Source organism: Bos javanicus, chromosome 3 (genome assembly GCF_032452875.1).
Source record: "Bos javanicus breed banteng chromosome 3, ARS-OSU_banteng_1.0, whole genome shotgun sequence".
Lineage (NCBI taxonomy): Eukaryota > Metazoa > Chordata > Mammalia > Artiodactyla > Bovidae > Bos > Bos javanicus.
In genome coordinates, this window is record NC_083870.1 from 103,599,593 (window position 1) to 104,122,279 (window position 522,687).

The 522,687-nt window shown below is 42.8% G+C and overlaps 14 protein-coding genes, 2 long non-coding RNA genes and 1 pseudogene across 37 annotated transcripts; 6 read left to right on the forward strand and 11 right to left on the reverse strand.

The window, feature by feature from the left end:
- Positions 1-27,073: 27,073 nt before the first annotated feature.
- ZNF691 (zinc finger protein 691) lies at positions 27,074-33,849 on the reverse strand. Of its 2 annotated transcripts, none has more exons than XM_061412284.1 (2): positions 33,744-33,849; positions 27,074-29,839 (listed from the first exon to the last, which is right to left on the reverse strand). In XM_061412284.1, exon 2 carries the CDS (start codon positions 29,828-29,830, stop codon positions 28,982-28,984), a length of 849 nt encoding a protein of 282 aa, XP_061268268.1. In that variant the 5' UTR covers positions 29,831-29,839; positions 33,744-33,849; the 3' UTR covers positions 27,074-28,981. The 2 variants fall into 2 exon arrangements, with proteins under 2 accessions (XP_061268268.1, XP_061268269.1); XM_061412285.1 differs by having other exon boundaries at positions 27,074-29,939; positions 33,744-33,827.
- Positions 33,850-35,969: 2,120 nt separating this feature from the next.
- Positions 35,970-70,962, reverse strand: ERMAP (erythroblast membrane associated protein (Scianna blood group)). The gene is made up of 10 exons (XM_061412275.1): positions 70,540-70,962; positions 47,023-47,112; positions 44,330-44,446; positions 43,638-43,670; positions 42,608-42,640; positions 40,505-40,525; positions 39,721-39,741; positions 39,599-39,625; positions 39,447-39,473; positions 35,970-37,870 (listed from the first exon to the last, which is right to left on the reverse strand). Exons 1-10 carry the CDS (start codon positions 70,721-70,723, stop codon positions 37,146-37,148), a joined length of 1,278 nt encoding a protein of 425 aa, XP_061268259.1. The 5' UTR covers positions 70,724-70,962; the 3' UTR covers positions 35,970-37,145.
- On the reverse strand, positions 47,121-51,390 carry LOC133244739 (peroxiredoxin-1-like; annotated as a pseudogene).
- Positions 70,963-71,018: 56 nt separating the features above from the next.
- On the forward strand, positions 71,019-76,987 carry SVBP (small vasohibin binding protein). The gene is made up of 2 exons (XM_061412301.1): positions 71,019-71,132; positions 76,557-76,987. The coding sequence occupies exons 1-2, from the start codon at positions 71,019-71,021 to the stop codon at positions 76,641-76,643; spliced, it is 201 nt and encodes a 66-aa protein (XP_061268285.1). The 3' UTR covers positions 76,644-76,987.
- Positions 72,605-102,357, reverse strand: TMEM269 (transmembrane protein 269). 7 transcript variants are annotated; one of them, XR_009735500.1, is made up of 8 exons: positions 97,201-102,357; positions 95,805-95,913; positions 92,579-92,717; positions 87,686-87,783; positions 86,873-87,016; positions 86,029-86,229; positions 84,117-84,281; positions 81,204-81,359 (listed from the first exon to the last, which is right to left on the reverse strand). XR_009735500.1 is itself a non-coding variant. In XM_061412286.1 (7 exons), exons 1-7 carry the CDS (start codon positions 97,213-97,215, stop codon positions 73,681-73,683), a joined length of 843 nt encoding a protein of 280 aa, XP_061268270.1. In that variant the 5' UTR covers positions 97,216-102,357; the 3' UTR covers positions 72,607-73,680. The 7 variants fall into 7 exon arrangements, 5 of the variants coding, with proteins under 5 accessions (XP_061268272.1, XP_061268270.1, XP_061268273.1 ...); XR_009735499.1 differs by having other exon boundaries at positions 81,204-84,019; XM_061412286.1 differs by lacking the exons at positions 81,204-81,359; positions 84,117-84,281 and adding an exon at positions 72,607-73,817.
- Positions 79,521-81,544, forward strand: LOC133244740 (uncharacterized). Its single transcript, XR_009735501.1, has 2 exons — positions 79,521-80,178; positions 81,271-81,544. It is a non-coding gene; the product is annotated as an uncharacterized LOC133244740 (long non-coding RNA).
- A 96-nt stretch (positions 102,358-102,453) lies between the features above and the next one.
- C3H1orf50 (chromosome 3 C1orf50 homolog) lies at positions 102,454-110,050 on the reverse strand. 2 transcript variants are annotated; one of them, XM_061412300.1, is made up of 5 exons: positions 109,884-110,050; positions 109,645-109,760; positions 103,997-104,083; positions 103,349-103,480; positions 102,454-102,976 (listed from the first exon to the last, which is right to left on the reverse strand). In XM_061412300.1, exons 1-5 carry the CDS (start codon positions 109,951-109,953, stop codon positions 102,776-102,778), a joined length of 606 nt encoding a protein of 201 aa, XP_061268284.1. In that variant the 5' UTR covers positions 109,954-110,050; the 3' UTR covers positions 102,454-102,775. The 2 variants fall into 2 exon arrangements, with proteins under 2 accessions (XP_061268284.1, XP_061268283.1); XM_061412299.1 differs by having other exon boundaries at positions 109,875-110,050.
- An 88-nt stretch (positions 110,051-110,138) lies between these two features.
- On the forward strand, positions 110,139-129,890 carry P3H1 (prolyl 3-hydroxylase 1). The gene is made up of 15 exons (XM_061412273.1): positions 110,139-110,753; positions 114,031-114,183; positions 116,199-116,388; positions 116,589-116,720; positions 117,786-117,925; positions 123,107-123,196; positions 123,466-123,518; positions 123,693-123,814; positions 125,717-125,844; positions 125,986-126,081; positions 126,741-126,891; positions 128,014-128,131; positions 128,540-128,615; positions 128,871-129,011; positions 129,417-129,890. The coding sequence occupies exons 1-15, from the start codon at positions 110,289-110,291 to the stop codon at positions 129,570-129,572; spliced, it is 2,211 nt and encodes a 736-aa protein (XP_061268257.1). The 5' UTR covers positions 110,139-110,288; the 3' UTR covers positions 129,573-129,890.
- A 5,909-nt stretch (positions 129,891-135,799) lies between these two features.
- Positions 135,800-141,782, forward strand: CLDN19 (claudin 19). 2 transcript variants are annotated; one of them, XM_061412297.1, is made up of 6 exons: positions 135,800-135,912; positions 136,586-137,334; positions 138,597-138,761; positions 138,870-138,954; positions 140,777-140,929; positions 141,644-141,782. In XM_061412297.1, exons 2-6 carry the CDS (start codon positions 137,112-137,114, stop codon positions 141,690-141,692), a joined length of 675 nt encoding a protein of 224 aa, XP_061268281.1. In that variant the 5' UTR covers positions 135,800-135,912; positions 136,586-137,111; the 3' UTR covers positions 141,693-141,782. The 2 variants fall into 2 exon arrangements, with proteins under 2 accessions (XP_061268281.1, XP_061268282.1); XM_061412298.1 differs by lacking the exon at positions 135,800-135,912 and having other exon boundaries at positions 136,570-137,334.
- Positions 141,783-158,249: 16,467 nt separating this feature from the next.
- YBX1 (Y-box binding protein 1) lies at positions 158,250-177,814 on the reverse strand. Its single transcript, XM_061412278.1, has 8 exons — positions 177,482-177,814; positions 176,731-176,794; positions 166,849-166,882; positions 164,037-164,126; positions 163,437-163,739; positions 163,239-163,321; positions 159,514-159,779; positions 158,250-158,638 (listed from the first exon to the last, which is right to left on the reverse strand). Exons 1-7 carry the CDS (start codon positions 177,645-177,647, stop codon positions 159,545-159,547), a joined length of 975 nt encoding a protein of 324 aa, XP_061268262.1. The 5' UTR covers positions 177,648-177,814; the 3' UTR covers positions 158,250-158,638; positions 159,514-159,544.
- Positions 177,815-178,543: 729 nt separating this feature from the next.
- PPIH (peptidylprolyl isomerase H) lies at positions 178,544-203,534 on the reverse strand. 5 transcript variants are annotated; one of them, XM_061412292.1, is made up of 10 exons: positions 203,355-203,534; positions 202,955-203,019; positions 202,639-202,662; positions 202,322-202,366; positions 202,018-202,060; positions 197,715-197,807; positions 194,434-194,521; positions 193,907-193,947; positions 193,185-193,274; positions 178,544-178,710 (listed from the first exon to the last, which is right to left on the reverse strand). In XM_061412292.1, exons 1-9 carry the CDS (start codon positions 203,418-203,420, stop codon positions 193,206-193,208), a joined length of 534 nt encoding a protein of 177 aa, XP_061268276.1. In that variant the 5' UTR covers positions 203,421-203,534; the 3' UTR covers positions 178,544-178,710; positions 193,185-193,205. The 5 variants fall into 5 exon arrangements, with proteins under 5 accessions (XP_061268276.1, XP_061268275.1, XP_061268280.1 ...); XM_061412291.1 differs by lacking the exon at positions 178,544-178,710 and adding an exon at positions 184,167-184,375 and having other exon boundaries at positions 203,355-203,485; XM_061412293.1 differs by lacking the exon at positions 178,544-178,710 and adding an exon at positions 190,450-190,860 and having other exon boundaries at positions 203,355-203,487.
- A 3,012-nt stretch (positions 203,535-206,546) lies between these two features.
- Positions 206,547-351,069, reverse strand: CCDC30 (coiled-coil domain containing 30). 2 transcript variants are annotated; one of them, XM_061412271.1, is made up of 22 exons: positions 350,987-351,069; positions 347,523-347,643; positions 340,444-340,631; positions 331,799-331,888; positions 330,354-330,507; positions 311,772-311,843; positions 307,652-307,767; positions 305,214-305,312; positions 295,074-295,199; positions 292,948-293,085; positions 280,013-280,182; positions 255,304-255,547; positions 249,377-249,556; positions 245,858-246,067; positions 243,841-243,995; positions 239,014-239,176; positions 230,616-230,728; positions 219,601-219,742; positions 214,824-214,960; positions 213,486-213,600; positions 207,142-207,209; positions 206,547-206,786 (listed from the first exon to the last, which is right to left on the reverse strand). In XM_061412271.1, the coding sequence occupies exons 1-22, from the start codon at positions 351,044-351,046 to the stop codon at positions 206,765-206,767; spliced, it is 2,883 nt and encodes a 960-aa protein (XP_061268255.1). In that variant the 5' UTR covers positions 351,047-351,069; the 3' UTR covers positions 206,547-206,764. The 2 variants fall into 2 exon arrangements, with proteins under 2 accessions (XP_061268255.1, XP_061268254.1); XM_061412270.1 differs by having other exon boundaries at positions 206,547-206,897.
- Positions 222,676-225,217, reverse strand: LOC133244726 (TAF5-like RNA polymerase II p300/CBP-associated factor-associated factor 65 kDa subunit 5L). Its single transcript, XM_061412274.1, is given in 2 exon segments — positions 222,676-225,083; positions 225,086-225,217. Coding segments are annotated over 2 exon segments (1,767 nt in total). The 5' UTR covers positions 225,108-225,217; the 3' UTR covers positions 222,676-223,338.
- Positions 350,770-367,509, reverse strand: PPCS (phosphopantothenoylcysteine synthetase). Of its 5 annotated transcripts, XR_009735498.1 has the most exons (5): positions 366,841-367,381; positions 366,569-366,672; positions 364,278-364,602; positions 360,704-360,905; positions 350,770-351,165 (listed from the first exon to the last, which is right to left on the reverse strand). XR_009735498.1 is itself a non-coding variant. In XM_061412281.1 (4 exons), the coding sequence occupies exons 1-3, from the start codon at positions 367,346-367,348 to the stop codon at positions 364,279-364,281; spliced, it is 936 nt and encodes a 311-aa protein (XP_061268265.1). In that variant the 5' UTR covers positions 367,349-367,381; the 3' UTR covers positions 350,770-351,165; position 364,278. The 5 variants fall into 5 exon arrangements, 4 of the variants coding, with proteins under 4 accessions (XP_061268265.1, XP_061268263.1, XP_061268266.1 ...); XM_061412281.1 differs by lacking the exon at positions 360,704-360,905; XM_061412279.1 differs by lacking the exon at positions 350,770-351,165 and having other exon boundaries at positions 359,094-360,905.
- Positions 367,510-367,784: 275 nt separating this feature from the next.
- Positions 367,785-402,522, forward strand: ZMYND12 (zinc finger MYND-type containing 12). 2 transcript variants are annotated; one of them, XM_061412276.1, is made up of 8 exons: positions 367,785-368,050; positions 379,667-379,808; positions 381,246-381,417; positions 392,503-392,672; positions 395,682-395,804; positions 398,279-398,390; positions 399,928-400,077; positions 402,114-402,522. In XM_061412276.1, exons 1-8 carry the CDS (start codon positions 367,941-367,943, stop codon positions 402,233-402,235), a joined length of 1,101 nt encoding a protein of 366 aa, XP_061268260.1. In that variant the 5' UTR covers positions 367,785-367,940; the 3' UTR covers positions 402,236-402,522. The 2 variants fall into 2 exon arrangements, with proteins under 2 accessions (XP_061268260.1, XP_061268261.1); XM_061412277.1 differs by having other exon boundaries at positions 367,785-367,994.
- Positions 402,523-419,328: 16,806 nt separating this feature from the next.
- Positions 419,329-454,556, reverse strand: RIMKLA (ribosomal modification protein rimK like family member A). The gene is made up of 5 exons (XM_061412303.1): positions 454,333-454,556; positions 438,087-438,317; positions 432,164-432,250; positions 426,386-426,589; positions 419,329-422,861 (listed from the first exon to the last, which is right to left on the reverse strand). The coding sequence occupies exons 1-5, from the start codon at positions 454,493-454,495 to the stop codon at positions 422,371-422,373; spliced, it is 1,176 nt and encodes a 391-aa protein (XP_061268287.1). The 5' UTR covers positions 454,496-454,556; the 3' UTR covers positions 419,329-422,370.
- A 226-nt stretch (positions 454,557-454,782) lies between these two features.
- LOC133244742 (uncharacterized) lies at positions 454,783-496,769 on the forward strand. 3 transcript variants are annotated; one of them, XR_009735503.1, is made up of 4 exons: positions 454,783-454,905; positions 455,616-455,681; positions 460,883-460,953; positions 495,959-496,769. It is a non-coding gene; the product is annotated as an uncharacterized LOC133244742 (long non-coding RNA). The 3 variants fall into 3 exon arrangements; XR_009735502.1 differs by lacking the exon at positions 495,959-496,769 and adding an exon at positions 471,492-475,319; XR_009735504.1 differs by lacking the exon at positions 495,959-496,769 and adding an exon at positions 461,058-461,142.
- Positions 496,770-522,687: the final 25,918 nt, after the last annotated feature.

Genomic DNA, 522,687 nt, shown 5'->3' on the forward strand with positions numbered 1-522,687 from the left:
ATTTTTTGGCAAAAATACTATATGTGTGATGTTGTGTGCCTTATATCCCATCAAAAGGTACATAATGTCAATTTGTCTTGTTATTGGTGATGGTAAGTTTGATCATTTGTTTCAGGTGATATCCATCAGAATTCCATTTTCAAGGTACCTTTTCCTCTTTGTATTTAACCAAGTAACTTATGGAATGATACTTTGTAAATATTCTGCTCTGCAGCAGTCTTTCGCCCAATGGTTTTAGCATCCATTGATGATCCCTACCTGAATCTGCTCATTACATGATGGCTATAGAAGAGTGATCTTCTAAGGCAACAATACCAGCTGCAAATGAAAATAAGTGGCGATGTTATTAGAAGAGATGGAATAAGTTAGAGGTGTTAACTCTACCTTGGGGGAAGATCTGGGGAGGCACCTACAGGGGATTTGTATAGAAGATAAACACAGGAGGTCCTGAAAGAAAACATAATCTTGAGCCTTTACACTCAGGAGAGCTTCTGGGTTCTGGATCCATAAGGCAGGTGTTTTTCCTGTCAACTTGAAACTAGTCTGTTTAAGCTAACAAATCATGCAGTTGCACATCTGTTTTATCTGTATGTTGGAATCATTAGCCTTGCTGTATGAATGAACCCCAGACATTCACTTTGTCATCCTCCGTATAATTTGGGCTGGATCACAGTGACTGTAGTGACCTACGGCTTGGATTGTTCTCCTTGCTTGTGCCATTTATTGCCTACAGACTCATGGGACCAGGTTAGGGAGTCAAAAGCACTGATAGTCCCTAATTTTCAAAAATCCTTATATGTCTAGATTATGCTGTACTCTGATTCTAATACATTATTTTGAAATTTATTGCTGCATTTAAATTTTAATATTTTATTAAAAATTTCACACTCATGTTCACAAATGAGGTTGCCCTAAGTGGTCTTAGTATCAGTATTATATTGACCTCTTAAAAATGAGTTGGATAATTTCTCCCAATAAGCTGGATGATTTCACATGGAATAACAAATATAAGATAAGAATTATCTCTTCCTTTGAAAGCTTAGTAAAGATTCACCAGTAAAACCGTCTGGCTTTAGTGCTTTTAATGAAGAGAGTAGTTAAATAAGTTGTGGTGTTCCCTAATACAATAATATTCATACAATAGAGCGGTGAAAATCAAATACAGCCTCATGAAATAACATAGAAAAATCTTAAAACTATGAAGCCATCAGTTTTGTTATTATAGGCAATGCAGCTATCAACATTCCTGTACATGTCTCTTGGTGCCAAGCTGCAAGAGCTTCTCTAAGAAATATACCTCATAGTAGGATTCCTAACTTGCAGAGGATATGCATGGTTCAGCTTATTAAGGTAATAACGTACTGTTTCCTTAGGGAACTTCTCCAGTTTACACCATTATCAGCAATACGTAAAAGTTCCCATTACTCCATATTCTAGCTAACATTTGGTATTATCTAACTTTTGCATTTAGTGTCTGTGTAATTGGATTTTATTATGATTTCAACTTACAAAACGCTGGGTTTGGAAGAAGCACAGATTGCACAGAATCAAGATTGCCGGGAGAAATATCAATAACCTCAGATATGCAGATGACACCACCCTTATGGCAGAAAGTGAAGAGGAACTCAAAAGCCTCTTGATGAAAGTGAAAGAGGAGAGTTGGCTTAAAGCTCAACATTCAGAAAACGAAGATCATGGCATCTGGTCCCATCACTTCATGGGAAATAGATGGGGAAATAGTGGAAACAGTGTCAGACTTTATTTTTTGGGGCTCCAAAATCACTGCAGATGGTGACTGCAGCCATGAAATTAAAAGACGCTTACTCCTTAGAAGGAAAGTTATGACCAACCTAGATAGCATATTGAAAAGCAGAGACATTACTTTGCCCACAAAGGTCCGTCTAGTCAAGGCCAGTGGTTATGTATGGATGTGAGAGTTGGACTGTGAAGAAAGCTGAGCACCAAAGAATTGATGCTTTTGAACTGTGGTGTTGGAGAAGACTCTTGAGAGTCCCTTGGACTGCAAGGAGATCCAACCAGTCCATTCTAAAGGAGATCAGCCCTGGGATTTCTTTGGAAGGAATGATGCTAAAGCTGAAGCTCCAGTACTTTGGCCACCTCATGTGAAGAGTTGACTCAGTGGAAAAGACTCTGATGCTGGGAGGGATTGGGGGCAGGAGAAGAAGGGGACGACAGAGGATGAGATGGCTGGATGGCATCACCGACTGGATGGACATGAGTCTGAGTGAACTCTGGGAGTTGGTGATGGACAGGGAGGCCTGGCATGCTGTGATTCATGGGGTTGCAAAGAGTTGGACACGACTGAGTGAACTGAACTGAACTGAACTGATTTCAAATGAACCAGAAAATTTTTTCATATGTTTATGGATTATTTATGCTTTCTCCTAAGTGAAGATACCATTCATTTCTTTGTCCATTTTACTGATTGAATTGTCTTTTCTTATTGACGTATAGACGTAATTTATATAGTCTAGATATTAAAACTTACTCAGTTTTATGTGTTGCCCTTGTTCTTTCAGTTTGTAGCTTAGCTTTTCACTTTATGTGAATCTAAATGCTTAATGTAAATGTAGTCAAGTTTATTGATTTTCTTCCTTTTGAACATTTTTTCTTTTGAACATCAGGTTTTTTCTTTTTGAACATTAGGAAATATTTTCCTATCTTGCAGTCACAAAGACAATTTCCATATTTCTTCTCTAATAATTTTCTATTCAGATTAAGGCCTTTCATATTCTAGGAATTGACTTTTATGTATATTGTAAGATAGGGATCCAATTTTATTTTCTCCCTAATATATGATCAGTTGTTGAAGCACGATTTATTTTACAATGTCTGTGGGATTTTTAAAAAATAATTTTGGATTCCCAGATAGTTGCAAAAATAGTACAGAGGCCCCCTATACCCTTCACCCCATTTCCCCGAATGGTTATTGAGTTAGAAAAACCCAGTCTTCCTGTGTTTCTCCTTTACTCTCACACCACCATCACACACGCTGTCTCACACTCACAACACTTCCGACACCAAATGTTGGAGTAAGGAGGTTCCTCACAAGCAGTTCTCTGCAACACCAGCTAGTGTCCTACAACCTAACTCCGTTTTAATACAATCTTCCTGGAGAAAATATCAGATCCCACAGGTTAAGGGCTCAGTCCCATGATGCTTCCCCCCCACACACACACACAGTTACAGGCCAATAGCAAATAGCAGGACCCCAGATTAGCCGCAACTTCTGTCCAACTTGGTTCCCATGAGCTCCTCTCCCTTCAGTTATTTGCTAGAACAGCTGATAGAACTCAGGGAAACACTGACTGATGTTTAACAGTTTAGGAAAAGAAATGATGAATGACATAAATGAATAGCCAGATGAGCGGATAGATACAGAGGGTGAGGTCTGGGAGGGTCCCAATTACAGGAGCTTCTGACCCTGTGGAGTCGGGTTGCATCACCCTCCCAGAATGTGGACATGTTCACCAACCTGGAAGCTCCACAGACCCCTTCTGCTGAGATTTTTATGGAGGCTTCCTCAGGTGGGGATGATCAGTTATTAACTCCATTTTCAACCTCTTTGATGGGGGAGGGGTTATGCCGAGTGGAAGGGAGGATTCCAAGCTTCTAATCATGGCTTGGTCCTTCTGATGACCAGCCCCTACCTAACAGCTATCCAGGAGTCCCCCCGGAGTCACTTCATTAAAACAAAAGACGCTCCTATCACCTAGGAAATTCCAAGGGACTTAGCACCCTGTATCAGGGATAGTGTCAAAGGCCAAATACTGAAACAAAAGATGTTCCAAGTGCTCTTATCTCTTAGGAAATAGCAAAGGTTTTAGGAGCTCTGTGCCAGGAACCAGGGGCAGAAACTAATACATATATTTTCTATTATCTAGCATTATATATTATATAGTTATTATATAGTGCATTATACAGTGTTCTTGCCTGGAGAATCCCAGGGATGGGGAGCCTGGTGGGCTGCCATCTGTGGGACTGCACAGAGTCAGACACGACTGAAGCAACTTAGCAGCAGCAGCTGCTGTATATATAATTATGATATACTATCAAAACCAGGAATATAACATTGATACTGTGTTATGTATTATTTATAATATGTGCATATTTGTGTAACCACACCACTATGAAGATACAAAACTATTTTATTACCACAAAGATCTCCCTTGTTCTACCGTTTATGGTCACACAACCCACCCTTACTGGTGTTTTTATTCTCTTAACAGTGTCTTCCAAAGGTTAGAAGTTTGGGGTTGAAAAAGAAAACAAAAATCCCAATGAAAAATGGGCAAATATTTGAAGAGACACTTCACCAAAGATGATAAATTGGTGACAAATAAGCTCATAAAAAGATTTTCAATATTAGTTATTGTGGAAATGAAAATTAAAACCACAATAGTACACTTTGTAAAACAGTTCAGCAGTTTCTTCAAAAGGTAAATAAATATATGTCTATCATCTAATCCAGCCATTCTTAGGGAGAAATGAAAAGCATGTGTCTACACAAAGAATTCTACAGGAATGTTCATAGTAGCCTCATCTGTAATAGGCAAAAACTGGAAACAATCAAAATGTCCATTAATAGGTGAATGGACTCTTATGGCAGAAAGCGAAGAAGAACTAAAGAGCCTCTTGATGAAAGTGAGAGTGAAAAAGTTGGCTTAAAACTCAACATCCAGAAAACTAAGATCATGGCATCTGATCCCATTACTTCATGGCAAATAGATGGGGAAACAGTGGAAACAGTGACAGACTTTATCTTTTGCGGCTCCAAAATCACTGCAGGTGGTGACTGCAGCCATGAAATTAAAAGACACTTGCTCCTTGGAAGAAAAGCTATGACCAACCTAGACAGCAAATTAAAAAGCAGAGACATTACTTTGCCAACAAAGGTTTGTCTAGTCAAAGCTATGGTTTTTCTAGTGGTCATGTATGGATGTGAGAGTTGGACCATAAAGAAAGCTGAGCACCGAAGAATTGATGCTTTTGAACTGTGGTGTTGGAGAAGACTCTTGAGAGTCCCTTGGACTGCAAGGAGGTCCAACCAGTCCATCCTAAAGGAAATCAGTCCTGAATATTCATTGGAAGGACTGATGCTGAAGCTGAAACTCCAAACTTTGGCCACTTGATGTGAAGAACTGACTCATTTGAAAAGACCCTGATGCTGGGAAAGATTGAAGGCAGGAGGAGAAAGGGATGACAGAGGATGAGATGGTTGGATGGCATCAGCGACTCAATGGACATGAGTAAGCTCTGGGAGTTGGTGATGGACAGGGAGGCCTGTTGTGCTGCAGTCCATGGGGTCTCAAAGAGTTAGACATGACTGGGTGACTGAACTGAACTGAGGTGAATGGATAAATATATAAATGTACAGCTATATGATGGGATACAACTCAACAATAAGAATAGATGAACTATTTATGAACTCTTCATCATATGTGAATTTCAAAATAATTATGCCAAGTGAAAGGCAAACAAAACAAGAGTACATACTATGTAATTCCACGTATATAAAATTCCAGAAAAATGCAAGTGATCTACAATGACCAAAGCAAATCCAGTGGTCACCTGGAACAAGTAGAGGGAGAAGATGAGAGGGAGGATCACACGGGACATGAAGAAATTTGGGGATGATGTATGCATTCAGTATCTCGATTGTGGTCATGGCTTTACAGGTGCACATCTGTGTCAAAATTTAACAAACCGTAGACTTCAGATCAGATCAGATCAGTCGCTCAGTCGTGTCTGACTCTTTGCGACCCCATGAATCGCAGCACGCCAGGCCTCCCTGTCCATCACCAACTCCCGGAGTTCACTCAGACTCACGTCCATCGAGTCAGTGATGCCATCCAGCCATCTCATCCTCTGTCGTCCCCTTCTCCTCCTGCCCCCAATCCCTCCCAGCGTCAGGGTCTTTTCCAATGAGTCAACTCTTTGCATGAGGTGGCCAAAGTACTAGAGTTTCAGCTTTAGCATCATTCCTTCCAAAGAAATCCCAGGGCTAATCTCCTTCAGAATGGACTGGTTGGCTCTCCTTGCAGTCCAAGGGACTCTCAAGAGTCTTCTCCAACACCACACTTCAAAAGCATCAATTCTTCGGCGCTCAGCTTTCTTCACAGTCCAACTCTCACATCCATACATGACCACAGAAAAAACCATAGCCTTGACTAGATGAAGCTTTGTGGGCAAAGTAATGTCTCTGCTTTTGAATATGCTATCTAGGTTGGTCATAACTTTCCTTCCAAGGAGTAAGCGTCTTTTAATTTCATGGCTGCAGTCACCATCTGCAGTGATTTTGGAGCCCAGAAGAATAAAGTCTGACAGTTTCCACTGTTTCCCCATCTATTTCCCATGAAGTGGTGGGATCGGATGCCATGATCTTCGTTTTCTGAATGTTGAGCTTTAAGCCAACTTTTTCACTCTCCGCTTTCACTTTCATCAAGAGGCTTTTTAGTTCCTCTTCACTTTCTGCCATAAGGGTGGTGTCATCTGCATATCTGAGGTTATTGATATTTCTCCCGGCAATCTTGATTCCAGCTTGTGCTTCTTCCAGTCCAGCATTTCTCATGATGTACTCTGCATAGAAGTTAAATAAACAGGGTGACAATATACAGCCTTGACGTACTCCTTTTCCTATTTGGAACCAGTCTGTTGTTCCATGTCCAGTTCTAACTGTTGCTTCCTGACCTGCATACAAATTTCTATGTGTAATTCATTGCATTTTTTAATATTTCCTTTTTTAATATTTATTTTTATTTATTTGATTGTTCCAGGTCTTAGCTGCAGCACCATTGCATGTTGACTATTCCTCAATAAAGCTGTCAAAAACAAATAGCCCAGGGACTTCCCTGGTGGTCCAGTGGTTAAGAATCCACATGCCAATGTTCAGTCCCTGATACAGGAAGATTCTACATGCCATGGAGCAACTAAGCCCATGCACCACACTGTTTTGGCCACCTGATGAGAAAAGCTGACTCATTGGAAAAGACCCTGATGCTGGGAAAGACTGAGGGCAGGAGGAGGGGGGTGTGTGGCAGAGGATGAGATGGTTGGATGGCATCACTGACTCGATGCACATATGTTTGAGCAAGCTCTGGGAGATAGTGAAGGATAGGGAAGCCTGGCATGCCGCAGTCCATGGGGTCACAAAGAGTCGAACACAACTCAGCGACTGAACAACAAGAGAGCCTGCAAGCTCTTTCTCACAGCTAGAGCCCTCAAGTGGCAACTTCTGAAGCCTGCGCACCTGAGGGCCCGTACTCCACGAGAGAAGCCAGCACAGTGAGAAGCCTACGCACGACAGCCAGAGCGTAGTCTCCACCTGCTGCAACTAGAGAAAACCCACAGGCAGTGACAGATACCCGATGCAGCCAAAAACAACAACAGAAGAAACACAAAGCACAGTAAAGGTTTGTTTCCTAACTCATGCTCCATGTGCATCGTGAATTGCATGTCATATTTTCATTTTCCTCACTCTGGGTCCCAGGCTGATGGAGACGCTACCATCTGGACAGTTCTGATTGCCATGGTGAAGGCAACAAGCATGTGGCAAAGCGCATGCTAATTCTTAGAGCTTCCACCCAGGAGTAACAAGGTTACACCCAACTTCTGAGGTTTTACTAGATTCTTAAAGCTTCAGGATCATTATACGTTACCGATGAGTTACAATTCATCATTATGTGACCCTTTTTAACCCTAGTAACACATTTTCCCTTAGAGTCTGATTTCTCATATTAGGGTAGCTACACACTGACTTACTTTTGATAAGTAATTGCCTGGGATATCTTTTAAATTCCTTTACTTTCTTTCTGTGTTCTTAAATCTTATTTATGCATTTTTTATTGTGGTAAGAACATTTAATGTGAGCTTTACCCTCTGAAATTTTAAGTGTACAAACTGTTGTTTCTTTAAGCACTGTGTTTTACAGGTAACGCTAGGTTGTACTATTGTTACTACGGGCACTTGTTGTCTTTAGAACTTGTTCATCTTGCAGGACTGAAACTTTATACTCACTGAACAATACCTCCCATTTCCCTTGCACCTAGCAACCACCATTCTACTCTCTGTTTCTATGAGCGTGGCTATTTTAGATAAGTAGAGTTATGCAATATTTGTCCTACTGTGACTGATTTATTTCACCTAGCATGTCTTCAAGGTTCATCCATATTATTGCACATGGCAACATTTTCTTCTTTTTTAAGGGTGATCAATAGTCATTGTATTATATATTGCATTTTCTTTCTGTAGTCTAATGTATATTTATAAGTGGTTTCTGCATCTTGGTTATTATCAATAATGCTGCAATGAACATGGAAGTGTAGAGTCTCTTTGAGATCATTCTTTCAATTATTTTAGACATACGCCCAGAGATGGGATTGTTAATCATATGGTAGTTCAATTTTCAGTTTTTTGAGGAATCTCCATCGTACTTTCCATGGCGCCTGCACAAATTTATATTTCTACCAGCAGCGTACAAGAGTCCAATTTCTCTGTATCTCATCAACACTTGTTTTCTTGTTTATAGTGGCCGTTTTAACATGTGAGGTCATGTTTCGTTACGGTTTGATTTGCATTTGCCTGATGATTTGTGCTCTTGAGCACCTTTTCATATACGTGTTGGCCACTTGCATGTCATCTTTGTAGAAGTATCTATTCAAGTCTTACCCATTTTTAATCAAATTTTTATTTTTTTAATTGGATTGTAGGGCTTTCTTATTTATATATTGTGGATATTAACCCCTTAAGTATAATGTTCGCAATATTTTCTTCCTACCAGTAAGAGGTAGGTTACCTTTTATTTTGTTAATTGTGTCCTTTACTGTCCCGAAGCTTTTTAGTTTTATGTGGTTACAGTTGTCTATTTTTGCTTTTGTTACCTATGATTTTGTGTCATATCCAAGAAATTACAAAGACTTATGCCAAGAAACTTTTCCCGTATTTTTTATTTTAGGAGTTTTATAGTATCAGGTGTTATATTTGAGTCTTCAATTCATAAGAGTTCAATTTCATTATTTTTATATGTGGATACCCAGTTTTCCAAAATCATCTGTTGAGGAAACTATCCTTGCCCCTGTGTATTCTTGGCTCTCTCTCTTTTTATTATTATTATTGATGTAGAGTTGACTTACAATGTTGTTAGTTTCCGGTGTACAGCAAAGTGATCCATATATGTATTTATATCATATTCTTTTTCAGATTTTTCCCATTATAGGTTATTACAAGATATTGAACATAGTTCCCTCTGCAATACGGTAGGACCTTGTATATCTCTTTTATATATAGTAGGTATAGCATTAATCTCGAACTCCTCATTCACTCCTCCCTCCTCCTGCCCTTTCCCCTTTGGTAACCATGCCTTTTTCATCAATGTCTGTGAGTCTATTTCTGTTTTATAAATAAGTTCATTTGTATCATTTTTTTAGATTCCACATATAAGTGATATCATACGATATTTGTCTGACATTTCACTTAGTGTGATAATCTCTAGGTCCATTGATGTTACTGTAATGGTATTATTTCATTTTTTATGGCTGAGTGATATTCCATCATGTATATATATATCACATCTTCTCTATCCATTCATCTGTTGTGGACATTAGGTTGCTTCCATGTCTTGGTATATAATAATACACCAAGTGTATAATAATAGTACTGCTATGAGCATTGGGATGCATGTATCTCTTCAAATTAGAGTTTTTGTCCTTCCCAGATACATACCCAGGAGTAGGATTGCCAGGTCATATGATAACTCTATTTTTAGCTTTTTAAGGAACCTCCATACTCTTCTCCATTGGAGAAGGTGATGGCACCCCACTCCAGTACTCTTGCCTGGAAAATCCCATGGACAGAGGAGCCCAGTAGGCTGCAGTCCATGGGGTTGCTCAGAGTTGGACAGGACTGAGCAACTTCACTTTCACTTTTCACCTTCATGCATTGGAGAATAAAATTGCAACCCACTTCAGTATTATTGCCTGGAGAATCCCAGGGACAGGGGAGCCTGGTGGGCTGCCGTCTATGGAGTTGCACAGAGTCAGACACGACTGAAGCGATTTAGCATACTGTTCTCCATAGTGACTGCACAATTTACATTCCCACCAACACTGAAGGACGCTTTCCTTTTCTCCATATTCTCTTCAACATTTATTACTTGTAGCCTTTTTGATGGTGGCCATTTGGACTGGTATGAGGTGATAGACGTGGGGTTGGTCCTCCCGGCCGCCGCCCCTGACCTTGGATGCGGGGTAGCTCCTCCCGGCCGCCGTGCCTGACTTCGGACTTGGGTACCCCATGTCTAAGGAGTGGTGGCTGTGCAAGTGCAGGAGGGCCTAGAGGAGCTGTCCCACGTTGAAGGTCAGGAAGGGCGGCGGTGAGGAGATACCCCTCATCCAAGGTAAGGAGCAGCGGTTGAGTTTTGCTAAAGAAGCCGTGAAGAGATACCCCACACCCAAGGTAAGAGAAACCCAAGTAAGACAGTAGGTGTTGCAAGAGGGCATCAGAGGGCAGACACACTGAAACCATACTCACAGAAAACTAGTCAATCTAATCACACTAGGACCACAGCCTTGTCTAACTCAATGAAACTAAGCCATGCCTGTGGGGCAACCCAAGACGGGCAGGTCATGGTGAAGAGATCTGACAGAATGTGGTCCACTGGAGAAGGGAATGGCAAACCACTTCAGTATTCTTGCCTTGAGAACCCCATGAACAGTACGAAAAGGCAAAATGATAGGATACTGAAAGAGGAACTCCCCAGGTCAGTAGGTGCCCAATATGCTACTGGAGATCAGTGGAGAAATAACTCCAGAAAGAATGAAGGGATGGAGCCAAAGAAGAAAACAACCCAGCTGTGGATGTGACTGGTGATAGAAGCAAGGTCTGATGCTGTAAAGAGCAATATTGCATATGAACCTGGAATGTCAGGTCCATGAATCAAGGCAAATTGGAAGTGGTCAAACAAGAGATGGAAAGAGTGAACATTGACATTCTAGGAATCAGCCAACTAAAATGGACTGGAATGGGTGAATTTAACTCAGATGACCATTATACCTACTACTGTGGGCAGGAATCCCTCAGAAGAAATGGAGTAGCCATCATGGTCAACGAAAGAGTCTGAAATGCAGTACTTGGATGCAATCTCAAAAACGACAAAATGATATCTGTTTGTTTCCAAGGCAAACCATTCAATTCACAGTAATCCAAGTCTATGCCCCAACCAGTAACGCTGAAGAAGCTGAAGTTGAACGGTTCTGTGAAGACCTACAAGACCTTTTAGAACTAACACCCAAAAAAGATGTCCTTTTCATTATAGGGGACTGGAATGCAAAAGTAGGAAGTCAAGAAACACCTGGAGTCACAGGCAAATTTGGCCTTGGAATATGGAATGAAGCAGGGCAAAGACTAATAAGGGTTTTTCCAAGAAAATGCACTGGTCATAGCAAACACCCTCTTCCAACAACACAAGAGAAGATTCTACACATGGACATTACCAGATGGTCAACACCGAAATCAGATTGATTAGATTCTTTGCAGCCAAAGATAGAGAAGCTCTATACAGTAAACAGAAACAAGACCAGGAGCTGACTGTGGCTCAAATCATGAACTCCTTATTACCAAATTCAGACTGAAATTGAAGAAAGTAGGGAAAACCACTAGACCATTCAGGTATGACCTAAATCAAATCCCTTATGATTATACAGTGGAAGTGAGAAATAGATTTCAGGGCCTAGATCTGATAGATAGAGTGCCTGATGAACTATGGAATGAGGTTCGTGACATTGTACAGGAGACAGGGATCAAGATCATCCCCATGGAAAAGAAATGCAAAAAAGCAAAATGGTTGTCTGGGGAGGCCTTACAAATAGCTGTGAAAAGAAGAGAAGCGAAAAGCAAAGAAGCAAAGGAAATATATAAGCATCTGAATGCAAGTTCCAAAGAATAGCAAGGAGACATAAGAAAGCCTTCCTCAGCAATCAATGCAAAGAAATAGAGGAAAACAACAGAATGGGAAAGACTAGAGATCTCTTCAAGAAAATTAGAGATACCAAGGGAATATTTCATGCAAAGATGGGCACAATAAAGGACAGAAATGGTATGGACCTAACAGAAGCAGAAGATATTAAGAAGAGATGGCAAGAATACACAGAAGAACTGTACAAAAAAGATCTTCACGACCCAGATAATCACGATGGTGTGATCACTCATCTAGAGCCAGACATCCTGGAATGTGAAGTCAAGTGGGCCTTAGAAAGCATCACTATGAACAAAGCTAGTGGAGGTGATGGAATTCCAGTTGAACTATTTCAAATCCTGAAAGATGATGCTGTGAAAATGCTGCACTCAATATGCCAGCAAATTTGGAAAACTAGGCAGTGGCCACAGGACTGGAAAAGATCAGTTTTCATTCCAATCCCAAAGAAAGGCAATGCCAAAGAATGTTCAAACTACCACACAATTGCATTCATCTCACATGCTAGTAAAGTAATGCTCAAAATTCTCCAAGCAAGGCTTCAGCAATACGTGAACTGTGAACTTCCAGATGTTCAAGCTGGTTTTAGAAACGGCAGAGGAACCAGAGATCAAATTGCCAACACCTGCTGGATCATGGAAAAAGCAAGAGAGTTCCAGAAAAACATCTATTTCTACTGTATTGACTATGCCAAAGCCTTTGACTGTGTGGATCACAATAAACTGTGGAAAATTCTGAAGGACATGGGAATATCAGACCACCTGACCTACCTCTTGAGAAACCTGTATGCAGGTCAGGAAGCAACAGTTAGAACTGGACATGGAACAACAGACTAGTTCCAAATAGGAAAAGGAGTACGTCAAGGCTATATATTGTCACCCTGCTTATTTAACTTCTATGCACAGTACATCATGAGAAACGCTGGGCTGGAAGAAACACAAGCTGGAATCAAGATTGCGTGGAGAAATATCAATAACCTCAGATATGCAGATGACACCACCCTTATGGCAGAAAGTGAAGAGGAACTTAAAAGCCTCTTGGTGAAAGTGGAGAGGGAAAAAGTTGGCTTAAATCTCAACATTCAGAAAATGAAGATCATGGCATCTGGTCCCATCACTTCATGGGAAATAGATGAGGAAACAGTGGAAACAGTGTCAGACTTTATTTTGGGGGGCCCCAAAATCACTGCAGATGGTGACTGCAGCCATGAAATTAAAAGACACTTACTCCTTGGAAGGAAAGTTATGACCAACCTAGATAGCATATTCAAAAGCAGAGACATTGTCAACAAAGGTTCATCTAGTCAAGGCTATGGTTTTTCCTGTAGTCATGTATGGATGTGAGAGTTGGACTGTGAAGAAGAATGAGCGCTGAAGAATTGATGCTTTTGAAGTGTGGTGTTGGATAAGACTCTTGAGAGTCCCTTGGACTGCAAGGAGATCCAACCAGTCCATTGTGAAGGAGATCAGCCCTGGGATTTCTTTGGAAGGAATGATGCTAAAGCTGTAACTCCAGTATTTTGGCCACCTCATGCAAAGAGTTGACTCATTGGAAAAGACTGTGATGCTGGGAGGGATTGGGAGCAGGAGGAGAAGGGGACGACAGAGGATGAGCTGGCTGGATGGCATCACTGACTCAATGGACATGAGTCTAAGTGAACTCCGGGAGTTTGTGATGGACAGGGAGGCCTGGCATGCTGCGATTCATGGGGTCACAAAGAGTCAGAGTGATTGAACTGAACTGAACTGAACTGAGGTGATAGAGCTACAATGATGTAGCTTTGATTTGCATTTCTCTAATAATTAGCAATGTTGAGTCTTTTCATTGCCCATTGGCCATGTTTATGTTTTCTTTGGAAAAATGAAGCATTCCTATTTAGGTCTTCTGCCCATTTTTTTATTGAATTGTTTGTTTTTTTTATATTGAGCTGTATAAGCTCTCTATATATTTTGGAAGTTAATCCCTTTTCTGATACATCATTTGCAAATATTTTCTCCTGCTGCATAGCTATCTTTTTGTTTAGGTTTTCTTTGCTGTGCAAAATGTAGTGTTTAATTATGTCCCATTTATTTTTGCTTTTATTTCCATCAGAGTAAGTCTCCTACTTACAAACCTTCAAGTTGCAAACTTTCAAAGAGGTAAATGTCTTCAAAGAGGACAAACGTTCTCATGTCCATTCACATTGTTAGTTCACATGTTTGCCATACACTGTTACATGAGTGCAAGTCATGGAGAGTGATTCCTCCAGCTCTATTTTTTTTCTGAAGATTATTTTGGCTATCTGGGATCTTTTGTATTTCTGTATAGATTTTAAATTATTTGTTTTAGTTATGTGAAAAATGCCATTGGTATTAGTTTGGAAAAACCTGAATGAACTTTTTGGCTAACCCAATACCAATGGCATTTTTCACATACCTAGATGTTATGGAAAACCCAAATGAACTTTTTGGCCAACCCAGTTATTTGATAGGATTGCATTGAATCTGTAGATTGCCTTGGGTACGACTGCATGTGATTGCATTTTAATAATATTGATTATTCCAGTCCAAGAACACAGTATATATCCTCCAATCTATTTCTGTTGCCTTCAGTTTCTTCCATCAGTACCTTATAGTTTAGGGAGTAGTCTTTTGCCCACTTAGGTAGGTTTATTCCTTGGCATTTTATTCTTTTTGATACAACTGTAAATGGAATCGTTTCCTTAATTTCTCTTTCTGATATTGTTAGTGTATAGAAATGCAACAGATTTCTGTATATTAATTTTGTATTTGACAACTTTACTGAATTCATTGATGAGTTTTAGTAGTTTTCTGATGATGTCTTTAGGATTTTTTTTTAATTGAAGTATAGTTGATTCACAGTGTTGTGCCAATCTCTGCTATACAAAAAAGTGACTCAGTTGTACATACATCCTATTTTATATTCTCTTCCATATGGTGTATCACAGGTTACTGAATATAGTTCCTTGTGCTATACATTAGGACCTTGTGATTTATCCATTCTAAATGTAATAGTTTGCCTCTGCTGCTGCTGCTAAGTCGCTTCAGTCGTGCCCGACTGTACGACCCCACAGACGGCAGCTACCAACCCCCAAATCCCCGTCCCTCCCTCTCCATCCCCCACCCCCTGGCCACCACAAACAAGTCTGTTCTCTACGTCCGTGAGTCTGTTTCTGTCTTGTAGGTAGTTTCATTTGTGCCACATTTTAGATTCCCCATATAAGTGATGTCATATGGTATTTGTCTTTCCCTTTCTCACTGACTTCACTTAGTATGATACTTACTTCACTTACTCTAGTTGCATTTAGGATTTTCTACATACAGTATCATGTCATCTGCAAAGAGTAACAATTTTACATCTTCCTTTTAAACTTGGATTCCTTTTATTTTCATTTCTGATTGCCGTGACTAAGACTTCCAAAACTCTGTAGAATAAAAGTGGTGAATGTGGGCATCCTTGTCTTGTTCCTGATCTTAGAGGAAATGTTATCAGCTTTTCACCATTGAAAATGATGTTTGCTGTGGGTATTATTGGCTGTCTTGTGAAAGATCAGGTGACTGTGTCAGTTTCCTTCTAGGCTCTTTATTCTGTTCATTGTTCCATGAGTCTGTCTTTATACCGATACCTTACTATTTGATTACTGTAGCTTCATAATATTAATATATTTTGAATCAGAAAGTGTAACGCCTCCAGCTTTGTTCTTCTTTCTTAAGGTTGCTTTAAGAAACCTTGGGGGAGGTCTTTTGTGGTTCCACGTGAATTTTAGGATTTTTTTTTCTATTTCTGTTAATAATGTCAGGATATTGATGGGGATAGCATTGAAAAGTGAAGAAAGGCTAAGGGACCCAAATTTATACTTTGGGTAGTTTAGACATCTTTAAAACACTATCTTCCCCAAGATGAACATGGCATGCCTTTCCATTTATTGGCAGCCAGTTTCTTTCAGCGATATTTTGTTGTTTTCAGTGTGTGTCTCTTGCCTCCTTGGTTAAGTTTATTCCTACATATTTCATTCTTTTCGATGCTATTGTAAACGGGATTGTTTTCTTAATTTTCTTTTCGGCTAATTCATTATTAATATACAGGAATGTTGTTAGAAATGCAACTGATTTTTGTATGCTGATTTTTTATTCTACAACTGTACTCAATTTATTAGTTCTAACAGTTTTTTCATGAATTCTTCAGGGTTTTCTACATGTAAGAAAAATTTACTGCTTCTATTCCAGTGGATGCCTTTTATATCTTATCTATCTATCTACCTTTCTTATGCCACAGAAATAAGAAGACTCATAAGAGACTTCTGTGAAAAATTATGTGCCAGAAAATTGGATGACCTAAAAGAAACAGATAAATTCTTGGAAACATACAATATATCAAAGATTAATCACAAAGAAACAGGAAATCTGAACAGAGCAATAACTACTAAAGAGATTAAATCTGTAATCAAAATGCTTCCAACGACAAAAGGTCCAAGACCAGATGGCTTCATAGGAAAATTCTACCAAGTATTTAAAGAAGGATTAACACCAATATTTCTCAGTTTGGGGAGATTTTTGACCGTTATTTCTTCAAACATGCTCTCTGTCCTTTTCTCTCTCTCTTCTCTTTCTGGAACTCCCATAATGCATATACTGGTTTACTCTGTTATCCCATAAGTCCCTTAGCTTTTCTTCACTTTTCTTTTTTGTTGTTGTTCCTCTGACTCTAAATAATTTCAAATGACCTTCTTTGAGTTTGCTGATTCTTTCTTCTGTTTGATCAAGTGTGCTATTGAACCCCTCTAAAAAGATTTTAGTTCACTTAATTGCATTCTGTAGCTCCAGAATTTGGTTCTTTTTTTTTTTTTTTAATAGTTTCTCTTTGTTGATATCCTCCTTTTGTTCATGCATCATATTCCTGACTGTTTTAATGGACTGGCTTCATTCAGGGGAAGTCCTTGAATAGTTAGCCTCACTAGAGATTCTGGGGATCTCTGAAAACATTTTTGGTGGATACAACTTCTCCGAGCTTGTGTAGCAAAGTTTCCAATTAGAGAGGGCTGCTTGTTTCTTTCGGAGAAGGCAATGGCACCCACTCCAGTACTCTTGCCTGGAAAATCCCGTGGATGGAGGAGCCTGGTAGGCTGTAGTCCATGGAGTCGCTTAGAGTCGGACATGACTGAGCGACTTTCCTTTCACTTTTCACTTTCATGCATTGGAGAAGGAAATGGCATCCCACTCCAGTGTTCTTGCCTGGAGAATCCCAGGGATTGGGGAGCCTGGTGGGCTTCCGTCAATGGGGTCGCACAGAGTCGGACACGACTGAAGCAACTTAGCAGCAGCAGCAGCAACTTGTTTCTTTTTCATAATCTCTTGCTCCCTCTGGTGTCTGTCTGTGGCCATTGAACGTTTACTGGTGCTACAGCAGTAAGCCACCTCACCAAGCAGGATCACAAAGTATGTTGATCCCCGAGTCAGGAAAATCCCCTGGAGAAGGCCATGGCAAGCCAATCCAGTATTCTTGCCTGAAGAATCCCATATACAGAGGAGCCTGGCAGGCTGCAGTCCATAGGGCTGCAAAGAGTCGGACACAACTTAAAGTGACTTAGCACACAGGCACATACTGGTTTCTTTTCCAGTTTTCTTTTTTGCAATCTCTTGCTCCCTCTGGTGTCTATCTGTGGTACTGAAAGTTCTCTGGTTCTACGATCACGGCAGATGGTGACTGCAGCCATGAAATTAAGACGCTTGCTCCTTGGATGAAAAGTTATGACCAACCTCAACAACATATTAAAAAGTAGAGACATTACTTTGCCAACAAAGGTTCATCTAGTCAAGGCTATGTTTTTTCCAGTAGTCATGTATGGATGTGAGAGTTAGACTATAAAGAAAGCTGAGCGCCGAAGAATTGATGCTTTTGAACTGTGGTGTTGGAGAAGACTCTTGAGAATCCCTTGGACTGCAAGGAGATCAAACCAGTCCATCCTAAAGGAGATCAGTCCTGGGTGTTCATTGGAAAGACTGATGCTAAAGCTGAAACTCCAATACTTTGCCCACCTAATGTGAAGAACTGACTCATTGGAAAAGACCCTAATGCTGGGAAAGATTGAAGGTGGGAAGAGAAGGGGACGACAGAGGATGAGATGGTTGGATGGCATCACCGACTCAATGGACATGAGTTTGAGTAAGCTCTGGGAGTTGATGATGGACAGGGAGGCCTGGCGTGCTGCAGTCCATGGGGTCGCAGAGTCAGACACGACTGAACGACTGAACTGAAGCCACCTCACCTAGCAGGATCACAAAATATGTTGTGCTCAGTGGCATCCCAAGTATTTTGGCTCCCCATCAGTATCGCAAATCAAGGGAAACAGAAACTAGTCCCTTGGGCAACCCTCTGAAAAGCCAGAACATTGCACGCATATTCCACTCTTCTTCCCACTCTCATCCCAACCCCAGAAAAACAACCCAAGTTGAGCTGTGCTTGCTTGTGGGTTTCTGGAGTTCTCAAAAAAGGTATTTTGGTCCATACGTTGTTAAGTTGGCATCTCGGTTTAAGACTGATGCCTGGGACTTCCTATTCCACTATCTTGCTGAGATCATGGCCTCCTCTCTTTCTTATAATATGGTATTTTATCTAAAACAGCATCAATTATTGGATGTATTTTAACTTTAGAGATGCTAAAATGTGGAGGAGAAATGACCAATGGCAAGAGTAAGACATCGTACATAGTATGATGAGCCACAGTTTTATTATAGCAGAAACTCACCTGTAAATATCAAGATGAAAGATTAGGGTGCTGTAATAAAGAGACCAAACAACACAGTGGTTTGAAGTACCAAAAAAAAAAAAAAAAAGTGTTTCTGTCTCATTAACAGCTGTGAAATGTGCATCCAACTAAAAATAATTCATTGTTTATCTGAAATTAAAATTTAACTTGGTGTCCTGTGTTTTATCTGGCAAATCCACACTAGGACATTGTACAGTCTGCAACCATCAAAGTTGGGTTCCTGCAGGTTACAGCTGGTGAAAAGGGGAAAGAAAATGATGTGAAGGCACGCCTGCTTTCCTGAGTGCCTTGGCTGAGGAAGGTCATGTATCATTTCTGCTCATTTTCCATCGGCAAGAACTTAAATGAGAGGATTATCCGTAATGGCAAAGGAGACTGGGAAATACTAGTTAAGTGCTCCAAATAAAATAGATGGACAGATTTTGGAGAACAGTCAGCAGTCTTCATCATACGAAGTTGATCTTCTGTGTCACTTATTTCCTCTTTCCCTATCTCTGTATTTTTGCCTTACATTTTAGGGGCTTTTCTCGATGTTATCTTCCAAGTGGTTTCTTGAATATCTTATTTTATCTATCATATGCTTAATATCCATAAGGGCTTCCCAGGTGGCGCTAGTGGTAAAGAACTCCTGCCAGTGCAGGTTTGATCTCAAGTTGGGAAGATCCCCTGGAGGAGAAAATGGAAATCCACTCCAGTATCTGCCTGGAGAATCCACTCCAGTATCTGCCTGGAGAATCCCTTGGACACAGAAGCCTGGCAGGCTACAGTCCATGAGGTGCAAACAGTCAGACATGACTGAAGCAACTTAGCACACAATTTTAATATCCAAAAGCTGTTTCCGATTTTCCAGTTGGTCTCTTTCCACTAGCAACCTTCTTGTTCTATAGAGGTAGTATCTTGCCAGATCTCCCTGAGGATATCTCTAGAGTTTTTAAAAGATTCTATTGTGTCAGAGAGCCCAGAAATAAGCCCACGCCTTTATGGCCAATTAAGTTCTAACAAAGGAAGTGAAGATATACAATACAGGAAAGGCACTCTCTTCAATAAGTGGTGCTGGGAAAACTGGACAGTAACATGTAAAAGAATGAAATTAGCACATTTTCTTATATGGAAAAGTAAACTCAAAATAAATTAAAGACCTAAATGTATAACCAGAAACCAAAAACTCCTAGAAGAAAGCATAAGCAGAAGTCACAGCAGTATTTTTGGGGATCTCCTAAGGCAAAGGAAATGAAATAAAAAATAAACAAATGGGACCTAATTAAACTTAAAAGCTTTTGCACAGCAAAGGAAACCTCAACAAAATGAAAAGTCAACCTAATGAATGGGAGAAAACATCCAAAAAGGGGTTAATATCCAAAGTATATAAACAGTTCATACAACTCCACATCAAAACAATAAACAACTCAATTTCAAAATGCTCAGAAGACTTACACACTTTTCCAAAGAAGGTATGCAGATGAAATAGGCATGTGAAAAGATGTTCAACACCACTACTCATCAAAGAAATTAAAACCACACGATATCACTTCATACCTGTCAGAATGGCTATCATCAACAAGACCACAGATAACAAACATTGGTGAGAATGTGGAGAATAAGGAAACTTGTACACTGTTGCTGGGAATGTAATTAGTGCTGCCACGATGGCAAACAATAAGGTTTCTCAAAAAACTAAAAATAGAACTACCATCAGATCAGATCAGTCGCTCAGTTGTGTCCGACTCTTTGCAACCTCGTGAATCACAGCACGCCAGGCCTCCCTGTCCATCACAAACTCCCAGAGTTCACCCAGACTCACATCCATCGAGTCAGTGATGCCATCCAGCCATCTCATCCTCTGTCGTCCCCTTCTCCTCCTGCCCCCAATCCCTCCCAGCATCACAGTCTTTTCCAATGAGTCAACTCTTCCCATGCGGTGGCCAAAGTACTGGAGTTTCAGCTTTAGCATCATTCTTTCCAAAGAAATCCCAGGGCTGATCTCCTTCACAATGGACTGGTTGGATCTCCTTGCAGTCCAAGGGACTCTCAAGAGTCTTCTCCAACACCACAGTTCAAAAGCATCAATTCTTCGGTGCTCAGCCTTCTTCACAGTCCAACTCTCACATCCATACATGACCACAGGAAAAACCATAGCCTTAACTAGGCGAACCTTTGTTGGCAAAGTAATGTCTCTGCTTTTCAATGTGCTATCTAGGTTGGTCATAACTTTCCTTCCAAGGAGTAAGCATCTTTTAATTTCATGGCTGCAGTCACCATCTGCAGTGATTTTGGAGCCCAGAAAAATAAAGTCTGACAGTGTTTCCACTGTTTCCCCATCTATTTCCCACGAAGTGGTGGGACCGGATGCCATGATCTTCGTTTTCTGAATGTTGAGCTTTAAGCCAACTTTTTCACTCTCCACTTTCACCTTCATCAAGAGGCTTTTTAGTTCCTCTTCACTTTCTGCCATAAGGGTGGTGTCATCTGCATATCTGAGGTTATTGATATTTCTCCCGGCAATCTTGATTCCAGTATGACGCAGCAATTCCATCCTGGATATATAGCCATAAAAAGACAAAAATACTAATTCAAAAAGATAAATGCATCTCAATGCTCATAGCAGCATTATTTACAATGGCCAAGATATGGAAACAAGCCAAGTGTCCCTGAACAGATGAATGAATAAAGAAAATGTGGTGTACACGCATATACACACACACACACACACACACACACACAATGGAATATTACTCAGCCATGAAAAGAATGCAATTTTGCTATTTGCAATAACATGGATGGACCTGGAGGCATTTTGCTTAGTGAAATAAATCAGATACTTTATGTTATCCCTTATATATGAAATTTAAGAAGTAAAATGAATGAATATAACCAAACAGAAGCAGAAATAGCAGACTAGTGGTCACCAGTTGGGGGGAGAGAGGGACAAGATAGGGTTGGGAACTAAGTTACTAACTACTATGTATAAAATGAAGTACAAGAATATATTGTACAGCACGGAGAATATAACCAATGTGATCATTTTAAATGGAGTATTAGCTATAAAAATTCCAAATCACTATGTTGTATACCTGAAACCAATATAGTATTATAAATTAACTATAATCAATTTTTTTTAATGATTCTACTGTGCCATTATAGCTTTCTGTTTTCTGGAGTCACCTACTCGGCTTGTGTTGTCTCACGTTTTTAACTGTCTTTATCATTCTGGTGCTGCTGGTTGTATGTTTATGGAATAATGGACCAACGGTCTCAGTAATTGTGTTGGTTTCTCTGTTGCTGTGTTTCCTCTGCTGCCGTGTCTGCTTGCCTGAGCGGGACCATGAAGGACTTCTGGCAGTAGGGTTTTCTGTCAGGAATTACTACAGGGTGAGTGTTTGGGTGATTCCTGGTGGGGAAGGGTGGGAGGCTTATAAATGTCAGAATAACAAAAGTTTTATTCTGAGATGTCAACACCACATTAAACACCCTAGATTTCCCCTAGGGACTTACTGGATTCCCATAGAATGATTCTTCTTGGTTTGGCTGTGTGTGTGGTGTGTTGCTTGTCTGGAGGTAAGTGCCAATCACTCTCCTCTTTGAAGGTGGAGGGATAGGGGGGTGACTGGTACAAGCTTCTGCACAGAAAGACCTCCTACCAGCTCCCTCATTTTTAGGTCCACTTTTCATGTCTGTCCCCAGTATTTGCTGGTTATGAACTCAGAGCCTCTGTGGGGTCTTGCCAGGAAGACTGGCTGTCACGTCCATCACCTACCTTCTGGGCCATGGCTTCCTCCACTCTGCTGAATCACGAATGTGTTGTCATCCGCTTCTAGAAAGGCGTTGACGTCGCTTCACCTGCCACCCCATCTCCCTGCCATCCTCTTTCTGTTAGGTGTTTATATGCCTACTCTGTCCTTTTAATGGGGGTCTCAGAAAGAAGTGGAAAACACTTGTGCTCACATGAGTGTCTTGAACCTTTAACATGTTCACATGCTTTGCAAATCTTCCAGGATATTTGTCGTTTGGATTTTTTTTACAACTGCTTTTTGGGGATGGGTGTACCACTGTCACCAAGAGTTGGACACAACTGAGCTGAACTGTACCACTGTTAAGCGGTGAGGCCTTTGTTCTGCTTAGCCCCTTGATGTGTTTGCGTATACAAATTATTATCGGAAGCTAAGGAGAGCTGGACCGGAGAAGGCAATGGCACCCCACTCCAGTACTCTTGCCTAGAAAATCCCATGGATGGAGGAGCCTGATAGGCTGCAGTCCATGGGGTCACTACGAGTCGGACGCGACTGAGTGACTTCACTTTCACGCAATGGAGAAGGAAATTGCAACCCACTCCAATGTTCTTGCCTGGAGAATCCCAGGGACAGGGGAGCCTGGTGGACTGCTGTCTATGGGGTCGCACAGAGTCAGACACGACTGAAGCGACTTAGCAGCAGCAGCAGCAGCAAGGAGAGCTGGACAGCTTTTTTATAACAGAGTAAAACGACCTGGAGTTTCCACAGCAATCTGAGAGAGGAGGAGTAAGGATAGTGATGGGAGGAAAGAAGAGCAAGTTAGCCCCACTCCCTGATGAGACCCCTCCCCAAGATTCCCAGTCTCTCGAAGGGATTCTAGCTGTACAAATGCCTGATATGACAGAACGTCCTAGGGAACTCAGGAAGGTGCTTAGTTCTGTGATTAAGCAAATGGGGACAAACAAGGGATGAAATAAAATTTACATTTTATGGTAAGACAAGAAAATTTTAAATAAAATTTTTTTCTCCTCCTCCTTCCCTCTTTACTGTGTATTATGCACCTACACTACCAGACCTCATTCAGAGACAATGTCTCTTCTTAATCTCATCAAGGGTTATAACTTCCTGGGAGATAATCTTCCTTCTTCATCTTGGAAGGGGCCATGATGACCCATGGCCCACTGCTTGCTTTGTACACACAGATCTGGATTGTGTAAACTGTCAATAACACTTAACGTACAACCCTCTGTCTCATTTATATAACTTTGCTTTGACCTCTAATGGGTGGAACAGTTCTCGGAGCTTTCTGAGAGGCTGTTCCTGAGTCATAATCCTCAGTACGGCTCAAATAAAATTTTCTATTTCTTTCTTAGATCGCCTGATTAGTTTTTTGTTGACACAGAGGATTGCACAGACCACAGGAACCTCAGGCATGAATGTGATCGTGTTATCTCTTGGCTTTAAAATTCTCTACTGTCCACAACCTGAAATTCCTTTTCCTGTCATCCAACACCCTTCAGGACCCAGTCCCCAGCTACCTTACCAACCTCATCTTCTTACCCAGGACAACCTTCACTACCCCAAATGTTTCACTGTTCCCTAAAACACTAAAGCTTCCCTTCCATCAGAAATAGCCTTCCTCTTCTTTAACTAGTAAACACTTACTCATTCTCCAAGACCAGATTCAATCCTCTCAGCCTTCTCCCCTCCTGTGAAGAGTTTAGGCATCCTGCCTGTGTTCCCCCAGCACCTTGTTCAGAAGGGAGTTTCCCTTCCTCTGAGTTCCTAGCAGGAAGGACTGTCCTATTCACTACTGGGGACCAATGTCCAGTACAGGCCAGGTTAGGGCCCTCCCCGGGGCTGCTCCCACAGACCCCTGGGCACAACTGTGAGTGACACCTATCATCCTGCCTCGGAACTCTGGGTATAAGTGCCAGTCGCCCACAGTCAGAAGGAATGACTCAGAAAAAGAGTAGCAATTACTTTTTTTGAAAGGGAAATTTACACTTATAAAGGAAATCTCTATTTGTGAGGGTGTCTCCCTCGCTGCACTAGGAGAAAACAACTAGATAGTAAGAGAATCTTACTGATGGGGAAGGCAGAGACTTAATCTGCATAACAAGCCTTACCCTGTTTACCCTGCTCTTCCTGGCAACCTCCCGTAACTGGCTGGCTTCCTCACCCTCACCTTTATTTCGTCTTTGGCTAAACATGGTATTTAAACTGCTGGTTTAGGCCACGTAGGGCTTCCCAGGTGGCTCAGTGGTAAAGAACGCAGGAGATGTGAATTCGATCCCTGGGTTGGGAAGATACCCTGGAGAAGGAAATGACAACCCACTCCAGTATTCTTGCCTGGGAAATCCCAGACATAGGAGCCTGGTGGGCTACATGGGGTGGCAGAGTTGGGCACAACTGAACACGTTAGACCAGCTAGGTGAGTTCACTCATTTTCCCTGGGTGTCTCTCAGGTTTGTGAGATATACCCATGAATAAGCTTGTTTTTCTCCTGTTCATCTGTCTTTTGTGACATGAGTCTCAGGCAAGAACTCTGAAGGGTAAAGTGGTAGTTATTTCTCACCTCTTCCTGGAGGCTCCTCCCTCTCCCATCACTGGCCTGCTTATGCAGGTGAAGGAGCTCTGCAGGTTGTACCCTGGTCTGCTGTCTCACATTAGGGTTGGTGAAAATTAAACCCAGGGTGGGAGCCTCAGGGCAGTAAGCTGAGGCCCAGGGCAGTGTCCCAGAGCAGGGGAAAGACAGTCAGCTTCTCAGTGTCCAATGAAGAGGAAGAGCAAGCCCTGGTTGTCCCAGGGTCCCAAATCACCATGGGGACTAGAGCAAGATGTTGTACCGCCCAGAAGACACCCTGTGGGGGAGGGAGAACAAGGAGGAGCCTCACAGGGCTCCAGCTGATCCCTGTTCTTGTTCAGACCTTACCCTCAGCAGCCTGGCTTTGGCTCAGTACACCCCATCTTCTCTAGGAACATCAATTCCTAGGCCAAGCCAAATAACCATGATAGAGATGTGAAAGAACATCCTTCTGGGTGGGATAGGACCACTCTAAGGAGTAGTGGGACCTGACAGGGAGTGGGGGTCCAGGGAGCAAGGCTCAATTACCATGTCATTAAGAAGGCCTTACTATCGGGTCTGGGTTGGTTAAAATCCCAGGTGAGCCACCTAGGGGCCCCATGACCTTAAATGGGCAAATTACTTAATCTAACTGAACCTCGATTTCGTTGTCGGCAAAATGGAAACAGTAATTACCTCGCAGAACTATGAAGACTTAAAATTAGGATCAGTAGTAAATGCTGTTACAATCACCATTTCCCAGTACCCAAACCTGTGTAGGGCTGGTTCCAGGGCTCTCTTCTGGGCTCCATCAAAAGCAATCCTGTAATTTGCCTGCATTATGGTTTTTGTGAGACTGAATGGGAAAGAAGTATTGTTACCCAAATCCTAATGGGATGACGTCTCTCTGTGGACTACAGCCTGGGAAAATGCCTGGATTCCAAGGAGTACTGGATGGTAGGTGGCAAGTTACATGTGGGCCTCTGTTTTCATCTGGGATCTCATAGCAGAAGGAACCCAGAACTTTCAGAGCATAAGGAGACCAGGGGTGACTGTCTATCCCAACAGAAGTCAGGACCCAGGAGCTCTGTCTATGGCTGTGTTGATGTCCCTTATATCTTTCCTATCATAGAGAGTTCAGGGGTTAAGGTTCTCCAGTGCTAAGGGGAGAGGGCCTGCACGTAGGCTATGCGTGCTCAGCTTTTCCCTTCTCCACACCTACCCACAACATCCCTTCCCTGCTGCAGACCCTCTCAGGCATCCAGTTAGGACCCCCTTAGGTGGGGCAGGGAGAATTCCCTGCTTCCTGACGCATAATAGCTGCTTCATAAATGTTGGTGGATGGAACTGAATTGCATGCAGGCTGATGGGAAGTCCAGGGGCAGGGAGGCCGTGGGTGGTCACCACACCAGGATCAAGTGCCAGGAGTTGATGGGAGCCCCACCCTTCCAGGTTTGCCTGCTGTTGAAACCTAGCAGCCACCCCACACTAGAGAATACAGAAGCCATATCTTCACTGTCAGTATTCCTAGTAACTAGGAGGAAGAGAGAGGAAGAGTGCGGAGGAAGGAAAGAAGGGGAAGGGAAAGGGAGGAGGAAAAAGGAATGAAGAAAAGGAAGTTAGCAAAAAAAGAAATCAGAGTGAATAAATGGACTAATCAGAACTCAATAGCCTGGACCAAGACCAAAAACATAGCCTATGCAATTGTCAGAAAAGGGGAAATGAAATGGGCCAGCAAGCTCAAAGCAGGTCCTAGGTCTTACTGGCAAGACTCCAAGTCATAGCAGTTGTCACTAAGGCTCTGGGTCTGGAAGGTTAATGTTACCAAGCTCCCCAGACTGAAAGACCACCAGCAGACCTAGCTTGGTAATGAGCAAAAATGAAGAGCTGGCCTAACTGGAATCCCAGCTCAGCCATTAAGTCAGGTCATTTAACCCATCAGAATTTCCTTATCTTCAAAATGGGGATATTGCTACTTTGCAGATTAGTCATGCAAATCAGAAATAACTGGCACTCAGTAGGTATTAGATGGCAACTTCTTAAGTTTTATTTTTGGCCACGCGGCATGTGAGATTTTGGCTCCCCAGCCAGGGTCAAACCCGCAGCCCCTGCAATGGAAGCAGTCTTAAGCCACTGTACAGCCAGGAAGTCCCTGGCAACTTCTATTATTAGGGAGCAAGATATACATACAAGTTGGGTGACTATATGTTTAAAATACTTTGTATGAAGATTTTCAAGGAGCAGGAAAATGTATATGAAATAAAAGTCCTTTGTAAACTGAAAAGGACCCTACAAATATCAGGGAATTGTTTGGAAGTCATGTTTTATGGTTAGAAAAAATAAAGGCACATCCCTTCCTAGGTGGGTGGCAGGATCCCTTTGCAGTAGGTCAGGTCATCAGCTGTGCCAGTCATTCTGCCAGCTGGTGACAGATGAGGGCCTCTCACCCTGGAAGAACAGAACCCCAGAGTGGCCAGAGGCGGGGTTGGGGGAGGGTGGTCTTTTCTATTTGTTGGAGGAAATCTGGGTGAACTCTATAAACTTTAATGCAGAAAACACTGAAAACTTGCCACATGGAGACAGGCCTTCAGAAGGGCAGGAAGCCAGGCCTGACCTCTACCAAGCTGTCCCAACCTTAGGAACTAAACTGCTGCTAAGGGCAAAGACTCTCTCTAGGTTCATCTTGTCCCACCCCTCAGCCCCTATTCCAAGTTCCTGTCATATTTCCTAGGCACAGAATAGTGTCAATCAATTATCAATCTAAAGCTGAAAAGGTTCTCATGCTTGGCACTGACGTCCCAGAGCAAAGGGTCCAGGACTGTCTCAAGAGGCCACGCGCCAGCTCCCACTTCCAGGAAATCACCTGGTCCCAGGCCAGCTCCCTAAGTGGATCCTCCTTCAGAAGCCAACAAGGTGAATGTAGTCAAAGAGCCTCAGCTCAGAAACAAGGGAGACCCAGGTCTGAACCCTGGCTCTATCAACATACCCATGTGACTTCACAGCAAGCGATTTCACCTTTCCTCACTTGTCTCCTCCACATACTCTCTTGCAGGCTGCTGCAAAACTAAATAAAGAATGGGAATGTGACCTGTAGCATCGAGGGCACACAGTAGATGCTCAATTAGTATTACTTCCCTCTCTCTCCCCTTCCTCCTCACAGACCTCAGTCGGCTGCTTCCTTTTGCTTTTCAGAGCAGTCACCTGTTCTTTCTTGAAATTCAGCTCCTTTCCAGACTGGTGGCCGTGTGACCATCTCTCCACCTCTTTGATGCCCCCAAATAAGTACACAGGTCCTTTTCATTAAAGGGTTTTACTGCTAATCCTGGAGAAAGAGATGCACGCTGGGCTGGGGGTGACAAGTCACAAACATGAGGGAATGTGAAGGTCCCTGGATCAAGGTTCCTTGAGGGTTTCCCTTTCATTCCTAAAGTAGGACCTGAGACCTCTTCTCCAGGCCTGGGAAGCCACTTCCTCCTTGTCCAGCTGAGGCACAGTGGGTGGAATTAGTGGACCCCTGCAGTGCGCCCTAAGCTCAAGCAGTCCATACACAATACAGAGACCGTCCATACACAATACAGAGACCGTCCAGACAGCGATGCTTATCTCACAGGCACTTCCTTAAAGGCCAGGAGAAGGTCACCCTAATGATATAAGCAAGTACTAAACCTACCCTATTTCTCTTTCACCCCAAGGAGATGAAACTAAGATGGAGTCCTCTGACTATCTACCACAAGAAACTGGCCTGGAAAAATGTAAAGATTTTTACTCAGAGTCCCTTCTCTGACTTCCTGGAGATCCTGGCTTCAGAGGCAGCAGAAAACCCGTCTCCAAAGTGGGAGAAGGGCTTGAGGTCAAGGGAGCAGCAGCGGATCCTAAAGGTCTTTCTACGCTAGGCTGGGGCCCCTTGCTCTGTCCGCGCTCCCTCGGCCTCTTCAGCTGGACTCTCTCCCGGCCTGCTCTCCCCGGTGTGTTTTCTGGTGGCGGATGAGATTGGAGCTGCGGGAGAAATGCTTCCCGCACGCGGTGCACCGGTAGGGCTTCTCGCCCCTGTGGGTCCGCTGGTGCGCCCCGAAGTTGGAGATGTCGCTGAAGGTCCGCCCGCACTCGGTGCACTCGTAGGGCCGCTCGCCCGTGTGGGTGCGGTGGTGCACGCCGAAGCTGGAGCTGTTGCTGAAGCTCTTCCCGCACTCGCAGCAGATGTAGGGCGCGGGCTCCAGGTGGGTCCGGTAGTGCACCGCCAGCGCCGAGCTCTGGCCGAAGCTCTTGCCACAGAGGTCGCAGCGGAAGGGCCGCCGGCCCAGGTGGTCCTGCTGGTGCGTGGTGAGGTCCGCGTGCCGCCGGAAGCTCTGCTCGCAGTTGGGGCACTTGTAGTGCTTCTCCTCCAGGTGGATGCGCTCGTGCCGGATCCGGTTGGAGCTTCTGGAGAAGCTCTTACCGCACTCGGAACACTGGTAAGGCTTCTCGCCCGTGTGGATGCGCTGGTGCGTCCTCAGGTTGGAGGTGTTGTTGAAGGTTTTGCCACACTGGACACATACAAAGGGCTTCTCATCCACCTCGGGCCTCCGATGAGCAGAGAGGTCCTCCGGCTCTGCAGCAGAGACAGCGACTTCCTCCGTGGACTCTTCTGGACTGGGCCCTTGTGGCGCCTCCGACGGGCTTGCTTGCCCAGGCTCTTTTTCCCCATCAGGTACCTTGGAGTCATCCACTCTCCAGGGCTTATTACCCCGTTCCCCTTCCTCGGGCAGGTGCTGTTCTGGGCTCTGCTCCTTCTCACTGCCCATCTCTGAACCCTGAGAATGAACACAAATGGCCAACACCTTTATTCCATGGGTCAGGCCAGCCCCCAGCGAATCTTCTATCCTGGGTTGATTCTGTCCCGGTACACGATCCCTATAGAAAGAACCATTTCATTCCATTAACTGGAATACTTGGAAGAATGCCTTTACTAACTTCCAAGTGACAAACCTCCACAGATATGTAAAGTTACCCACCACAGCAAAAGGAAGGCCCCCAGCTTTGTCCACCCCCAAAAGATGTTATCTGTGAAATTTGCATAATGCCACTTATCTTACTACCACACTAAACCATGAGTCTAGACTCTAATTCACCTGCAAGTACAGGACCTTCCATTAGGGGGTGAGTTTGATTTTTCTGCCTAAGTTAACTGAAATTCCCATTCTGTTTAATCTTATCTGGAAAAATCTTCCTTACAAGTATCCCTCTATCTGCCTGCTTTCAAACTGAAAATAACAGAACCTCTAATTCCTGAGGCTCTCCTACTCACTCACAAGGCCGAGCTCTGAATCCTCTGAAGTGTTCTGCCACCCTTCCCTTCGCCACATCTCACCACAGTCTAACAAATAAAGGGTAACATCTGGGTCCTCCAAGATCCACTGCAGAGCCTGGACTGTGTCTGTTCTGCCTAGGCAGTGCCCACTTCCACTCACACACCCCACAGAACAGTGCCTACACACACAGTCTCACACCACACACACAGTCATACTCACCATACACACACAGTCACTCTTACAACACACGTGCATATCATGCAATCACACCTACACAGCCACACACGTACCAATCACACACACCATACACAGCCCTCCCATACAAAGAACCATATACATGGCTACACCACCACACACCATACACACACGCAGCTACACACTCACACCACACAGTCTCACAGGCACACACTGCCCCCTCTGCCCCACTGCCCCCCACACAGTCCCCAGCACGGGGCCTATTTGTGCATATGTCAGTAGATACTCGCTAAGCCGCACAGACTCCTTTAGAGTTCCTACAGACACGGACGGCAAGTGAGGGAGAGAAATACTGACAAGAGGAGAGTGGTATTTCCTCGGAACCTTGAGGAAATAATGGCATTTCAAAAGGCAGAGTGGACTGGTGGAAATACCGCAGAGTGACATGAACAAGGGGATGTGGGAGGCAAGCCCGGGCTATGACGGGACACTGACAACAGGGAATGAAAGATTGGTAATTCTGCATCCTTTGTGGAAAACAACAAACAATAATGGAAGGGACACCAACTACATTTAGGGCTGGATCTCAATGGTGACATATACTGTCTTTACAACTCTGCAAATTACTCAACCACTCTGAGCCTCAACTCCTGTATCACTGAAACTGTGAGACCAACTGACACAGCAGGACTGTTAGAGGAAATGCCTATCATATGCTCAGTGTGAAGTGTGGCATGTACTAGTCATTCAGTACATGACAGCTGCGATTAACTGCTGAAGACACTATATGCTAGCCCTGTAAAGAAGGCAAGAATGAAAAAGATTCCTTATATGATCTTGTTAAAAATTCAATTAAAAAAATGGTACAGTATATATAATCTAAAATGTGAAATATGGACAGTACATTAAACCTTTAAGGAGTGGGGTGGGGGGATGGTCAGTAAACTTTTTCTGTAAAGGACCAGGGAGTATATATTTAGTAAATATTTGGGGTCATAGGATCTCTGTTGCAACTACTCAACTCTGCCATTGTATCATAAAAGCAGTCGTAGAAAATCCATAAATGCTTGGGTGTGGCTGTATCCTAACAAAACTTTATTTCAAACAAAAGAAAGCAAACTATAATCTACCAATCTCTGTTAAGAGTGTTTCTTTTTTCAATAATCTAGGTAAGTAATGTTTTAAAAAAAAAAAAAAAAAGGCTGCTTCACTTTCAAAACTGCAAAAAAAAAAACAAACCAGAAACTATTCCTTGATACTTAGTCACTATCTTCTGACCATCCCTTTAAAAAATTACAACCCCTCCAAAACGAAAAGTTAAAAATAAAAATTATAACCCCTTCCCCCACACTCAGTTCCCCCTTGCCCCATAGCATTTCTCACCTTCTAATGATCTGTTCTTTGTGTCTATTATTTAGTATAAGCCTCCCCTTGCAAAACATAAGTCCCATTAGGGCCAGGTTCTTTGCCTTATTCATTAATGTAAACCAAACTCCTAGAGCAGTGGCAGTCATACACAGTAGATCCTTAATAAATATTTACTGAATAAACTGAGTGAAGACCAGGTCTGTCTCCACAACCCATTTCATGCTTACCTGTGTCTATTCTCACCCACGATTCCTTAGCAATCTCTTAATTCCTGCCCACTTCCTCCTTTATGCACTCACAGAATCTTGTACTGGCTTTTACGGTGTTTTGCAATTATCTGTTTACATGTTTGTTCCCAGTATTAGTTTATTAGCAATTTGTGGGCAGGGATTGGTCATTTTAGTAATGTCTCCAGCACAAGGCCTGGTGCTCAAAATTTTTTAAGTATGAGTGAATGGATATGATCTTAATTTACCTCCTACTCCTGCCCATCCCACCTAGGGCTCCAATATCTCTCTCTATGCAATGAGCTACACGGCCTCCACTCATAACCAATCCCACTATACTGAGAATCCACAATATACCAAGCCCTGACTCTTCCCAGAGCTGAATGCTGAGTTGAATAAGAAGATTTAAGACTAGAGTCACCACCCTAAAAGACTTTATGGTACAGTGCAGCGTCATGGGCCACCAACTCCAGAAACTGTCATACAAGCGTAGAAGGTTAAGTTCTAGGCGAAGCAGGAAACTTGTAATTCGCCCAAGGGCACACACCAAATGAGTGGCAGAACTGGGAGCCATGCCCATCGCTCCAAAGCCAGTGCTTTTAAGCGCTACACCAGTAATAAATACAGTCCCATGGGAGTTCTGATGACACAAGCATATCTCCCTGAAGAGTTCAGGGATAAGCAGCTTCATGGAAAAGGTAGTCTTTGAGTCAGGACTTGCAGGATGGATGAGCAAGACTGGAACTGACACAGATGGGGAACCCACCATCTACTAAGAAGACAGTGCCAGGTAAAGAAGCATTTCCATATCACATTTCAGAGATTTGGGGAGAAAGGGACTCATGGGGTTTGTCTTCCCAGGAGGTTCAGAGGTACAGGGAGGACCACAGGTGGAAGGGACTGAGACGGTGTGCAAAAGGAGCCAGATCTAACAAGTTAGAGCCAAGAAGATGGGGCTTGTGATTAGAGATGCTGAAGGCCAAGGGCCTGGGTTAGATGGAAGGGACAAAGCTGGAAAGTGGTCTGAGGAGCCTTTAGGGTCATGTCAAGACTTGCAGGGAGGAAGGAAAGAGGGGAGCTTGGAAATATCAGGGGAAATGTGTGAAAGAACTGCGAACTGAACGGGGAGGTGGGGGTGGTGGATAAGGAGTCAGAGAGAGAAGAGGACCAAAACAGTCAGAGGGTCCGAGGAGACTGGTTAGGGTTGGGAACCCGACTCAAGAAGCTGGGTTGTGTGCAGCCGGGCGGAGTCTGAGGTTGGAGCGGTCTACAGGAGCCAAGTTCAGAGCTGCCGGGCGGGCGTGGGGCCGGAGGGGTGAGAGAGAAGGAGAAGCTCACCCCAAAGATATGGTCAGTGGCAACGGAACTGGGCACTCAAAGGCGAACAGAAGGGCGGGAAGGCAGGGGCTTGGAGCCAGACGCTGGCCATGCAGGCCGGGGGAAGGGGCTCCAGGAGTTGGGACGAGGGACCACAGGGCCCCGTTTGTTCCCCAGTGGGTCCGAGGAACAAAGCCACAGCCCCAGCTGCCCGGTGAGAGGAAAGGGACTAAGCTGAGAGTTCCCCGCGAAGCCACTAGCACCTCCCCACAGCAACCTCGGGCCCGACCCCAACCCACCTAGCTCCAGCGTCTCGCGGTCAGGAACAGTACCGCCTCTCTGAGCCGGGGGGCGGAGCCGGAACCGGAACCCGGAAAGGATCCGCCCTACCTCTTCAGGATTGGTTCCTGAGGATTCCCTTTCCTTTCTACTGGCTGCCACAACGCTAGAATCCTGGGAGTGGCCTGCTGGGAGTTGTAGTCCTGTGGAAGATAATAGGCTCGGAGAAGAAATTTGAGAAGTTTAGAATTTAGTGGTGGAGACTGGATTCCTTCTAAAGTCGAGGGCTTCCTGCTGCGCTCCGGCGTTAAAAGCCCAAAGTGTGGGCCACCAGTGTGGGAAGTAGTAGGCTATGTAGCGCTAACCTACATGATCTCCTGCTGCTGCTGCAGCTGCTAAGTCGCTTCAGTCGTGTCCAACTCTGTGCGACCCCATAGACGGCAGCCCACCAGGCTCCCCGGTCCCTGGGATTCTCCAGGCAAGAACACTGGAGTGGGTTGCCATTTCCTTCTCCAATGCATGAAAGTGAAAAGTGAAAGGGAAGTTGCTCAGTCGTGTCCGACTCTTAGCGACCCCATGGACTGCAGCCCACCAGGCTCCTCCGTCCATGGGATTTTCCAGGCAAGAGTACTGGAGTGGGGTGCCATTGCCTTCTCCAACATGATCTCCTAGGGGCCACGAATTCAGAATTTCTTCTTCACTCTAAATTTGACACCCTTGGTGGTCCTGTAGACATCCCCCGAATCCAGAATCCCGCGCCCCACTGGAGGTTTTTAAAGTCAAAGGATTTGGGAACTGGAAAGGCGTCTATTTATTATGAAGTATAGGTGATTTACAATAATGTGTTAGTTTCCGGTGTATAGCATAGTGATAAGGGGTAGTTGTTGTTTACAGATTATATTCCATGATAGGTTATTTCAAGATATTGTGTGTAATTGCCTGTGCGTTACAGTAAATACATGTTGCTTATCTATTTTATGGATACTAGTTTATATCTGTTAATTCCGTACTCCTAATTTATGCCTCCCCCTGAAAGGGAGTTGAAAGATCAACTAATCCCATACCTACTAATCCAGTACCTTTGTCGGAGAAGCTAAACATTCCCTGGCCAAGGAACCACCTCCAGTTTCCCAAAGTCCCTGCACAGGGATTTTTCTGAGTGCTACTTAGTTAAACTTGACTTTTGTTCATCAATTCAAACACAACAAGACCACTATCCAGGATTAAGACTTTTTTCTTTCAGGTTTAATTTTTTAAAAATCTAATCACTGCAGATGGTGATTGCAGCCATGAAATTAAAAGACGCTTACTCCTTGGAAGGAAAGTTATGACCAACCTAGATAGCATATTCAAAAGCAGAGACATTACTTTGCCAACAAAGGTTCGTCTAGTCAAGGCCATGGTTTTTCCAGTGGTCATGTATGGATGTGAGAGTTGGACTGTGAAGAAAGCTGAGCGCCAAAGAATTGATGCTTTTGAGCTGTGGTGTTGGAAAAGACTCTTGAGAGTCCCTTGGACTGCAAGGAGATCCAACCAGTCCATTCTAAAGGAGATCAGCCCTGGGTGTTCTTTGGAAGAAATGATGCTAAAGCTGAAACTCCAGTACTTTGGCCACCTCATGCAAAGAGTTGACTCATTGGAAAAGACTCTGATGCTGGGAGGGATTGGGGGGCAGGAGGAGAAGGGGACAACAGAGGATGAGATGGCTGGATGGCATCACTGACTCAATGGACATGAGTCTGAGTGAACTCCGGGAGTTGGTGATGGACAGGGAGGCCTGGCGTGCTGCAGTTTATGGGGTCGCAAAGAGTCAGACACGACTGAGCGACTGAACTGAACTGAACTGAATCAAATATGTAGACTAAAATTCTACAATCCTCTCACGTCTTCAAGGTATTTCAGTGCAAAGAGAAAAAAGAGTATTGTCTTCAGAGACAGATACACTAGGTTTATAAACCCAGTTCTACCACCTTGCATTATTTCCTTCCCTTATAAAATCCCTGGCTGAATTACTGTAAGAATTAAATAAGTTAACATATGTAATACTTCTACCACCACAAATGTCAGTTCTCTTTCCTGTTGGTAAGTTTTCTTGGGTGCAACCAGTGTGAACAATGTGAATCAGTTTTAAGACTGGGATAGTCACAAATTATGGTTGAAACTAAATATGGATGAGTGAAATATAAATTGCCCACATACACTACGACTTTATAAATGGATATAAATGAAATACTGAGAAGGCAGACTCAGAAATAAAACTGTGGCTTTATTTTTAACTGTGGTTAAACTCTCATGGGTGGAATCAAGGCTCTTCAAAAGCAGTCTTGTAATGTGCCTTTTGCTTATCAGCCCAAAGCCTTTCCCCACAACTTCTCATTCCCAATGAAAATAAGAGCATGCCAAATACCAAGCTTTTATTTAAGGACTGTACAAAAGCAAACAAAAAATTCCTCTCTGAATCTCAGAGGGGATTCAAAAGGATCAGTGTAACACAGGGCCTCACTCACAGCTGCTTTTTCAAGGCCACACACAGCTGGGCTACTCTGTATGAAGCCTTGCTTCCTATCTTCCTGATGGTGATCCTTAGGTTTTTCAAAATTAAGGTTACGGCTACCACGTTTAAAGTCCCCATACCTGGCTATCACCAAGTTAGCTTTGAAAACATTCTCTGGTGGCTCAAATGGTAAAGAATCTGCCTGCAATGTGGGTGACCTAGGTTCCATCTCTGGATTGGGAAGATTTCCTGGAGGACGTCATGGCAACCCACTCCAGTATTCTTGCCTGGAGAATCCCCATGGACGGAAGAGTCTGCAGTCTATAGGGTCGCAAAGAGTCGGACACAACTGAGTTACTTAACACACCCATATATTAGTTCTGCTTGTCACCAAAGTATGTTGTAGATAGCATCAAGGAAATAGAAAACAATGACTTTCTTTTTTTAAATCCCTCTGGCCCTCTGCTCTATATTCCAGAAGAAAGAAGAAACAGTACGTGATCCAAAAAAAGTTTGGTTAGAGGCCTGAACTGAGAAAAGGAGAAAAGCAATTCTTGATGTGATAAGTCAGGACTGGGCATCCTAACTTCATAACTACAAGCCTGAGTGCAGGATGAGGCAGGATGAAGGCTTTTAAGAAGCCCCTTGAGTACAGAGTCCCTATATCTCAGTGACACACATTCTACACTGTCACCTAAACCTAATCTGATTGTTCATTTGGTTTTCAAGAATTCTTCCAGGGCAATAGAAACTTCAAGTTCCCAGAAATTCTAAAACTGAGCCCTGGGAGAAAGGTGGTGCAAGAGAAACCATAAAGGGGTTTGGGTTGGGTGAAAGGAGAGGAGATGGTCCAGAATCACTGGACCAGAAGACTGAAGTCCAGGGCACTGGGCTAGAGAGTCTGAGAATCAGGTGACGCGGCCCATCCCTAAAAAGAAGGAACCTTGAGCCCCTGAAGGGCTGGGCCAAGGTCAGAAGACCAGGACAGGATCATATCTCTGAGTGGGATGAGCTCTGATGCCTGAGCAGGGAGCAAGAAAGGGTCCACTTGCAGGGCCACATCTCCATTAGCCTGGCCTTTTTCTTCTGTGTTGGGGACAGTTGATTCCTCTGGTTTCTGGAGTTCAGAACAGATAATTAGAGGTGCCGTGTTTTTCCCTCCATCATGAAGGCAAGGTTCAAAGAAAGGGCGGAGGGGGCCGGAGAAACTGTGGGTGAAAGTAAAGATGTGGGACTGGTTGGTCACGTTGTAGAAGGAGATGACTCCTGCTTCATAGTCCAGGAAAATCCCCACGCACCTCATGGGCTCTTTCAGGCGGAAGGAGGTCTGCGGGGATGTGAGGGCCTCGTACTCATTCCCGTGATTCTGTCGCAGGAGCCAGTGTCCGTTGGCGGGCGAGGCGGTGACCTTCCCCTTCCTGCTCACTGACTCACTACACACCCCCAGGGCCCATTTGGTCTTGTCTGCCACAGACACCTCCCAGTAGTGACAGCCAGCTATGAAGTACTCGGAGCCCAGGACGCTGACAACGAAGTCAAATCGCTCGGGATTGTCGGGCACGGGCTGCCTTGTGTCTCCAAGCTTCACACACTTGCGGTCCTCAGACAGGATGAGTTTGGGATGCGCTGTATCTGGGTCCAGGGTCACAGTCACTGCAGAGAGTCACAGAGAGATGAGGTTTAGGAAGCTAAGTCTCCAGCGACCTCTGAGTAGCTGTGGAGGGAATAATCATCTCTAGGTCTGCAACCATGGTGCCCTCATCCCCACATGTCCTGGAACTAAAAAACAATACGTTGTCCAGTCTTCTAGATCTACTAGTGGATTAAGTAAAAGAGGGCAAAGTTTTTCATCTGTCTGTGAAGCTGTCTTAATCCTTAAGAAATATTGCCTTTGTCTTTGCTGGTCCAAAGGACTCTCACATATGAAAATAAACAAGTTTTGATGTTAGACCCAGTAGCGTGATAGCATATTGGAGCCCCAGCTATGTCTTACACTAGTTATGTGATACTGGGCTTGTTATTCATCTCTAAACCTTCATCTGTAAAGTGGGAATAATAGCAGCACCAATGTTGGAGAGTTGTTGTGCAGATTTGATGAGCTAATGCACTAGATAATGAGTGTGTGATGCTCATTTTCTTAACTAAAATTATTGCTTATAATCATCATCTTAAAATGTTAATGTAGAGAGATAACTTCCTTAAAATTATGGATTATGAGGGTGACAATGAATCTCCTTCCTTCCCCAAGTCAAAAAACAGGCTCATTTTGGAGAGTTAAATCCACAAAATGCACACTCAGTTAAGCAGTGGGAATGAATCAGACTGGGAGAGTGAAAAGGGTTTGTGAGTTCCCAGAATGTCAATAGAGGTGACCCGGTGTTTTCTCAATGGGCCGACTCATGGATTCTATTGATCCTGCCTAAACAAAAACCTTCTGAATGGAAGGGGGATGAGCATCTTGGAAAACACAGGAAGGGCAGAAGAGCAGTGAAAATAACAGGTCTCATTCAAACAGCAACAAAAAATGTGATCTATGAAAAAAATTGAAGAGATGTGCAAATCTTTTCAAATAAAACTATGAAACCTTTTTGTAGTCTACATTGCTGGGGCTGCTGCCCAACTCACTCTCTTCTCTGAGAAGCACCACTCACCAAGGAAACGGATCTTCAGAGAAAGAAGGATGTGGCAGATGCGCAGAAAGAGACAGGAGCACTGACTAGCTGTCCAGTAGTGGGAAAGGAAGGAGTGCTCAACCTGAAAGCACAGGAGAGACTACAGGAAAAGACAAATAGACTTGACCACAGAAAAATAAAACACTCATGCTTCAAAAGAGGACATTAACATGCGAAAGAAAAACTCAGAAACATACTGTGTGAAAAATACGACCAAGGGTTAATATGGCAAGAAGTCCCCACGAATTGAAAAGTAGCCAGAATAGGACAGGAGCAGACAAGTCACAGAGATAAAATACAAATAACCAATGAACCTAAGAAAAATCTCAAAAATCATAAAATACCCTTAAGAAGAGTAAACCAAATATTTATCAGTGTTTTTAAAAGAAAGGAGACTTTCTAAATCTAAATTTGATCCTCCCAAAATAAAAGATTGTCAAAATTTGAATTACAGATAAACAGATTAGATTTAAAATTTGTTAAAATTACAGTCTGCCTCCTAAAGGAACAGAGTCATGGGCTCTCAACTGTGGATCCATCTGACTGGTGTACCTTACCAAAGTGCAGCCGGGCCCTTCTCCAGCCTGAAAGACAGAAAAAAAGGCATTGTTAGAGTGACGGAGAAATAAATGGAGACTTTCTGATACAGGGTGGGGGTGGGGAATGGTGGAAGGATGAGTGGGGGCTGGATGGGGAAAGTGCATCTCACCTGAGTTTGCTGCAGCTCTTTTTAACTCTACAAAAGAAGAAACACAGAGAATGAGTTTTCATTGGAAGCAGAATCAGCAGGAAAGAAGATGTTATGGCAGTTATAAGAGCAGGGTTACTTACTCAGTTCTCTCCGGAGTTTCTCTAGAGAATAAAAACAATTTGACAAATCAGAATGAGGGCTTCTACATGCCTGTGATGCTCCAGTCCCATCCCAACCACACTCCTAGAGCAGATCCTTCCCCCATGACAGTGTTTCAACCGCAATGACTCCCAGCCCGGGTCCCCAGCGATAATGCAGAGGGTCAGCAAGTTCCTATGGGAGCCAAAATGACCTGCAGACTGAACGTACAACGCATCTCACGTAAATGTATGCAATGTTGTGGGAGAAAAATAAAATATAGATTCATTTAAAACTGGTATTGAATTTCCATTAGATTTGCTAATGCATATTTTCTCAGTGTGAAATCATATAGATACGTCACGTGTTTGAGGATTTGGGGTAGTTGTTGTTATAACGAGGTTCTCATACATGAAAGGGTAGAGAAGCACTGCTCCGTATATTCAGTTGAATGAGGATCCATCTACCTCGGATTCCTCCTAACCGAATGTCAGGCCTGAGTGATAGCAGTGTCTTCCTGATGACTTCACCTGGAGGAGGTACCTCTCTTCTTGCTAAAACATGTCCTTTTTAGAGACCAGATAACAATTGTGCAGGAAACAGGAGCAGGGAATATTTGAGAAAAAAAAAAAAAAGAGGCCTTTATGAAGCCAAAAAGTTCCCAACCCATATGCTTTAAGTACCCTTGCCCCCTCTCTTCTGCCCCAGGAGGTGAATCTGGGACTCTCATCCTAAAACAAAGATGTCTGCAGAAGGTTTGGAGCACAGATGAGAAGCAGAACTTACTGAGGGCTTTATGGAGTCGTCCTAGAAAACAGAGAAAGAAGCACAAGTGAGCAGGAGGGCTCATCATGCCACCCCCGCACCCCCCCCCCCGCCACCGGTGGAAAAAATGATGATGATCCCATCAGCCCCCAGTCCAGTCACATCTCCCTAAGGGCAGATGTGGAAATTCACTAGTGCTCGTTCCACTTTCCAGATGACCTGGACTACCCTGACTGTGGTTCCTCTTCCCTTCCCTTTGTCTGTCTGGTTTCCTTTCCGCTGTCTGTATGAATTTTTCCATATGTTTTTAACTAGTGTCCATAAGTGTATGCCTTGCTGCTCTTTTATAACTGTTGGGCTTCCCTGGTGGCTCAGATGGTAAAGAATCTGCCTGGAATGCAGGAGACCTGGGTTTGATCCATGGATCAGGAAGATCCCCCGGAGAAGGGAATGGCTACCCACTCCAGTATTCTTCCCTGGAGAATTCCTTGGACAGATGAGCCTGGTGGGCCAGAGTCCCTGGAGTTACAGAGAGTCAGACATGACTGAACACGCCGTAATATCTATGGTGTAAAACCAGCTGAAGACCCACTGTCCACTTACTGACATGTTCTTTTATTCTCTACAGTAGCCCTCCCTGAAGAACTGTGACCCCAGGAGGTCTGGGACATGTGCATATGCTTCTGTGCTGTGGGGGAGTGCCTTCAGCTTCTCTGGAAGGGTCACCCGTCCACGTTTCCACTCAGCACTGGCCCCACCACAGAGCTGAAGTTATTCATCTGAGTTTACTGTCAGCCTTGTGCTAAGGGCTGGGCATGCATTAGGTGCTGGGCATTGGGGCAGTGAAGCTGAATATGATACAGCCTCCCAACAAGACAGTATTTTATCATTCTCACTACCAACAGCCTCCATTCATTGTGTCCTGTTCTTATGACGTAGGTCTTGAATCCTCTCAACAATGTGAGGTGCATATAATGATTATTCCCATTTTACAGAGTGGTGGCCTGGGGCTCAGAGGGACATGGAAATTTGTCCAGATTATCCAGCTAGTAAGTGGCCAAGGAGGCAGGATTCACACGCAAGTCTGTCTGACTCCTAGCTGGAGGCTTTCATACTACCCCACACTGTCCCTTCCCTTCTAGGACAGGATGGTCATTGCACGGTCCTTGCATCCTTGAGGCTGCATCCCACACTTTAACCAGCCCGGAGGAGATGAGATGGGGGAAGGGAGGAGATGCCGAAATCATTGCATGTGGAGCCATTTCTGAGCTAGAAGACAATGATTTGTCTTCCCAGATAGACTTTCAAAGGGCAGAGTCCCACCTGCTTTTTGAATCCAGGGTTCTATCTTTTACCCTCAGTGGCCCAGAGCAAGCATTTAATTAATGAAGACAAAATGGTAATAAGAGAAAGGTTTCAGGAATTGTAACAGGAGGGTGTTTTTTTTTTTTAAGTTGTCTTTGATAATACTGAAAACAATCAGGTGAGAGGATTTATCACAATTTTACAGATGAGGAAATCAAACCTCAGAGTAGTAAAGTGACTTAACCCAGGCCTGTATGTGGCAGATTTGAACCAGCTGCTGCTGACTCCAGCGCCTATGATCCTCCCACTGTATCGCACCACCTCTGTCGATGCAAAATTTGTATGGATCCTTGAGATTCTCGTACACCCTGTAATACCTTGTTTAAAAAAAAAAAAATTGGGACCTGTACCACACAGCCTGCAAGGTCTTAGTTCCCCAACCAAGGATCACATCTGTGCCTCCTGCATTGGAAGTGCAGATTCTTAACCACTGGACCGCGAGGGAAGTCCCCCATATACCATTTTAATATATTTTTACATAGTATATAGATCTTCTTTTTAGGTGATTGGTGGAAAAGCCAATGAATGGACCAATGAACTCTGACCACAGGCGTCCCCTCACCCATAGCTACCAACCCTTGATACTGGAAAGCAAAGTCCAATAATACGAACAGAGGAGATATGTGTGGGGAGTGTGTGCGTGTGTATGCACATACACACATGTATATTGTATGTTTAACAAGCGACTGTCAGCATTTATGTAGAAGGAGAAAATATATGCTATCTGTTCCCTGCCCTTTATGCTATACATATAATTACCTTTTTCTTTTGCATGGTCTGAGAGAAGATTTTCTAGAGGAAGGAAAGTAAAAGGAAATGAGATTCTATGCCATTTTCTTGAGGATCCCTGCTTCTTACTGAGTTTAGGGCTCTTGAACATATCCTCCTCTACCTCCACCTCCTCCTCCCTGATCCAGGCCCTCATCACCTCCCATCAGGATGCCAGAAAGAGTGGCCCAAATTGCCCTCACGTTCTGTCTCCTCCCTCTGGTCTCCTTTCAACACAGCAGCCAGAGAGAGCTTTCTGGAAGCATAGTTCTGGTCGGGATATCCCACTCACAGCTTCACCACTGCTCCAAGGAGAAAGATGAAGACCTTCATGGGATCCCCAGGGCCTCACACGCTGGTCCCTGGCTCACTCTGCAGCAGCATCTGCTGCCACCTTCCCCTCACTCAGGCACCATGTCTCTTTCTCAAGCTCTTCTGCTGTGGGTGGCTTTCTGTGCTCCCTTCCCCCATGTCAGTCCATCCTCCAGGCCAAACATCACTTCCTTTGGAAAGTCCTCTTCTATCCCTGAAGTCTGGTTAGTTTCACCCAGTCACCGTCTCTCCAGCCTTCAGAACTTCCATCTGTGGCATCTGTCTCACTATTAAAGCCAGGTGTACCTCCCCGACGGGATCAAAGCTTCCAAGAAGGCAAAGACTGTGCCCACTTTCACTCACCATCGTGTCACAAGCATCTGGTATAGTCTGAACCACTTAGTAGAGAATTATCAATTATTTGTTGAATGAATAAACATGTCCCCTGTCTTAGACCTACATGACTCTTCCAGAATCAGATCAAGCCATGGGTTCACAGACAAAATCACCAAACACATTGGAAGGCAAGAGATTACAAAAAAGAGTCATCAGAAAGTGGAAATGACAGGTGCTGATCCCCCACCCCACTACTGTCACCAGCAAGGACAGCAGATGCCGGGATCTGCAGGTCCAGAATTTAGATTAGTGGGTCCCGGGGACACAAAATGAACAAACGGAGAAACATCTCCACCCAGCCCAGGACACTTACCTACCTCCATCGCATGTTCATAGAGAAGCCTCTCTGGAAGGGAGAGAGAGAGATGTGAGCTTAAGGAAGGGTCTTTTCCTTTTTTTTAAAGAAGGCCCTTTTCTAACACCCGCTCCAGTGTTCTTGCCTGGAGAATCCCAGGGACGGAGGAGCCTGGTGGGCTGCCATCTATGGGGTCGCACAGAGTCGGACACGACTGATGTGACTTAGCAGCAGCAGCAGCAGCTTTTCTAACAAGCAGAGCTGTCCACAGGCGGCCTGAGCAGGATTTTGCTCCCTGTCACTATGAGTGTCTGACCATTAGAAAGGATTAGAGGGTCTTCAAACCATCAGATGCAGAAAGGAGTGTTGGATTATGTGATTTTTCAAAGTTCTTTGCAACCCTGAGAGCCATGAAATGCAACCCTATTAAGGGTTTCATCCAATGGATACAACTGGAGTTCTTAATTAATTAGAAGATTGGCATGATGTGTTATGTGCTAGTTTCTCTAAAGATGAGAATTCACAGCCCTGCCCAGGAGCTTCCTATTGATCCGCTCTGCAATGTGGACTCTGAGAGCATGGCTTTACCAGTTTTCTCCCAGACAACCTACCAATAACTGTTGAATCTGTGTCGGCATCCTCCCAGCCTTTCCCTAGAGAGTCTGCAGTACTATTTCCTGCCAGTCTGGGCTCCCTTACCACTCAGTTACCTTTTGACCTTCTTTGCTTCCAGATGATGTAAATGCCCACCATGATGAAAATCCCCAGAACAGGTAGGATCACAGTAAGAGCCACGGCTGATGGCGAGAAGCTCCCTGGAGATTCGGCTGAAACAGAAACCACCTGTGACCACCCACTCAGAGCTTCTCCCATGCCAAGGGCCCCACTTTGAATGGCAGGTGTCTCAGGCACATCCCACAGCCTTTGTCACCTCAAGAGACACCTTAAGCCAAGATGGTGAGGGGCTCTGCTTCTCTCAGCAACTCAAAGCCCAGATGATCAAGGGATGACTTTAAAGTGAGATGTTTATCTCTCAGGATTGGTTTCAATGACCCTGCCTGAAGACAATGAGTCAAACTCAGCAGTTTGGACTTCCCTGGTGGTCCAGTGGTTAAGAATCCTCCTGCCAATGCAGAGGACACAGGTTCGATCCCTGTTCCAGGAAGATTCCACAGGCCATAGGACAACTAAGCCCGTGCATCACAACTACTGAGCCAATACTTAGGAACTACTGAAGCCTGGGCACTCTACAGCCTGTGCTTTGCAACAACAGAAGCTGCCACAATGAAAAGCCCGAGCACCAAAACTAGAGAGCAGCCTCTGCTCACCACAACTACAGAAAGCTGATGGGCAGCAAGGAAGACACAGCACAGCCAATAATAAAGTAAATTTTTAAAAAAACTCAGCATCTAGGGACTTCCCTCGTGGTCCAGTGGATAAGACTCTTTGTTTCCAATGCAGGGGGCATGGGTTCAATTCCTTATTTGGGAGCTAAGATCCCACATGTTGTGCAGCATGGTCAAATAAATTTAATTTAAAAAGAATAAAAGGTGTTAGACAAGACAAAAAAAAAAAAAAAAACTCAGCACCTAAACCACAATCTCACCCTACCCTATATGGAAAAACTACCCAGAGACTTTGCAGAACTGGAGGTGTGCCCTCAGGAATCCCCTATCATCTTGTGAGCACCCATCTGCTTCCCCTTCAAATCCTCACTCCAGGATAGAACAGCAGTCAGTAAACCCTTTTCCCTGAGCCCTATTGGCCAGGGCAAACCAATTTCAATAGAGCTACGGCAGCAAGCCAAATGTCTAAGCAGGAGAGAAAGGAGAAAGGAGAGACAAAGTGGAGAAGGAAATAACAGCAGAAGAGGCTCTTTGACAAGCGGCAAAGAGCATAAGCTGGATGCGAGTCTTTCGCTCAGCACTGCGTGACCCCAGGCCAGAGACTGAGGCTCACCAAGCCTGGCCTGCCAACTCTATTGCATTGGGTTCTTGGGAGATTTAATGAGATCAGGTACTTAGCTCTTAGTGAGAGACAGTGACAGTAATAAGAGAAGCGGGGGAGAGAGAGAAAAGACAGAAGAGATTGGCAGAGGTCCATGACTCCTCCCCATCTGGGACCCAAGACCACAGTCTTTCTTGGCTCTAAAACCACTCTGCTCTGCCACAGGGCTCCATGTTTCAAGAGTCTTTAAAAGAGTCATACCCTTTTGACCCATTAATTCTACTTCCAGAAACACATTCTAAGAAAACAATCAGAATCACTTCCCAAAATATGTGCTAAGATGTGCATTGCACCATTTATTATAATATAAGGAAAAAATAGAAACCTTCAGATGTCTAGAAATGGAGATCTGAATAATTGTATTATGCTATAACCACACAATGAAATACTATGCAGCCCTTAAAAACCATGCTGCAGAGAATGACTTAAGGACATGGGTGAACAATGTTCATGGCATTGTAAATGGAGGGAAAAATAAACCCGAGCAGAAGAATACATACACGTAAACACATAAACACACAGAGATACAGACATACAAGAAAGTCTTCAAAGAAATCCCTCCACTATATACGTATGTATAGACATATATAGTGTGTATATATATTATATATAGTGTGTAGACATATGTATGTCTATATATATAGATCTATATAAAACTGAATCACTTTGCTATACATCTGAAACTAACACAACATTGTAAATTAACTATGTTTCAGGTTTTTTAATGGTTAAAAAAAAAAGAAATGCCCCCAAATGTTAGCAGTTGTTCTTTCCAATTTATGAGGTTCTAGGTCATTTAGCAGAGAAGGCAATGGCAACCCACTCCAGTACTCTTGCCTGGAAAATCCCATGGGCGGAGGAGCCTGGTAGGCTGCAGTCTATGGGGTCACTAAGAGTCGGACACGACTGAGCAACTTCACTTTCACTTTTCACTTTCATGCATTGGAGAAGGAAGTGGCAACCCACTCCAGTGTTCTTGCCTGGAGAATCCCAGGGATGGGGGAGCCTCGTGGGCTGCCTGCCGTCTATGGGGTTGCACAGAGTCGGACATGACTGAAGTGACTTAGCAGCAGCAGGTCATTTAGGGTTTTCTTTAAAATGTTCAGTATTTTTTCAAATTGTCCACAATAAACATTTGTTATTGACAGTATTTTAAAAACCCCCAAATTGCTTTCTTAAGTTTCAACTAGCATAGGAGTTTTCTCTGGAACCACCAGGGACTTAAAGCTTTTTTCCTACCCTGCATTTATATCCTATGACCATGGCTACGGTCTTCTCTTGGCCGAGGGCCATGCTGCAGATGGTGCAGTACACATTCCCCAGAGTGCTGTCCCTGACTCTGTTGGACACCTTTGCCCAATGTCCCAGGCAGGGAAAGAGGTTCAGAAACTCTTACCTGACATGTGCAAAGGCAGCTGGAGGAAGACCAGTGTGATGAAGCATCTGGAGAGCCAGGAGCCTGAGTAACTTGGCATCTTCATCCAAACTAGGAGGACAGACACAGGGAGACATCAAAAGGAGTCAGTGAGCTTGATGTGAGAAAGGGTACCACCCAGCAGATGAGGCGGAGATGGAGGTTGCATAGAGTATGCTCCGGTGTCACAGAAACAAGGTGTCTAATCCCAGCTCTGCTGCTTAGCTCCATGTAAGCTGAGTCTCTGGGACTCAGTTTCTCCATCTTTGAAATGGGTATACTTACTGTGCCTCCTGGCAAGATTATTATGAAGACTGAAGGAAGCTGGCAACACAGAGGCTGGCACCATGGTTTAGTCTATAAATGCCTTTAGTGGGGACAGGAGGGTGAGACACCAACTATGAGTTAGAGAGCACAGGGAGGAGTCTGGAAGAATGAGAACTTATATCCAGAACTAGCCAGATAAACGTGGTAAGGACTGAGTGTTTTTGCGTTTAGTGTCCCACGTCAGGCTTGGAAAGTGCCTGTTGCAAGCCGATCATGGGCCCATGATGTAGCCTGAAGCACTTCCCTGACAGCTTTTCAAGTCTGACTGTTGGAAAACAAGAAACCAAGGCAGTGAGGTCCCTTCATTTCATCATGAAGGCACTAATTCTACAATTTCGGCATCTGGAGTTAGAAAGACCTGGGCTCAAGGCATAGCTCCACCCATGCACTAGTTCTGTGTCCCTGGGAAAGTTGTCTTTTTTTTTTTTTTTTGATAGTGCTGTGCTGCCATGGGGAATTTCTTTGTTCCCTAACCAGGAATCAAACCCATGCCCCCTGCAATGTAAGCCCTGAGTCTTAACCTCTGGACTGCCAGGGAAGTTCTTAATGTACAAAGGGGGGACCTTCTTCACTTGCCAATGTGAGGGTTCAAGGAAATGATGCATGTAGAGCACCTGTCACCAATACCCGTTGTTATTATTACTAAACTGAAGGAGACCAATCGTGGGTCACCATCTGCACTTGCTATTGTCTGAAATTCCTTGTTGTTGTTTTTCAGTCGCTAAGTCATGTCCAACTCTTTGCGACCCCATGGACTACAGCACTCCAGGCTCCCCTGTCCTTCACTATCTCCCAGAGTTTGCTCAAATTCATGTCCATTGAGTCGGTGATACCATTCAACCATCTCATCCTCTGTCTCCCCCTTCTCCTCCTGCCCCCAGTCTTTCTCAGCATCAGGGTCTTTTCCAATGAGTTAGCTCTTTGCATCAGGTGGCCAAAATATTGGAGCTTTAGCTTCAGCATCAGCCCTTCCAGTGAATATTCAGGGTTGATTTCCTTTAGGATGGACTGATTTGATCTCTTTGCTGTCCAAGGGAGTCTCAAGAGTCTTCTCCAGCACCTCAGTTTGAAAGCATCAGCTCTTCAGTGCTCAGCCTTCTTTATGGTCCAACTCTCACATCTGTACATAACTACTGAAAAAACCATAGCTTTGACTACATGGACCTTTGTCGGCAAAGTGATGTCTCTGCTTTTTAATACACTGTCTAGGTTTGTCATAGCTTTCCTTCCAAGGAGCAAGTGTCTCTCAGTTTCATGTCTGCCATCAAGAAATTCCTTGGTCAGGAAACAAATCTTTCATGCCACCCCTGGGGTTGAAGTGCAAATGCAAACCCTCAAAGAAGAGAGAATCTATCTCTTACATTCTCTTCAAGATTTCAAATCTTTTCCAAAAAGTCACAAGGCTGGGTCCCTGCAGGTCTTGGGAAATGGCAAAATGGAGCTTGGAGTGGGTAGGACGGTCAAAGCAAGGTTGTGAAACTGAAGATGGACTCAAGATTTGAACACATTTCCAGTTCTGTTTATCTCATGGCAAACAGCATACTGGTTTAGGGTTCTATTGTTAGTTTTTGCTTTAAAATTGTGATGCATGCATATAACAACTATGCATAGGGACTTCCCTGGTAGTCCAGTGGTTAAGAGTCCACCTTGCAATGCCGGGGACACAGGTTCTATTCCTGGTCAGGGAATTAAGAACCCAACCGCAGCTGAGCAACTGAGCCTACGCGCCACAGCTAGAGAGTCCGTGCACCACAGCTAAAACCCGATGCAGCCAAATAAATAAATATTTTTACAAAAATTATGCATCGTCTGATACAATTTAGGGAGAAGATGCTGAGAGAAAAGTCAAGAATGCAGACATTAAGCAGTGGTTATTTCTAAGAGTGGGAGAGGAGAACAAAGATGACCTTTACGGTTTTCTCTGTGTATTTTCTAAATTATCTACCTTGAATGTGTATAACTGTGATTATCAGGAAATAAATCTATTAAAAGAAGCAGTAGGAGGATGACCAGGAAGAAAAGGAGAAAAAGGAGGAGAAATAGAGTTCACTTTGGGCAAAGGAACACACAGTCCAGGAGGCACCTCTCTCATTCTTGCTATTGGTGATTTGTGTCTCTTTTTTCTTGATCAGTCTGACTAGAGGTTCATCAATTTTATTGATCTCAACGAATCATCTTTTGGTTTCATCTATTTTCTCTAATGTTTTTCTGTTTCTTATTGTATTCGTTTTTGCTCAGATCTTTATTAATTCCTTTCTTCTGCTTACTCCGGATTTAATTTGTTCTTCTTTCCTTGTTGCTTAGGTCAATGATCTGTGATCTTCTTTCCTAATGTTGTCACTTAGTACAATACAGATGACTATATTACTCATCTTTCCTAATATAGTCATTAGTCATTTAGTCACAAATTTCTCCTTAGGAATTGCTTTAGTGACATCCACCAAATCTTGATATGCAGTGGTTTTCATTTTTGTTACAGTCAGAATACATTCCATACTTCTGATTAAATTCAGGCATCCGTGGACCCAGGATACACGGAAGAACCAGGTGGAGAGAGGCATTTTAGGGTGACAGTGAGACAGTAGGGCTCTGAGCCTGAGTCACCACTTACCAACCCATTGTTTAAGCAGAACTTCTAAGCCTCAGTCTCTGTCTTTGTGAAATTGTGAATAAAGACAGTGCTCATTTCAAGAAGTAAAAAAGGAAAAATGTTCTAATTTCCTTTTAATTTCTTCTTTGAATTAAATGTGTTATCTAGTTTCCAAATATTTGAAATTTTTTGAGATGACTTTCTGTTAGTTTCTTTTTTCCCTTTAGCTCACGTTTCATAGAAACTACAAAAGATTAGAAGTGATACCCTACTACTATGCACCCTACTACTGAACACATCAGTTGGCCTGCCCCATAACACAGCTCAGGTCATTCCGTCCAGAGGAAGAGAGGCTTGCCTCCCCAGCTCCTGCAGGAAAGGCCTGTCCTGTCCCATACCACATCTAGAATGAGTGTAAGGTCTTGGTTTGAAGCATGGCAGTAGGACAAAGGAGGTTTTGTTCTCAAGGCCCTCTACTGCAACCTGGCCCTAAAATGACCCAGGGCTCAGTTCTACCTGGAGAAATATTCTTTGCTCTTCTGGACATCAGACTTGACGGTATTACTGCCAGGCTTCCAGCCAGCTGGGCATACTTTTCCACATGTGTCAATAAACTGAAAGTCCTGACCACTTAGTCTCAATGTCTCATCCACAGAGTGGCCAACAGGAAGGTCGTTGGTGGTGATCTTTCAAAGGATACCTTTATCGTCAGTAGTAAAGAGTCTGAATGAGATGCCTTCATCAGCCTTTAAGACCCCATAGTCCTGAGCAATGGTGCCCTTAGGGTCTGATATCAAGGGAATGTTCACGGGCCCCAGTCCTCCTTGTTTCCTGGGTGCGTTAATCCACGCCAGATGACAAGAAGTGAAAATCCACAGAGACATCCATCACTTGGCAGTTGAGTCTCTCTTTTTTTAAAATTTATTTATTTTAGGCTGCACTGGGTCTTCATTGCTTCTCGAGGGCTTTTGCTAGTTGCAGCGAGAAGGGGCTGTTTTCTGTTGTGGTCCCCAGGCTTCTCGTTACAGACGCTTCTCTTGCTGAGGAGCGCAGGCTCTGGGGTGCACAGGCTTCGGTAGCTGTGGCATGAGAGCCCAGTAGTTGTAGCATATGGACTTTGTTTCCCCGCAGCACATGGAATCTTCCCAGACCAGGGATCGAACCCGTGTCCCCTTCTTTGGCAGGCAGATTCTTAACCACTGCACCACCAAGAAAGACAGGCAATTGAGTTTCTTCAATTCTTCTGCCGTATCACTGAAAGCAATGATCTCCATGGGGTACACAAAGGTGAAGTCAAGAGGGTAAAAGAAGGACACAGCACATTTTTCTCTATAGTCAGATAGGCTGATATCTTTGAATTGACCATCTGGCACAACAACTATTGCTTTGAACTGAGGGGCACGGTGCCCAGTTTTGGCATTTCCTGAAGACATATTGCTATCAGCAGTTCTCAGGCGGGAACCACGGAGACCAGTCAGGAAGAAGACACACCTCTCTTATTGATTTCTAGTTTAATCCTGTTGGGGCCAGAAAACATACTTCGTGTGGCTTCAACCCTTTGAAATGTATTTACTTATTTTATGGGCTAGTATATGGTCTATTTTGGTAAATGTTTCATGTGTATGTTGCTGTCATTGGGTAGAATGTGACTCACGTGACATGAGACTTGAGCATTTTTATTGAAGGTGTGAATGTTATTCCTCATAATCTCATATGAGAAGAGCAGAGAGTAAACTACTTGACAACATTCCCACACATCTAAGGTTAAATAAAACCAAGAGATAAAAGAAAGGCTTATGTCCCTAGCGAATTGAGGACTAGAGCCAGATGCTTGCTTTCAGTCTTGGCTTGGGCTCTCTATCTGTGTGACTTTGGAGCAAGTCACTTAAACTCTTAGGCCCTGATTTTTCATCTTAAATTGGGAGATTCACTTACATTTGCTGAGTACACTGTCAATTGGGAAGTAACAAGAGATAAGGAAATGTATTTGGCTTTTGATCCAGTAAGAAATGTTCTGGAAATCTACCCTAAGGAAAGAATCTGAAATACAGAAGTTTACGTGATGCCAGTAGTATTTGTATAATAGTGAAAAACGGGACCATCTATAAGTACATCAATAAGGAAATGACTAAGTTAATTACAGTTCATCAAGCCCATGCTTCAAATGTAAGATAATGATGTGTCAAAAGCAAAAAAAAAGAAAGGCCTATAAAATATGAGTAGTCATTAATCATTAAGGTGTTGGAAATATGGGCAATTTTTTCTCATCTCTATTTCCCAACTTATTAATAAAGTATAATATATTGATGAACAAATGTGTAACATGAAACTAAATTTAGCACAAAGGAAATGTATTTAATGAAAGAATTTTGACTAGATGAAGCTTTAAATCCCTTTCCCCAGCTCCATTATGCTATAATCTTGCTTCCTAAAAGGAAAAACAACATATCAAGGATGTCTAACTTTCAGTTCTCCATTCAGTTCAGTTCAGTTCAGTTGCTCAGTCATGTCCGACTCCCTGCGACCCCAGTTCTCCATTAGAAATATCCTAATTTGGAAAGTTGATACTTCAGATAACAAAACTACTGAGTTAAGAGGGGCATTATTCAAATTCTCTTTTTGAGAGAGCCTTCAGTGGGCAGAGCAATGGTAAAGGAAAACCATGTTATTCAATGGAAGTTTCCAAGCCAGATGGGAACTGGAAACTAGAAGATGGTAGAGGGGAGACAAGGCAGAAGAAAAAGACTGAAAACATAAAAGCGTAAACAGATGGTGAGGAAGAGTTTGCCATCATCAGCTGTCTAGATGTTACCTTTGCTGTAAGTCACCTGTAGGACACCAGGTCCAAAAATTGCTATATGTAAAAGAGTATTTTTCCATTGCTATTCATGTGATTTTAATTTTTTCTTGTATCCATCCTACTCTAAGGAACTTAAAGTCCTCTCTTCTTACTATCTCCCCTAGTCTTTAAAAACATTTTTATTAGAGTATAGCTGATCTATGATGTTGTGTTATTTTCAGGTATACAGCAAAGTGAATCAGGTACACATATACATATGTCCACTCTTTTTAAGATTCTTTTCCCCATAGGCCATTATAGACTATCGAGTAGAGTTCCCCATGTTATACTATAGGTCCTTATTAGTTGTCTATTTTATATACTGTAGTGTGTATATGGGCTTCCTGATGGCTCAGACGGTCAAGAACCTACCTGCAATGCAGGAGACCCAGGTTTGATCCCTGTGTTGGGAAGATCTCCTGGAGAAGGAAATGGTAACCTATGCCAGTGTCCTTGCCTAGAGAATCCCATGGACAGAGGAGCCTGGCGGGCTATAGTCCATGAGGTCACAAAGAGTCGGCCACGACTGAAGTGAATGAGCACACACGCACAGTGTGTATAATCAATTCCAATCTACCTCTCCCCCATCCTTACTCTCTGGTAACTGCAAGTTTGTTTTCTACATCTGTGACTCTATTTCTATTTTTTAAATAAATTTATTTGTACCCCCCCATTTTTTAAAGATTCTACATGTAAGCAATATCATATGATATTTGTCTTTCTCTGTCTGACTTACTTCACTCAGCATGACAATCTCAGTTCCATCCATGTTGCTGCAAATGGCATTATTTCATTCTTTTTAATGACTGAGTAACAGTCCAGTGTGTATATGTACATCTGTATCCATTTCTTTGTTGATGGATATTTAAGTTGCTTCCATATCCTGGCTACTGTAAATACTACTGCAGTGAACACGGGGGTGTATGTATCTTTTTAAATTATGGTTTCCTTCATGTACATGCCCAGGATTGGGATTGCTGGGTCATATGGTAGTTCTATTTTTAGTTTTTTAAGGAACCTCCTTACTGTTCTCCAGGCGGCTTTATCAATTTACCCACCAGCAGTGTAAGAGGGTTCCTTTCCCTCCACATCTTTTCCAGCATGTATTGTTTGTAGAAAAAATTGTGGACAATGGCCATTCTGACCAGTGTGAGGTGAAGCCTCACTGTAGTTTTGATTTGCATTTCTCTAACAATTACTGATGTTGAACATCTTTTCATCTGCTTTTTGACCATCGATAGTTCCCTTGCCTTTGGCCTCAAATTCACTCAGGCTCTGGGAACCCTTCACACTGCCTTCTGGAAATGGGTGGTCCCTGCCCTGACAGGCACCCATGGGCAGCCAGCTCCAGCTCACCTCTAGCATAGCCCCATGATATTTCAGCTGTTTTACATTTTTTATCAAATAAAATGTATTACTTTCTCTATCCTAGTTATTTTAGAAAATCTGGAAATTACAAGGGAAAAAGGTGACCAAAACGTGTGAAATGATCTGTAATTCCTTTACCTAAAGATAATATAGTTCTTTAAATATTTTTTCTGTGTAAGTGTATAACTTTTAAAGTAGGACTATATCCTCTGGAGGAGGGAATGGCAACCCATTCCAGTATTGTTGCCTGGAGAATTCCATGGACAGAGGAGCCTGGTGGGCTACAGTCCATGGGATTGTAAAGAGTCAGACACGACTGAGCGACTAAGCACAGCACATACTGTATATGCTGTTTTCGTACCCAGCATTTTTACCAAGAACTACATTATGTAGTTTTTCCCTGCCATCAAATATTCTTTTAATAATTTCAGTATTCCATCATGTATATGCAAGAATTTAAAAAACAATATAATAATTTAAAAATAACTTTTAAAATAATATTATAGAATATTCAGGTTTTCCCCAGTGCATTTCTATTATAAGCTTTGCTACAACTGGCTGTGGATTAAAGGTCGGGTTATAAGGCTTAGTTCTAGTCTTAGTTTGGCCTCTAACTATGTGACTTTGTAACTTTAAGGAAATCACAAACTCTTAGGCCTTGAGTTTCCCATCTTTAAAATGATGAGACTTTTAATTTGCACTGCCAAATTGCCCTCCAGAGAGGTCATAGCAATTTACCAAAGTGTATGAAATTGTTTTTCCACAATCTTGCCATCACTGGGTTTTAGTTTTTTTATTCTTTGTCATTTTAATGAGTAAGAAAATGGTATCTTATTAAAAATAATGATGTGTCATTTTAACTTGCACTTCTTTGATTATTCCTTTGTCATTTGAACTTTGTCAGTTACCTGTCTTTATACTTTGTCCATTTTTATATTTGGACATTTGTCTCTTAAATGGGTTTCTTTAAACAATATAATTCTTCATAGAATAACAATTTTTTTTTCTATTACACATGTTGGAAATATTTTCCCCCACAGGAAATCATTCACCCTTAAGTTTGAAACAGTTTAATTTCAAAAACTTCTAAATCAGAAAAAAATATGCAACCAAAGCTCCCCTGATAAGTCCAAGCAGCTTTAGAAGACCCTGCATATATACAGATGTTCAGTCTAAAAGCACACAGCCAGGACCTGGCTTAGAGTAAGGGCTAAGTGTTAGCTGTCATATTTGACAACGATGACAGTAATAACTAAAGGAGAGTCTTTTGACAAAACCCATTGGGTCCCCTGGTCACTTGCCCCCTTTTTTGTTCCTCATTTCATCCTCTAAAATGTTCTTGCGAATATGGAGAAAGGAGATAGTTTCTCCAATGAACCTGAGGATCCCGAGAAAGTCACAGAACTGAAAAGAATGCAGAGAGGGGAGAGGGAGGAGGACTCACCACCTTTGGCACTGGGGGCCCTTTGTCCCTCACTGGCAGCACTGGAGTCTCTAAGCTGGGAACATCCTCTGCCCGTTCAGGGAGACCAGGCATCAGGCAGGAGCAGCAGGAAGGACTCCGGAGGTGGGCCTGGCAAGTTTTTCTTTTATTCTAAGGCCTGAAGCTCTCAGCCAGAGCTCCCTCTGCCACACAGTCTCTCTTCCAGCTGTTCCTAAGCACCAACAAGCCACGCCCTGCCTGTCTGCCCCTGATAAAGGAACAGAGCAAAGAGAAGGTTCCTAAAAGCAAGGAAGCCTCCCCAGCACCGCCAGGTAAGGAACAGAACCTCTGCCCCTCAGCTCCTTCTCCCATTCAAGCTAATGGCATGCTGATTGCTTTGACACGTTTTGCTCCTATCACACCCATGCTGAAAAGCTTGCTCCTCTTTACTTTCCAAATCAGAGTCAAATTGAAGACTGGTTTCAGACACCCACCAATTAGCCACCTTCTTTAACTCGCTACTTTTATCTCCAACTGCACTCTGACATGTGCTTTCTGACAAACCTGCTGACTGTCCCTCAATATGTGATAAGCCCTTTCCTGCCCATCTTGCTCCCAGAATATCCATAATTTTATGTTCATAATATACATAATGGTGTTCTTACCCACGCATTATATACCGTTACGTATTTTTGAACTTTACAAAGATGGAGCACATTGCACATGAGTTCCTGTGATTTCCTTTTTTTCACTCCACATTAGTTTCTGAGTCTAGCAGCACCTATGGTTGCTCACACCATGTCCCCTCAGCCCACTCAGTTTCAGGGTAGCTGAGTGAGACTTGCAGGCAAGCTGCCAGCATTCCACCTCACAGCCCATAGCAGTTCTTTTCCTACCGAACTGGGAGTCTTTACAAAGTTGAGAAGGCTGTTCAGCCTGTGCGTAGCTTAAGAGTTCAGGAAAGTTAATGCCCCAGGGGGTCAAAGGGGCTTGGACTGTCAGGGATGGAAGTCAGTGGAAAATGGTCCAGCCCCACATCTCCAGAGGAACAATTCTAAGCTGTATTCTACACGATTCCTCAGGGAGTTCCCAGCAGGAATAAGGACAATCCCCACCATCATCAGTAACTCAGTAATGCACATTTTATCAGTTTGTCTTCCTTTTCTTCTCACTCACCATTTCTGATTCCTGGGATCATCACCTAAATACACTCTTGCACTGAAGAATTTATCTTGCACTCTGATTTTGTGGAGTACAAATTAAGAGAGTGAAATCTATCCCTACTGATTGATAGAGCTTTAATATATTCATCCAACACTGTGGTGTGTGTGTGGGGGGGGTGTGTGTGTGTGGTCAGTCGTGTGTGATTCTTTGCAATCCCATGGACTGTAACCTGCCAGGCTCTTCTGTTCGTGGAATTTTCCAGGCAAGAATACTGGACTAGGTTGCCGTTTCTTTCTCCAGGGGATCTTCCCAACCCAGGGATTGACCCCAAGTCTCTTGTGTCTCCTGCATGGCAGGAGGATTCCTTAGCCACTGAGTCACCTGGGAAGCCCCGCTGTGTGGTAGGTCATTGTATTTAATATGAGTATACCAACAGTCTGCCCATTTCCTCATCGATAACAGTGAGGCTTATTTCTGGGCTTTTGCTTTTACAAACAGTGCTGCTATGAACATTCTTGACCTATGTTACCCAGTTTATATTTGCAACAATTTCTCTGGGACAGCAGTTCTCAATGTGGATCCATGAATTCTGAGAGTCCCTGAGATCCTTTCAAGGGACCCCTGTGTGATCATGTTCACTGAGCCATCATTTGTCTTTTTCAAGGTGTTGACGTTTTCCCTGAACCTGCAAAATCAATGATGGGTAAAACTGACGGCATCTTAGTACAATTGAGGAAGTGGCACCAAACTGCAGTAGAAGTTGCTGATTTTATTGAAGCGCAACCACTGAGCACATATCTTTTAAATATTCAGTGTGTCAAAATGGAAGTAGACGTAAGCAGTTCTGCTGCGTATCAAGATACAATGACTTTCTCCAGGAAAAGCACAGCAATGATGACTTGTGAGCTGAACTAGCCCTTTACTCATGAACTTCATTCCTACCAAAAAGTATAACCAACAGACAAACTATGATTATCCAGACTTGGGGACTCGGCAGTTGTTTTCTCTAAAAGGAGCAAAGGGCACCTGTCACTTCAAGGAAAACAACTGACAGTGTTTGTTGCCAAAGAGATTTGATATTTTGGTTGGAAATTATAAGTTTGGAAAACTTTTATCTGCTACTGTGAGCCTAATGGTTTCCCACTAAAGGAAGATTTTCCTGATGAGATTGGTAGTGACCTTAATGAATATGAAATGTGTCAACATTTGAAAGATCTGCACAATTCAGTGAACCAGTAAACTCAAATTGACTAATACATGTGTTGACAACCATGCATGAGTAAAAGATCCACCAAAATTCAAGATAATCTAGTGTATTTTACTGTAACAGTATGAAAAGTTCATTGGTATATAATATATTTGAAAGTTGCTAAAAGAGTAGATCAAACCAGATAGCCCTAAAGGAAATGAACCCTGAATATTCACTGGAAGGACTGATGCTGAAGCTGCAGCTCCAATACTTTGGCCACTTGATGTGAAGAGCCAACTCATTGGAAAAGACTCTGATGCTGGGAAAGGTTGAGGGTAGGAGGAGAAGGGGGTGATAGAGAATGAGATGGTTGGATGGCATCACTGACTCAATGAACATGAGTCTGAGCAAATTCAGGGAGATAGTGAAGGTCAGGGAGGCCTGGAATGCTACAGTCCTTGGGGTCTCAAAGAGTCAGACAGGACTTAGTGACTGAACGACAAAAGAGTAGATCTTAAATGCTCTCACCACAAAATAGAAATGGTAATCATGTGATGTGCTGGTGGTGGTAACTGCCTTTATGATGGTAATCAGATTGCAATCTGTAAGTGTGTCAAATCAACCTATTGTACATCTCAAACTTATACACTATTATAAACTTACACAATTATATCTCAATAAATAGGCGAGGAAAGATAGGAAAAGTTCACTGGTATAGTTTTAGATTCTAAGCGGCAATAACTTTTAAGACAAGTGGTAACTTGTCAAGTTTCTTCTAGCATCAAAGAAGAAAAATCCACAATTATCTGAGGTGATTGAAATACTCCTTTTCCAGAGAACCCTCCTATACTGTTGGTGGGAATGTAAATTGATGTAGCCACTATGAAAAACAGCCTGGAGTTTCCTTAAAAAGGTGAAAAATAAAGTTGCCATATGATCCAGCAATCCCACTCCTGGGCACATATCCAGAGAAAACTGTAATTCAAAAAGATATATGCACCTCAGTGTTCAAAGCAGCACTATCTACAATAGCCAAGACATAGAAGCAACCTAAATGTCCATCAACAGATGAATGGATAAAGTAGATGAACACACACAATGGAATACTGCTGCTGCTGCTAAGTCGCTTCAGTCGTGCCCGGCTCTGTGCGACCCCATAGACAGCAGCCCACTAGGCTCCTCTCACCCATTAAAATGAATGACATAATGCTATTTGCAGCAACATGGACGGACCTATAGATTATCATACTAGATGAAGTGAGTCAGAAGGAGAAAGACAAATGCCATTATGATATTACATGTGGAATCTAAAATATGGCACAAATGAACTTATTTACCAAACAGAAACTGGATCACAGACAGAGAGAGCAAAGTTATGGTTAACAAAGGGAAAGGGGGAAGGAAGGAATAAAGAAGGAGTTTGGAATTAGCAGATACAATATACTATACATAAAATAGATAAACAACAAGGACCTACTGTATAGCACAGGGGCCAGAGTCAATACGCTGTAAGAAATCATAATAGAAAAAGTATTAAAAAATAATAAATATATATATATATAACTGAATCATTCTGCTATATACTAGTAACAAATACAACTCTGGAAATCAACTACTTCAATTAAAAAAAATTTTTTTTTAAGAAAAAGAAAAATATCCACATATAAGTGGACCTGGGCAATTCAAACCATCGTTGTTCAAGGGTTAACTGTACATGAACTTCCTGATTGAATGCAGTAGCTTGCATGAGGATACAGCTGACTTCTATTAAGCCAGACACATAAAAAGATTTACAGAAACAGAAAACAAGTCCATCTTTCTCACTAACTTTTTTGTTTCAGAAAATAATTGTTTTTCATAAAACATGTTGTGCATGTTAACATGTAATGTGTTTATTATTTTTGTTTTCAAATGAAGCAATAATTGTAATTTAAGTATCTCTGTTTTAATTTCTAATATGGTAAGTTTCAAAAACATAACCCACAGAAACTGAAGCTCTTGGGAGTTCTCAGTAATTTTTAACACACACACACACACACAACTACACCCTTCATGCCATCACTATACCTAACAAAATTGACAATCAGTTCAGTTCAGTCACTCAGTCGTGTCCGATTCTTTGCGACCCCATGAATTGCAGCACGCCAGGCCTCCCTGTCCATCACCAACTCCCAGAGTTCACTCAGACTCACGTCCATCGAGTCAGTGATGCCATCCAGCCATCTCATCCTCTGTCGTCCCCTTCTCCTCCTGTCCCCAATCCCTCTCAGCATCAGAGTCTTTTCTAATGAGTCAACTCTTTGAATGAGGTGGCCAAAGTACTGGAGTGTCAGCTTTAGCATCATTCCTTCCAAAGAACACCCAGGGCTGATCTCCTTTAGAATGGACTGGTTGGATCTCCTTGCAGTCCAAGGGACTCTCAAGAGTCTTCAACACCACAGTTCAAAACCATCAATCCCTCAGCGCTCAGCTTTCTTTATAGTCCAACTCTCCCATCCATATATGACTACTGGAAAAACCATAGCCTTGACTAGATGGACCTTTGTGGGCAAAGTAATGTCTCTGCTTTTGAATATGCTATCTAGGTTGGTCATAACTTTCCTTCCAAGGAGTAAGCATCTTTTAATTTCATGACTGCAGTCACCATCTGCAGTGATTTTGGAGCCCACAAAAATAAAGTCTGACACTGTTTCCACTGTTTCCCCATCTATTTCTCATGAAGTGATGGGACCAGATGCCATGATCTTCGTTTTCTGAATGTTGAGCTTTAAGCCAACTTTTTCATTCTCCTCTTTCACTTTCATCAAGAGGCTTTTTAGTTCCTCTTCACTTTCTGCCATAAGGGTGGTGTCATCTGCATATCTGAGGTTATTGATATTTCTCCCGGCAATCTTGATTCCAGCTTGTACTTCTTCCAGCCCAGCATTTCTAATGATGTACTCTGCATATAAGCTGGTTTTGGAAAAGGCAGAGGAACCAGAGATCAAATTGCCAACATCCGCTGGATCATCGAAAAAGCAAGAGAGTTCCAGAAAAACATCTGCTTTATTGACTATGCCAAAGCCTTTGTGTGGATCACAATAAACTGTGGAAAATTCTGAAAGAGATGGGAATACCAGACCACCTGACCTGCCTCTTGAGAAACCTATATGCAGGTCAGGAAGCAACAGTTAGAACTGGACATGGAACAACAGACTGGTTCCAAATAGGAAAAGGAGTACGTCAAGGCTGTATATTGTCACCCTGCTTATTTAACTTATATGCAGAGTACATCATGAGAAACGCTGGGCTGGAAGAAGTACAAGCAATCCCTTAATATTATCTGGTGTCCAGTCTCTGTTCATATGCTTTCAATGATGTCAAACATGTCTTTTTATAATGGCTTGTTCAAACTTGGATCCAAACAAGGAACACACATTGTATTTTGTGATTAAATTTCTTAAGTGTCTTTATTCCATAATGATTCCTCTGCCCTTCTTTCAAAAGCTTTCCTTACACACTTGATTGTTGGTAAATTGTCTTATACAAAGGGACACATTGTGGATTTGGCCAATTATATTCCTGTGGTAACATTTAATGTATTTCTCTATTTCTCAGATTTCCTAAACTGGAAAGCTGCAAGCTTGATTACATTCAGGTTCACTTCTGAGCTGTGTGACCTGGGTGAGAGTTGTAACCTACTGTTTCCCTACTAGTAAACTTCTTGTTCTGGCCTCACCACACAGTATGTGGGATCTTAGTTTCCCAGCCAGGGATGGTACCCACACCCCCAGCAGCGAAGGCTCAGGGCTCTAACCACTGGACTGCCAGGGAATTCTCCTTACCAGTAAAATTTTTTACATTTCTTTGTAATTTTTTCAGGAAAATCAACTTTTTAAATTTTTACCACAGCCTCATATACCAGAATAGTAAATAAACCAATCACTCTTTTTTAAAAGGTTATACTCCATTTATAGTTATTATAAAATATTGGCTATATTCCTTGTGCTGCACAATATATACTGTAGCTTATTTATTTTACAGGACTTCAAGGTGGCACTAATGGTAAAGAACATGCCTGTCAACGCAGGAGATTCAAGAGACAAAAGAGATACGAGTTGGATCCTTGGGCCAGGAAGATGCCCCGGAGAAGGAAATGGCAACCCAGTCCAGTATTCTTGCCTGGAGAATCCCAAGGACTGAGGAGCCTGGTGAACTATCCACAGTAGTTTGTATCTTATTGGTAAATTGAGGATAAGAATGGTAACGCCTTAATTGGGTGTAAAGATTAAATTAGTTAAAACATGTAAAATACTTAGAACTGTGCTTTACACCCAATGAAAGTGTTAGCCGCTCAGCTGTGTCGGACTCTTTTCTACGCCATCAACGGTAGCCCGCAAGGCTCCTCTGTCCGAGGGATTTTCCAGGCAAGAATACTGGAGTGGGTTGCCGTTTCCTTCTCCAGGGGATCTTCCCGACCCAGGGATCGAACCTACTTCTCCCCCATTGCTGGCAGATTCTTTAAGGTCTGAGCTATCAGGGAAGCCTGTTAGTTGCTCAATCATGTCCAACTCTTTGTGACCACATGGACAGTAGCTCCCCAGATTCCCCTGTCCATGAAATTCTCCAGGCAAGAATTTTGAAGTGGGTTGCCATTTCCTTCTCCAGGGGATCTTCCTGACCCAGGGATGGAATCCAGGTCTCCTGCATTGCAGGCACATTCTTCGCTGTCTGAGCCACGAGGAAAGCCCTTACACCCAGTAAATGGCAGCTATTATTATTATCTGAGAAAAGTCTGCAACTTGAAAGTGAAAGTGAAAGAAAGTGAAGTCGCTCAGTCATGTCCGACTCTGTGACCCCATGGACTGTAGCCTTCGAGGCTCCTCAGTCCATGGGATTTTCCATGTGAGAATACTGGAGTGGGTTGCCATTTCTTTCGCCAGGGGATCTTCCCGACTCAGGGATCGAACCCGAGTCTCCCGCATTGTAGGCAGACACTTTACCGTCTGAGCTACCAGGAAAGCGAACGACAATAATAAACAGAGGCAGTCTAAGAAGTGGGAGAAAATGGGAGAAAACAACAACTGATATCCTCAGAAGCATGAAATAAGATCCTGAATCAACAACACAAAAGCAAGAGGCTACCAAAAGAAAGCCAAGGAACCGGGAAGAACACTGGAAATTAAAATTTTATAGCAAAAAATGAGCAAATTCAACAGAAAAACTAGAGGGTAAAGTTCAGAAAAATCTCTTATAGAGTTAGAATAAGTAAAGCCAGGAGATAGAAAATAAGAGAAAAAATGATGGAAAAAAACAAGGAAATCTAACACAATGAAAATTTCCCAGAATTGAAGACTATATGTTTCCTGATTGAAAGGGGCCACTGAATACCTACTGTAATGCATGAAAAAGACTTACATTATTATTACTTATCATGATAAAGGTTCAAAAGATCAAGAAGGGAAAATACATGTCCTAAAAGCTTCCAGAAACAACAAACAAAAATTACATAGGAAGTAACCGAAATCAGAATAAATCAGACTTCTCAAGAGTCTGCATGCGTGCAAAGGTGCTTCAGTCATGTCTGACTCTTTGCAACCCTATGGACTCTAGCCCACCAGGCCCCTCTGTCCATGGGATTCTCCAGGCAAGAATATTGGAGTGGGTTGCCATGCCTTCCTCCAGGGGATCTTCCCAACACGGGGATCAAACCAGCATCTCTTACATCTTCTGCATTGGCAAGTGCGTTCCTTACTACTAGTGCCATGTGGGAAGCCTTCTCAGAGTCTAGCCACATGAAAAGCTAGACAACAATGGATCAATGCCTTTAAAATTCTGAGAGAAAATGATTTCCAATCTGTACCACGCTAAACTGTCAATCAAGTGTGAGAGCAAAATAAAGCCATTTTTAGACAAGCAAGATTTCAAAAATTTACCTCCCGTGAAACTGTCCTGGGGAAATTACTGGGGAATGAACTCCTCCAAAGTGAGAGAATAAACCACAAATAGGAAGATCCAGGAGACAGGGGCTTTGGCAAGAAGAGGAGATGGAAGTCCTCAAATGTGGTTAGGGGAACTCTCAGAACTACAGTGGGACAGCAAAGCTAAGAGTACAGCTTGGAGTGCGAAGAGCATAAGCCTAAGGAATGTTTTTTTCTCCAAGGGAAAAAAACAGTTGAAATATATTGGATTTTTGTGTGACCAGATTAAAAGACATTTTACAGTCCTGATGGAGAGTTTATGGAATGATTATCAGTAGATGCATAGATAATTACACAAAGGAAAAAAAACAGACAATTTTTGACTCCAGGGTAAAAAAAAAATGTTGCTTAATAAAGTGAATGAAATATTAGTACAATATACACTGTAAAAATATTCTACAGTTATATTCATGTAAACACTGACTCAAGCAACCAGGGAATTGAAAGACTAGCCAAGACTCTGTTGACAGTCCAGAGACAGAGAGGGAGAGAGAAATTATAAATTCTTGGATGAAGAACAGAGAGGGGACTTTCACTCCCTCCTGGCTCCAGCCTTCACCTTCCTGATGAAGAATCCCAAACCAGTACCTCCACACCTATGACTCTCTGGAGCCCTGTGCCTATTGCCATCTGTAAGTTTAAACGAGCTCTCTCTATATATATATTTCTCTCTCTCCCCCACCCTCTCTCTCTCTCTCTCACACACACACACACACACACACACCACACACACACCCCTCTGATTTATCCTCTTCCTCATCCCTTCCCAAGCCAACTCATCATACCTTCACTTTTTATCAGTGGTCCACTGTTTCTCCAACCTTCCAGTTTAGCTTTTCCACTACTTAATACTCTATATATCTAATCTGTTTCCATTGGCTTTATAAAGCCTTCCAAAGGTCCCTGCCCTGTCTCCAGCTATAATCTAATCCAGAGTTTATACGAATTTTATAAACTGTACAATGTGATAAAAGTGTAAAAAAATATAAATCTTGCTGAAGTTTAAATGTTCACTGAAAAAAATTTGGAAAATACAGAAAAGCACAGAGAAGATAAAATAATCTCCACTCAAAGTAATTTGAATATGCAACTTGATGTGTTTCTATCCAGCCTCTTTTTCATGAAATGAAATGATAAAACAAATATTGTGACTATGTTGTATACTTAATATACTAAATTTATATTTAATATACTTGTCATATTTAATATACTAAAAACATTTTTAAAATATTCTTCTATGTCACTATAATGGGTGCATAGAATCCCATTTTAGTTATCCTGTGATTTACTTAATCAATCTCTATTCGTAAATATTTTGGTTGTTTTGGTTTTTTACTCTTAGGAATAGCACCCACTCTGATTATTTAGTTAGGATAACTTAAAAGTGCAGTTGTTGAGTCAAAGGTTGTGCTTATTTTTTTGTTGTGATTTAAAAAACCCACATAACATAAAACTTACCATCTTAAATCTTTTAAAAAAATTTTAAATTGAAGTATGGTTGATATAGAATATTACATGTTACAAGTGAAAAATATGGTGATTCACAATGTGTAAAGGTCATATTCCATTTATAATTTCTACAACATACTAGCTATATTCCCTGTGTTGTACAATATATCCATGTAGCTTATTTATAATTTGTACCTCTTAATCCCTTACCTCTTCTTGCCCCCTCCCCATCTTCCCACTGATTACCACTAGTTTGTTTTCAATACTTGTGAGTCTGATCCTTTTTAGTTATGGTCACTATACTTTTATTTTTTAGATTCCACATATAAGTGATATCATACAGTATTTGTCTTTCTTTGTCTGACTTATCTTACTTTTAGCATAATACCTCCAAGTCCATCCATGTTGTTGCAAATGGCAAAATTTCATTCTTTTTTTTTTTTTGGATTGAGTAGTATTCCACTGTATATACATACCACACCTTCCATATCCATTCTACATCCATTCATCTGTTGATGAACACTTAGGTTGTGTCCAAATCCAAATTGGCAATTGTAGACAATGACACTATGAACATTGGGGTGTATGTATCTTTTTAATTAGTGTTTTCATTTTCTTTGAATATGTATATCCAGGAGTGGAATTGCTGGGTCAGGTGGTAGTTTTATTTTTAGTTTTTTGAGAAACTTCCATATGTTTTCCACAGTGGTTGCACCAAGTTACATTTCCACAAACAGTGTACAAGAGTTCCTTTTGGTCTACATCCTCAATAACATTTGTGTCTTTTTGATGATAGGCATTCTGACAGATGTGAGATGCTATCTCATTGCCGTTTTAATTTGCACTTGATGAAAATGAAAGAGGAGAGTGAAAAAGCTGGCTTAAAACTCAACATTCAGAAAACGAAGATCATGGCATCTGGTCCCATCACTTCATGGCAAATAGGTGGGGAAACAATAGAAACAGTTATAGACTTTATTTTGGGGGGCTCCAAAATCACTACAGATGGTGACTGCAGCCATAACATTAAAAGACCCTTACTCCTTGGAAGAAAAGCTATGACCCACCTAGACAGCAAATTAAAAAGCAGAGACATTACTTTGCCAACAAAGGTCCATCTAGTCAAAACTATGGTTTTTCCAGTAGTCATGTATAGATGGGAGAGTTGGACTATAAAGAAAGCTGAGCGCCGAAGGATTGATGCTTTTGAACTGTGGTGTTGAAGACTCTTGAGAGTCCCTTGGACTGCAAGGAGATCCAACCAATCCATCCTAAAGGAAATCAGTCCTCAATATTCATTGGAAGGACTGATGCTGAAGCTGAAGCTCCAATACTTTGGCCACCTGATGCAAAGAACTGACTCATTTGAAAAGACCCTGATGCTGGGAAAGATTGAAGGCAGGAGGAGAAGGGGACGACAGACGATGAAATGGTTGGATGACATCACTAATTCAACAGATATGAGTTTGAACAAACTCTGGGAGTTGGTGATGGACAGGGAAGCCTGGAGTGCTACAGTCTGTGGAGTCTCAAAGAGTCGGAAATGACTGAGCAACTGAATTGAACTGAACTGATGATTAACGATGTTGAGCATCTTTTCATGTGCTTGTTGGTCATCTGTGTATGTTCTTTGGAAAAATGTCTATTCAGGTATTCTGCCCATTTTTCAACTGGATTGTTTGTTTTTTTTTTTATACTGAGTACATGAAATGTTTATGTATTTTGTATATTAACCCTTTATTGAACAATGTCATTTGCAAATATTTTCTATGTTTTTTCATTTTGTTGATGGTTTCCTTTGCTATGCAAAATATTTTCATAATTTTCCACTTGTGTGTTACTTTTATTTCCTTTGCTTTAGGATCAAAAAACTGTTATGATTTATGTCAAACTTGTTATGCTCATGTTTTCTTCTAGGAGTTTTAAGGATTTTGGTCTTATATTTAGGCATTTAATCCATTTTGAGTTTATTTTTGTGTATAGTGTTAGGGAGCATTATAATTTCATTGTTTTACATGTAGCCGTCCAGTATTCCCAACATAAATTGTTGAAGACACTGTCCTTTCTCCATTGTATATTCTTACCTCCTTTGTTGTAGATTAATTGACCATAAGTGCATGGGTTTATTTCTAGGCTCTGTATACTGTTCCATTGATCCATGTGTCTATTTTTGTGCCTATACCATACTATTTTGATTACTGCATCTTTGTAGTGTAGTCTAAAGTCAGAGAGCATGATTCCTCCAGGTCTGTTCTCCTTTCTCAATATTGTTTTCACTATTCAGGCTCTTTTTTGTATCCATGCAAATTTTAAAATTACTTGTTCTAGTTCTGTAAAAAATGCTCGTGGTATTGTGATAGGGATTGCACTAAATCTAGATTGCCTTTGACAGTATGGTCATTTTAATAACAGTAATTCTTCCAGTCCATGAACATGGTTCATCTTTCCATTTGTTTGTGTCTTCAATTTCTTTCATCAGTGTTCTATAATTTTCCAAGGACAGGTCTTTACCTCCTTAGGTGGGTTTATCATCTTAACTATTTTTTAAGTGTGCAGTGCTGTGGTATTAACTATTTACACACTGTTGTAGAGAAGGCAGTGGCACCCCACTCCAGTACTCTTGCCTGGAAAATCCCATGGACAGAGGAGCCTGGTGGGCTGCAGTCCATGGGGTCGCTAGGAATCAGACACGACTGAGAGACTTCACTTTCACTTTTCACTTTCATGCATTGGAGAAGGAAATGGCAACCCACTCCAGTGTTCTTGCCTGGAGAATCCCAGGGATGGGGGAGCCTGGTGGGCTGCCATCTATGGGGTCGCACAGAGTCGGATGCGACTGAAGTGACTTAGCAGCAGTGCAGCTGATCCCTAGGACTTTTTCATCTTGCAAAGCTGAAATTCTATACCCATTGAACAGTTTCCCTTTCCCCCACCACAGTCTGTGGCAATCACCATTCTACTTTTTTAAGACTTTGGCTACTTTAGATATCTCACAAAAACAGAATCAAGCATTATTTGTCCTTTTGAGGGGTTATGCTCATTATCAAAGCTTTTGCTGTGCAGTGATAAACTGGCTTCTCAAAAGGTTGTGATAATTTACATTTTGACAGAAAAACATCTATTTCTGCTTTATTGACTATGCCAAAGCCTTTGAGTGTGTGGATCACAATAAACTGTGGAAAATTCTGAAAGAGATGGGAATACCAGACCACCTGACCTGCCTCTTGAGAAACCTATATGCAGGTCAGGAAGCAACAGTTAGAACTGGACATGGAACAACAGACTGGTTCCAAATAGGAAAAGGAGTACGTCAAGGCTGTATATTGTCACCCTGCTTATTTAACTTATATGCAGAGTACATCATGAGAAATGCTGGGCTGGAAGAAGCACAATCTGGAATCAAGATTGCCGGGAGAAATAGCAATAACCTCAGATATGCAGATGATACCACTCTTATGGCAGAAAGTGAAGAGGCACTAAAAAGCCTCTTGATGAAAGTGAAAGAGGAGAGTGAAAAAGTTGGCTTAAAGCTCAACATTCAGAAAATGAAGATCATGGCATCTGATCCCATCACTTCATGGGAAACAAATGGGAAAACAGTGGAAACAGTGTCAGACTTTATTTTGGGGGGCTCCAAAATCACTGCAGATGGTGACTGCAGCCATGAAATTAAAAGACACTTACTCCTTGGAAGAAAAGTTATGACCAACCTAGGTAGCATATTGAAGAGCAGAGACATTACTTTGCCAACAAAGGTCCGTTTAGTCAAGGCTATGGTTTTTCCAGTGGTCGTGTATGGATGTGAGAGTTGGACTGTGAAGAAGGCTGAGCGCCGAAGAATTGATGCTTTTGAGCTGTGATGTTGGAGAAGACTCTTGAGAGTCCCTTGGACTGCAAGGAGATCCAGGCAGTCCATTCTAAAGGAGATCAGCCCTGGGTGTTCTTTGGAAGGAATGATGCTAAAGCTGAAACTCCAGTACTTTGGCCACCTCATGCGAAGAGTTGACTCATTGGAAAAGACTCTGATGCTGGAGGGATTGGGGGCAGAAGGAGAAGGGGACGACAGAGGATGAGATGGCTGGATGGCATCACCGACTCGATGGACGTGAGTTTGAGTGAACTCCGGGAGCTGGTGAGGGACAGAGAGGCCTGGCGTGCTGTGATTCATGGAGTCGCAAAGAGTCGGACACGACTGAGCGACTGAACTGAACTGAACTGAACTGAAAGTGTGTGAGTGTCCATCAGGCTATACATCACTGCTGCTTAGAATCCCCTTTTTGTTTCGATTCGTGCCTAGTCCTTGAAGGAACGACAGGAGTGGACATGCCTGGGATTTCCCGGGCAAGAATACTGTAGTAGATTGCCATTTCCTTCTCCAGGGATCTCCCTGACCCAGAGATGGAACCTGCAACTCCCGCATTGCAGGCTGATTCTTTACTGCTGAGCCACCATCGAAGCCCCAAATTATTGTATATAGTTATAAAAATGTAATTTTTAAAAAAGTAACTAAAATTATCGATTTTCAGTGAACTTGAGCGTTTCTCTTCGTTTATATTGGCTGCTTACACTTCTGTCAGGATTTCCTTTCTTCAAAGCATTCTAGTAAACGGGGTCTCATTTGATCTTCCTAACAAGTTTCCGAATCCAGAAGACAGCAATCACCATCCCTCAGCGAGTTACAATTCTAGCCCCGTTTCAGATCTTTCCCTTCAAAGCCTAGTAGCTGTCCCAGGAAAAACCCCCCAGGAAAAGTTTCAGCTACAGGTACCCACCCACCCGACCCGGCCCCAGCCCCGGCCCCAGCCCCGGCCCGAGCCCCAGCCCCAGCTCCAACTCCTGAGCTTTCTGCGCCCGCGCAAGCCGGCCTGTGGGCGGGGCCTAGGCCCGCCGGCCCGCCCTTCGTTTCCTTGCCCCGCCCCCAGGCCCCGCCCAATCCGAGGCGCGGCAGGCTCAGAAGCTAGGCCAGGAGGTAGGGGAAGGTGAGGGTCCACGCGTGGGGCCTTGTCCGCGCCGCTGCGGGGCCGGAGTCCTGAGGCCGGGGAGGAAAGGCGCTGAGTCCCTAGCGCCGCCCGCCTCCCGCCGCCATTTTGTACCCGAAGAGGGCGGTGGCGGCGGGAGGGGAGCTCCCCTGGGGCCGGGCTTGGGCCCCGGGCGGGGCAGTGGCGGAGGGCGGGCTCGGCAGGCTGTTACCGTCTGGGAGGACAGAGGTGGGGTCCCGAGGTTGGCGGCCGCGTGATGCTCGGGCTCCCCGCCGCCCCGCTTCGAGACTTCGGCTGGCCGGTCCCTCTGGGCCGTGGTGTCCTGCAGTGCCACGCTGGATGCAGCCCGCGAGTGTAGGAAACCGTTCACTGTGCTCTTCGCGTTTCGTGCTCATACCGCAGCTGGTGGGAGGGGCCAGGGAATGGACCGTTGTCCTGTGCAGATGGGGAAAACTAAGGCTCGGAGTGGGGGTGAGATTCGCCTAGAGACACTCAGTGAGGTGGTGGCAGTAGGGGTCTTATTCCTCCAATGCAGCGCCCTTTCCTCTGGGCCCCTCTGCCTCAGGAAGGAGCTGAGGTAGGGCCTAAGTTTCTGGGAGTTCGTTCATTCGTTCGTTCTTTGTTTTTAGATCAGCCTTCCTCTGTACCATCCAGGTTAGAGCTTACTAAGAAGTATACGGAAATCAAGTCATGGATCCACCTGCACGTAAAGAAAAGCCCAAAGTTAAAGAGCCTGTCAGCAGAATCGAGAAGGCCAAGCAGAAATCAGCCCAGCAGGAGCTGAAGCAGAGACAGAGAGCAGAGGTGAGAGTGAGGAGGGCCCTTGTACCTGTAGTTTGCTGGAGGTGATGCTGGAATAGGGAGAGCGGAGAATGGTATAGGAGAGCTCCGCCTGCCTCCAGCCAAAAACAGGGTTCTCCTAGGTGTTCAGAGGAGAGCACTGAGGACCAGAAGGTGAGGTGGCAGACCAGAGTCACATGCCAAGTGTCAGGAACCCCACCCCAACCCCGACCAGTCCCAGGTGGTCTCCTGGTGACCCCGATGCAGAGCTTTTGTGGTGGGGTCCTGAGGGAAGGAAGAGAGGAGTAGGAGAAGGGCCCTGTGAGGGAGGGTCCTGTAAGGGAGTCCAAGAACGCGTGTCACACACCCTAGCACGGATAGCCTGGATTTGGCCTGGAGAGTAGCTGCTCCTAAATCAGAAGTGGAGGCCTGAGCTCTACACTCAGCACTGTGTTCCTCTGTTCAGTCTGCCCTTAAAAGTCCATTTGACTGTTTACATGAATGTTTTACTTTAGTATTTAATATCAGGAAAAAGCTCACTCTGGTCTTTCCCCACTATTTCTTTTGTTTCTTTTTTTTTGAAATTTCAAAATACAGAAAAACAGAATATTATAACAAACACCTGGGTACTCAGCACCCGAGATTGGCAGTGTTTAACATTTTGTCATATTTGCATGTAGTCTTTTTTAAGATAAATAAAAATTACCTGTAAATTTGGAATCCCCTCTCTCCATTTCCTGTCTTATGCCATTTTTCCCCTCTTTATGGACAACCATGATTTTTTTTAATACTTTTACACTCAACTATATTAGTAGATATTCTTGAACAATATAAAAGTTTTTGTTTTAAAATCTTACATTAAACTAACTGCATATATTTTATTTTGCATTACGTTTTTTAGGATTATTCATGTTAATATAAGAATCTAGTTTATTCCTCATCACTGTTTATAGTAGTCTACTTTGTGAGGCCACTTAGTATATTTACCCTGTCATCCAGTGATGAATGTTTAAATGATTTATAAGGGTTTTTTTTGCTGTTACAAACAGTGCTGTAGTGAAAACCCTTTAGACGTTTCCTTTGACTCCTGTACTGGAATTCCTATAGGGCGAATATAACTAGAAGTAGAATTACTTTTCTACTTTTCAAATTTATTCAGTTATTCAGTTCAGTTCAGCTCAGTTGCTCAGTCGTGTCCGACTCTTTGCGATCCCATGAATCGTAGCACGCCAGGCCTCTCTGTCCCTCACCAGCTCCCGGAGTTCACTCAAACTCACGTCCATCGAGTCGGTGATGCCATCCAGCCATCTCATCCTCTGTCGTCCCCTTCTCCTGCCCCCAATCCCTCCCAGCATCAGAGTCTTTTCCAATGAGTCAACTCTCTGCATGAGGTGGCCAAAGTACTGGAGTTTCAGCTTTAGCATAATTCCTTCCAAAGAACACCCAGGGCTGATCTCCTTCAGAATGACTGGTTGGATCTCCCTGCAGTCCAAGGAATTCTCAAGAGTCTTCTCCAACACCACAGTTCAAAAGCATCAATTCTTCGGCGCTCAGCTTTCTTCACAGTCCAACTCTCACATCCATACATGACCACAGGAAAAACCAAAGCCTTGACTAGACGGACCTTTTTTGGCAAAGTAATATCTCTGCTTTTGAATATGCTATCTAGGTTGGTCATAACTTTCCTTCCAAGGAGTAAGCGTCTTTTAATTTCATGGCTGCAGTCACCATCTGCAGTGATGTTGCCAAATTGTTTTCAAAGAGATTATACAAATTTGTACCCATATTAGCAGAATAAGAGGGTTCTCATCCCTCACTTCTTTTTCAGTGCTTAATAGTGTCAGACCTTAAATTTTTGTTAATCTGATCCAGTCACTAATGATATTGAACTGCGACTACATGCTAGGCACTGTTGTGGGCATGGAGGAGTCCCTGCCTTTGTGGAGCTTGCATTCAGTGAGGAAGGCTATCATAATGAGTAAACTTAATAGTGTGTTTGAAGTTAATCTATAAACTGAAATCTGCCTTTGGATTAAGTCAGACTATCTGAGAGCTGTGGACCTGGCTTCCAACAGATTGTTCCCACTTTACTTCACCTCTGCATCCCCCCTGGATGCAGGCCCCCAGATGATTTTACTGCATTGCACTTTGGTGAAAAGTTGGAGAACCGCTATAAGAAACAGCGCTAGGAAACTGTGCTTTGTGCACACTGCAGTGGTAGATGTTATTGAGGACATTGTTCATGCACTCATTGACACCCTGTTGGTGAGCTTTCATGGGTTGCACTTACTTGTCTGACCTCAAATCCCAGCTCCTCCATAAGTTCCAGTTCTTCCCAGGTCAACTTGGGCAAGATACTTAATCTCTCTGAACCTCGGTTCTTCATTTCCTCCTTGGTAAAATGAGGATTGATGACATCAGTCACATGAATTTGTTGTAAGTAGAAATGGTGTATCTGAAGCATGTAGTGCCTGCCCCAGAGAAGGCACTCGAAAATGGCAATGCTGGTTACCACGAGTCTGTGCTTTTATTGTGCTCAGTCTAAGTTGAATTGTGCTGACTTGCTAAGCTGTCATATTGGACTTGCACTGTTGTAGCAGCTGGCACTTGTTGAGCCCCTCAGATGTGCCAGGCACGTGCCTGACCACATGTAATCTTCATACTGGTGTGTATTACGGTTGCTCCCACTTTGACCTTTGTAAATCCATCCTGGAATAAAGATGGGAGATATAACATACGTGACCTTGTGAGGTAGGAGGCATTATCATCATTTAAAGTGAGGTATGGTGACCAGAATCCCTAGGTGGTGATGGACTGAGGGGCAGGGCTGCCATCTAAACAGGTCTCTTGACATTCTTCCCTGCTTCCAGCTTTGCCCCACAGCTGCTAGTTCATCTGTTTGGCCTGGAATGCAACCTCCTGAGATAAGAATGTGACAGGAGCCCATGTAGGGAGGCAGAAACACAGTTTCCATTCAGTTTTGCATAGATGCCACATTCCAGGAAGTGAGAGGGGAGAATGGACACAGAGGCCCATTTGGCAGTTGAAGCAACATTTAGAACTTTTGATGACCCTTTCTTTGTTGAAAGTCTTTCATTCCTTGGCTTGGACCCTTGACCCATTTTAAGTCTTCTTTCTCTGCTTAGTATAAATATACACTTAATACATAATAATATATATAATACATATAAATAATATATATAAAATGTTTTTGTACTCTTGAAGAAGATGAATAAAACAAACACCCTACCACTCAACTACAGAAGTAGAACATGACCGTACATTGGCAGGCCTCTCTGGCCATGTCTCCAACCTTCCCACGAGCAGTACCCGTACCCTCAGTCCTTAATTTTATGCTAATCACCCCCTTGCTGTTCTGTATTAATTTACTGTTTCTATGTGTACTCCTAAATAATACTGTATAACATAACAGCGTATCATCTAGTTTTGCGTGTTTCTAAACTTTATGTATGCTACCATATTCCATGACTGGCCCTGTTCATTGAGCATGTTTTTTTAACCATTCAAATTTATTTGTGTTTGTTAAACATACATAAATCGTGACCATTTTAACCATACATTGTGAGAATCATTGCAGTTGTTTAAAAGTGTTTTTATCACTGTGTGAAGTTCTATTTTCCTTGAAGGTTACAGAATCTTACCACAATTTTTAAAAATTGGGGGAAAAAAGATTGTAGGATTATTCAAGCTTTCTGTTTAGTCAGTTTTGATCATTTTACTCTTCCTCGGAATTTGTATCATTTGTTTTCAAACTTATTGACACAAAGTTTGTAAATTTTAATTTCTACTCTGGCTTCCCTGGGGGTGAAAAATGTTCCTGCAATGCAGGAGACCCAGCTTTGATCCCTGAGTCGGGAGGATCCCCTGGAGAAGGCAATAGCTACTCACTCCAGTATTCTTGTCTGAAGAGTTCCACGGTCAAAGGAACCTGGCAGGCTACAGTTCATGGGGTTGCAAAGAACTGGATATGACTGAGCAACTAACACACATGTATCAGTAATTATGACTTCTTTTTAATTCTGATAATATTCGTGCAGCCTCCCTTTTATGTCAACAAGTCTCAGAGGTTTGCAGTTTTCTTTAGAATTTTCAAAGAACCATCTTACAGTTTCAGTGATCCTCTCTGTTGTACATTTGGTTGCCTTTTCATTAATTTCTGCTCTTATTTTATATTTTTTATTTGTCTCACTTCTCAGGGTTTTTTCCCTTCTCTTCTTTTTGATTATTCAAATTTTATCCCCTACATACAAACATAACCCTTTTCCTCTATACAAATTTGGAAGTTTTATGTTGTTTCTGGTTCTTTGGTGGACTGATGAATTACTGCAGGGTGAAGCAATAAGGTAGATAGCCTGCCTTTCACCTTGGAATGGCTCTTGGGCAGTTTTCTTCTCCCTGCACTGCCTGCCCTGGGTCACGTTCCTACTCCCTCCTACCTGGACTGTTGTAACAGATGTCTCCTAAGTGCCTGTGATCTCCCCTCCCTGACTGCATCCTTCACATGGTCTTCAGTTTTCTTTCTCAAAGCACAGATATAATCAGGTTTCTTCCCTGCACACTTATCTCTCCAGAGTTGGTCAGATAAAGTCCAGATTACTTGGTATGGCATTTAAGAGCCTAACATACCTTTCTTTCTTTCTCTAGCTCCCCAACCTTTTGTATTTAGCATCCTTGAAGTTTCTAGAACTAATGCTGTGCTTTTACATTTAATCATAAAATCCATTGTTCTGTCACTTGGGTTCTTTCCCCAGTCTCTACCTGTTTAAATCCTGTGTGTGTTAGTCTCTTAGTCGTGTCTTGACTCTTTGCAACCCCATGGGCTGTAGCCCGCCAGGCTCCTTTGTTCGTGGGGATTCTCCAGGCAATAATACTGGAGTGGGTTGCCTTTTCCTTCTCCAAGGGATCTTCCTGACCCAGGGATCGAACCCAGGTCTCCTGCATGGCAGGCAGATTCTTTACCATCTGAGTTATAGGGAAATCCCACCAACTCTTTTTTTTTTTTTGGCTTTGCGGGCTCTTCGTTGAGGTATGCAGGCTTTTCTCTAGTGCTGTGTGACTTCTCTTGTTGCGGAGCATGGGCTCTGGAGTGAACAGGCTCAGTAGTTGCAGTGTATGGGCTTAGTTGCCCCGCATGTGGGATCTTAACTTCCCAACCAGGGATTGAACTGCATCCTCTGCATTGGAAGGTGGATTCTTAACCACTGGACCACCAGGGAAATCCCCTACCAGTCCTTTCAAGGCCAGGTCAAGCCTCACTGCTTCTTTCCTGATTCCCCGGTGGAGCTAATGTTTGCCTCTCCAGTTGCTTTATCACTGCCCCTGCATTACTGATGCAGTTCTGGCATTTTCAGATGACACAGCCTGTGGTGTCTGAAGACAGGTTGAGCAGCTGCCTCCATTGTTAACATATCTTTTTTTCCCATTCAGATCTATGCCCTCAACAGAGTCATGACAGAACTGGAGCAGCAGCAGTTTGATGAATTCTGTAAACAGATGCAGCCTCCCGGAGAGTGAACCACCCCTGCGTTCACACTAGATGGGACCCTGGAAGCTTTGTTTATGAGCGTGTTACCAGTTTTAAGCTGAGATGGCCCATTTGGAGCCTTACACAGCTAGACAAGAAGAGATTTGTGTTATTCCTGAAACTGGATAAATCAGAACTTCCTGTATGTAACTTGCTTCACTAGTTCCTCCAATCTGAATTGGCCCATTACTTGCTGAAGAGACTTCTTCTATTCTTCTAAGACAATACATTCTTTTGTTTTTTAACTTTTTCTATTGTTTGAAAAAAAAATCAGTGTTTCTTCTGAAACTGTAAACCTTCTCCAAAAATACAAATAAAATACTAATAAAATGTTTGTTTGCTCATACTTTAGGGGTGCCTAGTCATAAGAAAGTGTAGTCAAAATGAATGTAATAGGTAGGAAAAGTTGACATGAGCAGAGGGGAGCCTTTTTCCTTCAGGAAGGGAGCAGAGGTGAGAGGACAGAAAGAACATGACTGTTTCCAGATTCATTCTTCCTGAGGCTAGGGCTCTGCAGACCCTGTAGATCCTAAGTCTTTAGCTATACAGGTGTAAATATATGACTTTTACTCCCAGATGAGCCACTACTCAGAGCCTTGAAGCTAAGATTCCTGTCACCCTATGAATGTGGAGAGCTAGCAGGAGGCTTGTACCAACAAGGGGAGGAGGGGAGCGAAGTGCTTTTGGTTTTTCATTTTGTATTTTATTGGGCATAGAAGCAGAATATGCATGGAAATGAGGCTGATTACTCAGAGCGTACAACAGCCAACACTGCCTCCTCTGTTACTCTCTGCGCTAGAAATACCTGTATTTTCCCTAGTGGTCCTGGGAACATCTCCAGCAATTCCTGCCTCCTCTTTGTCTCCCCACTGCTCTGAAGTCACTGAGAATTCTGTTCCCATTCCTATGCTTATTTTGGCAATAAACCGTGATGTTAAGGAACTTGCTGTCCCTATGGAGAACGTGTTCTGAGAGCCTAAGTCTTAGTTAAGGATAACCTTTACACAGATTATCCCCATAAGTAGTAATTAGGTTCTATAGTGTCCTATTGAATTTGGACTGAATGCAAATTTTTCAGTTTTATGTTTTGGAGGAATGGGGGTTTGGAGTAAGCTGTCATCATAAACATAAGGAAATGATGTAGTATACTAGAAAGAACACTGTTTTGGGGTCAAGTATAGTTCTTACTACTTTGGATAAGTTATTAACCTCTCTAAGCCTCACTCTTCTCCCATCTGTGTAATATTTTCTTCCTCTCAAGATCATTCATCAAGAAATAAGTAAGATAATGTATGTAATAACTACTCAGTAAATATTACTTCCCAGCTACCTTACTTCATGGGATATGTTTCAAATTTCAAATAACCAATTAATATATGAGTGTTGGTTGGAAAGATTCTGATCCTTAGTTGGGAACTACTTGTATTAACATGTCACAGCCCTGGATATAGTTTATCCTAGAGAAGTGTTCTAGTATTGCGAACTGTAGGTGGTTGTCAAATCAGTTTAATAAATTATGACTAGGTTATCTTTTTAATTAAATAATAGGGGCCTACCTGGTAGTTCAGTGGTTAAGAATCCACCTTGCAATGCAGGGGATGCCAGTAGATCCCACATGCTGCAACTAAACATCGGCATGCCAAAACTAAGACCCAGTGCAGCCAAATAAATTTTTTTTTTTAAGTTTTTAAAGAAAGAACAGATTTTAAAATATCAATGTGGTGAGGATATTGTTTCATGAAGCTTTTGTTTCAGCTTCAGTTTTTTACCATTGAGTATAATGTTAGCTGTGTGTTTGCATATGTGGACTTGAATATGTAGAGGTACATTCCTTCTATACCCACTTTATTGAGAGTTTATCATAAATAGGTGTTGAATCTTATCAAACACTTTTTCTGCATCGAGTGAGATGATTATGTGATTTTTATACATAATTTTTTTTAATGTGGTGTAGCACATTGGTTTGTGCATCCTAGAATCCCTTAATCTTAACAATCCACTTAATCCTTTTAATATATTGTGTATTTGGTTTGCCAATATTTTCTTGAGGATTTTTGTGTCTATATTCAGTAGTGACACGTGTCTGTAATTTCCCTTTTTTGTGTGTTTTCTCCGTTTGCTTTTGGTGTAGGGTGACGTGGGCCTTATAAAATAGGAAGTATTCCTTCCTCTTCAGTTATTTGGAGTAGTTTGAGAAAGATATTAAGTCTTCTTGGAATGTGTGGTAGAATTGACCTGTAACCCCGCCAGGGCCTGGACTTTTGTTTGGGGGAAGTTTTTGATTATTGTTTCAGTCTCTACTAGTGATCGATCTATTAGGATTTTCTATTTCTTCATGATTCACTCTTGGAAGACCTTCCATCTAGGTTGTCCAATTTGTTGATTTATAGCTGATCTAATCTTTTGTATTTCTGTCATATCCATTGTTATTTCTCCTCTTTCGTTGTTGAGTTTATTGGTACCTCCTCTTTTTTTTCCTTAGTGAGTCTAACAGTTTGTCAGCTCTCAACTGATCTATAACTATCCTCATATCGCTAACCTAAAGTTTTGTTTGAGGTGATGTAGTATGATTATTCGGAGAAGGCAATGGCACCCCACTCCAGTACTCTTGCCTGGAAATTCCCATGGACAGAGGAGCCTGGTAGGCTCCAGTCCATGGGGTCGCTATGAGTCGGACACGACTGAGCGACTTCACTTTCACTTTTCACTTTCATGCATTGGAGAAGGAAATGGCAACCCACTCCAGTATTCTTGCCTGGAGAATCCCAGGGACGGAGGAGCCTAGTGGGCTGCCATCTATGGGGTCGTACAGAGTCGGACACGACTGAAACGACTTGGTAGCAGCAGCAGCAGCAGTATGATTATTATTGTTATAAACAAAGTACAAAGTGTATTTTCCCTTTCAAAGTATTCCTCTGGAAGTCTACATATTTATTTCAGCTCTGCTGCCATGGCTCAGAATGGATATGGAAATCCTCTTTCAGAATTGTATCTTCTTCCTTTGAACATAGTTCAAGTTCTAGAAATAGCCAGAAGTCATTTGAGGCCAAAATCAATAGCTAATTTGGTTTTGGTTTAAAAAGAGGATATCCCTGGCTAATATTAAATATTATTAGGTTTTTGAACTAAATTTGGTTGGCTCGAGCAAAATAAGTATTTTTTGAGCACCTATTATATCTAGGCACTGTGCTAAGTGCTGACCTCTAAGAGCATATGTGAAGACAGTTATCATCTTAGAATTCCTAAAATATTTTGGTGAAGGATAGCAACAGTGAAATGAGGGTTCAGCATTAAAGGGCATCACACTGAAATGTCTGAGCCCATGTATATTTGTAAGATTCCTACTATATTATTCTAACCTTGTACAGAACTCACTAGAATGCACAACCAAATCAATTCATCTACAAAGTATATGTTTCTGAGTGTGGGGCACCGCTGTGGCAGGCAGCAGAAACATGAATATGTAAACTGAAGGAACTTAAAAATCTAAGAAACAGATCTATTCATCTATCCACGAAAAAAAATGTAAGTGCTGTAACAGATAAGAACAGAAAGCCATGGAGAAAAGAGGGTGCTGTCTTTTCCTTTAGAGCCAAATCTGAGCAATGTGGACCTCACTGGACTTTTTTCATATAACTTTAGAGTTAGTGCATACTTGCAATGTATATTGTTCTGCAAACTTCAATAAGTTAGACCTGAGGTAAAGGTGGTCTGGTGTGCTGGCCGAGGAAGGGGCAGAATGAGCCAATAATCCTCTAGCACACCACCCGGAGGCGGGAGTCCAGAGGCAGTGCTGCGAGCGTGACTTTTAGTGGCTTTTAGTGGGCCTGAGTTCTCTGTGACATGCCACTTTAGGGTTCCGTACACTTCTCTTTATTTCTATTCAATTTGGATTTTAGAATATGAAGTGTCCTTTGAATATCTTGAGTTTAGTATTTTTTAGAGCTTAGGGAAAAAAAAAAAACACACATAATGAGATCCTGGAGGCCAGATGATGCCCTCAAGATGCCAATGTGTCTAATCTAAACAAAGCAAAAGGCATAAGTTTTAATTGTGAAAATAGAGAACATTAAATTGCAAAATCCTACACATAAATGGGGCAACAGGATTGCCCTGCCATCAGCTCTGCTCTACAGAGCCAGAGTCTATAAATGTAAGAAACCCGTTAGTAAGCCCCACCTTAGCACTGGAGTCATTACATTCAGGCAGGACAAGGTGGAGGCTACACCAATTCTGAAGGGTTTCATTCATTTCCAGGGGACAAACCTTAGTGCACCAGGTCACATAGCTGGTAACAGAACTAGAACTCAAACCCAGCCCAAGTTTAGCTTGGAGAAAAATCTGTTCTGTATGACACAAACAACTATTGTCACCAAGGGATTCAGAATCCTGAATAAAGAGGAAGAAGTACAGGCCACTGGCCCTACTGTGGGTTGCTCTGGTTCAAGGCCACATGTATCTAGCACTGCACAACACAGACACAAGGACAGATTTATGAGGGTAAGGCAAGCTTTGGCCCACCATGCTGGCAGAAACCCCACAGAGGCCAGTGGGAGTGGGTAGGGCTGTTTAATATCTTCAGTACCATGGCCTAAGACATGCTGCCTTGCCCCACAGAGCATCTGGAAAGAAGATGTAGGAGAGTGACCACGTCAGGCAGTAAAAAGCAGCTATCGAGAATGGACACAAAAACAGCATGATGACACCTGGAAGAAGGAAAAAGGCAAACACTCAATTTTTATGAAGCTGTCTTATGTGTATTTTCCACCCTCTAAGTTCAATCCCCATCTTTCCAGTCTCCAATTTTTACTCACACTAAAACCATTGGCACATGAGCCTTACCTTTATGAAGTTTGTGTAACTAGATAATTACAATCTAATGCAATCTCTATTTCTTTGCATTGGTCACTTAAGGCTTTCTTATCTCTCCTTGCTATTCTCTGGAATTCTGAAAGTGAAAGTGTTAATTGCTCAAAAATTCTGAAAGTGTTAATTTGCTCAATTGTGTTTGACTTGTTACAACCCCATGGACTGTAGCCCGCCAGGCTCCTCTGTCCATGGAATTCTCCAGGCAAGAATAGTGGAGTGGGTAGCTATTCCCTTCTCCAGGGGATCTTCCCAACCCAGGGATCAAACCCAGGTCCCCTGCATTGCAGGCAGATTGTTTACTATCTGAGCCACCGAGGAAGCTCTGACTATTGAATATTCATTGGAAGGACTGATGCTGAAGCTGAAGTTCCCATACTTTGGCCACCTAATGTGAAGAGCAACTCATTGGAATAGACTGTGATGCTGGGAAAGATTGAGGGCAGGAGGAGAAGGGGGCGACAGTGGATAAGATAGTTGGACAGAATCACCAACTCAATGGGTGAGTTTGAGCAAACTCCAGGAGATAGCGAAGGACAGGGAAATCTGGCGTGCTGCAGTCCATGGGGTCACGGAGTCAGACATGACTGAGCAACTGAACAACAACAATGCCATCTCAGATTCTGTGTTGTCAAACTCAGATCAGAAATCAGTCTTAGCCAAGAATACATTTGAGTTGCCTGGATCTCTTGTTAGAAAAAGAAAAGGAAAAAAAAGTATATTCATATTGTTTCAAGTTTAACGTGATAGGGGTCAATACAGTATTATACACATGTGGAAAAGAGTTAACATAGCAGGCCTAAGACTGCTATCCTTAGAAAATCCTGCTTGCAAGGTGGGCCAAGAGCCTAGAATCTTGAATAATAAAGTTTCCTACACTGATAAAAACTGATGAGAGCAACTGGTTATACAAGCGAGGTAGTTAATGCAGAACATTGATTTCCTTCTGTGTAAGTCTGGAATTTTGGTACATGCTAGGCAGAGGGGAGGGGCTTCCCTAGGGGCTCAGTGGTAAAGAATCTGCCTGCCAATGCAGGAGACTCAAGTTCAATCCCTGGGTTGGCAAGATCCCCTGGAGAAGGAATGGCAACCCACTCTAGTATTCTTGCTTAGGAAATCCCATGGACAGAGGAGCCTGGAGAGCTACAGTTTATGGGGTCACAAGAGGTGCACACAACTGAGCAACTAAACCACCGCCAGGCAGAGGGGACCTATGTGTCCAGCCCTGTAAATGCCTTCAGCACTGAGTCTCTAAAGAGCCTCCTAGAAGACAGACCTTCACAAGCAGTGTCATAATTCAGTGCTGGAGAATTGTGTCCTATGTGACTCCACAGGGAGAGGATGCCTGGAAGCTTGCACCTGGTTCCCTCCAGACTTGGTTCCTTTCAAGTTTCCCTTGACTGATTTTGCTTTATCCTTTTGCTATAACAAATCTGAGCTGTATGTGTGACTCTCTGCAGAACCCTGTGAGTCCTCCTAGAGAAGCACTGACCCAGGGGTGGTCTTAAGGGAGCTCCCCCGCTCCACTCCCGCAACACAATTTCAATCTCAGATTTACCACCAAAGGGCACCAACATTTGTGGAGATCTGCTTTGCACTAGAGGCTTCACAGGTGGCTCAATGATAAAGAATCTGTCTACCAAAGCAGGAAACATATGTTCGATCCCTGGGTCAGGAAGATCCCCTGAAGGAGGAAATGGCAACCCACTCCAGTATTCTTGCCTTGGAAATCCCATGGACAGAGGAGCCCAGTGGGCTACAGTCCATAGTGTCACAAAGAATTGTACATAATAGAGCACAAGCACACACACTTTGCACTAGACAGTCTGCTAGGTAGGTTACAAAAAGTACTTTATGCGCATTTCAGAATTACCCTGTGATTTAGGATTAAGTCTCTTTTTCAGATAAGGAAACAAAGGGGATATAATTCGGACAAGGTCCTGATTCAATCCCTCGTCTGCCTGGATGTTAAAAACTAGACACAGACTGCTTCAGAAAGCTCAGATGGAGGGAGGGAGTGTATAGTCTATGGCATTTCCACGGGAGGAACCAGCATATATTCCTCAAGAGAAATCAGAACATGGGACCTGAAAAAAACCACGTCTAAGGATAAGAAGCAGTTACAGAAAGGTATTAGAATATTGGAATACTACATCCAGAGAACAGTCATTGATTGTTGAGTTAATGAGATAATATTTTAAACCAAAGTTGTCCTGGAAAAAGGTCTCAGTAGCCATAGAGCAGCTCCTCAGATGTACAGAGCTCTTGCGGGGAGAAGGGAACTTGGTCTAAAAAGATGACTGGCTGTGCTCCAATATCCACAGCAGGCATTTTGAAATCTATCCAGAAGGGCTTCAGTATCAACCGGTGTCAGGTTTTGAGGTTCAGTCTCCCCCTTTACCCACACAGCACAGATAATCCATGGAAGGCTGTCAATGTGCCATCAATTTTGAGAAGAGGGGATCAATGGTGTCTACAAAGAACACTGCAGGAAACACTGCTGCAGTGAGATAAGAGAAGGGTGAGTGGAGGGAAGAAGGGGGCTAAGAAATTCCCATTTACAGGACACACTGTGCCGGAGGATTTATATACATTACCTCATTTAATCTCAAGAATCTTGCAAGGTAGGGATTATCAGCTTCGTCTTATAGATGAAAGCAGGCTCAAATTCAGGCAACTAATATGTGCTGAAGTTAGAACTTGAACTCAGGTCTGTTTAGCTCCAAACCAGGTATCTTCTCCCCTCATTGTGCCTCTGCCAACTGGGACACAGGAGGAGCCAGCACTTAGAACTTGGACAGAGCTGTGGGTGCTAATGCTACAGAAGAAAGGGTGTGAACTTAAAGGGGAGAGTCAGGATGGAACCCAGGACCCTTCAAATCAAGTGAAAGTGAAAGTGTTAGTCACCCAGTCATGTCTGACTCTGCGTCCCCATGGACTGCAGCCTGCCAGGTTTTTCTATCCATGGGATTCTCCAGGCAAGAATACTGGAATGGTTCCCATGCCCTCCTCCAGACTCAAGGATTGAACCTGGGTTTCCTGTATTGCAGGCAAATTCTTTATCATCTGAGCCACCGCTTCAAACCAAGTGGACCCACATATAAACTAAGCATAGATGTCATCCTGTTCACATGAGTGCATTTTAAAAGAAGAAAAATCGATGTTCTTTGAAGAAGACCATAAATCAGGGAAATCTTAGGGAGACATATTCCAGGGCCCCAGTGTGACCAGGGCCTCAGGGCCTGGCACCCTTTACTCAATTGCTATAGCCCAGAACCTGCTTCCTCGATATCAGCTGTACAATATTTCCAACACTCATGTCGCATCTCTTCATCTTTACCCCCACCATCACCTTTCATGTGACAAAAAGCTGGTTTTCCTACTTCCATTCTGAGTCTCCTACAATCTATTCTCCACATTACAGTCAAAGTAAACGTGTAAAACTGCTGCTCAGAAACCCCTTCAGAGACTTCTCTTTTGCCTCCAGGATCCAATCCCCAATCCCACCCAGCCTGCTCGCTTCACTGGCCTCCGTCTGTCGCCAGCCCTCTCTCAGAAGTCCAGTACGCTGCTGCTCAAAGGCACCTGGTGGCTCCTTGCCTCAGAGCACTCACAAAGCTCTACTTCATTTTCCGAACCACCCCTCCCACTGCTTGGCAAATCATCTTGTAGTTTTCATGTGTTTTTAATTTTTTCCAGTTTTATTGAGATATCACTGACATATAACTTGGTATTAGTCCAAGGTATATCAACAACTTTGATATTTTTGTATATTGCAACATGATAACCATAATACATTTAGTTAGTATCCATCACCTCACAAAGTTACAATTTTTTTTTCTTGTGATGAGAACTTTTAAGATCTACTATCTTAGCAACTTTCAAATAGACAGTACAGTATTGTAGAGACCATGATGTACATTATTACATGCACAGAACTTACTTATCTTGTAACTGGAGTTTTTACCTTTTGACCAATTTCACCCAGGTTTTGTTCCCTCTAGGCATTCCCATCTAAATTAGGTCATCCTCTGATGCCCTCTGAGAACATGCTACAGTGTCACAACACATCAAAACTATATATTTTTAGTTATTTCTGCCATGATTCATTTGGTGTCTGACTCCCCCATTGGAAGGAAGTATTTGTCTGGTTTACCAATTTGATTCTTAGTATCTGATTTATGGTAGGTGTTCCTAAATTCCTATTGAACTTAAGAACATCCAACAAATATTTACTTGAGTATCTACTACGTGACTGGCACAATCCTAAGTACTAGGGATTATGGCACAAATAAAAAAAGGCCTCTATGGGTGGAGGGGGGCAGGTTTGGTGTATATAGACAACAAACACGTAAATACACTTCAGGGGATGGTATTACAAGTTCAGTGGAGAAAAACAGAGCAGGGCGAGAGAGAGAGAGGGAATGCGGGGTGAGAAACAGGGTGGCAATGAGCAGCAATGATAACAAATGATCACTAGTGACATTAAGAGCAATATATTTCACTTACCTCCCAGATAGACTATTTTTTTCCAGCTCTCAGACTCCAGGATTTCGTCATGTGGGTAGTAGCTCTGGTCCATCATGAACAGAATCATGAGTGAGGCCATGCAAGACAGAATGAACGTGTTGCCTTTGGTCAGGAGGGAGGTGGAAGCCAAAACACAGGAAGCATAGGGGCAGGGTAGACCCTTGTATGTGAAAGGAATGCCTGCAGGGAAAGAAAAGATGGGGTTAGCTGCTTCCCACTGCTCCAAAGCGTCCACAGGAGGAAGCCCTTCTCTCTTTGGGTCTTCCCTACCCCATATTCCAAATTCCTTCACTCTTAGGGCAGCGGCCAGCTGTAAAGAACTTAGTTATTCAGAGTTGACGTGTGGGTTTTGCGCTGGATCCGCAAGGTAAAAGCAGGCAGCTAGGACCAGGCCTGTGCTCTGGCCCCTAGGAAGCCTCTGTAGAAGAGGCCTTTGAGATCTTTCTGTCTGCCTCTGCAATCCCTTGCATTGTTACCTTAGGCAAGGCAATTACCCTCCCTGGAGTTCAGTTTTCCCATCTGTTTTGGGAAACTGGAGTATGACCTCTAGTTTTAGGGTCTGTGAAGCCATGTGCTCCATCCAAAAGTCACACAACAAGAAAAAAGCACAGCTGGTTCAAGAACCAAGGGTTCCCGCCCCCTAGACCAGGGCTCAGGCAAGGCAGCCTGAAACCTCCAGTGGGCCTGCAGCAGGAGAGAAGGAAGGAAGAGGGTGCCCATAGAGGGAAGGAGAAGAGTCAATTACTGCTCCTAGGTTTCTGACATCCAACAGCTTCTCCCCTCCAGTTTCCTACCCTCAGCCATAAGTCTGGTTTCCACTCACCTGTCGAATAAAAACAGAGGCGGAATGAAACAGCTAACACATACATGATGGCTAGTAACCCATTCAGAGGTCCATCCACGCCTAGAAGCAGGGCTGAGGCCAGGCCAAAAGTGGTGAAGACCGCGAAGTCATTCAGTTCGGTTCCTGCTCCAGAAGGCCAAAGTTAGAAGAACTTCTGCTCTCATGTCTGTATCTTAGTCCCCTCTGCTGGGGGAGCTGGAGTGGTGACAGCATCCTGCTGTCAGGTCCCTGAGGGGCCGGAAGGCAACGCTGCTTCCTGCGGTGGTCTGCTGATCAGAGAATGGGGTCTCCTTCTGGCTCTCCCTCAAACTGACCATGTGGCCTTAGGCAAGTCTTTCTCTGTCTAGGTCTTAGTTTTCCTGTTCTTCAACATGCAAGGGTTGGACCACAATTGGAAACAAATTAATGACATGGAACCCTTTTTTTTTTCAAGCAAAATCTTACTTGGGAATATTTTATTATATTTTAAGTGAGTTTCTCTGCTTGAGGTATTTTTCATTTCTCCACACCTCCATTACCACAACCATGGCTCCCACTCCCAGATCCGCCCTGAGAGGGAGACAGGGCAGATAAACCAAGTGAAGGCCAGAAGAAGGACAGCCAGAGACCCACAAGTGAACCAGCAGAGTAGCTAGATATAGGCTGCGGGGCTCACAGACTCCTGTTCTAGGGCTGCTTCTGTTACACTCAGAGGGACTCAACAGGGGTGGTGACTGCCGGAAGCCCGCTGGATATCACAGGACAGGGGAGCTGACCGGGGTCAGGGATGATGAATCTGAGGCCTGGACTCACCGGATCCGGAGCAGATGTTCAGGTGTCTGGTCACTGACCCGATAGCCATGTCTAATAGAAAGCTGACCAAAACCATCCAGGAGGCACAGGAGCATTTCCTAAAGTGCAGGCCCGCAGGCCAAACAGGTCAGCTCTCTCGCAGTATCAAAGAGACTCCACCCCTACCCAGCCCCAGCTAAACCAATGTGCTTCCTACGCTAGCCAGCACACATATACACACTCCTACATGCTCCCTAACTCACATCCTTTCTGATCTGTGCTGCCTTACACACCACACACACACAGACTTACATCCCTTTCATACTCGTATTCTCAACCCACGTTCTTAAAGGGCTGCCCTCTATAGGTAATCATTAAGAAATAGGGTCCCTTCCAATTCTAAATTCCAGGCGTATTCGATGGCAAGGGAGATCCTAGGTCCTAGCCCAGCCTACACAACCATCTCACTGTGGCCTCTGTTCCTCCATCTGTAAAATGAAAGGTTTGTTTCAAATGATTTCTTTAACAGATACAAGCCTATTTAGATTATCTATTTCTCCAATGTGAGTTTTGTATCTTTGAAGGAGTTGATCTGTTTCATCTTAGGCTATCAAGTCTGTGGACACAGAGTTGTTCACAATATTCCTTTATTATACTTTTAATGTCCATGTAATGATTCCTCATTTTTCATTTCTGATATTCATAATTTGTATCTTCTCTTTTTCTTGGATAGCCTGGCTAGAGGTTTATCAATTATATTGATCTTTTCAAAGAACTAGATTTTGGTTTCATTGATTTTCTTTGTTTTCAATTTCTTTGATTGACTTCTTGTTTTCAATTTCATTGATTTCTATTCTAATTTTTATTATTTCTTTCCTTCTGCTTACTATGGATTTAATTTGCTCTTTTTTTTTTCTAGTTTCCTAAGATGGAAGCCTACGTAATTGATTTTAGATCCTCCTTCTTCTCAGTTTTTTCAAAGACTTTATTTTTTAGGGAAATTTTAGGTTTACAACAAAATTGAGAGTAATGCAGAGATCCATTACCCTTGTTCTCACATATGCATAGCCTCTCCCATTATCAATATCATTCAACAGAATGATACATTCTGGCCTTGGTATATACCAAAAGTGACCCTACACTGACACATTGCAATAATTCAAAGTCCATAATTTACCTTAGGGTTCATTCTTGATGTTACATTCTACGGTTTTGGGCAAAAGTATAATGGCATATATCCATCATTATAACATCATGCAGAATATTTTCACTGTCCTAAAAGTCTTTTGTGCTCTACCTATTTATGTTCTCCCCAACCCTCCTGACAACTATGATCTTTTTACTGTCTCCATATTTTTGGAGACATATTTCCTTCATATTTCCTTTTCCAGAATGTCATGTAGTAGAGGTCATATAATATGTAACCTTTTTAGATTGGCCTCTTTCATTTGATTATATGCATTTAATGTTCCTCCATGTCTTCTTAGGGCTTAATAGCTCATTTGTTAACATGGAGAGTGATAGTCCATTGTCTGGATGTACCACAATTTATTCATTCATTTATCTACTGAAGGATACCTTTGTTATTTTCAAGTTTTGGCAATTATGAGTAAAATAGCATGATCATCTAAGTACAGGTTTTGAACGTAGTTGTCAATTCATTTGCTTGATTGTACGGTAGAAGTTGGGCTTCCCTCATGGCTCAGAGGATAAAGAATCTGCCTGGAATGCAGGAGACCTGGATTCAATCCCTGGGTCAGGAAATCTGAAAAAGGGAATGGCTACCCACTCCAGTATTCTTGCCTGGAGAATTCCGTGGACAGAGGAGCCTGGCGGGCTACAGTCCATGGGGTTGCAACAAGTTAGACATGACTGAGCAGCTAACACTGACACACTGACTCATGCTAGGAGTATGCTTAGTTTTGTAAGAAGCCACCAAACTGTCTTCCAGAGGGGCTGTACCATTTTGCGTTCCCATCAGCAATGAGTAAGTGCTCCTGTTGCTCCACATCTTCAGAAGCATTTGTTATTGTCAGTGTTCTGGATTCTAGTCATTTTAATATATGTGTAGTGATATCTCATTGTTATTTAATTTGCATTTCCATGATGACATTTGATGAGTATCTTTTCATGTGCTTAAATGCCATCTGTATATCTTCTTTGGTGAGGTGTCTGTTAAATTCTTGGGCCCTTTTCAAATTGAATTATTTTTTTATTGTTGAATTTTAAGCTTTGTATATTTTAGACTATAGTTCTTTATCAGATGTATCCTCTGTAAATATTTTCTCCCAGTCTGTGGCTTGTTTTCTAGTTCTCTTGACATAGACTTTGGAAGAGCAGATTTCTTTTCTAATATATGCGTACAATGTATAAATTTCCCTCTAAGTACTGCATTCACTGCATCTCACACATTTTGATAAGTTGTATTTTCACTTTCAATTAGTTCAAAATATTTTTTAATTTCTCTTGAGACTTTTTTTGTCTATGTATTATTTAGAAATGAGTTGTTTAACCTCCATGTACTTTGGAATTTTCTAGTTATCTTTCTCTTACTTATGGTTTAACTCCATATGGTCTAAGAGCATACTTCGTATGATTTATATTCTTTCAAATTTGTTAAAGTATGTCTTACAGACCAGAATGTGGTCTATCTGAGTGAGCTTGAGAATAACATATATTCTGCTATTGTTGGATCAAATATTATATAAAATATCAATTAGATCCAGTGGGTCAAGGGTACTAGTCAGCTCTATCCTTCTGATTTTCTGCCTGCTAAATACCCAGTTATGGTAACAGATCCATAAAATTCTGCTGGCAGTTCTATCAGTTTTCATCTCATGTATTTTTGACACTCCAAATGATTGCCAAGGTATCTTTCACACCCTACCTCCGGGGATTCCTTCTCTTTGGCTGTGCTGGATGTCCGCTGCAGCGCGGGCTTTCTCTAGTGGCACACAGGCTCAGTAGCTGTGGGGAGCTGACTTCTCCAGTCGCGGCACATCAGCCTAGTTGCCCCACGGCATGGGGGATCTTAGTTCCCAGACCAGGGATCAAACCCACATCCCTTGCATTGGAAGGTGGATTCTTAACCACTGGACCACCAGGGAAATCCCACCTTCAGGGATTCTGTGTTTCTCTCCAGCACATGCTCCCAGACCCCCTATGAAAGCAGCTATAACAATCTCAGGCCAACTTGCCCTAGGAGACCACACCCAAGTTGATGCACTGACTGCAATGCTTGGGTGGCCCAGCAAAAGCAAACAGAGAGCCTGACCCTAGACCTCAGCTGTCCCTAAACAACCTTAGAATTTCCTTTGTTTAGACCCATATTTATGTGTCTAGGGGGGCTTCCCTGGTGGCTGAGCAGGTAAAGAATCCCCCTGTAATGTGGGAGACCTGGGTTCGATTCCAGGGTTGGGAAGATCCCCTAAAGAAGGAAAAAGCTACCCACTCCAGTATTCAGGCCTGGAGAATTCCATGAGTAAACAGTCCATAGGGTCACAAAGACTCAGATACGACTGAGCGACTTTCACTTCACTATGTGTCTAAAGGGAATTGGGCCCACCATCGTGGCCTTAAATACTACATTCCCAGAAGATTAGGTTCAACTAAGAAGATAGAGATTTTCTGCTGCAGGTATGTCCCAATCTATGAGACCCCCAAACCTAGATTTAGAGAATTTTCAAACTGGAAGGGAACTTAAACATCCTTAGGTAAAACCATCTTATTTTATGGATGAGAAACAGATCCAGAGAAGTTACTTGCTAATGGTTATAAAGAATCAAATAGATTAAGAGGACGTTGCTTATATTATAAAGGACTTGTGTGTGTATGTGTGTGTACACTCAGTCGCTCAGTTGTGTCTGACTCTCTGCAACCCCCATTGACTATAGCCCACCAGGCTTCTCTGTCCATGGGATTTTCCAGGCAAGAATACTGGAGTGGGTTGCCATTTCCTTCTCCAGGAAGGAATTTTCCTGACCCAAGGATCGAACCCACATTTCCTGCATCTCCTGCATTGGCAGGTGGATTCTTTACCACTGAGCCACCTGGGAAGCCGATAAAGAACTTATATTTTTAAAAATATTTATTTATTTGACTGTGCTGGGTCTTAGTTGTGGCATGTGGGATATTTATGTGGGATCTTCAGTTGCAGCATGCAGGATCTAGTTCCCTGCCCAGGGATCGAACCCAGACCCCCTGCACTGGGAACTCAGAGTCTTAGCCACTAGACCACCAGGGAAGTCTCCATGAAGAGATTATCTTTAAAGCTCTGATTTCACAAAGGCATTGAAATACAATTCAATTCATAGAAATATAATTTGCTGACAATTTTTGAGGGGACCCATACTCATGTCTCAGACTTTCCAGAACAGGGTTAACTTTAACTATTCTGCCAGGTCATATGCTGTAATTTAAGAATCAAAAAAATATTAATGGTACCTGCCTACCCAAGGATTGTGCAAAGGCTACAGGAATGGAGTCTCTTGATTTTCTTATAGAAACCATTCTAGATTGCCATATCTGGAAAGATCTATAGAGATCATAGTTCCTTGTTTTACAGATGGAGAGGGACTTCCCTGGCAGTGCAGTGGTTAAGACTATGTGCTCCCAATGCAAGGAACATGGGCTTCATCCTTGGTTGGAGAACTAAAACCCTACATGCTGCAAAAAAAAAAAAAAAAAGATGGGAGAAACTGAGGTTCAAGATATGACCTAGCCAAGGTCACATATTAGGCTGGTGGTTAGAACTGAGGCTAGGATCTTTGCCCCTTGACTCCTAACCCACTGCACTTTCTCCTGCCCCGAGTCAATCTGTATGTCTCAGTGCTTTGTTCTCTAGACAAATCCCTCCCTCCCTCATGCCATTGGTTCCAGCTCTTGGCAAAGAGCTTGCTGGGCTCCCAAACATACTTGCAGAAGCTGCAGAAGATGGAGAAGAGCCCCAGGGACATGTTGGCCAGGGACAAGGCATTAACAACATCCTTCCAGGTAAATTCATTCATCTGGGGATGGCTCTGCTCTTTGGTCAGGAAGAAACTGCTGCACTCACCTGGGGCCCAGGAGAGAGGGTAATGGGGTTGCCAAGGTCAGAGAGTCCCAAAAGAAGCTCCCCAGGGACCAGATACCTCCTGCTCCCCTAGACCTCACCCCAGAACTGCACCCTCCCAACATCATTTCACTGGCTGGAATGAAGGAGACTACAGGTTAATGGAGGAGACCCAGGAGGTGAGACAAAGGTGCTGAAGATGAATGCCTGTGAACGTTCAATAGCAAAATGAATGAACCATAGCTATGAATCATGACCACAGCCTCCACCCTTCTCTGACACCTCTTGCCCTACAGCACAGACCTCTCTCCAGCCCATACAGTAACCCTCCTGGCACCCCCATGCCCAGGGTCCAAGGGGTATGGACCATTCCCCAATCTGAGAGATGAGCCCCTTGTCATAAAGACCTTTAACATAAATGAGCCTCCTTTATTTTTACATTACAAAGTAAGTAAGTGTTAAGTGTTAGTTACTCAGTTGTGCCCGACTCTTTGTGACCCCATAGACCGCAGCCCATTTTCCAGGCAAGGATACTGGAGTGGGTTGCCATTTCCTTCTCCAGGGGATCTTCCCAACTCAGGGATCGAACCCGGGTCTCCTGCACTGCAGGAAGATTCTTTATCGACTGAGCTACAGGGGAAGACAAAGCTACTTTTAATACTCTAGAGTGAGCCCACAGGAATCAAAACACTGGCAAGAGGTAACCCCTCACCCCTAGGAGTGGCCCAGGAGGCGAGAGGCTGCCTGATGGGAGGGAAGCACAAAGGGCCTGCTGCAGATCCAGGCTCCTTTGCCCCTCCAGCCACACTCCCTCCCTTAGAAGGAGAGGGTGTGGCTGAGGTGCCCCAGGGTCCTAGTTCAGACAGCCCCCAGCAGCAGGCCGGGTACCAACAGCGGAAGAGATGAGAAACACGAAATGAAGACAGACAGCGCTGGATAGTTCACAGGACACTTACCACATTCTCTCTCCCGATCCTGACAACCTGGGGAGATGCTACTATAATTTTCCCCATTTCACGGTTGAGGAAACTGAGGTCCTGAGAAATGGACATACTTGCTCACAGTCACATATTAGGTGAGTAGAATCAATTCCACCTGTTTGATTCTAAATCTGGTGCTTCTTACTAGGGGCGTGATCTCAGCAGGAGGAGGTCTTTGGGGCAGGGAGTGATGAGGGAGCTCCTCCCAGTGGGGCAGCTACAGCCTTTCCACGCAGAAGCAGCCCCTGCCCGTCCTCCTCTCTCCCCCAGCCTCCTTTGGCAGCAGGGGTCAGCTGGCCCTGGCCATTTTCACAGTCCTGCTGTGTCTGTGTTCACTCTGAGACCAAATACGTGCACTCCTTACACATAAACTGCATTGTGAACCTTGCTTTTAGAGAAAGAGCCCCAGTGCTCTCTGAAACAGGGAGGCCCCGCCGGTTGTAAACACCCTGCCCACATACAGAATCCTGCACTTGAGTAAAATATACAAGTTCCAAGGTGTTTCCACGTCTGTTTTCTCATTTATTCCCCACTCATTTTCGAGGTGAGGAAGCTGAGACTCTGCTTCCATATAGCCCCTCTGTACAGCCCCAGGCATTTCTGGTCTTGGCAAGAGCTAAGACAAGTCATGGTCCTTTCCCATAAATACTGCTGCCAAGATGCATAGGGTGAGAGGGGGGCCAGACTTGGAGTTTAGAGCTAAAAGTTTATCAGGCAGCACAGCAGAACTAACTGCTCCCATAGGCCAGCTTTATTCACCAAGGGGTATCAGTAGCTATAATAATCCCAAAGCCACTGGGACTCCTGAGACCTTGTCATGCCAGATTCCCTCAAAACGTAAGACAGGAAGCAATGCTAGCCAGACAAATCTGGGATGGGAAGGGGAGCAAAGGACTAGAGTTATGTTCCCTCCCTGTCAACCCTTCCCTCCTGGTCTGTCCTGAGTCTCAGGGCTCAGCTGGCAAGACCAAACACCTCTATTCCAGTCTAGCCTACTGTTGCCTGGAAGATTAGCATCCTAGCATCTCTGCCTCTCTGCAGAGATACCTGGGGTATGTCCAACAGTTATGAGACATACCTCATCTATACTGCTTCACCGTTTAATTAATGTTCAATTAATTGTCTACCAGATTATCTTGTTCATTCACAAAGCATGTTCATTTCTGCCGTTTCCAATGGCCCTGTGAGGTCTGCCAGGTAAAGCAAAGACTCAGAGAGGGGAAGAACCTCATTCAAGGTCACACTAGAACTGGCAGAACAAGACTTCCAACTTCACCTTAAGGGTTCTTTCCTGTGTACTCTGCTGTCTACCAACCAACAGGACTGATCATTTTTGTATTTGTTGTAAGCTCAGATCAAGCCAGGTGCTGAGGAAAGTCCTTGGTACCTGCCTGGACCATACAACTTACAGTCTATTCAGGAAAAGAAGACTCATGCATGCATGTGGAGACTTACAGACTGTTCATGGTGATAACTCATCTTACAGGTGGAGAAACTGAGTTTTCAGGACAGTTAAACAATTTGTCCCAGTAAATGGCGGAGCCAGGATTGGAATTGGGCCTCCTTTTTCGCAATTAAAAGCCATCTGCAGCATAATGCATAGGCTCCAGGTATGAAAGGATATGGACCTGAGAGTAAGGGCTGGTGAAATTTAGAGAAAAAAAAGAACAGTCCATTCATTCAGCAAACATTTTGTCTTGGGACAAGAAAGATTAAAACCTGGTCTTGTCTCTCAAAAACCTGGTCTGGCAGAGGCTTCAACCCTGCACAGAAAGGAAGAGGTCACAAGGCTGCTGAGGGAGCATAGAGGAAGGGTCCTGCCTGTCAGGGGGCTCAGAGGAGGGATCAGAGCCGAGGCCTTGCCCAGCAGTGGCCGGCAGGACTAGCTTGTGTCGCTCCCCAGCTGCTTGGAGGTCATCAGTGGCTCCCAGCACCCTCAGGATGGAGCTCAACTCCTTCATCTGATATGCAAGTCCTTTCTGCATCACCCCTCGAGCCCTTCTCTGCCCCCTTCTGGTCTCGGGTTGAGTAGTAGTCCTCTTTGGGAAGCCTGGCGCGCCCTCAAGTCTTGAGGTGCTCCTCCTCTGCACTGCCACATCTCCTTGCTCACCGTGTGACAGTTGGCACTCTGTATTGGCACCGCCTATGTAGTCTTCCTTCTCTAGTACAGGGAAAGGAACTTGCGTGCCGACCGAGATCCCCGGTGCCCAGCATGAGGCCTGACAATAGAAGTTGTTCGGTGATTGTTAAATTAATAGAGCACTCTGGTGCTTGCCTGAGATCCTCTCCCTGCACTCAGTCCCTCAAAGCGTGTCTAGTCTGTCCCATGAGAAGCCTTCTCAAACGAACAATCCAGCCTCTTCAACACACCCAAGCATCTACCTGATGCTTATGATCTTCCATTATTCATTTTAAAAAATGTGTTTGCTGATGCTTGCCCTGAGCCCAGCCTGCATGTTCTGGGCACACAGAGCACCCTCAGGAGGCTGGGAATCTGGTCGGGGAGGCAGATGTGTGCAGGGACAGTGATGGCGGTGTGACGAGTATTGTTGGACAAAGGTTTGTCCGGTTGCTGAGTGTGTTCAGGGAAGACTAAGTCTGTGAGGGGGGCAGGGGAAGGCTCCACCAACAGGATATTTACGACTCTATAAGCATAAACAAAAGGGGTGGGTGGTAGCGGGGAGGGCGGGGCGGTGGCGAGGGCAGCTTCTTGGCAAAGGAAATTGCAAGAAGGAAAGCACAATGAGGAGGCTGGATCCCAAGGAGAGGGGCGCCTGGAGGCAGAGCCGGCAGGGAGGACACCATTGTGATAGCTGGTGTGATCTTGCATTGCCGCTGTGACTAGGCAGTAATGTTTATTTAGTAAGAGGGTGTAGGAGGGTGTCTTGCTCAGATGTGGGTTGCGAGTGGAGGGTGGTCTCAAGGGGAGAGGCTGAAGAAAAGGAAATCAGCCATGAAACTGGTGAGGAGAACGAGGTGAGCGAGCCGGAACGGCAGACGCTGGGGCTGCTCCTGAAAGGAGTAGGGAGGGTTGCGTATGACTCGGGGCTTTCTAGGGAAAAGCAAGGACAGCGGTGTGGGTTCCGTGTGCAGGAACCCGGCAGCATTGGTGCGAGAACGCTCCAGGTGACACTTCCCCGCGGGCAGGCAGTGAGCCACGGGCACAGCCACTTGTGTGAGAAACGACCTGCCTCCCCGCGGCCACCCCACTCCACCCGCTACCCTAGAGGCCAACAGCCCAACAGAGAACCGGCCTCCTCCTGACGCTGGTCCGTCCAAGCTGAAGACATCAGCGTGCTCCTCCTCGTCCCTCCCTCTCCGCTATTCCTCGCGCCCTTTGGGATGGCAGCAACGGCGAAGATGCCCAGGTGAAAACACAGAAGAGACCAAGCCGGGGCTGGGCGCCAACACGTCAGGACAGCTCTTTCCCCACTCCCGCCACCCCTGCTCCCCGCCCCCACCGCTGACAGCACGTGGAGGAGGCACGTGCTGCTGCGGATGCTTACCTGGGGACCAGACATTCTTACGTGGGGTGGGGGCCCACACTCCTCCCCCCGCTTCCTGTGCGGTGGAGGGGCCAGCCAAGGCAAGCGGGAGCTGCCGACCTGAGCCTCTCACCCCTGGCTCTTAGCTCACAATCCCCAAGAGGCAGGGGAGGGGCAACAGGGCTTTAGTTGGCATGAAGAGGGGCCTCATTTTGCAGGGGAGCCCGAGGTCTTGAAGCGGCAGCACGGGTAGGGGGGTGGTGGAATGGAGGGATCTGGGAGGAGTGGACTAGTGTAACACGACGAATGTGCAAAGGCTCAGCAGGTGAAGAGACGAGCGTGTGCACGGTGCATGGGAGGTAGGCGGGGAGCTGGGGGTAGGTAAAGCTGTAAAGAGACGCTGGGGGTCCAGCCTGTGAAGGGCCCCTGGAATATAAGGCCCCTCCTCGTGGGCAGGGCTTCGGCTCTGCTTGGATCACTGCTGTATCTTTGAGCCTGTATGAATGCTAGGCATACAGTACCCTCCCGCCCCCAGCCTCAGTATTTGTTGGATCAATGACAAGCCGAGTAATCTACACTCAGTCCTGAAAAATTGTACATTTTAAGTAGGGAAATGACAAGGTCAAGTTGATTTAGAAAGATTATCCTGGCAGCCATTGTGGAGGAAGGCTCTCTTAAACACCGCATGAGCTGGGGCTGTGGTGCTGGAGCAAAGACATCTTGTTAGACAGCAGCAGACAGGACCAAGAAGTAGCCTGACCAGGAGCCCCTGTGAGAGGGAATGCCAAGACAGCAGAAGAGTGAGAGGGAGGAGGAAAGAGCCCCTCTGAGGTATCCAGGTTCCGTAACTGGACGAGTATGTGCCACAGACACCTGTTAGTGTTCCGGAGGATCCCAAGCACTACTTCTAATACTGCCCCACATTCTCTACCCTGTTGCTAAGTCACTGCAGCAAGAGCTTCCAGGGCCGCACAGAATATGCGAGAGAAGGGGTGGAGTCAGGTCAGGTGACCCCTTGCCTCACCTGGCAGCCTGGAGAGGGAAGAGACGAATAGGATCTAGCCTGTCCTGAGTGGCTGCTAGCCACTGGGCACTGTGCTCAATGCTTTACAGACATTATAGTCATCTTACTGGGTTTTTTCAAATGCCTCTAATGTTAGTATTAGCATTCCCATTCTCCAGAAGAGGAAATGGGCATTAGTCAATTTTACCATTACTAGTTAGTGGTTCTAAGAATTGAACAGTTTGACACTAAAGTCACACCTAAGGTATTTGAGAAACTAAACTGGAGATCCAGGATGGAGGCAAGTAAAGCTGTGCTACAAGTCTAAGCCCAAGTGTCAGGTCAGCTTCTTTCTGTCATTTGTATTTCTCTTCATTTTCCCAGGCAACATGAACCATTAAAGTGGCAAAATAAAAACTGTCACATAATGATCATAATACTGGCCTTGACTTTTAACCAGATTTACATCCCAGCTCTAGCATTAACAGAGGTGTACATCTGAACAAGTTACTTTGGTTTCCTGAACCTATTTCCTTATCTGTAAAATGGGATTGCTGTGACAATAAGCTTATAATTTATATTAAATAAAAATACAAATAATAAATATATTAAATAATGCTCAGCACAGGACAGAAGCTCAACCATCATCATCATTATTCTAAGGACATGATCATGCATCTGTTACCCCGGACATCCCCAAGGCTTCCTTCAGAAGGGGGAGAGGAAGTAGGGAGATCTAATAAAAACCCTCCTCTCGAACTGGCAGAAGTTTCTCCCTTCCTCTCATTCTGGATCTCACAGAAGTAGAGAACAGGAATAGGGGAACATGTGCTTCTGGCTAGTCCAAATTGAGGCGGCAAGAGTCTGGACTTTATTCTAAGTGTAAAGAGAAACGTGGAGGTCGTTTTTTATAGAAGTATTATAACCTGATATGCTTTTAAAGGATGATGACAACAGCCTCTGTGGAAATGGACTGAAGGAGGGTGAGAACAGAGGCAGAAGGCACTTGAGGAGGTTACTGCATCCATCCAGGCCAGAGATGCTGGCAGCTTGGACCAAGAGGGTAGGGGTGGAGGCGCTGAGCAGCAGTCAGAGTGGGATATATTTTGAAGACAGAGCTGAGACTTGCTGACTGGTGTGGGAAGAACAGGATGACTTGGGTTTTGGGTCTCAACAGCAGTGTGACACAGGTGCTGATGGAAACAGAAGGACCGGTGACAAAACGGCCTTGGGGTGTAACTCAAGACTTCCATTTTGGACACGTTAGGTTTGTAATGACATCAAGTGAGACTGTTGGATAAATTAAGTCTGCATGAAACTCAGGGAGAGATCAGGATAGGAGACACACATGTGAGTCAGCAGCATGTGGGTGGCGTTTAAAGCCAAGGGAAATGATTAGATCACCTAGCAGAGAAAGAAAAGAGGACCAAGGATTCAGCCTCAGAGCAGTCCGAACTATTAGTGTCATGAGACAAGAAAGATGCAGGGGGTAAAGTGGAAGATGGTAATGTTCCAAATCAAAATGAAGAACAAAGCTTTTAAAAAGGGAGTAGTCCACGAATCGAATGCTGCTTGGACTACAGAAGTCCAGTTACTCCAAGCATTCAGTCTCCTTCCTCCCAAGCTCCAGGTTCTTTAGGGAAGATGCACCTCATCTTGTGTGTGGGGGTTCTGCACATGGGCTTTCATACTAGAAGTGTGGGCTCAATTATTCTTAAGTTGTGTGACCTTAGCTAAGTTACTTAATTTCCTCAGACTTTGATATATACCCTCTGCATGTTCATCACTACTCAAGTGAACTACTTCCATAGTATCCCCTACACACGTTACTCTGTCACTTCTGTATTTATTTCTTCACACTTCTATGAAGAAATCTTCTAGGACTGTCTTAATCAGCCAGAACAGCTTATAGATGTGAACTAAACAGGAATGTTAGAACCTGACCTCTAGCACTTTGTACCTGTATAATCACAGGTCAGGTGCTTAATCTCTGAGATGATCCAGCTCTGTAAAATAGGAATACTATATAATACCTTATGAGTGAGTGAAGTCGCTCAGTCGTGTCCGACTCTGCGACCCCATGGACTGTAGCCCACCAGGCTCCTCCGTCCATGGGATTCTCCAGGCAGGAATACTGGAGTAGGTTGCCATTTCCTTCTCCAGGGGATCTTCCTGACCCAGGGATCGAACCCAAGGTTTCCTGCATTGCCGACAGACGCTTTAACCTCTGAGCCACCAGAGAAGTCGTATAATACCTTATAGATGGTGATTATATAAAGATTAAATCAGACAATGGCTATGCCTGGCAGAAAAAGAGCTCACCAAACAGTATTTATCATCTCTGAATCTATACCACCAGTGATCTCAGTGCTTGTGGACTAATAACTTAGAAGCCAAGGACACAGTCAGGCCTCCTTTCCCTCCTTCTAGAGCCCTCACAGGAGAATGGGAGGCACAGTCAGTTGTTACTCATACTCGGTGAACCTAAGTAGGGCCAGCTGGGTGGATTATTGAGACAAATACAGATTGCTAATTATTTTGGAAAATTATCAGGGAGTGGATTCCTACCATCCACACACTCAAGCAAGAAATGCAAGCATTTTCTAAGATTCTTTCCTTCCATTCTTTTTGCCACACGGTACCAGTTAACAAGATGGTGATCTACTGTACTTTTTAAATGCCACACTTCATCAAGCCTAAGATGACATCCATTGTTAAGACACACGATTATTTCATGTAGCTATAAGAAAAAAAAATGCTGCCACTTAAACAATGACCTACCACTGACTTCTAGAAGCATCCAGGTCTCAAGAGATTAAATGTGGAGGAAGAAAAGTACATCTTACGATTGATAAAATACAGCACTTCTCATTCCATCACCATCTTAATCCAGACCTCCAATATCTCTTGCCTGGACTGGGATGAAGGCTCACAGAGGTTTTGCCTCCACTCATCCTCTGTTGTCAAAATGAGATTTCTAAAAAGGTCAATTTTATCAACTCCCTATCCCCAATCCTTCAATTAGCTCTTTTCTCATACCCCTCGGCCAATACTCTTCACTTTAAACTAGCTCCAATTCCCCAAATGTTATATTACTTCTTGTCAACGTCCCTCACGTGCAATTTTTTTTATCTAGAATTGTTTATCATCCTATTCATCTACCTATCTCCTAGCTGTTAGAAGTAAAACTGTTCTGGTCAGGAGATGTCTCAGTCCACCCGTGATTGGCAGGATTATTTTGGTTGATGTGGCTTGTTAAGTGGATATTCCTTTGTTTATTCACAAATAAATTCTATCCAAAAATGAACCCTCCCCCTACCCCGAAAGACAGCCTTTCCATAGAGAGGACAGTTGGTACCCTCCAGATAAGCTCTAACTCTTGTTTCTCAGTTCCCAAGCAGGTGTCAGCTCCTCCAAGTCTTCTTAGGTTCTCTAAGCTGAGTTAGGTAGCTCTCCTTGGTGCGCCATGACATTCCATGTGTACTTCCATCATAGCCCTTTTTATACTATGTTGTGATGGCTGAGTTACTTTCTCCCCAACTAGACTGTGAGCTTCCTGGAAACAGGGGCCTGTCTTACTCAGCTGTGTCATTCTCCAGAATCTTGAAGCTAGAAGGCACTTAATACTTAGTAACTAAGTATTATTTACTTATGGATGGGTGGATGGATGGGTAAATGAAAAATGGTTACTGTATATAATCACTGGGTATTAGTCCCTCTAGGAGATGCTACCTCCAAAATAACTTCACAATGCTCCTTTCTCTGAACTTGGTAACCAGCTTAACCAGGAAATCACAATGGCACCACCTAGTGGTCAATGTAGGGAGTAGAGTGAAGTAAGCCAGACCTTATCAATTGCTTCACTTCCACTTTTCACTTTCAAGCATTGGAGAAGGAAATGGCAACCCACTCCAGTGTTCTTGACTGGAGAATCCCAGGGACGGGGGAGCCTGCTGGGCTTCCGTCTACGGGGTCGCACAGAGTCGGACACGACTGAAGCGACTTAGCAGCAGCAGCAGCAACAGTCCATAGGGCGGCAGAGTCAGACGCGACTGTTGCAACTTAGTGCACACACATACACACACACCGGAATTACACACTATCGCTAGCCAAGCCAGGCTGTTTATCATCCTCCAGTACCCAATATTCTGCTTCCCAGATGAATTTGAAGCTAGAGTTACACAAACTATTAAATAGCCTCAAGCCCAATCTTAAACACTTCTAGTTACAAAAGACTGTTAACAGTGTTTCTGGAAAATGACTTGCCAGCCTTTTTTGCAGGAAGAGAACTTTCCTTCTTTAATGCTCTAACTCATGAGAGAATAGATGGAGATAAAGGAGAAGCAAAGTACACTGGATGGTCCTCTGAAACTGACTGGTTGGGTACATGTGACCCAGAGAGGATCCCAGGAGAGACTGATATGATTCTACCATCCCACATAAAAGTAATAACAACAGTGTTTCCATTCACACAGGATCGCCTTCAAAGAAGTTCATGATTCACCCACATGCTTTCGTCTCTCTTGCTACCTCCCACCAGGGCAGAGGTTGGGGCAACAAGGAGGTGAGAGGTCCATGTCCTGACAGCCTTTGTCAGAGTCCACTCTCGGTGGACCTGAACCCCGGGAAGTTGGATTCAGTGCTTGGAGGCAGAGCCACTGGCTGGCTTAGCAACTTGCTCATGACACTGATTTTAGCATCCTGCTTCTCAATGTCCTCATACGGAGTCCAGGACAGGTCGTGCTGTAGCTTGTAGGCACCAAGGAAGTCATGTGGACGACTCGTCCCCCATTCCTAGAGAAGGCAAAGGAGGCCGTTCTGATCAGGGCGGGAGGTACAGAAGTTGAGTCCATTTCCTAATTATACCACAATTTTCTTTTTTTGGCTTTTCACTTCAGACCAGTCAGAATCATCCTTGACAAGCACTGCATTACACATCAGGTACCTCCCTGAACAGAGATAATGATTGTGAAATAATTTAAGTGCATATATTTTTCAGTCACCTCTGGGCTCATGCCACCTCTAGTTTTCTAGAAAATCACTTACCAACTCCTATGCCTACATTTTCTCACACATAACACATATGTGCGCACACACACACACAATACACCAAGAATTTCTTAAAGACAGGAGTAGGTTTCTGTAGCAACAATTAAATGTTCTTACCTCTGGAGAAATAATGGAGAAATACTGCTGGCCACTCTCCCGTTTATAAAGGTAGTAGATGCTGCCCGGCTTTTTCACCATATTACAAGCCACATGGTGCAAGTCAGCATCCCTACGAGCATCTTCCAAAACCTGAAATCCACAGAGACAGAGCCAATCGGGTATGAGAGCAAACAGCACTCATACTCAGTGGGCATCCCACCCGAAAGCTGGAACCTGTTCCATGCTGAGGGTCTTGCTCCCTCACATCAGTGAATCATGACTGAGATCCAGATGACACTGAAGAGAAAAATTAGACTACATTATGCGACTATGCTATAAAAATGCCTTTGGAAAACTTATATTTCAAAATGTCAAGTACTACTGGCTTTGGGTGGTTTTTAAATTTCTTCCCAGTTTTTTAGTGGTAAGTATATTTCTTTTATAACTGAAAACAAATTTTCCCCTTTAGATGCTTTTTACCTCACTGAGCTTTCGCCCAGTGAAAAACCTTATACTTAACCTCTTGGGCTTATCCTATTTTGCTCAACACTTCTATATTTCTAGGAGGTACCGAAACAAGTTAAGTTACACTGATTATGAGCAAGTTCAGTCAATCCTGTGGACTAAATGAAGAAAATGAAAGCTTACCAAAAAGCTACTACTTACCTTCCTGGCTTGTTCTTGCAAATGTTCGATTTGCTCAGCTATGACTGTCAGTTTGTTGGTGGCATTTGCTCTGATGAATTCATTAGCCTAAGGGTGAGAAAAAACTGAACTGTGGGTCAGAAAAGGGTAAGACTTTACGATGCTCCTATTTAGAGCCCAATGTGAAATTATGTCAACATGTTGGCTTATGCCTTTCATACCCTTCCCATTTTCACCATTCCCCCGTGAACACCCACTCACCCCAAGGCCTAGCTCAGAAGGCACTGCCCAGGAGAAGTCAACGCTGCCATGACCCCATGACCCCATAACATGGAAATAAGTGCTCTTTTTCTATCTCCCAAACTATCTATCTTGTTCACTCTAGATTCTGGTCACACTCAAAATTTTCAGTCTTCCAACATGCCCCAATCTCTTTTGCTTCCAAGTAATTTTGCATATGGCCTCTCCTCCATCCAATACATTTCCCCTCTTGCTCTTTTGCCTGACTAACCCCACTTATTCCTCAGATCTCCATCTGTTTTCTCACATTTAAACATTTCTGAAATCAGGGATGGATCTTACAATGAAAACCTGAAGACACTTGTGCTATGTCTCTTATGGCCTGCGATATAGAAACCTGACTATATATAGAAGGTATCTTTTTTTTAAATTTTAATTGGAGGCTAAATACTTTACAATATTGTAGTGGTTTTTGCCATACATTGACATGAATCAGCCATGGGCATACATGTGTTCCCCATCCTGAACCCCCCTCCCACCTCCCTCCTCATCCCATCCCTCACGATCGTCCCAGCGCACCAGCCCTGAGCACCCTGTCTCATGCAACGAACCTGGACTGGCGATCTGTTTCACATATGATAATATACATGTTTCAATGCTATTAGAAGGTATCTGTTAAACTGACCATTATTCAGTTGAGTTATTTACATCACACTTAATTATATTTAACTTATATTTGCATTCCTGTCACTTAAAATGTATTTTTAAAAGACTGGAAGCTCAGTGGGTAAAGAATTTGCCTAAAAGGCAGGAGACCCGGATTTGATTCCTGGGTCAGAAAGATCCCCTGGAGAAGGAAATGGCAACCCACTCCAGTATTCTTGCCTGGAGAATCCCATGGACACAGGAGCCTGGCAGGCTACAGTCCATGGGGTCGCAAGGGTCGGACACGACTTAGCGACTAAACCACCACCACTATGATGTACACCTGGAACAATTATCATATACACAGAAGATTGTCATGTTCTAGGAAATTCAACTGAAGGCACTGAAATTGCTTTAAAGAAAATAACTTTCAAAGCTAGGAGACACATATGTAACCAATTCAAGTACTGGGAAGGATTATCATCCACACATCAGAAATTTGTCAAAAAACTTCCAGATTTTTTTTCACAAAAAGCTGATTAATTTTTTTTTTTTTTTTTTGGCTCTGTCCAACCAGAGACTGAATCAAGGTCCCAGCAATGAAAGCAGAGTCCTAGCCACTGGACCACCAGAAGAGTTTCAAAAAAAACAAAACACTGATTAACTTTTAGTGGTATACAACTGTTAAGGAAAAGAAAGTAAGAGGTTAAACTTGAACTAAGAAATATTAAGAGAATTTGCTGGTTAGTTGAGGAAGCTTATGATCAAGGTCAGGTATCAGTCGTGTTCTGAGTGAAGAGAAAACAACTGAGTAGGCTGAGTCAAGCCTTTATCTGTTTCACAGACACACACTGAGCAACTACCATGGGTCAGACACCACGCTAGGCACTGCGCTGGACACACTGGCAAACATGAGAAAGAGGCCACAGCCTTTGTTAAGACTACAGTCTAATGCAACTATCCTTGAGGATAGAAACAAGTCACATGTGAAATTGTAAATTTTCTAGTAGCTGTGTTAAAAGTAAAAATAAATAAGTAAAATTAATTGTAATAATATAGTGAATTACCTGGCAGTCCAGTGGTTAGGACTTGGCACTTTCATTGTGGTGGCCTGGGTTCAATCCCTGGTTGGGGAACTAAGATTCCATAAGCCACATGGCACAGCCAAAAAAACCCAAAAAACTACTAATATAGTTTATTTAACCCAATATATCAAAAAATTGAGCACTGAAGAATTGATGCTTTTGAACTGTGGTGTTGAAGAAGACTCTTGAGAGTCCCTTGGACTGCAAGAAGATCAAACCAGTCAATCCTAAAGTCCTGAATATTCATTGAAAGGACTGATGCTAAAGCTGAAACTCCAATACTTTGGCCACTTGATGCAAAGAACTGACTCACTGGAACAAAGACCCTGATGCTGGGAAAGATTGAAGGCAGGAAGAGAAGGGGATGACAGAGGATGAGATGGCTGGATGGCATCACCGACTCGATGGACATGAGTTTGAACAAACTCCGGGAGTTGGTGATGGACAGAGAAGCCTGGCATGCTGCAGTCCATCGGTCGCAAAGAGTCTGACATGACTGTGACTGATCAGAAAATTTATCATTTCAACATGTAATCAAATAAAAATTGTTAAGAGATATTTTACATTTCATATTAAGTGTATATTTTATATTCACAGTACCTATCAATTTGGATGCTATATTTTCATTGGAAAAACTTGATCTGTATTGAGACTTCATAAAGTTTATAGTTGGAAGAGTCAATTCACATACTCAAATTGTTCCAAATATACTTGTTGCCAGTCATTAATTCAATTACCAGGTTTTAAAATTTAAATTAATTAAGATCACATTAAAACTTTTTTTTTGAGATCACATTAAAATTTAAAATAGTTTATCAACTGCACTAATAGATAAGAAAGTCTCACTGAGGTTGTGACATTTGACTTGGGTCTGAAGGAAAGGGCTAGCCATGCAAAAAAATCAGAGAAGCAGCTTCCAGGCATTTCTGAGGCCAGTGCAGCTTGAGTAGTTAGTGAGGGGAGATGTAAAAAAGGGTGCAGGCATCAGATCACGTAAGGCTTTATGACCCCTGATACAAGAACTTGCACTTTGTTCCAGGGACAGTGAGGCACCTCATGGCCAAGCAGAGAGTAGGTGGTCCCTGAGCTAGGATAGTTCTGGTTAAGAGTGGCCTTGAAATAAATCTTTTTTCTTAAGGTGGCAACAAATCTGTTCTTTGTACACAAAAGAACCTAATTAAAACAGAAATAAGAGAAAGACTACCTCTAACCACTAAGCACAAACTCTGGTCCTAATCACTCTGAAGCCCTTTGCATATTGTCTCATTTAATTCTCGTAATACCTTATGAAGCTGGAGCTGATAACTTCACTTTCTCATTTTAGGATTAGACTCAGACAGGTGAAGTAGCCTGTCCAAGGTTTGAAGGCTTCCCTGATGGCTCAGCGGTATAGAATCCGCCCGCCAATGCAGGAGATGGAGGAGAGGCTCCCTAGGTTGGGAAGATGTCCTGGAGAAGGAAATGGCCAAATACGACACTATTCTTGCCAGGATAATCTCATGGAGAGGAGCCCGGCAGGCTACAATCCAAAAGGTCACAAGAACAACTGAGCACACACACACATCCACAAATCTCAACACAGATCAGTCTGATTCTAAATTCCGTGCCTTAATACCAGGCTTCTTGCACTTTCGAACACCCACGAATACCTAAATTGCATGTAAGAAGTCAGTCCTGCTACAAAGTACATTTCAGTTCACAAACTGAAATACTCTTGATTCTGTTTATCTTCAGAGTGCTTTTTCTTCAGTTTCTCAAAGAAAATGGAAAAATGAAGGTAGCACAATAATGCATACTCTGTATTTCACTAGATTACAGACTAAAGGACAAAAACTGTCTTCCTTCTTTCTTTTCCACGTCCTTGTAATAAACATGTCACTCAGTAACCCACCAAAAATGTTTGCCTAAGATGTGACTCTGGGAGCCTCCCTGCCAATAAGTGATTTGATTCAACAGACACATAAAGTGAAGGTGAACTGTCCAACTCTTTGTGACCCCGTGGACTATACAGTCCATGGAATTCTCCAGGCTGGAATACTGCAGTGGGCAGCCTTTCCCTTCTCCAGGGGATCTTCCCGACCCAGGAAGCGAACTGGAGTCTCCTGCATTGCAGGCAGATTCTTTACCAACTGAGCTATCAGGGAAGCCCACATAATGTTTTCATAATCCATAAAAGTCAGATTTTACTTTTCACCTCTCTAGGAAAGAGAAAGCACATAATATATCAAAGGAGATTTCCTAAGCATTTGAAAACAAAACTGAGATACCGAGACATACATGTAATGGAATTTGAGCACATTATTAAATTTTTTTGAGCAAAATGAAGGCCTTTGAATATAACCAAGGCCAAATGTGATCATATACACCAGGATGAGGGGATATCATAAATTTTAAAGTAGCAATGCCCTGTATCTGTACATCTCAAAGAGGGTTCTACAACTGGAAGTCTTGGGAAGAATGATTAGAGGAAACCTGGATTTTCAAGAATTTCAGACTTAACAGTTCTCCTAGTTCACACCCTGCATTTTACAGATAAAGAAGCTGAGGTCCAGAGAAAAGTAATTTACCTCAAGTCACAGTGCAAGTTAATATCAAAACTGGGATTAAAAATTCATGTGTTCAAATTCCCAGTGACCCTGGGAGAACTGTTTGCAGGAAGAAAGGGGAGGAGCCAGTTATACATAAGTTTTGCAACAAAGGGCAGGTAGTTTGAACATCAAAAGACTATTACTAATTAAAGAAAAGCAGGTAATCCAAACTAAAGAATTAAGCGCTTTTCTATATATGTGAAGATACAAGAGTCTGGACTCACTGAAATCATTCCTTTGATATGCACCTCAGCTATCTGAGGCAGCATCCTGTTTTCATCCTAAGCTTCCTCAGTGCTCACTATAAGCAGTGGCTACAGTCTGATAGATGACTGCTAGATGGGAGATATTCTCTCCTTCCTGAGTTCCCTCAGGGCTCACTACCTGTGAAGGCAGCAATTGCTAAGGACTGTCTAGTCAAGGCTATGGTTTTTCCTGTGGTCATGTATGGATGTGAGAGTTGGACTGTGAAGAAGGCTGAGCGCCGAAGAATTGATGCTTTTGAACTGTGGTGTTGGAGAAGATTCTTGCGAGTTCCTTGGACTGCAAGGAGATCCAACCAGTCCATTCTGAAGGAGATCAGCCCTGGGATTTCTTTGGAAGGAATGATGCTAAAGCTGATACTCCAGTACTTTGGCCACCTCATGCGAAGAGTTGACTCATTGGAAAAGACTGATGCTGGGAGGGATTGCGGGCAGGAGGAGAAGGGGACGACAGAGGATGAGATGGCTGGATGGCATCACTGACTTGATGGACGTGAGTCTCAGTGAACTCCGGGAGTTGGTGATGGACAGGGAGGCCTGGCGTGCTGCGATTCATGGGGTCGCAGAGTCGGACACGACTGAGCGACTGAACTGACTGACTGTGACATCCTTATTTACTCATACAGCATGAAATACTCCATTTCTCAGAGATTATGGGCACTCAAGCTGCAACTGAAGGTGTGTTTGGTCTCAGAAGATCAGCTGGAGTCAGGCCACCAACTGGCCATGAACATGTATTCCCCGAGTGTAATATGGAGTCAAAAAAACCCACTACTCCACACTAAGTGGCTGGGAGGACCAAATATGCAAGAAGATAGTCATTCACTATCCCAGCCCCGCCTCCTCACCTTCTGCACCTGCTCTGCGAGCGCCACGAGGTCTAAAGGGTCCCCGGCCCGGTGGGTGTGGTAGGGGCTCACCAGGGCCAGGCCGCCGGGATTCGGGGTGAGCTCCACCAGGGCTCCTGCGACACACACCCAGGAACAGAGGCCGTGAGCGCCCGCCCTCGGCCTCCCGTGGAGCCCGGCAGACTAGCTGCTCCGGAAGGGCTTCTTTTCCCCATCTGACTCCCGCCTACCTCCCCGACCTGCCGCCGACAGAACTCCTTGGTTTTCTGTGACTCCCTGGGTCCCCCCGGGCGTTGCTGTATCTTCCATGACAGGACTTTGTTCTTCTCACTACCCAGGCGGCGCGAGACTGCAGAACATGCGCAAAAAAGCCCGTGGGCGGAGCTTCCGCGTCTTCTGACCACTAGGCGTCGGAACTGCCAGGAGTCCGGAGGCGGGGCTCCTGCTGACGCTCAGGGTTCCGCTGAGGGGCGGAGTCAAGGCTGGGGGAAGGCAGAAGAGATGGTGCCTCCTGGCAGACGCCGCAGGGCTTGGGAGGCGGGGCTTCGTCTAGGGCGGGGCTTCCCTCGAGGGCGGGGCTTCGCGGAGGTGGGACTCCAACCTCCCTGGCCGGTGACCAAGGGTCCCGTTAGGTCTGAGCGGCCATGGCGGCACGCGCTTTAAGGCTGCTGACCACATTGCTGGCCGTCGCCGCCACTGCCTCCCAGGCTGAGGCCGAGTCCGAGGCGGGATGGGACCTGACGGCGCCTGATCTGCTGTTCGCGGAGGGGACGGCGGCCTATGCTCGCGGGGACTGGGCCGGTGTGGTTCTGAGCATGGAGCGGGCGCTCCGCTCGCGGGCCGCCCTGCGCGCCCTCCGTCTGCGCTGCCGCACTCGGTGTGCCGCCGACCTCCCATGGGAAGTGGACCCAGACTCGCCCCCAAGTTTGGCGCAGGCTTCAGGTGCCTCCGCCCTGCACGACCTGCGGTTCTTCGGAGGCTTGCTGCGCCGCGCCGCTTGCCTGCGCCGCTGCCTCGGGCCGTCGACCGCCCACTCGCTCAGCGAGGAGCTGGAGTTGGAGTTCCGCAAGCGGAGCCCCTACAACTACCTGCAGGTCGCCTACTTCAAGGTGCAGACCTGCCCGAGCCCCGGGCGGCTGGGGGTCCTTCTGGGCGTGGTTGGTTCGGGGAAGAGGGGCGAGGGACGTGTCCGCGGAGAGGGAAAGTGGCCTCTTGGACGAGAAACTTTTCCTGGATCCAGGGAGAGTAGGGACCCTGCCAGGAGACCAGCCTCTCCGGGTTCGCATAGGCAGATGGTGACCCCAAAAGTCCAGCCTGGGGTTAAGGCACATGCCAAGCAAAACTTGGTCTTGTGTTACTCGGGAAGCCGCTTATAGGGAACTACAGCGTCAGCTGTAAATCCTGATTTCATTGTAAGTTACCCAGTGAGAAGCTAAGACCTTTCTACAATATCTTCCTTCCGGTTTGCTTTTCAGTGATGCTCTTCCTGCCGCCTGAGTGCAGCAGCCTTCTTTCAGGACGTGAGGTTGCCACGTCGCCAGTAGGGGCTGTCTGGCCCCTCCCTGTGAGGGACCCTCTGGCTAGTGTGTCAGGTTTCCAAAGAAAATGAGCATTTTTAGAAATTCCAGAGTGCCTTAAGTCCAAGTGTACACCCAGATTTGGAGCGTTTCTGATTTATGATAATGATAGCCAAAACAGACTTCCAGGCATTATTAAATACTGTGTTTGTTAGTTCATTTACCCAGATCCTGGCAATATCCTGTAAAGTAGATGCTATTAGTAGCCCCATTTTATTGGGGGAAAATGGAAGGAGGAGCTGTGTGGGCTTGTCTATTATATCCATAGTTTAACAGACCTTCAGTTCAACTTAGAGACTTACAAAGTCTTGGGGGCCTCAGATTTCCACCTCTGCACAAGCATTCTGCTTACACAGTTCTGCTCCATTCCTCCTAGTTTCCCAGAGGAGTACCGGATTTGACCCCAAAATAATTGGGCTGTGTCTTTGGTTATGTCACTTGACAACACTTTAAAAAATTCTTTGACAAACATTTACTAAACACTTACTACATTCCAGTTTTTGAACAGGTAATGTGCTTGACTTTGTATTTTTTTGTTTTACCCCGCTTTGCAGTTTAAGAGTCATTTTAGTAGTAAGGGCTACTAAAAGAGTATCTATATCCTGCTGTGGAAACACAACAGAGGAAGAATCTAACTGTGTGTCAGAGAAGTTGGACTTGAAAGAAGAGGTGACATTTGAAGCTGATCCCAACTATTGCCGGAGGAGAGGAAGGATAGCCCCATTTCCGACAGAGTAGGGCCAGAGTGGGAAGAGAATTCTGCAGACTTCATGGACCCATCATCAGAACTAGGTTGTAGGATGCTGATTCTGGAAACCATGTGGGATAAGCCCTGGGAGAAGGAGAAAGTGGTGGCAGAGTGAACCATTAAGAGATGACTGCAGTTGTCCACACGAGAGGGAGAAATCAAGTGCCTTGCGCTCAGAGGGTAAAAAGCTGGAGGTGAAGAGTGTAGAGATGGAGGAGAATGGAGAAAGGCAAGAGTAATGCTGAAAGATACAAAAGAGTCAGTCCATAAAAGAGACAGACTTGAGAGAATTTCTGGAGAAGGAAATGGCAACCCACTCCAGTACTCTTGCCTGGATAATCCCATGGATGGAGAATCCTGGTGCAGGCTACAGTCCATGAGGTCACAAAGAGTTGGACATGACTGAGCGACTTCACTTTCACTTTGAGAGAATTTCTGATTTTACAGTTAGGGATACTTAGGGACAGAGATGGGGATTGTTGACCTTGGGTCACCTAGCTATTTGGGGGTCACAGCCAGGGCTGACTCCTTGTCTAGTGTGCATTTACTAGTACTAAAGTCAGAAAAGAAAAAATTTTTTCTTGGCATATTAGTCATGTGCTGGGAAGAACTGACACAGTGGAAAAGACCCTGATGCTGGGAAAGGTTGAAGGCAGGAGGAGAAGGGGACAACAGAGGATGAGATGGTTGGATGGCATCACCGATTCAATGGACATAAATTTGAGCAAGCTCCAGGAGTTGGTGATGGACAGGGAAGCCTGGCGTGCTGGAGTCCATGGGGTCACAGAGTTGGACACGACTGAGCGACTGAACTGAACTGAGGATTTACATTCATTGAGCTGACATTTATTAAGCATTTAATATGTGCCCAGTGCCATGTGTTAAAAGCTGCATATATATCCTCTCATTTAACTTTCCCTGCAATCCTGTGAGATTAGGGGATGTATCTATATATTCATTCATTTTTGGCTGTGCTGGGTCTTCATTGCTGTTCGGGGGCTTTTCTCTAATTACAATGAGTTGGGGGCTGCTCTCTAGTTGTGGTGCTCGGGCTTCTCACTTCTGTTGCAGAGCACAGGCTCTAGGGCATGCAGGCTTCGGTAGTTGTGGTGCACAAGCTTAATTACCTGCAGCGTGTGGAATCTTCCCAGACCAGGGATTGAACCCCTGTCCCCTGCGTTGCCAGGCAGATTCTTAACCACTGGACCACTAGCAGAGTCCAGGGAATGAGTTTAGAGAATAAACTTTAAGTCTAAAACCCCAGCAAGAGAATAATTAAACCTACCATTGTTACCAGTCTGATACCACAACCCATGTTGTTAATCATTATATCATCAGCGATTTCTTCTGGATTGTATATATGAAGCTGTATAATTTTGGAATGCTGGAGTCCATTGCTCTACGCGTTACTGTAGCCTGTAGCACATTTCTTCCCCTCTCATATTTCTGTAAAGTCACTAGTTTTAACCTCATGAGCCCTGGGCTTTGAGAAGTCAGAAGATGTCATGTCTGGATTTTGTATAGGACCTTAAGACTTTTTGCCACCCACCTTTTCCTTGAATGAGTCAAAAGCACAAAGGCAAAAAAAAAAGCTGCTTTTTTTTTTTCTAGGCATATTCTTAGGCATGGTCTAATTGTTAACTGCGCTTTCTCCCCTACCCCTAAATCCTTGAGTTCTTGGACTTTGCCAGCTCAGTCCCTACATCTGAATCTCGAGACTGTATTATCTCAGGCAGTCAGTCTTCCATAGCATTCCCCCTACAATAACACCTTTGTTTTAGAATAGAATGTTTATACTTTTGAAGCACAACCTCCTGTAATTTGAGGAATCCCTAATCCTGATTTGAGAAATAGCTGGAAATCTGTTCAGGGCCCTGTGCTTCTAATCTCTGGTATGTAGTTTCTTGCGATAGGTGTGTTTTCTGGGCTTGGGAGGGGCTCGGGCACACTGAGTGGAAGTCTCAGGAAGGCAGGGATTTCCTGTTTACTGTGAACTGCATATTTGGACACCAGACTTCAGGGTTTGCATGTGACAATTATCTTTTTATTCTTCATCCTTAGATAAACAAGTTGGAGAAAGCTGTAGCAGCAGCCCATACCTTCTTCGTGGGCAACCCTGAGCACATGGAGATGCGACAGAACCTGGACTATTACCAGACCATGTCTGGGGTGAAGGAGGCTGACTTCAAGGATCTTGAGGCCAAACCCCATATGGTGAAAAAAAAACAAAAAATGTTATCCTCTTCTCTCTTTTTTTTTTGAATTTTATTTTTTTTGAATTTTAATTGAAGGCTAATTACTTTACAATATTGTGTTGGTTTTGCCATACATTCACATGAATCAGCCATGGGTGTACATGTGTTCCCCATCCTGACCCTCCCTATCACCTCCCTCCCCATCTCACTCTTTATTATAGTGACATTCACTAGGGTTGTTTTCAGATTACAAAAGTTATGTATGTTCATTGTACAACATTAGAAAAATGCAAATACATAAAAAAAAACAGGAATTAATTATCTGTAACAGTGCTACATTCAGAAAACCAGTGGTTGATATTTTGGTCTATTTTTAAAGTCTTTATTACCTAATTTTTATGGGCTTCCCTGATGTGCTTAGTGGTAAAAAATCCAACTACCAATGCAGAAGACAAAGGGTTCGATCACTGGGTCAGGAAAATTCCTGGAGAAGGAAATGGCGACCCACTCCAGTATTCTTTCCTGGGAAATCTCATGGACAGAGAAGCCTGGTGGGCTACAGTCCATGGGGTAGCAAAAGAGTTGGACAAAACTTAGTGACTGAACAATAGCAACAAATCTAATTTTTAAACCTAATTTGGTGTCATATTGTGTATATACTTTTAATCATCCTTTTGAATTAACATTTTATCATGTACTTTTTCTCATGTCTTCAAATTTTCTTTGAAAACAATTTTTAATAGCTGCATGGTAATCCATCTTATTCATCAATTGTATTCATTTACTTATCGAATATTTTTGGTTGTATAGATTTTTGCTTTTCACAACAGTGGGTAGTACCATAGTCCTCAGTGTTCTTACCTCTTTAGCAGCTGGTGGCTCAGACAGTAGAGAATCCTCATATAATGTAGAACCCAATCCTGGGTTTGATCCCTGGGTTGGGAAGATCCCCTAAAGAAGGGAATGGCTACCCACTCCAGTATTCTGGCCTGAAGAATTCCATGGACCAAGGAGCCTGGCAGGCTACTGTCCAATGGCATAGTATTTTTATAAAGGGCTTATGTTCTAGTTTATTAATAGAAATAGGCATATTAGAGACAATATCAGAATAGCTTTTAAAAGTAAAATGTGTACATATAGTACTTTATACAACTCTACACAGTTTAGGTTTTGTGTTTGTTTGTTTGTTTTTAGTGATTCTGTAACAAATGAAAATGGTTACTGTCCACAAGAAGGGAGCTGTGTCCCACAGAGAGCAGAAGCAGAGTCTGTAATCAGCAGTCCTTACTGCCAGAAAGATTGCTTTCATCACCTCAAACCACATTCTAACCTCTAAGAGTTCAATGTTTTAAATTAAATTTTATTTTGAAAACTTTCAGCCCTACCAAGAAAAAGTACAGGAAGGTGACAGTGAGACTTCCCTGGCGGTCCAGTGACTATGACTCTGAGCTCCCAGTGCAGGGGCCCCAGGTTTGATCCCTGGTCAGGGAACTAGATTCCACACGCTGCAGCTGAGTTTGCCTGCTGCAACTTAAAGATCCCACGTGCGGCAACTAAGACCCCCGCACAGCCAAATAAATAAAAAATTTTTAAGAAAATGACAATGAATTCCCATATAGCTTTCATCTAGATTGAGTTTGAAGTGAAGTGAATTTGCTCAGTCATGTCCGACTCTTTGCGACCCTGTGAACTGTAGCCTACCAGGCTCCTCAATCCACGGAATTCTCCAGGCAGGAATACTGGAGTGGATTGCCATTTCCTTCTCCAGGGGATCTTCCCGACCCAGGGATCGAACCTGGCTCTCCCTCATTACAGGCAGACGCTTTATCGCCTGAGCCGCCAGGGAAGCAAATGCTTCTAAATTTCAAAAGAAACAAGGAAAGACCCTTTGTAGAAGGCCTTCATTATACAGCAGCCACCCTTTCCGTCGGTAACCTGCAAGGGCTAGGGGAACGCCCGCCGAGGTGGCCGCGGGATAGAAGGGAGAGCCGTCTGCCGCCTGCCCGGCATCTGAGTACCCCTTCCTCCCAGTAGCACGAATTTCGGCTGGGAGTGCGCCTCTACTCCGAGGAGCAGCCGCAGGAAGCCGTGCCCCACCTGGAGGCGGCGCTGCGGGAGTACTTCGTGGCGGACGAGGAGTGCCGCGCGCTCTGCGAAGGGCCCTATGACTACGACGGCTACAACTACCTGGAGTACAATGCCGACCTCTTCCAGGCCATCACAGGTGCGGCTGGAACCCCGCTCCCTATCGGGCCCGCTGGGCTCTCAGCGCGGCAACATGACAGGGCATCTTAGGCCTCATTCCTGAATCTCCTAGAGCTGGGAATCCGACTGAAAACTGCTTCCTCTTGATTTGTTCATCTTAACCAGAATTGGAATCCTGAAGTTGACCTTACAGTTCTCCCTCTCTTCTATTCCTTTCAGATCATTACATCCAGGTCCTCAGCTGTAAGCAGAACTGTGTCACGGAGCTTGCTTCCCACCCAAGTCGAGAGAAGCCCTTTGAAGACTTCCTGCCATCTCATTATAATTATCTGCAGTTTGCCTACTATAACAGTAAGGTCTACTTCCCTCTTTCTCAGCTGCTTTTAACTAAGCCTGAAGCAAGGAAGGCAGGGATCGTGGCCACTGTGCTTCTTTGGCCTGTTTGGCTTCTCTCTGTGGCTCTGGGAGGCACTGTGCCAGCTGATCCCTGGGTGCCTTGTTACAGGCCACCTCCTGGGAAGCCAGTATCCGCAGCCCAAGAAGCTGGGAGAGGGAGACTCTAGGATCTCACTGGTCTCCTCTATAGCATTTATAATCTGATTTTGCACTTGAGTTAAGTTATAGCAAGGGCTTCCCTGGTGGCTCAGATGGTAAAGAATCTGCCTACAATGCAGGAGAGCCAGGTTCAGTCCCTGGGTTGGGAATATTCCCTGGAGAAGGGATGGCTACCTACTCCAGTATTCTTACCTGGGGAATTCATGGACAAAGGAGCCTGGTGGGTTACAGTCCATGGGGTTGAAAATAGTTGGACATAACTGAGTGACTAACGCTTTCACTTTTTTCACTTTAACTTATAGTAAAGGCAAGGATGTATTTCCATTTAAACCAGCTCACGGGACATTTCCCAGCCCTTCTCCTTCATAACAGCACTGATGCTCTGGAGTAGTGAGAGGGGCATGTCAATATCCAGAAAAACAAGTCAGCAGGTCTTTACTGAGTTCCTACTGTGTGCTAAAGTAAGCTTTATAGCATATTCAAGAATATATGCTTTTATAGTTGAGGAAACAAACACATATCAATAAAAGAGGTAATCTGCTATTACAGTCTTCCCTTCTCTTCTGAAAGTCCATAGGGGAAAAAAGATAGGAAGGTGGGAATATTCCTGATATTGGTCTAATGAATGGGACTATTGAGGCCAATGTTTGAATTACCTGAGGACACTGAGCACCTTAAAATCAAATACATATTCTACGTGGATTCTGTCATTTCTCTCCCCTAATCAGGCAGTTGTGTTGTGTAGCTGGTGCCTCCTGGCTGTGTCATTATCACCTGGAGCTGTGCTGAGACTGAATTCTAGGTGGTTGGTGGTACCCAAAATGAGATGCTTTCTTTTCAGCCATTTTTTCCCCTTTGCAGTTGGGAATTACACACAGGCCATTGAATGTGCCAAGACCTATCTCCTCTTCTTCCCCAATGATGAGGTGATGAGCCAGAATCTGGCCTACTATACAGCCATGCTTGGAGAAGAGCAAGCCAGATCCATTGGCCCCCGTGAGGTGAGAGACTTGCGTTACTTAGGGCAGCTGCCAGCTGAACCCAGACCAGAGAGCAGAGTGGGATAGAGAAGGGGGAGCCAGCTGCTGCTTGGGCAGGGTGAGGCAGGGTTCCCAGGCAGGCGTGAATGCATGGGAAGCATAGGGAATAAGCCGGAGCCTTCATTAGCACAATCTGGGCCCAGAAGTCTGTTCTCTGAGTTGGCAAAGAAAAGCAGAACTGCAGAACAGCCACGTTCTTTGCCTTTTTTAGCATCCCTACTTTAAGACTTGATACTGTTTGGCCAAGATTAATCATTTTCTACTTCATGTTAACTTTTTTTTTTTCACTCACCACTTTTCTGCCTCCATTTTCCTTCCTGTCCCCTCTTTCTGCCATTGTCTGATCTGTCCCTGTTTCAGCATTAATCCCATATCCTTCCAAAACTGGAAGGAAAATCTATGTGATACAAAGACTAAAATGAAAAGTACTGAAGTGAAAGCACCCCCCATCCCTGCACTGTTGGGAGGACTGTACATTGTGCTGTTCATTTAACAGTGGCTATTTCAGGAATGACAGGTGATTTTTTTTTTATTTTGCTCATTTGTATTTTCTAAATTCCCTGCACTGAATGAGTATTATTTTTGTATTAAAAACATGAAAAGAGAGGATTTTCCTAGATGTCCAGTGGTTAAGACTCCACACTTCCACTGAAGCAGATGCAGGTTCGATCCCTGGTCAGGGAACTAAGATCACATGCCTCAGGGCATCACCAAAAAATAAATAATAAAATAGCCTAAAAAAAAAACCACACACACACACATGAAAAGTTCTCTGTTTTAACTTAATGAAGTTTGGCACTGTGAACCTTCTTATTTGTGCATATGCCACGCACAGGCCCTAGATCCTCTCCTTCTTGAGCCCAGAACAATGAGGTGGATTTGAAGTCACTAATCTAGGCTCAAGTCCTGACTCCTCCACTTACTAGCCATGTGATTTTTGGCACATCATGTGGGATCTTAGTCATGCTGCTTTGCTCTTCTGAGTCTGTCTCTTCTGCTATAAAATAGGACTGTGGTTCTTGCTCTGTCTTCAACACAGGATGAGTATGAAGGTCAAATGAGATAGTGAGCTGGGACTTCCCTGACAATCCAGTGGTTAAGACTCAGCACTTTCACTGCTGTTGGCCAGGGTTCAGTCCCTGGTCAGGGAACCAAGATCCCACAAGCCTCAAGGTGCAGTCAAAAAAAAGAGAGAGAGTAAGCCAACAGGCACTGTACAACATGTTGTGTGGACAGGTAGCATCACAGGGGTCTGGACGATGGTACATGAGTAGCAGTTGGAGGGTTTTCTCACTTCTAACCTCAGTTACCTCCTGAAACCAGGGGGCTTATCACTGTGGCCCTTAATCACTTGTGTCCTGCTGGCCTCACCCAAACCCCAGCCTGTAAAATTGGCTATAACTTTGGACGAACTTTTCACTTTGTCAGCAACAACAACAAAGATTAATAGCTACGATTGTTCTAGAAGCCCCTCAGTTGTTAACGCATCACATCTCTTGGACAAATGAAAGGGATAAGAAAACAGGTCCACCCCTGGGCTGTTTAACCAATGATTCAGCGGCCTGGGATTCACCCCGCAGCTGTACTGCACATTTGTGCAAAGGTAGTGTGCACAGCTGTGCATCAGAACACTGCTGCTGAAAGCAAAATAACTAGAAACAAGCTCAATGCCATCAATTTGGAGACTCGTTGAATCAGTCTTGGTACATTCATTCAGTGACATACAAGATACTCGTAAATTGCATGAGTAGATTACTATGCACCAATTTGATATTGTCTCCATGATACTAATTTTAGGTAAAGAAAAAAATTTAACATAACTGTTCATGGAGATTATTCCCCCACCCCCAACCCCCAGGCATGGGCCTGTAGGTCAGGGGTTGGAGGAAAGACCTGAACATTTCTATCTATCAGCTCTCTGTGGGTTTAGCTGTGTACATTTTACCTTCATGTCTTTTTGAGTGCCATCTGAAACCACCTTGGAAAGGTATACAATATGACATTTGTAGGATACTGCAGTGAATATAACAAAAGAGGTGCCAGCAAGCTAGAGTGGATGCATGGGAGAGAAGGGAGTGCCTGGAGAGTCAGGGAGGGCTTTGCAAGAGGCAGTGGTGGTGACATTCGGTTTTTAAAGCCTACAGTAGGTGAATGAGACAGGGAAGGGCTGTTTGGATGGAGAGCAGCATGTACAACACCTACCCAACTATCCCATGCAAATGGAGGATGGTGCCAGGGAGCTGCAGGCAACGGGGCCTGGGAGGATCAGATTCTGAAGGTTCTTGAGTGCCTCTCTAGGACCTTGGACTCTATGCGGCAGGGAGTGGTGAGTCCTGGAAGGGTTTGAAGCAGCCTGATGAGCTATTATGGTGCAGGGTTCAGAATGGGACGTGCTGGGGGCCATGTGGCACCAAGAGAGCTGCCAAGCCCTGAGGGAGGCAGGGGAGCCAACCAGGTGGAGGAGGGAGGTGGAACTGGCAGCCTGGGTTGGGGGGGGGTGGTTTTCACTCCTCCCTTCTCTCCATGTCTAATTAGGTACCCTGTTTCAGTCTGGGACCCACTCCAGTATTCTTGCCTGGAAAATTCCATGGGCAGAGGAGCCTGGCAGGCTAAAATATTTGGGGTTGCAAAGAGTAGGACATGACTTACAGACTGAGCAATAGAGCACACACCCAAAATTCCCAGTCTGGGAGACCTGTGTGTGTTGCTGGCCACAGGGCTCCAGAGTGTACAGGTGGCAGGGTGGAAGGGACTCACAGCCTCCCTTCCTGCCTGCACTCCAGCCCAGGGGGGCTAACTTTTCCTCTGTTCACTGGGAGAAGCAGGGAGATGATGTGGTAGTAACACACTTCCCATTCTGGTTGTTGTGGCACTTTCCTGTTGAAAATAAGCACCCTTTAAATGTGGGTGGCATTTGATAGTTTACAAAAATCTTTTGTAGCTTTTCTTTCACTTGATTCTCATAAAAGCCCAGTGAGGTGGCATCACCAACCTACCCTGAAGTTAAAAACCAAGGTTCTTCCTTCCTAGATCCGGCGTCCTGAGCCTCTCCAATAGAAGGAGTCCCCCTCTTGCCGTCCCCTCCCATGTGGAGGCTGTTTGCCCTTGTCATTGTCCTCTTTGGCTGCTAGATGGTGACCACCTGGCTTTGAGATGGCGCTTCTCCCGGCCTCTTTGCTCAGTTAAGATCCCCCTCACCCTTACCCTTAATGGCCATATTAGTGAGTCTTGGGCAGAAAGAGAAAATGAGTGGTCAGTCTACCATTTCTAACTAGAACCACCCTTCTGGTAAGAAGGTAACTCACATCTGTTGAGCCCCATCCCAGGCCAAAAACTGAGCTGGATCTTTACACCCATCATCTCGTTGAGCTGGGTGTTCACACCCATCTTCTCATTCTGTCATCACAGGTGCCCTGTGAGGTGGGCGCTGTTCTCTCTTTTTTAGAGATGAGGACATTTAGGCTCCAAGAAATGAGTTAACCTGCACGGTGGCCTGTCACTGCCTATGGTGACGAGAATCTCTGCTCCCCTGCTTTATCCCAGTGCCAGCACAGTTCTGACACAAAGCTGCCACTTGGAAAATCAGTGTTGAAGGAGTAAGTGGTAGAAGTAGGGCTTGCAGCCTCATAGGGCTGCTGCAGAGGGTTAAAGGAGTTAACACATGCCTGGAAAATCCCATGGACGGAGGAGCCTGTTAGGCTGCAGTCCATGGGGTCGCTAAGAGTCGGACATGACTGAGCGACTTCACTTTGACTTTTCACTTTCATGCATTGGAGAAGGAAATGGCAACCCACTCCAGTATTCTTGCCTAGAGAATCCCAGGGATGGGGGAGCCTGGTGGGCTGCCGTCTGTGGGGTAGCACAGAGTCGGACACGACTGAAGCGACTTAGCAGCAGCAGCTTTGTGTCCAGCACTTGGTGAGGGAGGCCAATCATTTCAACTCCTCAGGAAGGGCTTCGCTGGTGATTCAGTGGTTAAGACTCCACGTAATGCAGGGGGCCCAGGTTCCATCCCTGCTCAGGGAACTAGATCCCACATGCCATGACTGAGAGTTCACATGCTGCAACTAAAGATCTTCCATAAAAAAATAAAAAGATCTCGCATGCACAGTGAAGATCCTGAGTGTCACAACTAAGACCCGACACTAAGATCCACATAAATAAATATTTTTTAAAATAATTTTATCCCTTAAAAAATGTAAAAGATGAACTCCCTCAAAAATTTCCATCTTCCTCTTGAGTAAATATAAGAGGTGATATAGGTAGGCCTCATTGACGCCTTTAAAGTTTTCCTTATTGCCCTCATCTTTTGTTTCAACTGACACCGTCTTCTTTTTCTTTTCCTTCCTTCTTCTGCTGCTAGGAGACTAGCAGGGCACCTAGGGAAAGATGGGATCCAGAAGGTACTTAGTTTCCCTACCCCGGGTAAGCCCACCAGTGGAAGGGCCGGGTGCTGGGCCCCGTTGCTCTTTCTGCAGCTGCCTGGCTCCGGGGAGGGAAACCGTCTGCTCCAAGTCTGAGGGGAGACACATGACACAGGATAAAGCACACGGACTTTAGGATTAGAGAGACCCAGCCTTGGACGTGGGTCCCTGCTCTGCTGTTTCCTGTTGTGTCACGCCACAATAGGACACAGCATTGTCCCTCCGTACCTCAGTGTCCCCATCTGTAAAATGGGGATAGTTGGATCAACCTCAAGGTGGCCGCAAAGATTGAATGAATAACACAGGAGTCACCTAACACCTAGTTTTTAAGTTGTTTGTTTGTTTTTCCCTGAGTACCAAACTCCTGTAAAAGTTGAGAAGGCGTTTTCCTTCTTTGAAGACTAATTGTTCCTGAGAATCCTCAGGTTTTCTGTCTCAGAGAGTAATGGCAGAGGAAGGAAGGGGGCGTTTTCTCTTCAAGGGAAGCCTGGCTCTGCCACCTCAGACATGCTGCTTGTGCCAGGCAAGAGGAACCCTCGAGCACAAAAGTGAGGCTTTTGTCCCAAACTGGGGGACACACGAGTGGTGGTGGGAGAGGAAGCCTCGGGTCACACTGGGAGCAGAAGTGTAGATGCGGGGTGGAGGGCAGGGGGGTGGGGGGCCGAGAGCTAGCGGCAGGGCTGAGTTCCAGAGCGTTCCTCCCGCTGTGTGCCCTCAGAGTGCCCAGGAGTACCGCCAGCGGAGCCTGCTGGAGAAGGAACTGCTCTTCTTCGCCTATGACGTTTTTGGAATTCCCTTTGTTGATCCGGTGAGCCAGGGTGCGGGGGTGAGTGGTGGGCAAGGAGTGGGGTGAGCGTTACACCAGGTGACTCCGGGGAGAAGACTGGTGGACAAGAGACAAGGGGGAATTCTGGCTAGCTAGATATAGGTGACTTGGTCCCAGAGACATCTCCCTTTGTCTCCTGGAAGGGGTCTGGTGAGGAGGTGGACTTCCTGTAGGCCCTGGCCCGCTCATCAAGACCTAGAGGATTCACCAGGCCCTCTGGCACTGTTCATTTCCTCCTGCTCTGCTTTTAGGATTCATGGACTCCAGTGGAGGTGATTCCTAAGAGACTGCAAGAGAAACAGAAGTGAGGCCCTTGAAGAAACTGCATGAGTGGATCGGTGTGATGAAGCACTTGAGGCTTCCCGAGCCCAGGCAGATGTGAACTCCTGGCAAGGGGTGGGCAGGTCCAGTCTGGGGAGCCGGGGTGGGAGCCTGGGTGGGCCCCGGGATGCAGGGCTCAGAGCTGCTGTGCTCACAGGTCAGAACGGGAAACAGCTGCCCGCATCTCCCAGGAAATCGGGAACCTTATGAAGGAGATCGAGACCCTCGTGGAGGAGAAGACCAAGGAGTCACTGGACGTGAGCAGGCTGACCCGGGAAGGTGAGAGGATGGGCTCGGGGCCGCCTTGGCCATCGTGGGGGCAGAAGGGACAGGGTCCCCATGTCAGCTGGGCAGCTCCCATGAGAGGGCAGCCTCGGGATCTGAGCCGGCATGGGTCACAGTCAGGGTCACCCTTCCTTACTCACCCACGGGACTTCTGCTTGCAAAGATAATTGAGAATTGGCCTTTGGTTAAGAAATAAGACGCCTGTGTCACAGGGACACTAGTTCACTTCGGTAAGTATTTAGAGGAGAAAACTCGTGTCCTTGCCCCCAAACCGTTTCCTCCCAACTGCCATCAATCGTTCTGTAACCAAGCTTCAGAGTCTTGAGGTGTCCTTTGATGCCCCCTTGCCTGTCGCCTCCAGTCCACTGGCGAGGCCTACCGAGTGGGACTCCGCTCTCTTTCTATCTCCCCAACCCTTTTCATGTCCCACTGCCTCAGGCCAGTGACGCGTTCCCAGCCCCCCGTCTGCACCCTTCTTTCCTCTTCCAGTCTGTCATTGCCCCTTCCCACTGGGGGGCAAGAGCAGTCTCCAAACACCGGGGCTCTTGACACCATCCCCCTCATCTCCCCTTTAACTGCAGGCTCCACTCTTGCCTTGTTTACACCTTTCCTCATCCTTGAGCCTCTCTCTGCCCACAAGTCCCTGTTCAGGTCTCTCCGTCCTCCTGCACACTTTCTACCATCCCTGCCCGTGCGGCATCTCAGATACACCCCACAGAGTCTTTCTTAAACTCCAGGCCAGTCAGGAGCCCCTGCCTATTATTTATTTGTTTGCGCTGGGTCTTGGTTGTGGCATGCAGGATCTTTAGTTGCAACATGTGGGATCTAGTTCCCTGACCAGGGATCGAACCCAGGCCCCCCTGCATTAGGAGCACAGAGTCTCAGTCACTGGACCACCAGGGAATTCCCTCCCCTCCCTCTTTCTGTTGAATTTTCAAGGCACTCTGTGCTTTCACAAGGCCTGCTTTGTGAGGCTTATTGTGTGATTATTGGAACAGGTTCTGTCTTCAGGTGTTAATCCCTCACCTCTTCTAGCACCAGTGCCTGGCACATGCTGAGGCTGGAATAAATAGAGTTGATTTGGTGTCTGGGATGTCCCCAGCACAAAGAGATACCAGGAGAAACTGAAGAGAGAAAAGACTGGCCTTTATGGTTGCTTCAATTAACAGTGGTTAATTTAAAAAGATTAGCACATTAAATAATTTTTCTGTCATTCGTTTATTTTCAGAGAGCTTTCACTCTACTCTGTTATTTGTCTTGATTCTCATAATTGCCTGAGAGGTGGGTTTGGGCAGATTGTAAGATCCTCATTTTTAAATAGATGATGATATGGTGGTGGCTAAACTTTTTTTTTTTTTCCCTAATTGAAGGATAATCACTTTACAGTGTGCCACTGGTGATGGGTAAACTTTTAAGCATTTACTCCAAGCCAAGTATTGTGCTAAACTTCTTAAGTTGTCTTATTATTCTTTATATTAAGCTTATGATATACCAGGAGAAACTGAAGAGAGAAGGACTGGCCTTTAAGATATTATTTTGCAGATGAGATAAGGCTCAGGGAGGTTAAATAACTTGCCAAGGTCAGACAGCTAGTAAGTGGAGGATCCAGGAGTCAAACCCAGTTCTTTCTGGTCTTGAGCTCATGTTATAGGAATGTCTATGATGTTTCCCCAACAATGTGTGAAGGCCCACGAGCCAGCAGCTGCGGACCAGTGCTTGGACCCCCTGTCCTAAGTTCCGTCCTCTGGTTCAGCCCACCTTTGGAAGTGACCGAATGGAAGGTTTCTCTGGTAAACAGGAATCAACTGGAATTTCTATTCCTTACAGGAGGGTAGTATCTGATGGAGAGTGTCTGAACCGCTGCTGGATTTAGCTAGTCTTGTCACTGCTTTGCAGGTGGCCCCCTGCTGTATGACGGCATCAGACTCACCATGAACTCCAAAGTCCTGAATGGTTCCCAGCGGGTGGTGATGGATGGCGTCATCTCCGACGAGGAGTGCCAGGAGCTGCAGAGACTGACCAATGTGAGGGAGCCCGGTGACCACACTGCCTCCCTAAGGGCCCAGCATCCCCCGACTAGGTGCCTCTTAGGTCTGGGCAGTCGACCACCTCTTCCCGGGCTCTCAGCTGCCTGGCTAACTCTACCTGTTCTGGGGGCCTCCTAGGCAGCAGCAACTTCAGGAGATGGCTACCGGGGTCAGACCTCCCCACACACCCCCAGCGAGAAGTTCTACGGTGTCACCGTCTTCAAGGCCCTCAAGGTAGGGTCAGTACTCTGTTCTAGGTGTGGAGAGGAGGGAGGGGGTGCCCAGGCTCTGAGGGGGAGTTGGAGAAGGTGGCGGGAAGGGGGAAAGTATCTGCCTGTCAGCATTCCAGCTGCCATGGAGGCAGGATAAACCACGCTGGGTGAGGCTGACTTTTGAACCGTGGCTCTTAGTGTAATAAAACTGAGGCAAGCGAGTAAGACTAATACCCCAAATTTGAGAGTGCTTTCTGAAGAACAGCTACACTTTTTAAAAATATTTACTTTTCTTTCTTGGTGGCACTGGGCCTTAGTTGCAGCACACGGGATCTGTAGCTGTGGTACCTGAGCCCTTAGTTGCAGCATGTGGGATCTAGTTCCCTGACCAGAGATCAAACCTGGGCTCCCTGCATTGGGAGCACAGAGTCTTAGCCACTGGATCACCAGGGAAGTCCCAGAATGGCTCTACTTCTGAGCAGGATGCATGAGTTATTTATAAAGAGAAATGTGAAGGGGAGGGGAGCGGGCAACGGCAGAGGGTCACGTGCGGGAAGCAGAGGGACTGCGCCTTCACGAGCACCGAGAAGTGGGGCCAGGTGCCTCCCTGGTCTCTGTCGGCCTCCAGAAGGAGGGGCGCCCAGGGCCCCTGACCCAGGCTGACCCTGCTCTCGTCGGCAGCTGGGGCAGGAAGGGAAGGTTCCTCTGCAGAGCGCCCACCTGTACTACAACGTGACGGAGAAGGTGCGCCGCGTCATGGAGTCGTACTTCCGCCTGGATACCCCGCTCTACTTCTCCTACTCCCACCTGGTGTGCCGCACCGCCATCGAAGGTGGGCCTCCCTCACCCCGCAGCCCCCGCCCGCCCGGCAGACCCCGCCCCAGGCACTGGACAGGAGAAGAGCAGGCACGGGCCCTTTTATCCTGCTGGGGAACGCAGTGCGCGCTGCGGAAGGAGTTACAGTCAGTCTCCCTGGGCAGTCAGGAGGGCTTCCCAGAGGCGGTGACGGCGGTTACACGGCATGAATAGGGGTTGTGGAGTACATGGGGCGATGGGAGGATGTTTAAGCCAGAGGGAACAGCAGCCATGTACAAAGGAGTGGAAGCACTGACCAACCAGCAGCTGGGGGAGCTGAGAAAGTTGCCATTTCTGGAGAGGAAGGTCGGGGAGGTGGGGAGGCGGGGCAGCCAGGTGAGGCCGGCGAGGGCCTCAGAGGCCGAATCACAGAGCGCTGCTAGTTGGACATGACTTAGAGACTAAACAACAAGCTTCAAGAGCACTTTTCATCCTCTAAGTCAGTGGTTCTCAGCATCAGGGTTGGGCATACAGGTGTCTAGATGAATCATGAGCTGTGTTTTAAGTTTTCTGCCACTAATTTTTAAATACCAAATTTGTGAGAGAACTCCTTATTTTATAAGTTAGGGCAGACTGGAGGTCACTCATCGTTCACTCTCCCTCTGTCAACATTCCCTTTTGCGTCCCTGCGGAGGGGTGAGGTACAGCCAGTGTCCTGGACTCACATATGACCCACAGCCGGGTCTGTCCTGCCAGAGCCTTCAGTGGCCCCGGTGCTGACGTTCCGCTGATGGTGGCAGAGGTTAGGGCTTTACTGTCCCTCAGAATGTCTGGAATCCTACCATAATCTGGGCGCACCAAAGGAATATGCCAGGCTTGCAACTGTGTTATGGTCTCCAGGTAGGGGTGCCCTGGGGCCTGGCCAGGAGGAAGCCAGTGGTCAGGCAGGGGAGGGCTGGATGAGGCCTTGTCTTTATCCCACCAATGTTGAGGATTTAAGGTTGATCTTGCTGCTGTGTCAAAAGACTCGAAGGTGTGGATCAAACCAGAGGAGGGAAGCTGGTCGGCAGTGACCCAAACGCACCCCCCAGGCCAGCAGGAGAGCTGCATGGCCGTCCCCTGAGAGCCCCAGTGCTAATGTGTGTCCCCTTGGCCGCAGAGGCACAGGCTGAGAGGAAGGACGGTAGCCACCCCGTCCACGTGGACAACTGCATCCTGAATGCCGAGGCCCTCGTGTGCATCAAGGAGCCCCCTGCCTACACTTTCCGGGACTTCAGGTGCCAGTGGTCCTCAGGTCCCCAGGGCCCCGTGCCTTGCTCCCTCCTCCAACACATGCACGCTTGGGACCAGCTTTTCCCAGAGTCCAGGACCCTCTGGGTTGGAAATCAGACAGTATGGGAATGGTTACAGTGTAGTGGGAGAACAGAATGGAGAGAGGAGGATGTGGTGCAGAAACAGCCCAGAGAAGGGCATGGTGTGTGCTCAGGGCTGAGGGTGGGGAGGCGGGAAGGTCAGGAGTCCTGTTCGTGAAGCTTCAGAGAAGGTTCTGGAAAGCTTTCTTCCTATAAAAGGGCCCCCCTCCAGCTGCTGGCTGGGAGCACTTGGAGGTGACAGCACTGGAGCTGCGGGTTTTCTCGGGGGCGGGAGGAGGAAGTTGGTGTCGAGATGCTCTCTGCCTTTCCCAGCGCCATTCTTTATCTGAACGAAGACTTCGATGGAGGAAACTTTTATTTCACTGAACTAGATGCCAAGACCGTGACGGTGAGTGCACCCGTCCTTGGGAGACAGAAACCCTCAAGGTGCAGTGGGCAGAATGGCCGGCTGGCCTTCCTGGTAGTCAGCACTCCCCTCCCCAAACCAGGAGGCTTCTGACCTGTCACCTTTTCTCTTTAGCGCTGGGCTTTGGGCAGGCAGGCAGAGGAGCCATCCCCCCAGCCCGACCTGAATGACCTCATGTCCCTTCTGAAGGCAGGTTTCAGTCTCTGACCTGCGCACCCGCCTCGCTGTCCCCTTTAGGCAGAGGTGCAGCCCCAGTGCGGAAGGGCCGTGGGATTCTCTTCCGGCACGGAAAACCCGCATGGAGTAAAGGCCGTCACCAGAGGGCAGCGCTGTGCCATCGCCCTCTGGTTCACTTTGGATGCTCGACACAGCGAGAGGGTGAGAGCAGCTGATGCTGCCGTGACCTGTTCCCGGCAGGACCCCTGTTCTGCTTCCTCCTTCCCCAGTCCCACTGCCGATGCTTAGACGGGAAAGAAACGCTGGGCTTGGGAGTCCAGAGAGACTCTTCGCTCTGGCACTGTGTCACCGTGGTCCCTGGCCCTTCCTTCCTTGTCAGTAGGGCTCCAGGTGGGGGACCTGGGGGACAGGATGGGGGAGTGACCCTGGTTCTTGGTCCCTCACTGGGTATCACCTCTGCTACCTCTGCCCACGACCTGTTAGAAAGAGGATGAGCTCGGAGGCCGCAGAGGAAGAACCTTCTTGTTCTCTAGGAAGTAGCACCTGGGTGATGGTGAGTACCTGGTCCAGAGGCCTCCCTGAACAGCCAGGGGTTTGTCCTTGCAGGACCGAGTGCAGGCGGACGACCTGGTAAAGATGCTCTTTAGCCCAGAAGAGATGGACCTCCCCCACGAGCAGCCCCAAGAAGCCCAGGAGGGGACCCCCGAGCCCCTACAGGAGCCCGTCTCCAGCAGTGAGTCAGGGCACAAGGATGAGCTCTGACAACTCCCGTGGATGGTGATCAGACCCACACGAGGGACTCTGTCCTGCAGCCTGGACTGGCCAGCCCCGGGCGAGGAGCAGTGGGAACCCAGGCCTGCCGCCCAGCTGAGGGGGCTCTGCTCACGGCCGTCCGCATGGTGCTGCTGCTCTTGGAGTGGACATGGCGAGATGGCCCTCTCCCCTCTGGGCCTGACTGAGGGCTCAGGACGCAGGCCCAGAGCCACTCTGGGGGCCCGCACAGGCAGCCACATGACAGCAATACAGTATTTAAGTGCCTGTGTAGACAACCAAAGAATAAATGATTCGTGGTTTTTTTTACCTGGTGGTTTTTTCAGAGTGGAAATATGCCCATTGGCCCTAGAGGTCTCACTTGATGAAAATTGTTCTGGGCAGGACACAGTGGCAGGCCCGCTTTGAGGAGGCCTGGTGCCACACCTGGCTTGGCCACTTCCTGTGCAGCCTCAGGCCAGACACTTAACCTTGGGGACCTCGGGGTTGTGATATGTACGAGGGGGACCATAATCCCTGGTCTGCCCACCTCCCGGGCAGTTGTGTGGCCCAGAGGCGGTATCGGATGTGACAGCATTTTGTAAACTGGAACGCTCTGGGTGGATGGCAAGGATTATCTTTAATCCTTCTCTGGCAGCCAGCATCGGTCAGCAGTGCCCTGGCGTGGTGCCCCCGTGTCGGCCACATGCATCCTGCTCTGCTGCCTGGCCTCTGGGTCCTCAGACCTCGGTCTCCACGTGCAGGACAACGCACACCTCTAGGAGACAGTGACAGACCTACCGCTTCAGCTCCTCTGGCCTCAGGCTCATCTCCCATCCTGGGCTTGAGAGGCAGGGGGGTCGTGAGTTGGGAACCTGCAGTCTGAGAGCCCATTTATTCATTTAACCCACGTTTATTTATTGAGCACCAGCTATGTGTCTGGTGCTGGGAACATGGAAGCAAACAAAACAAGTCCCTGCCCTTGTAGAGCTTGTACTTTAGTAAGGAGACAGGTAACAAACACATAAGTGTGTGTGTGTGTGTGTGTGTGTGTGAGAGCCTTTGAGGTAGATAAGAAAGCAGGTTAGGCCCTAAGTGGGGACCAGCAACAAGGAGGCCAACCTGGTGGCACAGAGTGGGCAAGGAGAGCAGCCAGTGAGGTCAGGGTCCCGGGGGCCATAGGGAGCACCTGGGCTTGACTCAGTGGGACAGGAGCCCTTGGAGGATTTTGAGCAGGGGTTGGGGGCGTCTGACTTACATTTTAAAGGCCTCAGTGAAGAATGTACATGGAAAATGGGCTCCAAGAGCAAGTATGGAGACAAGGAGAGCATAGCAAAGGCTGCTGCATTGACCCTGGGGAGAGATGGAGGCGGTGTGGATCGGGCGTTGGCAGTGGAAAAGGTCAGGTTCTGGATCTCTTCAAAGTAGAACCAAAAGGGACTTCCCTGGGGGTCCAGTGGCTAAGACCCTGCATTCCCAACTTTGTAGGGGACCCGAGTTTGATCCCTGAACAGGGAACTAAGATCCCACGTGCCACAGCTAAAACCTGGCACAGCCAAGTAGATAAATATTCTTAAAATTTTTTAAAGTAGAGCCGACAGGAGTCACTGATGGGTTGGCTGGCATAAGAAGGAACAACAAGGATTTAGCCTGAACAGTTGCGGAAGTGGAGCCACCTTTTTTCCCATGTTGGGCAGACTGCAGACAAGAGGGTTACGGGCATTGAAATGTGTTTTGTGTGTTTTGCTCAAGTTTAAAGAGCCTGTTAAGGAGAAGATTCCTGAATCTGAAGTTCAGGGAGAGGTGGAGGTAGGAGTTGACATTTTGGAGGTTGCCATCGGCACATGGTGGGTGTTCAAAGCCAGGAAACTGAGGTCAGTGTAGACAGAAGAGGAGTCAGAAGACTGGGCCGGGCTGCAGGCAGCTGGAGGGCAGTGGGGTCCAACAGAGGACACGAGGACCAGCCGTGAGCAGGGAGCCAAGACGTCTGGTCCTGGAAGCTGATGAGAGTGTTTCAGGAAGGAGGGGGTGAGCAGTGTCTAAAGCTGCTGAGAGGTTGAACAAGCTAAGAACCGGGAACCCGCTTTTGAATTTGGGGATGGACGTGGAGATCAGTGAGAACTTTAGCAAGAGATGTTTCAGTCGTCTTTCAAGTGAGAAGGGGAGGAGAATGAGTGGTGCTGGCAGGCGCAGACCACTCTTCTCAGGAATTTACTCGGGGGCAGGAGGAGCTGGAGGGAGCTATGAAGGAACAGTTGTTTTTCAAGTTGGGAGACAGTCTGCTTATGGGAACCATCCTGTAGGGACAGTCACTATTCCTTTAGTCATTGGTGGTCTGTGTCCTGTTTGGATGACCCCCTTGCCTAATGAGGAAAGGACCACGTTAATGGAAAGAACTGCAACTTCATCCACATGCTGAGCTGGACAAGACTTTCACTTCCCACCACTTCCGGCTGTGTGATCTCTTGAGTGTGTTTCCTCACACACTCAAGGGCTATAACATGAGATTATAGCCCTTACCTCCTGGGATGGCTGAGAGTATCAATGAGGGAATATTCATAGAGAGCTTGGCATGACGCTTGACACACAGGAGATACTCAACATTACAGAAGACTAATCAGCCTGATTGTGGTCTTCCAGGAGTTTTCACTTCAAGGCAGATGAACTTCACAATTTCAAAGTATGCTAAACCATAGAGACAGCAGACTGTCTCAGTGTAGCGCATGAAAGGCCAGATGTTTTCAGCGGCAACAGAACTGGAATAAGTGCATATGGTTCGGTGGGTGAGTCCTGCCAGCAGCAGGAGGTGATGGCAGGGTCCAAGCTAAGATTGCTTGGCCTGTGTGTGTGACACATGCACACAAGCGGATCAGCACTGGAGAAGGCTGCTTGAAGTAAAGGGAGAGCAGCCACAGGAGCATGAGAGGGGATCGAGGCAACTCAGCAAACTCAGGGAAGATCTGGACATGGAAGACGTCTGTCTCGACACTCTGGGCAGCTGGCAGAGCTCTCAGCAGGGGTGCCAAAGAGAGCCATTGCTCAGGACTGTTTGGAGAGGAGAAGAGGGCACTGCCAGACACCCTCACCCTGGTTTAGTTGTTCAGTTGCTAAGTCATGTCCGACTCTTTGCAACCCCATGGACTGCAGCACACCAGGCTCCCCTGTCCTTCACTATTTGGAGCTCGCTCAAACTCATGTTCATTGAGTCAGCGATGCCATCCAACCATCTCATCCTCTGTCACCACCCCCTTCTCCTCCTGCCTTCAGTCTTTCCCAGAATCAGGGTCTTTTCAGTGAGTCAGTTCTTCGCATCAGGTGGCCAAAGGATTGGAGCTTCAGTATCAGTTCTTCCAATGAATATTCAGGGTTGATTTCCTTTAGGATGGACTGGTTTGATCTCCTTGCTGTCCAAGGGACTCTCAGGAGTCTTCCCCAGCACCACAGTTTAAAACATCAGTTCTTCAGTGCTCAGCCTTCTTCATGGTCCAACTCTCACACCCATACATGACTACTGGAAAAGCTATAGCTTTGACTAGATGGACCTTTGTCGGCAAAGCATTGTCTCTGCTTTTTAATACACTGCCTAGGTTTGTCATAGCTTTTCTCTCAAGGAGAAAGCATCTTTTTAATTTCGTGGCTGCAGTTACTGTCCACAGTGATTTTGGAGCCCAAGAAAATAAAGTCTGTCACTGTTTCCACTTTTCCCCCATCTATTTGCCCTGAGTTAGTTGTGGGACACAGAAATGAGGCTGGTGGTAGGGCCAGCAGATCTCTTAGTCCTTGGGAAGGAGGCAAAGGAACGATGAGCCAAGTGCTGTGAAAGGAAATATGCAAAGAACATGAAGGATCCCAGATCAGAGCACCTGACCCTGCCGGAGTGGGCGAGACACTGAGGTGGCCACCCTGCTGGGTCACACTGGGGTGGCCACGCTGCTGGCGGCACTGCTTTCTAGCTGTGCCGCCTAGGGCAAGTCCTCTCCATTTTGAGCCTGGGATTCCACGGGAAAGTCAGACTCCAAGCTGGGGGGAGTTTGGCCAGCACCACCACCTGAGCCGCCAGCGTTTCAGATGGTGGCTGCAGAGAATGTGCTGGACGGCAACCAACTGAGTCAGACCCTCTTAACTGGCAGGGGGAAAGGACCGGGGGAGGTGCTCCTGTGTTCCACTGGGAGGGAGGCAGAAATGTCATCTCCACACCCATCAGTCAGTGGTCAGCACAGATCTACCTACTAAGCACCCGCCCCGCCAGGCACTGCCAGGCAGGAAGGGGCAGTGGGTCTTCAGCCACACAGGGTGAGAAGGCAGCCAACCTGCACCCAGGGTGAGAGGGCACGAGGGGGAGATCGCCTTGGAGGGGGCAGAGCCCTCATTAGCCACAATTCTTCAGGCGTATTATGTTTTCCAGAAGCACTTCTCACCCATTTTGATCCTTCTAAACTCCCTCATGACCCAGACAGATGAATGCTATTGTCTCTATTCTTCAGGTTGAGGACCAGAACCAGAGAAGCTAAGGGACTTGCCTAGCATCACACAGCTTTTCAGTGGCAGAGATAAAGCTAGGACCCCTAAGTTTCTTGTAATTTAAGTGAAAGCACTTTTTAAACAGTGAAGTGTGATACCCCAGGGAAGTTTCTAGTTAGCTCTTAATGGAGGCTGGGGTGGGTTCCTGAGCCTTGTTGCTTTCCCCACATGCCTGGGAGTTGCTGGACTGCAGGGGGCCATGGGAGTGGCAGAAGCCCTGGGTGAAGAAGCTGCGCCTGGTTAGGGAACTCAACTCCAGAAGCAGGATCTGGATTCCAAAGGGCTTTGGGACATGGGTGAGGGAAGGCCTTTGGGGTAGGAGAGAATGTTTTGGTAGAACAGACTCAAGACCACAAGTAACAGAAGGGATAAGAGTTTCCAAGGGAAATGTGAGCATCATTGTGGATCATAAAGTGGGTCTGGTCCAGTGTGGGGAGGGCTTGGGGTGGGGGGCCTAGCCAGGAGGAGCGAGCAGTTCCTGAGTGCAGCTGGGTGACCCTAAGCATCTCGCTTCCTGTCTCTGATTCTCAGCTTTTCATTTGTCAGTGGAGGGCCGTGTAGTCCCTGATCTCCCGGACTGTGTGGCCTTGAGGATCCTAAGGCTCAGAGACCTGACTCAGGTGCTACTCGGGATCAGAATGACTCCTGGATCCTCCTTACAGAGGAATCCCTGCATCAGGCTGGAAGAGGGCTTCCCTGGTGGCTCAGCCATGAAGAATCCTCCTGCCTTGCAGCAGACACAGTAGACACAGGTTCCATCCCTGGGTGTGGAAGATTCCCCAGGGGAGGAAATGTCAACCCACTCCAGTATTCTTGCCTAGAAAATCCCATGGACAGAGAAGCTTGGAGGACTACAATCCATAGGGTCACAAAGAGCTGGACATGGCTTAGCAACCTAACAACAAAGGCTGGGAGAAGCCAAGCCCAGCCGGGAGAGGGCAGTCAGTCCTTCAGGAATGAATAACTGCTGAGTGGCAGCCCCATGCAGGCAGTCCGCACTCTCTCAAACACTGGGCAGCTCTCTGGGTGATTCCATGAAACTAATTAGATTTCATGAATCTAATTCCATGATTTAGAGGTGAGGACACAGGCCCCACAGCCAGCCAGCCAGCTCAGGCCCGTTCCTCCTGGTGCTGCAAGAAAGGTGGGGTGTGGACTAGACAGATCTGATAGGAAAGCACCCTGACCCCGGCTTCCTAGCTTGGGGTAGGTCACCTCTCTCAGTCTCGGTTCCTTATCCGTGAAGGGGCGCCCATCGTGTGAGGGGTTGTCTACGAATAGAGGGATAAGGCCTGGAAACCCTTGCCCGGAGTTTCCACTCTGGGCGCCAGGAGTCCCCTGCTCCTCTACATCCTTCTCTCGCTGTCTGTGGTGGAGGGATCAGAATTAGGGATTGACTGTACCATGGCTCTAGGCCCAGCTAGCTTTGGGGGGCTCACAGGCGGCCCCAGGACAGCCAGATCCACGTGGCTCGGGACTTTCCAGATCCGAGGACCGCGGTGGGAGATGAGGGGGTGGGGGGAACAGTATTGGGAACCACAGGCCCAGCAGCTCCCACCGCCCCCTTGAGGGCAGGCCCCTCCCCCAGCTGGCAGGCGTGGGGCCGCGGGCCATAACAGGGCCCACGCCTCGGCGGGCTCACAGGGCAGCATTGTCTGCAGCGCCTGGCACCCTCTCGTTTGCATAGCCACGTGAAGAATGCGAGGGAGCGGGCGGGGCTGCCCCTGCGGAGGGGTTCTGGGTGGAGGGTGCCTGGAGCCCAGGGTCGGCGGCAGGACCCTGCCTTGCCCCAGCGCAGCATGGGGAAAGGCGAGGCGAGTGGGACGCTTGGGTAGGAGCGGGTGCGGGGGCGAGGGTGGGGGCTGGCGGGAGCAGGAACAGGATTGTGACATTCCCCGGCACCCACGCCTGGGGAGCCGAACTGAACGTGAGGGGATTGCTAATGAGGTCGACGAGAGTTAAACATTCCCTTGCTCCAGAGGGCTGAGCTGGGACTGGAGAAAGGAGGGGAGGGGGCCTCTCAGAGGGGGCAACCTGAACCCCAGGAATGTGCAGAGGCCACTGCTCCCCACCAGGCTGTTCTGGAGCTAGGGGCCAGGGCCTGGTGCCTCAGGCCCCAGCAGGAGTGTTAAGCCAGCCAGCAAAGGGATTAGCAGCCTGAGCAGTCTGCCCTCCTTCAGGCTGATGCCAAAGGTTGGTGATATCTCCCACCTCCCTGCCAGGCTCCTGGCTGGCTGGCAGCCAGCTCTGTCCCAGCCTTCATGAGGTCTCTCTTCTGCCCCCAACCTCAGATCTCAAATAGACCCCCTGTTTGAGTGAGTCTGGCCCTCCCCTCTTTTGATACACATGGTCCCAGGGACCCAGGACCTCTCTCCCCAATATCCCCTCCCCAGCCCAGTCTCTCCATAGCTGACCTCAGAACCCGCTCCAAAAAGTTCTCCTTGATGTCTAACCCTAGTCTTACCGCCTGTAAATTGGAATTCCATTCTCTTTCCGTCCTACAGGCAAGGGACAGAAAACCCCAAGGGTCAGATCAACTGTGTGATGGCAACATCCATCATCTCAGGGCTGATGCTTGGGGTAGGAATGAGAAATTTAGGGCACTTGTATCAGCTTCTAAAGGGGTTCCCCTAGGGAAAAGGCCCTGAGAGCCAGCCTGGGTCACTCCTCCCAGCCCCTCCTTTCTCTATCCCTGGGGAGGGGAACCCACCTTGGCCACGCCCCACGCCACCCCCCACCCCAGGGGGCTGGGCAGGAGGAGCTTTGCTGAGGACCTTGCCCTGGCTTAGGCGGCTACTGTGGGCGGGCCCCTGGCCTTTCCAGCTTGGGCCTCCCCCTGCATTCTAGAGCCTGGATCTGCTGCCTTTGCTGCTGCCACTGCAGGGCTGCCGCCTCTCCTCTTCAGCCTCTGACCACTTGCTTCACCCACCCTCCCACCCTGCTGCTCCTGTCACCTGGCCATGATCTCGGCCCCCCCAGGGATCCTGGCCCAGCCCTGAGCCCTGGAACCCCCAGTCCCCTCCCTTGGCCATGGCCAACTCCGGCCTTCAGCTCCTGGGCTACTTCCTGGCTATGGGTGGCTGGGTGGGCATCATCGCCAGCACAGCCCTGCCGCAGTGGAAGCAGTCCTCCTACGCGGGAGACGCTATCATCACCGCCGTGGGCCTCTACGAAGGGCTCTGGATGTCCTGCGCCTCCCAGAGCACCGGTCAGGTGCAGTGCAAGCTTTATGACTCGCTGCTCGCCCTGGAAGGTAGGCCTCATGCCCTCTGGGATGGGGAGGCGGGAAGTGGGGGTGGGGGGCCCGGAGCAGGCTTTCCCACAGTCTGCCATCTGCCCTGGGCTGCACTCGCCAGCCCCTGAGCCCGTGCACTCGTCAAGAGCCAGGTCAGCCTGTCCCCTGTCCGGGAACAGGGGTTCTAGGTTCTAGCAACTGTGGGTCCACATGCCGGCTCTGCCACTGCAGCCTTGAAGGAGTCCCTGACCCTCTATGTCCTCATCTGGAAAGGGGAGGACTAGGACTCTGGCAGGACTCTGGGAGGGTCGGAGGAGATGACTGCCGGCACTCAGAGGGGCTCGGTCAAGACCCCTCCCTCTGTTTCTCCCCACACTCTGTGCAGACACACGTGTGCACATATCTACTTGTCAGTCCTGCCATGTAGACAAGTGTGCAGGCACTCGGGTGCACCTACACACACACACACCGATTCAAGGGACGTGAACTTGAGCAAACTCCCGGAGATGGTGAGGGACAGGGAAGCCTGCATGCTGCAGTCCATGGGGTCTCAGAGTCAGACATGACTAACACACACACACAAGCGTGTGCATGTACACGCACGTCCACACACAGGCACCTGAGCAGGCAGGCAGTTCTTCTCCTCCTGAGGTGTGCAGCTGAGTCTGACAAGTTGGCTCATGAACAGACAGCACTATATAGCTCTACCCCAGCTGGGAGCCCACCCCCCGCCCTCTGCCCAGGGCCCCACAGGCCTGAGCCAGGCTACTGTCACATGGCCCCCGCCACGGCGGACCAGACAGGTCATCTGGCCTCCATCAGGGACCCAGATCCCCTGAGCTGCCCCTGGGCCCGGGACTGACCCCAGCAGCAGGCATCCAGCTACCATGGGTGACTCAAGGGGCAGAGGGAAAGGTGACCAGAGTCAGATCCCTCAGCTCCTCCTTCTGCCGGATCTGAAAGGCCCCAGGAGAAGCTGCCTCCCAACCCCACTGCCTGCGAGGGCTGTGCCAGGCCCCAAGGGGTCGCCTGGTCAGAAAGCAGCAGATGGGAGAACTCATGCCCCCCGTCACCACACACTATCCCAAGGACCCCGCAAGCGAGAGTGAGTGGTGGAGTTCACTGGTGTGGCTCAGCTCCACACCCTGCTCTCACCCTCCCCATCCCCTCACACCTACGCAAGTAGCACCTCCAACTTCAGCTCCAGGCACCCCCATCTTGGGCTCCTCCCACCCGCCTACTTCTCCCACCCCCGGCTCAGTCCCTCCCGCTCCACCCAGGTCACATCCAGTCAGCACGAGCCCTGATGGTGGTGGCTGTGCTCCTGGGCTTCGTGGCCATGGTCCTCAGTGTCGTCGGCATGAAGTGCACCCGGGTCGGAGACAGCAGCCCCATCGCCAAGGGCCGTGTCGCCATCGCTGGGGGTGCCCTCTTCCTCCTGGCGGGTAAGTGCCCAGCTCCTCCCCCACCATCTTGACCGTAGCAAGTAGCCCCATGCTGGCTGGCCATCTGGGGGCCGGAGCAGAGCTGAGACCTCCCTCCCCTGTCCTTAGGCCTCTGCACTTTGACGGCCGTCTCATGGTATGCCACCCTGGTGACCCAGGAGTTCTTCAACCCCAGCACACCTGTCAATGCCAGGTGAGTGCCAGGACATGACTTGAGCCATGGCTGGGCCTCTTGCTCCACCTTCTCTGAGGCCACTGGCCTTCGTCCAGCAGGGTACCTGGAGGGGAAACAAGGGACAGGCCCCAGGAGCTGTCTCTGAGAAGTTCTTTGGCGTGGGGAGCAGACAGCATGTGGCTGGGCCCTCCAACGGGGCGGGAGGCCTATGGAAGCCACCCCAAGGGGTAATGCCCTGGCTCTTGATTTAAATCCCAGCTCCACACAGGCTGTCTGTCTGACTGGCAAGTTCCTTAATCTTTCCGTGTCTGATTTCCTGCCCTGGAACATGCAACTAGGACCAGGGACACAGCTTAGTGTGGTTGTGAGGGTTCTGTGAGATGGTGCAGGTAAGGGACCTAGCACAGTGCCTGGGTTCTTATTTCTGTAGGAGGCACAATGACTTTGAGCCAAAGAGATGAGGTTGGAAAAGTCTTAAGGGAAGATGGCAGAGGCCCTTGCAGCCATAGGAAGCTTTGTTTTCCCCCTCTAGGGGTGGAAGGCAGGACAATCCCTCTGGCTGTGGTGTGAGAATGATGGGGAGTGGGCAAGGCCAGTAAGGTTCTGTTGTAGAGGTCTGGAGCAGAGGGCTTAGGGCTGAGGGGCAGAGATACTTAGAGGCTAAAATGGTCAGGACTTGTAAGGTCAAGGTGTGGGGGCCAAATAAGGGGCTCTGTGAAGGGACTGGCCCCTCCCCTTACCTCTCAGCTCTGCCAGGAGCAGAGAATGGGACAGTCTCAACCCCAGATATCCCAACAGACCTTGAGGCCTGGGGTGGTGGATGAGGAGAGATGGCTGGGTCATTGCAGTCTGGAGGGCTCCCTGGAGGAGGCAGCAATATGGAGAGGGGAAGAAAAGGAGACTTCAGGATGAGGTTCAATCCCCGAGGCTGGCAGCTATAACCACAAAAACCTGCAAAGCAAGAGGTAGCCCAGCTCAGAGACACCAGGCTGACACTCAGCCTGTTCCTTCAGCATTCCTCAAGGTTGCCCGAATCGCAGGCCTTGTGCTGGGCCCTGGGGACATAGATGAATCCGGTGCTGTCTGCCCTTAAGGTGCTCCCCAGGGAGCCAGACAAGCAAGGAACTGATCAGCCACCATGTGAGAGTCAGTGCCAGGTGGCGAGCAAAGCGGTCAGGGAAAGCTGCTGGAGGAGGTGGTATCTACACTGGGTCCGGGAGGCAGAGGGGACGCAGGTAGGGGACACTCCAGCAGGGGGCGCCTCGGAACCAAAGGTGGAGAGACCTGGGCGCTGCAGAGGGGACGCCGGGCTGTCCCACCTAGTTTAGGGGTGGAGAGGCTGGAGTGCCAGATGGAAAAGGCGGAGGAGTCTGGCCTTCCCCAGAGGGCAGTGAGAGCCCAGTGGCGAGTTCCGTGGGCCAGACCATGACCAAGAGAGGTGGCTGGACTGCCCCGTTCCTCCCCTCCCTGACCCCCGCTCCCCTCCCCCCCACCCCGCTCCCCAGCCACACACACCCCACCTTGCACTGGCCAGAGGAGGAAAGAGGCCCGAGGTTGCACGGAGCAGACCAGCCTGGGCCTGGGTCACTCTGGGTCTGTGGTGTTGATGTGCTGCGACAGGGGCTGAAGAAAGGATGTGCGTTCATCCCAACTTCCTCAGATGTGGGTTCACCCCAGCTTCCCCAGAGAGCCCAAGGAGGCTTGTGAGGCCCCAGCCTCCGCTCCCCACGCCCTGCCCACCCTCCGCTCTGCCAGGCAGAGGCTGGGAGGCCCCCGGGGGAGGTCGGGGCGGGGCGGGGGTAGGCACAGTCACACTGATGGTGTCCTCCACCCCTCGCAGGTACGAGTTCGGCCCAGCCCTGTTTGTGGGCTGGGCGGCCGCCGGCCTGGCCCTGCTGGGCGGCTCCTTCCTCTGCTGCACGTGTCCGGAGCCGGAACGAGCCAACAACAGCCCGCAGCCCTACCGGCCAGGCCCCTCCACGGCTGCCCGAGAGTACGTCTGAGCCTGCCCAGCACCCGCCGGCCTGTGCAGCACCCCGGGTGGGGCCAGGAGGGCTCAGGGGGTCCCCCAGGTCGGTTAGGGCTCTGAGCAGCTTGTCCCCAACCTAGGCACCCAGTCTGCGTTCTGAGACTTAGACCCTGACATTCAGAGAGAGGCAGGAGGCAGGCCTCAGCCCTCCTGTGCTGCTGGGGCCAGGGCCAGGGCCAGGTACAAGCAGGGACCTGTCCACACCCCAGCCAGCTGCAGTTCCTTTCATGGCCACTTATTTACTCATCCGCTGGTTGAGTGAGTGACTGCTATGTGCTGGGCCTGGAGGACGCAGCAATAAAGACGCCCTGGAGGTGGCCAGAGCCCATTGTCCCCCTGGCCCACGGGGCTTCTCACAACCCCAGGAAGGAAGTAACGTCAGGATGACACTTGTCCCCGATTACACACACAAGGAAGTGGGTTCGGAGAGACCAGGAGGCGTGGCCCTGCTGCCTCTGAATTCAGGTCTTCCAGTATGCCTGGAGCTGCGTGGACACTCACACAGATGGCTGAGCGAGGCCATGTCACCCCTGCCCCAGAAATGGGCTCCCGCCGCAGGGCTGCTGTGAATTGCACTTGCCAGTCCCTGGGTCTGGGCCTGAACCCCACAGCCCCTGCCCCAGCCCCGCTGCCCTCTGCTCACCCCACTAACTAGCTCTCCTCTCTTTTGACTTTCAGACCAGTTGTTAAATTGCCCGCCTCCACCAAGGGCCCCCTGGGTGTGTAATGTCCAGGTCCCCAGCCTGGCTCTGCCCCACCTTGCCACACCTAGACTATGTGCTTGATATTTTTTTTGGAAAGAAAAGTGAACATCCAGCTCCGAGTGTGGTGTCATTTGATCCGTCTCTGGTACGGCAGAGCTGGACCCTGGGCTCCTTGGGCACAAAGACGGGGAGACAGGTCCAGTAAGCGTTACACAGCACATGCGAGCTGAGCAGGATCCTCCCTGACCGTCCTTAGGTTGGCACCAGCACCTCCTTGGTCAGAGACGCAGCCCTGCTGCTCTGGCTGTCCTGGAGGCCTCCTGGGAAAGGGGGTGATCCCAGGGAGGCCCTCTCACTTGGAGCTGAGGGTCAGAGCTGGGTGAGAGCCCACCGAGAGCCCTCCAGGAGCTGGCTGCCTGGAGAAGTGCCTGAGGGAAGGACGGTAGGGCCTTGCAGGAGTGGCGGAAACTCTGCTCCCAGCCCAGTGCTGCCACCTCTCCCACACCCACACCCCTCTTCCTCTCCAGTCTGCTGAGACCCCACTGTTTCTGCCCTGGAACCAGAGTAGGGAGGGGCAGCCTGAGGCTGCTTGAGGCAGTGGCTGGAGCTGTGGCCTCACACAGGGCTGTGGGCAGAGCTGGAAGGGCTTTGGGTCTTGGAAGTACAGTTATCACCTCCTTAGTATAGAAGCAAGTGTGTGCACGGCTTAGTCGCTCAGTCGTGTCCCACTCTTTGGTACCCCTTGGACTGTAGGCCGCCAGGCTCCTCTGTCATAGGATTTTTCAGGCAGGAACACTGGAGTGGGTTGCCATTTCCTTTTCCAATAGACGCAAGAGACGTCCTCAAAGGAATGTAGGGAAAATGAGCCCTTGCCCTCATGCTCAGGTGTTGCCCACCCTAGACGTCCTCCCGGGACCCTGGGTCTCTCTCTGGCCTCTGCCCTCTGTCTCTCCCAACCAGAAGGAGCTGACCACAGCTCTCAGAAAGAACTGTCTCTTGCCTTCTCCTGCCCTCCTTAGCCAGTTCTCTTCTGGCTTTCTCCACCACCCGTCCAGTGACATCTCCTACCCAGTCAAGATCCCAAGGACACAGCTCAACCGTCTCCCCCTGACATGCCCCTGAGAGGTGAAGTCAGACGAGATGACCATCCGGCTCCCGCAGAAGGGAGGGGAGAAGCAGACGGCAGAGCTGCTGTGGGATTGTCCACGGGCGGCCAGGCGTGGCAGCAGCTGTGCCTACAGGGGTGCACCTGAGGGGCTAGAAGGGGTGGGTGGCTGCGCCTAAATGGGTTCACTAGAGCCCTGCCTCTCAAACGAGGTGAGAGGTGAACGAGAGCTATGGCAGAGTCTCTCTGGGTGCCTGACACTGTAACGTAGGGGTTCTTGGCTCTGCTCGCACATTCAAGTCACCTGGGGAGCTGATGTCCAGCCCTCCCCGCCGCCTCTAGGCATCCCAACCTAATGGACTTGAGGTGGCCATGTGGCGGACCTGGGCACCAAAGGTCAGCACACTGAGGGCACTTCTGTGAGGCCTCAGAGCTTCTGTGAAGCTCGGGGCTGTGACAGCCACATTTCTTGCCCCTCTGAGGCAGTCTCGAAAGGCAGGTAAAACAAGAGGCGAGAAAGACGAAAGGAAGCCCCTCTCCCTCTGCCTTTCCTGAGACCAGGAAGCCCCTCTCCCTCTGCCTTTCCTGAGACCAGGCCGTTCCATGAGAACACCACACCCTCCCAGTGAATAAATAAAACCCTTTCCACTGAAACGGTTTTGAGTGTGACTTGTGTCACACACAGCCATGTGTTATCTCTTGTGGTTCAGGGACCACCAGAGGCTTGGGACTTGGTAGGAAAATGTTGGGATAGAGTGTGCTGGCTGCTTCAGGGATGGGCTGTGAGGGAGACAAGCACCAGGCCAGCCGGTGGCCCTACAGCCGGGCAGGAGCAAAATTCAGTGTGATCCTTTGTAAAGGGAAGTCTTTTGTGCCCAGAGCCAAAGACTGGACAGGTGGAGAGTCAGACGACCGCTCACAACCCAGTGGGTCCTGGCAATGGGTGGATGCCTGGGAAGAGTTCGGAGTTTGCAGCTAGAAGAGCTTGGGAAGCCTGATCCCCCCAGGCCTCTTCTCTTTCAAATGTTTACATCACAGTCACCTTCACATCACAGTCTGCCAACCTGTGACAGGGTCCACTGTCCAGGCCTCCTGTTTCCTACCCCAGCCGCAAGGCTAGAGGACTGAGAGGAGACCCAGGTAGGTTGCTGTTATTATTTTACTAGCGGAGTTCTTTCAAGGATGAAATTAAGTGTTAGTTGCTCAGTTGTTTCTGACTCTTTGCAACCCCATGGACTGAAGCCCTCCAGGTTCTTCCGTCCATAGAATTCTCCAGCCAAGAATTACTGGAGTGGGTTGCCATTCCCTTTTCCAGGGGATCTTCCTGACTCAGGGATCAAACCCAGGTCTCCTGCATTACAGGCAGATTCTTGACCGTCTGAGCCATCAGAGAAGCTAAGAATGAAATTGGCAGGCCATAAAAGATGGTTTGGGGAGGGATATATCTGTGCCCTCAGCCTCGAAGGAAATCCTGAGTACCATGGTAACAGATGTTCAGCTAAGGGGTGTGAACCAGGTGCTGGAGTATCTGACCAGACCTCATCTATTGCCTGCATCTGAGAGTATAGATAGGAACTGAGTATTAGATGATGTCAAGGAATTATGGTTAACTTTGTGTTATATATTATTCATTTTATGTGATAATGACACTGGTTATCATTTTTAAGCCTTGTCTGTCAGAAGTGCACATTGAAACAATGTAATGGTTGGGTTTTCTTTAAAAAACTCTAGGAATAGAAAAGTCAGAGGCAGGGGATTATAAAATAAGACTGGTAAATGCCAGTGGTACTTAGGGGTTCACTCTGTTCTTCTCTGTGCATTTGAAAATGAAAAAAAAAATCAAAAGGTTAAAAATACATCTGAGTTTTGCTGGTTTGTAATTTTTATACTTTCCATTGGAATAAAGGTGATGAAGACTCTTGTCACTCAAAGCAGAGTCTTCCGGCCACAAGCATCACATCACCCAAAACCTTGTTAGAAGTGCAGAATTTCAGGCTCCACTCCAGACTAGGAGAAACAGATTCAGCATTTTCAGGAGATCTCTGGGTGATTCTGGAGCATTTCGGAAAGGCAAGTGTAGGCTAGTGAGAGCTGTGTGTGGCTTCTCCTTTTCTGGATGAGAATTTCAACTGAGCTACCATTGAATAACTGGATATAATGAAAGTGGTTCAATTTAAGATTTTGTCTAGAGTTGGGAAGATTGTGGGGAGCACAACTAAACCTGATCCAGGCCAAACTGGACATAAGAATGGACAACACCCAGAGAAGTGCTTCCTGACCACCTCTCCTCAGAGAGCACACAAAACTAATACTTAGTTCAATTTATGAGAATATTGCAGGCAATTTTATTCTGGATACTATATATTCTTGTTAAAAAAAACTAGAAATGTGGAGGAAACAATCACTTTGCCGAACAGCAGAAATTAACATTACGTTGTAAATCAACCGAGAGTGAGTGAAAGTTGCTCAGTCGTGTCCGACTCTTTGAGACCCCATTGACTATACCGTCCTTGGAATTCTCCAGGCCACAATACAGGAGTGGGTATTATTAGTTCCTTCTCCAGGGTACTGTACATCAACTATAAATCAACTGTACTTCAGTAAAATTTTTTTAAAAAGAAAAAAATTATTAAGGAAAGGTTAAACAATTCTTGAGAGCATCAGAGGACTGACACAATGCTATGGAGTCAGAGAGTCAAACCTGAAGCCCTGCTGCTCGCTCTCTGTGTTGGTAGCCCATGTGGTTGCCACAAAGCTGAAGAGCCCTTGGTTGGCGGGTTTGGAGATTGGTTACATATAAAGGGATTGAACAAATAAGTAAATTTGTCATTGTTTACCCACTCCAGTATTCTTGCCTGGAGAATCCCGGGGACAGAGGAGCCTAGTGGGCTGCCATCTATGGGGTCGCACAGAGTCGGACACGACTGAAGTGACTTAGCAGCAGCAGCAGCAGCAGCAGTCGCTCATTCATCTCTGACTTGTGACCCCACGGCCTGTAGCCTGCCAGGCTCCTCTGTCCGTGGGATTTCCCAGGCAAAAATACTGGAGTGGGTTGCCATTTCCTTCTCCAGGGGATCTTCCTGATCCAGGGACCAAACCCTCATCCCCTGCATTGCAGGAGGATTCTTTACCACTGAATCACCTGGGAAGCCCCAATAAGTATATACACAGGAGGTAATTGCAGCCAGTCTTCTCACTGTCAGAGAATGGATTTACAGAGTTGGAAAGGGGGAAGACTAGAATAACTCTTGAGGTGTTGGATCAGAGTTGGAGGTATGTGGATGAACATACAACTTTTGATATATGTAGATAAATGTAGAAATAGGTACAGTTGTATACGTACATGTGTGTAATATACATACACAGAGCCTTCTGTAACCACGGACATGGAACTGGAAATATGGAGAGCCCACTGTACTACAGTATTTTATATAAAGGACTTGAGCATTCAGGGATTTTGGTATGATTGTGGTCGGCAGGGGAGGGGGTGGATGGGTGTGGTTCTGGAACCAATCTCCCATGAGAACTGAGGGCTGACTGTACATCCCCTAGACAGGCCAAGAAGCAATGACCCCCAAGGGCAAGCTCATGTCTTGATTTCTGAATACCACGCAGAACCCCAGGGAGATTCAAGGAAAGTACAAAATAAGCTTGGAGCATCTTGTTCCAGAAAGTAAGAATGTGCTCAAGGAACGATGGAGAAGTGTCTAAAGGATTCAGGAGCCGGATTAAAGGGTTCCCTCTGATTTTATCTGGAACAATTTGATCATCAAAATACATAGTGACAGTAATGGATTTTAACTCTGTGAATAAAAATAAGAATCCACTAGTTCCTAGAGATATGAATAATTAAGTGGGGGAAAAGCTTTACAGTAAAATGGCAGTACATGTAACTTATTAACTAAGAAGTACAAAACACTTAATTTTGCAATGATAAGCACAGTGGACATATCTTAATCAAGTGATGAGTTAATACCACCAGTAATGAAACAAGACAAATGTAGGTGACTCCCAAGATAGAAATGGAAGCTTTGAACTCACCTACGACAAAAACAGAATCTTTCACCTTCATTTTTGAAAGATGTTTTTGCTGAGTATAGAATTCTAGGTTGAGTCCTTCATCCTTTTTCAGCACTTTGTAGATCTTGTGCTAGTGTTTGCTAGTGTTTTCTAGCTTACATAGTTTTTAAATCAAAAGTCTGCTGTAGTTCATATTGTAGTTCCTCTGTTTCTCTCTGGCTGTTTGTCAGATTTTCTCAGTCCTTGGTTTTCTTAAATCTGACTCTGATGTGCCTAGATGTATTTTTTCCTTTGTGTTCATTTTGCTTCATGTTTTCTGAGCTTCCTGGATCTGTGATGTATTAACTTTCATTGACTTTGGGAAATTTGCAGCCATTATTTTTTCAAATGTTCCTTCTGCTACATTTTTCCTATCTTCAGCAGCTACTTCAGTCACATGCTGGATATTGTGTCACAGCTCTTCAGTGGTCTGTTTTCCCCATGTTTTGGTTTGTATAATTTCTGCGGACGTATCTTTAAGATGAAGACGTTTTCCTCCACTGTGTCATCATTTGATGAGAACATCTAAGCAATTCTTCACTTCTGCTGATACCTGGTGCTTAGTTTGAGACCTGGAATCCAGAGTTTTTCTTAGTGTTACTGAGCCTTGGCATTCAACACTTTCTGCATGCTGGCACCAAAGGAAATCTCTCTCCATGCTCTTGTTCCCTCCCCAGAAACAGCTTGCCATTGCTCGCCTTATGACACAAGGCTCATGTTGGTGGCACAGGTTTTCTCAGTTCTGTTCCAGCCTTAGTCATAGATGGGCCCTGTGCACCTGAGCATCTGACTCCTGCCTTGTGATGACAGTGGGTCTTGGGTGGGAGTTTCCTGCCCTCCCATCAGGAAGCAGATTTCTGTTTTGTAGCAATTCAGGATCTTAATAACAAGTTTCCGATTTCTCTCTAGTGTCAGGCAGTTTTTGCTTCTACCCCAGCTCAGAGGTAGGCAACCTTGGTTTAGGACTTACTTCTTACTTTGCTTTTCATTCCTTTTGTATCTCCTAATATTTCAAATAGGATCATTATCTTCTGCTTGTTAATGCCCATCTGCTGCTTGTGAGTGTTCTTCATTATTATCTCTAAATGTCTTTTTTTTTTTTTCACCTTCATATCCTACTGTGTATGGAATCCTAGGTTGGCAATTATTTTCTTTCAGGTCACTGAAGATATTTTTCTACTCTAAGACTATCATTTTACTATTTTCTGGCATCCATTGTTTCTGTTGAGAAATATCAGCTTAAATGTCACTTCTCTGAAAGTAATCTTTTTTTCTCCCTGGCTCCCTAATATATTCTTTTGCCATTTAAAAAAAAAATTGTGCTATCATTTTTGATGTGTTTAGATGTGGATTTCTTTTTGTTTAACTTCTTTGGGATTATTGACTCTTTTGGTGCCCCTCTCCCCACTCCAGTCATTTCTGATTGAGTCTCAGTCATCATCTCTTCAATTTTTTCCTTTTTTTCTTTCTTCTGTGGCTACAATTACAGACTGGTTGATTTTCTTACTATATTCTCTCTTAGCTTTTCTCCTGTTTTCCACATTGTTTATTCTCTGTATTTCATTAGAAATGATTTCCTTCAACTATCTCTAATATTTATTTTTATTTTTTGACTGTACTGCATGGCTTGTGGGATTTTCATTCTCTGACCAGGATGGAACCCAGGCCCTCAACAGTGAAAGCGTGGAGTCCTAGTCACTAGACCGCCAGAGAATTCCCTTTTTATCTTCAGCATTTAACTAGCTTCTGAACTTGTGTATTGATTTCTTTGGTGTATTGTGTTTTTATAGTCTCAGATTTCCATCTGGTTAATTTTTAAAAATCTGCTGTCAATTTATACAGTTTCTGGTCCCCTCCTTTATTAGTTTGCCAGGGTTGCTATGACAGAATAATGTATGTTGGGTGGCTTAGACAACAGAAGTTTATTTCCCCACATTCTTGCAGGCTGAAAGTTTAAGGTGTAGGTGTAGGCAGAGTTAGTTTCTCTCTGCACACTCTGTCTTTACGTGGTAGAAGCCTGTCCTCTTCTGGTGCCTTGGTCCTTCCTTGTGCCTATGTCTTAATCTCTTCTTATAAGGACACCAGGTATATTGGATTAAGCCTCACAGTCCACGATCTCATTTAACCTCATCTCTTTAAAGACTCTATGTTCAAATAGGGAGCTTCCCTGGTGGCTCAGAGGTTAAAGAGTCTGCCTCCAATGCGGATGACCCGGGCTCGATCCCTGGGTCGGGAAGATCCCCTGGAGAAGGAAATGGTAACCCACTCCAGTATTCTTGCCTGGAGAATTCCATGGACTGAGAAGCCAGGTAGGCTACAGTCCACAGGGTCACAAAGAGTCGGACGCGACTGAGCGACTTCACTTTCACTTTCTTTCATGTTCTAGAGTCACATTGGAAAAGTACTGGGGGTTAGGATTTAAATATATGAATTTGGGTTGGAGAGAGTCCCAATTCAGCCCATAACACATCCTAAAATTTTCGAGTGTCTTTTATCTAATGAAGCAGTAAACACAGTTGCTTTACATTCTGTGTCTAATATTTCTGGCCTCTGGGATGCCTGTGGGGCTTTTTCCACCGTCTGCTAGTCTTTGTTTGTGATGACTTGTCCCCTGTAGACTTAATCATCTTTGAATGTATGCTTGATTTGGCATTTGTAAAACATTTATAGAAATAATTCAAAGCCTAGGATTATATTATTTTCAATTGCTTTAGCTGGGTGCCTGGGGTAGGGGGGTAGTGGAACCAGCAACTCAGGATTACCTTTATTGAAGCCTAGGGCTTGAGATCTCTGGGCCCCCATATGACTCCAAGTCAGGTGGCAATCTATGTGAGGGTTGGTTAATTTACTACCATGGTAACCATTCAAAGTCCTCAACTCAAAGCATGGGGTAATACACAAGGGTTCACATGCTCAGTGGGCCCTCTAGCAGTTACAACTGCCTCTTCCAGGCCAGCAAACTTAAGCTTCCAGATAAGCACCCAGGCTCTGTTGTCTTGTCTAGATTTTCAAACATATCCAGGGGAAAGGAAGCCCTGAAAATCACTTACTTTTCTACCCTTTCATCCTCTCCTGGACCTAGCCTAGTAGTTTGTAGTTTAATCTCTTAAAGCTTAAAAAATTATATATTTTGCCTAGTGTTTTTTTTTTTTTTTTTGGTGGAAATTTTGCTTTATTTCAGTTGCCAGCAACTAGTAAAATGATAGTCTCCTGGAATCAAGATTGCCGGGAGAAATATCAATAACCTCAGATATGCAGATGACGCCACCCTTATGGTAGAAAGTGAAGAGGAACTAAAAAGCCTCTTGATGAAAGTGAAAGTGGAGAGTGAAAAAGTTGGCTTAAAGCTCAACATTCAGAAAACGAAGATCATGGCATCTGGTCCCATCACTTCATGGGAAATAGATGGGGAAACAGTGGAAAGTGTCAGACTTTATTTTTTTGGGCTCCAAAATCACTGCAGATGGTGACTGCAGCCATGAAATTAAAAGACGCTTACTCCTTGGAAGGAAAGTTATGACCAACCTAGATAGCATATTCAAAAGCAGAGACATTACTTTGCCAACAAGTCTGTCTAGTCAAGGCTATGGTTTTTCCAGTGGTCATGTGTGGATGTGAGAATTGGGACTGTGAAGAAAGCTGAGTGCCGAAGAATTGATGCTTTTGAACTGTGGTGTTGGAGAAGACTCTTGAGAGTCCCTTGGACTGCAAGGAGATCCAATCAGTCCATTGTGAAGGAGATCAGCCCTGGGATTTCTTTGGAAGGAATGATGCTAAAGCTGAAACTCCAGTACTTTGGCCACCTCATGCGAAGAGTTGACTCATTGGAAAAGACTCTGATGCTGGGAGGGATTGGGGGCAAGAAGAGAAGGGGATGACAGAGGATGAGATGGCTGGATGGCATCACTGACTCGATGGACATGAGTCTGAGTGAACTCCGGGAGTTGGTGATGGACAGGGAGGCCTGGCGTGCTGCGATTCATGGGGTCGCAAAGAGTCGGACACTACTGAGCGACTGAACTGAGGATGGGACTGTGGAGGTCAACTAGAGAATATAGTCAGGCTCCTCTCTCCATGGGATTCTCCAGGCAATAAGACTGGAGTCAGTTGCCATTTCCTTCTACAGGGGATCTTCCTGACCCAGAGGTTGAACTTATGTCTCTTAAGTCTCCTGCATTGGCAGGCCGGTTCTTTACCACTAGCATCACTTCTATTTATACACTGTTTTTTCATCTTTAGTCCTGTATCTTCAAACATTTGTTCTAAAAGCTGTCTAGTAGGTCTGCTACCAGGTCTTTCTCAGGGATAATTTCTGTTGGTTTTCTTTCCTTTGATTGAGCCATATTTTCCTCTTCATATGCCTTATGATTTGTTATTGTCATTAAAAACTTGACACTGAAACTAATAATAACCCTGGAAATCACATTTCTCTCTTCTCCAGGGTTTGCTGTATTTTTATTTTCTTTTACTCTAGGTTGTATCTATACCAAGGATCAGCTTAAAGTATAAATTCAAGGTATCTTCAGGTCATTTCTGAGCTGTCTCCCCTCACCACCCCCACCATTTTGGCATGTGAAGTGACTATCTCCCTCCGACCCTCGTACGTGGGTGCTTTTGATTGTCCTTTAGACTAAAATGAAGAAGGGGGAGGCACCAGCTTTTTATATTCCCTGAAAGTCCCTTCAGCTGCAGGGGAGAGGCTTGCAACAATGAGGGTAGGTGCAACAATAACTGCTATCTTTGTGTCTGCATCTCCTTGATCAGAAACAGCTGATTGACTATAATCAGAACAATCCCAGTATTTAGGGGACAGGGTCTTTATTGCTGCCTTTGGCTGCTGCAAGGTATGTGCAAGGTGCTCCAGGAACAACTGCATGCTTTAGGGCTGAGCTGGGTAGTCACTGCTGAATGAAGAGCCAAAATCCCCAATTAATCTCAGTTTACCATGTCTTCCCTGAATGTTGCAAGCCTTCAACACAGTTACATCAGACCAATTCTACCAGTGTACTTGTTGAGATAACGGGGACAGATTCCTGGTGCTTCATACTCGGTCATCTTCCCAGAATCCTTTCTCATCTTCTTACTTTTCTGTGATGCTTGTATTAGTCTGGGTTCTCCAAGCAGTAGACCCACCCTCCCCACAATAGTATTAAAATGCAAGACGTTTACTATGGAAACACCTTTAAAAAATGGGTAGGGGGCTGAGGGAGTCATCAAGCCTAAGTGAAGGAATACTGGGTTGAAGAATCATAGACTACCATGGAGTCTAAGTCAGTTAGCTGTCAGAGGAGTTCAACAGCTTTCAGGAACAGGACTGTGTTAGAAACTCTGCTGAGCTTACTCATTGATTGGCTTGGGAGCACTTAGAAAGCACAGCCTCAAGGCAAACATGGTGGCAGATTTCAGAGCAAAGAATCTTGGGTCAGTTATACTGACTGCAGTTAAGAGATTTTCAAGTCATACTCGGGCCACCACAATTTCAGTTTACAGTGTTCAGAGTTCCTAAGTTGATACTTAAAATTATTATAATAACAGCCTACATTTACTGAGCAATAACTGATGCTCCAATACTTTGGCCACCTGGTGACAAAAGCCAACACACTGGAAAAGATCCTGATGCTAGCAAAGACTGAAGGCAAAAAGAGAAGGGGGTGGACAAGATGAGATGGTTAGATAGCATCACTGACTCAATGGACACGAATTTGACCAAACCCTGGGAGGTAGTGGAGGATAGAGGAGCCCGGCATGCTGAAGTCCATGGGGTTGCAAAGAATAGGGCATGACTTAGCAGCTGAACAGGACTTCCCTGGTGGCTCAGATGATAAAGCATCTGCCTACAATGTGGGAAACCTGGGTTCAATCCCTGGGTGGGGAAGATCTCCTGGAGAAGGAAACGGCAACCCACTCCCGAATTCTTCCCTGGAAAATCCCATGGACAGAGAAGTCTGGTAGGTTACAGTCCATTGGGTCGCAGAGTTGGACACGACTGAGCGACCTCACTTCACTAGCAGCTGAACAACAAAACATAAGGTATTCTTAGTTAATCTTCGCAAGAAACTTGGGAAGTAGATACTATTTACCTCTACTTTCATTGGCAGGACTCAGGTTCATTGGAACTCAGGTTTTCTGACTGCAAATCACCTTTCCATCCTGGTGTCTCAAAATGATTATGAAAACTGAATTTTATGCATAGGGTAAATGAGGCATTTGGTTGCACCACAGAATCACAAAGCTCTTCTTGTTTGGTCTCTTCTCCCCCAACCCCACATAAGCGTTTCCTCATCCTAAAAAAACCCTTCCTTCAAATTTGCTGTCTCTGGAGTGACCAGAACTCCCGGGCAGTCTTTTCATCCCGGTGTAATTGGCAATCAAATCCCTGTCACTCTCATGAGCATCTATTTGGCTAACACATAAATTATACGGTCTGACATTACTAGCTTATCTTGCCCTTCCAGCGGCAGCCCTCATTTCCGTCATCCCACTTCTTCCCAACGTTACTGACAGTTACTGAGCTTTTTACTCTGTACCCTTGTAGATCTTTGGATGTATCAGGGAAAAAGCAAACACAAAACACAAACAAGAATCTCTGCCCTTTACTTCCTGGCGAAGAGAATACGCACTATTGATTTGCCTATGATGATATGCACTATGGAGAAAAGTCAAGCAGGGCTGGGAGGTCAGATGTGGGCACAGACGGGCTGCTCTTTTAAACAGAGTGGTCAGGGAAAGCCTTCCTAATCTTTCCCTGAAATAACAGAGGGAGAAAGCCGTTTAGTTCCTGGAGCAAAGAGTCTTCCTGTCAAGAAGTAAAGTCAAAGTCTTGAGTTGGAATATGCTGACACATTCAAGGAAGAGAACTGTGAGGCTGGTGTAAACCAGGGGGAAGGCAGTTCAAGTGGGACTGGGGCCCACCGTGTTGACTTTTGTCCAAAAGTGAGACTGGGAGCTTCTGAACGGTTTTGAGCAGAGAAGTGACCCAGAGTCTGACACAATAAGAGGGCTGGCTGGAGACAGGTGGGGCAGGAATTTGGTAGCAGAGAGCTCATCTAGCAGATAACAACAATCCAAGTGAGAGACGAGGCCTGGACCCATGTGGACAGAGGTGGTGAGAAGTGGTCCGAGGCTGGCTATATCAAAGGCAGAACCAACAGGATTTGCAGACTCGTTGGATGTGGAGTGTTCTAAGTGAGAAGTCAGGAGAGACTTGAGGCTTTTGGCTGGAACCTGTAAGGATGGACTGTTACTGAGATGCGGAAGGTTGAGCATGCAGCAGCCCTTACCACCACTCACCTGCTCAGTCTGGGGACACCCTCACACTTCCACAAGCCTGCTCTCACCCTTCGTCTCCTTGCCGCTGAGCCCAAGGGACGCTTCTCAGCCCCCACCCCCCGCTTCTTGGACTGTTTGGCTTTGATGCCCACTGAACCACTTCTTGGTTCTCCACGATTCCGTGACGCTCCCCTTCCTGGATTCCTCACATCTTCGGGCCTCCACTCTATTCTCCACAATCACAGCTTTCAATAGCCACCTGATGGGGCAGTCAACACCCCACTCCTTAGCTTCACATCTGCTTCCCACACCTTCCCTATGGATGCCCCAGACACTGCAAACAGACCCTCCCATTTGTGCAGCCCGTTCTAGCAAGCAGCTCTATCTTCATCACCATTCTACAATCACGCCAGATGCTTCCCTCTTCCTCATTCCACATTCAGCTAGTCCCCTCAAACTGGCAACCCCATTTCTGAGAATATCTCAAATTTGACCTTTTCCTACTGCCTTATCTATGGTCTCATTTTATCTGGGCTTCTACAACAATGTCCCCTTTTTCTGTCCCAGAGTAACTTAAAATGATAACTATCCTATTTAAAAATCATTCGTTGGAATTCCTTGGCAGTCCAGTGGTTAGGACTCCACATTTTCATGGCTGAGGGCTCAAGCTTGATCCCTGCTCAGGGAACAAAGATCCCACAAGCTACAGCCAGCCAAAAAAATAATGTACAAACACATCACCAGCTTCTCAGCCCAGACAGAAGGGCTGTATAGCTGGCTGCCCCAAGCCAGTAAGAGGTGATAAACATCACTTGGATAGGTATTTATACAAGTTGACTTTTTATCATTTATAGCTTTTAAAGACAGCCAGCCAGACAGAAGGGATCTAAGCAGGCTCTCCAATATCTGAGGCGCCATTCAGAGCAGGGAGAGGTAGAATTCCTAACAAATGATCCTTCCACAGCCAAAAAGCAGCCTTACCAGCCTTGGTGCCATACAGAACCTCAGTGATGAGCCTGTCATGAACTCTACTTGCCTGTTTACCTCTGCCAGATGCTCAATTCCCATTCAGTGCCACTACCTTACATTTCTATCAGCTCTCCTCTACGGACTCAGTATCACTTCTCAAACCCCTGCTGTGCCCTGCCCTGTGGATTTAGTCACCAGCTGCTTTCCTGAATGTTCTTAGCCTATCTCTCAGTAGACTTGTGCTGAGGACACTCTCTTTGAGCTTTTAGTAGTGGCTTTCTTTTTCTAAACGCAGAGTACTGTGGTGCCTGATAGCGGGCTAATTCAATTACACCGTTGCCACTTTTAAATTCAAACTTCCTTGAAGCCCATGCCTTCAAGCTCAGCTCACTTTCCAGCAGCACTCCCTGACATTCCAGGGCCTTCACCACACCTACTTCTATCAACACCTGAGGGAATTTCAACACTCAGGATCCCTGTGAACACCATGGTCTATTTTTGACCCCTTTACCTCTGGTACTGTCTTCCACACACGATCATAACCTGAACTGTCACCACCAGTGCCCCAGGTCTCCACGCTTGTTGGTTTAAGGCCAGCATCTCGTTCTTCCAGCTTCCTTAAACTGTTACTCCACCAGATTGCTTTGGAACCATGTCAACTCACAGACTCATTCCAGTCACCAAAGCAAGCTGTGTGCTCTCATTGGCTTTTACTAATAAGGATACACCTCCTAGATTTGGGGATGGGGGAAGTGGATGCTGAGGGGGATAGCATCAGCTTTAACTTTGCACTCACTTAAAAAAAAACTTACTTGGCTCTGCTGGTCTTTGTTGCTGTGTTGGCTTTTCTCTAGTTGTGCGTGCATGGGCGTCTCACTGAGGTGGCTTATCCTGTTACAGAGCACAGGCTCTAGAGCGTTCAGGCGTCAGTCATTGCAGCATGTGAACTTCGTAGCTGTAGTTGCCCTGCAGCAAGTGGGATCCTCCCAGACCAGGGAATGAACCCACTTCCTGCACTGGCAGGCAGATTCTTTACCACTGAGCCACCAGGGAAGCCCTCTGCATTTGCTTTCTGTACCTTTACTCTTTTGCCTTCTGTTGGATTCAGCTGGCCAAGCTCGGGTGAAACCCAATCCTCCACCTGCTGGCAGTTCTACTTCCTTGGTATACTTATTTTCCTATTCTCCAAGACAACTATTTTACATCTTTTTCTCTCCTCTAACCTCTAATCTTTTCTAAAACCCAAAAATGTCATTAAAAAAAAAAAATTGAATTTGAATAGATGGATTAACATCATTCTCAATATCCATGAACATGTAAATCTTCATTCTGCTTTAATGTCTTTCAATAGTTTTGCTTCCTCCCAGATTTTTGGAAAATGTTACTTAGTTCTACACACATTTCCTTGATACTACTGTATTTATTATACGAAATACATTGTAGCTCTTTACCAACTATCCATTCTTGACTACAAGCTCTTCTGGTTTGTGACCACTATCACCCATTCCTTAAGTATTACCTGACTGCCTAGGCTATCCAGTACAAGCTTCAACAGAAACCAAAAGCATCCTAAATTAATTTTAGAGGAACAAAACAGATAACAAACTTGATTTGACTGAGTTGGCACTCAGTTCCTTACCACCTTCTGTGCTCCAGCCACACAGGTCTTCAGGAATATGAGGTATTCAAACTGTTACAGTGGGAAAACCAGACTGGAGGGTAAGCAGCTAGGGTAGAGCTGTCAGAGGAAATCGCTGCAGCAGGGCACTGCTGCCACCACCCCTCTCTAGGCTATTTAGTCCTCGTACATAGTGAATTCATGATGTGCTGGGTGACGCGAGAAAAATACACGAGAGAAAAACAGTGTTCTGTTTGCAACACTGGCAGCAAGACTACATCACAAAAAGCTTTCTTCCTTGCCATGGTTTTCAGAATCACATTCTTACATTATTGGATTATATAAGCAATGTTGAAATCGTTTCCCACAACATATATCCTAATGCATGCAACTGTTAAAAAAAAACACTACATTTTACATACCATGAGCAGTGCTCAATTGTCCATACCATCCAAAGAGTTGGTCTCAATTTCAGAAAAGGCATTTCAAGGTGTTAACTGATACTAGCCCAGCTACTTGCCTATTTTTTCCCACTTTATTCACCAGTCCCCTGAACTAAAACTACCACTGCAATGCAACTCTTGGTTCTGTGAATGCCAAGCCCATTCTGAACAGGCATACAGCACTGCATGACTCCCAGATACACCTCTCTAGCCAACTGTATATTCCCAAGGTCTCGAAAACTGGCCAGAACGATCCAGAATGTCTCTAGATAGCAGTCATTAAATTATTCCATAAAGGAAAGTAATAAGACACTATAAAACATACAACATGCTGAACAAGGGTGCTGAGGACAAAATGAATGTCACTGACCTCTATATTCTCTAAGCAGCCTTCCCACAAGCATTCCATCATTTGTGGTTACCATCTCTAGTACCCAAGTAAAGGAGCTGAGCTGTGTTTACTGAGTATAGCAGTCTCTGTGGCAGACATCTGCTAACTAATGTGTGTGTCCTTCAATCTGCAGGCTGAAATAACTCACAGTCCTGTTAGTCTCCACTAGAACATGCCGTCTCTTTACCACTGCCTCCCAGTAAAAGGAACTCACTCTTTGGAAGGAATGATGCAAAAGCTGAAAGTCCAGTACTTTGGCCACCTCATGTGAAGAGGTGACTCATTGGAAAAGACTCTGATGCTGGGAGGGATTGGGGGACAGGAAGAGAAGGGGACGACAGAGGATGAGATGGCTGGATGGCATCACCGACTCGATGGAGTCGGTGGACTCGATGTCACTCGACACCACTCGATGGACTCACTGGTGAGTCTGAGTGAACTCCGGGAGTTGGTGATGGACAGGGAGGCCTGGTGTGCTGCGATTCATGGGGTCGCAAAGAGTCGGACACGACTGAGCGACTGAACTGAACTGAAAGGAAAATGGCCAGATTATCGTAGCAAATTCTAATTTTCAGTACAGGTATGCTACTCAACAAATGATTACACATTTTAAGAACATCTCCTTGAGTAAATACCACTAAGTATCACCTATCTGCAGAGATTTAAGCTAATAACCAGCTAAGTCCTTATAAACTAAAATGAAGCAAGGCAGAAATATACAACAAAGACAATTATTTAAGACCTTTATTAACAGGTGCTTGCAGTTTGTTGACTTTTTTTTTTGAAAAAATCAAGCTGTAAACTTTTATTACAAATTAAAAATGAGGTTCTTAAAAATCTCAACTTGACCAGATATGAAACAATTTAAAAACCTTTAAAGGTGTATTGAGAAAAAACAGGTTTTTTTTTTTTTTTAAAAAACACGTTTGTCATTACCAAAAAGAGACGTCTTTAGGTAAAAATAATAAAAACCCCATGCTGCATAGATAATGCAGATAGTTCTAGTTATCTGGTCAACAGGCAAAAAGCAAGCACTTAAGGTCTTCAGCTCCAATCTTTTGTTCATTTCTTATTGCTGGAATTTCATATTCATTTCTTCTTGTTGGATGACTAAACTGTAAGAGAGAAAAAACAAGATTTTTAATTACCTTCTATAGTTCACTGCAATCTTATAGTATATCAAATTGCTCCAGCTCAAATTAGCTAGGTAGGGAAGGTATTAACACATCTCATACTGGTTTACCTTTACACAGCAGTTCATAACAGGAGTGGGCATTGCTATATAATAAGAATGGTTACTCGTAGGTTCTGAATAACCTTTTGACACTCAAAATAGGGGGAAAAAGTCTCACTGGCTGCAAATGATAATTCTAGAGTCAAACAGAGACAATACAGGTCTAGAATCAAGTAAAAAGGGAATCCTCTTAATTTTAGAATTGATGATGTAATGCCAAAAGCCACCACATTCCTCAAACAGACCATACTGGTCATCACCACCTACGTTTTTAATCCGAGTAGCTATCCCACTTATTTTTGAAAATGAAGAATATCACAATGTAATTACTTGTTAGGGTAAGGTTAGCAAGACTTTCCTCAGCGCACTGCTGTTTGTGTGTGCGCTCAGTCATGTCCGACTCTTAACGACCCCCAAGACTACAGCCCACCAAGCTCCTCTGTCCATAGAATTTTCCAGGCAAGAATACTGGAGTGGGTTGCCATTTCCTTCTCCAGCTTACTAGTAAAATCATCCAAGAAAGTTGACAAAAAGGCCCTAATACAAAAGATACAATGTAAAGCTAGGCCAGAGTATGGCTCTGACATACAGTCGACTAACAAAATGACATTTGAGTCATCTTAAGATTAGTTTGGGTAGAAGACACCGTAAGTTTAAGTGGCTTACCTTACCTGATGAACTGGGTTTTCCTCTCTCTCATTAATGGACATCACTCATGACTGCCCAGAGGCCAGAAGGCCATCAAGGCTCACTTACCCGGATGATGGTAGAGATGGTAAGCCGGCATTTACTCAGCCCCGCCCTGCTCAGCCTCGGGAGCGGACGAATTCTCAGCTGGTGGATCGGCTGCTTTTGTCTCTTTGCCATCTTGTGGTTTAGGGTTTTCTGGGCGTCTGCGTCGGTAATTGAAGTTGCGGCGGTACCGACGTTGAGGTGGCTGCTGACCTTGGGTCTCATCTCCTTGGTTTTCCTTATCTTCTTCATTGCCGTCCTCTCTGGGCTGTCTTTGGCGAGGAGGGCCCCTGGAACGAACATTGTGGAAGCTTGCAATGATAAAACCTGCTTTCTTTCATCAAGTCACCAGGTCAACACATCTGACCTTTCTGTTATCAAGTGGTGTGCAGGCAGTTTATCAAAACTGAAAGAGTAAACTTGGTTTTTACTGCACAAATTGAATATGACGACTCGGTAAAAGGATTTGGAAGTGTAAACTAAGATGACCATTTAAAACTGATGTTAATAGTCTCATATTACCCAATATATCCATATATATACCCAATATATTCATAGATAATTAAGTGAAGGTTGGGGAGCCTGGAGTGCTGCAGTCCACGAGGCCACAAAGACTTGGACACGACTTAGTGATTGAATAACAACACGCTCCTATTACTCAAAATACCCATAGTATAACCTATTCCAAAGTTAGCCATGGAAAGACTAAAGCTGTACAACACCATCAACACCCCGATGCTATTTAAAAACACGGGTATTAAAGTAACCAGGTTTGGAAACAAGTGCTAACCTTTATAGATGAACATTTGTTTAAAAAAAAAAAAAAGGAGAAATCAAAACCAGAGAAAAGGTATTATCTTCATACAAATCAAAGTACACAGCAACCATTAGTTTGGGAAAGGCAAATCAAAACCACTTCATACACACCAGGAGAGCCATAATCCCAAGGCTGAAAACAATCATACTGGGGAAGGGATGGAGAAATCCCTCAATACACTGCTGGCTGGTGTGACTATAAAATGGTGCAGCAGCTTTGGAAAACGGTTTGGAGACTAAATGACCTAGCAGTTCTACTTCTAGATCTGTATCCAAAACAATATCCATTATGCATCATTTTAACATTCACAACAAGATGTGAAAATAACCCAAATGCCCATCAACCAAGTTAACGAAGAACAAATGGAATATCCATACAACGGAACCTGATTTGGTCATAAAAAGAAATCAAGTACTAATGATAAAGGCATGAATGACTAAAATACATGAGGTCAAAGCCAGACACAAAAATGTCCAAACTAGGCAAATACAGAGATAAGGAAAGCAGTAGCCAGGGGCTGGGGTAGAGGGGAATGGAGAGTGACTGTTAATGAATACAAGCCCTTTTTTTTTCTTTTGGAGGGGACACATGATAACTTTGTGAATACACTAAAGACCAGAGTCACACACTTTAAACACCAAGATTATCAGCATACCTTTTACACCTGTGTAGGCCATCCCAGCTCTAACTATTTAAGATTCCATTTTTCACCTCTAACCCCTCCAATCTTCCACCTTCCCCTCCCAACTTCCCCCGCCCCCCGCAGCCCCCACCACACCTCTTCTCCTGGAACGGTTTTCCCACATTTTGGGGAACCAGTCTGGCAAAACTGCCCTGGCCCTCCCCTGTAGCCTTCCAGTGGCAGTCCCCTGTAGCCTTTTTGAATTCTAAAACCCCACCTTTCAAATCTTAATGTCATGTTCCATTTTACTACCCTTTTCCTATTGTAATTATCACGACAGTTCCATGTAACATTGGCTTTTAGATTCTTTCAGTTCAGTTCAGTCGCTCAGTCGTGTCCGACTCTTTGCGACCCCATGAATCGCAGCACGCCAGCCCTCCCTGTCCATCACCAACTCCCGGAGTTTGCTCAGACTCACGTCCATCGAGTCAATGATGCCATCCAGCCATCTCATCCTCTGTCGTCCCCTTCTCCTCCTGCCCCCAATCCCTCCCAGCATCAGAGTCTTTTCCAATGAGTCAACTCTTCGCATGAAGTGGCCACTTTACCTCCCATGCAATTCTTGTTTGCTACTTCGGTTCTCTCAGTTTCAAGCATTCCACTCTCTAGTCACCTTTACTTATTTTCCTGGTGTATTCCAGGAGTCTTGTTCTCCCACTCTTATGTCCACTAGGACCTGTAATCCAACAATCCTATCAATCATTCTGTCCCTTCAGTTTAGTCGCTCAGTCGTGTCCGACTCTTTGTGACCTTAACTCTTCCTTAATCCTCTTCTCTCCTTTCTCTCCAAGTATAACGTCTACCACTAAAGATTACCATCAAACCCAAACCCAATATCTTTGAGTAGACAAATGCTGAACAAATCTAACTGCTTAATCTGAGGCTGCTGCTCAAAATGGCTGCAAAAACATAAGCATGTTTGGTGGACCCACTTTAAATTTGTGATCACTGTTATTTGATTTCCCCCATTTCTCTTCTACAGATAATTTCACATATTTGTCCCAAACCTCTCACCCCTTTCCTTTTGATTTCACCAACACACTGGTGCCCCAAAACTAACTTTTTACACATGCAACATTCACGGTTCCCAGCAAAAGACATCCCATTACATGGACCAAACCTAATCCTAACTGAAGATAGCTGCAGCAGGTAATTCCCTGACAAGTATCCTTTTTTTTTTAATTGAATTTTTTAGCCTACAAATAAGCTCTTATTTCTCAAAAACAAACAAACAAAAAAAAACACCTTTCTTAATGATTCCTTTCCCTTTACTGCCACCCCATCTGTCTTCCTTTCAGCAAAACTCCTGCTACACTGATCTCAGATTTCTCACAATTTGCTCTTGGATCTGCATCAATCATTTCACCCCCTGGATTGTAAGTAGCATGTGTCATTTACTACTCAAAAAATTCCTGACTAGTTTGGAAAGCCCTGCATTCATCAATAGATTATAATAAATATATTCAAATGAGACCACTAAAACTGAAGCACTCAACAAAAATTCATGTGCTATTTTTAAACACACCAAGGAAACTAGGTAGAAAGTTGGAAAAGTTCTACAACGTAACAAAAAGTAGACCAAGTATATTGCCCTTGGGATTTAAAGGGACAGAGCATGAAAGCCTATTTTAGGTTGTTTATCACTATCACAGATAAACATTTATCACTATTTAAGAGCTGATATTGTGATTGATTGCAGTATTTCAATAAGGTATCTATGTCTAGGTTTAGAATAGTATGCTACTACCTGTTAGTTTTAGGGATCACATCTGGAGACTCAATATCTAAAGACCTTTTACTACATATATGCATTAAACCTGTCTGGCCCATGAAGCTCTACCCTAATTCCTCTAATAATTAAACACCTTCTGTTAAAAAGGTATGCTTACCTTTACTTTTCTCCCTCCCAATGAATCAGGTCTTAAAGTTATAATACAATGCAGTTTAAACTACTATTCTCTTACCTGTTAAAGGACAGAAATGAGAAATTCCATACCCTCATTAGAGTAAAACAACAACAAAACCAACTGCAAAAAGTAGACCACATCTATAAAGCTGTTTTTAACCAGTGCCAGCAAAGATGCAAAGAACACATTCTCAAAGATAACTGACTTCAGGTTCACCTCTTAGGCATCTGATGAAAGAAAATGTGAAGTGTTAACAGACAAATGACTGAAAAAGCCTGCAGAAGAAGCATGCTGCTGCTGAGTTGTAATACATGCCTGAAACAATCTTAAATGCAAACTGTACCTGCGGAATCGTGGTCTGTAGCCCCGATACATATTCTGTCTCACTGGTCTACCTTGTTCTCCTGCACCCTGGTTGTCAGCACCCTGAAAAGGGAACGGAAACCAAGCCAAATTTTACTCAATTTACATTAGTGTAAAAACCCAACCAGACACAAGTCTGAACACAGCAGCAGTTAAAAGTAAATAAAAGCACGTTTACCTCCATCACTTCTCCCTGCACAGGAGGGTTGGAGTACTGTGGTCGACGCCCATAGGGTCTCCGCATGTAGTAAGGTGGGAACCTCCGCCTGCGGTAGGGCCGGCGCTGTTGGGCCTGGCCTTCGGGAGCGCTCTCCGATCCCTCATTCTTTTCCCCACTCTCACTATTCTGGTAGTTCTGCTGGTAATTGCGTGGAGGACCCCTGCGACGTGGATAGCGTCTGTAATGGTTACGGTCTGCTGCGTATTTACTGCCTTGCACTGGAACTCCACCAGGGCCTGTAACATTTGCTGCCTCCGCACCCTACAAAAGCCATCATACAGTGATCGTGACAACGGAATTAAGTACATGCAACAAAACTTACACAAAAAATACAAAAGGATCTCTGTGGCCAGGGGTGCACTGAAATGATTAAACACTAGTTCCTTGATGTTCTGAAGAGGTAGCCCTCTATCTGCAACCAGCACATTAGGGTTGGTGCACCTGTGTTCAAGTGGTCACCTGACCCATCCATGCACCTTAGAGCCACCATCCTAATGGATGAGATCTCCAAAATATTTCCATACTGAAGTCAAACCTTTACACAAAAAGCATCCTCACCTTTTCTCCTTCAACAACATCAAACTCCACAGTCTCTCCATCTCCTACACTGCGAAGGTACTTCCTGGGGTTATTCTTCTTTATGGCAGTCTAGTAATATCACATTCCAAAAATAGATTAACAGGGGAGAATAATGTGCTTTTTCATTTAAAATGTACCAGAGTCAATATTATTTTAACTTGGATATACACATAAAATTAGCTTTAAATAAGACCAAACCATCAATAAATTTAGGAAAACAAGGACCAGTGCTAACCCCCAACCTCAACCAAAATACTCCAATCTTACAAGGCCCCAGCATTTTATCACTATTTTCCAAACTAAAACAAGTAATTTAACACGCAAGACAAACACAACTATAAACATGTATTTTAAAATGCTTTTTGCAAAAGCATTATATGTAGCTTTGAACAAAATGAGGATATCCATCTATCCCCAAAGACTGCACTTAATAGTAGAAGCTAGCCCCACATAGGGCCAGTTTAGATGACAGGCGAGTTTAGTTTTGCATGCGTCAAAGTTGACCAAACCAACTTTGTCCCTGTGTTACCAGATCAAACACTGTTACAAATGTCAACCAAAATCCTTTCCAACCTGATTGTGGGAATACTTCGATGGAAATGCAATTCCCATGAATTAACTATGACACTTTTTAATATTCTGTTGGTTATTACCTCCCCAGAATACATTATATCTCTCATTGTTCCTCATTCTCCAGACTTGTATAAACAAAACTAAAGGGGAAGAATAACATCTCACATTTGTAATACTTTCATAAAGTACTTTCATGCATTACCCACTCAATCACATTATGAAGATGTGAGGCATCATTATTCATTCCTCTTTTAAGGTAATAAAACAGGCTTTAAAAGTCAGGGGACTTGCCCAAGGTCACAAAGTAAGTGGCAGAGTATGGACTTTTCTAAATCCAGGTCTCGGAACCCCAAATCCCATGTTCATTCTACTATATCACAGCGGTATCCATTACGGGATCACCCATGCATTTCCACTCCAGAGGAGGCAGGACAACCAACAAATCTGAAGCCAATTAAGCTCAAGTTGCCCAGAACTGCAGTCTCCTTGTACCACCACCAAGACCTGAGCAGCCAAAGTCCTAAGAAACAACTAAATGTTGAAACCACCTCCAAAATAAAGAGGAAAGCATATTGGTGACAACTTGTGGGTTGGTACAAGTGGGTGACATGTGTTCAGCCAAATAATTGATCTCATCTGTCATCTAAACTGTCACAAAGTTTTCATACCTTTCATGTAACTCTCAATTATCTGCAGTCATAGGGGATAGCAGAAATATGGGTTAATTAAAATCCCAAGCTCTTAATTTGGTCAGTATCAATTCTCTCCTGCACATTCCCAGACCCTTCACTGTTGCCCAAAGGCAGCAAGACTGGCATGGCAAGCCTTGCTGTCTGTCTCTTGTACCCAAGTCTGCAAATTCCTTCTAATATGCAGAAGGAAGTAAGAAACAGATTAAATATTGGTACTCTATTTTATAAAACAAACATTTGTTTTAATGCAATATTTTGCCTGAGCAGTCCTGTATTTGTTTACAATTTAAATGTTTCCATACTTAATGTTTGACCCTGGGATTACTGAACAGGCTTTTGGATGTACCTAGAAACTGATCTGGTTTCCCCCTCAATTGTCACTGAGTGGTCTACAGGTCAATGCAGAGAGCTACACACCACCAACTTGAGGCAGCCTTTCCAAGGAAGTATGCTGCCAGCCAAGCTCACACCTGCCTGAATAAAGGCACGCGTGTGGAGACTGACTTTGTCTTTTGATGTCTACATCACAGTACAGTGGTTAAAAAGATCTTAAAGAGCGATTTTCAATACAAGTCAATAATATTTCAAGAGTCTTAGTAAAAAAACAAAACAAAACAAATCCACCCCCTGCCCCCGGCAGAATTCATAGAAGTATGCATATCTAAACAATTTTCCTACCCATTGCATTCCTATGAAGAAAATTAAGTCCAGTGAAGCCTACGATATACTTAAGGTCGAAGTACTATTGTTCATTTGGCAGCGGCTTAAACAATAAACTTCTTAATGTTTAAAGTTTTCCCAAATACTTTCCTTAAATAGTACTTGTGGAGGAAAGTCTGGCATGTAGCACCTATCCTGTCAGTCTTTTCCTCTCAAACACTGAGGCTAATCTAAAAACTATTTAATAAGTAATTCCCAACCTTGCCATACCACCCTTTCACTTAACCTTAAAGTAGCAAGGATTTCTAAATTTTCCAAGCTGGTAAAAATTCTCCAAACATAAAAATGTATCTTACCCATTCAGAGTACTTTAGAACAAATAGAAGGATCTATGCAACAATGTCCAGTTTTTCAACATTTGTCTCAAATCAATGTATTTTGCAGCTCTGGCCTATTTCCCCCATCATTACTGTCATCTGTCAGAGGTAATTCTAACAGCATTTGAGTGTGTTATGGACAGCAACAGTAAGTTCGAATTTAGATTAATGGAGGTTTTCCATTTGTCTGAAATTAGGTTTGAAAATTTAGTGTAAGGAATCAAGTAAATTCAACATTTTAAAAAGCTACAGCTATTAACAAAACAAAATACCAACATGAAAGGCCTATTTTACTTAAGTGAACTGCCAACACAATGTTTGAATGTACACGTTTTTAAGCTGTACTACCCCTCTTCCTGTGGGGACTAAATTGTTTGCTAAGTGGACTTAATATACCTTTTTTACAAGGAACAACAGTTTAGAAGACATACACCCTTTTCTTCTCACAAGTTTTGAGCCAGAAGTGTAAACAGCCACAGGAGCACTCACCTGGTGTACAAATACATCTTCCTTGGTGTCATTCCTACAAGACAGAACCAAGTAGAACAAGTTAGAAAACTGAACACTATATTGCATGTTGCCAAAGATTAAGAATGCGCTCGATCCTTTGAGCCTTCCCCTCCCCTTTCTAGAGACTTTCCTGGCTGCCAACCAGCCATTAGGAAGGAAATTAAGAATCAAAACAAAACACAACCAGTAAATCACAATGGTTTTACTAACAACTGTCTTACCACCTACCTCAGAAGCATTAAAAAAGGAAAAAGACAAAAAGTGTGACTTACAAAGCCATTAAGAGGACAGAAGTGACTAGCAACATATACTGTCACTTCTCATTCTACTAAACACTAAAGGTATTCCAGCACAAGCCATTCGTACCTCTAAGAGCATGGTTACTGACTTAAGTAAAGGAGAAGAGATCATGAACATACTCTCATCAATTACTAGCTTCCTTCCTACTTCATCTTTACTATTCTGAATTCTCAACTTTCACTGAGGGTCAAAAGGATGACCTCAGAATGTACAATACCAGGAGTGAGCCCTAAATATAAACTACGGACTTTGAGCAATAAATAATGGGGTCAAATGTAGATTTATCAATTTAAACAAATGTATCACTTGGTACAGTACAGCAGAGGTGGTCATGGATACAATCTGAAGGCCTGGGGTACATGGGAACCATGTATTTTCTGGTCAACTTTGCCATGAACAGAAAGTGCTGGTAAAAATACTGATTACAATAAAGCGACAGATTACAGTGAAGTACAAATATGAACACTACCAATACCGACATCATTCACATGGCAAGCACTGTTTGTGCCAGAAAACCAAGGAAGTGAAGATGAACGCAACTTTTCACTAGCACACAACCCTCTTTTACTTCATTGTAAGACATCATTTTTACACCAATCTTCGTTATTGTTTAGTTGTCTCTTTTGTGACCCCCACGGACTGTAGCCCACCAGGCTCCTCTGTCCATGGGATTTCCCAGGCAAGACTCCTGGAGTGGGTTGCCATGTCCTTCTCCAGGGGATCTTCCCCATCCAGGGATTGAACCTAGGTCTCCGGCACTGCAGGCAGATTCTTTACCACAGAACTACCTGGAAAACCCACACCAATCTTTAGTCTGTTGTTAAGCAAATATGGTTGAAATATTGCTTCAGGGCTTCACAAGTGTTAAAGGAAGCAACATTTGCCCTGAGTATTAAAGAAAATGAGAAAGATGTTCCCAGTGGAGAAGTCATGGACATGAGTAAAACCAACAACTAGCAAATTCAAGTTGAGTTTAAAGTGACTGGAGAATACGACCCAGCTTTTGTGGCTGTGTGGGTGAGGGAGTAGATTTGAGATACCGTTCTTAACTTAATAGGGGAAAAACTGTGAATGAATGGATGTTAGAAGTGAGGGGGCAGTGGTGAATGATTTGACTTTCTAGAGATTGGGAATTAATGTGATGATACTATTAGTAAAAAGAACCACTGGAGGAGCAACATTTCTAGACCTTTACTGACTCACCCACCTATTTGTCAGTAGGTCAGAGTTGAGAAAGGACTCAATATTCTAGTGTTTATGCACCAAAAAATCCATATAGCATGGGATTATCATAACACAAGGACATTCACAGAAATAGGATTAATTTAAAATCTTCAAACACCCCCCCCCAACCCAAGGCAGGGTGAGTGAAAATTGACCTCATAAACTAGTTAAGTATTGTTTAGTCACTAAGTCGTGCCTGACTCTGCAACCCCATGGACTGTAGCCTGCCAGGCTCCTCTGTCCATGGGATTTCCCAAGCAAGAGAACTGGAGTGGGTTGTCATTTCCTTCTCCAGGGGATCTTCCCAATCCAGGGATCAAACCAGAGACTCCTGCAATGGCAGGTAGATTCTTTACCACTGAGTCATCAGGGAAGCCCCATTGAATATTAGGAACACTTAGGAATTAACAGCCAGTTGGATTATCCATCTGTCCAACAGGTCCACATACATCACCCAATTCCACAGCCACCACTAGTTTTCAAATGCAGCATGACTGAATTTCAAGCTCTAAGGGTGTTCCAAAGACAGGGGGACATTACTTTCATTAATGGGAGTAAAGGATATAAGACTTGCTAGATGACTAAGGTAAAGGATATTTGGTACTGGACTTCCATGTAAGTAAATTTATTACTAGAGTTTTGGGGGGGAAAAAAAAAAAGTACTTTATGCTTTTAACATGCATTAAAATTTCCGTAAAAAAAAAAGGGGGGGGGGCAATTTTGGAGAGAGGGATTTTTCATTACTATCAACGCTGCTGCCCATCTATCTGGGTAGCCAATATATCATTTTTTCTAATGTAGCTGCAAATAGGTATTTACAGACTGAAAATACACACCACAATAAAAAGAAGAGCAGTTGTCTATGAATTTTACTTTAGGGTTGTAAAAGGAATTTCTAAACATTCACCAAATACTTATCTAGTCAGCTGATCTAGTTTTGCAACTTGTTACACACGGGAAAAGCTTAGATACGTAACAGCTTATACTGTGAGGGTTTAAGTTTCAGATACTTTGCCAAGCATTTTACCATACCAATCTTCACAATACCAAGGTGGGTGCTTTTATTTATATTACCACGCATTCTACAAATTAGGAAAATGAAGTATGCGGTCATCTGCTTACAGTGGTAGAATCTGACTCTACAGGCCCTGGTCTTTATCATGCTGAGAACTCAAAAAGGACCTGTTTGGAAATCTTTACTTATTTCTGCTTTAGAGGTAGATTACAGGATACGGTTTCTCTAATTTTGGGAGAGAACAGTAATAAATAATAAGCCGGCTGGAGTATCCCTACACACCCTCACCTGCAATAGTTATATTCTGTGTAACTGGCCCAGGGTCTGCTACATATTGCCCCCTCACCACCCTCAGCACATGGAAAATGCAAACACCATTCTTTGCTCACAAGCCACATAAAACCAGTTCTGTTCTGTGTGGGTTTGTTGATTCCCAATTACTGCCACTTTTAACTTTTTTCCAAAGTCTATTCTTTCATATTATTCCACCTTATTAGGTCTTCCTCTGATCTACCGTAGCCACAGGACTGACAATGAAAGAAGAGCAAACCCAAAGGCCTCATTCAGTTCTTTAATAACGTTGGGTATTTACTCGTGCTAGCTAACTGGGCATTGTGCTAAGCACCAGAAATAAAAATAAGACATGGTCTACTCTCAAGAATTTCTATCTAGAAGGCCGCCAACACTCAGTCTAATACAGCAGCTGAATTACCAAACACAGTTGCATACTATAGTATGTTAACAGAAGCAGAAGATAACTATACAAAAAAGATCTTCACAACCCAGATAATCACGATGGTGTGATCACTCATCTAGAGCCAGACATCCTGGAATGTGAAGTCAAGTGGGCCTTAGGAAACATCACTACAAACAAAGCTAGTGGAGGTGATGAATTCCAGTGGAGCTATTTCAAATCCTGAAAGATGATGCTGTGAAAGTGCTGCACTCAATATGCCAGCAAATTTGGAAAACACAGCAGTGGCCACAGGACTGGAAAAGGTCAGTTTTCATTCCAATCCCAAAGAAAGGCAATGCCAAAGAATGCTCAAACTACCGCACAATTGCACTCATCTCACATACTAGTAAAGTAATGCTCAAAATTCTCCAAGCCAGGCTTCAGCAATATGTGAACCGTGAACTTCCTGATGTTCAAGCTGGTTTTAGAAAAGGCAGAGGAACCAGAGATCAAATTGCCAACATCTGCTGGATCATGGAAAAAGCAAGAGAGTTCCAGAAAAACATCTATTTGACTGTGTGGATCACAAGAAACTGTGGAAAATTCTGAAAGAGATGGGAATCCCAGACCACCTGACCTGCCTCTTGAGAAATCTGTATGCAGGTCAGGAAGCAACAGTTAGAACTGGACATGGAACAACAGACTGGTTCCAAATAGGAAAAGGAGTACGTCAAGGCTGTATATTGTCACCCTGCTTATTTAACTTCTATGCAGAGTACATCATGAAAAACGCTGGACTGGAAGAAACACAAGCTGGAATCAAGATTGCCGGGAGAAATATCAATATTTCTCAATAAGTGGTGCAGATGACACCACTTATGGCAGAAAGTGAAGAGGAACTAAAAAGCCTCTTGATAACAAGTGAAAGAGTGAAAAAGTTGGCTTAAAGCTCAACGTTCAGAAAACTAAGATCATGGCATCTGGTCCTATCACTTCATGGGAAATAGATGGGGAAACAGTGAAAACAGTGTTAGACTTTATTTTTTTGGGCTCCAAAATCACTGCAGATGGTGACTGCAGCCATGAATGGATGTGAGAGTTGGACTGTGAAGAAAGCTGAACGCTGAAGAATTGATGCTTTTGAACTGTGGTTGGAGAAGACTCTTGAGAGTCCCTTGGACAGCAAAGAGATCCAACCAGTCCATTCTAAAGGAGATCAGTCCTGGGTGTCAGTCCTTCATTGGAAGGACTGATGCTAAAGCTGAAACTCCAATACTTTGGCCACCTCATGTGAAGAGATGACTCACTGGAAAAGACCCTGATGCTGGGAGGGAGTGGGGGCAGGAGGGGACGACAAAGGATGAGATGGCTGGATGGCATCACCGACTCAATGGACATGAGTTTGAGTGAACTCTGGGAGCTGGTGATGGACAGGGACGCCTGGCATGCTGAGATTCAAGGGGTCGCAAAAAGGCGGACATGACTGAGCAACTGAACTGAACTGAAGGCCTATCAATCAAAGAAGGAGGACAGAGTGGCAAGATGGGATATAGAACAAAAAGGTTAAGAGCTCCTTACCAAAATCATTGGAGCCAAGGTTGGAATCCTGGCTATTCCCATTATTAACTACATAATCTTGGGCAAGCTGCCTTATTTGTGAAGTCAAATATCTAAGTTTGTTTCCTAGAGGCCTTAAAAAAAAAAAAAACACAAGTAAAACGAATTTGATCATTTCAATATTATGGTCAACATTAACTATTTAAGTATTTTACATCCAGTTTCTCAAATGCCCAACAGACGCGTGTATCTACTACTGTATTGGACAGCACAGATTTACAATATTTCAACAGCGTCATTCCATGTATCACACACTGGTCCTTCCATTCTCCAGCAGTCAAGGAGAATGTGTATTGTATTCTTCTACTCTACTTCTTCGTGTTCACAAAACATTATTCACTACTGAAAAAAAATTTTAAATGAAAACACAGCTTTCTCACCTATCTAAAACTGATATAATTTTATTCTTATTCAGCATATAACACAGTAGTGACATCAAGGAAAAAGAAATCACATAGATAGCAAGAGACTGAAGAAAAGGGGATGTCATTTTGAGTTAAGAGAATGCCAAAGAAAAAGGAAGTCCTGTAGGGATCTAAAGAAAATGAAAGGCTCTTCAAAGTCCCTAATGTAGTGCAATGAAGGTAAAAAAGCATGTAGCCAACTACAAATTTTAGGAAACATTCTTTTTACTAGGTGCCAATCCACAATACTGCCCGAAAGGAGACATACCATATTGTCAATAAATGCTCTTATGGCATTATCTGAAGGCCAGCACACCAAGCCATTAATAATTTAATATGCCCAAGAGCATAAATTAATTTATAATCCTATAGTTATAAAAACAAAAGCTTCAACTCTCAACAACTTGGTGAAATGACTTCTGGCCAACTCACAATCAGTGCCTAACAACCAGCACATGAATCAATCCTAGAGCGCTGGGCATACAAGCCACTGTCTTAGGAACTACAGTCTGTTTTTGAAAAGACTGCCAATGACACATCAGACTTGGGGGACCACTCAAGTGGCTTTTAACGCCTCCAGCCCCCTTGAAGTCAAAGTGAAATCGCTCAGTCACATAGCACACCATCAAATCTTCAAGTTTTCTCTAGTGCCCCAGCATTTACTCATTTATGTTACACACTACATGTGATTTGGCTCTTCCCATGTGATCAAGCTATGATCAGTTTGACTTTAATAGCCTAAGAGGCTTGGCAATCATCTTTCTACAGGTCTACAAACTTTTAAAATTAACAGGCTTTGTGGGACTTCCCTGGTGGTCCAGTGGCCGAGACTCAACATTCCCAATGCAAGGGGGCCTGGGTTCAATTCCTGGTCAAGGAACTAGATTTCCACATGAAAAGTAAGACCCAGTGCAGCCAAGTAAATATTTAAAACAGGCTTTGTAGGGTCACAGACTGCTGTATATTTTCCTTTCTTTTAAACAACATTTAAAAGGCAAAACTGGTTCCTGATTCAAAGATCATATAAAAACAGAATGAATTTAAAGATAAAGCCTAGTACTCTCTCCTATAATTCCTTAATTGCCTCCCAGTATTTGGTAGATAATCTGCATACTAAACTAGAACTATATTATGGCAATCCCTAACTACATGAAAAAGGCAGTGAGAAGTAGAAAGCTTTTCTACGGGGAACTAGCAGCATACAGGAGCCCTAGTGACAAGCTAGATATCACTTAAGAACCTTTCAAATGACCAAGAATACCACCTCCACCCCCAATCTGTAACCATATGGAAACAAACAAATTGAAGACTAGGCAGACAGCATAACAGCAGTTAGGGCACACAAACTCCAATGTGAGAAAATAAATCCAAATCCCAGCTCTGCTACTTACTAGCCACACTTCCTGGAGCAAGATTACTCAACCTCTCTGTGCCATGCAATAGCACCTATACCTGAAATGTCGACGATTAAATCCATTAGTTGACTTTAAGCATTTACTATAGTTCCTGGCATAAATATTTGATAAACATTAGCTACTCTTACCACCACTGTAATCAAGAATCAGTTATATACACATGAAATCCCCAATAGGGAGGGCCCCTAAAGGGAGACCAAACCTGAGAGCCACAATATAGTATTTTTCTAGGGAGGGACAGCTGAGCCTTTACTAGACCTTGGGTAATAAGTAATAAACACAAATGCATTAACAGAGGCCAGGCAGGAAAGGAAGTCAACAACAGGAGAAAACTAAGCCTAAAAGATGTGGTAAAAGAGAATGCATACCCCAATTACAGGTGGTAACACTCAAGGCGAGCTGATTTTCATTTACTTGGAACTAAAGGCCCCCAAACTAAAATAGTAGCTCTTTAAAAACTCACAGATTAGGCACATTACCAGTTTGTGATCTCTTCTGTATTTGATTCTCTTTGCTCCAACTTTCTTGGCCACCCCTTACAATTAATTTAGCATTTTAACTACTCTGGATAACAGAAAAATATTTCTATTTTGGTCACTAAAAGATGCATGTCCAACTGGAAAATAAGTTGTTACTGATCCATGTCAATCTTTCTTAAATTTGGTGAGCATGGATTAATCCTCAACACCTGGAAGCAAAAGAGGAAACAGTTTCTAGATTCAAAATCAGAGTAATCAAACAATGAAAACAGTGACCCCATGCCACCCTTCTAATGCTATCTTAAATAGTCTTGAGTGAAGTTTTTCATTATAAAATGAAAAATAATTCTGGGGGTTAATAAACCCCTCTAGTCACATAATCCAATTATCTTTCGTAGTCACAGAACACAAAATAACAACAATGAATTCCTAGACTACATAGCCCAAGAAAACAAAGCCAAAAAATTTGCTGTGTTAAAATTAACAGTCTTATTTATTTGGCACCTTTGATACAATACAATCCTTAAAAGAATAATTCTAACTAGGCTTTAACAATTATCACAAGCAATAACAGACTGAAAAAAGTTTATAATAATAAAGTACATTCCTTTAAGTGGGACTTTTACATTAAAAGTGTATTTTTAACAAATTGCAAAAACTTAAGAACCTAAAATACATAATTCATAGAATCCCAAGGTTAAAATTAGAGCTATACCAATCATCCCATACACTGTATCCTCAAAAACAGCACACATCTCACACACACACACACACTCTCTCTCTCTCTCTCTCTCTCTCAGGAAAGCCAGGTGCCTACAGCCCTGAACCACTTGCTATACATTTTCCCTTATGCAAGGTAAACCTCTCCTGGACTTAACTTCTGTTAGGTTTTATAGTGCCTTGTTCAGAAGTCTCTGAATCATTGAGATGACCAGTTTAGAAATGAGAAGCACATTTATTTGAACCAGTTAGTTTGACAAAACACTGTGGTTAAGATAATCCAAACGAAGGATCATTAAAAGCCAACTTACATTTAACTTGCCCTATCTGATGATCAAAAGAGTTGATTACAAGTTAGACGAATAAAGGAATGGTATCTCACAGAATTAACTTAGAACCCGAAGAACTGCTTTTATCTTGGATTATCAATTGTTCACTTACAAATATAATCTAGATCCATTTAACAAATGCAGCAGAACAGAAGGCACGTATATGCTACAATCTTTAAAACACACAAATTGCTTAAAAGGCTGCAAATTATAGATCACTCCTAATAGGCACTCCTGTGATAGCCTATCACCACACTGGGTCAAAGGTCAAAAGCTGTGTTTCTCAAACTGAGGTTCACAAGCTATAATCACCTGGAATTCTCCTTAAAAAATGTACTCCAGACCCAATGAATCTAAAGCTCAGAATAAAGAACTCAGGAATGTGCACTTTACCCTTTCAAGGTAAGCACACAAATTCGAAAACCACTGGTTTAAGGGTGAGGCTAGAAAGGAGAATCAGATTAAGACTGAAATACTAACAAATTCAGAGATCACCTAAAAAGTGGTCAAACACTGGCATCAAAGCAGTCCCTGCCTTCCTCACTAGTAACCCATTATCAAAAAGCTGATGAGAAAATGTAGCCTTGGCCTGTCCCAAGGCAGTGTAAGAACAGATGGAAAATCCCTAAAGATTTTGGAAGAAATAAAATGTTTCCCCTCAGCTGCAAAAGTGGAAAACAGACTGTCAAATGCTTACAATCTCTTTTGCTCTCTGAGTGTTTAAGTAACTAATGGGTTTTTGCCAGCCAATTGTGTGTCTAGTTTTGATCTTGCCCACTTGGTTTCCCTCAGTAGTGTCCATTTCAGAAACATTTGGTATTACTTCTTACTCTTGAAGTTCTTTCAAACATCCAGTGTAATAGGAGTGTAAGAAAATGCTAAGATGACTGCATCATACCTGTAAGGCCAACACTGCTGTTCGCATGCAGTGCTCTACACCCTGTAACTGCACTGCCAGCCTGGGCAGCCATCTTGGAAAAGATGCCCGGCTGACAGGGACCACGAAGAGCACTGAGTGAACTGCAGTCACCATCCTACTGCTATAAACAACTCGAAGGATTAATCCTAAAGATGCACTTTGCAGCTCTGCCTTCAAATACAAAGAATAATGTAATCGTGGACTAAGGTCACTGTAAGCTACAACCAAAGCTTTAACAGGTACGACTGGGGGCGGGGGGGGGGCGGGTGGGAGACAAGGAAGTAGGAGGAATAAGGCAATAAGACCTTAGTCAAAATGACATACTTGCATTGTCAAATCATGTTACCTCCAAAGGTTAACAAGTTGTAAATAACCTACATAATAAACAGCGGTACACATTTTCTAATACCAATTTCAGTAACAGAAAAGAATGAATAAAAATGCGAGGGGTCTAAGCCTAACAGAATCACACCAGATCTTACCTTTCTCAGTTCGCCCTAACTGGTAAGAGATGGCTCACTCACTCTGCCTTTTAAATCGCTTTGTATCTTTCAAGTTAGCTAGAGATCAACATTTAGCTACAAAACAAAGACATCTCTAGGTCTCCTAATCCTTTCGTTCACTAAAGAAAACAAAACCCCACTAGCACTACAACCAGGGGTGGCAACCTACACAAGCGCCAACAACCCCAAGTTCGTAAAGCCTACAGATGGAGGAGAGCAATGCAAGGGGCAGGCCAGGGCTTCAGCGGCGGTCACCTCACCTGTTGATGAAACCATATCCGTTTCTTACATTGAACCATTTTACTGTTCCCAAAACCTTCGTTGCTGAAGGAGAAAGGAAAAAAACCCACAATTACTAGACGTCCTTTTTCAAAACCGCCACGCTTCAGCATCCGGTGGCTCACGCATTCCCTGGCAGCGACCCACGGCCACCTGACAGCCTTTTTCCCCAGGGACCGCCGGCCATCCGCGCGGTCCACGTGGGTGAACCACCGCAGCAGAGGCCCCGGGGCAGGCCCGGGCCGCGAGCCCGAGCTGGGTGTGCGCGGGGACCGCGGGCGGCGGCGAGCACGTGAGAAGGGGGAAGCTGCCCGGCCCACTCCGGCCTGCGTAGGCGGCGCGCCGCGCCCTCAGGGTACACGCGGAAGGGAGCGGGTGGGGGACGGAACAACGGCGTGCGGGCCCGGGCGCACGCGGCTGGCGGGCACGGAGGGGAGGGACCCCGCCGCACACGCGGTCGGCGGCGCGCGGCCGCACAGGGGGAGGGGCGCGCGGCCGCGCGGGGTCCGCAGGGGGCGCGGGAGGCGGCGCGAGCGCGCGCTTGCCGGGCACGCGGACCGGGCGGGCCAGCGTCCGCGAGGGCGCGAGTGGGGGGGCCTGGGGGAGGGGCGGCCGCGCGCCGCCGAGTCGGTCCCCGCCGGCCGCGCGCCCGCCGGCTCGCCCCGCTTCGGGTAACGGTTCCGCCGCCAGACTTCCCTCCTTGCCCCACCCCCGTCCACGTCCGGTCCTCACCGATGACCTTCTTGTCCCCGCCGGCAGGCGCCGCCGATGTGAGGCCGCCCGGGCCGCCGCTCCCTGCGCCGCTGCCCGTCGTGCCGGGCTTGGTGTCGGCAGCGCTGAGGGCGGGGGCGGCGGGGGGGGCGGCGGGCGGCTGCTGGGTCTCGGCCTCGCTGCTCATAGTTGCGGTGATGGTGACTGGGGCCGGCTGCGGCAGCTGCGGCTCCTCCCGGGGTGTGATGGTAACTAGGCCGGCGGCGGCGGTGGGGCTGCTCAGGGCTCTCTGGGGTCCGCTCTCCGCTCCCGCTACCGATCGAACTAGCGAGAATGGCGGGACGGGCGGGATAAGCCCTGCGAGCGACCCGCCCTACGCATCGTTCAATGGTCAGTAGTGTTGTCAATCTCACCACCTGACCACAACTCCTAGTTTCTATTGGCTAATACTCTTTCACTCCTCCACTCTCATTGGCCTTTAGGCGGCTAATTCGGCCGACCTACAACCGTTCCTGCCTCTGCTGCCGCCATAGAGACCGGAACTAGAATTAGAGTAGAGTCACCACGAGAACCATAGAGAACCCGAGAGGACGGGCAAGAGGGGACGTGACTTTCACGAGGCTGCAGCCGGGGTGGGCCGGCTCCAAGTCCAGGGTTGTGTCCTGGCCGAAGGAAAGGTACGGCCAGATGCCTGCGCCGGGATTACCCGGCCTGACCTGGGGGCTTGGAACGGGGCCCGACGACACCGTAGCTGCATGTGGAGAAGGCCTCCCTCCCGCCCTGCTCCAAATATGGTCCCTGTGACCTCAGACCATTACTGCAGATAGAGCCGTCTTTTCTACAATGGCCGTGTACTCGCGGCAGAGCCGAGAGTTTCTGGAACATACTTAAACGACTGGATTCAAAGAGCGTCGGTTTACGGCGAACCAGTCACTCTGCGGGGGGGATCATGCTAGCTATTAGGAAGCCCCTGTTAAAAATATTGAGGGCGGAGGGCGGGGGTGTACTCCATGGGGACCTGCCTTCCAAGCACAGGACTGTCTGGTTAAGTATTCACGTCTTTTTGTATTGGCCACAAAAAAGATTTAATTTCAACTTTATTGCGCAAGCTAGGCATTTTATTCTTACAACAGCCATAATTGAGGCTGCCACATAATGTAGATGAAGCCCTTCACCTTCGTTCTTTATTAGGCGTCTGCTATCTCCTGGGGATGGACAAGTTCGCCAGTTGCAGCCTTCTTAAACTCAGCCTAGGGATGAAGGCACAAATTCAAAATGCGACATACCAAACACCCCAGCGCTGCTAATGCACAAAGCGTTTTGGGAGTGGCCGTGGGAAGAAGGTAGCCGACTTCAAGCACATTGAGGTTTATGCAAAGGCACAGAGGGAAGAGATGGGGTCTGGGGAAAATGGAAGTAAAGTAGTTACACAGGACCAGAATGAAGACGCTGGGTTATACAGGAAGGCAGGGTTAAATTAGGAACATTTTATCTGAAACTTGAGGGCAATAGTGAGAAGGGTAATTTTAGAGTTGAAATAGGGACTGGAATTTTTTTTTTTTTTTTGGTATTGCTAGGGAGCAGAGAATGGGTTGTTACCTTGGAAGTAGGGAAGCCGCCTAGAAGGCTAGTGTGGTAGTCCTTACCCCATCGGTATCATTTAGGCTGTCAATTCCACCTCCTAAACGCCTCCCTGAATCAGTCATAGAAAATCTCTAAATGCCAATCCAGTCCTTATTCGTACTGCTGCTACTCTAATGTAGGCCATCATCATCTAGTGCTCATTGCAGGGGTGGTTGTTTAGTTGCTAAGTCCTGTCCGACTCTCTGTAACCTGTATGGATTGCAGCCCACCATATTGCTCTGTCTGTGGGATCTCCCAGGCAACAATACTGGAGTGGGTTGCCATTTCCTTCTCCAGGAGATCTTTCCAACCCAGGTATCGAACTCATGTCTCCAGCATTGGCAGGCAGGTTCTTTACTACTGAGCTACCTGGGAAGCCCCAGAGCAGGGGTAAGCACACTTTTTCTCTAGGGGTCAGATGATTCCATCTCAACCACTCAACTTTATAGAGCCTGAAAGTAACCATAGGCAATCAGTAAACAAGTACATCTGTGTTCCCCCCAAAAGTAACTTATGGAAATTTGAATCTCGTGCAGTTTTTTGTCACGAAATATTTACATTTTCCAACTGTTTAAACCCTTTTCCCCCAACTATTTAAACATTTAAAAATCATCCTTAGCTCATGAACCACTGAAAAATAGAAAATACCTGGCCTGCCAAACTCTGGCTTAGAGCACCGCAGTTATCATTTTTTCTTACTCTAATAGTCCCCACGCCAACATCGTGTTTGAAACCGCCATCTGATCATGACACTGTCTTACTTAAAATCTTTCAGTGACCCACAGAATTGTCCAGATTCCTTAATGTGGTTGGCAGGACCTTGCATGACCTCTAGACTTAGCTTCCAATCTTCTTTCACATCCCCTGTCCAACCTTCCAGGTGACCCTTTTACAACTGCTTCCTTTGAATTACTGCATTCTATTCCCTCTGTTCTTCCTTTCTCCTTTGTCTGCTTAATTCTTCATCCTCTGCATCTTGCCTCAGGTGTTACTAGATTAGGAGACCCTTTCTCTCCTCACACACTGTACTGCACTCCTTACATCTTCCCTATAGGACTACCAGTTCCTGAGGCATCTGGCATAGTCCCTGACACATGGTATCTTAATGTATTAAATACGGTGTGATGTAGAAAATGGATCGGAGAAGGAGGTAATGGCAGCAGAGGTTATCTAGGCAGCAGTGCCAGTAATCCAAGAGAAAAGGTTTGCAGCCCCAGAGCTGCTATTCATCTGTTCCAGCTCCAGGTGACTTTTGACTGTTAAAAAGAAAATGTTTCCTCAAAGGCAGTTCTGCCAACACTGAGGACATTTAAAAGTGTGCCCTAGAGGCTTGAGAGCTTTTTTGCAAAGTGGAGTTATAAAGACACTTAGAATAATAGCAGCAGCACCTTTGAGAATAAGTGAGGGACCTTCCCTATGTAACTGCTTCGAAGGGATGGCTTCTCAAGCAGAACAATAAATTCTGTAACATTTGTCTTTAAAGTGTTACTTAGAAGTATCATTACTTACTCATCCAATTACTTTACTAAGCTCTCTCTTCATGCTCAATGCACATGAAGATAGATGAAGGATTTAAGAAATACGAAACTAGTTTTCCTTGTAGCTACATCTACCACTGCAGATGGTACTGAAGCACTGAGGAGAAAGTTCATGTCAAAATTCATCTCCTGTTTCAAGGTGAGAGTTCTTTACACCAGAGTCCCCCTGTCACCCTGAGAGCCCAGGTGACCACAGCTTTGGTGTGTACCTTTAAGTGATGTGAAAGCCAGTGGGTTCATTCCAAGAATCTCCTCTGCAAAACTTTCACTGGGTCCCCATCTCGTATAGACTCTGGCCCAAGAATATAGTTCCCTTTTCCTAGAAGGCCCTCCCCACCATTATCTCCAGGCTAATTCCAACCAATCTGCCAATCAGATCAGATCAGTCGCTCAGTCGTGTCCGACTCTTTGCAACCCCATGAATCGCAGCACGCCAGGCCTCCCTGTCCCATCACCAACTCCCAGAGTTCATTCAGACTCACCTCCATCAAGTCAGTGATGCCATCCAGCCATCTCATCCTCTGTCATCCCCTTCTCTTCTTGCCCCCAATCCCTCCCAGCACCAGGGTCTTTTCCAATGAGTCAACTCTTTGCATGAGGTGGCCAAAGTACTGGAGTTTCAGCTTTAGCATCATTCCTTCCAAAGAAATCCCAGGGCTGATCTCCTTCACAATGGACTGGTTGGCTCTCCTTGCAGTCCAAGGGACTCTCAAGAGTCTTCTCCAACACCACAGTTCAAAAGCATCAATTCTTTGGCACTCAGCCTTCTTCATAGTCCAACTCTCACATCCATACATGACCACAGGAAAAACCATAGCTTGACTAGACGAACCTTTGTTGGCAAAGTAATGTCTCTGCTTTTGAATATGCTGTCTAGGTTGGTCATAACTTTCCTTCCAAGGAGTAAGCGTCTTTTAATTTCATGGCTGCAGTCACCATCTGCAGTGATTTTGGAGCCCCCAAAAATAAAGTCTGACACTGTTTCCACTGTTTCCTCATCTATTTCCCATGAAGTGATGGGACCGGATGCCATGATCTTCGTTTTCTGAATGTTGAGCTTTAAGCCCACTTTTTCACTCTCCACTTTCACTTTCATCAAGAGGCTTTTTAGTTCCTCTTCACTTTCTGCCATAAGGGTGGTGTCATCTGCATACCTGAGGTTATTGATATTTCTCCCGGCAATCTTGATTCCAGCTTGTGTTTCTTCCAGTCCAGCATTTCACATGATGTACTCTGCATATAAGTTAAATAAACAGGGTGACAATATACAGCCTTGACGTACTCCTTTTCCTATTTGGAACCAGTCTGTTGTTCCATGTCCAGTTCTAACTGTTGCTTCCTGACCTGCATACAGGTTTCTCAAGAGGCAGGTCAGGTGGTCTGGGATTCCCATCTCTTTCAGAATTTTCCACAGTTTATTGTGATCCACACAGTCAAAGGCTTTGGCATAGTCAATAAAGCAGAAATAGATGTTTTTCTGGAACTCTCTTGCTTTTTCCATGATCCAGCAGATGTTGGCAATTTGATCTCTGGTTCCTCTACCCTTCTAAAACCAGCTTGAACATCAGGAAGTTCACATATTGCTGAAGCCTGGCTTGGAGAATTTTGAGCATTACTTTACTAGCGTGTGAGATGAGTGTAATTGTGCGGTAGTTTGAGCATTCTTTGGCATTGCCCTTCTTTGGGATTGGAATGAAAACTGACCTTTTCCAGTCCTTGGCCACTGCTGAGTTTTCCAAATTTGTTGGCATATGGAGTGCAGCACTTTCACAGCATCATCTTTCAGGATTTGGAATAGCCAACTGGAATTCCATCACCTCCACTAGCTTTGTTCGTAGTGATGCTTTCTAAGGCCCACTTGACTTCACATTCCAGGATGTCTGGCTCTAGGTCAGTGATCACACCGTTGTGATTATCTGGGTTGTGAACATCTTTTTTGTACAGTTCTTCTGTGTATTCTTGCTACCTCTTCTTAATATCTTCTGCTTCTGTTAGGTCCATACCATTTGTGTCCTTTATCGAGCCCATCTTTGCATGAAATGTTCCTTTGGTATCTCTGATTTTCTTGAAGAGATCTCTAGTCCTTCCCATTCTGTTGTTTTCCTCTATTTCTTTGCATTGATCGCTGAAAAAGGCTTTCTTATCTCTTCTTGCTATTCTTTGGAACTCTGCATTCAGATGTTTATATCTTTCCTTTTCTCCTTTGCTTTTTGCCAATACTTACCTCAAATGTTGCCTCTTCCTTTCACCCCCGATCTCTCCGCCTGCTTCCATAGCACCTTAAACATACCACTACCATTCATGACAATTATTTATTGAGCACTTACTGGCTACTGGGTGCTTACCTCTTCTAGTGCTGGAGACAGCAGTAAAAAAAGACAAGACCAAATTTCCTGCCTTCATAAGGGTTCACATTCTAACACTGCACTGAATCCAAACTGCCTAGTCCCTGTCACAAGCATGGGTCACATCTTATTCATTTTCACAGCTCCAGTGCCCAGGACAGACACTGGCATAGAATATAGGTGCCAAGTGTAATTTAATTCGATGTCCCATCGGGGCTGTCAACTCAGGATCCCAGCTGCTCACTCTCCCTCCTGTCTATAATTCTACTCCATTTAGTTACTTCAAGATTTCTCCTCCACAGCCCCTTCTTTCCTGTGTTCCCTGAATCCTGTTTACTTAGCCAGACAGAGTTGCAAATATCCATACAACAGAGGCCCTTGATCATCTCACCATCTTCCTTGACCCCCAGTACAGTGAAATGGCACTTTTAAGCTGGTCCTGTTGTGTCAGAGACTTTAGCTCTCTGCTACTCTGCTAGCTACAGTAGCCTGCTGCTAGCAGTTATGAGTCATCCCTGCCATGAGCCAAGAGAACGTAGGAATGGGATAACACACACATTGCCTCATGAAAGGAATACCAGGGAGTTCCCTTCATCTCTTGAACATGATACTCAACGGGATCTTTTTATGTTGGGCTATTTCCTTTCAAAACATATTTTCCAACGCGTGCTACTGTTTACAAGTTACTCTTATATTCATTCTCTTGTTTGACCCTTCCAACAGTACTACAAAATAGTAATATTATCCCCATTTTGCAGATGAGGAAACCAAGGTTCTGAGAGGAGAAGGTCTCAAGACCTCAGCTGTTTAAAAAGTGACTTCAGATTCAAACCAAGATTTTTAACTAAATTATTCCCATTTCATCATGATTAAGCCACATTCTACCAAATGGTCTTCTATCCCCAAATATCCCAAGCTAGTGACCTTTCACCTACAGGCTCTAGAACTAACCAAATGGAACCTATTGGAAACATCTTTGGAAGAAATAGTGCTAGAAGGCCCTGGAGCTTTGTCTTGTCTGATTAGCTTTAACCTAAGAGGGGGGCTGCTACAACTGCTTATAAATCTGAGGCATCAACTCTGCATAGCAAAAGCCTGCCTCTGGGCAATGCTGGTCTCTGGGGAGAGCCAGTTCTCCTAGCTGGAGCTAAAGCATGAGGAGGTAGGGTATCATTACAACCATTTAAGAAGAACACAACATACAAAGGAAAAAAAAAAAAACTTTATTTACAGTTGAAAACTTAAACATAAAATTCTGGGTTTTGAATCTGTGATGCTTCCAAGGTCTCTTTCTTGATCAAATGGGGCAGCAGCCAGCACGGAAGCCAACACAGGGGCCAGTCCAGGTTATCTTACTCAAGAGTATCACATCGAGCAAGGGAAGGCCTCCAGTGGCAGAGGTGGAGGGTCTGCGAGGGATGGAAGAGAGAAGCAGCTCAGAGGGGATCGGCCACGAGAGAAAACACTCGCAGCTCTCCTCTGCACCCCAAACCCTCCTTTCCCCAAAGAGCAGAACCGCTCTGCTTCTTGCCACAGGCCAGACCTTTGGTGCCCTACAGCAGAGTGGAGAGGGATATTACGTAAGAACCAAGGAAGAAGCTATTAATAGTATTTACAGACAATACACTATCTCATTTATTATTTACCCCTCACAATTCTGTGCAGTATATATTATAATTAAGCAAAGGGGAAAACTAGGGTTCCCAGGGGTTTAATGGCCTGATAGTGATGGGGCTTCCTGGTCTACTTGGCTACAAAGTCTGTGTGCTTTCGGCCAGACCTTGATGGCTCTCTGGAGCTCTAGACAAAGAGCAATCCCTTTTCCTTGAAGGTTTTGGGCTCAGGGCTATAGAGAAACGAAAGTCCACACCCTCTGTTTATGGCCTTGGAGTTGGCTGTACTAAAAGAATGGGGTGAGTACACTCAGTTACCACTGAGTGTACCCCTCCCCCCAAACATGGCTAACATTCCCCCTCCTCCAGAGCACAGTGGGTCCTGGCATCATAGCACAGGCTCAGACAGAAGTCTAATCCCGGGTCCTCAAGGAGAATGTACAAAAATGTACGAATGTACAAGTTGCATGGTGCTCTGGGACCTCACTGACCTAGAGCCAGACATCCTGGAATGTGAAGTCAAGTGGGCCTTAGAAAGCATCACTACGAACAAAGCTAGTGGAGGTGATGGAATTCCAGTTGAGCTATTCCAAATCCTGAAAGATGATGCTGTGAAAGTGCTGCACTCAATATGCCAGCAAATTTGGAAAACTAAGCAGTGGCCACAGGACTGGAAAAGGTCAGTTTTCATTCCAATCCCAAAGAAAGGCAATGCCAAAGAATGCTCAAACTACCGCACAATTACACTCATCTCACACGCTAGTAAAGTAATGCTCAAAATTCTCCAAGCCAGGCTTCAGCAATATGTGAACCGTGAACTTCCTGATGTTCAAGCTGGTTTTAGAAGGGTAGAGGAACCAGAGATCAAATTGCCAACATCTGCTGGATCATGGAAAAAGCAAGAGAGTTCCAGAAAAACATCTATTTCTGCTTTATTATGCCAAAGCCTTTGACTGTGTGGATCACAATAAACTGTGGAAAATTCTGAAAGAGATGGGAATCCCAGACCACCTGACCTGCCTCTTGAGAAACCTGTATGCAGGTCAGGAAGCAACAGTTAGAACTGGACAAGGAACAACAAACTGGTTCCAAATAGGAAAAGGAGTACGTCAAGGCTGTATATTGTCACCCTGTTTATTTAACTTATATGCAGAGTACATCATGAGAAACGCTGGACTGGAAGAAACACAAGCTGGAATCAAGATTGCCGGGAGAAATATCAATAACCTCAGGTATGCAGATGACACCACCCTTATGGCAGAAAGTGAAGAGGAACCAAAAAGCCTCTTGATGAAAGTGAAAGTGGAGAGTGAAAAAGTGGGCTTAAAGCTCAACATTCAGAAAACGAAGATCATGGCATCTGGTCCCATCACTTCATGGGAAATAGATGAGGAAACAGTGGAAACAGTGTCAGACTTTATTTTTCTGGGCTCTAAAATCACTGCAGATGGTGACTGCAGCCATGAAATTAAAAGACACTTACTCCTTGGAAGGAAAGTTATGTCCAACCTAGATAGCATATTCAAAAGCAGAGACATTACTTTGCCAACAAAGGTTCGTCTAGTCAAGGCTATGGTTTTTCCTGTGGTCATGTATGGATGTGAGAGTTGGACTGTGAAGAAGGCTGAGTGCCAAAGAATTGATGCTTTTGAACTGTGGTGTTGGAGAAGACTCTTGAGCGTCCCCTGGACTGCAAGGAGATCCAACCAGTCCATTGTGAAGGAGATCAGCCCTGGGATTTCTTTGGAAGGAATGATGCTAAAGCTGAAACTCCAGTACTTTGGCCACCTCATGCGAAGAGCTGACTCATTGGAAAAGACTCTGATGCTGGGAGGGATTGGGGGCAGGAGGAAAAGGGGACGACAGAGGATGAGATGGCTGGATGGCATCACTGACTCGATGGACATGAGTCTGAGTGAACTCTGGGAGTTGGTGATGGGACAGGGAGGCCTGGCGTGCTGCGATTCATGGGGTTGCAAAGAGTCGGACACTACTGAGCGACTGAGCTGAACTGAACTGGAACCTAAGCTCTAATCCCTGCCCAGGCACTTTGTGAGTAGGCATGGTCCCTGCTTCAAGGAATTCTGAGTCTAGAGAAAACCAGACCAACACATTCATGATACACTGTGTTAAATGTGGGAATAGAGACGTGAACCAAGTATGGTGGGTACACCCAGGAAGGGACCAGGGAATGATTCATAAACTGATGTTAGCCACACGCTCCTGGGAAGGACTGGAGGAACTAGGATTAGTTAAAACTGCAGATACACAGTATGTATTTCTGTGTATCTGAATTTTATATTGTAAAATACATGCCCAATGTAGAAAATTCAAGCATATACATAAACTGAAAAGAAAGTCTTCAGTTATCTCTACTCTGCAGAGGTAACCATTACTACCAGTCAGCAATCCATCACTCCAGTAATTTCTGAAAGAGTAATTCTAAATAGCATGTTTATTAATGTACTATATCTTGACTTTGTCCTTTAATGTATCTTAGAAATCTGCCAACACATACAGATGTATTTTTTTCTTTTTAAGGCTATATAGTATTCCATGGACATGATGTATCACTCTGTATACATGCTGGGTTTCAGGGCGGGAGCTTTGCCTTTGTACTGGAGGGACTGGAATAGAGCCATTCTCTCCTCCCTGCCCTGTACAGTTGGCAGGGCTTCTGACTTTCAGGGCAGGGAACAGTGTTACACACCCAGCAGGTATGCAGATATCTGCTGCCCTGCTCCCTAGACCCGTATTTCCGTGGAACCTCTCTGTCCAGACTGCTGCAGGTGCATCTCACTGGCCTCCAGCCTGTCCTCCACACTTCTGAATAAAGAGTCAGTAAGGGTGTTCTTCTGCTCAAAAACCTTGAGTGGCTCCCCCTGGCCTGGTTCTTTTTGGACAGTCAGGCCACCGTTTGGTATCTCAGAAGCATGGTGGACTCTCACCCTGGGGTGGGAGGGGGCTGGAGGGAGTTGTACATACTGCCTAAAGCTCAGCCCCACCGTGGAGTTAACGAATGAATACATCAGCCTGCGCCGGTTCTTAGGTCTGTCCTGGCCTCCTGTAGCCTCGCCTCTATTTGCTTTTCACACCTTGCTTTGGCTGTACTGAATTACTTGTAGTCTCCCTAACACTTCCTGCTGTTTCCTGCGGTTTGTACCTTTGCTCATGCTATTCCCTGTGCCTGGAATGCTCTCCCATTTTAGCTACCTGACAAGCTCCAGTCTTGTACTCAGCTGAAACATCTCTCCTGCAGTCTTCCTAAACACTCCAGGCAGACACGAGTATTCATTTTCCTTCATCTTAAAATCTCTAGTCCGGTGCTTTATTGTACTGTAATTTTCAGTTTCCCTAAGAGACTGAGTTCCTTGAAGGCAAGAACTGGGCTTTCCAAGTTTGTAGCCTCATCTGCAGCATGGAGCCTATCTTAATTAATTAGTTCTTAGTTGTGAAATGAATGAAAGTTAGCCAAGGTGTCTAACCAAGGTGTCTTTCAGCATCTTCCTCTACAGGAATGTATCACATCTACAGGAAATCCCAGGTTGGGATGTGGACTTAAGTTTGAGAAATACTGCCTAGGAGGACTTAAACTCAGTCATTACAACAGCAGCTTCACATCTCTTATTATAGCCACCATCCACACGTGCAATTAATTTTTAACCTACTGACTATCTGAACTTGAGTAATACCTCATTGTAAGCTATGATAGTGTAAAATTATGTGCTGTGCTAATTATATTTTCTCCTAAGAGACAATATTAAAAAAACATTCATCCAGCACCACCTAAAGCAGGGTTACCCACATTTCTCTGGTAAGAAGCCTCTGAGATGCTTGTAACAAACATAACATCCTGGATCCTACCTCAAATTCACTCAAACTCTTGAGGGGTAGGGGAGGGTGATTGGGAATTGGTAGTCTTAACAAATGCTCCTATGTGATTCTTATCTTCAGGGGAATTTGGGGAACAATGAATTTAAAGAAAGATCTCTACTGCTTGACAGCATCAGATCTGGGGATCACAGAGAGACTAGCAGAGCACAGCCACTCTTTCCCAAGAGACTCTCCGGCTTTCAAAACAGAGGTTCCACCACCCCGACACCTCCGCCATGTGGCTGTAAGTAGCCAAGAACCCAGTGCACTCTACAGCAGGAAAATCCTGTTTTGAAAGCCTGAGAGTCTCCTGGAAAAGAGTGGCTGTGCGCTCTGACAGCCCTGCTAGTCTCTCTGTGATCCCCAGATCTGGTGCTGTCAAGCAGTAGAGATCTTTCTTTAAATTCATTGTTCCCCAAATTCCCCTGAAGATAAGACTCAGGCTTCCCTGATGGCTCAGTTGGTAATGAATCCACCTGCAATGCAGGAGACCCCAGTTCTATTCCTGGGTTGGGAAGATCCGCTGGAGAAGGGATAGGCTGCCCATTCTAGTATTCTTCGGCTTCTCTTGTGGCTCAGCTGGTAAAGAATCTGCCCACAATGAGGGAGACCTGGGTTTGATCCCTGGGTTGGGAAGATCCCCTAGAGAAGGGAAAGGCTACCCACTCCAGTATTCTGGCCTGGAGAATTCCAAGGACTGTTTAGTCCATGCAGTCGCAAAGACCTGGACATGACTGAGCAACTTTCACTTTCAAACAAATTCATAATAAAAAGCTTTCAAAGGACCCACTGAGATAAAACCTAGGTTTCTGCATCTAGAGTTGTATATTAATAGAAAACTTCATTTTCACTACAACCAAGGTCAGGATCTAAGATAAAGCACAAAAGAAGTTGTGAAAGGAAGGACTTCATAGGAGGTACAGCTGATTGAGTGACATCACCTGTGAAGACAGGTGTCTCCTTCCTACATTCCTCTATTTCTAGCGCCTAGGCACAAGGCCTCAAATGCCTGATAAGTGAATTCTTGATTTGAAGGCAGTAGATTCCTGCTGGACTGATACCATCAAAAGATTATCTCCTTCTGTGTCTTTTCTGATTGGAACATGGTGAGTTCTCAATTAAAAGACAGGCTGTCATTTCCCTGTGGCCTTGCTACTCAGTGTCAGCATCAACTGAGAGCTGGTCAGAAATGCAAAACCTCAGGTCCCATCCAGACTGACTGAGTCAGAACCAGCATGGTAACAAGACCTCCCAATGACTCATATGTGCACTAAAGTTTGAGAAATACTGCCTGCTGCTGCTGCTAAGTCGCTTCAGTCGTGTCCGACTCTGTGTGACCCCATAGACGGCAGCCCACCAGGCTCCCCCGTCCCTGGGATTCTCCAGGCAAGAACACTGGAGTGGGTTACCATTTCCTTCTCCAATGCACGAAAGTGAAAAGTGAAAGTGAAGTCACTCAGTCGTGCCGACTCTTAGCGACCCCATGGACTGTAGCCTACCAGGCTCCTCCGTTCATGGGATTTTCCAGGCAAGAATACTGGAGTGGGGTAGGAGGATTTAAAAACATCATCTATACTGGCGGTGAAACATTATTCCACCCAGACACTACCTGAGGGATCTGAAATACTCCTTTAGAAATTAAGAGATATTTGTAACTTTACAGCTGGAGAGAAACACGATGGAAGGATACCATACTCCTGGGGGAATTACTCACCTCTTTTCCCCACTTTCTCCCAAATCCATTACTCAGAAACCCAAAGTGAGGACCCTATCTGTGCAATGCCTTAAGGTCAGACTACCACTTAGATTCCCTACACTTTGAAACCTACGAGTTTTCAACTTGGTAAAGTTAGATGAGATAATTAAAGTAAGGTTCTTAGCTCAGAATTTGAGCACCAGAAATATTCACTAAATGATACAATTGCTTTTACTCTATTGTCTCTAAATATAAGCTAAGAAAGATTTAATTTTGAGCAAGTCAAGGTTAGAAGACTAAGTTGAAGGTATCACATGTGGCTCTTTAAATTTAATTAAAGTTAAATAAAAATAAAAATTGAGTCCCTCAGTCACAGCAGGCACATTTTCGGTGTTCAACGGTCACATGTAGCTGGAAGCAACCATAATGGACAGCACAGATGCAAAACATTTCCACCAGAGCAGAAAGGAATGCCTCCTGGACAGTATGGCTGTAGAGGACCTCTGGAGCATCAAAGGGCACCCATGGGATTTGTTCTGCTTGGGGTTGTAGGCTGAAAAGAAGGGCTTTTGTAGAGGCAAAGGTTTACATGACGTTCATTCACAGCAGGTGAGGAGAGGAGGGTTGATGATTGCCACCTTCAGAAGACAAACTCCTAACATAGATTTCCAGTAACTTTTTGTAAGGGACTCAGAAAAATGTAGAGAAAAGGCTGCAAACATAAAAGGATTTCAAAACTTTACTGTTTTTAATGATCTTCTGTCCTCCAGTGGTGATCAGTGGTCAGTCTTTAGAAGGAAAAGGACCAATGAGTTCAACTTTAGTTCAGCCCAGAAAAGAGGGGGAGGGGGGATGAATCGCAGTGAGGGCATGGGGATAGCAGGTTGAGCCTGGGGCCCCCAGTAGCAGCAGAAAAGACAGTTCAGCATGTCAACTGGGCCTGAGAAGGGAGCATTTGCTGGACAAGGGTCCACATGAGCTTTCAGCACACACTTGCGCATTCCTGCCCTGGCATTTGCTCACACCAGATCCATGCCTAAAATGCCTGACATTCTCCTTCTCTTTAACTCATGTAATAAATGTTAACTGAATGCCTTTAAGTGCCAGATGTTGTGAACACAAAGTAAGTCGCAGATGGAGGTATGCATAGTCGTTAAGATGCTCTAGTATTTGACTAGATCTGCATTTGAAAAAAATGGCAGAATCCAGAAAAATAAATTCTAGATACTTTTGTAAGAAAAACTACAGAAACATTAGGCATTATGACTGAGGGAGTAAGGACCTTCTTAAACAAGATTAAAACACAACACAAGGGAAAAGATTAAAAATTCTGATCTCATCAAAATGAAGAACTTCTCTTTAACAAAGGATATCACCAAAGTTAAGATAAGCAACCCACTGCCAATTTTTTTTTTAACATATTCAGGACAAAATGGCCACAACATAAAAAATAACTAAGGTGCAGAAATGTACACTTGATTCAAGTCAAATTTTATAATTATAAACTTTGTAATTATTCAGATATATGCTACAAACATAGAGCATATCAGTTTTAAGTACTACATACTTTTACATGAATGGTATAGAAAAGTCTTCCAGACATATGTCAAATGGAAATAAAACGATGAACAAATATTGGGTTGGCCCAAAAGTTCGTATGGTTTTTCTGTAACATCTTATGGACATACCTGAACAAACTTTTTGGCCAACTCAATAGTATGATGCCATTTAGGAAAAAACAAAACCTCCCCAAATTAGATTGGCAAAGAAAAGGCCCCATGGACATACATTAGACTGATACAGCAGTTACCTCTGAGAGCAGTGGGATGGGGATGCAGATGGGGGTGGGGGGCAAACTGTCAAGGAGAGGGGGGCTTTAGCTGTTCTGTGTGAAAATTTTCAGGTGAATTATGTTGCTTTCCTAACTAAAAATAAATAACCAAATGAAATATGTGAATCCTGATGGGATTTCTTTAAGAGCTAGAAAAGTTACTTTGTGGATAACTGGGGAAGTTTGAACTTGTATATCAGACAATATTATTGTGGTTATGCACAATGTTCTTATTTTTAGGAGTCACTTGCTGAAGTATTTAGGGGTAAGGTGTCAAGAAGTCCTCCAACTTCCAGATGGGAAAGAAATGAAGTAAGGGAAAGAAAGGAAAGAAGAAGACAAAGAGACAAAAGCCAAAGCAAAATGCTACAAAAAAGATGTTCAATATTGGCAAATTTAGGGGAAAAGTATATAGGTTTCAATGTACTATTCTTCCAATTATCCTGCAGGTTTGAAAATTTAAAGAAAAAAAAAGGAAAGAAAGGCAAAGCACTACCATCCTTTACCTAGCTGGACGTGCTCAATTTCTTTCTTGAACTCATACTAACACTTAACAACATCACTCATATTACTAGTGATCACTTCTGAGAATGTGTTTTTATTCCCCATAAGCTCCTAAAAGGTGGAGGCATCGTTCACTTTTTCTCCCACTCTCCATGTCTAATGTCTAGCACAGAGTGGGCGGTGAGTAGCAAGCCTAGGTAGGAAGTGAGTCTTTGTGGGCTGAGAAATGTGTCACATTCACCTCTGAGTCTGGCAAACACAAAGTCATGACCTGGGACTGCAGCATCAGTTCTGATGAGAAGCTTGACAAGAGAGTCTTCTGGCTGCCCAGGCTGCTCCCAATCACCCAGGACTGCAGCCAGGTCTTTCTAAGTGGGACTACTGAATGAAATGAGTGTCTAACAGTGCTGTCACAAAGTGTCTGATGGTTTTCAGGTTGATAGTTTGTAAACTATAATGTGTTAGACAAATGAAGTGTCCCACTCAACCTTTCTCTTTTGATCCTTACAGTGACCCTGGGAGACAGGCATTATCATCATCGGACAGATGAGAAAACAGGCTCAGGGAAGGGAATCGATTTCTCTCAGGTCACACAGAGAGAAAATGCGCTCAATCCCGCATCTTCAGGTCTAAAGTTCTTTCCACCAGACCGTGCTGCCCTCTCTGGGATCCTGACTCCTGATCAGGAAAGACACACTTACCTGATTCAGTCTCCCTCTGGACTACATCTCCCCACACTGTGAGATCACCACAGGCAGCTTGGGTTTATTGTTAGGGCCTGTGGGAACATTCTAGGAGAGAAAGCACAGTGGTGATTCCTCCACTCTGACACCCCTCACCACACACTTACCCATGCCTGCCAGCCCCTGTGCTAAGGACTGACGGCTCACAGGCTGATCTGACAGGAATATAATACAGATCAAAGAGAAAATGTATAATCTCAAAAATAAAAAATAAAAAATAAAAAAAACTCCACCCATCAAACTCATGACATATAAAAATGTAATAAGTTATAAGACAGAGTAGAGGACACAGCATGAGCAAAGACTGGGGCAGGAAGGAGCAAGAGGCGGGATGTGTATACATATTTAGGGGCGGGCTAGTAGCCTGATGTGACTAGAACACGGAAGTGGCAGCGGCAGAAGGGGCAAAAGAAATCATGGAGAGGGAGGCAGGGACTCAGTCATGAAGAACCTTGAATACAATGCTGAGGAGGATTGCATCAAGTAGGTGAAAGAGTCAGCAGAGGCCAAAGCTCAGTTCGCACAAGAGAGGCTAACTTAGGGCCCAGAACCCTTGGGAGGCACACGGTCTCTCCTCCCCGTGAAGACTGGCCAAACAAGTTCTCCAGCTCCTCAATACTAGTCAGATAGTACGAGGCCAGAATGGCTGAGACAGAGGAGATCAGCACCACAGGACTCACCTCAATCTTTCTCATCACCAAAAGTCCATCAATGATTTTTCCTGTGGGAAGAGTATGAGCTGGACTTGAGTACTCTCATTTGCATAGTATTTTCCAGCCCCGCAAGGCCCATTCTCAGCCATTATCTTATTTGAACCTCAGACTAACATTACAAAATTAATATTCAGTGGAAATGAAATGTTTCCCAAGGTCACAGGTAGTAAGGAGCAGAGTTAGGGCTCATATCTAGGTCGAAACAATTGCAAAGCCTCACTGCACCATGCTGCCCATGTGGTATTTCTTAATGCTGCCATCCCCCGCAGACACACCCATACCTACACAGTCACATTGCCCAGGTGGCTACTCACTACATCATATGGCCCTCTCGTCATCCCCTCTAACCACATATCCTCCCCACCCACCACAGCTTCCACCTTCCTGACTTCCAGGGCAGTTACACCCGTCGAGCACAAGACTTGGGGGACCAGCTCCTTTAGAAGCTCCACGCTGGGTGAGGGGACCTGGACTAGGACAGGAACAGGACTCACCGAACACCACGTGCTTCCCATCTAGCCAATCACACTTAGAGCAGGTGATGAAAAACTGGCAGCCATTTGTGCTGGGACCACTGTTTGCCTGATGGAAACCAAACAGACACATCGTGAGTTTTCCTGGCCGTGTTAGCTGAAGGGCCAAACTCCCTAAAAGAGACTATAGCCCTGACTCCTCTGCGCTCTCTCAGCAAATCTGACTGAGCATCGACTGTGAGCCAGGGTCTGACCTAGGACCCAAGGACACAGAGAGGAACAGAATACACAATTTCTGCCCTCAAAGAGCTAGACCCTTCAATAACTACACATGTCTCCTACAGTGTGAATTTTATAATGGAAAAAATTGCTAATGGAATCTGATTTGCTGTATTTAGGCCAGTACTGGCAATAACTGGATCACACTTCACGAATTAGCTACCAGCTCACAAAAAGCCCGTCACTTGGGCCATAAACTGTTTTGTCTGAATGGCTCTGTACTTTCCCGAAATAATGGTAATAAAAAAATTTAGGTGAAAGAAGTTGCCATGCTAGAAAAAAGATTCTGTTTAATTAATGACGTGCTTTTTACAGCTACACCCCAAATCCTTTATTGCTGAATTTTATAGGAAAAATTAGTTTTTAAAATTGAGGATCTGAAATTCTCCGGCCATATCCCTTCCCTTTTCCTCTCTTGAAATTGTTTTTGTATCATTACACTTCACAATACATTATATAATGACAACACAAAGCAATCAGCAAACCCATGTCATGTTTCAGCAGCACTGGCTTACCAGGTGCCTGTGTAACTATGTGAATATTTCACTGCATACTTCCCTTGTTTTGGAAAAAACTGAGTAGAAAAAGGAAAACTGAAAGCACCAGTACTATTCAAGGCACAGGTCTCATAAAAGTAATGCTATGGAAACAACACTGGACACCATCAGGTCACTAGCCTTCAGTGGATGTTTAATGGATTTAAGTTAGTTGAGTCTGTGTTTAACATTGAAGGAATGAAAATGTGTATGAAATACATTAAAGACTTTGTCTAGAAGGGATTTCACTTCATATTTTAGAAATTCCCCATGTGAGATGAGAGACTATTTTTGGTTTTTGTTCACGTATGTAGGAACATCTCACATTAGCAAGGACTGCCTGAGCCAGTGAGAACAGACCTAACTCTGGAATGAGGGCAGACTCCTCAGTGGTCCCACTTCTTCCTTCGTTCTTCTCTTCTCTCCCCCTCCTCTTATTTTTCCAATCTATCTACCTTGCTGCTCAATGTATAAACATTTATTAGTAGGCAGGTAGGAAAACAGTCGTACGACATGTGTTTTTTGTCAGTCATTTAGCCAGTCTTCCAGGCAGAATAGCTTACTGGTTCAGAGAACAAGCTCTAGAGCCAGATGATCTATCTTGAATCCCAGCCCCACTACTGGCTGTGATCTAGTTTAGCTGCATAACCTCTCTATGCCGCTGTTTCCTCATTTGCACTATCTCAAAGGGATGCTGAGGATTAAAATGAATTAATGCAAACAAAGTTATTGCTGAGAATATGCTCAACATTAGCCTTTATTCTGCGTATCTTTCAGTCATTCATCAGTATCTGCTCAGCACCTTTCTGTATCAGGTAGTCAGGCTAGGAGATCAATGCGACTCAGTCTCTGCTCTTGAGGAACTCATCATGATTTAGTGGAGAATGGAAGCAATTGTGCTACAACTGCTACAATTAAAACAACTGTGCTACAGGATGGTGACAACACAGCTTAACCAGTGTCAGCCTGAAGGCAGCAGAAAGCAAAGTTTCTTTCCACTTTTTTCTGACCCCTCCCCAGATGCTAACAGAGCGGCACACACCTAGAGGGGTTCCAATCCTCATGACGACAACCCAAGCCCACCTAAGCCCCTTTGGCACGGTACCATGCTTGCCCAGCCTGACTTTTCTAAAAGGAGGTTTGTACACTGTCTGTTACGCCAGGCTCACCCAAGTGTCATGGCAGCCTCCTAACTGGCTTCTCTGCCCCAGCCTCTTCATTCCTATCTGCCACTCAAACACTGCAGCCAGGATCTTCGTTTTAAAACACAAAGTCGACCAGTCCTGCTCAAAAAAGTGTATGGCTTTCCACATTCCATGAAATCAAACCCACATAACCTCATCCTTATTCTGGCATTTAGAGCCTTTCAGGAGCTAGACCCACCTGCCTCTCCAGTGGTCTCTACTAGTTCATTCCCTGTCCCATCCACAACCTATGTTCTCATCACCTTCCTCACTTTCTGGCCCTTGCCCATGCCACCCTACTATTTCAGGGTCACACATCTTCTGTCTAGGCTGTTTTACCTGGTAGAGAACTTCTCTGGATCTTTGCAGCAATTACTCTCATTCTTTGGGGCCCTCATAGTACCCTTACATACACTGAGGTGACCTCCCCTTAGTACCCTGATGGCATGAATTATACACTGGACTCATCACTCAGCATGTGTGCTTCCCCCTTAGAGGGCAGGGATCGGATCTGTATCCTCAGGCCTTACCACGAGGCCTAAAACAGTGGATGTCAACAATTTTTACTTGACGGATGCCTGAGTGGATGAGTGGATGAGTGGAAGAATGGGGAAGCAGACAGAGAATGTGCTTGTAAACAGTGGGTCTGGGGGAGTGAGGGTTGGGGAACTGACAGAGGGAAATAGGTGATGACAAGAGGGAGGGAGAGGGTTGGACAGTGAGAAGGAAGCAGGGTGAGAGGGGTAAGGGCAAATGAGGGGTGAGGGGTAAGTAAGAAGTGAAGGGGGAATAAGCAGGGATGTGTAGCTGGGGGGCTAAAGCAGGTGGGCAGGGGGACGGAGAGAGGAGCAAGATGTTTGAGTGGGGTTGTAAATGGGCAGGCAGGGTCCTGGGAGTAGGGAGAAGGAGTGGTGTGTGACCTGAACAGGGGGACCGGCCAGCAGGCAGTGTGAGGGAGAGTCAGGGGCGAGTGGCGTGACGGGTGTGTGAGCACTGGGTCTTGACAGCTCAGCTGGCTGCATTCTAAGCAGCAAGGCTGGGTGCCCAGCCACATGTCCTGGCTCACACAAAGTAAGAAAACACACAGCAGAGTTTGCGTTTGGTTCCCTGGCTGGCTAGTGGGTCCAGGCCAAAAAATCAAACCAGACTGAGGAAAGAGGTGGGCAGGCAGAGCTGAGTCCTGGGTCAGGCAAGGGAAGGAAAGCATTTCCTTCTATCCCAAGAGACTGTGCCGCGCCTCAGAGGGACCCAGAATTCAGCTGGCTGTAAACCTAGCCCCAAACATTGACTGGTCCTCACTTACCATGGAAAGAAGGCCTGGAGCTGAGTGTCTAAGCTTAAAATTTTCATCTGCAAATGGCCCCCGGTAGATACTGGCAACTCCGGTACCATCTCCCTGAGCAGAGAGAAGGGAAGTGTTAATGACTTGCAAGTGCCGGCTCTCAGAGCTCATAGGAAACAGCTGCTGCACCCAAAGCCTCCATGCTTTAAAGTCTTCTTACTCCTGCAGGTCACTTTGGGAGCCACACCTCTTTAACCCTCTCCTGTAATCAAAACCAGCCCCATCCAAGGCACGTGCAGCCCACAACTTGGCTAGGGCACCTCACTGAGGGGGAAAAAAAAAAGGTCACACAGCTGGGCCTCTAGAAAGGTGGGATAAGACACAAACAAAGCAGAGGATAGGAAACAGTGATTACATATGTAATCAGTGCCCTTTCCAAAGACTCTCTTGCCTGCAGTCGTGTATGAGAATCCATTTAACTGACTACTTCCCCTCTCCTCTCAACTATGCAGGTGGGTGGGCTCTTGGAAGTCTAGTCTGTATGACAAGATACCATCCTTCTGGCTAAAGTCGAGGTGAGGGGAATTTGAGGGGAGAATGTAGGGCCAATCAGAGTTCCTTCTATGGGAAGCAGGAAATAGAATATCTACTCTCTGGAGACTGAATCTGTGCCGTGCAAACCTGGAAGTTGCAGGTGACTATCTTCGGCAAGGTGGGCTGGAGAAGAAAAAGACACTGCAATACACGTGTAGAAAGCTCGAGAAACAGAAAGGAAGGACTGCTTGGTTCTGTGACTCTCCAGTTCCTAGACCTATTTCCTCCTTTGGCTTCCACGAAACACCTTGTCATAACCCTATTTGTGTTATCCCTCTGCTCTTTCAACAACTCCATGGAACATGCATTATCATCCTCCCCATTTTTCAGGTGAGTGAACTTCAGTCAGGATAATAAAGCAACCTGACCAAGGCTTTGCTGTAGTACCTTAAACAGAACCCCAGGGGTTTAAAGTTAATATTGAGAGACTACCAAAGACCAATCTCTTCCAGCCAGTTAGTAAACAAAAAGAATATTGGGTACATGATGGGATGTGAAAACGCTGACTGAGTGCAGAATCAAGGGGCCCTTACTGGAGCAAAGACCACTAAAGGGGATTAATGTAAGTCAGGGAAGGGAAAAAACTCTCAAACTGTTTGATTAAAAGTTATTGATACAACCAAGCTCTGTATAGTGGAAAGATGGGCTTTGAGTTCCAGATCTATCATTTATGAGCTGGGGAAGTCACTTATCTTTGAGCCCCAGTTTCCTCAACTATCAAGTGAAAATGATATCACCTACTCCTTACAACATTGCCAAAAAGATGCAATAATAGCGTCTATGAGAAAAACTTTTTGCAATCCACACAGCTCTGCGTAAATGTGAGCTATTCTATCTTTGTCGTTATTGTTGTTTCATCACTAAGTCATGTCTGACTCTTGTGACCCTATGGATGTAGCCTGCCAGCTCCTCTGTCCATGGGATTTCTTTAACTACACATAAATACACACATACATATAGAAGGAGAGAAAACATGTTCCTTTCCAATTAAAAAAAAAAATACCTAGAGAAAAGATCAGTTAATACATCATTCACTATAATCACACTATCTACTGTGCTCCAGAAGCCAGAGTAGGGAAAATGACCAAATTAATTTGCAGGACAAAAAACAGAAAGCAACTTAAATCTTCCATGATAGTGGACTGATCAAATAAATTCACTGTCTTTTCCTAAGGGAACAGTAAGGAGTTATTAGCAAGAATGTTTTGGAAGAAGATAGTGACAAGGGAAAACACAATGACTGAGCACAAATTTTTAAAAGTTGAAATCTGTTAAAAGTTATATCTGACACACAAATCTTCGCAACAATAAGATGGGCAATTGCCAAGAGTATATTCCTTGAGACGATTTACTTTCATTTTTGTATTTTTGTTTCGCAACCAGAAAAAAAAAAAAAAAACATTACTTTTTAAATTTTAAAACACATTATTAAAACAAACAAGCAAATATTCTTAGTCCAACTTTAGAAGGTCTCAAATTCTGCTTCTACCTCTTGCTCATTCTATTTTTTCTGCCCTAAGGGTGGCTCTGAGTAGTTTCTTCTCTCTGACAGACTTCTGGCTGACTAACTGCTAACTCTAGAGCAATTAGTAAGTGATCACATGTGCCTGGCAATGACCCATAAGAAGTTGGTCCTATCCCTGCTAAGACAATATAGCAGTATAGAAACCTTTGAGAAGAAAAGAAAAGAACGCAGAGAATAGCATATTAGCTCTTCTTACCTGCCAATAAAAAAGGATATGGTCACCCCAAGCCCTGCTCCAATCAGTTGTGGCCAGGGGTTGCAAACTTAAATGCCTACAGGAGTAGGTGACATAAAGAAGGGAAGCCAGTGGTGGGAACTGGTGAAATAATAAGGACATACCCGTCTGGTGATTGCAGCCATGAAATTAAAAGACGCTTACTCATTGGAAGGAAAGTTATGACCAACCTAGATAGCATATTCAAAAGCAGAGACATTACTTTGCCAACAAAGGTCTGTCTAGTCAAGGCTATGGTTTTTCCAGTAGTCATTTATGGATGTGAGAGCTGGACTGTGAAGAAAGCTGAGTGCCGAAGAATTGATGCTTTTGAACTGTGGTGTTGGAGAAGACTCTTGAGAGTCCCTTGGACTGCAAGGAGGTCCAACCAGTTCATTCTAAAGATCAGTCCTGGGTGTTCTTTGGAAGGAATGATGCTAAAGCTGAAACTCCAGTACTTTGGCCACCTCATGCAAAGAGTTGACTCACTGGAAAAGACTCTGATGCTGGGAGGGATTGGGGGCAGGAGGAGAAGGGCACGACAGAGGATGAGATGGCATCACCGACTGAATGGACATGAGTTTGAGTGAACTCCCGGAGTTGGTGATGGACAGGAAGGCCTGGTGTGCTGTAATTCATGGGGTCACAAAGAGTCGGACACGACTGAGCGACTGAACTGAACTGAACCCGTCTAAAGGGAGCTGTTACTTGACTCAACCAATTGTTGCTGCATGAGAAACACAGGCCAAGTGCACCCCTACTTTTCAGTTGTAACAGAGAAAACAAAACTCCAGAACTTTCCGGTAAAATTTCCCAGTTTACAACATCATACAGATGAAACAAAGCATATCTGTTTCTGATTCAGCCCCAAATCTGCTACTTTGTAAACTTATCTGGGTAGGAAAGATAGAAATCTTAAAAAACTCCTAGGAGTCAAACTAAATATACATGTAAAGGATAAAGAATGTCTCCCAGATCCAAGAAAACAGCAACATGACTAACCAAATGATATTAATAAGACAGATCATGCACAGAAATGGGTGGATAAGGATAAACATTTAGGTTTAAGAAAGCATAAATGTGGTTTATTCAGAAACCTGCAAGGTTGGGGGAAGCGAAGGAGGCTTGAAATGGGGATGCATACAATCTCATTTCAAGAAAAATCATGCTTAGCAATGAAGGATTAATTCAATGGGTTCTCCTAGTGAATAGGGAAAATATCCTTCCAGAACTCTGATTCCTTGCCCACTAATGAACTTGATTAAAAAAATAACAACTCACCTTTCCAGGCACTGGGATACCAAAAGTGAATGGGAAATAAGGGCATAAGCATTTAGCTCACTGGAAAGGGACTTGCCCCCATTTAGAAAAAATAACTGTAACTGATTTCTAGCTAAATTCCATGTGACCAATTAATTTGGGTCTGTCATGGATCACCTACAGGTATGCTGGGAAAGTCAGTTCCCAGCCCTAAAAGACTGAGATTTGGAAGTCAGTCCATTCTGAAGGAGATCAGCCCTGGGATTTCTTTGGAGGGAATGATGCTGAAGCTGAAACTCCAGTACTTTGGCCACCTCATGCGAAGAGTTGACTCAATGGAAAAGACTCTGATGCTGGGAGGGATTGGGGGCAGGAAGAGAAGGGGACGACAGAGGATGAGATGGCTGGATGGCATCACCGACTCGATGGACATGAGTTTGGGTGAACTCCGGGAGTTGGTGATGGACAGGGACGCCTGGCGTGCTGCGATTCATGGGGTCGCAAAGAGTCGGACACGACTGAGCAACTAGACTGAACAGAACTGAACTGACTTAATCAAAGTGCTGATATACCATCTAGTGATGCAATGAGTAGCAGCCATCACAGGATATTTCCATTCTCACCTCCTCCCCCAGCAAACTTGGCTATTGTTCTCAGGTCCCTGAGGAGCAGCTTCAATAACAACAAAAACAAAAGTTATAGGTCCTTAATAGGAAAGGAACAATACTTACATTAACAAAATCTCCACCCTGAATCATGAAATCTTTTATGACCCTGAAACAGAGAACAAAGGATCCTAGGAGAAGATTCTGTGGTTTGGAATAACATTAATTTCAAAATATAATGTTTATCACTTTGGTTTTAGTAAGTCCTTAAATCAACGGTTGAGTTCACAAAAACATCCCTTCTCAAGAACTAAGAATTATGCTATGGTTTTGTTTTCCTCTGAAGAGACTAATCCCCCAAGGAAGTAATTCTAAACCATACTAATAGTAATTTTAAAAGTCCCCCAGGATGGCTTGCCAAAGGCCTTACCTGTGGAAGGTGCTCCCCTTGTATCCTATCGGAACCCCATCTTTTCTATAAGCAAAAAGAAAGAGACTTGAGATGGTAACAGGTAAACACAGGCCTTTCAAGTTTACCATACAGTCGATCCAGAGACACTCTTCTAGAGATGGTCGGGAGAAGAGAGACGAAGAAGGCAAATGAACTGACGACAGACCCATAGTAATACCTTCTATTACTGTCACCAGCAATCATTCAAGGCCTGTCGGTGATTCCCCAATACCCTCACTGCAGCCTCAGGACAGCCCTCAGGAGCAAGCAGATAAGTAACCACGTCAGAGACTGACCTGAATTCTCCTGTGCAGAACTGCCTGAAAAGGAAAAGAGTGAACGACTCAGTCGCCATGGCATCACAACTCGGAGCGCCCCTAACTTCGGCGGGAAGGGGAGACGTCGGCGCTAGCCAGCCCACCAACCGGCTGGTTAGACGTCCAGGCATACAGATGAACAAAAACTGAAAAGGGGACGGTCAAGACTATTCAGAGCGATACCCAGAGAAGTCAGATATCAAGGACGGTGAATGAACGGATAGAGGTAGGCAGAAGATTCCACAGACAGGCCCAGCTTCTCGTTTGGTTTATCCAGCAAAGAACATCTTCTTACCTAAAATTCTCCGCCGTCTTAGGCACAACGTCTGCAAAGAGCTCAATCTTCATACGACCAACTTCCTGCAACCGGCGAGAGACGTTCAGAAAGCCCAGTCCAAGCCCGTGAAGGCTTCACCGAACAGGGAACCCTCGGGCCCCCATGCCGCTTGGTCTCTCCCACCTCCGCCTCCATAGCCTACTCTTCCGTTCCACCCGGTCCCTTCACCAGCGGGGCGCTAGGATGCGCAAGACTCCTCCTTTTCCTACTCCCTCACCCCCGCCCCGCAGGTCGGTAAGTGCTGGTTCGATTTCACTTTTTGGCTTCCCGAATTTGCTACACCTGAGGAGGTGATCTGCCTGCCATACCGCGTGCACGTTCCCTTTGGCATCGGGCTGACTGGCTGCCAAGACCTCACCTGGCCGCCAATGCTGACATCAAAGAATACCACGGGATTGACAGGGCTTGAATTTGCCACCGCCATGCCTCTGACCCGGAAGCAGAAGTCGGGACTGCGGGGTTCCGGCGATCGTATGCCCCTGCTCGGCCGGGAGGCGTTTATTTCCGGTGCAGGCGCAGGAAGAGCCGGGGGCGGCAGGCCCCGCCCCCGGAAGCTCTCCGCCTTTGACGCCAAACTGGGCGCTGCGTGGGTGGCCGGGGCTTCCTTCCGTTTTGACAACTCGCAAGTTATTACCTCACCTGAGTCTCCTTGAGCGGTGAGTCCGGAGGACATCTTCGGCGTTTTTTTGCTCGAGGCCCACGGGCCTCTCATTTACTTGGATACAGTAAGTGCAGTACAGATTATTCTCGCTCAGGCTACGGGGCTTGGACTAGGCAGTCTTCAGGATCTTTATCAGCCTATGCAACCAAGACCGTCTGAACTGTCATACGTGCGGCTTCTTACCCCCTTTAACTAGTCTGGAGGCCCGGAAGCAAAAACCGTGTTTATCCTCAGCGCTTAGAACAGCCTGGCGTATAAGGCTTGTTCAGTATATTCAGCACTTTCTTGAAGTCAGGCACTAGTGTTTTAATTCCAGTTCTCCCACAAGCTTCCCCTTTCATCATCTCCAAGTCACTTACTGCAGAACAGCTAGAGTTTTTAAATGAATCTGCTTATAAATCACTCACGGCTTCCCTTATTTAGAATAAAATCCAGTTCCTTACATAAAAGACCTACATTAGATTATCTGGCCACCTACCTGGGATTCTAGCCTGTTCTTCTAGGTCACGGAGACTCGGATTCCATTTAGGGCCTGTTAACTGACTTTAATATTCTTCTAAATCTTCATGAGGGTGGGAGTGGTCTTTTAGGTCAAGTCTCAGCTCAGGTCATCAGTCAGGAACATTGCATCCAATCTAAAGTAGCCCTCTGCCACTCTTTTGGATAGATAACTGATTTTCTTCATGCCATTCACCATCCAAAATTATATGGTTTCCCCGACTCACCAGCTGCTTCCCACTTGTTTAACTCCATGAAAGTGAAGCTGGGTCCTTCCTAAAAACCGGGTTCCTTTGCAAAGCTTATGAATAACCTATCTAAAACGTTCCCTTTCTTGTCCACCTGTTTCCCTCAAGGTTGTTGAGTACCAAAGAAAAAGGGATTGAGACAGCAGGCCCTTGATGGACACGACTGTGGATAAAACCCTTTCTTATGTACCTGATTCCTTGTTTGTAGAAAGACTTGAGCCTCCTGGATCTTGTTGCAAAGAGCAGATCCAGACAGTTCCTAACAAGGGACATGAGCGAATGCAAAAACAAAGGAAAAGCAGTCACAGAATTGTAGTTCAGGGACTTCCCTGGTGGGCCAGTGGTTAAGACTATGCTTCCAGCACACACATGGGTTTGCTCTCTGGTCAGGGAATTAAGATCCTGTCTGCTGCACAGTGATAAATAAATAAAATTTAGTTCACTTTGTTGTACATCTGAAACTAACAACATTGTTAATCAACTACAATTAAATGTAAAAAAAAAATTGTATTTCAGTGATAAAACAGAGCCTTAGTCCTTCCTCATGGGATATATGTAATGATCTGATACAGATCTTTGAGTGCTGCAGGAACTAAAGCCCTCACCCAGGTGGAGGAAGGTAACTACCTTCTGAGAAGCCAGGCTGGTGGGAACTAGAAGGTTGATGGTTGAGATTCCTGGAACGTCACCCTGTTACCTTACCACCAGACAATCAGAAGAAAGTCATACGCCCTACAGTCCTCACCCCCAAATGATGCCTTTAAAAACTATTCTCTGAAAACTAATGGAAAGTTTGGGTCTTTCCAGCAGGAACCACCTGTTCTTGCATGGCCCATGCAATAAAACTTTCTCTCCTCCAAATTCTAATTTTTCTATTTGTTTGTTCTCACTGTTCTGCAGGCACAGGGACTTGGGTTTGCCAACAAAAAGTGACACTTTCCTCATCTGTCTTCACAGGTGTGCCCACTATTGAATAGCACATAGTAGGGATTCAATAAATAGATTCAATGAATTGAATGAATTGGGTAAAGCTTGGATTTAATATCACAGCTATTATTTCCTGTATCCTGTGACCCCCCTTTTGGTCTGAGGAAGCAAGGGTTACATATTAAAAATTCAGTGTGTCTCAACTTAACAGGTCTTTTAAAATAACTTTTGTTTACTTTCCCTCTGGATATGGTCTCCCTCATGAAGGTATAGAAGAAAGAGGAGGAGAAAATGGAGGGAAAAGGGGAGGAGAAGAAGGAGCAGCAGAAATCATCTTTTAGTATAGTTTTATACCAACTATTTAGAATAATTTTTTATATTGATAATATCCTATGTTAATGAGGTTACAGAAAAACTAGTACACCGAAACTGCTATTGAAAATAAATAATGATGTCTAAGTATTTATTAAGCTGTGACTAAGTGCTACATACATGGTTCATTTTATTTGGTCCTCACAACTCTATAGGATAGGAACCACTATTGCTCCCATTTTATGGATCAAGAAATTGAGGCTTGAAGAGTTAAACTAATAGAAAGAATACGTTGACGCAGTCTTTTTTAAAACAGTTTAACAAGTGATGTATCAAAACTATATATCATTTATATCCTTTAACCCAATCATGCCCATCTTGTAAATGTGTTTTCTGGATAACTCAAGAGCCACATTTACAAAGACTTTCATCACAGCAATAATCTTAAATAGTAAAAAAGTAGAAACAAATGTCAAACAACAGGAGAGTTTGTAGGACATGATAGGATATCATATGGTTACTAAAAGAATAATTATGAAGACTGCTGAAATATGGGGAAATGTTTTATGATGTATTAAATTTAAAATCATACTATGAAAATGAATATACAGTATAATCATTTAAAATATATACATTTGAATAAGAACCAGAAAAGGATAAATGAAAGTAGTTGTGTTAAAAATGTGGGCCTTATAGGTTTTTTTTTTTTTCTCAAATATTTGCTTTAAGGTGATTACATTTTCTTTTAAATTAAAAAATAATACCCAAGATAATAAAAATAGATAGAATGCTGAATTAGCCATGTATGTGCTCTGCTGAACAACAGCCTTATTAAACCAGTGAATTTATGTCATGACATTGATCAATACAAGGCATTTGAGGATACCAAAAAAACGTGAGAAAATCCATTTTAGAACAGGTTTAATGAATTTGTCAACAGTTTTGAAGATTCCTGGTTGACGTCCAGTGAGGATCTGCCCGAACTCTTCACGTCATGTTGCGCCTTCATGCCCAGGCTTCATGTTAGCAGCTTTGATCAGTCTATTTTAGACACCAATGATTTTCTAGATCTGACTTCGTCTTATTCTTGAATGAGATGTGTTTCTTTTGGGGAAGCCACGTTTATGTATCCAGCTTTAGAATTCTGTGAACACGAAAGGGACTCGAGGGACTTGGGGGTTTGCCAGTTTCTTCTAACCTCTGTTCAGTCGCTTGAAGACTTCCAGCTGACTCTACCAAACCTGTTCCTGAAAAACTAAGAAGGGCCTTATGTGAGGACCACATAAAATGGACTCTTTTCTGCCTTAAGTCTGGATTAAGTCAGGATTCTGTCAAGTGTGAAGGTGAAGAGGTAGCAAGGGGAAGAGTTACAAGAAGATTTAGATACTAAATATAGAGAAAATTACCTCTAAATACTATGCTTTCTCAGGCCAGCAACTAGAACTAGCTGGGCAGTCATGACACTCAGGCATGCAAATGATGGTCTTGATTTTACTAACCTGGAGTCTGGTAAACACATGATTTTATTCAGTACTTCAGATTCAGGGATGTCACAAATTGTTGTTTCCTTAAAAGAAAGGATGAGTATTAAATTATAATCATAGACCATTGGTGATATGTATTTTTTATACATATTTCTGGTTAAAAGTGTAATCCCCTCCTACCCATTAGACTAGCTATCACCAAAAAGACAAGAGATAACAAATGCTGGAGAAAATATGGGAAAAAGGGAACGCTTCTGGACTGTTGGTGGGAATGTAAATTGGTACAGCCACTGTGGAAGACAGTATGGAGGTTCCTAAAAAAATTAAAAAGAGAACTACCATACGAACCAGCTGTCTCACTTCTGGGTATGTACCTGGCACAAGTGAAATCACTGTCCCAAAGAGATACCTATATTCCATGTTTAGAGGAGCTTTAGTTACAACAGCCCAAATATGGACAACTTAGGTGTCCATGATGGATGCATGGATAAAGAATATGTGTACAATATAATACTATTCAGCAAAATGAAAATTTTTTAATAAGGAAATCCTGCCATTTGTGACAACATGAATAGACCTTGAGGTCATCATGCTGAGTAAAATAAGTCAGAGAGACAAATACTGTATGATCTTACATATGCTTGGAGTTTAAAAAAAAAAACAACCGTCTTGAAATAAGAGACCAGATTTGTGGTTGTCAGGGATGGGGGAATTAGGTGAATGTGATCGGTAGTATGAACTTCCTCTTGTAAGAGAAATAAGTTCTTGGGATGTAATGTAAGACATGATGCCTACAGTACTGCATTGTATATATTGAAAGTTGCTAAGAGAGTAGAACGCAAAAGTTCTCGTCGTGAGGGAAAAAAAATTGTACCTATATGAGGTGATGGATGTTAACTAATCTTACAGTGGTGATCATTTTGTAATAAATACATATAATAAATCATTATATTGTATACTTTAAACTTAAATGTTTTATGTCATTTATATCATCAAAATTGGGGGGATAAAATCCCTAATATTTATGGAATATTTGACAGTTATACATCTCATATTTTTAACAACAAAAAACCAAACAACTGGATTTTAAAAATGGGCAGAAAAGCTAAATAAACATTTTTGTCCAGGAAGACATACAGATAGCCAACAGGCACATGAAAAGATGTTGAACAACACTTAATTACTAGGGAAATGCAAATCAAACCCACAATGAGATACTACCTCATGCCTGTTAAAATGGATGTTATCAAAAAGGCAAGAAATAACAAGTGCTGGCAAGGATGTGGAGAAAAGCAAACCCTCATACACTGTTGGTGGGATTGTAAATTGGTACAGCCACCGTGAAAAACAGTATGGAGAGTCCTGAAAAAATTAAGAGCTACCACATGTTCCAGTCCCACTTCTGGGTATTTCTCTGAAGAATATGACAACAGTAATTTGAAAAGTATATGTGGACTTCCCTGGTGGTCCAGTGGTTAAGAATCTGCTGCTAATGCAGAGGACACAGAGTCAGTCCCTGATCAGGGAAGACTCTATATGCTGTGGGGCAACTAAGCCTGTGCACCACAGCTACTGAGCTTATGTGCCAACTACTGAAGCCCACACTCCAGAGCCCCTGCTCTTCCACAAGAGAAGCCACTGCAATAAGAAGTCTGTGCATCACAACTACAGAGTAGCCCCTGCTCACTGCAACTAGAGAAAGCCCTTGCACAGTACTGAAGACCCAGGGCAGCCTATGTACATATTAATAAAGGTGTTTTTTTTAAGAAAGAAAAGCTATGGCATTATTTACAACAGTCAAGATATGGAAACACCCTAAGTGCCCTTCAATGCATGAATGGTGGATAAAGAAGACTATAAATATATAAAGATGAAATCTTGCCATTTGTAACAATGTGGGTGGACAACAAGGTATTATGCTAAGTGAAATAAGAGAGAAAGACAAATACCATATGATTTAACTCATTTGGTTTCTTCGCTCGCAGCTCAGTTGTTAAAGAATCTGCCTGCAATGCAGGAGACCTGGGTTCAACTCCTGGGTCAGGAAAATCCCCTAGAGAAGGAAATGGCCACCCACTTCAGTATTCTTGCCTGGAGAATCCCATGGACAGAGAAGCCTGGCAGGCTACAGTCCATGGGGTCTCAAGAGTACAACATGACTTGGTGACTAAACCTACCTTAATTCATTTAACTCATATGTGGAATAGTAAGCAAACAAAAATACACAGATAGATACAGAGAACAGAGCAGTGGTCACCAGAGGGGAAAGTGGGTGAGAGTGAAATGGGCAGAAGTCTTCTACTGTATGGTGATGAATAGAAACTATAAATTTGTGGTGGTGAGCATGCTGTAGTGTATACAGAAGTCAAGGTATAATTGTTATATACATGAAACCTATATAATGTTAGAAAACAATGTTAGGGCAGGTAACTTTAGTTGCTAAGTCATGTCCAACTCTTGCGACCCCATGGACTGTAGTCTACCAGGCTCTTCTGTGCATGGGATCTCCAGGCAAGAATACTGTAGTGGGTTGCCATTTCCTTCTCCAGATCTTCCTGACTGAGGAATTGAACCTAGATATCCTGCATTGCAGACAGATTCATCACCAACTGAGATATGAAGGAAGAAACCAATGTTACCTCAATAAATAAAATGATTTTTAAAATAATAAATGCCAGACTTTCTATATTAGTGCTTTTCACTGCTAGCCTGCTTTTATTTTCTTTTTTTAAATTATGAAAACACATTAATAGGAGACTTGGAAAATACAGAAAAAAATTACTTATAACTGCTAGCCTGCTTTTTATATCTACTTTTCTACATGGATAACCTCATATTAGCTGATGTAATCATTCCATTATATTTACCTATGTTAGCTTTTACTTAATACTCTGGTAAACATTTTCTATCCCTTTATAACATAAAAAAGGTTACCTGTTTTGAGTTCCATGACCTTTAAAATTTTTATTTATTTGTTTGTTTACTTTTGGCTGCACTGGGTCTTCATTGGTTTTTGTGTGGGCTCTCTCTAGTGGTGGCAATCGAGGGCTTCTTTTCGTTGTAGTGAATGGGCTTCTCACTGCAGTGGCTTCTCTTGTTGCGGAGAACAGCCTCTAGACTTCAGTAGTTGCAGCTTTTGGCCTCTAGAGCAGAGGCTTAGTTGTGGCGCATGGGCTTAAGCTGCTCCAAGGCATATGGAATCTTCCTGGACCAGGGATCGAACCTGGGTCCCCTGCACTGGCAGGCAGGTTTTATCCACTGTGCCACCAGGGAAGTCTGCCATGACTTGAAGAACTGAATATTCTTTCTTAGAAAAATATAGACCAAAACAGACCAGAGACGTGGTCACAGAGTATAAAAGACCATGTCAGAAACTGGGAGTTTTATTTTGAAGACTGCAGGAAGTTCTTGCACAGTGTTGAGTCATCTGCTCAGACTACATGTATTTTCTAGAGACCTCTTTGGCTACAGACTAAGAACTACAGGACTTACAAGACAAAGGCTGGGAAGATGGGAGAGGGGAGATGAGACATGTCTGTCCATGGGCCCTAATCCAATAAGCAGGGTCTACTGTGAAGTATCCTGGGAAGAAAGGCCTCAGTTCAGTTCAGTTCAGTTCAGTCGCTCAGTCGTGTCCAACTCTTCGTGACCCCATGAATCGCAGCACGCCAGGCCTCCCTGTCCATCACCAACTCCCGGAGTTCACTCAGACTCACGTCCATTGAGTCAGTGATGCCCTCCAGCCATCTCATCCTCTGTCGTCCCCTTCTCCTCCTGCCCTCAATCCCTCCCAGCATCAGAGTCTTTACCAATGAGTCAACTCTTCACACAAGGTGGCCAAAGTACTGGAGTTTCAGCTTCAGCATCATTCCCTCCAAAGAAATCCCAGGGCTGATCTCCTTCACAATGGACTGGTTGGATCTCCTTGCAGTCCAAGGGACTCTCAAGAGTCTTCTCCAACACCACAGCTCAAAAGCATCAATTCTTCGGCGCTCAGCCTTCTTCACAGTCCAACTCTCACATCCATACATGACCACTGGAAAAACCAAAGCCTTGACTAGACAGACCTTTGTGGGCAAAGTAATGTCTGTGCTTTTGAATATGCTATCTAGGTTGGTCATAACTTTCCTTCCAAGGAGTAAGCGTCTTTTAATTTCATGGCTGCAGTCACCATCTGCAGTGATTTTGGAGCCCACAAAAATAAAGTCTGACACTGTTTCCACTGTTTCCCCATCTATTTCCCATGAAGTGATGGGACCAGATGCCATGATCTTTGTTTTCTGAATGTTGAGCTTTAAGCCAACTTTTCACTCTCCACTTTGACCTTCATCAAGAGGCTTTTTAGTTCCTCTTCACTTTCTGCCATAAGGGTGGTGTCATCTGCATACCTGAGGTTATTGATATTTCTCCCGGCAATCTTGATTCCAGCTTGTGCTTCTTCCAGTCCAGCATTTCTCATGATGTACTCTGCATATAAGTTAAATAAGCAGGGTGACAATATACAGCCTTGATGTACTCCTTTGCCTATTTGGAACCAGTCTGTTGTTCCATGTCCAGTTCTAACTGTTGCTTCCTGACCTGCATACAGGTTTCTCAAGAGGCAGGTCAGGTGGTCTGGGATTCCCATCTCTTTCAGAATTTTCCACAGTTTCTTGTGATCCACACAGTCAAAGGCTTTGGCATAGTCAATAAAGCAGAAATAGATGTTTTTCTGGAACTCTCTTGCTTTTTCCATGATCCAGCGGATGTTGGCAATTTGATCTCTGGTTCCTCTGCCTTTTCTAAAACCAGCTTGAACATCAGGAAGTTCACGGTTCACGGATTGCTGAAGCCTGGCTTGGAGAATTTTGAGCATTACTTTACTAGTATGTGAGATGAGTGCAATTGTGCGGTAGTTAGAGCATTCTTTGGCATTGCCTTTCTTTGGGATTGTAATGAAAACTGACCTTTTCCAGTCCTGTGGCCACTGCTGTGTTTTCCAAATTTGTTGGCATATTGAGTGCAGCACTTTCACAGCATCATCTTTCAGGATTTGAAATAGCTCAACTGGAATTCCATCACTTCCACTAGCTTTGTTCGTAGTGATGCTTTCTAAGGCCCACTTGACTTCACATTCCAGGATGTCTGGCTCTAGGTCAGTGATCACACCACTGATTATCTGGGTCATGAAGATCTTTTTTGTACAGTTCTTCTGTGTATTCTTGCTACCTCTTCTTAATATCTTCTGCTTCTGTTAGGTCCATACCATTTCTGTTCTTTATCGAGACCATCTTTGCATGAAATGTCCCCTTGGAATCTCTAATTTTCTTGAAGAGATCTCTAGTCTTTCCCATTCTGTTGTTTTCCTCTATTTCTTTGCATTGATTGCTGAGGAAAGCTTTCTTATCTCTTCTTGCTATTCTTTGGAACTCTGCATTCAGATGCTTATATCTTTCCTTTTCTCCTTTGCTTTTCGCTTCTCTTCTTTTCACAGCTATTTGTAAGGCCTCCCCAGACAGCCATTTTGCTTTTTTGCATTTCTTTTCCATGGGGATGGTCTTGATTCCTGTCTCCTGTACAATGTCATGAACCTCATTCCATAGTTCATCAGGCACTCTATCAGATCTAGGCCCTTAAATCTATTTCTCACTTCCCCTGTATAATCATAAGGGAAGAAAGGCCTAGCAGATGATATAAGCCAGGGAAGAAAGCAAGCAGGCTCCATCCTGGATTCAGAATACAGCTCTGCTTACTGAAGTCCCTATGGCTGACTCACTCAGCAGCCAGACCCTGGATCTCATCTGAATGTAGACCATTTGCTGCATCTCTCTGGACTTGGCTACTTGCCTGCCAGGACTTTTGTAACATAATTGCATTTCTCTGACTAAGATGTTCTCCTTAGACTTGACTCCTTGCCAGACCAGACTAGGTTCACTTTACCTTTCTGAGCCTCAGATGGGTTCATCTCTCAAAATGGGATAGAATAATACAAGGCAAACAGGGTAGCTGAGAAGGAGGCATCTGTGTGAGGACATTTAACATACTTTCATTCTCAAATGTCTATGGAGCACAATGGCATGTGAGATGTAACCCTTGTCCTCCAGGATGTCACTGCTGAGATGATGACAGAAGTGAAAAGGCGATGACAGTGCAGTGTGTTAAGGAAGAAGCTGGGAGGCACACACAAAGTGTTTGGGGATCACATCGGAGGAGCCTGTCGAACAAAACCTGACCCAACGAAGAGCAAGTTGGCCAAAAGCTGTCTCAGGGTCTGCTCCCCGGTGCAGCCAGTGAACCTCTGCCGTAGTCCACACCAAGGCCAATTTCAGACTGCAGCTTCATGCAGAAGGTGAAGGGAAGAGAGAAGACAGCAGCCTTACCTCCCGTCTGTGCATCTGGATGCTCTTTATGATATGCTCTAGGAAATAAACCTCCTGTGTGAGCCGGAGACTGTTTTTCTGTAGCTGCTTATTTTCTTCATCCAGGAAAAGTACTCTAAGAATGGCACAGATCAGAAGTGTAACTTAACATTTCTGGATCACCCTAAAAACTCTCTTCCACTTCCCACTAGCTCTGGGTCTTCGACCACTGCCAGATTTTATAACCAACTTTGCCAGAATAATTCCCACCATATTCCAAAACCAAGTGAAAATGAGTAAGCTTCTGGCTTATACACAGTCATTAAATAGAGAATAGAGACACACTCTATGCAAGAATATGAAAGGCACAGTTCCAGCCCTTGAGAAACCTAAGAAATGACGTGATCCCATTTAGGGGTGGGACTCTGCATGCCTCCTAACGTTGTAGCCACACGGCCTGCATCTGGTTCTGATCTCAGTCACCCCACGTTTTTGTTTCAGTAGTAGTAGTAGAAGTAAAAACAATAGTAGCAGCAGTATTAGTAGCAGCAGCAGCCATTTTACCAAGTGCTTACCATGGATGTAGGCACTGCGAACCATCTATACAGCACCTGCATGCTAAGGTGCTTCAGTCATGTGCAACTCTTTGCAATCCTATGGACCATAGCCCTCCAGGCTTCTCTGTCCATGGGACTCTCCAGACAAGAATACTGGAGTGGGTTGTTATGCCCTGCTCCAGGGGATCTTCCCAACCCAGGGATCGAACCAGCATCTCTTATATCTCCTGCATTGGCAGGTAAGTTCTTTACCACTAGTGCCAACTTGGAAGCCCATCTACACAGTAAACACTTAAAACTTTTCATGTATTAGTTCCTTTAATCCTCACAATGAGCCCATGACCATGAAACAGATCCTGTTATGAAGCCTATTTTGCAAGTAAGGAAACTGAGGCTCAGAATGGGGAAAGTAACTTATGTAAAAAGATAAAACGAGAAAGTCATAGAGCTGAGATGCCAGCCTTATTCTCTCTCAGTCTACCTTGATCCCATAGATGCCAAAACATAAACATGAGTGTCAACACACATACAACGGGATGGACCAGCATAAACACAGCTGGGTCCTTGGGAGGCAATCCTGCCATGAAAGAGCCTATCTGAATGCCCAGCTCACCTTCTCCATGATACTTTTCTCTTTAATTTCAAAACTTCTGCCACTTGTATGAACTGCTAAAAATAGCCGAATGGCAGAGAAACAGTTATGGGACAAGTCTGCAAACTCAAAGGACCACCACTTCACCTCCTTTGTGAAGGAGAAATATCCTCTTTATGGAGCTCACAGGCCACTGGGGCAGGGACCTACCTGTTTTGGACAGAAAATAGTCTCCATTTGTTGCTGTCAATCAATAAGTCTTGTTCTGTGACCTTCTCCAGAAGTTTCCTTTTTTCTAGGAGCAGGATATCATTTTGGGTGGTGATCTGGTCCTGGAATGCCTTCTCCTAGGGATAATAAGTCCTCATAATTACCCCAGCAGGAGAAAGAATTACACATTTAAGAGCATCAGCCTGTGTCTAAACTCAACAGCAAATTATCTTGCAAACATCTTTTTCTCCTGTCTTATTAGTTTGTCTTTACCTGTTTGCTGACATTGTCAGTTAGATCATTCTCCTATTTATCTTGGTTATTTTATGCTACATATTTGTTTTGACATTTATTCATTCTTTTGGGTTAATATTTTTTAATGTCTGAACACTCAACTTCCATTAAGGTCCCAATGCTCTCATCTGTATTCTAATTCTATAGGTATCAAGTCACTAACAAATACAACAAAATTCTCTGAAGCTCCTATTGAGAAAGATTTCCATATAACACATTTCCATCTGCTTTGTAGTTACAGTCTTTTTAAGGTGAAGGAAGATGGGAATCTAGCCACCTCACTTGAAAACCAGCGTCAGGGTTTCAGTTGCTTGGCATGTCAGCCAGGTATTGCAAGTACTCTTGCAGTAATGATGCTGAAATGATTTCTAGCTTGACATGTTTCGTTTTTTACCAGCATCTTCCCTGAAAGCAATAGCCAGTGAAGTTATAGCTAAAACAGTACAGGATTACATTTTGTGAAAAAACACTAACATCCTTACATTGAGTCAGCAGATATTAGTAAATATCACAGTTGGTGAGGAGTTCAGCAGCTCACAAGTGTAGAACTGCTTTTCTCCCTTCACCAAGGACCTGTTAGTGGTAATAGGTGAGTTCCTTCTCCTATTTGTGTTTGTTCCCACCTTCCTTCGTGGGATGAGCATGAATGGGAGTGGGAGGAGAGTAAGGACCTCTGGCAGATGAAGCACATGGTTAGGAGGGGCAAATTTCTTTCTTTTAATAAGGTACTATTAATAATATAGATCATTCAGAAAAGACTGTCCACATATGTGGTATCTAAAAAAACTCAAACAACAGCAAAAAACCACACTCATAGATACAGAGAACAGATTGGATTGTTGGCTGCCAGAAGTGAAGTCCATGGGGTGGCAAAGTTCTGACATGAGTGAGCAACTGAACAACAAGAGGCGGAGAGGGGTGGGCAAAATGCGTGAAGGTAGTCAAAGGTATAAACTTCCAGTTACTAATAAGTTATAAGGATGTAATGTACAGCGTGTGACTATAGCTAGTAATACTGTATTGCATATGACAAAGTTGCTAAGACAGGCAATCTTAAAAGTTCTCATCGCAAGAAAAAACATTTGTAACTATGGGTGGTGATGGCTGTTAATTAGACTTATTTTGATGGGCATATATACAAATATTGAATCATTGTGTTGTATAACTAAATAATGTAATAATGCTGTAAACATAATATAATATTATGTCAATTATAATTCAGAATAGAAGGGAAGGAAGAGAGAGAGAGGGAAGAAAGGAGGGAGGGAAGAAGGAAGGCTGTCCATCTGTTAGTCTATTATTAAGGAATTGTAAGGAAGGAGATTACAGCATGTTTTGAAGCTCTTCCATATTTTAAAGTCCTTCATCCAGGACCCTTCCGTGTCTAACAACAGTCTCACCTGTCACTATTTAAATACATTTATGGTAAGGATTCGGAGAAGGCAATGGTACTCCACTCCAGTACTCTTGCCTGGAAAATCCCATGGACGGAGGAGCCTGGTGAGCTGCAGTCCATGGGGTTGCTAAGGGTTGGACACGACTGAGTGACTTCACTTTCACTTTTCACTTTCATGCATTGGAGAAGGAAATGGCAACCCACTCCAGTGTTCTTGCCTGGAGAATCCCAGGGACAGGGCAGCCTGGTGGGCTGCCGTCTATGGGGTTGCACAGAGTCGGACATGACTGAAGTGACTTAGCAGCAGCAGCAGCATGGTAAGGATTGAGAGTAGAAGCACCCACCCGACAAATAATAACCTCTGCAGTTATAACTGGATTAGAAAGGAAATTGAGTGGGACTGGCTACTGACACCCTGTCCATCGGAAATACTGTATTTTTTGGAATCAGGACACCTGCTGTAATAATAGGATAAAATATTTGTGGAAACCTGGTTTGGGTGGTCACACAGTCAGAGCTCTCAACTGGCTCACTGAATAAGAGAAGGCTGAAGGAATGAAGCACCCACCCCGCCCCCCACCCCCACCCCCGCAAGTGGCATTATTTTCTGGAGATTTTGTGCTTAGAAAGTGAGTCCAGGATTTGTAGCTTGGGGCTCTGGTTCACAGGCCCTAAAATAAATAAAGTCAAGAGCTCTAGGTTTGTACCTCTGTGGTACATCTACTGATTAACATGCTTCTAAGAGATTTTATCATACCTCAGTCAGTAAAGAATCTGCCTGTGATGCAGGAGTCCGGGGTTTGATTCCTGGGCCGGGAAGATCCCCTGGAGAAGGGAATGGCAACCCACTCCAGTATTCTTTCCTGGAAAAAATTCCATGGACAGAGGGCTGATGGGCTATAGTCCATGGGGTCACAAAAGTTGGACCTGACTTAGCGACTAAGCCACCACCACCAAGAGATTTTACACTGAGAAGAAAGTAACATCTATGAAGATTTGTATGTGCCAGGAGGTCCCACTTTAGGCACTTTGTATTTTAATCCTCACAGAAGCCTTTTGAGGTAGGGATTCACATTTTCATAAGAAAATGATGCAAAGGGCCTCGGAGAAGGGCACACAACTATTAAGTAGCAGGGCCAGCCTTTGCATCCAAGCCTGTCCAAGGCCAACCCCAACCACTATTTCCTCGCCTCTGGTTACTTGCAGCCTCCAGTAAATTTCATGGAGACCTGTGACTCTTTGGGTAGATGTTCTGGTCCTCCAGGGCTGCTGTAACAGATTACCACAAACTGGGCAGCTTAAAACAACAGGAATTTGTTGTTTTAATTCCTACAAGTCTAAAATCAAGTTGTTGACAGGGTTAGTTCTGGGGGCACCGAGGGAAGAGTCTGTCCCATGTCTCCCTCCTCACTGATGAATGCTACCAGTCCTTGGGGCTCCTTGGTTTGTGGCTTCATTGCTCCAATCTGTGCTTCATCATCACATGGCCTTTCTCCCCTGTGTGCGTCTTTTCCTCTTCATACAACGATACTAGTCATATTGGATTTGGGGTTCATGCTAATCTAGTATGACCTCATCTTGACTATTTATACCTGCAAACTTCCAAATTAGGTCACATTCTTGGGTTCTGGGTGGCCATGAATTTGGGGGGTATACTCTTCAACACAGTACAGTCAGGAAACATGCCTGCTGAAAGCAGGAGGCTAGTTTTGTCATGTAAGCTTGGAAGTGGAAGGCAGGCACCACCAGGAAGAATGGGTAGTGCAGAATAGGCTGGTGGTATTTCCAGTGGGCCCGTGAATAAGAGCTGCTACTTTCTTCTGTTATACTTTCTGCATTGCCTTCCTAACCTGGATCTGAGTCTTCAAAAGTTTGGTGAGTTAGTGCCAAAATAGGAGGGTACTGCAAAATCGAACTTGTTTTCCATTCTCAAGTAACAGGAGGATTAAAAAAAAATTAAAAACACAACATTGGTGACCCATCTCTTATAATCCTCACATGTTTTATTGCAGTCATCGAGGGATTCTTCTTGTGGAGTCCTATAATAGCCCATGAATGACTGAATTTACATCAATTGTTTTGGTATCCTTGGCACATAGTGGTGATATGATAAAAATTTGGTGGGTGTAGAAAGGAGTAATTTAGGACTGAGGACAATGTTTTCAAAATTCTGAAATGGGTTGGGGATCTCTAGAAGGGAAACATTTCTGGCCAAATCAGTTGCTCTCCCTTTTGAATTGATGTAGTTTATTGCTCTCAAGGCCATTCTGCATTGGGTCCCGTTCATCCATTCCATTTACTTTCTGCCAACACCAAAAAGTCACAGGGGCGACAAGACAAAGAAACCAGAGAGATTTAGAAAGAAGCCTGAAGGTGCTACTAAGATAGAAGAATAGGGGTCACCTGTTTTCATCGCCATTTAAAATGGACAGAAATGTTGAGCCAAAATGAGGGCTGCATAAAGCAGGAATGAGTTGTGGAGGCTGGTTTGGAAGTCTCAGCTAAAGGGTGATTAACATATACACTACCATATTTAAAACAGATAGCCAGTGGGAATTTGCTGGATGATGCAGGGAACTCAAACCAGTGCTCTGTGACAACCTAGAGGGGTGGGATCAAGTGCGAGGTGGGAGGAGGTTCAAGAGGGAGGGAGCATATATATATATACACCTATGACTGATTCACGTTGATGTATAGCAGAAACCAACACAATATTGTAAAAGCAATTATCCTCCCATTAAAAATAAATTAAAATTTTTAATTTTATATATATATATATATATATATATATATATATATATATATATATATATATATAAAAAGAAAAGGCACTTTCATTTGAAGGCAAGATGCTAGCCCTAAGCAGCAGTGCAGAGTATTTTCAGTGCCCAGTTTGACCTAGCATCACTATGAGTCTTACATACTTTTGGGCAGGGCTTAAACAATTACTCAAACTGAAAAAGGGTGCAAAGAAAAGAAATGGAAACCTGGGCTATGAAGAAGCCACAAACACATTAACAATCAAGTGGGCTTCCTCCAGATGCCCAACACCAGCAGGACCAGTGAGTGCTCCACCTTCCCCCTCACCTTTTCTATTTGCTGCCGCAGGGCTCCAACTTCATTTTCAAGTTGTTTGATTTTCTCATCTCGGAGTTGTACTTCATCAACTAAACGATCCTTGATTATGTGCAGCTTGACTTTGTAGTACTGATGTTTCTGATTATAGTTTCTACAAAAGGAAATTTAAGTATAGGTGCACCTGAACACAGTGAAAACTTACTTTGCCTCCTCGATTAGCACCTTTCTTGGGGTTCCTCTTCTGGCTTTGTCAGGGTGGGTCCAGAGATGAAGACTCGTCCTGCCTCACATCCAAAGGACTTCTCACCCAAGTGGAGGAAATGGACCAAGTAGAACCTCCCCCATGACACCAGATTCAGTCACCCCCAGCACAGGTAACTCCTTGACTTCTGATCCCCGACATCTAAAAATTTTGAATCCTACTCTACCGAGCTAGTCATTACTTTAAAATTTTCTGGTTCTGGGCTATACCCTTGAGCAGTGATAGAACCCACTCTGTCTTGTCGATTTTCCAGGTAACTGGGTTTCTCTTGTCTTGAGTTTAGACTTCTAAATGCTAATTCTGCCTAGATCTCTGCTCAAGACTTTTATTCTGATTCTGACATAAATTTAACTTACCACCAATAAATACATAAAAAGATGTTCAACATTATTGGTATAAAGAAAATGCAAATAAAAATAATGAGATACCTCTTCACACAGGAGAATGGCTAAAATAAAAAATAAAAGGTAATGAAGTTCTGGCAGGACTTCCCTGGTGGTCCAGTGGCTAAGACTCTGCTATGTAGGGGCTCCAGGTTGGGTCCCTGGTCAGGGAACTAGATCCCACATACTACAGCTAAGAGTTTGCACACTGCAACAAAGCTCAAAGATCCCACATGATGCAACCAAGACCTGGTACAGCCAAATAAATAAATACATACATATATTTTTTAAAGTACTGGCAAGGATGTGGAGAAATTGGAATACTCATCTACTGCTGGCTGGACTGTCAAATGGAAAAAGTCTAGCAGTTTCTCAAATGGTTAAACATAGAGAATCACATGACCTAGCAATTCCATTCCTAGGTATATACCTAAGAGAAATGAAAACGTACACCCACACAAAAACTTGTACATGAATGTTCATAGTAGCGCTATTTGTAACAGTCAAAAGGTGAAAACAACCTAAATTTCCATTAACTGATGAATAAATAAACACAATATGGAGTATCTGTATAATGGAACATTATATAGCTATAAAAAGAAATGAAGTACAAATACATGCTACAACATGAATGAACTTTGAAGGCACTATGCTAGGTGAATGAAGCCAGTCACAAAGGACCACATATTATACAATTCCATTCATATGAAATGTCCAGAAGTGACAAATATAGAGTGAAAGAAAGTACATTAGTGGTTGCCTGGGGCTGGGAGTAAGGAGGGAAACCAGGAATGGAGGGTATACCTAAAGGATTTCTTTAGGTAATTATATGTTCTAAAATTGATTGCAGTGATGGATTACAAAAGCCTCTGAATTGTACACATTCAATGAGTGAATTGTACAATATGTGAATTACATCTTAATAACCTATTATAAGGGCTTCCCTGGTGGCTCAGATGGTAAAAAAAAAAAAAATCTGCTTGCAATGTTGGAGACCCAGGTTCGATCCCTGGGTTGGGAAGATCCCCTGGAGAAGGGAATGGCTACCCACTCCATTATTCTTGCTTGGGGAATTCCATGGACAGAGGAGCCTGGCGGGCTACAGTCCATGGGATTGCAAAGAGTCAGACACAACTGAGCGACTAACACTTTTTTTTAGACTTAGGAGCTGGATGGCAGGGGAAGAGCAAAGGAGACTTATTTAGATGGTAATTTAGTCTAGTGACTCCAAGAGAGTCTTCTGCTCTGGTTAAGTTAGGAAATGGCAACCCGCTCCAGTGTTCTTGCCTGGAGAATCCCAGGGACAGGGGAGCCTGGTGGGCTGCCATCTATGGGGTCGCACAGAGTCGGACACGACTGAAGCGACTTAGCAGTAGCAGCAGCAAGTGTGTTTTGCAAGATCTTCCATTTTCCAAAATAGTGCCCCTCTCTCCCTAACTGTTGATTGTAAATAAAAGAATCATTTTGCATATTTTTCCCTTAGAAGATTAATCCAGCTGTTGGCCAGATACCAAGCAGAGAAGTTTGCATTCCTGGAGGTCAGAGACATGCACACTGGCTCTTGTCACCAGCTTGTCAGTTTAGGTGGCAGTGACTGACTGTGGGGATGGTCCCCAGTACACCTTCTCCTTCTATCATTATAGACCCCCTGGTTTTAGCTTGGCACTTGGTTGCTCAAACATGAGCTACAAGAAAATGTAGTTTTTTTTGTAGTTAGATGAGGCAGCTAGATGAGGCCATGTGAGTAAGTTCCAGCCAGTAGCTAGAGTGGAAGTAATGCGCCTTAAAGGAAAACAGAATGCCCTTGCTTTCCCTTCTTTCTCCCTTCTTGTTGGATAAAATGTGAATATAATAATGAACTGCCTTGGACTATGAGGATAAGTGCTAAAGATGCTGGAGCGACAACAAGAAAGGAGTCTAGACTTTGGAAACAGTGAGCTCCCTGTACTTTTAGGTAAGAGAGAAACCCCTCCGTTTCTAAAGACATTCTTATTCAATGTCTCTGCTACAGCAACTCAATAGAGTTACTCTAGATACTGAGGTTTATAAAACTGCTTTAGGCTTGTTCAGTTCTGTGGCCCTTGTAGCACCTACTATATAAAAGGAAGTGTATATTCTTGTGGATTGACTCAGGTTCTTTATAGGAAGATATTTTCATCTCACAAATATTCTCATTTTCCCTTATTCTGGGACGAGTTTGTCAAAAGCTATCACTGGGTTTCAGCATACCCTAGTCCATAGCTTCAGAGGTTTAAACACTAATGGTACACCTGTTGGTCTCTGAGTTTCCCAGCTGTTCACAGTTCCTCTGATGTTTTGACATCATTTGAAATGCAACATGGATTTCTAGAATTTCTTTCACACATTCTGCCGTGGGCTATTAAAACTCACATCTGCAGCTTCCATGCCAGACAGCTGCTTGTCTCTCTTATTCTGCCATTTGGACTGTTAAAAATTTTATTTTATTTTATTTTTTTGGGGAAACTAAACACATTTTAATAGAAAACAAAATACAAAATAACTCTTTTCAGAAAACAGAAATATTTAATCCTTTTCCCACAAATTAGAAGTCGCTTCATCCTCAGAGCATAGTTTTCGATGCGTGTGTTCGTACTTAAGATGTGTTTCATAGACTGTTCTTTAAACTGCTATTGCAAAGCGGGTGGGAGGGATGATCTCAGGAGGAAAAGATGCTGGAAAAGCCACACCTCGGAATCATTTGGAAATTCAACATTTTTTAATTTTCTTTTGACTTTTCACTTCTAATTACTTTCATTTCTTTACCACAATCTGTTCTTTCGGGGGAGAGAATTGTTAACAGAAGTGCAGCCACAAAAAGAATCTTTCTTTCCCACCCTTGCTGCAAAAGCCCAAGACTTTCTCAGTCAAATCTGCCCACCCACTTCTAGAAACATGTCAGCTGGAGTGATCCAACTGTCACCTAGGAATTTTCCCTTTCTCCCAATACAAGTTCCCAATACAAGTGCGACCAAGTTCTCTGAATTCCCTGAACCTCAAAATTCCAAGTATCACAGCCAGTGCCAGGAGTAAAACCGTCTGGAGCCCTTGGCACGCCCCAGTCTGTCATATCAAAGATCCAAATCAATGTTCCTGATTTTCTTGTGGGATTCCAGTCACCAGCAGGAGGTTGCAGGCCATGAACTGCACGCTCAGCACTTTGCTTATCTGGCTGGTATAGACGCCCAGGAGCTCGCTAGATGAGCCGTCGGCGGGTGTGCTACAGTGTGCGCTTCTGATGTCCCAGACACGCACAGAGTTGTCCATGGACGCTGACGCGATCAGGCTGCTGTCTGAGCTGAAGGTGAGGCTGGTGATGCTGTCCGTGTGGCCCCGCAGCTCTTTGTAGAGGGTCCCAGACGCCAAGTCCCATAGCTTCAGCCGCTGGTCCTCGCCTGCTGATGCCAGGTACTTACTGTTGGGGGAAAAAGCCAGGGAGAGCACAGGGCCGCGGTGGCCCGTGAAGAGCCTCACTGAGTTCCCCTGCTGAGTGCTCCACAGCCGCACCGTCTTGTCGGTTGAGCCCGTGGCTAAGTAGTTTGAATTGGGGTGGAACTTGACGCAGTCCACGTCTGCCAGGTGCCCGGCGAAGATTCGCAGTGGGTACGTCCGATCAAATGACCACAGCCGGGCTGTGCGGTCGTGCGACCCGCTGGCGAAGTACAGGCTGTGCGGGCTGATGTCCAGGTCCCACACGGGGTAGGCGTGGCCCTGGTACAGCACGGTGTTGGTGAAGCTGCCCAGGTCCCAGTACCTGATGGACATGTCTTCAGAGCAGGAGAGCAGCCCCGAGCTGTCCGCGAGGAACCTGGTGCTGTACACTGGCCCGCAGTGTCCCCGCAGGACCTTCATCTCTGTGCCTGCGTTGTCATCCTCGTCATCCTCCTCCTCTAGGAAATCACAAGCCAAGTGGATGCGGGACACATCTACTTGATGGGGTTTGGACTTTAACTTCTCGGAACACAGACTCCACAGTTTTATACAGGAGTTGTCAAAGCCTGCTGCGAGCAGCTTGCTGTTCGGGGAGACCTCTGCAGTGTTCAGCAGCTGCTCCGTGTTGTAGAAGGCGTAGAAGTAGATGGTGGTGAGGGAGGGGGGGCCGTCCTTGACACGCTTGATGCTCTTCTGCAGGAGCTCCAGGGCGGCCTTATTCTGCAGGATGGGCGCTGGCATGTCGGTGGGCTCCAGGCTGCTGCCCTTGCCGCGGGAGAAGCCATCACTGGCGTAGAGCTGGTAGTCCATCCTCTTGGCGGGCTGCACGTCCAGATGGATGTGCCAGGCGAGGATCCTGCACAGCGCGGTGTTGTTGTCACTCTGGAGGTAGCGGAGAAGGTAGTTGTAGCTGTCTTCCTGCAGACGAACCACGCATTTGTTGTCCAGGAAGGCTCGCAGCCGGAAGTTAGACAGGATGTCCTGGACGATCTGAGTGGTCTAGAGCTGCTCCATAACATCCTTCCGGCTGGCGTTCTGCAGAAACATTCCATGGAAGTGGCTGTAAAAGCTTTCCGCTGTGCTCTTCGGACTGTTCTGGATCAGGGTGAGATGGAGGTAGACAAAGAGAGGGTAGAGGAGAGGCATCACTTCATGGCTGTGCTGGGAGTCAGAATCGGTGAGAAAATTCCACAGCCGTCCGAACTGTACTTCATATTGTTGGGGCTCTGCCTGGCAAGGGGCTGCGGACACTATGTTGGCACAACCAGATTCTGATTGGACTGTGAGGCTGGCAGCCATCTCCTCAGTGCTCTGCGACAGCCGCAGGCCTTGCTTCAGCGGGCCGTCCGCATCCCCGTTCTGCCGGCGTTTGAGGTAGCAGGACACGGCCATCTGATCTGCTCCGTGCGGACCCGTTTCATGACTGAACATCCCAGGCGGCTCCCGCTTCCCCCGCCGCCGCTGCCGCCAGGGTCGCCCCGCGTCTGCCTCCGTCGCCTTCGCGGTAGGCTCGCTATCCGCGGCTGGCTCAGCCGGACCCCCGAGCCCCGAGCCCCGAGCCCCGCCGCCCCCGTGGCGGCTCTGGGCGGCCGCCGCATGACTGACTAACGCGGAGCCGCCGCGGGCTGGGCCGGGCCACTCGGGCCTCGACGCGCAGCTGTCTCCGCCAACAGGTGCGGCGCCTGGGCCTAAAAATTTTAATAAAAATAAAAAATTTATTTATTTTTTAAATGATAAATTATAGAAAATTTTGGGAAGAAATCCAACTCCCATATGATCTATTTTATGATATTGTTGTATTTCCTTCCACTCTTTTCATAAGTATCTTCTGTTTAAACACTATGTTAAAATTATTTTGTGCTCTTTTCATTTATTGTATCACAAGCATTTCCCCATATTGCTTCTAATGTTCATGGCCACCATCTTTTACAGCTGTATAAATTCCATCAACTGAATGTGCAATACTTGACCTAACTAGCTCCTATTGCTAGATATTCAGGCTTCTTCCAGTAGTACTCAGTTCAGTCAGTCAGTTCAGTTGCTCAGTCGTGTCCGGCTCTTTGTGACACAATGAATTGCAGCATACCAGGCCTCCCTGTCCATCACCAACTCCCAGAGTTCACCCAAATTCATGTCCATCGAGTCGATGATGCCATCCAGCCATCTCATCCTCTGTCGTCCCTTTCTCCTCCTGCCGCCAATCCCTCCCAGCATCAGAGTCTTTTCCAATGAGTCAACTCTTCGCATGAGGTGGCCAAAGTACTGGAGTTTCAGCTTTAGCATAAGTCCTTCCAATGAACACCCAGGACTGATCTCCTTCAGAATGGACTGGTTGGATCTCCTTGCAGTCCAAGGGGCTCTCAAGAGTCTTCTCCAACACCACAGTTCAAAAGCATCAATTCTTCAGCGCTCAGCCTTCTTCACAGTCCAACTCTCACATCCATAAATGACCACTGGAAAAACCATAGCCTTGACTAGATGGACCTTTGTTGGCAAAGTAATGTCTCTGCTTTTCAATATGCCATCTAGGTTGGTCATAACTTTCCTTCCAAGGAGTAAGTGTCTTTTAATTTCATGGCTGCAGTCACCATCTGCAGTGATTTTGGAGCCCACAAAAATAAAGTCTGACACTGTTTCCACTGTTTTCCCATCTATTCCCCATGAAGTACTACATGGTATGAAAAGTACATGGATGCAGTGAGGCTGATGAGAGCTTAGAACCTTCCCAAATAGCTAGCTGGCTATTTGGCACACCTACCAGTTTGGTCAGAAGTCCTGCTGGCCAACTTGCCAAAGAACATGTGGATTTTCTAAGTTTATGGTTGGCTTGGTTAACTGCATGCATGATAAGACAGCACAATACTCATGTTCTAAAATTTCAGGACAACTTTGGCTTATGTTTAAGTAAAACCAGATGGTCTTTCCTTCATTTTTATTTCAAAATGGCAAGGAATTTGTTCCTCTGGAAGACTAGCTGGGAAAATATGGGGGGAAAAATTAAGCATTGTTTGTAAAGGTCAGGAGTAGGATCAGGGGAATGAAAAAAAAATGAACCTAGAATTTTGACAATTCCTTCCATTTTCTTTCTTAAAGCTGTAGTTTCCCTAGGTGCCCATCAGAATCACATGGGGATGATTTTAGAAAAATATTGATCCCTAAGCTCTATCCTCACAGATTCTGATTTAATTAATCTATGTTGGGGCCCACATATGTGCAGCTAGGGTTAGGATTCACTGTTCTAAAGGCTATGGACTAATAATATGGAAAAGTATTCAGACTCACTAGGCATCAAAGAAATTCAAAATAAAATAACAAGTAATTTATGACTATAACTGATCATTAAAAACAATGGAATGGAATTATTCCAAAAGAAAAATTAATGGAATAAGCTGAGCAAAAGAAGTTGGGCACAAAAGATTACATGTAGTATAATTCCATTCTAGTAGAGACAGAAATCAGAAGAGTAGATTCCTGGGAGGAGGTGAGGGAACAGGAGATATAGACTGACAGTAAAAAAGGAACAAACTGTCAGGGATAAAGGAAATCTTCTGTATCTTGATTGGGGTTGTGCTTAGTGGGCATATACATTTGTCAAAAGTCATCAAATTGTACATTTAAAAATCTGTGTATATGTAAATTATACTTCAGTTAAAAGAAAGAGCATTGGGAAAAATTTCATCAGAGCCCTCCCCCCACAAAAGTAGCACCCAATGCAAATTCAGATGTAGTGAAATTTCTACTCTCATACAATATGGCAGAAAATTTTGGTAGGATGCTTCTGAATGTTTGATAATACATTTTGAGATCCATAGCTCCAGCTTTTGGATTAGTAATTCTACACCTAGAAATTTGTAAAAATAATTTTTTAAAATGAAAAATATATGTACAAAAGCGGTTTTAAGTTATTTTGCATAAAAATATCAATTGCAGGACCAGTGGGTAATTCTTAACTAAATCAGGGCTATGTTAGAGGGTTGAATCCAGCAGGCCTAGAATCAGGCCTAAACTGTTTTGTGAAAGTTCTTGCTTGGCACTGACCAGTGGTCCAGGAATGAAATATACCAATTAAAACAGTGTTGCTTTGCAACCACAGGTCTGGAGTTTCATGGCAGTTTGCACCAACTATCAGCATTGTTTATTGATAACAGTGAGATTAATGATTTATACCGGATCTGACTGAGACCCCGAGAAGGCTGTGCTTCCGAGGCTGGTTAAAGAGCAGGAATGTGCTTACATGATCAGCAGAATGTAAAACATCTCCACTGAGAATCCATTTTGGGATCCCTGGCTCTGAGGTGGTCAGTGCACATGCTGGTGGTTCCTGATCCAAGATAGGAAGGTGCATCTTGGTCCTGACAGAGCGAGGCCTTGAGCTCCTGCCTGGCCTTTCTGGACCCACTGCTGTGAGACACCATGGGCTCTGTGGATGCCCTCCCCTCCCTCTAATGGCAGATACAAAGTGGGAAGAGCACTGTGCAGGTTAGCAGAGGGCTGAGTTCTAGTCTTAGATTTGTTATTTTAATATGAGCTGAGCCACACACATTCCTTTCCATGTTTCTATATTTCTCAGTGATATGATAAAGCAAGATACTCAATATGAATGACTGAAGATTTTTCCACTATACAGCAGAAAGTGGTTTTCAAATCATTATTACTACCATCAACATAGGAAGTGAGAACATAAGAGAATAAGAAACTTCAACTTAAAGAAACAATAGAATGAGGGGTGCAGAGCTAGAAGCAGAGAGGTGGGTCATAGAGGAAAACTGAAAATAAGTAGATATAATAACAGCAGTACATGAACCATGAACTTCCAGATGTTTAAGCTGGTTTTAGAAAGGCAAAGGAACCAGAGATCAAATTGCCAACATCCGCTGGATCATCGAAAAAGCAAGAGAGTTCCAGAAAAACATCTATTTCTGCTTTATTGACTATGCCTAAACCTTTGACTGTGTGGATCACAAGAAACTGTGGAAAATTCTGAAAGAGATGGGAATCCCAGACCACCTGACCTGCCTCTTGAGAAACCTGTATGCAGGTCAGGAAGCAACAGTTAGAACTGGACATGGAACAACAGACTGGTTCCAAATAGGAAAAGGAGTACGTCAAGGCTATATATTATCACCCTGCTTATTTAACTTCTATGCAGAGTACATCATGAGAAACGCTGGGCTGGAAGAAGCACAAGCTGGAATCAAGATTGCTGGGAGAAATATCAATAACCTCAGATATGCAGATGACACCACCCTTATGGCAGAAAGTGAAGAAGAACTAAACAGCCTCTTGATGAAAGTGAAAGAGGAGAGTAAAAAGTTGGCTTAAAGTTCAACATTCAGAAAACTAAGATCATGGCATCTGGTCCCATCAATTCATGGCAGATAGATGAAACAGTGGACACAGTGTCAGACTTTATTTTTGTGGGCTCCAAAATCACTGAGGTGGTGATTGCAGCCATGAAATTAAAAGATGCTTACTCCTTGGAAGGAAAGTTATGACCAACCTAGACAGCATATTAAAAAGCAGAGACATTACTTTGGCAACAAAGGTCCGTCTAGTCAAGGCTATGGTTCTTCCAGTGGTCATGTATGGATGTGAGAGTTGGACTATAAAGAAAGCTGAGCGCCGAAGAATTGATGCTCTTGAACTGTGGTGTTGGAGATGACTCTTGAGAGTCCCTTGGACTGCAAGGAGATCCAACCATTCCATTCTGAAGGAAATCAGCCCTGGGATTTCTTTGGAAGGACTGATGCTAAAGCTGAAACTCCAATACTTTGGCCACCTCATGCAAAGAGTTGACTCATTGGAAAAGACTCTGATGCTGGGAAAGATTGAGGGCAGGAGAAGGGGTCGACAGAGGATGAGATGGTTGGATGGCATCATCAACTCGATGGACATGGGTTTGGGTGGACTCTGGGAGTTGGTGATGGACAGGGAGGCCTGGTATGCTGCAGTTCATGGGGTTGCAAAGAGTTGGACACAACTGAGTGACTGAACTGAACTGAATATCAGCTTTGTGCTAGACACTGTTCTATTACATTTATTTATTCATCATTTAATTCTCCCAACAACTTTATGTGAAAGTAATGGCTATTTTGCTCATTTTATTTTTTTTTTTTATTTTGCTCATTTTAAAGATGAGATATCTCAGGCACAGAGAGGTTAGTAACTTGTCCAAGGTCACACAGCTAGTTCCTAGTAGAACCAGGAATTGTACCCAGGCAATATGGTCCAGAGTCCATACTCTGAACTACCATGCTAGACTTGAGAGAGGAGTAGAGTGGGAAGAATCTGGTGGGATGATGATCAGGGAATGGAAGAAAGAGCAGGAAGCCTGGGAACACAAATTTTTATTGAGCACCTTCTATATACCAGGGACTGTGGGTAGAAAGATGCATAAGACTGTGGCCCATGTCCTTTAAAACCTATAGTCTGGTGAGGAAGATAGGTGTGAATCACATTATTTCAGAACAACATGGTGAGTTCTTCAAGAATCATAGATAGTCACGTACAAAAGGCTATAGGGACACAGAGAGTGAGCACCTCATCCAGCCCAGGCTGAAGGCGTCAAGGAAGGCTTGTCTGAGAAGGAAGAGTTGAAATGGAAGAGCATGGTTCAGACTGAGGACAGCGTGTGAGGGGGAAAAGCCTGAAGGCAAGTCAGAGGGATGTATTTGGGGAAAAGCAAGATGTTAGATACCACTAGAGCTCAAGAAATAGCAATTGCCTTTCTCCTCCAGTTCTTGAGAAGAAATAAGGCCCCATACCACCCTAGAAAAAGCCCGGTAGGTAGAACTTCTGGGAAGGAAGGACAATGGTGTTGGTGAAAAGTCACCTCGGCGAGCATCCCCTGCTGATCTCGGGAGCTGGCTCTCTAAGAATGAGCTTTACTCTACACAGTCTTCTTCTAAGGGGAACTTATTTTTGTTTACCTCACATGGAGATCAAACTGCTTCAAAAGGTGCTCATTTTCTTCACATAGAGCTTTCTTCTCCTGCTGCAACACAGACAGCTTGTTTGACAATTTCTGGTTGCTCTTGAGATGCTGAAAAACATTTTAAAAAATGAGAATACACTGGTGAAGAAAGGTGTGATGTTTGAGAGAATGTAAATGGGCAAAGCCTTTCTACTAAAAAAGGCTTACAGAAACCATAGTAGCTTCCTGTGATTTTTGTGCCTCCAGAATTTCTGAAAGCTCGTAGCTCCTTTTCCTGACTTGTGATTCCTGCAGTTGTGTAAGCCTATATAAAAAGTCTGACATCCCTAAGATGTGTGGGGTGCTTAGCTACATCTGACCAAGTTAATGAGCCCTAGAGGAGAAAATGGCCAATGCAGGGTTTGATTACTGGAACAAGGCACACTCAGAAACCCAGGGCACTTCCTTCATGTAGGCAGCAGGTCAATATATCCAAAATCCAAATCCAAATTTCATCAAGTAGGTTGCAGAACTGCAAGCACAAGTTGACTTCATAGCCTTGCTAGATCTCTTATATGAAAAATAGAGTTTTATTTGGAAAACATGGAAATCTGAGAACTGGGAACAAGAACATCTGACAGGATCCCAATAACCTTGAGCACCCTGGGCCTCAAAACCCTCCTGAGCCCCTCTTATCAGCATAAGCAGTCCTACTGTCTCAGGAGATTAAGCACCCTTGTCTCCAGGACTCTGCTGACTCCGCCTGGGGCATCTACCTGTGCAATGATACCCGCTGTTCTTCAGAGCCACCCCTATCCCACTGCCACTGCTTGTCTCTGCCTCGAATCCCACAGTGAGAGTCAGGTCCCAGCACATCATGGGGAAAAGAAGTTGAGTATAGTCACTGACCTAGGAGGACTGACATAATGAAAGAGTAGAAAGATTTTATGATGTTAAATTGGCAGAAACCTGAGGAATATACATAGGACTGTATTCCAAGGGTGTTTATACTAGGGAGAAAGGAATATAATGTTGAATAGGCTGTATTTACTGACCTGATGGATACACTTACAGAGATTCAAGGTTTAATGTGTTAATTTAAATATCTAAGGTGACTTTAATAGTTTGCTTGGTTGGTGGACTGAAAGTTGGACTCTACAGTGACCAGGGTTAAATGATATTCAAACGCCATATTAAGAGGAAAGAATCTAGAGTCTTAAGTAGATAGGAAGTTTGGAGTAGATTTACCATAGGTAACCTGCTCACCCAACTCATCATGATCCTCATGTGACTCAGAGGACATTCCTTTCACAAAGGCTTTGCCAAATACACTGGTGAGCACCAGATTCCTTGAAATGCTCCATAACGCTCTCCTGTGAGGATGATGGTGAGAGATGCAAACACTGGAATTGAGCCCTGATTTTATGATGGGGGCTGATGCTACTGCAGAGTGTCCAAAGTCAAGCACAACGCTTAATCCCCAATACAAGGTGGGCATTAGTAAGTACTGTGATGAGACAATAGGGCCGGGGACAAAACCAAATGGCTAGACTCGTAGCAATCACTGGTTGTAGTTAACTGATCACAGTGATTACAGAACTCAAATACACGAACAGCCTATTAAAGTTTTACTTGCGTTGTATTTTTAAATAAATAAACACACCTGGGTCTGGTGAACAGAGGTCTAATTTGAATGACAACAACAGAGAGTAATGGCCTCTTACTCAGTCCTCAGACCTGAGCCAGTTCAGACCCAGGGTCCTTTAGCCAGGTTTTCTTCAGGAAGAACCTGGTGTGTGACACTGCCACAAGCATGTGATCTTCTCCTGAGCCTTTCCCAAAGGGATCTGCGGCCTTTTACCCAGGTGACATGGAATTGGAGAAAGGGGATTATGTAGATTTGGGGGGAACTACATACAGTCCAGTGGTTCTGAGTCAGCACTAGCACCATGGAACCCAAAATGCAACTGAGGTTCAGAATTCAGAGTGGGGACTTGAGGAAGTAAGGGGGGAAATGGGAGTTTGAACACACAGAGTGTCTTAGAGTGTGTTTGCAGAGACTCATTGGCTCAATATAGGTTTCACAACGGATCTAGTGGGTCTGTGAAGCTCCTCAGTTTGTGAATTTCCCAGTTCTTGAGTGTGCAGTCAGCCTAGACAATATGGAAGAGCAGATTCTCCTTGCTGGCTTTCCAACCTGAGGCATGAGGGCTATTGATGATAGAAGAGGCCAGGTTCTTAGAAAGCCTCTTCTGAGTCTAGAGTCAGCTTATACCACCTTTGTTCCTTCAGCCCATTTATCAAGCAACCACCAAGGCTGTCAGGTTTTAGTGGTGCCCAAAGCAAGACAAAGAGCCGTGCTGTGCCACGCTGTGGTGCAAACTGCTCTGCCATTTGGGCTTTATGATCCAGCAGACCCAAATATGCCCCAAGTTTCTGTGGCAGATGAGGAAACAACACAGAGCCTCTGGAAAGCTTTAGTTTAATCTTAGGATTTGGGAGGAGAGTCATCTCTCCTCTCAATCACCTCTCATGGTTGGCCACAAGAAAGAAAGGGTCGAGTAACCTGAGCTGCCCTTCCTGAAACGAGGTGTTCTATTATCTACTGAGCATTGAGTTGGGCATGGGCAGTAGTACTCTGTCCTCAAACAGAAATGCTATGGAAAATACTGAGCAAGCTGCATGAGCAGGTGATACTTACTTCTATTGTATCACCACCTCTCTCAACCCAAACCTATGGCCTCAAGGGGAGTTATGTATTACCAGTTGGCCAAGAAAGAGTAATTTGGGCCTGATGTACTTATGATTCTGTACAAAATATGGCAACCAGTTGAAATAGGGCTGCTGTGGTATGATAGCCCCAACTGAGGGGTGGTCCTTCAGACCAGTGGGAAGGGAAATCTCAGTGGGCAAAGTCTGTGTTCACTTTGCCTGGAAAGAGAGGCGTCCAGAGGCAGGGACCGATGCTAACTCACAGAAAGTTTCTAATAGTTTGGCCAGATGATCAGGGATTTGGAAAGAATAATATTGGAAGATTGATGAAATGTGTCCTACCGGTGGAAATCTTCCGTGCCTGCACTCTCCAGCAGGGTGGTCACTAGCTGTATGCAGCTACTGAGCACATGAAACGTGCCTAGTATGTCTCAGGAACTAAATTTTTAATTTAAAATTAGATAGCCACAGTGGCTAGTTGACACAACATTAGACAGCACAAGCCTAGAGTGTGAACATATTGTGCCTCATGTGCTTTTCCACAGCAGAGGGCTTCTACAGAAGAGGTGGCCCTCAGTAATCAAGTGGAAAAAAACCAGTACATTCTGTAGATGTCACTTAGCCTCTTTTTCTATCCTTTATGTGCTCACTCATTTCGGCTCATGTACAAAGTGGACAAGGGGTTACCAAGGCTAATCTACTCAACTTGCCAAAAGCAAAGATCAGTGTTGAGCTATTGATATGGGACCATCCACTGTGGGGAGGGGGGGGTGGTGGAGACAGTCAACGGATAGTAGGTTTATTATACTGGACCTCTTCCACCACGGAGAGAACAACAATTTGTCCTCAGTGAAAGGGACACTCATTTTAGACAGGGATTTTCTTTCTCTGTCCACAGTGCTTTTGCCAGGACTACCATCTGTGGGCTTTCTAAATTCTTTATTTCCTGTCATGATATACTACTACTCAGCATAGTTCCTGAACAAGAAAATCATTTTAAGGTAAGAGAAGTGAAACAAAGTCTCAGTCATTGCTCTCATCATATATCCTACTATCCGGGGAAAAAAAACTCAAAAACTGCAAAACAGTGGAAAGACCTATGGAAGATGTAGGTATGATGCCGACCAGGTGACAACATCTTCTGAGGTCCTGTGTTGTCCTATAAGATGATGTCTAAACCTTCAACCAGTGATTGAAATATGCCGTGGTCTCTTTCAGAGCCAGAATATGGGAAAGAAACCAAGAGCTGGAATGGGAATGGCTTTTCAAACCTATATCCCAAAACATGTTTATTGGTAGTTAATTTATTGTATTATTGGTAGTTAATTTATAATTAAGTTTTTAAAGTTAGTACATCCATGTGGATTGAGACTGAAGAAGTAGCAACTACATTATCCAAAAATGACCACGGATACTACTGGGACTTTCAGAAGTTAAGTGTATCAGTGAAACAGGAAGCAGGGCACAACCTTTAAAAGAATGACATAACTGTTGAAGATATGAAAAAACTGGTTGAAACGATTAGGGTCAAGATGGCAGAAGATTTAATTTCCACTAGGCCTTGAGCCTCATTATATGCTCACTGTAATTAGGTAAGTGATACACCCACAGGTGCCAGACCATTCCAAGGCCAACCATAAAAGGCAAAAAGGGGTCAGTGGGTATGGCCCAATTCTGCCCCTTCTCCAAAATGGTTGGACTCATCTTCCCATCATTCAGTTCAGTTCATTCACTCAGTCATGTCTGACTCTTTGCAACCCCATGAATCGCAGCACGCCAGGCCTCCCTGTCCATCACAAACTCCCAGAGTTCACTCAGACTCAAGTCCACTGAGTCAGTGATGCCATCCAGCCATCTCATCCTCTGTCGTCCCCTTCTCCTCCTGCCCTCAATCCCTCCCAGCATCAGAGTCTTTTCCAATGAGTCAGCTCTTCTCATGAGGTGGCCAAAGTACTGGAGTGTCAGCTTCAGCATCATTCCTTCCAAAGAAATCCCAGGGCTGATCTCATTCAGAATGGACTGGTTGGATCTCCTTGCAGTCCAAGGGACTCTCAAGAGTCTTCTCCAACACCACAGTTCAAAAGCATCAATTCTTCGGCACTCAGCCTTCTTCACAGTCCAACTCTCACATCCATACATGACCACTGGAAAAACCAAAGCCTTGACTAGATGGACCTTTGTTGGCAAAGTCATGTCTCTGCTTTTGAATATGCTGTCTAGGTTGGACATAACTTTCCTTCCAAGGAGTAAGTGTCTTTTAATTTCATGGCTGCAATCACTATCTGCAGTGATTTTGGAGCCCACAAAAATAAAGTCTGACACTGTTTCCACTGTTTCCCCAACTATTTCCCATGAAGTGATGGGACTGGATGCCATGATCTTCGTTTTCTGTATGTTGAGCTTTAAGCCCACTTTTTCACTCTCCACTTTGACTTTCATCAAGAGGCTTTTTAGTTCCTCTTCACTTTCTGCCATAAGGGTGGTGTCATCTGCATATCTGAGGTTATTGATATTTCTCCCGGCAATCTTGATTCCAGCTTGTGCTTCTTCCAGTCCAGCGTTTCTCATGATGTACTCTGCATATAAGTTAAATAAACAGGGTGACAATATACAGCCTTGACGTACTCCTTTTCCTATTTGGAACCAGTCTGTTGTTCCATGTCCAGTTCTAACTGTTGCTTCCTGACCTGCATACAGGTTTCTCAAGAGGCGGATCAGGTGGTCTGGGATTCCCATCTCTTTCAGAATTTTCCACAGTTTCTTGTGATCCACACAGTCAAAGGCTTTGGAGTAGTCAATAAAGCAGAAATAGATGTTTTTCTGGAACTCTCTTGCTTTTTCCATGATCCAGCGGATGTTGGCAATTTGATCTCTGGTTCCTCTGCCTTTTCTAAAACCAGCTTGAACATCAGGAAGTTCACGGTTCACTTATTGCTGAAGCCTGGCTTGGAGAATTTTGAGCATTACTTTACTAGTATGTGAGATGAGTGCAATTGTGCGGTAGTTTGAGCATTCTTTGGCACTGCCTTTCTTTGGGATTGGAATGAAAACTGACCTTTTCCAGTTCTGTGGCCACTGCTGAGTTTTCCAAATTTGCTGGCATATTGAGTGCAGCACTTTCACAGCATCATCTTTCAGGATTTGAAATAGCTCAACTGGAATTCCATCACCTCCACTAGCTTTGTTTGTAGTGATGCTTTTTAAGGCCCACTGGACTTCACATTCCAGGATGTCTGGCTCTAGGTCAGTGATCACACCATCGTGATTATCTGGGTCGTGAAGATCTTTTTTGTACATATTCTTGCCACCTCTTCTTAATATCTTCTGCTTCTGTTAGGTCCATACCATTTCTGTCCTTTATCGAGCCCATCTTTGCATGAAGTGTTCCCTTGGTATCTCTAATTTTCTTGAAGAGATCTCTAGTCTTTCCCATTCTGTTGTTTTCCTCTATTTCTTTGCATTGATCACTGAGGAAGGCTTTCCTATCTCTTCTTGCCATTCTTTGGAACTCTGCATTCAGATGCTTATGTCTTTCCTTTTCTCCTTTGCTTTTCGCTTCTCTTCTTTTCACAGCTATTTGTAAGGCCTTCCCAGACAGCCATTTTGCTTTTTTGCATTTCTTTTCCATGGGGATGGTCTTGATCCCTGTCTCCTGTACAATGTCACGAACCTCATTCCATAGTTCATCAGGCACTCTATCTATCAGATCTAGGCCTTTAAATCTATTTCTCACTTCCACTGTATAATCATAAGGGATTTGATTTAGGTCATACCTGAATGGTCTAGTGATTTTCCCTACTTTCTTCAATTTAAGTCTGAAATCGGTAATAAGGAGTTCATGATCTGAGCCACAGTCAGCTCCTGGTCTTGTTTTTTCTGACTGTATAGGGCTTCTCCATCTTTGGCTGCAAAGAACATAATCAATCTGATTTCGGTGTTGGCCATCTGGTGATGTCCATGTGTAGAGTCTTTTCTTGTGTTGTTGAAAGAGGGTGTTTGCTATGACCAGTGCATTTTCTTGGCAAAACTCTATTAGTCTTTGCCCTGCTTCATTCTGTATTCCATGGCCAAATTTGCCTTTTACTCCAGGTGTTTCTTGACTTCCTACTTTTGCATTCCAGTCCCCTACAATGCAATTACTCAGTCCATAGAAACTAACTATGCCATAGTTCTGGCCTTCTTGCCTTCTGAGATGGTCCATACTCTGCCTGTGGAGTGTCTTTCTTTCAGAGCCACTCTGGCCTTTTAAGTCAGACCACAGTCTTCCTATGGAATGTGTATCTAAGTAAATCCACTTCTTACCTATCACTTTGTCTCTCACTGAATTCTTTCTGAGACAAGACAGAAGAACCTGAATTTCATTAAGTCCTGAGAACACGTGTGTGATCTCAATGAAGACAACGGGTTCAAGCCCCAATCCGAGTTGTGCTGTTTCACCTTCATTTGCATGAGTGACAGCGCATTCTACTCAGTGGAAGCATACTATTCTTGTAGTTTATAAAGTTGAATATGGGTGAAAGGGTTTGGATGGAAGCTGCTTATACAAAGTAGACTGTGACACTGCTCACCAGGACCCTTACTTTTCTAAGCTCTCCCCTGTGCTGCAAGATTGCAAGTCTGAAAATGACATTTCCCAAACTCCATTGACAGCAGGGTTTCAGTTTGGTTTCTGCAAATCAGAGGCACATGCACACAGTTTGGAAAGCGTGGGGGAAAGCACAGAAGAGCCACCATGCTCCTCTTGTGCTACTGTAAGCAGACAGGGTAGGGAGTCTCCAGAGAAAGAACCAGGCATCATTTCTTGACATAAGAGAAGACAGTTTTGGCTTACTCCATTTTGTGATCTAAACCTGGCCACAATGCTTGTCCCTGAACAGGTCTCAGTAGTTAATGATTTTAAGGGAAGTGAAGAAGTGCAAGAAAAAGCAAAAGCAGTCAAGAAACAATAGTTCAGTGGTAAAATTAGCCCTAGTTCCTCCTCAAGGGAAATACATAGCAATCTGATCCATGTCTTTGAGTTCAGCAGGAACTAAGGCCCCGCTTAGGTGGAGGACAGAAGGATGATGTTGACCCTCATGACTTCTATCAACTAAAGCCTGGACTCTGGACCTTTGCCCCAATTCTATGCTGAATTCTCCTTTGCTCAAGCTCCTTCATAAATACCCATGTATCCTTAGCTTAAAACTTCCCCAATTTTGCTGTTTGAGGAGACACTGCTTTGGGAAAGATCCCTGGTGTTTTCACTTGCTGCAAATAAATCCTTTCTTCTCCTGATCTATTGACTTGGCTGTGTCTCTTGGCTTGACACCCACCAAGAGGCAAATCCAGTTTCTGGTAACACTATCAGGTAGATGAAAGAGGGAAACTTTTGAAAGGGCTTTGGGAGAGTTCCTGCTAATCTCCTACAAGGGTTGGTTTCCCTGTGGTTTCTGAACTTCTGGATTTACTGAAAGCTAGCAACAGTTCTTGCTGACCTACTCACCCCTACCTCTCTCTTCCAACAGTTTCGTAAGCATGTTATTCCCTGTGTTAAATTCCTTCTTGCTTGAAATATCTAGAGTAGATTCTGCTTCCCTGTCTGAATCCTAACTAAACTTAATGGGTAAAGTGCTAGGCATTCAAGAATTATTAGCTCTTATTAACTATTACTTATTAGGTCTAAGGGAACAGGAAAACAGAAGCATACCTATTTGTCTTCTTACCTCATCAGATTTTCTTTTTTCATTTTCCAGTTCTTCAAGTTGGGCCTTTTGTTGCTGAAGTTTGATTTGTTGCTGAACACTGGTCATTTCCAATAGACTCTCTTTTTCCTGTAAGATTTTCACTTGCGTCTGTAGCTCATTCAAATTCTGGTCTAGGAGTTTCCTTAAGGCAATTAATGTATATTAAATCACACTTTGAATTGCAAAGCTTTGCAAAAGAAACTCTTTGACCTAAAATTGTTAGACTGGGCATAGGGGAATTTTTTTGTTCAGTGAGATAAAGTAGCGGTCCATAATGGGCCAACATCAAAGCAATCTCCTTTGTGATGGAAGCTTTTCTTAGTTTTCTCTTTTTCAAAAACTACCCTAAGAAGAAATAATTGTCCTTATTTCACAGAGGAAGGGAACTCGCCAACCAACTCATTGGAAAAGACCCTGATGCTAGGAGAGACTGAAGGCAAAAAGGAGAAGAGGGCGGCACAGGATGAGAAGGCTGGATAGCATCACCAACTCAATGGACATGAACTTGGGCAAACTCCAGAAGATAGTGAACGACAGGGAGGCCTGGTATGCTGCACTCCATGGGGTCACAAAGAGTAGGACACAACTTAGTGACTGAACAACACCACCACCGAGGAAGCTGTGGCACTGAGAGGCTTAATTAACTTGCTCCAGGTTGCACAGCTACAGCAAGATGGAGGTAGGGCTCTAATTCTGAATTCTATAGTCCTTCTGCTTGTCCACACTGTTTTATGAGTGGAATCCCTTCATCTCCTTGCTTTAATAAAGGGCTATCAGTTACAAACACTTGATACTAATGCACATGTGTTAACACTGCTGTAACGTTCTCCTTTCCTCTTAAGAAAAAGTCCAAATTCTTTTTTGGACTTGTGGGATCTAAGTACACTCATCTCACACGCTAGTAAAGTAATGCTCAAAATTCTCCAAGCCAGGCTTCAGCAATACGTGAACTGTGAACTTCCTGATGTTCAAGCTGGTTTTAGAAAAGGCAGAGGAACCAGAGATCAAATTGCCAACATCCGCTGGATCATGGAAAAAGCAAGAGAGTTCCAGAAAAACATCTATTTCTGCTTTATTGACTATGCCTAAGCCTTTGACTGTGTGGATCACAAGAAACTGTGGAAAATTCTGAAAGAGATGGGAATCCCAGACCACCTGACCTGCCTCTTGAGAAACCTGTATGCAGGTCAGGAAGCAACAGTTAGAACTGGACATGGAACAACAGACTGGTTCCAAATAGGAAAAGGAGTCTGTCAAGGCTGTATACTGTCACCCTGCTTATTTAACTTCTATGCAGAGTACATCATGAGAAACGCTGGGCTGGAAGAAGCACAAGCTGGAATCAAGATTGCCGGGAGAAATATCAATAACCTCAGATATGCAGATGACACCACCCTTATGGCAGAAAGTGAAGAGGAACTAAAAAGCCTCTTGATGAAAGTCAAAGTGGAGAGTGAAAAAGTTGGCTTAAAGCTCAACATTCAGAAAACGAAGATCATGGCATCTGGTCCCATCACTTCATGGGAAATAGATGGGGAAACAGTGGAAACAGTGTCAGACTTTATTTTTTTGGGCTCCAAAATCACTGCAGATGGTGACTGCAGCCATGAAATTAAAAGACGCTTACTCCTTGGAAGGAAAGTTATGACCAACCTAGACAGCATATTAAAAACAGAGACATTACCTTGCCAACAAAGGTCTGGATAGTCATGGCTATGGTTTTCCCAGTAGTCGTGTATGGATGCGAGAGTTGGACTATAAGGAAAGCTGAGTGCTGAAGAATTGATGCTTTTGAACTGTGGTGTTGGAGAAGACTCTTGAGAGTCCCTTGGACTGCAAGGAGATCCAACCAGTCCATTGTGAAGGAGATCAGCCCTGGGATTTCTTTGGAGGAATGATGCTGAAGCTGAAACTCCAATACTTTGGCCACCTCATGCGAAGAGTTGACTCATTGGAAAAGACTCTAATGCTGGGAGGGATTGGGGGCAGGAGGAGAAGGGGACGACAGAGGATGAGATGGCTGGATGGCATCACCAACTCAATGGACATGAGTTTGGGTGAACTCCGGGAGTTGGTGATGGACAGGGAGGCCTGGCGTGATGCGATTCATGGGGTCACAAAGAATCGGACACGACTGAGCAATTGAACTGAACTGAACTGAGTTCTCCAACCAGGAATCGAACCTGGGTTCCTTGGCAGTGAAAACATGGAGTTCTAACCATTGGACCACCAGGGAATTCCCCCAAATTCTTTACTATGACTTGTGAGCTAACTTACCTTTCTAGCTCCATTTTCTTGCCACTTCCTCTACCCCCCAAACATTTTGTTCCAGGCAAAATGAAGATTTTTCACTTCCCAAAACAAGTCATCCTCCACATTTATTAATCCCCTGCAACTCCAACCTTGTCCCTAGCCTCCTCTTCCAGGTCTTCCTTTACCTGGTATTTTCTACTTAGCTTTCCCATAACAACTACTTTACTTTCAACTTGCATAGTTTTCTTTGAGGAAGGCTTTCTTGAGCTTCCTGGACCAAATTAGGTGTCCCTGCTATGTGTTACCTGAGCATACTAAATCTCCTTTAGTATAACCCTTCTCATACTTCGTTATAGTTGCAAAGTCTTATCTGTCAGCATGGTGGTGGTGGTGGTGAAGTCACTGAGATGTGTCTGACTCTTTGTGACCCCGTGGACTGTAGCCCACTCCTCCGTCAAAGGGATTTCCCAGGCAAGACTGGAGTGGGCTGCCATTTCTCCATGAGATCTTCCTGACCCAGGGATCTAACTCACATCTCCTGCACTGGCAGGTGGATCCTTTACTGTTGAGCCACCAGGGAAGCCCCATGTGTCAGGATATTAATTACAAAATATTTTATATCAGCAAAAAGTTTAAAAATATTTTATACAAATTATGATATAGCTGTGTAACAAAATGCTATATAACCATGTAATATTATGAAACCATAAATCCATAACAGAAGAACAGATGGAAAAGCACAATATTTGGATATTAAACATATTTTTATTTAAGCAGTATGTGTCAAAGAGAAATTTTAAAATTACTGTAAACTATACGTGTTTTACAGGGCTTCCCAGGTGGCATAGCAGTAAAAAAAAATCCATTTACCAATGCAGGAGACCCAAGAGAGGAAGGTTCAATCCCTGGGTCAAGAAGATTCCCTGGAGTAGGAAATGGCAACCCACGCCAGTATTCTTGCCTGGAAAGTTCTACGGGCAGAGGAGCTGGGCGGGCTGCGGTTCACAGGGTCTCGAAGAGTCAGACGTGGCTGAGCGAGGGAGCCCGCACCTGGTGACAGCTCCCTCGGGCTCTCTTGAACCTGGAGCTCCTAGTGCTATTTGTCCTTTAGAAGTTGGTTTGCCATTCATTATTTTTGTTTTGCCTCATTGTATGTCTGCCCTAGGGCTTTCTCTAACTTTGTGAGCAGTGCTTTAAAAGGTATACTTACTGTAGTTTATTCAGGAACTAGCTGTATTAAAACAGGAGAAGGGTGTCATCTTGGTAGAAGCGGCAGTGAGACCTGAGTGAATTCACTATTTACTCAAACATTCAGATCAACATATTTGCTAAGCACCTACTGAGTGTTGGGCTCTACGCTAGGGGTTTCTTTTCTTTTCTGACTGTGCTGAGGCGCAGCATGTGGGATCTTCGTTCCCAGACCAGAGATCGAACCTGCAACCCCCGCAGTGGAAACATGGAGTCTTAACTATTGTACCTCCAGGGAAGTCCTATACTAGAGGTTTCAATTAGAGCTGAAAGTAAAGCTTCTGAGGCTTAACAATTTATGGGAATGGCTATATATCTTTTCAGTAGTTAAAACTACTAAGTAGTTTCTTAAGACACATGTTCTGAGTGCCACCGAAGTGCCAATATTTATACTGTCTAAATTTTAAAATTTTACTAATCTTTATCAATTTTGCCAGCTACATTTTTTATGGAGTAGTAACATACATATGACAATATGCCCATGACTTGAAGTTTAGGGTATATAAGATCATTTTAGTAAGAATCCTAATAATAATCAAAACTCTTCTAGAAAAAAACATGACAGCTGCTAACTACTATCAGCTCGTTAATGATTAAGATGCCTATAAAGTACTTGGATCTTCTTTAGAGAAAATCAGCTGATAAATACAAAACAGCAACCGCATTCTAGTCTGCATTTTTGTGCCAATCGTGTTAAGAATTAGAAAAGCAGATCCCAGGGGATCATATTTCATAGGCCATCCGTTCATTCAAGAAGATTTACTGGTGCGCCAAGCATGTTCCAGAACAAGACATAATGCCTGCCCTTGAAAATTCCACACTCTAGTATGAAAGGCAAGCAAGAAAATAAACAATCAGAATATAGTGATATATACATATATTATGTATGTATATGTATATATATAAATATATGTATATTTATACACACACACATACACACACATACATATATATCACCACGTATAGATGTGGGGCTTCCCAGATGGTGCTAGTGGTAAAGAACCCACCTACCAAAGCAGGAGATGTAAGAGATACTGGTTCAATCCCTGGGTTGGGAAGATGCCCTGGAGGAGGGCATGGCAACCCACTCCAGTATTCTTGCCTAGAGAATCCCATGGACAGAGGAGCCTGGCAGGCTATGGTCCCGAGGGTCGCCACTTGGCACGTACCCACACATGTACACATGCGGTTTTGTAACTGAGTTTACTTCAGTGGGGACGCAGAGGAAACGCAGCGGTAAACTGACACTGCTCGTAAACTCGGGAGTGGTTACCCACAGAAAAGTGACATCTTTGCTCCTCTTACCTCTTCTGTTGTTCTTCCTGATATTGTTGCTTTATTTTAGCTTCATTTTCTATTGCTTCTTTTATCCTTTCCTCTAATTGCGTCTTCTCCAAAATACAAGTGTCTGTCAGATTGACTTTATGAGCATGTTCTAATTTCTGCTGCAGATCCAAAATCTTAAATGAAAAGAGTTTACACATAAAAGTTTAAGTGTGACTTATTTTCCAATTAGGGAAATACCATATAGATAGCAAACAGTAGTACTAACATAAAAATCTCATCTGAAGAGTGTGACAAGATTTATTTTAATTTTAAAATTAAATTACTTAATTGTTGCAATACACAGTACGTTCACATAATTTAGTGTGTGTGGGTAAACTAAGCTACAAAATCTCCTTTCCATTCTTATATTGTCTTCTTTCCAGTTTTCCTCCACCAAACAGGTAATCACTGGTATTAGTTTCTTGTCCACCCCTCTAGAAATTGATTTATGTTTATATAAACAAATACTGGGGCTTCCCAGGTGACTCAGTGGTAAAGAATCTGCCTGCAATGCAGGAGACACAGGAGACTTGGGTTCGATCCCTGGGTCAGGAAGATCCCCTGGAGGAGGAAATGGTAACCCACTCCAGTATTTTTGCCTGGAAAATCCCATGGACAGAAGAACCAAGAGGGCTACTACAGTCCATGGAATTGCAGAGTCGGACATGACTGAAGTGACTGAGCATGCATCTTGCATCCTGATACACGTGTGCAGCAGAATGCAGTAGAATTTCCCTAGTTTTTATGCCTAGTAGTAGAAGTGTTGGGTTGGTTGTATGGTATATATACATCGTTAACTTAACTAGATACTAATGCCAAATTGCTTTCTGAAGTGTCTATACTAGTTTACTCTTCCAACTGCAGTCAGAATATGCGATCCTGTTGCACAAAATCCAGTACCAATATTTATAGTCTAAATTTTAAAATTTTACTGATCTTTATCAATTTTGCCAGTTACTTTTTTAATGGAATAATAACATACATATGACAATATGCCCACAACTTGCACATACTCAGTGAAGTTTTACTTACATAACCACCACTTCCAGACCAAGATAAAGAATACTTCCAGCACCATAGACAATTCCCTCATGTCCCCCTCATAAGGATATCCACTATTCTATCACCATAGCTTGATGCTGCTGCTGCTGCTAAGTTGCTTCAGTTGTGTCCGACTCTGTGCAACCCCATGGACGGCAGCCCATCAGGCTCCCCCGTACTGGGATTCTCCAGGCAAGAACACTGGAGTGGGTTGCCATTTCCTTTTCCAATGCATGAAAGAGAAAAGTGAAAGTGATGTCGCTCAGTCGGGTCTGACTCTTCGAGACCCCATGGACTGTAGCCTACTAGGCTCCTCCATCCATGGGATTTCCCAGGCAAGAGTACTGGAGTGGGGTGCCATTGCCTTCTCCATCACCATAGCTTAGTTTTGTCTATTCTTAAACCTCATATAAATGAAATTACATAGTATGAACTCTTTTGTGCTGGCTTCTTTAGCTCAACATTGAGTTTCTGAGTTTAAGACAGATTGCTATCATCTAATTTTGATGTTTGCTTTACATTTATGTGGTTTGATGAAATGATTTATTTTTTACATAAGATTTGACTCTCAGACAAACCCATGAAGAAAATGTGCGCATGTTACACACTACTGCCACCTGGGGTTCAGCAGGCTAAAATGCAGGGGCAACATTTCAAAAGGATTCATTTCTTAACACCTATCCCTCCAAAAATTACAAACTAAAAATCAAATAGACAATCCAAGTGACAGGAGACTAAATCCTTTAAAATTTGAAAGTATATAACGAAAGTTATTTAATCTCAGATTTACTGGAACTGTAGGAACAGGTGACATCAAAAGAGGAAAGCATAGGAGAGTAAAACAATCCTAGAATTTTATCGTTTGCCCTGTATCTATTTCTTAAAATCCTCAGGGAAACAGAATTTCAGTAGCAGTATCCAGGGCATGATATTTATTAAGTGTGAGGATAATTACCTTGTCTTCTGCATCAGCAACTTTAGATTTCTCCTGAGCCAGCATTTCCTGCAGGTTGTTCTGTGATTTAATGCTCTGAGCCTGTTTAAGTACTTCCAGCTCCAGTTCCCTGATTTTCTGCTGACAGTGCTTCCAGTCAGCCGTAAGTGAACAGCACATCTTTGAGCTGTCTGATAACTTTTCCTGGGTCTGCTTGAGTTCAATTTTGATCTAGAGGTGGGTAATAAGGACAAGTGACAAAAATAAGCATGGGATGAATGTGGATGTGAGCCAGAATAAGCAGCTTTCAAAGAAATGTAGTCTCTCTCAAGAGCTGACAAATACCAGTGTCATGTGGCTGGTTACCTCTCTGGAGCTGCTGGCAGCTTGACAAAGGAATTTTCCTAAGAGTTTCTGTACATGCGTGGTCTAAATAGTTTCCATCCTTTTTTTCCTCCCCCAGTCTACTGGCTTTCAATCCCACTACTTCATGAAGCTATTTTTGCCAGGGGCAGTACTGCCTTTCCCACTGCCAGAATTTAAGTCCCTTGGGCAACTGACCTGTTAGTAGTAGTTCCTTCCTCCATCTCAGAAAGTTCTCCTCTCCTAGTCTGTGATACCCACCTCTCCTGGTTTTCATTCACCACTGCTGTTGCTTCTTGGTTTCTTCTTAGACTATTCGAGTGAACTCAACTTCTAAATATTAGTGGGTTGTTCGAGGCCTGCCTTGAAAGTGACGCATTCCCTCTCTAGATTCATTCTCATGATTTAAAAATACCACGTTTACGCCAATATATGCCAAAATGGAACACCTGGATTCTGTCCATATCGCCAAAACTGTCCTTCTCTTAGTCTTCCTGATTTCAGCAAGGGATGCCACCACCCACACTTTTGTTCAGGCTACTGACCTGAGAGTCACCCTTGAGGCTTCCTTTTCCGCCGTCGTAAGTCTATTCAGCACGTGCTATCACTCTACGCCTACAGCACATCTCGTGTCCATTTTCGCCATTTGCGTCACCACCTCTTCTAGATCATCATCTCCAGCCTGGACCATGGCAACAGCACTGGTTGCACCACCTCCATTTTTAGTCCCTTCTCATCTGTTATCCGCACTGCAGCCAGTGTTCTTTTAAAAACATAAACTGAACCGTACTTTCTGAGTGGTATGTGTGTGTGTGTGTGCTCAGTTGCTTCAGTCGTGTCCGACTCTTTGCGACCCCGTGGACAATAGCCCGCCAGTCTCCTCTGTCCATAGAACTCTCCTGGCAAGAATACTGGAGTGGGTTGCCACTCCCTTCTCCAGGGGCTCTTCCTGACCCAGGGATCGAACCCATGTCTCCTGCATTGCAGGCAGATTCTTTATTTCTGAGCCACTGGGGAAGCCTTCTGAGTGGTACATTTCCCAATAAAATGGTTTAAAAGCAACACATTTGCATTCTGGTTCCTTAGCCAGTCTTATAAGTATGCCCAATATTAGCCAGAGGCCCAGAGTTCAAACATCTCTCAGTGGATTTTTAAAGTTCTAAGTTTGCAAAGCTGAGTTTTCAAAGTGCCCCAAATTGAAGAGAGGGAAAGACAGAAATAGGCCTGGTACTAAATTCTGACTCCGCAATTTGTCAGCTTTGTCACCTTGAACAATTTTCCCATCTATAAAATGCTGACCCTTCAGGACTGGGAGGTTTATAATAGATAAAGTGGACAAGCTGTCATTATAAGGTAGCTGCCTATTGCATATAACTCTGCTTAGGTGCCTGACCTAAGGCATCAGCCCAAAGACCGAAGTCTCATCAATGAAATGGCCAAAATCTTATCCTACCATGAACGAGATTCAAAACAACAAAAAATACCTTCTGCTTTTATCAAGTTATCATTTACCCATCCTTGAAGGACTTGTTCATTAATCAACAAATACTGATATTTATAGAGTGCCAACCATATTTAAGATGTTATGATCTGTTGTTCTGGTCATTGTACCTTGACAAAGATGTAGTCAGAGTGGACAATTAAAATGATCTAAGAGAGGTGTTTGAAGGGAAAGGTAAAAGGTGTCTTGAAATGTGAGAAAGGTTTGAAATTTAATTTAAAACTACAAAGGCTTGAGAGAATATGATATTTAATATTCAAAAAACTGTGAATGCAGAGGGTAGAGAAGAAGTGTATCCAAAGAATCCTGGAATTCTGGACTTCTCTAGAAGGGCTTTCCTAGAAGTTTGAGATAAATGACTATTTGTTTTCCTCTATATCTCCCCTACTAGACTGTGAGCTCCTAAAAAGTAGGGACCTTTCTTAATCCATTTTTATGTCACTTTTTAAATAAGGTCATTGATCCTGCCATACCAGGGTGGCAAGCTTTTCATATAAAGGACCAGACAGTAAATGTTTTAGCCTCTGTGGGCCACATGGTCTCTTGTCAGAACTACTCATATCCGCTGTTGTAGTGCAAAGGCAGCCATCAGTAATATGTGAAAGAACAGGTATGGCTGTGTGCCAATAAAACTTTATTCACAGAAATAAAGGCAAGTCAAATCCTGCCTATGGAGTTTACCTATAGGCCAAAGTTTGCTGACCCCTGCACCAGGGGATAAGAATTGTGTCCATTTTGCCTATCATTAAATCCTCAGTATTGACGAGATGGCCTGCCTTGTGTTAAGACTGATGCTCAATAAATATTTGTTGAATGTTGAACTCCAGAATCTTAAATAGGGGCTTATAGAAACTAGGTCCCTAATATATGTTTACAGAATTGAACCATAATTAAAAGAAAATGACATTTTACATGGTGGTTTAGTCTGAACATTTTGTAGTTCATAACATTTAGATGAATCTGTGGGTCGTAGTTCTATACAGATTATTGTAAAAGAAGCGAGTTTGGGGGATGTTCCTCTAACTTTTTGATACACTCACGTCAAGAAGAACAATTTTGCTTTCTCATGGTTTGTACCTTGGGGCAGTTGATTTTTGATTCAACCAGTAATAATGAATGCACCTAGGGACTTCCCTGCAGGTCCAGTGGTTAAGACTTTGCCTTCCAACGCGGGGAGTACAGGTTCGATCTCTGGTCGAGGAGCTAAGATCCTACATGCCTTGGGGTCAAAAAACCAAAACATAAAATAGAAACAATACTGTAACAAATTCAATAAAGACATTTTAAATGGTCCATACAAAAATAATCTTTTAAAAAATGAATGCACCTACTAGGAATAAATATGTCCAGAGAGAGAACCAGGGAATTGCTACTAGAGATTTGGTTCAGGTCATTGAAATTATTAAGTGCTAAATGTCCTAGGTAATGATTTCAAAAAACTTCAAAGTTTTTCACATTTACAGCACATATGACCTTTTAGCAGTAGAGAAACAACTGAAGTGTGCACCTACTTGGTAAAGAGAAGTTGAAGGATGCAGCTACCAGATCGCTGATGCTGTCTACCCATCTGGGGACTCAATCATGAATTACCAAGTTGCAGAAGTTAGATTCCTTCATTCCTGGGGTCAGGTGAGCAGTTGAGACCCTTAAATGAAGGATACCCCCACTGGAATTACCTTAAGGCTTTCTTCCTGAAGTAAGCTATTATGTTGCTTTAAGTCCGAGTTCTTTCCTCGCTCATATCGAAGCTCTTTTTCTGCGGAGCTGCATAGAGTCTGGAGCCGGCGCAAATTCTGGTGAAGTTGTTGTACCTCCTCCTGCTGCCAGTATTTCCGTTTTTCCCCAGATGATGGATACTAAAAGAAACGTTTTACCAGGGAAATATGGACAATTTGAAAGAATGTTGGTAAAACATGGGTTCCAGCTGTCAGAATGTGATTAGTCACACGTAAATGTTTTTGGAGTTAGCTTCACTCTAACCAATTACTCTTTTTACATGTATGGCCAGTTGTACAAGTTCATATAATTTAACTCATACTAGAGTGAAAATATTGAAGAAGTTACGTGATCAAAAGCAATTAAGCATAGAAAATTAACTTTATTATTTTTCACATTAATGAAGGGGAACAGAAGTGTGGACAGTTTTAGAGCAAAACATGCTTTAAACAGGGAGTACAGGGCTTCCCTGGTGGCTCAGAAGTAAAGAATCCGCCTGCCACTGCAGGAGACACAGGTTCGACCTCTGATTTGAGAAGATCCCACATGCCTGGAGCAACTAAGCCTGTGCACCACAGCTATCGAGCCTGCGCTCTAGAGCCCAGGAGCCACACCTACTGAAGCCCACACACCCTAGAACCCATGTTCCTCAACAAGAGAAGCCAATGCAATGAGCAACCCACACACCACAACTAGAGTGATTCCCCTACTTGCCACAACTAGAGAAAAGCCCTCACAGCAACGAAGACCCAACACAGTCAAAAATAAATAAATAAATAAAAATGAAAAAAATACAGGGAGTTCAAACCATCAGTTTATGAAGGAGTGTGAATGTGTGTGTGGAAGCTGTGTGTGTGTGTGTGCACATGTGTGCGTGTGTGTAGTGTCTGTTGGTAAAGGGGAAGATGACATTTAGCAAGAGATACTAAATTCCTAGACTTCCTCATCGCTTTCCTTTTACTTCATGATTCTCCTTCAGTTACTTTTCAACAACACACTCTCCTGCCAGGCCTCTCTGGCACAATAAAACTCGTGACCAAAGGAGGAATTATTTAGATTTTCTAAAAGGTAGGCACATATAGGCATGCTGAGTAGATAAAAAATTCAACCTTATTCAGCTCAATAGATAAGATACTATCTGTTTCCTGAGTCCTGGTCCAGTGTGCTTCCTGTTCAAGACTTTCTGAAAAGGTCACATCATTATTCTAGTTTATCTTGCTATAACAGAATTGCTGCAGTGAATTCCCCAAGTCCTGTTAGCCTTTCAGTTCTGGTCTTGGGTTAGTCAAAAAGGCAATCTGGATCCAACTTGTTTGTGTTAGAGCTGCAAGTGTCTAAGATCCTAGTTAGCTTTCTATGGATAAATGCACTGTTATCTAAACATGTTCAACTGATATTTATTCATTGTTACAGAAGAATAACTGATGGACATTCTAATTTTATCCAGTAGTCTAGAAGATTTGGTTTTATGTAAATGTATCCCCATGACTCAGATCTATTCTAGGGGAGCTATTACATTAAAGTTTTGGAGAGGGCAAGCCTAAGGGTCAATTCCAGATAAATTTACCACAATAATCTAAGAGAGGGGTTTCCTTGATGGCTCAGATGGTAAAGAATCTGCCTGCAATGCAGGAGACCTGGGTTTGAACCTTGGTTCAGGAAGATACCCTGGAAAAGGGAATGGCTAACCACTCCAGTATTCTTTTTTTTTTTTTTTTCACTCCAATATTCTTGCCTGAAAAATTCCATGGACAGAGGAGCCTGACAGGCTACAGCCCATGGGATCGAAGAGTCAGACATGACTGAGTGACTAACATTTTCATTTTCAATCTAAGACAGACACCTTGGGAAGGCTTTTGGGAGCCAGCTTCCCAGCCTTCTTTAGAAAATTAGCTTGACGTGAGAACTATGTGCTTTCTATGAGTCTGTCAGCAAGAGGAAGCAGATGACAAAATAGTTAAAAGGCCAGGCTGTAACAGAGACAGACCCAAGTTTCACCACAAAGTGTCATACTAGGCCAATTATTTAACCTCTCTAAAGCCTCAGTTTCTTCATCTATAAAGTGGCAACAATAATATCCTGCCTCATTGTATTGCTTAATATACACAGGGTATTAAGTACAGTGCCTAGGGCATAGTGAAAAATGTGAAACTACATATTAAATCTACAAAATTAAGACAGTTAACAGTGGTTCAAATGTGTTTCAAAAATAGTGGGAAAGTAATATCTAGAACTCAGCTATTGCAACCTCACCTGGAATACTGTTGAACAACAGAAATTAAGCCCTAAAGGTCATCAGCAGCCACAAATGATGTCACAAAAGACATGAGCAATGTAGCTCACATACTTACTCATAGTAGAAACTCTCACAATTTTTTTTTACTATGCATTTGCCATTTATAAGCATTCTTTAAAGTTTAGGTGCTTACAGCTACCTAAATGTGCACATTATGAGATTAATAGGATGCAGCACACATGGAGAGTAGCAAAGTACCAGCACCATAATCTTGCAACATTAGTGAAATCTAAAAACTACGCACACACAGACACACACAAGGACTGAAAAGCAGGATGATCTATAGCTATCAGACCATCAGAGAGCTATACACACAGAAAGAGGTTCTGAAATTATCACTGCACAGTGCACTGTAGACAAAAATCCAACTAAAATGTATTTTCTGGGACTTTACCAGTATCAGTGGATAAGACTCCATGCTCCCAATACAGGGGGCCCGGGTTCGATCCCTGGTTAGGGAACTAAGATTCCACATATTGCAACTAGAGAGGCTGCATGCTGCAATGAAGATCAGTGCAGGCAAACAAACAAAAATAATAAAAAACAAATACATTTTTAAAAATGTGTTTTCTTCCTTGCTTGCTTAAAGAAGTAAATAAAATATTATGTGTGTGAATGTTTTGGGAAATGTGAATTTTAAAACACAAATATGTTATTTTTTTTCCCCATGAGGCCCATATCTACCTCATTTACTGTTGTGTGTACCTTAACACGGGGCCTGGCACATCACAGATACTCAGTTAATACTGGTTGAATAAATGAATAAGAATAACTTACATTTCTTTTAATAATCCAGATTCACTGTTATGAAAGAAAATTACTGTTTCTGTGGTTATACGGTATATAGATTTGTTCATTCACAAAAAGGCTATTTTCCCAGATTTCTCATAGAATTTTTATATATTTAATAGTTTTTTTTCACACACACACCCACCAAGTATTGAGAAAAGATTCTTCAAGCAATGGGAAAGGGTAAATTAGAGCAAATTAATAAATTAAGCTTCATGGCAAATAGATGGGGAAACAATGGAAACAGTGACAGACTTTATTTTGAGGGGACCACAAAATCACTGCAGATGGTGACTGCAGCCATGAAATTAAAAGACACTTGCTCCTTGGAAGAAAAGCTATGACAAACATATTCAGCATATTAAAAAGCAGAGACATTACTTTACCAACAAAGGCGCGTCTAGTTAAAGCTATGGCTTTTCCAGTAGTCATGTATGGATGTGAGAGTTGGACCATAAAGAAGGCTGAGTGCTGAAGGATTGATGCTTTTGAGCTGTGGTGTTGGAGAACTCTTGAGAGTCCTTTGGACTGCAAGGAGATCCAAGCAGTCAATCCTAAAGAAAATCAGTCCTGAATATTCATTGGAAGGACTGATGCTGAAGCTGAAACTCCAATTCTTTTTGGTCACTTGATGCGAAAAACTGACTCCTTGGAAAAGACCCTGATGCTGGGAAAGACTGAAGGTGGGAGGAGAAGGGGGTGACAGAGGATAAGATGGTTGGATGGCCTCACCTACTCAACGGACATGAGTTTGAGCAAGCTCTGGGAGTTGGTGATGGACAGGGAAGCCTGATGTGCTGCAGTCCATGGGTCGCAAAGAGTCAGACACAACTGAACTGAACTGAATGAATTAACCAAGGTGTTAGTTCTCATACTCTAGATTTTATTATTCTAAAAGTTCACTGATCATTTTAAGCTCATAAGTAAACTTTAATCATCTTTATGACTACAGTGTTCAGCCTCCGCTCAAGCCTCCTACACTGGCCCACTGCCCCATAAAAGGATTGTCTGAGTATGAAAATTCAACCTCTTTTTGACTATGTGATGTCATACTTCCTTTTGGTCTTCTGAACAAATCCAGCAACTTCCTTCTCATTCAAATGCATCTGAATCTCCTTTTCAGGTACACATTTTCCTTGTTTACTATGACTTGATTATTTTTCACTCTATAGCCAAAGCTCTTTTCAAGTATATTTTTGACTTCTTTTATTAATACTCTTCCTTGTTTTCTTGGACTTCCCTGGTGGCTCAGACAGTAAAGTGTCTGCCTACAATGCGGGAGACCCGGGTTCAACCCTGGGGTAGGAAGATCTCCTGGAAAAGGAAATGGCAACCCACTCCAGTATTCTTGCCTGGGAAATCCCATGGATGGAGAAGCCTGGCAGGCTACAGTCCATGCAGTCGCAAAGAATCGGACATGACTGAGCGACTTCACTTTCCTACTTTCACTTTCTTTCTTTCTTGTTTTCTAAATGTATATTGAATCACTCCTCAAATGTATATTATCAGTTTTTTTGAAGTTGCTTTACTTATGAGTTGGTTTACTTTTGAGATTCTCCCTCTGTGGATCTCAAAAGAATTCCTACAAAGGTGTGTGTAGGGAAATCTTAATTTGTACAAGAGGGAATCAGTAGAACTGAGGTAAAAGAATTGAGATATAGTTACTCCTTTTATTTCTCCTGCAAGCTGATTGCTAATAAATAGCAATTGTTTATTGTTCAGCTGCTCAGTCATGTCCGACTCTTTGCAACCCCATGGACTGCAGCATGCCAGGCTTCCCTGTCCTTCACTATCTCCCAGAGTCTGCTCAAATTCATGTCCATGGAGTCAGTGATGCCATCCAACCATCTCATCCTCTGTCACCCTCTTCTCCTCCTGCTCTCAATCTTTTCCAGCATAAGGTCTTTTCCAATGAGTTGGCTCTTCATATCAGGCAGCCAATTATTGGAACTTCAGCTTCAGCATCAGTCTTTCCAATGAATATTCAGGGTTGGTTTCCTTTAGGATTGACTGGTTTTGTCTCCTTGCTGTTCAAGGGACTTTCAAGAGTCTTCTCTAGCACCACAGTTCGAAAGCATCAATTCTTTGGCACTCAGCCTTCTTTATGGTCCAACTCTCACATCCGTGTATGACTACTGGAAAAACCAAAGCTTTGACTATATGGACCTTTGTTGGCAAAGTGATGTCTCTGCTTTTTTAATACACTGTCTAGGTTTGTCATAGCTTTTCTTCCAAGGAGCAAGCATCTGATTTCAGGGCTGCAGTCATCGTCCACAGTGAATTTGGAGCCTGAGAAATAGTCTGTAACTGTTATCATTGTTTCCCCATCTATTTGCCATGAAGTAATGGGACCAGATGCCATGATCTTAGTTTTCTGAACGCTGAGTTTTAAGCCAGCTTTTTCATTCTCCCCTTTAAATAGCTATAGCCATATTTTAAAGAATTCCAAGTCTGTGGCCTTTTCCCCACCAAAACAATGTATTTTGTATATCAAGCTACGTACCAGGAACACAAAATGTGGCAGAAATCCTGCTGTCCCCTATTCCACCCGCCCAGTGCCGACAATGACAATCAATCAGCATTCTTTCCTACCGAGAATTCCTGAGCCTAAGAACCCTTTATAATAAAATGCATCAACGAATGGGCTCAGCTGAGATTTTGATTGCTATTTATTAACATTCGGGGCATGGTTATGATATTGCTTAACAGATATATGCTAACAGTGATATTAAAAATTAAACCTCTATCCACAGCTGATCAGAGGAAATGGAGCCAGTCAGGCCTCATGTTTATCATACCTACCTGGAAACTACTGTCTTTTGTGGTATCCCCAGAGCTCTGAGACTGAAGGAGGCTCTGATTCATAAGGCTCAGCTCTTCTGTGAGCCTCATAACTTCCTCAGGCTGCAAGGTCAACTGCTGTTCTTCACCTCTCATTTCTTGGTTCTGCTGTGAGTCTTCCTCCTTCCGTCCCTCTCTTGGAAAAGTGCCCTCCTTTACTGCCTTCTCTGGAATTTCCTTCTGCTTATTTTCTCCTAGTTCGGGACTTAGCATAAATATAATAATAAGAAAAACTATCAAAATGCTCCTTATAGTAGCAGAATATGGAGGAAAAATATGTACCAGTGAAGAAAGTGCTGCAGGCAAGATTTTTTTACCAGAATTCTACAGCGGAGCAGTTGTCTTATGCTTGGAAATAAACTTTAAAAACAAATCAGTCATATGTTTTTTTACTCATATGCAGGGAAATGACCCATCATAGGTTTTTGTTTACTGCTGCTGCTGCTGCTAAGTCGCTTCAGTCGTGTCCGACTCTGTGTGACCCCATAGACGGCAGCCCACCAGGCTCCCCCGTCCCTGGGATTCTCCAAGCAAGAACACTGTAGTGGGTTGCCATTTCCTTCTCCAATGCATGAAAGTGAAAAGTGAAAGTGAAGTCGCTCAGTCGTGTCTGACTCTTAGCGACCCCATGGACTGCAGCCTACCAGGCTCCTCTGTCCATGGGATTTTCCAGGCAAGAGTACTGGAGTGGGGTGCCATTGCCTTCTCCAGGTTTTTGTCTACAGGTGTAGACAAATAAGCAGTTTACTGAATTTTTCACTTTTTCAACTTTTAGTATGGCATTGGGCAGATATAGCTTATATATTTTTTTTAATCACTCAATAAGCACCAGGCACTTTGGCAGGCATTAGGGTTACAACAGGACAAAATCCTGCCCTTAAGGAGCTTACAATTTAGTGAGAAATAAGGATAAGTTAACAAGTGATTATATTAAGCTAGTAATAAGTAATTGGAGGCCTGATGGATGAGTTGGCACAAGCTAGGCAGATGTAAAGGTAGGAATGTGTGCATACTTGCCTGTGTGTGTATATGTTGAAGATGGGGGATGTTGGAAGACTTCATAAATAAGATAGGTAAAAACCCAGAGGCAAAAGAGAGAGTGTGCCTTAGGAAGATTATTTGGAATCTGTGTGTCAGAAAAGTCAGTTGAGAGATTGCTATGATCTGCCTACTAACCAACAGTGACTAAAATAGGATGGTGGGCATGAAAAGGCAAAATGGATCCTAGAGAGATATTCAGAAGACAGTATTGATAAAATCAGTCATTTATTGGGTGTGGCAGGTTAGGGAGAAAAGGGAGCAATGAGTGACACCTGGATTTCTGACGGGAACAAATGAGCAAGTGGATGGTAGCCCAAGAAGACAGAATGTAGGTATACACTGAAGAGATGCCTGGGGTGAAGATACAGATACAGAGGAATATGAGCAGAAACCTTGGGATTAATGAGCCAGGAAGAAGGGGGAAAGTAAGAGGAAGAGGATCAATCTAGTCAGAAGCCTAAAGCCTTGTGAGGAACAAGCAGAGGAAAGGGGCCTGAAGAGCAAGCTCAGAAGCCAGAGTAGGGGGAGGAAAACCAAAAGGCTGTGAGCCACTGAAGCCAAGGGAGGGAACATACCTTCCATGGTTAGACAGCGTGAATGAAAAGTGAACACAAACAAGTCCATTTTGTTTTTATTCCATTAACCTTAAATTTGTTTTCGGTACCTTGGGGTCTAGCACAAGATGCTTCACAAGTTATAGTTGGTGCTCAAATTCTCTAAGAAGGCAATTTGGCAGTACATCAAGAACCATAAAAATGTTCAGATCTTTTGACTGAATAATAGCATACCAGTGAATTTACTGGTATAAAATAGTTGGCAAGAAGAAAAAAGCTGAATATATAATAATGCTCATAACCACAGTATTTAAAACAGTGATTAAGTGGAGACACAGAAATGGCTAAGATGATTAAAGATAAACCAACTTGAAAGTGGTATGCAGACTATTCATCAACATTAAATACTTAATAAAGTTGTGGAACAATGAATAATATATATATATTGTGTGTAAACATCATACATATGGGAAAGGTATATACAGAAAAAAACTGGAAAAGAACACAGGAAAAATTGTATCTATTGAGTTTTTTTTCCTTTTAAAATTCCTTTAAAAAGCAGAGACGTTACTTTGCCAACAAAGGCCCGTCTAGTCAAGGCTATGGTTTTTCCAATGGTCATGTATGGATGTGAGAGTTGGACTGTGAAGAAAGCTGAGAGCCGAAGAATTGATGCTTTTGAACTGTGGTGTTGGAGAAGACTCTTGAGAGTCCCTTGGACTGCAAGGAGATCCAACCAGTCCATTCTAAAGGAGATCAGTCCTGGGTATTCTTTGGAAGGAATGATGCTAAAACTGAAACTCCAGTACTTTGGCTACCTCATGCGAAGAGTTGACTCACTGGAAAAGACTCTGATGCTGGGAGGGATTGGGGGCAGGAGGAGAAGGGGACGACAGAGGATGAGATGGCTGTATGGCATCACCAACTCAATGGACATGAGTTTGAGTAAACTCCGGGAGTTGGTGATGGACAGGGAGGCCTGGTGTGCTGCAATTCATGGGGTCACGAAGAGTTGGACACGACTGAGTGACTGAACTGAACTGAATATATTCAAATGATAAAAAACATGAGATAAAGAGTAGAATGTTTTAAAAATAAATTTCTGACAAAATAATGATTCCTTCCATCCTCCATAAACTCTTTGCGTTTTCCTACTCTCAAAGGAAGTCTTCAGACTGGGAAAATGCAAACATATACCTAATATTTTTTAAAAATGGAAAAACTGACTTCTGCATTCAGGAAGATAAAGAGGACATACTTTTCCCTATTTTTCCCAACAAGTACAACTAAAAACTCTGGACATTATATATAAAACAAATATAAGAAGACTCTGAAAAGTAGGAAGAAGTAAAATCAGCTAGGGAACTCAGGACTTGAAGAATGACACGTCTATGAGTTTCCTGGGTATGCATATTGTAGCCGTGTATATTCACGACTTAGTGCTGAAGAAGCTGGCAACCCAAACACCAAGAAGTGTAGATGAAAGGGTTTTTACTCTGTACAGAGGACCAGGAAATGGACAACCAAGCAAGAAAGAAAACTTTTGGACATTATCCATTTTTCCCCAGCCAAATGTCATAGAAAAAAACTCTGGTTCTACCTCACTCATGTCAGCAAAGGTCAAGATGGGAGACCAAATTTCCACCTTCACCAGATATAAGAAGGTACCTCAACTCCTCTGCTGGGGATAGTGTCAGAGGCCAGTGGGAAGCAGGGGTTTTCATCCCTTCCAGGTAGTACTAGACAGGGGAATATGGACTTCCACCCCTACCTGGAAGTAAGGAGGTACCTTTCTCTCTATTGGGGTAGTTTCAGAGGAGGCCTAGTAGAGGGTCAGGACTTTCACCACTGCCCTGCTCATGATATCATGGGGGCCAAGTAGAGAGCATTAATAAGACATCCCTTCCATCACAGTCAGTGCAGTACAAGTAGAGGCCTAGTGAGGAGTAGTAACTCCTATCATTACCAGCAGTAATGAGGAGTCCTTCTTTCCTTGGGTGTTCACAGAGGCTGAGGGGGGAACCTAGACTTCTACTGTAACCTGGGGTAGTAATGAGACAATATACTCCTCCATGTCACCTGCCCCAGAGTGGCATCATAAGAAGCCAGCTAAACAGAAGGTTAAATAAAACAAGATGTAGAGTTTTATAACATAATACCCAAAATATTTGGATTTCATTCTAAAATTATTCATCATAGCAAGAACCAGAAATCTCAACTTGAATGAGAAAAGGCAACAATAGATGACAAACCAAGATGTCAGGATTATTTAAAAATATTTTAAATCAGACCTTATAAAGTAATTCAAAGAGCAATTATGAAAATTTGAAACAAATGAAAAGGTAGAAAGTCTGAAAAGAACTAGAATGTCTCAGTAAAGAAACAGAAGATATAGGGGGCGGTCCTAAGATGGCAGAGGAATAGGAAGGGGAGACCACTTTCTCCCCCACAAATTCATCAAAAGAACATTTAAACGCTGAGTAAATTCCACAAAACAACTTCTGAATGCCGGCAGAGGACATCAAGCACCCAGAAAAGCAGCCCATTGTCTTTGAAAGGAGGTAGGAAAAAATATAAAAGACAAAAAAAGAGACAAAAAGAGGAAGGGATGGAGCTCCGTCCCGGGAAGGGAGTCTTAAAAAAGAGAGAAGTTTCCAAACCAGGAAACACTCTCTCTCACTGCCGAGTCTGTGGCAAGCCTTGGAAGCACAGAGAGCAACATAACAGGGAGGAAAAATAAATAATCAAAAGCCACAGATTACAAGCCCAACGGTAACTCCCCCAGCGGAGAAGCAGCGCAGACGCCTGCCTGTACCCGCCACTAGCAATCGGGGGCTGGGCAGGCTGCATTGCTTAGAGTAAGGACCGAGCCTGAATGCCCCAAGGGCAATCTGAGGGAACTAACTTGGGCTAGCAAACCAGACTGTGGGATAGCTACCACTCACGAAGCCCTAATCTAAGACACCGCCAGGCCCGTGCACAGAACAAAGTACTGAACAGAGATAGCCGGCTGCAGACCATCCCCCTGCGGTGACAGGCAGCCAGAGCCGGAAGTGGGCAATCGCAGCCCCAGAAAGACATTATCTACCAAACTGCAAGCAGGCTTCTTTGCTAACTAAGACTTCTTGGGGTTCTGGACATCCGCCTGCGAAGGTGCGCCGGTTGTACACCCAGAAAACCTAGTGGCAGGGACAGGGGAGGCGATAAATCCCAGCGGCGCTCGCCAAACACCTCATCACCTCAGCTGCTAGGACCTGGGAAGGGCACAAAATGCAGGCCCGACCGAGTCTGCGCCTCTGAGGACTACCCGAGTGCCTGAACCTGAGCAGCTTAGACCTGGGAGGTGCAGGCAGCCCAGGGCCGGCCTCGGACGGTTCCCAGTGGAGCAACCTAGAGCCTGAGCAGTGTGGGCAGGGAGGGCACACGTGCCGTGAGTGGGGGCAGGCCCAGTGTGGCTGAGGAACTGCGAGCACATGCCAGTGTTATTTGTTTGCAGCGTCCCTCCCTCCCCACAGCGCGACTGAACAAGTGAGCCTAAAAAAAGTGTCCACCACCGCCCCCTTGTGTCAGGGCAGAAATCAGACACTGAAGAGACCAGCAAACAGAAGAAGCTAAAACAAAGGAAACTGCCTTGGAAGTGACAGATGCAATAGGTTAAAACCCTGTAGTTAGTACCGACTACATAGGAAGGGGCCTATAGACCTTGAGAAATATAAGCTGGACCAAGGAACTATCCGAAAATGAACTGACCCCACACTGCCCACAACAACACCAGAGAAAGTCCTAGATATATTTTTACTATTTTTATGATCTTTCTTTTTTTATTTTAATTTTTTAAAATTTTAAGTCTTCTATTACTCCTTTAATTTTCATTTTTATAACCTACTATTACTTTGCAAAAAAAAAGACCCTATTTTTTTAAATCAAACTTCATATATATATATATACATATTTTTTTTAACATAATTTTTGTGACTTTGTTTTTTTTTCTTCTTTTAATATTGTATTTTTGAAAATCCAACCTCTATTCTAGATTTTTAATCTTTGCTTTTTGGTATTTGTTATCAATTTTGTACCTTTAAGAATCCAATCTCCAGTACCCATTTTCACTAGGGAGAGAGATTACTGGCTTGGCTGCTCTCTCCTGCTTCGGACTCTCCTTTTTCTCCACCAGGTTGCCTTTGTCTCCTCCCTCCCCCTTCTCTTCTCTACCCAACTCTGTAAATCTCTGTGTGTTCCAGATAGTGGAGAACACTTAGGGAACTGGCTGGATCTGTCTCTCTCCTTTTGATTCCCCCCTTTTATCCTCCTGGCCACCTCTGTCTCCTTCCTCTCTCTTCTCTTCTCTGTATAACTCTGTGAAAATTTCTGAGTGGTCCAGACTGTGGAGCGCACATAAGGAAGTGATTAGTGGCTAGTTTGCTCTCTCCTCTTTTGATTCCACCTCATCTCATTTGGGTCACCTCTAACTCCCTCCTCCCTCTTCTCTTCTCCATGTAACTCTGTGAACCTCTCTGGGTGTCTCTCACTGTAGAGAAACTTTTCATCCTTAACCTAGATGTTTTATCAACGATGCTGTATAGAAGGAGACGTCTTGAGACTACCGTAAAAATAAGACTGAAAACCAGAAGCAGGAGGCTTAAGTCCAAATCCTGAGAACACCAGAGAACTCCTGACTTCAGGGAACATTAATCAACAGGAGCTCATCAAACGCCTCCATACCTACACTGAAACCAAGTATCACCCAAGGGCCACAAGTTCCAGAGCAAGACATACCACGCAAATTCTTCAGCAACACAGGAACACAGCCCTGAGCTTCAATGTACAGGCTGCCCAAAGTTACTCCAAACCCACTGACAACTCATAAGTCATTACTGGACATTTCATTACACTCCAGAGAGAAGAAATCCAGCTCCACCCACCAGAACACTGACACAAATTTCCTAACCAAGAAACCTTGACAACCCACCCATACAACCCCACCCACAGTGAGGAAACTCCACAATAAAGAGAACTCCACAAACTGCCAGAATACAGAAAGGCCACCCCAAACTCAGCAATATAAACAAGATGAAGAGACAGAGGAATACCCAGCAGGTAAAGAACAGGATAAATGCCCACCAAACCAAACCAAAGAGGAAGAGATAGGGAATCTACCTGATAAAGAATTCTGAATAATGATAGTGAAAATGATCCAAAATCTTGAAATCAAAATGGAATCACAGATAAATAGCCTGGAGACAAGGATTGAGAAGATGCAAGAAAGGTTAAACAAGGACCTAGAAGAAATAAAAAAGAGTCAATATATAACGAATAATGCAATAAATGAGATCAAAAACACTCTGGAAGCAACAAATAGTAGAATAACTGAGGCAGAAGATAGGATTAGTGAACTAGAAGATAGAATGGTAGAAATAAATGAATCAGAGAGGAAAAGAGAAAAACGAATTAAGAGAAATGAGGACAATCTTAGAGACCTCCAGGACAATATTAAATGCCCCAACATTCGAATCATAGGACTCCCAGAAGAAGAAGACAAAAAGAAAGACCATGAGAAAATACTTGAGGAGATAATAGTTGAAAACTTCCCTAAAATGGGGAAGGAAATAATCAGCCAAGTCCAAGAAACCCAGAGAGTCCCAAACAGGATAAACCCAAGGCGAAACACCCCAAGACACATATTAATCAAATTAACAAAGATCAAACACAAAGAACAAATATTAAAAGCAGCAAGGGAAAAACAACAAATAACACACAAGGAGATTCCCATAAGGATAACAGCTGATCTTTCAATAGAAACTCTTCAGGCCAGGAGGGAATGGCAAGACATACTTAAAGTGATGAAAGAAAATAACCTACAGCCCAGATTACTGTACCCAGCAAGGATCTCATTCAAGTATGAAGGAGAAATCAAAAGCTTTTCAGACAAGCAAAAGCTGAGAGAATTAAGCACCACCAAACCAGCTCTCCAACAAATGCTAAATGATATTCTCTAGACAGGAAACACAATAAGGGTGTATAAACTCGAACCCAAAACAATAAAGGAAATGGCAATGGGATCATACTTATCAATAATTACCTTAAATGTAAATGGGCTGAATGCCCCAACCAAAAGACAAAGACTGCCTGAATGGATGCAAAAATAAGACCCCTACATATGTTGTCTACAAGAGACCCACCTCGAAACAGGGGACACATACAGACTGAAAGTGAAGGTCTGGAAAAAGATATTCCATGCAAATAGAGACCAAAAGAAAGGAGGAGTAGCAATACTCATATTAGATAAAATAGACTTTATTTTTTTTTTTTTTTTTCTAATCAGAATTTTTTTTTTTTTTTATTCTTCCAATTTTATTTTATTTTTAAACTTTACATAATTGTATTAGTTTTGCCAAATATCAAAATGAATCCGCCACAGGTATACATGTGTTCCCCATCCCGAACCCTCCTCCCTCCTCCCTCCCCATACCATCCCTCTGGGCCGTCCCAGTGGACCAGCCCCAAGCATCCAGCATCATGCATCGAACCTGGACTGGCAACTCGTTTCCTACATGATATTTTACATGTTTCATTGCCATTCTCCCACATCTTCCAAAATAGACTTTAAAACAAAGGCTGTGAAAAGAGACAAAGAAGGACACTACATAATTATCAAAGGATCAATCCAAGAAGAAGATATAACAATTATAAATATATATGCACCCAACATAGGAGCACCACAATATGTAAGACAAATGCTAACAAGTATGAAAGGGGAAACTAACAATAACACAATAATAGTGGGAGACTTTAATATCCCACTCACACCTATGGATAGATCAACTAAACAGAAAAGTAACAAGGAAACACAAACTTTAAATGATACAATAGACCAGTTAGACCTAATTGATATCTATAGGACATTTCACCCCAAAACAATGAATTTCACCTTTTTCTCAAGTGCACATGGAACCTTCTCCAGGATAGATCACATCCTGGGCCATAAATCTAGCCTTGGTAAATTCAAAAAAATAGAAATCATTCCAAAGATCTTTTCTGACCACATTGCAGTTAGATTAGATCTCAATTACAGGATAAAAACTATTAAAAATTCCCACATATGGAGGATGAACAACACGCTGCTGAATAACCAACAAATCACAGAAGAAATCAAAAAAGAAATCAAAATTTGCATAGAAACGAATGAAAATGAAAACACAACAACCCAAAACCTGTGGGACACTGTAAAAGCAGTCCTAAGGGGAAAGTTCATAGCAATACAGGCATACCTCAAGAAACAAGAAAAAAGTCAAATAAATAACCTAACTCTACACCTAAAGCAACTAGAAAAGGAAGAAATGAAGAACCCCAGGGTTAGTAGAAGGAAAGAAATCTTAAAAATTAGGGCAGAAATAAATGCAAAAGAAACAAAAGAGACCATAGCAAAAATCAACAAAGCCAAAAGCTGGTTCTTTGAAAGGATAAATAAAATTGACAAACCATTAGCCAGACTCATCAAGAAACAAAGGGAGAAAAATCAAATCAATAAAATTAGAAATGAAAATGGAGAGATCACAACAGACAACACAGAAATACAAAGGATCATAAGAGACTACTATCAACAATTATATGCCAATAAAATGGACAACGTGGAAGAAATGGACAAATTCTTAGAAAAGTACAACTTTCCAAAACTGAACCAGGAAGAAATAGAAAATCTTAACAGACCCATCACAAGCATGGAAATTGAAACTGTAATCAGAAATCTTCCAGCAAACAAAAACCCAGGTCCAGATGGCTTCACAGCTGAATTCTACCAAAAATTTAGAGAAGAGCTAACACCTATCCTACTCAAACTCTTCCAGAAAATTGCAGAGGAAGGTAAACTTCCAAACTCATTCTATGAGGCCACCATCACCCTAATACCAAAACCTGACAAAGATGCCACAAAAAAAGGAAATTACAGGCCAATATCACTGATGAACATAGATGCAAAAATCCTTAACAGAATTCTAGCAATCAGAATCCAACAACACATTACAAAGATCATACACCATGACCAAGTGGGCTTTATCCCAGGGATGCAAGGGTTCTTCAATATCTGCAAATCAATCAATGTAATACACCACATTAACAAATTGAAAAATAAAAGCCATATGATTATCTCAATAGATGTAGAGAAAGCCTTTGACAAAATTCAACATCCATTTATGATAAAAACTCTCCAGAAAGCAGGAATAGAAGGAACATACCTCAACATACTAAAAGCTATATATGACAAACCCACAGCAAACATTATCCTCAATGGTGAAAAATTGAAAGCATTCCCCCTAAAGTCAGGAACAAGACAAGGGTGCTCACTCTCACCACTACTGTTCAACAGAGTTTTAAGTTTTGGCCACAGCAATCAGAGCAGAAAAAGAAATAAAAGGAATCCAAATTGGAAAAGAAGAAGTAAAACTCTCACTGTTTGCAGATGACATGATCCTCTACATAGAAAATCCTAAAGACTCCACCAGAAAATTACTACAGCTAATCAATGAATATAGTAAAGTTGCAGGATATAAAATAAGCACACAGAAATCCCTTACATTCCTATACACTAATAATGAGAAAATAGAGAAATTTAGGAAACAATTCAATTCACCATTGCAATGAAAAGAATAAAATACTTAGGAATATATCTACCTAAAGAAACTAAAGACCTATATATAGAAAATTATGAAACACTGGTGAAAGAAATCAAAGATGACACTAATAGATGGAGAAATATACCATGTTCATTGATCGGAAGAATCAATATAGTGAAAATGAGTATACTACCCAAAGCAATCTATAGATTTGATGCAATCCCTATCAAGCTACCAACAGTATTTTTCACAGAGCTAGAACAAATAATTTCACAATGTGTATGGAAATACAAAAAACCTCGAATAGCCAAAGCTATCTTGAGAAAGAAGAATGGAACTGGAGGAATCAACCTGCCTGACTTCAGGTTCTACTACAAAGCCACAGTCATCAAGACAGTATGGTACTGGCACAAAGACAGAAATATAGATCAATGGAACAAAATAGAAAGCCCAGAGATGAGTCCACACGCCTATGGACACCTTATCTTTGACAAAGGAGGCAAGAATATACAATGGAGAAAAGACAATCTCTTTAACAAGTGGTGCTGGGAAAACTGGTCAACCACTTGTAAAAGAATGAAACTAGAACACTTTCTAACACCATACACAAAAATAAACTCAAAATGGATTAAAGATCTAAACGTAAGACCAGAAACTATAAAACTGCTAGAGGAGAACACAGGCAAAACACTCTCCGACATAAATCACAGCAGGATCCTCTATGACCCACCTCCCAGAATACTGGAAATAAAAGCGAAAATAAACAAATGGGACCTAATTAAAATTAAAAAGCTTCTGCACAACAAAGGAAACTCTAAGCAAGGTGAAAAGACAGCCTTCAGAATGGGAGAAAATAATAGCAAATGAAGCAACTGACAAACAACTAATCTCAAAAATATACAAGCAACTCCTACAGCTCAACTCCAGAAAAATAAACGACCCAATCAAAAAATGGGCCAAAGAACTAAATAGACATTTCTCCAAAGAAGACATACAGATGGCTAACAAACACATGAAAAGATGCTCCACATCACTCATTATCAGAGAAATGCAAATCAAAACCACAATGAGGTACCATTTCACGCCAGTCAGAATGGCTGCAATCCAAAAGTCTACAAACAATAAATGCTGGAGAGGATGTGGAGAAAAGGGAACCCTCTTACACTGTTGGTGGGAATGCAAACTAGTACAGCCACTATGGAGAACAGTGTGGAGATTCCTTAAAAAACTGGAAATAGAACTATCTTATGACCCAGCAATCCCACTGCTGGGCATACACACTGAGGAAACCAGAATTGAAAGAGACACATGTACCCCAATGTTCATCGCAACACTGTTTATAATAGCCAGGACATGGAAGCAACCTCGATGTCCGTCAGCAGATGAATGGATAAGAAAGCAGTGGTACTTATACACAATGGAGTATTACTCAGCCATTAAAAAGAATACATTTGAATCAGTTCTAATGAGGTGGATGAAACTGGAGCCTATTATACAGAGTGAAGTAAGCCAGAAAGAAAAATACCAATACAGTATACTAACACATATATCGGAGAAGGCAATGGCACCCCACTCCAGTACTCTTGCCTGGAAAATCCCATGGATGGGGGAGCCTGGTAGGCTGAGTTCATGGGGTCGCAAAGAGTCGGCACGACTGAGCGACTTCACTTTCACTTTTCACTTTCATGCATTGGAGAAGGAAATGGCAGCCCACTCCATTGTTCTTGCCTGGAGAATCCCAGGGACGGGGGAGCCTGGTGTGCTGCGGTCTATGGGGTCATACAGAGTTGGACATGACTGAGGTGACTTAGCAGCAACGCATATATATGGAATTTAGAAAGATGGTAACGATAACCCTGTATGCGAGAGAGCAAAAGAGACACAGATGTATAGAACAGTCTTTTGGACTCTGTGGGAGAGGGAGAGGGTGGGATGATTTGGGAGAATGGCATTGAAACATGTATAATATCATATAAGAAACAAATTGCCAGTCCAGGTTCAATGCAGAATACAGGATGCTTGGGGCTGGTGCACTGGGATGACCCAGAGGGATGGTACGGGGAGGGAGGTGGGAGGGGGGTTCAGGAAGGGGAACACGTGTACCCCTGTGGTGGATTTATGTTGATGTATGGCAAAACCAATACAATATTGTAAAGTAAAAAATAATAATAATAAATGATAAATGTTTAAAAAAATAAATAGAAGATATAGGAAAAAACAATGGAAATTTAAAATTTAAAAATACAATAACCAAAAATTAAAAACTTATTGGATAGAATCTATAGCAAAATGGAGGGGGCAGAGAAAAGAATCAGTGAGCTTGAAAACAGAACAATACAAATTACCCAATCTGAAAAACAAAGAGAAAACAGACTTGCGGGGCGGTGGGGCGGCAGGGGGGAGGAAAAAAAAAAGTTCCTCTGGGAACTGTGAGACTATAGCAAAAGATCAAATGCTTTTGTTATTGGATCTTGGAAAGAGAGGAGAATAGGTAGGGCTGAAAAAGTACATAAAGAAATAATGGCTACAAACTCCCCCAGACATAAGCACAGAGATTCAAAAGCTGAGTGAGCTCCAAACAAGATAAACCTAAAGAAATCCATACCAAAATACATCAAAGTCAAATTTCTGAAAAACAAAGACAATCAAAACTTGAAAGGAACAGGAGAGAAACACTACTTTATCAATAGGGAAAGACAATTCAAATGACAGCAGGCTTCTCATCAGAAATCAGAGAGATCAAGAAGGAATTTGTATAACATTTTTCAAATGCTGAAAGAGAAAAGAAGTGCTGACCTAGAATTCTATACCCAGTGAAAATATTCTTCAGGAATGAAAAGCAAATCAAGATGTTCTCAGATGAAGAAAAATCAAAAGAATCTGCCACTAGCAAAAGTACTATAAAAGAATGACTAAAGGAAACTCTCTATATACATAGGAAATGATTAAAGAAGGCACACTGGGACATCAGTAAGGAAGGAAGTATAGAAAGAGTAAAAATCTGGAAAAATACATTTTCCATCTCCTTTTGTTGGGCTTCTCTGGTGGCTCAGATGCTAAAGAATCTGCCTGCAGTGCAGGAGACCCAGGTTCGATTCCTGAGTTGGGAAGATCCCCTGGAGAAGGGCATGGCAACCCACTCCAGTATTCTTGCCTGGAGAATTCCGTGGACAGAGGAGCTTGGTGGGCTACATACAGTCCATGAGGTCACAAAGAGTCGGACATGACTGAGCAACTTTCACTTTAACTTTTTCCACTTTTGAGTTTCCTAAATTCTGTATAATGGACGAAACAAAAGTTATAGCACTGTCTGATGTGGTTCTAAATGTGTGTAGAGAAAAATTTTAAGACAATTATAAATAGGGGAAGGTAAATGCCAAAGCCTTTGACTGTGTGGATCACAATAAACTGTGGAAAACTGAAAGAGATGGGAATACCAGACCACCTGACCTACCTCTTCAGAAATTTGTATGCAGGTCAGGAAGCAACAGTTAGAACTGGACATGGAACAACAGACTGGTTCCAAATAGGAAAAGGAGTACGTCAAGGCTGTATATTGTCACCCTGCTTATTTAATTTCCATGCAGGGTACATCATGAGAAATGCCGGGCTGGAAGAAGCACAAGCTGGAATCAAGATTTCTGGGAGAAATATCAATAACCTCAGATATGCAGATGACACCACCCTTATGGCAGAAAGTGAAGAGGAACTAAAGAGCCTCTTGATGAAGGTGAAAGAGGAAAGTGAAAATGTTGGCTTAAAACTCAACATTCAGAAAACTAAGATCATGGCATCTGGTCCCATCACTTCATGGGAAATAGATGGGGAAACAGTGGAAACACTGTCAGACTTTATTTTTGTGGGCTCCAAAATCACTGCAGATGGTGACTGCAGCCATGAAATTAAAGGACACTTACTCCTTGAAAGGAAAGTTATGTCCAACCTAGATAGCATATTCAAAAGCAGAGACATGACTTTGCCAACAAAGGTCCATCTAGTCAAGGCTATGGTTTTTCCTGTGGTCATGTATGGATGTGAGAGTTGGACTGTGAAGAAAGCTGAGTGCCGAAGAATTGATGCTTTTGAACTGTGGTGTTGGAGAAGACTCTTGAGAGTCCCTTGGACTGCAAGGAGATCCAACCAGTCCATTCTGAAGGAGATCAGCCCTGGGATTTCTTTGGAAGGAATGATGCTAAAGCTGAAACTCCAGTACTTTGGCCACCTCATGCGAAGAGTTGACTCATTGGAAAAGACTCTGATGCTGGGAGAGGCAGGAGGAGAAAGGGACGACAGAGGATGAGATGGCTGGATGGCATCACTGACTCGATGGACGTGAGTCTGAGTGAACTGCAGGAGTTGGTGATGGACAGGGAGGCCTGGCGTGCTGCGATTCATGGGGTCACAAAGAGTCGGACATGACTGAGTGACTGAACTGAACTAAACTGAAAGGGACATAAAGGGAGGTAAAGTTTCTACATTTCATTCAAATTGGTCAAACTGTGTGTATGTATGTATGTGTGTGTAAAACAGTACCCAGAGCAACCAATGTAAAGCTATGAAAAGAAGTACACTCAAGAACACTATAAAAATCAAAGTGGAATTATTAAAAAGTGTTCAAATAACTCATAGGAAGGCAGAAAACAGAAAATCGATACAAACGATAGAGAGAACAAATAGAGAACCAAAAATGAAAAAATAGCAAACTTAAGTTCTAATAGATCAATAATTATATTACATGTAAATAGCCTAACCACACCAATTAAAACAGACTAGCAGAGTGGATTAAAAAATAAGACCTAACTATATGCTGTTTACAAAAACTCATCTCAAATATAGTAATAAAAGCAGGTTGAAGGCAAAAGGATGAAAAAGATATATCATGCAAATGTTAATAAAAAGAAAACAAGAGAATCTATATTTACATCAGATAAAATGGATTTCAGAAATAAGAAAATTAAAAGGAGAGAAGGACATTACTTACTGATAAAAGGGTTAGTCCACGAAGAAGACATAGCAATCCTAAAATGTGTATGTACCAAACAACAAAGCTACAAAAGTAAAAACTGAATAACTAAAAGGAGAAATAAACAAATCACAATTACAGTTGGAGATTTTAACAATCCTTTTGCAAAAAGTGATAGAACTAGATAGAAAATCAGCTATATCAGTTGACGCTGAAAAAGCATTTGATAAAATGTAGTAATTTATGATAAAATCTTAAAGAAACAGAAGTAGTAACTTCTTTAATTTGACCAAAATCCAACAGCTAACATTATTTTTTTTTTTGCTAACATTATACTAATGGTGAAAACCAAATGCCTTCCTGATAAGACTGGAAACAAGACAGAGATATTCATATTCACTACTTTTATTCAACATACTGCTGAAAGTCCTAGTTAATATAAGCTGGCTAAAAAGGAAATAAAAGGCATATAGATCAGAAAAGATGAAATAATCTGAAATGTCATGATTTTCAGATAACATAATTGTCTATGTGGGAAATTCCAAGGAATCTTTAAAACAAACAAACAAAAAAAACCTAGATCAAATAAGCAAGTTCAGCAAGGTCCCAGAATGTAACATAAATAATTGTTATTTCTGTATATTAGCAATGAACACATAAACACTGAAATTTCAAGTACCATTTACAATTGGTCAGAAAAGTGAAATACTTAGGTATATATACACAGAACATGTATGAGTCTTGTCTGATGAAAACCATAATAAACTGATGAAAAAAAAAATAAAAGAATATATCTAAATCCTGGTGGCTCAGAGGTTAAAGCGTCTGCCTGCAAGGCGGGAGACCCGGGTTCAACCCCTGGATCCGGAAGATCCCCTCGAGAAGGAAATGGCAACCCACTCCAGTGTTCTTGCCTGGAGAATCCCACGGACGGAGGAGCCTGGTAGGTTACAGTCCACGGGGTCACAAAGAGTTGGACACGACTGAGAGACTTCACTTAACTAAACAGAAATGTAGGACATACTGTGTCCACGGATTGGAGGATTCTTCATAGGAAAGATGTCAATTCTCCTTAAATTGATATGCAGATTTAAAACAATTTGTATCAAAATTCCAACAAGATTTTTTACAGTTACAGATAAGATTATTCCAGCATTATATGAAAAGGCAAAGGAATTAGATAGTTAAAGGATTTTTAAAAGGAATAAATGTAATTAGTCTATCCAATTTCAAAGTTTGTTATATAGCTATAGTAATCAAAATTGTGTGGTATTAGTGGAGGAACAGACACACAGATCAATGGAATAGAATAGAGAAACCAGAAACAGAAGCTCGCAATCATGCCTAACTCATTTTTGTCAAAGATGTGAAAGCAATTCAATGGAAGACAGTATTTTCAAGAAATGAGGCTAAAGTAATTGAATATCTATAGGCAAAAAAAAGAATCCCATCTAAGTCTCATACCTTATACAGAAATTAATTCAAAATAGATCATGAGCTTAAACACAAACTATAAAACATAGGAGAAAATATTCAAGATTTAAGGTGAGGCAAAGAATTCTTAGATTTAACACCAAAAGTATGATCTGTAAAAGGGAAATTTGATACCTCATCAAAATTAAATTTTTTTTGCTCTGAGAAGACCTTGTTAAGAGGATGAAAAGACAGGGCATAGACTGGGAAAAATATTTGCAAGTCACATAACCAACAAAAAAAACTAGAATCTAGAATTTAAAAAGAACTCTTAAAATTTAACATTAACAAAACAAATCCAGTTAGAAAATAGGGAAAACATATCAAAGGAGTCTTCACTAAAGAGGATACACAGATATACACAAAAAGATGTTACACATTAGGAAAATGCAAATTAAAACTACAATGGGTTATTACTATACGCCTATTAGAATGGCTAAAATTTAAAAGTGATAACACCAAATGCTAGAGAGGATACAGAGAAACTGGGTCACTTACACACACCTAGTGGGAATGTAAAATGATACAGTCATTCTGGAAAAAGCTTGGCAATTTATTTTAAAAAGTTTAATTAAAACTAAATATGTGAGTACCTGGGTTACCCAAAATTGCATTGGTGGGGATTTACCCCAGAGGAAAAAATAATATGTTCCCATAAAACTTGAATATTTATAGCAGCTTTATTCATAATAGCCAGAACTGGAAATAACCCAGATGTCCTTCAATGGATGAAAGCTTAAAAAAAAAAATCTGTGGTATAACCATATCAAGGATATACTACTCAGCAATGAAAGTATCCAACTATCGATATATGCAATAACCTAGATGAATCTCCAGAGAATTATGTTGAGTGAAAAAAGTCAACCCTAAAATACTACTTATTATATAGTTACATTTATATAACATCCTTGAAAAGAAAAACTTACAGAAATGGAGAATAGACTAGTTAGAATTAGAACAGAACAGGGCCAGGAGTTAAGGAAGGGGTGAAGTAGGAGGGAAGTGGGGGTGGCTGTAAAAGGACAACACGAGGTATCCTTGGAGTGATGGAAATGCTCTGTATCTTGACTGTGTCAATGTCAATATCCAGATTATGATACTGTACTACAGTTTTGCAAGAGGTTACCATTGGGGGAAACTGGTAAAGCATAAATGGGGATTGCTATTATTTTTTACAACTGCATGTGGATACACAATTGTCTCAAAAGTTTAGTTTAAAAATGAAAAATTATCTATAAACTGCCCATTTATTATTTATGAAGGTGCTTGACTTCTCATATTTAGAGGAGTGAATAATAAAGAGTAAATTTAGCCAGACCTAATATGGTTTCCTTCTATAATTGCATTGTGGCCATGCAGTCACAGGAGAAGAGAAGCTGCCTTCATCATATTTCCATAAAGTTTAGATGGTCCTCCTCTTAGGTAGGTCCATAAGATGTGCCTGTAAACCCTTGTTCAGAGCACAGCAGTCAGTGAGTCTTCTCTGACTTGGAGGAAATGATGAGCAGTTCTTTCCCAGGGACAATCTTGGGATAATGCCATTTTACATCTTTATTAATAGTCTGGATAAATGAACTGTATTCATATGAATTAATTAAGGAGAACTGCAATACCCAAGAATATGGGAATTTAATTTCAAGTAATCTTAATATATTAAGACAAAGATTCGTTAAAATAAATGCTCTCCAAAAAAGAAAACACTTTATCTTTTTAAAAGGTATAAGAGAAAATATGACTTGGAAATGAAAAGAAAACTGAACAGGTTTTTAAGAGTAATACAGGAACTTCCCTGGAAGCCCAGTGGTTGACTCTGTGCTTCCCCTGCAGGTAAGCAGGGGCTCAATCCTTAGTTGGGGAACTAAGATCAAGATCCCACATTCCATGTGGCCAAAAGCAAAATGAAAAAACAAACAAACAAGAAAAAAACTGTATCCAAATACTACTATGTATACTGTATTATTTTTATATGATGATAATAATGATGTAAAAGTTGCATGGGTAAAAGCAGACTACCAGTCAAAAATGACATGGAACTGAGAACATGCCCTGCAGTCAGTACACCTACAGCCTAGGGACTAGAAAACCCACCATGACTCTCAAATTTCTCCTCCCCTCTAACACAGCTCTTAATATTTATTTACTGAGTTCTGACTGCAACCAACCCCCTGTTACTTTTACACCATTCTATAACTTTGTAATTGGCTTCACTCTTCACCTGGTAGGAGGTGCCTAGGCAGCATCCTTATCCTGTTCCTTTTCTAGTAGCCCCGATACATGGCAGTCTTGAACGAGAATAGAGATTGAAGAAAGAGACTATAATAGTATGAGTCATGAGTTCTAGTCCTAAATCTTCCACCTACCATTTGTGCGATGTTTGGTACGGCAAAATCTCTCAGAGTCTCAGTTTCTTGCCTTACTCATAAGATTGCTGGGATTTTATGAAGTAAAATGTGAAAGAATTTTGATAACCTACAAGGACAGGGTACAGTTAAAATGAACTAAAGTCTAATGAAAGTGAAAAGTAAAAGTCGTTCAGTCATGTCTTGACTCTTTGTGACCCCATGGACTATACAGTCCATGGACTTCTCCAGGCCAGAATACTGGAGTGGGTAGCCTTTTCCTTTTCCAGGGGATCTTCCCAACTCAGGGATTAAACCCAGGTCTCCTGCATTGTGGGCGGATTCTTTACCAGCTGAGCCACAAGGGAAGCTGGTAGGACAGTAGAAAAACCAGACACAGTCCATTACCTTAAATGGAGCTTAAAATCTAGTGGAGGAGATATACTATAAGAATCAATCAGTTGGGCTTACTGAGCAGCTTCTGTGTACATGGGACCATGCTAGGTGTGCTGTGACACTCCCTACTTCTCTTCAGTTGAAGATTTGGGTTCATGGCTTTCTGGCATCTTCTTCACCCCAAGTCCTGCCATCATCCTGGAAGATTCCAAGGTCCATAGAGATCACCCACCAATGTCTTGACATCTCAGTTCCTCAGTCTCCTTATCTCTAATGACTGTCTCCTCTCTCCCACTTTGCCAACTACTTGTATAAGGACACCATGGGTTGTATCATCAATAACTGCTCTACTTCTGAAATACTAAAATTAGATATTTGGATTCCAGTTTCTCCTTTTTACATAATTTGTACTCAATGCAATCATAAGTACCTTAAATTACTTGCCCAGTTCCCTTTACTTTGCTTCTTTATTCAACACAGAGTCTACAGAGTTCCTTATTTTAATCACTGTCTAAGTAAAATATTCAATTCTCTTGCCCCATTGTCCTTCCACTCCACTCATGTGGCAAAACCTCAACCCTGGATAAACTCAACCATCTTCTCATGTCTATACTAAATGTTAATAAACATAAAGGTGGGGTCTCTGGCCTTGATTGGGCTCTCCATACCAACTGCTCTCCCCAGTCAGTTTTCTTTTCCATTTTCCACAGTGATTATTTCAAACTTTTTTCATTCTCTTGCAAACGCTGCTCTTTCTCTTTCTCTCTCACTTTTAGCAGATAACTTTGCTTCCTGCTTCAGAGCACACAGAAACCACTGAACAAGTCCTTTGATTTCCTCTCAAGTTATAAACCCATTTGGGACTTCCCTGATGGTCCAGTGGTTAAGAATCTGTCTGCTAATGTAGGGGACACATGTTCAATCCCTGGTCTGGGATGCCATGGGGCAACTAAGCCCATGGGCCATAACTACTAAAGAGCCGGTGCTCTGCAACAAGAGAAGCCATGGCAAAGCTGCGCACGGCACCAAAACCCAGAGCAGCCAAAAAAAAACCATTTGGATCTCTGTTCATCCTCCCTTTCTTTCTCCTGTTACAGTAGACAAGGCTGATCTCCTGACTAATGCCAGCCATTTTCTGAGTCCTAAACCTGCCCTTTTGGAGACTTCCTCACCAGTATTCAAACATACATGAATTTCCTTTTAACTCGGTTCCACATTCTCTTCTTTTTGAAACCAGACTTTTTGGAAAGTGTTATCTACAGTCACCATTTGCTCATCTCATATGCCCTCCTCAACTCACTCCTATTCACCATCCCATGGCATGTTATCTAGGAAGCAATGTGTTTTCTGCCCTTCATCGGAACTGCTCTTATTAAAGTCTCCAGTCACCTTCAGGTTGTTAAATTTAGCAGTCACTTTTTATCCCTTATTTTGTTTGACTCATTGGTAGCATATGATACTCCTGACTACTTCTTTCTTGAAACACTCTTTAATCTAGCTTCTGTAACACACACACTTTTGACTTTTCTTCTACTTCTCTAGCTGTTTTGTCTCAGCTGTTGGAAGTACTCCTTTTATCCATATAGAGAGGTTTTCCTTAGGTTTCTGCCTTTGAGTGTTTTCATCAAGCAACATATGGGAATATATCCATCATATGACTTGTATTACCATCTACCTATTGATGATCCTCACATTTATCTCCAGCCCAGGCCTCCAAACCCATAAGTCAAACTATTTGTTGCAAATCCACACATGGTTGTTCCAAAGACGCTCGAAAGTCATTGTCTCAAAAGCTGAACTTCTGTCTTCTCTCTCAAAATTATGTGAATGATTCCCTCAAACCAGAAAATGAAATTGTCCTTAACCTGTTCTCATACTCAAACTTCTGCCTAGAGTACCTTCTTCCTTATTTCCTATACTCATTAATCCCCAAGTTTCATTGATTTTGCCTCCTCTCAATTTCATCTACTTTTCTCTATCCTCACAAACATCATTTCAGTAACAGCCTCCTAATTGGTCTTGCTACTTTCATTCTGGTACCAACCATCTACTTTCCACACAGCAGGGAGAGTGATTTTTCTAAAGCACAAATCTAGCTATGTCTCTGCTATGTTACTAAATCCTGCAGGAGTTTCCCATTGTCCAAATTCCCTAGGGCAGGCATTCATATTCCCTCAAGATCAGACCCCTGACTTCCTCTTCATTCTCAGCATCTCCTTCCTCATTTCCTTTCTACATACTCTATGCTACAGCACCACTGATGTCACTTTTAGTTCCTCAAACAAACCAAGCTTTTTCTTGCAGATGTCATATCTTCCCTGAAATTATTCTCCCAACTTTTTGCTTTGCCCTTGATTACTCATACTTCAGGACTCAATTTATCAGTTCCCTTTAAGAATATTTTCTGTTTCATTAACTAGGCCAGAGCCCCTCCTTTGTGCTCCCATCCAAGACCTCCTTGTTTAATGATTTATATTCCCCCATCAGACAATATGCACCATAACTCCTCTAACGATAGGACCCGTGTCTGTCTTACTTTGTAGCCTCAGCATCTACCTACAGTATCTGGCACATGATAGATAAGCAATTTATTGTTGAATGTGATTGTGTAAGGATCTGAGATAAATGGGGGCTGTGAAGTGAGGCACAGAAGACAAGCAAACAGGGAAACATTATGAGAAGAGGAGAGAAGAAAACATACGGCAGGTAAGTGGACTTCTTACCATCCTAGCAATGGCGAGCAGTTTCGACCTAGCTGTGTAAACAAGTGGCTGTAAGAAGTTGTTTAAAGAGAAGTCCAGTGTCTTTTCCATGGCAAGGTTCTCCACCTCCAAATGAATTAAGGCCACAGCCTTGTTCCCTATGGCAAGTATCTCTGCCGATTATCCCAAATCAGCTGGGTGGATTTTCATCAGCTTTGATTACCGTTATCAAATTATTCTCTGAAAAGCATTCAGATTGGCCATTTCATCTCCATTGTTACTTATTCATTCTAAATTATCTCTTAATCTGTGGCTGGAGAAGGAAATGGCAACCCACTCCAGTGTTCTTGCCTGGAGAATCCCAGGGACAGAGGAGCCTGGTGGGCTGCTGTCTATGGGGTCGCACAGAGTTGGACACGACTGAAGTGACTTAGCAGCAGCAGCAGCAGCATCTGTGGCTAATATCTAGATTGACTGGTCTTTCCTCTCAATTCATCTAATAGAATTACTAGGCCTATATCCCCCAAAAGTCTTGTAATACACTATTTTAGTACTCAAAACTAGACTTTCTTTTTCTTACTCCTACAACAGACCTACACATTGTGATCTGGCTTCTTGGCTCTTTGCTCCTGTGATCACTATGATACCTGCTCTCCAACACCTCCCTAGTATCTCATTCTGCTTCTGCAACTAAGGTTCATGATTTTGAATCTTAGAGCTCACTATAGACTTAAAACCAGTTTTTAAGAGGACATAAAATTCAGGGGCCTGAAACTGGCAAAACAGTCCCTTCTATTTTAGAATAAAGACAAATTTGGCTATATATAGGCCATATTTTCTCAACTCACTGATAAAGTATCCTTTAGTATGATATATAAGTTAAAATGTCATCTATTTTTCCTTTTGATGATCTAATTCTAGGCTTTTGTCTAGACAAAATTTGATTCCATCTATAGCATTTGTGCCAAAACATAGCAATGCATTTGTCTAAATCTCAAAAGTTTCTGTGCAAGATACTTCTGATGGGACTTCCCTAGCAGTCCAGTGGTTAAGACTCTGTACTTCCACTGCAGGGGACCTGGGTTCCATCCCTGGTTGGGAAACAGATTAATGTGGCAGAAAGTGAAGAAGAACTAAAGAGCTTCTTGATGAAAGTGAAAGAAGAGAGTAAAAAAGTTGGCTTAAAACTCAACATTCAGAAGACTAAGATCATGGCATCTGGTCCCATCACTTCATGGCAAATACATGGGGAAACAATGGAAACAGTGAGAGACTTTATATTTTTGGGCTCCAAAATCACTGCAGATGGTGACTGCATACATGAAATTAAAAGACGTTTTCTCCTTGGAAAAAAAGCTATGACAAACCTAGACAGTATATTAAAAAAGCAGAGACGTTATTTTACCAATAAAGGTCTGGTCTAGTCAAAGCTATGGCTTTTCCAGTAGTCATGTATGGATGTGAGAGTTGAACTATAAAGAAAGCTGAGTACCGAAGAATTGATGCTTTTGAACTGTGGTGTTGCAGAAGACTCTTGAGAGTCCCTTGGACTGCAAGGAGATCCAAATCAGTCAATCCTAAAGGAAATCAGTCCTGAATAGTCATTCGAAGAACTGATGCTGAAGCTGAAACTCCGATACTCTGGCCACCTGATGCAAAGAACTGACTCACTGGAAAAGACGTGATGCTGGGAAAGATTGAAGGCAGGAGGAGAAGGGGACAACAGAGGATGAGATGGTTGGATGGCATCACCAACACGATGGAAATGAGTTTAAGTAGGCTCTAGGAGCTGGTGATGGACAGGGAAGCCTGGCATGCTGCAGTCCATGGGGTCGCAAAGAGTCGGACACAACTGAGTGACTGAACTGAACTGCGCAACCAAAAATAAAAGATATGTTGGCTGGAAAAGTAGGAACACAACAGTTACAGGGCAAGATTAACAACAGTGAAAAAAAAAGAAAAAAATTCTCAAAACAATTATCAGATATAATGTTAAATAAAAATAGCAAAAAACAAACCTCTCTGAAAAGTATGGTCTTAATATGTAAAAAATACATATTTTTTACATATATTTGTATTAGTTAGTGTTAGTTGCTCAGTCATGTCTGATTTTTGGTGATCCCATGGACTGTAGCCCACCAGGCTCCTCTATCCATGGAATTCTCCAGGCAAGAATACTCACGTGGGTTGCCATTCCCTTCTCCTGGGGATCTTCCCAGCCCAGGGATTGAACCTGGGTCTCCTGCATTGCAGGAGATCCTTTATAGTCTGAAAGAATATAGGGAAGCCCCATATACATGTATATGTATGGGAAAAAAGACAAGAAAGAAAAAATTAGGACATTAACATTTTGCTGTAGTGGAAATTATAATTTCCTTATACTTTTCCATGCTTTCCAGATTTTCCAAAAAAGCATATATTTATTTTTAAAAGAAGGAACAAAAGTTTGAGATTGTAATAACATATCAAAAGCCAAGCTTTGGGAATTTTTTTGAACTGATTTTTCCATGCACATCATTGGAAAATGAATATCAAAATTATATAATTATACCCCCCAAATAATTAAGGTGACATGAGATTTTTCTCCATTTACCAGAGTTCCTCTTTTTCTTCCTTCAGGCTTTGAATTTCTATTCCCAAAATTGGTAGTTTAGGCACAAGATCTTTACAGGTATTTTCACTTGAAGTTAAATTAGCAGTTGCAGTTTTTTTACCTACAGTAAAATGATTTAATTGCTCAAATTCTTGTAAAAGCTTCAAGACCTGTTAAGTAAAAAGACAAATATTCTATTTTGTATACTCTTATATGTGACTATAAAAAAAGTATGTTGATTTCATTACATGCTTAAATGATTATTAGCTTAAATAACATAAACTGCATCCAAATTGAAGTCTTATTCCAATTTAACACTTTGCAGTTGTTACCTAATCTAACTCATTTTTACCATAGGCATAGGAGTGTATTAAGTCCACGGTTTTTAGAAAAGAGGGTATTTTGGGTCTCTGGGATTAGCTTCCTAGAGTGCTGTTTAGGGTTGTGCTCTTTTAACAAGCAAAAAGATGTGTTATCCTATTAGAGCTTTTGCATTATTATCACATATTTCTGTTCTCAAGTTTACAGTGTACTTCATTTATTGAAAAGCAATAGTATACTGTTGCAAGAAAACATTAGAAATAATATTAGCTATACATGACAGAGCACAGAAGTCTTCCAATCAGATTTTACTTGTTTGGAAACACTTGAACATGTAAGGATTCCCAGACTATTGTAGTGATTCTCAGATTTTAGCTAATAAGAGCATAACCTAAGGAGTTAAAAAAAATGCGGTCTCACATCGACACCCCACTCCTGAGATTCAGGTCAGTGGTATGGGCTGGGAAATGGGAACGTGCACTTCAAATAAGTCTCCCAGACAAGTCTGATTCTAGTGGATGCTTTGAGAGTCATTGCTCTGCTGTGTAGTTTGGCAAAATATTTGGCCAGGTTTTGTTGCTTTGTTTTGTTTTTTGACAAACAGATTCCTTTCCTCAAATGCATATTTTCACGTAAAATGAAAAAATGCCTCCAGAAGGCAGCAGAAAGGGTGGATGGGGGATAGTTCCAAGAATGGAAGATGAATCTCCATTCAAGTATTGCATGAAGAGAGACAACAACCTGTCTGACTCCCATTCTGAGCCTCTCTGAAAATGCAAAGTTTTTAGAGTTATTATTAATATGTTTGATTCTAAGAACACAATCCAAAGATCAATTTAAGTTACTTTAATGAATCTTTTTTATCTTCTTGGCCTTTTCAATTTTCTGAAGAAAGACCACAGTGTGTGATATGGGTTATAATCCCATAAAGCTATATATATAATCTCATATGGATTATAACCTCTACAGGGGAGAAATTTGCTCTTACACTGGGAATTAGGAGGTGGGAAGATACAGACAGGTGAAGAAGAGACTATACCAAGCATTTAGAAGAGAGCAATAGAAGAGACTATTTCAAGCATGATCAATACGGTCAAAGGCATAGTGTGTAACTGAGCACGGAGTATTTTTGCTCAAGTGAGGAGGATGGTCTTCCTGGAGTAGAGGCTACAAAGTGAGGAGCTGAGGAAGTAAGACAAGACTGAGGGGAGGGATCAGATGATGAAGAGACCTGAAAGACAGTAATTTTCTTAACAAACTTGTGTAACTTTTGTGAACAGGAAGACAGACTCCAAGATGCTATTTAAATCACTGATTTTTATAGTCATTGTAAAAATTTAAACATTACAAATAGTCAATGCTAGTTTCTTAAAAAGGTAAATATATATATATAAAACTATAAAACACTGGTGAAAGAAATCAAAGAGGACACTAATAGATGGAGAAATATACCACGTTCATGGATTGGAAGAATCAATATAGTGAAAATGAGTATACTACCCAAAGCAATCTATAGATTCGATGCAATCCCTATCAAGCTACCAATGGTTTTTTTCACAGAGCTAGAACAAATAATTTCACAATTTGTATGGAAATACAAAAAACCTCGAATAGCCAAAGCTATCTTGAGAAAGAAGAATGGAACTGGAGGAATCAACCTGCCTGACTTCAGGCTCTACTACAAAGCCACAGTCATCAAGACAGTATGGTACTGGCACAAAGACAGAAATATAGATCAATGGAACAAAATAGAAAGCCCAGAGATGAGTCCACACGCCTATGGACACCTTATCTTTGACAAAGGAGGCAAGAATATACAGTGGAGAAAAGACAATCTTTTTAACAAGTGGTGCTGGGAAAACTGGTCAACCACTTGCAAAAGAATGAAACTAGAACACTTTCTAACACCATACACAAAAATAAACTCAAAATGGATTAAAGATCTAAACGTAAGACCAGAAACTATAAAACTGCTAGAGGAGAACACAGGCAAAACACTCTCTGACATAAATCACAGCAGGATCCTCTATGACCCACCTCCCAGAATATTGGAAATAAAAGCAAAAATAAACAAATGGGACCTAATTAAACTTAAAAGCTTCTGCACAACAAAGGAAACTCTAAGCAAGGTGAAAAGACAGCCTTCAGAATGGGAGAAAATAATAGCAAATGAAGCAACTGACAAACAACTAATCTCAAAAATATACAAGCAACTCCTACAGCTCAACTCCAGAAAAATAAACGACCCAGTCAAAACAACTAAATAGACATTTCTCCAAAGAAGACACATAGATGGCTAACAAACACATAAAAAGATGCTCCACATCACTCATTATCAGAGAAATGCAAATCAAAATGGTACAATGAGGTACCATTTCACGCCAGTCAGAATGGCTGCTATTCAAAAGTCTACAAGCCATAAATGCTGGAGAGGGTGTGGAGAAAAGGGAACCCTCTTACACTGTTGGTGGGAATGCAAACTAGTACAGCCACTATGGAGAACAGTGTGGAGATTCCTTAAAAAACTGGAAATAGAACTGCCTTATGACCCAGCAATCCCACTGCTGGGGCATACACACCAAGGAAACCAGAATTGAAAGAGACACGTGTACCCCCAAAGTTCATTGCAACACTGTTTATAATAGCCAGGACATGGAAGCAACCTAGATGCCCATCAGCAGATGAATGGATAGGAAAGCAGTGGTACATATACACAATGGAGTATTACTCAGCCATTAAAAAGAATACATTTGAATCAGTTCTAATGAGGTGGATGAAACTGGAGCCTATTATACAGAGTGAAGTAAGCCAGAAAGGAAAACACCAATACAGTATACTAACACATATATATGGAATTTAGAAAGACGGTAACGATAACCCTGTATACGAGACAGCAAAAGAGACACAGATGTATAGAACAGTCTTTTGGACTCTGTGGGAGAGGGAGAGGGTGGGATGATTTGGGAGAATAGCATTGAAACATGTATAATATCATATAAGAAATGAATCGCCAGTCCAGGTTTGATGCAGGATACAGGATGCTTGGGGCTGGTGCACTGGGATGACCCAGAGGGATGGTACGGGGAGGGAAGAGGGAGGGGGATTCAGGAAGGGGTACACATGTACCCCTGTGGTGGATTTATGTTGATGTATGGCAAAACCAACACAATATTGTAAAGTAATTAGCCTCCAACTAAAATAAATAAATTTAAATTAAAAAAAGAAGTAAAGAAAGTCAAACAGAATTTAGACTTGTCATTCTAGCAAAGTGAGAATTGCTGATGGTTTCTAAAGTGGAAGGCGACCTTGACACTAAGCACTTTCTAGGTATTCTGGATTCTCAAATGACCAAGTCATTGGATATTATAAGTGGTCAGCTTTGCTCTTTATCATGAAGACAGTTAAGTCCACAGGACCCTTCATGGCACAGATGTTGTGGAACAGGAGTAACTGTTCCACAGGCTCCTCCTTACCGAAATTTTATCCTGGTGACATAGCTCAATCTCATAACCAGCCATGTCGAAGTACCATAAAGCATTCAGTTGTTTGTTCCACTTTCTGCTTAAGGCTCTAGAGGAGTGAGGACAGAGATCATGCTGAGAAACACCAGGCAACTTGGTACCTGTTCATTATTCCGAGTCTGGTGTCCCTATCTGTAAACTGAGGAAGCTGGCCTACGTGAATCCACTCTCTTCTGGCTCTAAAATGCTGTGGCCCAAACAAAACAACAGCCTCAACAGCCTATAAAACAAGGGCTTCAATAAATACATAAAATACAATTTTTAGTCACTCTTAGCAAGACTCGGAGAAGGCAATGGCAACCCACTCCAGTATTTTTCCCTGGAAAATCCCATGGATTGGGAAGCCTGGTGGGCTGCCGTCTATGGGGTCCCTAAAAGTTGGACACGACTGAGCAACTTCACTTTCACTTTTCACTTTCATGCATTGGAGAAGGAAATGGCAACCCACTCCAGTGTTCTTGCCTGGAGAATCTCAGGGACGGGGGAGCCTGGTGGGCTGCCGTCTATGGGGTTGCACAGAGTCGGACATGACTGAAGCGACTTAGCAGCAGCAGCAGCAGCAAGACTATCTTTAAGTCTAAAGCACTCTACGTTATAAAGAGAAACTAGAAAATAATTAAAGAATCAAAGGTTCAAAACTGAAACTTTTAATGAGTATAAGTTTGATGGGAAATAGAATACCCATAGTCTCAAAGTGCCTCCCCACAGGTAATTATTAATTGCAAAGGGAGTTGTAATAAATTTATAGTGGAGAAATCCAACAGATAGTACCTTACCCAAAGTAAATAGAACAAAAGGATACCCTTTTTTGTTCTGATACAATGCACTGAAAAGGATACAGCATCACTTCTGCAGTATTCTTGCCAAAATTATGTAATCTAAATTTTATTGTGAGGAAACATGAGAAAAGCCCAAATTGAGGGACATTCTTGAAAACAAATGATTTGTACTCTTCAAAGAGAGTAAAACCATGAACAAGAAAGAATGAGGAACTGTTGCAGATTCAAGGAGCTTTAGAGATATGACAGTTAAATGCAATGTATGGTCCTGGATTGGACCTTGGACTAGGGAAAAAAATGTCTTTTGCTATTGAGTGGGACAATTGGTGAAATTTGAATAAGAGCTGTAGATTATAGTACTATATTAATTTCCTGATTTTGAGACTTGTACTGTGACAAAAAGATGTCACTATTTTTAGCAAACACATGGAAACATTTGGGGTTAAAGGAGTATTAGGTATCCAACTCACTCCCAGGGTTCAGGAAAAAAGTGTGTATGTATGTGTGTACAGCAAGAGCAAGAGAGATTGATAAAACCAAATAGGTACCATGTTAACATTTGGAGAGGTCAAAGACTATGGAGAATCCTTATACTATTTTGCAACTTTTCTGTAAATCTGAAATTATTTCAAAATAAAAAGTTTTTTTAAATGAGAGGGAGAGAGAGTCTCATTATCAGGATAGTGATCTGGATCTCTGGCTTTATATTATATTCTTCTCACTTCCTTTCATTCTTTATGTTAAGTTTTTTTTTTTTTTTTAATAGGTTCAGGTTTTTGTTTTTTTTTAATTTTATTTTTAAACTTTACAAATTGTATTAGTTTTGCCAAATATCAAAATGAAACCGCCACAGGTATACATGTGTTCCCCATCCTGAACCCTCCTCCCTCCTCCCTCCCCATACCATCCCTCTGGGTCGTGCCAGTACACTAGCCCCAAGTATCCAGTATCATGCATCGAACCTGGACTGGCAACTCGTTTCATACATTGCTTTTATTTCCAATATTCTGGGAGGTGGGTCATAGAGGATCCTGCTGTGATGTATATCAGAGAGTGTTTTGCCTATGTTCTCCTCTAGGAGTGTTATAGTTTCTGGTCTTACGTTTAGATCTTTAATCCATTTTGAGTTTATTTTTGTGTATGGTGTTAGAAAAGTGTTCTAGTTTCATTCTTTTACAAGTGGTTGACCAGATTTCCCAGCACCACTTGTTAAAGAGATTGTCTTTAATCCATTGTATATTCTTGCCTCCTTTGTCAAAGATAAGGTGTCCATATGTGCGTGGATTTATCTCTGGGCTTTCTATTTTGTTCCATTGATCTATATTTCTGTCTTTGTGCCAGTACCATACTGTCTTGATAACTGTGGCTTTGTAGTAGAGCCTGAAGTCAGGTAGGTTGATTCCTCCAGTTCCATTCTTCTTTCTCAAGATCGCTTTGGCTATTCGAGGTTTTTTGTATTTCCATACAAATTGTGAAATTATTTGTTCTAGTTCTGTGAAGAATACCGTTGGTAGCTTGATAGGGATTGCATTGAATCTATGAATTGCTTTGGGTAGTATACTCACTTTCACTATATTGATTCTTCCAATCCATCAACATGGTATATTTCTCCATCTATTAGTGTCCTCTTTGATTTCTTTCACCAGTGTTTTATAGTTTTCTATGTATAGGTCTTTAGTTTCTCTAGGTAGATATATTCCTAAGTATTTTATTCTTTCCGTTGCAATGGTGAATGGAATTGTTTCCTTAATTTCTCTTTCTGTTTTCTCATTATTAGTGTATAGGAATGCAAGGGATTTCTGTGTGTTGATTTTATATCCTGCAACTTTACTATAATCATTGATTAGTTCTAGTAATTTTCTGGTGGAGTCTTTAGGGTTTTCTATGTAGAGGATCATGTCATCTGCAAATAGTGAGAGTTTTACTTCTTCTTTTCCAATTTGGATTCCTTTTATTTCTTTTTCTGCTCTGATTGCTGTGGCCAAAACTTCCAAAACTATATTGAATAGTAACGGTGAAAGTGGGCACCCTTGTCTTGTCCCTGACTTTAGAGGGAATGCTTTCAATTTTTCGCCATTGAGGATAATGTTTACTGTGGGTTTGTCATATATAGCTTTTATTATGTTGAGGTGTGTTCCTTCTATTCCTGCTTCCTGGAGAGTTTTTTATCATAAATGGATGTTGAATTTTGTCAAAGGCTTTCTCTGCATCTATTGAGATAATCATATGGTTTTTATTTTTCAATTTGTTAATGTGGTGTATTACATTGATTGATTTACAGATATTGAAGAATCCTTGCATCCCTGGGATAAAGCCCACTTGGTCATGGTGTATGATCTTTGTAATGTGTTGTTGGATTCTGATTCCTAGAATTTTGTTAAGGATTTTTGCATCTATGTTCTGTAGTTTTCTTTTTTTGTAGGATCTTTGTCAGGTTTTGGTATTAGGGTGATGGTGGCCTCATAGAATGAGTTTGGAAGTTTACCTTCCTCTGCAATTTTCTGGAAGAACTTGAGCAGGATAGGTGTTAGCTCTTCTCTAAATTTTTGGTAGAATTCAGCTGTGAAGCCGTCTGGACCTGGGCTTTTGTTTGCTGGAAGATTTCTGATTACAGTTTCAATTTCCGTGCTTGTGATGGGTCTGTTAAGATTTTCTATTTCTTCCTGGTCCAGTTTTGGAAAGTTGTACTTTTCTAAGAATTTGTCCATTTCTTCCACGTTGTCCATTTTATTGGCATATAATTGTTGATAGTAGTCTCTTATGATCCTTTATATTTCTGTGTTGTCTGTTGTGATCTCTCCATTTTCATTTCTAATTTTATTGATTTGATTTTTCTCCCTTTGTTTCTTGATGAGTCTGGCTAATGGTTTGTCAATTTTATTTATCCTTTCAAAGAACCAGCTTTTGGCTTTGTTGATTTTTGCTATGGTCTCTTTTGTTTCTTTTGCATTTATTTCTGCCCTAATTTTTAAGATTTCTTTCCTTCTACTAACCCTGGGGTTCTTCATTTCTTCCTTTTCTAGTTGCTTTAGGTGTAGAGTTAGGTTATTTATTTGACTTTTTTCTTGTTTCTTGAGGTATGCCTGTATTGCTATGAACTTTCCCCTTAGGACTGCTTTTACAGTGTCCCACAGGTTTTGGGTTGTTGTGTTTTCATTTTCATTCGTTTCTATGCAAATTTTGATTTCTTTTTTGATTTCTTCTGTGATTTGTTGGTTATTCAGCAGTGTGTTGTTCATCCTCCATATGTGGGAATTTTTAATAGTTTTTCTCCTGTAATTGAGATCTAATCTTACTGCATTGTGGTCAGAAAAGATGCTTGGAATGATTTCTATTTTTTTGAATTTACCAAGGCTAGCTTTATGGCCCAGGATGTGATCTATCCTGGAGAAGGTTCCATGTGCGCCTGAGAAAAAGGTGAAATTCATTGTTTTGGGATGAAATGTCCTATAGATATCAATTAGGTCTAACTGGTCTATTGTATCGTTTAAAGTTTGTGTTTCCTTGTTAATTTTCTGTTTAGTTGATCTATCCATAGGTGTGAGTGGGGTATTAAAGTCTCCCACTATTATTGTGTTATTATTAATTTCTCCTTTCATACTTGTTAGCATTTGTCTTACATACTGTGGTGCTCCCGTGTTGGGTGCATATATATTTATATTTGTTATATCTTCTTCTTGGATTGATCCTTTGATCATTATGTAGTGACCATCTTTGTCTCTTTTCACAGCCTTTGTTTTAAAGTCTATTTTATCTGATATGAGTATTGCTACTCCTGCTTTCTTTTGGTCCCTATTTGCATGGAAAATCTTTTTCCAGCCCTTCACTTTCAGTCTGTATGTGTCCCCTGTTTTGAGGTGGGTCTCTTGTAGACAACATATGTAGGGGTCTTGTTTTTGGTTTTTTTTTTTTTGACTTTTTTTTTCTTTTTTTTCTTTAATAGAAAATTGTTTAATTAGTATACATGTGTTCCCCATCCTGAACCCTCCTCCCTCCTTTTTGTATCCATTAGCCAGTCTTTCTCTTTTGGTTGGGGCATTCAGCCCATTTACGTTTAAGGTAATTATTGATAAGTATGATCCCGTTGCCATTTACTTTATTGTTTTGGGTTCAAATTTATACACCGTTTTTGTGTTTCCTGTCTAGAGAATATCCTTTAGTATTTGTTGGAGAGCTGGTTTGGTGGTGCTTAATTCTCTCAGCTTTTGCTTCTCTGAAAAGCTTTTGATTTCTCCTTCATACTTGAATGAGATCCTTGCTGGGTACAGTAATCTGGGCTGTAGGTTATTTTCTTTCATCATTTTAAGTATGTCTTGCCATTCCCTCCTGGCTTGAAGAGTTTCTATTGAAAGATCAGCTGTTATCCTTATGGGAATCTCCTTGTGTGTTATTTGTTGTTTTTCCCTTGCTGCTTTTAATATTTGTTCTTTGTGTTTGATCTTTGTTAATTTGATTAATATGTGTCTTGGGGTGTTTCGCCTTGGGTTTATCCTGTTTGGGACTCTCTGGGTTTCTTGGACTTGGCTGATTATTTCCTTCCCCATTTTAGGGAAGTTTTCAACTATTATCTCCTCAAGTATTTTCTCATGGTCTTTCTTTTTGTCTTCTTCTTCTGGGAGTCCTATGATTCGAATGTTGTAGCGTTTAATATTGTCCTGGACGTCTCTGAGATTGTCCTCATTTCTTTTAATTCGTTTTTCTTTTATCCTCTCTGATTCATTTATTTCTGCCATTCTATCTTCTAATTCACTAATCCTATCTTCTGCCTCTGTTATTTTACTATTTGTTGCTTTCAGAGTGTTTTTAATTTCATTTATTGCATTATTCATTATATATTGACTCCTTTTTATTTCTTCTAGGTCCTTGTTAAACCTTTCTTGCATCTTCTCAATCCTTGTCTCCAGGCTATTTATCTGTGATTCCATTTTGATTTCAAGATTTAGGATCAATTTCACTATCATTATTCGGAATTCTTTATCAGGTAGATTCCCTATCTCTTCCTCTTTGGTTTGGTTTGGTGGGCATTTATCCTGTTCCTTTACCTGCTGGGTATTCCTCTGTCTCTTCATCTTGTTTAAATTGCTGATTTTGGGGTGTCCTTTCTGTATTCTGGCAGTTTGCGGAGTTCTCTTTATTGTGGCGTTTCCTTGCTGTGTGTGGGTTTGTACAGGTGGCTTGTCAAGGTTTCCAGGTTAGGGAAGCTTGTGTTGGTGTTCTGGTGGGTGGAGCTGTATTTCTTCTCTCTGGAGTGCAATGAAGTGTCTAGTAATGAGTTATGAGATGTCTATGGTTTTGGGGTGACTTTGGGCAGCCTGTATCTTGAAGCTCAGGGCTGTGTTCCTTTGTTGCTGGAGAATTTGCTTGGTATGTCTTCCCCTGGAACTTGTTGGCCCTTGTGTGGTGCTTGGTTTCAGTGTAGGTATGGAGGCGTTTGATGAGCTCCTGTCAATTAATGTTCCTTGGAGTCAGGAGTTCCCTGGAGTCAGGGTTTGGATTTAAGCCTCCTGCTTCCAGTTATCGGTCTTATTTTTACAGTAGTTTCAAAACTTCTCCTTCTATACAGCACCACTGATAAAACATCTACGTTAAAGATGAAAAGTTTCTCTTGTTATTCAAAGACTTGAGTCTCAAGATCTGGGAAACTGCAAAGGAGTGGGAAGGATCGAGCTAAATACGGAATCTTCAGAGGAAGAGCTGAGAGGGCGCCTGCTCTCTGAGACACCGAGGCCTGAACCGGCTTCCATACGACACTTCAACCAACAGAGGATCCTTCGTTATTGAATCCGAGTATGCGAAACCACGAAAGTGAAACCCGGGGGTTCAGAGAACGACTGGGTAAACCACTGGCTAAAACTATGTTAAGTTTTCTGATGATATTTTGAGAAACAAGATCCTTCAGTTGTATACTGTGATGAAAATGCATCTTGCTGACAAGGTCCCACAAACAAAGCTGAGATGTAGGCTGTGCCAACATATTACCCTATTGGCTGGACCTTTCTCTCCCTAGGTCACATATTATTTGATCTGTGCCCCAGTTCCTCAGCAACTTACTCTGTGATTTCAGAGTAACAACTTCAGATAGGATAAATTAGGCCTTGATTTAGTCATCTACCTCACGTGTTGTATTAAAATATAAATCAACATATTTTAACCATTGTGTTCAAGCCTTTAGTCCTTCCTACCATTTTAATCAACATAAGAGAGTAACTGAGGGTGGGAATTTTTAGCCAGGAGTTGGTGACAACCTAATAGGTAGGACTCTGGAAATTACACAGCTGGCAACCTCTCTGTTTAGTGTTGCACTGCCCCTAATCTGGCAGTGCCATTTTTATATTTGGGGAATTTACTAGAGTTGGGACATTACACCATTTTCCTAATTCTAAGTTCAGTATAATTGGAAAAGATGCTTTAAATTTTTTTTTTAGACTGTCTAAATTTATTTATTTTTTAAACTGCTAGCGGTTTTCTTTTTTTTTTCATTTCACATATGATATTATATGTGTTTCACTGCCATTCTCCCAAATCATCCCACCCTTGCCCTCTCCCACAGAGTCCAAAGGACTGTTCTAGACATCTGTGTCTCTTTTGCTGTCTCACATACAGGGTTATCGTTACCATCTTTCTAAATTCCATATATATGTGTTAGTATACTGTACTGGTGTTTTTCTTTCTGGCTTACTTCATTCTGTATAATAGGCTCCAGTTTCATCCACCTCATTAGAACTGATTCAAATGTATTCTTTTTAATGGCTGAGTAATACTCCATTGTGTATATGTACCACTGCTTTCTTTATCCATTCATCTGCTGATGGGCATCTAGGTTGCTTCCATGTCCTGGCTATTATAAACAGTGCTGCGATGAACATTGGGGTACACATGTCTCTTTCAGTTCTGGTTTCCTCGGTGTGTATGCCCAGCAGGGGAATTGCTGGGTCATAAGGCAGTTCTATTTCCAGTTTTTAAAGGAATCTCCACACTGTTCTCCATAGTGGCTGTACTAGTTTGCATTCCCACCAACAGTGTAAGAGGGTTCCCTTTTCTCCACACCTTCTCCAGCATTTTTTGCTTGTAGACTTTTGGATAGCAGCCATTCTGACTGGTGTGAAATGGTACCTCATTGTGGTTTTGATTTGCATTTCTCTGATAATGAGTGATGTTGAGCAAGAAAAGATGCTTTAAGTTTTTAAAGTTGAAGACATTTTAGTAAACATCTGTTTATTTTTGCTTTTTTTTATTGTGATAGAATATATAAAACATAAAATTTACCATCTTAACCATTTTTAAGTGTACACTTCAGTAGTATTAAATATATCGACATTGTTGTGCAACCATTGCCACCATCCAACCTCATAACTCTTTTCATCTTGTAAAACAAACTCTGTATTTATTAAACAGCAACTCTCCAATTCTTACCTCCCCACAGATCCTGGCAGCCACCATTCTACTTTCTGTCTTCATGATTTTTGACTACTCTAAGTACCTCATGCAAGTGAAATCAAATAGTTATCAGTCTTTTTCTGACTGGCTTATTTCACTTAGCTTAATGCTCTCAAGGTTCATCCACGTTGTAGCATACTGCAGAATTTCCTTCTTTTTAAGGCTGAATAATATTTCATTATATGTATATACCATGTTTTGCTTAATCATTCATTCACAGATGGACACTTGGGTTGCTTCCACATTTTAGCTATTGTAAATAATGCTGCTTTCAACATGTGTGTACAAATATCTGTTTAAGTCTTTCTCTTGCATATTTATCCAGAAGCAGGATTTCTGGGTTATACGACAGTTCTGTTTTTAAGTTCACCTTTTACATTATGTTATGGCTTCCCTGGTGGCTCAGACAGTAAAGAATCCGCCTGCAATGCAGGAGACCTGGGTTTGATCCCTGGGTTAGATGATCCCCTGGAGGAGGGCATAGCAACCCACTCTAGTATTCTTGCCTGGAGAATTCCACGGACAGAGAAGCCTGGTGGACTACAGTCCATGGGATCACAAAGAGTCGGACACGACTGAGCAACTAAGTACCATACAGCATGTGCTCTAAAAACTAAGCCATTGGGAAGCTTCTGTAAACTAACAAATTCATAGGTTAATCCTATGAATAAAGAGTAAAGTCCTGGCTGAAGTCCGAATATTTACCCTGAAATACAGCTTGACTTATAATCCACACTATGTGGCAATTTGTTCTATAATAATAAAAGAAACTCCGATTTCCAAGTCATCTCTTACTGAAGTTATTTACCTTTTATGTCATCTTCATAAAAGACATGTCATACATAGAACATTTAAATACTTAATAATTCAATCTCACCTTTGTTTCTAATTCAGAATTCTCTCTTTGTAGCATGTCATATGCTATTAAAAAATGGTCTCTGTCTTTTGCTGCACTTGGAAGACTTTGAATTTCACGATAAAGGCATGTAAGTTCGGACTTTGATTTTTGCAATTCCTGATTTAAGAAATGACAATATTTAGTAGAACAAAACACGGCTTTCCATAGAAAATGTATACTACTGCTAAAAAGGAATCTTTGAAAAGATTCTGACAACTTTTTTGCTTTAAATATTTTAATTTATCCTCTGGCAGACAAATTCCTTTCTCTATTATAGTTAAAGAAAAGATTCCTTAAGTCAAAAATTAAGCATTCTTTTTCTAAATTTGTCTTTCTCTTTTAATCTTCTTCCTGCTAAAAAAACAAAAGCAAAAACCACCCAGAAATTTAACATGAGGAAGCTCAAAGAGCCAAGGCAAGCAAGCCCAAGAGAGAGCCTAATGCTCCTTCTCATAGGGGGACTATGTCTGGGTACTGGGGTCTCTACTCAGAGCTTGGCAGTACAAGCTGGTACAGAATTAGGTAGTTCCAGAAGCTAGCAGCAACCAGCCCAGAGGCAGTTTCTATACGGGGACAACCCTAACAGGGCCGGACTGTGTAAGAAGTGGTGTTTGTTGGTCTTGTTAAAGAGCTCTTCTCCACAGGCATCAGGGAACTGGGCTCCACAGGGCCTCCAGGAGGCCAAGTCTAAGGCCCCAGCTCCGCACTAGGTGCCCAGGCAGCGGAAAGCAGTCCTGGACCAGTCATGGCTATGAAGGGTCACATGCCATTAGCATTCTTAATATCTATCATTGATAGGTTCAAAGACTGGGCTTCTATTTATCCCCACTTTATACACTTTAAGGTGTGTAGAGATAAATTCTTCAGCAATTCCTGCATTAGTTATATTACCTGCCTTAAACTGTATTCTTTTACAGTTACTTTTTTATAGGTCAGGTGCTATGTTGTTTACCCTTAACCTTATGACAACCCCATGAGGTAGGGTTATTGAAACTGAGGCTCAGAGAATGTAAATGATCTTGTTATTCACATAGCCAGGAAGTGATAAAGCTGGGATTCAAACTGATTTCAAACACCGCTCTTTACGACAAATTATGCTGTCTTACTTCATGCATATTCAGTGACTTAACTAGGGATTCCTCTAACCCTCTGATTTTTTTTCCATATTCATGAGAGAAAACACTTTAGTTAGATGTAGATTTTTATTAAGTTTCTGTATTGATGACATAGAATATGTAGCGTTTGATTGGTGGATGACAGGGCCTGAGAGCCAGGCTGTGGTGTAGCTCCCTATAACGGGAGCAGATAACATAAAATTTACTTTGTGGTGCTTCCCAGGTGGCGCTAGTGGTAAAGAACCTGCCTGCCAATGCAGGAGACCTAAGAGAAACAGGTTTGATCCCTGGGTTGGAAAGATCCCCTGGAGAAGGGCATGGCAATCCATTCCAGTATTCTTGCTGGAAAATCCCATGGACAGAGGAGCCTGGCAAGCTACAGTCCATAGAGTCGCAAAGAATCAGACATGACTGAAGCAACCTAGCACAAAGCATGCAATACTTGTTACTATTCCCAAAGGCTTGAGATCAGAAAGGGAGGAAAGTGCTGATGAGGAGAGAAGGTAGGGAGTGGCCATCCAAAACCATAGTGAGAGGGCAAGTGCTATCAGTGTCCTACCTCACTCCGTGGAAAATTCCTATCGGTCATCAGCATGAGATTAGGGCACTGTGCCAGCTCTCACCCACCCTGCAAACTGATTGTCACCATCCTCTGAATTAATGATCTAGACTTGATGAACTCACTTCCAGGTCTCTCTTCCGAATATAGGCTGGTATGTCTCCTGATAGACCTTTCCAAGATGGTATTACCAGCAGTAAAAAGGAGAGACAAGCCCAGGACTCTACAATCATCATAATAATCAAATCCCTTCTACTTAAAGGACTCTTTGGCTAGTGCTGGAACTCAGCCTGGAGAAACAGTCACCCTATTATTCCTAATATAAATAATATTCTATAGCTATAATTTATTTTAAAATAAAAATAAATAATATGAAATCCCTTAACTGCAAATGCAAAAAGAGGAAAATAACATCCTAAATGGAAAAATACCTCACTTTCAACTTCCAAAGCTCTCTTCTCTGTATTAAGATTAGATGTCAACTGCGTTTTTGTTTCTCTCTCTTCTGACAACTCACTTTCAAATATTTCAATTTTTTCTTGGCTCATTTTCAATATCTGCAAAAAGTATTTTAGATAATTAATTCTATGTATTCAATACAATAGTCATGTATCTTATAAACTTTGATAATACTTTTCTGCCTAACTCAGTTATAAAGTCATATGGGGAGAGACGAACCTGGCAAAACTAGATCATGGTACCATAGCTAATAAGATGGGTTTTTCTCTCTAAGCCTCTTTTTCTCAGCTGTAAAATGGAACTAAGACTTGTCCTATGTACATTATAGCCATAAGAGCAGGCGTCATCCTTACAATTTCAATATACTAGTTTATTCTAAATACAGTTTTAAAGGGCTCCTTCCTGAATGACTAATCCTGGAAGGTTTTCTATAACCACTGATCACGATCATAGGATGTAAATTTACCATTCTTTTTGCCTATTCTGGGGACTTCTCTCGTAGTTCAGTTGGTAAAGAATCTGTCTGCAGTGAAGGAGACCAGGGTTTGATCCCTGGGTGGGGAAGATCTCCTGGAGAAGGAAATGGCAGACCACTGCAGTATCCTTGCCTGGAAAATCCCATGGACAGAGGAGTCCACCAGGGCTGCAGTCCATGGCGTTGCAGAGTCAGGCACAACTGAGCAACCAGCACGTCGTCTATTTTCAGTAATTCTTAAGCATCCTTATACAGTCTGCCTCATCTGTATTACAAAATGTAACTGAAAATCATCTTTTAATTTCTTACATCATTCAAATCTTGTACTTTCACTGTCTCCTGACCTTTCATGCTGGTTTCTCATCTGTCTTTCTATCTGATAATTCAGGCTCCAAGAGGGAAATCTTAATCCAAATAAACCGTCAGCTAAAGTACAAACATATATTTGCTATTTTTAAAAAATGCTGAAAAGATAAGCTACATTTCTTAAGAATCTCTTCCGGAGGCTACAGCCTTGAAACCTCCCCTACCAGCAATTCCATCTTTTATCTGGTCTTGGATCCTTTGGAGAGTTGCTTTAAGATATATTTCAGTCCTTGCTCTGTTTGGCAACTTAACCAAAGGGAACAAGCACTACTAGAAAAACATACTACAGAATCCTGATGATTCTGAATTAATCAAGTTGATAATTTACCTTATTTTTTTTAACTTTTATTTTTCATCAAACTTTAAACGTCTTATTTTGTATTGGGGTATAGCCAATTAACAATGTTGTGGTAGTTTCAAGTGAGCAGTGAAGGGACTCAGCCATACATATATTTGTATCCATTTTCTCCCTAACCCTTCTCCCATCCAGGATGTCACATAACATTGAGCAGAGTTCCATGTGCTATACAACAGGTCCTTGCTGGTCATCCATTTTGAGTTTAGCAGTGTGTACGTGACCTTCTCAAACTCCCTAATTATTCCTTGTTAGTGCTGATTGGCCCAGTAATAAAATTAAATGCAAAGGAGGTTTATGAGTATTTAGATGTAATTTCTGGAGAAGGAAATGGCAACCCACTCCAGTATTCTTGCCTGGAGAATCCCAGGGATGGGGGAGCCTGGCGGGCTGCCGTCTATGGGGTCGCACAGAGTCGGACACGACTGAAGTGACTTAGCAGCAGCAGATGTAATTTCGGAGAAGGCAATGGCATCCCACTCCAGGACTCTTGCCTGGAAAATCCCATGGACGGAGGGGCCTGGTGGGCTGCAGTCCATGGGGTCGCTAAGAGTCGGACATGATTGAGCAACTTCACTTTCATTTTTCACTCTCATGTGTTGGGGAAGGAAATGGCAACCCACTCCAGTGTTCTTGCCTGGAGAATCCCAGGGATGGGGGAGCCTGGTGGGCTGGCACAGAGTCAGACACTACTGAAGCGACTTAGCAGCAGCAGCAGATGTAATTTAGAAACAGGAGACACCAACATTGATATTACTTATTACTGCTATTCAGAATTAGGTTTCAACAGAAACTTCAAATTGAACTTTTTAATTCAGAGATAAAAATATTCCTTTGCTAGGCTGAAGAAAGGAAATAATTGATTTTTATCTAATCAAATTTGGGGGAAAATATTCTGGAGTTTGCTTATATTCCCAGGTTCATAACTTACTGCAAAGACTGTATTAACTTAATCTACAGATTAAAAAAAAATAAATCCATTAATTCAGTAAAGTTGGTTATCAATAATTTATCTTCCTCATGTTAAATATCAATAAAATAGAAATATTAATAGAAATTTCACATTGATGAGTTGGGAAAAATGGGGAATGCTACTGGAAAAACGATGCTGAAACCTAAGTGTAGCTTTTACGTATCCTCCTACCTAGCGGTATGGACAAAAGACCTACTAAAGAATCATGTTGACTTCCTAGCAGAAATGCACAAGGATACAGGGAAGAAAGTATTTTATCCCCAGGTCAGCTTCTCCCTGTTCATCAGCTGCCATATGCACTGATTAACGTTTCTGCACATCCACACATGACATACTGATGCACTTAACACTCTGGAGTCTACTTAGCCCTGCCCATGCACCTCCTGAGATGACCGAGTGCCAAGTGCAGAAAATGTTTTCAACTCTTAAAAATGAGTGCTCTGCCCATTTCTTTTGTGTTTTCTCTATACAAGAATGCCATGTACTTAAATGCTATAACTTCCAAGAGAGAGATTTTCAAAAGGATATATACTTGAAATTTACCATAGTTTGTGGCATACTAAAGACAGCCATACATTTAGGTGATTCATGTATTTCATGAGACTGATGATCAAAGTTTAAAGCAGAAAAACACAGGAAAGGGGTCACAATACTGTGGGAAATAAGCAATGGACATAGTGATCTCTAGACAACTGAAGGGAGCCTACCTCACCTGTCAGCCAGCAGTAAGCAAAGAGGTGAATGAACAGACTTCTAGGGGATCGCCTCACTGGCACGGGGTAACTGCCAACAACTCTGGAGAACACATAACAGCTCAGAATCTTCCACTTGCAGTGTTCTACTATCTGAAGGGTGGGGGCTATCTAACACTCTGAGCCAAATTGTGCCTCCCAGGCACCGTAAGGACAAGAGTGACTGCTGTCCACCACCCTCCACCCCCAGCACGTGCTTGTGCCACGCTCTCCTCTCTCATGGGCACAATCAAAGGAGATGGCGGATGCAGGCGCTGCAGAGAATAAAATGCTGCCGGGTCATCACCTCCAGACAGGGACGTGCTCCGCACTGGGTGTGCTGTAGACCCCATGCATTATCATATGCTCCCTCTATGAATACTCAAGAGAGTTGGTATGATGTAGAAAATGGTCTCTAAGGCCAGACAGACCTGGATCAATTCCTGGTTGTGCCTCTTAAGTTATCAAGTTCCTCTACTCAAGTATGAAACAGAACATACCTAATCACGACGGGGAGGGCTGTTATAAGGATTATATAAGGTTATGTTAGTAAAACAAGATCACGCATGTGACCGATGATAAATACATCATGACTACTTTTTATTCCTGCCAGATACTTAGCATATCTTCCATTTTAAGCATCTTCTGGGACTTCCCTGGTGGTCCAGCGGCTAAGACTTCACGCTCCCAATGCAGGGGGCCAGGTTTAGTCCCTGGTCAGGGAACTAGGTCCCACATACTGCAAGTAAGAGTTCACATGCTGCAACTAAGCATTGTCTTTGAGAACACGCATACTGGTAGCACTAAGACAGCCTATTTAATGGTAAATCTGTCTGCATGTAAAAATGGATAAAGAACACAGTCATATATGGAGCAGTCTGTTTGACTTAAGGGAGTGGTTTTCTAAATTACTTGTCCTTTTGAAGTTACAGGGCTTCTCGCTTCCTTTTATCTTCAGAAGAATTCTTATGGAGAAACTGCAGAGTGCCCACAAGTGGAGGTGTCTCTGGCTGATGTGGAGGTAGAACACCTAAAGATTTGGACCTATGAACAGCAAGAATCTCTAAAACACAGTTTGGAAATTATACTGGCAAAAAAAAGAGCTTTGAAGTCAGTGGAAATCTGAAATCCTGACTTCTACATTTGTGCATCTGTGATCTTGGTTTCCTCACCTCTAAAGCAAGGTGAACAATACCTAAGCTCTCCAAAGGCCTGCTAACCTTAAGCGAATTATGTCAACCCCCCGACCCCAACTCCCAGTAAAGTCACTGAAACATTATAGGTACTCAAATATTAGTTTCTATCCTTTTACTTACTTTTTTGTAGGACACAGAAAATAAAGTAACTATAGGTCAGGATAATTGCATGAGACACTGAGTACCTGGCATCTTCCCTGGCAGCTCAGCTGGTAAAGAATCTGCCTGCAATGCAAGAGAACCCAGTTTGATTCCTGGGTTGGGAAGATCCCCTGGAGAAGTGATAGGCTACCCGCTCCAGTATTCTTGGGCTTCCCTGCTGGCTCAGACAGTAAAGAATCCACCTGTAATGTGGGAGACCTGAGTTCAGTCCCTAGGCTGAGAAGATCCCCTGGAGAAGGGAAAGGCTAGCCACAACAGTACTCTTGCCTGGAGAATTCCATAGACAGAGGAGCCTGGCAGGCTACAGTTCATGGGGTTGCAAAGAGTCAGACACGACTGAGTAACTTTCACTTTCCCAAGACCTGTCTGAAAGCTGAAGATCCATGACAAGGAAAGCATGGCACTAGGTCAAAATCTGGAAATGAGCTCAAGGAGAAGTGCTGCTATTCTCTACCTACTGATTACAGTACTCAGTTCACTTCATTCCCCTGCTAACACCCTTGACTTAATACTTATTGATATCACCACTATCCAGCTACTAAACATAATCAAGGAAGCTTGAGGTTTTTTTCTTCATGAAAGATTAAGAGAGAACTTTGAAAGCAAAAACCTATTTATAGTTAGATCCTCTTTCCTCAGGAAATGGCTTTAAAAATCATTTAAGTATAATTGACTACTTATTTCTTAAGTAACTTCTCTAATTTTAGAGACCTTCTACTTTATAGAGAAGAAGCATTTACTTACAGTGTTCCTCAGTGCCTCTTTCCAGCTGGCTCTATCTGGGATGAAGTAGGTGACAGGATCACTGAGAGTCAATATAAAGCTTTATTATTTTAGGAACCCACACATATTTCAAGCCTTAATGAGAAGGAAAAGAAAACTGGTTTCTATCATAGCCTAGACAATTGAGATTAGACAGAAAAAATTTTCTAATACTTTAGGGAGAAAAACTGCATGATCTTCTTTTTGGAACATCTTTAAAAATAGGATAGATTCTCATTTATCCAGAATGTCATAGACAACGTCTATCATAGAGGAAGGTAGATTAACCAAATATTCTATAAGGGTCTTCTCTATTGTCAAGAATTCTACGATACAGAGGGCCACATGGTATCATATCTCACTTCAAGAAAGAACATGCCATGTTCTTTCTAGGCAGCCTCCAGTGAATGACTGAGCATAGTGAGAATAATAAAGCCTGGCCATTTCTGGCCAGTGTGGAACTTCTACAGGTTATTACTGTGCCAAAGCCGCCTGTTGGCCTGGGTTAGACTTCTCAGGGCTGCAATATTGTCTGAGGCTCTTCTTAACCGATTTTCCTTCTTTTTCTCTTTTCTTGAACAGATGTGAGAACTATATTATGACCTGAAGGTTTTGCCTGCCCATGTCTACTCTTTCCTTTTATCCTTCACAGGTATCACCCCTGTGAAGAACAACTCTTGTAATTCTAAGTTCATCTTGGTGTTGCTTCCTAGAGCAGCCTCCTTCAGGTTGATTTATGAATGACAGAACAAGGGATGGGCCACAAACATGGTCACCATTAAAAACAAAAGAAAATGATGATTTGATTAAAGACTTAAATATAAATATCCAACAAGTTCAGTGAGCTGCAAGAGGGATAAACTCAAAGAGACCCACACTGAGACACAGTAGAAATCAAACTACTAAAAGACAAAGACAGAAATAATCTTGAAAGCACAGCAAGACAGAAGTGACTCGTCATATACAATGGATCCTCAATGAGATTATCAGCAGATTTCTCATTAGAAGCTTTAGTGACCAGAAGGCAGTGGGCTGATACATTCAAAATGTTGAAAGAAAAAAACCTGTCAACTAAGAATCCCATATCCAGCAAAACTGTCTTTTCAAGAGTGGGGAAGAAATGAAGACATTCACAGATCGACAAAAGTTGAGAGACTTTGCTACCACTAGACCTGCCCTATGAGAAATCCCAAAGGGACTCATATAGAGTGAAATCAAAGGATACTAGACAGTCACTCAAAGCCATATGAAAAAATAAAGATCTCAGTAGAGGTAAATATAGGCACAATTATAAAAGCTAGTAGTATTTTAACAATGGCTTGAAACACCACTTTTTTTTAATATGATTTAAAAGATTAATACATCATATTAAAATTATATATGTTATGACACTGATGAAATTTGAAGACCTCATGCTAACTGAAATAAGAAAGTCATAAAAAAACACTGTATGATTCCACTTAAATGAGGTACTCAGAGTAGTCAAAACCATAGAGAAAGAAAGTAGAATGGTGGTTGCCAGGGCTGGGAGGGAAGGGCAGAATGAGGAGTGTTAGGGAATTTAAATAAATAGTCTTGTTTAGGCTTCAGAGACAAAGGCCTCTGACCTTGCTTCTAACCTGCCTGGACACTGCCCTGACTGGGAATGACTGCCTGCTGTGAGCGCAAAACTCGCAGCACCGTAGATAAGATGGGGGAAGAAATCTTGAGATTGTTGAGCCCCTGAAGGGGTCCTGGCTAACCAAGCCCCAGGCTTCAGTTCAGTTCAGTTCAGTCGCTGAGTCATGTCCAACTTTTTGAGACCCCATGGACTGTAGCACGCCAGGCTTCCCTGTCCATCACTAACTCTTGGAGACTACTCAAATTCATGTCCATCGAGTCAGTGAAGCCATCCAACCATCTCATCCCAGGCTTAGCAACATTTCAAGTTTTACAAAACAAAACAAACAGCATTAACAGGAAACCAGGCTTGCAATTTGGTCACAGATTGATGACGATACCAGTTTGCATCCGTCCTGGGATTATAAGTGGGAACCCTGAACTGCAGTCTCTCAAGTCTCACACACGGAGCCAACATGCTGCCTGGGACCCTTTCCCAACTGGGACTCCAGATGTGCTGTGACACGGGACTTTCCAGCGCTGTTTAAGTCCGGATGTTGGTCAAAACCCACTTTGTTGATGTATTCTCTGCTCTTTCTGTTTCTCTTCTCTGTTAATATGTTGAAAGTAAGCTAGATAATTCTCTAACATATATCTGTATTATTTATTTGTATATAATGAGTGGCTTATTTTGTTAACAAATCCTCTGAGATGAAAGAAAGTGCAAACTTTGGGCAAAAAAAGGGGTTATTGTTTAATGGGTATAGAGCTTCAGGTTTGCAAGATGAAGAAAGTTCTAGAGGTGGATGGTGGTGAAGGGTGAAAAACAATATGAAGGTGCTTAATATCACTGAACTGTACACTTAAAAATCATTAACGAGGTGAATTTTCTGTTATATGTATTTTACTACTGTAAAGAAAACAAAATCAGAAAGTTTATCACTATATCTGCACTAGAAGAAATGTTAATCAATGTTCTTTGGGCTGAAGAAGTATGGTACCAGATAGAAATGTGGACCTGTGCAAGGTAATGATGAGCTCAAGAAATGGCCAATAAGCATAAGAAAATACACTCAGTATCAATAGTCAATCAGGAAATGCAAATCAAAACTATACTGAGATATTACTTCATACCCATTAAGATGGCTATAATAAAAGAGACAAAATGTAACGAGTGTTGGTAAGACATGGAGAAACTGGAGCACTTATACACTGCTGATGGGAATGTTAGATGGTACAACTGCTTTGGAAAACAGTCTGGCAGTTCTACAAAAAATTAAATATAGAGTTAATATAGGACACAGTATTTCCACTCCTATGTACATACTGAAGAAAAATGAAAACTTGTTCACACAAAAATGTGTACATGGATGTTCATACCAGCATTATTCATCACAAAGTGGAAGAGAGTCTGACAGTTTCTTATAAAATTAAACATGCACTTGCTCTGTGATTCAGTAATTCCACTGCTAGGTATTTATCTAAGAGGGAAAAAAACAGACTGGTATGTGAATACTAGCAGCTGTTTCATAATAGCTGAAAACAACCTGATTATCTATTAACCAGTGGCTAGATAAACAATGGATAGTATATCTATACATACAGGAATATTACTCAGCAGTTTAAAAACGAACTACTGATACAAGAAACAACATGGATAAATCTCAAAAGCATTATTATATTAATAAGTGAAAGAAGCCAAACACAGAGTATATACTAGATGGTTCTATTTATTTAAAATTCTAGAAATGGTATGGTCATAGAAAGTGGTGGAGTGGGAGGCACTGATAGCAAAAGGTGAGGGAAGGTTTTAGGTTAATGAATATGTTATTTTCTTGATTGCAATGGTTGCGGTTTACAGGTGTATGCCTTTATCAAAGCACATTGAACGCAACTCTTAAAATATGTATTTTATACTGTATTAAATTTTAGTGAAATTAACTTTATAAAAGCAACAAATAAGTTTTAAACATTTGAAAAATGCTCAATCTCACTACCATTAGATGACTGAAACAAAAACTACACTGAGATACCCATTGTCATTTGCATTTGGTAAAGATTTCATAAACATTTGCATGTTTACTAAAGGCAAATATTTGACAATATATTCAGTTAGTGAATCTTTGGGAAACTATCTTTCTCATACACTGCTGAGGGAAAAGGAAAATGATGCAATTTCCACTGGGCAGTATCTGGCAACACTGACCAAAATGACTGATGCATCTACTCTCCACCCTTATAATCCCGTTTTTGTGACTATCCTACAGAAACACCTGTATAAATATGCAAAGGACTAGAAATAACTCGAGTGCCCATCAACAGGAGACTGGTTAAATAAATTATAGTACATCCACACAACAGAATGCTAGCTGCTCTAAACAATGAGGGAGATCTCTCTGTATGATATGGAAGGATCTCCAGACTCATTTTAGTAAAAACAGAAAGAAAAAAAGAAAAGGAAGGAAAGGAGGAAATCTGAATAAATATTCAAAATCCTTCTATATGAATGAAGATATGTATACCTTTATTCATAAAGAAGGATAAATAAGAAGTTAATTAAATCAACTTTAAATCAGAGTGCCACCATTCTGGGTTGCCTGGGAGAAATTCTGGTAAAGAATCCTGAAATCTTGCCTGGAAATTCCTTCTTCCCTTCCTTCCTCATTTTCTGTCCTCCCTCCAGCACCCTCCTTCTTTCATTCTTTTCTTCCTCCATCTTCTTTCCTTCCTAACCTTTTCTCCTTTCCTTCCTTCCTACAAAATGCATTATTGCCTAGGAAAGAGTTTTGGAAGACAAGAAGAACATTGGCTCCTTGGGTAGGGCATCAAGAAATCCAGTGGCTATAATTTCCTTGATACCGAGGAGGTGGGGGGTGTAGGGCCCAGGGAGTTACAGTAAAAAAGACAAGTTCCAGTGAAGGAGATCGCTCAGCAACAAGCAACGTTACTCGTCTTAGGTGTACAAGAGCAAAGGCTGCAGCAAAACCACCTCTCTTTGAGCGGAAAGTCTGAAACCACCCTCTGTGTGACACACTGGCTCTTGCTACAATCTGCCTTGGGTTTGGTCATTTTGCCCACCACTTCAGAGGCTGACTGTGCTGAAAAGACTGGAAGTTGTACACACTGAAGCCTAAACCATATTTTAGTTCTCTCTGATATGTGGCTCCCACTCCCCACTCCTCACCACTGGTTGAGGCTATAAAGCAACTTCATTTTGACGATTAAAAATGCCCATATTGGTTGTATTTTTCTAAGACTCTTTTTTCTTTAACTTTCTTTAACAAAACCCATTATATTTTTCATATTAATCATTCCCTGTGGGGAGGAAGTGAATAGAAACATATCCTATCCTCTATACTCAAATTTCTTTCTCCACACTCTGGCAAGGCAATAGGAAAAGGCGGGCAAGAAAAGAGTAGCACGTGCTCAGCGCCAAGCTGTAAAATGCAGCTCACTTCAAAATGAGAAGTCAGAAATAACAGAACTTTACTACCTCTACTTTCTGTTCAGTACCCACAGGTTTTCCAGGAGAGTGGTTTCCAAGATGCTTATTCTCTTGAGCTTCACAAGTTCGTCTTTTAAGTCGTTCAACCTGAAATACAAAAGCATTTTAAATACAAAGTGGGAGGGGGTTGCTTTATTTTAAAAATAGATAGGTTATACATGAATACATTCTTTGTGTGAAAAATTTAAACAATATATAGGTATATAGACTAAAAAGTGATCTTTTCCTTCACATAACTTTGTGCCACAATTTCATTTCCCTTTCCAGAAGTAACAATGTTTCAGATATACCCTTCCTGAACTTTATCTCACATGTATGTACGTGTGTTGTTGTTCAGTCGCCCAGTCATCTCCAACTCTTTGTGCGTGTATATATATATATTTTGTGTGTGTGGGGGGGGCTGGTTTCCCTGGTAGCTCAGATGGTAAAGAATCTGCCTGTAATGTAGGAGACCCAGGTTCAATCCCTGCGTTGGGAAGATCCCCTGGAGAAGGGAATGGCTACCCACTCTAGTATTCTTGCCTAGAGAATTCTATGGACAGAGGAGCCTGATAGGCTACAGTCCATGGGGCTGAGAAAGACACAGACACGACTGAGCAAACATATATAAATATACATGTGAAGTGAAGTCGCTCAGTTGTGTCCGACTCTTTGTGACCCCATGGACTGTAGCCTACTACGCCCCTCCGTCCATGGGATTTTCCAGGCAAGAGTACTGGAGTGGGTTGCCATTTCCTTCTCCAGAGGATCTTCCTGACCCAGGGATCGAACCCAGGTCTCCAGCACTATAGGCAGATGCTTTACCATCTGAGACACCAGGGAAGTCCAAATATAAGTATATATATGTAAAACATATACAAACATGTTTAAAATACATTGAATATATTTTATCAGTATTATATGTACAAATTTATAGAGATTTAGACAACTTGAACAGTGTTTATTTATTCTTATGATTGCATTTTAAAATTATGATAAAATATACATAACACAAAATTTACCATTTTAACCGTTTTTAAGTATATAGTTGAGAACCACTAAGCATATTCACATTATTATGTAACCATCACCGCCATCCATCTCCAGAATTCTTCTCATCTTGCAAAACTGAAACTCTAATCATTAAGCAATAACTCCTCATCCTGCCCTTCCCCACAGCCCCCCAGAAACCACTATTCTACTTTCTATCTCTGTGATTTTTGACCACTTTAGGTACCTCATATAAATGGCACTATGCACTATTTGTCTTTATGTGACTTGTTTAAGTAGTATAGTGGCTTCAAGTTTCACCTATGCTGTAACATATGTTAAAATATCTTTTCTTTTTAAGGCCCTATTACACACACACACACACACACACACACACACACACACACACCATACTTTGTTTATCCATTCATCTGTCAATGGATACTTGAGTTGCTTCAACTTTTTGGCTATGAATATGAGTGAATAAATCTCTTCAAGTGCCTGCTTTCAATTCTTTTGGGTATATAACCAGAAGCAGAACTGCTGGTAACTCTATGTTTACTTTTTAAAGGGAGTACATACCGTTTTCGAGTGTGTCTGAACCATTTTACATTCTTAACAACGATATACAAAGGGTTCTAATTTCTCAACATCCTCATCGACATTTGTTATTTTTTATTGTTTTGATAATAGCCATCCTAATGAATAACTACTCATTCTTGCAACAAAATTTCTTGAGCACTTAGAGTGTGTGCCAGGCATTGTATTACATACCAGAGAGATGATTGTGAAATGAATAGAACTAAAATTGAAGTGACATAACACTCCAGTACTCTTGACTGGAAAATCCCATAGACGGCGGGGCCTGGTAGGCTACAGTCCATGGGGTCGCTAGGAGTCAGACACGACTGAGCGACTTCACTTTCACTTTTCACTTTCACACATTGGAGAAGGAAATGGCAACCCACTCCAGTATTCTTGCCTGGAGAATCCCAGGGACGGGGGAGCCTGGTGGGCTGCCGTCTATGGGGTCGCACAGTCGGACACGACTGAAGCAACTTAGCAGCAGCATAGTATATCTAGAACCTGGAAGTGCATATTAAAAATGATTCAAAAACATAATACAACTAAGTGTTTAGTATTAACAAACTCAAACTTTGGTAAATGTGAAAAGCATAAACTATTCTCTAAATCCTTATTAAAAAGAAAAGATCCTATTGAAGCACAATAGCAATAACATTACTGTTCAGCATATGTGGTTAAAATGTATGAAGCAGAAACACTGATACAAAGCGTCCAGGTCAAAGTATAGCATCTACCTGCCATGTTATAGCCACCAGAATCAGACTTCACTAATGACCAATGGATGATGTATTATCCATCTAGGCGGCTCTAACTGCTGTTAGTCTATACACATTTAAATTAACTCTAGGAACAAATTTAATTAAACAACTTACCTCTTCTCCAAGTACTTTTTTTTCTGAGTCAAGTGATCGAACCCGATTTCTTAGAGCCAGAATTTCCTCATCCAGTCTCTGATTATGTTCTTTTGCTTTCCGTAGGTCAACTGAGTCTAAAACAAAGAAAATGCAATTGATTCAATTGGACTGAAGTTTTTTCCAATTAATTTATTTATTTTCTGCTGCACTAGTCTTCGATGCTGTGCGTGGTATTTCTCTAGCTGCTGAGAGCGGGTGCTACTCTTCGCTGAGGTGTGCAGGCTTCTCAGTGCAGTGGCTTCTCTTGTAAAGCAGAGCCTCAGTAGTTGTGGCACACGGGCTTAGATGCCCCATGGCATGTGCGATCCTCCTGGACAGGGATCCAGCCTGTGTCCCCTGTATGGGCAGGTAGATTCTTAATTACTGGACAACCAAAGAAGTCCATGGATTGAAGTTTTAATTTGGGGGCATTAAGTCTAAAAATGGAGGAAGTGCTATTTCCTGCTCTTCTTGTCAGTTCTACCATGTCTCTGCACATGTGATTCTCCGCAAAGAAGAGCTGCTAGACTCTCAAGTCCAGCCCTAGAATGTTGTACCAACTCACGAAACAGAACAGAATGTTTTGTCAATTCTCATGCCGGTCTAGTGAGTTGGACTTTTTCAGAGCAGTGTTTCCAGCAATAGAGGTTCTTCCAGGACCCGGAATTTTAAAACAATTGAACCTGCCTTCTAAAATCCAAATGACCAAGAAAATCATCTTCCTAGGCTCCTGTGGTCCCATCTCTCTTACATGCGTGTATGCTCAGTCGCTTCAGTCATGTCCAACTCTTTGTGACCCTATGGACTGTAGCCCACTAGGCTCCTCTGTTCATGGGATTCTCCAGACAAGAGTACTGAAGTGGGTTGCCATGCCCTCCTCCAGGGGATCTTCCCAGCCCAGGGATTGAACCTGCAGCTTTTACATCTCCTGCATCGGCAGGTGGGTTCTTTACCTCAAGCACCACCTGGGAAGTCTCTCTTACACACCTCTTGTGTTCCTTGGTACTTCTCCTGCACTTGTTAACGGTAGGACCCCACAGACAGCTGATGCACTGAGCTAGGAGCAGTGAACAGACTGGCCAAGTGAAATCAGATTAACTCACCCAAATCATCTTTCTCCTCTGCCTGTAGGCCACTCTCACCTCAGCACCTCATGTTGAGATCTGCTCTTTGTAGCACTCATCAAAGTTTCAACAGTATAAACGTGTTGCTGGTAATTTTCTTGGATCAGCAGCTGTTTCTTTTTTTCACTTATGTTTCTCCTATTTTTCTTTTGCTGCTATAAAGTTTCCTTTGTCTTCCTTCTTCCTTGCCTGTTTGGTTTTTAACTTGTATTGATTTTTTCTTTCTTAATTTTTTTGTTTCCCTTGCTATCCCCCTTTTCTCCTTAGCATGTGAATTTTTAACTTGAAAAATGCTGAAAACATGCCAAAAAGAAAAAAAAAGTAATTCACAATCCATATACATATATGGAAGGCAAGATTTGTTCTAACCTTTGCATATGCAGTTTAAAAAAATTCGAACAGTGCTCCACAACACCGTCTGCAAATTTACCGCCTGTGAATACATCACGGACATCTTTACAGGATAGTATACCTAGTGTCATCTTATGTGGAACTATTTTTTAATTGAGGTATAATTTATACACCATATAGCAAACATATCCTAAGTGCTCAGTTTAATGAATTTTGAAAATTTTATATACTTGTGAATTTGCCTTCCAAAAGATACAGAACATTTTCATCAAACCATAATATATCCTCAAATCCTTTTCAGTCGGTTCTCCACTCCCACCCACCCCTACAGCCACTTTCTATCACAGAGACTATTAATAGTTTTGCTCATTCTTGGTTTTCATATAAATTAAATCTTACAATACACATGTTTGTTTCAGGCTACTTTCACTCAATATATACAGTACTGGGGGGATTCACCTGTATTTTGTTGATAATTTGTTCCTTTTGAGTCCATCTTATTAATATACCATGATTTGTTAATGCAGTACCTCATCTTGTTCTGCATAGTAAGCCACTTTCCAAATTGCCATTTCAATGTCACTTTCCCCCTACTGATGAAGATTTAGGTTTGCTGCCAATGCTTATTCTTGTAAACAATTATATAAGGATTTTCCTTGTTCATCAATCTCTAAGTCCTTATGACATTATTTCCCCAAAAATAAATCCCTAGAAAGAAATGACATAGCCGGATCAGAAGACATGCGCATTTAAAAAATTTGACAGAGCCTGCCAAATTATTCTTCAGAAAGATTGTACAAAGCTATACTTTCACAATGGCATTGTCTATTTCTCTATAGTATATATTACCAGTATTTTTAATTTTTGCAAATCTTCAAAATACAGTTTTACATAGGTCACTAAAATTAGTACTGTTCTGCTTATCACAAATGGAATATAGGCTTTTTGTTTTTTAAAACATCAAGCTAGGGCTTCCCTGGTGGCTCACTGGTAAAGAATACGCCTGCCAATGCAACAGACATGAATTCTATCCGTGATCCAGGAAAATCCCACATGCCACAGAGCAACTAGGCCCGAGCACCATGACTATTGAGCCTGTGCGCTAGTGCCTGGGAGCTGCAACTACTGAACCGCAGGTACTCTAAAGCCCATGCTCTACAAGGAGAAGCTACTACAAACAGAAGCCCATGCATTGCAAATAGAGAGGAGCCCCTGCTCTCCATAACTAGAGAAAAGCTCGTGAGGTAACACAGACCCAGCACAGTCAATAATAAATAAATAAATAAATAAAATTACATTTTAAAAATCAACCTATACAGTTAGGTTCAGAGCAGATATTCTCATCCAACCCTTAACTACCCTGACCTGAAATAATGTTGTTAACGTGCGTGCGTGTGTGTGTGTGTGTGTGTGTTCAGTCACTCAGTTGTGTCCGACTCTTTGTGACCACATGGACTGTAGCCCACGAGGCTCCTCTGTCTGTGGGATTTCCCAGGCAAGAATACTGGAGTGGGTTGCCATTTCCTCCTCCAAGGGATCTTCCCGACCTAGGGACTGAACCCACATCTCCTGCAGGTGGATTCTTTACCACTGAGCCACCAGGGAAGCCTATCCTTTGGTTACCTAGGGACTTTCCAAAAGTCTTCACGTCATGACAAAAGACACCTTTATTAGGGTGAAGACCAAATACATGTTACTTACTATAGATTATAACATCACAGGGTAAATAAACCTAGTTTTATAATTATTTAAAACCAGTAGACATATTTTAAATTATTTTTGTAGCTACTATCATTATAACACTCAAATTTCATTCTATTTCACTATAGCTAGTGTCATTTATACATAGCCAAGTGAGGGTGCTGCTGCTGCTACTGCTAAGTCGCTTCAGTCGTGTCCGACTCTGTACGACCCCACAGAGGTGTTGTTAAATGCATTATACAGTGTCTTAACCTCAGTGGTCAGAGAAGGCAATGGCACCCTACTCCAGTACTCTTGCCTGGAAAATCCCATGGATGGAGGGGCCTGGTAGGCTGTATACAGTCCATGGGGTTGCTAAGAGTCAGACACGACTGAGCAACTTCACTTTCACTTTTCACTTTCATGCATTGGAGAAGGCAATGGCAACCCACTCCAGTGTTCTTGCCTGGAGAATCCCAGGGACGGGGGAGCCTGGTGGGCTGCTGTCTGTGGGGTCGCACAGAGTTGGACACGACTGAAGCGACTTAGTAGCAGCAACCTCAGTGGTCCCAGTAAAACACGTATTGTTTGTGTTAACCAAAGGTTTTGTAGTCAGACATTTAGCTCTAATACTTAATGTAGCTTACTGGATAATTCATTTAACCTTGCCACAACTCAGTTGTTTTATCTATGAAATGGTTAGAATAATACTACAACTTGGCATTGATGTTAGGATTAGAGATAATGCATGCAAAATGCCCGATACAGTATATGTTAGTAAGCAACAAGTGATAGAAAGCATAATAGGACGGTAGAGATAGTAATAATAGAACTAGTAGTAATATCATTAATTATTAAATTTTGTTTAATACTATTACTTAACATAAATTATATTATTGCTTGTTTTATTATTAAATATTATAATATCTGTTAAAATTACTCACCATTTTCTTTCAGCTTTATCAAATTTTCTTTCAATTTCTCAATTTCTAGTTGAGCCTTCTCAAGTGCAGAAGCTAAAAGAAAAAAAGAGCAATCAGTCAGCAAAACAAGACCAGGAGCTGAATGTGGCTCAGACCATGAACTCCTTATTGCCAAATTCAGACTTAAATTGAAGAAAGTAGGGAAAACCACTAGATCATTCAGGTATGACCTAATCAAATCCCTTATGATTATACAGTGGAAGTGAGAAATAGATTTAAGGGCCTAGATCTGATAGACAGAGTGCCTGATGAGCTATGGAATGAGGTTCGTGACATTGTACAGGAGACAGGGATCAAGACCATTCCCATGGAAAAGAAATGCAAAAAAGCAAAATGGCTATCTGGGGAGGCCTTACAAATAGCTGTGAAAAGAAGAGAAGCAAAAAGAAAAGGAGAAAAGGGAAGATATAAACATCTGAATGCAGAGTTCCAAAGAATAGCAAGAAGAGATAAGAAAGCCTTCTTCAGCGATCAATGCAAAGAAATAGAGGAAAACAACAGAATGGGAAAGACTAGAGATCTCTTCAAGAAAATCAGAGATACCAAAGGAACATTTCATGCAAAGACGGGCTCGATAAAGGACAGAAATGGTATGGACATAACAGAAGCAGAAGATACTAAGAAGAGATGGCAAGAATACACAGAAGAACTGTACAAAAAAGATCTTCACGACCCAGATAATCATGATGGTGTGATCACTCATCTAGAGCCAGACATCCTGGAATGTGAAGTCAAGTGGGCCTTAAAAGCATCACTACGAACAAAGCTAGTGGAGGTGATGGAATTCCAGTTGAGCTATTCCAAATCCTGAAAGATGATGCTGTGAAAGTGCTGCACTCAATATGCCAACAAATTTGGAAAACTCAGCAGTGGCCACAGGACTGGAAAAGGTCAGTTTTCATTAGAATTCCAAAGAAAGGTAATGCCAAAGAATGCTCAAACTACCGCACAATTGCACTCATCTCACACGCTAGTAAAGTAATGCTCAAAATTCTCCAAGCCAGGCTTCAGCAATATGTGAACTGTGAACTTCCTGATGTTCAAGCTGGTTTTAGAAAAGGCAGAGGAACCAAAGATCAAATTGCCAACATCCGCTGGATCATGGGAAAAGCAAGAGAGTTCCAGAAAAACATCTATTTCTGCTTTATTGACTATGCCAAAGCCTTTGACTGTGTGGATCACAAGAAACTGTGGAAAATTCTGAAAGAGATGGGAATCTCAGACCACCTGACCTGCCTCTTGAGAAATCTGTATGCAGGTCAGGAAGCAACAGTTAGAACTGGACATGGAACAACAGACTGGTTCCAAATAGGAAAAGGAGTACATCAAGGCTGTATACTGTCACCCTGTTTATTTAACTTATATGCAGAGTACATCATGAGAAATGCTGGACTGGAAGAAACACAAGCTGGAATCAAGGTTGCCGGGAGAAATATCAATAACCTCAGATATGCAGATGACACCACCATTATGGCAGAAAGTGAAGAGGAACTAAAGAGCCTCTTGGAGGAGGAGCCAAGATGGCGGAGGAGTAGGACGGGGAGAACACTTTCTCCCCCACAAATTCATCAAAAGAGCATTTAAACGTCGAGTAAATTCCACAAAACAACTTCTGAATGCCGGCAGAGGACATCAGGCACCCAGAAAAGCAACCCAACTCTTCGAAAGGAGGTAGGAAAAAATATTAAAAACAAACAAAAAAGAGACAAAAGAGGGAGGGACGGAGTTCCGTCCCGGGAAGGGAATCTTAAAAAGAGAGAAGTCTCCAAACATCAGGAAACCTTCTCACTGCCGAATCTGCGCCGAGCTTTGGAAGCACAGAGGGCAATATAACAGGGAGAAAAAATAAACAATTTAAAACTCGCAGATTGCGAGCCCTACGGTAACTCCCCCAGCAGAGAAGCAGCGCAGACGCCTGCATCCGCCATTAGCAAACCGGGGCTGGGCAGGGAGGCGCGGCGTGGGCTGCATCGCTGAGAGTAAGAATCTGGCCTGAATACCCTGAGCGCTATCTGAGCGAAATAATTTGGGCTAGCAAACCAGACTGTGGGATACCTACCACGCGAAAAGCCAGCCCTAACCTAAGACCGCCAGGCCCGCGCACGGAACAAAGGACTGAACAGAGATAGCCGGCTGCAGACCTTCCCCCTCCGGTGACAGGCAGCCAGAGCCGGAAGGGGGCAATCGCAGCCCCAGAGAGACATTATCTATAAAACTGTAAGCAGGCTTCTTTGCTAACTAAAACTTCTTGGGGGTCTGGACGGTCAACATCTGCTTGAGAAGGTGCGCCGGTTTTACATCCAGATAACCGAGTGGCGGGGAGGCGATAAGTCGCAGCATTGGCGCTCGCCTGGGAAGAGCAAATTGGCGCTCGGACCTGGGAAGAGCACAAAATGCAGGCCCAACTGAGTCTACGCCTCTGAGGACTACCCGAGTGCCTGAACCTGAGCGGCTTGGACCTGGGAGGTGCATGCAGCCCAGGGCCAGCCTCGGATTGTTCCCGGCGGAACAACCTAGAGTCCGAGCAGTGTGGACAGGGAGGCTACACGCACCGTGAGCGGGGGCAGACCCAGGGTGGCTGAGGCACTGCAAGCCCACGCCAGTGTTATTTGTTTGCAGCATCCCTCCCTCCCTCCCCACAGCGCGACTGAACAAGTAAGCCTAAAAAAAAAAAAAAAAAAAAGTGTCCTCCACCGTGCCCTTTGAGTCAGGGCGGAAACCAGATACTGAAGAGACTAGCAAACAGAAGATATAACAGAGGGAAACGCCTTGGAAGCTACAGGCAATAGATCAAAACCCTGTGGTTACTACGGACTACATAGGAAGGGGCCTATAGATCTTGAGAAATATAAATCTGACCAAGGAACTAGCCAAAAATGAACTGAACCCACAACACCCACAAAAAAAACCCAAAAAAGCCCTAGATATATTTTTATTATTTTTACGATCATTCTTTTTTTTTTTTAATTAAAAAAAAAAAAATTTTAAGTCCTCTATTGTTCCTTTAATTTTCACTTTTATAACCTATTACTTTGCAAAAAAAAAAAAAAAGACCCTATTTTTTTCTTCTTCAGCAAACTTCATATATATATATTTTATAATTTTTTGACCTTGTTTTTTTTTTGTTTGTTTGTTTTTGTTTTTTTCTTCTTTTCTTTAACACTGTATTTTTGAAATTCCAAACTCTAGATTTTTAATTTTCGCTTTTTGGTATATGTTATCAATTTTGTACCTATAGTTTTTTTTTATATAATTTCTGTGACTTTTTTTTTTTTTTCTTCTTCTTCTCTGTTTCTTTCTCTTCTTCTTTTATATAACATTGTATATCTGAAATTCCAAACTTTACTCTAGATTTTTAATTTATGCTTTTTGGTATTTGATATCAATTTTGTACCTGTATTTTCTTTATAATTTTTGTGACATTGTTCGTATTTGTTTGTTTGTTTTCTCTCTTTATTTTTCTTCTTCTTCTTTTTTTTTTTTTTTTAACATTGTATTTTTGAAATTCCAAACTCTACTCTAGATTTTTAATTTTTGCTTTCTGGTATTAGTTATCAATTTTGTACCTGTACTTTCTTTATAATTTTCGCGACCTTGTTTGTTTTTGTTTGTTCGTTTTTCCTCTCTTTCTTTTCCTTCTTCTTTTCTTTAACATCGTATTTTTGAAATTCCAAACTCTACTCTAGATTTTTAATTTTCGCTTTCTGGTATTAGTTATCAATTTTGTACCTGTACTTTCTTTATAATTTTCGCAACCTTGTTTGTTTTTGTTTGTTCATTCTGTCTCTCTTTCTTTTCCTTCTTCTTTTCTTTAACATTGTATTTTTGAAATTCCAAACTCTACTCTAGATTTTTAATTTTTGCTTTTATGTATTTGTTACCAATTTTGTACCTTTAAGGACCCAATCTTCAGGACCCATTTTTCACTAGGGAGTGAGATTACTGGCTTGACTGCTCTCTCTCCCTTTGGACCCTCCTTTTTCTCCACCAGGTCGCCTGTGTCTCCTCCCTAACCCCTCTCTACTCTACCCAACTCTGTGAATTTCTGTGTGTTCCAGATGGTGGAGAACACTTAGGGAACTGATTACTGGCTGGATCTGTCTCCCTCCTTTTCATTCCCCCTTTTATCCTTCTGGCCACCTCTGTTACCTTCCTCCTTCTTCTCTTCTCTGTATAACCCCGTGAACATCTCTGAGTGGTCCAGTTGTGGAGTGCACATAAGGAAGTGACTACTGGCTAGCCCACTCTCTCCACTATTGATTCACCTCATCTCATTTGGGTCACCTCTAACTCCCTCCTCCCTCTTCTCTTCTCCATGTAACCCTGTGAACCTCTCTGAGTGACCCTCACTGTAGAGAAACTTATCATCTTTAATGTAGATGTTTTATCAATGGTGCTGTATAGAAGGAGAAGTTTTGAAACTACTGTAAAAATAAGACCGATAATCGGAAGCAGGAGACTTAAGTCCAAACCCTGACTCCAGGGAACTCCTGACTCCAAGGAACATTCATTAACAGGAGCTCATCAATTGCCTCCATACCGACACTGAAACCAAGCACCACACAAGGGCCAATAAGTTCCAGGGCAAGACATACCAAGCAAATTCTCCAGCAACAAAGGAACACAGCCCTGAGCTTCAAGATACAGGCTGCCCAAAGTCACCCCAAAACTATAGACATCTCATAACTCATTACTGGACATTTCATTGCACTCCAGAGAGAAGAAATACAGCTCCACCCACCAGAACACCGACACAAGCTTCCCTAACCAGGAAACCTTGACAAGCCACCTGTACAAACCCACACACAGTGAGGAAACGCCATAATAAAGAGAACTCCACAAACTGCCAGAATACAGAAAGGACACCCTAAACTCAGCAATTTAAACAAGATGAAGAGACAGAGGAATACTCAGCAGATAAAGGAACAGGATAAATGCCCACCAAACCAAACAAAAGAGGAAGAGATAGGGAATCTACCTGATAAAGAATTCCGAATAATGATAGTGAAATTGATCCAAAATCTTGAAACTAAAATGGAATCACAGATAAATAGCCTGGAGACAAGGATTGAGAAGATGCAAGAAAGGTTTAACAAGGACCTAGAAGAAATAAAAAAGAGTCAATATATAATGAATAATGCAATAAGTGAAATTAAAAACACTCTGGAGGCAACAAATAGTAGAATAACAGAGGCAGAAGACAGGATTAGTGAATTAGAAGATAGAATGGTAGAAATAAATGAATCAGAGAGGATAAAAGAAAAACGAATTAAAAGAAATGAGGACAATCTCAGAGACCTCCAGGACAATATTAAACGCTACAACATTCGAATCATAGGGGTTCCAGAAGAAGAAGACAAAAAGAAAGACCATGAGAAAATACTTGAGGAGATAATAGTTGAAAACTTCCCTAAAATGGGGAAGGAAATAATCACCCAAGTCCAAGAAACCCAGAGAGTCCCAAACAGGATAAACCCAAGGAGAAACACCCCAAGACACATATTAATCAAATTAACAAAGATCAAACACAAAGAACAAATATTAAAAGCAGCAAGGGAAAAACAACAAATAACACACAAGGGAATTCCCATAAGGATAACAGCTGATCTTTCAATAGAAACTCTTCAAGCCAGGAGGGAATGGCAAGACATACTTAAAATGATGAAAGAAAATAACCTACAGCCCAGATTATTGTACCCAGCAAGGATCTCATTCAAGTATGAAGGAGAAATCAAAAGCTTTTCAGACAAGCAAAAGCTGAGAGAATTCTGCACCACCAAACCAGCTCTCCAACAAATACTAAAGGATATTCTCTAGACAGGAAACACAAAAACGGTGTATAAACTCGAACCCAAAACAATAAAGTAAATGGCAACGGGAACATACTTATCAGTAATTACCTTAAATGTAAATGGGTTGAATGCCCCAACCAAAAGACAAAGACTGGCTGAATGGATACAAAAACAAGACCCCTACATATGTTGTCTACAAGAGACCCACCTCAAAACAGGGGACACATACAGACTGAAAGTGAAGGGCTGGAAAAAGATTTTCCATGCAAATAGGGACCAAAAGAAAGCAGGAGTAGCAATACTCATATCAGATAAAATAGACTTTAAAACAAAGGCTGTGAAAAGAGACAAAGAAGGTCACTACATAATGATCAAAGGATCAATCCAAGAAGAAGATATAACAATTATAAATATATATGCACCCAACACGGGAGCACCACAGTACGTAAGACAAATGCTAACAAGTATGAAAGGAGAAATTAACAATAACACAATAATAGTGGGAGACTTTAATACCCCACTTACACCTATGGATAGATCAACTAAACAGAAAATTAACAAGGAAACACAAACTTTAAACGATACAATAGACCAGTTAGACCTAATTGATATCTATAGGTCATTTCATCCCAAAACAATGAATTTCACCTTTTTCTCAGGCGCACATGGAACCTTCTCCAGGATAGATCACATCCTGGGCCATAAAGCTAGCCTTGGTAAATTCAAAAAAATAGAAATCGTTCCAAGCATTTTTTCTGACCACAATGCAGTAAGATTAGATCTCAATTACAGGATAAAAACTATTAAAAATTCCAACATATGGAGGATGAACAACACGCTGCTGAATAACCAACAAATCACAAAAGAAATCAAAAAAGAAATCAAAATTTGCATAGAAACGAATGAAAATGAAAACACAACAACCCAAAACCTGTGGGACACGGTAAAAGCAGTCCTAAGGGGAAAGTTCATAGCAATACAGGCACACCTCAAGAAACAAGAAAAAAGTCAAATAAATAACCTAACTCTACACCTAAAGCAACTAGAAAAGGAAGAAATGAAGAACCCCAAGGTTAGTAGAAGGAAAGAAATCTTAAAAATTAGAGCAGAAATAAATGCAAAAGAAACAAAAGAGACCATAGCAAAAATCAACAAAACCAAAAGCTGGTTCTTTGAAAGGATAAATAAAATTGACAAACCATTAGCCAGACTCATCAAGAAACAAAGGGAGAAAAATCAAATCAACAAAATTAGAAACGAAAATGGAGAGATCACAACAGACAACACAGAAATACAAAGGATCATAAGAGACTACTATCAACAATTATATGCCAATAAAATGGACAACGTGGAAGAAATGGACAAATTCTTAGAAAAGTACAACTTTCCAAAACTGGACCAGGAAGAAATAGAAAATCTTAACAGACCCATCACAAGCATGGAAATTGAAACTGTAATCAAAAATCTTCCAGCAAACAAAAGCCCCGGTCCAGACGGCTTCACAGCTGAATTCTACCAAAAATTTAGAGAAGAGCTAACACCTATCCTGCTCAAACTCTTCCAGAAAATTGCAGAGGAAGGTAAACTTCCAAACTCATTCTATGAGGCCACCATCACCCTAATACCAAAACCTGACAAAGATCCCACAAAAAAAGAAAACTACAGGCCAATATCACTGATAAACATAGATGCAAAAATCCTTAACAAAATTCTAGCAATCAGAATCCAACAACACATTAAAAAGATCATACACCATGATCAAGTGGGCTTTATCCCAGGGATGCAAGGATTCTTCAATATCCGCAAATCAATCAATGTAATACACCACACTAACAAATTGAAAAATAAAAACCATATGATTATCTCAATAGATGCAGAGAAAGCCTTTGACAAAATTCAACATCCATTTATGATAAAAACTCTCCAGAAAGCAGGAATAGAAGGAACATACCTCAACATAATAAAAGCTATATATGACAAACCCACAGCAAACATTATCCTCAATGGTGAAAAGTTGAAAGCATTTCCTCTAAAGTCAGGAACAAGACAAGGGTGCCCACTTTCACCATTACTATTCAACATAGTTTTGGAAGTTTTGGCCACAGCAATCAGAGCAGAAAAAGAAATAAAAGGAATCCAAATTGGAAAAGAAGAAGTAAAACTCTCACTATTTGCAGATGACATGATCCTCTACATAGAAAACCCTAAAGACTCCACCAGAAAATTACTAGAAATAATCAATGACTACAGTAAAGTTGTAGGATATAAAATCAACACACAGAAATCCCTTGCATTCCTATACACTAATAATGAGAAAACAGAAAGAGAAATTAAGGAAACAATTCCATTCACCATTGCAACGGAAAGAATAAAATACTTAGGAATATATCTACCTAAAGAAACTAAAGACCTATATATAGAAAACTATAAAACACTGGTGAAAGAAATCAAAGAGGACACTAATAGATGGAGAAATATACCATGTTCATGGATTGGAAGAATCAATATAGTGAAAATGAGTATACTACCCAAAGCAATTTATAGATTCAACGCAATCCCTATCAAGCTACCAACAGTATTCTTCACAGAGCTAGAACAAATAATTTCACAATTTGTATGGAAATACAAAAAACCTCGAATAGCCAAAGCGATCTTGAGAAAGAAGAATGGAACTGGAGGAATCAACCTACCTGACTTTAGGCTCTACTACAAAGCCACAGTTATCAAGACAGTATGGTACTGGCACAAAGACAGAAATATTGATCAATGGAATAAAATAGAAAGCCCAGAGATAAATCCACGCACATATGGACACCTTATCTTCGACAAAGGAGGCAAGAATATACAATGGATTAAAGACAACCTCTTTAACAAGTGGTGCTGGGAAATCTGGTCAACCACTTGTAAAAGAATGAAACTGGACCACTTTCTAACACCATACACAAAAATAAACTCAAAATGGATTAAAGATCTCAACGTAAGACCAGAAACTATAAAACTCCTAGAGGAGAACATAGGCAAAACACTCTCCGACATACATCACAGCAGGATCCTCTATGACCCACCTCCCAGAATATTGGAAATAAAAGCAAAAATAAACAAATGGGACCTAATTAACCTTAAAAGCTTCTGCACATCAAAGGAAACTATTAGCAAGGTGAAAAGACAGCCTTCAGAATGGGAGAAAATAATAGCAAATGAAGCAACCGACAAACAACTAATCTCAAAAATGTACAAGCAACTCCTACAGCTCAACTCCAGAAAAATAAACGACCCAATCAAAAAATGGGCCAAAGAACTAAATAGACATTTCTCCAAAAAAGACATACAGATGGCTAACAAACACATGAAAAGATGCTCAACATCACTCATTATCAGAGAAATGCAAATCAAAACCTCTATGAGGTACCATTTCACACCAGTCAGAATGGCTGCAATCCAAAAGTCTACAAATAATAAATGCTGGAGAGGGTGTGGAGAAAAGGGAACCCTCTTACACTGTTGGTGGGAATGCAAACTAGTACAGCCACTATGGAGAACAGTGTGGAGATTCCTTAAAAAACTGGAAATAGAACTGCCTTATGATCCAGCAACCCCACTGCTGGGCATACACACTGAGGAAACCAGAAGGGAAAGAGACACGTGTACCCCAATGTTCATCGCAGCACTGTTTATAATAGCCAAGACATGGAAGCAACCTAGATGTCCATCAGCAGATGAATGGATAAGAAATCTGTGGTACATATACACAATGGAGTATTACTCAGCCATTAAAAAGAATACATTTGAATCAGTTCTAATGAGGTGGATGAAACTGGAGCCTATTATACAGAGTGAAGTAAGCCAGAAGGAAAAACATAAATACAGTATACTAACGCATATATATGAAATTTAGAAAGATGGTAACAATAACCCGGTGTACGAGACAGCAAAAGAGACACTGATGTATAGAACAGTCTTATGGACTCTGTGGGAGAGGGAGAGGGTGGGAAGATTTGGGAGAATGGCAATGAAACATGTAAAATATCATGTAGGAAACGAGTTGCCAGTCCAGGTTCGATGCATGATGCTGGATGCTTGGGGCTGGTGCACTGGGACGGCCCAGAGGGATGGTATGGGGAGGGAGGAGGGAGGAGGGTTCGGGATGGGGAACACATGTATACCTGTGGCAGATTCATTTTGATATTTGGCAAAACTAATACAATTATGTAAAGTTTAAAAATAAAATAAAATTGGAAGAATAAAAAAAATAAATAAATAAAGAGCCTCTTGATGAAGGTGAAAGTGGAGAGTGAAAAAGTTGGCTTAAAGCTCAACATTCAGAAAATGAAGATCATGGCATCTGGTTCCATCACTTCATGGGAAATAGATGGGGAAACAGTGGAAACAGTGTCAGACTTTATTTTTCTGGGCTCCAAAATCACTGCAGATGGCGATTTCAGCCATGAAATTAAAAGACACTTACTCCTTGGAAGGAAAGTTATGACCAACCTAGATAGCATATTCAAAAGCAGAGAATTACTTTGCCAACAAAGGTTCATCTAGTCAAGGCTATGGTTTTTCCTGTGGTCATGTATGGATGTGAGAATTGGACTGTGAAGAAGGCTGAGCGCCAAAGAATTGATGCTTTTGAACTGTGGTGTTGGAGAAGACTCTTGAGAATCCCTTGGACTGCAAGGAGATCCAACCAGTCCATTCTGAAGGAGATCAGCCCTGGGATTTCTCTGGAAGGACTGATGCTAAAGCTGAAACTCCAGTACTTTGGCCACCTCATGCGAAGAGTTGACTCATTGGAAAAGACTCTGATGCTGGGAGGGATTGGGTGCAAGAGGAGAAGGGGACGACAGAGGATGAGATGGCTGGATGGCATCACTGACTGGATGGACGTGAGTCTGAGTGAACTCCGGGAGTTGGTGATGGACAGAGAGGCCTGGGGTGCTGCGATTCATGGGGTCGCAAAGAGTCGGACACGACTGAGCGACTGATCTGATCTGATCTGATCTGATATTTGTGTAAGGAGCAAATGATTAGCAATCAAATTTCAAGTGACCCTCTGGAATACTTTCTGATGGCTGTCCTCTGAGTTTCTGCATAAATGTCACCTCCTCCAGGAAGCTTTCCCAAAGTCCCCTCTTAATATTCCTACTACATCTTAGGTTTCTTCCTATCCCTGATATTGTCTGATCATGTAATCTTTCCCTGTTTCCCTAACCAGATTCTATGCTAAAGAGTTTGGACCACTGTAAACAAAAGGAATAGCTAAAAGTTTTTAAGCATGGTATTACAAATTTAGTAAAAAGAAATTACACGCATAAATACTTAAAATTAATGCCTGAAATTAATAATACTTAGAATTTCACCAGTTGTTCCTAGAAATAGCAAAATAGAAAAATTTCAGAAATAACTTTTGGTACTATTCAAGAACTGTATGAGGATTGCAGAATGGCATACAGAAAGTATATGGGGCACAGGAGTCTATTGAATTTGCGTTCTCTAACCCAGGTTTTATCACTTTGCCTCCTGTGGTCTACTCATCACCAATGCTACAGCTGATAGGCCTCCTATAATGGCAAGTTGAGGAATCTCCCAGAAGTAAGAGATCAACATGAATCTTACAAGAGATCATTCCCAATCACATAGAAAAGGTACATGAGGCAAAGTCCAGAGGAAACCAGGCACAAGCTTCCAAGAGTCACCTCTCAGCAGGTCATACAGGATGGGCTTAATTTCTCCAGCAATGAATTTGACAATTCACATGAAAGGTTTGCCAAGAATATTCATTACAGACTCAGCAGCCAAAGTTTTTATTGGGTGCTACTTACATAGACACCACCTTCTGGTGGCTCAGACAGTAAAGCGTCTGCCTACAATGCGGGGGACCCGGGTTTGAGCCCTGGGTTGGGAAGATTCCCTGGAGAAGGAAATGGCAACCCACTCCAGTACTATTGCCTGGAAAATCCCATGGACAGAGGAGCCCGGAAGGCTACAGTCTATGGGGTCGCAAAGAGTCAGACACGACTGAGCGATTTCACTTTTCTGCCCAGAACATACCAAAATTTCAGACTCTCAGAAGGAAAGCAGGTTTTTAGCATAAACCACATTGTACAAACAGGTCAGGCACAGTGAGCCACTGTTATAAATTGGGGGAGGGAGGGAACCTTCTCCAAATCCAAGTTTTCAGATGCTGCTGCTAAGTCACTTCAGCTGTGTCCAACCCTGTGCAACCCCATAGATGGCAGCCCACCAGGCTCCCATCCCAGGGGTTCTCCAGGCAAGAACAATGGAGTGGGCTGCCATTTCCTTCTCCAATGCATGAAAGCGAAAAGTGAAAGTGAAGTCGCTCAGTCGTGTCTGACTCTTAGTGACCCCATGGACTGCAGCCTACCAGGCTCCTCCATCCATGGGATTTTCCAGGCAAGAGTCCTGGAGTAGGGTGCCATTGCCTTCTCCATCTCAGATGCTAGCCAAGGGCTAACCTGACAAACAGGAGTTTCTAAGGACAGCAGGGTCAAGTCTTCTATTTTAACTATTTTCTGTGCAGGATGGATATACATTTTGTTTATCCACTCACCAATGATAGATGTTTAAGTTGTTTCTATGTTTTGGCTAGTACTGTAGATAATAGTGCTTTGAACATTCACATACAACTTTTTCTTAAATGTATTTTATTGAAGTATAGTTGACTTATAATGTTGTGTTAATTTCTCATACAAGCTTTTTAGTGGACATATATCTTCATTTCTCCTGGGTAACATGATAATTTTACACTTAACACCTTGAGAAAATGCCAAATTGTTTTCCAAAGTGTCTGCACCATTTTATATTCCCATCAACAATGTTCCAATTTCTTCACATCCTTGCCAACACTTGACATTATCTTTTTTATTATAGCCATTCTAGTGGGTGTGGAATGGGATCTCATTGTAGATTTAATTTGCACTTCCCTAGTGATCAATGATTTTGAGCATCTCTTCATGTGCTTTTTGCCCATTCACATGCCTTCTCTAAAGAAATGTCTACTCAAGTTGTTCATTTTAAAGTTGGACTGTCTTTTTATAATAACATAAAAGAATGCTGCTGCTGCTGCTGCTGCTAAGTAGCTTCAATCATGTCTGACTCTGTGCGACCCCATAGACGGCAGCCCACCAGGCTTCATTGTCCCTGGGATTCTCCAGGCAAGAACACTGGAGTGGGTTGCCATTGCCTTTTCCAACATAAAAGAATATATATAAGTAAGAATTCTTCATATAGTCTGGATATGAGTTCTGCATCAAACACATGATTTGCAAACATTTCTCTCAGTCCACGGTTTGTCTTTTTACTTTCCTATTGGTATCTTTTGAAGTACAGAAATTTTAATTTCAATTAAGTACAATTTATTAGGCTTTATTTTATCACTTTTGCTTTTGGTGTTATATCTAACATATAATTGCCTATGCCCAGATCATAAAAATTCACTCTATGTTTTCTTCTAAACATTTATAGTTTTAACTCTTGCATTTAGCTCTGTGGTCCATTTTGAGTTAATATTTGTGTAGGCAAAGCCCTGCCCATCAGAGCAAGACCCAGATTCCCCTCCAGCCAGTCACTCCATTCAGGAAGCTTCCACAAGTCTCTTATCCATCAGAGGGCGGACAGAATGGAAGCCACAGTTACAGAAAACTAACCAAACTGATCACTTGGATCACAGCCTTGTCTAACTCAATGAAACTATGAGCCATGCTATATGTAGGGCCACCCAAGACGGACAGGTCATGGTGGAGACTTCTGACAAAATGTGGTCCATGGAGAAAGGAATGGCAAAACACTTCAGTATTCTCGCTTTGAGAACCCCGAGAACAGTATGAAAAGGCAAAATGATATGATACTGAAAGATGAACTCCCCAGGTCAGTAGGTGACCAATATGCTACTGGAGAAGAATGGAGAAATAACTCCAGAAAGAATGAAGAGACAGAGCCAAAGCGAAAACACCACCCAGCTGTGGATGTGACTGGTGATGGAAGAAAAGTCTGATGCTGTAAAGAGCAATATTGCATAGGAACCTGGAATGTTAGGTCCATGAATCAAGGTAAATTGGAAGTGGTCAAACAGGAGATGGCAAGAGTGAACATCGACATTTTAGGAATCAGTGAACTAAAATGGACTGGAATGGGTGAATTTAATTCAGATGACCATTATATCTACTACTTTGGGCAAGAATCCCTTAGAAGAAATGGAGTAGCCCTCATAGTCAACCAAAGAGTCCGAAATGCAGTACTTGGGTGCAACCTCAAAAATGACAGAATAATCTCTCTTCATTTCCAAGGCAAACCATTCAGTACCACAGCAATCCAAGTCTATGTTCCAACCACAAATGCCAAAGAAGCTGAACGGTTCTATGAAGACGTTCTAAAATTAACACCAAAAAAGATGTCCTTTTCATCATAGGGGACTGGAATGCAAAAGTAGGAAGTCAAGAGATCAGATCAGATCAGATCAGTCGCTCAGTCATGTCTGACTCTTTGCGACCCCAGCACGCCAGGCCTCCCTGTCCCTCACCAACTCCCGGAGTTCACTCAGACTCACGTCCATCCAGTCAGTGATGCCCTCCAGCCATCTCATCCTCTGTCGTCCCCTTCTCCTCTTGCACCCAATCCCTCCCAGCATCAGAGTCTTTTCCAATGAGTCAACTCTTTGCGTGAGGTGGCCAAAGTACTGGAGTTTCAGCTTTAGCATCATTCCTTCCAAAGAAATCCCAGGGCTGATCTCCTTCAGAATGGACTGGTTGGATCTCCTTGCAGTCCAAGGGATTCTCAAGAGTCTTCTCCAACACCACAGTTCAAAAGCATCAATTCTTCAGCACTCAGCCTTCTTCACAGTCCAACTCTCACATCCATACATGACCACAGGAAAAACCATAGCCTTGACTAGATGAACCTTTGTTGGCAAAGTCATGTCTCTGCTTTTGAATATGCTATCTAGGTTGGTCATAACTTTCCTTCCAAGTAGTAAGCGCCTTTTAATTTCATGGCTGAAATCACCATCTGCAGTGATTTTGGAGCCCAGAAAAATAAAGTCTGACACTGTTTCCACTGTTTCCCCATCTATTTCCCATGAAGTGATGGAACCAGATGCCATGATCTTCGTTTTCTGAATGTTGAGCTTTAAGCCAACTTTTTCACTCTCCAATTTCACTTTCATCAAGAGGCTTTTTAGTTCCTCTTCACTTTCTGCCATAATGGTGGTGTCATCTGCATATCTGAGGGTATTGATATTTCTCCCGGCAATCTTGATTCCAGCTTGTGTTTCTTCCAGTCCAGCGTTTCTCATGATGTACTCTGCATATAAGTTAAATAAACAGGGTGACAATATACAGCCTTGACGTACTTCTTTTCCTATTTGAAACCAGTCTGTTGTTCCATGTCCAGTTCTAACTGTTGCTTCCTGACCTGCATACAGATTTCTCAAGAGGCAGATCAGGTGGTCTGGTATTCCCATCTCTTTCAGAATTTTCCACAGTTTATTGTGGAAAGTCAAGAGATACCTGGAGTAAAACAGGCAAGTTTGGCCTTGGAGTACAGAATAAAGCAGGGCAAAGGCTAACAGTTTTGCCAAGAGAACGCAATGGTCATAGCAAACCAAACACCCTCTTCCAGCAACACAAGAAAGACTATACATGGACATCACCAGATGGTCAATACCGAAATCAGATTGATTCTATTCACTGCAGCCAAAGATGGAGAAAATCTATACAGTCAGCAAAAACAAGACCAGGGACTGTGGCTCAGATCATGAACTCCTTATTGCAAATTTCAGACTTAAATTGAAGAAAGTAGGGAAAACCACTGGACAATTCAGGTATGACCTAAATCAAATCCCTTATGATTAAACAGTGGAAGAGACAAACAGATTCAAGGGATTAGATCTGATAGATAGGGGGCCCGAAGAACTATGGACAGAGGTTTGTAACATTGTATAGGAGATGGTGATCAAAACCATCCCCAGGAAAAAGCAAAGCCAAAAGGCAAGATGGTTGTCTGGGGATGCCTTACAAATAGCTGAGAAAAGAGAAGTGAAAGGTAAAAGAGAAAAGGAAAGATATACCCATCTGAATGCAGAGTTCCAAACAATAGCAAGGAGAGATAAGAAAGCCTTCCTAAGTGATCAATGCAAAGATATACAGGAAAACAATAGAATGGGAAAGACTACAGACCTCTTCAAGGAAATTAGAGATACCAAGGGAACATTTCATGCAAAGATGGGCACGATGAAGGACAGAATGCTATGGACCTAACAAGAGCAGAAGATATTAAAAAGAGGTGGCAAGAATACACAGAAGAACTATACAAAAAATATCTTCATGATCCAGATAACCACTATGGTGTGATCACTCACCTAGAGCCAGACATCCTGGAATGTGAAGTCAAGTGGGCCTTAGGAAGCATGACTATAAACAAAGCTAGTGGAGGTGATGGAATTCCAGTTGAGCTATTTCAAATCCTGAAAGATGATGCTGTGAAAGTGCTGCACTCAATATGCCAGCAAATTTGGAAAACTCAGCAGTGGCCATAGGACTGGAAAAGGTCAGTTTTCATTCCAATTCCAAAGAAAGGCAATGCCATAGAATGTTCAAACTACCACACAATTGCACTCATATCACATCCTAGCAAAGTAATGCTCAAAATTCTCCAAGCTAGGCTTCAATAGTACATGAACTGAGAACTTCCAGATGTTCAAGCTGGATTGAGGAAAGGCAGAGGAACCAGAGATCAAACTGCCAACATCTGCTGGATCACAGAAAAAGCAAGGTAATTTCTGAAAACATCTACTTCTGCTTCATTGACTATGCTAAAGCCTTTGACTATGTGGATCACATTAAAATGCAGAAAATTCTTAAACAGCTGGGAATACCAAACCACCTTACCTGCCTCTGAGAAACCTGTATGCAGGTCAAGAAGCAATAGTTAGAACTAAATATGGAACAATGGACTGGTTCCGAATTGGGAAAGGAGTATGTCAAAGACGTATATTGGCACTCTGCTTATTTAACTTATATGCAGAGGACATAATGTGAAATTCCTGGCTGGATGAAGCACAAGCTGGAATTAAGATTGCCGGGAGAAATATCAATAACCTCAGATATGCAGATAATACCACCCTCATGGAAGAAAGCGAAGAGGAACTAAAGAGCCTCTTGTTGGAGGTGAAAGAGGAGAGTGAAAAAGTTGGCTTAAAACTCAACATTCAAAAAACAAAGATCATGGTATGTGGCCCCATCACTTCATGGCAAGAAGTTGGGGCAACAATGGAAACAGTAACAAACATTATTTTCTTGGGCTCCAAAATCACTGCAGATGGTGACTGCAGCCATGAAATTAAAAGACACTTGCTCCTTGGAAGAAAAACTATGACAAACCTAGACAGTGTGTATTAAAAAGCAGAGACACTACTTTGACGACAAAGGTCCATCTAGTCAAAGTATGGTTTTTCCAGTAGTCATGTATGGATGTGAGAGCTGGACTATAAAGAAAGCTGAGTGCCGAAGAATTGATGCTTTTGAACTGTGGTGTTGGAAAAGACTCTTGAGAGTCCCTTGGACTGCAAGGAGATCCAACCAGTCCATTCTAAATGAAATCAGTCCTGAATACTCATAGGAAGGACTGATGCTGAGGTTGAAACTCCAATACTCTGATGCAAAGAACTGACTCATTGGAAAAGACCCTAATGCTGGGAAAGATTGAAGGTGGGAGGAGAAGGGGATGACAGAGGATGAGACGGTTGGATGGCATCACCGACTCAATGGACATGAGTTTGAGTAGGCTCCGGGAGTTGGTGATGGACAGGGAGGCCTGGCATGCTGCAGTCCATGGGGTCACAAAGAATCGGACATGACTGAGCAATTGAACCAAACTGAACTGATACCTAAGTAAGCAACAACAACAATCATATGAAAGGATTTTCAACAATGTTAACTGTCAGGGAAATGTTAAGTAAAGCCATAGTTAAATACTACTACATAACTCACCAGAAAAGGTAAAATTAATAAGACTGACAATACCAAGCACTGACAGAGAATGTGAAGTAACTAACAACTCATACACAACTGAGCAGAGCTTAAATTAGTACAACTATTTGGAAGACAACATGGCAGTAATTTACCAACACAGAACAAATCCTTAACCATCTGATCTAATAATTCTACTGAGGTATATCATGATCAGAAATGTATAGATAAAGACAAGAATACTTAGAGCAGCACTGTTCATAAGAGACCAACTGGAAACAACATAAATGTCTATCAACAGTAGAAGGGATAAATAAAATAAGTGGAGTATGTTTAGTACAAACAGCAAAAGTGAACAAAGTACTGTTACATGGAACAATACGGATGAATCTCACAAATATAATATTGAACAAAAGAAACAAGCTAAAGAATGTATACTCCCTGCAGTTAAAACGCAGAAATAGCCTTAAAAGTTAGGACTAGTCATGACTTTGCGGGAGGAGAGAGTAAGTAGACATAGGGAGAAGAGACAGGGCTTCTGGAGCACTGGAAATTTCTTGCACTGGGTGGTGTATTGGAGTTGTACACCTCTTGGTAGTTATGATATGCTTTGACAAAAACTTCTGGACACTGTAGAAAATGAGACTATATATCAGACTTTTATGTGTTTATCTTAGATTTTTTTCTCAGTGTACTTGTGTCTTACCCTTAGCAGGACCATTACATTTACAACATGGTCAGAGACGTTCACCGTCAGCACAGCTTACCGAGTTTGCGCTGTACCTTCTCCTTCCCTCGCAGTTCATCAGTGAGCCTTCGGATCTCTTCGTGGGCCACCTCTAACTGCCGTGCTACGTCCTCCAAATCTCTCTCTCTGCAGTTTTGTGGTGTTTTATCTTTTTCTGGATCTTCATTATGGGACTGAAATAAAACTGCTGTTAGTAGTACACCGAAAAGTAAATATACTCAGGATATTGCCCTATAAGTGTTTGAGAGCCAATAAAGAAGAGTAGATTATTTATGTGCATTTCTTTTATTAGGTTGAACCATATAAAATTGGTGATATTTTATTGTTTTTATACAATTTCACCTTCGAACCCAAAATACTTAAGAGATTATGGTTATATAATTATTTCAAAAACTAGAAATTTAATCATAAAAATAATCTTTGGCAAAAAAGAGGGAAAATAGTCCTCATTTATATGGTAATTAAATACAGCTTGTAAAATGCCTTTACATTAAATTTTATTTCATTTCAAAGTTGGAACAATTAGGGCTCAATTCATGTTTAGAGCTCCTTTCCTACAACTATTTTTAAAGCATTTTAAAAGCTAAGTAAGAAATTCAATCTTAATTATATTTTGCTTTTGATCCCCAAGATATGTATTTCATATAAGATTATAATTTCATTATACAAATTTTCCTAAAAAGTAAGAAAACAACCAAACATTAATACCATCCACATAACAAAACTACTTCAGCTTACTGGTGTAGTTCCTTGCAGGATTTTTCATTTACGTACATTTTTAACATAGTCATAATCTCAATCTATGTACACATTTCTGTCTGACTTTTTCATTTAACATTATACGAGGAATATTTTTTTATATTGCTGTATAGATTTTGTAATAATTTTTAGAGGCTATATAATGTTCCAGTGAGTGCAACATAATTTATGTAATCATTTCAACACTTTGGTAGTTTTCCATTTTTGCTATGGAAAATAATACCATGGTTTCATCCACATATATTTATCTTGGGTTTTTCCCCATTGTTAAATTGTCTATATATACTTTATTCACTAGATTTAACTCTTAATAACATTTCCCTAGATCAAAAATAATTTCCACAAAGAGAATTACTTATACTTAAAATAATGTGCAACACATTTTAAAGGACCTCCCCGCAAAAAGAAGCTTCAAATATATTTGGAAAGAAGTGTGTACTGTCCCAAGGTGATTTTTCAAAGGACATAACACATATTGATTGCTTACATTTTGATACATTCAATAAAAATCAGCTATTGTGTTAAATAATTTATTTTTTCTTCCCAAATTTCTATGATGTGTTCATAATACTCTTATGCACAACTGATATCTTTTACAGCATGGATTTATACATTTTAACGTATTCAAACAAAATACTTCCAAGGTAAAAGCTAACTTGTAATTACCTATTATTATTAAGCAAAAGATGGTAAATTTTTTCTTACCTCATTCAGACTTTTTTTAGACTGATGCACAGGTTCTTGATGTCTCTGATGTTCCTTTTGCAGAGGCTGGTGGGTTTGTTCAAGTTTCTCCTAAATGAGGTAAATGAATATTATATCAATTGGCTTCATGAACAAAAGGTGAGGTAAGGTGAAGTTGCTCAGTCATGTCCAGCTCTTTGCGACCCCACGGACTGTAGCCTACCAGGCTCTTCCATCCATGGGATTTTCCAGGCAAGAGTACTGGAGTGGGTTGCCATTTCCTTCTCCAGAGGATCTTCCCGACCCAGGGATCGAACCCAGGTCTCCCGCATTGTAGGCAGATGCTTTACCGTCTGAACCACCAGGGAAGTTTTAAAATGTCATTTAAATTTAAAAAAATATAATCAAGTAGAGAAAGAGGGAGCACAATCCAGTCAATTTTATGAGGCTAGACCATGCATTCTCAGTGAGATAATACTGCCCCCACGGAGTTCAGACTGATTCCTAAGCGGGGAAATCTTACCCTTTTAAGTACAAAGTACAGATGTCTATGGTACATATATAGAATTACTTTATATCAGTACCATCAAGATTTCATGGGACAGTGATAGAAAAAATTATTTAAAAAGTCTCATTATAGAAGCAATAATGAAAAAATAGGCTGGTTAACACTGCCTAGATGGATCTTGATATTAAAACCTGACAAAGGTAACACAAAAAGAAAAATCACAGGGCCACCTCACTCATAAACATAGATGCAAAAATTTAAAGAAAAGTTTATCAAACTGAATCTATACCATTTAGAAAGGATAACATATCATGAAGGAGTTGGATTTATCCCAGGAATACAAGATAGGTTTAACATTATAAAATTTAATCAATGAAATTCTCACATTAACAGGTAAAAGTTCTAAATGACTTCATCATTTCAATAGCTATAGAAAAAACTCAACATTTTCTAAACTCAACATTAATTCCTAATAGAAGCTCTGAACAAATCAGGAACAAAAGAGAACTTTCTTAACTCAATAAAGTCTATCTTAAAAAAAAAAGCAACTTTTTTTTTTTTTACATAATATAGGTTTATTTATAGAATCTTACAAATTTAAAACATTTACAGTCCATATAACTTATTTTCTTTTCTAATATACCTCAAACTCCTGACTTATTTTAAAAAAATACTGTGATGGAATTGTAGAACTGTAAAAGAAAATATGAATAATACAAATCTAACCTCTCTCTTTTGCAAAAATCAGACAACTTTTTGAAAAAACAGCAACTCTTAATCAAACATCATACTAGTGAATAGCTGAATACTTTCTCTCTGATATTACTAACAAGACAAGTATCTGCTATTCAAGATAATACTAAAGATCCAAGTCAGTATAGTAAGTAAAGAAATTTAAAGGAATAAAGATGGGAAAGGAAGAAACAAAAGTATCATTATTCTCAGATATGACTATAAGGGGGAAAAAGTACAAAATCTTCAAATAAATTATTAAAATGAATGGGAAATTTCAGCAATATTGCTAAATATAGTCAATATATAAAAATAATTATACTTTTAATACTAGCAATAGATAATTAGAAAATTAAATTCTCAAAAAACATACAGCATTCACTACTAACAGCATCCAAAAATATGAAGTAACTAGCAATAAATGTAACAAAAAATGTGCAAGATTTTGTGAAAAAAGTGATAAAACTTTACTTATATACATTAAAAAGCAAATGGAGAGATAGTCTATGATCACAGATAACATCAGTATTTTACGATAGCCAATTCCTCTCCAATAGACTTATAGAGTCAATGCAACCAAAAATCAAAACCCCAGAAGGAAAGAATTTCTTAAACAGGACAGAAAAACACTAACTATAAAACAGATGATTGATAAATTGAACAATCTTAAATTTAAGAACTTCTGTTCATTAAAAGACACTTTTAAGAATACTAAAAGGACAAGTCACAGAGTAGGGAAAAAGCATTTGTGACATACACAATCAATAAAAAGACTTGAAACCAGAACATAGACAATACATGTAAACAACAAGACAGACAACTCAATTTTTTAATGGACAAGAGACCTGAATAAACACTAACAAAATAGGAAATTCAAGTGACAAATAATTACACTAAATTCACTTGTAATCAGGGAAATGCTAATTAAAACCAATATGGGATATCATTATGCACCCAGTAGTTTAGCAAAAATTTAAAAGTCTGAAGACTTCAGGGGTTGATGAGAAGCAAAGGCATTCTCACACAATACTAGTGCCAGAATAAACTGGTACCACTACGTTAAGAAGAAAGTTTGACATTATCTAGTAAAGCTGAAGATCCACATACTCTATAATTTCCTAAATCTACTCTTAGCTGTATACCCTATATAAATGAATGCACACACAAAAGAATGTTCACAGCAGCATAACTGATAAAATTAAAATATGTTCAAAATAGACAATAAATTGGAAATAACCCAAATTAGCATAGAGTGGATAGTCTCATGCTGTATATTCACATGATGGAATAATATATAGCAATGACAAGCTGACTAAAAATAAATAATATAAACATAACGTTTTCCCAAAAAGCACTTCCCAAAGTTTATTCCCTGTATATAATGTTCAAAAATAGACAAATAGTATTTTGACTATAAATAGACAAAACTAATATATATATTATTTAGGGATGCACATCTTTGTGGAGAGAAAGGGGTTGTGATCAGATAAGAAAGGTTCTAGGCAGTTGGCCAGCAATACGTGAACCGTGAACTTCCAGATATTCAGATATGCAGATGACACCACCCTTATGGCAGAAAGTGCTGCTGCTGCTAAGTCACATCAGCCGTGTCCGACTCTGTGTGACTCCATAGACAGCAGCCCACCAGGCTCCTGGGATTCTCTAGGCAAGAACACTGGAGTGGGTTGCCATTTCCTTCTCCAATGCATTAAAGGGAAAAGTGAAAGTGAAGTCACTCAGTCGTGTCCGACTCTTCGCGACCCCATGGACTACAGCCTACAAGGCTCCTCTGTCCATGGGATTTTCCAGGCAAGAGTACTGGCGTGGGGTGCCATCACCTTCTCCAATGGCAGAAAGTGAAGAGGAACTAAAAAGCCTCTTGATGAAAGTGAAAGAGGAGAGTGAAAAAGTTGGCTTAAAGCTCAACATTCAGAAAACAAAGATCATGGCATCTGGTCCCATCACCTCATGGGAAATAGATGGGGAAACAGTGGAAACAGTGTCAGACTTTCTTTTTTTAGGCTCCAAGATCACTGCAGATGGTGATTGCAGCCATGAAATTAAAAGACGCTTACTCCTTGGAAGGAAAGTTATGACCAACCTAGACAGCATATTCAAAAGCAGATATTACTTTGCTAACAAAGGTCCGTATAGCCAAGGCTATGGTTTTTCCAGTGGTCATGTACGGATGTGAGAGTTGGACTGTGAGGAAAGCTGAGTGCCGAAGAATTGATGCTTTTGAACTGTGGTGTTGGAGAAGACTCTTGAGAGTCCCTTGGACTGCAAGGAGATCCAACCAGTCCATCCTAAAGGAGATCAGTCCTGGGTGTTCTTTGGAAGGACTGATGCTAAAGATGAAAACTCCAATACTTTGGCCACCTCATGAGAAGAGTTGACTCATTGGAAAAGACCCTGATGCTGGGAGGGATTGGGGGCAGGAGGAGAAGGGGACGACTGAGGATAAGGTGGTTGGATGGCATCACCGACTCAATGGACATGAGTTCTGGTGAACTGCGGGAGGTGGTAATGGACAGGGAGGCCTGGCATGCTGCGATTCATGGGGTCGCAAAGAGTCGGACACGACTGAGCGACTAAACTGAACTGAACTGAGGCAGTTGGCAATGTTGTATTCCTAACAGGACCAGTGGTTACATAGGTGTTTATTCAGTAACTATTTGTCAAACTGTATTTTTAAAGTGTTATCTTTTTTCTGCACATATTCTGTCATATTCCACAGTAAAATATTAAAAAAAAAAAAAACTTTGATTATTCCTGGCATTAAAAGTCATCTCTTGGTCCTCTGCCCCATGGAACAATAAAGTGGTTAAACAAATTCTGATACATCCATTTAAAGGATCAGTTCAGTTCAGTTCAGTCGCTCATTCATGTCCGACTCTGCAACCCCATGAATTGCAGCACGCCAGGCCTCCCTATCCGTCACCAACTCACGGAGTTCACTCAAACTCATGTCCAGCAAGTCAGTGATCCCATACAGTCATCTCATCCTTTGTTGTCCCCTTCTCCTCCTGTCCCCAATCCCTCCCAGCATCAGAGTCTTTTCCAATGAGTCAACTCTTCGCATGAGGTGGCCAAAGTACTGGAGTTTCATCTTTAGCATCAGTCCTTCCAAAGAACACCCAGGACTGATCTCCTTTAGGATGGACTGGTTGGATCTCCTTGCAGTCCAAGGGACTCTCAAGAGTCTTCTCCAGCACCACAGTTCAAAAGCATCAATTCTTCGGCGCTCAGCTTTGTTCACAGCCCAACTCTCCCATCCATACATGACCACTGGAAAAACCATAGCCTTGTTGGCCTTTGTTGGCAAAGTAATGTCTCTGCTTTTGAATATGCCATCTAGGTTGGTCATAACTTTCCTTCCAAGGAGTAAGCAACTTTTAATTTCATGGCTGCAATCACCATCTGCAGAGATTTTGGAGCCCAAAAAAGAAAGTCTGACACTGTTTCCACTGTTTCTCCATGTATTTCCCATGAAGTGATGGGACCAGATGCCATGATCTTAGTTTTCTCAATGTTGAGCTTTAAGCCATTTAAAGGATATATGTTATCAAAAAGACAAAGGAAAATCTCTACATGCTATTACAGAAACTGAAAACAATAGGCATAATGGAATATAATATGAATTTTAAGAGAATGGAAATTTTTTTGGAAAGATAGATTAAAAAATTGTTGGCAGTGGTTGCTTAGCAGTATGGAACTGAGGATTTGAGGTGAGAAGATAACTCATTTTTCATTCTATTTTATAGTGCTTGAATCCTTTTTTACTATGTGCCTATATTAAGTTAAAAAGCCAATAAAAAAATAAAAACTAATGTTAAATAAAATGTAGTTCATATGTAGATCAGGCCTTGCAAAACTTCTTGGGGTTTCAAGTCATCATATGTGGTCCCATTTTGGTAGGTATGATTCTCTCATCTACTTTATGCACAGGTTAGTTCAACATTGAAAGTGAAGTCACTCAGTCGTGTCCAACTCTTTGTGATCCCATGAACTGTAGCCTACCAGGCTCCTCCATCCATGGGATTTTCCAGGCAAGAGTACTGGAGTGGGTTGCCATTTCCTTCTCCAACATTAGTGTATGTAAAATATAACTAGGGAGGCAATGAAATTTTTACAGGCTACAGTTCATAATAATAAGATCTTTGCAAAAAATTTTTTTAAAGTTTTTTAAAGGTATAATCAATATACAACAAACTGAACATATTTACAGTGTACAATTTTTTGTTACATGTATACATTCATGAAACCAACACCACAATCAAGATAATGAAAATATCCACCACAGGCAAAAGTTTCATATGCTTCCTTAAATTTATTCTTTCCCAACACTGTCCTCAGACAACCACTGATGTGTTTCTGTTATTATATACCAGTTTGCATTTCCTACTGCTTTAAACAAATGGAACCATAGACTATGTACTCTTTTTGGTCTGGCTTATTTCACTCAGATAATTGAGATATATCTGTTTTGTATTTTTTCTTTTTTATTATAAAGTAATATTCCATTCTATAGGTCTATACATTTACCTGCTGATGAACATTTGAGTTGATTATACAATGAAGGCTGCCGTGACATGTGTAAGTCTTTACACGGCCACATGCTTTCATTTCTCTTGGTATATTCCTAGAAGTGGAATGTAACAGTTGCATGTTTAATTTTTTAAGGCAATGTTAAGTAATTTTCAAAGTGGTAGTATCATTTTATATTCACATCAGTAGAATATGAGGATTACAGTTGCTTCACATTGTCAACAATACTTGATATGGTTAGTCTTTAATTCTGGGCATTCATTGATATTGATAAATTGATAGTGGTGACTCACTGTGATTTTTGTGTTTTCCTAATAGTAAATGAATTTAAGCATTATATCATGTGCTTATTTACTATTTGTATATCTTCTCTGGTGCAGTTGCTTTAAAATTTTTTGCCCATTTTTCAGTTGGGTTGTATGTGTTATTATTATTGAATTATAAGAGTTATTTATATATTTAGATAGAAAGATTTTGTTGGACACATTTTTTAAAAAAAATTACCTCCCAGTCTGTGCCTTCCTCTTTTATTTCTGTCTTTTGAAGAGCGACATTCTGAATTTTGATAAAATCCAATTTCATGCCCTGTGCTCTTCCTGTCTGATAAAAATCTTTCCAAACCCAAGGTCACTAAAATTTTCTTCTGTAGATTTTATGTCCTACATGATCTATGAACCGTCTTAATTCTTGTATATGGATAGGATAAAGGTATTATAAAGCCTTAAATTTCATGTGTTACCTTCACACCCTTGTACCTCACAGTGCACCAAAAGCCTATCCATGAATTCCCCTGCTTTTGCCAGATATACCCCCATCTGACAGGAAAGATTCCCTACCCAGCTAATTCCCCTATCAGCCAGAACAGCTATAGTCTACCTGGCCCTCAGCCATTTAACGACTGTCATTCCGCTGCCAACCCATGAAATTTTTTAAACAAGCCAGTCATATCCTCCCACAGGAACAAAGGGGCACCTCTCCTACTGTTACCACAAACTCTGTCTCCCACGGGTCCTGTGAGTTCACTCCGTTCCTGAATACAGCCCCCTGTGGCCTTGCCTGACAGGCAGTGTCCTCCACTGGGCTGTAAGTCTTTGTGATTAACTATGAACCACATCTCTGTCCAAAGCTGGGTATCATGTGTTTGACTATCTCATAGTATTTAGGGTAGGGATTCCCTCCTTTACCAGTGGGGAAGGGGACTCAATAGAGTTGAGGGAGTTTTTTCTGTTTGTTTTTTGCATATGCCTATCCAATTGTTCCAGCACTGTTTGTGGAAAAGCACATCTGTTCCCCATTAAATTACCTTCCCATTTGTTTTGAAAATCAATTTACCCTACAGGTGTGGGTCTTTATTTTGTTCCATTGATCTATATATCTACCTTTACACCAATACCACACATTCTTGATTACTACAGCTTTATGGTAAGTCTTGAAAGCGGGAAGAGTGTATCTTCCAACTTGTTCTTCTTTTTCAAAGTTGTTTGGGCTATTCTAGTTCCTTTGCCTTCCTTATCCATTTTAGAATCAGCTTGTCAATTTCTACAAAAAAGTGACTCTACTGATTACTTTATGCTCAGGCAAATGACAACATTAGCTTAAACAAAATATAAATCAGAATGTGACAGAAATGTTATGAATTACATTTTATAACAAAATCCTTCATAGTATCTATTTTAATTCTTTCTGTCCATGAGTTGTAAAACTATGACTTAGTAGTGATCTAAGTAAACTATGATCTTAGCTTTAAAATCATCTAAGACTTCACCTTCAATTTGTTTTATAGATTCCATCTCCTTCATAACTCCTTAGTTCATCTTCCCTTCTTCATTTACACTTTGAGTCTTGTTTTTGGTTCTCATTCTTTAATTCATTATTATTTAACATCTCCTGAAACCCCAGCTTCCAATCTGGCCCCTTTCCAATCCATCTCTCCACGATGGCCAGAGTGATTTTTCTAAAACACGAATCAGATCATGCTGTGCATGTGTGCATGTCACTCTTCTCTTAAAATCATTTAGTGACTCTCCAGACCTTTTACAGCAGTCAGTTATTAATCAATTTGAAATATTTTTATGCCTGTAGTATGCTCCAGGAACACTGCTGGGTGCTGAGTCCAAACTCTCTAGCTTAGCATATGAGTCTCACCATGAAGTGGTTTCTGAAAATATCTCCAGGTGCGTTTCTCAGCATTGCCTCACATGAACCAGTATGTGTTATACACTGTCTCCTCTGCCAGAAATGCCTTTCCCTTCTTCTTCATCCAGCTCACACCTACTCAGCTTTCAAAATGCTACTCAATACCACCTCTTCTGGAAGCCTTTTCTATCCATCCTGACTGAGCCTCTCCCCCAGGTTCTCCTAGCCTTCTGTGCCTCAGTTTACTAAAGAACTTTCCACACTGAATTATAACTACTAGTTTATTTCTTTCCTTCATTAGCTTCATGTATTTCTTTCATTTTTCTTTCCTTTCAAGTCCAAGATCATGTTTAATTTGACCTTGTTCCTACATCTACTAGCACAAAGCCTGGCACACAGGAGGTTCTCAATAACAATAATTCTAATTAACATGTGGGGTTTCATTCTAGAGCTATACATATATTAAGCAATTTCATTTCATTTTCATGATCATCTTGTGGAGTAGGTGAGTTGCTTCCAGATTTTACAGACTATGACACTGAGGCTCACAAAAATTAAGTAAGTTATTCAAGGACATACTGCTCAGAAGGGGCAGAGCAGGTCCATTCAAACCTAAAGTCTATATTCTTAAGCACTATCAAAATTGGCTTCCTGATATTTTAATGTATGAAAGGTTAAATAAACACACGCATTTTTCAACTAGCCTGCTTCTTATTCAATTCTGTAGTCAATTTTGGAATACCTGGGGAAAGTCTTTCTTCAGGTTATGGCTCAGACATCTTTGTGGTTCTGGCTTGGGGTTCCCAAGTTCCAGTTTCCTCAAGAGTATACTTCTTTCCATGATTAAGTGTGTGATCTGTTCACATGGGCTGCTCAGAGCCACTGTAGACAAGCCTTCTTTATACATTTCAACCTCCTTTGTTTGCATTTCTGTTAGAAACAAATAACAGAAACAATACTGTTACAAGAAATGCAGGCAAATAACTAAAAAGTAGTGGGAAAAGGTTCTCAAAAGCAGTAGATATTCTTCAATTCAGTTCAGTCGCTCAGTTGTTTCAGACTCTTTGCGACCCCATGGACTGCAGCAGGCCAGGCTTCCCTGTCCATCACCAACTCCCGGAGCTTGCTCAAACTCATGTCCATTGAGTCGGTGATACCATCCAACCATCTCATCCTCTGTTGTCCCCTTCTCCTCCTACCTTCAACCATCTCATCCTCTGTTGTCCCCTTCTCCTCCTACCTTCAATCTTTCCCAGCATCAGGGTCTTCTTCATGAATCAGTTCTTTGTATCAGGTGGCCAAAGTATTGGAGTTTCAGCTTCAGCATCAGTCCTTCCAAAGAATATTCAGGACTGATTTCCTTTAGGATTGACTGGTTGGATCTCCTTGCAGTACAAGGGACTCTCAAGAGTCTTCTCCAACACCATAATTCAAAAGCATCAATTCTTTGGCACTCAGCTTTCTTTATAGTCCAACTCTCATATCCATACGTGACTACTAATATCTCTGCCTTTTAATATGCTGTCTAGGTTGGTATTCTAGATATTCTTACTACCTGTGTAAGTTTAAAATTGTCCTTACATCATCCTAAAGGAGATCCTGGGTGTTCATTGGAAGGACTGATGTTGAAGCTCAAACTCCAATACTTTGGCCACCTGATGCCAAGAGCTGACTCACTGGAAAAGACCCTGATGCTGGCAAAGATTGAGGGCAGGAGGAGAAGGGGACAACAGAGGATGAGATGGTTGGATGGCATCACTGACTCAATGGACATGGGTTTTGGTGAACTGTGGGAGTTGGTGATGGACAGGGAGGCCTGGTGTGCTGTGGTTCATGGGTCGCTAAGAGTCGGACACAACTGAGCGACTGAACTGAACTGAACTGAACTTTTAAAGTGTACTGTTGTTTCAGCTAGTGTTTGCTAATGTGGCAGGTACTATACTAAGCATTTGAGATAAATTTATCTTATTTAATCCAGTGAGGTAGGAGTCATATTATCACTTTTAAGAGATGAGGGCTCAGGCACTAAGAAACTTGTCCACAGTCACTCAGCTAATCCTGCCAAAATTTTTGATGATTTCAATTTTCAGGTAAATGATTATATTCCAGGAGCCTGTCCTTTCAGTTCCTTTACCAGCTAACTTCCAGAAATCTAGTCCTCTATCCCATCTCAGTCACCTACTCCGTAGTAATACCCTAGACCCTGACATTAGCCTGTATAGTTTCTATAGCCTCTCCCTAGCCTCAGTTTCAAACATTCTATTCTCCAATCATCCCTCCCAACCCTTTGTACTAGGAGCTCAATTTCAACAATTTTTGACCATACTGGAAACTAGCATCCATTGACTATGAAGACTTTTCAGCATTCCTTATTCCATCCCTATTCTCATTTCTTCTCTTACCCAGCTTAGATTCTACAGCCCATCATTACAATCACTCCCCTGAAAATATTCACAATTCTCTTGCCTCCTTTCCTTCCATTATACTTGATGACAAAACTTCAACTTGTTTAAGGCCAACACTTCACCAGTGCACTCCAGAAGCTGAATGTAGGTAAAGAAAACTACACAGACAGTGCTGATTGGTTTCATTTCAGACTCACGACTATCAACCAACCTCGAGTGGGCCCCTACTGCTGCTCAGCAATCCTCCTGCATTCCCCTGCTTGTCTTTCTCTCTCATTTTTTAGAGACCTAGACAATTATTTCATCTTTCTCTCTCATCAAATCTCTAATACCTCCTTACCATCCTCACTCTCAGCTGAATAACTGACTTCTTATTTCACTGAGAAAAGAGAAGTACTCTGAAAAGAACTTCCACGAGCTCCCCTTACCAAATCTGCCAGCTCTCTGGTACTCTTCCTTCTTGTGATATTAAACAAGCCACCCTTGTTCCTAAGGCCAGCCCCTCCCCTTGTGCACTGGATCTCATTCCTTCTCCTCTCAAAAAAACAAGCTCCTGAGGTTGACTCTTATCTCTGCTGTCTCATGGAGCTTTCATCTTAGAGACATGGTATAATATCTCCCATTAAAAACAGCAGTGATAGGGACGTCCCTAATGATCCAGTGGTTAGGACTCCATGCTTCCATGCAGGGGGCGTGGGTTCGATCCCTGGGTGGGAAACGGAGATCCTGCATGCTGCACACAGCATGGCTGAAAAATTAAAAAACAGAAAGTTAAAAAAAAAAGTGATAAAAACCACAAAAACTTTGCTTCACACTCATGTCGCCCTCCAGCTCCTCCACCATTTCTTCATTCCTCTTTGCTGTACAACTTCAAGAAAGGATCAACCATAGCCATGTCCCCTCCCTCTCCTACCATTCTTTCCTGAATTCACTCATTGGCTTTTGTATCCACTGCTCCACAGAAACAGCTGTCCTCAAAATCACAGTGAGCTCCATGTGTCCAGATCCAGTGGTCAATCTCCTGTCCTCATTCCATATATCCTATTAATGGTATTTGCCCCAATTGCTCATTTCCTTTTCTGAAAACACCTTCCTCATTTCTCTCCTTGGGCACCACACTCTGCTAGTTTCCTCTTAGCTTTCATGCCACTCCTTCTCAGACTCCTTTGCTGACTTCTTACCTTTCTAACCTCTGAACACTGGAACACACCAGGGCCCAGCTCTGAAACTTCTTCTTTTTACTCCCTAGGGTATCTCCTACCATCCTAAGGCTTTAAGTATCTGCTATATCTGATGACTCCCAAATTTACATCTCTAGTTCATAACGCATTCCAGACATAAACAAAATTGCCTGTTTGACTTTTCCACTCAGATGTTTAATATTCACATCCAAATGCAGATGTCCAAGAGCAAACTCTCTACTGTCTTCCCTAAATAGGACCACCCACATCTACCCCATCTGAGTAGTTAGGATCTCTAGTTTTCCAACTGCTCAGGCCAAAGAGCTTGGGGTCACCAGTAATTTCTCTCTTTTTCTCCCACCCAACATGAAATCTGTGACCTTGGTATGTGCTGTGCTGTGCTGTGCTTAGTTGCCTGTCAGGCTTCTCTGTTCATGGGAATTCTCCAGGCAAGAATACTGGAGTGGGTTGCCTTTTCCTTCTCCAGGGGATCTTCCCAACCCAGGGATTGAACCCAGGTCTCCTGCATTGCAGGCACATTCTTTACCAACTGAGCTACAAGGGAAACCCCAAGGGAAGACCTTGGTATAGGGTTCCAAAAAACCCATTATCAAATCATGTTTGCTCCACCTTCAAAAGACATCCTTTAATCACAGACGCATTTCTGATGTGATTGACATATGTGTTCCTAAAATAAACAAGCAGATCTGTATTTCACAAAAATGCTCACTAAAAATAATGTAGCTTATGGAAAAATGTTGGCTTGGAGCACTCAAAACTTTTATCATTGCATAATTAATGCTATAAAAAAACACTGAGAATCCTAATTATATTGGTTCATTAAAGAGATGTGTCAAATTCCTAAAAAAATTAAGGGAATACTATAGCAAATATAAGTAAACAATGTAAAGAAATAGAGGAAAATAGAATGGGAAAGATTAGAGACCTCTTCAAGAAAACTAGAGATACCTAGGGAACATTTCATGCAAAGATAGGCACAATAAAGGACAAAAATGGTATGGACTTAACAGAAACAGAAGATATTAAGAGGAGGTGGCAAGAATACACAAAAGAACTATACAAAGGTCTTAATGACCCAGATAACCACGATGGTATGATCACTCACCTAGAGTCAGACATTCTGGAATCTGAAGTCAAGTGGGCCTTAGGAAGCACTACTACAGACAAAGCTAGTGGTGGTGATAGAATGCCAAACGAGCTGTTTCCAATCCTAAAAAATGATGCTGTTAGGGTGTTGCACTCAATATGCCAGCAAATTTGGAAAACTCAGCAGTGGTCAAAGGAATGGAAAAGGTCAGTTTTCATTCCAATCCCAAAGAAAGGCAATGTCAAAGAATGTTCAAACTACTGCAAAATTGCACTCATTTCACATGCTAGCAAGGTAATGCTCAAAATCCTTCAAGCTAGGCTTCAACAGTACATGAACCAAGAACTTCCAGATGTACAATCTGGATTGAGGAAAGGCAGAGGAACCAGAGATCAAATTGCCAACATCTGTTGGATCATAGAAAAAGCAAGAGAATTCCAGAAAAACATCTACTTCTGCTTCATTGACTATGCTAAAGCCTCTGACTTGGTGGATCACAACAAACTGTGGAAAGTTCTTAAACAGATGGGAATACCAAACCACCTTACCTGTCTCTGAAAAACCTGTATGCAGGTCAAGAAGCAACAGTTAGAACTGGACATAGAACAATGGACTGGTTCCAAATTGGGAAAGGAGTACGTCAAAGATGTATATTGGCACCCTGCTTATTTAACTTATATGCAGAGTACATAATGTGAAATGCTTGGCTGGATGAAGCACAACCTGGAATCAAGATTGTCAGGAGAAATATCAATAATCTCAGATATGCAGATGACACCACCCTAATGGCAAAAGTAAAGAGGAACTAAAGAGCCTCTTGATGAAGGTGAGAGAGGAGAGTGAAAAAGCTGGCTTAAAACTCAATATTCAAAATACTAAGATCATGGCACCTGGTCCCATCACTTCATAGCAGATTGATGGGGAAACAGTGGCAGACTTTATTTTCCTGGGCTGCAAAATCACTGCAGACGGTGATTGTAGCCATGAAATTATAAGGCGCTTGCTCCTTGGAAGAAAAACTATGACAAACCTAGACATTATATTAAAAAGCAGACACATCACTTTGTCAACAAGGGCATAGCCAAAACTATGGTTTTTCTAGTAGTCATGTACAGATGTGAAAGTTGGATCATAAACAAGGCTGAGTGCCAAAGAACTGATTTTTTTGAACTGTGGTGCCAGAGAAGACTCTTGAGAGTCCCTTGGACAGCAAGAAGATCAAACCAGTCAATCCTAAAGGAAATCAATCCTGAATATTCACTGGAAGGACTGATGCTGAAGCTGAAGTTCCAATGCTTTAGCCACTTGATGTGAAGAGTCAATTCAGTGGAAAAGACCCTGATGCTAGGAAAGACTGAAGGCAGGAGGAGAAGAGGGTGACAGAGGATGAAATGGTTGGATGGCATCATTGACTCAGTGGCTATGAGTTTGAGCAAACTCCAGGAGACACTGAAGGACAGGGAAGTCTGGCGGGCTGCAGTCCATGGGGTAGTAAAGAGTTGGACATGACTGAACAACTGAACCACACAACAAGTATAGGGAATTCCCAGGGGGCACTAGTGGTAAAGAATCCGCCTGCCAATGCAGGAGTCATGGGTTCTACCCCTGGGTTGGGAAGATCCCCTAGAGTAGGAAATGGCTTCCCACTTCAGTATTCTTGCCTGGAAAATTTCATGGATAGAGGAGCCCGACAGCTGCAGTCTGTAGAATAGCAAAGAGTCAGACTACAACTGAGCACACATACACATATACAGAGCAAATATAGGACTCTGTCTTCTTTTTAAAAATCAGGTTTGCTGTAAAGATGAGATAAAGAAAGAGCTGAGCCTACAGGGTAAAATAAAGGCAAAATGCAAAGGATTAGGAATATCTTTGCAATAAGCACTTTCAAGGCAAAATATGTGGCCAAAGAGCCCAGAAGAGCAAAGTGGGATGAATAGGCTTTAGGTATAAACTACATGGCTTGTTGGTGAACCCAAATCATTAATATCCTGGGGGAATACAAATCATTAATATGCTGGGGAAAATGATACGTGAACTTCCACATATAACTCCCACGGTAGTGACATTACTCCCCTATTTCCCAATCCTTCATGAGCTAATTAATTTATGCTAGTAACAGGCCACAGAGGAGCTTTTGCTTCTTACAGCAAGGCAGATTAGAGCCTTTAACAACCTTGCAGCTGAGAAAAACTAAAAATGCCAGGAAAAATTTAAAATTCCTAAAATGCAATCAGAATATGAACACAACTAGAATGCAAGCTTTTGAGCCAGCAGAATAAAACTAAGTTATCCAATGGAAAACAAAAAAGGGGAAAAAATTGAAACTAGAGTAAAGTACAAATGAATTACATCTTACGATTAGCTCAATTCACTCTGTACCTGAGATTTAAAATACAGAAAACTGTCCATCACGGACCCTTGTGAAAGAAAGTTCTAAAATGAAAAACTGGGAAATGATTCCAAATAGGATATCTGAAATGAAAGAAAAATGCTAAGCAAAGAAAATAATAAATGTGTGGTAAATATAAATATTTACTGGCGTAAAATGACCCCGTGGCATGCTGCCGTCCATGGGGTCACAAAGAATAGGACACGACTCAGTGACTGAACTGAAATGAAATCTAAATAAACACTGACTATCATAATAAAAGCTAACTTATGGAGTTAAAAAAAAAATACAATATTTTAAAGGGGTCCTGTCTGTATCTTCCTTTGTAGCTTTGGAGTACTTAATAAACATTTCCTGAGCCCTTAACATGCTAGGTACTTTACAAGGTTGGAGGTGTTGAGAACACAGAAACCAGGGAGACTAGGACGTGACCTCTGCCCCGGAAGAGCTGACACAGGTCATGATGACCTAGTGCGGTAAGTGGTATAACTGACATTAAAGAAAATAAGCATCCTGCACTCTCTCACACACATTTCAGAATATTTCAGAATACATACCTTAAAGAGAGAGGCAGAAAATAAACCTGAAGCATTACAAATACTTTTCTTGAGGTGGAGGGTATGTAGTAATTTTTTTCCTTCTTTCTGTTTTTATACATTTTCCAAATTTTCTATAATTGTCAAACTCTACTTATTAAAGAAAAAATTTACATTTTTTAACAAAAGTAAAAATTACCTGGTTTGAGTTGGAGCTCTTTAAACTCATGTCTAGGCTGTTTGTTTTCCTTTTCATAACTATGAGAAAATGCTTCTTTTTCCTCTGGTAAGTCACAGACATGGTTTGCATAGTTTTCCACCTAAGAAGAAAATAATACATTTTCTTACCAGACTATTAAGTGAAAGAGTCATTAAGAGATCACCATACTATTAATGTTTATAATCTGAGAAATAAAAGAAAACTCAACTTTGCTTAAGCGTGGCCTCAGTATTTGATGTCTCTCCCTAAACTTCCTGTTGTTACATTATCAGACGCTGTTTCCCCACAGATAGGATGACACATCACTACAAATTTCTGGGAAAATCACAATTTCTGATTTTTTTCCATGAACAACTCACGTTTCAAATTAAGTCTCCTTAACTATGGTTTAGGAAATGCTGTCATGATACTCAGGAACAGAGAAATAGCTACACAATAATTATTTATACTCTTAAGCAAAACTCATGATTACGATGTCTGAAATTTTTTTCATTCATAATAATTGCTTATTTTAATTAACTATTAATTTAAATTAAAATTGGGTTAAAAAATGATGAAATGTTAATAGGAGCTTTATTAAAATAAACTATTGGGTATTCTTTAAAAATAGTTTCTGATTAATAGGGCAGCTTCACAAAAGGTACTTCTGTGTGGCTAATAATAATAGACTGAAAGCAAACTACATGCTCCAGGTACTCTGTTCAAGGACATCAAATACCGAGTTTTCACCACAATCCTATGACACTGTTATCTTCTCCTTTATAGGTGAGTGAGGAGGCTGAGAGAGGCTGAGGGAGTTGCATTGTTAAGCAAGACAGAAAGGCAGGAGCCAGATTTCACACTCTTACTAAACCAAATTGCTGAGAAGCAGACTACCAAAGAACTGCATTTTGCTGAATTGTGTTGAAGCCTTCTGGGGACAACTACTCAGAATATGAACAAAAAGCTGAGTGGTATAGTAGAAAGAACACAGAACTGCAGCCCAACTTTATCATTTCCTGGTAAGACTCAGTTTCCTTCTCTTTAAAATGGCAGGAACAATACCATCTATTTCTAGTAATAACACTCTTATCAAATACTTGGTGGGTGCCAAGAACATATGTGAAATGTTTGATACACATTGTGTGTAAACCTCACAAATCCTTTTTAAGGAGCTATTTTCAGCCCCAAACTACAGATGAGAAATTTTATGCTCAAAGAAGTAACTTGCTCAAGGTAACACAAGAGAGGCAGGGCCAGAGGCAATTTTTCACCCTTATCTGCCTAATGTTAAAGTTTATGGTCTACTCTGCTGATGGCACTTTTCTTTAAGAGTTTGGGAATCAGACTGCCCTCTAAAAATTAACAGGTTAGCTGAGCTGAGCTGTCAGAACACAATAGAGTGATCTGCAAGTGACCTGAGAGAATTTATTAGCTCATTTAAATAAAGTAGCTTAACTGGGCAAACAGAAGAGGCTGGTTGTACACTCAAGGACTTTGTCAAAAATGTTTCTTGAGGTGGCTCATTTGCTTTAGTAAAGTTTTTTCTTTTTCCCTTTCTTTCTTTTGTGTGGTTTTCAAGAAATATCAAACAGCAAAATGGCACTTTATAAAACTAAAGAAGATGTCTGCCTAGGTAGCAAACAGGATATAAAGCCAAACATTAGGCAATCAATGAAATGTCCCTTGTTAATCAAATCACAGTGATGTTTAACTGCTATTGAACTTAATACTTAAAGATACACTGTAAATAGCCATTCCTTCAAGGCAAGACAATGTTGGATCAGCAAAGCATTAAAGATAGTTGTTTTACTTATTTTTTATTATCTTTGTATTTCCAGGAAGAGAAATACAATTTTGTTCTTATACTGGAGTTTTTATATTTTGAGAAGTTGGAAACAACTTTATTAAAGGAAATGTAAGTACCTGGAGTAAAAAAAATAAAGTATCTTATATGTAAGAATGTAGGTTTATCAGTACTGGACACATCAAAAAGAGTGATTAAAGTGTCAAAAGGTGTCATTATATGCTCCTCTACTGGCTTGGTACTGAGGTTCTAGGATATAACAGGTCCAGAAATAAGGGCAGGTATGATAGATGGGAAACAGTGGAAACAGTGTCAGACTTTATTTTTCTGGGCTCCAAAAGCACTGCAGATGGTGACTGCAGCCATGAAATTAAAAGATGCTTACCCCTTGGAAGGAAAGTTATGACCACCCTAGAAAGCATATTTAAAAGCAGAGACATTACTTTGCCAACAAAGTTCTGTCTAGTCAAGGCTATGGTTTTTCCAGTAGTCATGTATGGATGGGAGAGTTGGACTGTGAAGAAGGCTGAGCGCCCAAGAACTGATGCTTTTGAACTGTGGTGTTGGAGAAGACTCTTGAGAGTCCCTTGGACTGTAAGGAGATGCAACCAGTCCATTCTGAAGGAGATCAGTCCTGGGTGTTCATTGGAAGGACTTATGCTAAAGCTGAAACTCCAGTACTTTGGCCACCTCATGGGAAGAGTTGACTCATTGGAAAAGACTCTGATGCTGGGAGGGATTGGGGGCAGGAGGAGAAGGGTATGACAGAGGATGAGATGGCTTGATGACATCACCGACTCGACAGACATGAGTTTGGGTGAACTGCGGGAGTTGGTGATGGACAGGGAGGCCTGGTACGCTGCAATTCATGGGGTCGCAAAGAGTCGGACAAGACTGAGCAACTGAACTGAACTGAACTGATGATAATAGTCTGACTGTAGAAATATGGTTATCTTAGCTGGTGCTCTAAAAAATCAGAATCATTTCATTTGTTCAGCAAGTAAACATTTGATTAAAATTTGGCTTCCTATGTAGTGTGTCTATAGAAGAAAAATGCATCAGCCACATGATATATGAGTCTAGTTCCTTTGGTAGTTATATTTCTTACTTCTATTTAAAAAACTGGTTCGATTTTTCTACAAACTTTTCTGTGAGTTTGGTCAATACAAGGCTACCTTTGAGAAGCAGATCCATTCCCTCTAGGCTGACTAGTCAGGTCTCTAAGCCTACTAGCCAGAGAGTCAGCTAGAGGGTTGGTTACTGAGATAAGGATGAATTTCCTAAGATAATGAAAGCCACCTTCAGCAGACCTATTTGGATATTCAACTAGTCCTCTCTGGGCAATGTCCTATACATGTATTCTATTGGAAATCAATACAGATTGTGGATATATTTCATGAAAAAAAAAGTGTACACATGAATGCTTTGCAAACTACACAGTGATATTCAAATATCGCTTTTTAATATGTTAACATAATGGAAGGATGATGAACAAAACCACAGTTTCTTTTTTCCTTTCTGGCCCCATTGCACAGAACTTCCCCAACCAGGGATAGAACCCTTGCCTCCTACAGTGGAGCAACAGAGTCTTAATCACTGAACCACCAGGGACATCCCAAAACCATGGCTATCTCAAAATTATGATATTAGTTCTTACGTCTTTAATTTCTTCCATGTGCTTCATTGCCAGCTCTTCTAGATCTCTGGAAGCAGTCATCAGCCTGTCTTTGCTGTAACAAGCACCAGACAAAATAAGAGTTGTTCTTCTGTCGAGGCAGGCAGTTCAATTCCTTCTTTCTCAGGATGGTGAAGCAAATCTTCTAATTGAAATTTCCCCTTGATAAAAGACAAAAACATATGTATGTATGTACAAACACACAACTGAGCATGCAAGAAATCTGTTATGTTTATATGCCTAGAGTTAGACTCCTTACAAAGTATAGCTTAGTTTCCCTATTAATTAATGGTTATGTTATCAAGTTATAATGTGCACATACATGAAATAGTTAAAGTACAAAAAATTAAAGCTTTGAAGAGTTCTATTATATCCTCTAAAATAAGAAAAGCATGTGTTAAAAAATACAAGCTTTCTGCCTGCCCAGTTCTGAAGTTTGTAATTTAATAATCTGAAAATCTCCCCAAGGCCCCTCGCAATGTTATAAATCCCAAAGTAGTTTTTGTCTATTAAGTATTTAGAAATAAAAGGATGCCTCTGGGAGCTAGAAAGCCATTAATTCTCTACTATCAAGGAATTATTTTGCTCCTAGAAAGTGTCTTATAACTTCTGTTGACTTCTAAATCATTTAGCTTGCTTCTAAAACTTGATCTAAGCCTGCCATTGATACTGTCTTTAATTTTTTTAACTTGAAAATAGTCATGCTACATAACAGCTTGCACTACATGGTGTGGAAGAGATAAATGTCTGCTGATTGATGGAATGATATATGTGTTATGAGAATCACTAAAGCATCACTATGAACAAAGGCAGAGGAGGTGATGGAATTCCAGGTGAGCTATCTCAAATCCTAAAAAATGATGCTGTGAAAGTGCTGCATTCAATATGCCAGCAAATTTGGAAAACTCAGCAGTGGCTACAGGACTGGAAAAAGTCAGTTTTCATTCCAAACCTAAAGAAAGGCAATGCCAAACAATGTTCAAACTACTGCACAACTGTACTCATCTCACATGCTAGCAAAGTAATGCTCAAAATTCTTCAAGCTAGGCTTCAACAATATGTGAACCAAGAACTTCCAGATATTCAAGCTGGATTTAGAAAAGGCAGAAAAACCAGAGATCAAAGTCCCAACATCAGCTGAATCATAGAAAAAGCAAGAGAATTCCAGATAAACATCTACTCCTGCTTCATTGACTATGCTAAAGACTTTGACTATATGGATCAAAACAAACTGTGGAAAATTCTTAAACAGATGGGAATACCAGATCACCTGACCTGCCTCTGAGAAACCTGTATGCAGGTCAAGAAGCAACAGTTAGAACTGGACATGGAACAATGGACAGGTTCCAAATTGGGAAAGGAGTACATCAAGGCTGTATATTCTTACCCTGCTTATTTAAGTTATATTAGAGTACATCATGTGAAATGCTGGGCTGGATAAAGCATAGGCTAGAATCAAGATTGACAGGAGAAATATGAATAATCTCAGATATGCAGATGATACCACCTTTATGGCAGACAAAGTGAAGAGGAACTAAAGAGCCTCTTGATGAAGGTGAAAGAGGAGAGTGAAAAAGCTAGCTTAAAACTCAACATTCAAAAAACTAAGATCATGGCATCCGGTCCCATCACTTCATGGCAAATAGAGAAACAATGGAAACAGTGACAGACTTTATTTTCATGGGCTCCAAAATCACTGTGGACGGTGATGACAGCTATGAAATTAAGACACTTGCTCCTTGGAAGAAAAACTATGACAAACCTAGACAGCATATTAAAAAGAAGAGACACTACTTTGCCAACAAAGGTCCATATAGTCAAAGCTATCGTTTTTCCAGTAACCATGTATGAATGTGAGAGTTGGACCAGGAAGAATGAGTGTCAAAAAATTGATAATTCTGAACTGTGGTGTTGGAGAAGACTCTTGAGAGTCCTTGGACTACAGGAAGATCAAACCAGTCAGTCCTAAAGGAAATCAATCCTGAATATTCACAAAGGACTGATGCTGAAGCTGTAGCTCCAATACTTTGGCCACCTGATAAGAGCTGACTGGTTAGAAAAGACCCTGATGCTGGGAAAGACTGAAGGCAGGAAGAGAAGGGGACCACAGAGGATGAGATGGTTGGATGGCATCACCAGCTCAATGGACATGAGTTTAAGCAAGCTCCGGGACATGGTGAAGGACAGGGAAGCCTGGTGTGCTACAGTCTATGGGGTGCAAAAAGTTGGACATGACTAAGAGACTGAACAACAACTGTGAATAAGACTTGCTGGTATGATTATATTAATAACTTTTAACTAAGTTAATGTGACCCAGATTATAGGAATAAGCATAATTGTTATTGAACTAAAGTTAGTCTACATAATCATGATCAGTTTTGCTTTTTTAACAGCCAAACTATATCTTGATTATTTTTATCTTTTCTTGATAAGTTTTCCAGAGTTTCATTCTTTCCACATCAACAGCTTTTGTGGATGATATATAAAATGTTAATTATCATCTGATACATTAGAGGAAAAAAAGGATCCAGATCTGAATTTTAGTGCCCCCACACATCTTCCCCATGACTTATAGCTAAAAGTCTTCTTGTGCTCCTCCTCACCCTACTCCCATCATCTGGTCCCCATTCATATCCTCCTCCCTACAAGGTATCTGAGCACTATTCAGTTCCTTGTGGTTTTAGTTCTGAGTATTAGAGGACCTAAGACACTACATTTGGCAATATAGAAAAATGCTTCTGTTATAATAAAAAGTAGAACATAAAGGTATTATTACAACTATGTAAAAATCTGACACATAAGAATGGAAGCAAATACATCCAAATGTTAAAACATAACTGTGATAAATTGGTGAGATTATGAACAATAAGAAGACAAATGTTTGAATTCTTACATGTCCTACACTGTGAGTTGCTTGCCCCTAGAGAATAGCACATGCCCCATCACCCTACCATGTTGTGGGGTAGAGCGGGGCAGTCTTAAGCTGGAGGAAGTTGAAAGGAGAAGTGGATGGGGGATATTGAGAATACCTTTGCATTCCTGGCTTCTGGGAAATTGGGGTATCGGAGGGTAAGCAGTGATACAGGAAAAGGAAGCGTGTCTGGTCAGGAGGGAGGTATAGGATGCAAGTCAATAGCCAAGTGTATGACTCATCCAAGCTCCTAGACTGAGCACCCTTCCAAAGCCAGAGACCTTTAAGCTCCATTCTACTTAGTCATCTAAGCCCTTGGCTTCCACTGAGCTCTTGTCATAACCTAAACTACTGTTGAAATCCCACAATTCTAAATTCCAAATGTCCCACTCTACCACCTTCCGCTCTTTTGTGTGTGTATAGTAAATATACGAAACTTAAAATTTACCATTGTAATCATACTTAAGTGTAGAACTCAGTGGCACTAAGAACATTCACAGTGCTGTGCAATCGTCACTATCCATTTTCAGAATTTTCATTATCCCAAACATATGCTCTGTATCCATTAAACAACGAGACCCCGTTTCCTACTCTCTAATTTCTGTCTCTATAAATGTGCCTATTCCAGGTACCTCATATGAGTGGAATCATACATTTGTCCTTTTGTTTCTGGCTTATTTCACTTAGCATGTCTTCAGGTTTCACCCTCTTCATACCATGGATCAGAATTTCCTTTCTTTTTAAGGCTGAATAACATTTCCCTGTATGTATTTTGGTTATCCACTCATCTGTTGATGGGCATTTGAGTTGTTTCCACCTTTTGACTATTGTGAATAACACTGCTATGAAACACTGGTGTAACAAGTATCTAAGTCCCTGCTCTAGTTGTTTTGGGCATCTTCCTAGGAATGGAATTTTTGGATATATAAATCTATGTATATTAACTTTTTGGGGAACTGCCATAAATATATTAAAAAATAGCCATAGAAATGGGTGTGAAGTTGTTGCTCTCTTAAACTATTCTACAATGACAGTTGAAACCTCCAGTCCCTGGACCATTACATCCAGTCTCAAACTACCAGATACTCTTTGGCTTCACTTATTTCCCCCTCAAGCCTGGACCCTGCTGCTGCTGCTAAGTCGCTTCAGTCGTGTCCGACTCTTTGCGACCCCATGGACTGCAGCCTACCAGGCTTCTCCGTCCATGAGATTTTCTAGGCAAGGGTACTGGAGCGGCTTGCCATTGCCTTCTCTGGAGTCTGGACCCTACTGTGGTTCATCTCAATCAATCTCTCATCAATGTTTCCAGTTATCTAATCCCTTGTCCCATCTTCCCTGCAAATCCAAACTGGGGAAAGTCTGACCATTTGACTTGTCTCTACCTATTTTAGTTTTCTGAGTGCTGGGAGAGAAAAATGAACAAGTATGCAAACTGGAGCCACAACAAATCCATGGTCTGCCACCTGAGCCAAGCTTCTCTACTTGCATAGGTCATTCCATGCACTTGGCTAGTTTCTGCTACCATTTCACTCAGTAAATATTCAGAACTTCCACCTCTCCCCTCTGTTGGTAGATGACCATGTCTCCCACAGCATTAGTAAAAACTAAGGCCATCATAAGACTGTCAGCTTCTTCTATGACTACCAATACACTAACCACCATTTTTAGAGATCCTGCTCCCTTTCCCTTCTCAGAGGAAGAGTTCCAGTGTTTACCCGTGTTCCAGATCCCATCTTGGATTGCTTCTTTTTTCTTTTCTGTTGGCTCACTATCTCCCTCTCAACTGATGCCATGTCCTTAGGTTAAGATGTCTTTGATGGTAAAAATAAAGATACAAAATAACTCTCCTTTGATCCTACCATATCCCCCTCTCGAGTTACTGTCCTCTTTCTAATCTATCTTACCCTCCTCAAGTCACAGAATTTGGCTTCTCACTACTGTACTCATACTCTCATTCAGCAACAACCCTCAAAATGCCAAATTCAACTGGACATGTCTCTGCTCTTTTTAGGAGTGGTATCTGTCCACTCCTTTCTGTTCGGTGATGTCACTTTTTCCTGTTTTCACTCTTACCTCCCTGGCCTTTCCTTTCCCGTGTTCTTCCTGGGCTCTTCAACAGACACGTCAAACGCTACCATCCCTAAGGACCCTGCCTTTGGCTCTCCGCCCTTCTTACTATCATGGTGATGATAGGAGTGTGACATGACTTGGTTCAAATCCTGGCTCCATCACTTTCTAATTGTGTGACTAACACAAGTCATCTAACTTCTTTAAACTTTGATTGCCCCCAAAAAGAATGGATATAATAGTAATGCCAATCTCATTGGGTTATTAGGAAAATTAAACAATAATCCATCTCTGCTAAGCTCCAGGTCTAGCTAGAAAAATTGGCAAGAAACAAAAAACTGAAGTTAGAACAAATATAAATAAGTAAATGTAGCAGAAATTGCCAGTTTTCCTTCTATATATATATATATATATATATATATATTTAAAATATCTATTTATTTTTAATTGATTGATGATTGTGTATTCTTCTTTTTTCCTGCAGAAATAAGATTTTTTTTTTGGACTGGTCACAAGGATGCCTGCCTTCTGCTAGGTACACCCATGTAACTAAGTTCTGACCAATAGGATGTAAATGGAATTGTGTGCCACCTAGTTTAGGAAATGTCCTTTAAGGAAAAGGATGGCCTCATCCTCTTCCTTTCTACTGGCTGGAATGCAGACAAAGATAGTTTGAAGCTTGAGCATCCATCCTGGACACCATGATGTGGAAGCCACAGGCCACGGATGATATACTATCATGAGAGTAGAAATCTGAACCTTTGGCAATTTCAAAATGCTGCCCTATCAGTTCTGGGGTGCTTGCTTCTTGACTTTTATTTTTCAAGCCATTATTATTGTGAGTTTTCTGGCCTTTACAGCTGACCAATCCTAACTACTCAGGAGGGTTGTTGGAAGAATAAGATACAAGGGCATATGCTGCAAACAAGGAGATCAAAACAGTCAATCCTAAAGGAAATCAGTCCTGAATATTCATTGGAAGGACTGATGCTGAAGCTGAAGCTCCAATGCTTTGGCTACCTGATGTGAAGAACTGACTCATTGGAAAAACCCTGAGGCTGGGAAAGATTAAAGGCAGCAGGAGAAGGGAACGACCAAGGATGAGATGGTTGGATGGCATCACCGACTCAATGAACGTGAATTTGAGCAAGCTCTGGGAGCTGGTGATGGACAGGAAAGCCTGGCATGCTGCAGTCTATGGGGTCGCAAAGAGTCAGACACGACTGAGCAACTGAACTGAACTGAAACCTGGTTTGGTTGGTGGTTTAGTCGCTAAGTCGTGTCCGACTCTTGCGACCCCATGGACCGTAGCCTTCCAGGCTCCTCTGTCCATGGGATTCTCCAGGCAAGAATACTGGAGTGGGCTGCCATTAACCTAGTTACATGGAAAATGGACATGGAACTAGACAGTCATTGCTAGTCTATCCTGACCCATAAGGTCTTTCGCCTGTGTTAACCTGCTCCCATTTACTTGATTTTCCACATGGATGGACTTTCTCTGTGTTCTCAACAGCAAAGCTAAAAACAGTTATCTGAGTCCTAAACCTATGTAATTTTTCAGATTAAGTCATTTCTTTTATCTATCCCTTTTAGTTCAAATTTATGAGAGACAATTATTTGTTGCTCACCCCATGAATTACTCCCCTCTCGCTTAAGTTAGTTGTACAATATTCCTTGTTCAGTCAGCTGTGGCTAGGACAGGTGGGAAGTAGGGATAAAAATACAGCCACCAAGCCTATCCTTTAAGCAAGGATTGGCAGAAAAGTACAAGTTCCAGGGCAGAGGATGTAGGCAAGGCGGCAATACAAAATGAATCTACTAGTTAAGACCAAATGCACATCCAACTCTCTAGTGTACAACTCAGTTTGAAAAATCTACTCATCTTTCTTAACACTTGGTCTTCCATCTGTATCCCAGTTAATGAAATCACTATCAATATAGTTTCCCAAGTCAGAAATCTGGGAGTCATCTTTGGCCTATCCTTATTCATCCCACAACCAGTCCTTGCATTTGTGGATTCCATCTCCTCAATCATTTTCTAATTAATCCTCTCTTAGTTTAGCCTCACCTCATCATTTGCCCAACTTAGTGTAACAGTGTCCTTAACTGATTTTCTTGCTGCCTGGCTGGCCCCCATCCAGTCTGTACTCTATGAAGCTCTCAGACCAACCCTTGTAAATGCAAACCACTTGCTGCTTAACATTCCCATTGCTTTCAGGAAGAGTCTGGATCCTCAGCTTGGCTCGGGAGTCTTCACAACATGAGCCCTGCATGTCTCTCTCTTATCTTCTGCCACACCTTGACAGCCCTTCATGCCAGTGTATGGACTGATCCTCATCATGCTGCTTACTCCATGACTCTGAATATTTGGGTCCCTCTGTCTGGAATCCTGGGTCCTTTTGCCTGTTCTGCTCGGACATCCCAGAACTAACATGTTCCCGATGGATTTACTGAGCCCCAATGGTTGAGTAATTTGAAACTTATAAAAAAGCAGATCTTGAGGTAATATAAATTCATTCTTTGAATTCTAAATGCTCTGACATCTAAACCGTGCCTAAACTTGCCCACATAACAAAGTATATACGCATACTATTCTTTAAGAGGAGATACTGAACACATGCTCATTCAGTATCTTAAAAAGTCACGGTCTGGAAAGAAGCACATCCTGTGGTGCTTTGGGTAAAAACACTTAGGTCTAAAAACTTCTAGGTGTAAAGAATGAGGTGGTAAGAGCAAACTGAGACAGAGGCCAAGAATTTTAAATGGGAAGAGGACAAAAGAGTGAGTGCAGTCATTTCGACTTGTTCTCAGCGCTGCAGTAGGTGCCTCCAACTACAGGGCAGGGTCCAGGACCATACCTCGTGCTACCGCATATCTCCTGGCGCTGAACAAAGGATGAGCCTGAGACCCATGGTCTTTGAGTGACATAAGGGAACACAGTAAAGAGTATGGCCATGAAAACTGAGAAATCCACTTAGGTTATTCATCCTAGCCCTTCTTTCTTCCTCCTACACAAATATCGTTTAAAACATACAAATATGTCTTAAATACAGTATCCATTATACAGTTTTTTTTCTTTTCAATTTGCAAATAAAATAAGGAGAAAAACACTTTTTAAAAAGTTGAGAACAATGTAGCAATGTTTAAACACTTAAAATACAAAATTAAGTGAAACAGAGAAGCAAATGTCCACTGTAACTATGTAACAAACATACGCACATGAGCAAGGACTGACACAGAACAGAACAATGAACTATTGATGTGCCAACCTCAGCACTGCGGTCAGACTCAGCCAGCCATCCAGGGCTGGCCAACTCTTTCTTGTGGGGGGATAGAAATTCTTCCTTGTTCTGTGGACAGAAGAATGGAGAGCAGAATCTCTGGCTTCTACTAACTAGATGCCAGTTACATATCACCAGTTGTGACAACTAAAACTGTCTCCATCCATTGCCATGTTTCTTAGGGAGCAAAATCCTCCCCCTGCTGCCCCATCCAAGGTTTAGTAGCACTAGGCTACGGGTAAGAGGACAGTTTTTTGAATTTTATGTTAACATTGCCATAATGATGTTTGTTTAATAAATATATACTGGAAGGGGAAAACTCCTTAATATTTAGCATCTAACAACCCTTACTACCAAGAGTTAAAATTTATTCAGCTCTCATTAACATGAAAAATTTTTAAAAGCCACAGAACTCATTTTTCTTCTCCAATCTATTATAGAAGAGAAAACTGAATTTCTGAGTATGTGGACACTTAACTTGGCTTTGAGCATGACTATTACAAATAACTGATGAAATCAGTCTGAGAAAAATACCTAAAGCATTCTATCCCCACAAATACCCATTTAAAATGTACACTTTGCATATCTTCAAAATAACTTTATATATATAAAATAGTAAAACTCAACAAGAAACACATACTTTAAGACAAATTAAAGTTTTCCAAGCTCAATTACAATTGCCTTGGATCTAAAGAAATCATATTCTACTTTTACAGCCTCTCTTCCAAGCTTTTGAGGGCTTTTAAGCATGCCCCCTTGCAAAAAATATTTATTTTCAATCATTCCTCCTGTTTTTGTTTCTTATATCACAAGAATTGTTTTCTGATTAAGAACCATCATGAAGAGCAGGCACAAGAATTGTTTCAAGCATCTCCTTTCCTGAAAATTCTATCCTATCATGGTGTTGAGTTCATACGGACTTGAAGTTGTTAGATGATCATTCTGAATGATCTTTTCACATACGTGAATGCGTCACTAAAATGAATGCCTAAAACAGTATACACTTAACAAGAAACATCTTTCTCTAAATAAGACTGAGATAAGTCCAAAAGTACATTTGGATATTTTTCTTCTCCATTTTCAAAACACACCAGACTTGTAGACATTTACTGTTTGTATTTACCAATGTATGCTTTTCCGTTTTCGTCTCAAGTTTACTCAAGACAGAAAGATTACCGTAGTACAGAGACACAAAGAAAATCTTCCAAATGATTCCAGGGCTGGAGATTGTGAAATGCTTAGTTACCCAAAGCATTGTAGCAGGAAAAAAGGAGGGGGTGTAGAGATAACAGAGGTGATGGAGACGAATGAACATTCAGGAATGTGCAGTGTGGACAAGAAAGGGTGAGAATGGTACAATGATCAGGATGAGAAAACTGGCGCTCAGGGTAATGAGAGAAGTGGATGAGGTTGTAGCTTGAAAGGCAGAAGGTAACTGACTTGATGACGTCTGATGTTGAGGATACAAAGGGCCTCCAGAGCTTCATCAGGAATTAAAGTTCTGCATGGCGAACAAACGGCAAAAAGGAGGAAACAGCAGTTCTTTGTTCACAGGCCGACACTCAGAGGATGCCGTAGCTCGGTGGACTTTGTCATGGCCTCTACCTTCACGCGCAGTCTCTGAGTAGGGCTGAGTCTTCGCCTGGAAAGTGAGCAAAGGAACGCCCACTTAAACAGCTTGAGTGTTCTAAACTCCCTTTAAAGAAAAGCAGCAGCCTAATTCTAAGGGCCTCTGACGGGTGGGTCCCGGGAAACCGACCGATCTATTCTCAGGCCGAATCCCTCCAGCCCGCGGCTAGAAAGGCCAAGCCAGGTGAGGCTCTTCTGTCGTTTTGGGCCCTGCCAGGAAAGGCCTGGAATGCTGAAAAAGAGCGAATAGCTGCTTTCTTCCTTGGGGCTGCGGCGGGAACCTCAGGAACCAAGCCGGAAATTGTCTCTTGGAAAGCGCGGCGAGGGTTCGGGGGCCGCCAGGGTGCGAGCTGCAGGTGCCTGCTCAGTCCAGGGCATCATAGCAACCGCGCTCGCCGCGGAGACGCCTGGCCGTCCTTCCGGCGGCAACCATAGAAACGACGCGCGCCATTGGCTCAGGAGCTGCGCTTCCTGCCGGAGACCATTGCTATGGCGCAGACCATTGGCCTCTGGGTTAGGCCCGCGGTAACGAAGGCACGGCTCTTCCCAACGGCTCTGCAGTAACCATGGTAACATCGTGGCGCCTATTTGCAACTTCAAGTTCTGTCACAGGGCATTAATAGTTCTCAGCTTCCTGCCAAACTTTATCTAGAGCCCCAGTCTAACAAACTTGGATTAAAATTTCTAGAAGTAATTTCATTCTTAAAAGGCGGGGGCTGGGGGGAGCTAGGTCAGGGGTTCTGAATTTTAGGTCAGGACTTGTCACTCATTACCTGGGTGGGGCACCTAAGACAAATCACAACACTTGTGGAACCCGCTTATTATTGTAAAAATGACGAAACCGAACTTGACTACAACTTTAGAAGTCCTAAGCACTGAAAATTCGGTTTTCGCGAACCGTATTCTCCACCTATGTAAGGCAAAATAAAAATATCTAAAAGACACAACATTTAACAAAGGACCAGTTTATATGCTCTTCATTTAAATGCTCTTATCGCAAGATTCTAGTTAGTTTACCTAAACCCGATTTTACTCATGTTTTGGGGCCCATGCTTTTCTGGTATCCCGAATATACGCTTAACATTTCTTAACCTTTTTCTCACAGGCTCCTTTCCAAAGCTTTGCCAGTTCTACATGCATTATCTGGACAGATCTTATCCCTTACACTTCCTAAACTCTCCCTCTGGTACCAGAGCCCTTGCAAGTGTTTTTTTATCCCTCTGATCTAAAATGCTCACCACCATCTCCCTCAACCCACTCCTAACAGTTCAAGCGTCCTTTTCTCCTTAGGGATACATCATTTAGTCCTCCAATTTAGACTCAGGATCCTTCTTATTTGCTCTAATTGACTTATGTTCCTTTTTATTCTGTTTTTTGTTTGGGGCTGTGCCCTGGCTTGGGACTGAACCTGGGCCATGGCAGTGAAAACACCAAATCCTAACCACTGAACCACCAGGGAACTCCCTCATTCTTAGTTTTCTTGCTTTCTTCACACACTTCCATTTGCTGACTAAAAAAACCACCTCTTGGAATTTTTACATGCTCTGAATGCAAATGAAACTGAATTGGAAAACATTCTAAATTCCATTTAGGGTAATGGAGGCTGTTTTTAAGCATTAACAAAACACAATAGAAAATGGTTCCCAAGGGGAGTAATAATTATGATATTAATAAAAACAAACATTACAATTAGTTCTAGCTCCATTTATCCTCATTATACATTCAAAGATAATGACAGCCATTATCTACATGAACCTACAGATATAGAGAAGGGAAGAAGTCAATCTTTTACTTCATGCTCCTTTAGTACTGCAGCCACTGGCTACAGTATGTTGCTTTTTAGATTTTGTTATTTGGATCAGAAAGTAATTTAAAATTTTTGTTCAATGGGATTGCTGCTTCCAGAGAAGTCCTGATTGCTGCAGTTACTTTTCCTGTTTCCTGATTTAATGAAGTCACATTTCCTGATTTGATAACATGTTTAGGTATATCTTGGCATTTATGTGCAAATCTCAAAGTTTATTATACTTCTATTATCAGACAGATACATTGGACTACTCTTCCCAACACACTCCATGAATTGCATTTTAACTCATTTATGTCAAGAACTTTTTTATACCTAGTTCTTAATGACAGTTTTTCACACTGCATTCTGGACCATCCTGTGGATCACTGAGGGTACTTCTCTGGTCTACTTATTTTGCACTCCCAACCCAAAGCCCAGGACAGTGAGAGCTTTGAAAACTTCTCAAGGATTCAGGAATCAAGCAAGGCACCAGCAGTAACACTGCCATTTATTGAGCAAATTATGTGTCAAGTGCCAGACTCATGCTTTACCTTCTCCATTTATTTAATCCCCACAACAAATGGTGTTACTTTGCAGAGAAATTATCACCATTTTATAGATGAGGAAACTTGAGATTAAGTCAGGTATCTAAGTTTACAAAGTGAATAGGTGGCACAGCTGGAAGGGTGAAATCTGGCTAAGACAACTCCAAAACCCATACTCTTTACCTCCTTCAGGGCAGTGGTCACCAACTGGGTCCTGCCTGGCCTCCAGCTTAACTTTCCCACAATAGCAGTTATAAAGTATTTGAAAGGTAAATTCTTAACTCAAATACGAAGTGAGTCTAGGACAAGCAGCAAGAAGTAAATGTGGGGGGATAATCATCCATCTACAGCTAATCTATCTTTGGGGAGGTATCCTTCTCTCCTACACCCATTTTTACCAAATTTCAAAAAAATAAAACAACATCATTGTATTGACTTTGGGGCACTTTATTTATTGTACTAATTTTTATATACCCATTTCCCAAACTAGACATGTTTATTCACCTTTTTGAGCTAACTCTGGAAGATAGTGAAGAACAGGGGAGCCTGGCGTGCTGTAGTCCATGGGGTCACAGAGCTGGACACGACTTAGCGACTGAACAACAATTCACCTTTGAAGCTACAAAATCCTGAGGGCCTACCACACAGTAGGTATCAACAAAATAAGCATGGCCATTCAGGCATCCATCATCCTTTTTATAGTGTGAAGAAGGCTGATATTCAGGCCCCACATGTGTATTTTGAGGAATATGATACCCAGTAAGCTTTTTTTTAAGCTGAGAAACAGCTAGAGTCGTTCTCAAAATCAAATAACATTCAGGTGAGTGCGTCAGGTGGCTCGGTCACAACAGATTTGCCTTTGCTTTCATTTTTAGAGAGTACTGAAAGGCCTTTAAAAGACAGACACCGAGCAACATTAGTCTGCCCACCACTCACTGCTTTTCCCCTTCATTTTCTGTCTTTATGAAAGCAAAGGATGTATGCTACTTCTCACCACCTATAAGAGCCCTGGTCCACTGAACAATTGTTGATCCTATAAATAAAGGCTTTTTACCTCAGTTTTTGTCATGTATAAAAGCAGTATGTCGAGACTGAAGATCATCCACTATCTTCTCTTCTATCTCTATGCCTTTTTCTACTTCTTCCTCTGATAACAGTAACTTGGTTTCTGAGTCTTTGGTTATAATAACCACAGAAGATCGTCGTGAATCAAGGATATTAGCCACCACCACTTGATGTCGATAAACTTCTAAAGCATTCCGTGCACGATCAATTATGATGGAGGGGTCAGTCTCCAACTTAAAGGAAATTATAAATGCTTTGGGAGCCCAGTCTTTAACCAAAGGAGAAAGCATTTTTGGCACCATCTTCATTGTTATCTGTATTGGAAAAAGAGAATCTTAATAAGCAAACAAGGTTACTACCTACCAGCCAGGTCAATCTCAAAGGAAATTAAGGAAGCAGGGGCTCAGATGTTTGGCCATGTCAATTTAAGTAGGATTTCTCACTGCCAAACTTTTTAAAGTGTATTAAATGCTTACTTAAAAGTCCTCCCTTTGTAGGGTTCATAAGGATGCCTGATTTCAAAGCTTCATGCATATTCTGGGGCAAAGCACATCTTATGAATTAGCCCTGCCTTGCAACCCTCATTACCATAAATAAAACTCTGAAAAAATAGCATTACATTTTCTCAAACATTCCCTTATATTTTTTAAACCAAACCCTCAAATAAACAAATACAAATAATCTGTTTATACAAATGTTACTCTGGCAGAAGCTCAAGGTTGAGTTTTTAAATCTCTCAGCCTAAAATATTTCTTCCACTGGTGGACTGGCTATTTGATTCTATTAAAAAACTGTCATTTGTAACACCTTAGCACTGAGGAAACAGAATTGATTTTATTTTTATTCATCAACACCATAGTATCATTCTCAGTCCCTTCTAAGGGGAATGCTGAGTTGTTTTGTGTACTTTCAAGTACAAGACAGAACTAAGAATTACAGGATAAAGTAAGGTTCCCAGAATTTAAAAAGTGTGAAATCACTAAGCTAATAATCAGAATTTTCCCTCGAAGAGTTAGCAAGAGTGACAGGGATCACATACCCATTCCCCATTTTACTTTTCTCCTTAGAATTTATCACTACCTAATATAGTATGCCAGAGAAGGCAATGGCACCCCACTCCAGTACTCTTGCCTGGAAAATCCCATGGACAGAGGAGCCTGGTGGGCTGCAGTCCATGGGGTCGCTAAGAGTCAGACACGACTGAGTGACTTCACTTTCATGCATTGGAGAAGGAAATGGCAACCCACTCCAGTGTTCTTGCCTGGAGAATCCCAGGGACGGGGGAGCCTGGTGGGCTGCTGTCTATGGGGTCGCGCAGAGTCGGACATGACTGAAGCGACTTAGCAGCAATATAGTATGCATCTGACTGTTTCCTCTGCAGAGTATAAGCAAAGCCAGGGCACAATATGTTCCTTTTCACTGCCTTATCTCCTACAATAGTGCCTGGCATATAGTAGGTACTCAATAAACATTTACTGAAGAAATGAAAAAATGAACCGTCCCACAGAATCAGCAAGTGCTCCACAGGTAGTTTCTCCTATTTAAATCCTACTTGTATTACCCAATAAAAGACTTGAGTTCCCTCAGGTTCCAAGAAGCCAGATGATTTCAGCATCTTCACCACACCACTACCCTCCCCATACCTTCTCCTTAAACTGCAACAATAACCATCTAATCTGCCCCCACCATGCTAATTCACTTTTCACAATGATGCCAGAATGTTCTTCACAAATAAAAACTTTATCTCATTCTCTTAGGTTTCCCTTGGCTCCATAGGATTAAATTCAAGCTCCTTAAGGAACACAAAATTTTCTATGAAGGAAGCTGTCCCTTCAGTCTGCCCTCCACCCTCACCACTCTCCAGCTTTACCAGACAATGTCAGTTCACAACACAATGCCCATCTTTGAGCTCCAATTGTGTACTCTATCTGGAATGATCTTCCCTTGGTCTGGTACACCTTCTGCTCATCTTTTAAAACCCAGTTCAATCCATTTCCTCCAGAAAGCCTTGACTTTCCCCAAGATTCACTCACCCCATGCTCTGACTTCACTTTGTACGTACCTCTACTAGAGCATTTATCACTCTGTACTGTAATTATGTCTGTGTCCAGCAACCTCAACAGATTGTGAGGTTCTTGAGGGAGGGCGGTGTCTTATTCATCTCTGTATCCCTAGTGCCTAGCACATACGGAATGCAGAAAGGCCATCTCCAGATCAAAAGGAAATTAACCCAAGATTGGTTATAGGGAATCAGATCTCTGGAAGAGAAGCGCCCATCACCTGCAGTGGGCCCCCAGATGACTGGATCTTGTGTTCAGGCATTTCAGAGGCAGGAACATAGAAATCTGACACGGCCGCAGCCAGGTAAAACATCGCAGAAGAACCTGAAAAAAGAAGCACAGAGTGTAATAAATCAGAGAAGGGTATGGAGTCAGCTCCTTTTCAACTCAGGGTCCTCCGTTGTGAGAGCCCTGGGTATATAGTAAGGGACTATGTGTCTAGGGGGAAAGACTCTGCCTCCTGGCATCCGATGAACTCCCAAAGGCACGCACCTAGTGGGTTGAGAGCCTGGGCTGCACCCTGCAGCAAATGCAAATAGTCTGCCAAAGTGGTGAACTCTATGGCCAGAAAGGTGCCGGCAGCCTCAGCTTCCTGGTAGCTCCGCAGAGCTGCGGCGAAGCCCGGGAGTGCTTTTTCCTCCGCCTCCAGGCTCAGCAAGCCCGAAGGCGCTTGGCTGGAGGGCCGCAGAACAGACAGCCAGGTCTGGGGCGGGAAGCGGTGGGCAAAGGGGAAGGCAGAGCGCGCGCGGTACAGGAACAGGACCCCGTAGCCCGCGGCCAAGAAGGCTTCGGCCGAGCTAGCACCGCGCCGCCCACTGCTGAAGTTGTCCAAGAAGCGCACAGGCCGGGCTTCCAGAGGGACCTTGGTGCCGCCGGAAGTGACCAACACCACCCGTCGGCCCTGCGCGCCCAACCGGGCGGCGAAGCGAGCCATAACCTCTGCCCAGCGCGCAGCACCGGCCGGCTGGGGAAACTCGGCAACCAGGTCCACGGCCGCCATCAGCCCCAAGCGCCTCCGCGTCTGCGCAAACTCTAGGCCCTTCGGCGCCACGCCCCCTGGCCCCTTACCTGGCCCGCGCGCAGCCGCAATAGTAACTGGCCGGTTGGCTACGGTGCGCTGGACGTCAGCGCAGGGTTTCCGCTTGTCTGGAAATACGTGCTGGTTCCGCCCTGCACCCTGCGAGTCTGACACTGGAGTTCTCGGCTGAGAGGCACACCCCCTTGTTTAGTTTCCTAGCCTGCGTGACGGTCCGGCCGGCCGTGTTTGATCCTTATCGGCTACCGTACAGACCCTGCTAGACTAGGACCGCAGCTAAAAATATGATTGCCCGGTTGTTTAACCTTTGGGTTTAGAGAGGTGCGGGAGGGGGAGAGGTGGAGGGATAGCTTGTTTGTTTTTTTTTCTCCTTCATTAAAAAAAAAAAAAACAACCTACAAACGCACTCCCAAGTTGTCAGACGAGCCACACGTCCCTCCCCTTACCCTCCAAATGCGGGCGATGAGGCTGCGCCGTGTCGGTCACGTGACGCCGCTGTCCGGTGTGTCTTCGCCGGGCAACCGTCCTAGAGACTGACAACACCGTCTGCCGCGGCATGAACGTGATCTACCCTCTGGCGGTGCCCAAGGGGCGCCGGCTCTGCTGTGAGGTGTGCGACGCCCCGGCCGAGCGGGTGTGCGGGGCCTGCACAGTCACTTATTACTGGTAGGCCCTGAAACATGGCCCCTGGGCGCCTCAATCCTCTCCCTCTCAGGGAACCCTCTAGGTTCTAGAGTCTAGGAGGCTTCAAGACAGGTCCCTAAGACTTCAGTGTCTGCGTTTGCTTCCTCTTACACTCGCTCGTTCGTCACCAGATGTTTTGTGGGGCGCCTGCTGTGCGCCTTGCACTGTTCTAGGTGCTGAAGTCTGGGGAGAAAGTCGGGAGACCACGTCTCCCAAAAAAGTAATATTGTCATGAGAAAGCTAGATAAATAAACCAACAGACCAAACAAAACAATTCCAGAGAGTAGTCCAGTATTCTTGCCTAGGAAATTCTACGGAGAGAGGAGCCTGGCGAGCTACAGTCCATGTGGTTGTAAAAGAGTCGGCCATAACAACAACAAAATGCCTTAAAGACAAAGGAAATGTGCTGGGAGGTTAGGCAAACAGCCTCTCTGAGGGTAGACTATGGACCTGAATATGATTGAGTAGGAACGGCCCGCCGGAGAAACGCTCGGGGAACAGTGGCGCAGTGAGGCTCCGAGGGAGGGATGACCTTGCTGTGTTTGAAGAACAGATAGAAAGCTAGTTTGTCGGTGCACAGCCAGGATCGCGACGGTATGGGAAGGGTATGATATTAGTTTTCATTTACTTCAGCATAACATCCCCTGACCTTTGCTTCAGATCGGACCCTATTTGGGGCCTGAGATAAGACAGTGAGGTTGCTGACGTTCAGAAACCTGGTCCAGAGCAGGCTAACCTGTTTAAAAAAGTAAGGTATAACATAACCCTCTATGACAAGTGCTGTCACTCCGGGAGTACTATTCCCTGGGACCTCTAAGGATGGAAGCATGAAGACTGGGGTGGTATCTGCAAAGGCTCCTCTGAAGAAGTACTATTTGGGCAAAGTCTTGAAAGATCAGAAGGAAGTTGCTAGGTGAATGAGAAGTGGAGAAGGAAAGGAAAGGCACTTCTTGCATCCAGAACTGCTTTGGTAAAGAGTGAGAGAACAGACTTTGTTCAGAGGTGGGTTGAGAAGGTAGTGGTGGAGAGAGCAGTCACAACTGTCACCTTGCTGTCCAGGCCCCATTAGCAGGTCATGAATAAATCACAACCAGCGTTTTAAGGGGAAACAAACCTAGAAAGTATCAGAGTAATCCTACTTGAATTGTTTCTTCAGACTTGTGTTTTAGTGTTTTATGTGGATATGTGTTTGTACTAGTGAAATGTATTTCCTACTATAGGTTGATTTTTCAAAAGTTTGAAAATCATTGATAGGTAATAGTAGAAGTTTATACCAAGAAGATAAAAGTTAGGGCCAAACAGTGATACGAGACCAAGGAGTTTGGAATTTATCCTCGGGGGGGTCATGGATGGTTTTCACATGCTCTCATTTGTATTACGGAAAGATGACAGGTATCAATGTGAAGCTAGACTGGAAAGTAGACGCTAAAGGCTACATAGCTTCTCAATTGCAGTGGTCCGGGTGTAGAGTGCACACACCTCTTGGACTGAATCCAGTGTCCCTCCTCAGTGCTTTCACAGCACTCGTCATGTCCCCTATCCTCACATTTATGACACATTTAAATCATTTGTTTAGTGGCCTGTGCCCCTCACTGAGCTGTATGCTCCCTGAGCGCAGGGGCGGCATCTCCGTCTCCACTGTTGTTTCTTTATTGCATACAGAATACAATTCAGAATTTGTAGCAGAAACTACAAAGCCCTGGCTGCCTCTCTACTTTCATTTCCCGACACACTCACCCTTCTTTTCCTGGATGCAGTTACAGAGGCTTTCTTTCAGTTCCAATTTGCCAACTCCTTTCCTCCCTCAGTTTCTTTGCCCAGCCTGTTGCCTCTGTTGGGAATTTTTCTCTACAGTCACAGCTCTTCCTAACTCTCTTTCATCTTTCTCTTCTCAGAAATGTTATTTCTTCAAAGAGGTATTTCTGCTAAACCCAAACTAAATTCTATCTCATTTTCTCTCTCACATTTTTCCTTCACTTTTTCAATACTTTTATATTTTTGTCTCACTTGTTTAATGTCTTTGTTTTTGTTTTTGCTGTGTGGTTTATGGGATCTTAGTTCCCCAACCAGACTTTGAACCCTTGTACCCTGCACTGGAAGCATGGAGACTTAACCACTGGACCTCCAGGGAAGTCCTGAGTAAACACTTCTAAGTGCAGGACTGGCATTCTGGAGAGAGGGAAGACTCCTTTGCCTGATACAAGCATCCACCTCTTCTGTTGTCCTCTTCATCCCTCAAGCCCAGAAGTAATTCCTCCTTCCTCTCAACTCACTTTGTAGTTACTTTGTAATCTTTCAGATGACTCTTATTTCCCTGACTCATTTTAGTTGTTGGCAAGCCTGTGAGCTCAATTTTATCATGCTCCATTAATACAGGATGCCCTGCCATTAATGCAGAAGTGTTATGTTTAATATGTAGATGGACTCTCATATGTTATCTTTGATCTGTTTCAGACCCATCTGTGTATACCCTATGGTCTCCAGCAAAATATCTTGAAATGGTTGAAACTAAATATTTGATGAATCCATGAATAAATTATTATTTCCTATGCCCTTATCCTCCATTATTTTCTTTCACTGCTTTCACTCCCTTTAATTATTTTTAAGGTCTTCTCCTCTCCCCCTAACTTTTCTCCAGATATCTATATCCTTGTGTCCTAGAGAGGTCATGATTTTCCAGAAAATAAAACTGTGATAGTCGTTCTCTATCTCAAAAATGAGGGCCTTTAGTTCTCCCTTATAGGGTTTTTACGATTGAATGTAAAGCATCTAGCGCCATGCCTGAGATCAAGTTGGCACTCAATAGATATTGTTTTTCCTTACTCCAAATTTAAAGATCAGGAAGGGAAGTCAACTTGAATTTGTGGAAGTTAATTTTTTTGCAAAAGAATTTTTTGATTGCAGATGTAATTCATGCTCAGTGCAGAAAACTTGAAATTACTGAATACAATATATAATACAATACAAAATATAAACATGAAAAATAATTCATAACCTCACAATCCAGATAATTAATAGCTTCACATTTTAGTGAATTTTCTTATGTTCTTTTCCTATAAATTCATTTATTTATTACATTCTGTGTAATCTTGTGCATATCATTCTGTGTGGGACTGTGAGAATGTTCCCAGGAAATAGGCGTTTTTAAGAGAAGCCAATTTTATAAAGTACACAGCAACATTACAGGTAAAAGAGGCTTTAGCAGTATAGGTTAGTAAGTTGTAGCGTAGAGATAAGAGTAATTTGCAATAATTTTTCCTTTCATTTAACAAATGGGGCACAAATAAAAATGCTCTCACTGTGTAGGAAGAGATAACAGTCAAGTGGTATTCAATAGTAGGATCTGTGGTGAACTGGAGAATTCAGGCCCTGCTTAACAGTCTTCCACTTCAGTTTAAAAAACATGGGAATGGCCAAACAAAACACGTCTAACCCACAAGCTATTTGCTTGTGATCCCTGATTTGAATGCATACTTTTCCAATCCTTCTTTATGCATGGCCCTGTGACAACTGTTAGGGATGATACAGATGAATAAGCAGAAAGCTCATAAATATATAAAATATGCTCCCTTTCTTTAGAAAGGCAAGATATGCAAATGTGCTTAGTGGAACAAAAGTTCAGGCAGTTAAGTAAGTTAATATTTCCATTGCTCACACAATTACTCACTAAGCCCCTATTTAATAAAAACCCCGTGGAACTCACCTATTTCTTTATTCTGACTGTTACGTGCTTTTATTCATTTGTTTACAGTGATTCTCTATCAAAAAACCCTTTAAAATGCTTTTTGTCACTTGTGTGAGAGCCGTCACAGTTTATAAAGCAAATACTTTATTCACTTCTTTGTCCCAGAAGAAAGGAAAGCAAGAGAGTGTTTGAGCGCAGCAATTATTGTCTGTGACTGCTTTTATGCAACAATGAGTTGAGTAGTTGCAACAGAGACCACATGGCTCTCAAAGCCCAAAATTGACTATCTGGCCCCAAGAAAAGCTTTGCTAATCCCTGTCCTCAGTTATTGTTACCTATTTTGGAGTATGTGTAAATGGAATCAAACAGCCAACTTTCTCACCTTTAAATAAAAGTATGTAATAGGCAATAGAAGTGAAAAACTCCCCTTTCAATAATGAATAGAAAAACTAAACAAAACATCAGCAAAGAAATATGACTTGGACAACAATATAAACCAGCTAGACCTAACAGACATTTACAGAATACAGAATATGTATTCTTCTCAAATGCATGTGGAACATTCTCCAGGGTAGACCAAATACATACAAGAATCTCAGTAAATTTAGAAGGGTTGAAAATATGCAAAATATGTTCTTCAACCACAATGGAATGAAAGTAGTCAATAACAGAAGGAAATTTGGGAAATATTTGAATACATAGAAATAATACACTCAAACAACCAGTGGGTCAAAGAAGAAACCACATGAGAAATTAAAAAAGGCTTTGAAATGAAATGAGAACAAAAACACAACATGCTAAAACTGAAGGGACACAGTAAAAGCAGTACCTAGAAGGAAATTCATAGCTGTAAACAAATACTCTAAAAAAGAAGGAAGATCGCAAATCAATAACCCAGACTTACATTTTAAGAACTAAGAGAAAGAAGAGCAAAATCAACCCAAAACTAGCAGAAGGAGGGAAATAGTGCAGATTACAGCAAAGATAAATGAAATAGAAAGTAGTGAAGTGAAATCGCTCAGTTGTGTCCAACTCTTTGCACTGTAGCCTGCCAGCCTCCTCCATCCATGGGATTTTCCAGGCAAGAATACTAGAGTGGGTTGTTATTTCCTTCTCCAGGGGATCTTCCCAACCCAGGGTTCGAACCTGGGTCTCCCACACTGTAGGCTGACTCTTTACCATCTGAGCGAAATAGAAAATAGGAAAACAATAAACAGAATTAACAAAACCACAAGTTGTTTAAAATGGTTGAAACTGACAAAACTTTAGCTAGACTGACCAAGAAAAGAAGAATCAAATTACTAAAATTGGAAAATTAAAGTGGAGACGTTGCTACGAACTTTGCAGAAATAAAAGGAGTTATAAGAGAATACTACATACAATTGTATGCCAACAAATTTGAAAACCTAGATGAAATATATTCCTAATAAGACACAAACTATTGAAACTGACTCAAGAAGAAATAGAATACTGAGTAGATCTATAATTAAAGAAATTTAGCTAAGTAATTAAAAAGAAAAGCTTTTCACAAAGTAAGCCCAGAACAATTTCACTGGTGAATTCTATCAAATATTTAAAGAAGTGTTAACAATTCTTCACAAACCCTTCTGAAAAAATTAGAAGAGGAGGGAATAGTTTCCAACTAGTTTTATGAGGCCAGTGTTATCCTAACACCAAAACCAGAGAAAAACATCAAAACCACAGACCAATACCGCTTATGATACAAATACAGAAATCCTTTCCAAAATACTAGCAGACCAAATCCAGCAGAATGTAAAAAGAATTATATCTCATGACCAAGCAGAATTTCTCCTGAGAATTCAAAGTTTGTTCAACATAAAAGTATCAATCAATATACATCATCATCTTAATCGAATAAAGGACAAAAATCACACAATCATCTCAATAGATACAGAAAAAACATTTGGCAAAATCCAACTCCCTTTATGATAAAAACACTTAATAAAATTCCTGGGTTGGGAAGATCTGCTGGAGACGGGATAGGCTACCCACTGCAGTATTCTTGGGCTTCCCATGCGGCTCAGCTGGTAAAGAATTTGCCTGCAATGTGGGAGACCTGGGTTTAATCCCTGGTTTGGGAAGATCCCCTAGAGAGGGGAAAGGCTATCCACTCTGGTATTATGGCCTGGAGAATTCCATGTACTGTATCCATGGGGTCGCAAAGAGTTGGACATGACTGAGTGACTTTCACTAAAAAAATGGGAATAGAAATGAACTTTTGTAACTGGGTAAAGAGTATCCATAAAAGAACCGTAGCGAAACACAACAGTAATATCATACTTAATAGTCAAAGACAGTAAGTGTTCCCTCTAAAATCAGAAATGAGGCAAGATGTCAGTTTCATTACTTCTTTCCCACATTGAACTAGAGGTTCTAGCTGGGGCAATTGGGGAAGACAATGAAATAAAAAGTATCCAGCTTGGAAACAAAGGAGTAAAAGTATGATCTTTATATAGAGAAACCCCTCACACAAAAAAGCAAGATTATAGGATATAAAATCAGTGTGCAAAAATCAGCTATATTTCTGTACACTAGCAAGGCACAATCTGAAAATGAAATTAAGACAATGGTTCCATTTACAATAGCACTTTAAATAAAGGAATAAATTTAATCATAGAAGTAAAAGACATACACTGGAAAAAAACACAAAATATTGTTGAATAAAACTAAGCAAAACCTAAATAAATGGAAATATATTTCATATTCATAGACAGGAAGACTTAATATGAAACAGTTTCCCTGGTGACTCAGTCGATAAAGAATCCACCTGCAATGCAGGAGACCCAGCTTCCATCCCTGGGTGGGGATTATCCCCTGGAGAAGGACCTGGCAACCCTCTCCAGCATTCTTGCCTGGGAAATCCCATGGACAAAGGAGCCTGGTGAGCTACAGTTTATGGCGTTGCAAGATCAGACACAGCTTAGCGACTAAATCACCACTACCACCACCACCACCACAGATTCAATGCAATCCCTGTAAAATTTCTAACCATCATTTTTGCCTTAAAGGACACTCTGATCCTAAAATGTATATGAAAACGAAAGGGACATAAAATAGCTAAAACAATCTCAAAAAAGAGCAAAGTTGGAAAACTCATACTTCTTAATTTCAATATTTACTGCAAAGCTACAGAAATACAGTGTGATACTGGCATAAGGATAGACATATAGATTGATGGAATATAATTGAGAGTCCAGAAATAAGCACATACATCTATGCATGTTAAGTCACTTCAGTCATGTCCAACTCTTTGTGACCCTATGGATTGTAGCCCACCAGGCTCCTCTGTCCACAGAATTATCCAGGCAAGAATACTGGAGTGGCTTGCCATGCCCTCCTGCAGGGGATCTTCCCAACCCTAGGGAAGAACCTGTGTCTCGTATGTCTCCTGAATTGGGAGGCAAATTCTTTACCACTAGCGCCACCTGGGAAACCCACATACATCTATGGTCGATAGATTTTCTTTTCTTTTTTTTTTTCAGTTTTTTTTAATCGAAATACAGTTGATATACAATAATACGTATGTTCCATTGTATAATATAGTGTTTCACAATTGTTAAAGGTTATACTCCATTTATAGTTCTATAAAATATTGGCTATATTCCCTGTGCTGTACAATATATCCTTGCACCATATTTTATACATAATAGTTTGTTCATCTTAACTACATACTCCTATATTGTTCCCCCTCCCCTCTCCCTAACGGTAACCACTAGTTTGTTCTCTATATCTGTGACACTGCTTCTTTTTTGTTATATTCACTAGTTTTGTATGTTTTAGATTCCACATATAATTGACATCTTACAGTATTTGTCTTTTTCTGACTTATTTCACTTAGCATAATACCTTCCAAATCCATCCATATTGCTACAATTGGCAAAATATCATTCTTTTTAACTAAGTAGTATTCCAGTGTGTGTGTGTGTGTGTGTCTGTGTGTCTGTGTGTGTCTGTGTCTGTGTCTGTGTCTGTGTGTGTGTATTACCTGCCAGGCTCCTGTCCATGGGATTCTCCAGGCAGGAATACTGGAGTGGGTTACCATGACCTCCTCCAGGGGCTCTTCTCAACCCAAGGATCAAACCCATGCCTCTTTACGTATCCTGCATTGATTAGCAAGTGGGTTCTTTACCACTATCACCACCTGGGAAGTGTGTGTGTGTGTGTGTGTGTATGCGTGTATCTTTTCAAATGAATGTTTTTGGGTATATACCCAGCAGTGGAATTGCTGGGTAATATAGTAACTCTACTTTTTAGTTTTTTGAATTTTCCATACCATTTTCCACAGTGGCTATACCAATTTACATTTATACTAACAGTGTATAAGTTTCCCTTTCTACACATACTTGCCAACATTAGTTATTTGTGTTCTTTTTTGATGATAGCCATTAGAACAGGTGTGAGGTGATATCTCACTGCTGTTTTGATTCACATTTAACTAAGGTCTGTCTAGTCAAAGCTATGGTTTTTCCAGTAGTCATGTATGGATGTAAGAGTTGGACTATAAAGAAAGCTGAGAGCTGAAAAATTGATGCTTTTGAACTGTGATGTTGGAGAAGACTCTTGAGAGTCCTTTGGCTTGCAAGGAGATCCAACCAGTCCATCCTAAAGGAAATCAGTCCTGAATATTCATTGGAAGGACTGATGCTGAAGCTAAAACTCTGATACTTTGGCTACCTAATGCGAAGAATTGACTCATTGGAAAAGACCCTGATGCTGGGAAAGATTGAAGGCAGGAGGAGAAGGGGGTGACAGAGGGTAAGGTGGTTGGATGGCATCACCAACTCAATGGACATGATTTTGAGTAAAGTCCAGGAGTTGGTGATGGACAGGGAGGCCTGGTGTGCTACAGTCCATGGGGTTGCAAAGAGTTGGACATGACTGAGCGACTGAACTGAACTGAATGATTAACAATATTGAGTATCTTTTCACCTGCCTATTGGCCATCTGCATGTCCTCTTTAACCATAGCTTTGACTAGACTTAAAGCTCAACATTCAGAAAACTAAGATCATGGCATCTGGTCCCATCACTTCATGGCAAATAGATGGGGAAACAGTGGAAACAGTGTCAGACTTTATTTTTGGGGCTCCAAAATCACTGCAGATGGTGATTCCAGCCATGAAATTAAAAGACGCTTACTCCTTGGAAGGAAAGTTATGACCAACCTAGATAGCATATTCAAAAGCAGAGACATTACTTTGCCAACAAAGGTCAAGGCTATGGTTTTTCCAGTAGTCATGTATGGCTGTGAGAGTTGGACTGTGAAGAAGGCTGAGCGCCAAAGAATTGATGCTTTTGAACTGTGGTGTTGGAGAAGACTCTTGAGAGTCCCTTGGACTGCAAGGAGATCCAACCAGTCCATTCTAAAGGAGATCATTTCTGGGTGTTCTTTGGAAGGAATGATGCTAAAGCTGAAACTCCAGTACTTTGGCCACCTCATGCGAAGAGTTGACTCATTGGAAAAGACTCTGATGCTGGGAAGGGTTGGGGGCAGGAGGAGAAGGGGACAACAGAGGATGAGATGGCTGGATGACATCACCAACTCGATGAACATGAGTTTGAGTGAACTCTGGGAGTTGGTGATGGATAGGGAGGCCTGGCGTGCTGCAACTCATGGGGTTGCAAAGAGTCGGACACGACTGAGCAAATGAACTGAACTGAACTGATGTCCTCTTTGGAAATATATTTACTCAGTTCTTCTGCCTATTTTTAAACTGGGTTATTTTTTGATGTTAAATTGTTTGAGTTATTTATATATGATGGATATTAACCCTTTATTGGGCTTCCCTGGTGGCTCAGATGGTAAAGCGTCTGCACGCAATGCAGGAGACCTGGGTTCGATCCCTGGGTTGGGATCCCCTATTGGTCACATAATTTGCAAATATTTTCTTCTCTTCATTAGGTTGTATTTTAATTTTGTCAATGGTTTCCTTTACTATGCAAAAGCTTGTAAGTATCATTAGGTCTCATTTGTTTATTTTTGCTTATATTTCCTTTGCTTTAGGAAACAGATCCAAAGAAAAATATTGCTACAATTTATGTTAGAGAGTATTCTGCCTGTTTTCCTCTAGGAGCTTTTTGGTTTCTGATCCTACATCCATTTTGAGTCTATTTTGTATATGGTGGTGGTGGTGGTGTTCAGTTGCTCAGTCATGTCTGACTCTGTGACCCCACGGACTGTGGCATGCCAGGTTTCCCTGTCCTTCACTATCTCCCGGAGTTTGCTCAAACTCAAGGCTATTGAGTTGGTGATGCCATCGAATCATCTCATCCTCTGTCACCCTCTTCTCCTGCCCTCAGTCTTTCCCAGAATCAGGGTCATTTCTAATGAGTCAACGCTTTGCATCAGGTGCCCAAAGTATTGGAGCTTCAGCTTCAGCATCAGTCCTTCCAATGAATATTCAGGGTTGATTTCCTTTATGATTGACTGGTTTGATCTCCTTGCAGCCCAAGGGACTCTCAGGAGTCTTCTCCAACACCGTAGTTCAATGACATCAGTTCTTCAGTGCTTAGCTTTCTTTATGGTTCTCACACAACTCTCTCACATCTGTACATGTGACTACTGGAAAAACCATAGCTTTGATGGTGTAAGACCTTTGTCAGCAAAGTGATGACAAACACTGTCTATTTTTAACATGCTGTCTACGTTTGTCATAGCTTTTCTTCCAAGGAGCAAGCGTCTTAATTTCATGGATTTCATAGCTGCAGTCACCTGCAGAGTTAGGGGCCAGAAAAGCAAACAGTTACAGATTAGCAACGATTGCCATAAAAACTAGGAATGTTCAGGCCTGCTCACTGTTCTCTTTTTCTTCTTCATTCTCAGGAAAGTGAAAGAAAAACTCATTCCTCTTTTTCCTTTTCACTGCAACAGGAGTCGTTCATAGAGGAAATTGTGTAAGGAATGGGAGGGAATTTCCTAGTGGTCCAGTGGTTTGTTACTTTCCCTGTCCCTTGCCTGGGCTCTGGTGGCCCAGTGGTGCTTTCCTTGGTTGGGGAATTTAGATCCTGCAGGCTGCATGGTGTGGCCATTTAAAAAAATAAAAGGAATGGGAGTGGACTCTGTCAAAGTGCTGTCCAATAGAATGTTTCTGTAGTGATGCAAACGTTCTATATTTGTGCTGTCCAATTAAGTGTTTAAAAAATATTAAATATGCACATAAAACAGTCAGAAAAGCCATAAACTAAACTGCCACAATGCTTTTCTCTGGAGAGCTAAAACATACTGGCTTTGGAATACGGGCCTAGAGTAGCTACTTACTCTCCATACCCATGCTTCCTTACCTTTAAAAAAATAATGTTTTTTTTTTTGTTTGTTTGTTTGCAAAAAGTTGAACAGTTACTTATGAGACCACCTGTTGCGCCTCTAGGATTGGAGGAGATTCACAGTGTGTTCCATGCGAATGCCCGCCCCCTGCCCCCCGCCCAGCCCCAGCACAGAAGACGCAAATGGTGCTCTTCCCAGCCACGCCCCAGCTGTAAGGAAAGTGTCTCCGAGAGCCTCATGAGAGGCTCGCGCCTTTCCCTAAGAAAAGTTCCTTACATTCATCAGCTTCAGCGTTCAGATATTTTGAAAATGACCTTAGACCATTACTGTGTTAACGTTGTCTTTGTTGTTACTAATGAAGAACAAAAGCAGAATAGGCAGAGACAGCATCACCACCTAACGGCCTGCAGAAATATCCTCCCCCCACTCCTCCCACACACCCCTGGTCTTTACACCACCCAGTCACCATGTGAAGGAAGAGCAAGTTTTGTCAGAAATGGCTTTAGGCTCCCTGCCTGGTCTGTGTTGAGCTTACTCTTCTAGTCCCTAGGGCCTGGCCAGCAGTAGGGTCAGGAGAATCTTCGGTCAAGCCCAAGGTAGAGATAACGAAGTCGTGTTTCCTTTGTCAGTGGTGTGGTTCATCAAAGAGCTGATTGGGGCAGCATCCACGAGAAGATATGTCAGCTCCTGATTCCCCTGCGCACCTCCATGCCCTTCTACAACTCGGAGGAAGAACGGCAGCATGGCCTGCAGCAGCTGCAGCAGCGGCAGGTAGGGCCTGTGGGACGCTGCAGGTTTAAGTCAGGGGTGCAGCACAGCGGCCCCAGTGAAAGGAGGGACTGTGCAAGGCCACTGAACTGCAACCTCTGAAGGCAGAGGTGTGGTTTTATGTCTTTATGCCCTCAGTTCCCTTCAGTCAGTTCTCCGCAAATTTGCTGAATCACTGCAGTATTAGTTTCTTAGAGCTGCTGCCATAACCAAGTACCACAGATGGGGGCCTTGAACAACAGAAATTTATTTTCTCACAGTTCTGGAGGCTGGAAGTCCAAGACCAACGGTAGGTTGTCAGCAGGGTTGATTTCTTCTGAGGCCTCTCCCCTTGGCTTGCAGACGGCCGCCTTCTTGCTGTGTCCTCCTGTGGTCTTTCCTCTGTGTGCACACATCCCTGGGGTCCAAATTTCCTCCCCTAATAAAGCCACCACTAGATTGGATTAGGTGATACCCCATTACCTCATTTTAATTTGATTGCCTCTTTAAAAAGCCCTATCTCCAAATGCAGGCCCATTCATAAGGCTTCATCATATGAATTTTGGGGACTTCTCTGGTGGCCCAGTTGTTAAGACTTTGCCTCTCAGTACAGGAGGTACATGTTCCATCCCTGGTCAGGGAACTAAGTTCCTGCACGCCTCATGGCCAAAAAACCAAAATGTAAAACAGAAGCAATATTGTAACAAATTCAATAAAGGCTATAAAAATGGTCCACATCAACAACAAAAAAAATCTTTATAAATCTTATGAATTTTGGGGTTACAAAATTCAGCCATAGCTCCCTAACATGCTAAGTATGTGATAAGAGCCTAGGCACATAGTAGAAGGTCAAGAAATGATGTATGAATATACTAGTTAATAAATAAAGGAGATTGAGAAAATTATTATTATGGCATTGATAGCATCTCAGTTATTCTGAAAAAATAATGCTTTATAAGCCATAAATCTCAAAAGATTCATTGATTTTAGTATAGTGACACCTTGAGAGCGGCTTTAGAATGATGAAGAGTCAAAGTTATTTCTAATATTAGCTAAGCAGGATAATTACAGAAGGAAAAATATGTTTGTCTCAAAATTAACTCAGAAAGGCAGAAAGTTTTAAACTGTCCCGAAACATTACAGTTTTGCTAAACTAAAATTTTATTAAGAACATAATAATATTCATTTAATAATTTTATATTGAGCACTCATTTATGCCAAGTACTGACCTATGATGAAAAGATCCTTGTCCCTGGACCTTGGATCGTCACAGGAACTCACAGTCCAGAGTTTTCCTTTCTAATCACCTATTTTGGGTCTCAAGTCCACCTCAATGTGGTCAGGCTCACTATGGGCTCTTGACCAGGTTGTTAGGTGTTGCCCTTATCTCCAGGGATACCTATAGCCACCATTACCTTTTACCCTTAGATGTCTCAGATAGCCTCATTTTTTCTTCCACAGAAGCATTTGATTGAACTCTGTTACACTGTTGCCCAGAAATATATCTTTGAAGGAAAACATGAAGATGCTGTCCCGGCAGCTTTGCACTCTCTTCGCTTTCGCATGAATGTGCACGGCCTGAGTTCAGTTGAGCTAGTGCCTGCTTACTTGCTGTTGGCTGAAGCCAGTCTTGGTAAGTGATGCTGATTAGAGACCCCCTGGAACCAGTAAGAAGTGCTATATTGAGTCATGATGGTGGTGGTTTAGTAACTAAGTCCTGCCCAACTCTTGCCACCCCATGAACTGAAGCCCACCTGTGGGCTACAAAGACTACAGAACTGTAGTCTCCTCTGTCCATGGGATTTTCCAGGCAAGAATACTGGAGTGGGTTGCCATTTCCTTTTCCAGAGGATCTTCCCAACCCAGAGATCAAATCCACATCTTCTGCATTGCAGGCAATCTCCTGCATTGTAGGCGGATTCTTTACTGCTGAGCCAACAGGTAAGTCCATATTGGGTCATATTAATGGCCAAAATGTCCAGCTCTGGCAATGGCACCAAGACACATTTTGTGGAAGAACGGAATTGCTGTAAAGTTTGGCACAAGGTGGGGAAGGAGATGTCATAGACTTTTGGTTATAACTGACTCATATCCATGCTAGCTGGCCTTAGCAAAAGGAGGAAATTTATTAGGACGCTGAAGTGTCCTAAAGGAAGGGAGGCTTTGTGAGATACTAAACTCTGAATGCTATAAGAAGCCAAGGTTAGTGTTGTTTCTCTCTCTTGGGTCTTGTCTCTGTTTCTCTCTGCATTCTGCTTTATTTTCCATCTCTACAGACAAGCTTTTTCTACCCTCTGCTTACTGCAGAAGACAGCTACCTCAAAATATCATATATAGCTGAATTTACATTGAATTTACACATCCTCCAGGTTCAAGGTGGGTAACAAACTAATTAGCATCTAATTTCCAATGTTAAATTTCTGAAAAAAAGAATCGTGTTGACTCAGCTCGAGTGTGGTATCCATTCTGTATCTACCTTTGTGTTGGAGTCACACAGTTCAGACAAAATTAGGAACCTGCTCCTACTGACGGGAGAGGCGATTCTGAGAGCAGCGAGCACAGACTTAGCAGACAGCACACAGGGTGGTTACTACAAGAGGGGAATTAGCATTTTCGAGGGGGATGAACATTTTTGAGCATCTACAGCATTTTAGGTACTGTTTGGTTGTTCAGTCACTAAGTCTTGTTTCCGATTCTTTGTGACCTCATGGACTGTGGCATGCCGGGCTCCTCTGTCCTCCACTATCTCCCCAAGTTTGCTCAGATTTATGTCCACTGAGTTGGTGATGCTATCTTATCATCTCATCCTCTGCTGCCCTCTTCTCCTTTTGCCTTCAATACTGTACTACTGTTTTGTATATCTCAGCAGCCATTATTTTTTTTTAAACTTTTAAAAAAGTAAAACTGTTGGAAATACTATAAAGGACTTTCCCCCTAAGCTATCTGAGAGTAAGCTGTGTACCTGACGCCCTATGCCTTGACTACTTCAGTGTGCATTTCCTACAAAGATGTCTCCTTCATAACCACAGTACAGTCATTATCGACGATTGTCTATTAAGCAGACCCGATTCAGCTTTTTCCAATTGTCTCAATCACATTTTTATAGCAAAAGGACAGAGCCCAGAATCACAGTCTCATTTTGTTGCCTTGGCTCTTTAGTCTCCTTCATTCTGGAATAGTTTCTCAAGCTTTCCTTGATGTTTACCATGTTGACACTTTTAAAGATTAAAGGCCAATTGTTTTATAAAATGTCCTTCAATTTGAGTTTTTCTGACGTTTCTTCATGATTGGACTCGGTGATGTGTCTTTGGCAGGAATATCACAGAAGTGATGCTGTATTCTTCTCATCCCATCCTAGAAGTTGGCACGTGTTTTTAGTTTGTTCCATTATTGATGATGTTCCAGTTACTTTATTAAGGTGGTATCTGTCAGGCTTCTTCTCTGTAAAGTTAATCTTTCCTCTCTTTGCAATTGATAAGTTATAGAGAGGTATTTGAAACTATATAAATATCCAATTCCTCAACAAACTTTCAGTGAATATTTATATCACCATGGACCTTTGTTTTCCTATTTTATTTAATGGGTTACAGTCCATTAGTATCTTTAATTTGATGTTCAAACTGTCCTTGATTTGGCAAGTGGCAGCCCATCACACTGGCTTCTGTGTTTCCTTGACACATCCCCGTTGTTCTCTTTCTTTCTTTCTTGTTTGTTTTTTGGGAGGTTGTGTGTGTGCGTGTGTGTGGCTGTGAGGCTTGCAGGATCTTAGTTCCCTGACCAGAGATAGAACCTGTGCCCTCAGCAGAGAAAGCATAGAATCCATTAGCACTGAAAAGTCAAAGTGAAAGTGTTAGTTGCTCAGCAGTGTCTGATTCTTTGCAACCCATGGACTGTAGCTCACCCGGCTCCTTTATCATAGGGTTTTTCAGGCAAGAGTATTGGAGTGGGTTGCCATGCCTTTCTCCAGGCGATCTTCCTGACCCAGGAATTGAATCAGAGTCTCCTGCATTGCAGGCAGATTCTTTACCATCTGAGCCATCAGAGAAGTCCCCCATTAGCACTGAACCACTGAACTGCCAGGGAATTCCCTCCCCATTGTTCTTTGATCACTTTTCCTGCTTTCTGGAACCTATCTGCAAGGAGCCCTGATTTCTTTTAGTGGAAAATGGAATTTAGAAGCCACGAATTGTGCACTAGACATACTCATTGCTAGTGAGGTATAGCTATTCCCAGGCTTCTCAGTGGACAGAATTAGGAAATATATGTATGATAATGTGTATATGAATTGATGCTTTTGAACTGTGGTGTTGGAGAGGACTCTTGCAAGTCCCTTGGACTGCAAGGAGATCCAACCAGTCCATCCTAAAGGAGATCAATCCTGGGTGTTCACTAGAAGGACTGATGCTGGAGCTGAAACTCCAATAATTTGACCACCTCATGCGAAGAGTTGACTCATTAGAAAACACCCTGATGCTGGGAGGGATTGGGGGTAGGAGAAGAAGGGGACAACAGAGGATGAGATGGCTGGATGGCATCACTGACTTGATGCACATGAGTTTGGGTAAACTCCGGGAGCTGGTGATAGACAGGGAGGCCTGGTGTGCTGTGGTTCATGCGGTTGCAAAGAGTCGGACACGACTGAGCGACTGAACTGAACTGAATGTGTATATGTATATACACATTATTTCTAAATCTCTTTATCTCTCTCTCTCTACGTCTGTTTCTATACATGATCTTGGGTCCCTAGGACTACATTTAAATCCACAGGGTTCAATCTCATTTTCTCCCATTTTATATTTGTAGTTCTCCTCTCTGATGGTGAGAATGTTGGCTTCCATTTTCACTGACGTATCTATATATTTAATCTGTTACCCTGTATGAGTTAACCTCCCATTTCTAATCCTATTCTTTCCCCTTCAGATGCCCTCCTCTCCTTTTGTGGGCTCTGACTCCTTATTCTGGGATGCCTCTTCTGCATGGACCCCCTCCTCACTGGTTTGCACTCTGACTCTTCATCCCAGGCCACTTAGCTGCAAAAATACCCTTTTTACCCTGCTTTGGTCTGACTCCCCATTCTGGCCTGTCCCTCCTCCATAAGTAGTGGAAGACCGCTGGACAAGGAAGTACAGCTTAGGCTCTGTTTATCTCTGACGCTGACTAGCTATGGAATGTTGGAAAGGTCACCCTAGCCTAAATCCTATCATCTATCATCTGAATTACTCCCTGCCAACTGGCCTCTGCAATCTTCCCTGGCCTCCCTCTAATCTGGTCTCTAAACAAAATGTGACCAACTCACTCCAATAAGTAAAGACCAAGTTCCTAAAGCAACCTATCAGCCCATGCTTGGTCCAGCCTTTATGAATTCTCTCACCTCACCTCTCATCTTCTCTCTCCCTTTCGGCTGTGTTGGCCTTCTCTCATTGGCACTGCGATGCTTCCTTGTTCTGGAAGGTTCTTCTCTAGTTACTCTCCCCACTTCTCCTCCCCTCCCCCTCACCTGACTAACTCCTATTCATCCTTCAGGCTCAGCTTGAGTCACCACTCCCGTCTAGAACCCTTTCCCAAGCTCCTAGACTGAGTCGATTCTCTTTTTTTGTGTATGCAGTTAGAAACATCTTTTTTTTTTCTGGGCACTTACCCTGATAATAATTATACATTTGTTGATGGGGCTTCTGTGGTGGCTCAGCGGTAAAGAATCTGCCTGCCAATGCAGGAGATGCGAGGTTGATCCCTGGGTTGGAAAGATCCCCTGGAGAAGGAAATGGTGGCCCATCCCATTTTTCTTGCCTGGGAAATCCCATGGAGAGAGAAACCTGGTGGGCTACAGTGTATGGGGTTGCAAGAGAGTCTGACATGACTTAGCAATTAAACATGAACAACATTGTTGATGAGCTTATTTAATTCAAGTCCCTCTCCTGTGATCGACTATAAGTTCAGGGAGAACTGGGGCTGTGTATATTCTTACTCTGGAGAAGGCAATGAGTACTCCAGTACTCTTTCTTGCCTGGAAAATCCCATGGATGGAGGAGCCTGGTAGGCTGCAGTCCATGGGGTCTCGAAGACTCGGACACGACTGAGCGACTTCACTTTCACTTTTCACTTTCATGCATTGGAGAAGGAAATGGCAACCCACTCCAGCGTTCTTGCCTGGAGAATCCCAGGGAGGGCGGAGCCTGGCGGGCTGCCGTCTATGGGGTCGCACAGAGTCGGACACGACTGAAGCGACTTAGCAGCAGCAGCATATTCTTACTCATCATAGTGTCTTTACATCCAGAACAGTACTTAGTGTAGAGAAGGCACTCAGAAACCCTCTCACAGGACCTGACACCTAAATGGGAACTATGTAAGCATTTGTTGAACCTGAGTCGTCTTCACAGGACTGTTTTGAGGATTAAATGAATTTGTGTGTCATGAACATGAAAGTGCTTTGCAAGCAGGAAAGTGCTGTCTAGATGGAAGGTTTCATTATAACTCCCACCATTACTGATTTATAACCTTGCCAACCTTTTTGAAAGTCTAAATAAATCATGTGCCCCCCACCCGCTACATTCCTCTCCCATCTTAGAGATTCCTCCAGACTGGAGTGGAAAAATTATAGGCATTCGTCTTTTTTTAAGTAAAACTTTGGAATTTTAACCCTCTGGAAAATGACATTTTCAGTAATACTTCAAAGAGGAGCCACTTTATTCATCTTCCCTCACTCTAGTCAGCACTTTGGAACTGGGAGAACCTAGGTTTAAATTTCACCTCCTCACTAGTTGTGGGATCCCAGTCATCGAGCTTTTTCTTACCTTAGGGCTCTCTTACACATTGCCTGGAATGCTTGTTTCTCCCTCTTACATGGCTGATTCCGTTCAACCTTCAGGCATCTGCTTAAACACCACCTTCTCAGAGATGTCTCCTGTAATCATCCAAAGTAGGTTTCTCCCTGCCTTTTTTTTTTTTTTTTGTACATGAATGTCCACAGCCACTTTATTCATAACAGGCAAAAACTGGAAACCACCCAGCTGTCCCTCGGTGGGTAAATGTGCATCAAACTGTGGCACATCCATACAGTGGAAAGCTAGGCAGCAATAAAGAGGAATCGACTGGTGATACACTCAGCAACCGAGGTGGATCACCAGAATCTTAAAGGGAAAGTGAAAGGAAGTCGCTCAGTCGTGTCCGACTCTTTGCGACCCCGTGGACTGTAGCCCACCAGGCTCCTCCGTCCATGGGATTCTCCAGGCAAGAATACTGGAGTGGGTTGCCATTTCCTTCTCCACTCCCTGCCTTTTTTGATAACTGTACACTACTGAAGCGACTTAGCAGCAGCAGCAGCAGCTGTTCATTTCCTTCCTAGCGCTTCACTTTTTGTTTCTTTATTGTGTAATGATTTCACTGGACGGTAAACTCCTTAAGGTCAGGACTGCAGCATGCAATGAGCATCTGGCAGACTGGTAGACACTGGACAGATCTGATGAACTTAGATTAACTGAAGGCATGCAGTTTCCTCCTCTGATATTTCTTTTGCAGGGTTGTTTGCAGATGTAATCACAGATGCAGGTGGCCTCGCCTGGTGGAAGGCTAGTGGAAGGCATAGTGTAAGGCAGGCCCTCATTAAATGCTGATTCCTTTTTCTTCCCCTGGGCGCTTCCCAGCCACACCTTTGAATTATTCGTGACTTTTATTCTGGGCTTCTTTACTTTCAGCACCAAGTCCTGCAAAATCTTCCACATAATATATCTCGGATCTCCACAACCCAATGTAAGCCTGCTGACTCCCCCTTGAGACAAGTACCACTGTTCCTTAACTGGCCATCCTTTCTCTCTCTACTGTGTATGCTCTGCAAATTGCCCTGTAGGATAGTCTCCCTTCCTGATGTCTCTGTTACCTCCACTCTATCCCTGCACCTCTCTAGGTAAGCACTGTATGGAGGAGGGCATGCCTGAGCTCACCCACTCATGGGTCACAGTCTTAATTCCGACCTGCTTGTCACAGCTTGATCTGCTCACCTCATTATATCCTGCTCTCTGAATTTGCAGCCTTGTCCTTTTTTTTTTTTCTCGCAATACCCTTTTTCCTTTGGTACTGATCCTTGTTTAAATGTGGTTCAGCTTGGCCTAGGGGCCTTCTTTTTCCAGCAATATCTCTGTAAATGAGAACTGGACGTGAAAAATTTAAATTTTCAATAGATATCAATACCGTCTACCAATTTTTTCCTGAGCTTAAACATCTTAGCTAGATTTCCCAGGTGGCTCAGTGAAGAATCTGCCTGCCACTGCAGGAGACACAGGTTCAATCCCTGGGCTGAGAAGATCCCCAGGCGGAGGAAATGGCAAGCCACTCCAGTATTCTTGCCTGGAAAGTCCCATGGACAGGGGAGCCTGGCGAGCTATAGTCCATGGGATCCCAAAGAGTCGGGCATGACTTAATGACTGAGTACATATGTACGCAAACATCTTAGTAAGGAGTCATTTGCTTCTTTAAATTTGAGAAAGCCTCAGTCTAAAGCTCTTAATTTTTAGACAAAATCCAGTTGGAAAATTTGACTTGCCTATTTAATTAACATGAGCCAGGATCCTGGGCCAAGACTTCTCGATTCTAATGTTTTCCAATTTTAGTGTGAGCATCACTCAGGCAAAATTACTTGCTGCTTCTTGTTGACTGCTTCTTCCTCACCTCTCCTCCAGTAATTCAGTGCTGTATGATTACGACTAGAATAAAGCAGTGCTTACATACGAAGTATACCTGGGAGGAAGTGCCAAGAACAGAAGGTTGACTTTGGAGGGGTCTGGGTCCTCATCTTCCGACCCTTTACTGATACCATTTCTCCTGCAGCTTTCAGCACATGGAATACTTCATTCCATGTGAGGTCGTGCCTCCTGCTCTGCAGATGCCCTCAGAGTAGTTTTCTGTTCGGTTCTCACAATCTCCCTAGGAGGCAAGCAGGAGGTAGGCAGGAAACTGTTATATATCTTTACAGCTAAACAAAAAGGTTTAGGTGTCGAGAATATCTGACTATCAGAAATAAAGATGACTTTCACTTAACCATGTGACATGGTTAACCACCAAAATCATTCTAGCTCCTAAATGTCTTTTTTTATTTTCTCCATCCTTATTCACTGCCTTAGTTCTGGCTTCAAGTACTTGCTGGAACTATTTCAAAAGTCTTTGGATGAGTGTTTTACTCTTCCTTTTCCCCTCTGATTTCTCCTCCACACAGTTCCAGAGGATTCTTCTAAATCTAAATCCAGTTCTTTCTCCCTTTCTGAAATTTCTCTAATTTTTATCCCCATGCAGCAAGCTCCTTGGCATGACTTACTAAGCCCTCCATGATCTGTGCCCTGCCTGCCTCTTTACTCATTCCCTGCCACTCGATCCCTTATACTCTGTGCTCTGGCTTCACAGAAAAACGTATAATTCTCTAAACACAGCATACTACTTCATATCTCTAGGCTTTGCGTATGTGTTCATTCTGCCTGGGATGCCCTCTTTTCTTTATCTGGAAAACATAATCATCTTCCAAGCCTAGCTTAGACTTTTCTATCTTAGCTTGGTTGGTATAAAAAATACCATAGACTGGATGACTTAAACAAACATTTATTTCTCACGGTTCTAGAGGCTACAAGTTTAAGATCAAGGTGCCAACAGAGCTGGCATCTGGTAAGAATCCAATTCCTAACTTGCTGACAGCTGCCTTCTCTTGGTGTATCTTCACAAGGCCAAAAGCGAGATCATCTCTCTCATGTCTCTTCTTGTAAGGGCACTAATCCCATTTATGAGGGCTCTACCCTCATAATCGAATTAACTCCCAGAGGCTCAACTTCCAATTACCCTCTCACTGGGGATTAGAGCTCCAATATATGAATTTTGAGGAGACACAAACATTCAGTCCAAAGCGCTGACCATGCCTCTCTCCACTCCATTGTCCCCCTCTACCTTACCCATAGAATTAAACACTTCCCTGGTGGCTCAGTGGTAAAGAATCCATCTGCCAATGCAGGGGATGCAAGAGATGTGTGTTTGATCGCTGGGTTGGAAAGATCCTCTGGAGAAGGAAATGGCAACCCACTATGGTATTCTTGCCTGGGAAATTTCATGGACCTAGGAGACTGGTGGGCTATAGTCCATGGGGTCAAAAAAGAGTCAGACACAACTTAGTGACTAAACAATTTTGTTCTACTTGAAAACCTTATAATGTTACTATGATTGCATTTATACTATATTAGGAATATACTACAGATATTATGAATATACTAGTATATATTACAAATATAATAGTGTACTTATTTACACTATGAGCAAAGCTAGTAGTGGTGATGGAATTCCAGCTGAGCTATTTCAAATCCTAAAAAATGATGCTGTTAAAGTGATGCACTCAATATGTCAGCAAATTTGGAAAACTCAGCAGTGGCTACAGGACTGGAAAAGGTCAGTTTTCATTCTAACCCCAAAGAAAGGCAGTGCCAAAGAATGTTCAAACTACCACAAAATTTCACTCATCTCACAACTAGCAAAGTAATGCTCAAAATTCTCCAAGCGAGGCTTCGACAGTACGTGAACAAGAACTTCCAGAAGTTCAAGCTGGATTTAGAAAAGGCAGAGGAACCAGAAATCAAACTGCCAACACCCATTGGATCATAGAAAAACCAAGAGAATTCCAGAAAAACATCTATTTCTGCTTCATTATGCTAAAGCATTTGACTGTGTGGATCAGAAAGAACTGTGCAAAATTCTTTAAAAAGATGGGAATACCAGACCACCTTACCTGCCTCCTAAGAAACTTGTATGCAGGTCAAGAAGCAACAGTTAGAACTGGTCATGGAACAATGGACTGATTCCAAATTGGGAAAATAGTATGTCAAGGCTAGATTATGGCACCCTGCTTATTTAACTTATAAGCAGAGTACATCATGTGAAATGCCAGGCTAGATGAAACACAAGCTAGAATCAAGATTGCTGGGAGAAATAACCTCATATATGCAGATGACACCACCCTTATGGCAGAAAGCGAAGAACTAAAGAGCCTCTTGACAAAGGTGAAAGAAGAGAGTGAAAAAGCTGGCTTAAAACTCAACATTTAAAACACTAAGATCATGGCATCTGGTCCCATCACTTCATGGCAAATACGTAGGGGAACAATGGAAACAGTGGCAGACTTTATTTTCCTGGGCTCTAAAATCACTTCAGATGGTGACTGCAGCCATGAAATTAGAAGATGCTTGCTCCTTGGAAGAAAAGCTGTGACCAACCTAGACAGCATATTAAAAAGCAGAGGCATTGCCTTGCCAACAAAGGTCTGCTTGATCAAAGCTATGGTTTTTCCAGTAGTCATGTATGAATGTGAGAGTTGGACCATAAAGAAGGCTGAGCATTGAAGAATTTTTGCTTTTGAACTGTGTGTGGTGTTGGAGAAGACTCTCGAGAGTCCCTTGAACTGCAAGGAGATCAAACCAGTCAATCCTAAAGGAAATCAGTCCTGAATATTCATTGGAAGGACTGATGCTGAAGCTGAAGCTCCAAAACTTTGGCCACCTGATGTGAAGAGCTGACTCATTAGAAAAGACCCTGATGCTGGGAAAGAGACTGAAGGCAGGAGGAGAAGGGGACAACAGAGGAGAAGATGGTTGGATGGCATCACTGACTCACTGGACATGAGTTTGAGCAAACTCTGAAAGATGGTAAAGGACAGGGAAGCCTTGCATGCTGCAGTCCATGGGGTCACAAAGAGTTGGACACGACTGAGCGACTGAACAACAAAAACAATGAATATTCTTGTTTCCATGTCACTCATTCATTCCCTGTAAAATTTCATCCTTGAATTCCTATCACTTCACACAAGGCACATGGAAGGTATTGAATATGAATATACATATATTTTAAAATTGAGATATAGTCCATGTACCATAAAATTCACCCTTCTAAAGTACCATTCTGTAGCTTTAGTATATTCACAAGATTGTGCAACCATTATCACATCTAATGCAGGAACATTTTTGTTACCCCAAAATGAAACCCAATACCATGGGCAGTCACACCTCAGTCCCCATGCCTACAGTCCCTGTTTTTGCTGTTCAGTTGCTCAGTCATGTCCTACCCTCTGCGACCCCATGAACTGCAGCATGCCAGGCTTCCCTGTCCTTCACTATCTCCTGGAGTTTTCTCACACTCACGTCCATTGAGTGGGTGGTGCCATCCAATCATCTCATCCTCTGTCGTCCCCTTCTCCTCCTGCCTTCAATCTTTCCCAGCATCAGGGTCTTTTCCAATGAGGTGGCTCTTCACATCTGGTGGCCAAAATATTGGAGTACAGTCCCTGGCCAGTTACTAATCCACTTTCTGTCTCTGTGGATTTACCTATTCTAGAAATTTCACATTAACGGAACTGTACAATATGTGGCTTTTTGTCTCTGACTTCTTTCACTCAGTACAGTATTTTCAAGGTTCATCTGTGTTGTAGTATGTATCAGTTCTTCATTCCTTTTGTGCCTGAATGATATGCCACTAACAAATATGGAAAGACCATATTTTGTATATTTACGCACCAGTTGGTGGACATTTAAATTCTATATTTTGGCTATTATGAATCGGCTGCTAAAAACATTCATGTACAGGGTTTTTTGTGTCAATCAGTATTTTAAGTCAATGAGTAAATGAGTGAATGGGTGATGACTCATCTTTCAACATGTGTTCTCTGGCCAGGATATGAATTACAATCTTTATTTCTTTTGGGCAGGTCTGGGCCGGGTCGTCCAGGCTGAGGAATATCTATCCCAAGCTCAGTGGACAGTCCTCAAATCAACCGAATGTAGTTATGCCATCCACTCCTTACTGCATCGGAACCTGGGACTTCTCTACATGGCTAAGGAAAACTACGAGGAAGCCCGCTATCATCTGGCCAATGATGTAAACAAGCTAAATTACGACACCTGAATGTATCTGCGAACACCTCTGTTTGGTTGTTGTTTATTGCTGTTTTCTTTTTACTGAGCGTTTCTCTGAAACTTTCTGTTTACAAGTATTTGTTTGGTGGACTATTAGCAAGAACACAATTCTAACAACCTGAGTTCAGAACTTTCCACTTTTTGTCTGTACATCCTTGCCCACATCACATTACTTCCCAATCCTCAGTTGCCCTGAGGATGATAAAGGGAGGCAGAAGACCATCCTGATTAAGATGCTTTATGGGCTTTCCTTCTCGTTCTAGTGGTGTCTTTTCACCAGGCACATAGACTTGGATATAAATTATTTCACGTCATTCATCACCTGTAAGACAGAAACCATAAACTAGTCTCTGCCTCATTGGGTCCAAACACAAAGAAATTGCAGAGATGAATAAGACAGCAGGGCATTTGGCTGTCTTATTATTTTTGGCTATTATTTTGCAGTACTTTGTGCAGTACTTTGGCTATTATTTTTATAAGTAACATCAACATCTTTTCTTCAGAGTGTGGTAATTACATTTAAATGACCTGACGTTGTGTGAAAGTGATTTGTAAACTATAGAACTCTGTATGGTTTAGACAGTTTAGAGGGTGATGATTGAGCTGTTCTTCCAAAGGTTTCTATTAGGATTTCAATATTGGACCATATTGGGACTTCCCCGGTGGCACTAGTGGTAAAGAACCCACCTGCCAATGCAGGAGACGAAAGAGACATGAATTCAATCCCTGGGTCAGGAAGATCCCCTGGAGGAGGGCATGGCAAGCCATTCTAGTATTCTTGCCTGGAGAATCCCATAGACACAGGAGTGTGGTGAACTACAGTCCATAGGGTCACAAAGAGTTGGACATGACTGAAGCAACTTAGCACAGCACAGCACAGCACATGGGACAATATTACCAGAGAGGAGTTCCTGAGCCTGAAATCTGGATGAGGTTGGGGTGAGACTGCAGTCTCAATGAAGGCTGAGTCTTTCTTGAGCCTCTCCATTGGGCAGCCTTCCCTCTGGTTGCGTGCCACTGAACGATGTCCCTAAGTTTGCTGGAAACCTTGCTATGTTGGTTATTCTCCATATCCCCTTACCCCAGATCCATTCTTTGCTCTACTCAGCCCTGGAAGGCTGACCTTTATGGACTGTAGAACCTGGACTTCACTGCTCTCTGGCCTCAGTTGCATCTGGGGAGTGAGAGGCATGGCAGAGGAGGTTCTGAGGAGACAGAGGGTGAGGTATTTACTCTCTGCTGCCTTTCTGCACCAGCGCACTTCTGGCAAGGGAAGTGCTCCTCGTAGCCACAGCTCCCGTCAGGTAGCCTTCATCTGCAGCTCTCTCTCTGGCTCTGGTAGCCCTGCTTTCTCCCCTGGTTTTCTCAGGAGTTTGGACTGTACCAGTCTCTTACTGTAACAGTCTCAATAGCACAGTCCCCAGTGCTTGACTAACTCTCATTGGTTCCTTACCCCTTCCACGTCTCTGGAGGTAAACCTTTTATTAAACCGTCCTCAGGGAATACTTGTAAGGGTACCATCTACTTCCACCTAGGAGCTTGACTCATGCACTTCTTCATTTGTGTTTCCTCTCTATACTCTACAACCTCCAACAAATCAAGCAGAAGCACATTCTGTCTTGAGCTGGACCACACAGCTAGCATTAGATCAAGCTCAGATTCCTCAGCCTAAGTTTAAAAAAAAAAAAACAAATTATTGATACATACCATAAAATTCAATGGTATGTACAATTAAGTGTACAATTCAATGATTTCTTAATAAACTTACAAAGTTGTGTAACCATCAACACAATCCAGTGTTCACCCTAAAGAGAGCCCTCATGTCCATTTGCAACCATTTCTCATGCCCCTTCCTATCCCTCTAGATTTACCTTTAATATACACATTTAGCCGTCTCTGGGGTCGCACAGAGTCGGACACGACTGAAGCGACTTAGCAGCAGCAGCAGCATACACATTTAATATAAACAATGATATGTGATCTTTTGCATCTAACTTCTTTCACTTAGCATAGTTATTTTGAGCTTCACCCATGTTGTTGTGTATATATCAACACTTCATTTATCTTATAGTTGACTCTCATGTAGATATACCACAATTACCCTTCACCAGTTGATGGACATTGGGGTTATTTCCATCTTTTGCCTATTATAAATAATACTGATTATGAGCATTTGTATATAAGTCTTTGTGTGAAGAAAGTGAAAGTCGCTCAGTTGTGTCTGACTCTTTGCAACCCCATGGACTATACAGTCCCTGGAATTCTCCAGGCCAAAATACTGGAGTGGGTAGCCTTTCCCTTCTCCAGGGGATCTTCCCAACCCAGGGATCAAGCCCAGGTCTCCCACATTGCAGATGGATTCTTTACCAGCTGAGCCACAAGGGAAGCCCAAGAATACTGGAGTGGGTAGCCTATGCCTTCTCCAGTGGATCTCTCGACCCAGGAATCAAATTGGGGTCTCCTGCATTGCAGGCGGATTCTTTACCAACTGAGCTATCAGGGAATGTTTTTATTTCTGTTGGATATATGCCTAAGAATAGAATTGCTGGGTCAATAAACTATGGTGATTAAACTATGTTTAATTTTTTGAGGACTGGCAAACTGTCCTCCACAGAGGCCTCATCATTTTATATTCCCACCAGCAATGGACAAGAGGATTCCATTTTTGCCATATCTTTGCCAGTATATGTGATTTTCTGTCTTTTTAATTAGAGCCGTTATTGTGTGTGTAAAGATGTAGCTCATTGTGGGTTTTATTTTGCATTTCCTCAGTGACTAATCACACTGAGCATTATTTCACGTACTTATTAGTCATTGGTATATCTTTTTGGTGACATGTCTGTTCAGATCCTTTGCCCATTTTTAAATGAGGCGTTGTAAAAATTCTCTATAGACTCTGGATACACGTCCTTTATCAGACATATGATTTACAAAGAAAACTCAAGCACTCTCTTTCTTCCTTCTGCTATAGATTTATTTTGCCAGTTGTGCATTTGGAACAGAGCACATCAGGGCCTCAGGCGGCTACTTCCACCTGGCTAATATCTTCAATGGCCTTAAAAAGTTGGACCTGGCAGACACATTGTACACCAAGGTGAGTTGGGAATACGGGAGCTAAGCCTTGATACTTAGGCCTTATATCTTGAACCTGGTGTCAGACCATTCATGAGAAATTCGAGACACAGACAGAATGAAGTGACTGGCCCAAGGTCACATAGCTTAATACATGATATATTCCACTTCTCTTTCTTTGTTTCTCCTCTACCGGAATAGTTTAGTCCTTAGCATTCATAGAGCAGTGAGCAAATAACAAATTATGGGTCAATAAGAACAAAACCCCTCCAAACAGACTGCCATATACTCTGTCATAGGGTTTCCCTGGAGCTCAAATGGTAAAAAATCTGCCTGCAATGCAGGAGACCAGGGCTTGATCCCTGGGTCAGGAAGATCCTCTGGAGAAGGGAATGGCAATCCACTCCAGTATTCCTGGAGAATCCCATGGACAGAGAAGCCTGGCAGGCTACAGTCCGTGGGGTCGCAGAGAGTCAAACACGACTGAGCAACTAACACACACACACACATACTGTCATATCCCTAGCAGCAAGCTAAGGTGGTCATGTTGAAGTGTGGGATAGAGGAGATTAGGTTTTTAAGCAAAATTGATTGTGGGAAGGTCCTGTGAAGGGATCTAAGAACATGAAAGCACTTTAAAATGTCCATCTTTACCTGTGAAATATTTAAAACTGTTTCCAATATATTAAAATGTTGGTTATGTTCATATACACCTTACTTTGCAAATAACCATTTTTGCATGTGGTATAGGCTCTCATGCTGCTGCTGCTAAGTCGCTTCAGTCGTGTCCGACTCTGTGCGACCCCACAGACGGCAGCCCACCAGGCTCCCCCATCCCTGGGATTCTCCAGGCAAAAGTACTGGAGTGGGGTGCCATCGCCTTCTCCGAGGCTCTCATGCAGTGACTGTTTATTCATATTTTACACCCACTTCTGAGGACAAGGCATTGTGATGTAGCTGAAAAAAAAAGAGCTCTGGAATCAGGCAGACTTGAATTTAAACCTTGGCTGTGTCACATAGCAGCTCTTACCAAGAGTCAAGTGTGATCTTAACTTTTCTGAGCCTCAGTTTAATTATCTATGAATTGGGAGTAATAAGAATAAGACTTCAGTTGGGATGTTGGGAGGATGTAAAGGAAGTTGTATGTGCTCAACATATGGCAGTCATTTTTTTAAAGAATATATTTAAACCTTATTTTGTAAATTAATTTTTATTGGAGTATAGTTGGTTTACAATATTATGTTCGTTTCTGCTGTACAGCAAAGTGAATCAGCTATATGTATACATATATCCCCTTTTTTTGGATTTCCTGCCCATTTAGGTCACCACAGTGCGTTGAGTAGAATTCCTTCTGCTATGCATAGGTTCTCATTAGTTATCTATTTTACACATGTGTGAGTGGGTTGAGTCATGTGTGCTCAGGTGTTGAGTCATGTCTGACTCTTTGCAACGCCATGAACTATAGCCCACCAGTCTTCTCTATCCATGGGATTATCCCAGCAAGAATACTGGGGTGGGTTGCCCTTTCCACCTCCAGGGTATCTTCACAACCCAAGGATTGAACCTGGGTCTCCTGCAGCTCCTGCATTGGCAGGCGGATTTCTTCACCACCTAAACCACCATCCTCCAGGGGATCTCCCTGACTCAGAAATCAAAACCATGTCTCCTGAATTGGCAGGCGGGTTCTTTACCATTAGCGCCACCTGGGAAGCCCATGGATGCTGCTGCTGCTGCTGCTAAGTCGCTTCAATCGTGTCCGACTTTGTGCGACCCCATGGACTGCAGCCTACCAGGCTCCTCTGTCCATGGGATTTTCCAGGCAAGAGTACTGGAGTGGGATGCCATCGCCTTCATGGGTGATGCTAGGGACCTGAATTTTTCACAACACTGGCCAAATCTCTTTGATTTCTTTGTCTCAGTTTGCACATCTGCAAAATAGGGAAGATGGCATGGATGCGCCCCATGACAGGGACAGCTGCTCTCCCTCTGAGGGGCAAAGTCTATGGATCAGAAGAGGTGAAGTCGCTGCTCTGCTTCCTAGGAAGAGCTGCCACTTCCCATTTAGGTCACCACAGAGCACTGAGTAGAGTTGCCTCTGCTGTATAGCAGGTTCTCATTAGTTATCTATTTTAAACATGTGTGAGTGCATGCTCAGGCGAACCACCATAGTAGTGTATATGTCAATCCTAATCTCCCAGTTCATCCCATCCTCTTTCTCCTCTTGGTATTCATACATACATGGCAGCTGTTATAATTAGACCCCACCAGGGCTGTCCCCAGATCAACCTGCCATGTGCCCTTCGCAGCCCAGCATTTGTCACACTTACCTTGGGCAAGCACCTTTGGGCTCCTAGGGCTCCCCCTGCCTCCAGGCACAATGAAATGGGGAGTCTGTAGATGGTCAGAAAGCCTGGCCAGAGGTTCTGCCCTCTCAAATGGCTGGTTAATGGCTAAAGTCCAGCCTGCTTGTCTGATTACCATCTCCTTTCCCAACAGGTCTCTGAGATCTGGAACAAATATTTGAACGATCACTATCAAGTCCTCTCACAGGCTCGCATCCAACAAATAGATCTACTGGGCAAACGATTTGAGACTGACACTGGCTTGGGTAAGTGGCAATTCTTCCTGGGAAACAGAGCAGTGACTTCATTTCTTCTGATCCATAGACTTTGCCCCTCAGAGGGAGAGCAGCTGTCCCTGTCGTGGGCTGCATCCGTGCCATCTTCCCTATTTTGCAGATGGGCAAATTGAGACAGAGGAATCAAAGAGATTTGGCCAATGTTGTGAAAAATTCAGGTCGCTAGCATTACCGGTGGGCTGCCGTCTCTGGGGTTGCACAGAGTCGGACACGACTGAAGCGACTTAGAAGCAGCAGCAGCAGCAGCAGCACTCATGGGCTCCCCAGGTGGCATTAGTGGTAAAGGACCTGCCTGCCAATTCAGGGGACGTGGGTTTGATTCCTGAGTCAGGAAGATCCCCTGGAGGAACGCATGGCAACCCACTCCAGTATTCTTGCCTGGAGAATCCCATGGACAGAGGAGCCTGGTGGGCTACGGTCCATAGGGTCGCACAGAGTCAGATACAACTGGAGTGACTTAACACATCACAGCACCACAGCATCACACACAATCTTTCCAGTGGGGTTAATGAGGGACAGATTTGGAAGGAAAGAAAACCCTGCTAGAACCCCCTGAGATTTTTGCACAGCATCCATTTTTTTTTATGTGTTATCCTCCCAGGACACATGAGTGTCCACACAGAAGTCCAATTGCTCATTTGTTCTGGAGCCTCATCCTCTTCCTTTACTGGACTGTGAGCTTCTCAGTGGCATGGTGGATTCTGAGTCATCTCTGTATCCTCAGCTCAGCAAAGAGCTGAGGACTGAACACAGCACCGTTCCTTCTGAGATCATAAAAATTGATGCAGGATCTAGTTTCTGCTCAAAAGAGACAAACAGTGTAGTGAGTGAGACAGAAACTATGTGGAAGAAAAGAACTTCAACAAGTACAAATTATATTACAAGGTGAGTCCCAGAATGAAGAAATGAGGACAGTTGGATGGTTTTGAAAAAGGAAGACTTCTTGGAGGAGAAGTTTTGAGCTAAGCTTCAAAAAATTCATAACTTTATTGACTTTTCTCTCATTATAAAAGTGGTTCATGTTAAAGCATAAAACTTGAAAATCATAGCTATCCAAAGAGTGTCAACTTTAACATTATAGTGTATGTCTTTTCTGTCTTTTTCTCTTAGCTTAGCCTCACGTGGGGAAAGCAGAAATGTTGTTGCTTAAGCATCTTTGGATTTGGGGAAGAAGAATTAAGATTCTGTGGCTGCCAGAAGCCTGTCTCCCTCCTCTTGATGTAGAGTGGAAACTGAATTGAACCCAAGGAATCACACCAGGACAAATTCCCTGTACTGGGGGGCCTGAGAAATCTAGGACTCTGAAAGAAAGCAAGCTAAGCAACTCAGGGACCTGTAGGAATGAACTTTTTTTTTTTCTTTCAGTTTACTCTGATGATGGCACATTGGACAAAGCTGGTGAACTGCCTGAAGGCCGAGTGCCCTAACTGCTCAGTGCTTAACCCTGAGGGTAGACACCGCTGCCCCAGGGCCTGCTTCCTCTTTTCTCCCTTTCTTTCCATTGCAGATGAAGCCCAGGAAGCAGAAGCTATTCAGATCCTGACTTCAATCTTGAACATTCGAGAATCTACATCTAACAAAGCCCCCCAAAAAACGATCTTTGTTCTCAAAATTCTGTTCATGCTTTACTTCCTGATGATGAATTCTTCAAAGGCAAGTTCCCCTAGAAAAGCAGCAAGTCTAAAACAGAGGGAGAAATTCCTCTGGTTGGATTCAGCTGTTTTGTCCAGCTGCACTAGCTTTTGTCCTCAGAGTAAGCCCTGACTCCAAAAAAGTTCAGACACTCATGACATTTCCCCTGTGTTAAGTCCAACTGCACAATGAAAACAGGATTGCCTTCTTCCTTCAAGGGGACCACCATAGGGTCACAGAGGTAAACTGAGGCTGGGCAGTGCTGGGAGGCCTGCAGGAAAGAAGGGCTCTGGGGAGTTCTTGGGGAAATGGAGCAGTCACTCTAACTACACAGTGATAGTGAGTTCCCTGCTGCTGGAGGGATCCAGGCAGAAACAATTCCAAAGGTAATCATTTTTGAGTGCTTATTACAAGCCAGTCACTAGCCTAAGTACTTTACATGAAGTATCACATGTAATTCTCATATCAACCTTACAAAGTAAGTCTTTTATCATCCCCACTTTACAGGTAAGGAACTGAGGCACAGAATGGGTCCGTTATTTGCCAAATTTCTTATAGAGTAAGTGGCAAATCTCAGGTTTCTTGATTTATTGATTGATCCACTAATTCAACAATTTATTGAACTTCTTCCATGTGCAAAGGATGGTTCTGGAGGCTGAGGGTACAGTGGTGAGCCACCAGCCAAGTTGCCTATTTCCATGGGACTTATGCTCTTCTGGAGGAGGGGAAGTCACAATAAACAAACACATAAATGTGTAATATAGTTTCAGAGAGAAAAGCTGTACAAAGAAAAACAAAGCAGGCAAGAGGAAAGAGGAGAGAGGGTTGGTTGGAGGAGGCAATTTTGTGCAGGTGACATGGGAAAAGTTAAGATGTCCTTCCCCTGTTCCCTTCCTGCCTTCCTTCCTTCATTCTTTCCAATTGTCTGCAAACTTTTACTAAGCACCTACTGTACACCAGGGCCTGGAGGAGTTCCGGATCAGAGGGTTACAACAGAGATAACAAAGCCTGGGGCGCTGCGGGAGCATGAAGGAGGGACAGCCACCCCATGTGGGATGGAGGTGAGCGGGGTCAGGGCACAGAGAAGCATTTTCATTGCATTTCCAGGTTTACTGTGGACAAAACCTCTGCATTTCAGGGTCCCATTTTCTACTCAAAGAAGTCATTCCTCCAAGGTATTTTAAGGATGTTAGATCTGCAAGAGGTTCTTAGAAGAAAGGGCCACCTCTGTCTACTCAGATTGGTACCTTGCTTCCTTCAGGTCTGGAATCAGCTATCTGCTCTTGAATAAGGCTTTCCCTGTCCTCTGTCTGAAATGACAACCCCCATTGGACACGACTGAAGCGACTTAGCAGCAGCAGCAGTAGCAGCATTGCCATCGCTAATGCTTTCTGTCCTCCTGCCTGCTTTAGTTTTTTCTCTTAGCATGAATCACTATTTAAGACACCATCATATTCTACTTATTTGTCTTGTTTATTGCCTCTCTCTCCTGCTATATAGTAAATTTCACAAGGTTAGGAATTTCTGCCTATAGTCACAGTCTCTGAAACACAGTAGCCATTCAATAAATGTTTATTGAAAGAAAGGAGGGAAAGGGGAAAGGAAGGCAGAGAGGGAGGAAAGAAGAGAAGGTAGCAAGGAAGGAAAGATGAGCCGGAGTCTGTCTCAAGATGTCCTGTGAAACTTCTGTCTAAATCAAGACTCTGGGCCACCCGGACTCCCCAGATGGCAATTTACTGGTGGCACCTCTCACCTCTATGCCTCTCAGTGTTGGTTCAAAGGGCCCTGAGATGGAGAAAAGAGACTTTGTCCACTATAAACTCAGAAATTCAGCATCCAGATTGTCCTGTTCCCTGACCTCTCTCACCCTCATCCCACACGTGAGGCTAGCTAGGAAGACCTAGTTCATATGTTCACAAGTTTTCACAAAGAGCTCAGTGGGTGGTGTGAGAAGTTGAAGGATCCTTGCCCGTGTTTCTGGGGCTGAGCAGAGATGGGGCTTCCAATATAATACTTTTCTGTGACAATTTCCTTTTGTCTCTGCAATTCTCTTTCAGGCAGAGGAATATGCCTTGAGAGCCCTCCATCTAGCCAAAAAACAGAAGCTGAGTGTCCAGGAACAAAACACCATTCAAGACTTACTAAATCTCATCTCAGTTGAGGAAGCTCAACCCATTACTTAGTGACCCATGAGCTGTGCTCAATCAGGGATGATTGAGCATCTCATATATTTCAGCCTTGCATAGGGGCAGTGAGGTGCTATGAATTGCTGAAGTACCCACCCCATTCCCCTGGGACTGCATTCGTAGCTGTGTTTTTATTGTTACACAGCATATGTTGGGGGAATGTAGAGCTTTTGGCACAGAGATCAGTAAAACTCTTGTTTATTATGACTTTGTACAACTTTGAATAATGTGCTGTCAGTTCACTAACAAGGTATTCATAATTAAACTGCAAATAGTTTATCCTATTTCTCAGAGGTCTCCCAGTGATTCATGCTTCATAGCTCTTTGCCAAAGAAAGGGGTAGGGATTAGAGCTATATTGGAGTAAAGTTCCTCTATTCTGCTGTAATTAAGTTAGCATTAATTTGAGGTAGATTGTGATTAAAATGCCCATTATGATTCCTAGAGCAATCACTAAGAAGATTACTCTAAAAACAGTTAAAATCAACAAAGAAATTAAAATGGCACACTAGAAAAGATCCACTTAATGGAAAAGCAGGCAGTAAAGGAGGAATGGAGGAACAAAAAGGATGTGTGACACATAGAAAGGAAATTGCAAAATGCAGACCTAAATTGTAGGTCTTGGGCAGATAAGGCCCATGGGGCCTTTCAAGGAGCTCCAGTATAGATGGGTTAAATTACCCTTTCAAGCTGGTGTCTCTTTCCTCAGAGAGTTATTTGAAGTGGATGCGAGTCATCTCTGCTTTCTAGGGCAGAAGTACTCTGGAAGGTCTCCTGTGATGTCGGGGATAGAGTGCAGGCACTGGAGTAGACATGCCTGGTTCAAATCCTAGCTTCCTCACATACTAGCTCTGTGACCCCCTGCCCCCACACACTCACTGCCCCCACACACTCAACCTCATCCTTACATTCTAAGATGGCCCAGGTATGGCCCTGACTATCAGCTTGTCCCATTGAGGACTCTGGTCATTTAGCACAGTCATTTTTGCTCCAGACTCACCAAGGAGCCTGCCCATTAGCTCTTGGCTTTCTGGATAGATCTAAACCAGGGAGAGGATATGCAAATCAAGGACCTGTCAAAGGACTTACCTGGTGGCCCAGTGGTTAAGAACCCACCTTGCAATGCAGTGGACAGTGGTTTGATCTCTAGTCTGGGAAGATTCCCCATGCTACAGGGCAACTAGGCCCATGTGTCCCAATTACTGAGCCTGCACTCTAGAGCTTTCGAGCTGCAACCACTGAGCCCGTCCACCTTAGAGACTACGTTCTGCAACAAGAGAAGCCACTGCAATAAGACTGCGCACTGCAGCCAGAGAGTAGCCCCCACTCGCCGCAATTAGAGAAAGCCCATGTGCAGCAATGAAGACTCAGGGCAGCCAAAAATAAAATAAATTAGAAAAAAGAAGGACCAATATGGCCGCTATGGAAAACAATATGGAGATTCCTTTAAAAATCAGGACTAGAACTACCATGTGACTCAACAGTCCCACTGCTGGTCATATACTCTGAGGAAACCGTGACTGAAAGAGATGCATGTATCCCACTGTTCGCTGCTGCACTATTTACAACAGTTAGGACCTGGAAGCAACCTAGATGTCCGCTTTAAGATGAGTGAATAAAGAAGCTGTGGTACATATATACAATGGAATATTACTCAGCCACAAGAAAAGAACACATTTGAGTCTGTCCTAATGAGGTGAAAGAACCTAGGGCTTGTTACACAGAGTGAAGTAGGTCAGAAAAACAGGTATCATGTATTAATGCATATTTATGGAATCTAAAATAATGGTACCAATGAATCTATTTGTAGGGCAGCAATAGAGATGCAGATACAGAGAACAGACTTATGGACACAGCGGTGGAAGGAGAGGGTGGGACAAGTTGAGAGAGTAGCATGGAAACATATACATTACCATAAGTAAAACAGTGGGAATTTGCTGGATGTCACAGGGAGCTCTGATGGGTGGAATGGGGGTGGGAGATATGAGGGAGGCTAAAGAGGGAGGGGACATATGTATACCTATGGCTGATTCGTGTTGCTGTATGGAATCAATCCAACACAATGTTGCAAAGAAATTATCCTCCAATTAAAAAAACTTTTTAAAAAGAAAAAAATGTTACCTCAACATGACTTTAAAAAAATACATACTTACGGAGTGTTCATACTTATGACGGACAGTTATATATAAAGAAGAAATAGAAACCACTCAGAACTCCTCAGAGAGAGATGCCATAGCTAACATTTTGGATATTTTTTCTAGACATAAAAATATATCTAATAGAGATCAGTCTTACGTACACTCTGTTTCCTAATTTTTAAATGTATATTGTATCATCTCCCCAGGTGATAAACACAACCTGAAATGGCTCATTTTCCCTCACATATGGTTGTGTAAATGAATCACTTTGCTGTATGTCTGAAATTAACACAATATTATAAATCAACGATACTTCAGTAAAAATTTAACTATCCCCCCCCCAAAAAAGGACCTATCAGAGAGTTTTATATTCCTCACTGAAATTAATTCACCCAGACACATGTAATATTAATAAAAATAAGTCCGCTGGCTACCTTGCCCCTTCGGATCTGTAAAATCCCCTTGGGGTGTACTTAGGATTCTCAAAGACTGCGAAGTCCCAGAGGCCTTACTTCTCTACCTGTCTCTTGCTTTCATTTTTACCTTCAGTTACCTTCACACCTCCCACATCTTGTCTTGTAGCTCTTTTTTTCATCTCTTTAGGGACGCAACTCCTTCTTGATTCTCACCTCAAATATGAGCCAGCGCTTCCAAAGAGATCTTTAATGAAGTTTGGGGGAGTGAGGAGAAGGATGAACAGCTCTTCAGCAGATAATTTAAAGGAAAATATTAGAAAGTCCTTATTCTAAAGAAGTCCTTCAACATCCCTTTCGTTAAACTCGAGCTCTCTTCTTTACGATAGTCACTGGCCTCTTTCCCCTCCTCCCTGTTTTCTGTTCTTTCCACACCTGAATTCTTCTTCAAGAATCCTTCTCCACTGCGTATATTAATAAAATTATTGCTTCAATTTACTGTTCCTGTTGACTGATTTTCCTTTTGGTTATGGCCCATAATGTTCTGCTTTTTGCATCATGTCTAGTAATTTATTTTCAGTCTTTTTGCTTTTCTAAGATTTGCGTTTAAAGCTATAATTTTATCTCTAAATACTGCTTTCATTGATCCCACATATTATTAAAAGTATTTTTACTATCATTTGCTCTAAATAGATCTTAATTTTTTATGACTCATGAGCCATTTAGAAGTATGATTCTTAATTTCTAAAAGATGGTGACTTTAATTACCTCTTTGTTGTTTTCCAACTTAATTTTATTGAGATCATAAAATATTCTGTGTACAATTTTGACTTTAAGAAATTATTTTAAGTTTTCTTTCATGGCCCAGGGTATAGTTAATATGTATTTGTAATTGTTTTGTGTGTGCTAGTAAAGAATGGAGTTATTGGGCCCTATATATGTCCATTAAATCAATTTTTTCCCCCACATTTTCAAACTCTGTATCTTATTGATGAATTTTTAATTTATTTCTGAGAGAGGTATATAAAATCCCTCCAATATGATTTTCCTGCAGTTCTATCAATTTTTGCATTACATATTTTTGGACTTGATTATTAGGCAAATACAAATTCAAATATTTTCCTGGTGAATTGAATCCTTATTTTTTGTATTTTGAAGTGATTCTCTTTATCTCCAGGAATGTTTTTGACTTTCAGTTCAGTTGCTCAGTCATGTCCAACTCTTGCGACCCATAGACTGCAGCACGCCAGGCCTCCCTGTCCATCACCAACACCCAGAGTTTACTCAAACTCATGTCCATTGAATCGGTGATACCATCCAACCATCTCATCCTCTGTCGTCCCCTTCCCCTGCTTTCAATCTTTCCCAACATCAGGGTCTTTTCAAATGAGTCAGTTCTTCACATCAGGTGGCCAAAGTATTGGAGTTTTGACTTCAGTATCAGTCCTTCCAATGAACACTCAGGACTGATCTCCTTTAGGATGGACTGGTTGGATCTCCTTGCAGTCCAAGGAACTCTCAAGAGTCTTCTCCAACACCGCAGTTCAAAAGCATCAATTCTTCAGCACTCAGCTTTCTTTATAGTCCAACTCTCGCATCCATACACGACTACTGGGAAAACCATAGCCATGACTATCCAGACCTTTGTTGGTAAGGTAATGTCTCTGTTTTTTAATATGCTGTCTAGGTTGGTCATAAGTTTCCTTCCAAGGAGTAAGCGTCTTTTAATTTCATGGCTGCAGTCACCATCTGCAGTGATTCCAGAGCCCAAAAATATAAAGTCAGCCACTGTTTCTACTGTTTCCCCATCTATTTGCCATGAAGTGATGGGACCAGATGCCATGATCTTAGTGTTCTGAATGCTGAGCTTTAAGCCAACCTTTTCACTCTCCTCTTTCACTTTCATCAAGAGGCTTAGTTCTTCACTTTCTGCCATAAAGGTGATGTCATCTACATATCTGAGGTTATTGATATTTCTCCTAGCAATCTTGATTCCAGCTTGTGTTTCTTCCAGTCCAGCATTTCTCATGATGTACTCTGCATATAAGTTAAATAAACAGGGTGACAGTATACAGCCTTGACGTACTCCTTTTCCTATTTGGAACCAGTCTGTTGTTCCATGTCCAGTTCTAACTGTTGCTTCCTGACCTGCATACAGATTTCTCAAGAGGCAGGTCAGGTGGTCTGGGATTCCCATGTCTTTCAGAATTTTCCACAGTTTCTTGTGATCCACACAGTCAAAGGCTTTGGCATAGTCAATAAAGCAGAAATAGATGTTTTTCTGGAACTCTCTTGCTTTTTCCATGATCCAGCGGATGTTGGCAATTTGATCTCTGGTTCCTCTGCCTTTTCTAAAACCAACTTGAACATCAGGAAGTTCATGGTTCACATATTGCTGAAGCCTGGCTTGGAGAATTTTGAGCATTACTTTATTAGCATGTGAGGTGAGTGCAATTGTGCAGTAGTTTGAGCATTCTTTGGCATTGCCTTTCTTTGGGATTGGAATGAAAACTGACATTTTCCAGTCCTGTGGCCACTGCTGAGTCCTCCAAATTTCTCCATTCACATTCCAGGATGTCTGGCTCTAGGTGAGTGATCACAGCATCATGATTATCTTGGTCGTGAAGCTCTTTTTTGTACAGTTCTTCTGTGTATTCTTGCCACCTCTTCTTAATATCTTCTGCTTCTGTTAGGTCCATACCATTTCTGTCTTTTATCGAGCCCATGTTTGCATGAAATTTTCCCTTGGTATCTCTAATTTTTTTGAAGAGATCTCTAGTCTTTCCCATTCTGTTGTTTTCCTCTATTTCTTTGTATTGATCGCTGAGGAAGGCTTTCTTATTTCTCCTTGCTTTTCTTTGGAACTCTGCATTCAGATGGGTATATCTTTCCTTTTCTCCTTTGTGTTTCACTTCTCTTCTTTTCACTGCTATTTGTAAGGCCTCCCCAGACAGCCATTTTGCTTTTTTGCATTTCTCTTTCTTGGGGATGGTCTTGATCACTGCCTCCTGTACAATGTCATGAACCTCCATCCATAGTTCATCAGGCACTCTGTCTATCAGATCTAGTCCCTTAAATCTATTTCTCATTTCCACTGTATAATTGTAAGGGATTTGATTTAGGTCATACCTGAATGGTCCAGTGTTTTTCTCCACTTTCTTGAATTTAAATCTGAATTTGGCAATAAGGAGTTCAAGATCTGAGCCACAGTCAGCTCCCGGTCTTGTTTCTGCTGACTGTATAGAGCTTCTCCACCTTTGGCTGCAAAGAATATAATCAATCTGATTTCGGTGTTGGCCATCTGGTGATGTCCATGTGTAGTCTTCTTTTGTGTTGTTGGAAGAGGGTGTTTGCTATGACCAATGCATTCTCTTGGCAAAACTCTATTAGCCTTTGCTCTGCTTCATTCTGTACTCCAAGGCCAAATGTGCCTATTACTCCAGGTGTTTCTTGACTTCCTACTTTTGCATTCCAGTCCCCTATAATGAAAAGGACATCTTTTTTGGGTGTTAGTTCTAACAGGTCTTGAAGGTCTTCATAGAACCGTTCAGCTTTGGCTTCTTCAGCATTACTAGTTGGGGCATAGACTTGGATTACCAAGTCTATGATATTGAATGGTTTGCCTTGGAACCGAACAGAGATCATTCTGTCATTTTTGAGATTGCATCCAAGTACTGCATTTCAGACTCTTTTGTTCTCTGTGATGGCTACTCCATTTCTTCTAAGGGATTCTTGCCCACAGTAGTAGGTATGATGGTCATCTGAGTTAAATTCACTCATTCCAGTCCATTTTGTTCGCTGATTCCTAAAATGTCGACGTTTACTCTTGCCATCTCCTGTTTGACCACTTCCAATGTGCCTAGATTCATGGACCTAACATTCCAGGTTCCTATGTAATAATGCTCTTTATAACATAGGACCTTGCTTCTATCACCAGTCACATCCACAACTGGGTGTTGTTTTTGCTTTGCCTCTGTTTCTTCATTCTTTCTGGAGTTATTTCTCCACTGATCTCCAGTATCATATTGGGCACCTACCGACCTGGGGAGTGCCTCTTTCAGAATACTTTGGTCTGATACTGACATGCTGCTGCTGCTGCTAAGTTGCTTCAGTCGTGTCCGACTCTGTGCAACCCCATAGACGGCAGCCCACCAGGCTTCCCCTCCCTGGGATTCTCCAGGCAAGAACACTGGAGTGGGTTGCCATTTCCTTCTCCAGATACTGATATAACTATGCCTATTTCCTTTGGGGCTGGATAGCTTGTTATCAACTAGGTGTTATCATTTACCTCTGCTTAAGCATTTACCTCTGCTTCAGAGGGGAAGCATGGAACTACAGTTCCCATTATCTCTTTCCTTTGATGATTCTAGAATAAATTCAGCCAATGAGGGGCAATTTGCAGAATATTTGGAAGCAAGATGAGAAGGAGGAGCCCTTAATCTTCCTGAGAATCACCCACTGTTGCTTTCCTGAAAGCAGATTTCCTATAAAAGAACCTTTCTGACCTTGGCTTCCTGATTATCCAACCATTTCAAAGATCGTGTAAGATTCTAATTCCCTACATAAAATTAGTCTCTTTACTCAAAATGCTTAAGGAAACTACCGTTTTCCCAACTAAACCCTGACTAACACTATTTCTTCTTAAAACCTTTTACTTTCAAGCAATCTGTAACCTTACATTCTGTATGTACCTCTCATACAAATAGTATGGTTAGATATTTTTATATCTGTAGTTTTAAAAACAATCATTTAGTCAATTTATATTTTATTTCTGTGCTAAAGTTTTTGGATTTAAATCTATTATTCTGTGTCTTCTATTTGCATTGCATGTTCTATTTTCCTTCTTCTTTCTTTTAGACTGATAATGTATTTTTTCTCATTCCATTTTCTACCTTCCCCCATCTCCATCTGCTAGTTTGCAGGTTATACACTGTGTTTCTATTCTTTAAGTGATTACTCCAGAAATTCAAATGTTCATCCCTAACTTATCAAAGTCTAAAGTTATTCAGGTTGTTTACCCTCATCCTGGACCATACAAGAACTTTAAAACCTTTAAACTGCATTTTCTTTCCCCAACTTATGTATCACTACTTTTACTTATTTCATGTGTATCTTGAACCCACAAATCACAATTATTATTATTATTATTTTATAAATAATAAAGAGTTTGCTGATAGAAAACTCTCAAATTTTGTTTCTTTCACTGATTCAAAAGTGTTTTATTTTGCCCTCTTTTTTGACTCTTCAATGAAAATGTATTTCACTTTCATACATGATACAGTGATGCAGGACATAGTCTCAGTTCTGAAGCTCTATGAAATGTGATTTGTGTGCATGCATAAATGATCAGTTGTGTTTGATTCTTTGCGATCCCATGGGTTGTTGCCCACCAGGTTCCTCTATCCATGGGATTCTCCAGGCAGGAATACTGGAGTGCATACCCAGTTCCTACTCAAAGGGATCTTCCCAACCCAGGGATTGAACCCACGTCTCCTGCATCTCCTGCATTAGCAGGCAGATTCTTTACCACTGCACCACTTGGGAAACTAAAATGTGATTTACTTGACCCAAAAAGGTATACACAGGTTCAAGAGAACCAGGAGTTCTTGGGAAATAAGATTATCTCTTATCTTGCCACCAGATAACCTTCCCTAAGCCTCTTCAATAGAATTTGCAGGTGTGGAGCTGAGGGATCGTTTCTGAAAGGGCTGGATAAATGTTCTCTACTAGCAAGTACATATTGCACTGTTACAAATTATGTCATTTTGTCTACGAACCTTTATGTAACAAAGATTGACATTGAGTAGCTGCTCTGAGTACCCACTCACCAATATTTTATCATTGCACAACTTTAGCACACCACAGTGCTCTGCCACCAGTAGGTCCTACTATAGATGTATGCCATGCAAGTGAGGCTTCTGTATTCACAACTGCTCTATGAGGCATAATATATCTCAGGAACAAAAGGTCACACAGAACACACATCTGGCAAAGTAGGTGCTTCAGAAAAGATAATGAAGCATTACTTGAATGACAAACAATGTCATCATTTTGTTTGCTAGAAAAAGTACATCTTTCCTGATATTCATCAGATGGATGATGATGAGATGGAGATAAATATTTTATTTAATATATATGCGTATACAGACAGTTTCAATAATTAATAAATATTTAAATAAACAGCAGATTTGAAAAGCATGTAAGCAATCTTACTATTGAGATCAGGATACAAAACCTAGATTATATATTATAAATGTTGTCCCTTGCTTGCAAACAAGAAACAATCCTAGAACATCTTCAAGAATAAGGAAGAAAAGTTTTCAACGAGCAAAGACTATTCAGGCCTTGAAAGTCAAATTTTACACAAGAAACAAACACTGGATGTCGGGGCAGGAGAGCAGCCGTGAATGACTGCTGGGGTGTTTCCCTTTCCTCTGGTCTGAACATGTGGTCAGCATTGTGCCCTCACTTGAGGAGGCCTGGAAAAGGAGCAGGTTTGTGGGAGGGAGAGAAGAATGTGAATTCAGACTGGGTCATGGTGAGTTTAAAGATACTTATGAAACACTGAGGGGCGATGAAAAGGCAGGAAACTGGACATGCCATCTGACATTAGGAAGAGAAGCCTGGGTTTGAGAGATCAAGAGCCTCATGTAGATGGTAATTAATACTCTGAAAATGAAGGAGACAACCTAGGGAAGAGAAGAGAAAGAAGGACAAGAGCCTCAGGAAATGCCCTGAAACATAATGTTTAACGGAGAAGAGGCTGACATAATTTCAGATTTATCCAGAGTATTCATTCAAAGGATTCCCATATGTCTTTCACTCAGATTCCCCAGACATTAACATTTTACCATATTTGCCTTATCATTTTATCTCCATAAATACGTTATTTTCTGAATTGTTTGAAAGTGAGTTGCAGACATGATGCTCCTTTATCCCTCAATACTTAATATGGATCTTCTAAACACCAGGACACTCTCTTACATATTCTCATTAGTACAATCATTGGAATTGGGAAATTAATCATTAGTAGGATACTGTCAAAGAATGAAATACAGACTTTAATTCTGATATCACCCATTGTCATAATGATGCTCTTTAGAGCTGTGATCCCCAGCCTTTCTGGCACTAGGGACCATTTTCACGGATAGCAATTTTTCCACAGACAAGAGGGGGTGGAGTGGCTTTGAGATGATTCAAGTGCATTACACATTAATTGTGCACTTTATTTCTATCATTATTATATCAGCTCCACTTCAGACCATCAGGCATTAGATCCCGGAGTTTAGGACCCTTGCTTTAGAGCAAAAGAACATCCCTGAGCAAGCAGTACATCCGGTTGCTGTCTCTTTAGGCCTTTAGATGTGACACAAGGTCCTGCTACTCAAATCTTGTCTGACTTAGAAGGGATTCAGCCAAAATTTCTAACAAATGAAGAAGCCAAGGCCTCTTGGGAGCTCTAAAGAACCGTGATTCACTGAGAGTACCGTAGATTTGAGGCCAGGGGAAGAGCGGTAATCCTTGGGGGAAGCCTGTTCCCTGATTGAGGAAACTCCTGCAGTGAAAAACACAGCTGCAGGGAAAGCAGTGAAACGGGAACCAGCCTGACAGCCAGGTGGGTGTCAGCAGCACAAAGCAGGAACAGTCTCAGGGGATGACAACGGACCATCGGACACCAGGAGGGGAAGTCCCACTGGCTCTTTTCCTTGGGGAGAGGAAATCCCAAGCTAAAACACCAGGGGCAGGTGTCTGCAGCCAGCCTAAAGACCTCTCTGCTAGGGCCTCTTCAGCATGGTTTCTGCCAGAGCCACAGAAGGGATGGTGGGAAAGCAGGTGCCACCCTTCCCGGGGACCTCAGGCCCCATCGAGCACACTGGTCCACAATGCAGTAAATCCAGTTCTTCTGAGACAACTGGGGGAAGTTTCTATGCACTGGGTATTAGACAGAATCAAGGAATTACTGTTAATTTTGTTGTATGTGGTATAGGCATAAGGGAATCTCGCTCTTTTTTAAGTGGAATAGACATTTAAAAATATGTTTTAATTGGAGGATAATTGCTTTACAATACGTGCTGATTTCTGCCATACATCAGCATGAATCAGCCATAGGTATACATGTGTTCCCTCCCTCTTAAATCCCCCTCCCAGGTTCCACCCCGTCCCACCCCTCTAGGTTGTCACAGAGCACTGGTTTGAGCTCCCTGTGACATGTAGCAAATTCCAACTGGCTATTGAGAGAGTAGCATGGAAATATATATGTTACCATATGTAAAATAGATAGCCAGTGGAATAGACTTTAAAAAAATATATTCATTTGGCTGCGTCGGGTCTTAGCTGCTGCACACGAGATCTTCGTTGCATCCTGAGGAAATTTCTGTTGACTCAGCGCGTGGGCTCTCTAGTTGCTGTGCATGGGCTTGGTAGGTGCAGTGAGTGGGCTTAGGGGCCCTGTCCCGTGTCCCCTGCATCGGAAGGAAGATCCTTAACCACTGGACCATCAGGGAAGTGCTGGAAATCTGTCTTAAAAATGAGATGCTTGCTGAAGTATGCAGGGGAGAAAAGATATGGTGCGTGGGAACTGTTTTTAAATGCTTAAGAAAAGAAATAGGTAAAAATAGAAAATTTTGATTATTTAAAACTAGAGGGATTCATTAAACCAGCCTCTCTACTTTTATGTCGTTTGAAGAATTTCATATAAAATAAAAAAGAAGTTCAGGTCATGTTCCCCAGTGTTTGGTTGGAGGACAATGTGGGTGGCACAACAGAGCAGCAGCCTGGCTGCCACAGTGAAGCGTTATCCCTGTGCCTCTCTTCCTAGGCAGTGTGGGCTGGGGCTCCCTGACCCTCACCAGTTGGGGAACAGCCTTCGTTCAAGGTCCTCAGGCCTGGGGCTGCCTGGAGTTAGTTCCTGAAGCTCTGATCATTGTTTCTCCCAGGAAGTCTTTGGAAATGTCATGCAAACAAGTTCTAAAGGCTCTTGCGGTGGGTACCCAGATCCTTCCAGTGCCCTGGGACCCTTCCTGCACCACACAGCCATTCCCAATGGCTTTCAGCTCTCACTTGCTATTTGCATTCATTCTAAAGTCAGTCCAGGAGAGTATGCTGAGCAGGCCCACGACAAGCTCATACCATCTGCATTAGTATTTTCCTCCATCATCTTGACAGTTGAGAGTTGGCAACATTACAATTCAGACAGCACTCTGCGTTTGAAAGGAAAATTACGGTTTTTCAGAATGCAGCTGGCGTGCAAGTGAATAGGACAAAGTTTCTATGAAGCCTTTTCCTCATTTTATGATATGAAAATAGTAAAATGTAGATTCAGCATGTGACTTTTACTGAAAAAGAACCACCAAAAGGGACAGAGATTTGGGGACAAAGGCAAACAAAGCATTCTGTTCCATGGCAATAATTTTAATCAAAATCGAAACCAGCAAAACAGTCATTTAGAAATGATTTCTTCCCTGTGGGAGAAGTTAACATTGTTATTACTGTTCAAACCACTTGGAAACAAGCTCTTTGGGTGACTAGTTAAGATATATTCTTTTTTAAAATATATTTATTTTTATTTATTTGGCTGCATTGGGTCTTAGTTGCAGCCCGCAGGATCTTCATTGCATTGTTCAGGATTTTTCATTGCAGCACATGGAGTCTGGTTGCAGCACATGGCTCAGTAGTTGCGGTGATGCATAGGCTTAGTTGCTCCAAGGCATGTGGGATCTAAGCTTCCTGACAAGGGATCAAAACTCATCCGTCCCCTGCCTTGGAAAGCGGATCCTTAACCTCTGGACCACCAGGGAAATCTGGAGATATATTCTTTGTGGTACATCTTCCGTTTGCTAGTTAGGCAAGAAAAACTACATTCACTTTTCTGGGGGGAACTTAGCTGAAGTATAGCCCACGGGTGAGACAGAGCCTCAAAAACTCCTAAGTTCAAGAGCAAACCAAACAGATTTCTCACGTGTGAAAAAACAGAAAAATAGAACAAGCAGAGAAGCTGTGTTTTCAAGTGTTTTTCTGCAAGTCAGTTCTGCACATTATGACACTGGCTTCTGAGGAATCCATCACACATGCTACCTCCCTGGAACCAAGATGTTTCAATTCTTCAGTATATCAGTTTCTTTCTTGGTTACCCACTGGCACTGGTATGCTGATAAACACCAGTTTTATCTCCCCAGGGGGGAAAACGATATATTGTGTTTACCCATCTCTGTGCGGGCGGATATCCCCACCATGGTTGATTTCAGATTACCAATGTGATGTCACTGAACAGTGCAGTTGGGTATAGATGCTCAGCTGCACACCATTCTGTGGCATTTCCACTATACAAACACAATAGATATCAATAACCTCAGGAGCACAGACAATAGTAAAAGGTAGTAAAATAATTACGCAGTGATGAGTTTTGATTATTTTTTACCTATGTTTTAAATATACTTTAATTGTAGGTTTATATAATATATATTTAATTTGGGCTTCCCTGGTAGCTTAGCTGGTAAAGAATCCACCAGCAATGTGGGAGACCTGGGTTTGATCCCTGGGTTGGGAAAATTCCCTGGAGAAGAGCATTGCAACCCACTCCAGTATTCTTGCCTGGAGAATCCCATGGACAGAGGAGCCTGGCAGGCTTGCATGATGGCTGCCTTTAACAACCAGCTCACAAAATTCCTGAAAAGGTAACAATCCGCTCTCATGGGCTGGTCCAATCTGGTACAGCACACCACAGGTACTCTGGGGACCCCTGGGTAGAACTAAACAAATCAGCCACCTGCCTGGTCCTGCCACCATGAAGACCTTTCTTAGTTCTAGACTAAGAGACCATGCTCTCTCCAGATAGTAGAATCAGTGTTCCTTCTAAACAAGAGATCCTGGGGGTCTGATGGGGGCCAGGCCTAGGGCAGCAGAACTTTAGCTGCTTTACTGGCTAGTTCCATCTGCTCTCAAGGCTGTCATCCCTGCCAAGTCCAGATGGTGCTGTCGGACTCTCAGAGTTCCCTACACAGTTCACCCCCCTCCCCCAGCCTTCTGACTCCCCTCAGCCTCTGTTTGACAGATTTAATTCAAATCCCTGGCATCTCCTCCTTCCATTTGATGCAAAGCCAGTATACCGTATACAGGAAGGGCCAAAGAAGCCAGGTGCTAAATCATCCAAGGTCACGCTGCTTCTCTGCTCTCCAGCCTCCCAGTTGTCTGTGGCAGCCTTTCCTCTAGGATTTTTCTAAGCCAGATACACCCTCTATATCTCACACTAGAGCATCACAGAATCTCAGGGATAGATGGGACCTTTCAGTCATTAAGCCTGAACCACAGCACGCTTGAGCAGCCACCAGCCCTGTGCCCTCCCTCCCCTGCATCTCTTTTCCCAGCTGTAAAGCTGCTGTCTGCCAGCTTTTATCCCTTGGCACTGAGCCATGATCACAAGCGGGAGCTGTTTGTGATTGCTGACAGTGAAGGAAGCAAGAAGAGGAAAACTGCTGAAAGCCAGATCTGTGGTTAAGAGCTTCACATTCAAGACTGTTTATCTACCATATTTACAGGTGACGATGCAAAGGTTAAGCAAGATTAAGTGGCTTTCCTGAGGTCACATAAGCCATAAGTTATCAAGCCAGGATTTGAACCTGGGTAACTCAAACCAGCACCATTTACATCCATCTGTGTTGGCTTCCAAAAAGCATGATGACCCTGACAGCTAAGGGTGATTATGGTGGTTGTCATGCCTGGCTAGGGTAGTGGGAATGATCAGTGTATCACCCTAAGGGACAGCATTTGAGTTCCTCTTGAGGAGGGAGTGATCTTTGTTCAGGAAGATGCCTCTAATAAGCCACCCATGGTTGAAAGTGAAATCTTGAAGGTAGGGGTGTTGGCAGGAATCAAATTTTAAAAAATCAAATAAAAAAAGGAATGACTCTACTGCCATCCATGAAAACATAAATGAATTTGGTTGGTCCCAAGAAGGGCTTCCCAGGTGGCGCTAGTTGTAAAGAACCTTCCTGCCAATGCAGAAGATGTAAGAGATGTGGGTTCTATCCCTGGGTTGGGAAGATTCCCTGGAAGAAGGAATGGCAACCCACTCCAGTATTCTTGCCTGGAGAATCTCATGGACGGGGGAGCCTAATGGGCTACGGTCCATAGCATCACAAAGAGTCGGACACGACTGAAGCGACCTAGAAAGGAGACAGATATTATGTGGGGTGGAAGGTGAGTGGATTCTTCTGTAGGATATCAAGTGAGTGTTTTATGAATGGGGGCTCCATGTCTGCATTGCTGTAAAGGCTCCCATTTCCTCCCACATCACCAAAACACACACAGGAACCCACGCCCATGCTGACTCATTTGAAATTTGGTGTGCGTGGAAGTAGGGGTGAGAACTGAGCACGTCTCAGCTGAGGCAGTGCAGAGATGAGACACCACTGCAGCTTAAATGAGGAAGCAGAAGTCTGGAGTCAGCAGTGACTGCCCAAGATGTAAGTCCCTTAGAAATCACGGAGTTCCAAAGGCCCAGTCAGCAGACTTCTCTGGATCTCAAGGAGCAGGGTGTCCTCAGCTGACACATGGGCTACAGCAGGCAAGAATCTCTCCTAGTGGCTGGTTGTAAGGGGGATGTCTGTGGACCTGTGAGTGGAAGGAAACCTTTGACTTTGCAGCTGGTTGCAACTAACATGTTTATCGATCAGGATTCCCCCTCAGGTATGCCTGATGGGAGAAGCTTGGGGCCTTTATGCCCTTGGCATCCATGGGGGGTGGCACTAAGGCCTCTGGAAATCCAAGACATTCTGCAGTGAGGGAACATGAATCAAACTGGGGCCAAGGAAGCCTTCAGTCAGCTTGGCAGGGGCCTTCTCTCACATCCTACCACTGATGGGGTAAGATGGGGCTATATGCTCTTGGCTGGTCGAAAGCACAGGTGATAAGCCAGCATGCACCTGGAAATCTCATATACACCTCTGCAGCTCTTACCTGAAAGTCACATCCAGGAGCCGAATCCTTCACACCATGTTGATCCAGAGCAGAGGCTCAGCAGAAGGGGGATGGGTACAGGTTGGCTCCAGGATGGCAGAAAATATTGAGTGCCATGGAAGAACAGAGACACCCCTGGCAGTATGCCAAACTAGTGGGGAACCAGACTGCCTGGGTCCCAACCTTGCTGCTGACCAGCTAAGTGAACATGGTCTCTAGGATTCAGATTTCCATCTATGGAATAAGACTGAACTGGTTCCAAAGTCCTGCTCTTCTGTGGCCTCAAATCTGGCTCAGTGGGTGACCTTAGTTTCACCTCCGAGCCCCAGTGAATATGAAATGACAGAGCAAGGCTTCCCAATAAGGTTGGGGTGCCAGCACAAGGTTTGGGACCATGCCACAGGTCAGTGTGGGAACTGCACCTGGAGAAGGAAGTGGAAATGCTTGAAGGGACAAGGTTTTCAAACTCAGCTGTGTGTTGCAGAAGGGCGGGCTGCAGTGTAGCCATAGACTTGGAAAGAAAATGCAATGCAGTTTTAAGAAAGGATTAAGACAACATACTCCTAAACCGGGTGGTCTTCTGGGTGACAACATTTTAAGCCACAGTCTGAGCTGGAGTTTCAGAAGCAGCCATAACCAGCCCCAGGTTTTCTATTAATATTAGGCTACAGCAGCAGGTCTAGGAACGCTAACTGCAGGGACAGTGACAAGAGGGCTGCTGTCAGGGCTCTTGCCAAAACATCAGCATAAACTAACAGCAGAGAGAAGCCTGCTCACCTTCGGGCGCAAAAGAAGTATTAGACCATTTTGCTGACTTTGGACTCATGCTCTGACATGGTTCTGTGATCGCCTGCACGTGGCTTTCTTGGTCATTCACTTCCAGGAGGGTCAGCTCTTACCTGAGTGATTGAAGCTAGCTGCTTCAATCTTCCTCTGATTTACATTAAGAGTGTTCTCAAGACCAGCCTTCATCAGGACTTAAAAAAGGGATGTGTCCCAGTGCACCAGTGGGTTCAGGATGGGGAACGCAGGTATACCTGTGGCGGATTCATTTCGATATTTGGCAAAACTAATACAATATTGTAAAGTTTAAAAATAAAATAAAATTAAAAAAAAAAAAGAAAAAAAAAAAGGGATGTGTCTCTCCTACTTCTGCCAAGGTAGATGGGAATCCATGTATCTCATTTTCTTTACACAGAATAGTTTCTAATCTAACAAGTAGGTTAGATCCCTGCCTCTAATCAACGCATATTCATGATTCTTTCATTCAAACTCACCAAAGAGCCATTTCTTCCTTTTCCCACTAGAATTTCAGATGATCCCAACTTACCACTTCCACCAAAATGTCACAAAACTATTCCAGACCTTTCTCCTTCTCTTTCTTCCTCATCCTCTCCCCTTCTTCCTCATCCCTTCCCCAGTGGTCATGGAATCCCCTTTGAGTTGCAGGCACTGAGTCTGCAATTGTGACACTAATGGCTTATAATCCACTTACATTGTTGACCAGACGCTCAAGACCTAAAGCCCCAAATCCACCTTCGAGGGGGGATACCCATACCCCTCAGCAATCAGACAAACAGCATGAAGACATTTTTCCCAAGTGCAGAATCATATATATTCTGAGTGACTGAGCTATTGGCATTCAAGTTTTGACCAGTTTCAAGATGCTACTACCAGATAATGGGAAAACTGTATACAGACACCGCAATTTATGTTACATAAGGAAGACTGTTAGTTGATATAGCAGTCAAGAGTTTCAGGTTATATACGATACATCCAGAAGGCTGAATACATTACTCCTTTCAGGTCCTAAGACCTCTGAGAAGCTGCATCCATTTTCAGCCCCCCCACCACTGTTTAGTGTGCTAAAGCCAAGAATTTATGGTCTCTTTCCTTAACTCCTCCCAGAGGAGGGGTGATAGGAAACTGTTAAAAACCAGATGCTATAGGCATCTCTCTACCACCACCCATATAATGCAGTCTCATTAATTAACTCACTTCAACCTCAAAGCACACCGCCCTCAAGAGGTAAATAAAATAGGCATATCCCCTATCAGAAGAATGGAAAAATCGAGGTCAGAGTCAACTTGATTGTATAGGGTTATCAGCTGTTGAAGGGGAGAATCAGAATGAGGAGTTGGCTCTGTGCCCCATGTTCCCTCCAGCAGGCCCTGTGGGCAGCTGTGACGAGGTCGACCCAGCCATCTGGCTGAGGCTCACAGGGCCCACAGCCAGAGTGGGAAATCCTGGAGCAAGGCTACGACCCAGCTGTGCCCCAGCTTTCTCTGCTTCTAGACAGGGCTGGGTTCCGAGCAATGATGCCAATGACTACAGATGTCACTGGCAGCTGGAAACAGGCCCCTCTTGACAACTCTGGAAGCATCCTCTAGCTGCTCTGCTCAGGATGGGGCCCACTATCATCCCCTTAGTTAAAATGGAGAGACTGAGCTTACACTAAACTGTGGGAAGGGGTGGATGCAGCTTCCAGAAGGTCGTCACTTGGTTCAAAGGTTTACATAGAAAGCATCTGGCCAATTCCAATGAGAACAGACCTAGAACCATTCTGCTAAACCCACCCTGAGTGGTAAAGATAAGGTACATGTCTTAACCTATACTAAAGGTGAAGGATTATCATTTTTCAACTGTACGGACACATGACTGGAGTCACAGCTCAGTGGCATGCACCTTATTTGACTGTATTTAAACTACTACTGTGCAGGGCGACATCTCCAGTTTTCAGTTGTACAACTGTTACTTAGTGAGATCTGATTTTAGCCACAGTTATTTTCAAAGCCAGTTTCTATTTAAATGTGTTGTGAAAGAAAACGGACTAGTTTGACTTGACACACATTTTACATTACAGAAGAAGTTCAGGAATTCATACACCCAAATGGGTGTTGCTGCCTTCAAACTAGTCACCTTGGGAAGATGTGTGGTTAGTCGAGGGAAGCTGGCCTTACTCAGAACATTTCTAGAACCCTCCTTGGAGCCATCCACCTGTACGCTTCCTTAATGTTGTTGGTGTTTGTCCTTTAAGGGTAGATTTCTTTTTTGAGGAAGGATTTAACAGCCAAAGAGCATTAGAAGATAAGTCTAAGAAAATGACTGATGGAGCCTGGGATAACCTCTGGGGAGGAGTGATGTAAAAAATGAGGTCTGACTATAAGGTGGTGAGGCCTCTTTTCTTGCATGGCTTCAGAGATAATTCCGAACAGGAAGTCTATGTGGTCTTGGCACATGGAACATTGCAGCTCAAGAGTAAGGTCTTCCAAGGAAGTAAGTACGAACAGGGTGACTCTTGAGTGCCTATGTTCTCGTTTATTTGGTTAAAAAGGTAGCCGTGTTCATTTCTGTCATACTTCATAAGAGCAGAAATGGAAAACTCCATCTCTGTGATTTCTCCCAAGGGAAGGGTCATCATCTCTGCTAGAAGAGCTAAAATGGAAAGTACTTGGTGTCATGTCAACATTATCTACTTCCCTTCACCATCCCCCCATAAGATGTGCAATGAGTTATCCTTGATACCTGAGTCTCCCCAGTGTGGAAAAGTGAGTAAAGACAGGTCTCTGGAACCTGGGTAAGACTAGTATGTCAATGGGACTGGAGTGTGTTTCCAATGGCTCTATCTACCCAACAGGCCCACAACACCAACTCGTATGAGAAAGTCTCCTATAGCTAAGTACACAAAGTTTCAGCAGAGGAAGGGGGAATGATTATTTTTCAGTAGCTCTCTAGGATTAAAAACCCACTGGCTTCTGATGTCAAGTGAACAGGAGCCCACTGAAAAGAAGTCCGTGGTGTTCTAGTGCACGCTGAAGGAAGGAAGTGTGTGGCCACTAGCTCACTGAAATGCATTTCCAGCTGAGGCCAAAGGCAGCAAAGGTGCAAGGGGCTGCTGGGGCTGGCGGTAGTTGAAGCAGGGTCTATATACTTGGCAGTTTGTAGAAAGCTCCAGTTACAGAGCAGGATGTCTGCCAACCACTGACGTCAAAGGACGCTCAATCTCACTTTCTACAAAGTGCTTCATTGAAGATGCTAATGAGGAAGCTCCCTTTGAAACACCATATCCTGAGTGTCAGAGAAATATGGTCAAGACGGTGATTGATGGGGAGCAGAGACTGATTCTTTAACAGCACTGGGACTGTGTATTCTCTGAGCATCTCACACACACACACAGGCGCGCGCGCACACACACACACACACTCTTAATGAAGAGCACACAACTGCAGTCACATTCCACCTCTTCTGCACGTGCCTCTGTCGGGTGGTTGCTCTTTTGTACAGTATCTCCAGAAGCAGTTCCAACTTAATGGGCTCCACTGCTAAAAGCCAAAGCACAGCACAGAGTCAGTGCCCCAAGTCAGCCGTAACATCCAAGTGCTCGCGGCAGACATCGGTCTCAAATCAATCAGTTGGGATGTTGTTCTCGGTGAGGGTTTTTATATTAGTGTTTCTAAAAACCACAAAGCTAGGCCATTTGCTTAAATCATCATTAGAAAGAATGCCGAGTGCCCAGATGGGATTTCTAGTTTCTGTGCAAATGAAATCACACTAGTCCAGATTTTATTCGCTCAAAACTACTAGGGAAGCAGTAGGATTTGGTTTCAGTGCTGCCAAAAAGCAGGAATTCACTTAAGTTTTAATTCTGAAGCAATCCTGGTGTTAATGTTGTAGCTGGGGTCAGGCAGCATGGGGGCCGGGGCCCCCGCTGTGCTGGCTGAGGAAGCCCGGATCTCTCCCAGTTCAGGCTCACTCTCGCTGGAGGTAGACCCGCTGTTGATGGCATAGACGCTCTCTGCAACTCCCTGAGCTGAAGCACAGCCATCTGGCTCTTTCTTCTCCCTGGGGCTAGCCAAGCCTGGGAGGACGGCCATCTTCCCAGTCTGCCTGTTGGGCAGCAAGGACATGGTGTAGTCTGCAATGATCCCGCCCACGTCTAAGTTGCATGCCTGGTCGAAGGCTAGGAAGCCCACGTTGGCATTTGCCTCACACACCACGAAGGAGCCATCGTCCATGATGAGAAGATCGATGCCACAGAAGTCCATGCCCAGGATGTTAGACACCTGGATAGCCAGCTGCTTGCCTTGTTCCGTCAGCGGGCACATGACGCCCACGCCACCTGTGGGGAAACCACAGTGATGTGACGGTGACACTGTGGCCGAGCAGGACCCTACGGGGCTTCCCAGAATGGACCCTCACCCATGCTCTCCGCTTGCCTTTTGTCTGTAGAAAAACCTTAGTCAAAGAATAAATTTAATCAGAGAAGTGGGAACATGCAGAAAGAAAGGAAAACAGTCCAGCAAGACAAAATAATAATACTTTAGCCATTAAACAAAGCAAGGACTTTAGCTTTCCCTCAAGGACTATAGATAATATTCTGAGCCATGTCCTTTGAGCTGTTTTGCAAATGCTGAAACCCTCACCAGATTGAAGAAGTTAACTATATGCTATCCACCCCAGCATGTAGACCCCAGACCAGTAGGAACCAGAAGGTTGATGATGCTGAGTCCCCATTATCTCATCACTGATCAATAAGAAGAATGTCCATGAGCTGATCATGCTCAGCTCCCTGAATACTATGAGACTCCTCACTACCCCCTCCAGGCTGGGACACACAGTCCTGTGGGCATTAGCCCACTGTGGCCCCTTTTGCCTGGCAAAGCAATAAAGCTATTTCTTTTGGTGCTGTGCTGTGCTGAGTTGCTCAGTTGTGTCTGACTCTTTGCAACCCTATGGACTATAGCCCACCAGGCTCCTCTGTCCATAGCGTGCTCCAGACAAGAATACTGGAGTGGGTTGCCATGCCCTCCTCCAGGGGATCCTCTCCTGCATTGCAGGAGGATTCTTTACCATCTGACCCACCAGGGAAAGTCCAAGAATACTGGAGTGGGTAGCCTACCCATTTCCCAGGGGAACTTCCTGACCCAGGAATCAAACCAGGGTCTCCTGCATTGCAGGTGGATCTTTACCAACTGAGTTACCTGTAGAATTTCTATTTCTCCCAAAACTCTGTCTCCGAGATTTAATCCGGTCCCAGCGTACAGAGGCCAAATTTTGGCAACAATACCAGACACCAACTGACCTTTCAAAGGTCTCAAATGACCTTTCAAAGGAAGGGGGGTATGCTGGTGAGAGGCAGCGAAATGGGCATTTTTATCACTCACAAAAGGTCTGCATGGAAATCAGGACACTCTTTGAGAGAGTAATATGAAAGCAATACTCTTTTTTAGAGTTTAAAAAAATGTTTATATTCTCTGACCTAGTCATCACACCACGAAGGGAATAACCTTATATAATAGGGAAAAAAGCTTTATGCACAAATATGCTGACGGCACAATTATTCAAAATACTGGAAAATCAAAATACTGGTATACAGTAGTCATTTGATATTTGTTGATGAGTAAATAAAATATCATCTAAGTAGCTCACAGCAGAAGAAAGGAGCATAGTTTACAACCATTACTAAAAATGATGGTGAGTTTGAGATCACATGGGAAAATATTCACACTTAAAAGGTATAAAGGCTGTGCAGCATGACCATGATTATGCAAAAAAAACCCCAAAACCCACTGTCAGAAACAAGACCACCAAAATGTTAACAGTGGTTGTCTCTAGATGGTGGGATTAATTGATAAACATCTTTTTTCATTTGACTCTGCCATATTTCCTAACTTTTCTACATTGAGGATGCATTAGAAGAAACTAGAAGAAACAAAATTAACTTATTGTTTTCTGAGAGAGGCTTGTGAGACAAAAATCCCATACCAAGATAGAATCTACTTACTCGTACTTGTTAAAAAGCTAAGACCTCAGATTTAATTGTCTCCCTTTAGTCTTCCTGCAAAGATAACACTTGGGACTTCCTTCGTGGTCCAGTAGGATAAGAATCCGCCTGCCAATTCAGGGGGCACAGGTTAGATCCCTGGTCCAGGAAGAGCTCACGTGCCTCAGGGCAACTAAACTGAAGCTGGCACTCTAGGGCCCGTCCTCTGCAACAAGAGAAGCCACTGCAGCGAGACGCCTGCGCACTGTGAGGAGGAGGAGCGCCCACTCACCACAACCAGACAAAGCCCGTGCAAAGCAACCGAGACCCAGCAGAGCCACACCAAATAAATCAAGTGGTTAGAAAAAATGACAAAAACGCAACGCTTGCATTCTCATAAACTGATGACTTAAACCTTAACTCTGCCTCTCCACCACTTACTACATTGTATGAGGAAAAGGTTTTAAGCAGCTTTAAAACAGTTCATCAAAAAAAAAAGCGCAATATGGATAAATTACAAAGCTGTGTATTTTCCAGTTAAAGAATGAATTCTGTGAAAGACAAACTGATAATACATAAGGTTTGACACTGCGGCAAGACACAGGAGTGTCATGAACACTAAATGAGATAATGTACTAGGTACAGTGTCAACCTCAGCCTAGCACTTGCTTCTTTCACAGCACTTCAGTCACTGTATCTTACGATGACCTGTTCGTACGTCTTCTTCTTTACTGGACTATAAACTTCCTGAGGGCAAGGACTCTCATTAATCCTTACGCTATCAGCAACTACCCTGGAGCCCACTCTGGGAGACCGCTCAACCACACTCCAGCTGAAGGACTGGATTCGTGTTTCGGCCTCTTCATTAGTCACCAGACTTGATACACTCATCTGGTGATTTGGAAAATAACAACTAGGTATTTTTTCACAATACCAACAAATTCCACTCATGACAATAGTTGACAATAGCTTTCTGTAATGAACATAAGAATCTCCATGCCCTTGGGACCATCTCCATTCACCACAAGAGAACACAAGCCTTATCAAAAGGTTAATGGGATGGGGTTATGCATTTGACCCAAACAAACTGCAGCTTTCTAATAACATCAAATACAGAAGAAAAACACAATTAAAGAAAAAAAAAAGAAATACAATGTCAATTATCAATGCAAGGTAAAAGCATATGCTCTGTATCCTGCCATTACCTTGGTTTACTTCTCACTTTCTTTTTTTTGTTTTTGGCCATACCACACTGCTCGAGGGAGTCCCAGACCAGGGATTGAACTCATGCCCTCAGCAGTGAAAGTGCAGAGTCTGAGCCACTGGAACCCCAAGGAGTACCCCCACCGCCTTAGTTTTAGACTTTCCTTACTTCTGGCCTGAGCTGTTGTCGCAGTTTCCAAACTCAGCTCCCCTGCCTCCCTCCTATGCTTTCAATCCATCCTCTTTCCAGACGTCAGTTTTTCTCAAACACCAGCCCTCCTGTCACTCCCTTGTATAATGGGGACTACCAGGTCTTAACGCCTATGACATAGGGTTCACATCACAGTGTCCTGACATTTCCTGGTTTGACCTCCGTCACAGCCCGTATACCCACCTGTCCCCCACCTGGACTGCTTCCTGCTAAGGGAAAAGGCTTGCTTCTAATTCCTCTCTGTGATCCTGGCACCTCGCAGAGGGTCTGACCAGATAGGAGGGATCAAGACACCTGGACTGGGTGCAAACATCCTGAGATGGTGAAGGACAGGGAAGCCTGGCACGCTGCAGTCCACGGGGTCACAGACAGGTGGACTGAGCAACTGAACAACAAAAACATCCTGATGAAAAGCCCCAGTGGCTTCCCCCTGACCAAAGTCCCACTCTGAGCTTCAGTGCCTCACCGAGAGAGCAGTTGCTCTGCATCCGTCCATCTGTGGAGCAGCGAAGCATGGAGCCTATCACCTGGCCGCCAACCACCACCACCCGGATATCTTTTCCGTGGGACTCCTTCACGTACTTCTGGAACAGGTAGGGCACGTCGTGGCGGATCAGGTGGCAGATGTCTGAGAGGTGGTGTTTATCTCTTGCAAGAAAAACACCTTTTCCTTTAAGAAGAAAGACAAACAGCAAAAAAAGGAGTTAGACACGCCTCTGAGCACGGTCCTTGCCATCCCACCTCCCGGTCCAGAGTCAACCATTCTTTCCCAACCTGCCTCACTCTGGCCCCTTCAACTTCTCTGAGTTGACTCTTGTGTCTTCTTAAATGGCCATCAAATTTTATTTTCCCTGGGTTTTACTCACCTCCCTCTCTGTTCACAATGTTTTTTTTTTTTTCCCAAAATGAAATCAAAATGTATCCCAGAAACACACAGAAGAGGCCAAAATAAAATCTTAAGAATCTAGTTAATTCGGTTCCAAAACTGGAGGATGCTGATCTGTCAGAGTCCATGCCTCACTCACTTTTGTTTAAATCCCCCAAACTTACTGTGTCAATCAATGTTTATGGAACATAATTAACTGAACATACTTTAGAGAAATTCCCAGTTGAGATGGAGAGAGACCATGAAAGATAACGACACAGCCTGATATGGCATTAGGAGAGGTCAGTGCTGAATACTATGGGAGTTCAAGAAGTAGCCACTGCCAGATGTCCTGAACTTTCAAACATAAGAAATGTATTATTTGGCTATATCCATTTCATTCTAAAAGGAATGACCCATACTTCTACTGATGTCTGGGGAAAGCATTCCTACTTGATTCCAAATTCTTTATTTTCTGCCTGAATCACTTACGCTTTTGAATTGCTTGACATCTGCCTTTTCATTTGCACATTAGCTAACAGATCTGAGCAGGGGGGCCTGAAGGGTTTCCCCTACAAATCTGACATGAACATACTATACCCTGAACCTTGTTAGCAAATATGGAACAAAGAGATGGTCTTCCTAAGATTTGTTACTACCTTAGAAAGAGTGGGACATTTCTGAAGTCTCAAAAAAAAAAAAAAAAAAAAAAGAGGGATGGGTATCAGTCCCCAGTGGCGAATAAGATCAAGAAGTAACCTCCAAAACACGGCGTGGTCATTGGACATTTGGCACCAGGAGATCTGGCGTCTGGCAGCAGATGGCTGGGATTCAGTGATAGGAGGATTTTCAGCAGAAATGAGGGCTAAAAACAGGTTCCTTGGTTCCTGGCACAGAGCTTCCAATATGGGGCTTAGTCTGCAGTTAATTAAGGAGCTACAGTTTTAAAGCAAGGAGGGAAAAAACTAGGGTGGTGTGGGGGAAGAGTACTAAGGTTATTTAATCATCTACTGTGCGCCAAATACTTGATTTTTTAAAATTATATCTTTCATATTTCATGCTAGCTCTGTGAAGGCATTAGGACAAGTATAGCTATTTTTGTTTGACAGAAAAGGAACATTAGGCCCCACAAGATTAGTAACTTTCTGAAGGGCACATCTTGCATGAGTCCATCGCCTTCTTGAGATTTATTTCCATATACCAGAGCCTAACAGCTGCTGCAACTTTGCTCACTCCCTATCCACTGTCGCTCAGATGCTGCGTGTTACAACCAACCTGAAAATGAAATTAAGAACACCATTCCGCTTACAATAGTATCAAAAGGAATACATTTAGCCAAACAGGTTCAAGACTTATTCACAGAAAAGTACAAAACATTTTTGAAAGTAATTAAAGACTGAAATAAGTGGAAAGACATTCCATGTTCAAAAAACGGAAGACAATATTGTTAAGATGGAAATACTCCTCAAATTGGCCTACAGATTCAATGTAATCCCCACCAAAACTCCAGCTTCCTTTTACTTCAGAAATTGATATACTGGTCCTAAAATTTATATGTAAATTTATGGGACGGGTTTGGTTGGACTCCGGGAGTTGGTGATGGACAGGGAGGCCTGGTGTGCTGCGGTTCATGGGGTCGCAAAGAGCCAGACATGACTGCGTGACTGAACTGAACTGAATAGCCAACACAATCTTGAAAAAGAAGGACAAAGTTGGAGGACTTGAACTTCCCAATTTCAAAATTTTCTACTGGGGGCTCAGATGGTAAAAGAATAGGCCTGCAATGCGGGAGATCCGGGTTCGATCCCTGGGTCGGGAAGATCTCCTTGAGAAGGGAATGGCAACCCACTCCAGTATGGCAACCCACTCCATGCCTGGAGAATCTCATGGACAGAGGAGCCTGCTGGGCTACATACCTTCCACAAGGTCACAGAGAGTCAGACATGACTGTGTGACTGATACATACATGCACACACAACAGTGTGGCATAAGGATAGACATATAGATCAATGAGACAGAACTGAGAACCCAGAATAAACCCCCCATACAGATGGTCAGTTTTGGATTTTTGACAAGAGTTCCAAGAGCATTCAGTGGGGAATCAACAGTCTCTTCAACAATAATACCCAGAAAACTGGATATTCACAGGCAAATGAATGAAATTTGACTCCATCACACCATATACAAAAATTAATTCAAAATGGATCAAACACTCCAAATGTAAGGGCTAAAACTGTAAAACTCTTAGAAAGAAAAATAGGTGTAAATCTGTATGACCTTGGATTAGGCAAGCACAAAATGACATCAAAAGCACAAGTAATCAAAAGAAAAAATTGGACTTCATCAAAATCAAAACCTTTTGTACATCAAAGGATGCTATCAAAAAAAAAGCAAAAAGACAACCTACAGAGTAGGAAGAAATCATGCTCAAATTATGTATCTGGTAAGAGTGTAGTAACCGCAATACAGCAAGAGCTCTAAAAAATGTAATACAAAGATCAGTAAACCAACTGAAAATGGGCAAAGAATTTGAAAAGTCATCTCTCCAAAGAAGATATACAAATGGGCAATAACATGAAAAGATGTTCAACATTAGTCATTAGGGAAATACAAATCAAAATTATAGTACAATCCCATAAACACCCACTAGGATGGCTATAATAAAAACAAATTAGACATTTAAAAGTTGCTGAGAGAGTAAATCTTAGACATTTTTACAATAAGGAAAAAAATTCTGTACCTATGACGGATATTAACTTACTGTGATCACTTTGCAATATATACAAATATTGAATCACTATGATGTACACCTGAAACTAATATAATGTTTCACATCAATCATACCTCAATTAAAAAAAGATTTTAAAAATTTAAAAATAAATCTGTAAAACAGACCTATACATTACTAATGCTTGGCAAACATGCATTTTTGTTCTTTTTGCTTTGTGACTTGTTTTTATTGTGGAGGTATGGTGACCATTTAACATCACTTGCCTAGGCCAATTAATATACCTAATATAAAAGTTTTACTTAGTATGTGGTGAAAGTAGAACTCTCATACATTGCTGGTAGGGATATAAAATGGCATAACTGTTGTGGAACACCACTGTAGGGAAGCATTGGTGGTTTCCCTAATGTTAAACACAGAGTGGCCATATGACCCCGCAATTCCCTTCTTAGGTGTATATATACACCCAAGAGAAATGAAAACATATATTCACACATATGTGCACCAATGTTCACATCAGCATTATTCATAATAGCCACAAAGCAGAACAACCCAAATGCCCATCAATGGATAACAGATAAACAAAATGTGGCATATCCATATAAAATATTACTGAGTCATAAAAAGGGATAAAAACCTGATCCATTCTCCAGCATGGATGATCCTCACAAACATTACACTAAAAGAAACCAGACACAAAAGGCCACATATTGTACAGTTCCATTGATAGGAAACATCCAAGAGGCAAATCCATAGAAACATAAAGTAGATTAGTGTTGCAAGGGACCAGGGGAGGGACCACTGGGATTGATCTTTGACAAGTACAGGGTTTCTTCTGGAGGTGATGAAAATATTGTGGAATTAGATAGTGGGGGCTACCCTGGTGGCTCAGACAGTAAAGAATCTGCCTGCAATGCAGAGGACCTGGGTTCGAGCTCTTGGTCAGGAAGATCCCCTGGAAAAGGAACTGGCTACCTGCTCTACTATTCTTGTCTGGAGAATTCCATGGACAGAGGAGGAGCCTGGCAGTCTACAGTCCATGGGGTTGCAAAGAATCGGGCATGACTGAGTGACTACATTTATTTACACAATGGTTGTACAGAAGAGTAAAAATACTAAAATCCTCATAATTGTACAACATAAAATGGTATGTTTTTTGTTTTATGAATTATCTCTTAATTTTTAAAACATCTATAAGTACTACATCTGCTATTTAGTTTACTTATCATCTGTCTTACCTTTCTACAATGTGAGCTCCTTGAGGGTAGGAAGTTTTGTTCTGCTCCTTTCTGTATCCCCCTAGCACTTTGTGGGCACTCAATAAATATCAGCTGAATTTTATTTCACGTATATTTCACCACAATAAAAAAACAAGTTGAGACACTGCATTTTTGCACTGCAGTATATCTGAACAGTATTCAGAGCCCCACCTCACCATCCCAACTCATTTCTCTTACTCCTAAACTCCTTTCCCAGGTTGCTCTGCCCACGCCGGCTTCTGCATGCTGCTTACCCAGTTCAAATTCCAGATTCCAAATGAAGTCTCCTTTCCTTCCACTGAAGCCTTCCCTGCCTCAGGGCAGAGCGGGCCCCTCCCTCCATGAGGCTGAACCAGGCGCTAGGGCCTGCATGGCACAGTGGTCATCTCCTGCAATGCAACGTCTCTACCCTCTACACAGCGAAGACCAAGAGCAGGCTGGGTGTCAGGTTCATGGGAACTGCTCATTCCATGTCCACCCAGGGTACCTCCTGTCACTCCAGATGCCCTGAGCAGTACAGGATGCCATCTGGGTATCATCAGAAGGTACCCGCTCACATACCACAGGGGAGGGGAACTACTTCTGGCTGCACACATCCTCTTCAACTACTGTGTCCTGAGCACTGTAGGAGGTCCTGAGGACAGAGATGGGCAGGACCAAGTTCCCACCTCTGAGCAGCTGCAGTAGGAAAGGGGAAAAGGCACAGAAATCTATACCTGTAGTAAAGCGTAGTACTATGCTGGAGGCAAGGATGAAGTGCTTCGGCAACACGAAGGGAAGAGTGATCAACTTTGGAAGAGAGGGAAAGAGACCAGGGTTGTGGAGGGAGAAGAAATGACGTGAAGCTGGCTTTAACACCCAGGCAGAAGCTCACTAGAGCACAGAGGAAGGCAGCATCCCCAGAAAAGGGAAGAGAACAGATTTTTTAAGAGAGCAGGAGACAGTCTAGGCTAGAATGGATTGTGGAGTGTTCAGGTAGCCAGAGAAGGCTGCCAAGGTATGTGGACACCCTCCAAGGTGAGGAATAGGAACTGTGTCTAACAGGCAACACAAGCTCTTTGGAAGGTTTTTCAGCAAAGGGGTGACAAGAAGAGATCTATGTTCCAGAGAAACTGTTTCCCACAAAGACGAGCGGATGCACTGGCAGTGGAGTTCAGGAAACCAGTCAGAACCAAGTCAGGAGTCTACTGCGAGAGTCTAGGGAAGGGCCGGGAAGGGTGTGGACAAAGCTAGAACAGTGGGAACAGCGAGAAGGGGACAGAGCTAAGGCCTACACCACAAGCTCCGCCAGGGGGAGCTCCGTCTCTCTGAGCAGCGCTTCTGCAGCGCGGGGGCGAGGGTCTCGTCCGCAGAGCTGCCGCCCAACCAGAAGCCGGGGCAGAGGGCACTGACCCCGGTGTCCGCGCGTGCTCTTCACCACCACGGGGTAGCCCAGCGGCTCGGCTTCATCGATCATTTTCGAAAAGTCTTCATGTCCACCTGCCAAGAAAAGCGGAAGTCAGGGAAGGTGAGGCTGTTGGTGGGGGGCGGGGGTGGGGGGCGGTCTGTGGGAATTCTTTAGAGGCCTTAATTCTCTGATTAAGGCAATTTGAACCCATTCCGTCCGACAGACTATGTATTTGTACCTGTCATCCAAAAGGTGGGAGCAGAGAGAGAAGGTAAGTGGCATTATCAGGGGCTTCTACCTGGCAGAGGCTTCACGTGCTCCAGTCCATGTCATCCTCATGACAAGCCCATGGGCAGGGCAGGGATTTTTTTCCCTTATCATGGCTGGGGTAGGCAGACCTCTAAGGAGGCCCCCGAGATTCCTACCTGCTGGTGTACATGCCCTGGATAATCCCCCTCCTAAGTGTAGGAGGGGCCTGTGACTATGCTGGGACAGCATTCCTGTGATCAGGCTAATAATCAGTTGACTCGAATTAACTAAAGGGAGATATTCTTGGTGGGCCCTGTCCTAATCAGGTGAGCCCTGTAAAAGAAGGTGAAGCAGCAGAGAAACTCTCCTGCTGGCCTTGGGGGAGTGAACTGCCATGCTGGAGAGAAGTCCATGTGACAGGGCCAGGCGGGCAGCCTCTAGGAGCTGAGAATGGCCCTAAATTAACAACCAGCAGAAAGAGAGGACCTCAGTCCTACAACTACAAGGAACTAAATGCCAACCAGTGAGCCTGGAAAATCCCAGACCTCAGATGAGATCCCAGCCCAGCTGCACCTTGATTTCAGCCTAGTGAGACCTGAGTATAGAACCCGGCTATGCCATAGCTAGACTTCAGACCTTCCAAAACTGTGAGTTGGTAAATGGGTGTTGTCTAAGCTGCTGAGTTTTCAGTAGATTGTTGTACAGAGGTAGAAAACCATTATCCAAAGAAACCAAGTCTGGGATTTGTCTCATCCAAGGTTAAGGCATGACTGAATTGGCTCCACTATACTCCTTTAAGCCTTCATTTAAAAACTGTGAATATATATATTAAAAAAAAAAAACTGTGAATATTAATATGTATTAAAATCCTTCTAAATTGTTTTATAAGCTTCCTTGATTTCCTACACTTTGCATCTTTGTTGTTGTTGTTTAGTTGCTAACTTGTGTCTGACTCTTTTGTGACCCCATGGACTGTAGCCCACCAGGCTCCTCTGTCCATGGGATTTCCCAGGCAAGAGTACTGGAGTGGGTTGCCATGTCCTTCTCCAGGGGATCTTCCCTACCCAGGGATCAAACCCACGTCTCTGCATTACAGGCAGATTCTTCACCACTGAGCCACCAGGGAAACCCCTTTGTATCTTTAGGGGACCATTATTCTTCCTACCACAGGTGTTACAGTTCATCAAATTTTTTGCAAAACAAAATACTCTGAAATACTAATAAGACCTGTCACAAAAGTGCTAATGATTTTTAAAAATGAAAAGCAGCATACAGAGGCAATGCAGATAAAACAGGGGCATCATCACATGAAAACATTTTATAAAAGAGAACTCCTAGCTTCCTGATACCCACTGATAAAGGTAACTCCTCTCTAACGATCTTTTTGTCCTTCCCTAGAATACAATGCAAGGAAGGCCCTTTATTTATTTATTTATGGCTGATGGTATGTGGACTCTTAGTTCCCCAACCAGGCACTGCACCTGCACCCCTTGCATTGGAAGTATGGAGTCTTAATCACTGGAGTGCCAGCCAAGTCCCAAGAGGGGTTTTTCTTATCTGAGGCCATTCCTGTACCTGGGCCTCAGACCCCTTTCCCTCTCACCTCCTCAGGGATTTTGCAATATTAAGTGTCCTCCCTCTGCTGTATCTTCAACCTCTCAGTTCAGAATGGCAGCAGTATTTTAAACACGCTCAGTCGTCTCCCATCTTAAACAAATAAAACCCATTCCTTGACCCTGAATCATCCCTTAGTTACAACCTTGAACACAGTAGGGAAAACCGCCAGACCATTCAGGTAAGACCTAAATCAAATCCCTTACGATTATACAGTGGAAGTGAGAAATAGATTTAAGGGACCAGATCTGATAGACAGAATGCCTGATGAACTATGGACGGAGGTTCGTGACATTGTACAGGAGACAGGGATCAAGACCATCCCCAAGAAAAAGAAATGCAAAAAAGCAAAATGGCTGTCTGAGGAGGCCTTACAAATAGCTGTGAAAAGAAGAGAAGCAAAAAGCAAAGAAGAAAAGGAAAGATATACCCATTTGAATGCAGAGTTCCAAACAACAGCATGGAGAGATAAGAAAGCCTTCCTCAGCGATCAGTGCAAAGAAATAGAGGAAAACAATAGAATGGGAAAGACTAGAGATCTCTTCGAGGAAATTAGAGATACCAAGGGAACATTTCATGCAAAGATGGGCTCAATAAAGGACAGAAATGGTATGGACCTAACAGAAGCAGAAGATATTAAGAAGAGATGGCAAGAATACACAGAAGAACTGTACAAAAAAGATCTTCATGACCCAGATAATCATGATGGTGTGATCACTCACCTAGAGCCAGACATCCTGAAATGCGAAGTCAAGTGGGCCTTAGAAAGCATCACTACAAACAAAGCTAGTGGAGGTGATGGAATTCCAGTTGAGCTATTTCAAATTCTGAAAGATGATGCTGTGAAAGTGCTGTACTCAATATGCCAGCAAATTTGGAAAACTCAGAAACTCAGCAGTGGCCACAGGACTGGAAAAGGTCAGTTTTCATTCCAATCCCAAAGAAAGGCAATGCCAAAGAATGCTCAAACTACCGCACAATTGCACTCATCTCATACGCTAGTAACATAATGCTCAAAATTCTCCAAGCCAGGCTTCAGCAATATGTGAACCGTGAGCAAGCTGGTTTTAGAAAAGGCAGAGGAACCAGAGATCAAATTGCCAACATTTTCTGGATCATCAAAAAAGCAAGAGAGTTCCAGAAAAACATCTATTTCTGCTTTATTGACTATGCCAAAGCCTTTGACTGTGTGGATCACAATGAACTGTGGAAAATTCTGAAAGAGATGGGAATACCAGACCACCTGACCTGCCTCTTGAGAAATCTGTATGCAGGTCAGGAAGCAACAGTTATAACTGGACTTGGAACAACAGACTGGTTCCAAATAGGAAAAGGCTGTATATTTTTACCCTGCTTATTTAATTTATATGCAGAGTATATAATGAGAAACACTGGGCTGGATGAAGCACAAACTGAATCAAGATTGTGGGAGAAATATCAATAACTTCAGATATGCAGATGACACCACCCTTATGGCAGAAAGTGAAGAAGAACGAAAGAGCCTCTTGATGAAAGTGAAAGTGGAGAGTGAAACAGTTGGCTTAAAGCTCAACATTCAGAAAACTTAAGATCATGCCCTGCAGTCTCATCACTTCATGGCAAGTAGATGGGAAAACAGTGAGAGATTTTATTTTGGGGGGCTCCAAAATCACTGCAGATGGTGTCTGAAGCCATGAAATTGAAAGACACTTACTCCTTGGCAGTAAAGTTATAACCAGCCTAGACAACACATTAAAAAGCAGAGACATTACTTTGGCAACAAAGGTCCGTCTAGTCAAGGCTATGGTTTTTCTAGTGGTCATGTTTGGATGTGAGAGTTGGACTATAAATAAAGCTGAGTGCTGAAGAACTGATGCTTTTGAACTGTGGTGTTGGAGAAGACTCTTGAGAGTCCCTTGGACTGCAAGGAGATCCAACCAGTCCATTCTGAAGGAGATCAGCCCTGGGATTTCTTTGGAAGGAATGATGTTGAAGCTGAAACTCCAATTTTGACCACCTGATGCGAACAGCTGACTCATTTGAAAAGATCCTGATGCTGGGAAAGATTGAAGGTGGGAGGGGAAGGGGATGACAGAGGATGGGATGGTTGGATGGCATCACCAACTCAATGAACGTGAGTTTGAGTAAACTCCGGGAGTTGGTGATAGACAGGGAGGCCTGGCGTGCTGCAGTCCATGGGGTCGCAAAGAGTCAGACACTGTTGAGTTACTGAACTGAACTGATCCCTCTGATCAAACTATCAAAGGGCTTCCATTTCCTCACACCCCACTCACTTCCTCATCCCCGACAGGTTGGTTTTTCTTTCCAATGCTAAAGTGAAGCTGTAGTCATTGAACGCCCTGTGCTACATCCAACACACATCTCTGTGCTTATGTCATGTGTCTTTTTAGAATCAAGCACGACTTTTCATTATACACTCTCTGTGGCATGTTCTTCCCATTGGCGTCTGTCGCCTTTCTTCTTTCTCTTCTCACCTTTCCAGTTGCTCTCACTTGGCTTCTTGCATAAGTTCTTCTTCCTTTTCCTATTCCCTAAAGGATTCTCTCCCAAACTCTCTTTTATTAATTATTATTTTATTATGATAAAATAGACATAACAAAATTTACCATTGAACCATTTCATGCAGCTCAGGCCTCTCTTCATTCTGCATATTCTCCACTCTTGTGATTTCACTGAACGTAATGGAAGTTTCCACATCAACTTCCGTAGTCGACACCTCTCTCAGGAGCTCCAGATTCATTTATCTGGTGCCTACTGAATACTTTTCCTCACTTACTGTAGACACCTCATATAGAATGTGTCCTAAACCCAAATAATCTCTCCCAATAACGCCTTGCCCTACCCACCCGTCTGTTTCTCTTCTTCCCTGGAACACTCATTGAGTGTTTGCTTTCTCATCTGGTGGCCCAAACCAGACACCAGAGTCACTCTTGATTCCTCTCCACTGTGCTAACACCCAAACAATCATCATGTCCTCATATTTGTCTCCTTAAATCTTGAATCTGTTCACTTCATTCCTACTCTAACCACCTTATAGTTTCGGCCATCATTGCTCAGCTGCATCATTTATAAAGCCTACCACTGTACACGGCCTCCCTAATAGCTCAGTTGGCAAAGAATCCGCCTGCAATGCAGGAGACCTTGGTTTGATTCCTGGGTCAGGAAGATCCCCTGGAGAAGGGAAAGGCTACCCACTCCAGTATTCTGGCTTGGAGAATTCCATGGACTATATGGGGTCGCAAAGAGTCAGACACAGCTGAGTGACTTTCACTTTCACCACTATATATCCTTTCTCTCCTTTACCTCTGGTCTAATTCCTTCTCTGCAGTGTAGCCAAACTGACATTCTGACCTCTCATCAGGCCATTTCCTTGCTTAAAGCCCTCCAATAACTTCCTGTTAGTCTCAGGATTACCCCAACCTCTTTCATATACTGTAGATGGCAACTTCTTATCTTTCTAGCTATATATCTCAACTCTAGTTCCCTGATATTCTACAAATTACTCAAAATAACACCAATCGGTCATGTTCTCGCTTACCTTTAGATCTTTCTATATTCTGCTTGCTTCTTAGACTGCTCCCTTACCCACCTTGCTTTAGCTCAATAATGTCAGCTTTATCTCTTTTGGGAAGTCTTCAATATCCTAAACTAAATTAGGAGCTCTCCTATAAACCCATACCATCTTGCACTAACTCTTATCCTGGCACTTACTACACTGCCCTGAAACTGCCTGCTTACTTGCTGTCCTCTGCCCCTGATGAACTGCAAACGCCTTGAGAGCAGGACTCTCCTGCTTACTGCTAAAGCAGAGTGCCTAGTGTGGTGCTTGGCACACTGCGTGTCCCAGCTACATATTTAATGAACGAATTTCAGAGAAAAAGGAGCAAAGACATTTCAGACAGAGGGAATGACTATGATACAGACTCAAGGTATTGACTCAACTAAGATGAACAGATTCACCTTGAAAGCCAACAAGAGCTACTAGAGGGCTTCTGGGGAGAGAGAACATAAGAGATGCGGGCAATTTGGAAAAACAAGGCTCAATTCTATTTTAAGGACACTCACCATAGGAGAAGGTGTCTGGCATGGGGACCCCATGCCCAGCCAGCTCCTGGAATGTCCAGAATTTGTTGATGCAGTTTAGAATGCTCTGTGGGCGGTTGACTAAGCGGCAACCCAGCTTCTCCAGGTGTCGCAGGACGGTGATGTCACTGTCCGACTGCACGGAGGGCGTGGGCACGCGGACAAGCACCACGTCTGGGAAAGTGGTGAGCGCCTTCTGGTTCAGCTGCAGGCCTGCAATCAAAGGAAGAAGTGAGCTGTGTGCTGGCTGTCATCTAATCCCACCAGAAGCACTGGTTCCAACAGATGCCTCAAGACTGAAGTTAGCGGAAAGAAGAGCCTTGAAAGTGGCACTTGAATATCCTGTTGTAATGAGAGGCTACTGTCCATCTTATACTCTAAGCAAATGAACACTGAGGAAATTCACAACAGTGAATGGGGGCAGGGGAGGAGGGCAGTATACCGAGAATAACCCAAGTCAGAAAAATCCACAGGAGATAATATAGTGCAGTACCTCCTTCCATATAGCACTATTAATAGTATTCCCTAAAACTTGGTGTCTTAGGAGGCTGGGGACAATAATAGGGAATGCAGTATAAGATACTTAAGGTATTTTTACTACTCTCCTGATTTCATCTTTAAAAGTCATCTGGAATATTATGAACATAATGAATGTAAAATGTCAATGTTAAGTGAAAAAGAAACAATACAAAATTATCGATATAAGTTAGAAAAGGTATATCAACATTTTAACAGTGGTAATGGGATTATAGATGATTTCCTATAATTATCCATATTTTCCAAAATGCCTCCAACTGTATATTACCTTTATAACAAAAAACTTAAAAAATAATCAATCTACTAAAAGTCAATTTAATATTAAGAAACACTAGAATGCATCACAAAACAATTGATCTGTATAGCCAAAGGACTTAAACCTGCATGATACTGGATGAACTGGGAGTATTAGCTTGTGATGAGGACTCAGAGGAACAGGAGTGCAGTCTTCAATTATCTGTAGGGTTCCATGCAGAAGAATTACTTGGCTTGTCTTCTGTGACCTCAGGAGATAGAGCTGAGGAGCTATCCATAAGAGCATTATTTTGTCTGACTGCTCACTGCTGTGACCCCAGCCCCTAGAACAGTATCTGGTGCGTGGTAGGCACTCCATGTTTGTTTAATTGTATAGAAGCTACAAAGAGATAGATACGGGCTCAACAAAAGGGATACTTTTCTGCTGTCTTAGGATGGAATGGGCTGAGGCTCATTAGGTCATTCAAGGATGGCACAGAAGGAATGTCACAGCAACCTGCTTGATCTCTTTCAACCCTGCTAGCCTATGGTTTGTATTACTCTTAGTAGTTAACTGGGCATCTCCAGTGCACTCAGCATTTGGGGATACAATGACAGAGACAGGAAGTGGACTGGAGAGGGCAATGAGAAGTGAGTTCAGGGAATTACTTGGTCTGCCTTAGTGAACCTTAAAGGAGTCTCTAACATGCTCCGCAGAAAACCTTTTAAACACAGTTCGAGAACCATGTTATAGACTTTAACCTAAAGCACCTTTGATTTCGTAAGTGATAAAAAGTGCACAACCATATTAATTTCAAGAAAATAAAAGTTACCAAGGAAGTTACTATTTCTCTATACAGGGATGAATTATATCAATACAAAAACTCTAAGCAAAACAAAACAACAGCAACCAAACAGAAAAACCCAAACCACAGAACGACTACATGGATCTAACTTGCACAGTTTCCTCCCATTCTAGATGTTTCACCAATTTAAAGCAAAGAGAGTAAGTGCAATCATTAAGTTAAATTGTTTTCAGTACTTCTGTTGACAGCGTGAACCCAAGGAACTGGAACGTAATTCTCAGGGATGATGTCTAAAGAGCATTCAGGTTATCTTCACTTTGCCATCAGAAAACAGTATCATTTATATGTGCTTTTTCCTTTGCCACTAATAGCCCCTGGGGAAAATAATCTGAAAGGGGGGAAAAAGCAAACCCTGAGTAATATCCTCAAAATTGGTAGGAGAAGAAAGAAAAGTATTCAAGTTGGTGAAAAAGGTGAGTAAATACAGAACAGTCAGGGGAAAAGTGACAGCCCAGAACAACATTACATAATGAGGTAATATATGCAAAAATGCTTTAAGAACTACGAAATGCTATGCATATGCAAGGCACCAGCATTTTTACTGCACAGACATTCTACGGAGCAAGGTAGGACACTTTATGGAGATTTGCACCACCTGATGAGAAAAATGGCTTTGCAACAGAAAAGTGACCTAGAGAGATGAGAAGCAGCAGAAACATCTGGCTTTTAAATCTTAACAGGAGACCACAGACAAACAGTTAAACTTCTAAATGGGAAGAAAAGAATTCAGTCATTTCTGGAAATACCAACCACACGTGGACAGAGACAGCTCAGCCTCGACAAGCAGATTCACGTACACCTAGAAGTCTTACCAGGACTTCATCTCTCTTCTCCAAAGGTAAATCTTTGGGCCTGGCTCATTCCAACTGAAGCCTTTAATAAACGAAGAATGGAATGGATTAACGTGGAGCTGAAAAGGCTCTTGCAAGCAGTTAGACAGATGTGGCCTCTGACTGTGCTGGCCTCCAGCTCTGTGCAGAGAGGAGCATGATGGATTTAGGGAAAACATCAGTACAACCAGTTCTTTCTCTGCCCACTGACCCAGCTCCAGCATCCGTGCTATGGGGCAACGTCACCTGCCCCCGATCACTCCCGTTTTCTTTGCTGTCTGTACCTTGGGCTTCCCATGTGGTGCCAGTGGTAAAGAATCTGCCTATAATGCAGGAGACGTGGGTTTGATCCCTGCGTAGGGAAGATCCCCTGGAGGAGGACATGGCAACTCATTCCAGTATTCTTGCCTGGAGAATCCTATGCGCAGAGGAGCCTGGCAGGCTACAGTCCAGAGAGTCGCACAGAGTCAGACATGACTGAAGCAACTTAGCACAGCAGGTCACGGCACCTTGTCCAAATTAAACATTTCTAGAAGCAGGAGACAAGAGTCTGCAGCTTGTGATGGCATCCATCAGCAGGAACGGCAGTTCCGCACAGCCATGGCCAAGAACAGCTTGGATTTAAGGCTGCTGCTAAGTCACGTCTGTCGTGTCCGACTCTGTGCGACCCCATAGACGGCAGCCCACCAGGCTCCCCCGTCCCCGGGATTCCCCAGGCAAGAACACTGGAGTGGGTTGCCATTTTGTGCTTGGCAAACCTGTCAGTGAATTCTTGAGCCTTTAACCACTTAGTAATCTCTCTCCCTCTTCCCATAAATATCTCCTCTCAGGAAAGGATGGAGCTTAGTGTGTCACCTTTCCTGGAATCTTTAACATTCCCCCTGCAATCTATGGGCCTTACGCCAAAGGAATGAAAGGCTGATGCAGGAACTCAGAGAGGGCAGGCTTCTGCTTTGCTGGCAAGGGATGGAAGGAAAGCCCTGAACCATGAGGGGCTCATTCCCTCAATAACAAGCGATTTCATGTGATTAAGTGCCCTAGTGCTCTTGGGTATCACCTTGACCTGGACATCAGGGTGAAGGGAAAGAAGCTGAGTTGCTTCTGGGATATTTGGGATCTCTCAGGCTCCTAGACTGGGCTTGAAATTTACTATTTAGCCTCGAACCAATTTTTTTTTTTTTTTAATTAAAATGATCACTCTGTCCCCGAACAGGTCCATAAGATTGTGAGAATGATCCGACCCCAAACTAGTTAGTACAATGATGAATAACCAACCTTGCTTAAATCAACTTTTTGAAACCACAATATTTCCTCCATATTACTTCCAAAAAGAATAATATATTTTCATGGGTAATTACGTTCTGATTTCCTTTCGACTCTATTATTTATATTTGGAGATATGTTTAATGTATTAAAAACAAGATAGAAAAATGAGTAACTTTTCCAAAGAATTGAGCCTGTTTTTCTTCCTAACCTATATATTGGATTAAATTAATTCTACAGAACTAGACTTTTGCATTTATATGTACAACAGCAGAGAAATGCACATAATAATACAGAGAAATAGCTTTAGAAATAAGTCATTATTGGAAAGCAGAGCTCTAAAAATTAAAACCCATTTTCAATCATTCATACAAATACAGGGAAGAGTCAAGGATAATAAAAGGTAGAATCATTCAGATCTGAATTTGCCTAACATTTTGTGTTTGAGGGACTTGGCTAAGAGCTTTCATATGTATTATCGTATTTAAATTAAAGATGTTTCGTTAAAAAAAAAAACCGAACAGACTTGTAGTTGCTGAGGAAGAGTGATGGCCTGGAGTTTGGGGGTGGTAAATGCAAACTATTACATTTAGAATGAATGAACAAGGTCCTACTGTACAGCACAGGGAACTATATTCAATATCCTATGGATAGTGGGAGTATCCACAGGAAACTATATTCAAAACCATAATGGAAAGGAATACAAAAATAGAATGTATATAAGTGTATAACTCCGTCACTTTGCTGTACAGCAGCGATTGGCAGAACAATGTAAATCAACTATGCTTTAATTTAAAAAAATGACATCTTGTATATGAACCCTTGTACTGGACTGATTATCAAAAGTCTTTGCATTTACACAGACCTGATGCCCAATGGGTCACCACCCTTTAGATGTGTGGGCACAGAGCACTCATGCATATACACACATGTACATCCCTGGCTTCACAACAAAAATGCAAGCTTCAGAACTAAACTGGCAGGGCTTCCCCGGTGGCTCAGTCTTCAAGAATCTGCCTGCTAATGCAGGAGACGTGGGTTTGATCCCTGATCTGGGAAGATCCTACATGCTGTGGAGGAACTAAGCCTGTGTGCCACAACTATTGAGTCTGTGCTCCAGAGCCCCGGAGCCACAACTACTGAAGCCCGTGTGCCCTAGAGTCCCTGCTCTGAAACAAGAGAAGCCACCACAAGACCGCACAACTGCAACGAGCAGTGACCCCTGCTCGCCACAACTAGAGAAAAGCCCACGCAACGACGAAGAGCCAGCACAGACAAAAAATAAATAATTGATTAACAACAACAACAAAAAACCCTAAACTGGCTTCTTGAATGCTAGGAAAAAAACACTTCATGTACAAAGCAAGTGGCAGAAATAAGAAAAAGCGCAGAACACCATAGCAGGAAAGCCAGCAAAGGACCTCACTTACGGGAGTTTTTAGAACCACTACACGTGAGTAGGATCATGTTTACTACTAGCCACGGTTGGCAGTAAAGCTGAGAAAGGAATCAACACTATAAATTAAGTGGATAATAATCCATCAAGTGCTGTGCACTACCATGTCGTGTGAGGAGGAATATGTGTCATCCCAAACATGATCTGGCTCATCCCAATCATTCTCCACATTTTCTCCGGTCTTTTTCTACCCTACCCCCCAGCATTTCCTCATACGGAAGTTATTTTTATTCTTACTATGCCGCTCTTCCTTTCCTTTTAAAGGTCTTTGTTACAATGCTTCAAAGAAAATTGCACCTCCACCCCATTAAGACTCACAGTCATTATGAGGCCACCTTCTCTTTCCACCAGATGCTATTTTGAGGTCATTTAATTCAGTTCAACCTTTATTGAACTGTTGCAATGAGTCAGACACAGAAATACAAAGATGAGCCAGGTGGTCTCTGCCTACCAGGAGTTTATCGTCTCTTTATGGAGAAAGATACTGACATCATTCAGTCACTCAACACACATTTATCATTTCACATAGTCCTTCAGTGAAGATTTACTGAGCACCTACTTTGGGCCAAACCCAGTGTAAGAGTTGGGTTTCCCCAGCAGGACTCCTGGAGACAAGGACTGAAGTACAGGAGGTTTATCATCAGGGTGGTAATTTCAGGAAACACTGGGAGGGGAGAGGAGAAGACAATGCTGCAAATAAAAGGTGTCTTAGGAAGTGAGTGATGACCTTGGCACCCAGAGCTTAATCCTGCTGGGCAACAATAAGAAATGGTTTAGTGCACACTCCTTGGTTACCACACCCAAGGGGCAAGGGAGCTAGTGATTTATAATTTTATATGTATTCTAAATCTGGCTGAGAGCGGATCCAGGGGTGTGGTGTTAATTCCCTGGCCCTTCTGGCTTACCATACACGTGTGGACAAAGTGAGCTCCTGTAAGCAGAGAAAGCTGTCAGGCAGAGATTCAGGTACTACTGATGGTTAGATGCAGGATGGGGGGGGGGTAGGGGTGCCATCAAATGTAAGAGCAAAGCACCATGGGAGAGCCTCTGACAGTGAAGGAACATGCATCCAGGCACCGTCTTAAGGGCTGGGCACAGGGGCGGAGGTGTGTGAGTGAGACAACATCCCTGGGATTTAAGAAGAAAGAAGACAGACAACTGTAATTAATGTCAGTGAGGTTCTACAGAGCACCTGGGTATTAAGAAGAGTTATCAGTCTGGTTTGGGCAGGGGCTGGGGAGATTCTAACACAATATTAGAAGTGCTCTCGCAGGTATATATATCAGGGTACAGTGACAGCAAAGGAGGAGGGGACAGCTAGGTGATTATTTCTAAGAGAATCAAGGCAAGTTTCAGACAGGAGATGTCGACTCACAGTGCTTCTGGCTCAGAAGAAACATGTGTAACTAATAAAAGCTTGATGTCTACCTCTTGTTGCAAAGGCATGACAACCCACACACACTGAGTTCAGGAATATCCCAGGGCTATTTGCAAAGGCCTTTCAAGAAGTTGAGGCCACAAGAGATGAAAGGCAATTATGACAAAGTGGATAAAGTCCTGGCATCCACGTCAGAGACTTGATTTAACTTGTGCTGTCATTGAACAGCTTGGCAAGACAAAAAATGTCCCTGGGTCTCAGTTTGCTCTTCTGTAAAAGAGAACAACTTGAAAACCTTCCTCTCTCCCTCACCTCACCAACACAATCTTTCCTGCAACCACAAAGACAACCCTCATCAAGCCCTTCCCCCCTTTCAAGTCAGTCTCTCAAGACTCTAGTCTCCAAGGCCCTGTCCCTGGACTCTGAGCCACACCCACCCCAGTTCTGACACTGCCTTTTCTACTCCCACCTCCACCTCCCCTGTGCCCTAGGGGACTCAGTCGATGGGACTCAATGGGCAGCAAATCCCCTATCCTCGACCTTTTCAGTGAGTGTTCCTTTCCTCTTCTTTTTTGAGTCTAATTGACCCCTGCCTCTCCCCAGTGGCACTGCTTCTTCCTCCCTCCCAAGCTGTGGCGGTTTTCTCTCTCTCACGATGGGGGTCCCTGGGCCTGGAGGTAGGAGAGACGTGCTCCTTGCTTCTCACTGTGGCTTGACCATCCCCCTTCTCTCCTCCTAAGACACCCAGTCTGACTCTCGTCCAACCACACCACATCTCCCTACCTGTGCAGGTCTTCTAAGGCTCCCAGTCACTCCCCTGTCCTTGAAGCTTTAGCTCCAGACTCACTGACTCTCTTGCACTGTCATAGATACTGGTGACTTCAATATCCCAATGCAGGGGACCTGGGTTTGATACCTGGTGGAGAAGGCAATGGCAACCCACTCCAGTACTCTTGCCTGGGAAATCCCATGGACGGAGGAGCCTGGTAGGCTGCTGTCCATGGGGTCGCTAAGAGTCGGACTCAACTGAGTGACTTCACTTTCACTTTTCACTTTCATGCTTTGGAGAAGGAAATGGCAACCCACTCCAGTGTTCTTGCCTGGAGAATCCCAAGGACGGGGGAGCCTGGTGGGCTGCCGTCTATGGGGTCGCACAGAGTTGGACACGACTGAAGCGACTTAGCAGCAGCAGGGAACTATATCCCACATGCCGCAACTAAGAGTCCGCATGCTGCAGCTAAAGATCCTGCATGCCGCAGGGAAGAGCAAAGATCCCATGTGTTGCAACTAAGACCCAGCGCAGCCAAAGAAAGAAGTCAATTAATTAAAATTTTAAAAAAAGAATTCTTCCGATGCCCAGGTCTCTCCATCTTTTGACTTCCTTTCCTCCAAGGATCCTGTCCATCACCCCAGCCCAGCCACCACTCCCAGTTACATTCCAGACTTTATGCAGTGATCAGAATTCCCATCTCCAACCACTGCGCCCTATATTTCCAGCTCACTCTCTCGTACCCCAACTCCAGCCACAGTTTGATACCATCTGGAACTACCATGCACGGGTCCCCCATCTTTTTACTGCCCTTCACCCGCTTCATGCCCTTACTTCCGCCCTTACACTATTTAAATTCCATAGTGAAGCACCACACATTTTACCCTCATGTCCTTGCACCCATTTCTTGCTTGGCTAAACCACAATCCCAGTAACCCTGACCCCACTCTGCCTACTTCATGTGTTCTTCTATGCAATGCAGCATGGCTGGAGAAAAAATACACAAATCTGTTGGCTGGTCTCAAGGGCATCCCTACCGCTGCCTGGTAAGCATTGTTTCCCTAGTCCACTCACTCTCCCTCAACCCCAAACAACTATTTCACACTTTGTCTTCTTGCCTCAAATCTTTACTTCTTCCGACCTCCTTCTCATTCTGACTCTTCCTATTTCAATGATTCTGAAGCAATCAGAAAAGAACTTCTCTGTAAGTTTCCACTATCACATCTACTCACCTAGCTGTTCCTTTGCCAATAGGTTACCTTCTCTATTATACAGCGGCTGAAGTGTTCTTGTTCCTAGCTTAAGCCAACTTCTTGAAATATGCATTCGATCCCAACCCCTCTCAGGCATTTAAGGCAATGCTCCAGCAATTAACCTCCTTCTCCTAAATCTCCCATTTCCCTCTATCAGATCATTCACACTAACATAAAATACGGTGTTATTTCTCTCTTCTTTAATAAAAGCCTCTCAAATTCATCTTTGAGCAATATCTTAGCTCAAGCTGCTATTACAAAATATCATAGCCTGGGTGGCTTAAACAACAGACATTTATCTTGCACAGTTATGGACACTGGAAGTCTGATATTGGGGTCTGATACTGCCTTCTTGCTGTATCCTCACACGGCAAGGAGAAAGAGACAAAGATCAAGTTCTCTCAACTCTTGTTATAAAGGCATTAATTGGATCATGAAGACCCCACCCTCATGATCTCATCTAAATCTCATGACTCAAAGGCTCTACCTCCAGATACCATCACATCAGAAGTTAGGGCTTCAGCATATGAGTTTTGGGAGAACACAATTCAGTCCATACAAGTTATCAATCCATTCTTCACCTTTCCATTATAATAAAACTCCTAAGACAGTGCGTGTATTCACTGTGTTCCATTACTTCATTGAAACTGCTCTTATCAGAGTCACTAATGCTAAGCCCATAGTTTAAATCCAATGGTCACTTCTCAGTCCTCATCTAACTTGATTTACCAACCACAGCTGAAATAGTCTCATCATGTCTTCCTTCTTTAAATATTTTCTCCACTCAGCTTCCAGCACACCACACTCTCCAGGGTTTACTTCTTTTACCTAGGATTCTTTGCTGGTTCCTCTCCCTCTCCCTCTCCCCAGAGCGTCCCCAATGGCTCGGCAGTAAAGAATACACCTGCAATGCAGGAGAAGTGGGATCCCTGAGTATGGGAGATCCCCTGGAGGAGGAAATGGCAACCCACTCCAGTATTCTTGCCTGGAAAAAACTCCATGGACAGAGGAAGCTGGTGGGCTACAGTCCATGGGGTTGTAAGAGCTGGACACGACTGAGTGACTAAGCATGCTTTCTCCTTCTCCCCAACCAGTGAAAAGTGAAGTGTCCCAGAGCTCAGTCCCTGGATCTCTTTTCTGTCTGTAGTCACTCCTGGTAGACCTGTATGGAGATGATTCTACTTTTTATATCCTCAGGCCAGGACTTTCCCCTGAATTGCAACTGATATGATAAACTGCCTACTTACCATTTCCATTTGGATGTCTAATGGGCACCTTAGGCAGTCCTGATCCTCACCACCTACCCAAACCTACTCCCCTCGCACCCTTTGCATATGAATAAATAGTAAACCTGATTCTCACAGCTGTTTAGGACAAACATTGGAACTTTGAAGGCCTCCTTGATTAGTCTTTCTTACATGTCCAATGTCTGATCCAGTAGGCAAATCCTGACAACTCTGTCTTCAAAACATATCCAAAATCCAGTCTCTTTTCCCCTCCTCCCCTGAAATCATTCTAGTCCAACAATCAGCATCCTTCACCTCTCACCTGGGCTGCAGCAACATCCTCCTAGGGGATCTCTCTACCTCTGCCCTTGCTGCCATCAGTCTATTCTCAACACTACGGCCAGTGTGGTCCTGTGCACGTAGGGCAGGTCACATCACCCCTCTGCTCAAAAGTCTTCAGCGGATTCCCAGCTCATTCCAGGGTAAGACAGAAAGTGCATCAGTGACTCACAAGGCCCTGTATACAGGGTCCCCTCCCACCCTCACCTCTCTGACCTCCTCTCCTAATGCTCATTCTTACTCATTCTGCTCTGGCCACACTGGTCTCCTTGCTGTTCCCTCTCCCTGAACCACCCTACGCCCAGATATCCCAAACAGCTTGTGTCTTTATCTCCTTCAGGTCTTTTACTTGAACCTCATGCTCTGGGTGAAGACCACTCCAGCCACCCTGTCTAAAACTACAATCCCTTCTCTCGCCCCCAGAAATGCGCTACTTTTTCTTCCTTCTTCCTTCCTTCCTTTTTTCCTCCTTAGCTCTTTTCACCATATGCTAATATATTTTACCTCATTTGTATTCTATTTCGCCATCTAGAATGTAATCTCCTCGAGAGGCAGGGATTTCTGTCTGTTTTGTTCTGATGCCTAGATCAATACTCCACACATAGTAGGCAGTCAACAGATATTTATAAAGCAAATGAATGAACAAAATCCTAATAATGAGGGAGACTGTGTCTGTTCTTACTCTCCATTGTGTCTCCAGCACCTAGCACAGCACCTGGCCTGGCACAGAGTGGGCACCCAATTGATATTTGTGGAATGAAGTAAAGGAATGAATAGGATTGTTGTGAAGATTAACTGACACATAAATGATATTAAACTATTAGGAGGAGAAGGGGGCGACAGATGATGAGATGGTTGGATAGCATTACTGACTCAATGAACATGAGTTTGAGCAAACTCTGGGAGATAGTGAAGGATGGGGAAGCCCGGAGCGCTGCAATTTATGGGGTAGCAAACAGTTGGATACAACTTAGCAACTAAACAATAGCAACAACAATTACAATACCAGAGTTATAGGAATGAGGAACCATTATTCCTGTTTATTCGTCAATGCATAGTAACTTAACTGTATCCCTTCCTCACAACGAAATCTTGAGTTACTTTTTAATAGTGAAGGATCGAGTAGAATTAGATTGAGAATTTTGGATTCTGTTGTAGTTTTGTAACAAAACAATATAAAATTCAAATAAGGTCAAGTCTCTCTGGGAAATAGGTACTGTGGCCTACCTATCTACTGGAGAAGTTGGTGGAGTGGGGATAAGCCTAGCAGTAATGTACCTGGATGTCAGTGGACTCTACTAAGAAGAGGAATGACAAGGGGGATGGATGGATGCAGATGACCTGGATCTCTCTGATGATGGCTGTATCCCTTCTACCAGGCAAGCTTAACCAGTTTGGTGGAGGGTATGGTAGTAACAACAAGTGATTCAGAAACCTATAAAGTAGGGCTCTGAGATCCACTAAGGACCCCCATCTATTAGTTCTAGAATGTTTTCCAACACAGTTCATGAGCTGTCCCTAAAAATAGCTGTTAGGAACATCAACATAAACCACACTTCAACCCATCCTCAGTCCTGGAGGTCAGCCCACAGTAATAAATGTGGACCCACGGGGTACAGCATATCCATTCAGCACTCACGTCAGTCTGGAAACATTATATGGTCGGTGCTTCCACCCACTCCCTGATCTTTCCACTAGTGCTGGATGCTGGTTTATTCGGATTACAGGGTGTCAGGCACAGGCCTTTAGCATGCACTAAGGTTAAAGATCAACCTTTGTGCACAAAGTTGAGCCTGGTATGCTTTCTTGCTAGTGTCTTCTTGCACAGTAATGGGAATCCATCCTTTCTCTACAAGGCCCCTGTCCTCTTTTGGAAGGCTGAGAAAAGACCATTTCCTCATTCAAATTTAATTAAGATTTCTCCCCACCCAAACATTTTAAATCGTACACACCTGATTCCTACAAAGAACCATGTGAGAGTCTCGCAGAACAACTTAATGTAAAGAACCTGACCTAGAAACTGCCATATAGCCACCAAGGTTTTAACTCTGAAAGTAAGGGAAGAATGCTGAATCATCCTGTTCCTAGGAGCCAAACTGTAACACATCCTCATTTCCAGGTCAGACTCATCTCTTCTGTCTTGGTATCTGTTCCTGAGTTTGGGGCTATACTTGCTTCTTGAGACAGTTAATTGTAAAGACCTGTGGGTGGTCAAAACACTTGATCTGCACCAATGACTCTGCCCTCAAATAAATAAACATCCTCATCACGAAAACAGTTATGCATCCAGTCATGAAATCTCAGACACAGCACCTAATTACAGCACAAGTCTCACATACCTGCATTAGCCTCTCACATAGCTGCATTAGCCTTTAACAAATGTCAACTGAAGGTCTACTACGTACCTGTTCTGGAGCATACATTTGAGCAATATCTAGTCATTTTGGGGCGTGAGAGAAGATGAACTTTGTAAATAGGTAAATTACAATAAAATACAATGAATGCTATCTTACTCGGCAGCAGATGGAAGAGAAAGATGCTTGGGGACCAGGTAAGGAGTCAAGACAGACTTTAGAGAAAAGAAAGACTTGAGATGCATATAAAGGGTGAATAGGAGCTCCCCAAGGGGCAGGGAGCTGGACCAGATGAGCATCTCAGGCAGAAGCAATTTCAGTGCACGGGGCAAGGTGAAGTCAGTACAGCTGATGCATGGGATGGAGTGGAGGCAAGGAAACAGAAAGTGCTGAGCCCAGAATTACTCAGTGTTGGTCCCCAACTGCCAGCCAGCACCATATGCCCAGACACCCTGACTGGGCACATAATTATCAGATTAATATGTAAAAAGAAACTTGGCCTATGGCATATGATAAATGCTCCATGTGTTTCGTTTTTAATATTCCTACGTGCATTTTTGTGCCATATTCACCACCACTGTATCCTCACGATTGAGAATAATTAACAAAAATGTGTTGAATGAATGAAGAACTTGTGGTTTCTAAGAAGGACATGGCGATGCACAGATTCTCATAATGCTACATCCAGCAGGAAGGTGAACGGAAAGTGTTTTCTACAGGATTGCTTCAGTCACCTGAAGGTCATTCACTCCTCCCAGTAGTCTCCCCACCCAAATCTATGCTCAGTAGAGCAGACCACTGGGTTAAAAAGAATAACCATAGAACCTTGCATTTGCAGCATTTCTTCAGTTTACTTGTATTATTCTGTTTAAAATAATTGCAGTGTTTAAATCCAAAACTTTGATCCTCTTGTCTGAATTCTACTTCATATATAACCTGAAATTCTTATCTCTGGATTTGGGTTCCCACTAGCCTCCATGGAGGGAAGATGGGCAATGAATTTAAGGAACTGGTGGAGTCACTGCCCGTTCTTGTCTCAAAATGACCCCTTCATCTACTCCCACATGAATCTAAAGAAAGAATGCAAAGGAGCAAAGATATGAAGCCTGAGTAAAGGTGACACTTAACTTCCTAAACTATCACATTACTCTGCAACATCATGGTCTAGCCTCAATGTAATGTAATTCTGTTCAGTTTCGTATCTACTGAGAAAGGTATTGGGCTGGCCAAAAAGTTCATTTGAGTTCTTCTATAACATCTTACAGAAAACCCCAAACTTTTTGGCAATACTCTAGGTTGCAGATGTCCAAGGATACACTTATTCCATCATCACTGGCTGGGAATTAGAGTAGGTTGTTAACCGTCACTCCATCTCTCTGATCATTAGGCTTTTCATTTATAAAATGAAGGGGTCAGAATGGATGATCCCAAACTCCTTCCCAGCTCCCACAATAATTCTCAAATAGGAAAGGACATCAGTACCATTGTAACTATTTCTGGATTTCAAAGCCAGTAATTTCTAGAGTTTATTTCAGAGGAATACTTTGGCTTAACAAATTACCAACAGTTTTCTATAACTGACTCTAGAAGAAACTGGGAAATAGACTGCATATTTTAATTCATTTAAATACATTTATTGAGTGCCTAGTACATGAGAGGCGCTATTTAGACACTGTTACAGCATTGAGCAAAGCAAAGGAGCCCAGTCTTCTCATGGAACTCACTTGTGCTTTAATTAATCCCCCCATGCACCACGCACCGAATAAGTCTTCTGACTGCTTTGGACAGCAGAAACAGTGATCTAATAGGTTTGTTTTATGTGTTGTGACTTGTGTGGGGCAATCACTGAATTGGCAAAAAGTTAAAACTGCTTCAAAAAGTAACTGTGTTCATTTTCTTGATCGAGTAGGCAAATAACTATGTAGATCTTCTTGTAGTTTAGAAAGAAGTAACTACTGGCTTCTGAATAGATTGAGATACATTCACACATGAATTTCAGCAAAATTTTAAGACACTAAACAAAAGAGTGGAAATGTTTCCTGCAGCATTAGAATTTAATTTTCTATTTTCCTATGACTGTTTAAAATGGGGTTTTAGATACAAAACAGAGAGCATTCCCCTACTCTTTCACGGAATGCATGATGGGTCTATAAAAAGGAAAATGATGTAGGATGATGTGCCCGTATCTCAAAAAAGGCATCTTTACAGGCTGGAAAAAAAAATTTAAAAAGAGCAAACTCTTGGGGGTGGAAAGATGTATATACTAGATCTAGATCAGTAAAATACGACAGATCATTCCATTTAAGTACAGTACTGACAGATATGGCTGGAGGAACCCTAACCCTTAGCTTTATAAATGAGAAAGCTGAGATTCAAAGACATAAAGAGACCTGGTCAAGGCAAAGCCAAGATACTTGTTAGCAGCAAAACTGTAATAGTCCAATCCTGCTGATTCCTTGTCTAGCAATCCAGCTCAGCATTAACTAACTGTGAGGATTTTTAGCAAATCAAGACTAGAGAGAGGGAGCCCTTTATGGTTGACAGCCACTCTTTTAGACTAAATGTATATGACACCCAATGTTTGGAGTATATTTCTCCAACAGACTATTCAATCTGATACTACTTATGAAGGTTTTTGATTAATTTATGGATGAAACATCTGGAACAGATATGGTCCACTTAGAAACAGGTCATATTCAAAATCTCATATGTATGTAGCCTGTTCAGAAGTTGGGACCCCTTTCCCCTGCCAAAGAAAAGTAACAAATTATGAGTTTATTTAACCAGGCATGGTTGAAACAATATAAATGATATTCCAAGAAACACTCTCAGTGGGCCCAAAGCTCCTTGAGTCCTGGACCCCTGTGGATACCACCATTCTGGAGGCTGCAGAGACTCAAACACTGTAAGCCAGGGGAAGGTTCCTAAACCAGGATTCTTAAGCCAGAAACTGTTTATATTAGGATAATTAAGAATATCTAAAAACACACAACCTTTTGAGGTCATGGTCACAGCTGATAACCATGTCTTACCGCCCCTCTCCCATTCCCTACTCCCCAAATCTCTCGAACACAGTAGTGGAGAAATCAATGCAGCCAGAATGGTCTCTACCTGAAATCTTGACTTTTCTGGAATCAGAATTTAATACTTTCAGAGAGGAAGATCAGTTTAAAGAAAACCCATCAAAGGTCTCCTCTCCTACTTTATACTCGAGAGGTAATTCTAATCTTTCTCAGATTTCTCCCCATCTGCAAGTTTCTAGCTTGGAAATAATAGTCTATGCAGTGCACTGCTGATGCTTGGACACTCTAGGAAAACTTTTAAAAACATTCATCTTAATGGCAATTTTGTAAATTTAGTGTTGGCTCTTATAAATCTAAACTGGCAGGGTACTGAAGCGAGCAGAATTTGCTAATTTGGGGTTAGCTTCATTTTCCTCGGACCTCCAGGCGACTTCAGGTGAATTCAAGTTCCTTCCAGACTAAGTCTCCTAAGTGAATTAAACCTCGTTCTCAAATCTTGCCCTCAGGGCAGATGCTGGTGGTCAAAAAAGCTTCCAAGATTAGGGAATTTCTCTAAACCAAAGAGGTCTCTCGGGGGAGAGCGGCAGGTTTGGGTGACCCAAAGGAGACTTGGCCGGGGGAGGCCCGATGCCCGGGCCCACCCGCTGGCTCTCGGGGACCCCGGAGCGCCACCCCACCCTCCCGGGCCCACCTAGCTCACCGAGGTTGCCGCCGACGATGGTGACGGCGATCTGGTCCATGAGCACCGCCCGGAAGCGCACGTCCTGCTCGGAGCAGCGCTGCCGGAGGGCGCGCAGGATCTGCACCTGCGGGTAGTCCTCGCGGATGCGCCGGTCCGTCAGGAACCAGAGCTGGGAGCACATGGCGGCCAGGGCGGCGGCGGCGCCCGGTGGGGCGCGGGCCCCCTCGGCGCCCCGGGCCGCTCGCTCGGGCTGGCGGGCGGGCGGCCGGCGTCCCGGCGAGCGCGCGCCGCGGCTCCGCTCCCGCCGGTGCGCCAGGCGCCTCTGCAGCCCTGACCCAGCGAATCTGCCCGGCCACTCAGCGCCGCCGCCGGCCCCGGCCAGCCAATCAGCGCGCGGCGGCGGACGCGGGCCGGCCACGGGGCCAGCTGCAGAGGCGGCCGCGGCGGGCGGCGCCCGGGAGGGGCGGCGGGGCCGAGGCCTGCGGCGGCCGGGGGAGGGGACCCGAGCGGGGCTGGTGGCCGGGGGAGCCCCGAGCGAGACCGGCGGCGGCGAGGCTGAGCGAGGGCATCCCTGCCCCGCGCTGGACCCCGGTGGGCGTGGCGCTGGCGGCCTGGGTGGGGCGACCCGAACGGGAGGGATCGGGGCTGCTATCCAGGGAAGCGGAGAGGGTGTCCGGGCTGACGGACTAATGGTCCGCAGCGGGCAGCGGGATGCTTCCCAAAGGCCGTCCCGAACACCTAGGGGCTGAGTGCATCGGCGGCCCCTACAGAACCCGGGCAGGTCCCCGAGGACTTCCTAAGGGAGACTCCAGGGCCTGGCGAAGGTCATCCAGCTAGGCCCCCGGTTTAGACCCTGGCCTTGGACTCCTCTGCCCAAATCGTGGCCTTGAGCTAGGGAACCGGGAGAGAAGGAGGGAGTTGGGTTGTTTGGGTTGAGGGTCCAGATAAATTTGAAGGTGCATTTCTGAGGATCTCCGGTTTTCCCTCGGACACCCGCTCCCAGGTTGCAGCAGTTCTGGGTCTGCAGAACCTCAGTGTGAAGAAAACAGATATGAATCCTTTTAGTCAGAAGGATGACTAGTTGGTCTTCCCCCATCCCTCTAGACCATACAACTGAGTCATCATTAAACACTGTCCTTGGCCCTAGCCAATTGCAAATTCTGCCAGCAAACAACAGTGTTTGTAGCCAGACTTTCCTTTCCAAATCACTGCAGGACTGTAAGTTAGCCATCTTTGGAGACTGCATTTGCTCTTCCCTCTCATTAAAATATTTGTCCTTTTTTTTTTTTTTTTTGGCTTAGGGAGGCAAGAGGAATTTCAAAGCAGACCAAGCAGTAATAATTTAGAAATGGGGTAAGATATCTCAGGTAAGGTATAGGCTTCACTGCTGCTGCTGCTGCTATGTCGCTTCAGTCATGTCTGACTCTGTGCGACCCCATAGACGCAAGCCCACCAGGCTCCCCGGTCCCTGGGATTCTCCAGGCAAGAACACTGGAGTGGGTTGCCATTTCCTTCTCCAATGCATGAAAGTGAAAAGTGAAAGTGAAGTCGCTCAGTTGTGTCCGACTCCTAGAGACCCCATGGACTGCAGCCCACCAGGCTCCTCTGTCCATGGGATTTTCCAGGCAAGAGTACTGGAGTGGGGTGCCATTGCACTATATATATATATATATATATATATATATATATATATATATATTTTGCAGGTGTGTGCATTTATTTACCCACTTGATGTGCCTTGTGCCGTTGGAAAAGTTCTAAGTAGAATTTCAAAAATTAATTCTTTTTCAAGCAGTGTTAAGTAAATCCTTTTGTATTGCAAAATACTCCCCACCATGAATGTATTTTCTTAAAGTAGCAGAAATCTAGTGCCCCATGACTTAGTAACTTTCAGAACTATCTTCTAACCACAGATCGACTTGGGCACTAGAGGCTCTATCTTCTACCTTGACCATTTCCTTAATATCCCATGTTATATATTTTGTAGACCCAGGAAGCAACAGTTAGAACAGGACATGGAACAACAGACTGGTTCCAAATAGGAAAAGGAGTACATCAAGGCTGTATATTGTTACCCTGCTTATTTAACTTATATGCAGAGTACATCATGAGAAACCCTGGGCCGGAAGAAGCACAAGCTGGAATCAAGACTGCCAGGAGAAATATCAATTACCTCAGATATGCAGATGACACCACCCTTATGGCAGAAAGTGAAGAAGAACTAAAAAGCCTCTTGATGAAAGTGAAAGTGGAGAGTGAAAAGGTTGGCTTAAAGCTCAACATTCAGAAAACGAAGATCATGGCATCTGGTCCCATCACTTCATGGCAAATAGATGGGGAAACAGTGGAAACAGTGTCAGACTTTATTTTTTTGGGCTCCAAAATCACTGCAGATGGTGATTGCAGCCATGAAATTAAAAGACACTTACTCCTTGGAAGGAAAGTTATGACCAACCTAGATAGCATATTGAAAAGCAGAGACATTACTTTGCCAACAAAGTTCTGTCTAGTCAAGGCTATGGTTTTTCCAGTGGTCAGGTATGGATGTGAGAATTGGACTGTGAAGCGCCAAAGAATTGATGCTTTTGAACTGTGGTGTTGGAGAAGACTCTTGAGAGTCCCATGGACTTCGAGGAGATCCAACCAGTCCATTCTGAAGGAGATCAGCCCTGGGTGTTCTTTGGAAGGAATGATGCTAAAGCTGAAACTCCAGTACTTTGGCCACCTCATGCGAAGAGTTGACTCATTGGAAAAGACTCTGATGCTGGGAGGGATTGGGGGCAGGAGGAGAAGGGGACGACAGAGGATGAGATGGCTGGATGGCATCACCGACTCGATGCACATGAGTTTGGGTAAACTCTGGGAGTTGGTGATGGACAGGGAGGCCTGGCCTTCTGCAATTCATGGGGTTGCAAAGAGTCGGACACGACTGAACAACTGAACTGAATTGAATGCTTTCTACTTGGCTTCTGCAGTATCCTACATAGGACGGCTATAAGATAATCAGAACCATAGTTGTCTGGAACAATAATGTGTATATGAGTCAGTAAATTTAGGAATTGCTTACAATCCATTTTCATAGTCATCTTCATAAGTCAAGAATGTTTAATTCATATGCAAATGGCTACTAAGATCTCCAATTTTCTCCAAAACCCAGGTTTGAGGAGAACATGATCTGGGGATCCAGATGTTGTCATCACTTCTTCACTGTCTTTGCTCACCCTCCCTAGAAGGTTGCTACCACCACTGTGATCTCTCTTTTCTAGGATGGATGATAAGTGAGGCCCTTGATAGTGACATATCCAGTTAGGAGATAGCTAAGCTTATGTTCCCAGGTGGTGCAGTAGTTAAAAAAAAAAAAAAAATCCGCCTGCCAATGTAGGAGATGCAAGAGATTTGAGTTCAATCCCTGGGTCGGGAAGATCCCCTGGAATAGGAAATGGCAACCCGTTCCAGTATTCTTGCCTGGAAAATTCCATGGACAGAGTACGCTGGTGGTCTACAGTCCATGGGGCCACAAAGAGTCTGACATGATTGAGCAACTGAGCACACAGACAGTATTTCTTCATAAGAAAAGAAAGAAAGAAAGTGAAGTTGCTCAATCATGTCTGACTCTTTGCGACCCCATAGACTGTAGCCTACCAGGCTTCTCTGCCCATGGGATTTTCCAGGCAAGGGTACTGGACTGGGTTGCCATTTCTTTCTCCAGGGGATCTGCCTGACCCAGGACTCAAACCCAGGTCTCCCAACATTGCAGGCAGATGCTTTACCCTCTGAGCCACCAGCAAAGCCCTGGTGGGGTCTATTTATTTCTCTTTATAGTCTATTTCTTCATAGATGACTCCCAAATTCAGTTTTAACCCTGACATCTCCTGAGCTTCAACCATAAAAGAACATGCTGTCCTGCCATCACCTCCGTGTCCCTAGAGCTAAACTCATTCTTTCCCCCTTCGTTCCTGATTCAGCTGTCTTAAATACTAAGGAAGATGTATTGTCTCATGTAACAAAAGATCTAGAGGTAGGTAGCTCAAAGGTTTGTTCATTTAACAGCTCAGTGACCTTCTTAGGTACTCAAAGTCTTTCCGTCTTTCCACTCTGGCTACCTAAGGCCAGTGCCCCTCATCGTTGCAAAATGGCTGCCATAATTCCAGCTGGCACATGAGTGCATATACTACCCAGTGGAAGTAGAGAGACTGTTTCTTGTCTTATTTAGCAGGGAAAACCTGTCTCAGAAGACTTCAAGCAGACTTCTCACACTCTCCCACATCTGAACCAGTCACCAGCAGGGAGTAAGAAGCCATCATGAGTTACTTAATCATGATTTCCCTCTGTGGCTGAGAATTGAAATCCCACCATCCTTAACAAGCACGTTTAGAATTAGGTGAATCCCTGGGCAAAAATTGGGGTTCTCTTAGAGGAGGGAAAATAGATGTTGGGAGGACAAACAGTGGTGTTAGATACAGATGGGTAATAAGGAAAACGTATCAGGAAAAGCCAGGTCAGGCTATGGTAACAAGTGACTCCAAAGTGGCTTACAACAATGAAGTTTTATTTCTGGAAACACTGAACATGGCCATAACAGATCAGTTTGGCATATTTGAGGTTGTCTTCATGCCAGGACTCAGACTGATAGAGTAAGCTTTTCAAAAAAATAATTGCATCTGTTTATTCAGTTTTTTTGGCTCCGCTGGATCTTCATTGCTCTGCGGTCTTTTCTCTAGTTGCTGAGAGTGCAGGCTGCTCTCCAGTTGTGGTGCATGGACTATTGCGCTGGCTTCATTTGTTGCAGAGCACAGGCTAGACAGCACATGGGCTTCAGTGGTTGCAACACATGGGCTCAGTTGTCGCGGTTCCCAGGCTCAATAGCTGTAGCACACGGTCTTAGTTGCTCCACTGCATGAGGGATCTTCCTGGATCAGGGATCAAACCCAAGCCTTCTGCATTGGCAGGCAGACTCTTTACTACTCAACCACCAGGGAAGCCCTAGAGTAAGCTTTATCTGGAACAATGTTGGTCTCATGGAAAGAGGAAAATGACGATAGTGAATCACGTGCTGATTCTTGATACTTCTGCCTGGCACTTCTACATGTTAGAGCTCAGTCTAAGGTTAGGGAAGTATGATTCTTTCCTGGAAAGAGCAGCAAAAATTTGTAAAAAAGAAACAAAACTGTGACCAACAATGTGGACTGCCACACTCAAGGATGAGAAATAGCCAAATCCTACTCCGCTGATCATCCCTCTTCTCTTTAGAGTTCCCAAGGGAACTCTACAGAAGAAAGAAATTGAAATAGGAACCAAAGGATCATTTTATTCATAGTTGAGCTAACACCCAATAACCTCCAGAGAAGAACTTTGCCAAAAGACTGAATCACATGGCTTAGGTTTAAGGCTGAAGTGAAGCTTCGTAATTCCCTGCTCCACCTCCACCCTCTAGATTTGGGGACTGTCATGTGTAAGCATTCCTGCAGAAAGAGAGGAGAAGACGACCAGGTATGCTAGCAGACCGGCTTTACTCATCCAGGTGTGCATCAAGTAGAAAGTGGACCGGTCCTACTTGGAGCAAGAGCAGCACTCCTGACCATGTGACCCCTCAAAATAAAGTGACCCCCAACCTCTGGTGAAATGTGGACTCGTTAGTGTCCTGGGCTCTGACCAATCAGGTTAATAACTTCTTCCTTCTGTAGGTAGCTAGTCACAGGGGAGGGCAGAGGAAAAGGGAATTTCTTCTTGTTCTCACATTCTCACTTCTGTTTTCTCTGAACCATTAGGAAGAGGGGTAAACAAATGAGTATTCATTGTCTATTTGCCTCCTCATCTGGACTGTAAGCCTCTCAGGAACAAAGGTCAATGCATTGAGCATCATGTTTCCACATGTGGTAGGAACTCAAGTTTATGTTGATGAAGTTACAACTGTCGTGTAAGAGACATCACTGCAATTTCAGTTGACAAAATTGTGGTCAGTTACAGATGTTCTAGGTTTTTGTGACCTGGGACTCTGGAGCCCTATTTCCTGTCTTACTTCCAACCTTTACTATATACTGGCACAAAAGGATACTGAAATGTGGGTCCGCCCAGTGGAAAGAAAGTGAAAGTCTTCATAAATTTTACATGTGACCCCAAACAGATTGATATGCCAAGTTAGAAGATTTAATTGACCTCAATAAATTAGAGAAATGATCGTCAATAGCAGGTTAAAAAGATTAATGGAAAGTAGGACATTGAAAGGGCAAAAGAAGCATCACACACTGATAGGTTCAAGAGAGAAAAAACTGGTCACAAAAAATATGTGTCCAAGAAGACCTGATAGATGTGGCAGACCAGTAACAGAATGAATAGAAAATTGGCAGTAGCTTCCCTGGTGGCTCAGGCGGTAAAGAATCTTGCCTGCATTGTGGGACCTGGGTCGATCCCTGGGTTGGGAAGGTCCCCTGGAGAAGGGAATGACTACCCACTCCAGTATTCTTACCTGGAGAATTCCATGGATAGAGCTGCCTGGCAGGCTACAGTCTGTGGGGTTGCAAAGAGTCGGACACAACTAAGTGACTAAGACTTTCTTTCATGTTAACAGAAGTCGATGAAACCAAATTCATCTTCTTATCCCTGGGACCTAGCATGGTGCCTGGAATAGAGTGGACATTGGTAAGTAGTTACTGGGAAAAAATGTATGGCTTTGGTCAGATTGTTCATGATATTCCATTCCTCTGCAAAGCCTTTGCATGACCAGTGCCTCTCTACTCTTCAAGACCCAGCTCAGATGCAACTCTTCCGTGTGATCTTTCCTAAAATTCACCCTACGCTCACCTAGAAGAAAGTGCTCCAGTTCCAAATCCTCATAAGCAATTAATAACTGCTAGCTTACATTAATTAGAGTTAATATGTATTTAATTATAATTATAAAATATGATTAATTTTATTCTAGTCATGGGCTCTCAGTAATTATTGGGTGAATGGTAACTCTCAGATTATGACAATCCAATATACATAATTTCAAAATTATTGAATTAATAACTAAAGGAAAGTGTCTCAAATTCTAGAATTGTTCACCACTGGCACTGACTCTCACTTTTCTGGGTCTAGTAATCCAGATGTCAGCTTTTCCCACATCGTCTATTCAAGCTCCCACTCACTTATTCCTTCTCCCACCAGGGTCTTAGGGAATAAGGCAGAATTTACTGAAGGCGACACATGATGTACACCATGTAAACTGTAGTAATTCACTTGAAAATTACCTACAACATACCTCTTTTTCCCAGAGTACTCTCTGCTTCTGCCACTAGGGATCTTTTTCCACCCTACTCCCCAACCTCCCAGAGCCCGAGGCAGATTCCTCAACCTTTTATTATTGGGAGGAATGCATTTTATCTCAGCTTCTTCTTCCAGACTTGCTCTCCTGACAAGGTACTTGTTTAGCAAAAGAGGCCTTTCAATTAGCAGACCCATCTTCTTCAAGAAATAGAGGGGGGTTACAAATAAATTTTCCCCATTGCAAATATGGTTAATACAAAATGACTAAGTGGGGTTAGTCAATGAGGTCTTCATTAGAAGCTTATTGGAATCAACTTTTTTTTTTCTTTTTAATCAGCTTTTGAAGATGAGAATAGATACAGCTTTGCAGGGCAGAGTGCAAGGAAAACATTCAGGTGGTTGCTAGCAGCTGTCATGCTGTGGATGAACTGGGTTCTCAGAATCAGGGAGAAGTTAATAGTTTTCAAGGGGCTTTCCCTATCTCTCTTGAGGGCTGCATATTTGCTTATCTTGTTCTTGGCCAGCCCTAGTCTCACTCAGCTATAATCATTAAACATAGATGTTTGTTGTCTCAGCCTTTTCTAGCTCCTTCACCATTTCTGACAAGTCAATAATTATTTTAGAAGCCTCAGCACTCTATTTGCTTCCCTCTTATGTTAGGATACAGGCTATACTGCTGTAACAAAGACCCCAAAGACAGTGACTCTACAAGGAATTTATTTCTCTCTCACTTAATAGGCCAGTAAGGTGATGTCCAGGGTGAAGAAGTAGCTGTTCTCTCCTTGCTCAACCTGGGACCCAGGTTGCTTTCATCGTAGTGTGCTCCCTGCTCGAGGGGTGGTCATTGTTGGCATATTTGAGGCTGGCTTTATTAACTGCACCTGTATTTCAGACCTCTGGAAGGTGAGGGTAAAGAAAAAGTGGATACAAGTAGTTTCCTTTTAATGCTGTAAATGAACAATATACTCCTAACTTCCATTTACATCCCAAGAACTTGGTCACATGGTGACACCCACTGCAAGGGAGGCTGGAATATAATCCTTAATTGGACAGATATGTGTTCATCTAAAACTCAGTGGAGGAGGAGGGGAAAGTGCAAAAGTGAAAGTGTTAGTTCCTCGTTCGTGTTTGACTCTGCGACCCCATGGACTGTGTAGCCAGTCAGGCTCCTCTGTCAATGGAATTCTCCAGGCAAGAATACTGGAGTGGGTAGCCATTCCTTTCTCCAGGGCGTTGAACCTGCATCTCCTGCATTGCAGGCAGATTCTTAACCATCGGAACCACCGGGGAAGCCTTGGGTGTCTATTACTAAAAGGAAGAGGAGAACTGGAGGTGGGGATTATGGTCAGTTTCCAACATACCGCTCTATCCCTATATGAGATAAACTTCTTAACATGGCATAAGTGACCCTTTGGACCTTTGGCTTTCCTGTAATAATATCAAATTACTTGAACTGCCCTGAATATGGTTTTATGTGTCTAACCTACATGGCTTTTCATGGTAAATCTTGCTCATCTTTCTTTGCCTGCTACAACCAGCTCAAGCAGCATCTTTTCCAAGAAGTCCTCCTAAACCTTACTTTGTTTGGCGTAAGTGAACCTCCTTTGTGTTCTCATAACAAGCTATGCATTCCTCTCCTCTCCTGTCAAATTCCCCCACTATCTACACAAGTTTAAAATCACCTCTTTATGATTCTGTCTCCATTTAGATCGTAAGCAACTTGAGAGCAAATATGCTATGTCTCAGTCTCATTTAGATCCTTAGCACCTAATTGAGCTAAATTCCTTTTACCCACCAGGTAAAATAAATTGCACATTCGCCTGATCCTTGCATGTCCACTGAGTTGTAGCTTTCATACATAACGGCCAAGCTGTGTAAGTGGGCATTTTTTCCATTTGAATGGAAGCACTAGCCTGAAACCCCTGTTGGTCTAAGATTCAGATCCTCCTAGATTTGGGGAATTCCTGCCCGTGGAGGCCCGAAGACCTGTTTTGTTACTCCTTAGGGGCCGAATGGTAACACAGAACCAGGGCCATGACAGCCACGGCTAGGTTAGTTTCTCCCAGTTCTACTCCGGGCTCTGGATATTTGCCCCTTATCACTGGTTCATCCTGCTAAGACTTTATTATGCCTGACCTATGAATAAATTTGTCCATGTTAGGATTAATAAGTGTCATTGATACCTTCTGTTTGAAGCTCACTGGTCCAAGATGGGAATAGAGTCTCAGCTTTGTGACATATCACTGAAACAAAATGCAATCTTTACAGACTTAATTTAGTTGAAGATATTTATTTGTATATCTTTAAATATATGTGTCTTTAAAATATGAATATCTGAGTATGCAAAACCAATATATTGAGAGGGATACTCATTTGGTAAATGTTCTTTATGTTCCAAAAGGCTTTACCAGAAAGATCTTAGGAATTAATCTCTTTTTTTTTTTGGTATAATTTTGTTATTGTTCAGCGAGGCAGCTTATGAGCTTTCCTGGAAAATGTTCTCTGTGCACTTGAAAAGAATGTGTATTCTGTTGCTTTTGGATGGAAATTTCTGCAGATATTTAATGTCTATCAGTTCTAATGTGTCATTTAAGTTCAATGTTTCCTTATTGATTTTTCTGTCCATTGATATAAGTGGCTGTTAAAAGTCCCCTAGTTTTATTATGTTACTGTCCATTTTTCTTTATGTTTGTTAATATTTGCTGTGTATCTTGGTATTCCTATGTTGAGTGAATGTGTGTTTACAGTTGTTATATATTCTTGTTGGATTGATTGCTTTACCATTATGTAATGTCCCTCTTTGTCTCTTGTTCTAGTCTTTGTTTTAAAGTCTGTTTTATCTGATATCAGTATCGGTACCCCAGATTCCTTTTTCTTTCCAATTTCATGGAATATATTTTCCATTCTCTCACTTTTCAGTCTTTGTATGTCTTGAGATCTGAAGTGAGTCTCTTGTAGGCGGCATATACGTGGGTCTTGTTTTTATCCATTCAGCCACTCTGTGTCTTTTGATTGGAGCATTTAGTCCATTTAAATATAATTACTGATGGACTCCTTATTGCCAAATTCAGACTTAAATTGAAGAAAGTGGGGAAAACCACTAGACCATTCAGGTATGACCTAAATCAAATCCCTTATGACTATACAGTGGAAGTGAGAAATAGATTTAAGGGACTAGATCTGATGGACAGAGTGCCTGATGAACTATGGACGGAGGAGGTTCATGACATTGTACAGGAGACAGGAATCAAGACGATCCCCAAGAAAAAGAAATGCAAAAAAGCAAAATGGCTGTCTGAGGAGGCCTTACAAATGGCTGTGAAATGAAGAGAAGCGAAAAGCAAAGGAGAAAAAGGAAGATATACCCATTTGAATGCAGAGTTCCAAAAAATAGCAATGAGAGATAAGAAAGCCTTCCTCAGCGATCAATGCAAAGAAATAGAGGAAAACAATAGAAAGACTAGCGATCTCTTCGAGGAAATTAGAAATACCAAGGGAACATTTCACGCAAAGATGGGCTCAATAAAGGTCAGAAATGGTATGGACCCAACAGAAGCAGAAGATATTAAGAAGAGGTGGCAAGTATACACAGAACTGTACAAAAAAGATCTTCACGACCCAGATAATCATGATGGTGTGATCACTCACACTCACCCTGAGCCAGACATCCTGGCTATCATTCCAATCTTGAATGTAAAGTCAAGTGGAGCTTAGGAAGCATCACTACGAACAAAGCTGGTGGAGGTGATGAAATTCCAGTTGAGCTATTTCAAATCCTGAAAGATGATGCTGTGAACGTGCTGCGCTCAATATGTCAGCAAATTTGGGAAACTCAGCAGTGGCCACAGGACTGGAAAAGGTCAGTTTTCATTCCAATCCCAAAGAAAGGCAATGCCAAAGAATGCTCAAACTACCGCACAATTGCACTCATCTCACACGCTAGTAAAGTAATGCTCAAAATTCTCCAAGCCAGCCTTCAGCAATACATGAATTGTGAACTTCCTGATGTTCAAGCTGGTTTTAGAAAAGGCAGAGGAACCAGAGATCAAATTGCCAATATCAACTGGATCATGGAAAAAGCAAGAGAGTTCCAGAAAAACATCTATTTCTGCTTTATTGACTATCCCAAAGCCTTTGACTGTGTGGATCACAATAAACTGTGGAAAATTCTGAAAGAGATAGGAATCCCAGACCACCTGACCTGCTTCTTGAGAAACCTATATGCAGGTCAGGAAGGAATAGTTAGAACTGGACATGGAACAACAGACTGGTTCCAAATAGGAAAAAGAGTATGTCAAGGCTCTATATTGTCACCCTGCTTATTTAACTTATATACAGAGTACATCATGAGAAATGCTGGGCTGGAAGAAGCACAAGTTGGAATCAAGACTGCCGGGAGAAATATCAATTACCTCAGATATGCAGATGGTACCACCCTCATGGCAGAAAGTGAAGAAGAACTAAAGAGCCTCTTGATGAAAGTGAAAGAGGAGAGTGAAAAAGATGGCTTAAAGCTCAACATTTAGAAAACGAAGATCATGGCATCCAGTCCCATCACTTCATGGCAAATAGATGGGGAAACAGTGTCAGACTTTATTTTTCTGGGCTCTAAAATCACTGCAGATGGTGACTGCAGCCATGAAATTAAAAGACGCTTACTCCTTGGAAGGAAAGTTATGACCAACCTAGACAGCATACTAAAAAACAGAGACATTATTTTGTCAACAAAGGCTATGGCAAGGCTATGGTTTTTCCAGTGGTCATGTATGGATGGGAGAGTTGGACTATGAAGAAGGCTGAGCACCAAAGAATTGATGCTTTTGAAGTGTGGTGTTGGAGAAGACTCTTGAGAGTCCCTTGGACTGCAAGGAGATCCAACCAGTCCATTCTGAAGGAGGTCAGTCCTGGGTGTTCATTGGAAGGACTGATGCTGAAGCTGAAACTCCAATACTTGGGCCACCTGACGCGAAGAACTGACTCATTTGAAAAGACCCTGTTGCTGGGAAAGATTGAGGGCAGGAGGAGAAGGGGACGACAGAGGATAAGATGGTTGGATGACATCACTGACTCAATGGATGTGGGTTTGGGTGGACTCTGGGAGTTGGTAATGGACAGGGAGGACTGGAGTGCTGTGATTCATGGGGTTGCAAAGAGTCAGACATGACTGAGCGACTGAACTGACTGTTGGTGTCCTTATTGTCATTTTGTTAACTGTTTTCTGTTTTTCTAGTTCTTTTTTGTTCCTATCTTCTTGTTTTACACTCTTCCCATTTAATATGATGACTGTGGTCTTCAGTGCTATGTTTGGATTTCTTTCTCCTTTTTTATGTGTATCTCTCATAGATTTTTGATTTGTGGTTACCATGCTTCCCAGGTCGTACTTGTGGTAAAGAACCTGCCTGCCAGTATAGGAGATGTAAGACACACAGTTTCAGTCTCTGGGTTGGGAAGATCCCCCTGAAAGAGGGCATGGTAATCCACTCTAGTATTCTTGCCTGGAAAATCCCATGGAGGAGGGCATGGTAATTCACTCCAGTATTCTTGCCTGGAGGTGCCTGGTGGGCTACAGTCAATAGGGTCACACAGTCAGACCCGACTGAAGCAACTTAACATGCATGCATGCATGTGGTATATAACAACCTATATATATATGTGATTATTTTATGTTGATAATCTCTTAAATTCGAATGCATTCTAACAGCCCTGCATTTTTACCCCTGGCCCCACATATAATATTTTTACTGCATATTTTACATCTTTTGATTGTATATTCCTGAACTACTTATTGTGGTTATACATGATTTTACTACTTTTGTCTTACTCTTCTGACTAGCTCTATAATTGGTTAATGTACTGCCTTTACTGTATATTTGCCTTTATCAATGAGATTTTTTCCTTTTGTAATTTTCACATTTCTAGTTTTTAGTTTTCTCATTTGCACTTAGAGAAGTCCCTTTAACACTTCTTGTAAAACCAGTTTAGCGATGTGGAACTCTTATAACTTTTGCTTGTCTGTAAAACTCTTTATCTCACTTTCAAATCTGAATGATAGCCTTGTTAGGTAGAGTATTTCTGGTTGTATGTTTCCCCTTTCATCTCTTTGAGTATAATGTGCCACTCCCTACTTACCTACAAAGTTTCTGCTGAAAAGCATCAGGTAGTCTTATGGGAATTCCTTTGTATGTAGCTAGTTGCTTTTCCCTTGCTGCTTTTTAACATTCTCTCTTTATCTTTATTTTTGCCATGTTAATTACATGATGTTTTGGTGTGGATCTCTGGATTCTTCTTACTTAGGACTCTCTTTGATTCTGGACCTCAATATCTGCTTCCTTTCTCAGGTTGGAAGTTCTCAGCTATTATCTTTTCAAATAAGTTCTCTGTCCCTTTCTCTCTTCTCCTTCTGGGACCCCTATAATGTGAATGTTAGCATGTATACTTGATGTTTTCTCAGAAATTTCTTAAACCGTTCTTTTTAAAATTCTGTTTGTTTGTTTTTTCTGTTCAGCTTGGGTGATTTCCATTACTCTGTCTTCTTTTTACTCTTGATCCAGTCCTCTGTATTATCTCATCTACTGTTGTTTCCTCCTAGTGTATTTTTTATTTGAGTTATGTATTCTTTGTGTCTGTTTGGTTCTTTGTATTTTATTAACTCTTTGTTAACCTTTCCACCGTGTTCATCCATTCTTCTCCCAAGTTCATTGAGCATGTTTATGATCATCACCTTGAACTTTTATTGGGTGGATTGCTTGTCTCCACTTCATTTAGTTCTTCTGGGATTTTATCTTATTCCTTCACTTGGAATATAGTCTTTGTCACCTCATTTTGCCTAATTCTCTGTTTTTATGTCTACGTATTAGGTAGGTTGGCTTTCTTTTCCAATCTTGAAGTGACCTTTTGTAGGAGACATCCTTTGCTGCACTGCCCCTCTGGTCACCATGCTCTAGGGGTGCCCTCTCTGTGGGCTTTGTTAAAGGGTCAACTGTGTGTGTGTGTATGTATTTAGTCACTCAGTTGTGTCCAACTTTCTACAGCCCCATAGACTGTAGCCCCCCAGGCTCCTCTGTCCATGGAATTCTCCAGGCATGAATACTGGAGTGGGTTGCCATTTCCTTCTCCAGGGTATCTTCCTGACCCAGGAGTTGAACCTGCATGTCTTTGCGTCTCCTGCATTATCAGGTGGATTACCATTAGTGCCACCTGAGAAGCCCTAAAAGGGTCAACTACTGTGGGCATATTGGTAAGTGCTATATTGGGCATATTGGTCCTGCTTCATGCAGAGGCTTCCAGCCCATTGGTAGGCAGGGCTGGGTCCTGGGGCATCTGGTTGTGTAGCCCAAAGGGCCCCAGGACTGATGCCAACTGACTGGTAGAAAAGTGCTAATAGGGGAGAGAGAGGACTCCAAAATTATGCTTGCCAATACCAGTATCTTAATGGTAGGATGAGCTCCCCAAAATGGCTACCACCAACATTTCTGTCCTAGGGAAAGTCAGTTGCTTCCTGCTTCTCCTGGAGGCTCTCCAAGATCAGCAATTTGGTCTCACTCAGGCTTCTTTTAAATTGGTGCCTCTATACTAAATCTCAGAGCATCAGATTTTGTGGGAGCCCTTTAAGAGTGGAACCTGTATTTCCCACAACCCTCTGACTCTCCCATATTCAAGCCCCCTTTAAAGCCAGACATTCTCGGGGCTCATCACCCCAGTGTAGGACCCCAGATCTAGAGAACCTGGTGTGGGGCTTGCTTCCCTTGCTCCTTGGAAAGAATCTCTGCAATTGTGATTATCCTCCCCTTTGTGGTTCACCTCTCTGAGTCTGGACTCCACTGTACCTCCATCCCTCCTACTTGTCTCATTGTGGTTCCTTCTTTATAGCTTTAGTTGTGGGAAATCTTTTCTGCTTGTCTTTAGGTCATTCTCCTCAATAGTTGTTCTGTGGGTTGTTGCAATTTTGGTGTGCCCATGGGAGGAGATGAGCTCAGGGTCATCCTACTCTGCCATCCTGACCACACCCTCTCTAGTGTTCTTGATGAGATGAAGATGTATTGGCAATTTGTAATGCATTGGAGATTCCCAGGCTCAAAATGTCTCTTGAATTAGAGGTAGTTGCATAGCTCAAGTTGCATAACTCAAGGCTCATAGCCCTTCCAAGTCTCCCTGCCTATATTAGTTAGAAGTCGTTCATTTAGAATGTCAGAAATGCAGTTTAAACTAGTGTAAGTGAAAAGGAAATATACTGGCTTTCAGTCCTTGGAAGTGTAGGAGTAGACTTCAGTCACAGCTACATCTAGGGACTAAAATATATTTTCCAAATTGGTCTTTCTCACCTCTCAACCCCTCTCCCTTCCATTCTCTCTCTCTCTCTGGCTCACTCTCATTCTCTCTCACTCTAACTTTCGCTCTCATTCTTCTTACTGTGTGTTGATCCCACTCTTGTCCAAGGATATAACTTCTTCCACATGGCAAGGAAGTTAGATCTCTTCACAGTGTTCTCAGTGTGCTTTATCTGGAAGACCAGATGCCCTTTTTTTTCTGCCTCAAATGAAAAGACTCCCCCAGAGAAATTTGATCAACTTACCCCTTATTCTGGCCAAGGCTCCGTGGTACCTTGGTCGGCTTGGCACCATGACTGTGAAGTCAGATGGTATGATTACGAGCTTCACCAGACTCAAACAGTTTGTGTAGGTTTGGGCAAACAATATAAGACATAATCACCACATTCTTGTGTGTAATGCCTGAGAGTTCCCAGTAAATATCTTAAGTGTTCCCACCAAACAACCCAGGCTTCATACTATTTCTGTTTGTATCCTTACCGTTCCACACTGACCACTGCTTACTTTCTGTGTGGATCTTTGCTCCAGCGGTTCCCTTAACACTGATACCACTTCGCTGGACCACTGTTGACCACTCTGCCGCTCAGGCCGATGCTCATGCTGCGTTTTTTTCGCAGGTCTCCTCTCAGTATGAGCTTCTCAGATGCTCTAACAGGAACCAATACACACAGCTGTACAATTATGCACAGTTGTTCAGGTTGTTCGGTGCACAAGGGCACACACGGGGACTAAAATCTAGTGTGAAATGCAGTTCACTAAGCTCAAATTATACACCTTCCCACATGTGTGTTCCAGGAGAATGAAGCACTTTTTCTGCTTGTGCAAGGGCACCAATCTATGCTCCCTAGAACTGTAACTCCCCCCAGACGGTTTTTTCTAATTCAGATGAAGGTTCACTAAGGGCTTGCAGTAGTTCAGCTCTTGCTTTTTTCTCTGAAAAGGAGACAAACAGCTCCCTCTCCTCTGTTTGCCATTGCATCAGAGAGATGCCAACCACAAGCACAATGTTGGGAGAACAGCAAGGACCACAGGCTCCCCACCGCACCGTCTCACTGTAAAGTCCTCATGTGCCCTCCCAATATGCCAGGGCAAAAAATAGTGAAAAACGGTCACGAATATGGCAGTGTTATCAAAAGCATACAGAAATTAGCTATGTAAATTGTAAGGCTTGTTGGGTTCTCTGTTTTATGACATTGGCAAATTTTTCATCAAGATAGAAAATAAAAACTAAGAAAAACTAAGAATCATCTTAGACACTAACCACTACCATGCCCAGGCAACCCATGTTCACACTTAATCACACACTTGGATGGGAATAGCTCTCAAAGGCAGGTCTTTCAGTTTTACCTGCAGCCTAAGTGTACCCCTCACCCTCCTCCCCAGAACTTATGCAAGATACCAGTGGGCAATAGCTGGTCGAGATAAGTTTGGGTAATAAATGTTATGTTGGTTCTAGAACGACCATGCTGACCAGCTGTCCAGCCCTGGTGCTGCTTGTGGCTGGGCACACCACACTGTTCCTTTGTGATGATTGCTCTCCTAGGAATCTGGAGTCCTGCCTGAAATTGGTTTCTGTCAGCTTCTCCTCCTGCCTGTTTTCCTCAGACATACCTGCACGTGAATTGTGGATCTGGTTTGAGTTCTTTCCCTGGAAGTCTTCTCCACTCGCACAACGGAGAGTGCAGTCGGAAACTGGAAGAGGCATCCTCTCACTCTCTTCTGCTGCTGCTGCTGCTGCTAAGTCGCTTCAGTCGTGTCTGACTCTGTGCGACCCCATAGACGCAAGCCCACCAGGCTCCCCCATCCCTGGGATTCTCCAGGCAAGAACACTGGAGTGGGTTGCCATTTCCTTCTCCAATGCATTAAAGTGAAAAGTGAAAGGGAAGTCGCTCAGTCATGTCACTCTCCTCTAGCCACATCCAAATCACAGTTCCACCCCAGGGGGCACTCCCTTCAGTAGCAGTGGACAAGAATGTGGCTGCTGGTGCCACGTGCTGTGTCCTCTGGACTGCTGACTCAGTGAGATCAAAGGTGGTCAAACACGTGTGCACATTTCTCAACCTGTGTCTCTCATATTGCTGCCCTATGACCCTGTTTTTCTGCAGAAGAACATGAAGCTTAAGAAGTAAGGGTGGTTCTAATCCACCACCCAGAGACTTTTTTGGTTCTCCTTCTGTGTTACCATCAGTAAAACTAGATGGGGGTTCTAGCCAAGGAGAGGCCAAGGGTAAGAGGGGGTGTAGAAGGGATGTATGCTGAGGAGTTCCTGACTATAGCAAAGAAGATTAGAAAGACCTAATGTAGAGATGGCTACTCACTCCAGTATTCTTGCCTGTAGAATTCCATGGACAGAGGAGCCTGGGGGCTCCAGTCCACGGGGTTGCAAAGAATCAGACACGACTGAGAGACTAACACACAATGTAGAGACAGTAAGAACTGTGAAGTAGATGGTCCTAACCACTGGAACTTAGTTCTTACTGCTGGGATGAAAGGAAATAAAAGATAATTTCAGGAATAGAAATGAAACAACTATGCATAATTGACTTTCAAACTGATCTGCTGACTGAGAGTCAGTCCTGTACCTACTGAGCTAAATTCTTGGTAAAAACCAAAGTTAGGTGACTCATTTCTTAGAAAAATTAATAGTGTCTCTTCTTGCCTGGAAAGCTGACAACATATTATCAGTGTTTGGTATTTATCTTGTCATGTCTTGCTGAAGGCTTCAGATTTTTTTTTTTTATCCTGAAGCCGGCTACAGGTTCCTAGGAATGGTTTTTATTTGACAGCATCAAATAAGTTGGTCATGTTCAGTGGAAGTGAATGCACACAGCAGATATCAGCTGGAGTATGGAGGAAGCAGCATAGGAAGTAGGGAAAAAACACTGAATGAGGAGACCTGATTCATGTCCTGTCTCACACTGCCAGCTAGCCAGCAATGTCACGTTAGGAAGGTCACTTAAACCTCACTAGCCTTTAGTGTAAATGAAGGATTTAAAATTATATAACCTATTATTTAAATTAAATAACTTCTTTTTTAAAGAGTGAATACTGTTATTAGAATTATGTTGAACCATTAAATCAATTTGGAAAGAATTAATATCTTTATGATGGCTTCCCTGGTGTCCCAGTGGTAACCTATACCAATGCAGAAGGTTTGATCCCTGGGTAGGGAAGATCCCCTGGAGAAGGAAATGGCAACCTGTTCCAGTATTCTTGCCTGGGAAATCCCATGGACAGAGGAGCCTGATGGGCTATAGTCCACGGGATCACAAGAGTTAGACACAACTTAGTGACTAAACAATAACATCTTTATGATAGCTTTCAAATCAAGAGAATGTTTTTAATGGGGAAAAGAACAGCCTATTTCTCTGCCAATTATAATAATAAAGTACACAGGGGGAAATAATGATGCAAGATGGGGAAAACTGCTTGAGCAATATTCTGGAGTGGGCAAGAGTAAGTGGGCTCTGATGCCAAATGGCAGGATTGACATAGGTGGAAACATAGCAAGTTCCTAAATAATAATCTTTAGAACTGACAGAAGTAGTCCACTGGAGAAGGGAATGGCAAACCACTTCAGTATTCTTGCCTTGAGAACCCCATGAACAGTATGAAAAGGCAAAATGATAGGATACTGAAAGAGGAACTCCCCAGGTCGGTAAGTGCCCAATGTGCTACTGGAGATGAGTGGAGAAATAACTCCAGAAAGAATGAAGGGATGGAGCCAAAGCAAAAAGAATACCCAGTTGTGGATGTGACTGGTGATAGAAGCAAAGTCCAATGCTGTAAAGAGCAATATTGCATAGGAACCTGGAATGTCAGGTCCATGAATCAAGGCAAATTGGAAGTGGTCAAACAGGAGATGGCAAGAGTGAACGTCGACATCCTAGGAATCAGTGAACTAAAATGGCCTGGAATGGCTGAATTTAACTCAGATGACCATTATATCTACTACTGTGAGCAGGCACCCCTTAGAAGAAATGGAGTAGCCATCATGGTCAACAAAAGAGTCCAAAATGTAATACTTGGATGCAATCTCAAAAACAACACAAAGATCTCTGTTCATTTCCAAGGCAAACCATTCAATATCATGGTAATCCAAGCCTATGCCCCAACTGGTAATGCTGAAAAAGCTGAAGTTGAACTGTTCTATGAAGACATACAAGACCTTTTAGAACCAACACCCAAAAAAGATGTCCTTTTCATTATAGGGGACTGGAATGCAAAAGTAGGAAGTCAAGAAACACCTGGAGTAACAGGCACATTTGGCCTTGGAGTACAGAGAGAAGCAGGGCAAAGGCTAATAGAGTTTTGCCAAGAGAATGCACTGGTCATAGCAAACACCCTCTTCCAACAACACAAGAGAAGACTCTACACATGAACATCACTAGATGGCCACACCAAAATCAGATTGATTATATTCTTTGCAGCCAAAGGTGGAGAAGCTCTATACAGTCAGCAAAAACAAGACCAGGAGCTGACTGTGGCTCAGATCATGAACTCCTTATTGCCAATTCAGACTGAAATTGAAGAAAGTAGGGAAAACCACCAGACCTAAATCGAATCCCTTATAATTATACAGTGGAAGTGAGAAATAGATTTAAGGGACTAGATCTGATAGACAGAGTGCCTCATGAACTACTATGGATGGAGGTGCGTGACATTGTACAGGAGACAGGGATCAAGACCATCCCCATGGAAAAGAAATGCAAAAAAGCAAAATGGCTGTCTGGGGAGGCCTTACAAATAGCTGTGAAAAGAAGAGAAGCGAAAAGCAAAGGAGAAAAGGAAAGATATAAGCATCTGAATGCAGAGTTCCAAAGAATAGCAAGGAGAGAAAAGAAAGCCTTCCTCAGCGATCAATGCAAAGAAATAGAGGAAAACAACAGAATGGGAAAGACTAGAGATCTCTTCAAGAAAATTAGAAATAACAAGGGAATATTTCATGCAAAGATGGGCTCAATAAAGGACAGAATTGGTATGGACCTAACAGAAGCAGAAGATATTAAGAAGAGGTGGCAAGAATACACAGAAGAACTGTACAAAAAAGATCTTCACGACCCAGATAATCACGATGGTGTGATCACTCACCTAGAGCCAGACATCATGGAATGTGAAGTCAAGTGGGCCTTAGAAAGCATCACTATGAACAAAGCTAGTGGAGGTGATGGAATTCCAGTTGAACTATTTCAAATCCTGAAAGATGACGCTGTGAAAGTGCTGCACTCAATATGTCAGCAAATTTGGAAAACTCAGCAGTGGCCACAGGACTGGAAAAGGTCAGTTTTCATTCCCATCCCTAAGAAAGGCAATGCCAACGAATGCCCAAGATCAGATCAGATCAGTCGCTCAGTCGTGTCCAACTCTTTGCGACCCCATGAATCGCAGCACGCCAGGCCTCCCTATCCATCACCAACTCCCGGAGTTCACTCAGACTCACGTCCATCGAGTTGGTGATGCCATCCAGCCATCTCATCCTCTGTCACCCTCTTCTCCTCCTGCCCTCAATCCCTGCCAGCATCAGAGTCTTTTCCAATGAGTCAACTCTTCGCATGAGGTGGCCAAAGTACTGGAGTTTCAGCTTTAGCATCAGCCCTTCCAAAGAAATCCCAGGGCTGATTTCCTTCAGAATGGATTGGTTGGATCTCCTTGCAGTCCAAGGGACTCTCAAGAGTCTTGTCCAACACCACACTTCAAAAGCATCAATTCTTCGGCGCTCAGCCTTCTTCACAGTCCAATTCTCACATCCATACATGACCACAGGAAAAACCATAGCTTTGACTAGCCGGAACTTTGTTGGCAAAGTAATGTCTCTGCTTTTGAATATGCTATCTAGGTTGGTCATAACTTTCCTTCCAAGGAGTAAGCATCTTTTAATTTCATGGCTGCAGTCACCATCTGCAGTGATTTTGGAGCCTAGAAAAATAAAGTCTGACACTGTTTCCACTGTTTCCACATCTATTTGCCATGAAGTGATGGGACCGGATGCCATGATCTTCGTTTTCTGAATGTTGAGCTTTAAGCCAACTTTTTCACTCTCCACTTTCATTTTTATCAAGAAGCTTTTTAGCTCCTCTTCACTTTCTGCCATAAGGGTGGTGTCATCTGCATATCTGAGGTTATTGATATTTCTCCCCCCAATACTGATTCCAGCTTGTGTTTCTTCCAGTCCAGCATTTCTCATGATGTACTCTGCATATAAGTTAAATAAACAGGGTGACAATATACAGCCTTGACGTACTCCTTTTCCTATTTGGAACCAGTCTGTTGTTCCATGTCCAGTTCTAACTGTTGCTTCCTGACCTGCATACAGATTTCTCAAGAGGCAGGTCAGGTGGTCTGGTATTCCCATCTCTTTCAGAATTTTCCACAGTTCATTGTGATCCATGCAGTCAAAGTCTTTGACATAGTCAATAAAGCAGAAATAGATGTTTTTCTGGAACTCTCTTGCTTTTTCCATGATTCAGCAGATGTTGGCAATTTGATCTCTGGCTCCTCTGCCTTTTCTAAAACCAGCTTGAACATCAGGAAGTTCACGGTTCACTTATTGCTGAAGGCTGGCTTGGAGAATTTTGAGCATTACTTTACTAGCGTGTGAGATGAGTGCAATTGTGCGGTAGTTTGAGCATTCTTTGGCATTGCCTTTCTTTGGGATTGGAATGAAAACTGACCTTTTCCAGTCCTGTGGCCACTGCTGAGTTTTCCAAATTTGCTGGCATCTTGAGTGCAGCACTTTCACAGCATCATCTTTCAGGATTTGGAATAGCTCAACTGGAATTCCATCACCTCCACTAGCTTTGTTCGTAGTGATGCTTTCTAAGGCCCACTTGACTTCACATTCCATGATGTCTGGCTCTAGGTGAGTGATCACACCATCATGATTATCTGTGTCATGAAGATCTTTTTTGTACAGTTCTTCTGTGTGTTCTTGCCATCTCTTCTTAATATCTTCTGCTTCTGTTAGGTCCATACCAATTCTGTCCTTTATCGAGCTCATCTTTGCATGAAATGTTCCTTTGGTATCTCTGATTTCCTGAAGAGATCCCTAGTCTTTCCCATTCTATTGTTTTCCTCTATTTCTTTGCATTGATCGCTGAAGGAGGCTTTCTTATCTCTTCTTGCTATTCTTTGGAACTCTGCATTCAGATGTTTATATCTTTCCTTTTCTCCTTTGCTTTTCGCTTCTCTTCTTTTCACTGCTATTTGTAAGGCCTCCCCAGATAGCCATTTTGCTTTTTTGCATTTCTTTTCTATGGGAATGGTCTTGATCCCTGTCTCCTGTACAATGTCACGAACCTCATTCCGTAGTTCATCAGGCACTCTATCTATCAGATCTAGGCCCTGCTCAAACTACCCCACAATTGCACTCATCTCACATACTAGTAAAGTAATGCTCAAAATTCTCCAAGCCAGCCTTCAGCAATACGTGAACCGTAAACTTCCAGATGTTCAAGCTCGTTTTAGAAAAGGCAGAGGAGCCAGAGATCAAATTGCCAACATCTGCTGAATCATGGAAAAAGCAAGAGAGTTCCAGAAAAACATCTATTTCTGCTTTATTGGCTACGCCAAACCTTTGACTGTGTGGATCACAATAAACTGTGGAAAGTTCTGAAAGAGATGGGAATACCAGACCACCTGACCTGCTTCTTGAGAAACCTATATGCAGGTCAGGAAGGAATAGTTAGAACTGGACATGGAACAACAGACTGGTTCCAAATAGGAAAAGGAGTACGTCAAGGCTGTATATTGTCACCCTGTTTATTTAACTTATATGCAGAGTACATCATGAAAAACGCTGGACTGGAAGAAGCACAAGCTGGAATCAATATTGCGGGGAGAAATATCAATAACCTCAGATATGCGGATGACACCACCCTCATGGCAGAAAGTGAAGAGGAACTAAAGAGCCTCTTGATGAAAGTGAAAGAGGAGAGTGAAAAGATTGGCTTAAAGCTCAACATTCAGAAAACAAAGATCATGGCATCTGGTCCCATCACTTCATCAGAAATAGATGGAGAAACAGTGGAAACAGTGTCAAACTATTTTTTGGGGCTTCAAAATCACTGCAGACGGTGATTTCAGCCATGAAATTAAAAGACACTTACTCCTTGGAAGGAAAGTTATGACCAACCTAGATAGCATATTCAAAAGCAGAGACATTACTTTGCCAACAAAGGCCCGTCTCATCAAGGCTATGGTTTTTCCAGTAGTCATGTATGGATGTGAGAGTTGGACTGTGAAGAAAGCTGAGCACCTAAGAATTGATGCTTTTGAACTTTGGTGTTGGAGAAGACTCTTGAACGTCCATGGACTGCAATGAGATCCAACCAGTCCATCTTAAAGGAGATCAGTCCTGGGTGTTCATTGGAGGGACTGATGTTGAAGCTGAAACTCCAATACCTTGGCCACCTCATGCGAAGAGGTGACTCATTGGAAAAGACCCTGATGCTGGGAGGGACTCGGGGAGGAGAAGAAGGGGATGACAGAGGATGAGATGGCTGGATGGCATCACTGACTCGATGGACATGAGTTTGAGTAAACTCCGGGAGTTGGTAATGGACAGGGAGGCCTGGCGTGCTGCGATTCATGGCGTCACAAAGAGTCAGACACGACTAAGCAACTGAACTGAACTGAACTGAACTGAAATAATAACAGAAAACAAGAAAGAGTAATAGTCATACATACAATTGGGTGAGCAAATTTGTGGTGTTGGGACCTTGTGAACATTCTCTTTTGATTGCTTCAGCTCTGTGAAATAATAGCCTGATTAGATGGTTAGAGTAAATATTCTTACAATGTCTGGCTTCTAATGAGAATGTCTCTTGTGGGGAATCATTAGATATAAAGGTGGCTGCTGGTTTAACAGAATTACTTTGTTGGTTTTTTTTTTTTTTGACATCAGTGATTTTATTTTTTTTGTTGTTGTTGTTATCTTGCTTATTTAACTTCTTCTTTTTTTAAATTTTATTTTATTTTTAAACTTTACATAATTGTATTAGTTTTGCCAAATATCAAAATGAATCCACCACAGGCATACATGTGTTCCCCATCCTGAACCCTCCTCCCTCCTCCCTCCCCACACCATCCCTCTGGGTCGTCCCAGTGCACCAGCCCCAAGCATCCAGCATCATGCATCGAACCTGGACTGGCAACTCGTTTCTTACATGATATTCTACATGTTTCAATGTCACTCTCCCAAATCTTCCCACCCTCTCCCTCTCCCACAGAGTCCATAAGACTGTTCTATACATCAGTGTCTCTTTTGCTGTCTCGTACACCGGGTTATTGTTACCATCTTTCTAAATTCCATATATATGCGTTAGTATACTGTATTTATGTTTTTCCTTCTGGCTTACTTCACTCTGTATAATAGGCTCCAGTTTCATCCACCTCATTAGAACTGATTCAAATGTATTCTTTTTAATGGCTGAGTAATACTCCATTGTGTATATGTACCACAGCTTTCCTATCCATTCATCTGCTGATGGACATCTAGGTTGCTTCCATGTCCTGGCTATTACAAACAGTGCTGCGATGAACATTGGGGTACACATGTCTCTTTCCCTTCTGGTTTCCTCAGTGTGTATGCCCAGCAGTGGGATTGCTGGATCATAAGGCAGTTCTATTTCCAGTTTTTTAAGGAATCTCCACACTGTTCTCCATAGTGGCTGTACTAGTTTGCATTCCCACCAACAGTGTAAGAGGGTTCCCTTTTCTCCACACCCTCTACTTTGTCGTTTTTTAAAAGTATGTTTTCTAAAAGTCATCAGGAAACTGTGTCTCTTTGCCTGTATCATTTGAGATTGGTGTCCATTTATTTTAAATACTTTTACTTTCTCCTATTAGGAAAAGCTCCTGCCAGAGGTGAAATTTTTTAGCTTCCTTTGGGTTTCCTTGTAACACCAACTCTAAAATGCTAGTCCCATAGTCTCAGTGGAAGTGTCACAAAGTGTTTAAGAAAGTCATCAACAAACACCTGAATCAGGCACAAATTAGCTGAACTGAGCCAACTCCCATGAGGAAAAGAACCCACGCTGGTGGAAGACCAGAGGTGTGGCTACAAAGCCCACACGTGTTTTCCAGAAAGGTGTGTGATGGCTGTCACGGGGGCAGTGCAGATAGCACCGTGAAATAAGTTAGTCATGGGCTCAACGAATGTTCCTTTCAATCTAGGTGTGAGATACAACTAAATGTTTCCCATGATTTGTTTCATATATATATATGTGTATATATTTGGTCTGTTATCACATTTCAAGGGAAATATGTCCACTCAGTAAAGTTCTTTGTGGTCCCTATAGAGGTGGTGTACAAAGATGAGTGGTAACACTAATGTAATAATTATGTTGTGGCCATTCTGGATGTACCAAAATGTGGCCCAAAGTTTACCAAGACCTCCTGGCCTTTCTTAATCTACACTACTGATAGTTTACCATGAATGATGTTGGATTCATGATCTCCGAAAAAGAAGATTTAGCTTCAGGACCAGGGACCAGGCTTGATCACTCAAGAGCTTTTGTGTAGCAGAGTTTTATTAAAGTAAAAAATAGAGAAAGCTGCTGACATAGACATCAGAAGAGGGATGGAGAGTGCCCCCATCGCTAGTCTTAGAAAAGGGAGTTATATACTTTTTCAATTGGTTATTACAATAAATCAAAATAATGTCTCAAGGTTGTCAAGGTTTTATAAGACCCACTCCCACAATATACATTTTAAGATAATGGGATTAAAACTAACAATGGAAAGGTCTTACCAGACCCACTCCAATAATATACATTTGAAAAATGACAGGATTATTCAGAAGGTTCTCAAGAAGGAGAAACATGTCCTCAAGCAGGATACATTGTTGTTATATAGTCATTGGTACAGAATTTAAGGAAAAACATATCCTTGAGCAAGAGAGTTCCAGATAAACATTGATTTCTGCTTTACTGACTATGCCAAAGCCTTTGTCTGTGTGGATCACAACAAACTGTGGAAAATTCTGAAAGAGTTGGAAATACCAGACCACCTGACCTGCCTCCTGAGAAATCTGTATGCAGGTCAAGAAGCAACAGTTAGAACTGCACATGGAACAACAGACTGGTTCCAAATCGGGAAAGGAGTATATCAAGGCTGCATACTGTCACCCTGCTTATTTAACTTATATGCAGAGTACATCATGAGAAATGCTGGGTTGGAAGAAGCACAAGCTGGAATCAAGATCGCTGGGAGAAATCTTAATAACCTCAGATATGCAGATGACACCACACTTACAGCAGAAAACAAAGAACTAAAGAGCCTCTTGATGAAAGGATGAAAGTGAAAGAGGAGAGTGAAAAAGTTGGCTTAAAACTCAACGTTCAGAAAACTAAGATCATGGCATCTGGTCCCATCACTTCATGGCAAATAGATGGGGAAACAGTGGGAGACTATTTTTTTGGGCTCCAGAATCACAGCAGATGGTGACTGCAGCCATGAAATTAAAAGATGCTTGCTCCTTGGAAGGAAAGTTATGACCAACTTAGGCAGCATATTAGACAGTAGAGACACTACTTTGCCAACAAAGATCCATCTAGTCAAAGCTATGGTTTTTCCAGTGGTCATGTATGGATGTGAGATTTGGACTATAAAGAAAGTTGAGCACCGAAGAATTGATGCTTTTGAAGTGTGGTGTTGGAGAAGACTCTTGAGAGTCCCTTGGACTGCAAGCAGATCCAACCAGTCCATCTTAAAGGAAATCAGTCCTGAATACTCCGAAGGACTGATGCTGAAGCTGAAACTCCAGTACTTTGGCTACCTGATGTGAAGAACTGGCTCATTTGAGAAGACCCTTATGCTGGGAAAGACTGAAGGTGGGAGGAGAAGGGGACAACAGAGGATGAGATGGTTGGATGGCATCACCGACTCAATGGACATGAGTTTGAGTAAGCTCTGGGAGTTGGTGATGGACAGGGAAGCCTGGCGTATTGCAGTCCATAGCGTTGCAAAGAGTCAGACATGACTAACTGAACTGAACTGAACTTAGAGTTCAGAAGATGAGGGTTTTTTTTCTTGCAATCATCAGCTCTGGGCTTAAAGAAAAAAAGGTTTTATGTGACTAAGATTAAGGAATGTAGAGACAGAAAAAAAAAAAAAAAAGACGTTTGTCCTTCCCTCCTCCTTGAGAATTCCAGACCCCTATCTCCTCTTTGAGAACCCCAAATCCCTTTCTCCTCCTAAGGAACCCCAGACTTCTTATCAACCTGCCTAGAAATTGACTCTCTCATTCCCCCGTTTTCTTTTAGGAGAATTATGTTGCCAAGGGAAAAGGGCATTGTTTTCGTTCCATAACTATTTCCTGTTGTTGAGGGTCATTGTCCCTAAATTGTTGAGGCAACATATTCTCCTAACTCTCATATTGAGGGTCTCTGATCCAGGGGCCCCAAGTAATAGTTGGAGGAAGTTGTGGCACCTGTAGGGGCCTGGACAACCATTTGTAACTTAGAAGCTTTCAGAAAAAAATCCGGTTACACAGTTACAGATGTAAGGCAAAATAGTCATTAAACCAAGCTAAAACATAATCAAAATTAAAAGTTACATTATGTCCATAGTTACATCAGTCCATCTGAGAATTGTTAGATGTCATCAAGAAGAGGTGTCACATATGATTTTTGTTGGTGAAGGTAGTTGCAGAGCTGAAGAAAGCCCTTTCTTTGAAGTGGAGAAACCCACCATGGAAAGCCTTCAATCGATGAGGAGGTTGAAAAGCTGAAAGCTGAGGCACATAGTTAATTCTAAGGCTTCAGGATCTATGACAGTTGCTATTGCTAAGTCACTTCAGTCATGTCCGACTCTGTGTGATCCCACAGATGGCAGCCCACCAGGCTCCCCCGTCCCTGGGATTCTCCAGACAAGAACACTGGAGTGGGTTGCCATTTCCTTCTCCAATGCATGAAAGTGAAAAGTGAAAGTGAAGTCGCTCAGTCGTGTCCGACCCTCAGCGACCCCATGGACTGCAGCCTTCCATGCTCCTCCATCCATGGGATTTTCCAGGCAAGAGTACTGGAGTGGGGTGCCATTGCCTTCTCCATCTATGACAGTATCTGTGTACAAAAACAGTCTGTCATTGAGATAATCCCATATTGGGCAGGGGGGCAGTTCGAGCCCTCATTAAAGGTATGGGTAAAACTTTAAACCTATGGTCTTGTGTTTCCTGAGTTAGCTTACACAGATGCCTCATAATAATGTCATTAGACTTTACAGCTTTCCTGAAGATTTGGGTCTCCAGGAACAGTGTAAGTGATATTCTATTCCTAGAGCTTTTGAGACCCCTTGAGTTACAGCAGCTTTAAAGGTGGAGCATTTTTGCTCTGAGCTTTAGAGTTTAAGATCCCACTTACATCATGAGAAATCAGTACAGTAAGATTTTGCCCATTAGTAAACTTATGAGCTTTCAGTTCAGTTCAGTCGCTCAATCGTGTCCGACTCTTTTCAACCCCATGAATTGCAGCACACCAGGCCTCCCTGTCCATCACCAACTCCCGGAGTTCACCCAAACTCATGTCCATTGATTTGGTGATGCCATCCAGCCATCTCATCCTCTGTTGTCCCCTTCTCCTCCTGCCCCCAATCCCTCCCAGCATCAGAGTCTTTTCCAATGAGTCAACTCTTTGCATGAGGTGGCCAAAGTATTGGAGTTTCAGCTTTAGCATCAGTCCTTCCAATGAACACCCAGGACTGATATCCTTTAGAATGGACTAGTTGGATGTCCTTGCAGTCCATGGGACTCTCAAGAGTCTTCTCCAACACCACAGTTCAAAAGCATCAATTCTTCAGCGCTCAGCCTTCTTCACAGTCCAACTCTCACATCCATACCTGACCACTGGAAAAACCATAGCCTTGACTAGACAGAACTTTGTTGGCAAAGTAATGTCTCTGCTTTTCAATATGCTATCTAGGTTGGTCATAACTTTCCTTCCAAGGAGTAAGTGTCTTTTAATTTCATGGCTGAAATCACCTTCTGCAGTGATTTTGGAGCCCCCCAAAATAAAGTCTGGCACTGTTTCCACTGTTTCCCCATCTATTTCCCATGAAGTGGTGGGACCAGATGCCATGATCTTCGTTTTCTGAATGTTGAGCTTTAAGCCAACTGTTTCACTCTCCTCTTTCACTTTCATCAAGAGGCTTTTTAGTTCCTCTTCACTTTCTGCCATGAGGGTGGTGTCATCTGTATATCTGAGGTTATTGAGATTTCTCCCAGAAATCTTTTTTTTTTATATTTTATTTTATTTTTTAACTTTACAATTTTGTATTGGCTTTGCCGTATATCAACATGAATCCGCCAGAGTCTCCCAGCAATCTTGATTCCAGCTTGTGCTTCTTCCAGCCCAGAGTTTCTCAAGATGTACTCTGCATATAAGTTAGAGCTTTAGGTATTAGCAAAACAATAGTAGCAATTACCCTTAAAGAATGTGGTCAGAACCTTTTTTCAGTAACAAACAAACAAAGCTCTGATCCTGTAGTTTGAACACTCTTAAAAGCCTTTTAAGTCTCTGGGGAGCAAACCAACTTGTTGGTTTGGGCCTACTGAGTCTCAGTTATAAGTTTATATAAAGACCAGGCAAGTTCCCCATAACCCAGAATCCAAATTACAGTAACCTGTAATGCCCAAGAATCCTCTCAATTGTCTTATGTTTGGCTCATTTAGGAATTTCAGATGATAAAGTATAAGGATTAGATACTTATTATTTGTATATCTTGATGAAGTCTCCATTTATCATTTTACTTTTTTTACACCCAAAATAGGAATGTTGCAAGGACTATTACAGGAAATTAATAGCCCCTGTTCCTTTAAATTTTCAATGATGGGTTAAAAGGATTTTAACCCTTCCTTAACCTCAGACTTCAGTGGGTACTGCTTTTGATGTGGAAATAAGCGAGATTCATTGAGCTTGATAATGACAGGAACAGCATTTTGTGCTTGACTCACAGTTTTTCATCAGCCCACACTTTAGGATTTGCATTTTGTTCAGTTAATAGAGTGGGTTCCATATTTATGAAAACAAAGGCCTGGACCTTGTTCAATACATTGTTCCCCAGAAGGAGTGAGGGAGACTCTGGCACAATCAGAAACTCATGAGAAAACAGCGTAGAGTCTCAGTTGCAGCTTAAAAGGTGACTGAAATAACAGCATTTGGCTCATCCAGACAGCCCCATTACAGTAGTGGATCAGGAATAAAGTGGCCCAGGGACTTCAGTGAGCACAAAGAAAGTTGCGCCAGTGTCCAAAAGAAAATCACCTGATTAGCCCTCCACAGTTATTAATACCCAGGGTTCCTCAGGTGTAATTAGGATGGGAGCTTGTGTAGGGACCCCCAGGCACCTTCAGTCAGTCCTGATTGTCTTAAGAATCCACCCCCTGGGGCCTACACCTTGGAGGGCGGTGTCTTCTCTAGTATGGTCCTTTGCAGACTGGACAGGGAGCTGAGGGCAGCTTAGATGCCTGAGGGCAATCCCGCTTGAGATGCCCCTCCTTTCCTCAGTAATGACAAGTCCATCCCTTTTCACCTGGGTTCCTCTGAGCATTTTTCCTCAGGCTGTTTCAGAGTGGCTCTAACAGCCATTGCTGGGGCTTCAGTCTTTCGTCTGGTTCTTTCTTTGCTTTTTGTTTTCCTTCTTGTATTCTCTACCATAATATACCATCTAAGCCAGCTATAACAATTTTTCTAAAGACTGATTTGGTCCAAACACCTGTTTTTGTAACTTATGGCAGATATCTGGAGCCGACTGAGTGAGACATCTATCTTTTAAGATTATTTCTCCCTCTGAACTTTTGGAATCAATGTCAGTAAACTTGTGGAGAGCCTCCTGTAGTCTATCTAGGAATTTACCAGGAGTTTTTCTTCTCTCTGTTTTATGTCAGTCAACTTAGCAGAGTCTAAAGTCTCATCATGCATGCTCACTTGAGTCCTTCAAGAATACATCTGACAAACTGGCTGTTATGGGAACCGCTTGGCTCCCAGTAGGGAGGAGGGCTAATTCGTGTTCCCTCTTTCCCCTTGTCTCAGTTCAAGCCATTCATCTCCAAAAGTAGTAGCTTCCCCCAAAACTCAAGCTCTAGAGTTAGGAGTCAGTGTCTGTCCGAAGACATGCATTATATCTCTCCAAGTAAGGTCATAAAGTAAAGTCAACCCCATAAATGCTTCTATGTACTCTTTGAATCCTCTTGATAGTCTCGACTGCAATTGGTACTGTTTGAAATTCTACCAAGACTGAGGCAACCCCTCCAGGAGGGGTACCCTGATTCTCAGCCTGTTCATTTGGGAGCCCCGGATATGGGGCAAAGTAAGAGGACAGAAAGGAGCTGACGGTTTCACACCCAAATCTGCACCCTTAGGACACAAGTCTGGCATGTCTCACAGGGAGATAAAGACCAACACTTATGTCACTTCTACCCATTTCCCTTGTTTCCTACAGAACTGGTCTAATTGTAAAACAGTATTAATTGAGACCTTTCAACCGGCCAGCGTTTCTCGTCTTCCAAAGGATACTGTGGCCATTCGATATCACAGAAGAAGATCAGGTGTGTCTTTTAAAGTCTGGGGGATCAAACCTGTCCCAGCTTTTAAAAATACATTTTAAAGGAGTGGTTCTGGAACTGTTAGCTCCCATCTGTAAGATAGAAAAAAGCGGCATCCACAGCTGTGGCTTTTTTCCCACCGGAAACATCCCTTCCTGTTCTAGATGGGGGTGTACACTGACTCTCCACCAAAGCTTTCCTTCCCTGGTCAGACTAAGCCTGTCCCTTACTGATGCAAGCACCATACTTGTCCCTCCCAGTTCTACTGCCGAGGTGGGGTGGAGATGCACAAGGGGTAGACCTGATGGCATACCAGATTGATTTTCAGTTCCTTACCGCCAAGACTTTTGTTTGATTTGCCCTTTTCTCTGATGCCACCCAGAGTGTAAGAGAGTAGCTTTCTGGAAGGTCTACTAGGGGAAGCATCCATGTTCCGTGTGCCGATGCACATTCCCAAGTACAGTCCTGAACATAATAGAACCATAGAGTTACAAAGGGATGAACAAAAAAACCCAAGATGTCTCTTCTGAGTGTCACCACACCAGTATATGTGAGAGCAAAAGGGGTTGTGGAGGGTTGGCCTGCAAGGAAAAAGTGATTTCTGTCCTCAAGTTACTAGGACCAACCCTTCCAGTTCACAGATTCCACAAAAAGACCATCTAGGGAGTTGAGACACACGCTCTCTAGCCTTCTTTGGTCTGCTAAGAGCTAGTACTACCAAAAGAAGAAACCCATTTCATTTCCAGTCTGACCAGATCCTGAAATTCCCAATCTTTGTCCTCAAAAACCTCATGGTGACCAGCAATGCTTCTATCCACATAGATTGGAGGCACAGCCATGGCAAAGACTCACTTTCAGGTCTCTGGCCCCTGAGGCAGGCAGCCAAGAGAGCGACCTCTAACCTGAGAGACGTTCCTAAAGTCAGAGTTCTGTATCGCTCCCAAATGTACTCCTAGCAGGGCTAGGCCCTTTCATACATGGGGTCTAAGTAATACTACATACTAACAGCATGGATCACAAGTCCGTTGAAAGTCTATGATCCAACAGATTAGGGTAGTAGTTCTAATTCCCCATGCAATTATGAAACAGTCAAAGAGACCAGGAAAAGCTGACCAAGAAAGGAAAGTTCAGTCCACAGGCTTCGCCCACTTCTGGCCACTCCCCTCGCAACGATGTTGGATATCTCTTGGCACTGGCAGGTGGGTATAAACCCCCGACAAGGCTCCCCTTTTTGGGGCTGCCTTCAGTCATTATGAGGCACCATGAAGTCGCAGAGCAGGGTTCATCACTTGCTTCACGCAGGGTGTGTCATTCATTCATGCAAGCACACGGTAGAGTTAGTAGGTTTAGTTCAGTTCAGTTGCTCAGTCGTGTCCGACTCTTTGCAACCCCATGAGCCACAACACACCAGGCCTCTCTGTCCATCACCAACTCCCGGAGTCCACCCAAACCCATGTCCATCAAGTTGGTGATGCCATCCAACCATCTCACCCTCTGTCGTCCCTTTCTCTTCCTGCCCTCAATCTTTCCCAGCATCAGGGTCTTTTCAAATGAGTCAGCTCTTCTCATCAGGTGGCCAAAGTATTGGAGTTTCAGCTTCAACATCAGTCCCTCCAATGAACACCCAGGACTGATCTCCTTAAGGATCGACTGGTTGGATCTCCTTGCAGTCCAAGGAACTCTCAAGAGTCTTCTCCAACACGACAGTTCAAAAGTATCAATTCTTGGGTGCTCAGCCGTCTTTATAGTCCAACTCTCATATCAACATGACCACTGGAAAAACCATAGCCTTGACTAGATGGACCTTTGTTGGCAAAGTAATGTCTCTGCTTTTGAATATGCTGTTTAGATTGGTCATAACTTTTCTTCCAAGGAGTAAGCGTCTTAATGTCATGGCTGCAGTCACCATCTGCAGTGATTCTGGAGCCCCCCACCCCCCACCAAAATAAGTCTGACACTATTTCCACTGATTCCCCATCTATTTGTCATGAAGTGATGGGACTGGATGCTATGATCTTAGTTTTCTGATTGTTGGGTTTTAAGCCAACTTTTTCACTCTCCTCTTTCACTTTCATCAAGAGGCTCTTTAGTTCTTCTTCACTTTCTGCCATAAGGGTGGTGTCATCTGCGTATCTGAAGTTATTGATATTTCTCCTGGAAATCTTGATTCCAGCTTGTGCTTCTTCCAGCCCAGCATTTCTCATGATGTACTCTGCATATACATTAAATAAGCAGGGTGACAGTATGCAGCCTTGACATACTCCTTTCCTGATTTGGAACCAGTCTGTTGTTCCATGTCCAGTTCTAACTGTTGCTTCTTGACCTACATACAGATTTCTCAGGAGCAGGAGGCAGGTCAGGTGGTCTGGTATTCCCATCTCTTTCAGAATTTTCCACAGTTTATTGTGATCCACATAGTCAAAGGCTTTGGCATAGTCAATAAAGCAGAAGATGTTTTTCTGGAACTCTCTCGCTTTTTCAGTGATCCAATGGATATTAGCAGTTTGATCTCTGATTCCTCTGCCTTTTCTAAAACCAGCTTGAATATCTGGAAGTTCACAGTTCACGTACTGTTGAAGCCTGGCTTGGAGAATTTTGAGCATTACTTTACTAGCGTGTGAGATGAGTGCAATTGTGTGGTAGTTTGAACATTTTTTGGCATTGCCCTTCTTTGGGATTGGAATGAAAACTGACCTTTTCCAGTCCTGTGGCCATTGCTGAGTTTTCCAAGTTTGCTGGCATATTGAGTGCAACACTTTCACAGCATCATCTTTCAGGATTTGAAATGGCTCAACTGGAATCCCATCATCTCCACTAGCTTTGTTCGTAGTGATGCTTTCTAAGGCCCATTTGACTTTGCATTCCAGGATGTCTGACTGTAGGTGAGTGATCACACCCTTATGGTTATCTGGGTCGTGAAGATCTTTTTTGGATAGTTCTTCTGTGTATTCTTGTAACTTCTTCTTAATATCTTCTGCTTCTATTAGGTCCATACCATTTCTGTCCTTTATTGTGTCCATCTTTGCATGAAATATTCCCTGGGTATCTCTAATTTTCTTGAAGAGATCTCTAGTCTTTCCCTTTCTATTGTTTTAGGGAAGTCCCTGGAAGGGACATTTGAAATTGAGAGGAAGTAGTGCTCCACCCAGCCTCCTTTCCCTGCTAACAAAGGCAACAACTTTTTCCCAGGCATGTAGGGAGGCCTAAAGTTTCAGCAGTAAAATGACACATTTCCCCTCATTCTAATCCACCCCTGGAGCAAAACAAATTAAGCACTCATAATACCCAGCAGAAAACTGTTCATTTTGGATTCACTGAACAAAGAAGGAAATAGTGTATCCATCCTGCTTTCTTGTAGCACTGCATCCAGGGGCCTTTCCTCCTTTGGGATATCTGTGGCTAGCACAGGGTATGGGGATGGTAACTCTTAAAGAACAAGTGTTTGGTAGCCTCTGAATTCTTATCCAGAGATTCTTGGGTAGGGGGGTGGTTTATTTTAGGGAAAAACCAAAGAACAGAGTGGGACCATCCAAGAGTATGGGATTCACATGCCAGGTGACACAAAAGAACTTGCTTATCTTTGGTCCATTCTCCTCATGGATACTACATCGGAAACTAGAATTCATTTTTTTTCTTGTTTTTTTTTTTTTTTTTTTTTTAAATAAGCTTTCCATTTTATAGTATTAAATTTATAGAAAATTTTAGATGGTTTGCAATGGTAGTAAATAGAATTCCCATATATTCCAAACTCAGTTTCCCCTATTAGTAATATCTTATGTTAGTGTGGTACACTTATTATAATTAACTAAACAATGCTGCTAAGTCACTTCAGTCGTGTCCGACTGTGCGACCCCATAGACGGCAGCCCACCAGGCTCCCCCGTCCCTGGGATTCTCCAGGCAAGAACACTGGAGTGGGTTGCCATTTCCTTCTCCAATGCGTGAAACTGAAAAGTGAAAGTGAAGTCGCTCAGTGTTGTCCGACTCTTAGCGACCCCATGGACAGCTGCCTACCAGGCTCCTCCATTCATGGTATTTTTCAGGCAAGAGTACTGGAGTGGGGTGCCATTTCCTTCTCCGAACTAAACAATAATGATACATTATTATTAACTAAAGTCTACATGGACTTCCTTGGAAACTCAGCAGTAAAGTAAATGCCTGAAATGCAGGAGACTTGCATGAGATACGGGTTTGATCCCTGGGTCTGGAAGATCCTTGAAGTAGGAAATGGCAACCCACTTCAGTATTCTTGCTTGGGAAAGCCTATGGATAGAAGAGCCTGGCAGGCTACAGTCCACGGGGTTGCAAAAGAGGCAGACAGAAATGAGTGACTAAACAACAACAATACCTTATTCAAACTTGTTTTGCTTTTTTCCTTTTAGTTTTATTGAGAAATAGTTGACGTATGTCATTGTATTAGGTTTAAGTTGTACAGCACGATAGTTTGATTTACATGTATTGTGAAGTGATTACCACATATTAGTTAACGTCCGTCATCTCATATAGATATGATAAAAACAAAGAAGAAAATTCTCCTTATGATGAGAACTCTTAGGCTCTACTCTCTTAACAGCATATCTATATATCATATAGCAGTATTAACTATAGTCATCATGTTGTACATTACATCCCTAACATTTATTTATCTTATGACTAGAAGTTTGTACCTTTTTACCACTTTTCCTCTAAGTCTCCATCTCTTTGATCCCTCCCCTGGTAATCACAAATCTGTTTTCTTTTTCTGTGAATTTGGTGTTTTGTTTATTTTGATCTTTTAGATTCCACATATAAATGAGATTACACAGTTTTGGTCTTTCTTTGTCTTCTTTATTTCACTGAGCATAATGCCTTCAAGATCCATCCATGTTGTCACAAATAGTAGGATTTCCTTGTTTTTTATGTCTTAATAGTATTCCATTGTGTATATATATCACAGTTTATATATTCACCCATTGAATGGACTCTTGGGTTGTTTTTGTGTCTTGGCAACTGTACATAATGCTGCAATGAACATTGGGGGCTGATATCTTTTTGAGTCAATGTCTTCATTTCCTTTGGAAATATTCCCAGAAGTGGAATTGCTAGATCATTTGGTAGTTTTATTTTTAACTTTTTGAGGAAACTCCATACTGTTTATCGTAGTGTTTGCAGCAATTTACATTCCTACCAATAGTGAACAAGAGTTCCTTTTTCTCCACATGCATGCCAGCATTTATTATTTCTTGCCTTTTTGATGATGGCCATTCTAACAGGTATGAGGCGATCAGATTTGCTTGTTGTTGCTGTTCAGTTGCTAAGTTATATCTGATTCTTTGCCACCCCGTGGACTATAGCACACCATGCTCCACTATCTCCCTGAGTTTGCTAAAATTCACGTCCATTGAGTTGGTGATGCTAGCTAACCATCTCGTTGTCTGCCGGCCCCTTCTCCTTTTGCCTTCAGTCTTTCCCAGCATCAAGGTCTTTTGCAGTGAGTCAGCTGTGTGCATCAGGTGGTCAAAGTATTCGAGCCTCAGCTTCATCACCAGTCCTTCCAATTTAGTTTTTACCAAATGCCCTTTTTCTGTTCCAGGATTCCATCCAGGATACCTCATTACATTTACTTGTTATAGTTTCTTAGGCTCCTCTTGGCTGCGCCACTTGCTCAGAACTTACCTTGTTTTTGGTGACCTGGACAGTTTTGAGGAGAATTGGTCAAGTATTTTATGGGATGTCTCTCAACTTCTTTGTCTGGTGTTTTTCTCATAATTAGACAGGGATTATGGCCTTTGGGGATGAAGACCAGAGAAGTAAGTTACCATTTTTTGTCACATCATTTCAAGAGTACCTACCATTAACACAACTTATCACTACTAATGTTAACCTTGATCACTTGACTGAGGTAATATTTGCTAGGTTTTTCCACTGTAAAATTATTCTTCCCCTCCCCGCCGCTTTCCATGTTTTTCTGTTTAGGAAGTTACTGTGTGCAGCTTGCATGTAAGGAATGGGAAGTTATGCTCCACCTCCTTGAGGGCAGAATATCTACATAAAGTATTTGGGATATTTTTGCCCAGGAGATGTCTCGTCTCTCTCACTTACTTATTTTTACAGTCACTTATTTATATCACCCAGTGACTTTTGCTTATATGTATCTTTAAAAACTTTATTTATTTTAATTGGAGGATAATTACAATATTGTGATGGCCTCTGCCATACATCTCCAGGAATCGGCCATAGGTGTACATGTGTCCCCTTACATGTGCTTTTTCACCTGGCTGCATGCTTAGAATTTAGAAGGAGGAAACTCAAATTGGATTCTAATGGATATTTGTTTTATATGTTGGTTATACTGATTTGATTATTTTGTTGTTTGCATTGTTCCAACTCCGACCCTGAGGATCTTTTTCAGTTGGTTCCCAATGGTCTCTTTGACATAGCCCCATCTTTGTCTTATTGTGCTTTTCTGTTTTATTTTGTTTGTTTGCATTTTAGCACCTCCTTACTTTCTGGCACTACAAGATGCTGCAGTCACACCTTGTGTATCCTCTTCCAATCCTAGAACGAGTCATTTTCCCAAAGAGCTAGAGATCATTCTTGATTTGCACATTTGCATCTACAACAAACTCATTAGCAAGTGGTGAGAGAGATTTGGAGCAGAAGGGGTAGGACCCTATTTCTTACTGATTTAACTGTTTTACCTTGCTTAATCCCCTGCCAAAGTTTGAAGCCTGTATTTGCTTCCTAGTGTTGCTGTAACATGTTATTTCTTATGGCTGCTGTTGGAGAAGGCAATGGCACCCTACTCCAGTACTCTTGCCTGGAAAATCCCATGGAAGGAGGAACCTGGCGCACTGCAGTCCATGGGGTCGCTAAGAGTCAGACGTGACTGAAGTGACTTAGCAGCAGCAGCAGCAGCATGGCTGGTGTAACAGATTACATGTTGGCAGGGGTGTATTTATTCTGAAGGTTCTAGGGGAGAATCAGTTCTTTGCCTTTTTAAACTTTTCATGGGTATCTGCATTCCTTAGCTCATGGCCCACTTCGAAATGACATCTTGCTGCTGCTGCTGCTGCTGCTGCTGCTAAGTTGCTTCAGTCGTGTCTGACTCTGTGCGACCCCATGGACGGCAGCCCACCAGGCTCCCCCATCCCTGGGATGCTCCAGGCAAGAACACTGGAGTGGGTTGCCATTTCCTTCTCCAATGCATGAAAGTGAAAAGTGAAAGTGAAGTCGTTCAGTCGTGCCTGACTCTTCGCGACCCCATGGACTGCAGCCTACCAGGCTCCTCCGTCCATGGGATTTTCCAGGCAAGAGTATTGGAGTGGGGTGCCATTGCCTTCTCCAGCATCTCACTAACCTCTGCTTAATCGCTAGCCAGTCTCCTCTTTCTCTCTCTTCAGCCTTCTTCTTCCATCTTTTAAGGACCCTTGTTGTAACACTGATCCCACCTAGATTATCTAGAATAATATTCCTATTTTAAAGTCTTTAAAGTTCCTTCTGCCATATAAGGTAACATATTCACAGGTTCTGGGGATTAAAACATGAACATCTTTGGAGGGTCTTTATTCTGTCTATCACAGAATCCTAAAACCAAAAAGTGACATTTGCTGATGAATCACAGTTTTAGCTGTTTCCTTTATACCATGCAAGATATTCCAAATCTAAACATTTTCAACAGTTTCAATCATTTCTCCTTTTCCCCCAAAGAGCTAATAATGTTGTTAATATTATTTAATAAACTTTCCTAAAAACTTATGTCACTTTTTGGTGTTTTGCCCAAAAGAGTAGCACAGTTTTCCTCACTAATTCCAGTGCTGTTTTCCCCAGTAGAAATTTAGAACACGTGGGTTAAGTAGTTTATGTGAGTGACTTCCTACTCTGACCAAATGATCTCTCAACAAGAAAAGCTAAAGCCTTTATCCAAGTACACAGGGTCATTACACATGATGAAATACATTCATCTGGGGGTTTCCCAGGAGGTGCAGCGATAAAGAATCCTCCTCCCAATGTAGGAGACACAAGAGACTCAGGTTTGATCTCTGGGTCAGGAGGAGGAAATGGCAACCCATTCTAGTATTCTTGCTTGGTAAATGCCATAGACAGAGGAGCCTAGTGGGCTACGGTCCAGGGGGTTGCAAAGAATCAGACATGACTGAGCAAACACGCACACTCATGTGCACACTGTATACATGTTACACGTGATGATAGGGTCATGAAGTCTCTCAAAGCCTATTTATTCCTTCTGCATCTTTTCCATACTGCAAGTATAAGCCACATCAGTCAATTACATAGATCAGAGAATTTCCAACTACATGTCCTATAAGATGGACCCAATATATTAGACTTAACGTTAAATAATTGTGGAGTTTTTCCCATGGAAAAAAAGTTATAGTAATGAATAGAATGTTATACATTTAAGTGTTTTTCATTAATTTTCCTTAACACTGGTACCTCCTACTGTTTGTCTGTTGGCACATGCTAGCTGACAACAAAAGAAATGAACAAGAAGCCAAGTAATATTACTAGAAAAGTTCAGAGATAAGAGATAACAAATCATGTCTAGATCGATAGCATATAATGCTTTTCTATAATTTTATGTTGCATACATAGAAATATTTTGCTAGTCAAAATGCTTTCGTATGTACAGAACTCTGTATGCAAAGGATAAATATCTTTCCCTAAATAGGATGGAGCCGTCTACTATTTCTTCATTGTACTGAAGAGTCTTTACAAAAAGAAGCCATTTCTGTCTTGTAAAAGACTAATATAATTTTGGAGAGGCAAGAATATGGGCTTTGGAGCTAGGTCAATATGAGTATGAACATCTTACCAGCTGCGTGACTTCAAATATATTGCTTAACTAAACAATTTGAATTAGGAATTACGTTAGGTTATTTGCAGAAGATCACAGTTAAAGCAACTTAAATATGAAAGCATCTTATTTCTTCCTCAAAATAGAGAAGTGAAGAGGTAGGCAGTTTGGGACTGGTGTAGTTTCTCTTCGATTATGAAGTTTCTAGGTTCTTCCTTTTGCATCCCCCACCATCTTTAGTATGCAGCTTCCATATTCCAGGTCACTCCTGGTCTGCTGTGGCCTCTGATGCTCTAGCCACCTCATCTGCTTTCCAAGCAGCAGGAAGGATAAAGAGCAGACAAAATGTTTCAGGAAGCCCTGCCCAATGACTTCTGCCTCTGTCTATCTGGCTGCTCCTCTCTGCAAGGGCAATGGAAAACAGTTTTTTAACTGGACAGACTGCTCAGAATTTGGAAAGAGAGAATCACATTGGGTTCTGTGGCAGAGATGCCTAAACAACCCCTAACACCCAAGATTTCCTTCTTCTTTTAGTAATAGAATCACCACCTTACCTACCCACCACTGGTTTTACCTGGCTAGTGGCTACTAAGTAGAGGCTGTATTTTTCAGCCTCTCTTGCAGTTAGTTGTAGCCATGTGACCATGACCTTTCTGGACCATGTGAACTGAAGTGTCTATCTGCAATTTCCTGAGAAAAGGAACTGCCTGTCCTTCAACTTCCCTCTTCCTCCTTCCCACAGGCTTGGACATGCCTGGGTAGCGGTGAGCCAGCTTTTACGATACAGCTGAGGATAACACTCTTGACAGTGATCAAGTAGCAGGAAAGTACTGGGTTCCTGGATAACTGTGTGAGGCAGAGCCACCTGCTATCCTGGACCTTTGGTGTATCTATGTTGTGTTTTATGAGAGAGAAATAAGCCTCCACTTTGTTCAAGTCACAGTATTTTGGTATTTCTTTGTTATAGCAACTTAGCCTATATCCTATTGTGCCTCAATTTATTTTTCTGTAACATACCAATAGCATTATGTTCTCCAATGAGTTATTGTGAGGAAAGAAATATAAGTAAGACACCTGGGCTGTGGTTATTATATGTGGTCGGTATTGACAAGTTTCACAAGAGAGTTCTGAAGAGGTGTCTAAAGAACTTGGGAGGATATAGTACCAGTGTAATGGAGGCCCATTACATGTGATTGGATCTTGATTTAGCAACAAAAGCATAAGAACAATAAATGCCTTGAATTTAAACGTGAGCAAGCTAGTTAAAACGTTTAGAAATACTACCTGAGGAAGATTTGGGAGAATGGCATTGAAATATGTAAAATATCATGTATGAAACGAGATGCCAGTCCAGGTTCAATGCACGATACTGGATGCTTGGGGCTGGTGCACTGGAACGACCTGGAGGGATGGTATGGGGAGGGAGGAGGGAGGAGGGCTCAGGAGGGGGAGCACATGTATACCTGTGATGGATTCATTTTGATGTTTGGCAAAACTAATACAATTACGTAAAGTTTAAAAATAAAATAAAATTAAAAAAAAAAAAAAAGAAATACTACCTGAAACATTTTCCCTTCCTAACAATTTGGATTGTTTCCCTGCCTGAGGCTGACATGAGGGAGGGACAGAATGCTTGGAGGATGAATCAGTGGTAGATACCAGACAGATGCTCCAAAAGAGAAGGTGGAAACAGCCTTCCCTTGGCAGGCTTCAGAAGTGGGATCCAGGAAGGAGCCTCAGGACAGTGTGGGTTTCTTCCTTTGCTCTTATGAGGGGGGAAAAACAGTCAGCAGGAAGTGTGAATTCTGCATTGACAAAAATTTAATTTAAATTCAGTTGGGATGATCCCGTGGAGAAGCTAATGGCTACCCGCTCCAGTAATCGTGCCTGAATTCCATGCACAGGGAAGCCTGGAGGGCTACAGCCCATTGGGTTACAAAGCATCGGCCGTGACTTTTACAAAGTCAGAGAGCGACTTTCACAAAGACATAAACACGTTGTTTTCTCTGCTATTAGCAGCAGTAGAGGCTTGAGTCTAAGATAGAATTAGTTGTGAAAAATAACTGGGGTCACAAAGAGTCTGACACAACTCAGCAACTGAACAACAACAATGAACATTATATTCCTTTGCACACCTGAGTCATGGCATGTAAATTTCTATCCTGCTAGATGACACAAGGTTAATACAAAAAAAAAAAAAACCCACTATTATAGGTCAATTTCATTTATGAATATGGATTCCATAATCTTGTAACATTGGCAAATTTAATCCTTTAAGATAGTTTAAAAAAATACATCACATCCAACAAATGCAAATGTGAAAAGATTTTAAATTAGAAGTTTCAGCCAGAAACCCTGAGGCAGTAGATATTAAATAACATGGTTGTCAGTAGACTATATGGTAAGAATTTCAGAGTAGAGTAAAAAACCAGTTTCATAGTTTCCAACTCCTTCACCCTCAGGGTGTAAAGGCTGTTGGTGCAGGACTTTTAAAGAGGACTTTTCTGGACAGAGCTATGCTATTTCTCTCCTCCCCTCTCTCAGTGAGTAGGGGTAGGGCGTTCATTCTTGTTCTCAAGTCATGAGAGAGCTATTTCAGGGGGACCATCTGGATACCTTGGTGTAACTCCTCCAGGTAGTAGACCAGTCTCTGACTCATGCCTGGAACATGTAAGAGGCAGAGATGGCCGGGCTAGGTGATGCTGTCACAAAGTTGAAGGGGTAATGAATCAAGTGGGCTGCATGGAGGGAGAACTGGTTTAAATCCTTTTAAATCCTGCCCAAGAGAACTGTCTGAAGGAGCCAGGGGACCCCCCCAGAAAGACCCAGTGTAGCGTGGGCCACCAAAAAACAAATGCTGAGGTGGGGAGCAGCCAATGGAAGGGAAATCATGTCACCTGCATTGTGGTAGGAACAACAGAAATGTTCCCTCTGGGGGCCTTTGCAGAATCCTCAAAGCTACTTCAGGAGAGAAAGAGTCATCTTTGAATATCTGCCAATCCCAGAGAGCTTGAAACTGTTTAACTATTTAAATACTATTTATTTGGTTTCTCTCCCAAACCTGAGAGCCAGCTGGAAGAGAAGGAAATAGATACTCTAGGCAGAAAATGAGAATATAACCATGTCCCTACCTCCTTCCATTCCTGCTGTAAATGTTCATGCAGAAGGTCCAAGTTAGGGAAGGAAAGGAGTTTTTACTTTAAGGAAAGCTTGACAATTTGATCAGTATTTAGAATTGGGCATTCTAATGCCTGGACAGGGGATCTTCTCTGGTGGTTCAGACGGTAAAGCGTCTACGACAGAGACTCTCATGACCATGAGAACTTCTATTATCTAAGAGTCATGTGTATGCCCAAGATTTATTGGAACGGAGTGGAAAAATTCCCCAGTGAATAAGATTTAAAGGCACATTGTGAATCAGATCCAAAAAGCATAAACTTTGTAAAAAATTGGTAAATTAAATTCATGAGAATTTGAAATTTGGGGAATGTATCTACACAACAGAATGCTATTCAGCAAAAAAGCGTGTGAGCTACTAGCGACTAAATAACAGGTACAGAAATATGAGTGAATCATAAAAACAATACGCTCAGGGAAAACAGCCAGACACAAAAGCATATGTACTATATGATTTCATTACATAAAATTCTAGAAAAGGGAATATCAAACTACAGTGACAGGAACCAGATCAGTGATTGCTTGGGGGCTACAATGTTCATCATAGCACTATTCATAATCACCCCAAAATAGAGACAACCCAAATGTCCATCAGCTGATGCATGCATAAATAAAATGTGGTATAGCCATACAGTGGCATGTTATTTGATAATAAAAAGGAATAAGACACAGATACATGCTACAACCTAGATAATCACTGAAACATCACGCTAAGTGGAAGGAGCCAATTACATGGACCACATGTGTGACGCCACTTACATGAATTGTCCAGAACAGGCAAATCTGTAGTGACAGAAAGTAGAATCATGGTTGTCTCAGGCTGCAGGAAGAGTTGGGGTAAAAAGGGTTACAAGGTTTCTTTTGGGGGTGATAAAAATGTTCCAAAATTTATTTTAGTGATGATTGTGCTACTCTGTGAATATACTAAAAAAACATTGAATTGTACTTTTTAAATGTGAAATGTCTCTCAATAAAGATGTGGATTATCTCTCAACAAAGTTAATACCCCAAAAATGTTGGAGATGATTGGAAATCCTTTTATAGAAGAGTCAAGTTGAATTCTTACCAATACCACTAAAAATATATATTTCTAATAAATTAAAAACCTAAATATAAAAAAATGCTAAAAGGGACTTCCCTGGTGATCCAGTGGTTAAGATTCTGCACTTCCAATGCAGGGTGTACAGGTTCGATTCCTGGTCTGGGAACTAAGATCCCATATGCCATAAGGTGCCACCAAAAAAAAAAAAAAAAAAAGAATGCTATTTTTTTAAGTCATGAATTTATTAGGAAAAAAAATTGTAGAAAAATGTTAATGGCCTTAGGAGTAAGGAACATCTTACAGAAGATTCAAAGAGAAAAAGTGTATAAAAGTGATGCATTTGACTATATAAGTAATAAAAACTTTAAAACAATAAATACCTTTATGACATCTAAAGCTTAAGGTATATAATAGACCAAGAGAAAATAGTTTTAAGTATCTGAGAATTAAGATTAATAATGCATAAAAAACTGCTATGATTAATTTAAAAAGGTAAAGAAAATAGGATACCAACAATTTACAAATGGGAAAACACAAGTGCTAATATACATACTAAAATATACATTTGAGCAACTCTCCTAGGAATCAGAGAAATTACATTTAAAATAAAAAATTCTGGGACTTTCTTGGTGGCCCAATGGTTAGGACGCTGCCCTCTCTCTGCCAAATGTCCAGGTTCAGTTGCTGGTTGGGAACTAAAATCCTATAAGCTACATGGCATGGCCAAAAAGTAAATAAATAAAAATTTCACCCATCAGATTCTTGAGAAATTTAAAAGATTATTAAAACTGTTAAGAAGAATATGAAAAACTTTCACAGAGGTCACAGGTAATTTTCAAAAAGACTGCAAGTAGAAATATAAATTGGTGCAGCTTCTTTGGAAGGCAAACTGGCAGCACAGACTGAAATTTTAAATGTGTGTATTCTGTGATTTAGGAAATCCCCCTCTGGGCTTCTCTGGTGGCTCAGATGGTAAAGAATCCACCTGCAATGCAGGAGACCTGGGTTTGATCCCTGGGTTGGGAAGATCCCCTGGAGGAGAGCATGGCAACCCGCTCCAGTATTCTTGCCTGGAGAATCCCCATGGACAGAGAAGCCTTGTCGGCTGCAGTCCATAGTGTCACAAAGAGTCAGACACGACTGAGTGACTAAGCACACACACACACCTCTAGGCATCTACCAGAGTAAAGCATTTACCCAAGTGCACAAAATGCTTGTATAAAGGAGTTTACTGTAGCATTGCCTTCATAAGACAAACTGGGAACAATCTGAAGTCTATTAGAGGTAGACTGGCTATGCAAAATTTAAAAGAAAAGGTTGATTTCTATCTACAGAGAATGACCTCCAGGATTTATAACTGGGTGACAAAACAAAGCTAGGGAACAATGTTTGCTATGATGAAAGTGAAAGTGAAAGTCAACCAGTCCTGTCCAACTCTTTCGGACCTCATGGACTGTAGCCCACCAGGCTCCTCTGTCCATGGAATTCTTCAGGCTAGAATACTGGAGTGGATAGCCTTTCCCTTCTCCAGGGGATCTTCCTAACCCAAGGATTGAACCTGGGTCTCCCACATTGTAGGCAATTCTTTACCAACTGAGCTACCAGAACTACCAGGTTTAGTAAAAGTAAACTCACATAAAACAATGTTATCTGCAGGTTTATCTTATTTAAAACATTAGAGAAAGTCTGATACTATTGAACTGAAAATAATAGCGAATGGTTGCTTAAATTAACATGATATTGAATGTTTTCTAGTAAAGAAATTGCTCTAAGCCCTTTGTAACATTTAACACATTCAAGCTTACAACAACTCTATAAGGTGAAGTGAGGTTAAATAACTTGGCCAGAGTCATGAATAAGTTGCAAAATCCAGATTCAAACTTGGACACTCTAGCTCCAAGAGTTATCAATCTTAACTTTGGTTATGTGTGGGAAGCGGGACTGGGACTGGGGTATGGTTGAAAGCAGCCATGGCCTAATTTGTAATGTCTTTATTTTGTACTAAGTATAAAAACACATAAAGGAAAGCTAAACAATGAATTCAGGATGATTGTTACAGATGGGGAGAGTGAAATAGAAATAAAATCAATGTGGAGTGTGCAGAAGGTGCATGAACTTTTTGTATCAATAAAAATTCATTTAAAAAGAAATATGACAATTTACCAATGATTAAGCAGATTAGAGAGAGAACTCTGATCCCACTTAATTCATTATTCTTAGAAAAGACATAAGCGTTAACTTATCAGAATGCTTTGAAAACTGGAGATGACTACTTTCTGACACAACAATGAATAAAATGCTCTTAATTTGCAAACTGTAGTATGTTAAAGTTGAGATTCAGACAAAATTTAAGCACCTCTTTCTTAAGTATTATCATAAACTATCTTTCCAACCTTTCCCTCCCCTCCTCCTACAAATGATAGGAGAAATCCATGCTCCATTTCCTGTCCATGTTTTGCTGAGTTCCCATTTTATCCTCTGCTCAAGATGTTTGCACCCCACTTCTTTGGTTCACTTAGTCCTTCAGGAACCATCTGCACCTAATCAATACGCAGCATGCAGGCCTTTAACATGTGTTAACAGATTTGGGAAAGATTGAAGACAAGAGGAGAAGTGGACAACAGAGGATGAGATGATTGGATGGCATCACCAATTCAACGCACATGAGTTTGAGCAAGCTCTGGGACATGGTGAAGGACAGGGAAGCCTGGCATTCTGCAGTCCATGGGGTCTCAAAGAATCGGACGTGACTGAGCAACTGAACAACAGCAACAAATAAATCTGGAATGACTGCAGTAGAAATCTCTCTCTTTTTTTTCCTTTGCAGTAGAAATCTTATCCAACAGGAATCAGGACTGGAAATGGAACAATTCAGTTAAAGTCAGAAATCACAAAATGTGATCTATATTTACACTAAATATTTTTGACTTCAAGCATATTTATACATTCATTCACCAATGTTATAATGTAAAGAAAGGTTGAGAAGGAGGATTGAATCCCTGCATTAACTTTCTTGAACATACAACATTCACAACATGCATTTTTATGATTTAAGTTTGGCTTTCTTTAAAGTGGAGCAAGAACTTAAACACACCTGGGAAAGAAATCTGTGTACAGGACTTTAAATTACTTAGAATTATTTACCCAACTTCTTACAACTGTTTTACCCACACTTATTTCAATGGTAGCTTTTTTTTTTTTTCACTAACACAGTCTTTATTGAATTTTTTCAAAGCATTCCACTAAGTTTAAAAACAATTTAATGAAATGATGCAAACACAGAAGGAAAATAGAAAGGGCACCTGTTCCCACACTCAGCTGTATGATTGTTACCATTTTGCTGTACTTGGTTCAGGTTTTTAAAAAAGGAATTAATATTACAGATAGAATTGGAACCTTCTGCACAGTCCACATTGATTTTATTTCTATGTCACCATCTGTAACAATCATCCTGAATTCACTGTTTAGCTTTCCTTTATGTGTTTTTATACTTAGTACATACATGTACCAATATTTATATAGCTTTGTCTTACATGTTTTGACTCTATGTGTAAATTGTATCATGCTGTATTTTTCTCTCATCATTATGTGTTTGAGATTTATCCTTGTTGCTATTTGTAGCTCTAGTTTACTCATTTGAACTGTTGCATTGTATTCTACTTTGCAAATATTCCAAAACGTATTTATTTTCTCTCTGGTTGACTATTTGGGTTATTTCCATTTTCTCCCCCAATAAACAATACTGCACTGATCATTCCTTCATATATCTCCTTGTATATATATGTGAAAGTTTCCCTAGCAAATATAATAAGAAATGGAATATGGGGGATTTCCTGGTGTCTAGTGGCTAAGACACCACACTCCCAATGCGGGGGCCTCAGGTTCCATCCCTGGTCAGGAAACTAGATTCCACATACTGCAACTTGAACAAAAGATCCTGCATGGTGCAACTAAAGATCTCACATGCTGTAACTAAGACCTAGCACAACCAAATAACATGAATAAATAAATAAATATTTTTTAAAATTTAGTAAAAAAGAAATGGAATTTTGGTGTCAATGGGCATGCACATCTTCACATATATTGTCAAATTATTTTCTAATATGGTTTTAACAATTTATGCTTTCACTAGCAGTGAGTGAGTTCACTGCTCTATAGCCAACACTCATGCTATCAGTCTTTAAAGATTTTTCCCATTTAGATGAGTGTAGAATGGTATCCCAGGTGGTTTTATTTTGATCTGGCTTATCTATAATGAGATGAATGATCTTTCCATACATTTGTTGGCCGTCTAGATGTCTCTTCTCATAATTGCTTGCTTCTCCCCTTTGCCAATCCCTCCATTATTTATAGTTCATTCCTGATCTGCAGAAACCTGGTTAAATTCTAGATACCTATCTTTGTCACTTAAATGAATTGCAAGTGTCTTTCTCAGACTGCAGCTTGTAATTTATCTTTGCTCATGTCATATTTTGTTGCATAAATATTTTAAAAATAGAGGTAATCACATTTAATAGTCTATTCTGTCATGGTTTATGCTTTTGAGGTTTAGGAAATACTTACCTGAGAGAAAGATTCTCCTTACATACTCTTCAAAATGTCTTGAAGCTTTATTTTTTCATATTTAGGTGGCTTGTTTTACTTAGATATGGTTTTCGGTGTGGTGTGGGGATAGGGACCTTCCATCTTTCCTTTCTCTCTCTTTCTTTCTCTTCTCTATATACATACAGTCATCTTACCCTGCTGCTGCTGCTGCTGCTGCTAAGTCGCTTCAGTCGTGTCCGACTCTGTGCGACCCCATAGATGGCAGCCCACCAGGCTTCCCCGTCCCTGGGATTCTCCGGCAAGAACACTGGAGTGGGTTGCCATTTCCTTCTCCAATGCAGGAAAGTGAAAAGTGAAAGGGAAGTCGCTCAGTCCTGTCCAACTCTTAGCGACCCCATTGACTGCAGCCCACCAGGATCCTCCATCCATGGGATTTTCCAGGCAAGAGTACTGGAGTGGGGTGCCACCGCCTTCTCTGTCATCTTACCCTAGGTTCTCTGAAAAACAGAGCCTGAGGTACCACCTACATGCTGAAGTACAGAGAGGGGCAATCCTAGGGCAGCAATAACTAAGGAAAAGAGAAGTGAGGTGTGGGAGAAAGAAAGCAAGTACAAGCTTGATATGTTACCAACCTTGTCACGGCTTCCCAAGGGAATCCACCCTTGGTCACCCAGGACATTGTCCCAGCAAGTCCTGTGGAGGCACCACACCTCAGAACTGTCAGTCAGAGAGAGGAGGAAGGGGTAACAGCTTATCTGCTGGCTCCTCTTTTCTCCTTCCTCTTCATGGTTGAAAGTTACTCCACTGAAAGTTAAATCACTTCTGGGTTGTTATACCAATGTAATGGGGAAGCCAGTCTCCAGAAGCCAAGTACTTGTGTGGTACTTGATGCTTTGTTTGAACTGATAGTGATGGAAGAGCCATATCCCCCATGAGTCCGGTAGGATGAGACCTGAACACCAGAGCCATTGTGTCTTCCGCCCTTTTGGGAGCAGTGGAGGCCACACCAAAGTCAGGCTCTCACTCTATGCTAACAATGAGACAGCTGGAAATATTAGGAGATGAAAAATACTGGTAGCGACTGGGGCTCCCAGTGGGGAAGTGGGTCCAGGTAAATTATTTGGATCCTTAACAACCAATTTTCTACTTATTTAATAGCTAATCTGTAATGACACCAGGACCCAGGAGAAAGAAGCAGTGACCCCACAAGAGACTGACCCAGACTTGCCTGAGAGGGTCCAGGAGTCTTCGGCAGAGACGTGGGTCAGCTTTGGCCCACTGCGGGGGTGGGGGCACTGAGTGTAGCAGGGCCTGCATGGGACCTTTTGAAGGAGGTCCCCATTATCTTCATTACCTCCACCATAGTTTGGCCTCAGGTCAAATAATAGGGAGGGAACACAGCCCTGCCCATCAACAGAAAATTGGATTAAAGATTTACTGAGCATGGCCCCACCAATCAGAACAAGATCCAGTTTCCCCCTCAGACAGTCTCTCCCACCAGGAAGCTTCCAAAAGCCTCTTATCCTTCTCCATTAGAGGGCAGACAGACTGAAAACCACATCACAGAAAACTAACCAATCTGATCACATGGACCACAGCCTTGTCTAACTCAAGGAAACTACAAGCCATGCCGTGTCGGGCCACCCAAGACGGACGGGTCACGGTGGAGAGTTCTGACAAAACATGGTCCACTGGAGAAAGGAATGGCAAAGCACTTCGGTATTCTTGCCTTGAGAACCCCATGAACAGTATGAAAAGGCAAAAAGACAGGACACTGAAAGATGAACTCCCCAGGTCGGTAGGTGCCCAATATGCGACTGGAGATCAGTGGAGAAGTAACTCCAGGATGAATGAAGAGATGGAGCCAAAGCAAAAACGACACCCAGTTGTGGATGAGACTGGTGATGGAAGTAAAGTCTGATGCTGTAAAGAGCAATACTGCATAGGAACCTGGAATGTTAGGTCCATGAATCAAGGCAGATTGGAAGTAGTCAAATAGGAGATGGCAAGAGTGAACATTGACGTTTTAATAATCAGCGAACTAAAATGGCCTGGAATGGGTGAATTTAACTCAGATGACCATCATATCTAGTACTGTGGGCAGGAATCCCTTAGAAGAAATGGAGTAGCCATGATAATCAACAAGAGAGTCTGAAATGCAGTACTTGGGTGCAATCTCACAAATGATAGAATGATCTCTGTTCATTTCCAATGCATTCCATTCAATATCACAGTGATCCAATTCTATACCCAGACCAGTAATGCTGAAGAAGCTAAGTTGAACGGTTCTATGAAGACCTATAATACCTTCTAGAACTAACACCCAAAAAAGATATCCTTTTCGTTATGGGGGACTAGAATGTAAAAGTAGGAAGTCAAGAAATACCTGGAGTAACAGGCAAATTTGGCCTTGGAGTACAGAATGAAGCAGGGCAAAGGCTAATAGAATCTGCCAAGAGAACGCACTGGTCATAGCAAACACCCTCTTCCAACAACACAAGAGAAGACTCTACACATGAACATCACCAGATGGTCAATACCAAAATCAGATTGATTATATTCTTTGCAGCCAAAGGTGGAGAAGCTCTACACAGTCAGCAAAAACAAGACTGGGAGCTGACTGTGGCTCAGATCATGAACTCCTTATTGCCAAATTCAGACTTAAATTGAAGAAAGTAGGGAAAACCACTAGACCATTCAGGTATGACCTAAAGCAAATCACTTGTGATTATATAGTGGAAGTGAGAAATAGATTTAAGGGACTAGATCTGATACACAGAGTGCCTGATGAACTGGATGGATGGATGGAGGTTCATGACATTATATAGGAGGCAGTGATCAAGACCATCTCCAAGAAAAAGAAATGCAAAGGCAAATTGATTGTCTGAGGAGGCCTTACAAATAGCTGTGAAAAGAAAAGTGAAAGGCAAAGGAGAAAGGGAAAGATATAGTCATGTGAATGCAGAGTTCCAAAGAATAGCAAGGAGAGATAAGAAAGCCTTCCTCAGTGATCAATCAATGCAAAGAAATAGAGGAAAACAATAGAATGGGAAAGGCGAGAGAGCTCTTCAAGAAAATTAGAGATACCAAGGGATCATTTCCTGCAAAGATGGGCACAATAAAGGACAGAAATGGTATGGACCTAACAGAAGCAGAAGATATTAAGAAGAGGTGGCAAGAATACACAGAAGAACTATACAAAAAAGATCTTCACGACCAAGATAATCACAATGGTGTGATCACTCACACTCACCTGGAGCCAGACATCCTGGAATGAGAAGTCAAATGATCCTTAGGAAGCATCACTACGAACGAACAAAGTTAGTGAAGATGGTGGAATTCCATTTGAGCCATTTCAAATCCTGAAAGATGATGCTGTGAAAGTGCTGCACTCAATATGCCAGCAAATTTGGAAAACTCAGCAGTGGCCACAGGACTGGAAAAGGTCAGTTTTCATTCCAGTCCCAAAAAAAGGCAATGCCAAAGAATGCTCAAACCTACTGCACAACTGCACTCATCTCACATTATTTTGAGCAAAATGATGCTCAAAATTCTCCAGGCCAGGCTTTAACAGTATGTGAACCGTGAACTCTCAGATATTCAAGCTGGATTTAGAAAAGGCAGAGGAACTAGAGATCAAATTGCCAATATCTGTTGGATCATCGAAAAAGCTAGTTCCAGAAAAACATCTACTTCTGCTTAATGGACTATGCTAAAGCCTTTGACTGTGTGGATCACGATAAACTGTGGAAAATTCTGAAAGAGATGGGAATACCAGATCACCTGACCTGCCTCCTGAGAAATCTGTATGCAGGTCAAGAAGCAACAGTTAGAACTGGACATGGAACAACAGACTGGTTCCAAATCAGGAAAGGAGTATGTCAAAGCTGCATACTGTCACCCTGCTTATTTAACTTATATGCAGAGTACATCATGAAAAGTGTACTGGATGAAGCACAGGCTGAAATCAAGATTGCTGGGAGAAATATCAATAACCTCAGATATGCAGATGACACCACCCTTATGGCAAAAAGCAAAGAAGAAATAAAGAGCCTCTTGATGAAAGTGAAAGAGGAGAGTGAAAAAGTTGGCTTAAAACTCAACATTCAGAAAACTAAGATCATGGCATCTGGTCCCATCACTTCATGGAAAATAGATGGGGAAACAGTGGAAACAGTGTCAGACTTTATTTTTCTGGGCTCCAAAATCACTGCAGATGGTGACTGCAGCCATGAAATTAAAAGATGCTTGCTCCTTGGAAGGAAAGTTATGACCAACCTAGACAGCATATTAAAAAGCAGAGACATTATTTTGCCAACAAAGGTCCATCTAGTCAAAGCTATGGTTTTTCCAGTGGTCATGTATGGATGTGAGAGTTGGACTATAAAGAAAGCTGAACACCAAAGAACTGATTCTTTAGGCCAGTGGTGTGGGAGAATACTCTTGAGAGTTCCTTGGACAGCAAGGAGATCCAACTAGTCCATCCTAAAGGAAATCAGTCCTGAATATTCATTGAAAGAACTGATGCTAAAGCTGAAATTCCAATACTTTGGCCACCTGATGCGAACAGCTGACTCATTTGAAAAGACCCTGATGCTGGGAAAGATTGAAGGTGGAAGGAGAAGGAGACGACAGAGGAGTTGATGGTTGGATGGCATCACCGACTCAATGGATGTGAGTTTGAGTAAACTCTGGGAGCTAGTGATGGACAAGGAAGCCTGGCTTGCTGCAGTCCATGGGGTCGCAAAGAGTTGGACACGACTAAGTGACTGAACTGAACTGAAACGCCACCTTGGAATATATCAAGTCTGTGTATATTATGAATCTCTTTCTGGGGTCTCTTTTCTGTTCCACTGACTAATATGTCTATCCCTATACCAATATGAGGCCATCTTGAAACCTATATTTTTACACTGACATCTGGTGGGACAGTCTTTCTATTTTGTTCTACATCTTCAAAATTTTCTTGTCCTTTCCCTCTTCTATAGAAATTTTAAGATTAGTCTGTTTAGTTCCACAAATAGTCATACTTGGGTTTTATTTAGAATTATATTGAATTTATAAACTAATTACTGAATCTTCCAATTCACAAACATGGTATATCTATTTATTCAGGTGTGTGTGTGTGTGTTTTATTCAATTTTTATACTTTTCTTCATGATGATCTTACACACTTACTGATTAACTCCTAGGAATCTTGTTATTGTTGTTACTATTGTGAATGGGATCTTCTTTCTTCCTACAGTTCCTGATTATTTACTGATGTGAAAGGCTACTGATTTTTTCATACTGATCTTGAGTAGGGCAAATTTGCTAAACTTCTTCATTAGTTTTTTTTTCTGAACTTTATTTTTTTAATTTATTTTAATTGGAGGCTAATTGCCTTACAATATTGTATTGGTTTTGCCATACATCAACATGAATCCACTACAGGTGTACACGTGTTCCCCACCCTGAATCCCCCTCCCACCTCCCTCCCCAAACCATCCCTCTGGATCATCCCAGTGTACCAGCCCCAAGCATCCTGTATCCTGCATCAAACCTGGACTGGTGATTCGTTTCTTATATGATATTTTTTCCGAACTTTAAACTATTAGTTTAAACTTATTATTTTTAATAGATTCTATTCTGTGTATTACTTTTGGAATTTGCATGTAATCAGTCATATATTCTGTAATTGAGGATAGTGGCCTTCAGATCCCAGTTTTTTTTTTTTTAATTGAAATATAATTGATTCACAGTGTTCTTTAGTTTCAGGTATACACCAAAATGATTCAGTTACACATATTATTTTCAGATTCTTTCCCTTATAGGTTATTACAGAATACTGAGTAGAGTTCCCTGTGCTATACAGTAGGACTTTGTTGCTTTTCTGATTTATATATAGGAGTGTATCTATTAATCTAATATCCCTAATTTATCCCTCTCCCTCTTTCCTCTTTGGGAACCATAAGTTTGTTTTCTATGTCTTTGGGTCTGTCCGTTTTGTAAATAAGTTCATTTATATCATTTTTTAAGATTTCACATATGTGATATCATATGTATTTGTCTTTCTCTGACTTTGTTCACTTAGTATGATCATCTTTAGGTCTATCCATGTTGCTGCAAATGGCATTATTTCACTCCTTTTAATGTTGAGTAATATTTCATTGTATACATGTACCACATCTTCTTTATTCATGCTTTCATTTCTTGGCTATTGTAAATAGTATTGCAATGAATATTGGTTTCTTTTTTTTTTTTTTCAAGAATAAATTCTTAATATCATCAAATATCCAGTGATGTTTAAATTTCCAGTTGCCTTACACACCTCTTTTTTTTTTTTTCCTTGTTAATTTTCTGTTTAGTTGATCTATCCATAGGTGTGAGTGGGGTATTAAAGTCTCCCACTATTATTGTGTTATTGTTAATTTCTCCTTTCATACTTGTTAGCATTTGTCTTACATACTGCGGTGCTCCCATGTTGGGTGCATATATATTTATAATTGTTATATCTTCTTCTTGGATTGATCCTTTGATCATTATGTAGTGACCTTCTTTGTCTCTTTTCACAGCCTTTGTTTTAAAGTCTAATTTATCTGATACGAGTATTGTGACTCCTGCTTTCTTTTAGTCCCTATTTGCATGGAAAATCTTTTTCCAGCCCTTCACTTTCAGTCTGTATGTGTCCCCTGTTTTGAGGTGGGTCTCTTGTAGACAACATATGTAGGGGTCTTGTTTTTGTATCCATTCAGCCAGTCTTTGTCTTTTGGTTGGGGCATTCAACCCATTTACAGTTTTAAAGATTTGTAAAAATCACGAATGGGTGTTAAATTTTGTTGATGTACTTTTGACATTTATTGGAATGATAAATTTTCTCCTTTACTCTGTTTAAATGTTCAATAGATTTTAGGATTCTGCACTTCCTAGTATTTCTGGGATAATCAACTTAGTCTTTGTAGAAACAGTTCTTTTGATATTCATATTACATTGTTTCACATAATTTTAATTTAAATTATGTAACTCTAATATCAAATGCACCTTGTATCAATAGGTTATGAACTAAAATACAATCTACCCTGGATGAGCAGAAAAGTGTACAATAGCCCTTTACCGAGCAGGATAACACTGATCGTTCTTCTAAGACAGAATAGGGGGCTTTCCCAGTGGCTCAGTGGTGGAGAGTCTGCCTTCCAATGCAGGAGACATGGGTTCGATCCCAGATCCAAGGTGATTCCACATGCTGTAGAGCAACTAAACCCATACACCACAACTTTTGAGCCTGTGCTCTAGAGCCTGGGAGCTGCAACTGCTGAAGTCCATATGCCTTAGAGCCCATGCTATGGAACAAGAGAAGCCACCACTCACTGCAACTAGAGAAAAGCCCACGCAGTGACAAAGACCCAACAACAACAAAAATGACAGAATGGGGAGTTAAGTAGAAATCAATTAACAAAGTGTTCACTGTTTAAGGAAATCAGTGGTGACAAAGCTCATGCTCTGTAAGTCAACATGAGTTGTCTCCATCCAACCACATTCAAGAAATAGTTATTGAGAAATCACTATATATTAAGTACCATGTTAGGCATCATGGTTACACACAAAAGTGAAAGAGATAGTTCCCTTTCACAAAGTATTTTCCAGTCTAGTAGAAAGATTACGACTAAGTGCTTTTATACATCATGAAGAGATAGAAAGAGTAAGACAGATGTCTAAGGAAGCATAAAAGCTATCATGGGAGTAAGTAAGGTGTAACTGGGAGGAAACAGTGATCAGGAAAGGAATCTAAGAGGAGGTAGATTCTGCTGTGAGCTATGAAAGGAGTTGGACATTTGATATCCACACCAACTGGCCCCTTTAACTGCTCCCTGTCAGTTGCCTTGAAAGCAGAGCTACCCTCTGATCTGCTCTAATGACCATTTCTTTTCTTGTTGGCCTCGCACACAGATTCTCCCTGTCTGTCCGGCCCTTTGAGATGAGATGTCCACTTCCTAGTCCCTGTAAACTGCCACCATGTTATCTTACATGACAATAGAGAATGAAGACGGAAGATGAAAAAAAAAACTAATCAGCTGATTTTAAGATTGGGAAGTTAGCCTGAATTATCCTGATGGGCCTGGTATAATCAAAAGGGTTCTTTAAAGCAAAAGAGTAAGTGGAAGAATCAGTGCCACTGTGATGCCGCGTGAGGAAGACTTGACCGGTCATCATGAGCCAAAGAATGCTGGTAGCCACTAGAAACTGGAAAAGGAGAGGAAGTGGATTCTCTTCTGAGGCTGCAGCCCTGAGACACTTTGATTTTAGCCCAGTGCAACCCATTTCAGACTTCTGACCTGCAGAACTAGAAGATCATACATTTTGTTTTAAGCCACCAAGCTTGTGGTAATTTGTTACAGCAGCAACGAGAAAGCAATACAAAAGGTTAATAAAGCTGATCAGGAGAAAGAACAGGTTTTGAGAGTAAGTTTCTGGCTTTGTTGTTGCTGAGCTGAGGAGCTGGTGGTTATCTGTGAAGGGGCCAGAAGGCTGTTGGAAATGCGGGTTTGGAGCTGAGAAAAGAGGTTGGGATCTGAGATTCTAGAATCATTTCATCAAGGAGATACTTGACAGCTACAGCATGGCTCTGATGGCTTTCGGGAGAAAGCTTAAGGCAGTGGTACCCAATAGAAATAAAACAAGCCACAAATGTGAGCCAGATTTGCAATGTAAATTTTTCAGTAACCACATTAAAAACATATAAAAAACCATATAAAATTAAATTTTAATAATATATTTTATTGTACTCACATATCCAAATTATCATTTCAACATATAATTACTATAAAAATTATTAATGAGACATTTTACTTTCTTTTTCTTGGTTTAAAGTCTTTAATATCTGGTGAGCATTTTACACTCACCACATATCTCTGTTTGGGACTTCTATAATGAATTTCAAGGGCCCAAACCATCATGTGGCTAGTAGATACAATATTGGACAGTGCAGTTTAGAGAAGGTGCACAAAGAGTGGAGACTTGAGAGACTTCTGCCTTTAGGAGATAGGAGGAGGAAAAGGAGCCAGTGAAGGAATAGACAGAGGTAGTGCAATGTTTCAAAATCCAAGGGAATTTTACTTAGGAAAATGTGGTGGCGGAAAAGCATCACATGATTTCTTTCTTCAGTGCTCTGGCTCATTCACCTCTTCCATTTCAGAAGTATTCCCACTGTCTGTAGTGAAGTTTTGCACTACATTTTCCTTTTCCCTGCCTTTAATGGTCTCATATATATATACATGTAGTCATAAATTTAGGGGCTCAGATAACCTGTTAGGGATAACAGGGTGACTAGCAGAAAGAAGAAAGGCGCACTAAGGTGGTATGAGGTGGTTGGAGGATGTGATGATTTGGAACAGGTGCCTGGTGGGAGTAAGATGAAGATCATGTTGCCATGACAACTGATTATTTCATTGGTCCAATGACCAGTTGCTATGGTGACAAAATCTTTGTGTCAGTGTGACATGGATCCCAAGGGAGAGGATGCTTGTGCAAAGGACCCTTTGCTCATTGGTAAAGCTTTTATGTTTGCAATAATTTCTGTACTGTTTGACGAAACCTCCCCCAGGAACTCCAGTCAACATTGAGATCCTCCCTCCTTCCTGTTCATTTACAACAACCATTGCTTGTGAAATGCACACATTTTCATTGTTCATGCTTTATATGGTGCTTCCGTATCTGAGAGTCCTTAATTGTTTATTAATTTAACTCTTTCTCCTCCACAGATATAATTCTATTGAAGGTAGGGATCATTCCTATAATTCAGATGTATTTTCAAAAGCCTGGGGGTTAGTGGAAAAGACAGACTTTTGGGAGCCAGACATATGTGGGTTTACATACCACCTCTGCTTCTGCCATTTGCAAAGCGCGTGGCCTTAGGAAAGTAATTTCATCTTCTTGAGATTTTATTTTATTCTATAAAATGAGGATAATAAAACTTGCACTGCGAGATTGTTGTGATGATTACAGATAACCTACATAAAGTAGCTGGCTTACAGTAGGGACCCAGTAAATAGTATTAATTATTATAATATCATGTCCAGCCCATGTTATAATGAGCACTCAGTAATACTTGATGAGTAATAAGATAATAATGACAGATGACAGGATAACAATAGGACTAAGTTTAATCGTCAGGATTCTTAAAGATCAGCTGTCCTATGGTAGTCCAACTATATATCACCTACAGTCTGAACTGTCAATCCAAGTTATGCTGGTTGTAACATCTTAGGAGAAAAGAATTTAAAGTATTTCATTAGAAAACATGAGGGAAGAGATAACCAGATATTATGTGCCTCCTGATGGAAGAACATGCAACCAATTAACTATTAATGCTGCTGCTGCTGCTAAGTCGCTTCAGTCGTGTCCGAGTCTGTGCGACCCCATAGATGGCAGCCCACCAGGCTCCCCCGTCCCTGGGATTCTCCAGGCAAGAATACTGGAGTGGGTTGCCATTTCCTTCTCCAATGCATGAAAGTGAAAAGCGAAAGTGAAGTCGCTCAGTTGTGTCCGACTCCTAGCGACCCCATGGACTGCAGCCCACCAGGCTCCTCCATCCATGGGATTTTCCAGGCAAGAGTACTGGATTGGGGTGCCATTCTAAAACAAAACAAAACATCACACATAAATGTAATTCAGCCTCTTGGCCTAATTACTGATTTCCAAGAAACATAGAGGACAGCGTGTGTGCATATTCAGCTGTGTCTGACTTTCTGCAACCTCATGGACTGTACATGGGATTTTCCAGGGAAGAATACCAGGGTGGGTTGCCATTTCCTCCTCTAGGGGATCTTCCTGACCCAGGGATCGAACCTGCATCTCCTGTGTCTCCTGCCTTGGCAGGTGGATTCTTTACCACTGAGCCACCTGGGCAGAGTCCATGTTAAAAACCAGCATAGGGAAGCAATCAGTAAGATTCAAATTGTAGGAAATACTATAGGAAAAATAATGTAGTTTCTTCGACAAACACATTGGGAAAAAAGAGGCAGAGATGGAACTTAAATATTAATAAGATTTAAGAGATGTATCATTAATTTCCATGTGTTATTTGAGCTCTGATACAAACAAACATTTAAAAAATTCATAAGGCGACTGGAAATTTAAATACTGACAGGATGGGTCTAAGATATGTCTTAATGCCAGTGACTTCAGAAATTCTCATTAATTTTAGATAAGAGAATGATATGTTTTGATATAATAAGAGCTCTTATCTTTTTGAAATAAGACCCTGACTTTGGGAAAGATTGAAGGCACGAGGAGAAGGGGATGACAGAGGACGAGATGGTTGGATGGCATCACTGACTCAATGGACATGAGTTTGAGCACCCTCCGGGAGATGGTGAAGGACAGGGAAGCCTGGTGTGCTGCAGGCCATGGGGTCACATGGGGTCTCAAAGAGTCGGACACAACTGAGCGACTGAACAGCAAATCTTCTGGAAATACAGATTTAAAATATGTGTGTATTGATGAAGTATGATGTTGGCAATTTGCTTCAAAATAACATTGATGGGACAATGTCAGTGTGAGGGTAGGAATCAAAATTGAAAAAGATTAGCTGCTACTTAGTAATTGTTGAAGCTGAATGATGACTATGGGGGTTTGTTGTGCTATTTGTCTATTTGCACATCTGCTTGATGTTTCACAGAAAATAAAGATGTTTGGAAAACGTTAAGGAATCATATTTAAAACATTAAGTGCATTTATCCAAGATTGTAGGCACAATAAGGGCTTCTCTGGTGTCTCAGCAGTAGAGAATCTGCCTGCAGTGCAGGAGACACAGAAGACATGGATTCAGTCCCTGGGTCAGGAAATTCCCTGGAGGAGGAAATGGCAACCCACTCCAGTATTCTTGCTGGGAAAGCCCAGAGGGCCTCGTGGGCTTCAGTCCGTGGGACCGCAGAGAGTTGGATACAACTGAGCGACTGAGCACAGCACCCACAGCACGTGCACAATAAAGATGCTCAAATGTAAGAAAATACAGAATATTCTCTGGTATAGTGGTGGACAAATGCATTTCTATGGCTTAATGAATAAATTCATGTATATTTCACTTAGCTAGTCCTCCAAAGTGCAATTTCTACATTGGACACATCAATATTTTTCTATTTCAAATTACAATCAGTACCATTCATGTAGTTGTAGGTTACATTCCTAGGAAAAAAAAAATTCCCTAAGAAGGAATGTGTAGACAAGATGTTTTTTAGGGGGAAGATAGAGAGGTGTGCTTTTGTGATCAGTCCTAGTCGAGGAGTAAAGAGGAGAGGGCAGAGGAAAGAGTTGAATGGTGGTGATACGGTTGTCAAGCAGATTTCATTTGAAGCAGCCTCCCAAGCCCCTGGGAGCTCAGGAGATGGAAGGGCCCTTTCCAGATGTACCACTTTGAGGAATGGGGGTTTATACTTGGAATCATCCTCCTGCCTACCTTGCCCCAACAAATTAGAACTCATCCTTTGAGGCTGAGTTCAAATGTTTCTGTGTCTGCAAACTCTTCCTTAAAACATTCATCCCCAGTCAGATTCATTTCCTTCCTTCACACTCCTTTCTCTATGAACCAAACAGGGGAATAGGAAGAGCTCACATTTGTAACATTTATGATGAGCTAGGCATGGCGTTTGGAGAAGGAAATGGCACCCCACTCCAGTACTCTTGCCTGGAAAATCCCATGGATGGAGGAGCCTGGTAGGCTGCAGTCCATGGGGTCGCGAAGAGTCGGACACAACGGAGCGACTTCACTTTCACTTTTCACTTTCATGCATTGGAGAAGGAAATGGCAACCCACTCCAGTATTCTTGCCTGGAGAATCCCAGGGACGGGGGAGCCTGGTGGGCTGCCGTCCATGGGGTTGCACAGAGTCAGACACACTGAAGCGACTTAGCAGCAGCAGCAGCAGGCACGGCGTTAAGGACTCTAAATGTGCAGCTGCAGTTGGTTCTATTATTCCCATTTCCACATGAGGAAACTGAGTCTCAGAGAAGCTGAGCAATTTTACCTAGCTAAAGCCATTGAGCTAGTAGTGAACAACAGGGCTAGTGAGGGCGATTTAATGCCTAATGAAGGAGCCCATCCATACTCACTCACTTTTCACCATTACTCACTTATCACAGCACATACTCAATCACTATTGTGCTGGACTGCCCCCTAGCTACTGCTTTTATCCTTGTACTCCAAGCCCTGAGCCCAGTTACCCAACCTAGAGTTAGCATTTAATAAATGTTTACCGAATACATGGATAGCCATCTGATCAACATTTGTAGAAAATTTCATTTTGGAAACAAATCAAATCCAGAGGCAATTTACAGGCACAAGGAGGATGACATATTTCCAGGTAACAAGGAACAAGAAATCCCACTTTAAGGACTAAGATTGCCTATACCCAATATGGCAGAAAAAGAGATTGGGTGAAGGGAGTGAGCGTGTAGGCCATAAATTAACTGCTAGGTGGCTAAAAAGGAAAAACTGTACTTAGGTACTTGAGCCAAGGCTTTGTGTTTGTGCATGCTGGTCTTTTGTCATCTCTTGCTTTGAGAATCATTACAAAAAGAAACATTCCACATTCCTTCCACTATGCTGAACAGTGGGAACAAGTCACAGGTAGAGCATGAATTTAGATTAAACAAAATTAAAACTACTTCCTGAGTCAAGACGTATATAAAATAGTTGCTCAAAAGTGGAGATGAGAACCTATAAGGAGAAGAAGATACATGAATTATACATGTTTCTATTACATAGAAAAACAACTCTTCTCCTTTTCCATTAAAATTTTAGAATCTGAGAAAATATATTTAGACAATCAGTGTGGAATATTAGGAAAAGGAAAAATTTGGAAGTCATTGAATTGAGGCTCAAGTTTCTTTTTTTAATTGACTTGGCTGCACCAGATCTTAGTTGTAGCATACAGGATCTAGTTCCTTGACCAGAGATTAAACCCAGGTCCTCTGCATTGGAAGCATGGAATCTTAAACACTGGACCATCAGGGAAGTCCTAAGGCCTAGGTCTTTACATTGCTATTTACTAGGAATGTGACCTCAGTTTGGGGGTGTTTTTTTTTTTTTTTTTTTTTTTGCCTGTAAAACGGGGACAGTGATCTCCACCTTTTAGGATCATTATGGGGATTTAAGTAAGGTAAAATATTACCACCTCTAAACTTCTATAGAAATCAGAATTTTGCCTGTCTTCTTTCATAGATCTACCACACATTTTTTCTGGAGTATTTCAAAGCAAATCTCAGTCATCATGTCAATTCACCTTAAGTATTTCAGTTGCAAGGATTTCTGTTATTTTTACCAAAAGAAACCCCAATGTAAATTCCTGACCAAAAAAAAAAAGAGAGAGAGAATTTTTTTGTACATGTTACTAAGTTTGGTTTACCTGTTGAGTTTAACCCTAACAGGTTCACTGGATCACTCTTCATTTCTCTGCTTTGTGTATGTCCTTTGAATAAACTAATTATGCTCAATGCTGTTATAATTTGGAATCAGCTGCATGTCATGTATGTAGTGTCTTAACTGTTTAAGTGAGTGTTAGTAACGGTTTCTCTTTCTGGTTTTGAAGCACTGATCTGGGTAGTCCTAATTCACTTGCAGGGCTTTCTTCAATGCTTGCTTCAAAGATGTTTCATGGAAGGTTTTACAATTACTGTCCTGTACTCTTTGGAGATGCTCCTTCATTTGCCTGAGTTTAACCTTCACCTGTATATTCTCTTAATCAGGCCCGTTAGGAAACTTGATTCACAGTGCACTTCAAGCTATATTTCTCCTTGCCAAGTCCACTGGGCTCTTTTTCAACGTTTTCTACTCTTCATAATTTCCCTCAGGATATTTGTGCACCTTAATTGTCTATCTTACTCCAGCCCTGCAGATCTCAATGTCCCAGCTATTGTTCATTTAGGTGGCATTTCAAATAAATGAGGTGCATATCACTTGTAAAGTATTATATCAGATCAGATCAGTTGCTCAGTCGTGTCCGACTCTGCGACACCAAGAATTGCAGCACGCCAGGCCTCCCTGTCCATCACCAACTCCCGGAGTTCGCTCAGACTCACGTCCATCGAGTCAGTGATGCCATCCAGCCATCTCATCCTGTCGCCCCCTTCTCCTCCTGCCCCCAATCCCTCCCAGCATCAGAGACTTTTCCAATGAGTCAACTCTTCACATGAGGTGGCCAAAGTGCTGGAGTTTCAGCTTTAGCATCATTCCTTCCAAAGAAATCCCAGGGCTGATCTCCTTCAGAATGGACTGGTTGGATCTCCTTGCAGTCCAAGGGACTCTCAAGAGTCTTCTCCAACACCACAGTTCAAAAGCATCAATTCTTTGGCGCTCAGCCTTCTTCACAGTCCAACTCTCACATCCATACATGACCACAGGAAAAACCATAGCCTTGACTAGACGGACATTTGTTGGCAAAGTAATGTCTCTTCTTTTGAATATGCCATCTAGGTTGGTCATAACTTTCCTTCCAAGGAGTAAGCGCCTTTTAATTTCATGGCTGCAGTCACCATCTGCAGTGATTTTGGAGCCCAGAAAAATAGAGTCTGACACTGTTTCCACTGTTTCCCCGTCCACTGTTTCACGTCCGAGGCCAGGGGCGGCGGCCGGGAGGAGCAACCCCACGCCTGAGGCCAGGGGCAGTGGCCAGGAGGACCAATCCCACATCCTGCATGGGAGCAGGAGGGCCTAGAGGAGCTGTCCCACGTGGAAGGTCAGGAAGGGCGGCGGTGAGGAGATACCCCTCGTCCAAGGTAAGGAGCAATGGCTGCGCTTTGCTGGAGCAGCCGTGAAGAGATGCCCCACACCCAAGGTAAGAGAAACCCAAGTAAGACGGTAGGTGTTGCAAGAGGGCATCAGAGGGCAAACACACTGAAACCATACTCACAGAAAACTAGTCAATCTAATCACACTAGGACTACAGCCTTGTCTAACTCAATGAAACTAAGCCATGCCCGTGGGGCAACCCAAGACGGGTGGGTCATGGTGGAGAGATCTGACAGAATGTGGTCCACTGGAGAAGGGAATGGCAAACCACTTCAGTATTCTTGCCTTGAGAACCCCATGAACAGTATGAAAAGGCAAAATGATAGGATACTGAAAGAGGAACTCCCCAGGTCAGTAGGTGCCCAATATGCTACTGGAGATCAGTGGAGAAATAACTCCAGAAAGAATGAAGGGATGGAGCCAAAGCAAAAAGAATACCCAGTTGTGGATGTGACTGGTGATAGAAGCAAGGTCCGATGCTGTAAAGAGCAATATTGCATAGGAACCTGGAATGTCAGGTCCATGAATCAAGGCAAATTGGAAGTGGTCAAACAGGAGATGGCAAGAGTGAAAGTATTATATAAAAATTGGCTAATAAAATTACCACAGCCATCTCCTCGAGATCCCTTAACCCAGTGGGCAATATACTACAATATAGAAGAGCCTTTGTTGGGGAGTTAGGAGACGTTAGTTATTTTCCCAGATAATTCCCTAGCATTAGTTTTAAAAAAATTATAAAAATGTATTGAATGCCTAGTCGGTGCCAGGTACCCAGTAGGGTGCTAGGTTTAAAAATGAATGAGGTGGCTGTTGCTTCAAGAACAGGGACTATACTGCAACCCTCTTTGTAACTTCCTCTGGGGTGTGACACAGTCCATGGAACCTATCTTATAAAGGCTTGTCTAAGCCCACAGATCAGGATTGAGCTTCAAATCCTGTATTTTAAAACCTTTCACTATATTATACCATGGACATGAATCTGAGCAAACTCCAGGAGATACTGGAGAATAGATGAGCCTGGTGTACTGCAGTCCGTGGTGTTGCAAAGAGTCAGACACTACTTAGTGACTGAACATCAAGAAACATTACATTAACCATCCATTTCCTCTATTTTCACGTAATTCCCAAACAAACTCTTTTACCTGGGGATGACTCCAGAAATTTGGATCAGCAAAAGAAAAAAAGTTGGGAAAGCCACTAGGCCATTCAGGTATGACCTAAATAAAATTCCTTATGATTATACAGTGGAAGTGACAAATAGATTCAAGGGATTAGAATTGGTAGACAGAATACCTGAAGAACTGTGCACAGAGGTTTGTAACATTGTACAAGAGGCAGTGACCAAAAACCATACCAAAGAAAAAGAAATAAAAGAAAGCAAAGTGATTGTCTGAGGATGCTTTACAAATAGCAGAGAAAAGAAGAGAAGTGAAAGGCAAGAGAGGAAGGGAAAGATACACCCAACAGAATGCAGGGTTTAAGAGAATAGCAAGAAGAGATAAGAAAGCCTTCTTAAGTGAACAAAGCAAAGAAAAACAGGAAAATAATAGGATGGGAAAGACTAGAGATCTCTTCAAGACAATTGGAGATACAAAGGAACATTTCATGTAAGGACGGGCACAATAATGGACAGAAATGGTATAGACCTAACAGAGGCAGAAGATGTTAAGAAGCGGTGGCAAGAATACACAAAAGAGCTATACAAAAAAGATCTTCAGGACCCAGATAATTACAATGTGTGATCACTCACCTAGAGCCAGACATTTTGGAGTGTGAAGTCAAGTGGGCCTTAGGACGCATCACTGCAAACAAAGCTAATGGAGGTAATGGAATTCTAGCTGAGCTATTTCAAATCCTAAAATATGATGCTGTGAAAGTGCTGCATTCAATATGCCAGGAAATTTGGAAAACTCAGCAGTGGCCACAGAGATGGAAAAGGTCTGTTTTCATTCCAATCCCAAAGAAAGGCAATGCCAAAGAATACTCAAACCACCATACAATTGCATTCATTTCACATGCTAGCAAGGTAATGCTCAAAATCCATTAAGCTAGGCTTCGGCAGTACATGTATTGACAACTTCCAGATGTGCAGGCTGAATTTAGAAAAGGCAGAGGAATGAGAGATCAAATTGCCAACATCCGTTGGATCATAGAGAAAGCAAGAGAATTCCAGAAAAACATCTACTTCTGCTTAATGGACTATGCTAAAGCCTTTGACTGTGTGGATCACAACAAACTGTGGAAAATTCTGAAAGAGATGGGAATACCAGACCACTTTACCTGTCTCCTGAGAAATCTGTATGTGGGTCAAGAAGCAGCAGTTAGAAGTGGACATGGAACAACGGACTGGTTCCAAATTGGGGAAGGAACACAACAAGGCTGTATATTGTCACCTTGTTTATTTAACTTATATGCAGAGTACATCATGCGAAATGCTGGGCTGGATGAGTCACAATCAAGATTGCTGGAAGAAATATCAATGACCTCAGATATGCAGTGATACCACTCTAATGGAAGAAACTGAAGAGAAACTAAAGAGCCTCTTGATGAGGGTGAAAGAGGAGCATGAAAAGGCTAGCTTTAAACTCGGTATTCAAAAAACTAAGATCTTGGCATCCAATCAAAGTGGAAACAGTAACAGATTTTATTTTCTTGGGCTCCAAAATCACTGTGGAGGTGGCTCATACATACAGACACTCCAAAATGACTGTAGCCATGAAATTAAGAGATGCTTGTTCCTTGGAAGAAAAGCTATGACAAACCTAGACAACCTGTTAAAAAGCAGAGACATCACTTTGCTGACAAAGGTCTGTATAGTCAAAGCTATGGTTTTTCAGTCGTGTATGGATGTGAGAGTTGGACCATAAAGAAAGCTGAGTGCCAAAGAATTGATGTTTTCGAATTGTGGTGCTGGAGAAGACTCTTGAGAGTGCCTTTGACTGCAA

Coding starts and splice junctions, on each gene's coding strand:
- ZNF691 (XM_061412284.1), bottom strand. CDS start 29,830: ATGGGCAGTGAGAAGGAGCAGAGCCCAGAACAGCACCTGCCCGAGGAA.
- ERMAP (XM_061412275.1), bottom strand. CDS start 70,723: ATGAGCACGAAACGCGAAGAGCACAGTGAACGGTTTCCTACACTCGCG. Junction 44,447..47,022: donor GCTGCCTTTGCACATGTCAG/GTAAGAGTTTCT, acceptor TTTCTGTTTCAG/CCGAATCTCCAGGGAGCTTC. Junction 37,871..39,446: donor AAGGGCCCGGCTGCACTTTG/GTAAGGTACACC, acceptor GACTCTCTGCAG/TGACTGTGACCCTGGACCCA.
- SVBP (XM_061412301.1), top strand. CDS start 71,019: ATGGATCCACCTGCACGTAAAGAAAAGCCCAAAGTTAAAGAGCCTGTC. Junction 71,133..76,556: donor AGCAGAGACAGAGAGCAGAG/GTGAGAGTGAGG, acceptor TTTCCCATTCAG/ATCTATGCCCTCAACAGAGT.
- TMEM269 (XM_061412286.1), bottom strand. Junction 92,718..95,804: donor AGAGTGCCAACTGTCACACG/GTGAGCAAGGAG, acceptor CCTGGGCCCCAG/GTGAGTGCAGCAGTTTCTTC. Junction 73,818..86,028: donor AAAAATAGTCTATCTGGGAG/GTAAGTGAAATA, acceptor TCTTTATTCCAG/GATGGATTTACAAAGGTCAA.
- C3H1orf50 (XM_061412299.1), bottom strand. CDS start 109,953: ATGGAAGATACAGCAACGCCCGGGGGGACCCAGGGAGTCACAGAAAAC. Junction 104,084..109,644: donor TCGCAGAGCAGGTGCAGAAG/GTGAGGAGGCGG, acceptor TCTCACCCTTAG/GCTAATGAATTCATCAGAGC. Junction 102,977..103,348: donor TCTCCATTATTTCTCCAGAG/GTAAGAACATTT, acceptor TGCCTTCTCTAG/GAATGGGGGACGAGTCGTCC.
- P3H1 (XM_061412273.1), top strand. CDS start 110,289: ATGGCGGCACGCGCTTTAAGGCTGCTGACCACATTGCTGGCCGTCGCC. Junction 123,815..125,716: donor GAGCAGGCTGACCCGGGAAG/GTGAGAGGATGG, acceptor ACTGCTTTGCAG/GTGGCCCCCTGCTGTATGAC. Junction 129,012..129,416: donor ATGCTCGACACAGCGAGAGG/GTGAGAGCAGCT, acceptor TTGTCCTTGCAG/GACCGAGTGCAGGCGGACGA.
- CLDN19 (XM_061412297.1), top strand. CDS start 137,112: ATGGCCAACTCCGGCCTTCAGCTCCTGGGCTACTTCCTGGCTATGGGT. Junction 138,762..138,869: donor TGCCCTCTTCCTCCTGGCGG/GTAAGTGCCCAG, acceptor CCCTGTCCTTAG/GCCTCTGCACTTTGACGGCC. Junction 140,930..141,643: donor CCCTCCACGGCTGCCCGAGA/GTACGTCTGAGC, acceptor TTTGACTTTCAG/ACCAGTTGTTAAATTGCCCG.
- YBX1 (XM_061412278.1), bottom strand. CDS start 177,647: ATGAGCAGCGAGGCCGAGACCCAGCAGCCGCCCGCCGCCCCCCCCGCC. Junction 176,795..177,481: donor CGGGGACAAGAAGGTCATCG/GTGAGGACCGGA, acceptor TTTCTCCTTCAG/CAACGAAGGTTTTGGGAACA. Junction 159,780..163,238: donor TACAGACCACGATTCCGCAG/GTACAGTTTGCA, acceptor TGTTCGTTCCAG/GGGCCCTCCTCGCCAAAGAC.
- PPIH (XM_061412292.1), bottom strand. CDS start 203,420: ATGGCGGTGGCAAATTCAAGCCCTGTCAATCCCGTGGTATTCTTTGAT. Junction 203,020..203,354: donor ATGTCAGCATTGGCGGCCAG/GTGAGGTCTTGG, acceptor CGCCGGTTGCAG/GAAGTTGGTCGTATGAAGAT. Junction 193,948..194,433: donor TGGGAAGCACGTGGTGTTCG/GTGAGTCCTGTT, acceptor CTCTTCCCACAG/GAAAAATCATTGATGGACTT.
- CCDC30 (XM_061412270.1), bottom strand. CDS start 351,046: ATGACTGCTTCCAGAGATCTAGAAGAGCTGGCAATGAAGCACATGGAA. Junction 311,844..330,353: donor GAAGGTACAGCGCAAACTCG/GTAAGCTGTGCT, acceptor TTTTTCTTTTAG/CTTCTGCACTTGAGAAGGCT. Junction 280,183..292,947: donor ATTCTGAATTAGAAACAAAG/GTGAGATTGAAT, acceptor TTTACTTAACAG/GTCTTGAAGCTTTTACAAGA.
- PPCS (XM_061412281.1), bottom strand. CDS start 367,348: ATGGCGGCCGTGGACCTGGTTGCCGAGTTTCCCCAGCCGGCCGGTGCT. Junction 366,673..366,840: donor CCAGGCTCTCAACCCACTAG/GTGCGTGCCTTT, acceptor TTCTTTTTTCAG/GTTCTTCTGCGATGTTTTAC. Junction 364,603..366,568: donor CATCTGGGGGCCCACTGCAG/GTGATGGGCGCT, acceptor TTTCCAATACAG/ATAACAATGAAGATGGTGCC.
- ZMYND12 (XM_061412276.1), top strand. CDS start 367,941: ATGAACGTGATCTACCCTCTGGCGGTGCCCAAGGGGCGCCGGCTCTGC. Junction 368,051..379,666: donor TGCACAGTCACTTATTACTG/GTAGGCCCTGAA, acceptor TTCCTTTGTCAG/TGGTGTGGTTCATCAAAGAG. Junction 379,809..381,245: donor AGCAGCTGCAGCAGCGGCAG/GTAGGGCCTGTG, acceptor TTTCTTCCACAG/AAGCATTTGATTGAACTCTG.
- RIMKLA (XM_061412303.1), bottom strand. CDS start 454,495: ATGTGCTCCCAGCTCTGGTTCCTGACGGACCGGCGCATCCGCGAGGAC. Junction 438,318..454,332: donor CATCGTCGGCGGCAACCTCG/GTGAGCTAGGTG, acceptor CTTTGATTGCAG/GCCTGCAGCTGAACCAGAAG. Junction 426,590..432,163: donor GAGCACGCGCGGACACCGGG/GTCAGTGCCCTC, acceptor TTCTTCTTAAAG/GAAAAGGTGTTTTTCTTGCA.